The sequence below is a fragment of the Chaetodon trifascialis genome, chromosome 5, assembly GCF_039877785.1.
Source record: "Chaetodon trifascialis isolate fChaTrf1 chromosome 5, fChaTrf1.hap1, whole genome shotgun sequence".
Taxonomy (NCBI): domain Eukaryota; kingdom Metazoa; phylum Chordata; class Actinopteri; order Chaetodontiformes; family Chaetodontidae; genus Chaetodon; species Chaetodon trifascialis.
The window spans coordinates 15,638,682-16,086,396 of record NC_092060.1 but is presented as its reverse complement, the minus strand read 5'-3'; the positions used below and the strand labels follow the sequence as shown (position 1 = coordinate 16,086,396).

General features: G+C 43.1%; 43 protein-coding genes, 3 long non-coding RNA genes and 1 pseudogene across 58 annotated transcripts; 23 read left to right on the top strand and 24 right to left on the bottom strand.

Annotated features, from left to right (window-relative positions):
- Positions 1–4,072: 4,072 nt before the first annotated feature.
- Positions 4,073–9,118, bottom strand: LOC139331438 (neuronal acetylcholine receptor subunit alpha-9-II). Its single transcript, XM_070962906.1, has 6 exons — positions 8,865–9,118; positions 8,133–8,278; positions 7,060–7,214; positions 6,066–6,246; positions 5,397–5,748; positions 4,073–4,947 (listed from the first exon to the last, which is right to left on the bottom strand). The coding sequence occupies exons 1-6, from the start codon at positions 8,911–8,913 to the stop codon at positions 4,223–4,225; spliced, it is 1,608 nt and encodes a 535-aa protein (XP_070819007.1). The 5' UTR covers positions 8,914–9,118; the 3' UTR covers positions 4,073–4,222.
- A 1,857-nt stretch (positions 9,119–10,975) lies between these two features.
- Positions 10,976–16,903, bottom strand: ube2ka (ubiquitin-conjugating enzyme E2Ka (UBC1 homolog, yeast)). The gene is made up of 7 exons (XM_070962907.1): positions 16,500–16,903; positions 15,771–15,864; positions 15,468–15,526; positions 15,262–15,344; positions 14,767–14,866; positions 12,392–12,520; positions 10,976–12,291 (listed from the first exon to the last, which is right to left on the bottom strand). The coding sequence occupies exons 1-7, from the start codon at positions 16,560–16,562 to the stop codon at positions 12,217–12,219; spliced, it is 603 nt and encodes a 200-aa protein (XP_070819008.1). The 5' UTR covers positions 16,563–16,903; the 3' UTR covers positions 10,976–12,216.
- A 949-nt stretch (positions 16,904–17,852) lies between these two features.
- On the bottom strand, positions 17,853–23,448 carry klb (klotho beta). Its single transcript, XM_070962882.1, has 6 exons — positions 22,499–23,448; positions 20,891–21,404; positions 20,523–20,791; positions 20,148–20,404; positions 19,004–19,935; positions 17,853–18,536 (listed from the first exon to the last, which is right to left on the bottom strand). Exons 1-6 carry the CDS (start codon positions 23,255–23,257, stop codon positions 18,112–18,114), a joined length of 3,156 nt encoding a protein of 1,051 aa, XP_070818983.1. The 5' UTR covers positions 23,258–23,448; the 3' UTR covers positions 17,853–18,111.
- Positions 23,449–24,844: 1,396 nt separating this feature from the next.
- tlr1 (toll-like receptor 1) lies at positions 24,845–28,654 on the top strand. The gene is made up of 2 exons (XM_070962495.1): positions 24,845–25,134; positions 26,000–28,654. Exon 2 carries the CDS (start codon positions 26,007–26,009, stop codon positions 28,410–28,412), a length of 2,406 nt encoding a protein of 801 aa, XP_070818596.1. The 5' UTR covers positions 24,845–25,134; positions 26,000–26,006; the 3' UTR covers positions 28,413–28,654.
- Positions 28,642–36,014, bottom strand: ints10 (integrator complex subunit 10). Of its 2 annotated transcripts, XM_070962497.1 has the most exons (18): positions 35,461–36,014; positions 35,250–35,317; positions 35,048–35,151; positions 34,756–34,895; positions 34,582–34,663; positions 34,153–34,293; positions 33,817–33,991; positions 33,094–33,263; positions 32,825–32,961; positions 32,475–32,628; positions 32,197–32,279; positions 31,770–31,925; positions 30,945–31,053; positions 30,487–30,566; positions 30,230–30,392; positions 30,007–30,100; positions 29,643–29,711; positions 28,642–29,119 (listed from the first exon to the last, which is right to left on the bottom strand). In XM_070962497.1, the coding sequence occupies exons 1-18, from the start codon at positions 35,587–35,589 to the stop codon at positions 28,963–28,965; spliced, it is 2,211 nt and encodes a 736-aa protein (XP_070818598.1). In that variant the 5' UTR covers positions 35,590–36,014; the 3' UTR covers positions 28,642–28,962. The 2 variants fall into 2 exon arrangements, with proteins under 2 accessions (XP_070818598.1, XP_070818599.1); XM_070962498.1 differs by lacking the exon at positions 29,643–29,711 and having other exon boundaries at positions 28,645–29,119; positions 35,461–35,998.
- A 236-nt stretch (positions 36,015–36,250) lies between these two features.
- On the top strand, positions 36,251–40,760 carry slc25a51b (solute carrier family 25 member 51b). The gene is made up of 2 exons (XM_070962501.1): positions 36,251–36,390; positions 38,036–40,760. The coding sequence occupies exon 2, from the start codon at positions 38,111–38,113 to the stop codon at positions 39,044–39,046; it is 936 nt and encodes a 311-aa protein (XP_070818602.1). The 5' UTR covers positions 36,251–36,390; positions 38,036–38,110; the 3' UTR covers positions 39,047–40,760.
- Positions 40,761–41,709: 949 nt separating this feature from the next.
- On the bottom strand, positions 41,710–66,394 carry frmpd1b (FERM and PDZ domain containing 1b). Of its 2 annotated transcripts, none has more exons than XM_070962493.1 (17): positions 66,161–66,394; positions 59,516–59,667; positions 57,166–57,276; positions 55,640–55,812; positions 53,907–54,009; positions 53,199–53,244; positions 52,780–52,884; positions 52,496–52,591; positions 51,373–51,498; positions 51,042–51,161; positions 50,379–50,512; positions 49,140–49,266; positions 48,689–48,781; positions 48,337–48,519; positions 47,788–47,989; positions 46,594–47,562; positions 41,710–46,396 (listed from the first exon to the last, which is right to left on the bottom strand). In XM_070962493.1, the coding sequence occupies exons 3-17, from the start codon at positions 57,270–57,272 to the stop codon at positions 43,815–43,817; spliced, it is 5,166 nt and encodes a 1,721-aa protein (XP_070818594.1). In that variant the 5' UTR covers positions 57,273–57,276; positions 59,516–59,667; positions 66,161–66,394; the 3' UTR covers positions 41,710–43,814. The 2 variants fall into 2 exon arrangements, with proteins under 2 accessions (XP_070818594.1, XP_070818595.1); XM_070962494.1 differs by having other exon boundaries at positions 47,842–47,989.
- Positions 66,395–67,405: 1,011 nt separating this feature from the next.
- On the top strand, positions 67,406–68,095 carry tomm5 (translocase of outer mitochondrial membrane 5 homolog (yeast)). The gene is made up of 2 exons (XM_070962502.1): positions 67,406–67,618; positions 67,934–68,095. Exons 1-2 carry the CDS (start codon positions 67,498–67,500, stop codon positions 67,966–67,968), a joined length of 156 nt encoding a protein of 51 aa, XP_070818603.1. The 5' UTR covers positions 67,406–67,497; the 3' UTR covers positions 67,969–68,095.
- A 41-nt stretch (positions 68,096–68,136) lies between these two features.
- LOC139331147 (zinc finger and BTB domain-containing protein 5-like) lies at positions 68,137–71,690 on the top strand. Its single transcript, XM_070962499.1, has one exon. It carries the CDS (start codon positions 69,431–69,433, stop codon positions 71,510–71,512), a length of 2,082 nt encoding a protein of 693 aa, XP_070818600.1. The 5' UTR covers positions 68,137–69,430; the 3' UTR covers positions 71,513–71,690.
- Positions 71,691–71,812: 122 nt separating this feature from the next.
- On the bottom strand, positions 71,813–75,547 carry grhpra (glyoxylate reductase/hydroxypyruvate reductase a). Its single transcript, XM_070962500.1, has 9 exons — positions 75,271–75,547; positions 74,842–74,972; positions 73,987–74,059; positions 73,783–73,899; positions 73,561–73,649; positions 73,352–73,453; positions 73,112–73,247; positions 72,658–72,788; positions 71,813–72,549 (listed from the first exon to the last, which is right to left on the bottom strand). Exons 1-9 carry the CDS (start codon positions 75,354–75,356, stop codon positions 72,428–72,430), a joined length of 987 nt encoding a protein of 328 aa, XP_070818601.1. The 5' UTR covers positions 75,357–75,547; the 3' UTR covers positions 71,813–72,427.
- Positions 75,548–76,353: 806 nt separating this feature from the next.
- On the top strand, positions 76,354–87,742 carry ssh3 (slingshot protein phosphatase 3). Its single transcript, XM_070962067.1, has 17 exons — positions 76,354–76,497; positions 77,575–77,737; positions 79,169–79,206; positions 79,322–79,508; positions 81,517–81,632; positions 81,825–81,893; positions 82,586–82,651; positions 82,827–83,009; positions 83,153–83,246; positions 83,372–83,500; positions 83,744–83,790; positions 83,945–84,091; positions 85,032–85,232; positions 85,372–85,546; positions 85,642–85,743; positions 85,854–85,943; positions 86,379–87,742. The coding sequence occupies exons 2-17, from the start codon at positions 77,690–77,692 to the stop codon at positions 86,514–86,516; spliced, it is 1,830 nt and encodes a 609-aa protein (XP_070818168.1). The 5' UTR covers positions 76,354–76,497; positions 77,575–77,689; the 3' UTR covers positions 86,517–87,742.
- Positions 87,743–88,155: 413 nt separating this feature from the next.
- On the bottom strand, positions 88,156–90,282 carry mrpl18 (mitochondrial ribosomal protein L18). Of its 2 annotated transcripts, none has more exons than XM_070962068.1 (4): positions 90,014–90,282; positions 89,627–89,813; positions 88,961–89,195; positions 88,156–88,856 (listed from the first exon to the last, which is right to left on the bottom strand). In XM_070962068.1, the coding sequence occupies exons 1-4, from the start codon at positions 90,099–90,101 to the stop codon at positions 88,779–88,781; spliced, it is 588 nt and encodes a 195-aa protein (XP_070818169.1). In that variant the 5' UTR covers positions 90,102–90,282; the 3' UTR covers positions 88,156–88,778. The 2 variants fall into 2 exon arrangements, with proteins under 2 accessions (XP_070818169.1, XP_070818170.1); XM_070962069.1 differs by having other exon boundaries at positions 88,590–88,856; positions 89,627–89,795; positions 90,014–90,263.
- Positions 90,283–90,918: 636 nt separating this feature from the next.
- tcirg1b (T cell immune regulator 1, ATPase H+ transporting V0 subunit a3b) lies at positions 90,919–98,988 on the bottom strand. Of its 3 annotated transcripts, none has more exons than XM_070962064.1 (21): positions 98,832–98,988; positions 97,821–97,943; positions 97,589–97,667; positions 97,361–97,509; positions 97,144–97,239; positions 96,968–97,029; positions 96,759–96,885; positions 96,546–96,628; positions 96,360–96,453; positions 95,875–96,087; positions 95,625–95,775; positions 95,389–95,528; positions 95,002–95,159; positions 94,826–94,916; positions 94,601–94,719; positions 94,270–94,483; positions 93,280–93,390; positions 93,107–93,199; positions 92,903–93,023; positions 92,485–92,656; positions 90,919–91,828 (listed from the first exon to the last, which is right to left on the bottom strand). In XM_070962064.1, exons 2-21 carry the CDS (start codon positions 97,935–97,937, stop codon positions 91,735–91,737), a joined length of 2,484 nt encoding a protein of 827 aa, XP_070818165.1. In that variant the 5' UTR covers positions 97,938–97,943; positions 98,832–98,988; the 3' UTR covers positions 90,919–91,734. The 3 variants fall into 3 exon arrangements, with proteins under 3 accessions (XP_070818165.1, XP_070818167.1, XP_070818166.1); XM_070962066.1 differs by having other exon boundaries at positions 93,107–93,193; XM_070962065.1 differs by lacking the exon at positions 98,832–98,988 and having other exon boundaries at positions 97,821–97,996.
- Positions 98,989–99,576: 588 nt separating this feature from the next.
- On the bottom strand, positions 99,577–105,350 carry prpf19 (pre-mRNA processing factor 19). Its single transcript, XM_070963239.1, has 16 exons — positions 105,168–105,350; positions 104,819–104,968; positions 103,976–104,052; positions 103,526–103,667; positions 103,313–103,386; positions 103,135–103,200; positions 102,971–103,012; positions 102,804–102,878; positions 102,647–102,722; positions 102,419–102,528; positions 102,129–102,284; positions 101,929–101,998; positions 101,669–101,842; positions 101,343–101,425; positions 100,496–100,601; positions 99,577–100,387 (listed from the first exon to the last, which is right to left on the bottom strand). The coding sequence occupies exons 1-16, from the start codon at positions 105,184–105,186 to the stop codon at positions 100,290–100,292; spliced, it is 1,518 nt and encodes a 505-aa protein (XP_070819340.1). The 5' UTR covers positions 105,187–105,350; the 3' UTR covers positions 99,577–100,289.
- Positions 105,351–105,568: 218 nt separating this feature from the next.
- On the bottom strand, positions 105,569–110,467 carry LOC139331654 (uncharacterized). The gene is made up of 11 exons (XM_070963260.1): positions 110,367–110,467; positions 109,931–109,988; positions 108,996–109,010; positions 108,783–108,913; positions 108,562–108,697; positions 107,932–108,216; positions 107,421–107,759; positions 107,151–107,332; positions 106,830–106,931; positions 106,617–106,715; positions 105,569–106,535 (listed from the first exon to the last, which is right to left on the bottom strand). The coding sequence occupies exons 2-11, from the start codon at positions 109,980–109,982 to the stop codon at positions 106,314–106,316; spliced, it is 1,563 nt and encodes a 520-aa protein (XP_070819361.1). The 5' UTR covers positions 109,983–109,988; positions 110,367–110,467; the 3' UTR covers positions 105,569–106,313.
- Positions 110,468–110,696: 229 nt separating this feature from the next.
- LOC139331364 (uncharacterized) lies at positions 110,697–117,153 on the top strand. The gene is made up of 10 exons (XM_070962806.1): positions 110,697–110,743; positions 111,612–111,711; positions 111,813–111,858; positions 112,942–113,090; positions 113,266–113,398; positions 113,526–113,798; positions 113,896–114,198; positions 114,315–114,475; positions 114,563–114,679; positions 114,824–117,153. Exons 3-10 carry the CDS (start codon positions 111,816–111,818, stop codon positions 114,998–115,000), a joined length of 1,356 nt encoding a protein of 451 aa, XP_070818907.1. The 5' UTR covers positions 110,697–110,743; positions 111,612–111,711; positions 111,813–111,815; the 3' UTR covers positions 115,001–117,153.
- Positions 117,154–118,184: 1,031 nt separating this feature from the next.
- LOC139331457 (uncharacterized) lies at positions 118,185–125,920 on the top strand. The gene is made up of 9 exons (XM_070962926.1): positions 118,185–118,471; positions 121,814–122,080; positions 122,281–122,571; positions 123,040–123,330; positions 123,664–123,830; positions 123,958–124,056; positions 124,151–124,192; positions 125,144–125,326; positions 125,522–125,920. The coding sequence occupies exons 1-8, from the start codon at positions 118,351–118,353 to the stop codon at positions 125,306–125,308; spliced, it is 1,443 nt and encodes a 480-aa protein (XP_070819027.1). The 5' UTR covers positions 118,185–118,350; the 3' UTR covers positions 125,309–125,326; positions 125,522–125,920.
- Positions 125,921–130,520: 4,600 nt separating this feature from the next.
- Positions 130,521–135,831, top strand: LOC139331362 (uncharacterized). 2 transcript variants are annotated; one of them, XM_070962805.1, is made up of 8 exons: positions 130,521–130,785; positions 131,813–132,079; positions 132,290–132,580; positions 132,938–133,104; positions 133,232–133,330; positions 133,425–133,466; positions 134,417–134,599; positions 135,714–135,831. In XM_070962805.1, exons 1-7 carry the CDS (start codon positions 130,665–130,667, stop codon positions 134,579–134,581), a joined length of 1,152 nt encoding a protein of 383 aa, XP_070818906.1. In that variant the 5' UTR covers positions 130,521–130,664; the 3' UTR covers positions 134,582–134,599; positions 135,714–135,831. The 2 variants fall into 2 exon arrangements, with proteins under 2 accessions (XP_070818906.1, XP_070818904.1); XM_070962803.1 differs by lacking the exon at positions 135,714–135,831 and having other exon boundaries at positions 134,417–134,798.
- A 2,413-nt stretch (positions 135,832–138,244) lies between these two features.
- Positions 138,245–142,109, bottom strand: LOC139331095 (voltage-gated monoatomic cation channel TMEM109). 2 transcript variants are annotated; one of them, XM_070962406.1, is made up of 4 exons: positions 141,012–142,109; positions 140,574–140,633; positions 138,976–139,078; positions 138,245–138,721 (listed from the first exon to the last, which is right to left on the bottom strand). In XM_070962406.1, exons 1-4 carry the CDS (start codon positions 141,231–141,233, stop codon positions 138,366–138,368), a joined length of 741 nt encoding a protein of 246 aa, XP_070818507.1. In that variant the 5' UTR covers positions 141,234–142,109; the 3' UTR covers positions 138,245–138,365. The 2 variants fall into 2 exon arrangements, with proteins under 2 accessions (XP_070818507.1, XP_070818508.1); XM_070962407.1 differs by lacking the exon at positions 140,574–140,633.
- A 388-nt stretch (positions 142,110–142,497) lies between these two features.
- rnf20 (ring finger protein 20, E3 ubiquitin protein ligase) lies at positions 142,498–151,585 on the bottom strand. Its single transcript, XM_070962405.1, has 22 exons — positions 151,498–151,585; positions 150,918–151,098; positions 150,727–150,795; positions 150,512–150,610; positions 150,260–150,407; positions 149,981–150,166; positions 149,734–149,849; positions 149,213–149,359; positions 148,917–148,991; positions 148,661–148,780; positions 148,160–148,339; positions 147,948–148,083; positions 147,709–147,830; positions 147,417–147,573; positions 146,959–147,283; positions 145,577–145,694; positions 145,219–145,368; positions 144,911–145,123; positions 144,578–144,703; positions 144,220–144,360; positions 143,906–144,010; positions 142,498–142,922 (listed from the first exon to the last, which is right to left on the bottom strand). The coding sequence occupies exons 2-22, from the start codon at positions 151,086–151,088 to the stop codon at positions 142,746–142,748; spliced, it is 3,081 nt and encodes a 1,026-aa protein (XP_070818506.1). The 5' UTR covers positions 151,089–151,098; positions 151,498–151,585; the 3' UTR covers positions 142,498–142,745.
- Positions 151,586–153,336: 1,751 nt separating this feature from the next.
- aldob (aldolase b, fructose-bisphosphate) lies at positions 153,337–156,300 on the top strand. Its single transcript, XM_070962807.1, has 9 exons — positions 153,337–153,437; positions 154,123–154,235; positions 154,320–154,531; positions 154,642–154,696; positions 154,826–154,986; positions 155,084–155,167; positions 155,274–155,448; positions 155,556–155,755; positions 156,030–156,300. Exons 2-9 carry the CDS (start codon positions 154,124–154,126, stop codon positions 156,123–156,125), a joined length of 1,095 nt encoding a protein of 364 aa, XP_070818908.1. The 5' UTR covers positions 153,337–153,437; position 154,123; the 3' UTR covers positions 156,126–156,300.
- A 940-nt stretch (positions 156,301–157,240) lies between these two features.
- Positions 157,241–160,463, bottom strand: LOC139331419 (membrane-spanning 4-domains subfamily A member 4A-like). The gene is made up of 6 exons (XM_070962883.1): positions 160,305–160,463; positions 160,086–160,196; positions 159,042–159,098; positions 158,792–158,947; positions 158,586–158,699; positions 157,241–158,228 (listed from the first exon to the last, which is right to left on the bottom strand). Exons 1-6 carry the CDS (start codon positions 160,434–160,436, stop codon positions 158,178–158,180), a joined length of 621 nt encoding a protein of 206 aa, XP_070818984.1. The 5' UTR covers positions 160,437–160,463; the 3' UTR covers positions 157,241–158,177.
- Positions 160,464–161,354: 891 nt separating this feature from the next.
- Positions 161,355–166,144, bottom strand: tmco6 (transmembrane and coiled-coil domains 6). Its single transcript, XM_070962611.1, has 13 exons — positions 165,962–166,144; positions 165,247–165,350; positions 165,055–165,167; positions 164,787–164,970; positions 164,586–164,690; positions 164,310–164,401; positions 164,056–164,172; positions 163,796–163,910; positions 162,967–163,147; positions 162,461–162,555; positions 162,181–162,348; positions 161,955–162,089; positions 161,355–161,865 (listed from the first exon to the last, which is right to left on the bottom strand). Exons 1-13 carry the CDS (start codon positions 166,050–166,052, stop codon positions 161,842–161,844), a joined length of 1,524 nt encoding a protein of 507 aa, XP_070818712.1. The 5' UTR covers positions 166,053–166,144; the 3' UTR covers positions 161,355–161,841.
- Positions 166,145–166,270: 126 nt separating this feature from the next.
- On the bottom strand, positions 166,271–171,443 carry tcof1 (treacle ribosome biogenesis factor 1). Its single transcript, XM_070962623.1, has 11 exons — positions 171,192–171,443; positions 170,663–170,715; positions 170,497–170,573; positions 170,058–170,155; positions 169,776–169,943; positions 169,559–169,637; positions 169,393–169,451; positions 169,123–169,297; positions 167,232–168,515; positions 167,042–167,151; positions 166,271–166,953 (listed from the first exon to the last, which is right to left on the bottom strand). Exons 1-11 carry the CDS (start codon positions 171,297–171,299, stop codon positions 166,921–166,923), a joined length of 2,244 nt encoding a protein of 747 aa, XP_070818724.1. The 5' UTR covers positions 171,300–171,443; the 3' UTR covers positions 166,271–166,920.
- A 7,720-nt stretch (positions 171,444–179,163) lies between these two features.
- Positions 179,164–182,120, top strand: LOC139331492 (arylsulfatase I-like). The gene is made up of 2 exons (XM_070962971.1): positions 179,164–179,477; positions 180,722–182,120. Exons 1-2 carry the CDS (start codon positions 179,164–179,166, stop codon positions 182,118–182,120), a joined length of 1,713 nt encoding a protein of 570 aa, XP_070819072.1.
- Positions 182,121–187,621: 5,501 nt separating this feature from the next.
- On the top strand, positions 187,622–193,564 carry LOC139330943 (uncharacterized; annotated as a pseudogene).
- Positions 193,565–194,877: 1,313 nt separating this feature from the next.
- On the top strand, positions 194,878–206,801 carry LOC139331781 (pregnancy-specific glycoprotein 22-like). Its single transcript, XM_070963409.1, has 8 exons — positions 194,878–195,050; positions 195,781–196,101; positions 200,622–200,942; positions 201,857–202,177; positions 204,464–204,784; positions 204,969–205,226; positions 205,302–205,418; positions 205,701–206,801. The coding sequence occupies exons 1-8, from the start codon at positions 195,002–195,004 to the stop codon at positions 205,889–205,891; spliced, it is 1,899 nt and encodes a 632-aa protein (XP_070819510.1). The 5' UTR covers positions 194,878–195,001; the 3' UTR covers positions 205,892–206,801.
- Positions 206,802–208,067: 1,266 nt separating this feature from the next.
- LOC139331784 (T-cell surface antigen CD2-like) lies at positions 208,068–210,497 on the top strand. Its single transcript, XM_070963412.1, has 4 exons — positions 208,068–208,249; positions 208,980–209,300; positions 209,491–209,793; positions 210,008–210,497. The coding sequence occupies exons 1-4, from the start codon at positions 208,201–208,203 to the stop codon at positions 210,118–210,120; spliced, it is 786 nt and encodes a 261-aa protein (XP_070819513.1). The 5' UTR covers positions 208,068–208,200; the 3' UTR covers positions 210,121–210,497.
- A 2,381-nt stretch (positions 210,498–212,878) lies between these two features.
- On the top strand, positions 212,879–218,249 carry LOC139331782 (uncharacterized). 2 transcript variants are annotated; one of them, XM_070963411.1, is made up of 6 exons: positions 212,879–213,077; positions 213,835–214,155; positions 214,696–214,953; positions 215,029–215,145; positions 215,373–215,480; positions 216,044–218,249. In XM_070963411.1, the coding sequence occupies exons 1-6, from the start codon at positions 213,029–213,031 to the stop codon at positions 216,229–216,231; spliced, it is 1,041 nt and encodes a 346-aa protein (XP_070819512.1). In that variant the 5' UTR covers positions 212,879–213,028; the 3' UTR covers positions 216,232–218,249. The 2 variants fall into 2 exon arrangements, with proteins under 2 accessions (XP_070819512.1, XP_070819511.1); XM_070963410.1 differs by having other exon boundaries at positions 212,980–213,077; positions 215,029–215,247.
- A 2,294-nt stretch (positions 218,250–220,543) lies between these two features.
- cdx1a (caudal type homeobox 1a) lies at positions 220,544–223,571 on the bottom strand. Its single transcript, XM_070961960.1, has 3 exons — positions 223,235–223,571; positions 222,054–222,202; positions 220,544–220,729 (listed from the first exon to the last, which is right to left on the bottom strand). Exons 1-3 carry the CDS (start codon positions 223,569–223,571, stop codon positions 220,544–220,546), a joined length of 672 nt encoding a protein of 223 aa, XP_070818061.1.
- Positions 223,572–227,875: 4,304 nt separating this feature from the next.
- Positions 227,876–255,933, top strand: pdgfrb (platelet-derived growth factor receptor, beta polypeptide). Its single transcript, XM_070962631.1, has 23 exons — positions 227,876–228,676; positions 238,674–238,748; positions 239,233–239,550; positions 240,106–240,363; positions 241,131–241,261; positions 241,712–241,877; positions 243,112–243,292; positions 243,841–243,956; positions 244,154–244,277; positions 244,449–244,660; positions 244,995–245,089; positions 245,207–245,339; positions 246,440–246,544; positions 246,840–246,950; positions 247,775–247,931; positions 248,126–248,292; positions 248,767–248,879; positions 249,103–249,225; positions 249,552–249,663; positions 250,375–250,474; positions 250,569–250,674; positions 251,625–251,914; positions 255,296–255,933. Exons 2-23 carry the CDS (start codon positions 238,700–238,702, stop codon positions 255,441–255,443), a joined length of 3,315 nt encoding a protein of 1,104 aa, XP_070818732.1. The 5' UTR covers positions 227,876–228,676; positions 238,674–238,699; the 3' UTR covers positions 255,444–255,933.
- Positions 255,934–257,771: 1,838 nt separating this feature from the next.
- LOC139331545 (macrophage colony-stimulating factor 1 receptor 1-like) lies at positions 257,772–269,107 on the top strand. Its single transcript, XM_070963049.1, has 21 exons — positions 257,772–257,887; positions 259,468–259,755; positions 259,920–260,207; positions 260,306–260,442; positions 260,525–260,690; positions 260,786–260,987; positions 261,425–261,540; positions 261,663–261,774; positions 261,916–262,115; positions 262,362–262,453; positions 262,577–262,703; positions 262,829–262,936; positions 263,142–263,252; positions 263,408–263,570; positions 263,685–263,767; positions 263,890–263,993; positions 264,355–264,477; positions 264,581–264,692; positions 264,772–264,871; positions 265,908–266,019; positions 266,783–269,107. The coding sequence occupies exons 1-21, from the start codon at positions 257,836–257,838 to the stop codon at positions 266,927–266,929; spliced, it is 2,943 nt and encodes a 980-aa protein (XP_070819150.1). The 5' UTR covers positions 257,772–257,835; the 3' UTR covers positions 266,930–269,107.
- Positions 269,108–272,105: 2,998 nt separating this feature from the next.
- On the bottom strand, positions 272,106–283,285 carry hmgxb3 (HMG box domain containing 3). Its single transcript, XM_070962581.1, has 21 exons — positions 283,090–283,285; positions 282,390–282,542; positions 282,109–282,283; positions 280,700–281,206; positions 280,510–280,617; positions 280,201–280,335; positions 279,845–280,083; positions 279,417–279,526; positions 279,250–279,330; positions 278,968–279,050; positions 278,673–278,783; positions 278,379–278,519; positions 276,535–276,842; positions 276,231–276,358; positions 275,604–275,735; positions 275,316–275,500; positions 274,945–275,167; positions 274,663–274,796; positions 274,139–274,258; positions 273,743–273,952; positions 272,106–273,504 (listed from the first exon to the last, which is right to left on the bottom strand). Exons 2-21 carry the CDS (start codon positions 282,527–282,529, stop codon positions 272,905–272,907), a joined length of 3,870 nt encoding a protein of 1,289 aa, XP_070818682.1. The 5' UTR covers positions 282,530–282,542; positions 283,090–283,285; the 3' UTR covers positions 272,106–272,904.
- Positions 277,363–277,895, bottom strand: LOC139331206 (uncharacterized). The gene is made up of 2 exons (XR_011602176.1): positions 277,802–277,895; positions 277,363–277,557 (listed from the first exon to the last, which is right to left on the bottom strand). It is a non-coding gene; the product is annotated as an uncharacterized lncRNA (long non-coding RNA).
- Positions 283,286–284,105: 820 nt separating the features above from the next.
- On the top strand, positions 284,106–286,889 carry LOC139331757 (SLC35A4 upstream open reading frame protein-like). The gene is made up of 3 exons (XM_070963381.1): positions 284,106–284,172; positions 284,553–284,651; positions 284,840–286,889. The coding sequence occupies exons 1-3, from the start codon at positions 284,158–284,160 to the stop codon at positions 285,035–285,037; spliced, it is 312 nt and encodes a 103-aa protein (XP_070819482.1). The 5' UTR covers positions 284,106–284,157; the 3' UTR covers positions 285,038–286,889.
- Positions 285,598–286,575, top strand: LOC139331755 (probable UDP-sugar transporter protein SLC35A4). The gene has a single exon (XM_070963379.1). It carries the CDS (start codon positions 285,598–285,600, stop codon positions 286,573–286,575), a length of 978 nt encoding a protein of 325 aa, XP_070819480.1.
- A 72-nt stretch (positions 286,890–286,961) lies between the features above and the next one.
- Positions 286,962–288,521, bottom strand: golga6l9 (golgin A6 family like 9). The gene is made up of 5 exons (XM_070963380.1): positions 288,462–288,521; positions 288,179–288,292; positions 287,809–287,976; positions 287,264–287,414; positions 286,962–287,130 (listed from the first exon to the last, which is right to left on the bottom strand). The coding sequence occupies exons 2-5, from the start codon at positions 288,203–288,205 to the stop codon at positions 287,069–287,071; spliced, it is 408 nt and encodes a 135-aa protein (XP_070819481.1). The 5' UTR covers positions 288,206–288,292; positions 288,462–288,521; the 3' UTR covers positions 286,962–287,068.
- A 166-nt stretch (positions 288,522–288,687) lies between these two features.
- Positions 288,688–289,124, bottom strand: LOC139331758 (uncharacterized). The gene is made up of 3 exons (XR_011602195.1): positions 289,029–289,124; positions 288,875–288,940; positions 288,688–288,769 (listed from the first exon to the last, which is right to left on the bottom strand). It is a non-coding gene; the product is annotated as an uncharacterized lncRNA (long non-coding RNA).
- Positions 289,125–295,114: 5,990 nt separating this feature from the next.
- Positions 295,115–299,620, bottom strand: cd74a (CD74 molecule, major histocompatibility complex, class II invariant chain a). Of its 2 annotated transcripts, none has more exons than XM_070962861.1 (9): positions 299,411–299,620; positions 297,934–298,103; positions 297,204–297,295; positions 296,980–297,033; positions 296,815–296,901; positions 296,629–296,707; positions 296,267–296,467; positions 296,091–296,156; positions 295,115–295,990 (listed from the first exon to the last, which is right to left on the bottom strand). In XM_070962861.1, the coding sequence occupies exons 1-9, from the start codon at positions 299,497–299,499 to the stop codon at positions 295,980–295,982; spliced, it is 849 nt and encodes a 282-aa protein (XP_070818962.1). In that variant the 5' UTR covers positions 299,500–299,620; the 3' UTR covers positions 295,115–295,979. The 2 variants fall into 2 exon arrangements, with proteins under 2 accessions (XP_070818962.1, XP_070818963.1); XM_070962862.1 differs by having other exon boundaries at positions 296,815–296,898; positions 299,411–299,610.
- Positions 299,621–301,056: 1,436 nt separating this feature from the next.
- LOC139331125 (bifunctional heparan sulfate N-deacetylase/N-sulfotransferase 1-like) lies at positions 301,057–341,457 on the bottom strand. Its single transcript, XM_070962458.1, has 15 exons — positions 341,326–341,457; positions 313,717–314,734; positions 311,580–312,062; positions 310,742–310,829; positions 310,204–310,358; positions 309,275–309,460; positions 307,995–308,123; positions 306,063–306,245; positions 305,391–305,487; positions 304,987–305,110; positions 303,946–304,120; positions 303,619–303,789; positions 303,207–303,316; positions 302,583–302,685; positions 301,057–302,491 (listed from the first exon to the last, which is right to left on the bottom strand). The coding sequence occupies exons 2-15, from the start codon at positions 314,260–314,262 to the stop codon at positions 302,372–302,374; spliced, it is 2,670 nt and encodes an 889-aa protein (XP_070818559.1). The 5' UTR covers positions 314,263–314,734; positions 341,326–341,457; the 3' UTR covers positions 301,057–302,371.
- A 2,200-nt stretch (positions 341,458–343,657) lies between these two features.
- Positions 343,658–349,436, top strand: rbm22 (RNA binding motif protein 22). The gene is made up of 11 exons (XM_070963053.1): positions 343,658–343,750; positions 345,069–345,122; positions 345,230–345,259; positions 345,444–345,576; positions 345,663–345,763; positions 345,978–346,150; positions 346,405–346,605; positions 346,789–346,953; positions 347,384–347,472; positions 348,284–348,412; positions 348,647–349,436. Exons 1-11 carry the CDS (start codon positions 343,697–343,699, stop codon positions 348,799–348,801), a joined length of 1,284 nt encoding a protein of 427 aa, XP_070819154.1. The 5' UTR covers positions 343,658–343,696; the 3' UTR covers positions 348,802–349,436.
- Positions 349,437–349,447: 11 nt separating this feature from the next.
- On the bottom strand, positions 349,448–354,845 carry LOC139331549 (myozenin-2-like). The gene is made up of 6 exons (XM_070963054.1): positions 354,751–354,845; positions 354,130–354,226; positions 352,878–353,041; positions 352,243–352,324; positions 351,379–351,562; positions 349,448–350,040 (listed from the first exon to the last, which is right to left on the bottom strand). The coding sequence occupies exons 2-6, from the start codon at positions 354,218–354,220 to the stop codon at positions 349,857–349,859; spliced, it is 705 nt and encodes a 234-aa protein (XP_070819155.1). The 5' UTR covers positions 354,221–354,226; positions 354,751–354,845; the 3' UTR covers positions 349,448–349,856.
- Positions 354,846–356,556: 1,711 nt separating this feature from the next.
- LOC139331642 (soluble guanylate cyclase 88E-like) lies at positions 356,557–368,204 on the top strand. 4 transcript variants are annotated; one of them, XM_070963243.1, is made up of 19 exons: positions 356,557–356,645; positions 356,752–356,957; positions 357,075–357,215; positions 357,997–358,136; positions 358,274–358,408; positions 359,085–359,208; positions 359,837–359,956; positions 360,056–360,140; positions 360,533–360,619; positions 361,348–361,465; positions 362,049–362,178; positions 362,376–362,522; positions 363,217–363,363; positions 363,448–363,604; positions 363,686–363,795; positions 363,918–364,007; positions 366,422–366,580; positions 366,687–366,824; positions 367,017–368,204. In XM_070963243.1, the coding sequence occupies exons 2-19, from the start codon at positions 356,838–356,840 to the stop codon at positions 367,167–367,169; spliced, it is 2,301 nt and encodes a 766-aa protein (XP_070819344.1). In that variant the 5' UTR covers positions 356,557–356,645; positions 356,752–356,837; the 3' UTR covers positions 367,170–368,204. The 4 variants fall into 4 exon arrangements, with proteins under 4 accessions (XP_070819344.1, XP_070819343.1, XP_070819345.1 ...); XM_070963242.1 differs by having other exon boundaries at positions 360,056–360,173; XM_070963244.1 differs by having other exon boundaries at positions 356,560–356,957.
- Positions 368,205–370,892: 2,688 nt separating this feature from the next.
- On the bottom strand, positions 370,893–374,987 carry arl3l1 (ADP ribosylation factor like GTPase 3, like 1). Its single transcript, XM_070963230.1, has 6 exons — positions 374,718–374,987; positions 373,772–373,915; positions 372,430–372,546; positions 371,926–371,976; positions 371,599–371,784; positions 370,893–371,359 (listed from the first exon to the last, which is right to left on the bottom strand). The coding sequence occupies exons 1-6, from the start codon at positions 374,733–374,735 to the stop codon at positions 371,312–371,314; spliced, it is 564 nt and encodes a 187-aa protein (XP_070819331.1). The 5' UTR covers positions 374,736–374,987; the 3' UTR covers positions 370,893–371,311.
- Positions 374,988–381,304: 6,317 nt separating this feature from the next.
- Positions 381,305–390,759, top strand: rgs14b (regulator of G protein signaling 14b). Its single transcript, XM_070963229.1, has 15 exons — positions 381,305–381,391; positions 383,894–383,915; positions 384,055–384,206; positions 384,337–384,429; positions 385,244–385,387; positions 385,503–385,667; positions 385,759–385,840; positions 385,964–386,064; positions 386,250–386,468; positions 386,733–386,809; positions 387,113–387,239; positions 388,261–388,342; positions 389,106–389,149; positions 389,642–389,741; positions 390,497–390,759. The coding sequence occupies exons 1-15, from the start codon at positions 381,347–381,349 to the stop codon at positions 390,757–390,759; spliced, it is 1,716 nt and encodes a 571-aa protein (XP_070819330.1). The 5' UTR covers positions 381,305–381,346.
- A 1,747-nt stretch (positions 390,760–392,506) lies between these two features.
- On the top strand, positions 392,507–397,956 carry LOC139331453 (uncharacterized). The gene is made up of 5 exons (XR_011602186.1): positions 392,507–392,630; positions 396,980–397,091; positions 397,178–397,255; positions 397,350–397,403; positions 397,564–397,956. It is a non-coding gene; the product is annotated as an uncharacterized lncRNA (long non-coding RNA).
- A 968-nt stretch (positions 397,957–398,924) lies between these two features.
- slc34a1b (solute carrier family 34 member 1b) lies at positions 398,925–413,423 on the top strand. Its single transcript, XM_070962177.1, has 12 exons — positions 398,925–399,057; positions 401,460–401,633; positions 402,053–402,199; positions 402,466–402,609; positions 404,572–404,683; positions 405,203–405,398; positions 406,446–406,541; positions 406,779–406,836; positions 407,013–407,180; positions 407,395–407,511; positions 410,792–410,916; positions 412,712–413,423. The coding sequence occupies exons 1-12, from the start codon at positions 398,925–398,927 to the stop codon at positions 413,303–413,305; spliced, it is 2,064 nt and encodes a 687-aa protein (XP_070818278.1). The 3' UTR covers positions 413,306–413,423.
- Positions 413,424–447,715: the final 34,292 nt, after the last annotated feature.

Sequence of the window (447,715 nt, the reverse complement as noted above, 5' to 3'; positions counted from 1 at the left end):
CAACACTGGTGGACAGTGACACATAATCTAAATCAGCCGCAAATGGCTGCAACTGCTGTTTTCAAAGCCAGGGTCCCATGATAGAAGCTTCAGCCAAGCGCAGGGGCGCTGGTAGCGCGCAGTTATGGGCCCTCTGCCCCCCTGTTCTTTCCCCTCCTCTCCAGAATGACAATTACTACATCAGAGACAATCATCCAAGCTACTGTATGTCTAGGTAAAACTCAGACTTACACACAATACCTGCAGACACATCAGTCAGCTGCAGACAGCATGCTTTTACTGTACTTTGACAAGCAGTTCAAAATCTGTCTATACTGAGGAAAAACTGGAGGTAAAGTCAAGTGTTTAAGTGTCCCAATACTTCAAATAAGGCCAGTCAGTAAACGTCATCCCCGCCCCACACAAATATTCCGTTCTGATTTTTCACTGCTTTCAAAGCCAATTAAAGAGTCGCAAATAACAATTTAAATGTCTTCTTTGTAATAAGATAGAGAATTATGTGAAAGAGCAAAGTTAGTCACAACAGAGTATTGTACTTTTACTGAGGTAAAAGCACAATACAATAGTGATTTTTTTTTAAGTAAAATATGCTTGTAAAAGTACTCATTATGCAAAATGGCCCCTCTTAGAGTATTACAATATCATTTCAGATTGTTATGATCTATGAATGAATATGACAGCAGCATGTTAATGTTGTGGCTGGTTGAGGTGGAGCTAATTTTAACTGCTTTAAGCTGACCACATGTTTTGTATGTGAAATGTAAATCTGCAAAAGGGACGAGGCTCTACGCTTGTCCGATAAATGTGGTGTACAAAGTACGGGGATTTCTCTGTCAAATGTGCTTAACAGTAATTGATTGGAAGTTCCATTCCACCACTGGTTCGTCACTGCTGAATTAAATGTATTATCACAGTGATTTTCCCATTCTGTTTGTAAATCTAAGTGGTGTTAAATAATACTCCTACAAGTGAATTTTTGAAAAGCACTTGGTAATTTCCCCAGCAGTCTTTCCATCCATGCCTGTGCTACTACGCCTGTCCACATTACATGGTTCACACTTCTCCTGGTCTCCCGTGGTGATTACAGCTTGCTGTGGCCCCTGCGGCTCACTGAGCACTAATGGAACGCAATGCAGTCAGCTTCCCTCAGACTGAAAATGTGAGATATTCTCACTGATCGGATGCATCGTGCTTCAGCATGGCAATCACTTTGGAGAGGAGGATAAAAGACAATGACTCCTCTGACCGTCTGATGTCTGCTCAACAGAGCTCGCACTGGAGGGACCCAGCAGAACAATCAACAGGCACACTGCCTGCTGCATTTTACTGACAAACTCACTTAGCCTCCAGATTTAATTATGGAATTGCAGCAAGTGAGACGTATAGACTCTTGCCCTACAATAACCTGGAGGACTAATAAATAGCCTGCAGATTTTTTTTTTCTTTTCTTTTCTCCTCTGCAGTGAAATTTTGTGAGTGGGTAACTGTGTGATAGTGGGAATAATTCTGAGGTGCAGTTTGAAACATGAAGCTTGGAGCACCCGCCACCAGAATGGTATGTGGGAAATGAGCGCCATCTACTGTCATTTTAAGGAAAAAATTTATTGGAAAAACCTGTTTTCGTGAGTGCAATTTTGATTGTTTACCTACTGCAGTGGGTGATTGGAGGTATAGATATTGTGAAGGAGGAAAATTCACTTATGAGTGTGCACCAGTGGTACAAGAAATATTCAGATCCCTTGCTTATATAAAAGTGGAAATACCACAATGTGAAGGTACTCAATCACAAGTTAAAGAATGAGTCTGATGATGTTTTATATTTCTCATATTGTCCCATGAAAAAGATGAAAACCAGTGAATTGATAGTAGTAAGAATTGCTGCCGGTGTATAAGTCTGATACATCACAACACTTCAGTGAGCCACACTATTACACTGTGTGACATATTGTTTCATCACAATACACATGCTCACCAAATTCACTTCTGAAAATAGTCCCCAAAGAACACGCTGTCTGAACAATATCTGCCAAACACTACAGTGCCTGGATTAGAAATTAAATTAGCTGAGAGCTTCCTCTTTTTTTCTTTTTCTTTTTTTTAATAAAAATGAAGATACACATTCATGATCAGTTTCAAAGTGTCACAGAGAGGCTAGGAAAGCTGACATCGCTGAGAGATGGACTAACACATTGTTGCTTTGGTTTTTCATGAGATTTGTTAAGACCAACCAAAAATACAGACTCCTATAAAATCCTATATCTCAAAATCTCAATAAATATGTGGAATTTGTAGCAGCAAAATGTATTTAAGCATTAAATGTTAAAGCACTCGACAGGAAAAATGGCCCCTTTCAGAGTATTGATGTAAAAAATATATAAGCAGTAATTTAATATTGTTGTGGGTTCAGGTGACATCTAACTTTCTATCCACTTTATATGCAGTGAGCTGATAAATTCAGTCATACATTGTATTTCTGAATGGAACATGTGTTTTATAAAAAGTACAATATTTCCATCTGAAATTGAGTGGAATGCTAAATTAGCACAAGAATGGAAATACTTAAGTGAAAGTAAATTACACAGTAAAAGTCTACACAGAGTAAAAGGATCTTTGCATAACTGTAAGGTTATGTACGAGTAAGTATGTAAGAGTAAGAGCGCCATCTGATGGCTGTTTGAACTTACACAAACACACTACACAATGAAAAAGGTTCAAAGTTTACAGTGAGACATAAAGGTAGACGAATGTTTCATTTTGGAAGGTTAATTATGCACGATTAGCTGATGTTTTGTTAGCATTCAGTTGGCATAACATTAGCTAACCCAAACATCATTAACTAACTTCAGTTTGTAATATGCTCACTCCTTTGTGTCTGTCAAGACTTCCTTTTGCCTTTCATGCAGACATTTATGATGATGAACTATTTACAGACAGCAGATGACAAATGATTGGTGACAGTGACAGTTAATGACAGCTGGTAAAATATCCTCAAAAAATGGCGGCACCACCCCAGAATGCCCAGTGACTCCCATTCCCCGTTTTTCAGTCTTTCCAAATGCTCCCACGTTGCACATGTGTGAACAGACAGACAGTCCAGTTTCCATCACTTAAGAGGACATGACATTAACTTAAATTCACTTTTTGGAGAATTACACTACCATAACGCTAATCCTAACCAGTACTTACTGAACATTTATACTATCCTTGACTTGAAAATAATTGTACCCTAACATTAACTCAAGTCTTCAACCTGAAGTGTGATGTTTTACATTATGAGGACTTGTCCCCATAAGAAAGAGTACCCACAATCTGTCTATGTAAACAGGTCTATGTCCCAACAACATGAGGAATACATGTCCATGTCCACACATACACAGACAGAAGACATTCATTTGACTTTCAAAGTTCAAGGTATGGGGTTTTTGGTAGAGGGGGTTGTCAGAGTGTGCTTGCTGTGTTACATAATTGATGCTCCATATAACCTTACATCCTCACTGCCCCGGCTGTGCTACAAACAATGCTCGCTCATTAACTATTCACGGGATTTTTTTGAATAGAAAAATGATTCTGCAGATCCAGAGCTTGCACTGACGCCATAACTCTCAGCCGTAGGCATCCGATTTCAGAGTAGTGAATAAGATATGTGCTGTCTCCACTGGTCATATTCTAACTTGACAGCAGATGCCCTTACCTGTATTCAATGGTCAGATGACAACAATGCTAATAAGATGCACATTTGCAACATGCTATCAATAGAGATTGTAAGGATTGTATAGGAAGCAAAGTAGCCAAAATGAATGCAGAGTAGCGGCCTGCAGAACACAATGATTTCACAAATTTAATTTGATGTATCTATTTCATTATGAGCTCTCTGCATTGCCTGCATACATTATCAAAGTCTGGCCCTTTGCCCTGTGTTTTGGATGAAGACCAAAGAACGTAATATTGCTATGGATAGTGTGAAAGAAATCATGGGTTTTAACGTTGCATGTGCTGTATGTACATGGTCAAAAACAGTGAATGCAAAGAAAATTTTGTTTATTTTCAAAACACTGTTATCTATACAGGTTATTATCCAAAGAGATGCCACAAAGTTTGCTCATGTATTTTTCACTGTACAATATGTTTATAAAATGCAAAATAGTCCCATTGACTCTCTTATTTGACCAAAAAGAGTGCACTGACTCAAATAATAAAAAGCAGCTGTAGCATCACTGCATGGTCAGGGTGCCTTGCCGATGATGAGGATGCTCATGAGGAAAACCATGATGAAGAAGATCCACATGAAGAATCTGTCCATCACCTTCGCAATCTTCTTCCACTCTGCTCCTTTGGCGCATGTGGCCCTCTGCTCTCGGAAACAGTTGGCGATATATTCAACGTTGCGCACCAGCTTGGTGTCCACACCAGGGATGCCACTGCCATGGCTACAGAACACACAGGGGCCAAAGGTAACAGTGGGGCCTGGAGGTGGAGGCTTTTTGTCTTCGGGGTAGCAGGGGACCTTCTGGTCTTCTTTACAGCAGTCATCTGATGGGATTTTCCCATTTAAGCCTTCATATTTACCAGGTGCATAGTTGGAGTGCTGGCTCCTGTCCTCTCTAGTGATGTGGTGCTGGGCTTTCACTCTGGGAGGATGTTGTGGCTTGGGGGTCTGAGGTCTGGGGTACTTGTGACTCCCTGGTTTACCATTTGCATGAATGTGGTGCTGGTGATGGATGTCATCTTGGGGGAAGTGAGAGGATGAAGAAGAGGAGGAGGAGGGGGAGGCACAGTTCTCACCCACCTCATAAACAAAGAATATCTTGGACATGTAGTCAATAATGAGGACTTTTGCCCAGTGGGGGACTGGTTTGGCCTCTGCACCACAGAAGTGAATGTTCATGATGAAGATGGTGAGAGATGTGGAGGCAGTGACCATGGTCATAGTGGCAATATAGTACTTGCCTATGTAACAGACACAGGAGGGAAGCTGCTGTTAGAACTCTCAAAAGAATTCTAATTATAAAATATTCTAATGTCAATATATCAACATTTGTCTTGTGTTGGGTGTGGAATCCAGTCTTGAAGAGTTGCAGAATGATGGTTTAGCCAGAAATTTCACTCAAATATTACGTTTTGCTAGCAGTTTTGTGAGAATGCAAACTGTATATTTACAGAGTCTTTGGGCTGTACTGAGGTTGAGCATGGCTTTGAGCTAAATGCTAACTGCTGTCGAGGCATTATTAGAATACACTATCTGGGGACCATGAATGTACAAATTGCATCAAGTAGCTAAAAGTACATTAAGACAGACAGGACTGCAGGCCACTATAGTAATTCTAAAGATGTCTACAATGACATAAAAACTTGATGTATGTTGGCTTGAACTCAGTCCTAAATAAATGCACTCTTACCTATAAGGGGCACACTCTCAGATGGAGGCATGCTTTCAGCCACCATCAGCTGGAACACAGTGAGAGCCAGAAGAACTGTCACTCCGAGGGAAACCTTCTCTCCAGAGTCTGCAGGCAGGTAGAAACCCAGAGGAGCCAAGAAGGAGATGAGGAAGCAGGGGAGGAGGAGGTTGAAGATGTAAAAGGAGGAGCGACGCTGCAGGAGCACCGTGTAGGTGATGTCCGGATACGGGTCAGAGCAGCAGCCGTACATGATGACATTCTTGGTGGCTGGCATCCCATGGCACTCCCACTCCACATTCTCCACAAAGTCTGACAGGTCACCACTGTCCATGCCCATAATGATGTCTACCTGGAATCAAGGGTCATGGATGAGGAGGTGTAGACGAGGCACATCATCAGCTCCACCCGCGGATATTTTCCAAGAATAGACAAAGTCAGTGGCAAGGCAAGAGTGGGTGTGTGTCTGATCTCTTTTTCAAGCTGGGCAGTCTCAGTCTCAGAGGTCATAGCCTCACAACACAGACCTGAATATTCAACAAAGTCCACTGACCTGATAAATTTAGGTAATATAGGTCATCAACACCCTGAAAAGGTGGATAAACTGAATTGATGTGGTTTTATCCTCTACACTGTGTAACCAGTGAGCACAGTCGCTTATATACAAACCTGGTTGCCGTTGTAGGTCCAGGAACCAAAAGTCAGGTTGCATTCCTGGCTGTCAAAGGGGAAGTAGGAGACGTCCACCACGCAGGAGCTCTTGGTGATGGCCGGAGCATCCCAGGTTATTTCTCCGTTGTAGCGAAGCCTCACGTTGGTGTCCATTGGCCCAGAGAAGTCATCGTCAGCTCTGGAGGAGGAGAAAAAGTCAACGCAATACAACAGGCTTGTAATAAAAGCCACAGTTAATAGGTTTATAATATTCTGATTAATTACAACAGAGCTGATTCCACATGATCTCTGACACATTTAATGCAGGGCTATTGTAGTGGACTCCATTAGACCCTAATGAACTGATAACTCTGTATATCATACAGTGTTTGCGTATGTTGTGTATTACATGATTATGGCCACTTAAATACAGATTTCCTGCAATATTACCCTTAACCTACATATTTTATGACATGATACACAAACTGGTGTACTAAAATAAACTACAAAACACAACATATATATTATGCATAACATTGTATGAATTCTGTATGACACACATTTTTAAAACATATGCTTGTCATTTTTCTACATTTCTACTTTATATGTCGAATAGATGTTTTATGGCTCTTTTTTTATTTGAATCTTTTACTTTGTTTCTGTTCTCTGACTAAAGAACTTTGTGATTGCGGTTGTAAAGAGTCTAATTTAAGAGGATTATTACAGTAAAAGTATAATTAGAATCTTACTATAATTGAGATTAGTGAAGCACCCTTAAGTGATGTCTGTGGAAGTGTGTAATCCTGCCTCTTGCTGGAATGATGCTGCAGTAACTCAGAGTTCTTAACCCATTACAATGAGGGTTTCTTGAAAACAGAAAGATCCAAAAGTTATAGTGTGTGTGTGTGTGTGTGTGTGTGTGTGTGTGTGTGTGTGTGTGTGTGTGTGTGTGTGTGTGTGTGTGTGTGTGTGTGTGTGTGTGTGTGTGTGTGTTTGTGACGTACGGGCGTACTTGTTATAGAGGACAAGGTCGGGCCTCCACACCAGGCTGCTGGGGATGTGGATCACTTCCAACCCGTCATAGTCCTCTTTATTCCACTTCAGGTATGCGTCATTCCAGGTCTGCCTGATCCACAGGTAGGCAATCAGCACCTGGTTCCTCTCATCCTTCACACATATACACACACACACACACACACACACACACACACACACACACACACACAATGGACATATACAAGTAGCTTCAAGGGTAACCTCCTTCTCATTTCTCTGTTGCTCATTAACTCTCCATGAGCGTTACGAGGGCAGATACTCTTCAGATTATCACAACAGCTGAAATCCAGACCTGTCTGTCAATATCAGGTGGATGAGTCCCTGGCTGACGGGGGTGGGTGGGGGTGGTTTTGGTATCACTGCCATAGCTTCACTGAAGCATCGAACCGAAGAAAACATTAACTCTTTGGGTAACAGGACGCTCCAATGCACACACTATTTACTGTCTGGTTCTGACCCCTGTCTTCTCAAATACAACAGACTGACATCCGGGTACACCACCAAGAGCCTGCAGACAGTAGGAGAGCTGCATCCTCCCCTCAACCACACACACCCAAACACACGTGCACAACCCAAATGCTTATTCACTGTGGGCTGACACAGCACTGAACCTGAACAGGAACCTGAGCCAGCAGAGTAACAGTAGGCCCGGCCGGTACAGCAGGAGGTCTGTCACTCATACACATCAACACCTACACACGCTTCCTTTGGTGATTGCTCTCTTTGCAGGCATGAAAATGCAGTACTATCCGCATTCAACATCTTCATGCTTTGGTTCTACATTTAGTATATCTATGGTGACTTACAACTATAGTTTCACTGCAAGCTGGAATACAGTGTGACTAATTGATTGGCCAAGAAATTTTACATTGACTGCTTTTTTACATTTTCAGTGAATCAATTTAGTAACAATAATGTTTCAGTTGTGGCCACTTTTTGCTTGGTTGAAGAAATATGATTTTATATATACACCTTACAGCAATATACAGTACAGTTAATAAGGGATCTGTCCGATGAGATGGTACCCACCATGTCTTTGATCTGAGAGAGGGTGATCTGTAAGGTGACGTTCAGCGCTCTGTCTGTGTCCTCGATAGGCCGCAGGGCGCTGGAATAATTCTCCATCAAATCATTCAGAAGCTTCTGGGCATAGTGACCCTGAGCCGAGTGAACCACTGGAGGGGAAAGGTGGTCATTAGTCATTTCAACAAAACAACCCCTGTGCCTTTTAACGTAGTTTAATGGAGCAGTACTTCTGAAATTGTCTGGCATCATCAAGTGTGGAGACCATGAAAAACTCACTTGGTTTAAACAGTATTTTTCTTTGACATTGTTCTCATTGTGCCTTTTAATACATTTCAAAAAACTGTTATGTTTATTATTGCCCCTTTGTGCCTTCCATGTTTAGGCCGTAAGTGCTATATGTTTGTTTGTTTGTTTGTTTGTTTGTTTGTTTGTTTGTTTTATCAAGAGAAACTATTGCTTAACGTTTGTTTAATGTTTTACAATAAAATTGTCTATATATTAGCAAAAACACACGTGTTAAGCATTGCAAGATTCTTCAGATTGTTTGGTTAAAATGTCTGAAAGCCACATGCAACGTATCTGCTCTTTGATGGAAGGGCACAGCGGTTTGTGCGCACACGGCAACGGCATTGATAAACGATGCCCGTTTCCTTTTTGAATCAAAGTCAAAGCATGTGTGCACAAGTTTAAAACAAACTCATCAACAGCAGCACTGCAAAGCTTCATTTGACTCACCTTCAGGAAGCAGCATCGCCAGACAGATTATTGGAATCATCTCGAGCATTTGTCAATACCCACAAGCAGCAATAAAAGGTACCTGCGACCAGCAATCTAACGGTGCTTTGGTTTCATGCCCTATCAGGCCTACATGATGCCCGTTCGACCCCAGTTGAACTCAGTCGCAGATAGTAGGGCACCGTCTCATCCGGTCGTCCTGACGGCCAGGCCAGCTCTTACCGCTTGGCAGGGGAGGCAGCATGTCTGCTGACTGAGACAGGGAATAAAACTCCGGCTATCACATAGCATCAGCACATGGAGTGAAACAGGATGCCTTTGAGTCATCGCACCGCCACACACTGGGCTATTCACCTGTCAATCAAACGGCTGCGGCCAGGGTGCGCTGCAAGTTGTCCTTTCTACAGTAAAAGATGTGAATCATAATTGTTTTTATTTGCTGTTAAATCTGAGTGCGAATCATCGTTTTCGTTGAAGGTACTGATGCTGAGCAGGCAGTAAGGGTCAGTCAGGGCCCGTCAGAAAATAAATATACAAACACCAAATATTCATGACAAAACACATTAATATTCATCAAAAGAAATATTAACATGATTGAATTTGCCTTCATATACATCAGGGATTGTACTATGGTTTGAAAAAATAAACAGCTATTTGAAAGAAGGTTATACTGATTACAAGTAAAACAGTTTAAGATCATTCTTATTTCAGGATGGGTTGGAAAGAGTCACTGTGACCTAGATTAGATGAAAAGTAGATGAAATTCTACTCATCCTACTTCACAAATCCACACAGAAGTGAATACCATTCACTAATCTAACAGTTACTCCATGATAAAGATGAAAAGAGGTCACTATTACCTCACCATTACATCACAGACAATACAATTCCCAATCGCAGTACTGTGGGAGTCCTCTTTATTTCCCAATGGGTCCAAACACCAAAATGAATCTATTGGAGCATGACTAGAACAATGTGCATCGAAGGAGAAAAGCTGTGGAGGAGTCAGTCCTATGGAACTTCCAACACTTTAATAATGCAACTAGTTCATTATTTTGTGTGCATTTTAATAGTGCAGAGAAGTGATTATCTCAGTGCCATCAGATGAGCCAGGAGGCATGCTCGTTTTTTCAGTCTCATGTAGTCAGCCCTATTTAGCAGTCCTCTGCTCCGGGATGCTTGGAGCCGTTCCAGGTGTTAGATATACTGGAGAGATATGCCAGCATCCAGTGGGAGGATACAAAATGAGCTTTTGTCACTCGGGATGCCTGGGAAACCTGAGGCTGGTTCAGCGTGCAGCAGGTGCAGGGCTGTACAGTTACTGTAAATCCTCTTAAATATCACCACTGAGGCCCTTTCATGGATTTACATTACATACTGCTGTTGATTAGACTATCAGCGGTTGCTTTTCTCCTGTTTAGCGAGAGCGTGCAGACTGAAATTGGGTGTTTAGATTATTGCCAGGGTTTCTTGGAGAGGTTCAGCGTGGCACAACATGCTACCAAGCAGGCCATCTGTTGTTGTGCTCATTATCAGGGTGCCTACTATAAGCAAGGTGATCTGAACATTACGTTAAGTGCCTGTATCATTTCCTTGTTGAGGCTCTAAATGCACTAGTGCTTGCTCAACCTTATGCAGCAGCTGCGTCATACTTCTGTCCGCAGTCCAAAGTACTACTGTGTAGAAAAGCAAACGACCAGTCTATATATAATCCATCTACCAGCGCTTCTGCCTGCACATTATTCATCTAAATTGGCTTGCATGCTCCATTTTCACTGGCAATGCAATTCCCTGTAGGTTCAGCGTCTGTTGGTCTTGTAAATATAGTGCATCAGCCTAGTTTTTATTAAAATGTATGCACAGCCGAACAAGCCTATAAACATACATTGGATCATAATCACCAACACACAGTAACAGTTTTTGTGTTCATCAATAGTGTGACACATTAAATTTATAGGAAACTAACTGTGATATGCTGACTGAGGGTTGCATTGTTGCCAGGTAGGTTTTATATGTTGCTTGCTTCCTGGGGAGGGGGGGTGGGGGCACTTTTCCAGTTATTAAATATTACACTCAGCTGCAAAGACACATCACAGAAAGGACAGTGTGGATTAATTTACACAGACTTTAATATCTTTATTTACAGATGAATCATTTTGACATATTTATCTGTTGGCGTCGTTAAGATGATGCAATATTTTTCAAACTCATTTTTGAACTATTTCCATCCAGACTTGTGATAGGTCGAGTTACGGCTGCACGTTGTTTTTTGTTTGTTTATTCTCTGTCGGTTTAAAAACAAGAATCCAAATGTATTCCTGTAGGAGGCCAAAACCAAATAAAATTTCTAAAAAATGTGGGGAAAGGGGCCAGTGAAGTAAGCCGTGTCAAGAACAGGTGTGGGGGTTCGGGCACTGGGCTTTGCTGCAGGAGCTTTGGAAGGAAGGGGAAAACGTGGCATGAAAAGGAGTATGGCTACGTGTGAACACCTCAGTGACACTTTATGAGCTGGTGTCCAGAACAGGGAATAAGCCTTGCCCTTTTTTGTGTCTGCATAACCCCACATTCGCCGCCTGGTGCACTTTACTTTCCAGATTTTAAGTGTGAAAATATGCACTTCCCTCAAAAACTCCCAAAGATGGAACAAGATAACGAGTCAAAAGGGTCTCCAAATTTTAACTTCTTGTTTGTCTTTAGTACCCAATACCACTACAAAGGGTCTATTGTGTCAGGATGAGTGAATGCGTGAAGGTAGCGACTTTGGTAACAGTGTAATAGAATTTCACAAGAAATACCAGTTTTAAAATGTTGAGGACACGGCTCAATCCCTGTTGAGAAAATCTGCCCAGAAGTGTGTAAAAATCATGACCAGGTCCAAAAGAGCCTTCTAGAATGGCTTGACTCTCTCCTACAAAAGGTTTTCACAAATGAAAGTAAATGCACTGCATAGGCAAGCCGCTGACAGCCGCTTCTTGGACACAGCCAGGAAAGCTGGGAGACAGGCGGGCATGGGCGGGGTCTTAAGTCTGGCATTTGCTTCAAAGGGGGTGAGATGTGGTTGAACTTGTGATTGTAGCACTGAGTGGAATGTTGAATGAACTTAAAGAAACCAGAAATAAGAGCTCACAGAGCGACTGATTGGAGTGTGGTACAGCAGAGGTGCAGGGTAGGAGAGATGCCACACAAAGGGTTTGATAAAGGGGTTGGTGGAGGTGAGGAGTCCACTGTGAAACAGAGGGTGCAACGGGGGGAAAAAGACGTCTTGAGACAGCAGGAACTTGGAGGAGAGAGGGTGTGTATGTGTGAGGGGGAGAGCTAGGGATCGAGAGGAAGATGAAGAGACTGTCAAGATTCAGTTACTGAGCAGTAGCTCTGTCGCTGTCTCCACGTCCCAGGATTTCGACGACAACGCCACTATTACTGCATTCTGAGAAGAAAAACAAAACCCATTCACGTTCACTCTGCAGCAGAATCCAGCAGTGCAATGCTTGCACAGTAGGGGAGGGAAAAAGTTGAGCGATACTTACTTTTTCAAAGCCCATGGCACAGAGTTTGTCTATTTTGCGTGTGTACTCCGGACTGGAGACGGGAGCGCCTGCATAGACATGAGACCAGAGCCTCGCTGTCTGTTTGAACATCTCTGGGTTCTGCTTGTACTGTGTGATGAAGAGATGTGGAAAAACAATAGTAGTTTTGTGTGAAAGAGGTTCAGCATGCCACTATCAACAACTGCAACATTGTGCTTTTCTACTTGGCTTAGAAACCCAAGCACACGTAGCCTACAAGCTGGAGAGTGGCGTAATTATGATCCATCCATAGACTGTATAACAAATAGGAGATGGTGCCACCGTGATGTCACTCATTGGTTTGCGGACTGACAATTTAAAACCATAAGTATGACATTATGGTCACTGCTATCTTCGTTTTTTTGGAGCCAGAAGTGACCATATTTGGACGAGAGGGTGGAGCTGAGTGGATACGCAATGCTACGCCTAATAAATCCAGTGAGACGTGAACATCTTCTCATAAGCCTACATAAAATCAGACTTCTTTTTGCAACCAGCGGAGTCGCTGCTTGCATTAGAGGAGAATACAGGTTTAAAAAGCACTTTCAGACCCGGAAGCTCTGTTCTCTTTATTATACTGTCACGGACCTCTCTCTACTATTCTGTATATGTCGCTGTGACAACAGACTGCCAATAAAATAATTCGTAACAAGACTGTGAGGCTGCTGAAACGTTCAGAGCCAGAGGAACTAGTAGAACTGCCAGACTGTCAGTCTTTCCCAGCATCCTGTTTCAATGCTGTTTGCCTTCTCGAAATGTGAGGCAGGACTAGATTTCCCATTATCATGAACTATTAGTGTTAAAACCGTTATGTGAATAAAAGAAATAAACGCCTCTGGACTGAACACAATTTATTTCAAAGGATCATTATGCAGCACAACAATTAAACAAATATCATCCATGTCAAATGTTCATGCTGCGTTTTAAGTGCTGGTACAAGAGGATTTCAGGGCCAACACCTTCCGAACCACCTGAACAGCCTCAGGTTTCTGCTCCATGTTCTGTCTGACTGTTTTCCATTTAATAAAGTAAAATGTGTTCAAAAACATGAACATTACTGCACAGCAACACAACAAGAAACATCTTGCACTATACTGAATCGCATCTTCAAGTATATTACATTGGGATGTGTGTTGATAAGCAAACGATGACTGTTACTACACTAAGGATTACTGATAGTATGTAGGTGTTATAATGTGTTCAGTAGAGTAGGGCAAACAGCTTGCTGCCTACACATGATATTTCACAACACTTTTACTTTACTTGCACTGCACTGAATATTGCTTAAAGTGTAACAACTAGCTGGTGACGGCATAACAAATCCACCTTTAAATGGGTATTTAAGGTAACAATCCAGGTCATAAACAGGTGAACTGGACATAAAGAGCAAAATTAACTCGCTTATGCAATGAGCATTAACAGGGTTGTATTCATTCCATTCATTCATGTATTCCAAAAATACAGCTGTCACCCTAATTTAGGAAACTTAAGATACTTGACAGCATAAAAATTAAACAATTTAATTTGTTTAATGTCCAACTAGTTCTCATGGCAGATGTGATCTCGCAGGGCAGACGCATGACCTGCATGTAATGCCACTGAGCACAAGTCTTTCTCTCTCAATGCTTCCTGCATGCCTTCACTTCCTATTGTCAATTTAAGGTAAAAATGTCATAATGTAAGAAAAAGCAAAAAAAAAGCTCCCCGTTCAAAACACGAGTCCACAGCAGCCTGGAGCTGAAATGAACAATTTTGTTGCCCCTCAAGAAATCGTTCATAAACAGTGAAAACTCCACAATATTCTCGCCAAAGTTGCCAATTCATTTTCGGTAAATCACCTGATCGACTCATTGAACAAGCATTTGCAGCTCTACAGCGGTCTATCAACAAGCCCCTTGCACTGGTTAACTGTAGTCAATGTTTTGCCCTGGCAGGTGCCACATTGGGCTTTAATGATACTGACACTATCATTGACTGTCATCAAATATCACCATGATTTTGACAAATTCTTCCAATGTTATGACAGTATGTTTGCAGTTGAGCTCAATGTTCATTTTATCATTATTATAACAATCAAACACAGAGATCCCCAACTATACCAGGACAATATATGCGGGACAGCTCTCCAAAATTAGCAGAGAACTCAACTGCAATTGCCTTTACAACCACTTTACAACACTTGAGCTACATCACAATACTACAGTATTTCTACAAGATATTTGGTGTCAATGAATACAATAACATGCACGTGTTGCACTGCTTGAAAAATTAGAAATACATATCCACAGTAAGTTTGTCAAACAAAAGTCAGAATATAAACACACATGTACACCCACCTGATTGGCTACCACTGCGTCCTGTGGATCATCTGGTTCTGCGGCTGCCAGTAAGGCTTGTAGCGACAGGAGGACCGTCCTCAGTGTCATAGCTGCTGCCCTGAAGGAACACACAGGTGACAGGTTTAGTGCAAAGACACCAAAATAAGATCAACTTTCCACACAGAGCTCCATGGGAGTGGTGGAGGTATACTTTCAATACACACCATAATGAACCAACTAGTTCAAGTACCTTAAGTGTGCCTGAACACTGAGATTGCTGTAAATAAAAATTGAGATTAATGATGACAACTAACGCTTTCCACATCATCATCAGCCTCATTCACCTATTGTTAAACCTATGTGTCATACTGTATTGTAACAAGCAGGAGGAAAATAAAGGTGACACTCGATCAGCCACTTAGAAATGGCTATGGGGAAACTCTACTTGCACTACTACAAAAGTATTTCATGATGGATGAAGAATGTTAGGAATGCTGCAGCACATTCACTCACCACTGGTCTTTGAGAATGTCCAGACATATTGCACCTGTGACCGAGCTGATGTTGGGATGCCAGATCTTTGTGATAAACCGCACCTGATGGATTGATTGAAGATGGGACGAAGAAAATAATTTAAGGATTAGCACAGCAATAAACAGCAGTAATGTCCACAAGGAGAGGGATGGTTCTCATTAGCAATAACACTCATTAATGCCTACCTTGGGTGGATTGAATGGATACGTCTCTGGAATTTTAATTTCTAGTTGATATCTACCGCCTGGGAAAAAAAAAAGAGAGAGGTGTCACAATTATTTAAGAATCCTGACAAGGAGGTTTTAAGCATGCAATTACAGGATGAATGTTAAGATGCAAATTGTTTTAATCTACATTATTAAAAGCCCCTTGAAATAGTTAGTTGGTGAGGCCTTCTCAAAAATAAAGTTGCTGTCAGTGACTCCCAGTGTCACATAACAAAATTGTGCAATCATGCGAACAGGTTAGTGTCTTAGTAAGCCCCTCACCTTCGTATGGTGTGTCAGGTGGCCCTGCTATCTCTCCTTTAAGTTCTGTGAAGTTCTCATCCACCAGATCCACCTTTATCTGGTTTTTGCTCGTCTGAAAGGGTGAAAAGCCGAAGAAGCACTTTAACTTGAGCAGACAGGCAGACCGCAAAGTGTTAAGCTAGCTCGGTGTCAAACTCAAACCTGCCTATGCAGCAGAAGTTGACACCCCCCGCAGCATTAGCCAAAGTTGACCTCAACTTGTTGCACACATCTTACGGCTCAACATATAATAAGCCCTCTGGCGGAAGCTGAAACCAATCTTTGTAGACCCAGAAGAACAAATGTGAAAGCAATCCTGTTGTACCACACGCGGATAACACCTAACATCTAATGCTAACACAGCTAGCTTGGTTACCATTGAAAGCATGGTAAGGGAGCCTTTTACGTTAGCATTACAAACTTTAGCTTTCTGGTAATGCTTCCATACCCTGATAAACTGCTTGATAACGACAACAACGTCCTTGGCTCCAACTTCCCCACAGTGGCATATTAATAGCTAGCTTTAGTAGCTATTTGCGAAGCCGGATGCACTGTCGTGTCTGGTATCGCTATCGTTAGCCAAAGCTAGCAGCCTGGTGATTAGAAAGCTGACAGCTGAGGCAGCGACGCGTCAGCCAGGTTCAGCCTCGGAGTCAAAGAAAGTAAAAGGGGAAGCTTTAACATTAACTGTCATACGTGACGACTAACCTCTTCACTTTTGAGCACCTCCTTAAATTCCCGTTTTATCCTCTGAACTGCGATGTTGGCCATGGTTCCCCCGTGTTCCCGTCCGGTTGGGGCCTCGCCGCCGTCCGACCGACCTGACTGCCGTTAGCTAGCTTGCTCTGCACTTTTTAGATACAACCTCAAAAATAACAGCTGCACCGATGTTCACCGTGAGTGGCGTCAGTCCCGGTTATCGACGTGATGGTGTGATTCGTTAAAATGGCTCAACGTGTATCTATCATCTCAAATGTGTAACAACACAATGGTTGGTGGTACTGAAAACATTTTAATAGCAAACTGCATGCAGTCTGGAGGAGAGCGGGTCATGTGATCTGTATTGCCATCCTGAGCGCCTTCTCCCATTGGCTGATCCGTTCACGATGAATAATTTATTATTAATATCATTGTCGTGATTATTGTTATTAAAATATTTAAAGCCATGTGATGTACATAGGGGTGGTGTATATTGGAAAACACGGTCAGTGTGCCGTTTCAGATCACCTTTTAATGGCAACTACAAGTGATCTCGGAACAAACCCAAGCAGTAAACACGGTTCCACACTATGACTAGCAGATAACATTTGGTCATTACCATGTGATCACTTGATTTTAGTCAAAAATGATCTACAGTGAAGTTAGGCAACACTTCTGGTGAGCAGTTTTCAAGTTTGTAGGCCATCACATGCAATCTTGTGAACATGAAGTTGCTCTCCATTGCTGCTCTGAGTTTACAAAGAAACAAACAACCCTCTTCATCTGATCACCCCAGTTAAACCAGTGTGTCTGTCTCCTGTGTACATAAATCAAAAGTGGAAATCATGTCAGGTTAACATCCAGATGTTTAACATGCTTAGCTGTACTATGGCGTATGCAGAGCCCCAAGCACCAATCATGTCAGCTTCTGAAGTGTTATCCCACTGACCCACAATCACAAACATTGCTGGACGCCATAACATCAGCATGCGTGGTACTTTGTGGCATTCTTCCCATTATTGAACGAAAGCACCCATGCTTCACTTTGTTTTGGCTGGGTTGCAAACTGTGACACTAGGGGGCATCATTGTCCCATGGAGACATGGTGGTCCAGTGTTTGAGCAAAGAGGATACTGAGCTAAACCCATCGTACATCATAAAAGATATCCAATAAAGTCACATTTCAGTCTGATCTACACAATTTGATCATCACTGACTTACTTTAATTGATATATTTTGTACATAATGGAGGTCAAAGTTCAGGTGAGGAATTAGATTAAGCATTTCTTCTCATTTACAGTAATGCATAGTCCACATAGTCACTTATCAACTTTTGCAAAAGAACAACATGACGCAGCATTTGGGGAGTCATTTATTTAATCTATTGCCACTGTATAAACAAAATAGCTTTTACAATTCTTCTTACCAATTACCCTCCACCTAAATAACCTTTTATTACAGTAAAATGGATGGAGACGCTTTCTCTTGGCAGTAATTGTTGGTAAACTGATCACACATTTGTCACAAGCACAGATACAAGCATTATTGGACCACACACAATTACAAATCATTGCTCTTCTCTGTCATACTCTGCTACATTACAGTGCCAGTATCTCCACAGTTAGCACTTAACAGGTGGACATGAGCATACAGGGACACCCTCCTTTCTCCTCCTCCTGTTCATCCTGTTCACCCACCTCCCTCTGCCTCTTGTTTGCTTTCTTTTGGTGATAATGACAAAGATGACAAGCACTGCCAACATAACAGCTGTTATTAGGAGGCAGCCTCCAAAGACCAGCATGGCTTTGTTCTTGAACATCCATGCACATACAGAGCAAGGTTCCTGCAGTTTACTGAGCCTGCAGCTCTGCGTGGTGTTATCCTCAGGGAAACCGCTATGAGTGATGATCTCTCTGTAAACAACGATGGAGGCTTTGGCTTTGGATTGGTGGTGGGCTGAGGTGAAGAGGCCAAACTGGGGGACGCGTCGATCTTGCAGCCTCCACACATAGAAGCCCTGCAGGTTCACTCCATCTAATGTGCGAGCTGGAGGGAAATAGAATAAAGGAGAAATGTGAGATAAGAATCACTCCTCCTCCACTTGGAGCAATATGAAGATAATGTGTATTTTACTATTAAAAAAGCAACCAAATGTTAAAAATACGTGCCTGATTGTTAACCCATAACAGAAAACTACACCTGTGCCCATATGCAGGTGAGCTAAGGGCCATAAAGGGCAAAGTATGAACACAGCAGTGATCAGCAATGTCACTGTTCTGTTTTCCCTCCCCTCTTTTCTCTTTTTATGATCTTCATGGTTTCTCAGTTCAGGTTTTATAGGAGGACGCAATATGGCCATAAAACCTGGACTTGCTGTGGAACTGTGCCTCTCTCTCAACACCCGGAACACTGCATTTTATTCCAACTGAGAAATCACACAACACTCTGGATCACATAGGAACATTACATATTGGCAGTCTGATAGATGAAGGATAGAACAATGTTTGTCCTACCTTTGAAGGCCTCTTGCAGGTAAGTCCTGAGATAGTGTTGCCTGAGTTTGTCCTCCACAGGAGCCTGGTCATCAATCCCACTAGCTGTGATAATGATAGGCAGAGCCTTTCCATATCTCTGGCTCACCCAGTTCAGGATCTTCCGAAGGCCCCATGGTACAAGAGCCTGCCCCAGACTGGAGGAGGGCCAGGTGGGATCAGAAAGAATCAGACAACCATGATCAGGGGGTTCTTTCTGCTGAAAAACAGCTTGTGTGTGGGGATATGGAGAGACCAAACGAGTGGTAAAATGGTTTAGTGAGATAAAACTCAATGCGCCTCTCAGTTCCTCTCTTTCAGCCTCAGTAAAGCTTGGAAGAGGGGATCCAGGGAGGCCCATTAGGCGAGCTCTCTCCTCCAGGTATGCCTTCATTTCTTGTGGGTAGCCCCCCTTGTTATGCTTCTCCTTGTATCTAGTGCCCAGCAATGGGTCTAAGAAGCGGCCAAGTTCAAACAAAAGGAATCTCTGTGCGGCTGCCGTATGCGACTCCAGGAAGGGGTTTGCAGGTTCAGCCCAGTCGGCATGTAATGCAAGTGACACCAAAGCTCTCCATTGACTAGAGTATTCCCTCTCATATAGCCTCCAGGCTTTTGCGTGGGCCAGAAGAAGGTTATGAGCTGCCTGATGCATCTCTTTCCCACTGGAATAAACATCTATCAGTCTGTTAGGCTCATTGATGGTGATCCAGTATGGAACCCAGGACCCCAGCTGCTGGTAGCACAGTGCTGCATATTCCTGAAAGGCCTCCACTGTGCTGTGGTTGAGCCAACCACGAGAGGCATGCAGTGGCCCAGGCAAGCCCAGATGTGGAGCTCTGTGTGTGGGGTAGTAGAGAATAACAACAGCCTCCAGGTCCAGCTTCTTGAGCTCAGTCAGGACACAGCGGTAGTACCTTTTATATGTTATAACAGAATGTAGAATAAAGGGTTAATGTGTGTAGTCACAAAATATCTTAAAATTGATCTGAATCTGTTCAAATTCTATGGTACAGATCAGGTTATGTTATAATGTACTTTTAAATAGAGTTGCATTGATTTGAATTGGGCTGAATTTGGGAAGACTGAAATAGTGACAGGCCATGTTTGTGTGTTTGTGTATCTCTACCTCAGAGCTTCAGTGTTCACATTAGAGAGGTCTCCCTGGGGTAAAATCAGAGACCAGTTTAGGGCAAAGCGATAGTGAGATGCCCCAGTGGACACAAACAGGCGAAGGTGATCACGAATGGCCAAGTAGTCAGTGCACTGGGCTTGTCTGGTGTGGACTGTCACCCCTGGGACTGGATGCAATGATCCATCCCCTGTCAGGTTCCACCTATACAAATGGGTGTCAGTAAACTGTGGTGAGAAAGGGTAGTAGCGGACCTACAAAAACAAAAAAACAAAAACATTAAAGAATATCAGGGGTATATAGCTGTTCATTCAGCATTTTTTTTTGCTGTAAAATCATTCGTTCGGCTTCTCAGATTCTCTCTCTTCTTACCTGCAGTGTGGAGTCAGCAATACCCCAGTGAAATTCGCAGGGGAAATGGCCGTTGATCTCTCTGGAGGTTTTACCACGAGGGAAACCATTATCAGCAACAACACGCCTATAGTACTGAGCAGTGGTCTTGGGGGTCCTGGTTCGGTTTGGTTGATTGAAGTCGATGTAGAAAAGGCCTCGTCTGACAGTGAAGCCATTATTCCACTCAAAGCCATCCACCAATGACCAGGCGGAGTAGCCAAATACCTGCACACCATCAAGCTTGATAGCTGTAAAGGAAAACAGCAATAAAAAGTGGAGAGATTTTTTTCCTAACTTCATCACATTGTATGCATTTTATTTGGTTGCTCTTTGCACTTCTTCTGTACCTTGCAGGACCTGGTTGATAAACTTCTTCATCAAGTAAATAGCCACTGTGTCCTCCTTTTCCACATTGGCTTGAGAAAACCAGCTTCCCTCAGCCACCAGCACCCATGGGTCTCCATACTCCAGCTTTATCCAGCTCAGGAGGCGCCTGAGGTCTGGGCTTACAGTCTGCCCATTCTGGACCAGACCCTGGCCCAGACGGAAGTTATTAGGCCCAAAGGACAGAGCAAAAAAGTCACCTGTTGTCTGCACCCAGAGTTTCTCCTCAGGGGAGAATGTGGGCAAGAGGGCTCCATGCATGGTTTTTAAAGAGACTGGGTAGTCCCCATCACCAAAGATCGGGTTGGCAAACCAGCCAAGGACAGCCTCTATTGACTGCTGGCAATGCTCAACATTGGCAGCTGTGGCTTGGCCTCTCTGAGGCTCAACCCAGTGGGATCCCAAAATGATGGATATCTTACCCTTCTGAGTTGCACGGAAGCGGGTGTCATAGGTGTGCCATGCTCTGGCGTGTGCCTGAAAATCATAGCAGACACAGTAGCATGATGCACTGTAATGTAGTCTACAACACAGACACAGTAGTACAATAGGCCTTTTTCACAGAAGAATGTCGCAGTAGGAAAAACATAAGACTAAATGACAACATGAATGATTGCTGAGTTCCATTTAACCTCAGTTTCAGGGTCCTGGTATTGTGCATGCTCTCATTTTCCTGCTGTCATTAATATTACTGGTATGAAGAGTCTAAAAGTCTGCTGTGAAAACGGCCTACTGAGCTTTGAAAACACTGCAAAACTTTTAAGCATTCACAGAATCTCACATATCTCCGCCGCAGTTGCATCATTTTCTGAATTTGCTATTTGTTAGATCTGCATTAAAGAGATTGAGAGACAATCATGTAATAGATTGTATTCATTGAAGAATTGTAAATGTAAGAAAGCAGTAGTAAGAAAATAATCATTTGTTCCTCTGCCTCAGTTTGGGCTTGAGATAATCTGCCAACTAACAGATAAATAAGGAACAAACAAACAGGAAGACATAAGCTCCCAATCGTGAAAACAATATATAAGGCACCAGAGAATTGCTATTTGCTCATGTTATCTGTGCAGTGTGCACATACCATTTGTGCTAGACTGTACAACCGTAAGTGATTATTAATGAGGCATATCTCCATGACTTCCTGTCATACAGTGTTAGCACAAATGTGCTGATGTGGTGGACTTTGACCTCAGTGTCTCTTAAAGTGTCCTGTTTACCAATCATAAAAATGTGATATGATCAGCTTGTCATGGAGAAGACACACAAGTGAGCATTGCAGTGTTGCACCTGGCTGTACCATTTATATGTTACAGTGCACTAAATCAAACTACATAGTCTTCATTGATTTAACTTGATTGCAACAAAGTTCAAGCATTGGTGCAGTCTGTGTTTGCTTCACCGTCTTGTGACCTCAAAATCATTTGGAGGATGCAAACAGTCATTGACCATCATAAACAGATACAGCTGCAGAAGTTCAAAGTTTACAGTCTGTATCATTAGATAAAGTCTCTGCGTTCTGTCATCTACAGCCCAGGCACGTTACCAAAATTAACTGACCCTGTCTAACTTACCCTGATGAGGTTGTGGGCCACAATGAGAGAGCCAGCAGGACCACCTGTTTCTCCAGGAGCGTGCACACCTGTCCCATACCCCTGTACAGCCACCAGGTATGGATTATGCATGGTGAGCCAGTACCTAACATGACTCCCAAATGTGTGGAAACAGAATGCAGCATACTCCTCAAACAGTCCCACCAGTGTGTCATTTTTCCAGCCTCCATATTGCTCCTGCAGTACTTGTGGTAGGTCCCAGTGATGGAGAGTGACGATGGGCTCAATTTTCTTTTCCAGAAGCCTCTCTATGAGACGGCTGTAATGCTGCACAGCAGCCGTGTTGGGCTGACCTCTGGCATTGCCGTCAGGGAAGAGTCTGGGCCAGGAGAGAGAGAAAGAGTATGATCTTACACTGAGATACTCCAGTGCTTCCACATCTTCTTCCCAGCGAGCGTAGCTGTCACTAGCCACATCAGCAGTCTCAGTTGCCAAATTAACAGTGGAGTGGGTGAAACAGTCCCAGATAGACGGGCCTTTCCCCTCCCGATCCCAGGCTCCCTCTGTCTGGAAAGCAGACGTCCCCGAACCCCAAAGGAATCCTGAAGGAAAGGTGTCGTGAAGGAAAGACTGGTCTTGGATGATGGGGTCCGGCTTGGGCTGCTGCCAAATCTTCCTGCCCTCCCCAGGAGAGCAGGCTGCTTTGTTCCAACCACATGCCACCAACAGGAGCGAGAGTAAGAGGCACTGACAAGTAGGGGGTGAAGGATGGCTCAGCATAATGAAGGAATCTTCCCTGTTTCATAAATCCGCTTGAAGGGGGTAGCTGGTGTCAGTCAGAGCAGTCGCTCTGTTCAATATTATAAATCCCCTTGACCACAAGAGATCCATGGTAGTGTGGGACAGATGAGAATGATCCCTGCTGAAGAGCCGAGGTGCTGCAGTATCCATCTGACAACCTGGTCAGTTTTCCCTATCTCTCCCTCAGCATAGCCTACTTGTGTTCCCACTCGGCCCCTCCCTACCACATTATGTTCACACATACAAAGGTTGACTCAGATCCACACATGCTTGTACTACTGTGCCTCTGAGAAGTTTCTGCTGAATTATTTTCACCTGTTATTCCAAAAACTCTCTGTCATCTTTCAGTAACATATAACAAAAAGAACATTTAAAAGACCAACATGTAAGAGGATATTACAGACCTATGCTTATGAGGACACACACACACACACACACACACACACACACACACACACACGCACACACAGCAGAACATTCCTGTGTCAATAATAAGCTTGTACTCTGATCTTGGCTCCATGACCAACGAGTAATTCACACTGCAGTCTGCTTCCACCAATGCACGTATTTAAGTTTGAGCTGAAAAACACATTTCACATTTGAGTAAACAGTTCTATTTTTTCCAATATGAATGCACACGGTCAACACATATTGAGGACATTTATTGACAAAGAAGGAAGGACAATGCAATGTAGTGCAGCCTGAAAGTGAAAAACAGGCTGTTCTTTGTTGTCCGGTGGCCAGAAGCTGCTAAGCACCTCAAGTGATCTTCCAAGATTTGATCAAAGCACACCAGGTGAGAACAGTGACACCAGCTCATATGACCTTATTCAATTTAGAAAACTTGCCTTATGAGTAACGGTCATTGACCCAAGGAAACAGCAGTAACAGCAATGCTGGGAAGTGTGCGTGTGCATGTGTTTGTGTGACTATATTCGACTGAACTTCTCAATCATAAGAAAACAGGTTAAAGCCCATCAAAAAGGCCACCTTCTCATCCACCTTCATTAAAGGCAGTGTCTACAGCTGTCTGGAGTAAACAGTGTAATTGTCCAGGATACACTCTGCCTCAAGGCATTAATGGGAGTTTAGTTAATTGAATAAGGAAATGGTCATCTACCACCCACACTGACCTCCGTGTGGTAGCTATGATACCACAGAAAAAGATGCCCTTGGTTCTTTGTGTAAATAAATCAAACTGAGCGTCTTTTGTAAGATTTTGAAAAGAGGATGGACATCTTTTAAACATAGTCCGCCTGATAACAGCACAGAAAGACCTGCCAGTCATTCAAATCTTAATAGATTTAAGTCAGAACAACCAAGTAGATACCATCTCTCTCCCAATATGTTGAAATCATTTTATGTAATCTTATCAAGGATCTTAACAAATACAGGAGCTTCCTTCAATAAAAACCCTGCCAGTAAATAAAAGGGAAGTGAAAAGAGGATGTAGATTTAAAAAAAAAAAAAAAACGTCGTCTGAGTTACTTTCATTTCCATATCTGAATCCTCTCTGGATCATCTTTTACCGAAACGAATGACCATAATGGGTTTTACTGTAGCATCAGCAGAGGCTGCGTCTGAGAAAAACAGGCAGACCCTGATGTCTACAGATTGTTTGACTGACAGACAGACCAACTGTTAAGACTGTTGTCTCCTGTCTTTATGCATGTTTTTTCAATGTTTAAGTAATTTTGAAGCTCTGCAAGTGAGATATTTTTACAGACTTGAAGACTGAACACAGATACCTTTCATTGAGCTTCTCTGCTTCGAAAGTATTCAAATATGATGGACTGCAACAAATAAACAACATATTAAGCTGCATCGCTCGTACTGAAAAATCCAGTGGACCACAGGTTAGTGCACTCTTTGTTTATGTACTGTATGGTGGTTAGATTTTGAATTAGAGCAAACTTTATTTATTAGGGTTTTATTTAAACTACTTCCAGATTGCATCGGTCTGTTCAGATTGAAATGTCACTGTGGCCAAAATAGCAGAAAATTTAGATCACACAAGTCAACACACAGAGACGGAAGCAATGGAGAGTCTGGAGAAGCACAAAAAAAGCTTTAAAAACATAATAGTTGAAACTTTGCATTAAATGTTAACATATTTGCTCACATCTGTATTCGAAATGTGACTTGTGGATGTGCTTTAAAGAAATTAATGTCTGTATTTAAATGTGTGGGGGGACATGAGGATGCATATGTAACTCTAAACTTACAACTGACCAAAGGCAGCTTATGGCCAAACAAAATACTTCTTGTTATGGCCAAGCAGAGGACACTGCAGGTCAAACAAGGAAGAAATAATCAAAGTACATATGAGGTATGAACAGTCAGCTGCAAGTTTATTAGGGTCACCTAACAATAGCCAATGCATTCTAATGAAAGAGTCCTGTAACATATCCTTCCTTCATGATGATTATAATGTTTTAGTTTTGTTGAAACAGGTTTAGACTATTTTGTCCACATCATTTATATCAATGCAGGTAGGCTTAATATAAGACACACCTCTTGTTTATTGCAGTACAGTTTAACTGCACCACAAACTACATCCTTCTAAATAAGCATGAAGTTGAATCAAGCTCGCTAAAACTGTTTCATCGAAAACATATGACCTCGATGAAGAGAGGATTTACCTATAGCTGTACCTAACAAACTGGCAACTGAGTGTATGTATCAATAATAACAGATGTTTGGGTCCTTACTTTTATCCAGGCAAACGATGAGGGCTGTGATCGCTGCTGTCTGGGCAGCAGCCATGTCGGCGGGGCTCCAGCTGAGTGCTTCATCTGATGGCCACATCGTCAACTTCTCATCCAAAAATCTCTCCTCTGTCCCGAGAGACCTGCCACCGGAGGTGGAGTTTTTAGACCTGTCATGCAACCACATACAGCAGCTTCACCGAGGCGACTTCAAAAACGCCTCTCACCTGAGGATCCTCAACATTTCATGGAACGCTTTGGATGAGATTCACCCAGAGACGTTCCTTGACACGCCAGTCCTGGAGGATTTAGACCTGTCACACAACAGGCTGAAGAACCTGTCGGGTCAGGGGTACCTGCTCCACACAGTGAACCTTCTGGTACTGAATTTGACGTGCAACAAGTTTCTCACAATGACACTCGGGAGTGAGTTCAGCTCCCTGGTAAAACTGGAGATATTAGCACTTGGAGCAAAAAACATCTCTGTGGGGGATTTCAAGAATATTGCTGAAGTGAAATTACATATGCTGACCCTTTCCCTGGAGGATAATCCGGGTTATGAAGCAGGCAGTCTGGGGGATGTTCATGCTCAGAGGCTTCAGATAGCCTTCACTAGGAATCAAGCAATGGACCACAATCTGTTTGGTGATGCTCTGTCACTCTTTACTGAAGTGGAGCTGTTGAATTTGATAACAGGCTACACAGACCTCGGCAAGCAGATGAGCGAGAGAGCACAAATCCACACATCTCATCTTTATCTCACCAACATATCAATTGACTGGCCTGACTTGACTGAATATGTAAATGTGGTTCTGCAAACATCTATTACCCATCTGATCACCACTGAAGTGGCCATCTACAAACCGCCACGGAGGGACACTCCTGTGGTTGCAACATCTAATCTGAAGTATTTTAGGGCCAGCAAGGCAGTAGTGAAGTCCTTCCTCTTTTCACAGGAGGCTTTATACAACTTTTTTATCAACTTGCCAGTGGAGAGTTTAGCTATCACCGAGACCTCAATCATACACATGACATGCCCAAAGTCACAGAGTCCTATTCTCCAGATTGACTTCTCCCTTTGTGCTCTATCTGACTCTGTCTTCTCCAGAGTCGAGGGTCAAGAAATTCTTGAATGTGAGACTCTGGGTAACATGAGGAAATTGACTCTGCTAGGCAACAATCTGAAGAGTCTTCATTTGCTAAGCAAACGCGTGCAAAACATGAAATCCCTGCAACATCTGGACCTCAGCTTCAACTCCCTGGTTTATGACGGCCTGGAAGAATGTCTCTGGCCACCTAACATCATCAATATGACTCTGTCTTTTAATAGTCTGACAGACTCTGTTTTTAAATGTCTACCAAAAGGAACGGAGACACTGAACCTCCAGAACAACCAGGTTTCTGTGGTACCATCAACCATCTTGAATCTGAAATACCTTACATCACTGAATCTAAATGCTAACAGGCTGCGGGACCTGCCAGTGTGTAACGGTTTCCCCATACTGAATGAACTCCTGCTCGTGTCAAATTCCCTCCACGCCCCCTCTGTGAACAAGCTTGAAAGCTGCCCCAAACTGAAAACCTTGGATGTCAGTTACAACCCCTTCATCTGTACCTGCACTCTGAGGAATTTCATAAGTCTTGGCATCAAGTTTCAAAAGAAGAGGGGCCACACAGGAATTGAATTGTTGAGTTGGCCATCGGGCTATAGGTGCACTTACCCAGAGGCCATTAGAGGCTCTACCTTGAACAATATCTGGGTACCAGAGGTCTCCTGTAATGTTGGCCTTCTAGCTGCCACCATCTTGTGCCCAGCAGTGGTGGTGATTATTGCAGTTCTGACCCTGTGCCATCGTTTGGATGTTCCCTGGTATATAGACATGATCTGGCAGTGGACCAGAGCCAAACATCGTGCCAGAACACGACAAGTTCGACCTGAAGATCTGGTGGGTGTTGAGTTTCATGCTTTTGTGTCTTACAGCCAGCATGACGCAGAATGGGTGCACAATTCCTTCCTCCCCAACCTTGAAGGCCCAACTGGAGGGCTCAGAATCTGCCACCATGAGAAAAACTTTGTGCCAGGAAAGACGATCGTTGACAACATCGTCACCTGTGTGGAGAAAAGCCGCCGTTCCGTGTTCGTGCTCTCTGCTCACTTTGTCAAGAGCGAGTGGTGCCATTATGAGCTGTACTTCGCCAGCCACCAACGCCTTGCTCACGGCTCGGACAGCATTGTGCTAGTGTTGCTTGAGCCTCTGCCTCAATACCTGATCCCATCCAAGTACCACCAGCTGAAGTCCATGATGGGCCGCCACACATACTTGGAGTGGCCTCAGGACAGGGCCAAGCACAGGCTGTTCTGGGCTAACCTCAGGGCTGCCCTACAGACGGACCTGCCACATGCACCAGTCACAGATCTAGAGTAGTGACTGGAAGCCAGACTTGAAAAGGAAAAGGAAGTGGGAAGAGGAAATGAGTGAAACAGAAGGGAGAGTTTGCAAGAAGGAAGACTGTGTACATTTTCTATTCTTCTTCTTTAACACATGCGTATGCTTTTTTGAGCTGTAGCATGCAACTTTTTATGTTGTTCTAAGAGCTGAAGATGAACTGACTACTGATGTAATAAATCAAATTTTAACAAAAACAGTAAACTTTGCTGAAGAATATCAAAAATGTGTTTAATTCTTTTGTCAACACTGACTCCGACAAAATGTCACAATATGATTACACCACTGAAATGTGGTTAAGCACATGTGGTTAACACACCAAAGAAAGACGACCACACACGCACACCATGAAAATTGTATGAGCCAAAAAAAAAAAAAAGTTTTTTTTTTTCTTAAGGGTTCAGTGATAACGACAAGAGAGAGCTATCCTGTGTTGGGACACAGCTGTTGGTGTCATAAAGTCAGTCCAGCTGTATTAAATTAAAACTGCCTGAATTATCAACTATGAAAAGGTTCGTATGAAAAGGTGTCATGGCAGAGACTGGATGATGATGACTTTCTCGTTGATGCAGAAACGGTGAAGCACACTGAACAGGTTCTCTCCACAGCGTGACACCTGCCTCTCCATGGCCAGGCGGAAATCCTCCTTCACTCCTTTGGTGATTCCACGAGTCACTGTATGATGTCTGAAAAAAATAAAAGGATAAAAAACAATGAACACAAACATACATATGGTCAGAAATGTATTATCATGAGATGATCTGTCCCAAACGCAGAGACACAGCTCTGTGCAGTGAAGACAATAGCATGCAAATAGCATGTTCCTTATTCCTTACATGTATAAATCAGACATTCAAGATTACACAGTAAAATCATCATCATATTGTAAATAAAAACCACATAAAACGTGTCCACAAATGAAATGAGATCAAGTGTTATGAAAAGGCAAAAAAAACTAAATTGACTGCACAACAAGACTAACATCATCCTCAAATAACAACAACAACAACAACAGTGATGACCACAGAAAGATGAGCAATGGCTCAAAAAAACAAAGGCCAACAGGAAATCAAAGAACGACTAACTCTTGATGTAAAATGTCAGGCCCAAATCAAAACTGGGGAGATGACAAGCCTTGAAGTTGGGAATGAAGGAAGGGTGACTGGTGTGGGGGAGGGATGGGACTGTGGGAGGAGGGGCCTGGGGTACCTGTCCATCGTCTGCACCCCTTGTAGCAGAAGGGTATTTAACTCCACCCCCAGGGCGGGACTAGGGTTCCTAAAGGACAGCAACATTCAACAACTGTCAGTCAGTGAGGGCGCATTCAAGTGGCTTAACTTCTACAGCAATGAATGAAGGAGTCTGATAGAAGCTTTGTTTTAACCATAAACCCCTTCTCCTTCTAATGCCCGCTCCGTTAACAGCATTTTCAGTTCAAAGAACAACTTTCCCCACAGGCCATGTCTACTTAGATCATCATTCCATAGCACTGTTCTCTTTGAAAACAGCAACAGAACGGGAGTGTGCAGAGTCACGATGCCAGCTGAAGACTTTCTGAATGTGAGGGGCTTACTTGATCAGCATTCCCTGATTGGGCAGCAGCTCCAGTTGAATCCTTCCCCCCTCTGGAGTGCGAAGGTATGCAAACTCCTCCAGCATGTCAATGTCTGACAAAAATCATGAGCTTACGGAAACCAACACCAACAACACAACCACAAAGTAATTGATCCATATACCATATTTTCCAATCCACTCAAGCTCGATTGTTGTTGTGTGAGGTTACAAAAAAAGGATACTAGTGACATAGTTGAAGAAATTCTCATACTGGAAACTGCCTTGCTGACAGATCTTATCCACTGCCTTTAAAAACAGCATCTCGCCCTGTGGCCAGTCATGCTGCAGGAGCACCACCACATGCCCAAGGGACAGGTCGTCACGGCTGTCTGTGAAAGCACGGAGCTGATTGGACCAAATGAGAAATAGAGAAGGTGAGTTATACAAGGTTTATTATGTAAATGTCATACATTTACACAGAATTAATGAGTGAAAGTACCTTGAAACAGGCCAGCATCAGCTGGAGACAGAAGGGTAAAACAGCTTTGCTGGTGCAGGGAAGTAATCTCAGGTCATTGCCTGTATGTGACAAAAAAAGAATCACTACATAATGTTCTGATAATCATAGACACGCATTTCTCTCTCATGTGATAAATCATGTCATTCATGGGATTTGTGAATCAAAGGATATCAGCAGTGTCAACATAGTCAGTTCTTTCTCATGAATATGCAAAGTGCAGCAAAGGAAACTTGCGGTTGTCACTGGTAACAACAATCAGTCACCATACATACACATGGGAAGTCCCCATTTTTTGGACATTTCTGCCAAGATTTGAAACCCTTTTGTGCTTAACACAAAATGTATATGGAGATGTCAATTTCACACAAAAGGTTAACAAGTTAAGAGCTGTTCATAGGTCAGGATCACTGATGGTTGTTTTTTTTTTTTTTTTATACCTTTCCTTGTTTTGATCTTGACTCTTCCCTGATCTTCTGGGCTCTTTGTTGGTTCTTGGTTTGGGGGCACCAGCCCACTGACGACATCAAGCAGCTTCTCACAGGCCATCTGATTAACAGATACAGCACAATACATACATCATATGTGTGCACAGGGCAGAGTAAATTATCTGCATTTGTTCTTTATATCCTGTTGTGAGCACATGTTGTGTTATGGATATCTTTTTGCTAAGCCAAAACCTTTTCTGAAAATTATTGGTGACTGTACACAAGTTTAGGCCTGCATGTCAAATAAAATGACATAATAAACCAATGCATGTCCAAAATCTGGCATAAATGTTTGAAAAATGTAGAAGCTTTTGGGCAAGGTAATTACATATCAGTTAGTCAGAGTGGTTAAATTGGTTAAATGGTTAAATATTTTTCAAGGTGAGAATTATGTTATAATAAATGTCTGAAACCAAATTTCTAAAATTTTAACTCTGCTACAGTTATGTGCCTCTAAAAATTAACTACAGTGCCACCTTCAGGCCAGTTCATGTTATGCATTCATTTTGGGACATGTTGAAAACAACCTTTTGCAATACAGACTAGATTAGAACCACAGATATCCACGGAATAACAGAGACTGTAAATCAGAAATTTCCACGAGATGCAAACGGGAAAGCAAATACTGCTCAGTACAATACATTTTAAGCCAGGTGTACTTCAGAATATGGTAGTGAATACATGCAGCCTGTGTGTGTATATGCATGTCTCCTGACACCTACCAGCCTTATATACAAGATCGGTTGTACATATTTGTGTGTGTGCGTGTTTGTGTACCCTGTACTCTCCCAGTGCGTAGTGGCAGGAGGCCTGCTGTATGAGGGCCCTGTGGTGCTCCAGACTGGCCTGACCTGAGGGGCTCTGCTGCCCAGGCTGAGGCTGCTGCACTGCAGCCATCTGGTGCAGGCTGGAGAGGGCCTTACGGTACTGTCCCTGGACACACGCAAACACATACACGCAAACATAATCAGCATACAGTCAAAGACAACACATGAGGTACATGGAAAGAAAGATGAACATGTGTGTCTCATAAGCTCTATTTGCCCAATACTTTAAAAACTGTAGAAAACAAGATGGATGTATGTATTGTATGCATGTATTGTTGCTCTTGCAATTATTACATTTCCTCACAGGGCTCAATGAAGTTTGATTTAATCCAGCATGAAATGAATGTATGAACAGAAAACAAAAACGTGTTTCTTGCCTGGAATATGATCATGTCGGTGAGGAATATTCTGAACCAAAGCCAGCTGTCTGTCTTCCAAGAGGCACAGATCTTCTTGAACTCTGTTTAAACGCAATGTTGCATTCAAATGATTAAAACCTTTGACCCCCTGTCCCTCCTTAAAGTTGTATCGAGATTTTTTTTTAGAAAAGTCACAAGAATACTTGTGCAGCTGTTGTGGTTGCCAATATGATATGTGCCTGGACCATGTCCAGGTGGGTGAAACAGAAGCACAGACAAACAGAGGAGCTGTTTACCGGTTTCCAGGCCGTCGTGGGAGTGAAGAAGGTCCCAGCTTTCCCTCGCTGTGCGGAAGCTGTCCAGAGTCTCTGACCAGCTGGGCATATCAGTCTTGTTGACTAAAATGTGTCGACCTCGACCTTTTCCCAAACCCTCCTCATCATCTGAGCTCTGCAACGGCACGCACGCGCACACACACACAATAACAAAAAAAGCAGACACAACAGAAACACACTACACTCATTCTAAAGCTTATTTATGAAAACACAGACAACAACCGTGCCCGCTAATGGTGATGTGTGAGTCTTTCTCAGCTCTCACAAAAAATCAGGTAGAAACATCGAGATGACTTCTGAGTCGTCCTCACCATTGTCTTCTCTCTGCCGTCTGCCAGTTTGCGTTTCTTATGTGCATGTTTCATTCCTCTTTCCACCTCCACATCGTTATACACCGAGCTCAAGTCCTCTACAAGGATCCATGGCCCCGAACTCAATGCACTCAAGCCTGCCAAACATAAACACATCATCTGATCATTCAACCATTTATTGAAAAGATGGCAGAGATGCATATCCTGAAGAACTAGAGTGAAATGAACAAACAGGGAACCACAGCATGCTTGAAAAGACTGAGGCTGACCCTGGAACAGTGCAGGCTGTACAGATGAGACATAGAGGAAGGCACTGCGGAAGAGGACGAGTGCAGCACATATGACCACTTGACTACAGCAGCGGGACCTTGTGTCTCCTTCCAGACCAGGCAGGTAGCGACACAGTTCCTTCACTCTCTGCAGCATGTCCACATAATTCCTACAGCAGAAGGTGCAGATACAAACAAAGAAACACCACATTTTAAAAACATTTATACTCACTTTAAAATTACCTATGCTACATTTATGGAGGTGTATATAACATCTTGGAGCACCTGCAAGGAATACAAGCAGTCCAAACCATTTCTTTGCCTGTGCCTCATTTTCATAGACCAAAACTGTTAGATTGAATTGTTTATTGATATTGTTTTTTCAATATGTAATATATTTATTACAGGCCATTCTGTAATACAGTGTAATAAACATGTAGCACTTACAAAATTGCAATCTTGAATGTTCCCACATTAATTTTCAACATATCTATCTGTTTTGTGTGTACTGTACTGAAAACATATGCACTGCCTTGCAACTACTCTCTTATATCTCTTATATGGGCTGACAGCAAAATGTCTTCATCCATTTATATCAATAAAAGTAGATTGAGTAAAAGGAACACTATTGGGTGCACCTAATAAATTAATATATATTACAAGAGTCCCCTGAATACAAAAAAACTCTGTAAAAAAGTACTGGCTGATTGACAGATAGGCTACCTCTGTCCCTTGTCTCCCTGCCACTCGCAGCGTGCTCCAACCACAGCGAGGATATCCAACAGCCTCTCCCAAGGTTCTGCTACCACTGACGACTTTTCTGACAGGCCATCAATCACATAACGCTGGGAGCCCCGGGACACACTGGGAGACTTCAGAGACCCACCTTCTTGAGAGCCTGACACACACAACAAGAGACACAGAAAAAAAGGCATGCAGGCAGTGAGTGGAAAAGAACATGGGGATAGACCCCATGTAGTACAACAGAGTTTGAGGTTTAAACGGTCACACTAGATTAACGGGAAAGGAAAGACCAGCATCAACACAGTGCAGCTTTACCCTGCATTTGTACATCAGGTGAGGGTCCACGGGTAACGTAGCCAATGTAGAATTCGGCTGCTTTCAGCATGTACTTCTGCATCAGGCTGGCTGGCAAGCGCATGTCCATGTTGTTTATGACCAAGGGAAGGACATCACACACTGAAATGATAAGAAAAAATACGTGTGAAAGGCACTGAAGAAGAATCAGAGGGGCAATCCCCTTTATTCGTCACACATTACATGCACATGCACACACAAGCCATTCACTGGTGAAATTTTTCCTCTGCCTTTAACCGATCCTGGTAAGTCCTTCCTCCGTGGCATACCAAGAGCGGTGGGCTGCCATCCGACTGGCTCCTGGGGAAAACTGGCGCCCGAGGATGACCGGCGCCCGGGAAGTAAGTGGTTTTTGCAACAATGAAAAACTAGTTTTAATCACTCACTCACCAAAAAGTTTTCTGAAGCAGTTGACAGGAGTCTCCATATTCTCTGATGCCTCCGCCTCTAACAATGTTTCTCCAAGGCTGACCTGAACATACGGGAAAATGTTGCCAGTGACTGTACAGAAATGTACTCTAGGTTCAAATGTCAACACACAAGTGTTATGTTATCATTACTTACTCCATGTTGGACCACAGACTCTGGAAAGCGCTTGAGGAGGAGAAGCAGCATCTCTGCCTTCTCCAAAGTGTTGAAACACTGCTCTGTGGCTTTCAGTAACATTTCACACTGTACACGGCCAGGTAGTGTCTCAAAAAGCCCTGAGAGAGACAAAGACACACACAGAAAAATAAGCACTATTCCGAGTTCCAAACATTAACACTGCTGACAGAAAGGATGTTGGAATGTATACTAACGTACACATTACAACATGGTGACTTGTATTCAAACAAGGAAAATAAACTCCTCTCACCTCGTAGAAACTGTGCATGTTTGTCCTGAGAGTCACTGCGCAGGGCAGCTGTGATGACACTGATCTCTCGCCAAACAATGGGCTGATCTGGAAAGTTCATGAACCTAAAGGATGGAAGATCATTGACATGTGTAACCTCATAATTACCAAAGGGCACTTGACATTAACACCAGTACCACAGAGTTTGTACACTGTAACTCACATGTCATACAGTAGCCTCCCTGCTGAGGCTGTCCTCTCTGCGTTGCGTTCAATGATGTACATTTCATACTGTGAAAACAGGCAACAAGCAACGTTTAACAATGGACTCATAACAGAGGATCTACAAATATTACTCACGTGATAATGTTGGACTGAAACATATGGAGAAATTCATACAGATCCTAAGAGGCTGAGGTATGTCTTAATGTTACCTGTATGTTGAAATCTGCAGGGTATAGGGTTCTGGCAGTGATGAGCCAGGCTTTGGCCGCACAGGGATCATCAGAGACCAGCTCCCGGGCTCTTTTCACCAAAAACTCGCAGTCTTTTTGTGCTGACATTGTTCATGAATTGTGCTTTCGGTGCCGGAGACAAACTGACCCCTCACGCAGTTCAGACTGTAACTTAGTTTAACGCATACGGTTCTCTTCCACCGACAAGTGGATGAATATCAAGTTTGAGCTGTAGCCAACGTTGGCGTTTAGCTAAAAAAAAAGAGCTGTTCTATCCAAACTATTGCGGCTAGCAACATATAGCTAGTTAGCGTTAGCTATGACATTTTTAATTAACATCTTTGCTAGAGTTGTTCACAAGAGCATGCTCTATTATTTATTTATCTTACAGACATACAATAGTCATGCATATCAACAAAAAAAAGAACAACAATTATTTGGGGGTAACTCGACGTTACCAGTCAAAGATAGCTGAACCTGTGTTTACCGACACACTGGCCAACGTTACGGTAATGACGTCACGCTGTAGTCGTAAAAAACGACGTTGCATCCTGCTTTACGACCAATATTCAAGCGCTGCGTGATTAGTTAGCCCAACGAAAACAAAGCAAAACATGTTTGTTTTAGCTTTTTATGCAACATCGTAAAAGCTCCTGGATAATTAAACAACCCAAACTGTAAACTATTTATTAACTATGAGGGCAAATGTGAGAGAGGGTCTTTGAAGCCAGCCGTGGTCCTATCCATGTACTCATATCTTAAGTAGTGCGCATGCGCTGACGGTGCAGTTCTGCTGTCACCTGCTACTGCTAGGGCTGCAGACACGACCTACACTTGTGTCCCAACTACCGTGCGAATTACTGCACGTAATCTGTCCAGGGACAGGACAGCGGTCGGTGTACACGGCAGGTAAAGACTGATTTATGAGCCCTGCGCTTGCTTTACCAAAACTGAGAGACCCTGTTTTGCCTCTTGACATTCAGTTCCTGTCAACGAAGTCTCCAACCAATCATCAGTCAGGGCTTGTCATTTTAACTCTGATTCTGCTAGGCACTTAGCATGCTAGACAGGCAAGTATTATGCTGTAACATGCAGTCATTGACGTTGTATCTGACCCTGTTCTCGTGTTTACCATGAATGCAAATATGAGTTACTGTTACGAGAATAACCAAAGAGGCCCAGTTACTAGCACTGTTGAGATAGCCGAATTGGCTAACCTGTTTAGCATTTGGGCGTAACTATTAAGCTAAACATGCTAACCCGTTTGTGATTTGGTGGTCTTTTAGCTCGTAACTAATATTACTTCGTGTCCTTATTGTAATATAACAGTTAGCTGAGATCAGGCCGTATGTCTGAATGAACCTACAGACTGACAGCAAACCAGGACAACAGGCATGACACGACAACATACCGAGCAGCGTATGGAGGGCGAGTTCACCAAAGATTCACTATTGAAAAATCATCATTACGCAATACGGTTATTTTCTTCTACTTAAATCCTTTGATTTAGCAAAATTACCGATATCACAATGCTATTGTTTTTCTTTTTAACGTTATTCATAATGGGGGAATACTTGCATGCCGTATTCAACTGTCTACACTGACACGGCAAAACGAAACTACCGAACCATCAGCTTACGCAATTATCTGTGAAAGTGGAAAGTATACTGATAAAAGTACGTTGATAAAGGTGATAAAACAACTGTGTAGCTGCTCTTCCGGAATTCAAATTGCAACAGCACAATAATAGTTTATTTTTAATATTACAGTTTTATTATATCTATTTTTTTAATTCTGTACCAGGCCTTCATGCGTCAGTAGACATGCGGCACACTGACCTCAAACTGTGTGTGAGGATTTCTGGAGTGATATTTTGGGTGTTACACTTCTACTGTGACCTCTAATGACCTTACACCTTTGCCACCACTATCTCTTCCTTGGTCTATAATTAGAAAACTCCTGGACAACTTGCTTCATGTACTAAACATATTTAGCCTGTGATTTTTGTTTTGGTGGGGCCTTGCTTGTGGCTCATAGTCGTGATCTCCCCCTCCATAACCAAGAAAACGCATATTGGCCCATTAAGTTGTGTCGTAACTCTTATCTGTGGCCAGTTGGGCCAGCGTGTTTGTACAAGTCGAAGGCAGGTGGCAGTTTTTTAACAGCTCAGTCTGTTAAAGCCAACATAAAGCATGTATGAGCCATTTAGTCTAGACCCTAACCAATAAATTGCATATTATAGAGAATAGTTTCACATTGTGTCAGCATTCAGCACATATATTGGAAGATATACGAAAAGAAATTGTGCTACAGTCTTTTTTTTATATATTTGCTAGTAATTTCCCAACAAAATGAATGTTAAAAATGTTATTTTATATTTACAGTGACTGCATTTTTTGATGGAAGTACACATGTACATATCTTTGGTACAAGTCTGCACAAGTCTTATATTAATATATATACACACTCACACAATGTCAAAAAAGGCATAAGAATAATTTCCAAAATATGATGAAGATTAAAAATGATATCTGATATTTCCTCTGTCTTTCAGGGGCTCTGTATTTCACAGAAGAGAGCAGTTCTGATGTGATACTGGAGGAACACGCTGTGGAGCAGTGAGCCTCCCATGGCTGTTAGCACCATGGACTCTGAGTCAGCCCGGACACCTCAGCCTCAGGCTGCCCTGACTAAAGGAGGCCGCTCCCTACTGCCTGCTGGGGTTCTGAGTGCCAAGCTGGGCCATCATGGCAAGCACTATGTATGCGGCTCCATTGCAGCTTTTACCAACATCGTGGTGACCTTCCCCATCCAGAAGGTGCTGTTCCGCCAGCAGCTGCACGGTGTGTTGGCCATTGAGGCGGTGCAGCAGCTCCAAAGGGATGGGCTGAGGAATCTTTACCGGGGCCTGTTGCCCCCACTGCTCCAGAAGACCACTACGGTGGCCATCATGTTTGGTCTGTATGAGGACTTCTCCAGAGTCTTACTAGACAGGGCCGGTAGCAGTGGTGTGCCGGTGCTGGTCACCCGAAGCTTTGCTGCAGCATTGGCAGGAACCGCAGAAGCCATCCTGATGCCATTTGAGCGTGTGCAGACTCTCCTACAAGACCATCGGCACCATGAACGCTTCAACAACACAGCCCACACCTTCCGAACACTTCTGTCTGAATATGGTGTCAGGGAGTGCTACCGTGGCCTCGTGCCCATACTCCTCCGTAATGGCCCTAGCAATGTGCTCTTCTTCGGACTCCGCGGGCCCATCAAGGAGCAGCTCCCAGAAGCCACTAGTCGGGCAGGTCACTTGGTGAATGATTTTGTGTGTGGAGGGTTGTTGGGGGCAGCGCTTGGCATCATGTTCTATCCATTAAATGTGGTCAAATCCCGAGCTCAGTCTCAGGTTGGTGGAGCCTTCCAGCCTTGCAGAGAGGTGTTGCTGACAGTGTGGAGAGAAAGAGGTGGCAGTGTGGCTATGCTCTTCCGAGGAGCCCACCTCAACTACCACCGTTCACTCCTCTCCTGGGGGATCATCAATGCCACCTACGAGCTGCTGCTGAAGATCATGTGAGAGGGGAAATAGAGATGAGATCTAGAGAGGAAGAGAAAGTATGTAAAGGGAAAAACCTGTATGGAGTGATACAGCTGGTTTATTGAGAATGGAAAATCATCAAGTAAAGCCGATGCACTTCCTGTCTGGCACTGTTTTTGGGACACTGGAGTTTCCATGACTTGAAAGACATACACTCAACTGACAGATATGCACTTCTGAAAGGGGCCAACAGTTAGTGTGAGATAAACCACCTGCCATTGTTACTATTTACTGTTGTCAGAGTATTAAAGACAGGACACACGCTTTAGCCTATGTAACATTTGTGCCAGGGTCCAATTGAAATGCCCTTGTTTGCTCAGTCTACACAAGATTGGGGAAGTAAACTGAACTCCAGTGCATTTTTTTCCACAGTTTCAAGCAAAGAATACTTGACTGGATTAAGTGTTAGGTAGAGGAAGCTTTCTTCATATGTGCCGTGTGCTATGGATTGTCTTATTGACAAATTCTGTCTGTTTGACCGAGAGCACTTCTGCTGTGAGACTGAAACACCTGTGCTTTTGACCATTGAAGTATCCCAAGATTTACTTGTAAGTACAATGTTGGCTGTTTTACTTCTCTTCTCAAGAAATAATTGACATTTCAGTCAGTGATATACATATTCTTGAAAATACTGTCTGGCAAGCGCTTTCACATACGATTCATCTTTGCTACATGGAAGTCTTTGTGTTTGGTTTATTTTATGAAGTGCTCCTGGCAGGGTGTATGTGTTATTTGAGTTTTGACAAGTGCCCATTGATGTGTATGTGAGTAAAACATACAGTTACACCCAGGTTTTGTCTGTTTTTATAATTTATTGCAAGGGAGAATATAATATTGAATCTAGACTTCTGTTGCAACAAATAATCCCACAGAAACTGTTTGATCTTTGGTCAAGATATAAATTTGAAACCAAGCCTTTGCAGCTTTAGAAAAAGTCCATTTGATATTCATCTGACTACACACCATAGCTGCATTTGTTCATTTTTGGGATTGTTGTGTTATTATCTATGAGACTAAATGCTCCTCGGTGTTTGTGTCCTTTTTCTAAACTTTAATATCACTTGTTTTATACATGTATCTCTCCCCCTCTGCTCACCCTTGTATATCTTTCCTTGTCTCACGCTTGCTCTCCTCTCTGTCTGTAACATCTGTTGACATAATGGGCTCAGATTTCAAGCATGAGTAGATGCAGTCACCATGCAGCAGCTCTCACTGGGTACGGCAGCCCAAAGAGGAAAGGCATGCTGCTTGGCCACAGAGAGAGACTGAACAGTAATGGTGCTGAGAGAAGACAGGGGCAGAGGGTAATGTTCAGTGGCACAAAAAGCTCAAGCTGCCATGTAAATGGACCACTTGGTCTATTTCTTCAGTTCTTTTCATTCTGCCTGTCCACAGTGTACTCTTTCATAAGATCTTTTCAGGATTTTCTCTTTCTACTCTTCAAAAATAAGACTTTGTATTGACATAGGTATTGGAAGTGGGGTACCCTGGCTTATACATGACACTGCTGTTTATAATTGGCACTTTCCATGAAGCACAAGATCACTATGAAAATGTTAAATTAATAATTACAACCAAATGAAATGTCAAATCAATCCATTAAAATTGTTGACAGTGAATATGTCTGTAATGTCGGTGTTTATGGGAATACATTTGTCAAATTTGTTTTATCTTAATACATCAAAAATATGACACGTTATGTTTTAGTTATGTAATCGAGAGACCCATACATGATGAAACTGTATGGTTTCTGTGTGTCTTATGACCTTTGTCACAAGAATTTCACAATAACACGTCTCATCTCTCTGACCTGCCCTTGTCCAAATATGCACCGTAATCCCTTCTTTGTAATCAATCACACAAATGGCATCAACATTACAGTGAGGTATTGTAGTCAAGCTGAACAAACTTAACACTGAATCATAATGAAGGATGAAGCAGACACTGAAATTCACTGTTCAACAATCTCTCTCTGCACGACACTGTCAGACCATGGTTTTTTTACTTGCGAAGAGTGCGACTTTCTAGATTACTCGGTCAAGAAGTCAGACTGCAGATAATGATCAGATTAAGGGCAATCTGACATGGGGACTTTGGATCAGGCAGGGTTGAGCTGATCTAGTTACAAAGCCTCTCAGCTCTCTTGCTGATTCTTTCCACAAATGTCCTCTTGACAATCATTTTAGGTGAAATCTTAAATTTTTACATTCCAATTCATTATTTAAGAGTGTGTTTTAATAATTCGAGTGGAAATCTCCCTCTAACTCAGCTAACTCTCCGTAAATAATTTACAGACATTCCCAGTGCCACATGAAAGACTGAGACGAGAGAAAGGAGGTGTGGGTGTTACATGAATTGATAAACATTGCCTTCGTGGAAGTACACGAAGTGCTGAGAAAGAAATCCCACAGTAATCCTCATTAACAGTATTAGTAGTGCAGTGATGGAACAAATAGAGAAGCTATTTAGCCTGCTGAGGTACAGTATATCTCCAAAGCTTCCTTCTCTCAGAGGTTTTTTTTAAATGTTCAAATGTGCAATGACACAATGTTATTTATCTTATGTGAGCTGGAAGTTGGTACATGAAATGGGATAGTAACCAGTCTATAGACAAAACCCAAACACCCAGATGTTGAACATAGTTTAGGTCAATGTGTAATTTATTCCCAAACAATACATTTCTTGGTACATCGACTTCATTGTATGTGGGTATGGAAACATGACTGCTCATGTAGAAACACAATGTCCTCAGTGAAAACGAAATGCTATTGGTACAATTTTTCCATAACAAAATGAAACAAGTAGGTGACACAGGCACTCTTCCCTGTTCGGGCCTTCTTGGTGAACAACTAGAGATGCTACTGAGGCATACACTATGTCTTGATGTTAGATGTTAGTGCTGTAATGGACCCTGCTACCGGATATTACCTCCATGGCAACTGGAAGCTCTGAAATCTCACAAGATCTGCTCTCTTATTTGTTTTAAGCATGGCCACCTTGACAAAATTTCCCTCAGTCATCTATGTGGAAGATTAAATGCACTACTTATCTCCTCATCGGCTACCTCTGAACACTGAAGCAGTCTTTGTTTCAGCTAATCCCCCCTTATCATATTTGTATAAGCAACTGCTGACTGATTTGGCTTAACTACCTTTTTGTCAACGCAGGTGGCTCAAGTAAATCCTCTGAATCGGATGGCTCATTAAATGAGTTGGCATCATGTGATATGGACGAGCTTATTAGTGAACACTGTACATCAGCAAACTGATCGAGCAATGTAATCCTTTTACTGACAATTCACAGACATCAGTATAGACAGGAGTCTTTATATTGACAAAAATGCTAATGCCATGCAACCTTGCAGAACGTTGCAATCCATAATGCAGTTAAGTTTTCCCAAAACAAGACAAAGGCCAACATTCCAGACAAAGAAAGCACCCATTATATTCACACAAACATAATGCAGCTATTGTTGTTTTTAATGTTAGCACAAAAAAACAAGAATACAGTATGTGGAGGGGTGGGGAGTTTATGTTTGCATAGCCATAAACTAAGGTAGAGACAGAATAGGACACAAAGATATAAATGTATATCTACACTTCTGACCCCAGCGTACAGCAGTCAGTCCGTCTTTCAGTCAGTATGATATTAATAAAGTGGTGTGCCCAAAGAGGAAACCGTAGTGGGGAACAGTTGTGGCTCAGTGTTTTAAGACTTTGGATCTTTGCTACATCTGGACATAGTTTAACAGTCACCCTTGTGCCGAGTCAAAAACTTTTTTTTTTTTTAAACTACATAAATAAGGTCCCCTGTTTTGCTCCCTGGGCCTCATCCACACATTCCAAGAAAATATACTGTCTATGTAATGTCCTTTGGATGAAAACTAGAGTAATGTTATAATACTGCATACATTTGGGTAATGGGAGTATTTCCAAGAAGCATTCACTCAAAGTCAGTCAGGACTGGGGAAGGGTAGAAAAAACACTTTACACAAGGGTATGTGTCTCATAAAAAGGTGCAATCTGTAACAGTCAAAAGTGCTCTCCCTGCTTTGTAATGGTATAGTTTTGTATCCCATTTATATGTGACTGTAATCTTGAAAAACTAAATCCTTAAAAAGGTGCGATCCCTGCACATATAAAACAAATCTGTTAATAACTGTATTTTGCAAGTGTGGTAAAGTATATTTTCTGTATTTTGTCAGTAAAATGTACTGTTATACTCAACTTGAAAAATGACAATTTACAGATTACACCTTGTGGAGTGGAGAAATCTTCAAAGCAGCAAAAGATAACAATACTGTCTCAAAGAGAAGGAAAAATAAAAATTCCAGTGACATCCATGTTTTTTTTTCTCTACCAGAGACCTGCACATCACAGGCCATGGTGCAAATATTGTAAAAATAAATACATAAATACATACATGGGTAATCCATCCTTACATACATACACATTGTATCATAAAATAAGAGAATTGTAAGATAACTATAAAATTCATATGTACAAATGCATAGTCCATATGCGTCCAACAAGAGGCCAAGCATTGAAGTTTCCTCTCCTTGTTTAGGGTTTTGTTTGGTGTATGTGATTTCCATGTGGGTATGTGTAATGTGGGTTGTTTGTGTGCTGTGGTGTGCATGGCACTTACTGTACAAGAACACAGGGGTTACACACCAGATCACTCTGTGCTGTTTGCTCTTGTCTCACCTCTTGAGTCAGTGGGTTATTAGTGGATAAAAGTTTGCAGGTCAAAAGTTGAGAGGTACGTGTCCAGGTGTGTCCGAGGTGTCTAGTGTGCGTGTCCGGAAGAGCTGAGTGAGTGCGAATACAGAGGAGATGAGCACAGTGCAGCGCTTGGCAAGAAGCCTTACCCCGTCACTCTCCCCCTGGCCCTGCCCAGACCCATTGAGGCCTAGACTCTTACCCCCAACCCCAGCACCAGTTCCAGCTGTCTCAACAGCCCCAACAAACTCCCGGTACAGACCTACTATCTCCTTTAGTTTGTCCATGGGTTCCTGGTTATCATCATCCTCATCCCTGCCAACCAGACTCACATTATGGCAGATGTCACAACCAGGGCAGGTGTTTGTTCGCAGACAGGCTGCTGACAACTGAACCAGGGCACTGAAGCTGTTAGATAAAGAGCGTAGGGCTTCGTCAGGAGCCCAGCCTACACGTGTGGCCCGCTGACACCCAGATGCCAATCGTCGAGCCTCTGTCTGAAGAAGACTCCTTTCAGCCTCTGTCATGGCGGCAGTGCTTGTCCCAGTACAATCTGGGCTGGGTGCTGGCATAGTGCTGTCTTCAGTTCCATTGTGATTTAGGTCTGGCTCTACTTTTATGCCTGTGACACCCAGCTTTGAGTCTTGACATGATGTTTGTTGATTTTGTTCAAGTGCCCCCCTCTCTAAGACCAGCAGAAGTTGGTCTATATCGTGACGTAGGGAGGCAAAACCTCCTTTGAGCCCACCATAATTCTTGTTGGTAAGTGAACGAAGTGGACAACCAAGGGAGGTTGTCGGCGAAACCGGACGTGAAACTAAGGGACTGAGTTCAGAGGAGGCTGTGGAGAAAGTAGAGAGGGGGCGTGGGTTGTCCTTAAGCAGCGACAGAATGTTGGGGTTTGAAGAGGGTGTTGTAGGAGAAGAGACAGGTGCGGGTCGGGCAGGTTTGGGGCGTGTGCGACGGGAGAACTCATAAATGGTAAGCTCCTCGTCAAAGCTTACACCATCCTCAGTGTCTCCACTGAAACAGTTGGCGTAAACAGTGCGGCAGCCACAAGCCTCGCGGTGCTGCTGTGGAGGAGTACTGTCTGCGAGTGAGGAGGTTGGTGACTCACCTCCAATTTGCATGCTGGACACACCTCCCAACCCCACTGCTGAATGGGGCCGTGACTGAGGCTGCTCTGATGAAACACTTCCACGGTGTGCATTATTCTCTTTAAAACTCAGATTAGGGTGGGATCCATTTGTCTCATCGGCCTTTTTCATGTGTGAGTTCACTTCTTGGGCCTCTTTGATGGTGGCTATGACAACCTCAGCTCCATCCTCTAAAATGTTCCCTTTCCCTCCCGGTTTTAAGGTCACAGTCTCTTTTTCCTTGACAGGGGTCTTGTTTAAGTCTGACAAACCACTGGCAACAGACAAACCAGAGCCAAATCCAGATGTATCTCCATTGATGGAGCTACTTGAGGGATAATCTAGAGTTCCCAAAATCTCCTGGGAACGGGTCATGTACCAAGGCAGAGCCTGAATCTTCCCCCTCAGGGCAGAAGCTGGTAGTCGGCCTCCTAGGCTGGAGGAGCTTGTCCTCAGGTCTGATCCTGATCCAGATCTTCCAGGTTCTCTGCTTTCTAGGCACCCAACACCTTTAGAGTTGGTTGAGGTGAGGGACGTGGTTAGGGTGAGAGGTGCATCTGTATTTTTGGGTGACAGGCTTTCATGACTTAAAGATACCCTTCTGGGTCCTGACTGGACACTGCCATTGCGGCTGCTCCAAGGGTGGATTCCATTTGGTGGACTGACGCTGTCCTTAAAGCTCCCTTTGCTTGGATCAGTTGGAGAAACAGGAGAGCTAGCAGGTAGTGATAAGGGATGTAAATTTGTGGGAGAAGTGGGTTTGGGGGGCACTGGAGGGGGAATGGCTAGCTTTGTACCTGAATTTGAGCGAGGGATAGGGGGTAGGTTTGGTGTTTTTTTTGTGGATAGGGCAGTCCCATTGCTTTCCCCCTCAACTTCAGGAGTTTCTTTTTCAATAGGAATGCATGCTTTGTCATTGGAAACAACATGCGTTCCATTCTCGTGCGTCACGTCTTTAATATGTTTTGGGCTGTGTTCTTGCCTCTTTGTCTTTTCATCAGTTTGTGGTGTTGTAATGGGTAGTGGTTGCTTCCTGTAGCGCACTGCTGTGATCAGGGGTGATGACAGAGGGAGTCCACCTGCCCCAGATGTGACAGACTTGAATTCCATGGTGTCTGGCTCCATTTCAAGGAGTTCAGAGGACAGACGTCCAGAGGCATCTCCATTGCAGTGGGCATATGATCTCGTGTGTTGGGGGGATTTGGGAGGAATGATCTTAGGTTTGGGAGGCAGCTGGGGCTTAGGTGCCAATGGTGGTTTGACCTTAACTTCAGGTTTCTGAGATGGCTTTGGTGGACTGGGCTGTTGGTTGGTAAGTTTAGTTGTGGGGCTTTTCTCCACTTCTTTCTTGATTTTAGAGAATTGGGCTTTATTGGCAAGAGGGGAGGATGGCTCTTTCCCTGGGAGACCTGGAAGACCATTCCAGGTTCCACTCAACCGATTAGCATTCCGCCGATCAGCCAGCTCAGCGTCTGTAAGAGACAGACAAATCAAAAGAAAGGCATTAGATTGACACATATCTTCCCCCACCTCCTCTAATTACATTAATGTCTCAATAATGTCACTTGTTGCCATCAACCAAACATAGACAAAGTGCTATCACAAAAACATGACAAAGACAAATTGTCTTATTCATCTGCAAAGTCATGCAAACATGCTGTAAACAAACCTGATAGATCAGGAACTGGGGGAGTAAATCTCTCCTGTGCATCAAAAAACTCATCCTCAGACTCTGAGGCAATCTCTTTGACAAGCAGAGCTGGCTTGGGGTTGGGTGAAGGTGTCAGGAATAGACCCTCTTCATCCTTGGAGAGGCGCTGCTCAGCCTGTCCTACTTTGAGCCCAGGAATTGAGCTTGTCCTTAATGGGACTTTGGGAGGGATCTTTTTCTTTCTTTTAATTGGTGATCTTTCAAAGGGCATGCTATCAATCATTCTCAAATCTCTGGAACTAGGGATCTTAGAAATGCGTCTGAGTTCCTCCATTCCTTGCTCTTCCTCTTCCTCCTCCTCATCATCATCATCACTAGTAGCCTCAGGTGGGCTAGGCAGGAAATCAGCCTTAGAGAGTTCAGCAAAGCAAAGGCAAGCATTGTCATTGCTACGGTAATTGAGGTTGGTGGGTCGCAGGGGCCCTTGGTGGCGTTTTGGGTCCAGGAGGTAGGGGTGGTGAACATCCAAGCTTGGTAGATCCTCGCTTGTGCGTGGCCCACGGCGTGCATCCAGACGAGACGGGGCTTTTGCTGCAGCGCTGCTGTCCTCCAGGGCAGCACTCAAAGAGCCACTAGACAAGCTGGAGAAGCTGCTGGTGACCCGTGGGTCAGTGTGGTACCAGGTGGTCTCCCGGTTCATTTCTTCATCCATAATACTAAATTTACGAAGACCACTTCCTGTTGCTCCTCCTTCCTCTTCACTCTCATTTTCCTTACCTTCTGTTGTCACTATTATCTTTACTTCCTGTTTGCCTTTGTGCTCCTCTCTCTCTCTTCTTTCTTCCTCTCTCCTCTTTTCTTCCTCTTCTCTCCTCCTTTCCTCCCAGTCCTGACTTGCTGGGTCTGGACGTTTGTAATTCTGAGAATCCATTGGGTCATCCTCATCTGTTGAGTCATCTGAGTCACTACAGCAGCGAGACACATAACCTAATAACACCAGGAAAATACACAAACACCAGACAAGCATCGCAAAACAGATTGTTAGTCCATTTTTAAAACAGAATAAAACTTTAATTATGTTGGTATAACATGACTGGCTTTCTATCCGTACCCGTACTGGTTGGTGATACATCAACATGGGATGTGAAATAATGTCTATCAAAAGGCCAAAGCCAGAAAGTGATTATTTTAAGTGAAACAATTTTTGCTCACTTGATAGGGATTCATAGCACACGCCCTCTATTACGGCGAACCTCCCACACACACCTTCTTCAGCAGGAATCCGGTGCACCCTCACTTTTGGGCGCCCCAGACGGAAGACACTGACATTGGGATCCACCAGGAGTTTGTAGTAGCCTCCCAGCAGACACCCTAAGTCTTTGGCTGCCAGAGAGTCCATCAATAAGGCAAATGGCTGAGAGGGGGAGGGCATAGCAGAAGATAAGGTAAAGTGGTAGTGATCAAAGCCGAAGGGTAAGGGAAAAAAGGCAATGGAGCAGGAGAAAGAGGGAGAGAGTGTCACCTTTGAGTCCAGTGAATTAGCTTTATATAGCTCCCACACATCCCCTTAGGCTGTATACTGTTTGTGTATTGGAGGAGAAATGCCTGACCTATATTTACTCTAGCATGAGCTTTGGTTCAAATGTGTTGTGGTGAGTGAATATCCACTTTTCTGTGTCAGTGTATAAGTGCCTCCACGTTTATGAATAATAGAGCCCAGTACCTCGATGACCATGTATATAAATCCTATGTCTTCCATACCTTCATGTCGTGAAGTGAAATGCGCAGTAGGCTGACTTTGTCTGACTCTGATAGCAACTCCACTCGGCTGATGCTGCTGAACTCCACCAGTGTAGAAATCACGTTGAGCTTGTGGTTGATAACCTGACTCATCCCGTACTTGGCCCCCACCAGCAGACTGACCAGCACCTCCCTGTCCTGAAGCTGAGTGTAGGCAAGAGTGAGAAACTATACATCAGAGGTCATTGATAAGTGTGCTGAATAATTACACGTAGCAACGGTTCAAGATTGAATTTGAATTGTTTGAATTGTCATGTGGTGTATGCTTTAGCAAATGGACACACCAGGCTACCATCAGGTTCCTAAGCCTTACCATCATTGTAGCTGTGTATGATCGTCCCCCGTATGAGATGAGCTCTCCCAGCTGAGTGAGGTAGGCCAACCGAGCCTGAGTAGCAGATATTACCTACAACACCACAGTGGACATGGGAGAAGAGAGAAGAGGAAGGATGAGACATGCAGACAAGGAGTCTGCATGAAAGAAAACTATGTCCTGGTTGACTCACTGACCAAAGCAATGCTCTCCAAATATGCTCCACTCATATTCCCAGGAACACTTCAAGCCCAAGACCTTCCTTTTTAATTACCCTCCACCCACCATCTATCTGCCTCCCAATCTCCTGTCACTCCATATAACTCATGGAGATTAGTATTCACTGTAAGTGTCAGCTAAAAAGTACCCTAAAGCCGCTACTAAACTGTCACTATCTATCTCTTCATGCCTCTCAATGCTTCCTTCCACTCTTTCATCAGGCTGTCTTTACCTTCTGGCGTGGCTCGAGCAGGGACTGAATCTTTTTCAGGTGATAACTGATGGCTTTCCTCAGGTCCTTCTCCCTCATGTTGCCCAGCAGCGTGGGAGAGATGAAGCTGTCAAGGCCAAACTCCTTCCTGTCATCACCACACACAGAAGAATGAAAAGAACAGAAGAACTCTGTTACCTCAATACATGCTGACGTTGAAAGTGGAACTACATCCACATTGATTTAGATTCCCCAAAACCCAGTAAATATTGGTGCAGCATTCCTAAGGTGTAGGAAGCCTTGGAAAAAGTCACAACCAATGAGGAGTTGTCGGACAGGTAAGAAACTCAGAATGACGTAGCTAATGCTAGTCTCATAAACTAGCTAGCTTTTGTTTTTGACGGACTGTAGCAAATGCTGGCTCACAGGTACGGTCTCAATTTCACTAAAAAAAGAGTGTACTCTAATTGTACCATGTCTTTCTAGCCATTCGTCAGATACGACAGAACTGAAATACACAAATGAATCTTTAAAGGCAACCGTGAGGCTAACATTAGCATTTCTACGTATCTAGCTCACCAACTCAGTGTGTACTTGTTGGCGATATGGACACTGTCACATTCAAATGTACAATTTAGTAACGTAGTGATTTGCGTACATATTGTTGGAATTATTCAGTCTCTGACCTCATCTCTGAATAACCAACCTAGCAGTAAGTAACATATGCAGTGTAAATGCAGTGTAAGCAAACTAACATAGAAATTTGTGCATTATAACCAAATGCAGTGTAAGCAAACTAAAAATTAAAAACAAAAGACATAACTGCTGTTGTTTTTTTCCCCACATCTACCACTAGATGTTACTAACATCCATATTCTAACTGGGTGCCACTTCAGTGTAACTGTAACCATGACTGCATCATCAGTTTAATTTGAGGTGGAAAAAAAGCCTGCCTCTGCAAAACACAGCATATTTATGACTGCAATGACGTACAATAAGACCATATTAATCTAGGTCTGGTGAGTCAGTGAGATGGTCTTTTGGGAAATGGATCTGAGGATCTTGTTTTTGTGCATTTGTAGCCTCTAATTGTGAAAAAAAGAGACACAGAAAGACAGAAGAGAAGCACACACGCAAAAACATTTTCACATTAATAGATTAGGCACTGAGCGTGCACCCACACACATAACAATGATTGTAGCAGTAGAGCAAGCTGTGTGACCCTTAAATGACATGCACACACAAACACATATGACTCACGTAATACTCTTAATAGAGGTCCTGGTCTGTCCACAACTATCTAGTCTCTCGTGCATGTGCAGGGCAGCCAGGCGGAGTGCTGTGTTACACTTCATTTCTACTGCAAAACGCTCCTGCAGCACATCCCCAACACTCTGGAAACACACAATCACAGCATAAACCATACAGACTTTACAAATACACATGTGCCTTACAGTAAGCACAGCCATGTACAAGAGAAAAGCATCATATTTTTATCTTTACTTGTATAATACATCATTATACATTATGTCAGAGATTGCAAAACACGCAGCTCGTGAGCATCTTTTTAAGTAAACCAACACTGGGAAACCAAAACTGCCATTTACACAACAAAAACAAACACAGAAGGAGGCAAAGAGTCCTCACAGAACAATAAATCAACATGACATAAGTGGCACTCCCAACGTTTCTATTTTTGTGATGTTTGTAGAGCAGGTTTAGAGCACACTAGAGCAAGTTTCCAGATCATTCCACGTATATTGAAAACATTGGACTGGTTGGGAACTACTGCATGAATATTTAAACTTGTTTTGCAAATGTAAGTTAAAAGAAGGGGACATCTTCTAATTGAGATGGAACACAAAATCTCTCACAAAAGGAGACACAGAAACAGATAACAGATGAAAAATTTCCTTCTCTGACCTGTAAAAAGAGGTACTCAAAGGCGGAGGGGTCATCCTGCAGCAAGTCGGTGGGATCTCTGGGGGTGAAACACACCCTGAACAGACATCTGTAGTCATGGGAGTCCTTTTTCTGCACCACCTGGTGAAGACAAAAAATGGAGGTATAAAGATATACGCAAGCTCTAAAAATAAAGCCAACAGCACTGCATCTAGTCTCAACTGGGTTTTACCCTCTTGTCAGTAGGCCTACTGTAACAGTTATGCTTGAAAGTTACAGTAAACTATGCAAACAGCCATCCACAACCTCGGGATGTTTGTGTGTGGATTTGTGCATCCATTGTTTCCTTCACCTTCTGTATGAGCTCATCTTCGTGCAGCAGCAGTAGCTTGGTGATGCTGTACTGTTGCTCTAACACCAGGGCAAAGTACTCGATGGCCCGGATGGACAGTTTATCCTTCAGAGTCAGAACAATGTCCTGGAATGGTGAAAAACCAACAGTTGAGACCCCCTTAGACAAACATGCTTCATCCCCGTCTGCTGATGGCAGATGGTCAAATCTGATTCCCCTCTCAGTTTCCCGTAGCCTGCGAATACAAACTGAAATACAAATAGAAAACCTGCTAACACTGACCCAGTGATCTACCTCATCTCTCGTTCTGATGATTGTATACAGTACATCTCTCAGACAGCTGGACTGAGAGATGATATCTGCCCTCTTATCAAATGATTCTCACTGTTCTCTCCTGACTTCCAAATGTTTCATAGCTTCCTGCTCCAGAAAGTATATTATATAATTTATTTTTTTTTGTATTATTCCACTGTTAAGAACAGCTAAGAACAGCCTACCCACACTATGACACCCTTGAGGCGATCACACCATAACTTGTGGTGTGCTTAATTGCAAAAAACACCCACTTCTTTCAAGGAAGCCTCTCATTCTATGCTGAATTCTCTCTTTCTACAGTAGATCCATTTCTTGGTCACATAATACTTATGAGAAACTGAGGGGGCCGGCGATGGATCTTCTGAGGAAAATAATGTAGGCAGCGTATCAGATATAGTAAAATTTAGGAATTTACATTAAATAAAAGGGAAGTAAAATGATTTATATCTCTACTCTTATAATGTAATCAAATGGTTGTTAATTGCTATTAAGATAGGTGCCGTCAGCTTGGCATAGGTTTTGTCAAATAGATGTCTCCTCATTGGATTTCATAGAGCACACTGGTATTGACAAACATGTCAGCCGCCCATGAATGATGCTGCTACCTCTTGGGCCAGCCAGTAAAAAGATGCATCATCCAATTACCCATCCAGCATTCAAGATTCATCAAAAGTGACCCACTAGTGCAGCAGTCAAGGTCCTTTAAAGGTTTACATTTTGGCCTTCCTTTATCAATATGCACCCTGTCTAAACATACCACTCCAAAGTTATTATTGTTTGTGAAATTTCCTGTGTGTTTAATACATACTTTGACTGTGGTACTGTTGTCAAACTTGAAGGCCTTGGTCTGTCCATTCTCTAGATAGACTTTCAGGACATTGGGCAGGAAGAGAAGAGAGTTTCCCTGATGGAGGGAAGTGAGAGATATCATTGTGGTTAGACTGGAATCAATAAGAAAGCAGGACAGATTAAAATAGGAGAAGGACGCATGACAGCTGAGAAAATATGACTAAATAAAGGCTCATCAGAAATGTGAGCAATGAACCAGAAATGAGTCATTCACCAGTGACTCACAACAGCCTTCATTCCCACCTGAGTGTGCCCGTTGACCACCACCTCCTCTGCAAAGCGCACTTTAACTGGATTACTCCTCAGACGAGCTCTCTTCTCTGCCGACATGATAGAGGACTTGGGATTCTGCAACGCAGAGACACACACGAGGTCCATTACGTGAGGGCTGGACTGTGGACCAAGAGGCTCACACTTGTGGAGCTCAAGCCGTAATCAAACAGTCGACACACATGTGTGAAAATTTGCACATCACAATCTGAAGGCACTGTGAGGGCATGAAGTCTGGTCAGAACATGCACACAGAGCTTATATGTAATGACTAGTGAATGTGTGTGTTTGTGTGTGTGTGTGTGTGTGTGTGTGTGTGTGTGTGTGTGTGTGTGTGTGTGTGTGTGTGTGTGTGTGTTGGCGGGGGTCATCAATGTCTTCTTTGTACTCACTGTCATGTGCCTCAGAATAGTCACAGTGATACAATCCTCCAAGTCCCTGGGTGGAGAGAGAATACATACACACACACACACACACACACACACACACACACACACACACACACAAGAGATCATTATCGTTCTGTCTTGCTGTCAAGTAAGCACTATCTCCTCTGACCTTTGCTCTTAACTCTTAAGTCTTACACACACACACACTCACACACACACACACACACACACACACACACACACGCACACACACACACGCACACACACACACACACGCACACACAAACACACGCACGCACACACACACACACACACACACACACACACACACACACACACACAAACATCCTCATACATGAATCATCACTCCAGCTGAAAATGGTGCCACAGATATTAGTTATAAGAATTTATTTTAACAAACTAATAACACAAATAACATTATTCATTAAGATAAACTGGTTGCAAATATTCATTTATGTTACAGGGCTGTCATATCACCAGTTTTATGTAGGAATAGCAAAGTTTTTAGGTATTTATTTCTTCCATACTATATGTTAACTTGTTTGGTTCTTCCTTATGAAAGCCCATAAGGATGCCATAAGATCAATGCAGATAGATAGATAGATAGATAGATAGATAGATAGATAGATAGATAGATAGATAGATAGATAGATAGATAGATAGATAGATGATCTCTACAGTTCTTCTCACCTTAAGATGTTTTCCACCTGCTCATTGCTCAAATCTTCCAGTACTGTATCATTGATCTGCAGCACCTGGTCCCCTGGGAACAGTATCCCATCTGCAGGACTCCCTGCACGCAGGAACACACACACACACACACACACACACACACACACACACACACACACACACACACACACACACACACACACACACAATGAAAACAGTGAGCGCTTGCATAAAACAAAAACCCAGCTGCACACGTGGGCTTGCACTTTCAGTTCAGATAAAGGGAGATACACTCACAGACAGGCGCGCACACACACACACACACACACACACACACACACACACACACACACACACACACACACAATGACACATATGGTTATTCAACATGGCTGATTCAACAGCGTTCAGCTGAGCTCTCCAGGATGTGAGGGGTTACAGTTATTCTGGGTCTCATCCAGCTCGGCTCTGCTCTGCTTTCTCTAGTTATTTATACTCATTTATCTTCAGGCAAGAGAACACGACTGAGGCACAGCAGTTTCAGCGACCTCTAACACACTCAGACGCACAGTCAAAACACACACACAAACACATGCATACATAAACATACTAAGTGTGTGCATGGGTAAACACATACGCCCATGTCACACACCCCGCCTGGCAAAGCCTCGTTTGTCCCTAATTTCTGACCCACTGACAGTATCCCACACTGCTTTGCAAGCTCACACGCAGATAAACACACAGCATACACACACAGCACAGATAGGCCAGACTTGCACATATTCTCTCTCTTTCTCTTGCCAAACAAGCCAACCCCACCCCCCTCAACCCCGTCAAGCTTTCATATCAGCTCTGCCAATATCCTGATCTTTGCGGTTTTTCAAGTTCCCTCCCTCCCTTCTCTTTCCTTTTCTGTCCTTCTTCCTCATCCACCCCTTTCCTCTCACATTCACCTCCTCACCACCAGGACCTCGCTGACTCCTCCCACACCCAAAGGCGTCACCTACCCCCCTCCCCTCCCTGCACCCTGCACCCTGCACCCTGCACCCTGCACCCTGCACCCTGCACCCTGCACACTTTCACACTCATTATTTTGCTCTCTTTGGCCATCTTTGCACTCTGGTCGTTGTCTGTTTCCCTGCTGGGTCTTCCTGCTGGCATCTTCTCTGTCTATTAAATCTCTCTTTCTCATTCGTTCCCTCGTTTTGGCAGCAGATAGCAATTACAGAGCCGGTGGCAGGGTGAGACCCCCCTCGGGGCATTTATCAGCTTATTTTACAGAACAGATATAAAAGTAATGGATCAGCATCTCTCTCTCTCTCTCTCTCTCTCTCCCTCTCTCCCTCTCTATCTCTCTCTCCTATCAAAGTTGCCTAAATGAGCAGTGATTGAATTTAGAAAGGATGAGCAGGTGGCTCTGTTGTTTCTGTGGCTTCTCTGGCACCGTGCCTTGCAGTTTGAATGCCAGGAGAGAGTCAATGTGTGTGTGTGTGTGTGTGTGTGTGTGTGTGTGTGGTGTGTCAGAGCGCGAGAGAGAGAGAGAGAGAGAGAGAGAGAGAGAGAGAGAGAGAGAGAGAGAGAGAGAGAGAGAGAGAGTGTAAATCTGTCTTGCTGCAGGCGAGGCACCGTTGCATAAAGCAGGTGGCCATTTGGAGAGGAAGCAGGAAAACAAAGTGCACTCATCCACACAGACAAACATGACACATACACACACAGAGACACACACCATCACCACCACACAACCCGTGTACCTGTGGCAATGTCCCTGACCAGCAGGGGTGCGTTTGTGGTGAGGGCGAAGCCATGTCCAGTGCTGCTGTCCAGGACCGGGTCCCTGGTGATCTGCAGCGTCAACTTTGCCTGGAAGTTCTGATTGGACAGACTGTTGGAGCGCTGTGACCTCCCATCGCCGAGCAACCGCTCTCTGTGGAGGTCAAATAGGGCAACAGGTTACCTGACTGGAGACTGTGTGGTCATCAAGAGATAAATTTAGGTTTATAGAGATACAAAACAGAAAGAAAGCAGGAAATACTCCAATTGAAGAGGCTGGTACCTGCAAATGGTTGCCATTTTTGCTTTAAAATCAACACTGACTAATTGACGAATTGACTGATCTCTAAGACACAAAAACATAAAAAAAGGCAAGAATAAGAGTCCACAGTCATGTTAGTGGCTCTGTGATGCTTTGGTGAAGCACTGCTAATATACTAACAAGCTCACCATGACATTGCTACTTGAATTTGCTACTTAGCAATAAACACAAAGTACAGCTGAGACTGCCTGATGGGACTGATGGGGCTTATGGTGTTGCTGAAGAAAGAGTCATTTGAATTCACCGTGTCCACCCATCAAGCAGCCTAAATGTCAAGTTGTTTCAAAGAATACGTGAAAACTCTGAGCTGCTGCTGTCATGGGATCACCAGCATTGTTAGGATATATCATCTGGGGATCTGTCACAAATTTTCCCAAGAATGACTAACAGTGCCTCCTCTGCTGAAAAGAAGCCGCTCAGCCAGGGAATGAAGGGCTCTTGAAAGCATATTTGTGGTTCACTGTGGGGTGTGTTTGTGCGTGAGAGAGGGACAGTCATGTTTTGAATATGTACACAACTATGTGTTATGCGTCTGAATGTGTGGGTGTGGGGAGGGGATCTCGTCTGTGTGTTCACACAGGTTAAGAAATCAACTTCACTCGTTCTCACTTTTACATGTCATTTTAGAGTCATTTCTGTTTAACACCGGCATGTTCTGTGATAAAAACAAGCCATCTGTTGAGAAACATTTTTCATTTTAAATGATATATACCAGACATCCCACACTTTGTCTCCACTGCAGAATCTGGCAGAAGGCCCAGACGTTAGATGATGCTGTTATTCTCCACTCTGAGTCCCAAACTCTATTGTTTAGTTGTTGTTTTTTTTTACTACATAAGTTGTTTTATTTGTTATTGACGCAGTGGTTTGTGTGGGGTCGGCATTTTCTGCTACAGTTGGCTGTTTGGTGCCAACATTTTCTGCATACTCAGGTGTTTTCCCACCAACATCTGCTTCATTTTCCCCACTCAGAACACACTCGTGATGGCCCACCTTGAACAGCTGCAGTGACCCACGTTCATGTGTGAATATTCAACAATTCACTGTCTGAATAATGAAGTGGGACGCAGAAAATGGAGCAACCTTACGAGAGTGTTTTCCATGGCAGCTTTTAACTTTAACAAACATTTCCTGAACTATGAAGAGGATCTTTGCCCTGACCTCTGACCCTCGTTCATTCCGTACCTGCTGAGCGACTCTCGGGTGCGACGTATTATTGTTCCCACCACCTGCTGCACCCGACTGGCCCGTCGAGCTGGAGACCTGCTCCTACATCGCTCCTTCTCCTCCATTTATCTAAAGAGACGAAGAGAAAGCCGGATATGAGTTACAGACATAATCCCAACAAGCAAAACACAGATGGGGAACAATGATGAAAGGGTTTGGAGGGAGAAAAGAAGCTGTTCAGAGTTTAGCACTGTCTTGTCGGACTGTGCATTCAGCGGCAGAGCTGTGCTCTCGTCTGCTCTGTTTTTATATTCAGAGAGTGTAGCCTGCCTTGAATACGATGAATAATCAGATATGTGACCAGGGAGCAAGAAAGGGAGAGAGAAAAAGAGAGGGGTGGGGTGTAGTCAGCATGAACAACAACACATGTCACACACATTTTCCTAAATGACCCGATCCTCAACAACTTCACGGCCGCACAAAAACAGGATTCACAAAGAGTTCAACATAAATATGCTACAATGTGCACATTCGCTACAGCTCTGCAGTGGTGCACTTTCTGCTTAGCCTGCCTTTTAAACAGGGGAGCGTTCAGGACATAATGAAAAATGAAGAAAGGCTCAGTCGGACCCCAGAGAGGCAAAGCTGGTCAGCGCTGAATCCTGCCCAAATCTCAAGACTTATGACTCTCTCAACTGTGGTTTGTTTCTGTCAGCCAATCAATATGCTGGCATTGAGCTCTGATAATTCCTTGACAGGGCTTATTATCTATTGCAGAAAATATACTCCAGAAGGGTTGCTGTGTTATATTTGTTTGTGTGTCTTTTGTGTTGGAAATAGCAGCTACAAAGATTTTAGAGGGGCAGGAATGTGTTGCAGATTTCAGCGCGCCTTTAATTATTGGAAGAAGGCAATCATTTGTTTGCAGCATTGCGTTGAATCAAGTTCCCTTTGTGTTTTTGTTTATGGCAGATGCTGTTTTGATGCTGTCTTGTGATAAACTTAATCTGCTGGTCATGGCTGTATTGGCCTGTTTGACCCCATGAGGCAGAGAAAAGGGAAGGAAACTTTGGCAGGGACTGGAAGAATAGCAACTCAGACCTGATCAATGTGGCTAACGATGACGAATGTGCTCCTGAAACCTAATGATCCATACCTTGGCCTCAGCAGCTGGCTGCGGAGAGCTTGGTTTGATCAGCTCTCTGAAAGAGTCTTCTGCAAGCCAGGACTTTTGTGATGAAACGCAACAGTTTTCTGGCCATCTGCCACACTTGTATGAGGGATTTTAAAACATGCCTTTGTCCAATAAATGAGGAGGGTGAAGTCATTTCAGCACAATTACCTGACTGTACTTTAACTTCTGAGTTTTGGGGAAACAATGCACACTGCACTGCAATCAATAGAGTTTGTTCAACAGTGCTGCTGTTAGTAAAGTCATAATCATGAGATAGCACACAAAATGAATTTGTTTTCAGCAGCTAAAAGGCAGGATTTCTGTGGTCGCTGGTTGTTGCCAGTGATGACTAGCCTCCCTCAGTCGTAGTAAGGCATGCAGCGTAGGTCTGTCCTTTAAGAGGATTAGGGGCCCTTAGCCTGCACAGGTCCACACTGGTCAGGGTGTCACTTCAGCACCTCCCGCTGATCCGGATTGAGGAAGATTGATGTGGATGAGCGAGGCTAGGTAGCTGACATCTGCACATGAGGAAGCGTTCGATCATTGAGAGAAACTGTCACTTCAGTCAGCGTCATATAGGTCATGAAACGCATTTGGACTTATACGAGACACTTTGTTGCATTGCGTTGAATGTGCAGCCTGCTTGTAGGTGTTTCGGTGTGCATGTGTGTGCTGTGGCGCTGCAATCATTGCTGAGTCAGGTGGTGTGTTTTGCTGTCATTCTCCTTCTTTCTCTCTTCTGTCTTTTAGTTTCTCCTCTCCCCCTCTGTCTCACCCTCACTGTCCTTGCCGAGTCAGGTAGTGGTCTCAGATGACAGTCTCTGTGGGCAGCAGCCACGCACTTTTTCTATATATGCACACATCCTGAGCACTTGATCAAGAGGATTACTCTCCTCACTCTTCAATAACAGTTCAGTTTTTGAAGCTTTGCAAAGCAGATAGTTAGGCAGAAGTAAGGGCAAACATGCTGAGTGTGCATAAGTGTCCATGGTTCGACCCTTGAAATGCTTGCGTTTTTTTAACAATTAAATATTCTATTTAGAAAATGAAACACAGAAAGCTTCTGGAAAACGCAGAATAAGATTCAGTTCTCAGCATACCGAGATGTTCAGGAGCTCCGATCTTGCCTGCATATTTTAAGAAAACAGCACTATGTCCCACATTTGAACTAAAGACTGTGAGAGTGTGACTCACCGTGATGTGGCTTGTCTCTTCAGGACTCCAGAACACAAATACCCTCTCGTCCTCTGAGACATCAGCTCTGCAGGCCCTCCAGGATTGGCTGAAAAGAGGTGGAGGGGGGGTCCTTGTGATCATCAGGGCCAATCCCAATCTGGTGCGGCCACCTGTGCAGAGCAGAGCAACGCTATCAGGGAGACCTGTCAAATCCCATAAACGAGATGCATAACCACACGATGGCCTTATAATTAGAGCGACGCGTGAAGCGACCAGTTAGTAAGTCTGATTGAGTTGTATCAGCCGTATCTGCTCTGGATTTCTGACCTATTTATATGGAACAGAAGTATATTCCAGTTGTTGATGTTTTCAGAGTGAATATGCAAGCGCGTCGAGCAAAGCAGATGTGAGTCCAAACCAGTTTTGTGGTTGTGGTTCTCCAAGAGGCCCCTCCTCTGGTCCCCAAGGCGCTCTCTCTCTCTCTCTCTCTCTCTCTCTCTCTCTCTTTCTCTCTCTCTCTCTTGCTTTTTCTCTTGCAGCCTCAATAGCACATGGCGATCCGGAGACGAGGCACTCCATCTCCGTCTGGTTGTCTAAATTAAAATTTCATACCACCCAGTTCAGTTAACAGTTCTTACTGGGCGTGCTCTAAAAGCAAAGAGGACAGCCTGTGAATCCTGATGTGGTGGAGCGGGAGACGCTGCCAGGCAGACAGAGATCTTGGCCAATAATAAAAGAGGACAAGTCTTTCATATCAACATCGGGGCAGATAGGGCTGAAACCTTAGCCTCTGGTTTGTGGAGAAAAACACACTCGGGGAACGCTTTGTTGTGAAAGGCCTGGCTGTTGAATTAGGAGAGACGCTGGATAAACATTCTTGATCTCATCCAAGGAAACCGCCTCATTCTGCACTTGAATGTTGATTTGTGAAGTAAACTCGCACTCCCCGGGGCTTTCATCTACAAGAGGGAGCAGAAATCAAGGAATTGGTAGTCCCATCTGTGCAGCTCTTCCATCAGGCCCTGTGTCCTGCACACAGAGCTCTTTCACGAGGCCCATGTGTCCCAGTGAAAAGCCAGCAGAAGACCTAGACCCACACAGACTGCAGGGCACATGAATAATGTATGGAGCTAATGCAGCTAGCTAGGACTCTGACCGCCTCCTTCTGCCACCTTGCCAACACAGGCAGCAAGAGGAGCGGAGCACAGAAGAGGAGAGAGTCACAAGAAAGACATAATGGAAGGGTGGGAGAGGGGAGGGGCTCTGAGGGGCTGAGAAAAGGGGAAGGGATGCAGAGAAGAGAATTGGTCAAGGCAAAGAAAAGAGAGAAAGGACAGGATATTGGTGGGGGAAGGAAAGGGGGAGAATTTTAAAGAGGGTGAAGAGGGCAGAGGCAAAGAAACGCGAGCGTAAAGCTGCAGGAGAAGAAAAGGAAGAACAAAAGTATCTACAGTGAGACGTACAGGAGTCTGAGTGCAGAAAAAGCTGATCAATGCAGCATTTTTCCACCGAATGAGAGCAAACAAAGCCAGGCAGCAGACATTGATGTATTGTCAGTCGTTAAATAAATAAATAAAACAGCAGACCTGTAGCGTTCATTCCATTTGTCATGCTGTTTTGATTCCTCCTCTTTTCCGCTACAGTGCAGTGTCCTTAATGAAGAGCTTGCTCACTCTGTCTAATGATGTGACAGCATTTTCATTTGATCCGAGCCAGCAAAGCCTGCGTGTCTGCGAGCTGGTGATGAGTCTCCTCCTAATCTGGTTCTGAATCAATAGTAATCGTGAATCCTGACTGTCCTTTAAGTCCCCAAGCTGCCCTCACACACACACACACACACACACACACACACACACACACACACACACACACACACACACACACACACACATACACACACACACACACACAGCTCATCAGCAGGCCTTGCAGCATGTCTGGCCTTTCACTCGTTCTCCCCTCTTTCTCCCTTTGCCTCCTCACCCCTCCGCCAATCTGAGAATATTTGTGCAAAGTGCTAATAGGTAATGAAGGCTGTCTCAAGCCCTCCGCTTCGATGTCTGTGTTTTATTTCTCTGAGACAATGCCCCCCCACCCCACACACGCACTCTCTCTGCTCGTTTTCTCACACAATGTCTCTCTGTCTCAGACAAAACAGTCGCTCATTCACTCCTGTCGCCTGGTATGAGCCCACATGCAGTTCATGGAAGCACTCCTCTCTCTCTCCTCAGGGGTGAAGAGGTGGGACTGAACTGGCAGCTTCTGTGCAGCCAGCTGGAGAGAAAACAGCCCAATTAGCACTGCCGGGCCAGTGTGGGCCACAGCAGGTCACATCAACCTGGACAGGGCCCAGGGAAGTTGCATTAGGACATAAAGTGGAAGAAAAAATGTCCAGATACAGATGCTGTTCGGCTAAATAAGATAATCCAAGCGAATGGATATGACAATCTGACTGACAGTGTCATTTTCTCTGTAAAATCTTGTCAATCAGCTGCTTGCTCTAATAAATGAAGACTGAACTCAGCACTCACAACTCACAGACCTTAATATGATAAGCGAGGGGAGCATTACACAATTGGAGACCAGGGCAGAATCCTTGCTCATTGACTGAACAACAGCTTTTGTTTGGAAAAGACCAGTTGGCTGCTATTGACGTCTTGTTCCCAAGCTGTCCCCCCCCCACACACACACACACATACACACACACACACACATACACAGAGCCAAATATGACACAGTGGACACAGCTGCATCACATGAGGCGCAGCAGCAGCAGCAGGGGTTGGTTCAGCAACTCGACAATTCATTTTGGCTCACAGTCGCTGCCAACAAAGTTGGACACAGAGCTCAGGAAACATTCAGTCCAACAGCAGCACACTTGGCAGAAAATATTGTGCATGAATATCTGGATGACTTGAGGTGAGAGTGATTTAGGTTTATGCGAGGCAGCTGGGTCGCTTCAGATTTCACAATTGCCAAGTTGTAAATGTGAGGAACAACAAATAGAGCAGACATTTCACAGTCCAAAGATTCATTTTCGTCTTGCGAAAAGCTCTGGACAAATGAAATACAGATGGTATGCTTGTGCTTTCAAGTCATGGATTTAACCCTGTTTGGACATTACACTTATGTACTTTATTGGACAGACTTCAGATCTATATTGTGAGTTCCACCTAAAATTAGAGAAACGGAAAAATGGTGAGGAAGGCCACGAAATACATGAACACTCATCATCCAGTCGTACCATTTTACGCTGCTAATGGTTTTATGGATCTTACTGCATTTGAGTTATCGTACAACTTCATGGTCACAAACAGCTTCTACAATAATAAATCTATTAGAGATTTTTGGGCAGGAAGCCAGTCAGATGTCACCACTGCCATGTTCACACCTGAATAACCAGCATGTGTAAATAGGTGCCTGTCAGGTGTTATTTCATACAAGCCCCCTTTGATCTATACAGGAGGATCAATGCATGAAGATCTACACAATTCAAAATGGATCATGACTTTAAAAAAATGCAATAGTCGAGTTAAAACTGCTCTTTAAAGAGAGATCTGCCACGTGGTCTGATCGATCAGGTGCTTTTCTTTAAGTTGTTTTGTGTTTTTTTAGTCATACTAGCAGTGTGACTGTATGGATGATCTGTCAGTCAATCGGTTGGTCGGTCCGCTCAGGCTGAAAAATCTCAACCACTGGATGGATTGCCATAAAATTAGTTTCTTCTATTATCCTTTCAGAAATTCCTTTTCAGCATAGTGCTCCATAACTACATCACAATCAAATCTGGTTTAGAACTAAAGACATTACAGTTACTGCTAATTGGCAAATGTTAGCATGCTAACATGCTAAACTACGACGATGAACAGGTCATCATGAGCCTGTTTGCATGCTGATGTTAGCATTCAGCTGTGCCTGCAGGGCTGCTAGCATGGCTGCAGACTCTTCGTCTTGTTATTGTCTGACTGTGTATTGCCCTGTTTTCTTGTGCTGTCGTTGGTATTAGTATAAAAGGCCGTTCAGGGACGGTTTTTATAGAGCTTGGGCTTTATGTGCTGTGGTATGTGGCATCTGTCCATGCTATGTAGTAAAATTAAACACTAAAATAACTGAATCTCTCATGTCCACCACAGAAATAATAGAAAAAGAACTAGTCAGCTGTCTCACAGAAGCTTGGTGGCTTGTTTAAGTCTGCTGAACGCTGCTGCTGTTGCTTGTTGTGTTTTGCTGGTTATTTCTCTGTTACCTGTCTTCCAGACATAATCACATCTCCTGTTTTTCATTCAGCCTGTCAGCTCATTCCATTAGCATTATGAAGACAGGGCTCACCATGCGCCGCTTATTTCATTTCCCCTTTCATCAGCGACCTGGCGAGGCCTGAGTTCCCCAGTGCACTATTAAATAATGGGCCTTTTGAAGATTAATAGTGAGCTGCATTGTGTTACAGATCTCTGTCGATGGTTCTGATGGTTCCGGTGAGAGACAGACAGCGAGACAGACAGAGAGAGAGGAAGATCTTTGGATGTTAGACGATGATAGACGTTACAAGTCTGGAGGACTGTCTGCCTCACGTCTTCTGTTACTGTCAGAGCCAATTTCCTTCAACTCAGTGATCCTTCAAAACTGCACAATAGAGGGCTTATCTTTAAGTAAAAGTAATATGAGAGCAGCCAGTAAGTCAGCAGCTACAACAGGCCTCGGGGCTCTGCTGGAATAATACTTACATATAGCCACAGCACGACTTTAATATTTCATATCACAACAGAGAATAGAGGAGGACACACCTGGTTATACTCAGAGCTGATGATTTTCTTCTTTATGATTTTCATACTCTTAATGTTTTACTATGGCTTTGTTCATAAATAGAGTTGGCCTACATTATGGCGCCACTGCCAGTCAAGTGTGCCATCGCCATGAAGCTGTCACATCAATGAGGTCACGTCTGCTTTTTACTGTGCAGGAGTAACACTCGTGCAGTTTGATGGAGAAATACATTTACAGTCCCACCTTTGTTCCATTGTCCATCCATACTGTCCATCCATTCAGTGCAACCCCTGACCTATGAATTAATAGAATTCATTCACTGAGAAAGACCAATATTGATTGATCAACACCTTCCAGTAGCTGCAACAATATGAATCGCATTCCTGAACAGCTATTGATTAATCTAATGATCAGCAGGTCGAGGCATTGGGCCAGAGCAGCATACAGCAGCCCAGCAACACAGTTTGCCCTGGAGACATGGAGCTAAGACTAAAGAGGAGGAGAGGGGGAGAGGATGGCTGGCTGGCTGGTTGCAGTAAGTGGGACAGAGGAGCGGTGAGCAGGGCAGATCGAGGCTAATGCAGCCAGGCATCAAGTCTTTCCTGATGTGCAAGTTCTGCCCGTCGCGTTTCTCCTCTGGCAGACTGACCTCGGAGCAGGCAACTCCCATCACATGTTATAGCATACATCCCTGAGTCATAGCACAAAGCCTGCAGCAGTGGCAGTATACAGCCATGCACATACACCGAGTGCACACGAGAGTGAAAGCAAAACACCGAGCATCCGCAGCTATTTCACACAGGCAGCACATCGTAGGAGCAAAATGGCATTCATTCATTCATTCATTCATTCATTAGATGTGTGGCTGTGCGCGCGTGTGCTCAGCTGTGGATGACAAGCAGCCGCATATGATGCTATTAAAAACACTCAGTTATTAACTTAAGTGATGTCTCTATGCACAGTGAAAGCTGCGGGATTACACGCGTCTAAATGGAAGCGCGATCAGCGATCATATTAAATCATGTCATGCATTAAATGAAGGCCCCCAGAACAGCAAAACGCATTGTTCCGGTCTAGTTGTGTTGCGCTTGTCATGCCTCGCACGGCACGGAAGAGCGCAGGGAAGAGGCTGCTGCTGGCCAAAGGATATGAGGGAAGAGAAGAAAAAGGAGAGGCGACTGTCCCGGAGTGGCTGCACATCGCCTACGCCCATTCACAATGTGCGTGTTTTACTACCCAGACTCCTGGCATTCCCCCCCCCCCCCCCCCCCCCCATCCGTCAGGATTTAGTCCGTTCATTTCCAATCTGGAGCCAGTGACGGTGATTTCACTGCGCATACGGCAGCATGGATCTCCACTATCGCTGCATAAGACATGTGTTTGCCGAAATGTAAGATGAATGCCATTCATCGGTGCAAAAACGAGCAGGATTTTGACTGTAATCCTGTATAGTAGCAATTTATGTTACCCAATCACCTTAATTTAGGCTGCGAGAATAACCTAACCACGCATGGGCCGTGTTTATCGCTCATTAATGCTTTTAAAACCCCTTTCCAATAATCAATATTTATCATCACACTGACCAAACACGAACTTTGATCAGTGGTCGCAGCCATGCCATCCAAACCAGGAGGCTTAACAAAGAAAAAAAAAAGGTCAGTCTTTTGTTGCTTCCTTTATAATTTTAATCGGATTTAAATCTCTACACCGCCTCCCTCAAACAGGGACACGACTAAAGCCCGCAGGCGGTGTGAAAACGACCATCGCTTAAATTATTCATTTCGATGTGATAAATATCAGCCTGGATGGCAGGAATGGATGCAAGGTGCAGGCGCCTCCGCGTACAGCCGGGCGCTCCTTCATCAGACAATAACACCGGGAAATACCGAGAAAACTCACCTCGTGGTCTGTGGAAGAGACAGACGGAGCGGGAGTCTGGGAGGGTTATTCCCCAAAAAGATCAGTGATGCGGAGAAATTGAGGGGAAATTATTTTTTTCCCTCAAAAATATCCGCTGCGTCCTCCCGGGCCGGATGGTGATGGTGATGTGGTGTGTGTGTGGGGGGGGGGGGGTGGCTATATGCTGGATGCTGTCATCGTACTGGGACTGCTCTCTGCTTAATCCTCGGCCCTGAGCTCAGAAATATCCCGCCCCCTCCCTATGCTCGTCTCTCTCTCTCCTCCCTGCCTCCTCCGCTGTCTGCCCGGAGGACCCCCACCCCTCCTTCGCAAGGTCAGTTCAATCCACTGAGTTACATCCAATAATAATAATAATAATAATCATCATCATCATCATCATCATCATACTTATAATATTAATTCTAAGAATATTTCTGAAACAATTACATTTTTTATTATGTGGTGAAAAAATATTGATTGTTTGGGTTTATGGTCCAGTTTTTGATAGCCAACTAATTTTTAAATATTTTGTGTGCCTTAGTCCATTTTGATGAAGGTAGTTTGACTGTAAAATGTCATTAATTTAACTTTTATTTTTATTTGTAAAGACTATCATTTTATTCCTGGTGACGTCTTGTGAAGTCTTGTGACTTCCTTGTGAAGTCCTTGAAGTCTGGTGGTGTCTCGTGTCAGTTTATCACCTCAATAAAAAAAACAAAAAACAAACAAAACAAAACATAACTCTAAAAACAAATATCCCACAAGCAGAATGGGATTACCCACCTGGCAAAGTGGGGAACTGCCCCAGGTGCCCCAAATGCCCTATAATCAATATGTGTTAGAGGTTTGTGGAAATTGATTACAAAGTTGTTTAGCAATCTGCATCACAAAATCACAATAGCAGCTTCAATGATAAAGGTCCTGCATTGGTACTTGAGCCCCTGTGACAACATTTACATGATACATACTGAAGGAAAACTGATCACACAACCAGAGTTTTTAAATGTAATTTAAACATTTAAAAAAGTCAAGTAACTTGTGTATAAATTTAGCAAAACATATATTAAATATTACAAAATGTAATAAATATAATAATCTTTACAAACTTACCTTCTTGTGGCGCTGTAGTCAAATAGTTGTTGACCGCTGCATTTAGGGTGCCACATACTTTTTGCTTTTTGCTCTCTTCATGCGGTTTGTCCCTCCGTGCGCGCCGTCGTGATCGTAACTTCCGCCTTACGCACTTCCGGTTAAGATTATTTCATCCATGCTCCCGAGTGTATGTCCACCACGAAAAGCACGACTGAAGAACAAGAGCCAGTAAACCAGCAGCAGAGATGTTCAAACTGGAAGGACTCGGACCAAAAATGGACCCGGAGGAGATGAAGAAGAAAATGCGACAAGATGTCATCTCGTCTTTACGAAACTTCCTGATTTACGTCGCCCTTCTCAGAGCCAGTGAGTACAGGCGGATGACATTGACATTTAGCTAAATATTGATAACACTGACGTTTTTAACTGTGCGTCAGTGCTATTTAGACCATTGTTCGGTTGCCTCGTGCGTATTTATACACTGACGGAAACGCGAGCGTATGAAAATATAGACATTTTGTTGTTCAGTGGTACACAGTGTGTGTAAGAGTGTGAAGATAAAAGTATAATTTAAAGTCACTATACTCACTCTAATTGTACACATAGTGCTTCGACTGTGCTGCTGAATCTGCACTCATGGTCTTAACAGAAGCCAATCAGCCGTGTTTTCTGTGCTTACAGCGCCATATGTGTTAAAGAAGCTGGACAGCATATGAAGGGAGCAGCTGGTCTCTTCTTCCGCCATCCACTGAGGGTTCACTGCATCAGAGACACTATGGAGCATCATCAGGAGGCAGCTGGGGACTTTACAACTCCTGTTGAAGACGACCGGTGTCTGTCCATGACTGCACCCAAAGAAACACCTCGTTCTCATTTTTAGTGTTGGTTCTTGTTTATTTTCAGTCTGCCTTTCTTGTCAAACACATTGTGATCACTGCTGAATGCAAAGTTTGATAGTGTGCATGCCTGCCGTGTTCACACAGTAAAGGAAGACTATGTTTATTTTGATGGTTGGTTATTACGCGGCAGATGTTCAGTCCTGTACATGTGGAATTGAAACTGTTAAGCTCTGTCAGAAATTTCATAGTTGTGCAAAAAATGTTTGATTATTTTTTTTCATGAATGAGTTTTAACATGATCATCATGACATCACTGAAAATAAAAGGGGGGAACAAGAAATGGGAATTTTGTCACTGTCTACATTTGAACTTAACAACAACCCTACAGCTGTCTGTGTTTCAATTTAGAGAGTTTTGATTCTTATTTATAATATAGGCCAAAGTGCTCAAAGAAACAGGTTTTTTTTTTTTTTTTAATTTCTCTTTTGTGTAAATTCCTCAGAGCAGTTCTCTGCTTCATTTCTATCATTTTCTTCAGTGATGCTGCTGACAGTCCTGGGGTGGTCTAGTAAAGCACCTAAACCTTTGTACTTGAGGAAGCAACAACTGGCAAGCTGTCAGCTCAGAATGAGACTCTTAATTAGATCAAATACACAATGTCAAGTCTAAAACTTAATTGCTAACCACAGCAATAAAGCCCACTGAAAAATAATCACAAACATCAAATGTTTGTATTTTCAATTAACAGTTACCTACCTTTTGTATCAAAATGTAAATAATAAAAAAATAACAATATAAACTATGTTGAAATACACTTGAATATGCAGTTAAGGTTACAGTTTAATTCATTATATTCAACAGAAAGGTGTACCGTAATTTTGCGTAATGCACTTCCGCAAGATCACCACCTGGGGGCGGTGTTGCTTTATTCTGAGGGTCGAAGAGCAAAGAAGTGATGGAGGCGTCGACAATAGACGTTAACCCGGGCTGGTTTTACGAACGCTATGAATCAGTAACATTTGGAATAACCTCAAGAAAAGATATATTACATTATATTTGAGTTGCGGAAGTAGGGGAGGAAAAGATGTGAGGCTAGTATCGAGGCTGTTCGTGGAGACAAAGACTGAGACCGCGCCGCATCCTCCCGTTACTGTTGGCTCAGGTCCGCCCATACTCCAGAGCATCTGAAGGGGACAACAGACAATACTCACACATCACACCGGAGGTAGGCTGTGAAATGTCCGTTCATCAGCTCATTTCCAGCAGATGAGATGTGGATGAGGAGAGGCTGCTCCTGAGTAGCTGGACTGTTTCTGACAATGACCTTCGTTGCGTTGTAATGCCGACAGCCCCGCGGATGCTAGAAAACAACACCTGCAATATTAAACGGCAACAAATCCCACCGCCTATTATGGACTTTCCAGGTCATTTCCAGCATATTTTCAAGCAGCTCAACCACCAGCGTCTCCATGCTCACTTGTGTGATTGTGTGGTGGTGGTTGGAGGCCAGAGCTTCCAGGCTCACCGCTCCATTCTGGCCGCTTGCAGCTCCCACTTCAGGGCTCTTCTGAGCTCCAGTGACAGCGGTGGTGAGACTGGAGGACCAGGAGCTGACACAGGTGGAGGCTCCAGTGTGATGGAGCTAGATCCCGAGGTGGTGACCCCAGAGGCCTTCTCCACCCTGCTAGACATGATTTACACCTCCACCCTCTCTCTGGGGGCCTCCAATGTGATGGATGTTCTACTGGCTGCATCGCACCTGCACCTCAACTCCGTGGTCAAGGCCTGCAAGCTCCACCTGTCCAAGAAAAACTTCCCCGCATCGCCACCTAAAGGCTGGAGGTCAGTGCAACAGCAGCAGCAGCGTTCACAGGCAGAGAGGTCAGTCACATCTGTCATGGAGGAGGACATTGATGAGGAGGAAGCAGGAGTGGAGGTTAGTCAGTCTGGTGGGGTTGAAGACCAGGGGGTGAGGAGCAAAGGTGGTGGCGAGCAGAGCGCTGCACCATGTCAGAAGCACAAGAGAAAGTCAGAGGAGGACAGGCTGTGTGGCAGAAAGAGGTCCTGCAGGCTGCCTGAGGGAAACTATAAGGAGTGTTCACCGACTGTAACCAGGAGCACCATCAGCACAGAGGAGGGAGGAGAGGAGCTGCTGTCCCCAGACTGCCTGAAGACAACCAACGGGCCCTGGGGAGGCCAAGGCGAGGAGGAGGAGGTGGAGGAGAAATATGAAGCAACCAAGGGAGAGTCGGAGGAGATCCAGCTCCCGAGCCAGTCTGACTGCAGCACAGGAGGTGTAGGTGCGTGGGAGAAGGGCGGAGATACAGATGGAGACACTGTGGTCAAAGTAAAGGTGGGAGAAGAAGGGGAGGACAGTGGAGAAGAGCCAAAGATGGAAGCGATTGAGGTGAAAAAGGAAAACCTGAGCTCATACTCTCCAGATTTGGACACGCTACCAAACCATTCTCCTCCATCTCCGCCACAGGAGCGCACACACAATTTGGATACACAACTCAATGACGAGAAAATGGCCCCAGCCTGTCCGACAGAGGGTGATGTGAGCTCGTTGCAGTCTCAGCTGTGCACGGATCTTCGAACTGACGCGCAGAGGGAGGCTGGAGATTTGGGCGAGGACTCGGTAGACGGCGAAGGTCTGGACAGCCTGTCAGAGCTGGCCTTTTCCTGCTTCCTCAATCCCAGCAGTGAAAGTGTAATGGGAGCTCTGGAAGAAGAAGATAGCCTTGCTAGCCTCACTGCTGCTGCTACTGCTGCCGCCGCTGCCAGTGATGCTCCTGCCATCGAACCGGGCCAAAACACAGAAGCTCCATCCTCAGATTCCTCCTCACTTGTTTTTCCAGTTACGTCTGTCCCCTTGCAGCAGCTTCTCCCAACTCAGGGCTCCAGTTTCAGCGACACACTCATCCTCCAGCCCACCCAGAACTCTTTAGCAGGGTTCCTGAGTGGCATCAGACCAGGCATCAGTCTGGAGACCTCCCTCGTCCAACCCTCAAAGCCCGGGAAAAGCTCCGGGGCGACCACCTTCCGTCGCATTGCCCCCAAAGTGCCGCCTGGATCAGAAGCCGGCACGGATCGTTCCTCTGCATCGGCAGGGGACGCTGCTGATCGGCCGCCTCTGACCAGAGCTTCAGAAGACGTTCTGTCCAAGTGTAAGAAGGCAGCTGCTGAAGACCACGTGCTGCTGGTGGAAGGAGAGAAGAAATACGCCTGCAAAATCTGCTGCAAGACCTTCATGAACCTGACTGACTGCAAGAAGCACATTCGCGTCCACACAGGAGAAAAGCCCTATCCCTGTCCTAAGTGTGGCAAACGCTTCAGCCAGTCCTCCCATCTGTACAAGCACTCGAAAAACACCTGCCTGAGCTGGAAAGACGATCAGTCGTTCCCAGACACGCTGCTCTGACCTGCACTCAGCTAACAGGTGTTTCAATTCAACACAGTTGTTTTTAAAAATGCACTCTGTAAACTTGATTATTTATTACCCCATGCACTTCTCCGATCAATTTTTTATTTTATGCTACAGGAAATCACTCAATTACCTTATGTAATTCTTAATTTTTTTTTTGTTTGCAACCATGCTGTGATTTTATTTTTCCATGAAATGAAACAGATAAAATGCAGCCATACTGACGCGAATGCACTGAAAATATTCTCAAAGAGTGACTTGTTCTTTTGTCTGCTGCCAATAAATGATGCACTTCAGTCATTTGCACTGATCTTGAACCCGTTTTGAATTTCGGAAACGCACGCACAAAGCACTACTTTTAAACTAAGCCATCAGTTTTTATTCTTCAGAAAAAATTAGCATTTCACACAAAACTGGAGTGCTGTACTGTCCTGAGGACATGGAGCATTAACATCTGAATAAAGTGCAGAACAAGTGAAACGCTAATCTTAATAACAAACATGAAGAATAGGAGCAATAAGAACCACTGACGCTACTTTGAAGAACGTTTTCCAGTTTAACTGCAGTTTTCTATAGCAGACGTAAGCACGAATACTTTTGACAAGAACTGAGATGAACTGAGCGCAGCTGGTTTGTTCATTAGCTGCTTTTTCAAGAACTTGAATTCATCTAAAATTTCTTAACCATGCACTGAGCATTTCCTTCATCAAAAATGCACGTTTTGGCTTTAACTTTTACCAGTTAATGTAAAAATGTTTGCGCTACATTAGTACTCTTATTATTCTTCTCACCCTTTGTTCAACTTTGGTCTCACACTGGAGACCATTACTACGCCAGTACGTTACTGCGACCTGTCATCCCTGCAGCACCAGAGGAGGCAGCGGTAAAGGCACAGCGGCTCAGGTTCAGGCACTAGAAGGTGAGTTCACTGGGCATGTCTGCGCCCTGTAAACCTCCCAGCAGGTTTTGAGCAGACAAAGCTGCCATGATGCCTCTTGTGGAGTAGGTGGCACTACCGATGTGTGGCAGCACCACTGCATGAAAAGGAAGAACAGAAAAAAAGAGATGTGTCAAATCTGGGTAAAGTGGGGAAAAAAAGGCCAAAAAAACACATCTACGTGTTGCACATCCCGTGTACTCACCACAGTTTTTAAGTGTGAGAAGGGGGTGGTTTGTTGGGAGCGGCTCAGGTGTTGTGACATCCAGTCCAGCTGCAGCTATCTGTCCACTGGTCAAAGCCTCATACAGATCCTCCTGGTTCACCACAGCTCCCCTAAAACCAATAATTCAACTCGTCTTCATTGTTTATGTTCTTCAACAGCGAACACAGGTGGCGTCACAAATACATGACAGCTGTCTGCACACCCAGAGCAATGCTTTTCATGTCAACAGCAATCGATCAATCAAATGCTCTGACAGAAAAAAAAAAGAAAAAATGGCTGCTGCAGACCTGTAATAAACCTACCCAATCATTTCAGTCATCCAATTTTTTTTGGGGTGTATGCTTTAAAAGCTTGCTTACTCTTGCTAGTTTCTCCAATGTTGCCAACCCCAGCTTTAATGCATGCCCCCGTTTGTGATGCTCTGGAAACCTACCTGCTTGAGTTGACGAGGACTGCTGTGTTTTTCATCTTGCTGAAGAAGGCCTTGTCGCACAGCCCCTGGGTTTCTGGTGTCAGGGAGCAGGAAACAACGATGAAGTCGCTCTCAGACACGAGTGTGTCCAAGGGAACTGTTCAACAGAGAGGAGAGGAGGAGGAACAAAAGACAGGAAATTGATCATCAAATATGCAGACCTACTACCCCTCAGCCAAAAGGACCTTTCTCTCCTCTTACCAAACTCTCCGTTCACCTCAGCGGCGTGGGCCTTGGCTGTTCTCCCAGAGTAGAGCAGCCTCTTCACTCCAAAGGGCATGAGTCTCCGAGCAATGGCCATGCCTGAACACAAACACCAGCACTTACTCACCTGCACCTCTGGCTACAGGATCTCGTCGTAATATATAAGCTGCAGAGCCAAAGTAAATGAAGCAATAATAAAGTCTTACCAATGCGTCCCAGACCAATGACTCCTACAGTGCTGCCAGACAGACCATAACCACACAGCCAGAGAGGCTTCCACGAGCTCCAGCCACCACTGAGAGACAGAAAGAGATGGTACAAGCACTGGGTGACTCAATGAAGGCAATTACTTGTACTCTTGGTTAAAATGTTGCAGACACACAGTTACAATCAAATGAGACACTGATTTGTGTAAATGTGTAACTAACTTTTTGACCTCCTCCACTCCCTCGGGGAGCCTGCGGGCGGTGGCCAGCAGCAGAGCCACAGTCAGCTCTGCTGTGGCATCAGTCAGGACATCCGGAGTGTATCCAACACGGATGCCACTGAAAACAAGCCATGCCACACTTCATCATATTACTCCAAGGTTGGTTTTGTATGCATGGGCTATAATTAATTTTAATGTGACCTACCGCTTTTTGATTTCATCGAGAGCCATGTGGTCAAATCCCACAGACAGAGTGCTGATTACTTTCAGGTTTGGTCCTGGAATTAAAGGCACAAACATAAACACGAGCACACTTGATCAACAGACTATTATCACTGTTTTATATGTTTTAATAGGGACTTAAATAAGGAGTGGATTGAGCCATTAGTTGATCAACAGAAAGTGAATTGTTTCATATCATTGTATATTACAGTGTCCATGCAAAGTAATCACCCTCATTGGAAGTTTTCATGTGTTATTGTCTTGCAGCGTTGAATCGAACTAGAGGTGCCCTTGTAGTTCAGTGGTTTAAGATGCTGACGGTGGTGGACACTTTGTGTTGTTTTTAGAGGTGCAGTAAAATTAACATTTTATATTGTTGGTGAGATTAAAACAAGCAATGTGAAGACCTCATCGTGGGCTGTGGAAAGTCGTGATTGTCTGTGAGCACTGTGGGCAGAATCCACCGTTAATGGACGAATTAAAAAAGTGATCAATGCATTACAGTAATTGTTACCAGCAGTCCTAGTTTTACTCGTCTTTAATTAATGTTTTTAATTATGCTCTGTTTATGTATGTAGTAAATAATTTTAGAATTGATTTTAGGATTTTACAGCTCATCAGTGAATAAAAAGCCTTAAGATCAGACATCAGACTTTATCTACACGGATGGTATTTGTTTTTTATCATTTTACCTCGTTTGATATTTTATGTTTTGGGTGTTTTTGGAAGTCCAGGACTCCCTGGAAAGCAATAAAGACACTGAATGGATCGTATCCTGCTGAAATAAAGTAAACTGATCACTTGATTAATGAGTACACTGATCCAGTTCTACAGGCACCTGCAGCATCCAGAACCTCAGCATCGATCTTGTCCGACAGCAGGCACAGAAGCCCGTGAGCCCCCTGCACACCTCTGAGGAGCTCTGTCCTCGGCACGGGTTCATCCGAGTCCCACAGGGACACCTCACACCTGTTTACACGGAGACAAAAGAACCAAATGCATGTGATGGCATGTCATACAGGCTGATTCAGGCATTTAGGCTAGCTGATGAAACTGACTGTAGTGGTGGATGTGTGACCCCAGGTGGGGTTTCAGTCTATCACACTGGACTTTAACGAAGCTGCACAAGAGTGCGACGTCAATCCAACCCAAACTGCCGAATGTGTGCACAGATGTTTGAGTCAAAGCTAAAGACAGCCTGCGTACACTGTGAAGGCCTGTAATATAGTCTGCTGGTACTTAATAAATGTTAAAAAATACTGCGTACACTCCAGCCGCTGTCAGGACCTTCATCCCCTCTGGCGGGATGCGCCTCGTCAAGAAAACCTTCATTAGTTTACCGACTGTCTGCATCCCACTTTAGCGTCCAGATGAACGGAAGTCCTCCTCGGACACAAGACTGTATGAGTTTGTGGGGCAGATGGACGTCTGCACAGCCTAGTCAGACTGCTGTTTCCTCGGTTTTAACCTTCAACGTCTGCTTCGCTCACTGTGGAGGAGTTACACTTCACGCACTACTTCATACATCAGGAAGTACTTCATTTGCTAGTACTGCGCATGCGTGGAGTTGTGGCTGTTTTCATCCATGGCTGAGTATAATTGAACGTTAGAGATCAAATCAACAGGTTTGTCTTGTCAGTTGTCTTGTTGGCGAGTTTGTCAGTCGTTAAAAAAAAAAGAAAGAAAGAAAATGAAAGTACAGTTAATTATTTTTGACGTTTGTCTTTGTGCCATTCAATAGTTTTCTTTATCCTTTAATTTGGCTGTAAATTGTTGAAAAGATCAATAAAGTCAAGTCTAAGTCTAAATTGTAAATCTTAAACATAAAGCATTAACTGTTAACTTGTAATAATACACCATAATTGAGATTAAAGTTTGTATTATTAAGCTGAATCTGAAAAGTAAGTGAAGCTATCGCAAAAATGTAGTAGAATATTTATCTCTGAAATGTAGTGGAATAAAGGAAAGAATACTCAAGTACCTCAAAATTGTACTTATCCTACTGAACACTCTGAAGTTGTTAAAACTGATCCACTTCAACCAGCTACAGCTCACAGTAATTCATCAGTAATAATTATAAGCAAATATCACAAAATATAACACTGACATTGGCCGTTTTGTTGTTTATTGCTGATAATACTCGTGTACTTATACTTCTGTAAGACTGTTACTGCAGGAGAATTTCAGCATTCCAGTATTGCTATTTTTACTTTTTATGGACACTGCGGATCTACGTACCTCTGCCTCTGAGTTTGCCTGCGCATGACGTCATCGTCCTCTCCCGCGATTCGCTGTCCTCGCGCTCGCTCTCGCGCTCGTGCTTTTGCCGTTTAGCAGTGAACTCTCGTCCACTGGAGCAGCTGCGGCGCTGTGAACTGTGAAGTCCTCACCCTCGACATCAACAGAGGACGGAATAAGGAGCACTCGGTGCTTGAGGAACAAACCAGTTGGCTTTCAAAGCAGGAAGTCAGAGAGGGGACGCAGTCTGGAAAAGGTGAGAAAAGTCTTCTTCCGGAGATTTTTATGTGCTCATGTCGTGGACATTGCGGCTAACGTTATTCGTCAGCTGTTAGCTTGGACAGGCTGCAGTCAGTAACGATGTAACGGAGGCTTGCTTGTGGTTTGTTGCAGAAATAAACCACCGTCTGTTTTAAGGTTGTCAGCTGGATCAGGGCACTGTATTTGCTTACCTTTAACAATGCCGGTTTTCGGCGGACGACCACTTTTTGATAAGACACCTGGGTATAGTTAACGCTACGTTAGTGTATTACATACATGCAACGAGAGGAATTCATGTCACATATAATGCAGGCGTTACGACACCATTCGTACCATGTTGATGGTCAGCAGTCCGCAGACTGCAGAAATCCTTTAAGGGAAGGTTTCAGTGCGGACACTCCTCACAGTATGCTAAACTCCGGTTACTAGCATGTGATTCGTACATACTTCATACTTTAGACACATCCTTATATGAATGACTGTACTGTATAAACAGTCATTACGCCTTATCCAATAAGCACACCTAGGGACTAAATCAGTGTTTTATTTTATTTAATTTATATGTTGTTTTATAGTCTCTCTGTCTTTTCTACCTGTTTGTTTTTAGTGTGTTTTTGTTTTTATTTCGGACCAAATAAAGTTGTGTGGCACTAAAGGAATGCTGTTTTGTTCCTGTATGTGGAAAATGGGAAATATTGTATGGATAAAACCTTTCTATCAGAGTGTATGTAATGATACATCTCGGTATTGATATGAATCCTGAGAATGTATCCTGAAAAATATCATGCCATTTTCTTGAAATTCAACTGAGTAACCCCTTTATAGTTCAAATAACCACATAGAAATGTCTGATTGTATGTGTGTATATATGTATGTATGTATATATGTCTGTGTATATATCCCATGGTATTTTGCAATTTTGCCTATAAACTACTATGAAACAACCGTAATCTGTGCCCTCCATTTCATTGGACTCCCTTAAGTAGGTGGCTGGAGTCCTCACACTCTTCTTTGGGAAACACTCTACTACTATTGGATGTAATCAAACCCAAATCTCCACGTATCATTTCAGAAACAAATACCAGCATTCGCCCCGCCCGTGGCACACTTTAGGCTGAGGAACTTGCAGAGCCTGTCTGAGCTTGCCAGCAACAGCAGGTTTAGTGCAGACATACCTGTACTGTGCGATGGCTCTGTTGACTCTGCACAGGATCCCATCCATCTCCACAGCTCCAGTGAGTTCAGTCATCCCCAATGCCTTGTTGTACACAATCCAGTTGGTCATGTTGTGTCGTATCCCCAGATGTGAAATCGTTTAACTTACGCTTCTCAAAGAGTGATTCAGAACAATAAGAGCTGTTCATGCTGGAAACCTCAAAGGTCTGCATGAAGATCATCAATCCTGATTTCCTTATCACTGCAGTTGCCTGAATGATAATCAGGCTGTTTTGTTTTTCAGTTGTTAACAGTGATGTGATTGCATTGATAGGCTTGCAGGGCAAACATGCCACAGATATAAAGGTCATCAGAGTGATTTAGCTCCTATTTCCATTCATTACAGTGATGGCAGTGTGATTGGATGATCTCACTGCCACTGTAGTTGATAAACGCATACATATAATCATATAAACACTGTCTCATCAGCCTCTGTCTTTAACATTATCTCCTCTCATTCTGTCACTCTATCATGAAGATTATTCAACTTTATGTACAAGGCCTGGCTTTTTTTACCAGTCTTTGTCATTGCCAACTAATCCATAAATGACCTGACTGTGGGTCCAAGTCTCATTTCTTTGCGTATTTTGTCACAGAATCTAATCACTCTACTATCTTAACTTGTGTTCTCTCCTTTTTTTCTTCTTCAAACCCTCATCGTTCCTCTCCTGGGTCCTGCCCACTTCTCCTCTTTAATTTTTTTTAAACTCTGTCTGGACTTGTCAGTTGCGTAACAGGTAATGCTACTGTCTCAAGTTTCTTTCTCTCTGAGCTCTTGTTACTGCTGCTACTTCTATCAATTTTTTTCTCCCTCCCATCTTTTGCATTTTAACTCTTTATATTTCTTATCCTTCTATAATTTCACTGACAGTATCTTTGTATTTTTTTCCCCTCTTTCCTGTGCTTACATATCACCCTGTGTCCCTCTCCTCATATCAGGCTTCCACTGCACCTTATCTGTGTTTCACTGCATTTCACCCGAGAAATTACTGAGCATGTTTTCCAGATATTTGTCTCCACACCTTTTGACAGGAAAAACATCACACACATGCTGCCTCCAATGTTCCCAGAAAGTTTGTCACACTGTTTCAACAGTTAAGTCTTCATCGAGTTAGAAATGGGCCCTTTTGGGAACATTAGAAACCGTGAGCAACGCTTTCCCATATTAATTAGCGTATTATAACTCCAGCATCTGCTTAGACATATCTTTGGATTGTCAACTCTTCTTCACAATGACTAACAGCTCATACCACAGATAATTACAGGCTCCTGGAACATATACAGCAGTGATTTAAAAAACTACAATTCACCATCATTGAAACAAAAAACATTTGTGAGAGGGTAATGTAGGTTTGTACACAAAAACCGAATCATACACCAACACAATAGAGGCTAAATATCTTTATGTTCCAGTATTTTTAATAAGGCTTGTGATTTATTTCATTTTTAAGGATGAAAGCCTCCAAAGAAGAGGGAGACTTCAGAAAAGGTAGATGTACACCAGCGTTGTCTCTGAATTGTCACGTTATTACAGTCCTAACAAAATGATTCTCTGTTGGTAGATTACAGCAGTGTTAGACTTACTGATCTCTGTCCACCTGCAGGGAGAGCTTTGCCCTCGTGAAAGGGGCTGTCCATCTGCTGGAAGATAGCGAGAGGGCAGACCTCAGTGAGGAGAGTTCTCCCACTCCAGCGTCTCCTGTAAAGGAAGGCAATGCAGCATCAGACACTCGCAGCAGACAGCTTCATGCCATGGTCGAGCTACTCAGGCCAGAGGACACCATCAAGCTGGTGAGGCCTTGTGCTTACATGTGTGCTGCAAGTCAAATTCTAAATTCTAAATCTCACGTATAGGTCATAACATCAGTATGCTGAGATTATAATGAGATCGGTTTTACAATCTCAAAAACAGGAATTGCACCAAGGCCAGTGCCAGGATGTCCCGGGGTGTGGTCATAATACCCCTTCTACCACACGGTCATTTCGGCATGCCCTCTCTTGAACTGGCCGTTGCGCCTTCAAAATAATGTTGTGGATTTCCTCATCCAAAACTACACGCGACGCATCGACTAGACAGACACACGTCTCCCAGCGTCTCTGTCGTCACGCGGGACATGCATGGACAACGCGAGATTTCCCCACTCCGTAACATTAACAGCAATTTATTAGCTAACAATTAACGTTATGTAATTCGCACAAACAGCTAAATACTGTAAGGTGTAAGTGCTAAAATACGCGTTTCAAAGTTTACAAGCATAATGCTGCATGGTGTTTGCTAACCACGAGTTCAGTCAGTGATGTTTATAGTTTATGTTTATAGTATGCGTCCTGTGCAAAAGTCCGAAAAGACGGTTTAAACTCATTGACGCGTTCAAGGGACGTACCTTATAAGTGCCCGATGCTACACGCTGAACAATGTTATGAGTCGGTGTTTAATTCGGTGTGTATCTGGTACACTAACCAGCCCGTATTTTAGTGAGAAATCTTAATTTTTTAAACGGTTCGCTTCTCATTCCCATTGTCGTTTCCCACTAAAATAGCGCTGGTAGGGAGTTGAGGCGACACAATGCAAAATGTTTACAGACATACAATTCAGCTTCATGGGTTTTATTGATGCTGAATTGACAGGTGTAAAATTTTCCCCGAACGGTGCAGGGATCTTCCGTTCATTTCAAATACTGAATGTACTTCTTAAAATGTTTTGTCACCACTACAGAAACACTAGGTACTGTAACTGCTACCGTACACCAGGGCTTGTTGCCCCCCTTTTAAGCTTCCCTTTAGAAGTAATATTAACAATTATTCCCCCAGAAAAAGCGTATATATCTCTGTATGATACGATGTCCCTTTTCTGTCAGCTGCTGTGTGTCTGCAGTGAGTCTAATGACGAGAAGAGCTTAGTAGTCTTGCCTTGAGTGGTTTCTCATTGGTGTGCTTAATATTGAAGTATTTAAGTCTTTTGTGATGCTCCTATGATCTCAGACTCAAATGCAAATAGCTGCATGAATGGTGAAACTTCTTCAGATTAACCGTGATCATCTTTAACCCATTTATAGACTTATGGACCAAAGTGGTCTTGGCCCTAAAAATGGCTTAATTCCAGGGCTGCAATCTTCTAGCATTATAGGGACCTGTTGAAACAAACGCATGCTTTGATGCATATGGGCAACACTGGTGGCTTTGCATGTTTGAGCCCATTACTACAAAGCAGTTTCTTCCTGATGCTTTCCAAAACATTGCACTGATCTTTGAGATTGAACAGTAAGTGTTGCAGGCAGCTGCTGATTCATGTCATCTCTAAAATATGAAAACATTGATATGGGTATTCCATCACACTGATAATCATGATGGGTAGTCCATACAGCAAGAATAACATAATGGCAAATTGCCATGCATTAGTTGTGGTATTTGATCAAAGAGGAAAAACTGACTAATAAATGAGTGATCAGTCAGTCATTGTAGAACATAATGCTTGCTGTAGAACATGGTCATTTTCAGTTGATTGGTTCAAACATGTAAAATGAACACAGGTCGGTCCTTTAAGTGGACTATCGCCAGTGTCTGTGGCTCTCTGTAACTGATTTGATTTTCCCCGTAAGGCCAAGAAAAATGTTTTGCACTGTGTGCAGACAAGTTTATTTGGTTTAATGGGTAATTTCAGACTTGAGAGGAAACTGCAGCACATTGCATGTAAAGTACATTAATATTATGCGCCGTCACTGCTCTTACCCTTCTCCTTTCTGACTCTCACATCCTCCTGCCTCCCCGCTGGACTCGCCCTCTGCACTCTGTCATACAGGCAGTGCAGTTGGAGTCCGTCAACCAGGTCAGAATCAGGTATCTGATCGTTGTCTCCACCCTTGGCAATAAAGAAGAGAGCATCCTGCTGGGCATGGATTTCCCCAGCTCAGACAGGTGTGTGTGTGTGTGTGTGTGTGTGTGTGTGTGTGTGTGTGTGTGTGTGTGTGCGTGTGTGTGTGTGTGTAACCAAGATGCTGGTGTACTGTGAGCACAAGATGAGTTCAGTTTATCATTTCTGGTTAAGCTGCGATTAGTCAAACCAACCACCTTGTCATGTGTCTCTGTGTCCTCCCTGTCTCTTTGCAGTGATCAGTGCACCATTGGCCTGGTTCTGCCCGTATGGAGCGATACACAGGTGTATCTAGATGGAGACGGGTAAGAAACATTTTAAAAAGGGGAGTGAGGATTGAATTGCAAAAGCACAAGCAGAGTTTGTGAGGCTGCAGCACAGACGGTGCAGCCTGATGTCTGGGATTCTGGCCAGAGATAATGTGAATGAGTAATATCTCTATTTATGGAGCTGAATCATTCTCCATTAATTACAACTGCTCTTATCACTCACTCACCCTTACATAAGCATGGAGATCATGCATTTTTGCGGTGAAATGAAAGCAAAGCATGTTCGGCTTCTTTCTGCGTCAGTACAGAAAGGTCAGTGGCACATAAATGTGGCAACTTCATAGCCAGAAATGCACAGAGGAGCATGTAGAGAAGGGCACTTTGAATCTGAGACTGAGCATCTCTAAATGCAGTCGGGCTAACACGGTGTGGTGGCTGTGCTGTCGATCTGCTATCACACAGGACACTTTGAGTAGCTGCCATGACACCAGCACGTTCACCCTCATCACACCTCCAACTGTGCTGCATTCTCTTTTTTCTCTCTCTCTATCCCTCTCTCTATCTCTCCTCGCATTTTCATCTCCACTTTCTTCACAAGAACCATCATTAATTTACACTGAATAAGTGAATGATCTCTCTCTGTTTGTACAATAATGCATCTTACCAGTATTGCTTTCCGGTTTCTCTCGTTCTCCTCTTCATACTCATTTCTGTCTTATTTTCCACAGGGGTTTTAGCGTGACCTCAGCTGAAGAGATCAGAATTTTTAAGCCCATTTCCATGCAGACCATGTGGTGAGTGAAAGTCCTGCCACCCAATGTGTTAATGTGATAAAACATTAATGGCACCCACCACATCACTCCCTGAAGTACTTTATTAACAACTACATGATTTTGTAGCCTCTTTCTGACATTTTTAATGTCCTCAAATATACATAATCTTCTGCCCTCCCCTCTCTTCTGCTATAAGGTCAGTGCTGCAGGTGTTGCATGGCTGCTGTGAGCGGGCAGTCAAGGCAGCAGTAATCCCAGGCAATGGGCTGGAGTGGGCCCAACACTACCACCAACACATCGAGTCAGACCGATTCTGCCTCAACGAGTGGGAGGCCATGAACGACTTGGAGTCAGTCCGCAAGGACAGTGATGGACAGAGGTGAGGAAAGTACCAGACCTCAAAACTCTAGTTATAGTTGCAGTGTTGTAAATGAGAAAATAAAATTAAAGTTGCCTTACTTCCTTATTGCCAGTGCACACAAATGTAAGCTTGTAAGTTTCACTTTTTTTTTGTACGGGAAGCTCGGCAGACAGAACTTCCAAAGAGGGGCTGATCAAAGAGCACCTGAGAGACATCATGAGGACTGAAGACCTGGACCATCTCACGTCTAAAATGGTAAAACATATGGGCAGATGTAAAGAGGAAGCTGGCTTGCATGAGGTCGGAGAATAACTGAGGAAAATGAAATATGATAATGTATGTACGTCTGTCGAATTCTGATCTTTCCTTTGCCTCTTTAGGTGCATTCTGCTCTGGAGACTAGGATAGGCTTTGACATGAGACCCTTCAAGGAATACATTGACAATGAGATCCTGGTCACCATGGCTCAGATGGACAAACCTTCCAAAATATTTGACTACCTGTACCTGGTGGGTGATTGTTCAGCTTCAAAGACCGTAATATGCTTTATTTTACCATGATGAGAAGCCTTTCTTGGGCTTAAGTCAAGAAACAGACGGAAGTGTGCTTTCATCATGATGTTGTCATGTGAATATAACTTCCCCTTTGTGGGAGCTCTGTGTTGACTGCGATAAGGAAGACGACTCTTAAGGCCTTTTCCTTTTTGTCCTCCATGGCCACGATTCAACCTCATTTCTGTTATCTGGTTTCAGGGCTCTGAGTGGAACGCAGCTAACTTTGAGGAGCTGCAGAAAAACAAGTCAGTGTTTTCACCTGCAACGCTTTCTACAGCTCTATGTGTTGTTGTTTGTCTCTATTTCCCATGGTCTCATGACATGGGTAACACACAGTTGTGTATTGTGCTTTGCTGAGTCACAGCTGTGGCTCTAAGTTAGTGTCTTTATGTTTTTCAGTGTTGGCTATATTTTGAATGTGACGAGGGAGATTGACAACTTTTTCCCAGAGTCCTTCACTTATATGAACATCAGAGTGTACGATGTGGAGGCCTCCAACCTGCTCTCTCACTGGACAGACACATACAACTTCATCAACACTGCAAGGTATTCATTAAAGGGCAATTCCGACATTTTAAAAACTGTGCCCCATTTTTCCATATTTTGTTCTCTCAATGTCGAGTAGGTACAAAACGTTTTGGAATTGGTCCAGTAGATCTCCTCAGCCTAGTTTAGAATAACAATCTGAGCCTGTCAGTGGCACATTTGCCTACAAGGATTACGCTGCCAGCTGAGGCGATCTACTGCACCAATTCCAAAGCATTTTGCACTTAGTTGGCATTTAGACTCCAAAGGTAAGAAAATGGGGCCCAGGTTTAAAAATGTCAGAATTATTTAGATTTGTCCAATTAGACATTGAAATCATATCAACGTCAACTTGTTTCATGTGCTCGTGACTGGTCCGATTGACCTGAAGCTCAGTCAGGATGAGAAATGCGCACATTAAATCCCCTCATACTACATTGTGATTAGAGATGACAATGCTGGATGACCCTGTGTGCACTGTTACACAGACAAGTGCAGATTTTCTACAATCTTTTCAACCTTAAAGTTTGATATTTTGGGAAGTACACCAGTAGACTTTCTGATGATTGATACCACTCTAACATCTTTCTGCCAAATATGAACTTGGACCCACAAGATGGTTAACTTGGCACGAAGACTGGAAGCAGAAGAAAACAGCCAGCCCAGCTCGTGCCAACAGCAACAAAACCTGCTTACCGGCACCATTAAAGCTTACTACTTGCTCTCAACAGTTGCCAGGCAACCAGCAGAGACACTAGGAAGTGACTGTTTCTGGCCAAGAAGTAGTCCCAAACACAACCCCCCATAAAACTGTTAGTATGATATCTACAAACTCAGACTGAATGATGAAATTCCTGCTTTATCCAAAGGGAGCATAGCCGAAAAATAGTGCTTTCCTATTTTTTTATGACCGTGTCAACATGTGCCTCTCAGAGCCTCCCTTGATCTCTTTGTATTGCAGGGAGAGTGGACAGGCGGTGCTGGTGCACTGTAAGATGGGCATTTCTCGCTCTGGGTCCACAGTGATCGCCTATGCCATGAAGCAGCAACACTGGCCTCTGGATGTGGCATTGGCCTACGTTAGAGACCGCCGTTCCATCGTCAAGCCCAACGAGGGCTTCATGAAGCAGCTCCAGACCTACAACGGCATCCTCAATGCAAGGTCAGACATGGTGTTACGTCTAATAGAGCAATCAGTTGCGAGGCCCGATGCACCAAAAACATTGTTTGCCGCATTCTGTGACTTTTTAAAGATTGATTTGTGGACTTGGATTGTGCTTTATGTCCCCTCATCATTCCAGCCAGCAGCGTCACAGCGCACTCTGGAGGCGAAAGTCAAGAGACCAAAGACAAAAGTCAATTCATAAGGAGGAGGGAGGGGAGGAAGGAAAGCTAGACGAAGAGGAGGAAGAGGAGGATGATGAGGAACTTGATGATGAGGATGAGGAAAGTCCTGATGAAAAAGATGAATCAGGGGTAATCAGTGACATCAGTTGTATTTTTTTTTAGCTCTTTCAGTCCTGCAGGTTTTTTATTTGCCTTCATTCTTTTAATCTTCCCAAACACACCAGGTGTTTGAAGAGCCCACCACCGAGTCAACCGCCAACCAGGGACCCAGGCAGACAGAACCACCAGCAGTCAATCCTGTGATCACTGTAAATGAACCAGACAAGGTGAGCAGCTCACTGCATCGGAAGCTGCTTATCATCACGCGTCGCTTGATTTTCATTGAAATCTCACTCCTTCACTGTGTTTCCTTTTTCTTTCTCTGTCTCCTATCAAGGTCTCTCCAAGTGTCAATCGCAGTGGACGGATGAACCTCTTCTCCCTCATGCAATCCATTAGTGAGCTAGATGATGAGGATAAAGGACAGGTAAGTGAAGCTGAGGTCCGATCTCTCTTCTTCTTCAGCTGTTGCACACACTCAAATGGCTGATTTCTAAGTTGACAAAACTTAAAGGTGCCTCGTGTTGAAATATTTAAGTAACTAGTTCGACTTTCATTCCGTTTGCTGTTTCTTCTTCTACTCTCTAAGGTTTAGTTTTTACTCTTAAATGTAGTAGTACTATATTCAATTTTGACAGTTGAAGTTATTTTCCATTTTTTAAAAATTCAACTTGACCACCTTTTTAACAATATTGCCCAAAAACTGAAGATACAGGAGACATGTATATTTCAGAATCTAGTTTCAGCTTCTTCTCCTCGATTTTAAGGTGGAAAAAAACTCTCATAATTGTAGTTCATTGCCAGTGCTCATTAGATTTCACTGTTGGATAAGCAAATTCTCTACTTCTTTGCTCTATCAAAGCTGCCCGGCAGTCCGAGGCGGTCTCCAGGGCAGCGGAGGCGTAGCCATGGCCGACGGGGTCTGACTCAACAGAGAGCATGTGTGGATGTTTCACCTGAACCGCGAAGCCTGCAGGATGCAGGTCAAAGCGACACCTAAAGAGATCGAACACATGGAACAGCAGGGGGTTAAGAGGGGAGAGAGACCTACAGAGGGTGTTGGAGGAAAAAGTCCTGCAGGAGACAACACTCAAAGGAAAGTGTGCTTTGCTATCATGCCAAGGTTTTTATACACTGATACGCTCTGGCTTTATATTTGAGATTATTTAGATGAAGGTTTTAAATTATGTTTTGCAGGTCTTTCATTGCATATTTCAGAATTGTAATAACTGCTGATAAAAGGAGCCTGCTGCAGTATTTCAGCACCAGTGAAACCAGGATGTCCAACGGATGAAGTGATTATTATTAGTGTACACTGTTGTATTATGTTTTTTCAGGTGTTTTTAGACCATATCTTACTACATACAGGTGTACCAGCCTCCCTCCATGTAGCAACCTCCCCTGTTCCCTCCTCCATTTTTAATCTCTTGCATCACCACTCCAGAGGTGCTATCTATGCAATTACTGTTCTCCTTTACTTTTTCACTGTACATATGAGGCTGTCGATGGAAGGTTGACAGTTTTACAATTCTGATTCCAAAAGAGTTGAGACACTGTAAAACACAACTAAAACAGGATGTGATAATATATTTAATGTTTGACCAGTTCAACGTCATTAAAAAGCCACCTCTTTGGAACATTCCACAGGTAAACAGGTTCATTGGTAACAGGTGATAGTATCATGACTGGGAATGAAAGGGCATCCTGGAAAGGCTCAGTTGTTCACAAGCGAGGATGGATGAGTCGGTTCACACATGACTTTACCACGTTCTGTTTTACAGTGTTCTGACTTTGTTGGAATCAGGGTTGTAAATGTGTTTCATACTCTCTCATTAGAAGATGTAACATTGTTCACAGATGGGAGGATTTCACTGTATCCAAACTGTGCATTACGGACCAAGTCAGGGCCAGTTTTATGGCACACAGTTTGCCAAACAATGTATTCCAATGTGCCAATCAGTATATTTAATGAACAGTCTTTAACATGCCAGTATGTTAAGGACTAGTGTCACCCATTTTATTTGTATTCCCTCTAAACACCAGGGCCCTGTGAGTGCCTTCAACCTGAGAATGAAACACGGCTCTATGACTGATGTTTTTACTACGACGTGGTGGCTGTACCTTCTACGTGTCTTGTACTGTTTCTCACTTGGTTTGATTGCAGTATAAATGTGACTTCCCCTGGTTTTGCATGTATGCATAACGCATATATACATATACATATACATATACATATACACACACACACATATATATATATATATATATATATATATATATATATATATATATATATATATATATATATATATATATATATATATATATATATATATATACACACACACACACACACACACACACACACACACACACATATATACATATATATATTATATATACATATATATATATATACACACACACACACACACATATATACATATATATATATATATATACACACACACACACACATATATACATATATATTATATATACATATATATATATATACACACACACACACACACACACACATATATATACATATATATATATATATATATATACACACACAGTATATATGTATCCACACAATTGCTGATGAGCTGGGTGCATGCTATGTTTTTATACCAACATGTGAGAGCAAAGTGTTCAGGGGTTTCTCATGTATTTATAGACATTCATTGTATTGAGGTGAATTATTCACTATACTGTTTTCAGACTTCTGATCACTAGATGCTGATGTGGAACATTTCATGCTGGTGTTATTTTTCATCCAGTGAACCCAAGATAAAGCTTACTCCATTTAACCTGCATGCTCACTGTTAAGGAAAACATGCACTTTATAATCCCACAACGCACACTGTTCCCACTGCCTGAGCCAACATCATGCTGTACTATGATTAAACTGATTCTTTTCTAAGAGTCCACATCTCTATTCCTTGTTATGCTCTCTACTGTCTGCACCTCTCTCGTTTACAACAAGCACTGAGTGAAAAATAAATGATTATACTCAGACCAGCTGTTTTGTTTCTTGACTGAATAACACACCGAAGAAGAACTGCTTCTGTTCAGAAACATTTTATGCACAAGTGACAGCACAGGGACAAACAACTTTCCTTTCATCGCTCATTATTGTCAGTCACTGTAGTGCTGGTCATCTTAATACCAGTGTAATCTTAATTGACAAAAGAGCAGAGAGTAAGGGATAGAGATATTTTTACAAAGCAACAGATGTGATAGACAACACCTAAATTCAGGTCCTGGTGAATTTCCTTCGGGGTTCACTGAGGATGATTCCTCCCTGTTTCATTGCTGTCCTGAAAGACTGAACCTGTGAAAGAAAGAAGTCACGAGAGAAAAACATGAATGAAGTTTAAAGCAGAAAATTAAAAACAATAAAATAAATTGCATTGCAAAAACACTGCATTTACTCACAGCGTCAGAGCGGTATGTCCAGGGAATCTCCCGGTAAACCATCCTGGTGATGCCAGCCAGCTGGCATCGGTGTGCCAGCACCTCACCCACAGCCTGACATGCCGCCACGCAGCGCGTGGAAGCCAACTCCTTCTTCACCGCCCACTCCTTGGTTGAACAGGAAAGCACCGGGACAGGAGAAGTGCAGGAGAACACTTGTGCGGTCACATGATGCTGGGTGCGAGAAAACTCCAACCTGAGCAGTCGAGAGACACAAATGAGACACAGAGGCAACAGAGGCAGGAGGAAGCCGGTGTAAGAAGAGAAATACAGGACATTGGGGATTAGGGATGTCCTACAACAGTTTTTTTTTTTTTTAATTCATGTAGTTATGATTTTTCTTTATGTACTAATGTTCCCTTAAAAATAGTGTCAGAGAGACATGACTCATTAAAATAACGTTGTATACATACATGTCAGTTTATTGGAGACTGGGAAAGAGTCACATGGTGTGTCCATATTTATTTGGTTTTATATTCTGAACAGTGTCTCACACAACAGAGTCATTACTTCACCAAATTTCTGCCAAGAACGGCCCAAAGTAATTACATGAACTCGAAAATGAAACACCTGATTTTACATGACAGCTTTGTTGACGCACCCATGTTTATTACATTTTAAACACACCTGTGGTAGAAATGCCGGTGAGGCCAGGTCGTCTTCCAGCCCCGGTCCTTCACAGCCAGAGCCATCTGCTCAAGGTTCCGGGGGTTTCTGTTCACAAAGGTCGGGCTCACGGCTTCATTTTCATCTGCGCGGGGCTCCGGCTGAGAGGCTGCCTGACTCAGACACCGAGCTGGGAACCACACAGCAGCTGTCGTAAAACAGACTGTGAGGCCAGTGCGCTGCTGTTAAGGTGAAACTGGGGCTAACGTTAACACCGTTTAAATGTTAAACAACGTTAACGCTGACCCGGACAGACTAGATATATGAATCCAAAACCAGCATGCTAATAGCTGGAAGCTGGTCAGTTCACAAGACTATGGCACACTGAAATAAAACAGCTGTACTTACATGTCTGATGTGTAGTCGCAAGTGGACGACATCGTTGAATTTGACCTATTACCAGCCGAACACTTCGACTAATTTCTCTCAAAGCCATCTCAGCATCAACGGTGCCCACCTCGAAGTTAAAACAAAGGTCCAGTCAATGTGCTAACATCCAGTAAAGCGTTATATCCTTCACACTATGAAAATATACTATTTTACTCGATTTGATTAGGATTCACCGTGACATGTGGAGCGCCATCTTTGATATTCGGACAACATCCGGTTCACTTGGTGCTCTTTCAAATTCGACACTGACAGAAACAAACTCCGCGCTTCAGAAATTCCGCTTGCTAAGCGCTTTACGGAACGTTTCTGTGTATTTAAGCAAGTTACATTTAGCGGAACAAAGTAACTAACTAAATGAAGGATAGTGTAGGTTCAGTTATGAGGTACTTGTACTTAATTACTTCCATTTTATACTTTAGACGTATATTTCATTATATTTATCTGACAGTAACTAGTTAGTTCGCAGGTCAAGATTTTATGCACAAAACATGTGATCATCTTAAAAATACGATGTAATATTAGAGATTAAACTTCCAACAGTATATAGGGTAGTTAAACCTGTTACCTGTCAATGAATGAATAATATGCTCTAATAATGTGATATTTACACCACTCTGCTTAATAGGTACGTTTACTTTTAATATGTAAAGTATATTTAGTTGGTAATACTTCTGCATTTAAGATTTTGACTTCTGCTTGTGGTAGTGCTCCTTATGCATCACACTCAAGTAAAGGATATGAATACTTTTTCCATCATTGGAAACTTCACAAATTAGTCACACATTTAGAGACACAGACAATAAATGGTGTGACTATACAAAAGGTATGGGAGCCTGTTTAGTGAATGACTTCACACAATAAGGTTACACAAGAAAATCATATTTAATTTCAGTTCAAATTTGATCCATTTTACAGTGCAAACCGGCAGAACAAACAAACAAAAAAAGAGAGCGAGAAGAAGAAAAATGTCTGTTTTGTTCAAACTAGTGGCATGACACTGTGTTATGATCTGTCCAAAAGAGCCGGTGGATGAACAACACTCTGAGTAAGGCACGTGAAAAAACATTTACTACCAATAAATACCTGTAGCGTGTTGTGCTTGGAAGACATGAAAATGAAGGAACCGTATCTTTGGCTCATGACGATCGTTCAGACAATTCCCTGCTTTCATTTGAAGACTCCTACAGGACTGGCTAATTAAAGCACAATACACCAATTGAACAATCATACATTCCCTTAAACTGCAGAACAGATTCATTGATTGATGTGCTTTCCCTTTTCATAACTGCTGTCTAGAATATACGTTCATACAATGAAAAGTGAATGATTACTATTTTGTTTTCAGATTCTGAAGGATTCATTCGAAAGCAGTACATAACACTGATAGTGGAAAACAATTAGCAAGGGGATACAAAAGTATATTTTTTTCATTTCACATGATGCAATCGTAATTCATTGTACAGGGGCTCATTCTCATTTTCCTGATGCAAAAATAACAGTCCATATCATCATGATCATATGCGGTGAGTTAATGCATTTCATTGCGGACAGGCAATAGAATAGCATTGTTAAGACTGGGAAACAAAGTACTTCTGCTGTGTGTAGTTGTAGTCCAAGTACTGCATAACATATATAAGTTAACACAACCGTTTGTCAATCCTAAGCGATCATTTGGCTGATCATATAGCAGCTGATGCATGGATCAGGGATGAGAAAGAGAAAGGACTCAGCTTGTAGCCTGATCCGCTGTAGAACTTGTTCTGAAACTCCACCCTGGAAGAGAGAGAAGACACGTCAACACGCAACAGCAAAGACAAAGTATAATACACTGTATGATCAATTTTCCCCCACCCACTGCATTTCTCAACATCTCTTCAGCAACAATCCTGTCCAGTTTATTCTGCAGTGGACATAAAGCTGAATATCACTTGGTGGCCTTTTTGTGTGGGATCACTGTCAGGGAAACAAATCTCTTTGCCCAGCATTTTAATTCATGAGTGGATATACAGGGTCCCTAAATGGATGGTTGGAGGACATGTAAATCTTTTCTCTAGCACCACCAGCAGGCAAATATTTCCATTTATACAGAAGAAATATCAAAATGTAATGAGCAGCCATGAAGAGTACTGAGCACATTCATCATACCAAAAAGGATGAAGCCATTTCATTTTGGAGTTTAAACACCCAGAAGCCAAAATGTCATGAAATGTGCTGAGCATTCGTCACCCCCGTCATATTTGTCAGTCTCAGGAAAAAGTGAATGGATGAACAAATTGTCTGGAAAACTTTGATAACTGAATCCTAAGGCAGCTTTGTCAGATGTGACAACAGCCGTTCAAAGGAAAGCAACACAAAAAATGTCTTAATTAAGCAATCAAGTATTTTTTAAACACATTTCCAGCCTCCCCTCTCCTCCCTCCCATCCTCACCAATGAAGACGGAGCGCGTGCAGGAAAGCTGATAGTCCCTCCATAACCAGCAAGATGGAGACGGTCAACACGGCAAAGAAGGCGAAAACCACAAAGAGGACAGCAGAGCCCACATAGCCCTGCCACTTCAAGGCGATACGCATCACCATCACCCACAACACCTCTGACAGCTCTGCGGAGACACAAATAACTCACCGTCAGTGCCTGGAAAAAATAAATCTTGTGTGAATAACTGGCTGAAGAAAGAGCAGTATGAGTGTGTTTGATTTCAGGGAGGATGTGTGTGTGTGTGTGTGTGTGTGTGTGTGTGTGTGTGTGTGTGTGTGTGTGTGTGTGTGTGTGTGTGTGTGTGAGAATCATGGGAGGATGATGGTACATATTGTGCTTGTGCTTGTGTGTCAGCATGTGTTCCACTAACGTGCGTGTGCCAAGCTGAGAGCCCAGAGTCGGAGGTAAGAGGCAGTGTTGGAGATGCAGCCCAGGCAGTACTCTATGGTGTGGATGGCCTGATGCATGAACACGTTTGCAGCATCGAACTCCTGCAGGCAGCAGAGTTGAAACACTTAGAGACCAGAATCCCGATTTCACCCGGATCATGAAATGAGCTGCAGACCTTTCTTACCTCTGCTTCAGCACCTCCTCCCTCCACCTCCCCCTGACGGGTGTTGATGGAGCCTTCATCAGTCACCAAAGGAGTCCTGTCTTCCTCCTGATGCTTGAAAACCAGAAATCTGTCAGAAAATAAACCCAACGGCAGAGAAAAGGCTTCGAAAGTTCAGCCAAACACTGACTCACCAAGTAGCGTCGTCTTCTCCTAAATGTGACATATTCGCATGTGGGCTTCCCAAGCAGGAGGACTGGGACGGAGCACAGGGCCAGCACCACCAGCACCTTCTGCACCACCGTCTACAGGTGAAGAGTTACAGGACACAGCAACACATGCTCACTTCAGCAGGCTATTTTGAAGTTATGTAGAAGTTTTGCAAGTTGTCCTTTAAGTACAAATAACATGCACTCAAACTTTTGCAAATCATTTTCCAAAGCACGCCATGGTTTGGGGTTTTAAATGCCTTTTGTTTCCACCCTTCAGATGTTCACTGGTTTCAGTTCTTGTAAGTACAGTATGAGAATGAGCTTGCATAGAGTTGAACCTCACTCAACATTGATATTACCCTCTCTCCTTTTGTCCATTACAGTATTTACGAAGTCTTACGAAGTGCTGGTAATATTATAAGTAAAAGCAATTAGGTGCTCTTTAAAAGCAGGGCCAGTAGTTGAGTAAAAATGGAAAAACAATGACTGTCCATCTTATTTATATTTGAGGTCTACGGTATTGGTTGGCAGGCTAAAAGGACTCTGAGGCACTCTGATTCTGAATATATAAATCCTTTATTAAATGATGGCTCAGGGTCGTCATCCGGGCATACACTGATGAAACTCTGAGTCGAAATGCGTCAGTTTATACATGATTCAATAAAGAATTTTAATATTCATAATCAGAGTGTCTCAGATTACTTTCAGACCATGAATAGCATGGACTTATATTATAAACAAGCTGGACGGTCATAGTTTTTTCTTTTTCACTCTTCTGTTGGTGTGTTCAGGCATTTGTGGGAAACTTCGACAGCTGAGGTTTGACAGTAATCTGCAGTCGCACAGGGAAATACATTCTTCATTCATACTGGCAAAACTGGCATGCTTAAAAATGGAGGCTGTGTAAAAGCAGGCAGAACAGGAGTTAAAACACTGGCATGTTCCTGTTAAGGGAATGAACAGCACACACACCTGTCCTGTATAGAGCTGAGGGTTTTCAGGGTTGTCTGTGAAGAGGAACATGTCTATGAAGTGGATAAGTATACTGGGAGCACTTTTGGACTGGGCAGGAGTGTAGGCGATCCACTTGAAGACCACCATGAACACCAGGTAGCCAAACAGACACACCATGAAGAAGAGCTCAGGGATCAGCACAAAGCACACACTGCTTATCTGACCAAAGTGCCTGGAGAACACACAAACAACGACAAGGGAAAGCCAGCACAGGGAAACAGAGACACGTGAAGGCAGAATCAATATGAAAACAAGAATGAGGAATTAAAAGTAAAACGTCTTTACTCACACGTAGTTGAAGAATGACAAGCAGACTCCAAAAGTCATGTGAATGACACCGATGACGACCGACATCTTCATCTTGTACGAGTTGAGGAAAGTTAGCTTGTTGTTGGCCAGCCCCCAGACCTGATTGCAACACAGCAAAGAATAAAGATGGCGGCAGTGACCAGTAAGATGGCGGCATGAAAGAAAATGGAGCGTGACAAAGGTTTAAGGAGTGTGATGGACGTACCGGGTCAATGCCGAATGGATAGGGGCTGGTGAAAACACCAGACACCACAGGATCCATGGACAAGTACTGGTTCCCTGCCAGGACTGATGAACTGGAAGAAATACATACAGATAGGTAAGATGGAAAAGAAAGAAGGTGTGAGGAGACTGGAGCTCGAAGGTTGAAAGTGTCCTCACTTCCAAATGTTCTTCTCGAACATTGGGCCCACGTGCCACCCTGAGCTGAAGGTAGTGAGGCCTCTGCTGAAGCACTCGTTGTAAATGGCCCCCGTGTAGATAGAAAACAGTCCCATCAGCAGAATCAGATACCTCCCTCCAAACATCATCTTCCAGATCTGAAACACAGATGGATATCATTTCAGTGTTTAATATGCAAGGTCAGAGGCTTGTTTGACAGACATCTTACATGTTTATTAGGTTAGAATTAGGTCACACGTTTGCTTGTGATGGTTAAGGTTAGCAAGTGGCAAAGGAATGTATTATATTAATGAGGGTCGTCACAAGGCAGTTCAAGTATGTAAGAGTGTCTGTGCGTGCAATATAAGCAAATGTCCTCTGAATCACCTCATTGTTGTTGTTCTTCAGTTTGGGGTCCTTCTCCTCAAGGACCATCCAGAGGGCAGCCAGAGTCATCAGTAAACCATGACCCACATCCCCAAACATCACAGCAAACAGGAAGGGGAACGTAATTATGGTGTACACCGCTGCAGAGGCATTGAGAGACAAGACTTGACCGAACTGAATAAAAAACAAACACACGTGAGGCTGCAGACACTTTTTTCAGCGGTGTGCTGACGTACCTGGATTGACCTCGCGGTAGCTAGCCACTCCGTAAGCGTCAACAATGTTTTGAAAACCGGCTGTGAAAGAGTTGAGTGGAAACAGGGTGGGTGGAGGGGTGGAGGAGGGCAGGCGGTTGTAGAAAGAGTCCACCCCACTGCCGCTCTTCCTCTGAGGATGAAGAAGAGGGTTGGAGAAAAATGAGGGGTGAGTGAGAAATTAGTCTCTTCATCTACAGCTCCGTGTTTCTGCTGCTCTCCGTCATCTTACCCCTCCCTCTCTCAGAGCGCTTTGCAGCTCCGGCAGCTTGGCGGTGGGACACCAGGCCTCGGCGATCAGGCATTTGTCAGTGACAGAAGGGCTGCAGAGATTCAGCACCATCTGGACCGCCTTACACTTCTGCACCCGCACCTTCCACTGGGGCAGCACAGCCACCGCCCGCACCAGCAGATGCTGCAGGAAGGTCTCGGTCTGCGACAACACCTGAAGTAGAGGGAAGTGAGAGCGGGTGCATATAATCAACATGTTTGAAAAGAAAAAAAAGAAACGCTATATATATATATATATATATATATATATATATATATATATATATATATATATATATATATATATATATATATATATATATATATATATATATATATATATATATATATATATGTTACAAATGTCACACAGACATTGCAAAAGATAGGGGACTCCTGGTGAATGTATCAGTATTCTGTGCTTTAATAAACACGAACTGCACTTACTGATTTGATATCTTCTATTCTGCCTTGAAGTCCCTGGAGGATCTCCTCTCTCTCAGCAGTGCTCTCAGGGTATGCAAATGTCTGTGTGCGGAAGCTGTGAGGAGGGGAATCGACAAATATTCAACAGCCTCAGCAGACACTGCAGTGTGGGAATCTGTATATTAAAAAAAAAAAAGGTTTACCCACCAATCACATATCTTCTTGACTTTCTGCCCGATCTGATCTCCCCAGTAGGAAATGAGGAACACCGTCCACTGCACCATCTCACCCTGCAAAGGAAGAAACAGCAAACAGCTGCAATAAAATAGCCTGAAGAAAACTCATTAGATGGGACAAACAATTAGAGTTCATCCATGTAACAACATAGTTTTCACATCTATCCCTCAACAAAGTTCCCACCGTGTCCGGATGCTCAAGCCGATCCTCCATTTCTCTGAAATCCACGATAATATAACCGCGACATGCCCGCCACAACAACCGTTCAAATGAGGGGACCTTCCAAGGGTGGACCACTCCTGCCACGAAACTGAGAGAGGTGGAGGTGCAGAGGAGAAAGTGTTAAGTGTGGATAACAACATGAAACATATAAAAATGCAAATGAGATGTACCTGAGGTGGACATCTTGGCGGTTATCAAACAGGCCTTGGCTTTCCAGTACAGGAGGTGGTGCCTGTGAGACGAAGACAAAACAAGGAAACATTTTTTTCTTTTTGTAGTTTTGGTTTGCAGATATCAGTTTGCTCGCGACAGCACGATAACTAAAGAAAAAACAGTTTTTAACCACCTGTGAGGCTGTGAGAGAGTGTGTCCTGGTCAGGACACCTCGGTACTGACAGAGCTGGGTCAGCTGAGCCCGGAGGCTGTCTCTGTTCCTGGACACCTAGCGAGACATGCATATAAGGATCTGTCAAGCCAGTAAGTTCAACCTCTTTATAGTGTACTAATGAGACAACAGAGGTTCTTCTTTGATGCATCATCTCTGCCTCGATTTAAGCGCCCACCTCTCTGAGCTCTCTGGCCAGCCTCTCACAGTCCTCCTCTATGGTGATGAGTTCGCGGGGCTGAGGGGCCAAAGGTGTCGGGCATGGTGGAGGGAGGGGACCCTGCAAGGGGGGAGACAGGGATCGATTGATCTCCTGCTCCAGGAAGGCTGAGGGGCAGATAAAGATGGTCAGAGCGGGCAGAAACAAAATGAAAATAGAAGTGGGGAACAATGAGTCAACACTTACTAAAAGTTTTTTCAAGTTCCTCGCATCGTCTGACCTCGCCGACAAACTTCCTCTGAAAGGCGTTCACATTTGGATTCAACTAAACAATGAATGCAGAGGGGAGAGGAATGGAGCAATTAGGTTACTCGTGTTCAACTGATCACAGTGACTCAAAGCGACCACCAATAACTCATTCTGGCCCAAACAGGAGCTGAATGAGCCAAGAGCCAAATCAAGAGTCCGAGTTACTCACGTCTCTGAACTCAACCAGGCCCAGCTCTCCCAGCTCACTGACACAATTGTAGGCCGAGCCGGACTGAAGGAAGAGCTGCACCAGGCACACCTCCTCGCTGCGGAACATGGAGCCCATCGCTGCCTGCACGACACCAAGGAAACGAGTCCAAATTAATACGAATCTCCTTTAAAAAACGACAGCGAACTGCAGCGTGCAGCGAAATGAGGACTGCTGTTGAGTGAAGAGGAGAGAGCCAGCAAACAGTTAAAAGGAAAAAGTCCACAGAGGGCATCTGGTTCCAGTTAGGTCAATAAAAGCCTCTTGGTGACAATGCAGAAGCTTTTGAGTGGAAACTGAAGAAAAGGGAAGCGTCAAGTCCTCCTGACTGTGATGATCAGGTGGGATTTCCACTGTTGCACAGGCGTGATTCTGCCAACACTACAAGGTCACAGCTTCATTTGTAAAAGCAGCACTAAAAGCTACAGCCTCCATGAAGTTGATTCAACGCTTTTAAACAGAGACATTGTGGCCGTCATGAAGGCATTTTAGCTGCATTAATTGTAGTTGGTCCACCAATAAAGTGACAGCTAAGTCTATGTGTTAGAAATGTATGAAGACTAGGTGCCACCTAATTAAAAGGGAACATGACTTCAAACACATCAATAAAAGTAAAAACGGGGAAGCCTTTCTGAAGGGATTTGGGTGTTTCTTTACACGAATAACACCCAGCTGTTTCTGCTATATAACGTACATTTTTTTCGCCTTAATCGTCAGAAAAAGGGCAAAGTTTCCTCTTCGGTGTCACGCCATGCCAATTAGGAGGCGAAATATAATGAGTTAGCAATCAAACAAAAGCTGTAGTGTCCCAACAAAAAATAAATAAAGGATTGACTTGATGAGGGAAACTCCACAAAGAGAAAGGAAAAGTAGCACAAGGATTTGATTTATTCTAACAATAGAAGTCCACACACGGAGGACAGAAACAGCCGCAAATGAGCACAAAATGACGCTAAATACGAGCGTTCTCACCTGCCTTCCGCCTAAAATCCGCCGGACACGTCCCTGCTGTCTCTCAGGCTGTCCAGCACCGTACCCACGGACAGAGCGGTGGTCGTTAACCGGGACAAACCAAACCTGTTTATGAGAACTTCTAGATTTCGGCTCCACTTCCCGTTTGTGTCACGTTACTGCAGCCCCACGTGACACTTGACGTTCGCCTCTCGCTTGACCACGAGAGGTCGAGGTTTTCGGCGACTTAAATGGCGGTAAAGACGGTAAATGTTAGCTGGATTTGGATGAACCGATGGAGTTCAACGTCCGACGTTAGCTAAACGGTGTTATTATGTTCCGAGATAATAGATGTCATGTGTGGAGCGAAGCGGAACGACGCCATAATTAAATGAGCGGCATGACTCTCATTTATCTGTGGCCGCGTTCAATAATAGCCTCCCTGTTCACTCACTCTCCGCTCCGACCGCTCAGTCAAGCGGACTTTAAATGGTTTACTCAGTAGTGAGCAGTGAGTTAAGATTTCTATACTTTCAAGAGCAATGGCGCCCCTTACACACATTTTATGCCATATTAAAAAAAGTTAAATAAAAATATAAAATCTGCTTGGAATAATTTGTCCCTTTTTTCTCAATTACCTCCCTGAGACTATCTACTCATCACCAGCTGAAGTGACAATAATGGAAATGATGAGCTCCATGTGTGAAATGTAAATGAAGGAAAAATGTAATCTTTTTCATTCTTAATCTGGATCTGACCGACAGATGAATGGCAATACAAAAGATATTTTATTTTATTGTAAAAGGTCAGAGTTGCAACAGGTAAAATAGCAAGTGATGAGACATATACAATTGGGAAAAGACGAAAGTCTAAATGAAACAACTGAAACAGGAAATAAAAATTGACAGGAGGTTAAAAAAAGACTAAATTTTTCACAGAGGGAACTGAATCTCACACCTGTTCATTTTCTTCTTGGCTGGACTGGCTATCACTACATACGTATTTTAAGCCGAACCTAAAGATATGTAATGAAGCTACATTAAGAAGCAAAGCAGATTGTGGTCACACCAATTATAGCTCCCAACAATGTATAACAACAGTTTGGAGTTGTATTATAAGCAACTTTCAATCCCCTCCCCCAACACACACAAAAAAATACTACAGTGAAATCATATTTGCTGGCAAATCAGACAGGAACATCACACTGGCTTCAGTTTCTCATTTCATATCATTTACACTTTAGACTAACATTGCCAACAAGCAACCATGGCTGCTGTGGTTTCATATAGCAGACGAGTTTATGGGATGTCCAATTCCTGAACATGAGGAAAAAACACTAATGAAGCAAAGTTACCGATAATTTTTTTTCTCTCTTTTTCTAAAAATTACAGGTCTATGCCAAGTCAGTGTCCACGACAGGGACTGCTCAGGCAAAGAGACCAGCCTGTCCTGCTCCTTTCATCCCGAATGTATCCGTTTCTACAAACTGTAAAATTTGAGACTTCTGTCCATTCCTGCAGAGGTCAGGAACTGAGCGTTCTCTCCAAAGGCCACTCCTGTCACCAAGCCGGTATGGTCTGCAATTAGAGAGGAAAAAGCAAGGTCAAAAATCTGCCTCTCCCTCTGAACAAACACCATGTGATATGCATACCGCATGAACACTACACTGGCATTTTTCCCCTCACCTGTGAAGTTGAGGACCTCAGACCACTGCTTGCAGATGTAGACACGGATGTCAGAGCCTCCTACAGCCAGGTAGGTACCACTTTGGTCAAACACCAGGGACTTCACCTGAAACAGAAAACAACGAGGAATGAGATTCAGAAGCACAAAGGCACAAGAGCGTAGAGAACAAAGGGATGGCAGCAGGACAAGAGATCAAACCCAGCAGAAAAATGCAGGATTATTCTTTACATGCTATGTGTTGCAGTTAAATCAACAGACAGGATGTATGTAGATGAACTTAATCTGCTTTCCAAGCTTATATTTCCAATTACTACCACTCGCCTGACTCTTTTAAGTCTTCTGACTCTTTTCATCTTAGTAACGACATCACATGACATGACATGCGTTAAATTATTTTCTTTCACTAGAGAGTGTGAAGATCAATGACATTTTCATGTCTGTACAGTAAATACGAAGCTAGCATCAGAAAGTGGTTGGCTTAGCACAGCATTAAGATGGCAGGCAGTGGGAAATGGCTAGATTCTCCCCAAAGTTAAAACAATCCACCTCGCAGCACCTCTGCATTTTACTAATGACCACATTTATCTTGAGTTGATGTTTTATATGCTGCAACTATTGAGTGCGGTCGCTTCCTGGAGACGACTGGCTGACATGCCACAATGTCACTGCAGCCTGCCAGGAAATCACTTCTGGACTTTCTGCTAAGCTAACCTAGCTGCCTGCTGGCTCTAGCTTCTAAACAAGAGCATAATAGAAGTCTTTTCATCCAAGTCTGGGCAACTATTAAGCTATTTCCCAAAACATCACACTATTCCTTTCATAGGAGAAATGCAGGTCATTTCTTACCTCATAGTTGTTGTCCAAAGTGATGGTCTTGAAGTTCTTCAGTTTCCTCAGATCCCACAGTTTCAGAGAGCTATCCTGGGCACCTGGAGCACAGCACCCAACAAGGATGTTCAGGTATTTAAAACAAGCACTATTATAAACAGAGTGCCAGATCCCTTTAGTGCAAAATCAAGGGCTGAAAATGCTCTGAGGATTTTGAGGTATGGTATGTAAGTGTGCAAGTTACTGTGATGTGTGTAATTTTTTGATATTCTCAATGTTCCTGCAACTGTGTGACCTGATGTGGAGCACTGCCACAGTGTGAAAATGCTGTTAGTAGCTCTAACCTGTGGCCAGATAGTATCCGTTCTCAGAGAAAGCAATGGAGGTGACGGGGCCAGAGTGGCCTGGGAAGTTGGCCACGTTGGTGCGCTCCTTCAGATCCCAGATCTTGATTTGGGAATCAGCCGTCCCAGTGCCAAAAATGAGACCGTCGGGGTGGAACTGAGCACAGGTGAGAGCTGTAGGGGCCAGACAGAAACATTACCACCTGGAGCAAGAGGACAGATAATTCAGACAACACACAAGTTAACACAGAGGCACTTACCACAGCCAGCACTTTCATCAGTGACTTTGGTGAGAACTCTACCAGTCTGGATATCAGAGAAGGCCCAGTACTGCAGAACAAAGAAGAAACAAAACAGGCAAAAATGAGTGTGGTCATACACTTAAACAATCACATGTACGTAAATGCAAAGTATAGCATGAGGTCTGTATGTACTTTCATCAAGCTAAACACACACAGACCTGATCCTCAGAGGAGCTGAGCAGGTAGTCTCCAGTAGCGTGTAGAGAGAGTCCAGTGACACCTGCATCGTGGGCACGCACCACCTGGATACAGTTGCCCTGGGTGACGGACCACACACGGATGGTGTTGTCTGGAGATGCAGAGAAGACCACGGACTGGGGGGGGCAAAAAAAAGAGACAATAATGAGTGTGAACAGCAGATCATACTTGTATGCCTCTGAATACAGAGTGCAGACATCAGACTGGCTTATTGGAGAAAGTCTGGACTGGTTGGTGTTTGAAATGTTACCTGGGATGGATGGTAAATGACAGAGGTGACCTTCTTGGTGTGACCCTTGAGTGTAGCCACAATCTGCTCCTCGTTCTTGTCAAACACCACCACGTTCTTATCAGCTCCACCTGATGAGCACAACAGGGTTATATCAAATTAAATGTTAAAGATTTGGAGTGTGTAAACAATTCACAGAAAGTTTCAAAATTGAGAGATGCAGCAGAACATCGGATGAAATCAATGTACCGGTGAGGACTTTGTTGGTGTCTGAGGGACACAGATCCAGAGCCAGAATACCTGGGACACTGGCACTATGAAGACCCTGAAGACAACAAAGAGAGTGTATGTTTGATACTATGCACATCAAGTCAATCAAAACACTGTTTCAGAAATCTATACTTACAGCATGTGAGGCCACTTGGCGGTATTTGCTGAGATCCTCAGCTCTAACCAGCTCCTCTGGGACAGTTTTTCCTCTCTGGAGAAAGACAATAAGCAGTTAAAGGACAATGTGTGACAGTACAACAATGGCTATAGATAATACAGATGAATGAAAAAGCAATAGAATACCTTCTTTCTTTCTGTAGTAAGGATAGTAGCTTTGTCTTGGAGCTGCAAACAGAAAAAAGGCTTAATGAAACACATCTCAGACCTTCCAAAGTAAATGCAAACATTATGGACAAATTTATGTAGGGACAGATAAAAAACAACAACAAAAAAAAACAAAAACGTACCTTCTGAATGATCTCTGGGGTCATTCCCACCTGTTCACTAACATCCATAGGCTCTCCAGCAGCACCCTGAGGACCAGGCGGCACAAACAGAGGTTGTTAGGAGACATATGACAAAAGATGATGATGAGCATTTCTGATGAATGATCGTATCTGCTGGAATTAAACGTCAATCACTCACTGCTGCAGCTGGCTGAGAGGCGGGGACTGCCTGAGGGGCAACCAATCCAGCTTGGGGTTTGAGTGTGGCAAGAGCTGTAAAGAGGAAAATGACACCATAAGAAAAACATGCGCTCACAATGTTAACTACGAGCTCATGCTGACAGGGAGCAGATTCTGGTGAGAGCTGATGTATGTCCTTCAACAGAGGACACACAAACTGCTGCCAACCCACCTTCTCTGGCAGCAGTGACCTCTTTGGTGAGACGAGCGATGACTCTGCAGGCGGCATCATGTTGGTAGAGGGCATGTGACAGCTCTTGGCGAGTAGTCTGTAGCTGCTGCCTCAGGGTGAAACTGTGGAGCATAACAGCATCCTGAAACAGAATAGAGAAAACATGAAGGTGAGGAAATAAACAGCTGTAGCTACTATTATATTACAAGTACTTCTGCAATTATCAACTGGGCCCATAAATCCTGGAGTGGCTTTCAGAAACAACCGCAGAGCAACACATTTGAATTGAGAAGGAAAATGCATTGCAATGCAGTCTACTGAAACAACTGACATTCAAGAGATGGGTCCATTCTTCTCCGGCTAAGGTTTACCACCATTAAAAATATTTGTGAAAATGTGGAAAAAGGTGTTTTGTTACAGTTTCCCTCTTTGCCACCTCCTAATACTTACCCACTCATCTTGAAGAGACTTGAGAATGGCAGGAATGCTTGTTGCTGATGGGGCCTTTGGTCTAATAGGATGGGACACTAAAACAGAGAGAAGTCACTCATGTTCAGATCAAACAGCCTTTTATCATCATTCAAGTTAGTCTTGCTCATTGCTGGTAAATTTTGAGGTATCAAGAAGACTTACGGTAGGATAGGAGGGCATTTCATACAGTCCTCTATATTTTTTGAAATATGTACAGCAAGTACAACACCTGATATTTGCCCAAACATACCTTTAAACATCACTACAGCTGTAACATCAGTCACTTAAGCAATTAATGAAGTGACAGCTTTTCTTTGTCTTATGTGACAAATGCTATACTTCTCTATCTCAACAACGGCTGAAAAGGTCACGAATATTACATGAGATTAAGATTTTTTAAGGCATCTCAGTTGACACTGTATCAGGAACCCCTTGCTAAAGTTAAACCAGTATCATATAACAACCCTGCTACTGATCATTGCTTCATGGAGGTCATTCATAAGGTTAAGAGATGCTAATTGATTTTGAAGGCAGTAGTTTGCCTGGCTGTTGAGTGATATTGCGATTTTCTATCAATTAGTATATATCCTCGCTGATATAATAGGGGTGGACACAATATTAAAAACACCTCTCAGTGTAATGCAGAAGACTTTAACACCACCTCAAACTTCAGCATCTAGATTTCAAATGAGTGAACAACTCTGTTCAACAAAGACTTATTACAGGCCTGTTGTATACCGTTTCATTAGTTTTAGCTACGTGCAACGTTACCTAATAATCTGGCGAATGAATGTAAATCTCTGGCTGCTCCCAGTACTTTACCTTTGATATCTACGAGCTGCTCCTCACTCAAGGGTTGTCCGTTCATCGGGTCCGTCCCATTCTCTGCGATGTACTTCTCGATCAGCCTGCGCTCGAACACCTGGTTGGACACCGGCGAGACGCATGGGTGCTCCGGCACCTCGTTGGAGACTAGGATAAAATGCAGATGCAGCTTAAAAACCACATGGTACCAACAATACAATAATCACAAACAAGACCATTGAGCTATCATAAGAGGAAGGCGGCACTGCGTGGCCGCTAGCGTTAGCTAAATTAGCTAGTAGCATTAGCGCGGTGCCTAGCTAACTTACACTGGCCCCGTCACATAAATGAATTAAACTTCACTTACTTGCACAAACCAAAGACATCTTCCCGACGCAGTCCTTAGGGTCTCTTCTGAAGATAGAATTATGCTGGTCCTTTACTTTGCTAGTTATTGGCGCTAATTTACACTTTATTTATGTTTTACTCAAATTGTAGATAGCACGCTGTCCTTTCATTGCCGCTACAAACGGGGTTCTTCTTCTTCTACGCTTTCTTCCAGTCTCTGAGCGTCCAAGCCTCACAGGTGCTCCACTGCCCTCTACCGCCGGAAAACCCAGCTTCTCTACTGATTGCACCAAAAACTAACTGAAATGTAGCGTCAAGAGACAGAAGATTAATTTTGAATCTTAGTTAATCATTTGTTATTCATCAACCAAAATAACAAAAAATAAAAAATATGGCATATTGGAGAAAATAATCAAAATTCTGTGTGTTAAAGATTCATTTTATTGTTTGAGAAATTACATTTTGATAATCCAAAAACATCACAAGCAGCAGTCCAGCCTCTTTTGTTACTAGAAAGATTTGGTGATAAGATATTATGCTGTACAGGAAGTTGACAGGTTAATTGGCTATTGCAATATTTGGTGGAACATGTTATATTTCACATAACTATTTTTCAGTTACTCAAGGTCCTCAAGGGTAAACACGCTATATTACTGCAAACATCAATGAACTGTAGACACTTAACATGACAATTAAATGTTGCTGCAGTCAGGAATGGTTAACATGATGGATGGGGAAAAAGAAGTCAACTCTATTATTTACTTAAGAATTCCCTTCTACAACCTTTTGTATCACATCTCTAATTGTTATGTAGCCCTAGAGATCACTTTACTATCACTAACATACATACACCATGTCAGCAAATCAAGTGCAGATCATATTGGTCCTGAGGGTCTGGAGGTAGGTAACAGCAGGAGATTTTCAGGAGCAGCATCAACAGTGTCAAGAAATATGTAATATGAGACGGGAGAGCTAATGCTCAACTCATGCTTCAGAAAAGTTACATGAAAGAATGACATGCAATATTGATACTGAACCATTAAAACTAAGCTAAGATGCAAAAGGCACAGGTGAGGTCTTTCTTCTCCCTAACAGAGAATCTTATACCATACTTTCTCCATGCCTTACGTTTCTTCTTCCTTCATTTCATCTCCAATTCTCTTTTTTATAAGAAGTTAAGTTTCTCTGAAGTGTAAACGCTGCTGGATTCAGAGGTGTCCGTGTCTAATGGCAGTGTGGAAAAGTAGTCTTGTGTAGTCTTCCACCTTTCTTTGTTTCCATCTTTCTTGATCTGGAATTGAACGCAGTCCTCAGAGGAGTGGAGGCAGTCTGAAGCCCCAGGCACCGAAAAGGTAATCTTCTTCTCTTCCTCATTGGATGTGTCCCTCTAGAAAGGAATGAGGACATATGTTTAAAAAACATTTTAGTCTGTGAGATCCAGACACTAACAGCTTGAGTGCAGTATCACCTCAGTAGCTGAATTATGGCTAGGCGAGCTCCCGGCTGCTAATCTGCGTGCTTCCTGGTTCTGAGCACTTGGAGTTCCAACCATAACCGGACTGTAACCCTGGAAATACAAACAGCAGCATATGGTTCATGCACCCCGGCACAATGCTATTTAACAATTTTTAGCAAAGAGACAAAAGCTGCTAATTCATTTAATTGAGTTAACCAGCTTTACAGCGTGAGCAGGACTGGCTCTTGGGGTCCATTTTCTTGGTGTTCCAGGCTGCTGAGTGTTACTGTAGAAGCCTGAGGGCTGAGGGCTGGACTGGCTGTAGTCCTGCACAGAAACACACACAGACTGATAAAACTTTGTGCAACCACTTGGTTTGGTCAGAACTCAGAAAACTGACTGGTTATGTGACTACTAAACCTAGTCAGTAATAAACTGAGACAAGACCAGATTTATCTTCAGAACATGACCAGAAGCTACATGTATAGACCTCATATATTATTCTCTGCCAGCAGGGCCACTAACCAGCTTCTCTGACTTCCTCACCTGGATGTTGACCCTTGGAGGGTTGCCTGGTGGTGCGTGGTTGGCTCTGAGGCCAGCGATGATCTGCATGAGGCTGCAGTTCGGGTACCGCTTCATGAACAAAATGAAACCAGCCAGTGACACAAACATGCCAGAAGGGACGGTGATGGACTTGAGAAGTGCTCGCCATCTGCCTCCCTTTTCTGGAGAGAGTGGAGACGCAGAGATGTGAGGAAGGAAATAATTCAGATATAAAAAAAACAAAACACTTCAACACATGCTGTCACTCACCGATCACCTGCAACAAGGTAGAGGACACCAGGTTTCCATCCCCATCTCTGATTTCATACACCCCATCATGCCTTGAGGTCAGCCTCCCTATGACGACCTCATTGATGGTGCCGTTCCTGCCCAGAGAGATGAGGCCCCTGTAACGCATGTCGTGGTCCGTTATCTGGCCCTCGCGGATCAGCTGCACGGGGCCACGGGGAGGCTTTGGGTCAAAAGGGCCCAGGGAGGATTCGTCAGGGTATCGGGTCGGGGTAAAAATGAGATGGGTATGAGGGATAGGAAGAAAGAGGGGCAGGTTTAGAGACTCTTTGGTGAAGCGGGTGACATTGAAGGAGTGGCCTGAATCCACATGCAGGACCATGAACACAGAGAGAGGAGTGCAGAATGAGATGGTGTCAGATGAGATGGGAAAGATAAAATATAAATGTTACGGCTGACAGGATCCTAAAGTTAAAGAAATTCATCAGTCAGCTTCTGAAAACTCATCCTCTCATCTTCGGGGTGCGCTCACCGCGGACAGCGAGGGTGCTGCGGGACATGACCTTCCCCCTGCCGTCTCTCACTGTGTAATTGCCCTGGTCCGCTTGTGTCACTCTCTCGGCCAACCAGACCTTCCCAGCCCGCAGCAACCGCCCACGACCCGAACTGCTGGTGTTAGGGTCCGTCCGGTTCCACAGCACAACTGGCATGGCCTCAGGTGGAGCACCCCTGGGAGTAAACTCCAGCAGGGAGGCATTTTCAGGGATGCTGTGCTCAAAGTTCTCCCCGTAGTTTCTGCGGTAGGACCTGATGCATTCTGAAGCAGGATGAAAGAGGGAGGGATCAGAGAGAAACAGAGAGAACGAGCAACAGCAGTGGAAAGTAACTCAGTACATCTACTCGAGTACTGACTGAGTGTTTAAATATTATGCTGCTTTTTACTTCCACTTACTACATTTCACTTTTAAATCCACTACATTGATGGTTGTAGTTACTAATTACTACTGCTACTTAATTACTTAGCTCCACCTCATCCAGCTTCAGCAGTAAACGTTGATGCATCAGTCCAGCACTTTTACTCCTAATGGGAGTATTTTTACATTAACGGCCAACAATAAAAGAGGTGATGGATGGATTTCACAAGCTGAGGAAACTATTGTACCTGAAACAGTCAAATGAACGGTCTCATAAGTGAATCCAGATGACAGTTTGATGGCATAAAGTCCCTGATCTTCATGAGTCACTTCTTTCACCACTAACATCTTATCTCGAGTCCACTCAAAGCGTGGGTCCTTCACCTGCAGTTGTAAAGTAAATACGTTTTGGAAATCTGTGCACACCACGAACAAATGAAAACACAAGCAGCAGCACGCTTCCACTCACAGTGGTTTTGTCCAGCAGGACACGTCTCGGCCCCTTAGAGTCCGGCGTAAAAGTCACAGTCCTGCTTGTCGAGTACACAGGCAGACGAAATTCCTTCCCGGCACAAACCTGCTGGACTTCTTCTCTTTCACCTGTCGAAGTGGAAAAAAAGTAAGCACCTGTTCAGATATTATGCTTTGAAGGATGTCTGATGAAATGTGACATTTGACTCACCCAGTACGACCCAACCTGTGAGGAGAGCACAATTAACACGATCAGCTTCTCCAGCACAACGACCTCATATGCACCAAAATATCACTGAGGAAAGTGTGGGAGCACTTTCTAATCCAGTTCACAATTACATTTGTAAAGGGTTTTTATGTTTTAAGGTACGTGTTGACTTTATTAATGCTTAATAAATCAAGTCAGCCCTTAAACAACCTTCTTCTAGCTGCCTCTTTCAATTAGATTTGAGCATACTGCTTTAAATCTGTGGTGTCCCCAAAGAGTCCACTTTAACTTCTATATAGACGCTCCTTCTTTATCAGGTTATACAGAAACATGATGTTCCCCATGACTGTTACGCAGATGACTTTAGGTTCCACTTAATTTCAATAACATTAACAGCATAGCAAGTCTATTTTCCTCATTGCAGTACCCTGGAGATCAAAAATGAATGATGAATCATCTCATGCGTCCATCTTTTGAGTGAATTTGATTAACAAACAATAGGCTGACAAATGTGAAATGACACTGATTTTTTTTTTTTTTTTGGTTACCTCTGGCCTACTGGAAAAAGTGCTGCAGATTATCTGGATGATACTTTTGACCACGTCTTGATATCCCTGCTTTTATTGCCTTGTCTCTGTTTGATGCTCTTTTTAAATGGTTATAGTATTGGTAATGGTTCATAATCTGTGCAATACAACCTGTTACTGTACATAACAGTCTGTAAATAGTATTTTTTAGGATGATTCTTCTTATCTCAGATTCTTCTTATCTCACTCTTCTGTATATAATTGTTGTTTTTAATTTGCATGCACTTGTTTTGACTACCCGCTTTACTGATGCTGCTGTAAATTGGAATTTCCCCTCGCGGGACTAATAAAGGACTATTGCATTGAATGGTCCATTGTGATTATCATTATTATAAACATTGAAGAACTTACCCACAGCGAGAGGAAGAATAAGCAGAGCCGTGAGTAGGACAGAGGAGGACATCTTCTCCTGTGAAGACACATCAGATTGTTTCATCTACAAACACTGTGGACAGAGACCCACGAGAGGCGGTCCTCCATCCCCTCCCTCCACTGAAAACGGCGATCCCCGGCCAACAACCCACACAAGGGGGAGCTCAAAGACAGCTGTGGAGAGGCTTTAACGGTGCCATTAAAACGATGCATTTCCAAAAATAATAATGCAGAAATAATAATCAAGATTGTCCCCGTTCCGTCCATGATGCCCTGTCTGCTGTTTGCAGCCATGTCCACTCAGGTGTCCAACATGTTTCCCAGTCGATGAGCAACATTTACAGCGACACGGCCAGCCATCATTGGCATCGACCAGATGATCTGACGGTGTGTGATGCATCTCGTCTGAACTCACCTGCGGGATGTGTGATGAACGTGTCCACCGCTGAATGTTTCTAAATATTAACGTGAGCGGCCATAAGAGGATAACAACGTCCTCTGCAGAGCGCGCATGGGCACTGGTCCCCTTTTATTTATGGCCATTGTAGGCTGCATTCCCAGCTGCTCCTACGCAAGTTGCGTCACACATTGCGCTATTCGTTGCCAGTTTCCCGATCTAAATACGCCTTTAACGCAAGCGGGTGTGCAATTAAAGTGAGGGCTGTGCGCCAACATTAAACCTAAGATGTTTTCAAGAATTGACACCAACGTGAGGACAGACGCTCATTTAAGATAATAAGCTTTATTTTGCTCAGAGATGTACTGTACTAAAGTAGGCCTACACATTTTAAGGTATTTGTATTTGAATTTTTCCATTCAGTACTACTTACTGTACTTCCAGAGGAACTCACAGAGAAATATCGTGCTTTTTAATCCGCCACATTTATTTGACAGCAATGATTTTCCATAAATGATTTTTCACACAAAAATATGAAGAGCTCATAAATATGATGTCCTGTTACAGATTGGACGAGCGAGCAGCCAGAATTAGGATCAGTAATTATAATCAAATTATATAACTAAACGGAAATTTTTACGGCATCATGATTATTTTTACTGTAAGTGCATTTTGCTAATAATACTCAAACTGTTGCATAAATAAAACTTTTGCAGTTCCTATAACTGTTTTATTATTTAAACATACTCTGTACAAATGTGTGGCATCAATGATATAATCAATATTGATGTAGAAACAGTATATGGTCACCAAAAACAAAACGAGGTTATATTTGCCAGATTAGAATAAGAATAGTTTAAGAAAAAAATGTGCTCCTACCACATGCAGGCTATTTGCAGCGGTTATCCACGCGGACTCTCAGGCTCTGAGACAGGCTGTTTGGCTTCAGACCCTCTGAAATGAACTACTAAAAATAAGGAACTGTTGAGGTTGTGGCATTACTTTTGGCATCATTATGACCAGTTCAAACAAAAAGCGATTTTGCATTGTAAAATTGTAAAGAATTAGAGTAGTTTATTATTATTATTATTATTATTATTATTATTATTATTATTATTATTATTATTATTATTATTACTACTACTACTACTACTCGGCCACTACTAGCGGCCAAAGAAGTACAAAGATCCTTTACTTAAGTGAAACTGCTAAATTTTTTTCTAATTCTACGATGCGACTCCCAACCTTATCTTGGGGCCACAGGACGGTGGACCCCTCGCCTGCCAGGCTGTGACGTAAGCAGCGTGCGGATGAAGCCTCGCCCAATTCACCATTTGACTCCTGACAACCCGAGCGAAGCACGGTGAGTGGAGAGCTTCTTGTCTGTCAGTTCCTCCGAAAATGTTGTGTTGCGTGTTCACTTTTGTTTGATCACTGGTTTGAAAACCTCTCGTCTCTCTGCAGGACATGCTGCCGCTGTTGTTTACGACTGTTTCGTGCGTCTTATTTGGTGAGTAGCGTACAGCCTCACGGAGGAAATGCAGTCGTGCAAGTTTGATCTGACATTTAACTTCGCAGTTCTTTAGCTTGAACAGGGTTCTCGTCTTAAAAGCGAGATCTCTGCTCAACACAGCCTTTCTGTTCAACCTGGACCAACACAGTAATGTTACGCAAACTGTGCCATCAACGCCGCGTGCCATCAAAGCTGCGTGCTGCAGCAACTTCAGTCTGAAAAGTGTTCACAATAGGTTCTGCTTCTGTGCTTCCGTTTATGAGGAGTAAAGGGTGTATAGCTGTACCGTAGGGTCATCTTTTGCAATTGGATCGAATCAGAGGAAAAATAGGGGCCAACACCGCCCCCTTCACTCCATATCTGGAACTTCTCCTCGGTGCGGTGCAATCATGTCTCATTAAACGAAGTAACACGTACGTACGTACGTACGTACGTACATGTACTTTTAATAAACTAAAATTGTCCCAATTTAGTCCCAAGAAGTATTGAAAAAGTACACTTAGAAATATACTACTAATACATTGCTATTAGTATACTTGCTGCATAAAGACTACTTGTAAAGAATACACTTAAGCTTTACTTAAGTGTACTTAATAAAATGAACTTGAAGTATACTTCTTTTCGGTAAGGTTAAGTATACTTCTCTACAGTTGTATCTTAAATCAGTCAACAGACCTTTTTAATAGAAGACATTTAACATCAGGTAGGACATGTGTAAATAGTGAAATTAATTATGGCTTGATACCATTTAGCTGCTCCTGTTTCAGGGTCCTGGTGTTGTGCTGGCTGCCTCACTATCACGCTGTCATGGCTCACTAGGACACTTGAATTGAACATTGTTAGCATCAACATTCATTCAACATTCTGTCACATGTCAGTATATAATTCAACCAAAACAAAGGTTTACATCTGCAGCTATTATTACATTCACACACACTATATATGAAATCATTCAAAACATTTTCAGTGTTATTTGTGGTGTCAGATTTAGGTGCATACAGTATGTTTTCCACGTGTCCTCAGACATTTTGTGCCTCACTTTCCTAAATCTGTCTCTTCTTCCCTTGTTTCCTATCAAAGGTTTGTCTGTTGCTATTAATTCTGAAGAGCTGTGCTACGGCAGAACGTTCAGATTACCGTTTGAGTACACACCACCTGTTTTCAAAGGAAAGCTGTACTTCACTCCGAGTAATGGGGGATCCAGGAGGGTAGTGATGGATAATGGGGAGGTGAGCAGCATGTGGTCCAATAATTTATACTATCCCCAATATTGCTCTGAGATCCATGCACAGCAAGATCGAGAATATGACCAATGTCTCGTCAAGTCCGAGCAAACAAGGTTTCTAATGAGCACAGAATCTAATCTGTCCTGGCTAATTGTGTTTGTGTTGTCCACTGATTCAGGCAAAGGTCCCACGCATCAAAGTTTCCTATGGCTCAGTTCAATTCACGGACTTGAACGAAAAAGATGATGGAACATTTTCTATTTCATTTGATGGCAATCGAATGCTTGATGTCATCACATTGAAAATTTTGGGTGAGAACATTACACTGTATTACACATTGAAAGACTCTGTTCCCTCAGAAAACCCTTGCATAAACAAATATTTGTATTAGCTTTGTGATGCACGCGTATATATAAAAAGTCCACCCTGTTTTTTCAGATTGTGCAGAAGATGTCATAAGGAATTACAACGGTGTATACAAGTGTGAGGTTCCAAGACAGACTGAATACGTGGAGTTCACTCCACATCATAATCTGGACGAGACAAAGATCATGTGGAATCGCACTGACCCTCATACAAATAGGAGAGGCAAAGCACAGGTCAGGTATAACACCTTGGAGATTGCCAGGCTCACTCAGTCAGACAACGGCTACTACAATTTTCGGAGAAAGGACAACACTTTGCTGTCGAGGAAACAGCTCACAGTGGAAGGTGATGTTAGGAACGTGATAGAAGCTGCATGTGAGCTTTTAAACTGCCGCATATCTGACTGAATGTTCTTAAATTATCTCCTCTTTGTCACACACAGAGAACAAAAGATACTATGAGGCAAAGGTGAACGAGCGGCTCTACATCGAAAATCGATTTGAAGGAGCTCTCTCGTCTGTGACTTTTACCCCCAAAGGTGAAACAGAACCCAAAACATTGATAAATGCAGGAACACTGGCCGAAGAAGAGGACTGGTCGCTGTCAGTGCCTTTTGCAGGGAGACTTTTTGTCATGTCGGGTGGCATCGTGATTGACCCCGTGGAAAGCTCTGACTCTGGCCTCTTTGAGTTCAGAGACTCGCAAGGCAACCTGGCCCAGACTGCACAGGTGAAGGTACAGTACGGTGAGCAACAGCACATTTTTTGTTATGGAAGGAAAATGCATGAACGATCAGTTACTGGTGGTTACTGGTGATTCTAACTAAACTACCCCCCCCCCCCCCCCCCCCCGCTCTTACAGCATCTGCTCCTACATTTGTTTACGTTGGTATTTTTGTCGGCATTGTCTTCGCGGGGATTGTCTGCTGTTGCTGTGTGAGAAAGTGCTGCTGTAAAAAGAGCTCTTCTAAAAGGGACGCGCCTGCTCCTCGGGCTGCAGCATCACCTGCTGTGCATTACCAGGTGAGTACTTCTTCAAATAGGCATTCAGACCAACTGTTTACAATATGTTTTGCTATTTGTACTACAATATCCTCATTTCAATTACAGGATAACAGTCAACCTACACATCCAAGTTACTCTCATGCACATGCTGCAGATTACTCTCACCAGCCGATGAATCCTCTTGTTTATAGAGAACCTGCAACTACGTCCCATGTGCCACCGGTAGGTTTGTTCAAAGGTTTTTGAATGAGGGAGAAAGGCAGGCACACAAACACTGAAGAGGCAAACACTGAACTTACTGGCACTGTTTCATCCACACACACATTTACCTTGTTTAATTTTTTCCTGGTTCACTTCTCTCTCCAGGTTGCAGCTCCTGGAGGGCTGAGAGCCGCTCCAGCGCTTTCCCTTAACTCTGACTGCCTCTCCTCAGCCCCCGAACCAAAATTTGAGCTGAAAGGACTGACCTTTCCCTCTGCCCCCCTCAGCTCAGATTTTGCTGTCTGTGATGTTTATACCTCTGATAAACTCAACTTTCCGTAAGACACACTGGAGATTCCAGTGACAGAGTTGAATTCAGTATTGTGCTTTGTGGCCATTTCAGTCCTTGATTGTATTGTGTGATATACGCACGTTTAAAATGATGTTCCCGCAAACCTGCAAAGTCATGGAGGTCTGTGCACAAGACACGGACCATGTCTACTGTTAGAAATAAGATATTCTTCACATAATGCTGACACATGACCAGACTTATCAAAAGTCCGCATGTGGGTTGTCCTCTTGTTTGAGGCCAGTACAGTATTAAATAATCATAATAGTAGTTTATATTATAATAACAGTTGATATAATTTTCATTTTATCAGCTTAGCAGTTAACTTTTGATAACATTGTTTGTAAGGTTGTAGTTGATAATGAAGTAGTAGAGTAATACCAGGATATAAATCAGTTTAAGCCTATTCCTACAAATGATTATGGTGCTGGGAGATTTATAAAATTTTGCCATTTTTTCCCTTTTTTCTCAGGTGAGGAAGAGTAAGGCTCACTCTGTGTAGCTACTTACTGTTTTCAGCTGTGTTTCAGGAATCATCTGCAATAATCAGGGGACTTGTATGACATGGATTACCAATGTGTTAAGTTTGGTGGTCGTCAAGCAAGAAAAAACAAGGAATGAACCCAAAAGTGCAGACTTGACAAAAAAAGGGCTGAGCAAAAACAGCCCAAGTGATTTATTTAACAAAAGGTAAAGGCAAACAAAATCCACTCAGGACAAAATTCAAAAATCCAGAAACCAAAGCAATGCCAGAAAAAACAACAATCTATTAACCAACTGAGAAACCAGGGACTAGACTTGAATACTCACAGGAGTCACAGGGAACAAGAAAACCACACACACAGGGATGAACCCACAAAGACAAAGGAAAGACAGACTTAGATAGACCAGGGAACTAAACATGCTCACAAAGGTGGGAAACATACAGGAAGTAAAGAAAACTAAGACACATGAGGGAAGGTTACCAAAATAAAACAGGAACTAAGCACAAAACATTTTAGATCCTAACAAAATGTGCGTGCTGTAGATTTAGGTTATAGAGGTGATGTTAAAAATGAGGATCTGTGTAGCAGATTCTTCAGATTTGGGACTCAAATGGGAGTCAAACTGACTTCAACACTCACGGAGATCAAACCACTCCACTGAGCCACTGAAGCCACTATTACCAGCTTTACTTTTATACTGTTTTTATATGGTTGGTTCAAACCTTTGTCACGTGCTTCAGATTCATACATCAGCACGTCTGTGTGTCTTTTATTATCACATTTTGAGACATTCTATGCAATATTTTTTATTTGTTTTGTGCTCGCTAAGTGCAAATGCTATACCTGGATTATGTCTTTTTGTTAATTTGTAGATCTGCTGGAGTTTCTTCCATAAGCTGCTTTTGTGCCTTTGAGAGATTGATGATAAGGGCAAGAATGCCAGCCGAGTAGTCCATCAAATCAATGCAAAATAGTGATATTTGATACAAATATTTGTCTGCATTTTAGATTTTCACATTAATCGAATTACCTGGTGGTTGGATTCTTTCCCTCCTGTCTTTGGACGAGTCTATTAGTAAGATGCTGAACCATAAATTGCTCCCAGTGGTAAAGTCACAGGCAAAACATTGACCAATTTGACATAATGTATTTAATCTGAAGCTTTTTCTTGAAATTAGCATACCATGACACCTACAAAAGTTTGAGTAGTATGACAGTATGACACCACAATATACTAATGAAAAAAATCTACATTTGAATAGAAAAAAAATATTCAAATAATACAAATACATGTAACATTGGAAGTACCTGAGTATAAATGTAAGAACGGGACCTTTTCACAGTTCACATACACTAATGCTTTCGGATGCAACATATTCATGGTGGACAAATTAATGTTCTGTGTATTTGGCGCCAAATGTTTTTTAAGGCCCAAATACATATTTTCACATCTTTCTTTGAGCGCCAGGGTCCAACATGAAAACAGTGTTTACCTCCAAAGTTAGAAGAATGGTTGTTATTTTCCATTAAAGATTTTGATGTATGTGGTTGTGTTTTGCTCTTCTACCAGGTTTTAAGTGTAAGGGGATGATGGCTTCTAACTGAAACGTGTGTGTTTTTTTCCTCACAATAAATAAAATGACTTTCTATCTGTGAGTGCCATTGTTTTGTTTGTTTTGATCCTTGCCACGACCAGGCACCTGATACAGGATTAACATATGGAGCTGAGTGCGCTGCTGCTTTTCATTGTGAATGTATGGGGCACTGTTGGAAAAAGATAATGTCATGTGCTCTGTACCCATCACAATTTAGCGGTATAACAACCACAATCTTATGGCAGCTGTATGTTGTTGTTGTTGTTTATGTTATTAAGGAGTTTCAGCTGTAAAATGTAATTAAACCACACCCAGACAATATTGACTTAATAGACTTGCTGAGTTTCTAGCTGTGAAACTCTTAAAGGGGTAATCCAGCAATTTATTATTTGTCTTCCATAAAAATGGGGTACATGGGAGACAGGAATTTTAAAAAAGACCACTTTCAAATGATCCAGTAGAGGCCAAGATATCCTGACCTTGAATCCCTAGAATGGATCAAACTACAGAAACACTGGATTCTACATTTGACGTAATGCCTACATCTTTCAAACTCCTCCACCTCCAGATTGTAATACATGCTTTGTGTTTTTGAAAAAGTCCCGAGATAACCCACATGACATCATGTGACGTCACCAGGGGGGGTCATTTTCCCAGACTTGACAAAGCTCCTCAAGAGCCACAACTGTTTCCACAGGTTGAGAGATGCAAATGCTGATAAGTCCATTGCTTTTCTTGTGTAAAATGTTGAAATACCCTTGTAATAAGTCAGTTAATCGATCAATTAATGCAAGTTAAATATATTCAGATATTAAACTTCTTATGAATCAGCTCCATAGACATGTCACAGAAAACCGCCTCATGGTGGCTGAACACCAAAGTAATTAGTACTCATTGTCTAAGGACCTTAAATCTTCTTGCTCTGATCTTTCCGTCTGATCCAAAGAAGTTGACTGACCGACAGAGAGACACCCAAACCAAAACCTTTTTCTCAGGGCTGTGCTCCCCAGTAGTTTGCTGTGGAAACATGACCGCAGAACAGTCCGAGCGGGGCCAGGTTATGCGCGGTTAACAACACACATTTCCTACTACACTTAAACGCATCAGCAGATCCTCCAGAAACGCCCTGTTAGATGGGAGTGGGTGGGACCACACATAGATACAAACCCTAGCAAATAATTAGCGTGTATTGCGGAAGATGTGCAGTGAATATCTGATGTGTGAATGTCGTGCACATATTGAAGCCTCATCAGTAAAGTGTTGATGAACTCTGGACACGTCGAGCTCTTCACCGGTCGACGCTTCTCACCGGACGCGGGTCTGCGCTTTCTCTCACGGAAGATGATGAGAGTTTTGCTGTTTCTGGTTTGCTGTTTTTGTGTGGGTGAGTAAGTAAAAATGATTAATCCTCCTTCAGCGATCTTGTATGTAAGATTAAAGCATGTTTGTATATATACTCTGTAGTAAGTACTTCACGTTATATCTGCTGTGGTGCTGAACTGAAGTACAATTCAAAACATGCCGCCGTACACTGCTGCTCGACGACATTTCACAGGAAAATATTATACTTGTTACTGCATCTTGTTGTTGTTTTTTTTAAACACAAACACGTGATCAAATACGACATATTATTACAGATTATACAGTGGTGTAGTCTAGTTTTTTGTAGTGGGTATATTGTCTATACTCGTACTCACACGTCCCAGAACAACGCGTCTTAGAACTACAACCATCTTGGAGCAACACCTCATAAGCATCATCATGACCTTCAGTGTTTACCCTACCATTGTATAAGCCTGGCGGGCCGCCAGGCCAAGGAGACCCCCCACCAGGCCAAAACAAACAAACAAACAAACAAGAAAACACAATATGCCAAGTATAAGCCACCTATCCATTCATTCATAAATCAATAATCATTTACATTTAGGAGCGCCTCCGTGCAGCGCAACGTGAGTCAACCTGCTTCGTTGCCTAGTAACGATGCGAATACCGCTGCAGAGAGCGCAGGCATATTTTATGGGATGTTTAAGGTTTGTAGCTAGCCAAACATGGCGCCGGCGAAGAAAAGGAAAAAAATTCGCGGGCGACAGACATCTTAATATAAAGATGTTTTTCTGCCAGACTCCGGAGTAAGTAAAAAAAAATAAAAATAAAATAATAATAATAATAATAATAATACAGCTTAACACTTGTTCTGATTGAGCTTCTTCTTCTTTTTTTTTTTTTTTGGTAAGCAATAATGATGAAAATAACACAGACAATAGGCTAGTTTTCCACTAGAACCACTAAGGGGTCATTTTTCCCCAGGCATTATCAAATGTATGTAACTCTGTTATAATAAAACGAGTAAAAAACTTCTATGTTTAATGTTTGTTAAATGTTTAAATTATTTATAACTGATAGAATCTCAATTAGAAGAAGAAGAAACGTACTTTTTATTATCACATCACACAGAGAGTTAGTTGCACACTACACACCATGGAGACCAGGAGCGGTGGGCTGCCAGCTGCCAGCCGACGCTGGCGCCTGGGTCCAGTTCTCCTTCGTTACTATTGGTCAGGTGGTGATCTTCTTGCATGTTTTTAATGGGGGTTATTTAAGGGGGAAACCCCGGGTGAACACGGGGAGAACATGCAAACTCCACACAGAAAGGCAATTCCCTTACTACAATGCCTTGGTGAAGTTCTTCTCTAAACCGAGAAAAATCAAGTGCAGCATAAAACAATGCATACTGTGTGTTTGAAGTACCAATGTGTAATCAAGCATGTTCCATTTGTATGCAATAAATGCACCTTATTAAGTCACCGTCTCCTTGTGATCTTGAATACAGTCTGGGTGAACAAAAATTTGAATGCAAATATAATAATTGCAGAATTGCAGACTGCTTGCTGTGCCATCTGACTTAATCCAACTACGCCAATACACCAGGCTAAACCTTGGTGAATGTGATTCAGATCCAGATGTTTTTTTAGTACATGAATAAAACCAGGGATGCCTGCTCTTAAATTCCCTAGCCTGATTTTCACTCCATAGGACTGGCCAGGAATCTCCTCTCACCTGTCTCATCATCTGAGATAAGGAGACAAGACAAGGAGATATAACGCACACACGCACACGCACACGCACACGCACACACACACACACACACACACACACACACACACACACACACACACACACACAATCTCTAAGTTATCACTCTTTTTTTTTAGATATTGTGTAACCGTTCATACTTCTGTGATTTCCCTGAGGTTAATGAACGTGACATACACTTAGGGGCTGAGATGCCTGTCAGTCATTGTCGTTCCCATGACAATGGGTTGTTTGGAGGTGGGTGGGAACTGGGTATGTTCTGAGTGTGTAAGCCTGCGAGTGAGCTGAGTTTTGAGCCGAGGTAAAAGTTGGTTAGCTGAGTGTACTTGTTTTGGTGTTGGCTACGGCCCACAGAAGCCTGACTGTTCACGAATAAAGCGTCGAGAAACCAGCGGATGGTAGTGGTTTATGTACCGAGGGATGCGACAACATATTTAAATATACCAACAATCCCATGCTACGCTAATTTCACCTACCGGTTGGCGTTGTGTTAGCGTCGGCTTTGTTTTCGTTTCATCTCTTTGTAATTCACTCGCAGATTTCCTCCTTTGTGCAATACTGCGGAGAATGCCCGCGAAAGAATTGTGTTGGTGTTGCCATCACGGGCGACGGAAGTCTCAGAGGTCCAAAAGTCATGTGAACACAAACTGGGTTAATATAATGAATTAATCAGCATGTGGAAGCTTTTACAAAATGATGTTGTAACGTATGCTCGTGCATCAAGTGGATATATGGAAGAAAAAAAAAAGATTTCTACCGAGTATAGGGCCTATACTGGCGTATCACGCAGACTGAACCATTGGGTATACACAATTCACTGACCTTTTCCAGTGGGTATATGGCGTATACCTGCGCATCACGTAGACTACACCACTGAGATTATAGATGATTATAGATCTATATTATAGATTGATAGACATGAAATGCAAACTAACACTGGGATTTACATGATCACCATGTGCTAATCACATTCACATGTTTGTAACTTGTCCTGCAACAAAACTAACATGGGACCCTTTTATGTCTTATTACATTTATTATTATTGTTGCACAAAGTAGTAAGTACTGCACATAAGATATAAAATTAATTTCTGGGACCTTTCCATAAATGAACACCCTTAAGGGGGTGCTTAAAGTAAGTTTATCTAAAAACAAACAAAAAGCATGTGCTTTCAGTGAAACAGCCTTTTTAATGCAGGACTTTTACTTTTTTGCATTTTTATTGCAATTCCTATATCAGTGAAATATGTGAATACCTCCTCCATCACTGTACATGATGAGGATCCGTAGATGTCCAAAGCACTTTTTATAGATAGGTGTCACTTCTGGATCAAAACCTTTTAAAACATTTTGTGTCCGTAAAATTCCCTTTTCCCCAGAGTATATAGTTAGTGATTACAATATGGTTGTGATATAATCTGATATATATGTGTGTCCATTTAAAAGTTATTCCAGGGCTATTCCTTGTTCACAAAGGTTGCTGCATTAATTGACATTTATTGTATTTTCGTCAAACCTAAGGGAATCATATAATGCTAAAATGTAAATGTTAAATTTATTTCAAATTTCTAATGATTTCAAATGATGTTTGGTTTGTACTCTGTGTTTTGTCTCTGTTGGACCTCCTCTCTAGGCCTCTCGTATGATGAGGAGGAGTATGGGAGCACACTCAGGTTGGTGATGCTCAGAAAAGCTCATTTCATCGAGTTCACCCAGAAGCATAATTCAACTATGAGGATTTTGTGGCAGCGTGATTTTCCTCTGGACAGACGGGACAGTAGGCAGAAGGTGATAGGCTTCTTCTATATGCTAAGCAATTTAACTCAGGAAGACAGTGGCCACTACGTAGTGAGAGACTCCAATCGCACGCCATTGTCGACCAAGACCATTGAAGTTGTCGGTGAGGATTCTTTTTAGTTCTCAGTTGTCTAATTTCAATTTTGTTTCTTTCCGTGTGTCTGTCCCACTCTTTCCTTGGTCTTTTTTAGTGCATTAATACACTCACTATACAAACTTAGACCAAGAAACAGGACAACACATGATGATTGTTCGGTGCACAAAAGATTTGGACTTTGATGTCTTTTTCGTCCTCTCTTCCAGCAACCTCGAGGTCCTACACACGGAGTCCTGGTGAAAGCCTCACAGTCACTTTTGATCTGGAACCGCACTCCTGCAACATTTTCTTCTACCCAAAGGGCAGCTATGAAGAGACAGAGATAGTTCTTCAAGGCAGGCTGCAGACGTATTCGTATGGACAAGACTGCAGAGGGTTTGTTCACTTAAAGCCATGTGGGATTTTAAATGAGGACCTCAAACTGTCATGCCAGGGGCGCTTTGAGGTCAGAGATTCAAATGGCAACACGGCCTTAGTGGTGTCATTGGAAATGGATGGTAAGTAATCCGTGTGTTTTATCATAATTGTCACATTATTGAATTACCATCATACCAGAAAAGTTGTATATTTAGCTTCTTTTGTTTTTAGCTTTTGGTTTAACCCAAGGTCTGCAACTAATGATAATTTCGTCCTTGATTTCTTAAAGTATTTTGGGGTCAATTAATGTCTGAAATTTGTGGAAAAATTACCATCCAGAGTGACATCTTTCTTTTTAATGTCCAGAATATGCTCACATTTGAGATGCTGGAAGCAAAGCAGCAAATATTTGACATTCTTACGCATTACAATTACATTACAATCAATTATCCAAATTGTTGGTGATACATTTTCTGCCCATTGACTCATCTTTTCAGAACCAGCATTTGACGGGTCTAAAATTGGGATCGGCTTTGGTGTTTTCTTGCTTGTAATGTCCTGCTGTACCTTCATACATACTTTGATGTCTTTTTTGTCCTGTCTTCCAGCAATCTCGAGGTCCTACACACGGAGTCCTGGTGAAAGCCTCACAGTCACTTTTGATCTGGAACCGCACTCCTGCAACATTTTCTTCTACCCAGAGGGCAGCTATGAAGAGACAGAGATAGTTCTTCAAGGCAGGCTGCAGACGTATTCATATGGACAAGACTGCAGAGGGTTTGTTAACTTAAAGCCATGTGGGATTTTAAATGAGGACCTCAAACTGTCATGCCGGGGGCGCTTTGAGGTCAGAGATTCAAATGGCAACACGGCCTTAGTGGTGTCATTGGAAATGGATGGTAAGTAACTGTCACATTATTGAATTACCATCATACCAGAAAAGTTGTATATTTAGCTTCTTTTGTTTTTAGCTTTTGGTTTAACCCAAGGTCTGCAACTAATGATTATTTCCTCCTTGATTTCTTAAAGTATTTTGGGGTCAATTATTGTCTGAAAATTGTGGAAAAATTACCATCCAGAGTGACATCTTTCTTTTTAATGTCCAGAATATGCTCACATTTGAGATGCTGGAAGCAAAGCAGCAAATATTTGACATTCTTATGCATTACAATTACAAATTATTATCCAAATTGTTGGTGATGCATTTTCTGCCCATTGACTCATCGTTTCAGAACCAGAATTTGACGATTCTAAAATTGGGATCGGCTTTGGTGTTTTCTTGCTTATTATATCCTGCTGTACCTGGGTGATTCAGTGCTGCTGTGGCAAGAGCTCCTCCAAAAAGGAAACATCTGAGACTCCTGAAGCTGAAGCTGAACCTGCTGTGCATTATCATGAGGTGACGGCATTCTGCATAAAAGCTCCCTGACGCTTTTGTGCACGTGCGTGTGCAGTAGTGCAAAGTTAAAATTCCTGCTGTTGATTGTGCGTGTACCCATTATGTTCCTCTGAAATCCAAACTGCAGTACGACAGGGAGCCTGTTGGACCGAGGCCAGAACACCTGAGTCCACCCCCTGACACACACTACCCCGCTCCACCCTCTTACACTCTGACCGACCCGCTGGTTAGTCTGCTTGCATTTCATAGAGATTACTTGTCCTCTTTTGTTTATTTTCTTCCTTCTCCATTACTAATGCGTGTGTGGCTTTACTCTGCAGATACACAACCCTCCAATGGATGTGCCACCATCTTATTCTGAGGTATGACCTGCTGCCCATACCAGCCTGAGCATGCACACACACTCACGATACAGAAAAGAGCCACGATGAGAATTTGCATTTCTTAATAGCTCTTCTGTGTGTTGTTTGTTCTAGTCACAAAGTCAAATTAAAGGTGCCCTGTGGAGTTTTGAGTGTGTTTTGCGGAGGCATTTCTTCCCTACCTTTGCTGTTTGCCTGTCCATCAGTGGAATAAATCCCTGTGCACGGTGACAAACACAGTGGACCCCTCCATAAAAACCTTGCTCCACAGGGTACCTTTCACACCATGTTGCTCATGACGTGGCCACTCAACACCCCCATGTCAGTAGTGTCAATCCAATTGTTTTGTAGCTTTTCCTTTATGTCTAAGTACGTTGAAGGTGATTTTTTTCTTTGGCTTTTAAACCATCTGTTCTTATTTTGTGCTGTAAGCAAGAGCTTTTCTTTGGGCCATAAGCAAGGCAACTTTATTTGTGAAGCACATATACAGTAAAGCAGATTTCCCATGTTACCTGACACAGCAGCACACGGTGCAAACTGTAATTTAAAAGCCTCTAAACTCTGAATTACCAGTTGAAAGGTCCATTTTTTTTGTTTTGTTTGTTTGTTTTTTGAGAATTTAAAGAACTTGCTCTTGTCAGCTAAATATAGAGAGCTGATTCTACTATTACTACGACAGCCCTGCCCTGTGAAGCTTATAATGCTCAGTTTTCGTTGTCACTGTATTAGAAAAGTGTCGATTTACCTCAGTGGACAGTTGCAAGCTGTGGTCAGTGTTGGTGTTGTATTGAGATGTGTTTGTTGACCCCGTTTAGGACATAAATGAGGGGATGGGCATGCTGTGTGAAAAAAACACACTGCTGACTTAATTCAGGCAGTTTAGCATTAATATGTGTGAGACTACTTGTGATACTCTGATCCACAGTGACACGTCTGTCTTTTTCTGTCCAGGTTTCAGTTCCAGTAGAGCGGGCAGAAGCTCCAGCCGTCCCCATCCCCATCCCCTCTGAGCCCGACCAGCGGTTTGAACTGAAGGGGATGAACTTTCCCTCTGCGCTCGATGCTGGCTCGGCTCTCAGCGATGTCTATTCCTCAGACAAAATTAACTCCCTCTGAAAGCCTTGACATTGAAAGGTACACTCAAGTCTGTGAACTCATTCATTAGTGTGGCATTAAAGGAATAGTTCAGCAATTTGGGAAATGCACTTATTTACCAGGGGCTTCCTGGAGTCTCTGCTGGTTGCCTGGTAACTGGTCCCAGCCAAGAAATAGTCCAGCACATGACTCCCTGTAAAAGAGCCAATTGTTGTTTTTATGCTTTGTTTTTAGAACATCTTACAACAGCTGACAGGAAGAGGCTGGACAAACTCATTAGGAAGGCCAGCTCTGTCCTGGGATGCTTTTTGGAACTGGTGGAGGAGGTGGGGGAGAGGAGGATGACAGCTAAGTTGTCCTCCATGACAGACAATGACTCCCATCCCCTCCAACACACACTCACTGCACTGAGGAGCTCCATCAGTGATAGGATGCTACATCCAAAGTGTGTGAAGGAGCAGTATTGCAAGTCATTCCTTCCTGCAGCTGTCAGACTGGACAACAAAAACTGCTCCAAGTAATCAGTATAATAATATGTGCAATAATCTGTGCAATAACCTGTGCAATAATCTGTGTAATACTACTGGTGCATAACAGTCTGTAAAATACAAAATAAAATATATGAAATCATTCAAAACATTTTCCGTGTTACTTGTGGTGTCAGATTTAGTATGTTACAGTACAGTATGTTTTCTACGTGTCCTCAGATGTTTTGTGCCTGACTTTCCTAAATCTATCTCTTCTTCACTTGTTTCCTGTTGAGGGTTCATCTGTTGGTATTAATTCTGAAGAGCTGTGTTACAGCAGAACGTTCAGATTACCATTTGAGTACACACCACCTGTTTTCAGTGGAAAGCTGTACTTCACTCCGAGTAATGGGAGATCCAGGAGGGTAGTGATAGATAATGGGGAGGTGAGCAGCATGTGGTCCAATAATTTATGTTATCCCCAATATTGCTGTGAGATCCATGCACAGCAAGATCGAGAATATGACCAATGTCTCCTCAAGTCTGAGCAAACAAGGTTTCTAATGAGCACAGAATCTAATCTGTCCTGACTAATTGTGTTTGTGTTGTCCACTGATTCAGGCAAAGGCCCCACGCAAGTTTCCTATGGCTCAGTTCAATTCACGGACTTGAACAAAAAAGATGATGGAACATTTTTTATTTCATTTGATGGCAATCAAATGTTTGACGTCATCCATCCATTTGCTCCCACTTCATCCGGGGCCGGGTCGCGGGGGGGACAGTCTGAGCAGGGACGCCCAAACTTCTTTCTCCCCGGACACTTCCCCCAGCTCTTCTGGGGGGATCCCGAGGCGTTCCCAGGCCAGCCGAGTGACATAGTCACATCAGCGTGTCCTGGGTGTCCTGGGTCTTCCCCGGGGTCTCCTCCCAGTGGGACATGCCTGGAAAACCTCCTTAGGGAGGCGTCCAGGGGGCATCCGATAAAGATGCCCGAGCCACCTCAGCTGACTCCTCTCGATGTGGAGGAGCAGCGACTCTACTCTGAGCTCCTCCCGGATGACAGAGCTCCTCATCCTATCAGGGAGTGCCCTACCACCAGGAAAATAATTTCAGCCGCTTGTATCCGGGACTTCGTTCTTTCCGTCATGACCCAAAGTTCATGACCATAGGTGAGGGTAGGAACGTAGATTGACCGGTAAATCGAGAGCTTCGCCTTTTGGCTCAGCTCCTTCTTCACCACAACAGACCGGTTCAGCGACCACATTACTGCCTGTCAATCTCACGCTCCATCCTTCCCTCACTTGTGAACAGGATCCCAAGATACTTAAACTCCTCCACTTGAGGCAGGAACTCTCCCCCAACCTGAAGGGAGCAAGCCACCTTTTTCCGGTCGAGAACCATGGCCTCGTACTTGGAGGTGCTGACTCTCATCCCGGCTGCTTCACACTCGGCTGCGAACCGCCCTAGTGCATGCTGAAGGTCCTGGCTCGAGGGAGCCAACAAGACAACATCATCCGCGAAAAGCAGAGACGAAATCTGACGGCTCCTGAACCGAGCCCCCTCCGGCCCCTGGCTGTGCCTAGAAATTCTGTCCATAAAAATGATGAACAGAACCGGTGACAAAGGGCAGCCCTGCTGGAGTCCAACATGCACCAGGAACAGGTCCGACTTACTGCAGGCAATGCGGACCAAGCTCCTGCTCCGGTTGTACAGGGACTGTACAGCCCTCAACAGAGGGCCTCCAACCCCATACTCCCAGAGCACCTCCCACAGAATGACGCGAGGGACATGGTCGAATGCCTTCTCCAAGTCCACAAAGCACATGTGGACTGGTTGAGTAAACTCCCATGAACCCTCAAGCACCCTGTGGAGGATATAGAGCTGGTCCAGTATTCCACGGCAGGACGAAAACTGCACTGTTCCTCCTGAATCCGAGGTTCGACTATCAGCCGGATTCTCCTCTCCAGTACCCTGGAATAGACTTTCCCAGGGAGGCTGAGGAGTGTGATCCCCCGATAGTTGGAACACACACTCTGGTCCCCCTTTTTAAAAAGAGGGACCACCACCCCAGTCTGCCAGTCCAGAGGCACCGTCCCCGACTGCCACACGATGTTGCAGAGGCGTGTCAACCAAGACAGTCCTACAACATCCAGAGACTTGAGGTACTCAGGGTGGATCTCATCCAACCCCGATGCTCTGCCAGCTTGCAAACTACCTCAGTGACTTCAGTCCCAGTGATGGATGAATCGACCTCCAAGTCCCCAGTCTCTGCTTCCTCTACGGAAGAAATGACAGTGGGATTAAGGAGATCCTCGAAGTATTCCTTCCACCGCCCGACAATATCCCCCGTTTAGGTCAACAGCTCCCCACCTCCACTGTAAACAGTGTTGACAGAAAGCTGCTTCCCCTTCCTGAGGCACCGAACAGTTTGCCAGAATTTCCGCGAGGCCGACCGGTAGTCCTCCATGGCCTCCCCGAACTCCTCCCAGACCCGAGTTTTTGCTTCTACAACCACCCAAGCTGCCGCACGCTTGACCTGCCGGTACCCGTCAGCTGCCTCAGGAGTCCCATGAGCCAATCAGGCCCGACAGGACTGCTTCTTCAGCTTGACGGCATCCCTTACTTCCGGTGTCCACCGCCGGGTTTGGGGGTTGCCGCCACGACAAGCACCGCTGACTTTACAGCCACAGCTACAGATGGCTGCATCAACAATGGAAGTGGAGAACATGGTCCATTCGAACTCAATGTCTCCAACCTCCCTCGGAATCTGGTCGAAGCTCTCCTGGAGGTGGGAGTTGAAAACCTCCCTGACAGCGGGTTCTGCCAGACGTTCCAAACAGACCCTCACGGTACGTTTGCCAGCGAATCCAACTCACCACCAGGTGGTGATCAGTTGACAGCTCAGCCCCTCTCTTTACCCAAGTGTCTAAGACATACCACCGAAGGTCAGATGATACGACTACAAAGTCGATCATTGACCTTCGGCCTAGGGTGTCCTGGTGCCATGTGCACTGATGGACACCCTTATGCCTGAACATGGTGTTCGTTATGGACAAACTGTGACTAGCACAGAAATCCAATAACAGAACACCACTTGGGTTCAGATCGGGGAGGCCGTTCCTCCCAATCACATCCCTCCAGGTATCACTGTCGCTACCCACGTGAGCATTGAAGTCCTCCAGCAGAAGAATGGAGTCCCCGGTTGGGGACTCCAAGAAGGCCGGGTACTCTGCACTGCTGTTCGGCCCATAGGCCGAAATGACAGATCAGGAGGAGTTTCTTCCATAAGCTGCTTTTGTGCCTTTGAGAGATTGATGATAAGGGCAAGAATGCCAGTATGACACCACAATATAGTAATTAAAAAAAATCTACATTTGAATAGAAAAAAAATATTCAAATAATACAAATACATGTAACATTGGAGGTACCTGAGTATAAATGTAAGAACGGGACCTTTTCACAGTTCACATACACTAATGCTTTCGGATGCAACATATTCATGGTGGACAAATTAATGTTCTGTATATTTGGCGCCAAATATGTTTTTTTTAAGGCCCAAATACATATCACATCTTTCTTTGAGCGCCAGGGTCCAACATGAAAACAGTGTTTACCTCCAAAGTTAGAAGAATGGTTGTTATTTTCCATTAAAGATTTTGATGTAAGTGATTGTGTTTTGCTCTTCTAACAGGTTTTAAATGTAAGGGGATGATGGCTTCTAACTGAAACGTGTGTGTTTTTTTCCTCGCAATAAATAACATGACTTTCTATCTGTGAGTGTCATTGTTTTGTTTGTTTTGATCCTTGCCACGACCAGGCACCTGATGCAGGATTAACATATGGAGCTGAGTGCGCTGCTGCTTTTCATTGTGAATGTATGGGGCACTGTTGGAAAAAGATAATGTCATGTGCTCTGTACCCATCACAATTTAGCAGTATAACAACCAAAATCTTGCGGCAGTTGTATGTTGTTGTTTTTTGTTTGTTTATGTTATTAAGGAGTTTCAGCTGTTCATCCAATGTAATTAAACCACACCCAGACAATCTTGACTTAATAGACTTGCTGAGTTTCTAGCTGTGAAAAGGGGTAATCCAGCAATTTTTTATTTGTCTTCCATAAAAATGGGGCACATGGGAGACAGGATTAAAAGACCACTTTCAAATGATCCAGTAGAGGCCAAGATATCCTGACCTTGAATCCCTAGAATGGATCAAACTACAGAAAAACTGGATCCTACATTTGACATAATGCCTACATCTTTCAAACTCCTCCACCTCCAGATTGTAATACATGCTTTGTGTTCAGAGATAACCCTCCTCAAGAGCCACAACTGTTTCCACAGGCTGAGGGGTGCAAATGCTGATAAGTCCATTGCTTTTCTTGTGTAAAATGTTGAAATACCCCTGTAATAAACTTAGTTAATCAATCAATTAATGCAAGTTAAAGATATTCAGATATTAAACTTCTTATGAATCAGCTCCATAGACATGTCACAGAATACCGCCTCATGGTGGCTGATCACCAAAGTAATCAGTACTTATTGTCTAAGGACCCTAAATCTTCTTGCTCTGATCTTTCCGTCTGATCCAAAGAAGTTGACTGACCGACAGAGAGACACCCAAACCAAAACCTTTTTCTCAGGGCTGTGCTCCCCAGTAGTTTGCTGTGGAAACATGACCGCGGAGCATTCCGAGCGGGGCCAGGTTATGCGCGGTTAACAACACACATTTCCTACTACACTTAAACGCATCAGCAGATCCTCCAGAAACGCCCTGTTGGGTGGGAGTGGGTGGGCCCAGACACAGATACAAACCCTAGCAAATAATTGCAGTTCATTGCGGAAGATGTGCAGTGAATAACTGATGTGTGAATGTCGTGCACAGATTGAAGCCTCATCAGTAAAGTGTTGATGAACTCTGGACACGTCGAGCTCTTCACCGGTCGACGCTTCTCACCGGACGCGGGTCTGCGCTTTCTCTCACGGAAGATGATGAGAGTGTTGCTGTTTCTGGTTGCCTGTTTTTGTGTGGGTGAGTAAGTAAAAATGATTAATCCTCCTTCAGGGACCTTGTATGTAAGATTAAAGCATGTTTGTATATATACTCTGTAGTAAGTACTTCACGTTATATCTGCTGTGGTGCTGAACTGAAGTACAATTCAAAACATGCCGCCGTACACTGCTGCTCGACGACATTTCACAGGGAAATATTATACTTGTTACTGCCTCTCTCTGGTTGATTTGTTTTTAAACGCAAAACACGTGATCAAATACGACATATTATTACAGATTATAGATTATTATAGATCTATATTATAGATTGATAGACATGAAATGCAAACCAACACTGGGATTTACATGATCACCATGTACTAATCACATTCACATGTTTGTAACTTGTCCTGCAACAAAACTAACATGGGACCATTTTATGTCTTATTACATTTATTATTATTGTTGCACAAAGTAGTAAGTACTGCACATACGTTATAAAATCAATTTCTGGGACCTTTCCATAAATGAACACCCTTAAGGGGGTTATTTTATAAAGAGCACTTAAAGTAAGTTTATCTAAAAACAAACAAAAAGCATGTGCTTTCAGTGAAACAGCCTTTTTAATGCAGGACTTTTACTTTTTTGCATTTTTATTGCAATTCTTACATCAGTAAAATGTGTAAATACTTCCTCCATCACTGTACATGATGAGGATCCGTAGATGTCCAAAGCACTTTTTATAGATAGGTGTCACTTCTGGATCAAAACCTTTTAAAACATTTTGTGTCCGTAAAATTCCCTTTTCCCCAGAGTATATAGTTAGTGATTACAATATGGTTGTGATATAATCTGATATATATGTGTGTCCATTTAAAAGTTATTCCAGGGCTATTCCTTGTTCGCAAAGGTTGCTGCATTAATTGACATTTATTGTATTTTCGTCAAACCTAAGGGAATCATATAATGCTAAAATGTAAATGTTAAATTTATTTCAAATTTCTAATGATTTCAAATGATGTTTGGTTTGTACTCTGTGTTTTGTCTCTGTTGGACCTCCTCTCCAGGCCTCTCAAATGTTGAGAAGGAGTATGGGAGCACACTCAGGTTGCTGATGCTCAGCTCGTCTCATTTCATCGAGTTCACCCAGTTGCATAGTTCAACTATGAGGATCTTGTGGCAGCGTGATTTTCCTCTGGACAGACGGGACAGTAGGCAGAAGGTGACAGACATCTACTATGTGCTGAGCAATTTAACTCAGGAAGACAGTGGCCGCTACGTAGTGAGAGACTCCAATCGCATGCCATTGTCGACCAAGACCATTGAAGTTGTCGGTGAGGATTCTTTTTAGTTCTCAGTTGTCTAATTTCAATTTAATTTCTTTCTGTGTGTCTGTCTGTCCCACTCTTTCTCTTTCCTTGGTCTTTTTTAGTGTATTAATACTCTCACTATACAAACTTAGACCAAGAAACAGGACAACACATGATGATTGTTCGGTGCACAAAAGATTTGGACTTTGATGTCTTTTTCGTCCTGTCTTCCAGCAACCTCGAGGTCCTACACACGGAGTCCTGGTGAAAGCCTCAGAGTCACTTTTGATCTGGAACCGCACTCCTGCAACATTTTCTTCTACCCAGAGAGCAGCTATGAAGAGACAGAGATAGTTCTTCAAGGCAGGCTGCAGACGTATTCGTATGGACAAGACTGCAGAGGGTTTGTTAACTTAAAGCCATGTGGGATTTTAAATGAGGACCTCAAACTGTCATGCCGGGGGCGCTTTGAGGTCAGAGATTCAAATGGCAACACGGCCTTAGTGGTGTCATTGGAAATGGATGGTAAGTAATCCGTGTGTTTTATCATAACTGTCACATTATTGAATTACCATCATACCAGAAAAGTTGTATATTTAGCTTCTTTTGTTTTTAGCTTTTGGTTTAACCCAAGGTCTGCAACTAATGATTATTTCCTCCTTGATTTCTTAAAGTATTTTGGGGTCAATTATTGTCTGAAAATTGTGGAAAAATTACCATCCAGAGTGACATCTTTCTTTTTAATGTCCAGAATATGCTCACATTTGAGATGCTGGAAGCAAAGCAGCAAATATTTGACATTCTTACGCATTACAATTACATTACAATCAATTATCCAAATTGTTGGTGATGCATTCTCTGCCCATTGACTCATCGTTTCAGAACCAGCATTTGACGGGTCTAAAATTGGGATCGGCTTTGGTGTTTCCTTGCTTGCAATGTTCTGCTGTAGCTGCATGAGGCGCTGCTGCTGTGGCAAGAGCTCCTCCAAAAAGGAAACATCTGAGACTCCTGAAGCTGAACCTGAACCTGCTGTGCATTACCATGAGGTGACGGCATTCTGCATAAAAGCTCCCTGACGCTTTTGTGCACATGCGTGTGCAGTAGTGCAAAGTTAAAATTCCTACTGTTGATTGTGCGTGTACCCATTATGTTCCTCTGAAATCCAAACTGCAGTACGACAGGGAGCCTGTTGGATCGAGGCCAGAACACCTGAGTCCACCCCCTGACACACACTACCCCGCTCCGCCCTCTTACAATCCGACAAACCCGCTGGTTAGTCTGCTTGCATTTCATAGAGATAACTTGTCCTCTTTTGTTTATTTTCTTCCTTCTCCATTACTAATGCGTGTGTGGCTTTACTCTGCAGATACACAACCCTCCAATGGATGTGCCGCCATCTTATTCTGAGGTATGACCTGCCGCCCATACCAGCCTGAGCATGCACACACACTCACGATACAGACAAGAGCCACGATGAGAATTTGCATTTCTTAATAGCTCTTCTGTGTGTTGTTTGTTCTTGTCACAAAGTCAAATTAAAGGTGCCCTGTGGAGTTTTGAGTGTGTTTTGCGGAGGCATTTCTTCCCTACCTTTGCTGTTTGCCTGTCCATCAGTGGAATACATCCCTGTGCACGGTGACAAACACAGTGGACCCCTCCATAAAAACCTTGCTCCACAGGGTACCTTTCACACCATGTTGCTCATGACGTGGCCACTCAACACCCCCATGTCAGTAGTGTCAATCCAGTTGTTTTGTAGCTTTTCCTTTATGTCTAAGTACGTTGAAGGTGATTTTTTTCTTTGGCTTTTAAACCATCTGTTCTTATTTTGTGCTGTAAGCAAGAGCTTTTCTTTGGGCCATAAGCAAGACAACTTTATTTGTGAAGCACATATACAGTAAAGCAGATTTCCCATGTTACCTGACACAGCAGCACACGGTGCAAACTGTAATTTAAAAGCCTCTAAACTCTGAATTACCAGTTGAAAGGTCCATTTTTTTGTTTTGTTTGTTTGTTTTTTGAGAATTTAAAGAACTTGCTCTTGTCAGCTAAATATAGAGAGCTGATTCTACTATTACTACGACAGCCCTGCCCTGTGAAGCTTATAATGCTCAGTTTTCGTTGTCACTGTATTAGAAAAGTGTCGATTTACCTCAGTGGACAGTTGCAAGCTGTGGTCAGTGTTGGTGTTGTATTGAGATGTGTTTGTTGACCCCGTTTAGGACATAAATGAGGGGATGGGCATGCTGTGTGAAAAAAACACACTGCTGACTTAATTCAGGCAGTTTAGCATTAATATGTGTGAGACTATTTGTGATACTCTGATCCACAGTGACATGTCTGTCTTTTTCTGTCCAGGTTTCAGTTCCAGTAGAGCGGGCAGAAGCTCCAGCCGTCCCCATCCCCATCCCCTCTGAGCCTGACCAGCGGTTTGAACTGAAGGGGATGAACTTTCCCTCTGCGCTCGATGCTGGCTCGGCTATTAGTGATGTCTATTCCTCAGACAAAATGAACTTCCTCTGAAAGCCTTGACATTGAAAGGTACACTCAAGTCTGTGAACTCATTCATTAGTGTGGCATTAAAGGAATAGTTCAGCAATTTGGGAAATGCACTTATTCACCAGGGGCTTCCTGGAGTCTCTGCTGGTTGCCTGGTAACTGGTCCCAGCCAAGAAATAGTCTAGCACATGACTCCCTGTAAAAGAGCCAATTATTGTTTTTATGCTTTGTTTTTAGAACATCTTAAAGCTGAAGTAGGTGACTTGTTAAAAGTAATTTTATGTCATATTTGATAAAACTGTCTCTATGCCCAGACAGCAGTACATGAAATATGTAATCTGTGAAAAAAAATGGCTCCATTGGTCCCACCTACTGCGATTTGCAAGAATCCACTGCGCCCGACACAAAACAACCAATCAGAGCCAGAGGAGCGTCTGAGGGAGTTTCTGACATCTGTCAGTCACTACTCACACGCTGCGAACTGCCCCTCCCTCCGCTCATGCTGCCAGCTCCTGTCAGGAGGCCAGTGAAAGCTATGGTGGAGCAACAGCCACCCGCAAAGAAGAAACTGCCCATACCACCGCTGCCAACAACAGCATATACGGCTGAGACAACAAATAACCATGAAGCTAATATGGTTATTGTTACAGTAACACTCCGCAGCACGTATGTTAGCGACTGTGATGTAGCGGCTGGGCAGAGTTAGCTTGTTTCCGATGCTAAGGCTAACATTACTGGTTGTCATGGCAGCAGTGACAACGCTGCGGGGAGGAGGGGCTTGGAGGCAGGGCATGAGTGCAGCGTGCAATCTTACCTACTGCAGCTTTAATTCGTGAGCTTTGGGGTGCTGGCAGGTAAATTCAGTCCATACAGAGCAAAACTTTCTAGTTTTATGCTAAGCTAAGCTTCATATTTACCACAGTTTCCCAAAATGTTAGACTATTTTAACATTTCCACAGCTTCAGGGGCAATTACACAGAAAGACACATGTTGATTCCTCACTTGTTGACAAATCTGTTCTTCCACAAACCGCAAATTCCATCGTGTTTCATCGTGCCAAATTTTATGACAGTTGGCAAAAACAAAAGGGCAAAAGTGAAGGCCACATTTTGCGTCTGAGTTAGACCCATTTCTTTTAATTTTCTATGAACTTTAGAGCCTTCAAAAGCTGCATGTGTGACGAGTGGAGTGTAGGACTACCCGAGGATCACAGATTCAAAGCCATAGGTGGAAGGAAATTGGGAGGAAAAAACACGTGCTCCAAACTGAGAATGCCTGTGTTCCTTACAATAATTCTCCCTCCGATGAGTCTCGCTTCGAGCCTCATCGCTTTCTCTTTGACTGAATAAATAGCTTTCATATCCCTGCAGGTCAGTCAGGGATACAACATTTACTGCAGACCAGTTTGACTTTTCAGGGAACATGCAAACATCAAGTAGCCTTATCTCTGCTAAACCCTGCAGCTCTGATCCACCATAAATAGCCTTGTTGTTGTATTTGGTGCTTGCATTATGCAGTTCAGTGAACAAAAATTAACTTCACATGAGCTTTCGATGTTTACTCATATCAATATACTGCATACCTACTGTACTGTAGAAATGTGTTAATAAGCTCAGGTGAGCCAAACACACAGTGACTGTGTGAAAACATCACAAACAACGGTTGCCTTTTCCTTGTGCATATTTTCAGTGGAAAGAGGCACAATGGCATAAAAACACCTTTGCGATGCACTCTAACTTCACTTAAACATGTTGCTGCATTTGTGACTTTTCGACATGCATGTTGCATGCCCACTAACCACAACTCTAGAGCTGTAACCAGAGCTTTAATAATTATTCATTATAGAATAATAGATGCCTGTTCTTTTCATTTCAGTGTCCTTTCTTGTGATTGTATCTTGTATTGTATATCAGGTGCATTAATGCTAATAAAACTCTACTGAATGGTTTGTGTTTGTACTTGTCTCACTGTCTTCGTGTTTTGACATCCAACATGATTTACAAACAATCCTGTGACACCACTGCAAGCGCCACCCAACCAACATGTCTCCACACAGCCAGAGGCTCATCCATGCATATTAATTCTTTCCCACCATACCAGCTGACTCACACAAGAAGCTCAACTGAGCAGAAGCCTTTTGTGCACCGCAAAGACAAACTAGAGCCATAAATCTGTTTGTTGTATGAGATAATCACCAATTCTTCGCGGACACATTTGTTGTCCACGGTGATCCTGGACACATCACATCTTTGTGCTTTATGTAGGACCACAGTGAATTCATGTCTGAATTGCAATAGCAAGCCTTTAAGATGTCATTGTAAACAGAAAGAAAATAGAAACTCGCCCTGAATACGGAACAGAAATGATGAGTCTTCACTTTACTACTGCTCCACACCGTGCCCTTTTAAATACTATTCATGCAATTGTTACCTGATAAAGTTATGTTTCTGGTCACCTGATGAATTAAGACCAGTTTTCACTCTCTTTTGGTGCTTTTTCCTCCACCAACCCCCTAAGGGAAATATCTGCTGCTTTTCTTGCTAATTGCTCCAGTATGTTTACTCATTTTTCTAGCTTTCTCACTGAAATCAGCAGTGTGCTGCAACCGTGAATGAGGCCGTGAGACTGAACTAAAACAGTAAAGTTGTCAGAAAACCAAAACAATGGGCTGAAACGTGCAATAAAGCTCTGTAGAGGTGAGGGAACTGCAGAGCAGTGACAAGCAACACCTTCACATCACATGGAGTCATTTATTGATCACAACAGCTAAAATCAAATGCTGCATTTAGACACACCTGCATGACACAGTGAGACCTCACAGTTTGTTTCACTGTGGATTCCTACCTGGCTCTCCCCCACAGCAAAGTGTAAGAGGGAAGTGAGTGTTGCTGCTGCTGCTGCTGCTGCCGCTGCTGGGTGAGCTAGCAGGAATGATTATTCTGGCACTGAGGTCAGGTTGTTCCACTCGGCTGGAGCGGCAGTGGGGGTGAAGATGGCTGGTGTGACCCCGGAGGATCAAAAAAGCTTCCAGTTGACTGAACAGCAGGGAACCAATCAGGCACAGGGGACTGAAGAGACTATAAACAGACCACAGATCAGCCTGGGTTAAACATAGTTAACTGGTTGTGGTGAATGGGAACTGAGGCATCAAAGATAAGATTGGATTATTTCACTTCCTAAATTCAATGCACAGATGGTTTATAGTCCACCACTTTGGAATCCAGAATAAATGATCTCAACAACTATTGGATGGATTACCACACAATACATGCATCCCAATAACTTTGGCGATTCCCTGAAGGCCACCATCAGCTCAAATTTGGCCTGATGCTTTGGTTTATGACCAAGTATGTGCAAAACTAATGAATGTTAGCATGCTGACATTAGCTTTTAGCTCTAGGCACTGCTTTGCCTAAGTACAGTCTCATGGAGCTGCATGGCTCTAGACTCTGTCTCGTTCTATCTGAAGAATTATGTACAATTTTGCCTTGACTTCTGTTTTTTTATTCATATGCGACTATGGAAAAAGACAAGACAGAAAGAGGACAATTTACTGTTTGACTTGTGGAGTCTAATCCTCTGTGCACACTTTGCTATTGCAGCTCTTTTATAACTTTGCGTGTGATTTATCATAGCAAAAATGTTCCTTGTGGTTTGGCTTTCTCTGAAGGCAAACAAAAAGAGCACTTCTCGTTAAAAATCCCAGAGACTTTATTTCCCATAACAGTTTGACACACATACAGAAACCATTAGTGTTACTATCACCTCTGTCCATCTTCACTCTTTTCCCCTCCACCCTCTCCCGTAACTATTCCCCTTTCCTCTTCTCTATTGCCTTCAGCCGGCTCTCCAGGGAGCTCAGCCTGTTGTCCACTGCAAAAGTCTTTTCAGAGCCCGAAGTGAGCAGAGTCAACAGGACGCATCCCAGCACCAGGACGCCCAGGCGAACCGCCGTGGTGTCCGCAGTGGCAGTCTTGTCGGTCACGATCAGTCCGAAAAGCCAGAGCGCCAAGACAGTTTTCATCATCCAGAACACTCGCCTCGTCACACAAATCAACAAACGGAGAACAATGGTCAGCACCCAGTAGCCAATGAGGGCCACCAGACCCCACTGGGCAATGGAAGTCACGCCCTCTGGAGTGAAGCGAGGCAACGTCAGTGAGGCTGTGGAGGGAGGAAATCAAGTTTAGGCATATTTTCATAAGGAATAAAGCTTGAAAATACAGCACAAAAAAACAACAGGAGTAACTTCAAAAGGAGTGGAAGACATTGCCAGAGGGAGAGGCAAGGCTGCATATTTTCAGTTGCACTTAAAACTTCCATTGCCACAGATCCTCTTGCTCCTGCAGACAATTGTCTGCTTTGAGCTAACAGTAGATCACGCAATCTATACACACACAGCCCATCCAGGTACCCACCATCGAATCCTGTGACCCTGAGGATCTCTGTGACATAAACAGCGATGACGTTCAGGCCGCTGGCAGCTCCTTCAGCCAGGAATCGGATCACCATCTCCAAAAACTGTGGGGGGGTGGAGACATGTTTTACTTTGCTATCAAACATGGTAACAATGCAGAGAGGCAGCATTCTGACCACAGTAATAACCATGCAGAGAGGAGAGACAGATCAGTTTACAAAAACACAGCCAGTCTATGTCTATCCTCCAATATAATTCACACTCGATATATATATGAAGCTGCAAGACTGATCGTTCAAACTTGATGCATTAATATAGAAGTCTTACAGACAGTATGTGCTGCTGGGCTGCACCTTAAGATAGAAGAAGTGTTGTATTGTTGACTTGGACAAACAGCTGTGCATGCAAGTGACAGCTGGACCGTGCCCCTCTCTATTCCTGTACAGTCTCTGCTCACCAGCCCCCCAAATCTCACTCACACACACACACACACACACACACACACACACACACACACACACACACACACACACACACACACACACACACACACACACACACACACACACACACACACACACACACACACACTGTGGCCTCCTCAGGCAAGGTCAAGGGTATCCCAGTGAGTTGGGCAAGTATCTTATCTGCACCTGTTGCACTGCACACGGGCACATATGTGATGACTGTCAGAGCGAGACTCAAGAATCTGTCACTCGGTGTAAGTGTGTGTGTATATCAACTGAAAACACACTTAATCATTTACTGCTCTGTCTGGTATAGAATGGCTCAGTTTCCCAGCCAATTACATACTTAATGTTTTAGTGACGAATGATCGGTTCATGCCAAGGTCAGGCTGGTGCAGCCACGGACATTTTAAATGGTGTGATGCAGCTCAAACAGGCCAATGAAGTGGCACATAGAATTTTCAAATCTTTATTTTCAAGAAAAAAAAAAAGAAGCTGAAAATGCAAATGCAAAATGCCCTCATCTCATTAATGCTTTAAATCTGAATTGATGATTACATTTTGAAGACGGGGAGTGCAGAGCATGCACATCTATTTAAAGTATTTCATATGTGTGTCTGAAGACAAAAGTTCTGCACAATGTACTGACAGCTGCCAGTATGTTATGAAACAGCGTCTCACAGATCTTAAAGGAATGCTGCTCTGTCAGAGGTACGGGGATCTATGCAGTATGCAGATCTTTTGTCTGCCGTTTGCCTTCAGGGTTAAATCCGATCACTAAGTGACATAACTTTTGTCATTTTAAACTGGGCTTTCTCACGAGAGGCCAAACTCAGACGGGATCACGCTCGATTTCAGTTTGGGGACTCGTAAAACAAATCCGAGGATCATGTACACACCCAATATTTTACACTCAGAGCTACCAACTCAGTCATGTTGAACACTTTCAGCCAGCTTGCCAGCACACAATCTCATCACTACAAACAGGACTGCAAGCAGCTTCACCACAGTCATGCACCTACTCTCTACACTTGCTATGGGGGGACATGAGCTAAACAGAGCCACGAGAGGACTCTGTTTAAGGGACCATGTCAGGGCAGATGAGATGAAGACACCCAGGAGGTTTTCTTACCATGGCCACCGTATAGACGTTCTCCTGACCAAGCAATGACTCAAGAAACAACACTGCACTCTGGGGAGAAGGAAGCCACAGCGGGGTGGAAGCAGGGAGACAGAGAAGTGTGTGTGTGGGTGAGGGGGATGCATGGGTATAAGGAGACATGAAATGAGGGCAGAGAAGATGAGGGGGATCAGGGGAGAGATTAACAGGTTGAGGGGAATGTGTGTGTGTGAAGGGCGAGGAAATGGATGGAGAGAGATGACAGGGTTGGAGTTGAAAAATTAGTGATCAGTTCCAGTTATTGATCAAGAATAGTGACAGAGCAAACAGTGAAGTTAGACCAAACACCCAGTAACGTGGGATATTAAGTAAAGAGGAGTGGAAAGCCACTTCCTGGTGCAGGGAGAGAAACAGTAGGCTATCACCCAGTGGTGCACCTCCTCTCTGTACCTCAACAGCTGACCGGATCACGCCGCTTCCAACCACCGACTCCGCGTAACGCTGGACCTCCTGGTAGGTTTCGACGATCAGAGTGCGGAGTGTGACGGCCGGTGGCTCAGCTTCGGCTCCAGCGCAGCCCACCGCCAACAAGAGCACCAGCATAGAGATGGTGAGGAAAAACCGAGGCATGGCACCTCCGCCGCGCCCAGAGCCAGACGCGCAAGCGGTCATTGTTACGGATTAAAGAACAATAGTTTGTTAAAAAAGTGTGCTAAAAAATGGATGTGCACAGGTTGACGCTGCAGCTCACAGCAGGTTGAGCAACTCGCAGACAGTGACTCAGACAGGCTTGTAAATCAAAGACTTAAAAATGGCTTCTGTTGAGAGCAGGCATTGGCTACGGAGCGATTTTGAACAATCGTGCTTCACGATCGGCAGGAAAATAGAAGAACCAGCTTCTGAAATAACACACCGACTCCTTCAAGAGTCAATCTGCAAATTACACTAAATTAGTGAGTGGAAAAAAACCCAACGACTCAAAGCGAGCTGAGTATTTAATTATAAACTTTGGCAGCGCTGCAAGTACCCAATCCAGGCTCACTCCGCTCCGTCAAGGGCGCTCCAGCATTAACAGAGGCTATATTTGGTAAGAAACCGTCAAAGGCTTAGATCCAGCAGGGGTCGAGACATATGACCATCGCTCAAGAAAGCAGAAATGTCCCAAAGTTTCTGTTGCGGGGAGCTTTGCGCGTAAAACGGTAAAAACGCGTTGAGCCGACCACGAGCCTCCCAAAGCCTCTTATTTCAGCTCTGAGCTCGAGTCCACTTGTGCTCCTTTGTCTCCGAGCTTTCATCAAATGCTCTGCTGCGATGGATTACGTTGCACAACCTTTTAAAAACTCCTCGTCGCCGCTGCCCGCAGGACGCTCCCTTCCTTCCAGCGTTTCTAACGACAGTTTCCAATATGAATACACGTCTACATCTCCAGGAAGGGGGAGGAGGAGGAGGAGGGGTGGAGGAAGGCGCTCTGCGAACGGATAAACAGGAGATTTGCACACTGGGACTTGTGGTTTAATGTTCTAGGTCAAATGTTAAGATTATTCACAAACGTTTCAAATCGAAAAATAGAGAGATGGACGCAGAAGCTGAACAGTTTAATAACTAGTGGAACAGGAAGTACACAGCATCAAGTCAGATGTGAGAGGCAGAATTCAAATAAGTGAAACAGTAACGACATACAGCGCATGTACATACACACTGACATTATGCAAACATCCAGCACACTGCCAGGACCTTAGTTTCCTGCTGCACTAATCTTTTTCTTTGTATGCTGGTATGTTGAATTGGCTGTTTTCACACATGCGCACGCACGCACACACACTCTCACTCTCTCACACACACAGACCAACACAATCTCATCCTCCACATTCTTCCTGCACCAGGATCTGACAACACGCAGTAAAGTAGTGGATACTGGAAGGGAGGAGCTGAATTCAGCCACCATGAGAAAAAAAAAAAAAAAAAGAGAAAGCGTTCAGTTCAGAGCGTCACTGCGGGCCTACGAGGCTGGAATCATCCGGAGATATCACACTGATAGTGTCCTGCACACACAGGAAGAGGAGGAGGAGGAGGAGGAGCGGGGGTACGTGTTCAGAGTGGCGAGTCTTGCTCCCAGCAGTATTTGTACCACTGCTCGTCTCGCTGACCCCTTTTCCTCGCCAGTATCTGTGGGCGACCGCAGCTTTAGCCGATGTAAATGCGGTGGAAGTCGTTTGCTCCGAAGGCGGCGTTGCACTTGGGGCACTTCCTCTGACGCGTGTCATAGCGTGTCTTCACGCACTCGAAGCAGAAGACGTGGAAGCACTTGGTCAGCACCGCATCCTTCACCCGAGAGTTGCAGCAGGGACACGTTAAACGAGCCTGGGAAGAGGGAGAGAAGAAGAAGCCATTTTTGTCCTGTGCTGGTTTGTTATGAGTGGACACATTCAAGCTAAACCGTCCTTAACTGAGACACAACACAAGATATGAAGGCTGATTAGAACCCTGAGGGCCCTGTCTAAGTCTCAAGACCATGTAGAGGACATGAAGTATGGCAGCGTGCGTAATCAGAGCATTCGGACCCTTCCTCGATAGATCAAACCACTTACAATAATGTGTGATGTCGAGTCTTCACACAGCTGGTCAGAATTTTAAGTGTTCTTGTGTGTTCCTGTCAAAAGAGTGTGATCACGCTGACAGTTGGTCTCATTTGGTGGAAACCAGTGTGAGGAAGACTACTTTGGTTCATTCAGTTGAGCTCAGAGGACGAATTGAGCCTCTCGAGTCCCATCAACCCAGACTGTTTCGAGTCTCTGCTTGCTGCCTTCCAACTGCTCCAGGAAACAGTCTGGTGTATAAATCCCCTCAAAATGTCCATTTTTCTCACTTCAGTTTTAATACAGATTAAACAAACAGGACATAACGTGTGAATCACTGAGCACAGAGGTGCTGGTAGGTGGCTAGCTGTTTCCCCCCGCTTCCAGTCTTTGTGCTAAGCTAAGCTAATCAGCTGCTGGCAGTAGCTTCATATTGAGCACATAGACATGAAAGTGGTATCAATGTTCAAATCTGACTCTCAGCAAGAAAGTGAATAAGTGTATTCCACGAAATGTGAATGTTAATGCTCTGAAGCATGACCAACAGTCACACAGAAAACAACTCAGTACAGGACAAAAAGTTACTGAAAGGTATTGTTCATTTCTGGGAAATAAAATTTACTAAAGGAGTAAAGGCACAAAAACACATGGCTGTGTCTTAAACCTGGAGCAGCATCTATGATGCTTGAATACCGAGTCTACAGTCTTGAGGCAGGATAAGGGAAAACAGGAAGTTTTCAGAACACCGTATAACAAACAGAAACCAACCTTGTAGTCATTGATTTCTTCATTTAGGATGTCATCTCCATTGCTGATTTTCTCAGCTGGTTTCTTCGCCTTCTCGATCTTTCTCCTGAGTTTGGAGATGTCCTCCTGAAAAACAGTTGGCATGAACAGATGTAAGTAAAAGGAGCCCATCTTCCATATCTTACTCTCATATGACAACAGGTGTAATGAATGCAGTTCTCTTTAGCAGTTAACATTAGCAGCTTCCCACGATCATGTGAACGCATGTTTGGACCTTGTCTTGCCTTTTCAGTCGATCCACTGCTTGTGCTTGGGTGTTTATTGTGTGGTTTTACCTGTGCTCGTCGGGCATTAAAGGACTCTTTCTCCCTGGAGATGCTGTTCTCGACAACTTCCTCTCTGACCAGGTTGAGCCTCTGCTGAACCTGCTCCAGTTGAGTTCGCACCTCCTCCGACAGCAACGCCGAGTCCTGAGCCTGGAGGACGGATGGAGAGATGTTTTCACTTTTCCCTCAATGAGAATGTTATTTCTCCTCACACTGCACAATCCTTCATGTATTATGTGTGTGAATGTGTGTTGAGGAACTGCACATCTACGTGTTATTACAACTGAATTTCCTCACTATGAGCTCACCCTTTCAGGGATCAATCATCTCTGCAGCTGTGGCTCATCATTACTGAACGGTGTGTTACCTTGCGTTTGTTCATGTCCAAAGCTTGTGTTCGAAGTGCCAGCTCTCTCTCAGCAGTGCTGATGGTGCCCTGCAGCAGGCGTTCCTTTTCCTCGAGCTTCCTCACCACCTGCAGCTGCGCATCGACCTGACAAATGGGCACAACACCAAAAGATTATGATAGTAGACAAAGATCTGAAAACAAGCACTAGAGCCAGAAGACAAATGTGACATTTTGAGGTAAAGAAATGACAGCAGGAAGTTTTCAAATTAACTGTGCATGTCACAAAATCAGCATGTACTACAAACCCCTCTACTTGCAGATTCCACCTCATTTTGACACCTGGTGGCTCACCTGTGTTTTTAAAGTGAGCAGTTGGTCGGCCAGCTCCTCCTTCTCCTCTTTCAGCAGCTTGTGGATCTGGTTGGACTTGATCCGCTCGCTCATCAGCTTGAAGTTGGCATCGTCTTTTTCTCTGAGCTGCTGCATCAGACGGATGTTCTGTTCCTGCATGTCCTCGAACGCCTGGCCCGTCACGTCCATCTCGCTCAGCAGTGCGTCCTCCTCCTGCAGGGGGAGCAGTGAGGCCATGCAGTGTGAGAGAGGGTGAGCGAAGGGGGGCTTTGTTCACACATTGTAACAAAAAAGAGCAGTTCACACACCTGTTTCGCTATCGAGAGCTTCTTGTTGAGGATGTCGATCTGCTCCTCCACAGAGCGGATCTTCCTCAGAGCCTCTTCATCTGCCATTTTCTTGCCCTCCCTCCTCTCCCTCTCCTCCAGCTCCCTCAGCCTCTGCCGCAGCTCCTCTCCCTGGAATCAGTCAACACTCTTATTATGGGACTAAGACAGCACAAATATCCATAAATCACGTCAGAAATGATCTCAAATCTTCTGTATATGGAAACACAATCTTAACTGTAACAATCAGACATGAACAATGCTGCTCTTGAACACTTACTGTGTTCACTTGTGTGTAAAAGTTTGTGTGTAGGTGACTATGATCTACAGTGTGCATCACCTCTGACTTGGACTTCTTCTCTGCGGCCATGAGCTGGACTTTGTCTCTCTGCTCCTTTGGTGCTGAGCGGTACATGTCCAGCAGCAGCTTCATCTCCCTCTGGGACTCCTGGGCTTTCCTGCACAGTCAAGATAAGAGTCTTAAAAAAAACCTCAACATCATCTAAAATCATAAAAACCACAATCCAGTGTCAGAAATCAGTGGTATTGCACTTGAAATGAAAATGAGGGAGGAAATCATGCTGCGGACTATTATTACCACGTTTTTCACCGATTTCTCAGTGCTAACATGTTTTGTTTACCTACCATATATATTGAGACAAGAGTCTACTATTAGGGATGCACTGATCCAATACTGGTATCCGTATTGGTCCCAATATTGAAGAAAATTCTAGATTGGGTATCGGTGACAATGAGCCTGATACATAGGTATGGTATAGGAGCTGTGAGGGGCATCGTGCAAGCAACACTCAGTGCCACTAAGTGCACATGACGTGGACCACATTGTTTTCAAAATGAAGCGAGCTAAAGGATTGGCCATCTGGAACTTTTTCACACTATCTCAGCCTACAAACTCGAAGGCTACTTGCAGAGTAAATATTCTGAGGGACGGTGGTAAAATGTCAAGTTTTAACACAACCACAAAGCTCTCAAGTGTCACGCATTGGGCAAGAGACACACGCATTTCGACCCATTCACATGCTCACACGCCACATCTCACGCAGAGAAATTACCAGGATAACACCCACCAAGTTGCGCCGCTATTTATTATAACAGTGGAGCAGGTAGAGGAATTAGTGATGTATCGGTCGCGGATGAAACTGCTCTTAGAGCCGGCTCTTTGGAGTGAACGATCAGAGCCAGGAGCTGCTTTGTTTTTTATTGACTTTTTTTTTTTCTGTTCAACCCACTTGTGACTGGTCAACTACATGATGTGTGGTGGCTTCTGTGTATATGCACTGAGCAGGAGGGGAAGGGACGGAGGTTACAGACATAGCGCACGTACGCCCACACACACACATTTCACTAAGAAATGCTGAATAAAATAAATATTTTTATTTGTACGAGTTTATGTGTCATTTATGAGATCAGACCCCTGTCCCCATTTAAAAAATAGGAAAGAAAAGTTTAAGTCAAGTCTGATGCACAAAAGAATGATCCCAGTCTTTTCCACACAATGAGACATACCATTTGTTAGGTAATTCAGCGCTGTTTTTCTGTATCGGTATCGGCTGATTACTAAACCTCACATATCAGTATCGGTATTGGAGGTGAAAAAAGCGGATCGGTGCATCCCTATCTACGATTCCATGTGAGCCTCTGCCACTTGAAAAAAATCAGCACCATGTAAAATAAAGACCAGCTCCCGCACATGCGACTTACTTGAGTTCTGCCCGGACAATCTTCAGCTGCTCCATCTCCTTCCTCTTTGACCCTCCCACCATAGAAAGGCGCTCCCCGGCCGACTCCTCAGGCTGGCTGCTGCTCCCTGGCTTCTCCTTCTCTTCTTTTATCAAACTGCTGCTCCCGCTGCTGCGGGTCGGCCTCTCTCTCTCCTTCTCCTTCTCTTTCTCCCGCTCTCGGTCTTTCTCCTCTTTCTTTATCATGTCCTTTTCTTTCTTTTCCTCCTTCTCTTTCTTCTCCTCTTTCTCCTCCTCTTTTACTGCTGCCTCAGGCTCTACTCCAGGCTCCGTTTTCACTGAGGCTCCTACAGAGAAAATAGAAGAAATGGGACAGTCCTAATATGCATCATAAGAACACTGTGAAACCATCTAGTTGTTCACTTTCCTAATTTAAAAGCGAACAAACATTTCATAGTCCATTGACTAAGTGTTAGTTACCGGTGCTGCTGGGGGTGGAGGAGCCGTTGTCGGGCTCTGTCTTGATCACAGGCTCCCCAGAGATGGCTGGGGTCGAAGGAGATGTTGTCTCATCCTTCACGTCCATCTCTGTGCTCGACTGCGATTGGAGGATGGCGCTCCCCTTTGTGGCGCGGACCTGTAGAGGCAACAGATGAGTGTTTCAGTGTGACGTGTGCTGCTGAGGTTCTGCTTTACTATATCTATATCCATCCCACTATCAAAGTGGCCCAGAGCAATGTGAGCACAGGAGCTTCTCTTGTTTCCTTCTGACCTGGTTGAGCTCAGCTTGAGTCTCTCTTAGTCTGATCTTGTACTTCACCACCTCTCCCTTCATCTGCTGGTTGTGGGTTTGCAGCGTGCTGATCAGGTGACGCATCTCCCTGTTGATGGGACCTGAGAGCCGAAGGCAAACAGGAAAAAAAAAGCAAGGGTGGGTCCTTAGTTCTATTGCCTTTTCAGCACAATACATGCACCTCATTTGCTATTTAGAAGCCTGAACCTGTTTGTTACCTGCTTGCTCGTTGGCGGCAAGAGTCTGTTCGAATTCGATGCGTAACATCTCATACTCCTTCCTGACCTGAGCCAGCGTGTCCTCCAGCTGGAACACCTCTGTACGAACCTTCCTCTGCAAAGCCACCTCATCGTTCTGCACGCAGAGGGGATGAGAGTAAGACTGGGACGAGAGATCGCAGCGACAGACACTGACACAGGCAGACACTTACCTCCATGTGTTCCAGCTGTCGGAGCCGTGCCGTCCTGGTGGTGTTGAGACGAGCGCGTGTCTCATCTAGCTGAGCCTTGAGGATCAGAGACTCATTGTAGAGCACAGAAAACTGCGACTGTAGACAGCGATACTCAGACGTCTCTTTTACCAAGCCCTCAGCTCGACTGAGCAGCTCCGCCTGAGAGGAACAGAGAGGAAGGACAGAAAGAGGCAGAGACAGTAGAAGAAAACATATTCACTACAATAAACTGGCATTTTACGCTGATGCAGAGCTTCTTTCCAAGGATCATTTAATTTAGACATGTCCTCTTTTTCTACTCATGTGGCCTCAACCAACTTGAATTTGCTTCTGGTAAAATGTATTTTGTCATAGCAGTAAATGAAAGTTATAGGAGAGTGAAGTTTGGAGATGTCATCTTTAACACTTTTGAGGAGGGTATGTCATCATACTTCATCGAATCAAAGCCAAAAGAACGGCATGTGAGAAGCACAGGTCCACCTTCATGCTGTTGTTCTCCTGGTGTACATTCTGCAGGTCCTGCTGGAGCTTCTGCAGCTCAATGAGGCGGTTGTCTGCCAGTTCTGTGTTCTCCTCCATCTCACTGTTCATTTCTTCAAACTTGAAAGAGGAGCAAAGAAGGAAAACATCAACCAGCGTGAAGTATGAAAAGCAAGGTGTGGAAAGAAAAGGACAAAATCAAGATCACATCACATCTTTGTCCCAACTACCAAAACTGGGAAATCCAAACTCCTACCTTTCTCTTGTTAATGGTGATGGTCCCACAAACACTGCTGGCCTCCCCACACACCTTATAGCCTTTGCTGTTTACCTGGGATGCATTACAGAAAGTGTTACAACATACTTCAATATAAACATGTGAGCATTTGCACAACACTGTCAGAGACAAAGAGGCACAGTCAGTCAGACAGTCAGTCAGACAGACAGACAGACAGGCAGGCAGGCAGGCAGGCAGGCAGGCAGGCAGGCAGGCAGGCAGGCAGGCAGGCAGGCAGGCAGGCAGACAGACAGACAGGCAGAGCACATCCTCACCCTCTCCAGTATTTCGATCAGGTGTGCGTTCAGTCTGTTCTCTCGGCGGCGGATCTTCTCCATGTCCCACTGGAGCTCCTCGATCAGAACCTGCAGCTCGCTGACACGCTGGTCTGCTTTGTTAGCGGCGCGACCCAGAGACCGGGACTGGACAACGACAGGAACACAGAGACTTGATACCATGCAGACAAGAGCTCAGAGAGACATAACGCCTCTTAAGACTGCAATTTCTAACAAAGCCACGAGCAGCAGAAGAACCAAATGAAGTTTTTGATAGCTTACTTTAAACAGTGAGCCACAGTGTGATGATGTTGTTGAGGGAATCAAATCTATCATGTATTTATGACCTGTTTCTTATTCAAATTAACTCTCCCACAAATAAACAACTGCCATCGTGGAAGCAACACAGCAGAGTGCCACAGTCCCAGCAGTTTTCAAGATTTTACATGCATGTTTGTAACTATTAAGGATGGCTCGACCTGAAAGGGAGCATATGAGGATTAAGTTAGGATGAGTTGTACCTCGCTTGTCATGTGACTGTGCTTCTGCTTGAGGTCCTCAGTCAGCTGTTGCAAGCGCTCATTTTCACTGGTCAGGAGGGAGTTCAGTTTGGAAGCTATCTGCCATTGACTGCCCTCTGGAAAGAAAACCAACAATCAGGTCATATTTTATGGGTGCAAACATATAAAGTGATTTTATGAATGTTTCCCATCCTCAGCTGTGCTCCACTGCTGCAATTTCATCACGTCTCCTTCTGTTTTCTCTCACCAGCACCAGAGTCCAGCTCTGCCTTCAGTTGGTCCACAGTGTTCTTCAGACACTCATAGATCTCCACCACATGATGGGCCTGCTTCATGCTGGACTCCACCCTCTCCTGCAGCTCAGCCTCCATCTCCTCACTGCTGCTGCTCGCCAGAGTGGCCAGGAAGGAGTTTGCAGCCTCTCCCTGTTGGCCTGAGTGACAACAGCAGGAAAGAGGGTTTTGATCTCTGGTTTGTTAATCAAACATCTACTCCAGCTTTCACAGTCATGACTCTCCATCTTTACCTCTGTCCTTGGCCCTCTCCTGGTTGGAGTCGCCGTCAGGCTCTGGAGTTTCTGGCTTGAGGCTCCGTCCTTCACCTGCCAGAGATTTCTCAGGTTCGCTGCTTGCTTGGTCGTAACGCCTGATGGTCAGTTGAATGTTTTCATCAAACTGAAGGAGAGAGGACAGCATTGCATTTAGTCTCTTTGATCTTTACAGGAGACAGTTAATGTTGAACATGCAATTTTGGCTTTTGCTTCCTTGTCTGCACTTACCTGGTTCCAGTATCTGTTGAGGATCAGCAGACTGGCATCATCAGTGGCCTGGCGGGTCTCCAGTCTCTCAATTCGCTCTCGCAATTCATCCTCAATCACCTGCAAACCAGCGAACCAAAGGATGAGCCTTTCTCCAAACAAGAGAGTACATAAGTGCAGCTTCCTGTGTGTGTCTTTATGAAGGGTTGCAAACAAACACTGGAGGATTCATTTACTTGTCTTTGATCAAGAGCTTCTCCCAGTTTTCGGTTCTTGGCCTGCAGAGCTTTGATGTCTTGTTCTTCCTGAAAAAGAATCCAAACATGAGCACGAAAAGAAAAAGCACTCAAACAGAGAGACTGTACGCCTTTATGGTGAAGTGAATAACTGTGTCAGCAGTAAAGTGGAAAATAAAGGGGGAGCTCACCGAGTTGGACACTCCACCCAGTTTGATGACCGTCTCTACCGCGGTACTCCCCCCGGCAGCGGCGCTGACACCGGCTCCTCCGTCCTCTCCTTCCCTCTCCCTCCGCTTCTCTGGGGGCGCACCGGAGGACGAGGAACCGCTGGGGTCCGCAGGACGCTTCTGTCCCGACATCCTCAGACTCCTGGAAGCAGAAGTACAGAAAAAAGCAAACTGTGACTGATGGAAAAGGTGGAAGACTGCTGGATTCAGATGAATGAACGACTACGCTGCGTTATGTTGTACATTTGGCAAACTAACGTTAAGTGGCCGCAGATAACTGCTTTCATGTCTACTCTGAAAACTTGTTCATCTCACTAAGTGATGAGCAGTCGATACAAAAACACACAAAACGACTTATCGCATTTTAAAAGCCGAACAAGCTGATTAAATCAGTCAGTGCTACGTTAGGCTAACGTTAGCCGTTTGCTAACATCAGCTTTACATGCTGGTGAGGCTCCGTGGAGCTTGACTCTGGCCCGACGGGTCAGTGCATTTACTCTGAAATATTGTCAGTATCACTCACACCTAACCGAGGTCTTACCGCTTTAATTGTTAAGGGGTTATAATGAACTAAGTCAGTCTGGGGCTGTTGTTGTTGCGGCTCCTTGCTTCTCGGAAACGGAAGTGTTGGCGAGCTTGGTGGAACCGTCTTCAGCTAACATTGCGCCACCTACCGCCACGGAGGAGCTCATGTGTCTCTCTTCGTTCAGTTTGGGGGTCCGGTGGCACAGGTTGGGGTCTCCCCCCAACCCCCTCCCCCCTTTTTCCATCAAGTTGAATGCACTTATTCTAGATCTCATTATAGATAGTAGATGCATTAAATTTAGCACAGAGACTCAGAAACCAACCAGTACTTACATATGCTGGAATACTAAATGGCCCAGGTCTACTGATCAGGGGGTTTGGGGTGCTTTGATGAAGATTACAAGATCAAATGATTTTGCAGGATCCAGTTGATATTATACTTTTGTGGTGCAAATTCACAAACAAATTACCAATAAGGAACTGTCATGCAGTGGGCTTTGGGGGCCCCTGTGCAGTTGCCTGCTTGGCCCTGTTGGTATTCCAGCTCTAACATAAGTACAGAGTACAGTTTATTTATATAAATCTACTAGATCCAAACAATTGTGTTATAACCCAAGAAAAGAAAAAATTGCACATAAATTAAAACAGACATTCGTAATGTGTATGCATGATGGATCTAAGCAGATTTACAGTAAATATTTGTGTTGCTACAGTGTTAAATTGCAACTCCCACAGATTAATGGATCTCGGAAAGTACATGTTTCAGGATATGGTAGCTATAACCTGGCAACAAAAACAATGAAACCAACATTCCTCTGACACTGTTTATCAAAATTTAGTGCACATACTTGTAAGAATAACAAACTTGTCTCGACAGCATTTTGCACTCCCTTAACGCTCTCTTTTTCAGGCAGTCCTTATGTAAAATGCCACTCATGGACGGAGACTGAACTCTGATAAGCACTATTATGGAGTACACTGCACAGAGAGCAGAGTCCAGGTTGTGTAAAAGCTGGCTTGTCATTATTTGTGAGTTACAGATCTACCCCAGCCTATCGGTTCAAATATCCCTATCTGTTGAGGTCACTCATGGACTGGTGAGAGCATTACAAACACCCCTACAAGCTGTTTTGGGCCACTTTCAACGATCAATATAAGAACTGTTTATGCATGACGTGCTTGACAAGCAATGTGACGCAGAAGGCAAGTACACAAGGTAGCATGAAAAAGTAGGTCTGCAGTACCCGATTGCATATTCATTTCCAATAAATGAACTAGTATTTGCTCTGCAGGCCTTTAAGGAACATATCATTTTAACCAAACGAGGAAGTGTTTTCCATCAGGTAGTATCAGTGAACATCATGTATTTCCACACACCATGTAGGGAGTGCTTAAACACTGTGTCTGTCCTCTGAAAACACCCAGAGGAGACAGACACATATGCTGTTGTAATCTACACTTTCACCAAGACAAAGAAACGTGAATTACCACATTTCAGCAGGCCACATTTAATTTCTTCATTAAGTCAAAGTGCAGCAACAGTGAGCAAAAAAAAAAAAGAGAGAAAAGAGAGAGAGAGAGGCGGGGACAGCGTGAAGACTGTGTGATGCATGCCCTGCATGCATGCAGACCTCAATTTTCTTAATCGTGTCAGATGACACACAATGTTCCCTTTTTGTTCTCGAGCCATCCGCCAGGGGCCTGACATGAGCTTAAAGTCCACAAAAGCGAGTTGATGCCATAAACCACACAAACACCGCCCCTGTCTGTCCGAAAGGGCCAATTGCGTTACCGGGGTGCCACACGCCCCGCCACATCACGGGCACCTCCTCCACAGCGCCAAGCACGCAATAAATGCAGCTTTGTGCTCAATGCTCGGCCTCCTCAAACGGTCCCATTGCTGCGTGGAAGCAGTGTGTCACTTCTGTTGCCGTCGCTGTTTGACAAAAGTCTCAAGTAAGGCCTGTTTTCAAGTTCTGAGCTTTTGCAAAGTCTCGCTGTGGCTGATTTTCGTGTGTTTTCATCAGAAGTGAAGTGAACCGTTTTGTCTGGTTTCTGCAACGGGACTGCGTCTTCGAGTTTTCTCATGTTTTCAAGTGTGCAGCGATGCAAGTAATGATGCAGTCATGGAGTTAAGATACAAGTTTTCAATAGTCTAAACTTTGTAGAAGTGGACAAACAGATTGTCATATTTGCACGCCTCAGTTGATACTTTAGGATGTTAAAACCGTATTTTTTGCAACAGGTTTTGTCATTTTACTTTGAAAGGGTTGTGTGTCGCCTGAATTGACAGAAAGCACACATCCGCGTTTAACCTGCAGATTATGATCATTAATTGTAATATGATGCTCTTAATCATTAGCCTTGTTATGCTGTTTGGTTACACTTCTGCAGAAAGTATTTGGAAATTGTAACAACAACCTTGAGTGAACTGTGAACTTGTGTTACATATTCAGAGGCAGAACTTATCTGCTTGAGAGCCAAAGTTCAACCATGCAGGCCAAATATTTACAGAGGTGATGCAAGAGAGGCAGGAAGACGGAGGCAGAGGTTCATTGTGTTTGATGGACAACAGATAAAATCTTCCTCATACTTGCAGAGTGTCTGATTACCTGTCAAATAACTTGTTTCTTTCCTGTAGGATGACTCATCAGTTCCCCTCCCTGTCTCCGGAGCAAAAGAAGGAGCTCTCTGACATTGCTCAGAGGATTGTGGCTCCAGGAAAGGGAATCCTGGCTGCAGATGAATCAACAGGTAAGGCTCAATTTGTTAGCTCTGTGGCGAGAGGTGACTGCAGAGCGTGCAGCTGAAATGTTTCCCCCACCCTCGTCTTTCAAGGGACCATGGGAAAGCGCCTCCAGAAGATCAACGTGGAGAACACTGAGGAGAACCGACGCTGCTTCCGTGACCTCCTCTTCTCCTCCGATCCCTCCATCTCAGACAGCGTGGGTGGGGTCATCTTCTTCCATGAGACGCTCTACCAGAAATCAGACAACGGCAAGATGTTCCCCCAGGTGGTCAAAGATAAGGGCATTGTCGTGGGCATCAAGGTGAGGAGCCTAGAAGTGGAGGCTGAGCCGAGTCGAATGTACAAATCTTCAGCTCCTCCCCGTGTTTGATCCCTGTACGTTAATGGGCATGCCTGGTTTTCTTGCTTCAGGTGGACAAAGGCACAGCTGGTCTAAATGGAACAGATGGAGAGACCACCACACAAGGTGAGAACAGATGTGTTTCTAGCCCTGCCTCAAAGTGCAATTCAAAGCCCTGACGTGCAAGCTTTTCAGTTTCGGTGCACAATGCAGAACGAGCACCACGACATTCTGTGGCTTGTTGTTTCTCGGTAGGTCTTGATGGCCTCTCGGAGCGCTGCGCCCAGTACAAGAAGGACGGCTGTGACTTTGCCAAGTGGAGGTGTGTCCTCAAGATCTCAGATGGCTGCCCATCAGCTCTCGCCATTGCAGAGAACGCCAATGTCCTTGCCAGATACGCCAGCATCTGCCAACAGGTGTGTGCGGCCATATTGTCCACAGAAATGACTTCAATCCACTGTGATCAGAGTGAGTGAGAGTAATTTTAAAATCGACATTTCTGTACTCCACCAGAACGGCCTGGTGCCTATTGTGGAGCCAGAGATCCTGCCTGACGGAGACCATGACCTGCTGCGCTGCCAGTATGTCACAGAAAAGGTTGGTTCGTTATCTCTTGGCTGAATCGACCAGCCAGCAGCAGTGAAATATTTCCCCATCAGATATTTTAAAACGTGTCGTAATCAATCTGCCCATTCATCTTTAGGTTCTGGCTGCTGTGTACAAGGCTCTGTCTGACCACCACGTGTACCTGGAAGGCACTCTGCTGAAGCCCAACATGGTCACTGCTGGACACTCCTGCAGCAAGAAGTTCACCCCTCAGGAGGTTGCCATGGCCACAGTGACCGCTCTGAGGCGCACCGTCCCCGCTGCTGTGCCTGGTGAGTGACAGAGGGAACAATTTCCCTCTTCAAACGAAAAGTGAGGAGGTTCAGTATATCAGTAATGGCAAAGTACAAGTAGAAAACTGCGTTCTGTGTCCTCCCAGGCATCTGCTTCCTCTCTGGAGGCCAGAGTGAGGAGGAGGCCTCCATCAACCTGAACGCCATCAACCAGGTGCCCCTCCATCGTCCCTGGAAGCTGACCTTCTCTTTCGGCCGTGCACTCCAGGCCTCTGCTCTCGCAGCTTGGCAGGGCAAAACAGCCAACAAGACGGCTGCGCAGACAGCTTTCAGCAGCAGGGCCAAGGTAAGCCTCAGAGCACGAACAGCTATCACCAATCACAAGTAGCCTCATGAATAGATGCTAATAGTTAATTCACTTGTCAGTTTGTAGTTTGGAGACTGTGCACAATGGCCATCACTCTTATCTTGCATGGCACAGCTTTGTGCTGACTGGTAAATGATTATATATATAAAAAAAGGTTTCTGTCTGTTCAGTCTTACACTAATGTGGTTTAGGTAACCTGGCTGATCATTAACGCTCAGATTTGACTTTGCCCTAACTCGGCCCCTCTCTTCAGATCAATGGCCTGGCTTCCAAAGGAGAGTACAAGCCCAGCGGCTCAGCTGACCAGGCCTCCATGAAGTCTCTGTACACTGCCAGCTACGTCTATTAATACTGTGAACATTTCAAAAAGAAAAAAAAAATGCTTGTGGACCAAATATGACTACAACGAATGCCTCTGCTGGATTTGTTTCCCTAGACTACCAACGCCAGGGGGAGACATCTGTCACAATGTTGAACTGCTGTTTGTCTACTCAGTGAAATGACTGGGAATAAATTAAGTGACCAAAATGTTGTTTTTGTTGTTGTAGTTTTTTCAGATCTGTAATATTGAAAACATTGTCAGCTGTAAATTGCAGGCTTTCATGCCTGCGAGCCTGACTGTTAAACTGTCGGTGGTGCTTTTAATCTTCAGTGACACAAATGTGGTAGAGTTTTAACAGCCATTCCTGTTTTTTTTTGTTTTTTTTTTATATCCACACACAAAGTAATCACTTCACACATCCGAACTCCTACGTGCATGGCTGTGCAGCTCATCCAAGCTTATTTCAAGCTTAAGCCAAGCCCACAGGAGGAGCTGATCCCTCCTTCCCACGATGCTGACGCATCAAAAATGGACAGCGTTTGAATCTGTGCTGAGTGGAGCAAACTCATGTCTACTGGATGAAACGTTGAGAGGATGTCTGTGGGGAAAAAAAAAAAACAGAACTATGATGATACCAGCGTGATTGCACAACAGTCATGGGGAAATACTGAAAAGCTTTTCAACACAGTCCCTGTGATAAAAATCAGTGTCACTCCACAACCAAAATACAACACAGGATTAGAATTAGAGTCGCACTTTCAGATTTCTTTTTAAAGCACAACACATAAAAGTAAACCAAAGCAAGACATGATCTGTTGGTAAAGCTCTTCAGTTCTACGTATTTTAATACCTCTAAAAGTTACATGGCCAACAGAATGAATGGTTGTGCCTTTAATTAGGTATTTTGTTCTCTGACAAACATAAAAGAAACTTATTTAACATCATATTGGCAGGACAGGGCATCTAACAAGTGTTCAAAGTTTTCTTATAGGTATAAACTTTACAACAGAGCAATGATCATTTATTCTGTAGTGCACTGCATATCTGTGAGGTTTGGGTTGTGCAGATAGAACAGTCTGTGTTGTGTAATAAGTCATCCAGCTGAATATCATTTTGATTTTTTTATTACATTTTTTTTTTTTAAAGAAAGACAATACGCATCACATTTATTGCACCAGATATAGCTACGAACTAAAGCCACATCCTTGAAAAGTGCTCCCCGCCCAGGGAGCGCTTTTGAAAGGACACCAAATCGGTGTTTTTCACACACTGACAGGCAAAATAACAGGTTTCCAAACAGGCTCGACATTTCTTTAAAAAAGATATCTAAAGCTGCAATCACAGGTGGATGTGCTGTGCTGTAAACAAAACATTCATTCATCCAAAACCACACTGTAAAACATCTTCAGCGAAGTGTTTACAAAGGTTCACAATGATTACCAAAAGCTGCAAGTATACCTATATGCCACACAAAATGTAATAATACAGGGCTACCAGTAAGTGACCACACTATAAAATCAATGTCTAATTTGACTGGAAAAATATTTTTAAACACTGTCGAACAGAAGGAAAATGTACTTCTGTTTTACTTTAATGTAAATATGGAAACATGGGCTTCTGTCTAACTTCACCAGCATGAACTAAAATCACTGCATATTATTGTTTATACAATATACATCAAGATCAGGTGATATGACATTAATCAACTGACTTTACTGATAGGTATCAGTATCAGAATGTGCTGCTTGAAGCTAGAATTCAAAGTAATGCAATATCGCTGAGCGTTTACTGGTCCATACAGTAAGTACACATAAGGCTCAAGAGACAGAGATTAGTGGTTACGATGTTCCCTTATAAGTGCACGTAAAATAAATGTGGTTCAGTATAGCATTTCTTACACACACCATAGATGGAGGTAACTATAGAAAGGTGTGGCTGGGCTGTAGAGCTACTGCCTCCAGGTGGTGTCAACATGTAACACATGTAGTACACTGCACAGTATTATGATGATTTCTTTGACGGGGTGGGTGTGGTGCAGGAGAACCAGTGTTAGTTATTGTAGACTTCAAAAGGTGGGTCTTAGTTTGTCGGCGTGTCACTCGGTGGTGGCGGGATGCACTGGACAATAACCTGTTGAAGATGGTGAAGAGGTGGTTGTTAGAGAAGAGGATGACAAGAAGGTAATGAAATGATGACTGTCACACAGACACACTGGATAAAGAAAACTAATAAAAGATACTCTTTGTTGACCTGGCTATAACCCGCAGAAATATGCAGCTGGTGATGAGAGATAACAAACAGGCACTGCTTTGCTTTAAAGGTAAAAGAGGTAACACAAGATTTTTCTCCCCTTCGTTAATTTAGTTTTACTTTTCATGTCTTTGTTTGTGGTTTTCACTCATTCTTTGTACTTTCTGTGTATATTCTTTCATTCTTTGTACAGGAAAAATCTTGTTTCAGACAAGGTACCGCTGAAAAATGTTCTACCTGAGTGCGTGTGGACTTCAGAGCTAAACGTGCGACGGTACACAAGAAGATGAGAAGCACGGACACACACAGAGAGGAAGTGAACAGTATGCATTCAACACCAAAAAGCTGTTCCTAAAGCAAAGGAAGTGAGAGAGAAAGTTATTTGTACACTGTGAAAAAATGCATGCTGTCCATTCAGTCTAAAAATATATGCTGCAACTCACCACTCTGTATAAAAACCACTCATTATCTGGCCAGTCGTGCCTCCAAAATACACTGTGTCGAAGGTAGCTATAATGACTGAGGCAGTATATCCTGTAGCCACCAGAGACTATGATTCCAATGAGAGAAATCACATACATGGCCAAGCACACAGTCACCTGGGAACAATAAGTCCAACAAAATTAGATGAGGTATTGAGACAGAAAGACAAATTGAAGTTGAAATTACAGCATAAAATCACAGTGTGCCTACCATCTTCTTGGATGGATGTACCTCAGTGTAGATAGACAAATTTCCACAGACAAGAAACTTAAAAAACAAAACAACAAATGATTAGCACATCATTTTTCATCTGTCATTCACTCAGTCTATTTTGATAACTTATCCAGTGCAGCTGGAGGAGTAACCAAAACTCCTTCTTTCTAATGGCCTGCTCTTCTAAAATTAAAAGCTGATATGTTTTTATTTCTAACATTAAAAGTTCGTCAAAATTAGCACACTGAACTCGAACGGAATACTTTGACATGTTGGGAAATAGGCCTGATTGCTCTTTTTGCCTTCTATGCAGAGACTTCGATGGGAAGGTTGATAGCTCTCTACTCTACATCCAACTGCCAGTTAGCTTAGCTTAGCATAAAGACAGGAAACTGGGAAAAACAGCTAGCCTGGCTCTGTCTAAAAGACAACAAAATCCACCCTCAAGCTCCTTTAAAGCTTACCAATGTTTAGTCCATACGAAAACCAAAGGATGTGAACAACAGTTCAGTGTTTCACAACCATTTATGTGCTGTAATAATTTCTTGGCTAGGAGTAATTTTCAGGAAATTAGTGGAGACTCCAGGAAGTAGTCTGTTACATAACCTCTGTAACTGTCATTTTTACACCTCAGCTTTTTTTACTAATTAAAAAAACATAAGATGTTAATAAGTGAGCTTTAGCGTGCTTGTGTTGTTTTTGTTACCTTTCTACAGAGCCAGTCCAGCCTTTTCCCCATTTTCAGTTTTTATGCTAAGCTAAGCTGTTGGATGTAGCGTCATAGCTATTGAACAGACTTAACAGTGGCATCAATCTCGTCTAATTTTTGGTCAGACAGTGAAAAAGCATATATACCCAAATATTAAACTGTTCCTATAAGTTCACAGGGGCTTTAAGGAGCCACTCTGATAACACATTTAGCGACCATGAGGATGAGTGCATGTTCTTTTAAATGAGAAGTGTGTCAGTGAACATACACTCAAGCGTGTGATATTTCACCATTTTCAATATGTGGCTGCTAAGCCGCCAAATGTTATGTACCAGAAGTCCCTGCCAGAAGGGAATGTAGATTCCGTAGGAAGTGTCCGTGTTCTCAGTGGCCAGGTTAAACCCCATCAGGAGCTCTGCACAGCCAAAGATCACAATGACAATCTGGGATGGAAGAGAGGAAGGATGGATTAAAGGACCTGCACTACAGCTCTATGTGGACACATTTCTATACACTTCTTTACCACTCGTGACCCTGGGTTGCTGAGTTACCCCAAGACTTTTGGGCTCCTTTTGGATGAAGCGATGCAGAGGCTTGCTGGACATCAGCAGCTTTTGGTCCCCCCCCTGATCTCCATTCCTTCCTGTTGTTCTCTCTGGAGCTGTTGACTCGGTGTCTTCCATAGTCAGGGCTCAATGCAGTGTGTTCTGCTGTGGGAGAAGAGAAAAAGTAATTGAACCAGATGTATGCTCCCTCGTCAAAAGCACACAATGTATTTTCAGAGTCCACTCAGCAGATGTAAAGAGACAGAACAGATGTGGTGTAGCAGAAATACTTACAAGATTATAAAAGCAGTCTCAAAGTAAGGAAGCATACATACAGAAACATGAAGTGACCGACCTTGTTTCAGCTTTTCATGCAGAGGAGCAGTGTGACTGTGAATGTTATGGGTGGACAGAGGAAGTGGGAAACTTGAGAGTTTTACTTTTTTCTTTTTTCTTTTTTTTTTTTTCCATGAGAGGGAGGAGCTGAGCACCACAAGTTACAGGCTGAGGCTGTTGCAACAACTTTCACTCAGTCACAGAGTGAAATTAAAATCCCAGAGATCTGTGTGGAAACCCAGTGCAGGAGGATACGAAGCTAAACACAAAGGCAAACTTTGACATGTGTGTTTCTATACAGGACTGTCTTTCTAGTATGGCACCATGGCCATTGCTCTGTGAATTAACCTTTCTGAGTTCAATAATGACAGATTTCTTGATTTTGGGACATGCACTTCTCCCACGACTGGCTCAATTGAAATGTTTATTAAAAATGCTAGGTAGATTTGAACTATGAGTTTTAACCTGCAGTCCTTGGGTTAAAACTTCCTTTGCATGTCAACAATCAAAGTTTGAAGGCAGTCATTGTTATATGCAATGTGTTGCACCAACTGAAAAGACAGATCTGGAGCAATGACCCTTATGTTGATTATTACTGTCTGCATCACTATTCCATACAAATCAAAAGATTGTTTCCACAGGGATCTTCTCAATTTTGACACTAAATAATCCTCCTTCAGTTTTTATGGTTTAAAAGTAAATCAGTTACATACTTTCATTGCAGGGAAGATCATATTTATTAATTCATAATTAGTTTGATACATACAGTCATGAAGAACACTGCATGGTTGGCTCAAAAAACACGATACTTCTAAAATACATCATCTCAAAACAAAAAAATACAAAGTGTGCTTTAGCACTCGCTCTAGATATTTACAGTCGGTCATATAAATCCATCCTCTGTATGTACAGAAGGTGCTCTAGTTTCAGATGAGAGACTTTGATGAGATAGAAAAAATCTGCTTTCTACTGTCACTCAAGTGATGGTGCACAATGTGCAACAGAAGACCAGAGGTACTGAGTTTCAGGCATCTTTATATATATTTAAATACCATTGATAACAACACTGGACATCAAAATACCATCACATTTAAAAAGCCCGTTACTCAGATTGCAAAGAGTAAACAAAAAGTCCTGTATTCTCCAGTGCGTCATCATGGTGTCCGTGTTTTATGACACACTGTGAATCTGCACCCTTCCTGTTGGCTCAGGAACTTGGGATGTTGTCCACCTATGACACAAAATATGATATAAGACATTATTTAAATTCTGAAGTGTTACAAGCTCAGCAAGCAAAACAAACTGTACCAAATTCTTTACCGAGGAATAGGATGAGTAGGACAGCAGGTGGTGCTCCAGCAGATGTGTCGCTCTTCGTCTGATCTTTTCTTCGCTGTTGTACTGACCGGCTTCTAACAGTGAAAGCCCGCCTTGCCTCACAAACTCCTTGGCCACCTAAGGGGAAGGAATAAGTGTTCAGTAGCTTAGTATTCTCTGCTCTGGTTTGTCCAGGCAGCATCACAGTTGAAAGGTTTCACTAATTTACCTGTGGACCACTAACGACTAGCATGAACAGGACATCCATGCTCAGGGTCACCATCTCTTGGTCGGCCATTTTCAGTGTGGCACAGAGTGCAGACAGCAATCCAAGATGGGCCAGCTGGACACAGAACTCCTTTTTCTTGTGGGCAATATTTGCTAGAACCCTCAAGATCTGAGTATAACAAAGAAGAACCAGACAAGTGAGTGTAACATCGTAGGTGTCTGTGAAAAATGGTGGACAGCGTCGCAAAGATAAGCAAAGATTGGCTTTGATTTGCACAGACCATCGTATTAATGCCTCGAGAGAACGGGAGGAGCTGGATCAGTCCAGGGACCAGGTTGAGAGTCAACAGAGCAGAACACAGAGCACTGGAATAAGCTGGAGCAAACAAATTTCATTAAACACATGAACTCAGTAACAAATACATTAAAATTTTAAAATCATCCTGTGGAAAACTCGTTTTCATTAACAGTAGAATGAACTGAAAAAAATGGAAATGGAATTTTTTTTTCGAATTATGAAGAAGCCATCCAAATAAATAGTATTTACCATTTGAATGAGCTTTATATTTGAACAAAAAAAATCCCTTTTGGTCAGAAGATGATGCACATGCAGTGTCTAGCATACTTTATTTATTTATTATCCAGTCTATTCCTTTGCCAAATAACCCAAAGAGAGAACAGAAAACACAAATCTCAATCCCAATCTACACAATTAAAAGACCAAACTCTGTGCAAAAACATGTTTGAGATTCAGCAGAAATTGGGTGTGACAACAGACTGCTCAAACCTGTGAGGTTGTTGAGGACCCAGGCGCTCTCTCTGGCCAAAGCTGGCTGGGTCTGCAGGTAGGCCTGAAGAATGGCACACAGAGCAACTACAATATCAACATCACCCAATTTTGTGCTCAGGTCTTCCACTGGGCAGGAGGAAAGGAGGTTTCCTACGCACCTCAGCAGAGGACAGATGAGCTAGAGAGGAAGAACACATTGGAAATCTCCATGTCATTAAATCAGATCAGTCTCAAAGCTAAAAGACTGCCCACAGGAGGATTCACTCATGTATTTAAGTTTATACATAAGTCTCCATCAAAAACATTTTCAATGTACACAAATATTTATTGTTGTATAAATGTAAAATAGATTAATAGTAATAGATAGAAAATACAAAATAAGACAAATGTATTTCTGATGCACTCACAAATATTTCTTGTTTTAAATAAATGTAATAGCATGTGTGAACTCCAGACTCCTCTGCTATGGCTCCATTCATAAATGCATTTTTTTTTCCAACAGGGAACTGTCTGTAGTCAATCAGATGGCTCCTTCTTTTTGAGCCAATGAGATTTCATTTCACAAATGACAAACAGTTTGCAAATGCAGATTCAACAGTCTCTACAAAAATATAACAACATCCAAATATGCTTTGGATGAAAATTGCAATTATCTTTAAATACTTTCATTTGTTGAAGTCTGCTAAATTTATTTGAAAGAAATAACATTTGCGTGTGCATCAGAAATACGTTTCTGAACCTTATTTCATCTGTGGATTTTTTTTTTACTTTATATACATCAATAAATAGTTTTTATGTGTGCACTTTGAGCCACTCATTTCCTCACCAGCTCCACTCCTTCTTCTATGTTTCCTTCAGCCACAGCGCCCCCGAGTGACACTAGCAGTGAATTGCACTTCAAAAGAGCCCCATGAGCCAACAGCACTCTGTTATCCTCCATGCTTACCGGGGAGATAAAGATAGAAGAAAGACAGATAGTCTTTATTATTACAAGTAAAATTGCAGTGTTTGTGGTACAGTTATATATAATGACATCTGTGTAAATAGAAAAGTCTATTGACACTGAGGATACCCTTCAGCTCTCACCTGCATGTGAGGTAATGCAGACACCACGCACACTCAATGGCAGGTGCCAGGCCAAAATTCGGGTCAGGAGTTAGGACTGATAACAAGTGTGAAGGTAAACTGGAGGCCAGGACCACCCTAACAACACAGAGGATGACTATTATACAACTGACGGCAGTGTGAAATGTGAGCGAGAGAAACGATTTTAACATTTTCTGAGAAAGCAGTAATGTAGAGAATTGAGAGATGAACTAATGTGCCATTAGAGTGCTCACGGGATTATTTTCTCTGCTGCATCCTTAGCCTGGAGAAGTTGAGAGAGGGTGAAGCCCACAGCTTCCACCACTGCAAGGTTATGTCTCTGGTTCTGAACACACACACACACACACACACACACACACACACACACACACACACACACACACACACACACACACACACACACAGAAATATCAAGAGAGACGAATTAACATTGCTACATTCAGCATTGTGTGACAACAGGTCACAGCTATGTTGGAAATATTGAAGACTAATGAGGCTTGCCAGTTTACCTCAATACAACCGGCCAGAGCTGGCATGATTCCCTGAGCCAGGAGTTTCTCTTTTACATCATCACTGTCTGGGCATAAATTACCTAGTGTGTAGAGACACAGCTCCTGTGTACACATGAACACACACACATAGAAAGTAAAAAATCTGCTGCATAATTAGATGATAATGTTACACATGGTCTGCTACGAGCAGGTACTCACAGTGAACTTGGGGCTCTGACCAGACAGGTAGGTGAGCAGGTAGGGGGTGGCAGGCAGACAGGATGGAGCCACATTGGAGTGGGGAGAGTGCGACAGCTCATGAAGACAGCGAACAGCCTGCAGACGGCACATAGCATTAGAGCCAGTGAGCAGACCAACCAGAAGATGCATGCTGTTCTCCTGCCTAGAGGAAAGACAGGTTATGCACAGACATGGCACGGAAGATAGAGACACAAATGGGTTGAACATCATTGAAATTCAAACATACTTGATGAAGGTGAGCTGTGCTGATGGCTCGCGGAGAGCTTTACTCAAGGCTTTCAGGTCGGCCTCCCTCTCCGGTCCGCTGTGCTGGAGTTTATGGAACAAACTGACCACGTCCTGCAAAATGAGGGGCAGATTCAGATGGCAAGTTTTACAGGACCCGTCTAAACATGACGTATCACAACGACTGTCTCACCTGTTCCCCTGAGCGAGTGTCCATGTTGACCTCTGGCTGGTCCTCATCTTCAGTCAGCAGTCTCTTGCTTACAAGCTGTCTGTCTCTGCGGGCCTGTCTCAGTGCTATTAACATAGCAATCAACACAGACATCACTTTCTGCTAGTCACCTGAGAGTGCTCATACTGAGCATGAATAATTAGATAACCTGGAATTTTGTATTCTGTTGTCTTACTGTTAGTTACATCAATATTACTAATGAGTTCAGGGCTTCATGCTTGTCAACTGAAATCTTTAGCTAAGGGATTTTGCATATGTACCGTGTTCATGGGGTTAACAAACGAAACAGGTTATAGATTAAGTTTGCTAGATTTGATGTGTTGAAGCCAAGTTAACTATATGCTGGGAGGCTTTCAACAAACACGATTTTTTTTTAATGCAGTACATTATCTTTGCTACCTGGCGCTAGTTAAGCTAGTTAAATCAACTGACATTAATAGTATGAAATAACGTTAGTTTAGCCATTAAAAGAACATAACGTTAGCAAAGGTGAACTTTCCATGACGTTATTTTTCTCCTAAATTAACAGTGAATTAACGTTAACACACGGGGAGTTTGCCTATCGGAGTTCTAATAACATTACTTTTCGCTCTCGTCAACTACCCCTGAAGTTAATTAGCTAACTTACGTAGTAACGTTCACTATAAACACATCGCATTTCAACGTTAAAACTCACCTTTTTCGTGCTCTCGCCTCCTGAACTTGAACTCCTCCAAGCTGTCGCCTTGTCGTCCAGCTTTGTGCCGAACTTTGTTTAACCTCCACATTGTTATTTTGAAGTCAATAATAAATTAAATCAAGCTAGATGCTTATATCATGGTGGAGGACGTCGCTGTACCCACACTGTGGTTGAAATTCTTCCTCGCTGTATTTTGTTTATTTTGTCCGACCTCAGCCAGTTAATACAGCGCCATCTAGCGGACAAGACTGTCTCTGTCCCTCTCTGTCCACAATAACAGAGTGAAAAGACTTCAGGCAGAGGATTAAAAAACAAACAAACTATGGAATAGTTTAATTTGTATTAAAAGCATAATGTCCAATACAAATACGAAAGCTTTATCAAACATTTAAAAAACGCACTTTTCACAAACATAGAAATTTAACCCAGTATCAAAATAGACTGTTAAAACCAATTCCCATATACTTTTGAATAAATATAAAATTGGTCTGTTGTGATGACCCCCCCCCCCCCAACACACACATGAGTTGAGTCAGTAGGTGTAGATTGCTAAAAAAATTAAGGACTATCATGGGAAACTTTCCTGAGACTAAATGAGAAAGCGTTTAAGAGACATTTTTTCTGTTCAATCAATGACTGAATTTCACTTTGAAAAGAGAGGGCTCATCCATTCTATGAAACAACCAGTCACGAACCTCCTTGACATTTTCATGCCGTTAAAACGGCAGTATCATACAAAACAAAGTGAAAGATGGCAGCAGTGGCACAGTGTGCCACACTCAGACGGGGAAAACATTAAACACATGAAAAAGATGAATGAATGAGCAAAAAAAAAGTAACTTTCTCTTTACAGTTTTAAGGGATTCTTCTAACCATTAAAATATGATTAAAAATCGGATGGAGAGGTCGTGCCGCCTTCATCCTTTGGTTCCGTAGCGATGAAGAATCGAACGTCCTCATAACTCGGTGCTCTTGGAAGATTTCTTTTTCTGTGAAGAATTATAGAAACATTAGCACGTTTTAAGAAAGCACAGAAGAAGAAGAAGAAGAAGAAGAAGAAGCACAGTGCTGCGGCACCTTTTTGTGGGTGTCACTGGAGGGCGTCTGGAGGGTCTCTGTGGCTGCGGCGTCTTGGACAGAAGCTTCAGGCGTTTCAGGGACGTCAGTGGATTTCAACTTGCTTTTCTCTGAGAGGACAAATGGAAGAGTGAATTCACACAGGAAAAACAGCACATCTGCGTTTTGTCATGGTGACTTATCTACTCACTTTTCTTCTTCTCTGTTGGAGGACTCGGCGTCTCAGGGATGGGTGGAGGTAGTGGCTCTGTGTCAACTGGATCACTTTTTAAAGACGAGTCCTTCTTCTTTTTCCTCTTCACTTTGATGACCTGCTCTGTCTTTTCCTCTCTGTCACTGCTCTCTGATCTCTGCGTCTCTGCTGTATTTTCTTCGTCTATCTGCGCCGACATCTCCTCTTTTCGAGTAGCTTTGTCCTTTTTTTTCCTTTTCTTTACTTTGACTATCTGCTCTGAATTTTCCTCACTGTCACTTCTGTCCTTTTTCTTCTTGGTTTTCTTTTCTTCAGTTATTGCCTCTGTATTTTCTTTCACTTTTTCAGCTATCTCCTCTGAATTTTCTTCGTCGTCTTCAGCTTTTCGCTCGGATATTCCCTCACTATCAGCTGACTTATTCTTCTTCTTTACTTTCTTTTCTTCAGCTCTCTGCTCTGGAGTTTCCACAATGTCCGTTTTCTCCTTTTTCTTCTTCTTGGGTTTCTTTTTTGCCTCTGTATTTTCTTGGACTCCCTCAGCGATCTGCTCTGAACTTTCTTCAACCTTTTGCTTCGATTTTTCCTCACTATCACTTTTCTCCTTTTTCTTCTTCTTGGCTTTCTTTTCCTGCACTATTGGCTCCACAATTTCCTCATTCTCATCATTCCCATTTCTGCTCCTCTCCATCATTTCTTCTTCATGCTCATTCTTTTTACTACCTCCTTTGGCTCCTTTTGCCTTTTTTGTCTCCTCTGCAGGTTTATCACCCAACTCTTGATCTGTGATTTCATTCTTCTTTTTCTTTTCCTCTTTACTGTCTTTGTCTTTTTTGGTCTCATTTGTTTTCTCCTCCACCTCGTCTTCTTTTCTTGTTGTGTCCTTTTTCTTCTTTTTCTTAGGCTGGGACGCTGTCTCATCAGTTTTCTCTTCATTAGGAGTCACAGCTTTCCTTTTCTCTTTCGCCGGCGTCTGTTTTGACGGGGACAGAGTGGACGTAGCTGTTCTGTCCTCCACAGCACTGATGTTCTGCCCTTGGCCCGCGGTGGCAGAGGTCACAGGAGGAGTCTTTTTTGCGCTGCTTTTCTTGGGTGTACTGTTCTTTGTTGGTGTTTCTGTCATGGCTTTGTCCTCCACCTTTTCGTCCGTCCCCTTATTCTGTTGAACAGGAGCGTCTTTTTTTGCAGGGGGCTTGGCCCGGGGCTTCCTCACCCTCTTTGTCTTGGGTTGTGGTGTAGAGGAGTCCAGAGCATTGATGGTGTCCATCTTGGCTATGTCAGCCTCTGTGGACAGAATAAACACAGTGAAGACATTGAACAAACACGTCTTGGTGGCACAAATGCTTAAAAGAAAAAAAAAAAAACATCAGCTACAGTACACAGCTCTGTTTGTATGAAATCACTGTTTTCCATGGTGAGGTTGTTCATGGGTGGTGCTGTCCTGTCTGGTGGTTGTCTTTCTCCCTTTAAGTGAAAGGAACCAGCTCTCCCGGTCTTTTCATCCCCCACCATTCCCCGCATTTTCCAATCCTCTTAATTTTCTCTACTAACCTCTCCACCCTTTATTAGCTATAGCACAAGCTTACCCACAACTATCCACAGGCCACATTGCGAAGTTTCTTTGTTAAAGGCTTGAAAATGTTTTATTTTGTCAGAATATGGAAATAAAACTGTTTCCACACTTCTAAACCCTGATGTGCTGCAGTTAGATACGTCCATTACCTCCAACACTGACAAATGACGACTAACAAATGGTGTACTCAATGACCCTCTGGTTTCTCTCTCTCTCACACACACACACACACACACACACACACACACACACACACACACACACACACACACACACACACACACACACACACACACACACACACACACACACACCTACCTGTCATGTGCAGGATCAGATTCTTCCATTTCTCGACATCCAAGCTGCTGTCAGAGTCTGAATCATCTCCTCCGGCAGCCACAAAACTGCCTCTTGTTTGGGTTTTTGATTTCTTCGCCTTGACGCCGTTTTCTGCAGATTTACCTTCTGTCTTTTTCCTTTTCGCTGGTACGGGCTAAGAAAAGTGAAAGGACAGACAGAACTGCCTCGTTAGTGACCAGGATCAATTCAGGCGCTGCGTTAGAAAATGAAAACAAACTAAAGACTCACCTTCTTCTTTTGCGTCTCCGCCTTTTTTGCAGGCTTATCCTTCTTTTTCTTTGGTGTGGCTGGACATAAAAAATACATAGAATGGGTTAAAAATGCAATGAACTGCACAACCAGACTATCATTTCTTTCCTCCTCGGTGACTGTGGGAAATCTCGGTCAGACGTACCGACAGGTGGTGTCCTCACAGCTGCTGTTGGAGCTCCCTGCTCACAGGTGCTGCTGCTTTTCTTCTTCGGAGTTCTGACCTGAGAAGAGGCACCAGCGTTAGTCTGCGCAGCCTTTGGTTTAACAAGCGCCATGTGAACATAAATAAGGATTTTTACGTTTTTAAACATGTCATAAAGGGAACTGAAGCAGATCCTGGAGATCTGGGGAAAACGTACCGCAGCTGCTGGATTTCCTTCGTTGTCTGATATGTCAGTGGTTTCACTGGACTCGCCTGGGGCTGTAGGTACAGCTGTGACTGGGCTCACTGGTTTCCTTTTGTTTGGAGATGCTGCTGCTATCGCTGGTTTAGCTGGGGTTGCCTTTTTACTGGAAGCAGGAGGAGTCTGTAACATCGAGATGAAAAACTGAATGGATGAATGTCATCAGTCAGCAGGAGTGACGTGCGTGAAAGCAGCATCAACTTCGTCATCGAGCATGCGGCGTGTTCTCCACGTCACCTGCGGCAGGAGACTCTGACTCAGCCCCTCGCCATCTGAGCTGCTGTCGTCCTCAGCTTGAGTCCAGTTGGAGGAGGACGGAGTTTGGACTTTTGCAGCTGGTGCAGGTGTGAGAAGAAAAAAGAAAACTAATGCACATTTCAAATGTAGAAAAACCAGAATGAAAGAGCCTTTAAGCATGAACAGAGACACTTCTGCAGCAGGTCTGCGCAGAATCATTAACTTACCTTAAACTTAACTTAACTTGCATTATATTGCACAACAAACTGTACAAGTTTTTGCATAGAAAGAAAAATAGGCAAAGCAGTCAGAGTGTTTGGAGTCAGCATGGCTGCAGACCCCTGATTAACATTTCAGTGTAATCACGTGTTCCAAGAGTCCAACCCTGTCCATGCTGTGTATTTGACTGTATTTGGCTGTAAGACAGAAGCAGTCGTACCTTGAGCCGGACTCCTCCCTCGTTCTTTAACCCCGGAGTGCTTGGCTGAGCCCGACTGCCTTTTCTTTTTCGAGTTACTGACAGGAGGAGAAACGATGCTTAGCGCAGATGTCATCACTGCCAACAAAGCCGAGGTGTTTGCAAAGAATCAAGAAAGCACACTCACTTTAACCAGGAACCGTAGATGTCCAGTAATGATGCAGATAGTTCTGCCTTGCCCTGCAGATATATAAGATATCAAAACATCAGAGCGTACCATGATTAGGCAGAAAGCTGGAACTATAACTGTCTCCATTCATTTTTCACAATATTAACTGCTGAAAAAATGGTTATATGCGACAATTTGGTCCTGAACAAGGCTGTAAATAACTTATATAACATAATTTTAATGTGGAGTGAGTTAACACTGAGAGTTAGAGTGTAACTGAGCACACTGATAATGCTGTAAACATTTCGTCAATGTTAATTCATCACATATAACTTCTACGTGACGATAACTGGATGATAGTGCAACCTGAGACAAGAGTTAAAGCACTTTTATTGTGTGTATATTTATTCACACTCTCGTGCAGCAACTGAGACATTGTTGCAGAGGTCACATTTCAGTCAGTGTTTATGTGTGTGTGTGTGTGTGTGTGTGTGTGTGTGTGTGTGTGTGTGTGTGTGTGTGTGTGTGTGAGAGAGAGAGAGCTGACCTGTGGGCTGTGCCTCTGGAGCTCATCCGCCGCTGAATGGTAACCGTACTCCTTCAAATGGCGGTAGATGAGCCGGAGCAGCTCGTGCTGCGGTGCATTCACAGACATACCGTACACACGAAGAAGCCCACAGAGAAACACGGAAAAGTCAACACTGAAAGTATTTTCGTACCAAAACCGGCCACATTCTTCACAGTCACCGCGTTTCCACTAAAAGAAACATGTGAGTCCGTTGAACTTTCAACTCGGGATGTCGTTCCGGTTTAACGCTGCAATGCACCATGGGAGCTGTAGTGCCTCCGCGAAACGGCCGCTCCGCTGTCAGTGCAGGGGTAGGAGCGGCGAACAGATCTGTTACTGAACTGAAAGTAGTGAAAATACACTGTTACAATTAAAAGTCCTGCATTCAAAAGTTTACTAAAACTACAAAGGTAAAAGTAAAACATTTGAATTGTACTGAAGTAGAAGTATTAAATATAAGAAAAATGGAGATTCCCGTGTAAAGTATCTAGAAAAGTCTTTTGGTGTCAGTTTCTGGTCAGGATCTATTTAGTCTGTCTGGACACAGTCTGTTCAACCCGTACAGAGTGTCATTCACCTATATTGGCTTTTTAAGCTGAATCTCAAAGACCCTTTCTTCCACCATCTCTTTGTTTTCTACCTGCCTGCACTTTCCTATGAGTTTGGTCAGTCCCAGCTCAATTTCTGCTTAGTTGCACGTCCTGTTCCAGAAATGAAACCTGACATCTGCACGGATGAGCCACTCCCTTAAACCAGTCAAAGCTTGCATGATTTGGATTCGTCTACTCTTACACTTTTCCTCAGGAGCAATCTGATTTTACTGGAAGAGTCCACATTAGTGATCTGATCCGTCTTTCTGGCGGTATGTGGACGTCCTGAAGCAGCTGCCTCAAGGCTGCTGCTTCAGGACTTTCTGCTGAGGTTTTTTATGGTTTCTGGTGGTTCTGCATCACTGGAAATGGCTCAAGTAAAACCATGGACAATACAATACAATACAATACAATACAATATACTTTATTGTCCCACTTAGGGACATTTGTCTTGGACTCAGCAACAATGCCATAAATGCTTTGACAGCCACAATGACAACAAACAATATGTCACCAGGCATACCATCTCAACAACAATTACACAACAGTATTACACATATCCCATAACGTTACACACAACACATACATACACCAACGGAAAAAACATATGCTAAAAGATCACCATGATAAAAGCACATGTTTTATTATGACAATCAAGTCAAATAGTATAAAAGTATAAAAAGTATACAAGTATTATTGATAAAATGTGCTTTGAATATCAAAACTAAAACCACTCATCTTACAGCAGGCATAATATAACCACACCTAAAGTTAGGAAATGAACGCTGACATGTGCTTTCTCTCATAGCCAGCAAAGCAAGTCCTGGTGAGTGTGTGCACACGCTTCAAGGTGTGAAATGAAAGGACAGGTCCAACATCGACCCCTGGCTAATGCTTAAGGAAATAACATCGACCTTATCCTGTAAGTCTTAAAAGAAACCGCTGCTTCTGGCTCCTTCTGGCTACCATTTCAGCTATTACTCTTGTGGCTCTAGGTTTCTTGACTCAGCTCTCTTCTTTAATCTCTTCATGTTGGAAAAACATCCTTCAGCCGCAAAGCCAGATGATCCACAAGCAGTCAAATTGACTAATCAGAAACAAAAACTGCCAGGAAGGTCAATCTCTCTGCGATCAGGTGCATTGGGAGAAAGGCATGAATATTTTTTCCAGCTTGTTGGTTTGTGAAGAAACTAAAAGTGTCTGGGCACGTCAGGCTGCCAGGCAGTGGATCTGAGAGAGCTGGTGGTGAGACCTTGGGTCAGAGTATTCGGTGAGCAGAGAGTCAGCAGGAGCAAACGGCTGAAAGAGTCCCATTCATGGGGCATGGGGCAACTAGGAAAGGAAAGCAGGGTGTATTCCAAACTCAACGTCAGGGCTCAGTGGGTCTCACAAGCTTGATTTCACCATCTTCCACAACCCCTCTCCGCTAACACACACACACACACACACACACACACACACACACACACACACACACACACACACACACACACACACACACACACCACAGGTATGGCTGCTTATGAGGCTGACTCAGCTTCCATTCTCTGAGTGCTGATGGGACAGACCACCAAGGATTTATAGAAGAAAAACTATTTGCAGAATGAGAAATGTAATATTTCTGCAGCACACGTCTCCAATAAATATTGTGATAAACTGAACTAATGACTGATGTGTGTTAATGAGTATTTTGGAGAGTGAGGATATCTTATTGGAGAAGAAGAATCCCCCATGAGGCAGAGATGTCGAGGATAACTCGACATCCTTGGGCACAAGAAAAATAGAAGTGGAGCGTTTCCCTTGGCTTTGATGACATGTTGCAGTAAAAATGACTGGCCTGTTTGTACAGGTTAGCCTTGTAAATGGCACTCTGTTTCACAGGAAATAAATCTACTTTACATTCCACATGTTTAGCAGCTCACATCTGCGCTCACTCCAGGTAATTACAACTGGTGAGATTTGTTATTACTTGGGGACCTTTAATGTATCACAACCTGCCACTTTTTGTACAGCAGTAAAACCATTTTAAGTAGAACATATAAAATCTAGTAATTTCTCATTCTAAAAGACAATGACTGATTGGTTTATCAGTTTAAAAGCAAGAACCCTTTGAAGAACTATCAAATACAGTCACACACAAATGTACATCCAGGTGGCTTTGCTGGAGGCTTATAATGAAGTGTTGTGTCTGGCCTTCCGGCCCAGGTGCTGCTGCAGCTGCACATGAGCCAAATCAAACACACCTTCAGTTTGGGTCCGAGGCCGAGTCCTGGAGCCCTGGACTCCCGTCTCACGCGTGAGGTCCAATGTGGATGCAGAGAGTGCAAATATAACGCAACTGAGTGCAGCTTATACTGATTGAGATAATGCTTTTCATCAGACTTATTTTCATGTGTCTTTTTCTTCTGTATCTGTGCGTGCTTGTTTCCTGTAGCCTGAATCAAACCATAGTGGAGGTTGTGGCTGTTGCAGCTGACACCGTACATGGTAAACCACATCCACAGGCAGAGAGAGGCCTCACACGCTCACACTGATAGAACTGGGTTTAACTGTTACTAGCATGTTATTAGCATTTAGCCTTTTTATCATCTATACAAAGGCAAAAACCAGTGACTGTATATATGGTCAAAATGAAGTTAAGACCTGAATCGGACTTCTTGAAATATTTTGTAAAATGTCAGTTTCCTGTAAATCTCTAATATCTGTGAAAGCAGCTTTTTAAATTAGCACTAACAACAAAACAGAGCAAAACCAAGCCAGTAAATCAGAGTAACCGAACTCGTTGCACTTTGTCACAGACACAAAGAGTGAGTGCTTTGTCGAGTGAAAGCCACCCTCGCTAAACTAAAACTAAATTTCATTACAAATGTTCCAGTCCGGTAAATGAAATATGTTCATTTTGATGAGCCAACATCTCAGTAATTCCACATAACTTGACGCAGCAGAAATTCCAGTCATGATAAACTTTAAAAGGCACAAAATGAAGGCATTACAAAATTTATATCTGTTATACATTTACGCAAGCCAGCCTGAAAACTTTAAACCTTTTCTCTCGGCTTCAGTGTAGTCGCTACTGTCTGCCTCTGCAGGGCAAAAACTGTTTGTCAGTGATTTTTGGCATTCACAGTGAAGCCTGTTAAATTCAACTGAACTGAACTGAGAGAGAAAGAGGTTCCTTTGCCTTCAAATTAGCCCAGTTTTGATGAACTGATGTTGAAAAAATGATAACTCCACTAACAAAGGTGCTTTTATACATAGTTGAGGTGCGACAAGCTGCATACAGTCCGACTGAAGTAAAGGTTTTGGCTCAGAGGTTGGCGCACAGGAAGAAAGAAACCCTCCGTCCCGTTTTACTCAGATTAGAAAATTGGGGTGAGAGGGGAAGTAATGTGCAGGCTTACTGGCAGGGCTGCCTTGATTAGAAAGGGGGTAGTGTTCATGGTGAAGGGGAGCAGCCGTATTCAGTAACAGCACCTCTTCCTTTAGCCAAAGCCAACATCTGGTCGACACAGCAGCAGCAGCAGCAGCAGCAGCAGCAGCAGCAGCAGCAGCAGCAGCAGCACCCCCAGTTTCTGCTTCCCTTTCAACTCATTATTGCATTTCACAGCTCCCCAGGAAAAGGTTTAGAGCCTGGTTGGAAAGTGACGCAAAAATTAAATGACGTTGGTTAATCCTTGGAGATGAAACATGTGAGTTTATACTGCTTTGGCTTTTTGTTCATTAAGATTGATCTGACGGAGGGAAAATGTAAACCCAGAAAGAGAGGTGACAGGTCAACACACAGCTAACTTCACTCATGAGCCGCTCCTCTCTGCACGAAACCACGCTTTGATTGTGTTTCACAAATCCACTTTCAATTAAGAAGCAGAGGAACAGGGTGTCGTTAAATTTATGATGTTCCATGACACTCTGCTCACATCCTCTGGAAGAGACTGGATAAATTAGGAGGTTAACGCACAACCAACAAACACACCACAGATGTTCACAGCACAGTTTAAATGCAACTCAGAGACTTTGAGAAACAGCCTAGTCCAGGTTGCTGTCCCCTGTTTCAATCCCTATTTTGTAAAGATGAATTTTCCTCTGCGAACATGTCCTGAGGACGTGTAGTCACTGAGCAGTGTGCGGTAAAGAAAACATTTACATTCAGGAAAGCAGGAGAGAGAAATCAAAGAGATGAAACGAATGAAATAAAAGTCTGAGAATGTGATCTGCAGACTTTCCACTGAGTCACATATGGGTCAACTTCAACTCAGCATGACTGCTTCATTAAACTGGAGTGACCCTCTTTGACATACCTGTCACGACCACTAACTGTGTTTGAATCGAGCCTTTACTGGAATGAGACAGCCACGATTTACAAGAATGCTAATGAATTAACATATTTCGTTTATTCTTAGCTCATTTTGACATTGAGCAGCAGCCCAAAATAAGACATGACAAACAAAAACCTGAAAATAAAATCCAGAAACCGAGCATGGTGTTTGTTCAACATTTAAGGGTCCACGAAACGCCTACTCGTGGTGCATTGTAAGGTAACTGTTTCCATAAATACTGCCATCAAACCATTTCTTGGCTAATGGTTGAATTCTTTATTTCTGGCCAGAGGACAGGTCAAGAAAGGACTGGCAAATGTGCGATGTAAGCTGCTTTAAGCATCGACCCATCAACATCTTCCCAGACTTCAGACGAGTATGTGGGGATGCGCTTGTGTTAATATTTGTGTGTGCGTGTTGTTTGTGTAGCGGTGTTGGTTGTGAGTAGAGTTGTTGACTCGGGGAGCTGCCACAGTTACACCTCTGACCAATAGAAAACAGATGAGTCACATCTCGTAAGTGTGGCTGCCCAAAGACCTGGAGACTCTTAACTTTCCTGGCAAAACACACACACACACACACACACACACACACACACACACACACACACACACACACACACACACACACACACACACACACACACACACTCTCGCTCTCTCTGTCTGTGTTGTTCACACACAGTACCATGAAGCCTCTCAGCGTGATTGCACAACATCTCTCTGGCTTTTGGTGGGATCGTTGCTGTCCAAGCCGCTCCCTCCAGGAAAACTACATAAATAAACACGATGGTGTAAAACTTCAGGTGCACCTCAATCATCTTTTTCTTCTCTCTCTTTCCCAGCCTGACCTGCCTTAAACTCTGCTCCAAAGATGCCGCTGGTGGGCAAACACCTCCGGCCGCAGCTTCATGCCCTTTAGGGGAGGATCATACTTCCTTTGGCTGCCCCGCGACCTCCGTGCCCACAGGTCTCCCCGTAACCAGGATCAATATTTGCGAAGTGTGATGTTTTACCTTCCAGTGTGTTGACCAACTCCTGACAACGACACATCTCGTTTTTCATGTGCGCGCCATGTTTCACCTCAATAACTCTGGCTTATTCAACAGATTTGGGTTTAAAAGAGGATGCAAATATTATGAAAACAATATTGTATTTTATGCCTGGGATTAGGCCCAATCCTACAGATGTGGGGCTTCAGGAATTTAAAAGCATCCATGATGGGAAGACTTTTTGTTTTTTGCCTTCTCTCATGTAGTTTAACAGCATGGACAATATGCTCCATGACCCCATGGTTGTTGATATTTCTGGTCCTGTAAGTCTGCATGTGGGCTTTCTTGCCTGACCGCCATGAGCTACCTCATGCAGACTGTGAAATTTGGCAAACCTCAAGGTCAAAATATCTCATTTTTTGTGGATGCTGTCACAGAATATCTCGTGTTAAGTTGTAGCACCTTTCATGTGACGGGCACAGACACACAGACAGGCACCTCAGTGTAGCCCATGACCACGTATAAATACTCCGTAGCCAGGAGTCAGCCTTTACATTGAAAGGGGGCCGGCCAATGGCACAGATGCATCAGTCAACGCTGGCATATAACAAAGCAAAATTCTAATTATGAACTTGATATTAATGTCTTTAAACGGCAGATTACTATCACCCTTTGAAATGCTACAAGTTAGCATGAAGAGAAGTTAAGCTTTTTCATAAAGACACACATGAGATGTTTTTGACCAAGTGGCTTGCCATAGAAAGACTGCAAGATTAGTCCAGGCTCCTTGTGTAGGCTGACGTGCCTCTTGTCCAGGTCAAGGGAGGGTTTTGGGGCAATATGATCACTTAATGTGAAATAGTGGCCACCTTGAAAGACATAAGTGTTATGTTGTACACTCATCAGTTGCTGTGTCCTCCTCTAGCACATCTTCTCTTCTTGATCTGCATATCTTTGCAATTGGGAGAGATTTAACAAACAAAATAAATAAATGCCCTCAATATTTTGCTCTCCACAGGCCCTCCTTGGTTCCCAGTCAAAGACGTTATGAAAGTCTGCAGACATGATGCTGTGGATCCATACATGCACACAGGAGCTGTGGCTGAGGCTGTGCAGTCCTGCTGCTTTCTGCTGACCTGCTGGAGGATTTGTCAAGTAGTTCTTTGACGCCTGGTTGGAGATGTTATCAGAGTCTGGGACGTCTGCTCTGTCTCTCTCCTCAGGTCCGCAGCACTCATAAAACAGCAGGAATAATAAGAGAGTGTTTGTGAGTGCAGTGGAGTGGAGTGGGCGAACAGTGTCCGTGATTGTGTCTGCAGGGCCCCGTAGGGCCCCGTAGCCGCCCCGCGACTCACATCTCCCCCACACACCGTGTTTTTCCTGAGTGAGGGTCTTTCTGTAGACTCTCTGTCATCCACTGCTAAACCAGGTCAGATGGGATTTTTTTTTTTCGTGCTTTCTAGTCATTTGTAAAGTAGGCAGCGCGGTTCATTGAAACCCAATTGCCATGAAATGGTGTGGATGAAGAGGAGGGTGTTTGAAGGGAGGCTTTCATGTTTAAAGCCTCTTTTACACTGAATGGAGCAAAATGTCAAACTTTGCAGCTGAGCTACAGTCATCAAATTCCTAAAAAATAATATTCAAATTTAGCAAAAATATCTTCCTGCTAGACATATTAAAATTCTAGGCTACTATTAGAGATCTAATGTGAGATGTAAACTCACTGTTAACACCTGGATGTAGTGGAAACATGTTTTTTTTTTTTTTTTTGCTTGGTAGGGGGCTGATGTTGTTCCAGGGAGGAGGCACAGGGGCGGGGTTAATGGGACCACTAGGGAAAGTGAAGTGTGGTCAAAGGAGGCAGAAGCAGTGTGCAGAGTCACTCAGGATGGACGTGTAGTCTTTCTTGGAGTCTCTACTACGTTTTGGATTGATGAACTGAGATTTGGCATCCGCTGAGTTTTAATCCATCCCATCCTCACTGCACAATGATTTGCTGACAGTACACTGAATCCTCGCTGGTTTGACTGCTTTAAAGTGGACCAGGTGGAGCCATGGCTACCACGGCTCTGACCGGCTTCTCCATGATGAGCCTGCTCAGCCTCGGGTACCTGACCTGGGACCTGATGAGTCCCAACCAGGTGGAAAACGAGCCCGAGCAAACATTTGTTGACCGGCCTCCTGTCGCGCAGCCTCCTCACATCATTTTCATCATGACAGACGATCAGGGCTTCAACGACATCGGCTACCACAGCTCTGACATCAGGACGCCGGCGCTGGACAAGCTGGCTGCGGACGGAGTGAAGCTGGAGAGCTACTACATCCAGCCCATCTGCACCCCGTCCCGCAGTCAGCTCATCACCGGCAGGTAAAGTGTGTGTCCTCACCTGAGGCTGGTTGAAGGTTTCAGTTATACGAGTCCTGCTTACAATACCTTACTAAAGTCAAAGTCTCTAAGTAACATAAGCAGAATTAATGAACTTAAAGTAAAAGTGCTCAACTCAATCTGCGGTAAAGTTGTCCCATAATATATGATGATTATGAATTGATATTGCTGTTGCATCTATGTGTATATTTGCATTTACTGCTGAAGGCTGAGCTCATTTGAGCTACTTTATATAGTGTTGGGTAGTTAAACTACAGCAATGCATCATGTTCTATAAGATCATCCTGTGTTTGCAGCATCACTGGTCTGTGAGGACCATGTAACTGTAAAAAAGAACTTTTCATAAGCTCACAAAAACAGTCCATCACCAAATGTAGACATACGTAGTTCTCACTGGACAGGAAGGGTCCGGTGAAAAACTGTCATCTGAAAAGCAACTAATAACCAAAGCTCTCAGACTAATGTAGTATATTTCCCTTTGAAGTGGAATAGAGTGTAAAGTTGCATAAAATTGAAATACTAAAGTGCAAGTGCCTCAAATTTGTAGATTTGTAGAGTAGATTTTATTTTACTATAAGAAATATTACACTTATTTTTGTAAGCTATGACATTGAAATAAATGAAAATAAAAGATCAATAACCTTTCATATAGATAGATTTGGGATGTTGTTCTTCATGTTTCAAAGAATAAAAGTCTCTCATGCACAGTATTTATCTGGTATGATCAAAGCAGCACATTCATTTACTTTAGCTCAAAACTGGTACAAAGCCATGAAATAAACTCTTATTGCCATGTCTTATATTCAACATTTACTGAGATTTCTCTGAGATGTGAAATGAAACTTTGCTGTATGAAAAAGTAGATTACTCCAGTTTGGAAATGTTCAGCATTAACCTGAACATGAGATCTGAGATCATTTTGATTTCTTCCTGCCATATTTAGACTCTGGTGACACAAGTACTTTGTCTTTTTCTTGTTTATTTGGATTGTATACATACCTGAGATAAGTAAAACAACAAAACATGTCAGCAGCAAACACAGCTCTTTATGTGGCCTGTCTGTCTTCACCTCTTCAACATTTGTTAACCACTTGTGAAGTTGAGGGAGGAGATGGGAACAATCCCCCCCCCCATCCTTCTGTGTGTAATTATCTAACCATCTGTTGGATCTGATTATTGATAACACATTTGTCATTTGTCTGTTTTCTTAATCGTTAACCCTACAGGTACCAAATTCACACTGGCCTGCAGCACTCCATCATCCGGCCCCGCCAGCCCAACTGCCTGCCCTTTGATAAGGTCACCCTCCCCCAGAGGCTGCAGGAGCTCGGTTACTCCACCCACATGGTCGGCAAGTGGCACCTGGGCTTCTACAAGAAGGAGTGCCTGCCCACTCGCCGCGGCTTCGACACCTACTTTGGCTCCTTAACAGGCAGTGTGAACTACTACACCTACAACTCCTGTGATGGCCCAGGGCTGTGTGGCTTTGACCTCCATGAGGGTGAGTCGGTCGCCTGGGGTCAGAGGGGCAAATACTCCACCCATCTCTACACACAGAGAGTCCGCAAGATCCTGGCAACCCATGATGCTCAGTCCCAGCCGCTGTTCATCTTCCTCTCCTTCCAGGCTGTTCACACACCCCTGCAGTCTCCGCGGGAGTACATCTACCCGTACCGTGGGCTGGGAAATGTGGCGCGCAGGAAATATGCTGCTATGGTCTCAGCTGTAGATGAGGCTGTTCGTAATATAACATATGCTCTCCGCAAGTATGGTTACTACCAGAACAGTGTCATCATCTTCTCTACTGACAACGGTGGTCAGCCCTTGTCTGGCGGCAGTAACTGGCCGCTCAGAGGACGTAAAGGTACCTACTGGGAGGGTGGCGTCCGGGGTCTCGGGTTCGTCCACAGCCCTCTGCTGAGGAAGAAGAGGAGGGTGAGTAAAGCCCTTGTGCACATCACTGACTGGTACCCCACACTGGTCGGATTAGCAGGTGGCAATGAGTCTTTGACCGAAGGGGTGGATGGGTATGATGTTTGGGAGGCCATCAGTGAGGGGAAGGAGTCACCCAGGCTGGAGATCCTCCACAATATTGACCCTCTGTATAACCATGCACGCAGTGGCTCCCTGCAGAAAGGATACGGCATTTGGAATACAGCCGTGCAGGCCTCCATACGAGTTGGAGACTGGAAACTCTTAACAGGAGACCCCGGCTATGGAGACTGGACACCGCCGCAGATGCTTCCAGGTTTCCCTGGCAGCTGGTGGAACCTGGAGCGCCACACCGAACCCCGGAAATCAGTGTGGCTTTTCAACATCTCCGCAGACCCCTACGAACGTTTTGACATCTCTGAGCAGAGACCAGATGTTGTCAAAGAACTGCTGGCTAGATTGGTGTACTACAATCGCACCGCGGTGCCAGTTAGGTACCCATCAGAGGACCTACGGGCTGACCCCCACCTGAACGGAGGGGCCTGGGTGCCCTGGATAGGAGATGATGAAGAGGAGAACTGGGACAGCGTCTACCAGAAAAAGAACAAGGATTGGAAGAAGAAGCTTAAACTGTCTAAAAGCAGGTCATTTTTCAGGAGACTCAACACTAGGATCATGTCCAACAGGATATAGAAAGGACATGACTTCCAAAAGTTCAGTGGAGACCCCCCTGAAGGACAAAGTCATATGAATGAGGGCTCTGTCTGTTGATGGAACGTTTGTGTTTTCTTTTTCTTGATAAATGAACAAAACTTCTGCAAGATCCAGCTGCAGTGACTGAGTCGTAGCTGCAGTTGTGTGTTCGGTCTCTCTAGAAGATCTCATTGGTGAAAAAGTCCAATGAATGTGTTACATGTTCAGTTAGTTTGTATCCATTTAGAATAAAAAATGTGTGAGTTAAATATTCTGTTCTGAAAAACAAGAGTTGATTCCATTTTCCAAGATGACAACTGTGTTACAAATATGCTTTGTTGGCAATCAAGGACACTGTTTTCCCAAGAGACAGAGAATTATACAAGATCAGATTATTTTATGAATCAGAAATACTGTATTTCACATGCATGGCAAGGCAACAAGGAGAAATCATCTGCAACCATTTGTAACTGCAATGAATATAAATCATGACTACCTCTATGTCAGTGTGACATTAGTTTCAAGCTTTATTTTCATTCAAATCCAGTTCTCAACTTCTTCTGTCGGTTTATTTACACATTTCTCTTTCTGCTGAACCCTGTAATATTGGAAGAGATTTTCTTCTTTCATTCTGTGTGTGAGTACGCTCTCATTGCCATTCAAGACAACTAAAATGAGCTTATGGGCTTTTGCTGAAGGCGCATTTGTCACCACGAAAATATAAGAGCTTGTTACAAGATTATTAGTATCAAAGGGATTAGTAAAAGTTATGATATGAGTGGAAAGACACCATGACAGCGAAGAGGCTTGTGGCTTTGGTTCAGCTCTGGTGCTAAACACACTATTTGATAAGAATGACTCTGTAGTTGCCTTCATCTCAGTGGTAGGAAACAAAAAGAGTGTACACTATTGTGCTGATTCATCAAGCAATAGCCAATACATGTTTCAGCAAGTTGTGCACAGAAGCATATAAAGTTGCTCCTCTGCATGAAGAAGTTAGAGTTAAGGTTACCTGACCTAATGCAGATCTGTAGGAAACCTGTGTGACCATAATGAATACTGCCATTGTGAAAGACCACTGACAGATCTGTGGCCTCTAAGGGAAACCACAAGCCTTAATTCATTTTGTCTCTTGCAGTCACCCACAGGTGCGTGTATGCACGCTTAGTTAGAATTCTCATTTCCTTTTTTTTTTTTTGGCAGATCAAGAGCAAGTACCTTAAAAACAAACACTGGGGCCTGAGCCAATACTTTGCACAAACTGTGGTTGAAACATGTTGAAACTGTTATCTGTGTCAGCGATTCAGTAACACCGATGGGATTTCAACCAAGAGGGACAAAGGCTTGCACGTGCTGTAGCTACATCGTAACACTGCAGTTACAGCATGCTGTGGGCTTGTGTTTGCAAGGAGATGTGAGAGCGTTTCATTTCCTGCTTTCCGACCACTGTGCCTAACCGCCACTCATTTACCATTTCCTGTCAGTATCTGGAACAACCTCTGGGCTGAGGTTGATCATCGTTTTTTATTTCAGTAGGTTTAACAGTGTTTGGTTCGTCGGTTTCCTGGAGATCATATATCATTTTAAGGCAAACATCATTCTGGATGACAGAACGGCATGGAGCAAGTTCTGATTCTTCTTGTGACGTTAGCTGGAGTAACACATGGTAAATTCCAAATCCAAGTTCAACAATTTGCAGGATTATTGTAATAACATGCAAAACGTGATATGTTCAATTTGCTATGCTTTTTTCTAGCTTTCTTTCCAGCTCCTGAGATTAAATGTAATGCCACCCTCAACACATCTCTGTGTTCTGTTACCCTGGGAGGATCCGTGTATATCCAAGTCATGACCAATGCCAGCGGCCATCGGCTGCAGTGTAAGAAAGAGCTTCCCACTGGATCCATAAATGTGTTCACTCTGAAGAAAGAAAAGGTGACGATACAGGAGCCATTAAGAAACAGGACCCACTTTTTCATCAACAACGGGACACTGAAGATCTGGAACGTGGAGAGGAATGATTCTGGTCAATACAGCATAGAAGTCTTTGATGCAAATGGGATGCGTGTGAAAAACATTCGTATAAAACTGGATGTTCAAGGCAAGTGTTTCAAATTTAACCTTCTTCAGTGAAAACAGAAACTGCGTTGACTTAGCAGCGTAAAATAAAAGATTAAAGGAGAAAACAGGAATCTTAATTCACAAACTTTAATAATAGTGTTCTGCTACTTTTTCGTACTGTTCATTGAGAACATGGAAACTCTCCACTGTGATCCAAATACCTGCTGATATGAAGGCTTTGCAGTGTTTCTCCCCAAAACTACCTTTCCTCTTTAACTGGGTGACACTTTCTGTTCCTATTAGCAACTTGCACGCAAATCTACTCAGAAGTGAAAAAAATATAAGTGAGTCCTGCATTGCATGGCAGCAGAGAGAATATTCTTAAAGGCAGGGACGCAGCACAAAATTCTGGACCCTCATACTCATTCTCCTCTTCCCACCAGTCAGACGCTCCCGCTTCAAGGTATGCTGCAGATTTCTGTTTAGTCACTGATTATTTCTGAATTTCCGAAATCTACTCCCTTGGTTACCTTTGCTTAGCACTGATGCAAGGCTGTGTGAAAAAGAGCCGTTGCGGAACGTTTACAGGAACTTTCAGTATGTGTCATCCTGGGTGTTATTCTCTTTTTTTTTTTTGTCTACCACCTCTGTTGTAGAGATTTGGAAAACATCCATCGGGGGTGTGAACCTGCTATAGTTTTCACATGTGTTGAGTTTTTCATGGATGTGAAACAGTGCGACAAATTTCAGACACGTCTGACAAGAAAGTCAAATCAAAACTTTAGTTTGACACTCATCTCTAACACATCTTTAAGTGTGTAAACCAAATGTAAACACAGAGTGTATGCTCCGGACATCCCTTTTGTGAGCCGCATGGCGACTGCTCTCCAAGAACAGCTGCAGAAGTCAGATTAATCTTGATATTTGTGTTTGGATCTGTTTATAGAGCCCTTGCAAGTTGTAAGTACATATTATTAACATTGTGGTCTCTTCTCCTCAGAAAACATTTTGCCCATCTTGATCCCAGTCTGTTCTGCAGTGGGTGCTCTGCTGATAGTGATGCTGATATGTTGCTGTGTCTACTGCAAAATGAGGCGTCATAAGAAATCAGGTCAGATATGACAAGCCTGTTTGTCTTTCAGCTTTTCAGTCAGTCATAATATGTTGGTGGACATCCTGCTTTAACTGCGAAATCATTTCGCTTTATTCCGTCTTTTGTGCAGGCTCAGGTAAACAAGTGAGAATAAACACCACAGTATGAGTTTGGATTTTGATGAACTGGACCTTTATAATGGAAAACTGAAGACTCTGAGAACCACCGAGGCACACAGCACAACTTGGGAGCTGGACATGTCTTTTTTTTCTTTTTATATCTTGCATTGGTGTTAACAAAGACTTGTGTATGCATCGTGTCCATCTAATTTTAGTATAGCTGTGCCACCATATTTGTGAGGTCACGGACCAGAATAAAATGGTGTAAATCATTGTAGGTTTGATCTGCTCTGCTGATAGATAGTTTAAAAAGTGATTGTCATAATTGACAGACACAACAAAGTTGTCTTAAGTCTATTGAAAGTCTAAGGAATGACAGTAAAGATCTCTAAAGACAGCACCAATGTAAATACTTTATTGAATATGGCATTTTCATATGTTGTCAATTAAATGCTGCTGTCTGATTAAGTTGCATTATTTTTAACAGTAACAAGAATTTTTTTGATATGAACAAACAATACTTTAACTGCACCAGTTATCTATGACTTTGTTTAGTGCTTTTACTGAAAATCATATCAAAGACCACCAGGAAGTAGATGGCTAGAGTGGTTTATTTCTAAAGGCTGTTTACCGAGCTGTTATTAGTTAATGATGAGGCTTATTAATCACGTTGTCCCGAATAATTAACATTTTGTTTATAATCCCTTTTAAATGGAGCTTTCCATTGTCTTTTTCGGCCTGGATATAAGAGACATTTGTGTTTCATGATGCGTGTACTTTGTCTGTTAGTTACAGAGACATCATGATTGTTTTCAATATCTAAAATATATGCTTTTCTGTGTATATACAAATAGTACAGCAGAGATGAAAGTTTTGATGACTGTAAAAGTCCCCTGAAATCCTGTGCCTAGTCTCATTTCCCACTCATTATGTTTAAAGCAGAAACATACCACACTTTGTAGACAGAGCCTATGCATTGTGCAAATGTCTTAATTATACTTTTATCTCAAATGATGATGGTTCAGAAGAATAATAAAAGAGAAGCTGTGGGAAAAGCTGTGCAGATATGATATGATACTTTACATACAGATTATTTTTACTTCCTTCATAGCTCAGTGCAATGTCAGTGTGGTGAAACTTTACATATAATCTCATTTACATTCTACATGGAACTTAAGACACCATTTCCACACCTCTGTTGAAACACTTAGTTTACAGCCTCCTGTTAATGACACACATCTAACCAAAAACATTTTTTTTTTCAAATTGCTCAACATGCTTCCAGCATATATGAGGAACTGAGATGACCAGTTGGCTGCCATATTCTGCGTCCTTTACCGTGATGTGAATAGACACTAGAAGCTGTTTGAATTAGTCCAGCATTGAGGCTGATACAAGTAATTAAATAAATGAATAGAATGTGTTAAAATTACTTCATATAGGTTTCATACAGTGCATACAACCATCCTGGGCATGAAAACATCAACTGTCCTCCTAAAACAACTTGATGTTGGCAGAATTCCTTCAGCCCATTTTTCAAAGACATGTAGACTTTATTATGTTGAAGCAGAGCAACAGTATAATTCACAGCTCTTACCTGATGATGGCCTGAGGGCCGAATGCATCGCTAATGAAGTCCTTTCACAGAGTTTCAAGATTTTTGGTTCAAAAGACCCTTGTAGTAAAATAAGTGAATAAAGGTGTGTGAAATTCAACTTAAAGCAAAATAACTGTTTGCTGTTCATTCAATGTGCATACATCTTTGCTCTGCCTGTTAAAAATAAAAACAAAACATTACATGTATTCACTTCTTCAGTTAGTTTGACACAGTGCAAAGCTCAGTGATAGTGTATATTTGTCTGATAACATAACATAACATAACATAACATAACATAACATAACATAACATAACATAACATAACATAACATAACATAACATAAGACACCATGAGAAGACACCAACTTGACAAGCAGATGACTGATTACTGGGCTTTTGGTGTTGATAACTTGGCAAGTGTCGGCCACACTAACTGTGCTTCCTCTTTGCTCTATCAACTGTACTATAATAAGATCATAGTGCTTGGGTAGAGTTGTCACACCATGTCTCAATGTGATCAGTGAGAGAAGACATTTCAGGCTGTTCGGGGTATGTTGTGCACGCTTACTGTTGAATAAAGTTTGCCTGGAAGTGGCTGTCTGTCTCAGCAGAGGCTGAATACTGGGAAGACATGGAAGCTGTGATTGGACTGCTGCTGATGCTCCTCGGAGTCTGTCATGGTGAGCTGATTAGCTGGCTATTTTTACACATTTTATGCAGGTACAGGATCAAGTATAATTCAAAATGTACACTTGGAAATCATCTTCCGTGATGTGTTCACTAACCCACACTGCGACCAAATTCATACGGGAATTATGACACAGTTGAATTAGTTAAATAATAATAGTTATATTTTTCTATCTTGTGTCTCAAAAATGTCTTTCACTCACGTTTAATTTAGAAATCCAGCATACCCTTGTTTTCACAAATGTCCTTAAAGTGGCGACAACATGATTTTATGGCGGGACAGTTACTTAAAGTTGAAATATTGTAGAAGCCTTTTTCACTATTTTGAACGTAATTCCAAAAATAAATCATAATTTGAGGAGCTTCACCTGAACTTAAGAACTGAACTTGACAAAGTTTGGACACTCATCAACATTCAGCAGTTTGCAGTGACTGGATGAAGTTAACGTGACTGCAGCACAGAATGCTTGATAGAAACATTTACACTGATTCAAGAACTGTTTTCCACTCACAGGCTTGTGAAATGTTCCTTTTAAATAATCAGTTTAATTCAATTTATCGGAAATTGAAAGATTTAAATTGTGAAATTCTGCCTTTTAAGCACTTCTTTTTAAATTTTCCAGGTGTGGAAACCTCCTGTGATGGCAGACAGGATGGAGCTCAGTGTTATGGACCTTTGGGAGGAACTGTGGTCCTCCAGCTGATGGACGACGCCTCAGAAATATTTAAATTCATCTGGTCAAGCAAAACAAGAAGAATACTGAGTTGGAGAGACAATAAGATTGTGTCTAATTCGATAGCAGACAGATCATCATTTACTCCCAGTAACGGAACATTTATAATCAACAACCTGAGATGGACTGATGGTGGTGAATATATTCTTACAATGTTTGATTCAAAAGGAAAGACTATGAAACTGCTGACTCTACAGATGATCATTCAAGGTAATTTTGCTGTCTTCAGGGGAATTTGGTAATATTGACAGATGTACAAGTCATATTCTATTGATCAGCTACATGTATCTCGTAGTCTACTGATATCTGTCATTGTGCCTCTTCTGGCCATTCAAAGATCCCGTCCAAATGTGCTTTCAAAGGAAGTGATGGGTACAAAGTCCAGTTCTCGTTTTGTGCAAAAATACATTCTAAAGTTTATCTGAATCTAAAATGAAGATTTAACAGCCTGAGTTGATCAAAGCAGGAGGATTAAAAGCACATTCAGAAAGGATCTTTCATTGGCCAGCATGAACAGGACGAATGATGGCAGAAAGAAAAACCTCTTTCAGTGTTCATATTAACACTTGACAGATTTGGAAATTTGTGAATTTATCCTTTAATTGAAGCAACACCACAGTATAAAAATACTCATTACAAGTAAAAGTCCTTCATTGAACTTCTCACATTAAAGTAGAAAAGAATAACCAGCAAAATTAACTTAAATCAGAAATCAGAAAAAACTTTATTGCCAAGTACGATTTTACACATACGAGGAATTTTGGTGAAGTTGGTGCATGACACATCTACTAAAAATAAGCTATTAAAGAAGCAAAAAATATATCAACATAAATATATATACACAAGTCTGTTTTTTTTAAAACTCACTACAGTACTGAATGACCCCATTCAGAGTTTTTTTTTTCTTATATGTCATCAAATATGCCATATATAATCAAATGTGTTATTGGATTATTACTACCGATGTATTACTGTATGAGTCGCATTTCAGTTGTGCAACAATAACTTCTTTGCAGACTGTGGTCTGATCGAGACACAGCTGCAGCAAAGCCACTGTTTCTGTGACTGACCGCAGAAGTCAAAGGATCAAGATGCTTTTCTTTCTTTCTTACAACTTATTTTTCCAATTTTCCAGGTGTGGAAACCTCCTGTGATGGCAGACAGGATGGAGCTCAGTGTTATGGAGCTTTGAGAGGAACTGTGGTCCTCCAGCTGATGGACGACGCCTCAGAAATATTTAAATTCACATGGTCAAGCAAAACAAGGGCAATACTTAATTGGAGGGATAGTAAGATTGTGTCTAATTCGATAGGAGACAGATCATCATTTACTCCCAGTGATGGAACGTTTAGGATCAACGACCTGAGATGGACTGATGGTGGTGAATATACTCTTAAAACGTTTGATTCAAGAGGAAAGACTATGAAACCGCTCACTCTACAGATGATCGTTCAAGGTAAATAACTTTTTGCCTCCTGGGGAAATTAGTAACATGTGTGTCATATTCTATTGATCAGCTACACGTATCTCATAGTCTACAGATATCTGTAACTTGTTCTGTATTAGAAACTGTATGAAATGATGAAGACTGTGTTCACATCAAAATTGATCTGAGTGTATTTCCTGCAGCTCCTGTGTCCTCTGTCCGGCTGGTCTCTGAGTGTCTGTCCCAGGGAGAGATGAGGGTGTCCTGCTCCTCTGAGGGAGGGGACAGTCCTCAGTACAGCTGGACTCTGGATGGACACACACTGACAGACGCTCAGCTCCTCTCTGGAGGTAATGAGAATGAGGACATCACTCTGAAACAAGACGTCTCAGGACAGCTGGTCTGCTCAGTCAGCAATAATGTCAGCAGAGTCTGGAGAGAAGAGACGATATCTACCTGTGGTGAGTGAGAACAGGAGTGGAACAGTCTGACAGTGATGATGAACTGTCAGCCATTGATTTGTTTCTCCCTCACAGGCTTCGCATTCATTGACTGCACATTATCCAATGGGACGCACATATCACAGTGGGTGCTTGAAGCCAATAATGTATGAAAGGTGCTATACAAATAAAGTTTGATTGATTGATTGATTGATAACACCCTGTGTATTAAGCCAACAACCACCGCTGCCATGACTACTGAGGGTAAGGAGACCAACCTCATAGTGTCAAATACACCCTCTACTAATATCATACTCTCCAATCCAATTGTGACTCCCTCCTGCACAGATGACCCGCGGTTCATTAGTAAGTGAAAAGTAACTCCCTGCAGTTGATTCATCCTTTTCTTCTTGAGTCAACAACAGCGTCTACCACGATCACAGAAAAAGAGACCTAAACTGTTGGTAAGGAGACGGACATGATGTCCTCTGCCCAGATCGCAACTTTCTATCAAACTGTTTCTTCAACAGCACAGACGATCCTTGATATATTAAATTCTTCCTCTGCAAACACGGGAAGAGTCCTCGCTCTCTAATGTAGACACACATGAGAATCAGCATTACGTTCAGCTTGTCAACTCAGGATGATCCTGTAGATATCAGCAGTGTGGGTACAGGTGTATTCATTGCAGTTCACTGCCTCGTGTAGTATAACAGCAGTGTAACAAGCAGAAAGGATGTTCTCTGAAACAACTTATGATCTCTTTAAGGTTGAACAAAGTTTGACACAAAGAGGTTTGTAATCACTGGATGGGGGTAACTTTCAAGGAAGTCGTTGCTGTGGACTGAACCACAAGTTTTCCAGTCACAGACAGGATCGCTTCAGAATTCTTTAATATGAACACTGAAAGAGGTTTTTCTTGCTGTAATCCTTCCTCCTGTTCAGGCTGTCCATTAAAGAGATCACGTCCAAATGTGCTTTCAAAGGAAGTGATGGGGGACAGAGTCCAGTTCTTGATTGTGTAAAAATACATTCCAAAGTTTATCTGAATCTAAAATGAAGATTTAACAGCCTGAGTTGATCAAAGCAGGAGGATTAAAAGCACATTCAGAAAGGATCTTTCATCGGCCAGCATGAACAGGACGAATGATGGCAGAAAGAAAAACCTCTTTCAGTGTTCATATTAACACTTGACAGATTTGGAAATTTGTGAATTTATCCTTTAATTGATGCAACACCACAGTATAAAAATACTCATTACAAGTAAAAGTCCTTCATTGAACTTCTCACATTAAAGCAGAAAAGAATGACCAGCAAAATGAACTTAAACTATTGAAAGTACTCAGTACAGTACTGAATGACCCCATCCAGAGTATTTTTTCTGATATATGTGATCAAATGTACCATATATAATCAAATGTGTCTTTTGATTATCACTACTGATGTGTTACTGTATGAGTAGCATTTCAGTGGTGACAAGTTTGAGCTAATTCAAACATCTTTACAGACTCTTGCTCAGTGTCATCGATGTCAATGCATCATGTTTTGTTTTGTTTTTGTATCAAGATATTAATCTTCAAAGTAAATGTTGTGGAGGAGAAGTATAAAGTAACATAAAATGGAAAAACTCAAGTAAAGTCCAAGTACCTCAAAACTTTTCTCAAGTACAGTACTTTATAAATGTACTCAGTTACATTGCACCACTGGCATGTGCAATTTTCAGTTGTGCAACAATAACTTCTTTGCAGACTGTGGTCTGATCGAGACACAGCTGCAGCAAAGCCACTGTTTCTGTGACTGACCGCAGAAGTCAAATGATCAAGATGATTTTCTTTCTTTTTTACAACTTATTTTTCCAATTTTCCAGGTGTGGAAACCTCCTGTGATGGCAGACAGGATGGAGCTCAGTGTTATGGAGCTTTGAGAGGAACTGTGGTCCTCCAGCTGATGGACGACGCCTCAGAAATATTTAAATTCACATGGTCAAACAAAACAATGAATTTACTTACTTGGAGAGAAAATAAGATTTTGTCTAATCAGATAGAAAACAGATCATCATTTACTCCCAGTAATGGAACGTTTAGGATCAACAACCTGAGATGGACTGATGGTGGTGAATATACTCTTGCAATGTTTGATTCAAGAGGAAAGATTATGAAACCGCTGACTCTACAGATGATCGTTCAAGGTAAATAACTTTTTGCCTCCTGGGGAATTTAGTAACATGTGTGTCATATTCTATTGATCAGCTACACGTATCTCATAGTCTCCAGATATCTGTCACTTGTTCTGTATTAGAAACTGTATGAAATGATGAAGACTGTGTTCACATCAAAATTGATCTGAGTGCATTTCCTTCAGCTCCTGTGTCCTCTGTCCGGCTGGTCTCTGAGTGTCTGTCCCAGGGAGAGATGAGGGTGTCCTGCTCCTCTGAGGGAGGGGACAGTCCTCAGTACAGCTGGACTCTGGATGGACACACACTGACAGACGCTCAGCTCCTCTCTGGAGGTAATGAGAGTGAGGACATCACTCTGAAACAAGACGTCTCAGGACAGCTGGTCTGCTCAGTCAGCAATAATGTCAGCAGAGTCTGGAGAGAAGAGACGATATCTACCTGTGGTGAGTGAGAACAGGAGTGGAACAGTCTGACAGTGATGATGAACTGTCAGCCATTGATTTGTTTCTCCCTCACAGGCTTCGCATTCATTGACTGCACATTATCCAATGGGACGCACATATCACAGTGGGTGCTTGAAGCCAATAACACCCTGTGTATAAAGCCAACGACCGCCTCTACCACGACTACTGAGGGTAAGGACGTGGACACGATGTCCTCCTCTCACATCACATCTTTGGGTCAAACTGTTGCTTTCTCCAACACAGACGACACATTTTAAGTCCCAGGCAGGATCATTTCAGACCTTGCTCTGAGGTATAAAGTAGCATAGAATGGAAATACTCAAGTCAAGTAGAAGTATCTCAAAACCTCCTTCAGCAGAGATGACTTGTGGTGCTGATTGTAAATCAGTGAAAACTAACTCCTGTCCCAGTGATAACTGTACATGTGATTGTTGTGTCTCTTTATCTGAACAGATCACTCCCTGCTCATATTAGGTTTGCGAACGGCTGTTGCGATTCTCATATTAATTGGGATTGTCGTCTATTTTGCTTGGAAGAAGAAGAAGAAGTACGAGACAGCTGAAGGCTCTGCCGTCCCTCGAAAGCTGGACCATCAAGACGACTCTGTTGTGATGGTTGAAATGAGAAGTTCAGCGTCTGAACTTTAACCTCATGAAAGCGACGGCTCAGTGTTGCCTCTCGCCTGATGTGATTGGCCATGTGTGTTTGTGGATGAGAAAATAGGGTTTAAAGGAGAAATGATCTCCTGTTTTTATTATTTTTATATACACGTCCCAGCAGCTCACTATGAATACCTTCCCACAAAAATGTCCTGTGAGTGTGGAAGCTCTCATTGAACAAAAATTAAGTGTTGTGATCGTAACTCTATGATCACAAGTGGAACCGTCTGTTTTATTTTTGTTCCAATTTTCTTAAAACTTTCCTTCCAAGAGAACATTGGATGTTTTGGAGATAAATTATTTTCACCTTTGTATCTGTATTTGTCTTATTAGCTCTGTATATTCTCAAAATGGTGAAAAAAGCTAAAAAAAAGAAGCTCAAACTGGACTTTAGCACCATTAAAAAGCTCATATTCACAGATATGTTGAAAGTGTTAACTTGTAAATAGTGAATTATGTAAATAGTTTTGTGTTTTCCTCATCTGATTATAATTACAAATAAAGATATGCTTTGCTTGCATGTTTACAAAGAGTAAGAATAAAACCTCTCAAAGCAGTTCATAGTAAGAGCTTTAGTTTAGCTGCTTCCTGGTGTTGTTATGTATTCAAAGTCTGTCAATCACTCTGTCATGTGTCAGCAGTCAGTTTTTTTTGTTGACGTTTTGATCATGAACTGTACCTTTAACACCTGCTGAAGGTTGAAGAAGACTTCCAGACTCATCGTCAGTATTAGTAGATGTGAGGTTTCCCTCTGCTGGCTTACGTGTTTTTATACAAATTTCTCTGAAATGTAGAATAAATTTTATTTCTAGATATCTGAAGACTTCACTGTCTCAACCAAAACCTAAAATACAGTTTGGTTTGTGTAAATAATTGTTATGTGTTCAGCCTGCTCTGATAGTAATGACCTGCTCGTGGGTTAAACACAGTTTGAGAAGTCAAGAAAGCTTCTAACGCTGTGAAATCTGATGAAATTCAACTTTTCATTAATTTACAGATAAGAAATATAATGACGATGCAGAGATGACAAGACGTACAGTTTCTTTTTATTTTGTATTAATTCCTTGATTAATCTTTGAACATGGATATATAGAAATGTCAGCTGTCGGTCTCAAATCCTCTTTCAGTATGAAGGATGAACGTTTCCCTCTCTTCCACTCGCTCCATCACGCCCATGTGGCCCTCTTGGTCTGGGCTAAGAGGGAAGTGAAACTGACATCACTTCCTTTTCTCCTCTCTGCCTATTAAAAGATCAATGTAACAAAGCCTTTGCTTGGTCAGCTTTTTGACACATTCTCCACTGAGGCTGATCACTGTTTGGGACACATTTTCTGCTGCTCGGTGTAGGATGTGCATGTTTGCTTTTGGGTGAAGTCGAAAAGTTTGTCTGGAAGCTGCTGACGGGTCAGCAGAGGCTGAGGACACATGGAGGCTGTGGTTGGACTGTTGCTGATGCTGCTGGGACTCTGTCACGGTGAGCTGTTTGACACCGATAACACAAATTAATATTGCATTTAATATGATGTGAATGAAGTGTTTTTGTTCAGCTTTCCGTTTCAAGTAGAGTCAAGACCTGAGTTGTTGGTTCTGAGGAAATGACCAATTGTATTGATTAAATTAAGATATGACGATCAACTGATATTTGAGTTTTATCTAAGACTCAGGAACATTTTAAGAAACACCTGGTTATTTCTAAGAGCACCAACAAATCCAGAGACCGATTCCACGTCATTGTGTAATTACAGGGAAAGTTACAATTCTGAGCTCCGAGTACATTGTGATTGTTGATATCTTGCACATCATTGTATCCATTTTCCCCTCTCATATAATTTAGTGTCTCTTTTTGAAAGTTATACTGTCCATCATCATTTCAAATAAAGTTTTGAAATTATGAAACAAACACAGCATGAGTTTGTCATGTCTGAGTGAGATTATTCTTTTTACCTAAATGAAAAAATGCAATTTTTCCTCTGTTCGCTGAGCCTTATTTGTGTTGCAGTCACAGGCCTACATGACAGTCAGCTGTACATCAATAATAGTGTGTTTTCAGTGTGGTCAGCAAGTCACAGCTGCACAAAAAACACTTTTATTTGCTTCAGATGAATATTTGCATGTGACCAAAACACTGTCACTGTCATTAATTTTGCAGAAATTCAATGATCAAACTGTGATATTTACTTTTGTTTATTTATTTTGATTTCCAGGTGTGGAAACCTCCTGTGATGGCAGACAGGATGGAGCTCAGTGCTATGGACCTTTGGGAGGAACTGTGGTCCTCCAGCTGATGGACGACGCCTCAGAAATATTTCGATTCATCTGGTCAAACAAAACAAGAAGAATACTTACTTGGAGAGATAATAAGACTGCGTTTAATCGGATAGAAAACAGATCATCATTTACTCCCAGTAATGGAACGTTTAGGATCAACGACCTGAGATGGACTGATGGTGGTGAATATACTCTTACAATGTTTGATTCAAGAGGAAAGACTATGAAACTGCTGACTCTACAGATGATCGTTCAAGGTAAATAACTTTTTTGCCTCCTGGGGAATTTAGTAACATTGACAGACATATGTGTCATATTCTATTAATAAGCTACACGTATCTTATTTTGTACAGATATCTGTAATTTGTTCTGTATTAGAAACTGTATAAAATGATGAAGACTGTGTTCATATCAAAAGTGATCTGAGTGTGTTTCCTTTTCCTTCAGCTCCTGTGTCCTCTGTCCGGCTGGTCTCTGAGTGTCTGTCCCAGGGAGAGATGAAGGTGTCCTGCTCCTCTGAGGGAGGGGACAGTCCTCAGTACAGCTGGACTCTGGATGGACACACACTGACAGACGCTCAGCTCCTCTCTGGAGGTAATGAGAGTGAGAACATCACTCTGAAACAAGACGTCTCAGGACAGCTGGTCTGCTCAGTCAGCAATAATGTCAGCAGAGTCTGGAGAGAAGAGACGATATCTACCTGTGGTGACTGTGGTATCACTATCACAGAAACAGTGACCTCCACTGTGGGTAAGGACATGGACATGATGTCCTCCTCTGAAAGAGGTTTTTCTTGCTCTGAGGTATTCAGTAGCATAGAATGGAAATACTCAAGTCAAGTAGAAGTATCTCAAAACTTCCTCCAGCAGAGATGACTTGTGCTGCTGATTGTAAATCAGTGAAAACTAACTCCTGTCCCAGTGATAACTGTACATGTGATTGTTGTGTCTCTTTATCTGAACAGATCACTCCCTGCTCATACTAGGATTGAGAGCAGCTGTTGCGATTCTCATATTAATTGGGATTGTCGTCTATTTGGCTTGGAAGAAGAAGAAGTACGAGGAATTATACAGATGAGCTTCAGAGCAGGAACATTACAGAGAAACAGCCTGAGCTTCAGGCTGCTGTGGGCCGACAGCACAGCCTGAATGTGACACATTTTAGAGCCTCAGGAGGGAATACTGTTGCCATTTCTCTTTATGTTGTTGATGCTTCTGACAAAAGACAAACTAATGATCCTCTGACTATAAACTGTTTCTTCAAAGGATTAAAGATTTGAAAAAAAGAATAGATATTGCAAATAAACACATTAATAAAGTCTGAAGCTGCATAATGCTGTTCTACTGTTGTATGTGGAGGCTGACATCATGTAAAAATATAATTGTGCAATTATTATCTTAACTGCACATTCAAGTGCTCAAAATCACTTGATAAAAACTCAAATTCGTGACTACATTGCTTCTTGTTGTTCAGTGTGTTTTAGTGCACGATAGTCATTCATATCCAGACAATGCATTTCAGTATTTCACTGTTCAACTTCAGTGTTTTGCACATTAATTAGAAATTATTTTTCTTGGAGGAAGAAGAAGTACGAGACAGCTGAAGGCTCTGCCGTCCCTCGAAAGCTGGACCATCAAGACGACTCTGTTGTGATGGTTGAAATGAGAAGTTCAGCACATGAACTTTAACTTCATGAAAGCGACGGCTCAGTGTCGCCTCTCGCCTGATGTGATTGGCCATGTGTGTTTGTGGATGTGAAAATAGGGTTTAAAGGAGAAATGATCTTCTGTTTTTATTATTTTTATATACACGTCCCAGCAGCTCACTATGAATACCTTCCCACAAAAATGTCCTGTGAGTGTGGAAGCTCTCATTGAACAAAAATTAAGTGTTGTGATCGTAACTCTATGATCACAAGTGGAGCCGTCTGTTTTAATTTTGTTCCAGTTTTCTTGAAACTTTCCTTCCAAGAGAACATTGGATGTTTTGGAGATAAATTATTTTCACTTTCGTATCTGTATTTGTCTTATTAGCTCTGTATATTCTCAAAATGGTGAAAAAAAAGAAGCTCAAACTGGACTTTAGCACCATTAAAAAGCTCATATTCACAGATATGTTGAAAGTGTTAACTTGTAAATAGTGAATTATGTAAATAGTTTTGTGTTTTCCTCATCTGATTATAATTACAAATAAAGATATGCTTTGCTTGCATGTTTACAAAGAGTAAGAATAAAACCTCTCAAAGCAGTTCATAGTAAGAGCTTTAGTTTAGCTGCTTCCTGGTGTTGTTATGTATTCAAAGTCTGTCAATCACTCTGTCACGTGTCAGCAGTCAGTTTTTTTTGTTGACGTTTTGATCATGAACTGTACCTTTAACACCTGCTGAAGGTTGAAGAAGACTTCCAGACTCATCGTCAGTATTAGTAGATGTGAGGTTTCCCTCTGCTGGCTTACGGAGGAGTTACTGTTGTTCATGGAAATTTCTGTAATCAGTAAAACTCTGTGTTGAGAACATGTAAAGATTTCAGGAAAAATAACGCTCAATAAAGAATAATCATGCAGCTGTTACTGCCTTGAGAGGATTTAGTAAAACGTCTCAGCATCAGTAGATATTGAGTGAAAAATGTGTGTGTTTATTACAAGTTTCATTTCAAGCGCAATGTTTTTTAGTATGTTCGAGCGTTTGCTTTCAGTCAACAGCTGCCAGTGGAGGGAGACAGAGACTAAAGAGTTCACAGCGAGAAGAGGAAGACGAGGAATTATACAGACGAGCTTCAGAGCAGGAACATTACAGAGAAACAGCCTGAGCTTCAGGCCGCTGTGGGCCGACAGCACAGCCTGAATGTGACACATTTTAGAGCCTCAGGAGGGAATACTGTTGCCATTTCTCTTTATGTTGTTGATGCTTCTGACAAAAGACAAACTAATGATCCTCTGACTATGAACTGTTTCTTCAAAGGATTAAAGATTTGAAAAAAGAATAGATATTGCAAATAAACACATTAATAAAGTCTGAAGCTGCATAATGCTGTTCTACTGTTGTATGTGGAGGCTGACATCATGTAAAAATATAATTGTGCAATTATTATCTTAACTGCACATTCAAGTGCTCAAAATCACTTGATAAAAACTCAAATTCGTGACTACATTGCTTCTTGTTCAGTGTGTTTTAGTGCAATGCAGACAATACATTTCAGTATTTCACTGTTCAACTTCAAAGTTCTGCAAATTTATCAGAAATTTGTAGCTTTAAAGTTGAGCTGATCATTATTCTCCATTATGTAAATCCAACACATGAAATTCCACTTGTCTTTCGTGCAATTTTGTTCAAATTTCTCTGAAATGTAGAATGAATTTTATTTATATATACATATCCAAAGACTTCATTGTCTCAACCAAAACCTAAAATACAGTTTGGTTTGTGTAAATAATTGTTATGTGTTCAGCCTGCTCTGATAGTAATGACCTGCTCGTGAGTTAGAGACAGTTTGAGAAGTCAAGACAGCTTCTAACGCTGTGAAATCTGATGAAATTCAACTTCTCATTAATTTACAGATAAGAAATATAATGACGATGCAGAGATGACAAGACGTACAGTTTCTTTTTATTTTGTATTAATTCCTTGATTAATCTTTGAACATGGATATATAGAAATGTCAGCTGTCGGTCTCAAATCCTCTTTCAGTATGAAGGATGAACGTTTCCCTCTCTTCCACTCGCTCCATCACGCCCATGTGGCCCTCTTGGTCTGGGCTAAGAGGGAAGTGAAACTGACATCACTTCCTTTTCTCTTCTCCGCCTATAAAAAGATGAATGCAACAACACCTCGTTTGGTCAGCTTTTTGACACATTCTCCACTGAGGCTGTTTGGGACACATTTTCTGCTGCTCGGTGTAGGATGTGCATGTTTGCTTTTTGGTGAAGTCGAAAAGTTTGTCTGGAAGCTGCTGACGGGTCAGCAGAGGCTGAGGACACATGGAGGCTGTGATTGGACTGTTGCTGATGCTGCTGGGACTCTGTCACGGTGAGCTGTTTGACACCAATAACACAAATTAATGTTGCATTTAATATGATGTGAATGAAGTGTTTTTGTTCAGCCATCCGTTTCAAGTAGAGTCATGAGTTTGCAGATCAAATAGTGCAGGAAGGAAACCACTTGTTGGTTCTGAGGAAATTACCAATTGTGTTGATTAAATTAAGATATGACGATCAACTGATATTTGAGTTTTCTATGGCTCAGGAACATTTTAAGAAACACCTGGTTATTTCTAAGAGCACCAACAAATCCAGAGACCGATTCCACGTCATTGTGTAATTACAGGGAAAGTTACAATTCTGAGCTCCGAGTACATTGTGATTGTTGATGTCTTGCACATCATTTTATCCATTTTCCCCTCTCATATAATTTAGTGTCTCTTTTTGAAAGTTATACTGTCCATCGTCATTTCAAATAAAGTTTTGAAACTATGAAACAAACACAGCATGAGTTTGTCATGTCTGGGTGAGATTATTCTTTTTACCTAAATGAAAAATGTAATTTTTCCTCTGTTCGCTGAGCCTTATTTGTGTTGCAGTCACAGGCCTACATGACAGTCAGCTGTACATCTAATAGTGTGTTTTCAGTGTGGTCAGCAAGTCACAGCTGCACAAAAAACACTTTTATTTGCTTCAGATGAATATTTGCATGTGACCAAAACACTGTCACTGTCATTAATTATGCAGAAATTCAATGAGCAAACTGTGATATTTACTTTTGTTAATTTATTTTGATTTCCAGGTGTGGAAACCTCCTGTGATGGCAGACAGGATGGAGCTCAGTGCTATGGACCTTTGGGAGGAACTGTGGTCCTCCAGCTGATGGACGACGCCTCAGAAATATTTAAATTCATCTGGTCAAGCAAAACAAGGATAATACTGAGTTGGAGAGACAATAAGATTTTGTCTAATTCGATAGCAGACAGATCATCATTTACTCCCAGTAACGGAACATTTATAATCAATGACCTGAGATGGACTGATGGTGGTGAATATACTCTTACAATGTTTAATTCAAGAGGAAAAACGATAGAACTGCGGGGTCTACAGTTGAGTATTCAAGGTAATAGATTTTGTTGTCTTCAGGGGAATTTGGTAATATTGACAGATGTACAAGTCATATTCTATTGATCAGCTACATGTATCTCGTAGTCTACTGATATCTGTCATTGTGCCTCTTCTGGCCATTCAAAGATCCCGTCCAAATGTGCTTTCAAAGGAAGTGATGGGTACAAAGTCCAGTTCTCGTTTTGTGCAAAAATACATTCTAAAGTTTATCTGAATCTAAAATGAAGATTTAACAGCCTGAGTTGACCAAAAGGGATCTTTCATTGGCCAGCATGAACAGGACGAATGATGACAGAAAGAAAAACCTCTTTCAGTGTTCATATTAACACTTGACAGATTTGGAAATTTTTGAATTTATCCTTTAATTAAAGCAACACCACAGTATAAAAATACTCATTACAAGTAAAAGTCCTTCACTGAACTTCTCACATTAAAGTAGAAAAGAAACCAGCAAAACAAACTTAAATCAGAAATCAGAAATCAGAAATCAGAAAAAACTTTATTGCCAAGTACGATTTTACACATACGAGGAATTTTGGTGAAGTTGGTGCATGACACATCTACTAAAAATAAGCTATTAAAGAAGCAAAAAATATATCAACATAAATATATATACACAAGTCTGTTTTTTTTTAAACTCACTACAGTACTGAATGACCCCATTCAGAGTTTTTTTTTCTTATATGTCATCAAATATGCCATATATAATCAAATGTGTTATTGGATTATTACTACTGATGAATTACTTTATGAGTCGCATTTCAGTGCTGCAAGAATAACTGCTTTGCAGACTGTGGTCTGATCGAGACACAGCTGCAGCAAAGCCACTGTTTCTGTGACTGACCGCAGAAGTCAAATGATCAAGATGATTTTCTTTCTTTTTTACAACTTATTTTTCCAATTTTCCAGGTGTGGAAACCTCCTGTGATGGCAGACAGGATGGAGCTCAGTGTTATGGAGCTTTGAGAGGAACTGTGGTCCTCCAGCTGATGGACGACGCCTCAGAAATATTTAAATTCACATGGTCAAACAAAACAAGAACAATACTTAATTGGAGAGAAAATAAGATTTTGTCTAATCAGATAGAAAACAGATCATCATTTACTCCCAGTGATGGAACGTTTAGGATCAACGACCTGAGATGGACTGATGGTGGTGAATATACTCTTACAATGTTTGATTCAAAAGGAAAGATTATGAAACTGCTGACTCTACAGATGATCGTTCAAGGTAAATAACTTTTTGCCTCCTGGGAAAGTTAGTAATATTGATTGACATGTGTGTCATATTCTATTGATCAGCTATACGTATCTCATAGTCTACAGATATCTGTCACTTGTTCTGTATTAGAAACTGTATGAAATGATGAAGACTGTGTTCACATCAAACTGATCTGAGTGTGTTTCCTGCAGCTCCTGTGTCCTCTGTCCGGCTGGTCTCTGAGTGTCTGTCCCAGGGAGAGATGAGGGTGTCCTGCTCCTCTGAGGGAGGGGACAGTCCTCAGTACAGCTGGACTCTGGATGGACACACACTGACAGACGCTCAGCTCCTCTCTGGAGGTAATGAGAGTGAGGACATCACTCTGAAACAAGACGTCTCAGGACAGCTGGTCTGCTCAGTCAGCAATAATGTCAGCAGAGTCTGGAGAGAAGAGACGATATCTACCTGTGGTGAGTGAGAACAGGAGTGGAACAGTCTGACAGTGATGATGAACTGTCAGCCATTGATTTGTTTCTCCCTCACAGGCTTCGCATTCATTGACTGCACATTATCCAATGGGACGCACATATCACAGTGGGTGCTTGAAGCCAATAATGTATGAAAGGTGCTATACAAATAAAGTTTGATTGATTGATTGATTGATAACACCCTGTGTATTAAGCCAACAACCACCGCTGCCATGACTACTGAGGGTAAGGAGACCAACCTCATAGTGTCAAATACACCCTCTACTAATATCACACTCTCCAATCCAACTGTGACTCCCTCCTGCACAGATGACCTGTGGTTCATTAGTAAGTGAAAAGTAACTCCCTGCAGTTGATTCATCCTTTTCTTCTTGAGTCAACAACAGCGTCTACCACGATCACAGAAAAAGAGACCTAAACTGTTGGTAAGGAGACGGACATGATGTCCTCTGCCCAGATCGCAACTTTCTATCAAACTGTTTCTTCAACAGCACAGACGATCCTTGATATATTAAATTCTTCCTCTGCAAACACGGGAAGAGTCCTCGCTCTCTAATGTAGACACACATGAGAATCAGCATTACGTTCAGCTTGTCAACTCAGGATGATCCTGTAGATATCAGCAGTGTGGGTACAGGTGTATTCATTGCAGTTCACTGCCTCGTGTAGTATAACAGCAGTGTAACAAGCAGAAAGGATGTTCTCTGAAACAACTTATGATCTCTTTAAGGTTGAACAAAGTTTGACACAAAGAGGTTTGTAATCACTGGATGGGGGTAACTTTCAAGGAAGTCGTTGCTGTGAACTGAACCACAAGTTTTCCAGTCACAGACAGGATCGCTTCAGAATTCTTTAATATGAACACTGAAAGAGGTTTTTCTTGCTGTAATCCTTCCTCCTGTTCAGGCTGTCCATTAAAGAGATCACGTCCAAATGTGCTTTCAAAGGAAGTGATGGGGGACAGAGTCCAGTTCTTGATTGTGTAAAAATACATTCCAAAGTTTATCTGAATCTAAAATGAAGATTTAACAGCCTGAGTTGATCGAAGCAGGAGGATTAAAAGCACATTCAGAAAGGATCTTTCATCAGCCAGCATGAACAGGACGAATGATGGCAGAAAGAAAAACCTCTTTCAGTGTTCATATTAACACTTGACAGATTTGGAAATTTGTGAATTTATCCTTTAATTGATGCAACACCACAGTATAAAAATACTCATTACAAGTAAAAGTCCTTCATTGAACTTCTCACATTAAAGCGGAAAAGAATGACCAGCAAAATGAACTTAAACTATTGAAAGTACTCAGTACAGTACTGAATGACCCCATCCAGAGTATTTTTTCTGATATATGTGATCAAATGTACCATATATAATCAAATGTGTCTTTTGATTATCACTACTGATGTGTTACTGTATGAGTAGCATTTCAGTGGTGACAAGTTTGAGCTAATTCAAACATCTTTACAGACTCTTGCTCAGTGTCATCGATGTCAATGCATCATGTTTTGTTTTGTTTTTGTATCAAGATATTAATCTTCAAAGTAAATGTTGTGGAGGAGAAGTATAAAGTAACATAAAATGGAAATACTCAAGTAAAGTCCAAGTACCTCAAAACTTTTCTCAAGTACAGTACTTTATAAATGTACTCAGTTACATTGCACCACTGGCATGTGCAATTTTCAGTTGTGCAACAATAACTTCTTTGCAGACTGTGGTCTGATCGAGACACAGCTGCAGCAAAGCCACTGTTTCTGTGACTGACCGCAGAAGTCAAAGGATCAAGATGCTTTTCTTTCTTTTTTACAACTTCTTTTTCCAATTTTCCAGGTGTGGAAACCTCCTGTGATGGCAGACAGGAAGGAGCTCAGTGTTATGGAGCTTTGAGAGGAACTGTGGTCCTCCAGCTGATGGACGACACCTCAGAAATATTTAAATTCACATGGTCAAGCAAAACAATGAATTTACTTACTTGGAGAGAAAATAAGATTTTGTCTAATCAGATAGAAAACAGATCATCATTTACTCCCAGTAATGGAACGTTTAGGATCAACGACCTGAGATGGACTGATGGTGGTGAATATACTCTTACAATGTTTGATTCAAGAGGAAAGACTATGAAACCGCTCACTCTACAGATGATCGTTCAAGGTAAATAACTTTTTTGCCTCCTGGGAAAGTTAGTAATATTGATTGACATGTGTGTCATATTCTATTGATCAGCTACACGTATCTCATAGTCTCCAGATATCTGTCACTTGTTCTGTATTAGAAACTGTATAAAATGATGAAGACTGTGTTCACATCAAAATTGATCTGAGTGCATTTCCTTCAGCTCCTGTGTCCTCTGTCCGGCTGGTCTCTGAGTGTCTGTCCCAGGGAGAGATGAGGGTGTCCTGCTCCTCTGAGGGAGGGGACAGTCCTCAGTACAGCTGGACTCTGGATGGACACACACTGACAGACGCTCAGCTCCTCTCTGGAGGTAATGAGAGTGAGGACATCACTCTGAAACAAGACGTCTCAGGACAGCTGGTCTGCTCAGTCAGCAATAATGTCAGCAGAGTCTGGAGAGAAGAGACGATATCTACCTGTGGTGAGTGAGAACAGGAGTGGAACAGTCTGACAGTGATGATGAACTGTCAGCCATTGATTTGTTTCTCCCTCACAGGCTTCGCATTCATTGACTGCACATTATCCAATGGGACGCACATATCACAGTGGGTGCTTGAAGCCAATAACACCCTGTGCATTAAGCCAACGACCGCCTCTACCACGACTACTGAGGGTAAGGACGTGGACACGATGTCCTCCTCTCACATCACATCTTTGGATCAAACTGTTGCTTTCTCCAACACAGACGACACATTTTAAGTCCCAGGCAGGATCATTTCAGACCTTGCTCTGAGGTATAAAGTAGCATAGAATGGAAATACTCAAGTCAAGTAGAAGTATCTCAAAACCTCCTTCAGCAGAGATGACTTGTGGTGATTATTGTAAATCAGTGAAAACTAACTCCTGTCCCAGTGATAACTGTACATGTGATTGTTGTGTCTCTTTATCTGAACAGATCACTCCCTGCTCATATTAGGTTTGCGAACGGCTGTTGCGATTCTCATATTATTTGGGATTGTCGTCTATTTTGCTTGGAAGAAGAAGAAGTACGAGACAGCTGAAGGCTCTGCCGTCCCTCGAAAGCTGGACCATCAAGACGACTCTGTTGTGATGGTTGAAATGAGAAGTTCAGCGTCTGAACTTTAACCTCATGAAAGCGACGGCTCAGTGTTGCCTCTCACCTGATGTGATTGGCCATGTGTGTTTGTGGATGAGAAAATAGGGTTTAAAGGAGAAATGATCTCCTGTTTTTATTATTTTTATATACACGTCCCAGCAGCTCACTATGAATACCTTCCCACAAAAATGTCCTGTGAGTGTGGAAGCTCTCATTGAACAAAAATTAAGTGTTGTGATCGTAACTCTATGATCACAAGTGGAGCCGTCTGTTTTATTTTTGTTCCAGTTTTCTTAAAACTTTCCTTCCAAGAGAACATTGGATGTTTTGGAGATAAATTATTTTCACCTTTGTATCTGTATTTGTCTTATTAGCTCTGTATATTCTCAAAATGGTGAAAAAAGCTAAAAAAAAAAGAAGCTCAAACTGGACTTTAGCACCATTAAAAAGCTCATATTCACAGATATGTTGAAAGTGTTAACTTGTAAATAGTGAATTATGTAAATAGTTTTGTGTTTTCCTCATCTGATTATAATTACAAATATAGATATGCTTTGCTTGCATGTTTACAAAGAGTAAGAATAAAACCTCTCAAAGCAGTTCATAGTAAGAGCTTTAGTTTAGCTGCTTCCTGGTGTTGTTATGTATTCAAAGTCTGTCAATCACTCTGTCACGTGTCAGCAGTCAGTTTTTTTTGTTGACGTTTTGATCATGAACTGTACCTTTAACACCTGCTGAAGGTTGAAGAAGACTTCCAGACTCATCGTCAGTATTAGTAGATGTGAGGTTTCCCTTTGCTGGCTTACGGAGGAGTTACTGTTGTTCATGGAAATTTCTGTAATCAGTAAAACTCTGTGTTGAGAACATGTAAAGATTTCAGGAAAAATAACGCTCAATAAAGAATAATCATGCAGCTGTTACTGCCTTGAGAGGATTTAGTAAAACGTCTCAGCATCAGTAGATATTGAGTGAAAAATGTGTGTGTTTATTACAAGTTTCATTTCAAGCGCAATGTTTTTTAGTATGTTCGAGCGTTTGCTTTCAGTCAACAGCTGCCAGTGGAGGGAGACAGAGACTAAAGAGTTCACAGCGAGAAGAGGAAGACGAGGAATTATACAGACGAGCTTCAGAGCAGGAACATTACAGAGAAACAGCCTGAGCTTCAGGCCGCTGTGGGCCGACAGCACAGCGTGAATGTGACACATTTTAGAGCCTCAGGAGGGAATACTGTTGCCATTTCTCTTTATGTTGTTGATACTTCTGACAAAAGACAAACTAATGATCCTCTGACTATAAACTGTTTCTTCAAAGGATTAAAGATTTGAAAAAAGAATAGATATTGCAAATAAACACATTAATAAAGTCTGAAGCTGCATAATGCTGTTCTACTGTTGTATGTGGAGGCTGACATCATGTAAAAATATAATTGTGCAATTATTATCTTAACTGCACATTCAAGTGCTCAAAATCACTTGATAAAAACTCAAATTCGTGACTACATTGCTTCTTGTTGTTCAGTGTGTTTTAGTGCAATGCAGACAATGCATTTCAGTATTTCACTGTTCAACTTCAAAGTTCTGCAAATTTATCAGAAATTTGTAGCTTTAAAGTTGAGCTGATCATTATTCTCCATTATGTAAATCCAACACATGAATTTCCACTTGTCTTTCGTGCAATTTTGTTCAAATTTCTCTGAAATGTAGAATGAATTTTATTTATATATACATATCCAAAGACTTCATTGTCTCAACCAAAACCTAAAATACAGTTTGGTTTGTGTAAATAATTGTTATGTGTTCAGCCTGCTCTGATAGTAATGACCTGCTCGTGGGTTAAACACAGTTTGAGAAGTCAAGACAGCTTCTAACGCTGTGAAATCTGATGAAATTCAACTTCTCATTCATTTACAGATAAGAAATATAATGACGATGCAGAGATGACAAGACGTACAGTTTCTTTTTATTTTGTATTAATTCCTTGATTAATCTTTGAACATGGATATATAGAAATGTCAGCTGTCGGTCTCAAATCCTCTTTCAGTATGAAGGATGAACGTTTCCCTCTCTTCCACTCGCTCCATCACGCCCATGTGGCCCTCTTGGTCTGGGCTAAGAGGGAAGTGAAACTGACATCACTTCCTTTTCTCCTCTCTGCCTATTAAAAGATCAATGTAACAAAGCCTTTGCTTGGTCAGCTTTTTGACACATTCTCCACTGAGGCTGATCACTGTTTGGGACACATTTTCTGCTGCTCGGTGTAGGATGTGCATGTTTGCTTTTGGGTGAAGTCGAAAAGTTTGTCTGGAAGCTGCTGACGGGTCAGCAGAGGCTGAGGACACATGGAGGCTGTGGTTGGACTGTTGCTGATGCTGCTGGGACTCTGTCACGGTGAGCTGTTTGACACCGATAACACAAATTAATATTGCATTTAATATGATGTGAATGAAGTGTTTTTGTTCAGCCTTCCGTTTCAAGTAGAGTCAAGACCTGAGTTGTTGGTTCTGAGGAAATGACCAATTGTATTGATTAAATTAAGATATGACGATCAACTGATATTTGAGTTTTATCTAAGACTCAGGAACATTTTAAGAAACACCTGGTTATTTCTAAGAGCACCAACAAATCCAGAGACCGATTCCACGTCATTGTGTAATTACAGGGAAAGTTACAATTCTGAGCTCCGAGTACATTGTGATTGTTGATATCTTGCACATCATTTTATCCATTTTCCCCTCTCATATAATTTAGTGTCTCTTTTTGAAAGTTATACTGTCCATCATCATTTCAAATAAAGTTTTGAAATTATGAAACAAACACAGCATGAGTTTGTCATGTCTGGGTGAGATTATTCTTTTTACCTAAATGAAAAAATGCAATTTTTCCTCTGTTCGCTGAACCTTATTTGTGTTGCAGTCACAGGCCTACATGACAGTCAGCTGTACATCAATAATAGTGTGTTTTCAGTGTGGTCAGCAAGTCACAGCTGCACAAAAAACACTTTTATTTGCTTCAGATGAATATTTGCATGTGACCAAAACACTGTCACTGTCATTAATTATGCAGAAATTCAATGATCAAACTGTGATATTTACTTTTGTTAATTTATTTTGATTTCCAGGTGTGGAAACCTCCTGTGATGGCAGACAGGATGGAGCTCAGTGCTATGGACCTTTGGGAGGAACTGTGGTCCTCCAGCTGATGGACGACGCCTCAGAAATATTTCGATTCATCTGGTCAAACAAAACAAGAAGAATACTTACTTGGAGAGATAATAAGACTGCGTTTAATCGGATAGAAAACAGATCATCATTTACTCCCAGTGATGGAACGTTTAGGATCAACGACCTGAGATGGACTGATGGTGGTGAATATACTCTTGCAATGTTTGATTCAAGAGGAAAGACTATGAAACTGCTGACTCTACAGATGATCGTTCAAGGTAAATAACTTTTTTGCCTCCTGGGGAATTTAGTAACATTGACAGACATGTGTGTCATATTCTATTAATAAGCTACACGTATCTTATTTTGTACAGATATCTGTAATTTGTTCTGTATTAGAAACTGTATAAAATGATGAAGACTGTGTTCATATCAAAAGTGATCTGAGTGTGTTTCCTTTTCCTTCAGCTCCTGTGTCCTCTGTCCGGCTGGTCTCTGAGTGTCTGTCCCAGGGAGAGATGAAGGTGTCCTGCTCCTCTGAGGGAGGGGACAGTCCTCAGTACAGCTGGACTCTGGATGGACACACACTGACAGACGCTCAGCTCCTCTCTGGAGGTAATGAGAGTGAGGACATCACTCTGAAACAAGACGTCTCAGGACAGCTGGTCTGCTCAGTCAGCAATAATGTCAGCAGAGTCTGGAGAGAAGAGACGATATCTACCTGTGGTGACTGTGGTATCACTATCACAGAAACAGTGACCTCCACTGTGGGTAAGGACATGGACATGATGTCCTCCTCTGAAAGAGGTTTTTCTTGCTCTGAGGTATTCAGTAGCATAGAATGGAAATACTCAAGTCAAGTAGAAGTATCTCAAAACTTCCTCCAGCAGAGATGACTTGTGGTGATTATTGTAAATCAGTGAAAACTAACTCCTGTCCCAGTGATAACTGTACATGTGATTGTTGTGTCTCTTTATCTGAACAGATCACTCCCTGCTCATACTAGGATTGAGAGCAGCTGTTGCGATTCTCATATTAATTGGGATTGTCGTCTATTTGGCTTGGAAGAAGAAGAAGTACGAGGAATTATACAGATGAGCTTCAGAGCAGGAACATTACAGAGTAACAGCCTGAGCTTCAGGCTGCTGTGGGCCGACAGCACAGCCTGAATGTGACACATTTTAGAGCCTCAGGAGGGAATACTGTTGCCATTTCTCTTTATGTTGTTGATGCTTCTGACAAAAGACAAACTAATGATCCTCTGACTATAAACTGTTTCTTCAAAGGATTAAAGATTTGAAAAAAAGAATAGATATTGCAAATAAACACATTAATAAAGTCTGAAGCTGCATAATGCTGTTCTACTGTTGTATGTGGAGGCTGACATCATGTAAAAATATAATTGTGCAATTATTATCTTAACTGCACATTCAAGTGCTCAAAATCACTTGATAAAAACTCAAATTCGTGACTACATTGCTTCTTGTTGTTCAGTGTGTTTTAGTGCACGATAGTCATTCATATCCAGACAATGCATTTCAGTATTTCACTGTTCAACTTCAGTGTTTTGCACATTAATTAGAAATTATTTTTCTTGGAAGAAGAAGAAGTACGAGACAGCTGAAGGCTCTGCCGTCCCTCGAAAGCTGGACCATCAAGACGACTCTGTTGTGATGGTTGAAATGAGAAGTTCAGCGTCTGAACTTAAACTTCATGAAAGCGACGGCTCAGTGTCGCCTCTCACCTGATGTGATTGGCCATGTGTGTTTGTGGATGTGAAAATAGGGTTTAAAGGAGAAATGATCTTCTGTTTTTATTATTTTTATATACACGTCCCAGCAGCTCACTATGAATACCTTCCCACAAAAATGTCCTGTGAGTGTGGAAGCTCTCATTGAACAAAAATTAAGTGTTGTGATCGTAACTCTATGATCACAAGTGGAGCCGTCTGTTTTAATTTTGTTCCAGTTTTCTTGAAACTTTCCTTCCAAGAGAACATTGGATGTTTTGGAGATAAATTATTTTCACTTTCGTATCTGTATTTGTCTTATTAGCTCTGTATATTCTCAAAATGGTGAAAAAAAAGAAGCTCAAACTGGACTTTAGCACCATTAAAAAGCTCATATTCACAGATATGTTGAAAGTGTTAACTTGTAAATAGTGAATTATGTAAATAGTTTTGTGTTTTCCTCATCTGATTATAATTACAAATAAAGATATGCTTTGCTTGCATGTTTACAAAGAGTAAGAATAAAACCTCTCAAAGCAGTTCATAGTAAGAGCTTTAGTTTAGCTGCTTCCTGGTGTTGTTATGTATTCAAAGTCTGTCAATCACTCTGTCACGTGTCAGCAGTCAGTTTTTTTTGTTGACGTTTTGATCATGAACTGTACCTTTAACACCTGCTGAAGGTTGAAGAAGACTTCCAGACTCATCGTCAGTATTAGTAGATGTGAGGTTTCCCTCTGCTGGCTTACGGAGGAGTTACTGTTGTTCATGGAAATTTCTGTAATCAGTAAAACTCTGTGTTGAGAACATGTAAAGATTTCAGGAAAAATAACGCTCAATAAAGAATAATCATGCAGCTGTTACTGCCTTGAGAGGATTTAGTAAAACGTCTCAGCATCAGTAGATATTGAGTGAAAAATGTGTGTGTTTATTACAAGTTTCATTTCAAGCGCAATGTTTTTTAGTATGTTCGAGCATTTGCTTTCAGTCAACAGCTGCCAGTGGAGGGAGACAGAGACTAAAGAGTTCACAGCAAGAAGAGGAAGACGAGGAATTATACAGACGAGCTTCAGAGCAGGAACATTACAGAGAAACAGCCTGAGCTTCAGGCCGCTGTGGGCCGACAGCACAGCGTGAATGTGACACATTTTAGAGCCTCAGGAGGGAATACTGTTGCCATTTCTCTTTATGTTGTTGATACTTCTGACAAAAGACAAACTAATGATCCTCTGACTATGAACTGTTTCTTCAAAGGATTAAAGATTTGAAAAAAGAATAGATATTGCAAATAAACACATTAATAAAGTCTGAAGCTGCATAATGCTGTTCTACTGTTGTATGTGGAGGCTGACATCATGTAAAAATATAATTGTGCAATTATTATCTTAACTGCACATTCAAGTGCTCAAAATCACTTGATAAAAACTCAAATTCGTGACTACATTGCTTCTTGTTGTTCAGTGTGTTTTAGTGCAATGCAGACAATGCATTTCAGTATTTCACTGTTCAACTTCAAAGTTCTGCAAATTTATCAGAAATTTGTAGCTTTAAAGTTGAGCTGATCATTATTCTCCATTATGTAAATCCAACACATGAAATTCCACTTGTCTTTCGTGCAATTTTGTTCAAATTTCTCTGAAATGTAGAATGAATTTTATTTATATATACATATCCAAAGACTTCAATGTCTCAACCAAAACCTAAAATACAGTTTGGTTTGTGTAAATAATTGTTATGTGTTCAGCCTGCTCTGATAGTAATGACCTGCTCGTGGGTTAAACACAGTTTGAGAAGTCAAGACAGCTTCTAACGCTGTGAAATCTGATGAAATTCAACTTCTCATTCATTTACAGATAAGAAATATAATGACGATGCAGAGATGACAAGACGTACAGTTTCTTTTTATTTTGTATTAATTCCTTGATTAATCTTTGAACATGGATATATAGAAATGTCAGCTGTCGGTCTCAAATCCTCTTTCAGTATGAAGGATGAACGTTTCCCTCTCTTCCACTCGCTCCATCACGCCCATGTGGCCCTCTTGGTCTGGGCTAAGAGGGAAGTGAAACTGACATCACTTCCTCTTCTCTTCTCCGCCTATAAAAAGATGAATGCAACAACACCTCGTTTGGTCAGCTTTTTGACACATTCTCCACTGAGGCTGATCACTGTTTGGGACACATTTTCTGCTGCTCGGTGTAGGATGTGCATGTTTGCTTTTTGGTGAAGTCGAAAAGTTTGTCTGGAAGCTGCTGACGGGTCAGCAGAGGCTGAGGACACATGGAGGCTGTGGTTGGACTGTTGCTGATGCTGCTGGGACTCTGTCACGGTGAGCTGTTTGACACCGATAACACAAATTAATGTTGCATTTAATATGATGTGAATGAAGTGTTTTTGTTCAGCCCTCCGTTTCAAGTAGAGTCATGAGTTTGCAGATCAAATAGTGCAGGAAGGAAACCACTTGTTGGTTCTGAGGAAATGATCAATTGTATTGATTAAATTAAGATATGACGATCAACTGATATTTGAGTTTTATCTAAAACTCAGGAACATTTTAAGAAACACCTGGTTATTTCTAAGAGCACCAACAAATCCAGAGACCGATTCCACGTCATTGTGTAATTACAGGGAAAGTTACAATTCTGAGCTCCGAGTACATTGTGATTGTTGATGTCTTGCACATCATTGTATCCATTTTCCCCTCTCATATAATTTAGTGTCTCTTTTTGAAAGATATACTGTCCATCGTCATTTCAAATAAAGTTTTGAAATTATGAAACAAACACAGCATGAGTTTGTCATGTCTGGGTGAGATTATTCTTTTTACCTAAATGAAAAATGTAATTTTTCCTCTGTTCGCTGAGCCTTATTTGTGTTGCAGTCACAGGCCTACATGACAGTCAGCTGCAAATCTAATAGTGTGTTTTCAGTGTGGTCAGCAAGTCACAGCTGCACAAAAAACACTTTTATTTGCTTCAGGTGAATATTTGCATGTGACCAAAACACTGTCACTGTCATTAATTTTGCAGAAATTTAGTAATCAAACCATTGTTATTGTACTATTGTTTATTTATTTTGATTTCCAGGTGTGGAAACCTCCTGTGATGGCAGACAGAATCGAACTCGGTGTTATGGACCTTTGGGAGGAACTGTGGTCCTAGAGCTGATGGACAACGCCTCAGAAATATTTCGATTCATCTGGTCAAACAAAACAACAAAAATACTTATTTGGAGAAATAATACAATTTTGGCTAATCAGATAGCAAACAGATCATCATTTACTCCCAGCAACGGAACATTTAGGATCAAGGACCTGAGATGGACTGATGGTGGTGAATATACTCTTACAATGTTTGATTCAAAAGGAAAGAATATGAAACCGCTGACTCTACAGATGATCATTCAAGGTAAATAACTTTTTTTGCCTCCTGGGGAAATTAGTAACATGTGTCATATTCTATTAATAAGCTACATGTATCTCATAGTCTCCAGATATCTGTAACTTGTTCTGTATTAGAAATCGTATAAAATGATGAAGATTGGGGCTGCACGGTAGCGCAGCAGGTAGTGCGCGTGCCTCACAGCAAGAAGGTTGCTGGTTCGATCCCTGGGTGGGGCCTTTCTGTGTGAAGTTTGCATGTTCTTCCCGTGCATGCGTGGGTTCTCTCCGGGTACTACGGCTTCCTCCCACAGACCAAAAACATGCTCATTAGGTTAATTGGTGACTCTAAAATCCTAGGTGTGAGTGTGAATGGTTGTCTGTGTATATGTTGCCCTGCGATCAGCTGGCGACCGGTCCAGGGTGTACCCCGCCTCTCGCCCGTTGACAGCTGGGATTGGCTCAGGCCCCCCTACAACCCCGAAAGGGATAGGCGGTATAGAAAATGGATGGATGGATGATGAAGACTGTGTTCACATCAAAACTGATCTCAGTGCATTTCCTTCAGCTCCTGTGTCCTCTGTCCGGCTGGTCTCTGAGTGTCTGTCCCAGGGAGAGATGAAGGTGTCCTGCTCCTCTGAGGGAGGGGACAGTCCTCAGTACAGCTGGACTCTGGATGGACACACACTGACAGACGCTCAGCTCCTCTCTGGAGATAATGAGAGTGAGAACATCACTCTGAATCAAGACGTCTCAGGACAGCTGGTCTGCTCAGTCAGCAATAATGTCAGCAGAGTCTGGAGAGAAGAGACGATATCTACCTGTGGTGAGTGAGAACAGGAGTGGAACAGTCTGACAGTGATGATGAACTGTCAGCCATTGATTTGCTTCTCTCTCACAGGCTTCATATTCATTGACTGCACATTATCCAATGGGACGCACATATCACAGTGGGTGCTTGAAGCCAATAACACCCTGTGTATTAAGCCAACGACCGCCTCTACCACGACTACTGAGGGTAAGGAGACCAGCCTCACAGTGTCAAATACACCCTCTACTAATATCACACTCTCCAATTCAACTGTGACTCCCTCCAGCGCAGATGACCCGCGGTTCATTAGTAAGTGAGAACTAACTCCCTGCAGTCGATTCATCCTTTTCTTCTTTGTCTCTCTCCATAAGAGCACCTGTAATGTCAACTTTTAAAGACCTCTGTGTGTCTTGTGTCTTTTATTAATGAAACAGATTATTTGTCAATAATGGCCGGTGTACTCTCTGCATTGCTAATTCTCCTCATCATCGGGGCGGCAGTCGTCTGTACTCATAAGAAAAAGCAAAACAACAAACCAAAAGGTAGGCTACTTAACAGCACTAACTTTACCCTGAACCAGCAATGCCTTCAGAGCTTGTCCTTACTTTTAACATTTTGGGTAATACACTTAACATTACTTGCATTCTTGCCAAGATTTAGACAGCAAGTTTGATGCCAATCTCATGTTTGTCTTTTTAATGTGAAGCTAACTGCTAGCAGCAGATTAGCTTTAGCAGCAAGACTGGAAGTAGCTTTGCTTTGTCCCAAAATAACAAAATCTGACTACCAACACATATAAAGCTTCCAAATTAACACGTTGTTAAGTATCTTGTTAATTACTGAGCTTAATATGTTTGTAAAGGCGGATTTTGAGTGACTTTTGGTCAGAGTCAGGCTCCCCTGTTTTCAGCCTTATGCTAAAGCTAACTGGCAGCTAGCATAGCAGCAGCCTCTCATTTGACAGACTAACTTGACAATCTTCTCATTTAACTCTCAGCAAGGAAGCAAATAAGCATAGTTTTCCAAAATTGTGAAACTATTCCTTTAACAATCCAGAGTATATCTAGTCATTAAATATGATGTTTGCTGGCTTGTTCCTCTGCAGAAAAAGAAGATGAGCAGGAATTAACGTATGCTGATGTTAGCATTGTGCAGCGGCAGGCCAGGCAGGTGCAGCCAAGGGCAGAGACGGAGGTGGAGTATGGCCAAATCAAGTTTTCACAGCGACCTCGGCGGGCTGCCGAACCAACAGGAGATGATTGTGTGTACGCCATGGTCCGCAAAGACAGGTGATTCAGTGCGCTCCTCTTTTTACAAAGACTGCACCACTGAAGGCAGATGGTGGAGGTGTTTGTCAATATGCCGAAAGGCCTTTCACCTTAATTTAAGGTGATTTCCAAGAGGAAAAAGAGAAAACCATCAGTGCTCATAGATGATCTGATTATTATTTCATCACTTTTACTGCACCTCTGATGAGGGGACATCAAAGGATCAGGTCCGTCATTTGAATCACACTGACTGGATTTATATTATTTAATATTTTTTGAGACATTTTTTTAATGTATTCCACAAGTTTTGCCCTCTCTCTTTATCTTTAGGCTATGTTGTACTTTCCACTTGTTTCTAATTTATGATTTACTGTAAACTTGATGATGGGAAATTTAAGAATAACAATGTCTTTCCAATGTATTCAGTTTTATGACTCTACAGTGACTGGCAGACATGGACAGTTCTCTGAAGTGCTCTCAAAAAGTGCCGTCAGTGTGTTTACGTTAGTCCATCATCTGTGTTTCTATGTCATTTAAATTGACTACTAATTTACTATCAGAGCAATAAAGTTTACATTTAGTTCCATCAAAATGTGGATGGATTATTTGAGGGTCAGAGTATATCAAATAAACTAGGGTGCTCTTGGTAGGTTTATTAAAGGTTTAATGCAGTGTGTGGGAGTTATTGTCATATTCAACCACATTGTCTTCCTCTGGTTCTCTAGCACACAGACAAGTTGGTAGACAAATGTCTCTGGAGGGGTACACAGTGAGCACGAATTTGTTTCCATGATGTGAACACTTCTGCTTTTTCAGGGCATGATCTTTCAATCTTACAAAATCAGTTTACGGTTGCATGGTGTGATTTTTAAGACAATTGCGTGTTCAAACCATTTGTAGCCATTAGCACTGAAATATCCCTTTAATGCAATGTCAAAAACGTGTGGTTTGTGTAGTTTTCATCGTGCCACTTACGCTGATAGTTAGTTGGAGAATTTGTCTAACTTAGTAGCTGCAGACAAAGTTAACTTAGTCTTTCTCAAAACTAATTACATATGTCAGAATTGTATACAGCCACAGCACACGCAGTCACTTCTGTAATTTAAAGTGATCACACTTCCACTTCCACTCTGTGTTTGTTAATGCAGTGAGTTCACAGCAAAAAGAGTGTGTTATGCTCTTCCTTTTCCCCTTTACTGAAACAAGGGGTGAACTGAGAGCAACAATTATCGTGTTCTTGTAGAATGTATTGATGAGGAAAGGGATTGAACAGCTTGTCAGATTCAGAGCGAGATATGTGGTTATCTTTTAACATCTGTACAGTTTTCTATAAATAGTTTTATGCATTTCCTGTGACTTTGTGGCTTCCAGTTCAGAACAGAACTCTAGTTTTCAGTGCTAATCAGTCATAGTCAACCTTGAACAATTTCAGGCTGCAGCTTTCCAGTCGAGAAGAGAAACAAATCTACATCACCAACAGCTTTTTGGTACGAGCTTCGACTGGGTCAGGCAGTGTTTGGCCAAACCTTTTAACCTCAGACAAGGCACCCTTCTTTTCTCAATTCAGTATCACCCACCTATTTGTGTAAAATACCAGGATTTTTAAGTTATTCTAAATTAGTCTGGTGTAATTTAGATACTTTTATAACTTCTTAAAAAGGTGTCCATTATCAAACAGTTTTTGTGAGATTTTTTTTTTTTGTACTTAAGCTGACACCATGTACTTGTAGTTGTATACTTGCTGTGGGTTTAATCAAAGACAGAGGTTAAATGATTGGTTTGATTTGATAGCTGGAGGTTAAAGGTTGACAACCATGGACTGCCATTCAGCTGATTCATAGACCCATAAAGTTGGTGTTTATGGCTCATGCTCATTGTAGTGTCCTTAAACAACCGCCTGAGCTCCTTTTTTTAGTTAAACCCCCCTGTGGAGACACAGTTGAACTTCTGACTGATATAATCTACTGAGCAAATAATTGACAACACAGGAGAAGTGCAATAAAGCTGCTCCAACCATCCAGTATCTTTCACTTCTTCGTTCAATACAATCATTGTACGGGTATCAGATTGTTCAATACTGTTGCAGCTGCTAGCCTTTTAATATGTGTATAACATGGGAAATCCAAAGAGATTAGACTGTTGCACCTTTGCTCTTCATAGATTTGCTTGACGCACAATTAAACATTTATCTTTTTCCTCATAAAAACCAGGTGATGTTGTCATTGCCATGACACGGTCATGTGATGGTACCTTACCGTGCCAAAGGTATTGAACTATAAAATCAAGAATGGCATTTGGTGCCAATTCTTCAGTCAAGGACACGGCAGTTTTTGATTGAATGTATCCCCTGGTGACTTCTGATTTAATATCTAAAAATCTGTCAACAATTTGGCAGAGAAAATAGTTTGACTTGTTGAGGTTTGATTGAGTACTTATTCAGTATTTATACATACAGCTGTTACTGAGACAGTGTGAATGTGAAGACATGCTGAAGTGCTGAATGAGAGATAAAAGGATTTTTTTAAAGATCTGTCAAAAGCCACGGGCTGAATTACTAGATCAAAATATTGTGATGTGGCCAATATTATGTTATAATCTAATTATGGCAAATTATGGTCCAAACCTGAGGTCATCTCAGGTCATAAATTCATTCAATGAATGTATTAGTTAGGTAATTTGTGGGCATATAAAGTGCTCTTGGTACATTTCTTCTTTGGCTGCATGAACTTAAAGGAGGTTTTCTCAGAGGAAACGTTTGAAACAACTGTGAAAGCAGACAGATCTGCAACTGGTGACTGTGGTAAGTGCTAATGATGGGGAAATGCAAACCAGATCGATGAACCTCTGTTATGGGCACGCTTTTTGTACGTAGTACATGTGCATCAAAACTTGTTTTACAAGCAGCAAAACAACATAGACTTAAGCTCAAATGTATGAAAGCAGACACACGGCTGAAAGAGAAAAAGGAAATTCTCTCACAGCACACTTTGATTGAGAAATACAGAAGCTGCATAATGCTGGTGGTGCAGTGGTTTATTTTGAAATCCTTTGCTAACTCTGGTCAGTGCTAAATTTACATTGTTACATTTGACACTTTTCCTTCCTCTTTTGTGACCTACAGACACGAACAATTTGAAAGTGTGTTAACACTTCTTACACGTACAGTAAGTACATTAACATTTCATACATACAGTACATAAGTCCCAAAAGACAAGAGAAGTGCAGACATTTTTCCACTTTGAATGTGTGGGTTTAGTGTTACTATGACAGAGGATTAGGAGTCATCTGACAGCTAATTTCCAGGATGTGGCTTAACACTGCTGTCTGAACATTTTATTCCATGGTCATTTTTAAACACATTTGCTTTCAGTTCCTTGATGCTATCACAGTGTTGTCGTTAAAAAAAAGACAATATAAAATAAAAACATATTTCAAGTCAAAATGAAAAAGCAAAAAATGTCATCACCATTTATCTCATGTTAAATCATACAACCGTTTCACAAAAAATGCCAACACTGGTGCTTTCATATAAAAATCCCATCGCTTTTACTTCCTGTTTTTCAACATTTCTGCGCATTTACTTCTTATACTGTTAAATGATCTATTCCCATGATATATCTGGCATCAACATTTCAACAGGAAGAACATTAAAGGGTTGTTGAACTGCTATCAGCTTGTGTATTTTTTCTCTCCCTCTTTCCTCCTTTTTAACAAAAATAATGCTCTCTCTATTTCCTGTGAATTTGGATGGAAACAAAGAGACCAAATGGAAACATTTTATGTCCCCAGAAATAAGCAGTGGGGCTGTTTTTGGATGTATCAGCAGAATTTGCATCAGTGGTTTTCATTTGTATTTTTATGCTCAAGTGAGATTTTCAGATGCATTTCCTCATGGAGTTACAATAAAATGAAACACATTATTCCTTCGTATTCATGTCGCAGATTTGTGACTCTGCATAGACATCTGCATTCTCATGCATTCAACCGAAATTCGGCCAAATTTCAACATCCCGTTTAGATAACAAAGAAAAAAAACTAACTTCTGAAAATGCTTTTTCACTGTGGCTTTAACCGACATTTGAAGAGGACAAGCAAGTTTGACAAGTGACATGTTATCCAGTGATTCTTTGTCCTTAAAATCAGTATGTCAGTGCTGATAATGATCCATATTAACTAAGTTGGACATGTACGAGCTTGTCATTGTGAAAAATGTGAGGTGCAGCATTAAAACATCATGTAGATGTGAATCAGCTTCATTCATTCTGTGGTAAACTAGTAAAAACAAAACAAACTATGTACAAATTTCACACCGTATCAGTCCTCCATATGAAATCCACCTAGTATTCCTCTGATATCGTGTCGGACAAGATGTTGCTGCTGGGGCTGGTGGCAATGTGGGTGTCAGTGGGTCCGCCCAGCACAGGCGGGGTGGGTGTAGTCGTGGAAGCCTGCTGGGAATGCTGCAGCTTCTTCCGGTTTATCTTCCTCTCTTTGGCACGTCTGTTCTGAAACCAGATCTTCACCTGAAACAGATACAGACACATGATATATCAACATAAAAATGTGCTTTAGGTAAGGACTCTCATTGGATGTTAATAAAACACGATCGACAATAGTAAATGATGATGCACCGTGCCCGCTTTCCTTTGACTCACCTCTCAGGGCCTCTGAGAGTCTCTTATCTTAAGTGGGTGATGAACCAATGATTTTGCTTGTTTGTGTTCACTTTATCTTGCCCTGCCTCAACTGCTTCTGCTTTAGTTTAGTAATTTCCGTCTTTCCCAGAATTACTTGGTTGCACTCAACTGTGGGTTTAACAAGCAGAATGAGTGGGCACTGAAAACAACAATAACAATTATAGCATAATGAGTGCAAGAGTGAGGGTTTCACCATTAACGCTTATGCAAGATGTTTTGTTTGGCCACATAACATTATGGTTTATAGAGGTTTCTGGTGTTTCTTCTGAGGCTGGTTTCTCCAAATGGGATTGTTGAAGAACTTTATGTGCTGTGTCAGTATCAACTCTGCATGAGGAGACTGAATTTGTCCATTTACCCACGATGACAAGGCAAATACAGCACCAGCTCCAACTACATGGACCAGTACCAATAGCTAGTTTTTATTTTCCAGTATAACTAAAACACATCAGCAATGTAAATCCCACAAAAAACTTAAGTCTCACTGTTCACCACTGCCCCATCTCCACCTCACACAAACATAAAAACAGAAGCAAAGGGGTTAGCCAAAATAAGTCAGCTGAAAGACAAAAAGACCCCTTGTTTATGAATATTTTCTGTCCTTTTACACACCCTATATGACACTACTTGACTTATAGCAGCCTCTCCTATCATTGTCACTCATTCCTGAAATGAAGGCACTCTTTCTTATAATTCCTTTATGTTATCTGCGATCCATTTATTATTGTTTTATCTGCCCAGTCTTTAAAGCTAGACTATGTAGCACATTATATCTCTTACAAATGAAACATTGACTTCATTAGTTATAAAACACCCTCTTGCTTGGTCAAATACAGTGTTACAGCCTTACTTGGCCTTACTAGCTTTGACCAGAGCTTTTATTGTATCTCAGTCTTCCTCAGCAGGTACAGTTAGACCATAATGGCATATCTGCATGTGAGACGTTTCCGCTGTTTATCAGTCCAGCTGTCTATACAGGCTCTGAGCACTGCTAATAGGTGGGTGACCTACACCATACTGTGCCTGAATGCATCCTGTGTAGACAGACGGAGCACTGAAGCTGCTCCTGAGTTTGGGGTTGATTTTTTGCCCTTTAAGTCTCAGCTGTTCTCCTGCATTGTAACCCTTCTTGCTCTTATAGTCCTCTCACCTGTCTCTCAGAGAGGCCCAACGTCACTGACAGCTCGGTCTTCCGCCTCATGGTGATGTAGCGGTTGCACTGAAACTCCTTCTCCAGCTCCAGACGCTGTTGGTCAGTGTACACCACCCTGTACTTGTCCTTAGTACGAGTCTTGCCTCCTGAATCACACAAAACAACTGTTATTTAGCCAAACAATTGCTAAAAGTTTGGATGACTTTGTGAATGTAGGTGAAGAGGTGTGTTATCTGACCAGCAACACACACAAGAATGATTACAGTGTCAGTGAGTCACGTGCACTGCGAGCTGTGGCCAAAGAGGCGACTAATTGGAAAACGTCTGGTGCCACATTCAAGTTCAGGCGCCACTTAAAGCCTCATCAACTCTATTAATCACACTAACTATAACTAATGTAAAGACTCCCCACTGCATTGCATCAGTGGTTCTCCTTATCACCACGAGTGGTGTTTACATAGGTGTTTACACAGGCAGCTATTCATTGACATGTTCACACAAACACACACACACAGTCTTAGGAAAGTGTGAGTCAGAGTTATTGATCTGAAATCTTGACTATGTGACAGCATCGATCGAGGCAGACCAACACATGCACACATGAGTAAGGCTTTAAGAGTTCGGATTTAGAGGAGACTTGGTTTGACTTCTACAGACTTCCTGCAGTGTCTGTGTTATCTAGCCCGTTTGTCACCCTTGGGCACCCACCCAGTGGACAGAGAGGGTGGGGACTTACACTTCTGCAGACTGCATGGCCTCCAGTGTTAGCTTTACGTTGACATCTCATAACACTTTGCCAGAAGGGAGAGGCACAAAGTTTGACGAATGTGTGTGTGCAGTCACTCTGACTTAACTCTGTATGAATATCCGTTTTACCCTATCTGTCATCTGTCCACCCACTCAACTGCTGCGGTTTAATTTGTCATAGCAAAAGTGTTATCTTGATGCCATTTTTTCTGTTATAGTTCCGTTTAAGATATCTGACTGGTCAGGTCAGAACATGTGTGTTCAAACAAATTCAGAAAGCAGAAGGTCTCTGTCAGCCTAATCAAGTGTTTAAATTTTAATTATTCATCACATAGAAAATCATATTACACTGTTTAATTACGTCATTCAGAGGATAATGAGCCTACAGGGTGACCTCTTCGGCTGAATCCAGTAAGCAGCCTATGTCCCACCTGAAGCTGACGGTCTGATGGCTTCATGGGGTCTCCTCCTGGAGCTGAAGGGGTCTTGTCCGGAGATGTAGTTGTACGGGTTGAACGACCCCCCTCCAGCGGCGGTGGGCGTGCCGCTCAGCTCAGAGAAGCTGACCTGGCCGGCGCTGGGGCTTGACCCCGGGAAGCTGTACGGATACTCCTCCCGGGTGGCATAGACTGGGTTCCAGGCACTTGTCGACGGGTCACCGACTCCCGGGACGTGATGATAACTGGTGAAATCATACGGAGGCGGAATGTACTGGCTGTTCAGTGACAGGGTCTGAGCCGGGTGTCTGGCCGACTGTGAGTTGTACATTCCGGGGTGCTCGTCCGACAGGTAGGGTACTCTCAGGTAGACGTCCGTGAATCAATCTGCTTGGCGCATGTTAGGCCTCCCTGTTCATTCCCAGCAGACTCTGGCGCTCTGTTTTCACTGCAGTCTAAGGTCCAGGCTTATTACTGCCCGGCTACCTGTGCAGTACGACTACACACCTTTATAGATTTACTGCCAAGGAGTTCAAAAGTATCATCATGACGTCACGTTTACCTGAGATCCACCTGCCGGCTCGTGTTGGCGACGTGAGGGTACTGACCCTGATGTACTTTCACTGCCCTGGTGGAATAATTTGATGAAGTTCATCATGCAAACTGCGCCTTAAGTGCGCGCGCGCGCCTCAGCACGCACGCGTTTACGCACGCGCTCATGTGACATGTAGCCCAGAGACCGTAAAAGAAAATGTAAGTTGGCGTCGGCGGTGGTAGAAGGTTATTGAAAGTAATGCCACATTTAAAACTTACTCAGAATGTTGCCTAAGGATAGGCGCAGCAGTGCTGTTAGTGTAACTATCAGCATTACGTCGTATGTAATTTATTTAGTTTTATGCCTCAACAACAGTCAAAATTTACTTACAATAAAGACATATCAAACCAAGCCTTAAGAAACCCAACATGTGCGGTATTTCTGTAACTGTGCAGTATAAACTCATTTCGATGACATGAAATCACCCAAATTCTCACAAATTTGACCAAGACCGTGCCCTGAATGGTGGCTGCGTGTCAGTATTATTATTATTACTGACACATTACTGTGTAATCAGTGTCGTAGCTTTATTGAGGTTGAACAAATTTTGCTAAATTTAGATTCAGATGGGTTGTTTAAAATGACACATTTAATAAGCTAACAATATATTTTCAATATATCTGCAAAGAAGACGCTGTTAGTTAAATGTAGTGCTTTGAAAAACACAATATTTACCTGTAAAATACAGTGCCGGAGAACTAAAAAGAGATGAGGCATAACGTGGAAATACTCAAGTTTACTTCAGGTACCTCAAAACTGTGCTTGCACAGTACTTGAGTAAAGGTTATTTTTCACCAGTGGGTAGACCTAATATGTTCACTAAGAACAGGTGTTGTGGATGAATTTTTCCCTCCCTTAACCTGTTCCCCATTGACAGCTTATTTTAAACAAAAGGCACGAAAATCCAACTTCCTCCTTTCATTCTCAATGAGATATTGTGTTTTTTTGTCATAATTTTCCTGCAGATAATTGTTCAAAATGCGGTTGACTCAAATTTGACATGATTTTGTGATGTTTCTCCTCGTGGTGTGAAACTCGGGTGAAGAAACTCGTTGAAACACTGTCAAAAGTAGACCCCGATGACCTTATAATTGTGTTATTTTTGAAGAAATCCCTCCATACTCTCTGTATTGTATAGCGTAGTATAGCACATATGTGTGGTAGAGCTGTGTGGGTTTTTTGTCCATGCTTAGAACAACCACATGAGGGCAGCAAAAACTGGTCAGGAGTCCTTCAGAGGTCAAAACTTGCTGTTTCCAAACATATGATCAATGCACAAAGTTTATTCTTAGTCCCACATGCTGTTGGCTTTACATCTTTTCTTCACTCAGTTGATGTACTGAGAATATCATGCTGTAAAGTGCACTGTTTATTCCACTTGTTGAGCAAACATTCATAAAAGATTCATGTCAGTATCTTGGTCAGAACGCCCATTAAAGCTATCAGCTGTTGAATCAGGCTCGTGTTAATGGAGAGAAAAGTGCTACAGGCCTGAACATTAAGGAAAGTGCAACATAAACGTCAAACACATTATTGCAAAAAGCTTGAAATACAGGAGGTTATAGCCACCAAATAAAAACAGCTTGGCTCAACGGAAAGAATCATGTCTGTGGAACTGACAGTATGCATTAGATCATGTGCTGATATACAAACTGGACTGTGCAATTTCAAACAATCAGACCTCAGAAAAGTTTTGAATTTACAGCACTCGTCTGATGAAGTGTGCCAAAAATGAAAACCACAGGATGTATAAACCTTTAATATTTATCTAAATGAGGGGTTACTGTAAATAATGGTACATGTATGGAGATTTAGTTTAAACAGTGCTAAAACAGTGCTCCCACTGCTATTCTTGCCGCTGTCCCGATGCTCAACTTCATTGAGGGGGAACTAATAAGAGACTTGTATCCTCTTTTCACTGATTCTAAAAGCTCACATGTGTTAGAAAAAGAAGTGCCGTAGGTGCCGAGACACACCCAGAGCTTTCATCTGCCATAGTCAGGCTTCCTCTAAGACCTATTACAGTTCACAAAAACAGCACAAACGGTGCCCATCAAGTGCTAAACCCCGACAACATGTCTGTCCCTGAAACATGGAGAAGGGTCTCTGTTGTTTTAAATGCTGTATGACAAGCATCAGCATTGTTTGGCATCAACTGAACAGCTGATTAAAGTGACTAAACTAAAAGTGGTTACAAGTTACGTGTTTACTTATCCACTATGAATGTGTAGAATTGCCTAATTAATGACAAGACAGCATACAAATTTTGGTTTCAGTAATGACTTCGTCAACATTGCAGAATTTCATCATGCAGGACTGCTTGAGGTTAATGTTACTCATGGACAAAAATGAACTTATCTTTTTGCACATTTTTATGTGATGTGTAGATTGTGTAGGTGTAACCTTCTGTTCACTCTACTCCGTTTGGTTTTTCTCTATTTTGAAAAACTTTTTTCCTTTCTGCATTTTATGCATTTCAAATACTAAACTGACCAAGCCAAGTTGGTCAGTTATTGATTAATTTTCTGTCAGCTGGCTTTAATCGACTAATTGTTTCAGCTCTGAACTGAGTTTCTGTCCTGATTTGCTGCTTGAATTGTGTTGTTTGAATTGACAAGAAAGGTGGTTACTGTTGTTGTTGTCTATTAGAAATGCCCCAGTGTTTCAGGTTTGGGCCTGAATCAAGTCCTGAGGACTCTCTTGGATCCTTCATTGGGGCAATTTATGATGGATCTGACTCCAGGTCAATCATTATATGGCTTCATCCATCTTCATCTATCAGAGGTGTGTTGGGTTCAGCTCCAGGTCCAGGCCTCAGCCCCTAGTGTTTCCTGCTTTGAGCCCCAACCACCTCCCACCTCCCAGGGGCCCCTGCTTGTCTCACACAGAGAGATAAGTTTTAGCTTAATCTGAAATCCAGCAAAATATAAATACAGGGGAATTGCACAAGCTCCAGCCATGGCTACAACCTGGATCAGCAGTGAGAGAGACCACTCTGAAGCTGCTCTGATAGGCTGAATGGGCTGTGTATTGTTGCAGCAGAGTGGTTTGCCACTCCATCAAGCTGTAAGAATAAACATTGACAGCTCCCAAATATAAAGCAATAGACTCTTGTACCTCACTTGTAACAAAATGATGTCCATATTAGAGACATAGCTCCGACAAAGTCAGATATTTACACCCAGTGTGTCCTCTTAGAGCTGTGCTGCAGGATGTGTGTGTCCAGCTGATAAAGATTGTGTGTGAAGTATTTGCATAACGTGATTGTCACATGTACTATTGCTGCATAGTTACCTAGATACATTTTAATTGACTTTGCATGAAAACAGAGAAGTAGATTCATGGAGTTAAGTATGTGGAGTAAGTAAGTATGTTTAGGGCAGACTTATAGCAAGAAGGTGTTAATTACATAGAAATAAACTGATGGTAAGGTGGGACAGTCCTGTGTGGTGTTGCTCCCTCCTATCTAATAACCGAGGCTCACAGGCTCTCTAATTACTGCTAGCAGGGCTTTTAGAGTTACCCTCACAATTAGAGGAGAACATGGTTACTGTCCAATTTAGCCCCTGTTCCCTCCTCCCCCGCTTGCCCCGACCCCTTGTTAGAGAGAAAAGGCCCTGGTCAGCTGCAGGGTTGCATTATGAATTTCAAGCCATCCTCTCATATCCTGGGAAAGGAAGAAATTAGGGAGCGTGCCAATATAGAAAACAGACGTATTCGCGTGGTTTGTGTGTGCATGTGTGTGTCTGTGTTTGAAAGAGAGAGGGCTGAAAGAGCAGAGAAAAGAGACAGAAAGGGGGTGAGGCCAGAGGGAGGTGTTAACTTATTTTATGTGGGATGAATGGAAAAAGAAAGGAAATAGAAGCAGAAAAGGGCACGTAACATGTTAGATTTCGGGTTCACTCCAGCTCAAAGTGTCCCGTGTTCAGCCTCTTGTACACCTGATTCTGGCGGTGTGATTATGTAAGTGAAGTTCTTTTCCTGAGAAACTGAGACTTCCATGTTTGTTTCCAAAGCAGGCCAGCCGGTGCTCTGCCAAAACCTTTTTTTCCCTCCTGCTTGGACCTCTCACTCTCACTCTCTCACTCTTTCTCTTCCTTCTTATTGTGTTTGTTGTTCTATGGAGGGGTTAGATGCGGTCCAGATTGCTGTTGCCAATAGAGACTGTCTCAGTTCACCTCCAGTTGCTCGCCGCTCCATTCATAAACAAATCACTCCAGCTCGGGAGACTCTCAGCTGCTACCGACGAACAACAAGCTGAGCCCGATCTGCGTTTGGTAAGTTTTCTCCCTCTGTCTTTTCTCTTTCTCTGTTCACTGCTCTTTTTTTAAACTTCCCTCTATTGCTTTCTGCTCAACTCCCCCTCACAATTCCCTCCCTCTTCTCCCCCTCCGGCTCTTACTCCAGCCTCGGCAGGGCTGGACCACTGACTCTCTCCTCTGTGTGAATCTGTCAGGGAAGCATTGTGTGCGTGTGTGTGTGTGTGCGTATGTCTCCATTGGGGACGCTTCTTTTTAAAATTACAGCACTCTTTGGGAGCGGTGGGCAGGCTTTTTCAGAGTGTGAGAGAGGAGAGGAGACCCCCATGGTGCTGTGATTTGACTAAACAAACAGCCGGGCTCAGAGCGGTACCTCCTCCAGCGGACTCCCGGGACAGCAGAGATTAACCTCAGACTCTGAACATCTGAGGGATCTATACATCTGAGGCAGCAGTCCCTGTAGAGACAACCAGCTGGAAATCTCTCCTCTGATTTCAGAAGGAGGAGACCGACTGCTGGCAGACAAACCTCCTCGGACACTGAGAGAGAGGACTTGTCAATGCTTGAAGGATCACTCTCAAGGTAAGGGGACTTACTTCTCTGTCACTGTCAGAGATTATTACTTTTAGTCATGGCTGCCTGGCAGCTGCTGGCACGAGTGAAGATGTTCTGAAAATTCACTTCGCCTGCTCAGGAAGCCCGCTGTGACCGACTCAATTTCATAGCTGTCTGTCACAGAGAGGATGCACCTCATCCTCACAACAGTTGGTTCATGTAACTTCCTGCAATATAAACTGATAAAATAATCTGATTTAACACCTGAAGGTCAAAAAGTCTGGTTTTGGTCTGTCTTGTTGTGTGATGTTGCTGCTACAGTTCGTGAGAATGTGTCTCTGTTGGTGGTATTTGTTACCCGCATACTTGAATGTGTACACAACAGGAATTACAATGTGAAAGAGTGTGAGCAACCTGTTCAAACATCAACATGGTGATGGCTTGCATCTCTGTACATAGACACCTTTTCACTCTTTACATAGTGCAACTTTAACTATGTTTATCTTCTCACTAAGAGAATGCGTTTGACAAGGTATCCCAGGGTCTCTGTCACACACACTGGGCTTTATACACAAGCTGTTTGTGTGCGCTCCACTTTGTACTTCGCTGCTAAAGGGCTTGTTTATACAGCCCTGTTCAGTCACCCTGAGTGAACCGACAGCCCTCACCGCCGAACCATCAGTCTTATTCCTCCCCTGTGAATGTTCCTAACCGAATTGATCTTCTTTGCATAGCTACATGGAGAAGCTCATCAAGCCGTGGCTGTGCAGTGATATCAGAGCCGGCATCAGTCACTGTCACCAGCATCCTCTGTAACTGCGCATGGCTCTCCTTTTAGCGATAACACATACCAGCCTGAATTCATAGCTTCATGCCTCGGTCACCCTTTTTTAATGTAAGTCTCTCATGAAGCTGTGGCTCAGCCTCGTCTGAGGAACGCAGAGCCGAGCAGACATAAACAATTGGTTGAATCATCTCCTCGCATTCATCACTGGAGAAGGCTTTAGTACCTGGAATGAGTTACATTGCAGCAATGTGAGCTATTTCATGGCTGAGACACATGTGGCATGCATGTCTTTCTGCTCTAATCCCGCCATATGTTTTGCACCTGAAAGCCTCCCCGTTTCTCTGCCACGCTCGGCTGCTGCGGTGTTTAGTTGTTAGGTTGGTTAACTGCACATCCATCTTCTGTGTACAGATGACCTTTTTGATATGGTGGAATTTGAATTAGCACAAGTTGTAAACAACGTTGCCATGTGTTTTGTGTCTGCTTATCTCCTCCTCTACACTTAGGAGTTTCCTTTTGAAGTCTTTCATCTTCTCCGGCTCTCTGGATATTTCGGTCCAGGCATTGTCTAGTACTGTTGTTGCAAATGAGCTGTTGGAAAATTGCATGCATGTCATACTTTCACCATCAACGGTATTAGACAGCATTGCATTCATATCATAGTTTCATCAGCTGGGGGTCTCTTCCTGGACGTTTCACAGCACCAACTTCCAAACAGTAGATATACCCTGACAAATCTTTGCTGCATGGATTTGTAAGACATAGTGAAGTTTCATTTGTCTCTTGAGCGGTGGGGATTTTTCTCCCTGTGCGTCAGGCTGCTGGTATGTACTGCAGCAGAGCTCTTCTCCTCAGCCCCAATGCAGCACGGTCCAGTCGGCTCCATTCCCCTGACCCAGACCTAATCCTTCGTCATCAGCTGTTTCCTGGCTCTGCGAGCTCTCCGCATGCCAGCCGCTCTGAGAAAATGTGCTTCACATTATGACCGTGCAGAAAACATGCCAGGAGTCTGATTTGGCTCACATGTGCCGATATGTAACAGTTTGAGCTCAGCAGAAAGTTTTGAAACACATTGATCCCATTCTGTCCTCTTGTGATTTATCCCCCGTGAGCTGAATGCACAGCTGTTGAGCAATCGTGCTCTGAAAACCATTGTGACACTAGAGTTAGAGTAGAGTTTGAACAGTCATTTAGAGCTCTTGGATGTCTCGTCACATGATCATTCTTGTTTTTCATATTCAAATATAGCAGTCCCTGACTCACTCTCTTGCAGTCACTTATTGGCTGATTCATAATTCATCATTCATACTTTTGAAGTGAGCTGTTGTTTCTTTGCAACTCGACCAATCTTGTGCCCTTCTGTCAGTCACTGCTTCTTTATTGCTGTACTTAGACTTATTTGACTCATATAGCTTCAATGAAGAGCGCTAAGTGGTGCTGCGATGCAGCATCCTGTACGTCTGCCCGTCCATCTGGCCTTCCCCCCTCCTTCCCTCCTTCCCTCCTTCCCTCCTTCCCTCCTTCCCTCCTTCCCTCCTTCTTCCCCTCCCACCCACTCACACAGAGCTGACAGGCAGCTGCATCTCATCTTCAGTCAGAGAACGCAGCCCCTCCTGCAGGACGACTCCAGGAGGAAATGTTTCTTCTTGAGTTATAATGCCAAACTTATGGAGGAAGTCAGCCTTAAAATGCAAAGAAAGGTGTAATTTTCAAACATGTAGCAGACAGCGTTGGTGGAAAGTATCTGGAACAGGTGCTGCTACTTCGAGTATTTCTACTGTAAGCACTGCACTTCAGAGGGAAATAATGTACTGTAACTCTACTGCATTTACTTATGGGATGAATTATAGTTACTTTCAGATTAATATTCAAAACAGAACCTGCAAAACCAAAACCTGTTTATGTTTCCAGTTCAACCAATTCTGATCAAACTATGCCAACAGAGTCCTAATGAGGCAGATAAGCTGAGTTTTTGAGTTAAGCTGTTAATAAATGATAATTGATAATGTTCTTTTCCCCAACCTTTAACTATAATATATATTATTTCATGTTATAGAGAAACACCTACTTGTCAGCACCTCTTAGTTTGGGGCTAGCAGTTTCCCCTAGTTTCTAGTCTTTGTGCTAAGCTAAGCTAACTGGCTGCTGCTCAGATTTACAAATCACACGAGAGCTGTATCAATCTTCTCATGCATTTCCCAAAACATCAAACTTCCTCTAAGATCTGAAGTTTTCAAGGGCTTTCTGGAAAGTTTTGAATCCAATTTGCTTGTAACAGACCAGCTTTACACTGTGTACCTTACTGCCTTTACTTAAGTAAAGGATTCACCTTCTTCCACTGCTGTGTGGGTAACAACAGAGATATTACAATTTCCTCTCCGACTTCATTTTATAAGAAAAACTACAGATTTTCAGCGGGAAGTTTTGGTCTTCATCAGATTCTTCTACAGCACCCCTCTCCCTCTCCCTCCCTCCCTCTCTCTCTGGAGTTTGTGCTGTCCTCAGTCCAACAAAAACATGCTGGAATTGGTGATACAGTGCAGTGAGACAGGACAAAGGAAAACTGTCTGTTGCTTTTACAAGATAAGAATATTCCACACAGTGGAAAATAGAGACTTTTTTGGTGTTTTTATTATTACGGTTATGTGCTGCTTTCAGAGTGTGTGGCGACATCTTTGAGGCTTAAGTGATATTTATTCTCTGATGTTCTCAATATTCATGCATAGAAAAAAGCTATTGCAAGATTGTTTGGCTGTAAATGTCAGAGTTAACATCACTGTACATACACATGCCAAGACAGCACAAGTAGTATAAATTATTACCTGGAGTGATGCTGTTCTGTCTCTCTTTCCCTCCTTTTCCCCTTCCTTTCAGTGTTATGTGTTTAGGGAAATGAGTGGAATTTAAAGCTGGTCAGGCCTAATTGTATTCAGCTGTTTCTGTTTCTTCTTTTTTCTTGGGAGGGGAGTTGTTAAAGTGGATGGACTGGAAGTGTGTGTAGGCGTCCTCTGTTTCTCACAGGGCAGGTAGGGGGCCTTGTACCCTCAAGTGTTCGTTGGACAGCCGGTGTGCAGGAAAAAGGAGGGTAACACCGTGCAGAAGGGTGGGGACGTCTCAACGTGGGAGGATGTGGTGCTGCTTATGCGAGCAAATATATCTGATATGACTGTATTCCCTATGAGCAGAAAGTTTGAACTGGCTGGGACAAAGTACACACACAATTACAGCTCAACTGGCAGCATTTACTGTCCAATGGGAAAAACTGACATGACTTCAATGACAACAGCTGCTTTAGTTTTTGATATCTTAATCACTTTTCCTTCATTTGGGTTCCCAAATGAGTAGAAAATGAGATCATTAAAGTGATATCAAACGCTAGCCACATCTAACGCTGTCATTCTACAACCATCAGTTTTACCCAGAAGCCCTTTACATCCCCCCACCGCCACTACAAACACCATTTACAACCCTGTTTGAGAGGGAGCAAACCAAGAGCCACAGTTTCCCAAACATGTGTTGCCTCAGCACAAGTACAGTCACTTTGGTTGCTGAGGCAAGACCACTCACAGTCACTGTGTCCTAATGCTGAGCCGAATAAAACCAGGGGAAGTTTTAAAATGCACCAGACTCTGATCATGCAAACTTGAGATGGCTTTGGAGCAGCTTCAAGCTCTAAAGTTACAGGATACAAGCTGTTTTTCTGGCTGATATAGAGGTTTTCAAAGTCCTGTGTCCAGCTGTGAAACTGCAACTTCTTGCTGGGGGTCAGTGTACGGTAAGTGAACCAAACCTGAAGCTGCTGCTAAATCTAAGACCTCTTTTGTACCTCAGTCTGTCTCTGTCCTGCTGACAGTTACTGAACATTTGCCAAAACTATTATGTCGCAGGTGAGGCTCTGGAGTATTGTTTCCTCCACCATTTCCTCAGTGGTGATGCAAAATTTTCATTTGGCTGGAACTGAGAGTAAGAACATCAGAGCTTTTCATTGAAGCTGCTTTATTAGCCAACATCTGTATGTTAACAATAGATCAAATGACGACGTGTGATGTCAATGCGGCTGCTTGTGCTAATGAAACCACAGAGAATTGTCACCTGACTCTGCAGTTCCCTTCAGATCCACAGAGCCTTTTAGCGTCGTTCACATCATGGAAACACAACTAGCAAAAACTCTTGATGTAGCATGTGACTTAAACAAAGCGATGAAACCATCACATCTGTGAAACGTTCCTCAAATTAAGGCCTGAAATAAACACACAGTCAATACCAGAGCTCAATCACATTGTCTGCATGGTTTCCATTTGTGTGAGATTTGACTGGCACTCTTTTGATTACATGCATCTTGTCGCTTTGTCTAGCTGTTTCGCTCAATGCAGCCAAATCCTTACATTCAGTATATCCACAACATTAAGATAGAAGCATTAATTTGCATTTTATGATGCTGATTTTCTAGAAACTTGTTAAAAATTGTGCTACATTTTGATGGAAAGTCGACTAGTGTTACATTTAAAGGGAGATTTTCCTTGCCACTGATGCCAAGTGCTTGCTCATGGTGGGACCTGTTGGGTCTCTGTAAATCATATTTTGAAGTGTATGCTTTAGACCTGCTCTATATGGAAAGTGCCCTGAGATAACGTCTGTTGATTGATTGATTTGGCATCATGCAAATAAAATAAAATCATTTAAAGCTGCTTTCAACATGCCGCATATGGCGTCAAAAAGAATTGTTTGGCACAGATCTGTGATACAAACACAGGCTGCACATTTAAGCATTTCCTGCTTACAGGAACTCACATTTCGTGGCAGCATGTTGATGACACGTGTGCTATCCCAGCTGAATCTGCCTTTTGGTAACGTACAGTATGTGTATTAGTCACGTTGGGGGACAGCGAGGCCGCCTGGGGTGGGAGCAGTGCATCATGGGTCTGCTGCCGAGGGACCAGAAGGTTTTCCTCAGGGGGGTAGGTCTGTCCAAGGCGAGTGATAAAAATGGAGGTTTGTTTTAACAAAGACGCACTGGGTCATTTTTTTCCCACAGAGCTCGCCAGAGTCCGTCTGTTCAGAGACGGGTCAAGAAAACCTGACATCCTTCTAAAAACGAAAAAGACGGCTATGGTGTATACATTTATTCTGCACTGCAGCTATTCCAGCGTCAAGATTTAGCACAAGTCCTAATAAAGTTTTAGTTCACGGTCTGTCTTTTCTGAGCTATAATTGTTTGCATTGGAAAAATAGTGGCCGCGAAATTGGAGATGTTTGTTTTGCAGATCGCAGCTTCCTGTACACTTCGGCAGAGTAAACATGACTGTCTGTGATGTAAGACTATGTGTGTGCTCCCTCTGCCATCCCACTCTCTGCTTTGATGTGGTGTTTCCCATAAATTGTGTTCTGTATGTCTGCATGCTGCCTTTGCTGTCTTTTCCACTGTCTGGTGCTGTGTGCAGTATTCTTGCGGTGTGCCCATGGTTTGTCATGCTTTGTCATTGCTCTAATTGGTCTGTTTCTTCACGTTGATTGTTTTTTTTTTTTTTCTGTTTTGTTTTTCTCTTTCTTTCTGCCTTTGTTCATGTTTTTCCTCATTTCTGCTTTCTGCATTTTTTTTTCTGTGCGGCTTGTTATTTAAAGCAGTTTCTCTCTTTGTAGAAGTTTCATCATGTGCAGGTTGTGCTCGTCTCATTTTGGTGTGTCTTGTTGTCTGCATGAGTATTTGGTTAGAGGTTGCGGTGGTCTGCTGTGTCACTGATGCATCACCGCCCGACACCCACACAAGGCCAGAAAATTTCCCCATACAGGAAGTCAGAGCTCTCCAGCTGCACTTTGGGAGGCTTTTTGGACATCTTTCTCTCTTTTGTGATAGATTACGCTTTTCCCCCTTTTTCTAAGTGCAATTTCCCCCCCCTTGGGACTCACTCGAGCAAACAGTTGGCTGCAAATGCGGCTCACAAAGCAGTTCCCACCTCATTGAGGACTGCTTCATCACTGCCAGATGTTTAAATAAAACATGCAGCTACAGTATATATAGATAATCCCAGAGGTGGGATTACAGACCGCTGTGGGGCTCAGGCTGTGCGTGGGCTGCGTGCTGGGCTTGATTGTAGCATTCTTCCTCATTAGCTGGTGACACTTTGAGTGTAGCAGGGCTGTTTATGAAATCCGTTAAGGGTCAGTCAGCCACCAAATTCCCAGCATCTGTGGGAAAACTCGTACAGTGGGATAACAGTTTATCCGTCATGGTGATTACCGTGCCATCACTTACATAAACACTGTTTGTTTTTTTCAGACCTCCACGATCACTGCAGGAATAAGGGTATCCCATTTCAAAGATTAAAAAGACAACAATAAACATCTATGTCAAAAAAAAGGCCTTTCAGATCCCTTAAATCATCTTTAAGACCCTCTCCAACCACTTGACTTGACTTATCATGGATGCTTCTTACTGTAAATTGTCTCAAACGCCACTCTGTCTCTGTGGTTCATACAAAGAGCTTCTTTCTGTTCCAGGGGTCAAACTGCTACTAAGTGTTTTTATCAAGTTGGAAGCCGTGTCCCTGAAATGTTGCCAAACTTTCTTGGCAGATTGACCAGTGCACTGACACTTTTAACACTTCATAGTTTCGTCTGTTATTTTTCTTGCACAAAGACCTGACCAGGACAGAGATTAGCACAAAAGCAGCTCTGTTTTCCACAGTGTTTATGAGACCCTTTAAGCGTCTCCTCACACCATGATAATGACTTTGATGCTACAGTTGCATGTTTTTAAATGTTGGATAAATCTAGCATTCACTTTCCAAACTCTATTTGAAGTGGTTTTCTGGCTCCCTCTGGCCCTCTGATCCGAGTCAGCACATCCTATCTCAAGGGTCAGATTCCTTCTCAAAGGCCCAGCAGTCAACAGAAAACCTCATCGTGTTGCAGTAGCCTTACTTTATTTTTCCGTCTTTTTCAAAGACCTCAAAATAAGATTTGAACACACAGAGATTCTTGTTCGGTAAAGAATGTTTTCTGATGTTTGATCTCAGATGTCAGTCTGTATCCTGCAGTAGCCCTGATGTAGCTCTTTGGCTTGTTTTAGCAAAAAATAGCATCAGCAGCCAGTCACAATAAGATCTGTTAGTCCTCACGGTGCCAAGTGACACATTCCTTTGGCGTCACTGCGTTTGGCTGTTGTCGCTCAAAGTCATCATCACTGACACTGAGGTTACTGGTACTCATAGGCGCTGATGTATGGCTTCCTCAGTGCACGGTCCCTCGCTGCTGGTTGCTGGGGGCCCCCGGGGATAAGGTGACCCCCCCTGCTCCTGCCGTCATGACCAGCAGGGTCCCAAGTGTATCAACGGTCCTGGGAAAGTTTCAGCAAGATACTGTGGGAACGTGAACTGAACACAGACACCAGTGACTGCGTGTTTGTGTTTATGTGTGTGTGTGTGTGTGTGTGTGTGTGTGTGTGTGTGTGTGTGTGTGTGTGTGTGTTTGTGTGTGTGTGTGTGGAGGTAGTGGGGGAAAAAAATGAGGGTGGGTTGGAGTGTAATACAGCGCGTGCCTGCGTGTACAATATGTGTGTTTTAGCACATGCAGCATGTGCCACTGCAGATGAGTGTATGAGTGTATGAAGGACGACGCAAAGAAAAAAAAGTCTCTCTCTCTCTCTCTCTCTCTCTCTCTCTCTCTCTCTCTCTCTCTCTCTCTCTCTCTCTCTCTCTCTCCTTCACCCCTTTTTATTAGAACCAGGAGGCCAGGGAGGAAATGGACCAGTCATGTTTTTGGAACAACTCAAGAGCTTTTCGTTTTGGGAGCGGAAGTGCCAAAGGCAGTTAATTTAGAGAGACAACGTGTATCTGGTTTGAGTATTGGGTTAGTCATGGAACTTCTTATTCTTCACCAGCACTGCCAAACTTATTAGACCTTCCATCTCTATCATACCTGACAATATAATCAATAATAAATTCAGTGACTGATACACTTTTATAGATACAGTTGTTGCCAGATATGTTCAATATATATGATAAATGAAAAGTGAGAAAAGTTTCAGTTCAGAAGGAGAAATGCTGTCTTTAAAACACATTTTCTATTACCTAATGCATAAACAGGCCAGTTTCTTAAAATAGAGATGGTAAAATCAGATTGCATTAGTGAGTAAATATGTTAAATGGGGTAAGATTTCACAAGATACATTTCACAATTTTTCCACTGCCTCCCTCCTTCTTTTCCTCCTCCACCCTCGCTCTTCCCAAGCCTCGCTCTTCCGCCCTCTCTCCCTTTCCCACCCTCTTGCGTACAGGCCTGTGATCCATCCTTAACTGTTTCCAGACGACTGTGTGCTGCAGGCTTAACCCCCACCCCAAACATAATAACAAACCATTCCTCCCCTCCTCAGTCTTCACTCATGCCTTCTTGCATTGCAGTGAAATTGGCTAACAGTGGATAATGTTGAGGATGATGTAGGAAGTATTAGGCACCTTTGACCCCACTGGCTCTTGAATAAATATTATGTATATGTATATATATGGCATATTGATACCAAGTTGGTATACAACATGATATCCTTTTAGTATTGCAAAACCGCAACCCTTCAAAATCCTAAGTATGCTCCTGTGTCAGCAGCGTATGTGAATGCCCTCATTTTCACTTTTGTTTACACCAAAACCAATTAATGGCTCAGCACGGCTCTAGAATAGCTTGGACGCAGCATTGTTGCCAGCGAGCGTGTTGCAAAGCTGCACACAGTGACCCGTTTGTTAGTGGGCAGAATGCTGGTGAACCAGGAACAAAAAGAGCCAGACATTGTCGCTCTGTCCTGGAGCAGCGAGGCATCAAATACCTCCAGAGCGAGCTGCATCTGCACCTCAGACTGTGTGCCGGACAGCAGCCACTGAAGGAGGCAGCTTGACAACAAAATACTTTTTGTTTGTTTCCTTTGCTATGAGTATAACATAGTTTTATGTCATTTCATGTATTTGGAAGCGGGTTGTTCTGACATCGAATGTGATTTATTTTCTTAACTCTCACTTTAACCTGACCCGCTGCAGCTCATGAGGGCACGAATCACTCCATCACGACATGAAGCCTCATGGAGAGATGTTAACTGGGGTGGTGTTGTGTGTCACTTTGGGTGAACACAAACTAGATTTTAATGCAGTTTTGTTTATTTGTGCTGCAGGTTTTGTAGACAGAATGACCTGTGTTTTAGCCAAGGACACATGAAGTTTAATCAGCATTATTATCCCTTCTGTTTGTCTGCAGAACAAAGTGCAGTGAAAGCTTCCACCATGAGGAGGGTGACGGCATCCACGCTCCATCTGACAATCACAGTTACAGGTGAGAGCTCATTTTCAGTAAATCAGTAAAAAATGTGTAACGGGACCACAGGAGCTTTTGCAGGGAAGCAAAGAACATGATGCCGAGCATGTCACGACTTGAATAAAACAAATCCAAATATGAAACTTTATATGACTGAAAGCTCACAACTTCCACAAATTGCCTTACAAAGCCATGTTTACTGAGGAGAAAAGGTTTGTTAAGTGCATGTACACTAAAAAGGGTGTAAAAGGTGTCTGGCCGGTGAGACAATACTTTGATGTAAAGGACAGCTAATGCTTTCAAACTGCCCTCTGTCACTTTAAATACATCTGTCACTGACAAGGCATCATTATCCTCCCACATATCCACTCCAGACAACTCCTATCCTTCATCATTTAGAGATAGAACAGGATCTGGCTCATATTGTTGATTTAACCTTTGACCTCACGCTGCCGCTCTTTGACCTCTAAGCTGACTTTTTTCCTTATTGTGTCAACTGCAGCTCTCCTGCATTTGTGCACCGAGCTGTGCTGTCTGGAGATCACGCCTGATGACAGAGAGCTCGTCCTGGCCGAGGGCTCTTCTCTCAGCCTCACCTGCACCGGCTCAGGAGAGACCAGCTGGGAGTTCAAGAGGGACGACGTGCCGTACTTCCAAGTGGAACAAGTTCAAAGCGGCGATCAAAGCTACCAAATCGTGCAAAGCAGCAGCACAACCAGTGTTTTGACGCTGTGGAAAGTGAGCTGGAAGCACACGGGGGTGTATCAGTGCATTGATCGACGCACTGGAGAAGCTAAGGAGGTGGCTGTTTTTGTCCCAGGTGAGGCCTGGCTTTGTTTACCAGTGATGGAACTGTTCAGTGTCATACAGCTTGTAACAGCTGCCTTAGTATGTTTTAACAAGTAGGAACATTAAAGCATCTCATTCATGAAACAGCCAGAAGAGTCTCAATTCCAAACTACACACTAATTCTCAGCAGATGTTCGGTATGTAGTGTGTTCACATTGGTGAAGTGTCAAAAAAGTTTACTCAGGAAAATCAGTGTGCACACTAAACAAATACTGAAAACATCATTGCACATTATTGTCCCACAGTGCAATGCACAGCTGGAAAAACACAAAATGACTAAACTGTCAGAGGTGGTGAGAGAACTACTAAAAAGCAGAAGTATTAAATCATTGGAAAATCATTTAGCTTTCTCTTATTGAAAGTCACAGTTCCGCTGAGCCTTTACCATTTTCTGCCTGTGGAAAATGTAGATTTTTCATGTACTGACTGTGAAAAACAAGACAACAAGATGAATTAGTATTGATCCTGCACACAGCAACTGTGTGAGCGATGATTTAGATCAAACGCGTCCCGTTTCTGTCCGCAGACTCTGATGTGTGGTTCATAGAGAGCTCCCACGGCATGGTCACAAAGACCAGCGAGGAAAGCACCGTCCCCTGTGTGGTCACTAATCCGAACATCACTGTCATCCTCTATGAGAAGGACACCGATCTGCCCATCAGGGGGCTTTATGTTCCTAGCGAGGGGTACAAGGCACCGCTGGAGGACAGGACCTATGTGTGTCGCGGAGAGCTGAACGGGGAGGTGAAAGAGTCTCAGGCCTTCTACGTCTTCAGCATTGTTGGTAGGTCTTCAGCTTAAAAAGTTGCGTTAGAGGAACTCTTCCCAAAATAAAAAGGGGGTCATTATCGGCTCACCCCCATGTGCACTGAAACTCCTGAGAAGCCACAAATGCGCACACACACACACACACACACACACACACACACACACACACACACACACACACACACACACACACACACACACACACACACACACACACACACACAGCTGGCCTCTTTAATTCAATCTTGGCCTACACCCAAACTATTAAAGTTAATGGGTCTATCTTTTTAAAGCACTGTAAAAAAAAATACACATAAAATGCCCATCACATTTCTTCAAATGGCTTATGCAGCATAACCTACAAGTTCCGTAGCCGAAGCATTGCGCTGTGAATCCGAACCTCATTTCCATATTATCACACGTTCTTTGTCACCTAAGAGCTCTCTGGTGGTAGACTTGCTACGGGAGGGCGTGCAGACAGAGTGAGGAGGTAAATACTGGACTTTTGGTCTCAGAGTTCAATCGTTTGGCTGCAGGACACATTAGAAAGTGCTGCACAAACGGGAGAAATTTGAAGAATGTTTTTACTTTCATACGGCTTTGAAGTTTTGTTTGCTGAGCTGGAACAACAGCTACCAGGTTCATCTGTGACATACTCGATGAGTGAAAAATATAAATTTCAGGCTCTGTCTTTGTTCAGTGAAGAAACGCTTCTACATTTTGATAAATCACATCATCACCACCCCTTCCTCCTCTCCCCCACACTCTCTCTTCCCGTCCCAGTCCCAGAGGCCATTGACGCCTACATCAATGCGTCAAAGAGCGTCCTGAAGCAGGGCGAACCGCTGACAGTGAACTGCACAGTGCACGGAGTGGAGCTCGTGTTTTTTTCCTGGGATATCCCCAACAGAGAGGTGAGTAGGAGTGGAGCAGAACAAGCGCTTTTGTTCAGCTTTCCCTTCCTGATCACTTTCAGGCCTCATGGTCGAGCCCAGATTGAATCAAGATGTAGAGACACACCTCAGTTTTTATCCCCCTGTGAAATTCTTCTCAAAACATGTGGTGTTGGTATTGCAATAATTGATTCTTCTTGGGTTCATTTTTGGATGATCATGAAAATCTCCACAGTGAAGTCTGACCTCAAGAGGTAGCTTTTCTTCATTTTCATTGGTGAATCTAACATGTGATCTTTGCTATAGATCAGACAACACACATCAATGTGTGGTAAATAAGAGAATATACATTTCTTGAAGCAAAAAACAACAACTAAAAAGCACCTCATTTCATGAAACCTGAATATCCAAATTTTGATCATATTCAACATGACAGTAAAATGTCACATCCTCATCATTTCCCTCTTCAAGGTTGTTGAGGTTGAGCCGCTGACAGACGTCCTGTCTGCCATGAACATGCGCTCCTGCCTGATCTTCCCTCACGCCACGGTGGCCCACAGCGGAAACTACGTCTGCCATGTCCACGAGGGTGTCCAAGACCAGACTGCCTCTGCCAGCGTCAACATCACTGTGCTCGGTTAGAGTAACCCACGCACACACATACACACCAAACTAAAACAAACTGCTGCAGGAGAGATTATTATTGTGTTTCGCTGACATAGAGAAGGCTGCTTATTATGTAAACCTTTGCAAGTCAAGGTTAGAGAAGTGCTTCTTTTACAGGAAATGAAGATGACTTCTATTTATCTCTGTTCAAAGTGTGAAATAAACTGGCAACATGGTGTGGACGCCCTGAGTGATACCTTGAAAAACAGAGCTTCAAACCAGATGGGGGTACAGCAACTCTATATTTAGACTTCAGGGAGTAAACTCCAAATACACAAGAAATGTTTGTGCGAGATTTGACTTTAAGCATTAACATACAGTAAGTGCAGCAGCCAACGAAAGCAGGGTTTATCACACTGAACTTTTCTTCCTCATTCTTGACTGTCACTGAATGCATTTGGGTCTGTGAATGCTTATTCTATCTTCAGCGAGGCGTGTTATGTTTATGAAATCCTCAAATAAGTTGAACCACCATGCTCCACAGAGACTAGGACAGTTTAGTGGTGCTTTCTTGACATCTCAGTGGAAAAGACAGATCCGTCTGGCCACAGAGGGTCAGCTGTAGCAGCGCACTGTCTCCAGCCTGCCGTCCAGTGAAGTAACTGCAGTATATTCAGTATTTTTACATTGACAATGGATCACATGACTACTTGTATATGAAAGAGAATGATCGTAGTGATAAACCTCAGGAAGATTATGCCAGCCTCTGCAAATCTTCACAGGTATGTGGAGTTTGGGATTTTGGTCCCCTCTCACGGCATCATCATCGTCGTTTCAGGTTGCAGCTGTTTTCTAAAAGCCCACGATCCACCAGCACCAATCAGCACACAGTAAACAACTAACAAGTTGAGCATTAAGCAGCTAAAAAGCCAAATGTTTTTCTCAGAAGATGGTGGAGAACAAAACAGAGCTAAAAGGGAAGTGAATATTAGATTTACAATCATCAAGTGGCCACACGCACAACTTGAAATGAAAGCTAAAGTTGCGCAGTGTCTGTAGATGTGTAAACAGGCGACTGTTTGCTAGCAACTTTGCTATCAATTTAAAAGCTAATGATATGTCGGTGTTACTGCAGAAATAAGACCTGGATAAAGTGTATTACTAAGTTTTTTTATTCCAATACAAGTAAGATACATTTTTCTGCAGACGATCAAATGTATGAAAGGTAGAGTATGTTGCTGATGATATAACTTTTCCTTCCTCAGAGCGAGGCTTTGTGAATGTGAAACCTGCTCAGAATCAAAGCATTGCAGCCAAGCTGCAAGAAAACGTGGAGCTGCGAGTGGAGATTGAAGCCTACCCTCCCCCTCAGGTCCTCTGGAGCAAAGATGGCACCGCCATCAAGGGAGACAAAACCATCACAACCAGACAAGAGCATGAGATCAAGTGAGACATCCAACCAGACTCTTCAGCCGTCCTTTGACTTTGAAAATGCCCTCCACACCATAAAGCAATATACTCATATGAGTTAATGCATTTTAAGCATATAGCACTGGACCTCTGCTTGGTTGACGGCCTCCGGAGGCGTCTAGCTCTCGTCATTCATCGCCAGATAAGGCCTCCGCAGAGAGAAACACAATACTCTCCAGAGGGCAGCACTCCATCCTTCATCGCACAGGAACCATAAACACAAGATACCTGTCACAACTCGTAAATGTCTTTCAGGGAAAAAAAAGCCAAACAGTGTTTTAATTGGAGGACCACGTTTTCACATTTTTGCCAACACCCATTCAAAAAGTGAAATATGTCATCCATGCACTTTACAAACAACATCGAACCCACCACCACAAATTAAAACAAAAGAAATGCACCAGATTAAGTCAGTTCAGTTCAGTGACTTTTTTTCAGAGTAAACTTTACTGAATTTAAACGGACATTTACAGCACAGGGAACAGCACATAACAACCACATTTCCCATATTTCCTCTATTTCAGGCACGTGACTATTCTCACCTTGGTGAGGGTGAGGACGGAGCAGAAGGGCCTCTACACTGTCCTTGTCACAAATGGAGATGACACAGAGGAAGTGACCTTTGACCTGGAAGTCCAAGGTGAGAGACAGTTTTAAGAAACTTAAAATGATCACAGTACATGGTGTTCTTGGACATTTGTAGCTCTTCAGCCGCAGTCCTGCTCTGAAAGCATGAACAGATTGAAAGTGATGGATTTGCATAAGAAAAATCAAGGACAGACTTTGTGTTTATCCATGTCAGTAATGATTAATGACCGCTGCACCCCCTGTGCATAGTTCCCTCTCAGATTAAAGACTTGACAGACCACCACCTCCCCGGGAAGAGACACTTGGTGACCTGTGTAGCTGAGGGGGTCCCAACCCCAACTATACAGTGGTACAGCTGTGACAGCATGCTCAAGTAAGTCACACCACCACCCATTCATCAGTGAACTGTCACACAGTGAACACTAGAGGGCTGACCAGACACAGAAATGTATTTTACTTTCAAATTCTGTGCACCTGCCTTGACTCCTTTTGACTCGGCTGCAACTCAAGTCACACCACCTGCTGATCTCACGTCCTGCCGCAGGTGCAGCAACATGACAGCGGTGTGGCAGCCGCTCATACCGGAGCCAGAGGTGCTGAGCATCCAGACCAACGTCAGCTTCAGTGAGACTCGTAAAACCAGTCAGGTGCGGAGCCAGGTGACCTTCCACAAGCCCCAGCAGGTCACAGTCCGCTGTGAGACCAGCAACCAACCGGGACTCTTCGACAGGAGAGACGTCAAACTGGTGTCCAGCAGTAGGTGTCATTTTATTATTCTCACTGTGTAACTGTGCGATAATTAAGAGATGATAAAAAATTAAGATACAGTTAAAAAATAAAAATAAGATTTAAATGTGAAACATTTTACAGATACAGTCCGAGGTTTCCCTAAACAGCAAGACAGGACAAAATATGTATTTGTACTAAAGCTATAAATATCAATCTAACTATAACTTTCTTTACAAAATCATTGCTGACGTGTTAATAAAGTGAAGTTTTATGTTTTTTGAGAATATGAGATGCTCTCTGTTTGAAATGACAACTTTCTGTTCATCCTGGCTAATGCTCGATGTCTTTCTGCCTGTTGCAGCGCTCTTCTCCCAGGTGGCAGTGTTGGCTGCTGTTCTGGCCTTAGTGGCCATCATCATTATGTCTATCATCATCCTCATCGCTGTATGGAGGAAGGTAAGAAACAAAAATACAGACTTTAACAACTACAGTGAGTTAAAATGTACAAAGCTGTTTTTTTTGTTTTGGTGTTTCAGTTTTGTTCTCATGTGTGTTTTTTCTGGTTTTTCTCAGAAACCACGATATGAGATCAGATGGAAGGTGATAGAGTCTGTGAGCCAGGACGGCCATGAGTACATCTACGTGGACCCCATCCATCTGCCCTATGACCTGGCCTGGGAAATGCCTCGAGACAGCCTGGTGCTGGGTGAGTCCTCAGGCAAACAGGGGCCGATGACGGGATGAAGAGTTAGCTCGAGTTGGATGTGCTGCCACAGCATGCATTTAACATTTAGCTGTGTCAAAAATAAAGACAGTTTGATTATTAGATAGATATAAATGCAAAATGTATTTGAGACCAGATATATAAATAATTTCAAATATTGAAGTACAAATTACAGAACGCACTGTACTTCGTGAGGCCTTGGGAAATATTCTAAAACAATTCAGCATTAAGAAATAAGTCTATTAAAAATATATGTAATTAAAAAATGAATTAATGTGTAGATAGCAGATTAAATCCTACTTACAAAAATCTAATTTCACAAATAAATGTAACGATATAAAACATACATAGAGCTAATTCAGATTGAAATTGCATTTCAGTCTCAGTAGTTGAATTAATATCTACAGGACCGTTTGTTTCCTTTTTCCAACTTTATTACCATTTACACGGCAGCCTGCAACATTTGAGTTGATATCTATTTATTTACATATTAAATTATGGCTCCTTAATGTAATCATGGCTGTTTTTCTTTTGTTTGTCACTGCTTTGGTTAAATTTAATTTCATTATTATTGTCTTTTGTTGCTTGCTCTTTTTACTTTTGATTAATTTATTAATTGCTTTATAACTGAAAATTTGCTCATCTCACTTGTTAGTATCAGCCGAAACAGACTTCTGGTCAGCAGTGTGCTTGTTGCTCAGACAAGAGCGAACAAATGAGTACGAGGCGATCAGCGGGTGACTTGAGAGCTGTGGGTGGTTTGGGTCGTCTGGGCGTAGCTGAGGGTAGAATTCTAAGTGAGGTTTGTTAAACTTGCCTTCTTGGCCTCATTTTTAAAGCTCTTTTTAAACTGTTGTTGTTGGCGATGTGTTGTTGGTAGTCAGCCGCTCCTTACAAACAGGAAGCCTCCCATGGTTACACCTTTGCTGAAGACCTCTTACAACCTGCTCAAGCCAGTTTCTAATCTCACCAGAAAATGTCTTTTAATATTTGGACGAACACAGACGTTCTCTCTCCTCCTTTCAGGTCTACCATGTGCTCCATTCACACGCTGTCTTACAGAGCCTCTCTTTGTGTTTCAGGTCGCACTCTTGGATCAGGAGCCTTTGGCAGGGTGGTCGAGGCAACTGCGTATGGGCTCACTCATTCCCAGTCCAGCACAAAAGTGGCCGTGAAAATGCTGAAATGTAAGACACACAATGTGAAAACACAGTAGAAACCATGTGTGGACCACAGTAGAGTCCCCTGCGTATAGCTGTCAGATACTATGACACCAGAGCCATATTCCTATGAGCACAGAGGGAGCAGCCACCTGCTGAGCTTTAGTTTGGTTGCCAGCCTGGTTCCAGTTTCAGCAAACAGGTCATTGAGCAGTTTGGCAAGGATGCACTGTGTCCTGATCTCAGTGTGTTTAGTTCTCCTGTTCTCATACCTCTCTCTCTCTCTCTCTCTCTCTCTCTCTGTCTCTTTGTCTCCATCCAGCCACAGCCAGGAGGAGTGAGACTCAGGCTCTGATGTCAGAGTTGAAGATCATGAGTCACCTGGGTCCTCACCTCAACATCGTCAACTTGCTAGGAGCTTGCACCAAACATGGTGAACGCCAGTGCTATACAGTGCCAATGTTTGTTTTTTGTATTATCAGCACCTGATATCATTGGAGAGCATTTTCTTGAAGGGAAACCACCCAGGTGGCTCAGATCATGTAGGCAACGTAGGGTTCAGAGACATGTGTTACCCTTCATGTCTCTTTTCTTTGTCTCATAAAACTCATAAAACATATTTTGCACAATAGTGTTCTCTGACGGGGAACTCACACATATAAAGTTATAACATAGTATGAAATGACTAAAAAACTTCAAGTGTTGTGTGCATCAATGTTCAGTTCGTCAAAGTGAGCATGCAAATTAAAGCAAGTTTAATAGCTTAACATGCTATTTAAGATGGTAAGGCACAAAAAAATAGCTCATATGATCAGTTCATGATGTAACATTTGATAAAATGTGCAGCTTTGTGTGGCTCATCACATGATCAGTGGCTGACCCTATCATTGCGTAATTGAAATCATTTATTACCTGTTTATCATGTAAATGTCATACATTCAAAGCAGCACACGTTTACTTTCAACAGCATTTTAACAGTATTTTAATCAATTCTTTATTTATTAATGTATCAGAAATATAATTGGATTACTTACCTCATCAAATTATTGACTAAAACTAAACATTTAATAAAGTATATATTCATTATTTGGCCTTTTTCCAATTAATAATACTATCAAGGCTTTCCTAAACATTTAGCTAACTTCTTCTGGATTAATATATGCTTTTAATGTAAAGCAAGTGACCCCTGCCTGCAGTTAATGTTTTATTAGTGTTTGGTAAAACCCAAATTTAGATTTTCCTTCTTCCACCAACCAGGCCCTCTGTACCTGGTGACCGAGTACTGTCGCTATGGCGACCTGGTGGACTACCTGCACAGGAACAAGCACACCCTCTTGCAGTACTACGCTGAGAAGAACCAAGACGACGGCTGCCTCATCTCTGGGGGGAGCACCCCGCTCAGCCAGAGGAAGGGGTGAGAAGAGCAGACTTAAATCTCAAAGATCTGCACAAAATGTCCATTCAGAGCTGCACAAAGCAGCAGTTTGTATCGCATGATCACAGTCACAAACCAGCATATAGCCACAGAACAGAACACAGAACAGAACCATGAATAAATATGCATTTAGGTCAGTCTTGTACATTGTCAAACTTCTTGTATCCTTCCAGCTATGTGTCTTTCGGAAGTGAGAGCGATGGAGGATACATGGACATGAGTAAAGATGAGCCCTCGGTCTACGTGCCCATGCAGGAGCAGATAGACGCCATCAAGTATGCAGACATTCAGTCCTCTCCGTATGAGTCTCCCTACCAGCAGGACATCTATCAGGAACAAGGTTAGACTTGAGCTACATGTGTGTCTCCACTAACAGTAACTCACATCCCAATGTTGTAACTGAAGACAAGCATGATGAATTCAGCAAAATGGACCCAGGAAACAAAGAAGAAAGAGACACACTTGAAGTACAGTATAAAGCCAAGCAGAACCCATCTGCCTGCTTGTTACAGTGAAGGAACTTCCCCTGTATTTATGTGTGAAAAGTGCTTTTTTTGATTTAAAATAGCAGAATTCATGAACAGATGAATTGTTTTAGCATCATAAATCAATGTCAGCTTGCTTTTTGATCTCCAACTGGAGTGAATTTGCAGACAAATGTTACAGCATATTAAATACATGAGCTTTATTTCAACCCGTGCAGTCACAGGACACCCGGAGTTTCCCCAACAACGAGACAGTGTCTTCATTCATGTGATGCTCCTCACCTTCTCTTCTTTTCACATCTGTCACCTAACCTTGTTGTCGTGTCCAGGAGGCGGCAGACTGGACTTGGCCATCAGTGACTCTCCCATCCTCACCTATGACGACCTTTTGGGCTTCAGCTACCAAGTGGCAAAAGGGATGGAGTTCCTCGCCTCTAAGAATGTAGGATATTAAGATTAGGGTTCCATCATATGCACGTGGTGATATCTGACTGAAGCCTCTTGATCCAGCTGGTTAGTTTAGCTCAGCATAGAGACTGGAAACAGAGGGAAACAGCTAACCTGGTTCTGTCTGAAGCTCACAAATTGACACTTTATGTCTTACTCGTTCATCTACACAAAAAGTGTAAAAACAACTGGTTTAATCAAATTTTATTCCACCACAGTGCGTCCATCGTGACCTCGCTGCGAGGAATGTGCTGATCTGCGAGGGCAAACTGGTGAAGATCTGTGACTTTGGCTTGGCCAGAGACATCATGCATGACTCCAATTACATCTCTAAGGGCAGCGTAAGTGGCCGAAATCATTGCACAGAAAAGGATAAAAAACACACAAGAAAAATCACATTTTTTTTAATGACATCGGTCTCTTGTCCTTATTGAGTTATACAGTACACCAATACAAAGTCACTTTGGACAAAAGCAGCTGTCAAATTAATGTAATGAAATGGATATAACTGAGCCAAAACTGATAAATAATATACTGAAAACAAGACCCTGAGAGGATCTGCAATGGGCCAAATAAGTGCTGGGTCAGTAACTGGACTCTTAACCTGACTGTCTAATAAAACAGCTCTTTATTTTCTCACAAGGGGTGTTTTTCTTCTTTCATTCAGACCTTCCTGCCCTTGAAGTGGATGGCACCAGAAAGCATTTTCCATAATTTATACACCACCCTGAGCGATGTGTGGTCATACGGCATTCTTCTTTGGGAGATTTTCACACTGGGTCAGTCAACACATAAACTCACACACAAAAAAACTTTAATTAAAACCAGCACTGATTTACACAGAGGTGGGCTTCATCTTCTTTAACTACTTATGTAGCTCATATTCACCTGCTTGCCTCCTCATCAATACACACACTTTCCTTTCCTCCTTGCTCTCTTGTGGGAATTGCTAAATAATGAAAATAAAGCAACTCCGTGTCTGGATGCAAGTTTGTTTGAAGACTCATATGAGGTCTTGATCTTATTGGTTATAGTTAAGCTTTGAAATCGGCATTTCTTTGCTCACGACCTATTTTTTTTTTTTTTTTTAAGAGCCTCTCTCCCACGATTTTTTGAAATTACCATGAAAACAAAGCAGTCAGTTTATTGCCGATGTAGGGTAACCCATAGTGGTGAAAAACACACTCACAATCCAGCCTCTGTTAGCACTCACCAAAGATTCTCTGTGCTTCCCTGCCTCAATCTGACATTCACTGGACTTTTGAGATCCATTTTATTTCTAGTGTCAGTGCTGGGAAATTAAAGAAATCAATTTCTCATGTCAAATCTGTTTTAGGTTAAGAGCGTTGGTCTCATTTATGCACATTTTGGAGCGTGCACGACTTCAGATTTATGACTCGTCAATTCATCATTTACATGTGGTGTATATTTCTAGCCTGTGCGTGACCTCTGATTTCTACCTTTCAAGTGATTTGAAATTCTTTCTGCAGGAGGAACCCCCTACCCTGATTTGCCCATGAACGAGCTGTTTTACAGCGCTTTGAAGAGAGGCTACCGAATGGCCAAACCCGCCCACGCCTCCGAAGAAGTGTGAGTCTCGTTGTCATCCTGTCACCTCTCTGGTAACTCTGACATGAAACTGTAGAATAAGAAATTCACTGCTTTTATGTTGTTTATGATGCAGCTATGACATCATGAAGAAGTGCTGGGATGAGAAGTTTGAGAAAAGGCCTGAGTTCTCCTTTCTGGTCCACAGTGTGGGGAATATGCTGGCAGACAGCTATAAAAAGGTACTTCATTCATTAATATGTCCATGCTGCAGTGAACTGCAAGCTTGGACTCACCATGCCACACATTCCTGTTCTTCAGATGTTGTATTGTACATGAGTGACCTTATGTGCCAATTCATTGATTCATCTGCTCATGTATTCTCTCATTCACGCATAGCTTGTATGCCCCCTAGTGGCTGTTTGGAGGCCAGCTAATCATTCAGACTCAGCACTGCTCTGTTAAGTAGTATTTATTTAAGTACAATCTTGAGGTACCACTTGATATTTCCATGTAATGGTACATTGTACTTCTACTTCACTACATTTCAGATGAAAATATTGTACTTTTTACACATAAAGTTTATTTTACCATTGTAATTTGTTGTATAATTACTGTTTAGTGTTGAATATTCAAACATAAAGTACACAATATAGGTTGTGTTCATATGTAAGTTATGTGGGTAGCTACAATATACAACACAGAGGTATATATGTGCTGAAAAAATAAAAGTCAGTAAAAGCAAATACACACACTAATCTAGGAATTTAGATACAATCATTTTGGGCAAAGGTGTATTTTAAAATGGGTTGTAATATGCAACTAGTTAGTTATAAAAACTTTCTATGCATTGTCAATCGAAGATAAACCCACTCAATAAATGACTTCCACTAATATCTGCAGGAGTTTTGCACTGATCTCTGCATGTTTGAACTCTGCAAGAAAGAAAGAAAATGACAGTAATGCAGTAGCAACACAGTAATTCTGTGCAGATCTATGCAGAAACTTGCAGCATAACTGCAGTTCACACAATAGACACACTGTCCACCAGGCTGATTCCTCACTGATTCTCAAAGTAAACTGAGAGCACTTTTGTCTGCTCTGATATAAAATCTGAGGTGTCAAACTAACAAGCTGACAAACCAGTAATCGGTCACATTCACATAATGAATCTATTGTCTCTTGACAACAGAGATACAACCAAGTCAACGAAAACTTCCTGAAGAGTGATCACCCGGCTGTTGCCCGCACCAAACCCAGACTCTCCTCACCCTTTCCGATCGCCAACCCAGCATTCGGCTCCCCAACCTCCACCCTTTCCTTCCCCCCGGATCCCTACAGCCAGAGCCTGAGCCCTGGAGAGTTCAGACAAGAGGCAGACGCACAGGAAGTCATAACTTCATACAACGAATACATCATTCCCATCCCGGACCCAAAGCCAGAAGAAGTTTTCACTGACGTGCCGTCAGAAAGCCCTGCAAGGTACAGAGAAAAAGATGCTGCAGATGTGTGGCAAATGCTGGGGTTGCAAGAAAGATGAGGATGTATTTGCTTAATGAGAGCCGTGTTTCTTCCACCGCACACCCACTCATCCAGATGTTGAGCTGAGACAATAGCTGTATTATGGAGGCCGACATGGAGACATGTTTTATAGCATATATAAATATGCAGCCAAGCAATGTTGGCTTTAAAGGCCAAATAAATGTTTCACCATACAAAATCCAGATATATTAACATGAATAATCAAAGTTGCTTTTTTCTTCTAACTTATATTTAACTTGGACTTGGTTGGTGTTTTGTATTATAGTCTTCGTCAGAAGACCTGTCAGTCAGTTTGAGAGTGACGGCTGTTGTTTTGAATTTTGGCAGCAGGGCGACTTGTTTGCTTACATTTGGATCTCAGATTGGACCTTTGACATTGTGGTTCGGTTTGAAGTCTTTGGCCCCCTTGTGAGAGAAAACAGAGGGGCACTGTTGGTCCAGATCCATAGACGGCTCAGTGAGGGTCTCACAGACACATCAGGCGGCATACTTAAATCAAAGTAAGAAATATGTTTCAGCAGGATTTGGACTCAACAGTAGATAGGGAGAAAAGGTAAAATAGGAATTTATTGAATGAGCAATGAGTGGAGAGTCCAGGTACACAGGAGACTCGTAGCTGAGAGGTCCTGAGAGGAGCCGGTGAGGCATGAGGTACTGAGGTGGAGAGCAGTTCAGAGATACGCTGGAGCGCACAGAGCTCAGGTGGTGTGAGTGCTTGTGCTGAGTGCTTGAGGCAGCTGGAGGCAAGAAGCAGGAGATCGGTACAGGAGAACTCACTGATCAAAAAGGAAAGAAGACTGGGGACAGACATGAGAGAACAGAAACTAGATATTCACTAGTACTCATAGGTAGCGCTGGTAAATGGCCAACAACACCACTAAGATGAGATGAGATGAGATGAGATGAGATGAGATGAGATGAGATGAGATGAGATGAGATGAGATGAGATGAGATGAGATGAGATGAGATGAGATGAGATGAGATGAGATGAGATGAGATGAGATGAGATGAGATGAGATGAGATAGACTTTATCACACAATGGGGGGAATTCACATGTTACAGCAGCAAGAAGTCAGAGGACAAGAAGACAAAAAATAAAAAAAATAAAAAATATTGCACAAATGTTATATACCCTATGGTAATTTACAATATATACAGTATGTACACACTAATTTAAAAATGACGATTGCACATCAGTACAACTTGCCTTTTAGTGGGTGTTGTTGTGCACTGTTATACAGTCTGATGGCTGTGGGCAGGAATGACCTGCAGTAGCGCTCCTTCCTGCACTGGGGATGTAAAAGTCTTGTGCTGAAGGAGCTGCTCAGGGTCCTCGCAGTGCGGTGCAGGGGGTGGGAGCAGTTGTCCACGATGGATGTCAGCTTGGCTAACGTCCTTCTGTCCGCCACCTCCTTGATGGAGTCCAGTGGGCTGCCCAGGACAGAGCTGGCTCTCTTAACCAGTTGGTTCAGTCTCTTCCTGTCTCTGTCCTTGCTGCCCCCTCCCCAGCACACTATGGCATAAAACACTGCAGAGGCCACCACAGTATCATAGAAAGTCTGTAGTAGAGCCCTGCACACACCAAAGGACCTCAGTCTCCTCAGCAGGTGTAGGCGACTCTGGCCCTTCCTGTACAGGGCGTTAGTATTGTCTGTCCAGTCCAGTTTATTGTTGAAGTTAACACCCAGGTACTTAAATGAGTCCACCATGTCAATGTCCGAGCCCTGGATGTTCACCGGTGTGTGAGGGGAAGGTTTCCTTTGGAAATCAATAACCATCTCCCTGGTCTTGCTGGTGTTTAGGATCAGGTGGTTCTGCGGACACCAGTCCACCAAGTCTGTGATGAACCCCTGTACTCCTGCTCATTCTCCTCTGACACACAGCCAACAATGGCACTGCCATCAGAGAATTTCTACAGATGACAGAGGGTGGAGTTGTACGTGGAGTCCGAGGTGTAGAGGGTGAAAAGGAATGGTGACAGCACCATTCCCTGGGGGACCCCCGTGCTGCTGATTACCACACCTGACACACAGCTGTGTAACCTCCCGTACTGCAGTCTGTCAGTGAGGTAGTCGATGGTCCACGCAGCCAGCTGTTGGTCCACACCAGTCACCTCCATTTTCCCTCGCAGCATTGACAGCTGGATGGTGTTGAAAGCACTGGAGAAGTCAAAAAACATGACTCCAGATGAGACAGGGCCCAGTGTAGCAGGTAGGTGACAGCGTCATCCATCCCGCTGCCAGGTCGATAAGCGAACTGCAGCGGGTCCAGGGCAGAGCTCACCTGGGCGCAGAGGTGGCCGAGGACGATCCTCTCCATGGTCTTCATGAGGTGTGAGGTCAGGGCGACAGGTCTGTAGTGGCTTGATTCCCTGGGATGGGCTGTTTTTGGAACCGGCACCACGCAGGAGGTCTTCCACAGGGCCGGGACTCTCTCCAGACTGAGGCTCAGGTTGAACATGTACAGAACCACCTGACTGAGCTGGTCTGCACGCTCCCTGAGCACCCGGGAGCTGATGGCATCTGGGCCTGTGGCTTTCCTGGTCTCTGTCTTCCTGAGCTCCCTCCTCACCTGGTCCATAGTGATGGAGAGGGGGGAGGTGGGTGACTGTGGGGGGTAGTCCAGAGCTGTAGGTGGTGGTGGTGGTGGTGGGGGGACCTTGAATGGGGGTTCACTAAACAGCAGAAATAATCTGGCAACGAGTCCTCTGCAGTCCACAGTCTTTATGCTGTGCTTGATTGTGATGAGCCCCAGCTGTGTTGGAACAAATTACCAAGCCACCTGGAGAGCCACGCCCCACACCTCTCCACAGTGCACAAGAAAACCTTTTAGTTTTCCAATCCACCACAAAATATCCAAAACATTTGGATTTGCTGCCCTTGTTTCGTCTCTGTGATCATAAACTGAATTTTTGGTTTTAGAATGACAGTTGGACAAAGATCAAAATACTCATACAAAGGAGGAAATATTCCCCTGAACATTAGATCAGTAGTGCAGCAGTGGTTCCAGTGATTTACTGTACGTTGTAGAGGTATGCGGGGAGTGCTTGACCTGATTTTTCAATACAAACGGCTGCATTTTGAATACTTTACAAACTGTAAAATCTTGATGTCCAATGCATTAAAGCAAGGGATGCACCATGCACTAATGACGGGTGTGTAGTCATTGAGATTAAAGTGGCTTGAAAGACATGAAAAAAGGGGAAGATTAGGGGAAATACCACAAAGAGATATGAACTAGTCCGGACTACAGTGTGTCCTTCTGTGACTCATATGGCTGGGTGCACAGTGTGAAGCTGTGTTTCGTCTTTCTGCCCTCAGCTCTCTGGCTCTGGAGGAGGAGACCGACTCCATGTCGCAGGACACAGCCGACACTCTGCCAGAGGAGGACAGGCTGGAGCAGATCAGCGAGAGAGACGCTCTGCTGGGCTCCTCGGGGACACCGGAGGTAGAGGACAGCTTCCTGTAGCCATGTGTAGGAAACCCTGACAAAACAGCTCTTTTCTGGGTTTATCTTTTTTCAAACGTGCCTGAAAAAGGGAACATGACTAAACTAGAATGTAGCAAAATTGAGACTGAGAAGGCAATCTTTGTATTTCCACTAAGCACTCGAAAGGTTTTGCTCTTCTTTGAGTTCTTGTATCACACTTAGTACCTCTGAAACTACAGAATGGTTAGAAATAACGAGCATGATGTTATCATCCACCACTTGGAAGCCACAATATGAACACGGTACTCACGTCACACTCCTATGGAATCAGTTTACACTAAGTAAAGATGCTGTTTTTTCCATTGTAGCCAGAGACTAATGAGGCCTTATGAGGTATGTGCTGTAGCCATATGTCCCTGTTTTGGCTGTTACTACTTCATCCCCCTTTATGGTGTTGATTTTTAGAAAAGCGAGTTGTTTTTTTGTTTTTTTTTCACAACCAATCTTGTTAGCTGTTGTGCACACATGATATGCAATTCCCACATTATTGGAAATCAGCAGCATGATGCCTGAAACCTGGAGCAGCCATGGAAAGAGAGTATGTGAATTAAAACTTTCTGTTGCATTTGTTCCTTACCTTACATACGACCAACAGCTGTGCTCACTGAATTACAATAGTTTGTAAAAGGGCCTGAAATGCAGACTTATTCTACATGCACTGTTTTCCTATGAGAAATACTTCTTTTTAGCTACATACGGTATGACATACAGAGGTTACCAGTTTTGTTTTTTCACGAGAATTATATGAAATGTATTTTTGTGTCCTTTGTGAATCTTTGACTTGTCGTGTGTCGATTTATTTCATAGCTCTGTGCCAGATTTGCACTTTATCTAGAAAAATGTGGACATTCATAATGTAGATATGAATACAGTCATGATAGAATAGAGTTGACCTTTGACTTAAACATGTGGCTTTTACAAAAAATCAGCTTCTGTGATGATTGTCACAAGTGAAAACAATAAACACAGCGTATCACTGCCATAGCACAGGATGGCCATGAGTGCCGTTGTATATAGACTGACAGACTTTGGTCTTGCAGCTGTTGTTGCTTGCTGATATGAAGGGCTACTGTACTCGAGAAAACTAGATATAGCCATATGTGTTCATGTAAAAATGATGCTTTTAGTCCTCTGTTGCATTGCATAACATTCACTTACACACGTTTCAATTTCCAATACTTAGTCCACCATGTAAAACAACACATTGTAATTTTCTGTAGCAATCTAAAATGCACAAGATCACTGTATCACAAGCTATGGTACCAAAGCAGTTCTTAGCGTTTACAAATGTATTTTTATATGTGCCATTTTATATGTTGTAAATGTGACAATAAATGAGTATTATCATAGTAGTACTGGAAGTGTGAGTCTTTTATGAATCATGTGAATTCAATGGCTCCCATTCATCTGCCCTTCTCTGTCTGCATCTCTGCTTTTTCCCACTGTTAAGACAGCTAAAAAAACCCCACTAAAACTGAACAACTAAAAAATATTAAGCCTGGTTGAAAATAGTTCTAGCTGGTCTCAATATAAAGCTGTTCAGCATTCAGGTATTTCTAGCTGAATCATATATCTACGCTCTCATATCTCTCAGTGGTTTTCTCTGATTATGAGCTCACGTTTATCTAAGAGCACTTGGACTCTGTCTCCCTTTCCCTCGAGTCCACTCTTTCCTGGTTAGAAAAGTCAGTCCGGCAGCTATGGTTCAACACTGTTGGAGGTGATTAGTCTCACCTCAATGCATGTCTCAGAGAAATCGTGCCTTTCTGTGGCAAATTGCCGCTGGTTCATTAATTTGTTGAGCATGATATGCTGATCTCCGCCTCCCCACACAGCCAAACACACACACAGTTCTCTCCACCCTCCACCAGTTGCTGTCTGAAAGATTTCATGTTCACTGTGTTACTTCTGTGGTGAACAGACTGTAAACAGGCAGAGGGGAGAGGCAGGGACCCTTGTTTCGGCTCTGGATGCTGGAAACGTCAAACCCAGGGGAGTTATCGTAGCTCTCTGTTAAGCTGAAGATATCTGCAGGTAAGTCTTTTTGAAATAGATGAGTGACGCTCCCATCCTGCATAATTCAGCTGTATTTTTAACTAAAATCATAGAATACTTCTTCAAAGTTTGTCCCTTTTCTTATTTTAATGTACGCAAGCAAACATGTAGTCGAACAGATTGTTGCTGAGCATAGATTCATTTTTATGAACAAAGCTGCTCTGAGGAGACAGAAAAGAGAAGTTGATAAAGGGGATGAGTGATAGCACAACTTCTGAGGCGGTTTTCTCATTTCTGTCTGCAGATTATAAGAAGAAGAGTTTCATAGCACACGCGAACACCAGCATTCAAAGAGCAGGTTTGAAGCTGATCCAGGATGCAGTCCTACCTCACTCTGCTGATGGGGATTGTGGCTTCCGCTGTTTCAGGTAAGGCCAGACAAACGCTAAGTCTGCAGCTGCAGTGCCTTTGGTGTAGTTTCATGTTTAATCCACAATCTGGAATAAAATAGTGCGAGTGAAAGAGTAGAGCCCTTAAAAAACACAAGGCGTGCTGAAGTTATTGTTTTTTCATATTGATTTGAAAGCTGTAAAGTTTGATATTATGTAGGATTAACTGCACAAATCACTGTCTCCACCACAGCAAGCCAATTACTAATGTAATAGTCTATTCATACATGACTGCTTGTGCATGGAGCTCTGCAAATTTAATCACACATTTCATGGCATAAACTCGTGGTCAGGGCAGAGGATCTGAGAAACACTCTCCATCTGAAATCTGACACTCTGTTGAGTGTAATCAGCAGAACAATTGATTGCAGCATGATGAATTGTTTTTAGGGTCATCCTTGTGATGCTGTCTTTTTCTTTTTTCCCCCCAATTTGATTTGGACTTTGAGCACCAAATATAGGTATCATCCGCGGAGCATCAAATTGCAATTTGAGTGTAGAAAAGTGTCTGTTGTTTGCTTGAGTTCCGACTGAGTGAACTCGCTTTGCTCTTTGGTTGATGTGTGAGGTATGACTGGGGTCATTTTGATGTCGGATGAGTAGTTTACTCAGATAAGAAAGGCAACTGTTTGCTGACAAGTAGGAGGTTCAGGACTGAAATGCTGATTGGCTTCAAATCACACTTCATTCCCGGTCTCTCTACATTAACTTGTGTGCTATGGTGAATTGAAAGAAAAAAATGCTGATCGTGGAATCTCAGTTCTGCTTCAAGCTTCAACACACACTGCCCAAACCTCTAAATGGAAACTTTTATAACCTTTAACGAAAGTGTGGACTCAATCTAAATGAGAGAAACCTACAGATTAACAGGAAAGGCATATCAGTGTCTCCAGTGTCAATGTTTTTTGTTTTTTTGGGGGTGAACCAACCCCAATCCCCCCCAAAAAACCTCAATGAATAACGAAATAGAGCATTGTTTATTATTTCTAAATCCTGCTTGAACACCCCCTTAGAGTTCAGGTTTCTTTTTTGAGCAGTTTCTCCCTGAAAAATGCATAAAAACATTATTCCCTATTCCATGCTTAAAATTCTTGAATGTGGGCCACACCAGTTGCTCAAATGGGAGAGTGTGTGCGCCATGTACTGAGGTGGCTGGGGTTTGGTTCCAGGCTTGGACCTTTGCTGCATGTCATCCCCGCTCTGTCTCCTGCACACTTACTGTCTCTAGTCAGCTGACACACCTAAATAAAGCAGACTTGCAAAAAACAAAATAAAAAAACTTGAATGTATGTGTTCTTATATATATATATTGGTTTAACTCAATGCCCTATTTAAAAATACAACATTAACAGATGTGAGGCTTTACATATTTCCAGTTTTTATGGTATGCTACAGTTTATGGTATGATTGGGCTGTCAGTCAGCCAAAACAGAAACAAAGTTTTGAATTATCGACAAACACATAATACAGCAAAAATACTCCAGTTGAATAATTTGTTTTTTCTTTCTGTGTTTCCATTACCTAGAAAGTCATTAATTGATATTTTCACTCCTTCTCAGCGGACTGGAGGCGTCCAGTGATCAAGTTCAACTCTAAGGTGGTGGTCAGCTCTGAGGTGGTGGTCAGACCTGGGACCTCTCTGAATCTGAAGTGTGAGGGTGACGGGCCTGTAAACTGGCAAACAAGACTAGCCAAACACAGACGCTACATTTCCAAAGGCAACGGGAACGTCCGAACCATAAGGGTGGAGCATCCCACTGCAGAATTCACGGGAACATACAAGTGTTTTTACACCGCTGGGGCACAGCATCATGATCTGACCACCTCCGTGCATGTGTACGTAAAAGGTGAGCTCCGATAAATGAGAGTCCAATTTTTCTGTCGACAGAGCGGTAGGACAACCTTCCTATTGTTGAGTTGATAGTGCTTGGATGGATAATTGCCCACACATACATTTGTTTACTTGATTTCCATTGTTCTATACTCTAATCTTCATGCCTTCCTTTACTAGATCCAAACCGTGTGTTCTGGACCAGCAGCATGTCCCTGCGGGTGGTGAGGAAGGAGGGTGAGGACTACCTCCTGCCCTGCCTGCTGACCGACCCAGCAGCCACAGACCTGGGCCTCCGCATGGACAATGGCACCACAGTGCCACCAGGGATGAACTTCACGGTTTACCGGCACCGTGGTATTCTCATCCACAGCCTCCACCCAAGCTTCAATGCTGACTATGTCTGCACAGCCAAGGTCAACGGAGTGGAGAGGATGTCCAAGGCCTTTTCCATCAATGTCATTCAGAGTGAGATGTTGTTAGGAAAAGTTACCCAAAGCTCTCATAGAGACATTTGAAGTGATATGTGAATCAAGATTCTCATATATGATTCTCTTGTGCTTTAGAACTTCGTTTCCCTCCTTACGTCTTCTTGGAGACGGATGAATATGTGCGCATTGTTGGGGAGGAACTCAAGATTCGCTGCACAACACACAACCCCAACTTCAACTACAACGTCACCTGGAAATACTCCACAAAGTCGGTCGGTATGAGGCATATTGGGAGTCTTCTTGAGCGTGGTCACAGTCCTAATTTTAACTTTTACTTCCTCTTTCTGTCTTCAGAAAGTTACGGTAGAGGAGAAGGTTCGCTCCAATGGAGAAAATCGGCTGGACATACAGAGCATTCTGGCCATTGCCGCTGTGGACCTGGCAGACACAGGAAACATTTCCTGCATTGGCACTAATGAGGCAGGGGTGAACAGTTCAACGACATACCTGCTGGTTGTAGGTAAGCCACAGAAACACTCTTACTATGTCTTCTATTGAAAAGCCTGGGACATTTATCAGCTGCTGAAGACAAATTGTTTGGTTTCTCCTAAACAGACAAACCCTACATCCGACTGCAGCCCCAGCTGTCCCCCCAACTGGCCCACAACAGTCTTTCGGTCGAGGTGAACGAGGGAGAAGACCTGGAGCTCAGCGTGCTCATCGAGGCGTACCCCCACATCACAGAGCACAGATGGCACACCCCAGCGTCTCTCAGCAAGTCCACACAGGAGCACAACCTCATCAGATACAACAACAGGTACAACATGAGCTGACAAAGGAGAGGATGCCCCTCACAAAAATGGCCCCCAACTGCTCCATCTTATTGCTCCAAGATGTCAGCATAATTTAAATGAAAAAAAAGTGCACAACAGGAATGGGAAGCTACTCTACATTTAAAATATGCTGTCAGTGCATTTTGGGTGAATTTGACAGGGAACTCCAAGGTCATTATATTCTCTCAGGTCATGAAACTGCTGCTAGAGGGAAGAGTGGTGTTCTCTTTTTAATTTGTTGACATACTCTGCAATGATACATTGGAGCTGTCTGAATTCAAACCGCAGCATTAGTCACTTTGGATCCTGTAGACATTCCTCTTTTTCTCAGTTTAAAGATCCTTTTTGGTTTTGTGTGTGTGTGTGTGTGTGTGTGTGTGTGTGTGTGTGTGTGTGTGTGTGTGTGTGTGTGTGTTTTTAGATACCACGCCAGTCTGCATCTGAAGAGAATGAATGCACAGGAGCAGGGCGAATACACCTTCTATGCCAAGAGTGACTTGGCCAACGCGTCCATAACATTCCAGGTCCAAATGTATCGTAAGTGACAGAAACACAAGTTAAATCAGTTAACACATTCATGGATTTGAATTCTCAGGTTAAAGGAGAATTCATGTTTCTTTCAAAGCTGATAACTGCTGTTGGTCTTTCCTCACTGGCAGAGCGACCTGTTGCCGTGGTGAGGTGGGAAAATGTGACCACACTCACTTGCACCTCATTTGGCTATCCTGCTCCCAGAATCATTTGGTACCAGTGTTTTGGGATACGGCCAACGTAAGTATGATTGCACAGGCAACAGTAGTCAAAAATATGTCATCAGGTTTGATTGTGTTAATTGAAGCCCTTTAGCCAACACTTGCACCCATGAGGATTGTTGGGGCCCTTTCTAACTGTATATGTGTGGCAATGAGGCAGGTGCAACGAGAACCACACTGGGCTGCAGATGCCGACCCCTCTCCAGGCTCCCACAGTGGAGGTCCAGAGGGAGGAGTACGGGGCCGTGGAGGTGGAGAGCGTCCTCACCGTGGGGCCGTCCAGCCAGAGGATGACAGTGGAGTGTGTGGCGTTCAACCTTGTCGGTGTCAGCAGCGACACCTTTGCCATGGAGGTCTCTGGTGAGCTTCAGATGATGGTCATTTGTACTTTTTCCAGATGTGATCACAGGTTCTGTTCTTGGTTTGTTATTCTACAGTCACATTGATGCTGTCAACCAAATTAAATGTTGGGTTTGTGAAACTGAGTTGTCATTGTCAGCTGATCATGTTGTGGAGCTCAATGTAGCATAAAACTAAACATGTGCAAACAGTATACAAAATCCACCAAAGGGAAGTCTTAATATTGATCCTTCTCTGATTGTGCAGACAAGCTCTTCACTTCCACCTTGACTGGAGCAATAGGCATTCTAGCCATCCTCCTTGTGGTACTGGTTTTTCTGCTTTACAAATATAAGCAGGTAAGATGTAACCATCAAAACATACAGTAGTCTATGATGTAACATCCAAATATTTCCAAGGGACATGGGCTACTTGGTTGCAGTGTTTTGTTTTACACCATTTAGTCCTTTTTTCATCTTCAGAAACCCAGGTATGAGATCCGTTGGAAGATCATTGAGGCAAGAGATGGAAACAACTACACCTTCATTGACCCCACTCAGCTGCCTTACAATGAGAAGTGGGAATTTCCAAGAGACAAGCTGAAGCTAGGTTTGCACCTTGTTAGCCTACAACTAAATCAGAAAAACAAAACAATATATCAGGTATCAATAGATTATGAATAACAGATCTGGACATGGTTACATTCGGTCTTGTTGTATTGTCTGTGTAACCAGGGAAGATCTTGGGTGCGGGAGCTTTCGGAAAGGTCGTTGAGGCCACAGCCTACGGTCTGGGAGAGGAGAAGGATAATGCGATGCGTGTGGCTGTGAAAATGTTAAAAGGTGAGCAGACGTCAAAACCTTCGAGTTGACAGAGCTTGCATGAGCAAGTCAGAGTGACTGTCAAATGTGTGACTGTTCCAGAAAAAAATGAAAATATGTGTGATTTAGGCATCTGAAAAGGTCACATAGAGAAATCCTAAATCACAAGTTTCACATGATCACATGGGATGATGATATGATGACAATCTATATTGTGTTTCTGCAGCCAGTGCCCATTCAGATGAGAGGGAAGCTCTGATGTCTGAACTGAAGATCCTGAGCCACTTAGGACACCACAAGAACATTGTTAATTTACTTGGAGCCTGCACCTATGGAGGTCAGACAGCATCCTGTCTTTGTTCTGTGAAATTTAGATATAGTACAGTCATATTTATGAAAGTTCTCAGTCATCAAATTCATAGGAAACCCAGCATAACAAAGCAATTTGCATGCAAACATGCTTGTTGAAAGAGTTGTATGTTTCCTCATCAGGACCAGTGCTTGTGATCACGGAGTACTGCAGCCTTGGCGACCTCCTGAACTTCCTTCGCCAGAAGGCAGAGACGTTTGTGAACTTTGTTATGAACATTCCCGACATTATGGAGAACTCTAATGACTACAAGAACATCTGCGATAAGAGACAGTTCATCAGAAGGTACATCACCAAACATGCAGTCTAACGGTGGAGGATACATGGAAAAAACTCAGCTTCTGTTTGTTCTGACATTGCACTCTGTCTTTCTTCTCTTGTTTTGTTTCCATCCAACAGTGACAGTGGTATCTCCAGTACGTCTTCAAGCAGTTACTTGGAGATGAGACCCAGCCAGCTGCCAAATATGGAATCATCCCACGGTAAAAAACCTTCTCACCCAGACCCCATTGAAATGCACACAAAGTCAGTCATTGTGCAGATGAAAAGTAGCAGCCACTTTGCCACCTGTGTTTCTCACATTATTGGCCTGATTCCTACCAAGACTCTGTGTGTGAGGAGACTGTTGACTGGCCACTGGACATCGATGACTTGCTGAAGTTTTCCTTTCAAGTGGCTCAGGGCCTCGACTTTCTGGCTGCCAAAAATGTGAGTGATTTTACTGCAGACGTATGTGTGCAGACGTCTAAGCCAGAAAATACTATTGTGATCATTTACAGCAGCAATTGCTGTGATGAAGGAGGAATTCTGAAACCAAGAAAATCATCTCAGAAAAAAAGCAGTGAAAGAGCATTTCTCTTGTTTGACCATGATGAATTGAGGATGTGAAATAATTTGTCCGGCAGCCATGAGGGGTATTTCCTATTAAATTCTTCACATTAACTTACTGGATAAGTTTGATATTGTATGTGCAAGACTACAACCCGAGGCAAACTGTGTGTGTGTGTGTGTGTGTGTGTGTGTGTGTGTGTGTGTGTGTGTGTGTGTGTGTGTGTGTGTGCGCGCGCAGTGTATTCACAGAGACGTCGCTGCTAGGAATGTCCTCTTGACTGACCGTAGAGTGGCCAAGATTTGTGACTTTGGTCTGGCACGAGACATCATGAATGACTCCAACTACGTAGTGAAGGGAAATGTAAAGTGTTGTGTATATTAGATCTGGCATTTACTTCGCATTACCCACATTAAAGATTGGATGCAAAACAACACTTTTTGTGCTTTTTAAATTGCATGTGAAGGCACGTCTGCCAGTGAAGTGGATGGCTCCAGAGAGCATCTTTGACTGTGTCTACACCGTCCAGAGCGACGTCTGGTCCTACGGCATCCTCCTGTGGGAGATCTTTTCTTTAGGTCAGGACACATGCATATGTGCTCTACATTCACATTCATTTCATGACTTGCTTGCTAAAACTTTGCTATTCTCTATTAGGCAAGAGCCCCTACCCCAGCATGGCTGTGGACTCCAGGTTCTACAAGATGGTGAAGCGTGGCTACCAGATGTCCCAACCAGACTTTGCCCCTCCTGAGATGTAAGGTCCACCCTGCAAAGTCTGGTTCATGAAAAGATTAGCTAAGCTGCTTTTTCCCCACTTTTTTCTGGAACATTTTTTTTGTCTGGCCAATATTAATATTCCTCTTAGTGTCACTTGATTATCACTTGAGTTTTATTGGAGAATCAAGTGACTATAAGCTGGGTTTTTTGCAACTGTGTCAAAAGTGGGCATTCAATTTCTCACACTCTGAGAAACAGCAGTTTTAATGTTGTGGTTATTCTTGCTAACTGGTGAGACCCGCTGCTAACATGCAGTAGCAGCTATTAACATTTAAATTGACACAAGCTTTAGCAACAACTGATTTATAAAAATAGCTGATTCTAAGTAGGCTTCAGGATTGGGCCGTTCAAACAGCATGTTTCCCAAATGTTCATCATGACTGAACAAAGGTCCCTTTTTTCTTTGCCCGCCGATCTATCTGAAACAAATGACACATGAGGTAACCTCATGAAGCGCTTCCATTATTCCTCATTTTAATTTGTTCGCTTTGGGTGATCTCCTCATGCCAAACTCAAAGCACAACAAGCCTGAGCTCCAAACTTAACGAGCCAACGAAGTGAACGAAATAAAGAGACTGTTTTTCCCAGTATCTCAGAGGGGCTGAACATCTGTGTGTGCTGATTTGGTGTGGCTGTCACACTACCCGGAATAACTATACTGTGGAAATAGTGGGGACTGAATCTGAGTCAGGGCCTAATCATCTGTTGTTCTGCTGTGAGTCAGGCCTCAGTTCTGCCTGTTAGCCACATGATCTCCAAGTGAGGAAGCCTTGTAACTGCTATTTCACGGCACAAAAATGAGACTAGAGGGGCAGGGGCTCTTATGAACAAGCCTCTCTAAACAAACTGCATCACCAGACTCTTTAGTTATCTAATTTGCTTTTATACAGTTTCTTGGTTTTACATCACAAAATTTGAGCAGTGAAAACTGAGTTCACAAGACATAAATCCCCGAATATGAATATCTATATCCAATAAAACAGTTTTCTAAATATGGTTCACTTATCTTTCAGCTACATGATCATGAAGATGTGCTGGAATCTGGAGCCTACAGAGCGTCCAACATTTAGCAAGATCACTCAGATGATAGAGAGACTACTTGTGGACCAGTCTGAGGAGGAGCAGGTGAGGCTTTCATGACTCCAGTCTGGCTTTGCCAAAACCGTCCGTGGAGTGAAGCATGTGACGGTCCAACCAAGATGTCTTAAAAAACCTTGACAGATTTAGCTGTGCTATCAAACCCGTTGAAGGAATTGGATTTTTTTGTGAACGGATCTCATTTGTGATACTATTTCTAACAAAGAAACATCCTCATATAGCCACATAAATGAGAATCTGTGTCAATGACATGATGTTTTAAATGCAAACAGAGGTGGAAGATATACTCAGTACTTATGTTAAAGTAGCAACACCACTGTGTAGAAATACTCTGTTTGGTACAAGTAAAAGTCATGCATTTCTGTATTTGCATAAAATATACTTAAAGTCCCGAAAGTGAAAGTGCTTATTATGCAGAATGGCTCATTTCAGAATGATGTGTATTATATTATTGCTGATGCATTAATGTGAAAATAAATTGGGTAGCTTGTGAATCAACCCCCGGGGATCAATAGTTCAAATATAAATTTTCAAAGTAATCAGTAATTTAAGTTATTAAATAAATGTAATGAAGTAAAAAGTACAATATCAGTAAAAGATAGCAGAAAATGAAAGTACTCAAATACAAGTAGCCTAAAATTGTACTGAAGTACAGTACCCCAGTAGATGTACTTAATTACTTCGCACCACTGCATATAAAATTTTCATCATCACACCATAATATTCAGATGAAGCTGAACTTGAACTTTCTTGTCTGGAGTCTCACCCTCCAAACGATGCCTCTTCACAGCTAATCTACCAGAATGTGCAGCAGCAGGTCACGGAGGGTGAAGAGTGTGACGAGCCCAAGTGCTGCGACGGCCCCTGTGACCGGTCTTGTGACCCTGAGGAAGAGGAGCAGCCTCTGATGAAGACCAACAACTACCAGTTTTGTTGAAAGCCCTAACCACCAGCCAATCAGCAAATCAGTCGCTTATCAATAAGCATCAGGAAACGTGGGATCAGCTGTTTTGCACAGCCTGAGCGCCACAGCTCGTTCTCAACCGCCAGACAGTTGCAGAGAGTCGCCTTCACAGCTATTTTTTGCCCGTCGCGTCTGCTCGCCAGACAGACAGCCAGCTGCAGCAAGCATGTGACTTGCTTCTTTGCGGACCATGACTAGAAATTGCCACGTCTAACACCGACTGCAGACATGAAAGGAGGAAACATGTCAACATATCGCACAAGCATCCAAAGCTGTACCTTAACATAAAAGTTAACTCCCTCGAGGACTATCTTTCACTCCGACTGTTAAATATCTGAGTTTTAATCTGTTACAAAGGAGAATCAGCTCATCCCTTCCTCTGACTGTTCATAGTTATATATTGTACACTATGTTTATTAACTTTTTTTTATGTATATCACTGCTCTGTGGGAATGAATGTCTTGTCCTTTGTGGAGATTTCGGTCACTTTTGTCAGCAGGTTCACTTCCTTTTCATCATCGTATTGCATGTATGGTTTCTCAGAGGAAGCAACCCAACAGCCGACCCATCTTTAGCACTCCAGACAAGTTAGGTTAAGTTTGCCTGATCACCTTAATGGAACAGTGTGAGTGTTTTCACTGGTTTGAACAGGCTCTGTCAGCTGTGGAGGAGGCAAACAATGGCCACGTTGTTCTCCTCTCCGTGCTTTGGTCATAGCTGTGTTTCTTGTGACACACAAAGAGTAGCTGTCAGTCAGTGACAACATGTGATTATTCCACTAAAATCTGATTAATTAACTGGTGTTCAGTGTGATTTAGAAGTAGGGAGTACAGCCAGGGGAACATGTGGATCCTTGATTGACAGTGGTTCATATTTAACAATGTGAAAGGGTTGTGTGTGTGTGTGTGTGTGTGTGTGTGTGTGTGTGTGTGTGTGTGTGTGTGTGTGTGTGTGTGTGTGTGTGTGTGTGTGTGGCACAGCTTACTCTTTTCATTTCCTGTTGAGCATTTGGACGTGAGCTTCTCCCATGTCTATATGTAGCAGTCAGCCTACACTGCCAACTGTATGATGATTTTAGAATAACATATAAGCTATAGTGAGAGATACAGACTGCAAATTCATGTGACTTCAGGCATTTCAAATGTGCTTGCATCTGAATTAGACGTGACTGAGATGTCTAACCATGTACATATGTCATGATGTAAATCAAGAAGTATCTTTATTTTCACTGAAACGTCCTAGAGTAGATAGTAGTACATCAGTATTTCATATATGTGTTGTGTTGGTTTTTTTTTTGCACACATGAGAAAATCAATGTAAAAACTGCCAATTAAATACATATAAAATACCGAGGTGCTGAATGAAGCTTGAAGTTTACAGATACCGCTGATTATGATGCGGTGCCAGATATGTCAGAACTTTCTCAGCTTTTCTTTGTTGGACCTCACTGGGCTGCTTTTCGGTTCTTCTCTCCTCACTTCCTATTTTGTATTGGATAACGTCCAACCTGCGTTTCCTCTGGAACATTTCCCACAGTGTCAGTCAACGTTGCGCAACTCTGAAATCTTTGGAGGGAAGTATTCAGCCCAGACTACAGAAAGTCTAAATGCTCTTTCTTGGTGTGGTTTCAGCTAAAATCACATTTCTTATTTTTCAAAGCAGCTACAGCCACTTCCAGACTTGTTTTTTTTTTTACTTTGTGAAGTGCCAGACTTTCTGACGTACATTTTGAATAACAATCTTTGTTCAACGAAGATCAAGAAAGAACACATGAGTTTGAGTAACGCTGCTTGAGTCCTGCTCGACTCCTTCCTTCAATCGCTCTGTGTAAAACTCAGAACTGATTTTGTCCAAAAAAATCTTGTGTAGTTGTGTTAGTAGTAGACTGATAAGCAGACCTGTGACATGTTGAAATTTTATTATAAGTAAGCTCTTCCTTACTTTAAATATAAAGATGTATCAGCAGTAAAATGTACTAAATTCTGCAAAAAAAAAACAACTTAAGGACAAAGAACTCATTATGAATAGTGCCGCCTTTGAATTGTTGGTCTACGGTGATGCTAAGCGTATAGCACAGCACCAAATTTAAGGCTAATTTCGCATGCAAAACATGATTCTGCAAAGAACATTGACTACAGCCTTGTTACTGAATAAAAAGCTCTCCTCTTTGAAACCCCTGAGTCCCCTGAGCCCTTTATACACAGTTCTGGTAAATCCAAAATCCAAAAGACTTCGCCCGAGGCAAAAACCGACAATTAGGAGCGTTGTTAAAAACTGTGTTTTTACAGGAAGTCCAATGAAAAAACAAAATGAACAAGTATTAAAAAAATAAATAAATAAAAGATAAAAGCGTAGAGGGAACTGGATTCAAACGTTCATCTCTATAAACGCAACAGGTACTTTCCCTGTAATGCCACTTTTTACTTCTGCTCTACTTTCTGCGCTAGTTCAGAGAGAAATGTTCTCTTTTAGGTCACTACATTTATCTGACAGCTTTAGATACTTTACAAATCAAGATTTGTACTTTTGTAGTTAGTTTTGCAGACAAAGAGCTTATAAGGTGGACGTTTTTTGTTTTTTTTTAATAAATAAAACTACCAAACAGTTCATACAAGTACAGCTCAAATGAATAATTGACTGAAAATTAGCAATTATTTTGCTAATCAATCTGTTTTAATAATTTTGATGGATTTTGTTTTACTATCAGTTGGACAAAACCAGCATTGTGAAGGTGTCCCTTTGGGCTCTGGGTAACCGTGGTGGCATTTCTCATTTTCAGACTGTTTACAGACCAACAGCAAAATCCTGCTTTTGCATTAAAGCAGGAGTAATAATAATCCAGTGATATCATAGTGGCAGTCCATGGGGACATTTTCCTGCATTGAGTACTTTTGATCTTTTAAGTCCATTTTCCTAATCATACTTCCATACTTTTCATTACTTGTAAAAGAGTATTCTTACAGTGTAGTATCAGTACTTTTACTGAAGTAAAAGGTCTGAATACTTCCTCCATCACTGGTTATGAAACAATGAAGGTCATTTTCTCCTATCAAAATGAGTTCGTTATCAACATAAACTACATAAACGACATTATAAGAACCTCTCTTTACTGCAAGATTTCCCTGCCTCTAGTGACACTAGATGCAAAAAAAACCTTTTCACTCTGCGGCATTCCACTAAACGCGACATTTAAAGCTTCTTTTCATGCCACATGACTAAGACAGGAATGACAGTAATTCGTTGTTTTAATAGCTTTGATGAAGATATGAAGAAGCGGACTCTCACTGGTTTTAGGTTTGTAGTAGTCTTCTTAAACCGAGTGTGTCTCTCCACTGTCCTCCACTTCTGATCTGTTATATCCATATTTTTAAATGTTGATTGAGATTTTTAAGCAGGTTATTTTTGAGAGTTTTTTTTTTTCATAGTGAATTTGAGCAAGGCTGCAAACTCATTAAAGTCTTTATACTTATTTGTTACCACAGCAGTTTAATTGTCTACATATACTTGGCTGCCCTGATGTCTTTTGACAAACATGTGTCCCAACTGAACTCTCTGCAACTGTGTAACGCTGAAAGTTTTCCTCATGTGTCATCTTTTGCTTTACTTCCTGTGTTCCCCGTCCTTGTGATTGATTGATTTGTGTCACCTGTCCCTCGCTTGTTTTCACCTGTGCCTCATTTATCGTCCCTCCTAGTGTTTTTAAGCCTTTGTGGTCTCCTCAGTCTTTGCCAGTTCATCCTTTCTTTTGGATATTTGAACTCAGTTCCCTCTTCACTGGATTGTGCTTGCATTATGGTCTCCTTGCTTTGGCCTCACCATCCTGTAACTCTTTGTTTGGTTGCCTTTTTGTTAATGAAGCATCGTACAAATTCAGGCAGGCCACAGAGGTCCAGCTCAGTTGGCATTCTAGCATCATTGGCTGATGGCTCAGCTGATCTCAAATCAGCCCACATCAGCTGATTCTCTGTTTGCACCTTATTGGCACATCTCAAACAGTCACACTTCCCCGTGCTGCTTCCTCTGCAAGCCGTTTAAAACCCACCTCCACCTTTATGCTATGCCTGATTTTATCATTGTCATTTCTGGTGTCAGTGATGCCTGTTCTATTCTGTTCCCCTGGGGGGTCTTTGCTGCTGCTCTCTCTGCTTATAGCTGTTCCATGTAGGCACATGAAAGAGCGGAGAGGTGCTCTGTCTGCTTCAGGCTTTTCACATAAGCAGTGCAGTATTAATATATTTTGACTAGAGAAAAAAAATTAAATTAAAATTTAAAAAATTTTAAATAAATTTATTGAACTGCACCAGCTCCGACTTATTTGTTCTGCATTTTAGGTTTGATTCCTGGTTTTTACTTGACATAATTACAACAAAAGGAACCCATTTTCAGCCTCAAATGTATTCTTAATGTAATTTGTGAATCCACTTATCCTTTCAAATAGATTTTATAATAAATTCCATTAATCTGAGAATTCAATGAAGCACACTGCTCAAAAAAATTAAGGGAACACTTAATCATCACAGTATAACACCAAGTCAGTTAAACTTCAGGGATATCAATCTGTCCATTTAGGAAGCACAAGTGATTGTGCCTCAGTCACACCTGCTTTAGTCCAAACGAAAGTGACAAAAGGTGCAATGGAGAGGCGAAAGCGATACAACCCCAACAATGCAATGGTTTTGCATGTGATGGCCGCAGACAATTGCTCCCTCTTTCCTGACTGATTCTTCTCTAGTTCTGAGTCACATTATGAGTTGCCCTGATGAAATTCATGCAAGTTGGATCATCCTGTGGTTTCAGCAGTGTATATTGAAACGATGCACTTATCGTGTTTTATTGTTTCCGTAAATCTTTTTCATTTGAAATCTTTATTAGATTCATTTGCAAATTCTTTTTAAAATTCCTCTTTATTGCCCATTAAACTATCAAATAATGAATATTAATTCAATGCTTTATTACCATCCTCCATACTCGATGCTTCATGAAAGTCTTGTTAGTGTATTTGAATCACTAGCAAATCATTAGTGACAGGACGAATAAAAAAAGCAATCTCCCTCATGCACTTCATGCAGGCAGACCTACTCAGTATATTTAAGCTCAAAGGCCGACTGCTGATTGGTCGACAGGGAGACAACAGATACATCACCACGTTACGAGTCAGCACAATCCACATTTTATTGTCACGTTTGAAATGCAAACATCAGTCAAAAAGGCAACAAGTGGCAGGTGAGAGGTAAGCGTGTGAAATGTAAAGCAGACATGTCTGTGGACATAAAAGGGAAATAAATACAACATTTCCTTCATGATTAAATATATACATTTGGGCTTGAAGCAGCTGATTCATTAAAATCCTGTTTACATTCTTTCAGTCACAGGAGACCAAATTTAACATGTCACACTTTGAATTATTGTAACCCTTGGCACCGTGTTGGTAAAAGACACAAAATAATTTTACATTCTTCTTTCATTTGAAATGTTGATTCTGACATTCAGTCTGCATCACCTCAGCTTTTAGCCACTCTGACACTCACTGTTACTGTAGTTAGAGGTGGCTAAAACATGACCTTGTAAATGTTACTTCTTTTTTTTAGCATCTTCGCAGTAAACACGAGTGACCACTTTGCATTTTTTTCTTCCTGCTAAAGGTCCATTTCTGCAAAATTCAACTCACTTTTCCTACATTCAGCCTCTTTCTTCACATCAGTTCAACCCGACAACAGTACTGAGCTGATCAGATGTGCTCGTCCTCCAGATTTAGAGTAAAGTACTCTCCAACACTGACTCTCCTGCTTATTCTTACGGTGAGCACCATATTGCTTCTTAACCCTTGGATCCTTTCAGCATCTCCTCACAATCCTCTCACCTCTCACATTATCTGCACTCCTGTCTCTGCATGCATCCATCCTTCACATTCAGTCCATCCCTGCTCTGACTGTCCACCCCGAACATTTCTATTCAGGAAGCACAACCTCAAACGTCTCCATCCCTCCCTCTTGTGTCTGTGCCTCCATCCCACTTCCTTCATCCTCCTCTTTCTCGGTGTTGATCTGTGCCACCCCCAGACGGTACAGGGCATCTCTGATCACTACCTCCCCGGGCTGGCAGGCCTTCACCACTTGGTTGATCTGCTGGCTCACGATGTCCTTGCTGGTGAGGAAATCTACCAGGCGGTTGTAAAGGTAGTAATAAGCTGTGTTGTTAAAAACCACAGCTTGCCGCCGCACACGGCTTACCGAGGGACAGTCCTCTGATTTCTCCGTGGAGTCATTCTCAGCTTTGTCAGTCCGTTCTTTCTGTTCTGTGCCTTCATCATCACCCTCCTCTTTCTCTTTCTCCAGCTCAGCCATCAGGCTGACGTAGGGCTCCAGATCTCTGCAGAGGACCATTGAGTGGTGCTCTGAAGGAAGAGCAGGAGGTGCCTGGACTGCTCCAGGAGGATGAACCAGCCAGCAACAAGAGGACTTGGTGATGGGATGGACCTGCTGGTTCTCTGCTACCAACGACAGGTCAGCGCTGTACGGCTGGTCTTGTAGCTCTGCACACGACACAAACTAAAGAACAAAAAATCAGAAAACATGATTGGAAACTGCTTTTTTTTCCCCAACGACAATGATCGCTAAAGTTTTTACCTTTTTTGAAACATCAATGAAGTTTGTAAATACAGAGAAAACGGGGCTACACTTTGAAGTCACTCTTAACTCATTTAAAAATACTGATTGAGCCTCTTATTCTTTTGAATTTTCAGTGGAGTTCCTTAATAGACAATTGAATTTTATTTCAATCGCTCACCTCTGGCTTTTCGAAAGGGTCAGAGAAGCAGCCTTGGTTCCTGCCCCACATCTGGGTTGCCAGTTCTGGGTACTGCATGTCAGCACAGAGCGCCACCTGACGAGCACAGTCACTAACATAGACTGGGGGCCAGTAACGAGAGGACAGAAGCAGGTCTACGTGGTCTCGAGCCGTCTCTCCTTTCACTAAGTACTTCGAGCCGCACACCACCTGGACACAGTTATAGGAGAGAAATGAACCAGTGAGACGCCTTGACAAACACACAGGGGACATTTGAGTTTAAGATTTTTTCTGTTTAGCCAACACAGACAATTTTTTCAATTGGTTTTTTGCTTTTGGAGCTTTAAAACTGTCTCTGAATTTACCCTTTTGAAATGACAGCGCTGCTGTTTTTACCTTGTGGGGGCAGACCTTGGACAGCTTGCCAGCAGTGAGGTGTGCAGGGGGCTGTGGGGCCGTGGAGGGGCCACTATGAACAAGTGTGTACAAGGAGATCAGGGAGGCCAGCAGCTCATTCTAACGCAGAGGGAGACAGAAAGGAGGCAATCATCTAAACAAACTCCCACACAGATATGAGCACATCACAGAGAGCAGAGATAACATTTAGTGATGGATGAATGAATGAATAAGGAAACTGTCTTTCAACTAAACTTAAGGAGCTCGATGCTGAATGCTGAAATACCCTTGAGCAAGACATTAAAGTCTCATCCCAGGGTGTGGGGAGGGGAGGGGATTTCCTGTTCTTTACACCAAGAACTCATCACATGATTAGTGTTTTTACTCAAACGGTTACACTTGTATCCCAGCTATCATTTTACAGTCAACTTGTTTACTTACGGTCATTAACAACATGTGAGCACTGTAAGCACAAAGCCTCATTTTTTCATCTCTCCGTTTCTCACACTCACACACACACACACCTTTGTGGCATCTGGGGTGATGCTTGCCCCGCAGCGGTCCAGTATTGCTCTCAGCTCGTTCTCACTGTGATCTTCAATCTTGTCGAGTCTCAGCTGGCCATCATGAATGAGTCGCACTAAAACCGATGGATCTCCTAAAATAGGCAATGAAAATCGAGCTCTTAAAAATGTTTTAACATAGATCAGACGCCACTGAAACCAAAACAAGCTTAAAATAGTTCTTAGCCTCCAGGGACAAGATTACAGCTATAAAAGATTCAATTCAGCTGCAGAAACGAGTACCTGAGGGTGGCGGTGTGTGCAACAGGACCTTGTCCTTCTCTGTGTTGATAACTGTGGGACTCCTCATCAGTGGGGGGATGAAGGGCGCGATGATGGACGCGTCCACCCGTGTGATGGGGATGTCAGTGGGGAAAGTGGCTTGCTCAATGGCCTCGCTTTCCATGGTCAGCCAGAAATCATCCACATGAACCTCATCGGAGACTGAAAACTCAGGCCAAGTAAACTGTGGAAAGAAACCAAATGTGTGTAAGCATGTGAAGAGGTCACTACACACACGCCTAGCATCTTCTCAAGCTTATTGTCTCGAGGTTTCACATGTGGAAAAAACAGCTCTAAGCATGCTATCAGGACTCTATTTTGTCATCTGTCACCTCCACGTTCTTCAGCTCCAGTACGTTGTGTGAGTACCGCTGTGCAATCTCCAGCTTGGGAGCAACACCACAAATGCCGCAGATCATATCGTTGTAATCACGCACTGTCAGACACTCAAAGGCCCAGTAGCCACTCAGGAGGAGCTCCTGAATTTGTGATAACTCCTCTGGATTCAGAGTGTGGACTGATGCAAAAGAGGAAGACACAATGAAAAAGAGAGAAGATACAAGATTAGACTAAAATACATTCAACACAGTTGCAGAATGCGTGTATGTGGAGTTGTTTACCGGGGTGACTGGGGATGTGGTCTAATATAGTCCTGGCTGCCTGAGAAGGGGGTTGGCCCAGTTTGATATTGGCCCTGACCTTCAGGAACAGGTCGATGCTAACCAGCAGTCTGTTCCCGATGTTGAACAAACCTGTAAAAAAATTAAAGAATCATATTGTAATTCACAGTGGAAGTTGGCTACAGGCCATACCACAGCTTAAAAAATATTTTTCTAGGACATGCAAGCACAAGAGCATTGCTGTTGAATACAAGAGCACAGTATTGTCCAACTGTGGTCTTCTGCACACAAGTAAAACAAAACAGTGTTAAAAGCTGAGGTTTGTAACTACTGACAGTTTATTATGCTAAGCAACAGAAAGTCTCTGTTAAAACACCAAGGATAAATGATGCTATTAATGATATCGAACTGTGCCATCACACCGTGTCTGTTTGCCATATTAAGCAGCTAAAACACCAGGATAAACTATTATTCATCTGCATTCTCACAAAACATGTAAAACATTTTGAAAATGTGTTCCTGATAAACGAACCTCGAGGGGGAAGAAGAGGAAAATGAGTGATGAACGAATACTGCAAGAAAAAGCAGCTGAACAATGTACATGCTGTTGCCGGCGGTGCTCTTTACCTGGATGCAGGTCAGTGAAGCTGTGCAGAGCCAGACACTGGACGTTGAGACACACCTTGAGCTGGAGAGTGGCCGTCTGGATGAGTGTCTCAGTAAGCAGCCAGCAGTCCTCTTGTCCTGAGACAGTACTAGCGCACACATAAGAGCACACATTAGGGAACGGGACATCAGCACAACATGGCGGTAAAACCAGAAGGAGGATACTTAGAATACAGAAATAATGAGGAGAAGCAGGGGAGCCAAATCATCAATAAACAACCAATGCCAGACCACCTCCGCTCGATCCCACTACCCATCTTCTCACCCCTGACCTCCTTTGAAGAGTGGATAGTTACACAGGCCACAGTGAGTCGCTGCTGATTCATAGAACTGAGGCCAGCCGGACTCAACCAGTGTCTCCGTCTCTACGCTGCCCTTGTGCTCCTGGTCGTCTGGCTGGACCAAGACGATCTGCAGACAGTTGAGCTCCTGGATGAGGGTCAGCGTTTCCTGCAGCTCAGTCTCGCTCTCAGGAATCTGCAGGGAACGCTGTAATAGCTGCAGAGTATTTTGTCGTTGGGTGTCCTTCTGAGCGGGACTCAGGGGTTTGTAAGGATCGAGTAGAGTCACAGCCTGAGGAAGGAAAGGAACAGGAGTGATAAGAGCAAAAGAGTTTCCAATAATCAAGAAAGTGATTCGTCGGTACAACAAAAAGTAAAGATGAGAAGAATGATTTGGGGATACAGGCTTGTTTCTTCAAGTTAAATCAATTCCCACAATGCACTTTGTAAAAAAGATTTCCACCAGTTCTGCTTGCTTGAAAGCCTTGGAGGGAAATCTGTGAAGATGAATGACTTGACATCAAAGGTCTGTTGTCATCAGTCTTGAATCAAGATTTATGAATGCTAGGAAGCTCACAGATCCAAGACATTGCTTAGACTCATAAAGGGAGTCAAGGGGTGAGAGGTACAGCTGGAAACTAATCCTACAGTATCTTTACTTGAGAACAATCTGGACGAAGTCAGCTTTCACAGGGCTCGAGACTGCGACCAAAATGGTCACATATGCAACCTTTTTTTCAGAGTTTGCGAGTAAGAATTTCATCTGGTCGCGTTCGTGCGAGCGCATTAGTTTTATTGCTCCGTGTTAGACATTGTGGTTGAAAGTCGTCCTTTTTTTCACTGGCTTAGTCAGCCGCCTCCACCTGCACTCTCTCCTGTTGAGACAGCGCCGTCGCGTGCACATAAGCCGTCGCATACACGCGCAGCACACAGAACTTCAAGACACCAAGACTAGCGTTACGCTATTCTCAAAAATGAAGCGGTCTATTGCTGATTTTTTCCAAAAACTAAATAAGGAGAGAGAGGAGGAGACTGGTGGTGAGGTAGAACCAGCAAAAGGTGCCGAATCAGACAGTAGGCCTACTGTTGATGAGGAGGACAGGGAGAGACCGGCTGAGCAGCAGGTAAAAAAAAAAAAAAGTACTGCTTTCAACCACAATGGTTGATACAGTATCCGTGGTTGCGGTACGAAGGGGGAACTATGTTGTGTGTCTGGTGTCGACAGTGTGGCCCGTCTGTTGCAGGCAACACTAAATTTGTTACGGGGTCGACACAATTTAAGCTGGAAACTGTGAAGTTACACAACGACAGCATAAACCACAAAACCTGTCGGGACCAACGCATCACCCGAAACACTGAGCCCCTCCCGACTTTTTTTCAGCGGATGGATGAGAGTAATCGCTCAACAGAAGAGAACGAAATGGTCATTAAGTTTAACACTGCCTATAACATAGCGATACAATGTTAAAGTTATGCTGCTGTTAAGTTAATTTATGAAAAGTGAACAACAGAGTACATGTAAACGCATGCATGCCGGTTGTTATACTTTGTTTTTATTTTAAAATTATATAAAAGAGATGACCTAGTTTGTCAGCCTCTGCTTGTTGCAGATAAACATTAAAATATTTTGCAAATAGCATAACTCGAGTCACTGTCAATCTTTCCTACATATGAAACAAGGGTATGCCAATTGTTCATCAGCATGCACGGTCATCATGCTGTACCCCCCCCCCCCCCCCCGAGAACTGAGAAAGTTGGTCACACCAGTGCTACCAGTTGGTCACACCAGTGCTACCAGTGGAAAAGTTAGTGTAGAGCCCTGTTTCACCTTTGCTCCCTTGGCATTCTTCTGGGTCAATTCACAGCCACATTTAGGGCACACTGCAGGTTTGTGTCTGTTCTTATACATGTAGTCACAGGACGGGTTCTTACACCGACCCCGTCCTCGTGCTGTAGACAGTCCCAAATCCTAAAAGAATGAAGGAGAGCAAGAGTTACCCACAAATCAAGAAACAAAAGTACTGGGAAACAATTTTACATTCGAAAAGGAACATTGAGTGTAATTTAATAAGAAAAGAAAACAAGGCAGGGCAAAGTGCACAGGGAATAGTGGTATACTGACAAAGCTGGAAACAGTGTATTGTTGTTTGAAAGGCACGAACGACAGGACATTCATCCTCCTGTCAGCCAAAGAGGACACAGGCTGGCTTCCATCTGCTGGGACAGAAGAATCCTGTGGAATGATACGCACAAAGTGAGCATCATGGAACCAATCTGCATCTTTACTGTTTCTATTTATTTGTGTCAGTATCTGTGTGTGTGTGCGTGTGTGTGTGTGTGTGTGTGTGTGTGTGTGTGTGTGTGTGTGTGTGTGTGTGTGTGTGTGTGTGTGTGTGTGTGCATGCATGCGTGTGAACCTGCTTGGCTGCGGTTGTCGGGACCGTCTGGCCGAGCTGCTTTAAAGTGCTGGGTTTGAGACCTGAGAAACTCTCTCGTGACACTGTGGTTTGAAAAACAACCACATCAGCAGAGAGCAGAAACCTCAGGGAGTCACTTACATAAACATGTCACCTCCTCTCTGTGCGATAAAGGTAGTCTGTGTTTGTCAATACTGAGCACTGAACAAACACACAACACAACTGCAGACTGAAAAGATTCATAAAGTGTAAGTAGAAATCACATCAAATGATGCACAGTACCAGTGGATGATTTATTGTTGTTTGCACTCTGAACTTTTCCTTTGTCAGGTGGGACAGTTACGATCTGGAACACAGTGCGGCCTAGAAACACAAACATAAGCCATTGTATGTAAATCCACATGGTGACAGCTTATTTTGACACTTGTGTGCTGTATGTTGTATCCCACCTGTGGAGTAGTAGGCAGGAAGGATGGGTCTCACAGGCCTCTTCTGAACAGTGGCACTGCCTCTGTCTTGACCTTGCACTGCTGCACCCTTAAGACCGTCTTTCATCTGTCTACTTAATGACAGAGGGAACGTATGTGAAATGAGATGCATAAACAGCTGTTATATGAACACACACAGGTCAGTGTCAGTGTATTCATGTTCCATCGTTATTTTCAGGTTAACAGTAGGTTTACATCCACGCTTGTCTACAGCTCAGTATTAAAGCCCCAATCTGTAAAGGATGTAAAGCACTGTTTTCACTTCAGCCATCACAGTCCACATGGTCAACATGCTTTTGGGGTCCATGGAGCCAACAGAGCATGCTTAACATTCAAACAGGGCCGACTCTACATCAGTCTTGTGGCAGTAAAAATTCATGGACACTCACTTTGTCTGTTCCTCGTCCTTGGTGCTGCTGCCCTCTGGTGGCTTCCCAGCTGGAACTGCAGGCTGCTTCCTGGAGGACCGTTGAACTTGCCCGTCTTTTTTGCTCCCAGTGGCGCTTGTTTTAATGACATCAGCATTTCCCTCCTGAGTGGCGGGAGGTGTGGCCTGGCTGCTGTCTTTAGGCTTGGTTTCAGCTTTGTGCGGCTTGGATGCAGCTTCTTTCTCTTGCGTTTTCTTGTCCTAATGCAGGCACAGTTAATTGACTTGAACTGCAGGTCAAACCTGAAGGCTGAATCATTGTATCATGCCTGGATGCTGACATAAGATTGAACATTGTTGATATTGCTTGACACTTACAGCAGGTATCCATTTTCCGCCTAAGTGGCTCCCACACTCAGGGCACTTTGGTGGCTTGTGGCGGGTGACATAAACAAATGAACATCCAGGATTTAGACACCTCCCTCGACCTCTCCTGGTGTATGTCTTCACAGACTGATAGAAAGAGAAAAACATGAGTTTCTATCAGCTGCCATTACCACCCACAACCATGACATTTCTTAAATCTAAACAATGATATTCCTGATTGTCTTTTTCTTTGTGGGGACTCGATGCTTGCTCATTTCAATGTTGACATTTCTAAGCTGGAAAAGTAATGTGACTGCTTACCATCTTGTATGAAGGTTTGGCACTTTGTTCGACGCTGGCTCCTACAGAGACCATCATCACTGGGCCCACAGAGCTGACACCTGCCAAAGACTTGGGCTCCAGGAGATTCTGAAGTGAGGGACAGATCACTTCTCTGCATTAGTCAAAACACTTTTTTGTGATTAAAATAATGTGCTGGCAGAAGTCTCACCTGGGTGGGTATGATGGCAACCACCTGCGTAGCTTCCCCCTGTAGTTGCTGCACCGGCCCAACATAACCACCACCAGCAGCTCTTGTCTCGTTTCCTTTCAGCGTGACCCCACTGGCCATAAGGTTGGCAGAGCCCTGTGACACATGGACGTCCGTGCAGGCCAGGGCTTTGGATGAGACTGAGGAGGACGAGGAGGATGGGACTCCTTGGGGGTATGTGGGATGAGACATCACTGCCGTTTCCTCTGCTATGTCATCAACAATGACGGGCTGCTCGTAAAGCTCCACCTCACCGGCCAACCCAAGAGGTGTGAATTGGGGCTCTTGGGTGAGAGGGACAGACGGCAGGCCTTCCTCCACTGGAGGGTCCAGAGACTCCACACTCACCTCTGACTGAGAGCCTCCCGGCTGGTGGTTCGTGGTGCAGCCTTTAGACAAGAGAAAGTAACTGGCTCTGGGGAGGATTTTGCGGAAGCCTGGCAGGTCTTTGGAGGGGCTGAGGGACGACTGAGGGAAAAGCACAATTGGGAAAATTGCTCATGGCTATCCATAAAATCATCATGACATGATACGAGACACCAGCAAATGTCTGAGATAAAACACGAAAGGGCTGTTTTATCTCGACTGAGATACCTGATGCTAATGGGTCACTTCATTCTGATTTTATCTGTGGTTACATGAGCCAGATGTAATCATTACAAGTGAAATCAATCGAGCTGACTACATGAGTGCTCTGCAGTGTGTAATCATAAAGAAGAGCTCTGATATACTCAACAGCTTAAACCTATAATCAAGCAATGCATCATGGGCAAACCTTTTAAAAAGATTGCCTTGGGTTGACTGCTCGACCGTGTCATTAATTTACTGCTGCAAGTTCTACTGACGCGACAGTTTTGTCAGAATATACATTACTATCCCTGCATTTATTACAGTTTATTAAACAGTGACATAAATTCTGACTTCATTCATCTTATCACAGACTTTTCTATAAGTCCTTTTATACTTTTTGAGCATGTGTGAGCCCTGAATAACGATTTAGATTCTCCTGGAAACTAATAAACATCATTTTACTCTGTGCACATGAGCAGTCCAGCTATTCAGGTCTTCTGACCATGGAGACAAAGCTTCTTGTCTTGTGATAGTAGGTGTGAGTGTCACTTTTATGAATCAAACAAAGTTGTTTTCTTGTGATAAATCATGTCATTACCAAGAGAAATCGGGTATTTGTTTTCTCAAGATAGGGCCAATTAACCTATGATCACAAGAAAACAAGCTTTGTTCTCAAGATAATGAAATACTCGTGATCTTGAGATAACAACATTAAAAAATAATTGCGAGCATGGCCATTCTTTGCTTCTGTACAGGTGCACTGGTTTGATTATGGGGAAAAACTTGAGGATGTATCTTACAGAGTCTACACCCTCCTTCTCAGACTTGGCCTTCTCCAGGTAGTAGGCCTTCTCAGCAACGCTGAGCCTTTTCCAGCTCTCACTGATGCGCTTGTTGATCTCCGACTGTGGCAGATTAGGGATTTCCTGTTGCATAATCTGGTGCACATCAAAGTAGTACAGCAGGTAGGCAGACCTAAAACAGAAAGATTCCAGTGGGAGAGAAATTTTCAATCTTTTGAAAACAGAGCCATGCTTAGGGCTATGTTGAGTGTGAACGTGCGTTGGGTTATATACGTTACCTAGGCTTCTTGGGTTTCTCAACATTGTCTTCTTGACCTTTACTTTTCCTCTTTTTGGGGGTTGTCACTGCCATTGGGTTGTAGCAGCTCTCCACCTCCTCAGTCACTTTCATAACCTCAAACATCTCCACTTTCTCCATGATTTCCAAAGATCTAGACCCAGCATGAAAAATACCATTTGGTAAGTTTGTTGTTCACGGAGGTCGAATTCATTTAATGTATATTGCACTCACATGTGTGTGTATATGTATATGTGATGTTAACACCCTAATTTGTAAATTATTTATTCAATGTTTCAACATTAAAGTTGAAACACTGTATAAACACTTTAAGGCAGCATTGTGCTTTACTGAAAGCACCAGATTTCTACAGTTTATTGTAGCTCAGGGGGTGGCTATATCTCAGCTAACGGGGAGCACATACAGATTGTCAGCCTTGTCTAATAAAAGAAACAGGAAGTAGGACGGTGTGACTGTGTTGGTGCCTCTCGCCGAGCACTAAAAGCACTAAAATGTCTTAGACGAAACCAAACATCATGGAAACATGTCATACATAAGGCTCTTAGGGAGACTAATATAGCACTGACATGTTACAAACACTGGTCCTTCCATGCTTTAAAAGAAGGTTTAATGGCGTGTGTTTATACTGCCAGCACAGTCAGTGAGTTATCCAATGAAATGCCTCCTTATTGAAGCCTTACCTACGACGGCCCGATGCTCCAAAATCTGCTCTGAACAACCTCTAGAAGTCACCAAATAAGTCAGGCATTGTGTCGACGATCATTAATGCTGAAATTTGTCCATTCTCCATATTAAATCAAGGATTTGCGATGAATAAATATCTGTAAAGTAGCTCCGTTTCTCGTCGACTTGTAGAAAACATGGCGGCTTGTTGCTATGGTCTTCAACCAATCAAATGCCGGAATAAACAAACACCGGCCAATCACGAAAGACGTTTTTGACACGTGAAAGTAACGTGTGCGTCCCCATAGACCTTCAGAGTGCAGATTGTGTCCACTGTTAGGCGCACTTCACGCAGATAAGTGCCACCCCCAAAATACTGCATAAGTGGTACAAATGTGACAAGTAGGATCCTTACTTATGTGGCATAAAGCCAAGCACATAAAAATACAACCAATAAATGAAATTAATTAAAAAAAAAACAAAAACAAATTCAGAATGCCGAGAGGAGAATGTCTGTGGAATACATGTCCTGCAGTACAGTAATAGAAATATGTCTAAATTTAAAATAGACAAGTTTAAGTTTTTAATTATTTATTTTTAGTCTACTACATCTTTCTGGTTATTGCTGTAATCTCTATTAGTATTAGGAGGATGAAAAACATTTTATTTCAGAGTGTTAACACGGCAAATAATGCAAAAACAGTCGGATAGGGGACATTTTTGCTTAAAAACAAATGGATTGATTCCTTTACAAGGCTATAGTCAACTCAAGAAAATTTAAATGCGAGTTAAATTTATTGTAACCCAGAGATGAGATGAACCAGTGAAATAATGATCTGATCTACGAAAACAATGTTTTTGTCTTTGTGATATTTTATATAAATATATGAAAAAGATACATCTTCTTAAGGAATTCTGCTCAAAGTTATCCTTGATATACATATATAAAGTATAGGCGCTGAAATACTAACAAAAATACCTGAGTAAACACCGTTTTCTATCGGACCAAGGCCAAAGTAATCGAGCAGAAGTTAAAAAATGGCTCAGGCTTATGCGCCGAACACTGATCACCCGACTAAGCAAAAATGGCGGATGACAAGGTGAGTGAGTTTCTGTGCTCTGTCTTTACATGTATTCATCTCACGTGTTTCGTCAGATGACAGCAACTGCTAGAGAAGAGCGATAAAAACGATTTCTCTCAGCAGCGGGTGGCTTTAAAATTAAGTTACCGGGGTCATTGCTTTTGAACAATATTAATATATATCCTTGAGTTATGTTGCTGTAAGCTAACCAGCAAACTTCGAGAAAATTAACTGTTAGCTGTTTTGTTAAAGACGCGCTTCATGGAAAATTCTGTCAGTACGTTAACTGTAACTTTATGCCGTTACGTTACAGCGACGTTAGCCACCCTCGGGAACTTAAACGTGGCGATTGGCACAGTTTTCATAATGCAAATGTGACACTTCGCGTTTTCCTCTAGGATCCACTGAAACAGTTGAGGGATCTGACGCAGCTCAAAAATCAGTTGGAGGAAATCCAGCGGCGAGTAGAGAACGAAGTGTCTGTCGGGATTCCTCAGGTGAGTTGTTGTGGCTTCCAGCTGGTATTGAACGCATCATGGCAAAAAAAAAAAAAAACATTCATTGCGCTAAATCTCCCACTTATCTCCCTGTAAATGAGTTCAGTTTTATTTTCCCACCTGTGTGTGGTTTTTCTGTGCTGGGATCTTGCTGAAAATCCTGCAGTTATTACTTATTGCTCTTGTAGGGAGGCTCAGTGCTTGGATCTCCATTTCTGAAGGGCTTTCTGGCCGGCTATGTGGTGGCCAAGCTACGCTCCTCTGCCATCCTGGGATTGCTGCTGGGAACAGTCACTGGCATATATGCAGCACAGAACTATCAGGTGCCCAACGTTGAAAGGACCGTGAAAGAGTACATGAACAACTTCAGAAAAGGACCAAAGTAATTTTGGCTGACTGCTGGGCTGGTGACATAACGGGCACAAGAAGAACAAATGCAGCTGTTGGCTTGTTAGTGGCTCATGAGGATCAGCCTTCAGTGTAGACTGGACTGTGGATATGATGATATAGCGTGAATTCTTGGGATTCATAGTAAAAGACTTTTTTATTTACGTTTCTGTTTCACGTTCAGTTGAATGCTGCTGTTTCATTTCCATGTGTATCTGTTTAACGTTTCAAGATGTGAACCTTTTTGTCCTCAAGGTTTTAACGTGTGGTCCATCAGATTTCGTAGCGTGGCTGAGGCTTACTGCCTGGAGCAGTCACTGAAGCCTTTTTGAGTTTGAATCATTCATGTTTAAAACAGGCAGCAAATGTTTCTTACACATTTATTGTTCAGCTTATATCAATATACAGAGTGATAGAGAGAATAGTGCATCAAAGTATTTTATAATTGATATTTAAATTGTCGAGATTTAAAGCTGTTTAAAAAACAAAATGTGAAGGGTTCTTGCACTTCAGTTAGTGTTCGGATCTGTTAGAAAATGTTTATTTTGCATGATTGAGGATGATTGTGATCCAGAATGTGGGGTCCAGTTCCCTGGCTCGGATCAGGAGACAGCGGATGAAAAGGATTCAGTGGAGTGTCCTCTTTGGGCTGATGGTCCTCATCTATGGCTCTCATGCGCCACTCATCACTCTCACCAAGGTAGATGGTGAAGTCCCTTTCAGCCCCTCATCATGTGTTGTCATGATTGAGTTAACCAAACTCCTGATTTCTCTAGCAACTCTCATTCTAACTGGGGGTACCTCTGCCTTAAATTCTCCTCCGTCTGTAGTCCTTGTGGCCCCCTATGCAGTGCCTGCCATACTCTACGCCCTCAACAACAACCTGGTGGTGCTCATGCAGGCCTACATGGACCCAAGCTCATACCAAGTCCTGTCTAACCTGAAAATTGCCTCCACTGCCCTGCTGTACTCCCTCTGCCTGGGCAAGAGGCTCCGGCGTGCTCAGTGGTTGGCTCTGGGGCTCCTCATGTGTGCAGGGGTATGCCACACTTACACCACCCTGGAGCTAGGAGACCCCGAGAGGCCTGAAGCTGAGGAAGGTCCCAGGCTTCACATCACAGCTTGGGGGCTTTTCCTTGTGCTGGTGTACTGCTTTGTTTCAGGCCTGGCAGCAGTTTACACAGAGAGGGTGCTGAAGAGCCAGAGGCTGCCCCTGAGCTTGCAGAATCTCTACCTCTATGTGTTTGGTGTGGCCATCAATGGGCTCTCCTCCTTCTCCTTTGCAGGAAGCAAAAAGAGCTTTCTGGAGGGATACTCAGGGGTGGTTTGGGCCATTATCGGAGGGCAGGCAGCTAACGGACTCCTGATGTCTGTGGTGCTCAAGCATGGCAGCGGGATCACCAGACTGTTTGTCATTTCCTGCGCCATGCTGGTTAATGCTCTGTTGTCCTGGGCCATCTTAGGGCTGCAGCTCACACCTTTTTTCCTCCTTCCCGTTTCTATGATTGGACTGGCAGCTTACCTTTATTACACATAGTAAAGTCTCCACGGAGTTAACCACATAGCCTGTTGAACCCAAAAAGATCTCACTGCAGTGTAAACTTAGGTATTGCAATTCTTGAGTTTCAGTTGTAAATAGTTTTCTGCCTTTTTGTCTATCTGCCTTCTGACATCCAGAATCCAACACTTGTATTTGATTTTTTTACCACATAGTCATTTCAGCAGTTGCCTAATTTGACAATTCACACATTTTAGAGTTTGATTTATTATCGTGTTACACTGTGGCAAGTAAATTCAAATAATAATGCAGGTTCGGATTGTTATATCTTCAGTAAAACATTTCTGAAGAGTGCTGCTATTGTCATCTTGGTGATTTTGTTTTGTATTGCATTCTCAGCCAAGAACAGTCAGAAATAATATCAAAGTGTTATCGAGTGTGTTACTGAAAACCAATAAATTGTCTAATACTGTTTTATTTCTCTTGAGTTACATTCAGCACATTGATTTATGTACATCTTTTCGTCATGTATTTATTGTTGTTCAGCCTTCAGATCACCTCGCACGGCTAGAGCATCCTTTAACTCTCCCAGTGCTGTAGAAAGAAAAAGAAGAATGTTGAAATGATGGTTGGAGGAAGAATCCTTTGCTGCCATCCCTGTAACATTTATCTTCAGATGTTGGGGTGAGTTCCATCATCTGGTAGAGGTTAGGCAGTAAACACTGACCTTTACGGAGCTGCTTGTTGTCAGCTTGCAGCTGCTGATTCTGGGCAGACAGGTAGACGGCATCCTGAACAGCCTCCAGCAGCAAACTTCTGTACCTGCCCTCTGACATCCTCCTCTGCTCCTCACTTACCTGACGAAACACCCTGAACACCTGGAGAGCAGTCCAAGAGGAAAGGCAGGTCAGAGGCAGGCGTTGCTAATCAGCAAAATCAGCAAGACTGGTGCAGCTCTCTTAAATGATTTGAGAGCTGAGGTGGATTCTTAAGAAGGGTTATGCATGGCACTTAATTCTAATAATAGATCAATACATCATTCCGTTGCACTTGACACCAAAATGATATTTATTATACTGCACATTCTGGCCCAGGTGTTTGAAAAAGCGCAGGTGTCTCATGCAAACACATTTCCTTCCTGCATGTAGACTGAATGACTTAAAAGCCTATTGATAAAAGAGACTCATAAAAGCAGTAATAAACGGATGACATTAAAAAGTGACATATAATCTTTCAAATCAGCGTTCTCCCACGGAGCCGGCAAACCTTCACCTGCAGGCTCTCCTCTCTTAGACAATGCAGCTCTGTTTGGTGTTTGCGATATTGATTCTGCAGGTCTCTCTCAGCCTGCTGGGCCTCAGCACGCAGGGCCTCTATCTGCAGCACCAGGACCTGCCTCTCTCTGGTCAGCACCAGCAGCTCTCTCTGGGGGCCTTCCGTCTAGCAGGAGGAATGGATGAAAGCGTGGAGAAAAAAAAAAAAAAAAAAAGCGAGGAAATAACAGAATTAAGTTGCAAATGCAGTGGTTTCCACAGCCCACCATAAATCCAGCCTTGCATTAATTCAAACTGACTCAGCATCCTCTGCTGAGATAGATCACAAACTGAATAATGTTTAACAACAGTGTATCTCATTATCTCACCAGCTCTGATGCCAAGTCTCTCTCCATCTTTTCCACCTCCTCCTGAATTAATCTCCCATGGTCCTCCTTAAGTTGCCTCCTCTGTTCTTGTGCTTTGCTGTATTCCAACTGAGGCTGAGCATTACATTGGCAAAGTAAATGCCTCAGTGTGACTTGCCCATTCTCACACACATAAATCTTCTTTATATATCTAATAAGGTTTTCACGAAGCCGTGTAAACACATTATCCAATCAGATGCACATGTTATATTTAAAGTGGCAGCAGTTAGATGAGGTGCGTTACTTGTTGACAGAGGTCAGATTTCTCTGCAGCGGCCCCGTTCTTCAGCGTCTCCTCTCTGAGAGCCTCCCTCAGCTGCTGGATTCTTGCTACCCTGTCCTGGACTTTCTCTACATTCCCTTTACCCTCTATGGATATGAGAAAGACACAATATCAGTGACATCCCCCCTTAGAAAACCTGACAAATTTCTCACTTTACCTCTGATATGTTCTTCCATTTCTTGTTTCAGCTGATCTTGCAAATCTTTCATTGTGTCTGTCGTCTCTCTGTGATCACTGCTGTGCCTGCTGCAATTTGGGGGCCGACAGCTCTGCCAAATCAAAGCAAAACACGGTACTCATTATGTTGGGAATGCACTTAATGTGTTATTGTTTTGCTTAAAATCTGGGGAAAAGGCAACAATTTAGGTGGAAACCTTTGTTTTTCTCGTCAGCTTCTTTGACTCTTCCCTCCTCTTCTCCCAAGACTGATTTTTCACAATCTGGAGGAGACATCACAGAATCTATTTCAGCTGCAACACAAGATGGTGAGAAAGCACTATTTAGTACAAGGCTCATCTAATGAAGTACCTGCAGGTTTTGGGTCAGCTCTGCCAGCCTGTAGGTGTTATGAACATCATTGTCCTCCTGTGACATCATCTTGGTTCTTAGATCCATGATGTTGTCTCTGATCTCTTGTTCGGTCACCCTTGGACACCAGCGATCAGGGGTCGCCTTCGTTACCAAACCTCTCGCTCTCTGGGCCAAAGCTAAGGCGGAGGGGGTCTCATCATCAAGAAGACCTGTTGGATAAAGAGGGTCATCGCTGTGCTCAAAGGATTCTGGTTCAGCTGGTGTGAGTGGAGCTCTCACCTTGAGGGTGGATGCAGTAGATGAGGACTGTCCGGCTGTTTCCTGTTAAGGCCTCATTTAGGAGGCAATGGAGGAGCTTGTCGCTTGTGGGTTCACATTGGGTTTGGTCCACAATCTTCACCAGTGGGCTGACTCTGGAGAGTATTACCAGTTTACTGTTTTTTGCTGGTGTAGTCCAAGAAATCAACATACTTAACCATTGCAATAATCAAAGTTTAAAAATGCCACTGCCAATTAAAAAATATTTGAAGTACACTTCAAGTCTGCAGATGTATGTAAATGTCAATAAGTTATAAATAAATGGATTCTAGTCTGAAATTAATACTCAGATACTATTTTCACAAATCCTGAATGATTGCCATGCATGCTGAGAGCTGATTAAACGATACTGTTACCAATCCAGATATTAGGTAATGTGGCTGAACAGTGTTTTAACGCCCAGCTGAACATTAAGATATCATTTCTACTTCCTCTGGCCCATGTAATAGATCGCACGCTGTATACGAGCTTATGACTGACCCTCTGAGGTCAGTCCTGCTGGCTCCTCCTGCCAGGCTGAACAGCTGCAGTCTGCTGCGGCAGACCTCTGACTCCACCTCCTCCGGGTTAAGTTTCCATTCAATGGCCACTGAGAACAGGGAACTGCATCTGTGGGAAGCACATGCCACAGAGACGGAGAGACAATAACAACATTCATTTATAAAGTGCGGGAAAGGGCAACTTGAATGACACCGCACGTACAACATTCAGACGGGATAAATCTGCTAAGTGACAATCCGCTCACTCATGCGACAGTAAGACACTTAGCTCCATTGTGATCAACCACTGTAATTAATCCATTCAGAGTAATTAAGCTAATGGATTACACGGCCAGAGTTTATTTGATCTACCTGCTGGAAATGGAGCCTGCATTATCCTTCAGCGTCCCCCTGCATGTTTCATACAGAGTGTAGGCTTCTTCTGCTGAACACACACACACCTCACATAAACCCCTGACAAGGCTGAGAGAAAAGATAAAGACTAATCATTTGGTGTTGCATTGAGGATCCATTTCCAGATGTGCTTGCTGTCTGTTGTATGTGTTTTGATATATTAATGGTCATCATTTGGGCTCACCTTCCAAGGACAGGGTGTCCCACAAGTTTTAGAGTGTGTCTGTTGGGGCTCAGGAGATCCACAGCGCTGCCATCTGGGTAAAACTGACATTGACAAACATCAGATGTTATCCTGCACCATACTGTGCCTAATACGATTCACAGTTACACTTCATTAAATAGGAAAAACCTGAAGGAACGACACAGAGATAAACGACTCCTCTTCCACTTGTGACAACACACGACTAAACAGATTTTCCAAGACCTAAAACAGATTCGAGAGTAAGATTAGTCATGAGGAAACATAAAAATCTGCCAATATTAAGGGTAGGTTTGTTTTGGCTCCACCTGTTTGATGATACAGTGGTCAATCATCGTGCTAATCTTCTCTGAGGAGGCGCCACATATCAGCAGAGCTCCATTGTAACCTCTGGATGTGGACTCAGTGAGAGGCTGCAGGAGCTCAGGGTGGAAACTCTGCAGGTTTATGTTCAGACTTTCAGTTTCTTAGAGTTTGTCAGCTGCAAAGAATAAAGAAGCTCGAAGCTTGTACCTGTATGTTGTCAGCAGTCACAACTTGGTCAAAGGAGAAGGACTTTCCTTCCTAATTGGAAAACAGCAGTCAGAGCTTTCAGGTGAATAATGATTGAAGCAGTGACTGAATTCAAACTTTGTACCTCAACCTCCTTTTCCAACTTGTAGTCCACACCACGGCCATCTTCACCAACAACCACACACTCTCTACTCTCTGTGCATTAAAAAAAGAAAGACATTTACACACAACGTCCTAACAACGTTATAGCAAATTCAGAGATTTGACCTTTTCATCCTTGCTTTACCTGAGCTTGTAGTCAGTACAACTCCCACTCTTACTGTTTCAGCTCCCTCACACAGCTGGAGGAACATGGAAATTGGGAAAAAATGACCACTGCCAATCAAACAAGCCAATCTTAATCCCCCATTTCTTTTTTGTAATTACACACTAATGTGTTTTTTTTTTTTTTTTTAAAAAAGGTACTTACAGGTGCGTTCATGTTCACAGTGGCCATCCCATGAGTCTGTGTACCACAGCCACCAGGTCAGCTGGTTTTCATTACACCGTGCTGAAATATTAATGAGTCAGAGTCTGCTTTCACTGGTCGAGGTGATCAGGGTGCGGTTACCAGGACGGACAGAAAGGTCACAACTGGGGTCACTGATGAGCCGTAATAACTTTGAAAGCATTTCCTTTGAACAACTTTATTGTGTCATTTTGGAATAGGTAACAGAAACAGACCAGGATTATTAGATCATTATGAACAAGAATGATTTTCTCAGTTTTATTTGATTCACTTGAAATCATGAAGATGTAGAAAGATATTGCAATGCTAAGCAGTGGTGAGACAAACAGAAATTGTGACAGTGTTAATAGAAACTGATTTATCCTCTTCTCTATGTGTCCCTCCATTTCTACTCAGGCATCCCATAAAGGGGAGCTAATGACTTAATTAATTTTTGTTGAGTTTGTGAACATTGTTAGTAATTAACGGTCATTAAAGGTAATGAATGGTTTAACAGGTGAATCATTTATAATGTTTTACAGACCAGTTATGAACCATTAAAAAGAGCAAGTTCTGGGTTGCCAGGTTGTGAAAATACCTTTGCCTGGTGCTTAACCTTTCTATTTGGTAACGGTGCAAATATAAATGACAGTAATCCATTAATAAATGCTTCATAAGTTGTCAACAAATAGGTCCACATCCTCTGTGGGGAAAGTAAGTGATCGCACAACCCAGTAAGTCAAGGGGATTTTTCACTACTTGCAAACCCCAAAATCTTTCTCATTAATGGCAACTTATTTTATTAACTAATAATAAAACCATTACATCTCATTGTAAAGTGAGAATAAACCTACAAAGAGTGTCAAACAGAGAGGAGGGCTGTGGTGCTGCATCCCACTGGTCATCTTCACACACGCCTCAAGAGACAAACTCATTATCTGAGACCCCTGCTGGGCCACTGGTGTGGCACACAGAAAGTCAGGGTGGTCCTCCACAGACACAATGTCTGAGTTGTCCAGGAAGTTGATGGTCTCTTTTAGGCCACAGTCACACTGATAAGGGTTCCTCGCCGCTTGGAGACTAACAAGCCGCTCCAGTGCGCTCAGATCAGCATCTGTCCCCCTTATCAAGACTGTAAGGTGGTTATCGTCCACGTTTAGCTGCTGCAGGTGAGACAGGCTATCTAGAGCGGGGAGACGTGTGAGGCGGTTATTAGACAAATATAGTGTTTTCAGGCTCTGTAGTGGGTTATTGAATACCTCCAGAGAATTATAACTTAGATCCAGTTCTTCCAGAGATGCAGAGAGTAACGAGTTAACCTCTGTGATCCCCGAGTGGGAAAGATTGAGCATCCTGAGCGGCTTCACCTGCAGGCAGTGTGGATAATGGAAGGTGGAGAAATTGTTCCTGCTGACATCTAGATGGGTGAGGGCAGGGGTGAGGCTCAGGGGTGTGCAGAGAGACTGGAGGGAGGTGAGGTTGTTGTGTCTCAGATGAAGAGACTTCAGAGACTTGAACGAAAGAGAGGAGCAACGTGAGATATTCTGCAGGTCAGTGGAAGAGATGGGATTCTCGGACAGATCCAGATGAGTCAGGTTTTCTACTCGGTGAGCCCAGCTGCAGTCAATCTCAGCCATGCCGGAACGGACGAGACCAAAAGTTTTCAGAGAGCTGAATAACCAGTGGTGGAAAGTCTGGAACGAGGGCTGGAGGAGAGAGGGGTCCACTGTTACGTCTTCCAGGAAAAGGGTTGTAATTTTATTTGCTGCGCTTAAGACTGGAGGCTGTAAAGGCTGAACAGCTTCCAGAGTGGAGGAAATGATGTTAATTTTGGTCAGCTGTGAGAGCGGCAGAAAAGGTATCACCGTCCTGAAGAACGAAAAGGACATTGTGACATTGGTGAAAATTAGTGTATTTATTTGGACTAACTGAAGAGCAAAATTTAGATTGGAGGATAATTTAAACTCATCCAGTCTGCCATCTCTCAGCTCCAGCTCCAAAGCCTGGAAACACATCAGACCCTGTGGGTTGTGGATAACCATAATGTTGCACACACAGCGAGTCATGTCCTCGCTTAAAACGCAGAGAGAAGTGGCCGCTCCCGAAGTGCCAGTGAGCCCCAAGAGCAGGAGCAGAATCAATCCCTGATTCAGTGTCATGGTGGGCAGGAGGACTGTCAGCGAGCTGAAAAGGTCAGAGAGAATTTGTGTTTCAGTTTCAGTAAATCATGGATTTAGCAAGAAAAACATTTTTAAATGTCCAAATGTAAGGCTTTAAATAGAACCAAACATGCCTTTAAATGAAAGAAAGACATCGTAGTAACATTAAAGACATCTTAAAGGGCTTTAAATGTGTCAAAAACAAACTCTGCTCACAGAACATACAGCATTTTGGAGTAAAAGCAAAATGGAACATGTTTATTTTAATGATTATTTTCTAAATATGATCGCATTGTTGCCTTGGGTCCAATTTTAAAATTGTATAAAGCTAACAAATTCAAAAATCAACAGCTATGACTGGTCCTGAAAATGCATCCGAGGAACATGAACTTGAAGTGGAGCACTTACCTTCAGGACACTTCAGCGACTCATTTATTGCCAGAAGGTGTAACATCTATATCTTTATTCTAACCCAGCTTCCCCATTTTCTACCCCATCTGTTCCTACTTCCTTTACTTTTGCTTATCCAAGCAAATACAGCACTTCCTCAACGCACAAATAAATTTCCCCAAGTAATTACTGACGCCTTTGCTGAGGGCAGCAGAAATCAGCACTTCCTCACTGATCAAAATGATGCCAGCATGCCCAGCAGCTCTGACGACACCACTGAGGGGTCAGCTGGCACAGAGAGCATGGAGCTAAGTATATTTACCAAGTACTTTAGTCTACTACCGTAAGTATTTACATTTCAGAGGGAAATATACTTTTTACTCCACTACATCTGTCTACAGCTTTAGTTACTAATTACTTTACCAATTAGTTTCTGAATAGCTGATTCTGATTGTTTCTTTATGGTTTGAGAAAATTCTTCTTTAATTAGCTGGAAAAAAAAAACAGTCACAAAGCAGAAAACAAAGGACTGATTTTCTTACAAGAAGCTGACTTTTTAGAGATAAGCGGTCCTCACAGGACAGCGATAAGATAAGATGTATCTTTATTAGTCCCACAGTGGGGAAATTTCAGGTATTACAGCAGCAAAAGTGGATAGCAAACATAGAGGGCATCAGTAAAAAGGACATTAAAAATCAAACCAAACAATATAAAGAATATAAACAAGGAATAATGAAATATGAACAATGCTATGTGATCATCTTATAGGATATGATGCAGCGCTGTAGACTAAACCACCCGGCGGTGCTTAAAGTAGCCAAAATGAGCTGTACACATGTACAGCATTAAAATACAACATACACATTAACATATGGTTTCGAATGCGGGACGTTTACTTGTATATGGAGTATTTGTACTTATTTGTATTTTAACTGCAGTAAAAGATCTTAATACACCTTCCACCACTAAGAGAGTAACAGTTTTCTGCTTTGCTATTTACGCTATTGAACCTGCTACACGTTTAGCTTCATGAACAGAAAACGTCAAGTGTAAAAATGAACAAGTGCACTTCAGTGCAAAGTGAAACTTTACCAGAAACAGATGCCAGAAAATCACAAGCGTCATTGCATCGAATCAGGTTAGAGTTTATTTAGGCCTTATTATGCGTAAAGCTTCAGCAGTTGTTTTGATTTCAGTAGAATATGAACATAATAATGCAAAACAGTTTTGTTAGGAAAACTTTATTTTGCCTTCTTAACACAAACAGCTACATACAGTAGGAAGTCACTTCCTCATTCGTTCGCACCTTTCGGTCGGTTCACTCAAATTACAAAGACTTTCCTCATTAAACTGTCTCACCTTGAAGTGCAGATGGTTTTGGTTTTGTTTAGCTGGGTTTTAATTTGTTTTCAGTCTTTATTGGAAATACTTTCTGCCACCAATGAAAACTGGACCCAGTGTGGTCTGAGGATTATTCACAATTGGATTCTGTTTTTAAATGTAATTTGTCAAAGCTGTATGCACAAGAAACAACTCCACTACATTTGGGTGGAGGCAGACATATGAGAAATGCTATCTTACGGCGAGTAAAGCCTGAACTACATCTATGTCATGATAGCAGTTGTGGTGAGGGAGAAAACATGTAATTTGGGTGAACTGACTCATTCAGCATTCTTCAGACACAAACACATTTTACACAAATACTTTAACACACTGTAGATGAAACTGGACCATTAGGTTAAAAAGTCACCCCAAAATTATTCTGAGAGATAAAAAAGAAATCAAAAGCAAGAACCTGTAACAGATCTCAATTGATGTGATTTGAAGCAGCCAGCAAAATGGTAAAAATCAACAGATTAAATGGAGAAAAGATAGAATTCAAACAATTACTACACGCGGGTCAGCATCCACCTCAAAATGGCTGATTTCTCATGTCTGCGAAGATTGCTTGATGAAAAGAAAAAAACATCACTTTTCTTCATTCATTCACTGAATATCTGGAAGAAAAGAAAAACACGAGTGACGATGTGTAGCTGCCAGCAAATGTTTGTGAATAAACATCTTGATCCACTAAAAAACTTCATGTGAGGCGCTCACCATCATCAAGGCTGATGGTCTTCTGCATCAGTCTGGGCGCAGACATCATACGGCTGGGAACAAAGCCTGGAGTGAAAAGGAACAAAAAAATTATGCTACTTCCATCCATGAAAGCCTCGCATGAAAAGCTAATGATGCAGAGCTGAGTCAAAAGTCCTTTAATATGAGTCCTCTACCTCTGCGACAGTCGGGTCGGCCACGCATGGTGGTGCCATCGATGGCTGTGCCGCTCTCGTCCACACACCAGCAGTAGCCAGTCGCGTGCCAGCACTGCATGGGCGTGTACTTGCCCTCCTCGTCACACTGGGGCTTGTAGGACCCGATCTTGGTGGGTCCAGGGGCTGCCTCCATCTGGCATTTGGTCTTGATCAAAAAGGCTGAGGGATGGAAAAGGTAGAGAACACTGCGACATTAAAAGTCTGACTGCTGATTATTACTGCAATGAAGTGCTACGTTTGGGATTTGCTGTCTTGCTGAGAGTCTGGATCAGAACATCAGCTTAAATACTGAAGTGTAAAGGAGAGAACGTCGCTGTAACCTGGCTGGGGTGGTGGGCGTGCAGGCTGCTGCTGGGCCATCTGGAAGATCAGCCAGTAACGCATCCAGGACTCAAAGCTCTGCAGAGTGCAAAACATTTAAAAAACATGACTGACAAGATCATTTCGTTCTATTCTTTTGCATTTTAGTTTTAGCACTTTCCACGTGAACGTGTGTGCGACTTTACCTGCCACTCGGTGTCATTCATCTGATGCTTCAGGCTCTGCAGGTTGGCCAGGAAGGTCTCGTTGAACTGCGGCAGCTGGGAGTCCTGCTGAAAATATGACCGGAGCCATGAAACAACACGACATCTGCAGTGTGAGGACACACAGGGTACAGCAGTGTAACATACCTGCATGAGCTCCTTCACCTGCTTCTCCACGCTCACAACAGTGTCCTGCAGTTTCTAATGGGAGAAGACAGCGAAGTCAAATTCAGTCAGGATGTTTGATTTCATTCATGTTCTCATTCATTCATTCATGATAGGTCATCTAGGACAATATCTGAAGTCTCAAACAAGTCTGCTGCCACCAGGATTACAACTGAAGTTTTCCCAGAAGGCAGGTGTAAACGTACAGTCATGGGTGTCTTGGAGCCCTCATCAGTGGTGAAGTCCTTCAGCAGGGGGAGGCTGCTCATAGGCATGCGCATCCTCATTGGAGACACAGCTGTAAAAAATTATTGACATTTACTGACACGTATGAGTCCAGTGAATCATTTCTAGTGAGAAACACGCTGTCTTTACTTTGAGACTTTTTTTTAAGGAGGACTACAGAGGACTGACAGAGAGCTTCATCACATGGTGCAACAACAATCACCAGAAGCTCAGTATCAGCAAACCAATGAGCTTGTGGTTGACTACAGTGCTTCAAATATGGATGTTATCTGACCAAATGTGAAACATGGTCACAATCTCCACTTCCTGTCCTCAGTAATGGCATTGAATAACGTCCAAAAAAGTGTTTTTAAACAACATTATGCTGACGTCACAGTGAAATTTAAATCTTGAAAATTTAAACAGGATGCATTGAACCACAACAGCTCTGCTGCTACGCTGGAGGTGTTCAACACTAGATTACATATCGTGGTACTTCCTTATGACGCAGCTTGAAATGATTCCCCAGCAAATCTTTCAATTCCCTCCCGAACTTTCAGATCAAGTTCCTTAAAGCACACTCCCACTTCCCTCTCCACCTCCCCATTCTTCAGCCTCCTCCTATCGAACAAAGGCTATTACTCATTAATGACACATTCCTGCTCAGACCCCCCCCCCCCCCCGTCATTCAGACTTTCACGTCTCCTTTACCCTGGGATGAGCGGGTCAGCTGTCTGCCCATTCTCTCCGAGTTTGTCTGCAGCGCATGGATCTGCTGCCTCTGGCCGAACACCATGTAGGCAGTGAAGACCTGGCTGGCCAGCAGCAGACATGCCAGGGTGGTCAGGCCTGCGATCTTAAAGGCACGGCTGTTGGAGCCACTGAGAGAGAGAAATATGAAAATGTGCTGAAGAGGATAAAACAGCAGGGCAGAGGGGAAAAGCATGATACACAGCCAAATTAAAAAAAAAAAATTCAATTTAAAGGAATACTCCACAGTCCTAAAATGCCCTGTGTGGCATTTTTGTTTTGATACTGAGTTTGGACTATCCGGCACACAAACAAGCCCCAAATGTAAACAGATCTGATGGTATTATGCATTATCTAAAGTAAAGCAAATAAACACCATCATCCTTTCGAAGTTGTGATATATTCATTTTTTTTTTACAGTAACATCTAACACAGTCCTGAGACGAAAGTAGTCAGGCCTGTTCTGTTTCTCAGAATCAGCCAATAGAATGTGACCATCACTTGTTACTAGGCAGACATTTTTCCCTGCTGCAAGGAAGTACACATCCATCTACTCTTAAGAACCTATTTAAGATGCATACGTTGTAAAATCAGTTTTTTCCCCCTCATAAAAAGGTACAAGACCATAATAACTGTATATTTACTTGTTTCACAAACAATTCTGCTACAATGAAAAGTGAAACTTGAACGGAGCATTTACTATAACGTGTTTCAATGTACTGTATGTAAACAATGTCAGTATAATCAATCATACTTTATTAAGTTGTTAATTCTGCTTTGTTTTAAGAGAATCATATCAAAATGAATCCATGTATAACAACAAAGAGATCAGGCACGTGAGGTAAACAATTAGCCTGTGTTATCCCTTAAACACAAAAAATATTTTTCATAAACTTTCAGAAACATTGAATGAATTAATGAATTAATCATAAATCGTGTATTTTTTTAAGCTGAGAAGTAAACCACTGGCCAATGTTTTACCCTAGGGTTAATTATGAGCCAATAGCAAGACAGTATCACCAGTTACTAGGCAGACGTCTTCTCTGAGTGCAAGGTGAAGTGTTAGTGAAAATGTTTTAAAATGCGTTAAATGTATAAACATGGAAACATACAAAATGCTGCAAAGCAATGAGTAAATACACTTAATATTTCATGAACTAATGATGCATAAAAAGCAGAGAAAAAGACACTTTTATCCTATAACCGATATCCTCCCACTTAGAAACAACAGAATATAAACACACAATTTAATCTAATGCCCTGTCCAGTAGACGTTACTCCTCTGTGTCAGCTACTCACTTGAAATTTAATACTTAATGAAAGTTTCATATGAGATTTACTGCTCATTTTAATTCAATCACACACAGAAGAACGAGCATTTTAATAGCAAACAGCTGTTATTATGAGTATAAATGGATAGGACGGCCTCCCCTCTCACCCTCCATGTCCAACGCGGAGAACAAGGGCTTCTTCACTGCCTGCCAGACTGTCTGTTGGCAGGGGAGCATCTTCCGAAGAGTGGGCCATCTGTCCGAAAGTTTCTCTCAGCTTCTTCAAGCCAACAAATAGGAGAGTGTCCGGCAAGTCAACCTAATAACTGGTCTTCAAAATAGGGAACGACTTGCAGACAGGTTCCTCAGAAAGGTGAAGGGATGTGGAAAGTCCCCTGTCTTAAAAAGAGCGGTGGGACGGCTCAGCAGCGCTGTGAGAGCGTGCGAGCTGTGATTGGTCAGACTACACCACCATCACTTGTTGATAGAGGCAGACAATGTTGAAGAAGTGGGTTTATTTCTATTGTGTGAAAAAATCTGCTCTTAATGATAATTCTAACGTGTCCTGTTCGATTGTTACCACGAATAGATGCTTTTAAATGCTATACTGAGCTTTACTTGTATATTACTTCTACTTTTAGTAAAGTTACAAAGTGCTTTACAGAGAAAAGAAATAAGGGAAATCTATCAATAAGGGAGCAACAACACATTTAATAATACTAAAATGTACTTTGATTCTGAAATATTTGTGAGTAGTAACCATGAGATCATGTCAGTTGTTGAAAGTATTTTAACTTCTATATTTTTAAGTGCAGCGTGTCATTTTAATGTATGTTGCTCCTTGTTTACTTCCTGGAATAACAGACAGGCCTGCTTCTTGGTAGATGTTTGGTGTTTTCCCAATAAGGAATTAAAACCACAGTAACATGAGCCACATGTACATCTACCTTGGGTCAGGCTGAACATCAGAAGGACAAAATTTAAGGAACAGGCCAATGGTTCATGTGACTTTACAAAAGATTCAGGTTGTTCTTGTCTCGAAAGCACCTCACCAAGAAGTAAAAGTGAAAGAAAAGCTAATCTACCTTTCAAATGTATTTAAGCCAGTTTCCAGAAACCTCTGCACAAAAGCAGTCGCCATTATCCTGCTTTGAACTGACGCTCAGTTAAATAAAAGACTGTTCAGACACCATAACAAACAATGTAAGAAAAAAATCAGACTATTGAAAAATACAGTGGTGTTTTATTTGCAAATTAAAAAGCACCGACAATATTAGTTACACTGTAAAAATTATTGACAACAATTACAAATCTTTATCATACAGTCCAGGAGATTAGTACCATCATTGCTGTTATGTGTTATCACTTAATACTTTATAATGGAGAGACTCAGTACCGGTGTACAATAGTTGGCAGTGAGAGGACATGAGAGGAAACAATCTTAGCGACACACCTCGGCACAATGAAATGATCCAAACTCCCCTCAGTACAGCACTGACGTTTCACACTGTGGGAATGGGCTGATGGAGAGTGTAAACCCAAACACATTCAATAATTTAGGTCTACTGAGGGCTGTGTATTATGTACATTACAAAGTCTGGAAATAAAGGACCGACATGTGCATTGTTATTACATCAGAACATTGTACAAAACTATTGCAATAAGAGCAGCTTTTTGTTATCTATGCTTGACATCTAGTTGCAGTGGTAACACCTTGACCGACGACCCAACATCTGTATGGTCTCACTGGGCATAATGTTGGTTTTCCTGGCAACTTTAAACACTTTTCCCAGAGACAGCTTCCCCCCCGCCCCCCCCTTCCCAAACTCAAACTCCTCTAGTAAATGAAAAGACAGAAAATACAAGACAAAATATACAGTTTAGACACAAAAAACCCCCAATGCTGAAAACAGATTAGAAATGCACAACCTTGTTCTGTACACGAGCTGAATCTCTTCGACCAGAGTGTCTGATTAAACATAGCTAGCTTATGATCTTCTTCACAGATTGTAGCAGGATCCATACCGTTAGTGTGCTTTCCAGTAACTTGTTATGTTCAGAATTGATGTTCACGCGAGTGCCTTAAATATTGTGCTTTCAACGTCTGTCCTCCTGTTCCTGCTTTAGCCAATTTAATGGTCATGGAACTGACAACAGAAGAGGCTGAGCCGAACACTTTAACAAACCAGTCCGCTGTACATCCGACCTACACGAGAAAACTGAGCTAAGATGTTTAGTTTTGGTACATTCTACAATAATGCATTGCCATCAGCATTACAGAAACGTTAAAACGAACTGAGTAAAGAAAACAAAACGTAAAACTTCTTAAAAAAAGGAACCCTCAAAAGTCCATGTGGTAATATCTTAATGAAGATTCTGTCCTGGCTGGCACTTGTAAATGCAATAACTAGATTCTACCAAGGCCTATCAAGTGAGGCTACAACATGCAGCCTGAGTCAAGCCTCCAGATGTCCCAATCTCCTCTCATACCAACACTTCACTTATGTCAAAGGCATTTGCAACCAATGTCTCTCTGCTGATCAGGCGGTCATTCATTTAGTCAATGCCTGTTATAATCTGCTCCAAACACCACAACTTCACAGATGAGACGCAGGTGATGTTCTCTCTTCCACCCGTTTCCCAGAACAAGACTGCTCAAGCGCCAGACTTTTTTTTCCCCATTTCTTCCGAAGTTCATGCGAAGAAGATGAGGTTTGATTAAGGAGAGCAGAGGTGTGGTTATCAGACACTGAGGGTCTCTCCTGTGCATCACTGAGCGCTTCTTCTTCAGGACGCGGTGGAGGCCATCGTTGGGGCTTCCACCGCCCTGGTCTGTCCTGCAGGGGAGTAGCGGGATCTCGAAGCTCGGGGGGAGAGGGGAGAGCCGTCGGCCGCAGAGAGCGACTGCGCTCTTGTCCTGCTCACATCAACTGTTGTTCTGTTCATTTGAGAAGATCGCGGTTAAGTTTTGAGTTCTAGTTGAGCATCCCATCCTCCAATCTGCACATATTTCAGTCTCTTTCAAAACTATTTGGGATCTTCAACATTTCAGGCCCCTCAGCCAGAGTCCCCCAGCAGGGTTGAGCGGTGCTTCAGTGTGTGGAGCTGCAGGCTCCCCTGTGGTGGTGCTACCTGGTGTGGACCAGCTCTTCTCGGAGCCAGCTGGGCAGCGGCTGACCCATCCTGTAGAGCAGCTTGGACAGCTCAATGTTGTGATCCCTATAGTACTCCCTGAGGAACTCCTGGGACTGAAGCACACAAAGGAGGCAAGATGAATAATGTCTGAACAAACAGTGAAACAATGTTCAGGTATAATGTTTGTCTTTCAATTGATCATACCTCGGAGTCCATGTCAGGGTACCTGCGCCCCTTACTCTTCCCCAAACACTTGGTCTTCCCTCCCTCCAGCAGCTGACACCAGAAGCCTTTCTTGGGGTCGAACCTATACATAATAGATGCACAGAACAACTTCTATTTATTTATTTGCGCGGTGAAAACAAACACAGCAACAAAAGAGAAGAAGCACATTGTGCAGGTGAGATTTAGAAAACCCCTTGAGGCTTATGGAAGGAATCTCGCCTCAGTATGCATTACAAGCAAATACAAGTCATATAATCCAGAAAAACAAGCAAACAAGCACCCGTAAGATCAAAAAGCAAACATAGAGCAGGCAGCAAAAAACAGGAAAAACATCAACTACATAAAATAATGTAATGAGGGTGTGTGTGCTTCAGCGTATGTGAGTGTGCAGGCCCGCTGAAGTGAACTCATTATGACTGGAAGAGAAAGAGAGAGAGAGCGAGCGAGAGAGGTCAATTATAACTCAGATATGATCAGTTTTGGCTCATCAGACTGGTCCTCAGCCTATATTTGAAATTCTTTACAGAAGCAGATGCAACTTGAACATAACTGTTCCACTGATGAGCCCTCTTGTATCCAATAATAATGAAGGATGATACTCACGCTAGGATCTTGTGGTAGTTGATGATGTTGGTCAGGCTCAAATACTTCTGGACTTTATCCATCACTGAGGCGGGCTCGGTCTTCAGCATCTGTCCATCCAAGACTAACAACTGGGTAAGACACACAACCAGGGCCACATGTGAGAACAGGAAGTGGACAGCCTATTGTGTCAAAGCAGTGAACAGAAAACTATTTTCAAAATGGAAGCTGGTAAAAATGCCCCTGGTCTTTTCTTTTTACAGAAAGCTCCCTGAAAAGTGTAAATTAAACGCTGCCGCTGATAGATACAGACATCAAGAAGATATCAGAGACCTATAAAGCTTGAATTCAGCTATCTTGCCATCTTAACATTGGTATTTGCTAATTTACTGCATACTATCCATCACTGCGTGCACAAACACACTCATGGTACCTGGCTGGAGTGGTAGTAGTTGAGCCAGCGCTCCAGGTGGATGGCGTACCAGCCTGGCACCAGACAGCGATTCTGGAGGACCCGCAGTTTGACGGGAGCGTCGTGGCCTGCAGTGATGACTTCATGGAAGGAGTATTTCAACGCCACCGGGTCATCGTGGGCTCTTTGGTGCTGTGGGCAGACAGAGAAGTGAGGAGAGTGAGTCTAAAATAACTGCATTACTCTGCTCGTGCAGATATGAACAAAGCGGCCGCTGGTTCACTTTCAAGAGTTAACACTCGTTATGTTATAAATTGCTGATGTGGTTTAAGGTTGCCTGTGACGGACCTGGTACCACGAGTATGCTCTGTCTGCAGGATTGATGAGGATGGTGATGATCTTGGCTTTGGGCAGGAGAGCAGCAGCCCTCTGAGCAGCCACCTCAGAGTCAAAGTAGTTGGCACTCTTCTCAAAGTAGTAGTCTGAACTGGTGTTGGAGGGCAGAGGGAAGTACTCCATATACCTAACACACACCAAACACAAACATACAAAGTGTTACAAACAGCCATAGCAGATCTGGTCCAATTTGCACTCTGCAGATAAGAAGAATTTCTCTGTGCGCTGTGTGGGTGATCGGCCATGTGCAACAGCTCGTTAAAAAAAACATCTATCAACACGGCTCAATGTTAATATTTGGGCAGCCCACTCACATATACTTCCTGCCAAGTCAATTTTGGGTTGGACTCTTTATGCTGCGATGCATGAAGCCTCTCATTGATGCAGGTTTCAAATCAATTAAACCAACAGGAAACTCAAAATAGGGAATTTCGAAGCAAACAGGTGTTAATTGTGTTTCTGGTCTTGCTCTTAGGAACTTCACTAATGAGCGGATTTGTTGTTGGTGGTGGTCTTGGAATCATTTGCATTTTGAGCCTTCATTTCATTTGCATTAAAAAGAAAACACCCCTGCCATCTTCTCAAAATTCAGTACAGTACATCAGAATGAACTACGTCATTTTTAATAATTTAACACTTTAAATGCTTTGCACAGTATTTCACCTGCATTCCTACAAATACATATGGGATATTATGGAATATTTTCACTATGGCAAAGTACTGAAAACCGTGTCATGATAACTCAACCTGTGCTTGACCTGACACAAATGTTGGCAAATGTAGCAAATCCATGAGCTTATGTACGAGATGGAAAGATGATATTATCTAGGAAGTTGAAAAAAGTGAATGAATTGGCCAAATTTAATGTAAAAAATGACCAGAGCCAAAGGAAACAATACTCATAAGTGCTTTTACAAACCCAGTTATTACATGATGGGGACATTTCTGTATACATAGTGGTTTAAATGTGACTGCTGCTCTGAGGCATCCTACCAGTCAATTCCTCTGTGGTAGTTGTGCCCATTGAAGAACTGGATCTCCTCAAAGGTCTCCTTGCTGGGGTAGTTACTGGTCAGGTCAGGGTGCATGCCAAGAAACAGGTAGAGCGCTGTCGTCCCTGAGAGAGCAGTGAAAAAACAAGTGGTTTGAGACAGGGTGAAGAAGATTGAAGGGAGTGCATATCCTGCTATATATATATATACAGTGAGGATGAACACAGTGTAAAAGGCAACTACAAACAACACATTAAAAACAAATCACAATCTACTCTACTGATTTTCAAAGAAATAATCAAACCACTGCCAACGTGACACGTCTGCTTCGGACTGAATGACACACTTCAGATTTAATCATTTCGTAATTCATCCTGTAGGGGGTGCTGAAGTACCACGTCTCACCTGTCTTCTGAGGCCCGATGACGAGCAGTTTGGGGAAGCGGTCACATGTTTTCTCTTTGGACCAGATGTCCTTGTGCCTTTTGTCCTCACAGGGATCCTGTAGCCACAAAAAGATAAACGATCCTTTGTTTTAAGCGTCGTTCCAACAGAACTCCAACAAATATCTCAAGTGGAAAATGGGGGAGAAAGCAGGTTAACCTTTGCTTACTCAAATTGACATATTTGTTAGAATTCTGATGGAGCCACTAAAGGATAAAGAAGCCTTTGTTTTGAGCATGGTTCCAACAGAATTATGACAAATATCTCCATTTGAAAATAGGAGAAAAGGCAGGTTAACCTTTGTTTGATCAAATTCTGGTCAGGACATGCATTTAATAAAACATGTTCGCATGGGTGATGCATTGCTCTCCAGCCACCGATAAAACAATGACTCATAACCAACGTCACACACATGCTGTGTCTGAATACAGTATGTATTGCAAAGGATTAAAGCCATTACTGTATAATACGATATTTTAAAGGGCTATTATTGTGTCATTGCAGCGCTCTATTACTGGACCATAAGCTGTCCAAAAATTACTACTGAACGTAAATTTTGCCTCTTCTGCCAAACAAATACAAACGTAATCAATATATAAATCATTCATATCTTCATCAGCATCTCATTCTTACCTGCCAGAGTGGGTCTCTCTCAGAGGGGAACAGGCTGAAGTATTTCTGAGCCAGCTGCACTGGAGGCAGGGTCTGCACCTTCAGGTTGGTCCAGGTCTGGACGAACATCATCAGGCTTTTAAAGGTGTACAGGCCGAGACGATCGTTCCCGTAGTTGGACAGGTGGGTCATGAAGATGCTAATCTATAAACGAGAAGGAAAGATTTATTAAAAGGGGATGAGGGTGTACTCTGGGAAATTATGAATATTTTTTGCTATATTCTGACACTTTGTACGCTAAACAATGAATTCATTAATCAATATGCACATTAATTGCTGAGGGAAATTAGTCGCGGCCCTAAATTTGACTTGACCATTTGTATCACTATATAGTAGAATGGATTTTAATGGTGTCATCAGCGTTAGGGCGGCACAGCAGTTAAAGGTCAAGTCCGTCTGAAAACACAAGTCAGGTGCTCATATGAACACTACAACAAGACTCCTCCTGTTCGCACTGCTCATTAAGAGATGCAAAGCCTTTCAATGGGGGACAAAATCCACTGTCTCACAAACATCTGCAAAAATATATTCTGCTTCATCTGAAGTCAATATGAGGCTTCAGCAGTCATCTGAGTTTGACTAATCAAGTGGATATCTTCCAAACTTTCAGTCTCTTTACGACAAATTTCCTCCTTTCTGTTCTACTTCGTCTTTCCCTGATGAGAGGGAAAATAACACAGAGAGGGAATTTCATACTAAAAAGACAAAAACTAATAAAACTTGTCTAACTCAGATTGCTGAAGCCTGATACTAACTTCAAATAAACTGCGAAACCTGCTGTGACGTTCATTCGGGCACCAGACTATTGTTTCCAGGCAGAATTGACTCCTTTAACTCAAGCAGTCACTGATAAGTCTCCAAAAACAGGATGTTTCCCTTTTCTGCCTTGAACACTTCAACAACACGTTGTGGACAAATGGGTGAAAGAGCAAATGCTGATTATGTTCACATGGACAAAATATTTTTTTCTGAAAAAGACAACATTCCTACGAAGCTGTTTACGCGGCTAATGAAAATAATTTTCCCACTAATATTCCCGTGTACACACAGCTGTGCAGATTCTGATCAGCAAACACAGCCTCCCTCTTTCATGTGTTCAACCACTTCCATGAAAAGGTCACTGTGGCAATATTTGCACACCAAAACCTGTTGATATCAAAGTCTTTCATAATGCTTAAAAGTGGGTGCGTTCCTCCTTCCGACCAGAAATGTGGGTTTTCCTTTTGTGTATGCATCTCTATCCCAGCCTTGCAAACTGTTGCTAAGCAACGCACAGAGCTGCCTGTAAACAGGCGAGAGGCCGTGTGTCGCAAACTGCGGTAAAAACCCGAACTGAGATGCATATTCAGAATGCATGTCCAAACAATGATCCTACAAACGGAAAAATGTCGGCATATGAGATAATGTTGCATGCCCCATTTGGAGTAACCAAATGTACTGTTTACATGACCGTATCAAATTCTATTATTGTGAATTTTGTCATTGTCAGGATAACAGTGAAATATGAGTGTGCGTGGAAACAAAGGGTGCTTCTTCCATAGGTTGGACAGAGCTCGGTTTTAAAAAGTGAGACACTGAGAAGAACACAATTATCTGCGGCCTAGAGTGGCTGACATTTGTTGCAGATATGATAATAAAAGCAACCTTTTTATATCATCTCAAAACAAAACATGTTAATGAATACGAGGAATGCTCAACATCGCATTTCGGCTCCAATGAAAGAAGCTTTCACAGCAGTGTAAAAAGAGAAAGCATGATGCAGACATCGCTGCATGACTCACTGACGACTCATTGTCCTTTCCCTCGCTGATATTTCAATTTACACCACCGGTTAAATGTGTTTCCAATTGTGCAAGACAAAGGCTGTGCTGTGCAGATGTGTGCTTGACTCACGGGGTTCAGTAGCACAGTGAGGAAGAGCTCTCCTCCATTGATGAGCTTGTCCAGTTCATTCGGACTGCCTGGGTAGTCTTTATAGAAGATGGTGTGTGTGAAAAGACCACACGTCTGCCTGGGCAGCACCTGTGATATAAACAAACACAAAGTCACCAAACCAAAAGGGCAGAAACAAGAAAAAAATCTCACACGCTCACACATACATTAAAAAAAAAAAGAAAGAAGATATGCACTCACACAAATAAACACACACCACGGGCCCTCCACTGAGAGCGGAGCTGTCAGTACTCCAGGCAGTTACCCCACACATTGTTTGCTTTCAATAACATTCATATTATGCAGCTCATCTAGCCAAAGCAAACCTCTTATTCACTCTGAGTCTATATGGAAATTCATGGAAATGCGTTTACAGTTTGGAGTGTCTGGGGAACTGAATATCAATCATCAGTAAGCAGTGGAGACTGTCCATTCAGACGGCACTATCTCAAGGACGGGAGTATAGCTCTGAGACCGCACAGGCTGACTGAATGCCAACACTACAAAGGAACCGGACTGAGGCTGCACTGTTTCCTATCAGCGCTGAAGGTCAAGCTGGGAAAGAAATAGATAGACTTTTCCCTCCCTTCTTTTGAACCTCTCGAATGTAATCTATTCGACTTTAATTCTGCTCTCATAACTATATTATTCTGCACCGGCAGAGTGCTGTGAAGCTGAATAAAGTGGAGTTTTTCTGGATGCTGACATTTCAGGGATTGGTAAAGTGCCAGAGATGTCAGTCTGTGCTATGGTGCTGACGCCTGCTAGGCAGCACGACTCAGACAGGTGTCTAACGCAGGACTGGTTCACTCAACTATGTTATCATCTCCCACTGTGTTGAGGAATGCAACAGCCCAACAAAACTAATTAGATGATTGCCTTTCTCAGGACTTCAGCTGCCTCTGTGACATACAGAATGAATGAAAATAAGATTCTGCTCAGCACCTTTGAGACAAGTAGAGGCAGAGAGGAAAGGAGGATGATAGGGCAAATACTGGGGGGGGGGGGGGGGGGGGGGGGGGGAGAGCGCTGGCCATGAGAGAAGTATAAACACAATAGAAGTGGAGGTGCATATGGAGAGATAATTATTGAATGAAGGATAGCATATGTTGAGGACAAAGAGAACCCTGAAAGGGATTACTGACTGAAAATGTAATGGATGTAGAGGGAAAGCAACCGGCCAGAGGTAACAAGATAATGAGGCCTTGTGGATGGCTGGCATGTATGAGAAGTGGTCTTACGCTAATGCCGCTGTGGATGAAACCTCGCCGGAAGCGGGCAGGCTTCAGGTGTGGGTATTCCTCTGTGCTGGTCACCTTGATGCCCCACACCTTCTTCCAGGCGTCGTACAGCTGCATGTGGACAGGGTAGACGCCCGAGTGGTGGGGCGCCACAGCATAGCCCATGTTAGTGGGGATCCCATGCTCCTACAGGTCGAAAAACAGGAGCAAGGAGAGGGAGGAGGCAGGAAGAAGAGGGAGGGAAAAGGTGTGAAAAGAAACCATTTTTGATAATACTCATGTCAGCATGTTCTGCACACTCATATATGAAATGAGTGTTAATGCAAACAGGACATCTTACAGCCACTGCCTCACACTGAAAGTGTTAACAGGTGAGGCACGGGGTGGCTTTTATTGCGAAACAGACGCGAGAAACTCAAAGCGCTCGTCTCCGAGCCGATGGCAACTTTTCATCGAAAATGTCACTCTCAGACTTTTTCTGTCAGCAGATCATTTTTAATAGCCACAGTGAGATGTTAGATGAGGCGCTGCAGGCGGCGGGCTGCACGACTCCAGCTCCTCAGCAGGGTAACCAGCTCCGCGGTGACCTCATGGTGTGTGGAAAACTTCTCGCATTGTGTGCGGCATGAATTGTTTTTCACTGACCTCTTAATCAGAACAATGTGAATTTGTTTGGCTGCGCTATAAACAGATAGACCAGTACAAAACCGGTGCTTGCTGCAGTATTAAACCACACTCGCCGTTACCTCGGTAACCACGGTTGTTGCCAAATCAAGCAGGACTGACATCTTACAGATTACAACTTCAACAAAAAGCATTAACATCTTGCCTAAGAGTGTCTATTTGAACAAGGAGCTAAGCGAGGACGGCTCTGATCACAGCGCTCGCCCAAAGCTGTGATCTGACCTTCTCCCCCCTCCGTGACTCACCATGGCAAATTTCTTGTTGAGCAACATCTGCTCGGCCAGCACGGACTGGTTGTGGAATAGATGGGGCTGCATGTGGCTCCACATGTGAGGGAACCACCAGAACTCCTTCACATAGGAGAGCAGCAGGTCGTCTCCCAGGTCCTCCTCGTCAGATCCTGGACACGACAGAGAGGGGAGGATGGTCAGATCCAGAAAGGAGGGAGACGAGGGAGGTCAGCAGAAGAAGAAGGGGTGGTGGGTGAAGAGGAAATGGAGGAGATAAGAATGGACAAAGGCAAAGGTGAAATGGGGTCAGCAGGAAATTAAAGTCAGAGAAGCAAAGGGAGACAAAGTCCAAATATTAGAGTGAAGCATGTGGGAGACGAGCAGGAAGACATAAAGTCAGGGCACGAAGGAGAAGACGACCAGCAGAGACATTAGAATAATGTGAATCAAAATTTCACAATCTCAGAAGTGGTATCTCTTTCAGTTTAGTGCATGCTCTCATCTCCGCTCGCGTTAACAGGAGCACAGGTTGTCTTCACAGGCTGCACCTTACCGGCGTGAAAGAATTTCCCTGAGAAGCCCAGATTGAAGGTGAAGTTGGGCACATGAGTGCGCAGCTCCCTTTGTGTCTCCAGCAGGGCCTGAAACAGTGGGAGGAGAGGAGAGTGAGTCAATGCACGTTGTGCTCATACTGGTGCACGAGTGCATTAATGAGGAAGCGTGAACGCCCAGGCGCACGCGTGCCCACATGCATATTTCATTCTGCAAGTTTCTCTCGGTAAACATCCAACATCCACTCCCAGTTGCCTCACTCCTTCTCCGTCATTCTGTTTGATATTTCTCTCTCCTCTGATTTGGGGTGTTTGTTTCATTTGATCTCCACGCTGGATGAGACTCCCAGCACACACCCTCTCTCACTCTCTCAGATTTCTCCGTCTTGTCGGGGTGTGATTTGTTCCTAAAAGCTTGCCGTTGCGCTGCCAGTGAGGAGGCCTTGATGCTTCTTCCATAATGTTTTCTTATACCCTCTGCCTCCACATGCGAGGGTGGTCTGTTCTGCTCTGAGGGGACGCGAGCAAGGAGCTTTTCAACATTCTTTGTATGTCTCTGGGCCCCTGAAATATTCATTGCTGTGGAGCTTCTGTGACAGTGTGAGCAGTGGGGCCTGTCAGCTTTGAGCGGCCTACTGGGATGAACGCATTCAAAAGGAGAAGAGGAGCGAGAAGAAGGGGTTTCTGTATGACTGGCAGAGGGTAGCACATGCTATATGTGAGGCAATTTTTTATATTTGAGCAAAGGGCTGTTGAAAACACTGGTTGATGAATATGTAAGTGGGCTCACTTTCTATTCTGGTAAAGTTTCTCCACTCGGAAACACATGCACAAACTCACCTTGACATCAGGCACCTTCATGCGTGTGCCCTCTTTGCCCACAAAGATGTCATCTATGTCCACCAGGATGTAGCGCTCCAGGGACAACGAGAGCCTCTTCCCTGTCAGAAAGGCCACAGCGTCCACAAACACCAGCTTGTGCAGCCAGAAGACCAAGTTGTTCCCGAACAGGACCCTCTGGATGCCGTCGTGGAGCCCCAGGTCCTGCACCACCGACGGGAGCAGAGCGGCGTTCTGCCCCATCGACGCGATGCTCTCCGCCGATTGGGTCTTGGCCAGCAACACGGGCTCGTATGTTGAGTGGTTGGACTGGAAAACAGTCCAGTCGTCCCCAGGGAGGGGACCTGGCAGGGGCTGCCCGGATCGAGTGATGAAGAGCAGGGGGGACTTGGGGTTGACTGTGCAGTCCTTCAGACCCAAGTTTGAGTGAAGAAAGAGGGGGAAGCCTTTCAGCTGTGCACTGAGCAGACTGTTTTCATTGGCCTGCTCAACAGAGAGACAGAGACAAGAGAGAGAAGTCACACAGATTCATCATAACCCAGAGTGATGAAGACAGAAATGTATTGGATATAATTCTCCCATTTCTCCAATCATGTGGGAAATAAGGAATGTCAGGCCTACTCAAACGTGAAGGCAGGAGGCAGCTTCTACCTGCTATGCTCCATATGTTCTGCTCTCAGACTGCAGTCAAAATGAAATAACCTCCTGCTGTGTCCTCTGCGATTCAGAAGACTGAGGGTTCTGTGATTATTCAGTGAAATATTCCCTCCTAAATGTGTCGCTCTCTGATTCTCTGATTCATGGACACACAAGCCCCCCTACCTCCTGCACTTTCATTGAGTCTTACTTAAAATTTCACCACCGTGTGTGTGTGTGTGTGTGTGTGTGTGTGTGTGTGTGTGTGTGTGTGTGTGTGTGTGTGTGTGTGTGTGTGTGTGTGTGTGTGTGTGTGATACAGGATCATAAAGTTTAACACTAACTTGCACTGTGCGGTGTCCACATGGTGCTTCATTATATTCACAGCCCTTAGGCCACATATTCAGCTTGGATATTTGAAGAAGGTGAAAGGTGAAACTCATGCAGCCCACGCATGCATATTCCTTTTGTTCCCCAAAAAGTCATTAACAGACAAAGAAAAATGCCAAATGTCATCACAGACCACAAAGTCATTTAAGTTTGGGGTCAATTACAGCCCAAAGAGTTCTAACTCCCACTAACTAACTGTGAAATTCAGAGAGACTTAGTAAGGCTTTGGGAATGTAGTGCTCCATAAATACTCTAAATCTAAATCATTCAATTTAAGTTAATCTGTACAACATAAACAAATACTCTTGATATGGATCCCTTCAAATTGGGCTTTACTGAATTGTGACCAGGCTCTGTGTTCACTGAGCTGAGAAATGTGCTTGTCATGGCCACACTGTTTATCAAGTGCCTCAAAAACATCTCCTGCATTGTACTGCAATCTCCTCCTTATCAGCAAACACAAATGCTGATACAGATGTTTGTAATCAGGCAGAATCTGACACACAGACATCACTTACTGCAAACAGCTTGGTTCAGATAGCAGAGCAGCACTGTTGTGCGTCTAGGTCATTGGGATGCACACACTCACTCCACTTCCTCCTCTCCCAATAGCCAGTAAATCCCATCAGGCTTTCTTTCCTAACCTTCACCTACACCGCCTAACATCTCTGCACCATCCATGCCTCCACATCCCTTTCTATATTCTTTCCATGGCTCAGAGATGGTGATTAAAACCATAAGACCTGAAAACAGGCCTTGGGCAAACAGGCTCAGCTAGGGATTACTGAGAGAGAGACAGAGAGAAAGACAAAGAGAGAGAGAGAGATAGAGGAAGAAAGAGGCACCGAGTCTGAGGAGAAAACAAGAAGAGAGGAAGGAGAGACTGAGGAGTGAAGGAGGCCAGATTGCAGAATAAAGAAAAACAAGAACTAGATAGAACATAAGAGAAACAGTGCAGTGGGACTGAATGATATTGAACCAGGCAGGTCTTTCCAACCCTGCGAATCCCATCTCCTTAGAGACGGTGGAGCCAGATGGACAGGGCAGAAGGTGTGAGTGAGAGGAGGGAGAGAAGGGAGGGGAGGCAGAGGGAGTGTGGTGTTGTCCTAACCTTGAAGAAGCCAATGATGCCCACTCCATATTCCACACAGTATTTGTCCAGCAGCTCTCGGTTCCAGGCGTCCAAGTTAACATACTTGAGAATGTTCTCATAAATCACCAGTGTGAAACGACCTCTCTCTTTGTCTGTCAATGTGGGCATGTCCCCTTTACCGGGAGAGATCTCAGTCCGGTACCTGAACCGGCCAGACTCCAGGATGGCCACAATCTCCTGACCCAGTTGAGAATACTGGCTCTCCACAAACACCAGAACCACAGGATCTGTCCTGGCCCCTCCGGGATCCACCCCGGGGCCCCCTGAGACGCTCCGCAACGGCAGTAGCCGGGACGGAGTGACCCTTGGGTCATCGGAGTCGGCGGATGCTCCCTCGGCCCCGGACACGCCCCCTCCCGATGGCTCCAGCTCCCGCTTGACGCCATAGAGGAAGTAGGCAGAGATGAAGACGCTGATGGTGCAGAAGAGGAAGAGGAGGAGGAGGGAAGTCTGCAAGGGGAGGAGACGGACCAGCCGACGGACTCGTGTCACGCATCCCAGCATCGTCTCGCGCCGCTCCGCCCCACCGGCCCAGCAACACGCCTTGGGGACAGTCTCTCTCGATGTAGGTAGAAAACGGCGAGCAGGAGTTATTCACAGCAAAGTCAGTCTTGTTATGGAGCTAAATACAAATGGCGTCAAGGTAGCAGCTGCAGCAGCTACTGGAGAAAGAAATGAGACGGTCTCACGTTGGCTCTCCCTCATATTGCACCGCTGCTTATGTCACCATGGCAGAGAAATGGGGGGCCTTGGACTGCTGGTACACACTTATGCCTCAGAGGGAGGGCTGGCAGGCCGAGTCACTGATGGAGAAAGATGATGGAAGACTCCATCACCTGTCCATCATGTGAACCTGCCAACCATGTCCCGGCTAGGTTTCGCTCCGCTCTTTTGATTGGAGAATGATCTCTTGAGAACAGTGAGGTCACACAGGTCATCTCAGCAGCACCATTCTCTTAGGATGGACTCTCATGACCTAGAAAAACAGCGAGACAGAAGAAAGTCATGTTAAAATGAGAGCGTGCAGCATCAGCATCAGCATCAACATCAGCTCCTATAGAACAAACCACATATTCTTTTGTTGTGTGGGTTTAGACGTGTGTGGGAGAGTGTGTATACCGCCGGTGCCAACAATCCACAAGTTCACTCCAAAGTAGTCCTTGCATTCACCTACACGAAGTGAGAGCTGCCAATTTCCCCCTACACACACACACACACACACACACACACACACACACACACACACACACACACACACACACACACACACGCACACACACACACAGCCCTAACCTGCGTGCGCAAACGTAAATACACACACCCAAAAAAATCATTCGCTCACGCAGCCTCCACACAATCAATAGTCAGAGTGTGAGTGACAACAAAGCCTCGAGGCGAGCCAATTCACGACTCCGTCCAGTAGGACTGTGTGACTGCATACAAGTGAAGCCATCACCCGCAGGGACGCTCGCCTTCCATTTCTCTCGAATCCACAACGGCACGGAGACCAAAACGGGGTGCAAGAGAGGAAAGCTGACGGAAGGGAAGCGATCCAAGAGCAGAGGAGTGGATGACAGTGACAGACAGGCCTGGCAACAGTCGGATCCTTTACTCTGGGAGGAAACCCCCTTATCTCACTCACTGTGCATCCCCACATGCCTATCATAATATACCGATATTCTTTAGCCAGCCTCCATCAAGCCGAGTGTGAAAAGTACAACAAGCGGCATGAGGATGGTGTGAGGTAGTCTCTTACAAAAACATCATTTCTCCATTTAGGGGCCTGGTGGAGAACTGAGACAGAGCATCATTACCTTTGCATGGAAAAGCTCTGTCCATTAAGCTGGAGAGCTATCGAGGTGTGTGCACACACAACCCTTTATAAAACCCCAGATAACCATTAGAGTCGAGTCACAACCCCCTCAACCCGAAGACATTAAACAGCGACCGCTAAGCCCATCAAGACTCATCAGACACAAATCAGACATAAAAAGGATTTGATAATGCCATCAGAAGGTTTATCAGCAACACCATAAACCAAGGTTTAATCAAAGGTGAGTAACATTAAAAATACAAGAGTGGCCATACAATGCTCGGTACAGCGAATCCTGTGGGCTGCGAGCTTCCATCCAATAGCATCAGAATCAATAAATTATTGATTCCTCACAGCCTAAACTTCGGAGTTCTATGAAGATAATCCTTTGATCATTGACCTTATCATTCATGCAAGCACAGTATAACACAGGGCAAAAAAAAAAAAAAAAAAAAAATCAGGCCCATATATTGTCCCTTTAATGTAATCAAGGTCAGCATTCTGGCAAGTAGCTCTGCCCCCTCGAGCCTTCAAGCTAAGCTTAACAGGATGCCTCTGCCTCCCTGCGAGTGCAGTGGAAGAAATCACACTTCTTTTTTTCTGTGAGTCGTGTCCAAATTTCCTCTTCGCAGTGAGGCAGAGTCTAATGTAAAGAGAGGCCGTGAAGAAGCAGTGGGCGTTCAGAGAATGTATCGCAGCAGTGCAGACAAAAACCAACAGCCCTGGTCGCTTGAAGATCCCCCACCCCAACCCAGTAGCTTGTTTGTTCGTTTCTGAGGTAGCCAGGGTTCGTGCCACAGCATATCAAAGTACGATTAGCCACAGGAAGTGACTGCTGCTGAAAACAGTAAAGCAGAAGAGAGACAACTCTTAACATGACACCCAGGCCTCACCCAGGCCTTTCAGGGGGAAGGGCTCGTGTTGACGTGTACAAAATAAAAGTGAATGACAACTTCCACAAGGTTTCTCATCACCATGTTCTAGTTATGAGGGCTGGGAAAGCATCCAGTATTCTTCATTCTATTGAGTTACCCTGTTCCTTTTTTTTTTTTTTTTTTTGAATTCATTGATTAGTTTAGTCAAGAAAATGTCTGACAATAATGAAAAAACCCCATCAAAAGTTTCCAAAAAACAAAATGACGTCTTCAAACTGCTCGTTTTGTCCAACCGTTAATCTTCTGTTGATTAAAGGTGCCCCGTGGATTTTTCTTGTAAATAAACAAAGTTTGTGTTTACGCTCTGTGCTTCTCACCAAAACGCAGTGTGTGCATCCGTCACGTCTAACAAATGGGGTGGATTCATTTTTCTTCCTTGTGAAACACTTGCTAAGCTGATTTAATTTAAAGCCTGCACCGTTAACTTGATCGCAGCATTCTTTCATCTCTGCCCTTGCTGCTGCGTTGCTGCCCCCACCTGTACACCAAAAATGTAAACCAAAGAAAACTAGTCTTTTTTGTCCAAATGAAGATTAATATTCTTTGGATCGAGTAAACTGTTAATCAACTAATCGCTGCAGCTCTAGGACCCACTTCTAAAAGCACTGCTCCACAGCGCTGCTGTTGCTCGTCAGTTTAACGATCTTAAATGTGATTTTGCGTACATTTTAGCCCATTGTGTTGTATACCGCCACAGGAAAATAACTTTATTAATAATGCAATAATGACTTCAAACACACATCACCCCGCTCCACTCTAGACAGATATTTCCTCTTATTTATCAGAATGAAGACGTTATATTTGTCCGCAGGGACACAACGAGCTCTGGCGTGACTCTAATGACACTGTTGACAAGGCTTGGAAGCAGAATAAATGGTGACACAACACAAACAGAGTTGGGGCGCAGAAAACCTCACTTCTTGCCCAATTCGCAGCAGTGATGACCGCCTCCCAATGCTGACCTTCAGACTGAGATACAAAGAGCTACAACCGAAGGCAGGAAGGGAGAGGGGGTGAGAGAGAGAGAGAGAGAGAGAGAGAGAGAGAGAGAGAGAGAGAGAGAGAGAGAGTGACGGCCTGAGTGGGGGAGAAGGAGAGCAGCTGGCACAAAGAGAACTAAAGCTCAAGGCCCCGAGTGTGAAGCTACAGCTTTGAGCGCAGGCCAGCTAAATGGAGAGTACAATACATTAGACTATAATAGAGATGAGGATACAGCACTGACTGAATAACGGCTAATGGATCTCAAATGTCCACACACCCATCTCACCTAATGTGTCTCCTACTTTCTGTGCGTACCTTAGAAGAAGCCCAGATACAACCGCAAACATCTCCGTCCTCCTGCCTTCAAAGCAATAGATGCAAAAATGCAGAGGAGGAAGAAAAGAGAACGTAAATATTTCATGTTAAGCAGGATCTGACGAAAGGTATAGTCAGCAGACGCATGCATAAGGCAAAGAGCAGCCAAAAGGTGCGTCGAGACCAAAGTTTTCAGTCTGTTTTAACTCATGCGTACAGAGAGAGAGGCAGATGAAGACTAATGCGTACCTGCTAGCTAACCTTTTCATTGTCACTGATGGCAAGAGCTCAGTGTGAACATGAGCTCTGTAATTGCGTACGTGGCCTAAAAGTATCCCTCAGCATCCCTCCCTGCAGAGGCAGTAGAGAACAAGAGTGGAAAGGGGGACAAAAGCAGAGAAAGGGATAAGATGAACAATGACCAAACCTTCAGAAAAAAAAAGAAAAAAAAAACAGATTGGTGGGAGAAATGAGCGAGACATTCACCCCTAAGGCGACCATCAATCTCCAGGCTTTGAAAAGCATCAATTAAAATATTCCCCTCGTTATTTCATAGCCGCTGAAAGATGGCGACAGAATGAAGTGGGGGCATAAACAATAGCAGGTGATGGCCGAGGAGACAGACTAATGCTATTCCTCAGGGTGGGTGGTCACTCAAATCTGCCCCCTTTCTGTGACGGGAAGCAGGCCAGAACCATACTGCTAGATTAATGAGAGACGATGAGGAACAGGGGGACGGAGCCTGGTCCTCAGCTGTAACAACTCTCTGGATAAACAACGCTAAGGTTGGCCATATGTAGCCTCACATGTCCTGTTCCCTCTAACCCCGACCCCCCCCCCGCCCTGACACTATTGCACTTCTTGTGAGGTGTGAATGAGACTAAGTGTCCCGCGGCTCGTGAGGGGAGTCAGTACATTAACACCGTCGACTGTCCCCGGACTAGCCGTCGGTGATCTTTTCGACAAATAAACTTTTAAAAGGGGAGCTGAATCCTCCGAGGCCGAGTGTCCCCCCTTTCCCCAATCCGTCCCCTCACCCCTGACTGACAGAAATAAACGATGACCCTCTGTGTTCAATCACCGCAGGCCTTGGCAACTGCACGTTCTCCATGGAAACAGCGGAGTTACGTTGAGTTCAGAGGCATGGAAACTGTGCAGAGGGAACGAGGAGGGAGGGCAGTAATCCATACGACACTCATCAAAAGGCTACTGTTGTTGTCACTTTCTCGGTCTTCGTCTGAGCCGCTTTGGTACACGCACATCAATGCACGATCACAGCGGAAACGGACCCCAGAGACTCATTAGAAGATCTACAATCCAAATTATCTTACTACAAAGCACAAGTGTTTTGTTTGTATTTATTCCTGAGCAAATATCACTGAGCCTTCGTGCAAACACTTGGGCCTCACAAAGACAAAAACAAGTTTGGTTTGGCCGGATGCATCGTACGCCAGGCCATCGGTCAAGGTTAAATGGGTAAGAATGACGCCAATGTAATCCCTAATCTGTAATCCTGTTAATCTCGACACTGCAAACAGTACCAAATGTGCTTATGCCAGCTCCGTTACTGTGCGAGTTGCCTTGAAGAGATTAAGAAATGAGACACAATAGACTGATGGAAGCGAGGACTGAACATTATTAAGGGAGAGGTCTGAACGCTACGTATCATTCCTTCTGGTCTGGTCATAAAATGGCGCATGTGTTACTCGTTTAGAGGACTTAACCTAACTCCAGAAGCCACAAATTCAGAATCTGCCGTTTCAGAGGTGTTGCGACCACTGTGGTTGGAATTCTCCACCACAAGCAGCAAGAAGCAAAGCGAAAGCAAATTTCTGTATTTGCATTCAGCCTCCTACCCCTTTCTGCAAGAGATTAAACTTCAAAAAGCGAGAATTTTCACATTTCTTTTGAAGCACATCTAAAGCAACAAACAGGCGCATGAGAGGAGCAAGGACTCCCCTTGTTTAAGAGGTTACATTTAAAAGCCACAGTCACAGGGTCTTTTTCTTTTCCCCTTAAGCCAGCCTTGGCATTCATCAATATAGAATCAATCAATCTGAAATTTGAATTCCATTTTATGCATCCATTGTGGCTGCTGCGATTAAAGGCTTAGGCCGTGAAATAGCGTGGAGCGCAGCGCCGGATTCTCGCTCCGGCTTCCGCCTCCCACCCTTCAGCCAGTCTGAATGCACAAGCAGGCAGCTTCATTTCAGCTGCAAACATTTACAGCGACACTTCCCTCTCCCTCTGTCTCATCAATTCATTTCATGCCGCTGCGTGAAGGACAGCGGACTCGGCAGGGAAATGTAGTTTTTGCCTTCTAATTCTCTAGCAAGTGACTTTCAGACCATTTCCCCCACCAAACCATGCGGCTGAATTATCACATCATTTTTCAGCACCTCAATTTACTGTCCCCAAGACTGAGGCAATTTCACAGAAGAAAAATGCCTTCCCTCAATTCGCCGGTGCCCCTCCAATTACATCTCAAGGCCCTACTTGAAGACCTCGGTCCCAGCATTGTCGTAATTGAAATGATTGCAATGCTATTCGTTGACACAGTAATGGGAGAAAGAGGCAGACACTCGTCTTTAAATCCAGACAAGGGAGTGCAATCTTTTCCTAAGAGCGATTATGAACAGAACGGCAAGACAGCAGAAGTGTGTTCAATGACAATTAGCGGGAATTGGGGCATTTCTATACTGTAGTATAAATACACCAGACAGAGCAAGATCCCACCCCTCAGACTTCCATCAGAGGGATCAAGTCAGATTCCATCAACACAGATATCATCCTCCATGAAGATAACCTGAGCAGGCACAGGCATAATGGCATGATTACACATTCATATTATGTGGGGACGATTAGGATCAAGATGGATAAAAACACAGAGGGCAGAAGATTAAATATACATGCCGCTCTCCGAGTCCTTTTCATCTCAGACTCAGTTCCCAAATCTCCCATCTTCTTTTAGATCTGGGATCTCGAGCAGGAGGGATCTAAGAGGAGCAGGAGGTGTATAATGGATTACCTCACAGTGTGAAAAGCAGTGCGGATGAGCTGTGGGAGTCATGGGAAAACTGTGGCAGGGTGGAGACGGAGTGGGGAAAGGGTCATTAGGGAACAGTGAAGCCGGGATGTGAAATGGAGACTTTCCTCAATGGTACAGTATTACTCCCCTGGGCGATGGTGCAGAATGGAAGCAGCACCTTGATCGATAGCCTCGATCACCTCCACATAGCACATAAAAAGCACTGTGCACACACATACACCGCCCTCCTCCACCCTTGCTGATAACCACCGGCAGCTCGCTACCACAGTATATCTATTTATAGACAGTGTGCCCCATTTACAGGCATGGGGACACTGGATCTGTACAATAAAAACAGTTGAGACCATGAAAGACATCATTTGTATCCTGCAGACCTTTATTAGACGGAGCAGAGATACATCCAGAAATTCCCACAGCTAGCGTTTAGACGGACAGTTGAACTGTTATCACTCGCAAATGGAACGGCCAAGGCGCCACGTCTGAATTAACCGCAATCTAATTCATGTGATTACATGGTGGACAGATTAATTATACACGTAACAAGAGAATGGACTGATTAAGCCAATGAGAGAGACACAATTGACCCCATTTCGAAGGCACTGCATATGATTTCATCTTTGAGTGACACAGCAGACTTTGAGCCGGCAGCCACAGGAGAGGAGATCCTACGGTGTGTGTCATTGAAATGCATAATAATTTCCTTCACTGGTCTCTTTTGATGGTTTGACATCATGCATATGGATGTCCTGCAGGGTGGAAATTACGCCAGTGACATGTTTATGTGTGGAAATTATACGAAGGACCTGAAGCAGCGAATCGCCCCCACTTTCCTTGCACGCGCACACAAAAAAATTAAAAGTGTACACTTCGGAGAAAAGAGGGAGCTCACTCTATTAGATTTCTGAGGGGAGAAATAGTCTCATAGTGCCTCGGACAGCCAACGCGAGGCACGGGGAGGTGGCGGCAGAGGGAGGAAGGGGTTGGTCATTTATCATTTTTGTCAGTCTTGGTAGGGAGGGGAGGTGGGGCAGGGGGGCTTTCATATAAATTGAGTGTAGGTGGAATCAATGTGGCGTTGTTGGTGAGAGCAGGGGGGTGCGGGGGAGCCAGATCAATGCTGGTGGGAGTGACTGTTTGTTCTCATTGTTTATCTACTGTCATCTCAGGACGCTGCTGAAGGACAGGGGAGCATGGCGGGCAGCACAATGTCTCCATTGGGACTGAGGATTCGTAATGGGCCCCTCCTTATACAAACAATGGACATCACTCAGGAGGTGAAAGTCATGCTGCCCGTGGATAAGGCACGTCCGAGTGCGAGCCAGTGTGTGACTAAGCGTGGGAGTTGGGGGGTTCAGAGTAGAAGGGGGCAAGAGGAGATAACAGCACTCGTCAGTGTGGTTTCATGCTGCAGGGTCTGCCGATCAAATCAACGGCCCGTTCGGCTGAGAAAAGCTATCCCGAGCTCCGCAGAATCTCCGACTGAAGCACAACAGCTTTATTAGGACTTTTACACCTGCAGCAGAACAGCAATAACAGATCTGCTGACCTGACGTGAACCTGCGATGCTATCAAGCAGCAACAACGCTGGCGATGACCGCCGATGAATAAAAGAAGACGATCAAACTAATAATAAAATCCCCGGGCATGCTGTAACACAAGGCGTAACACACAAACAATATAAGTGTCTTATCTGCTCAGTCAATCTGGGAGAGACCGAGGGAAAACGGCCGAGCGGAGGATGTATCTCCGAGCGTAATCGGCCTAAGTACAATACCTGCTCATGAAATGATGATGAGCTAGATTCAAGAGGCCGCCCAGTGAATTTCAGGTATTATCATTCCCAGGGGAGCCCTGCCTCTCTCCTCCCTCTCTCCCCCTTTTATACCTCCCTCTTCCATCTTCCCTTCTTTCATGTCCAGATAAGAAACGGCCCGCACTGATCTGACTGTGATTCGCGCAGCAGAAATACGTTCCCATGGGAATATCGCGGTGCGGAAGAATAGCTGACACAAGAGATGAGATTCTGTTGTGCTGCCCATATTTTTGCCCGCGAGATCAAACGGGTAGGATTTTTCCTCCTGCATGAAAACTCACTCCTAATCATCAGCTTGCTTTCAAAGCACAATCATGAACAGATAAATGGGTGGAAGTGGAAATTTGTCTGGAGGGCTGTGTACAGTATGTTTTGCATAAACAAACAGTACACACTCGACACGTGCCCCCATCGTGGTAATTTCAGGCTCTAAATGTGTGAAGGCTCCGACTGCAGAGAAACACCCAGCCTCATGATTGGCTTATCGCAATAACAATAATTACACTCCCAATTGTAGCCCCAGTCATGAATCCTATTACAAATCCTGTGTGTTTTCTGAAGCTCAGCTCCAGCTTTTCTCTTCTCCCTCTCTCACACTTTCTGCTTCGGTCACGGTTTTTAAAGCAGAACCCACAGCTGAGCTCCGCGATACTCGCTGGTTTTCCAACGTGGCAGTATTCACCCCCCCACCCCCCTGTTTTATGACATTAATTCCACTGAATTTCTACAAACTGACCAGCAAGTATTCGATTACTCAATCTATATGCAATTCCATGAAAGTTTAATGATGGAGAGGCATTGCTTATATATTAGCTCCATATGTGGCATGTTAATATTAATCAGATAATTGTACAAATCTGAACAGAGAGCAGCTACGTGCAACGAAGGGGTGAAACTGATACTGAACAGAGTCGTATGTGGATGATACAAGCACCACTTTCCTGTCAAAAAAGACATTATGAAGACATTCGAAACCAACAGAAGAGAATGATCCCTTGTAGTGCAGTGAGATCAGCCAAGTAAGAAGGATCAAATCTGGCACAGCTGTGTGTTTGTTTAGAGCAGGATGTTCTCAAAAACTGAGCATCTCTGCACTGAAGGACGGCGGCGTGAGAGCCACCGAGAGGCCTGTAGCAGTTCTGAAGAATTTACAGGGTTTCACGGCCGAGAGATGGGAGACACTGTGCATTCAACGATTGCTGCCCGGGGTATTCACCAGTCACAGTTTTACAGCGCAGTGGCGAAGAGAAAGCCAATGTAAAAAAAAAACCTCACATGATGTCTAAGCTAGTGTTTGCCAGAAGGCCTGTGGGAGAATTTGAAACAAAGCTGAAGTAGGTTTTATAGTGTGATGAGACATAAATGTAGCTTTTTGGCTGTCATACTAAACACCGTGTTTGATGTAAGCCAAGAAACTCATCATCATCACCATGAAAGTTGCAGTTTGATGCTGCGGAGATGCTTCTGTGTGGCAAGACCTGGAAGAATAGTGGAGGCTTCGGGGGGGGTTCAAGTTTAACAGAAGACTGCGACTTAGGAGATGATTTATGTTTCAGCAAGACATCAACCCAAACATTGGCCAAAAGCTACACAGGAACTGCTTTAACGCGGCACTGTTTATGTCCTGAAGTCCAGACCTCTATCCAATCCAGAATTAGCTGCAGGACTTTAAACTTGCAGTTCGTGACACTTGACAGGGCCTGTGCAGTTTTGCAGCTGGTCTGGATGCGTTTTCAGGCCTTCTACCATGCCATGTCTCTTATCCTCTAGTCTCCCCAAAATAAACACAGCTCTGCCACAGCTCACCCTTATCCCTTTCCCAGCTTTAGTCTTAACTCTGCCACCAGTCGAGACTCTTGTCTGTTTGTCTCTACCTGTCCTGAGCCGAGCTGCGTTCCCTTCCCCTGTTCTCGTTCTGGACCAGAGGGTGAGGCATGTGTGGGTGTCACAGAGCTGACAGGTCTATCTGGGCTCTGTCTACAGCGCCGGTTCTTCCCATTTCCCCTCTTCAATGCCGCCTCTACAGCTGCTGTGTATCCTACCGTGACACCACACACACACACACACACACACACACACACACACACACACACACACACACACACACACACACACACACACACACACACACACACACACACACACACACACACACACACACACACAAGTATCAGTTTACAGAAGGGGGTAGCTGCGGCCTGTGCACAGGGTCAAGCCTCCATGGGGCTGCATGCATGGTGGATGTCCCGGAACACAACACTTTGAAATCAAAACACTTTTTCATTATTTTTTTAGAAGGTGAAACAGGCCGAGGGGGTGCAGCAGAGAGAGAGACAGAGAGAGGTGCATGTGTATTTACGTGGGAAGAAAGCTATGCTTTTCCCTGTCAGTTCAAGGAAAGCCTGTCAGAGTTATGGATTAAATGCCACTGTGCTGCATTGTATACGCTCAAACACACACGTGCGCACGCTACATTATAACCATTTTAATGATGCATATGTGTGCCGCTCATGTGTGTAGATGTGTGCACGTTTGTGCCGTGCACATGTGGCTCATCGGTGGGTAGCAGGTCCAAACACCCAGTCTGAAAAGCAGACTGTCACGTAGCGTGTTAGCCATGTAAAATCTAAAAATCTGTCTCCTGCCACCCATCCATTAAAGGCCAGCAGCTGCCAGAGTCAATGCGGTTCAGGCGCACGTCGTCACCATAAACCCTATGTAACACATTTCTCATTTGCTACGCCACTCAGCCATTTGCTCTCTCTCTGAGCACACAAACAGTCATTTCACTCTCTCACACACACACACACACACACACACACACACACACACACACACACACAAATTAAAAATGGCTTTATTGGCATGAATCTCACATCAGCAATATTGCCAAAGCATCGAGAATCGATAAAAAAAAATATAGTTTAGAATTTCAAACAAGAAGAGGAGAATACTACACTAAAAAAATGCACATGCACACACATGCACACACACATGCACACACACACACACACACACACACACACACACACACACACACACACACACACACACACACACACACACACACACACACACACACACACACACACACACAGTGGTGTATTTTCCCTCCCGCCAGCTGTAACAGGTGTGTGGGGGGTAGGAAGTGGTAAGCTGATCCAGCCATGAAGACCCACTCCTTCCCCTCTCTTGCCAAAACATCCCCAGTCCCACTGCCATCCTTCACCTCCTGAAGGGTAACTTCCAATCAGTCCAGCAGATCAATACGCCCTAGCCTCAGGATATGAGGCTCTAAAGCTAACTAGAAGCACTTAAGGAGAGGGGAATCTGTATTGATTACAAAGGGTTAATGGGACCTTGTGTGCTGGCTACGCTTTTTTGGGATTGGAAATGTGTGACTCGGTCAGTTAATTGATACAAATTGGTAACACACGTGCAAACCTGACTGTCGAACTGTCGAGGGTTTAATATGACGAGTCTGCAGTCCGTGGCCTCGTGTTTTGACACTTAAGAATGTACACAAAGGTGAAATCCGGCTGAATGAAAAAATGATAATAGCTCCTCCGTCAGAGGGGAGCACGGTGTCACAATGAATCAGTGCAGACTGAACTAGATGGCCAGAAAGAAAGCAAACTGGTAAATCTTTTATCTGCGCTGCGAGTAAAAATACGGAGTATGATAAGGTTCAGGATGCCATGACATCTTTGCCCCAATATCAATTATTCAGCATCGCCTTTTCTAACCTTTTAATTATACATCAATGTTAGAATAACAAAGACTAGGGACGCTCAGTTTGTTCCTGCTTACAAAGGCCATGACAATGAAACCGGATGGGAGAACTTTAGCCTTTAGGTAGAGGATGGAGGAAGACGGAAGAGAAAAAGGCCTTCAGGCAGCTTTGGCCTGCTGTCAAGCTGTCATTTATGATGTGTCCGCCTCACCCACTATGTGATCAGAGATCAAAGGGTTAACTGAAACTCTGGCCTATAGCCCTGTGCTTACATTATTCAACAGCTTGTTACAACAGCCTGCTCCCTGATCTCACACACAGGGAGACAGAGCTGGAAACTCCAGGGAGGGGAGCGCTAGGGACGAATAGCCGGATTAAGAAAAAGGGATGACAGAGAGACCGGGCGGCGGGAGAGAAGAAAGATAGGAACAGAATGAGGGGTGGACCTGAGGGATGTGGAAAAAAAGCGAGGCGTGGAAGAAACAAGAAATTCAATAGGATGAAAAGAGGGACCGAGAAATGGGAAGGATGAGAAAGTGGTGAAAGATGGCGAGAGAGCACAGGTGGATGGGGGGGGGCTACCCGCCCAAATGTGCCTGTTGCCACGGGAGACTGATCAGAATTGCTGAATATGGACGTTTAACCTTTGACCACGTATCTTATTTGTTAGCTGAGACCCATATTTGTGTGACGTTTTATACAACATCTGTTTTATTCACAGACTTTTCACAGCACAGCAGCAGATCACGCGGCCCTCCACTTACTCCCATCTCACATGTGATGAAACATAATGGTGGTCGGAAAGGCGTTCTGTGCTTTTCCGAACAAAAGTGTTCTAATCCAGCTTCTTTCGCTTCGCTTTCTCAATAAGAGACACCTGAACATTGGCTGCAAGTGCGTTCAAACAGGTGCTGTTGCAGCATCCACTGGTTTTAGAAATTGTACTCGCGGACGCGCACGCACAACAACAAAGCAAAACAACATCCATCAGATGAGCGCCGAACTGACAGCGACCATGTTTTGGGAGCACCCTGTTTATAGTCCCAGACTCGCGCCGCTGCTCAGTGAGCGGGCTCCTTTGTTCATTAATTGATTGGCCTCCCCTGCTGGGCCTCAGTAACTAGGTTACACAGATCCATGAAAAGAAGAGGACTGGCCCCCCCGGTGAAAGGCGGAGGATAGATAGACGACTCCAGGGCAGGAATCTGAGTGTTAATATAACTAATGGAGTGAGGAGGACGACAGTAACTTTATTGAAATCACCCTCATCTAATTAGAGCGAGCAGCTGATGAGAGCGGAGAGGGACGGTGAGGAAGGCTGGATTCCATTACGCCAGGGTGAAGTCACTGTCGTTTCAACTGAATGGCCTGCGGAAAGGTGAAGTGACGGCTGTGCGAGAGACAGCCTGACGTTCGTAACCAAGCTGTCATGAACAGCTCTCACAGTCACGCTCACTGGAACTTATGACATCGCATCACTTTGCTTACCATCACTGTGTTTTGCCAGTGTAATGGAAGCAGGTTAGGTGACGCCAAGGTCACGGGACGTCTTCACTGGGCCTCCAGGTCCACGCCACGTGGCGAGGCAAACAGACTTCTGAGACAAGAGGAAAGGATCAGCAGCTAGAAAGGATGTACTGCCTCTGCTGCAAAGCGAGGCAGCCATTTTACTCATTAGTCCAATTAATCCTTCTCTTTTCCTCATAATGAGGTTAGAAATGAACAGAATCCGGTAGATTGTCCTTAAGAAGTTCCTGAAATAGCAGTGAAATTACAAACGTAACAATCAGCGGTAGATCCAGTTTCCTCATCTCATCCTGTTTATTTCATATTGTCAAACTGTTTATGCACAGAAGGATTACTGACACTCCAGGGAGCTCATCACTGGCTGATTATATCCAGTGTGTGTGAGCAAAAAACTATTTTGTCAATTAGTTCTTGGTCAGAAAACAAGCAACTGAAGAGCTTTTACGCAGTGGAAGAAAACTGGCGCCCTGCCGTCAGCAACACGAGTGGGCTGACCTCAAGCCACCACGTCCAACGAAACCACAACCACGAACCACTGTCACAACAAGAGGTTAAAGACGGGCCGTTTGGGGGAAGTCTGCTTTTTTCCCCCTTTGTGCTGCAGAATGGATATACAGTAAATCCTCCAGGTTGAAACTGGGTGTTTACAAAGCAATAATTAACACAAAGGAATAAATACATAGTCGAATACAATCAGCGCTTCCAAAAGGACCGCTGTGACTCTAAATTCAGATTTAAAGAGGCATGAAAACCTCAGTGCAAACAGTAAATATCTCAGCCAGCTCTGCAGACGGAGACATGCTGGGCCCTCCCTGTCGGCACGGGGCACAACAGCTGAACCAACGGAGGGTCTGCATCTGCCCCACATACCTCAGAGGATACAAGTTTCCACCGCGCACTTTATCCCTCAGGTGACAGGACTGAGCTCCCTCCACCGACACAGATGGAGCGGGCGGGCGGGGGCAAACGGTGACACCGTCAGCCTGATGGATATGGGCAGTGTGTGTGTGTGTGTGCTAATGGTGGTCAATATGGGAGGGGGGATGAGCGGTGTGGATGTCATTGGCAATAGGTCAGAATCCAAAGCTAAATCAAACGAGGCCTCGGGCAGCCTTTAGGAAAAAAAAAAAGATCAAAGTATGACTCTGCAAAAATGTTTTGCTGGCACAGTACTTCTCAACCCAAGCGGTGTGTGACAGCTCGCAACATAATCTTAATGTATTATTTGACCCTCCCATCCCAGAGCGATGGGAGCCACGATGCATTACGAGCTCCAGGGAGGCCCGAGACCCTGAGCGGCAGAACAGTTGACCACTCCTCACAAGAGACAACTCCTGGGTCACATGAGGACGGCGCAGTGGAGATGAGGTTAATATTACTGACAGCAGTAGCCAGAGGGAGGGAGACAGAGGAGCAGAGGAGCGAAAAGGGAAACAGAAATCCAAAGCATTTCACTCGTATTCCTTCAGACTCCAAATTACCTACTCTGCAAATTGCGAGGCAAGAGCAGCGCAACCCAACCCCTCCCCCCCCGACAGCCCCGCTAATGGTGTTGTCTTTAAAACCTTTATCACTAATTCATTACTTCTGATTTTCCTGCAGCAAGGGTTGAAGCTTTGTCTTCTGCCTAATTGAGAGCCAGTGGCTTCAGGCCCTGATCAGTCAAACCTACTAACAGCTTTCCTCGGGGGAGAATGAAGTCAAAAACAGCATTATTGTACCGCGAGGTCATTTGCTATGTGTGCAACTTCAAATTACTTTAATTTTAGACTCTCCGAAGACGGTGATTTGTGGAGTGGGCGAAATGTCGGGCGGTAATGAATGTTGAGGTTTCCCCCAGTTGTACCTTGTCAGAAAGTGCTGTCATTAAACAGAGCAACATTCAAAGAATACGCTGCATATTCAAGACGGGGTTTTGAAGTAACGTTCAGCACCCATTCAGTCAGTTAAAAAAAAAAACTTTCAAAGGAGGGGAAAAAAAAAGCCATTTTCTTTTTCGGCACCACTTCCGCTCCACCTCGCTTCAACCCCACCTCTCCCCTCCACACATGGAAGCCTACACAAGTCTAATTAGCTGTGTCGTATCCCTTGATGACTCCGCCATTTCCTCTCGCTGGGAAGATTAACCACCACAACACCAATATCAGCCTCCGCGTCAACACAATTAGGTGAAGAGTGAAATGTGAGGCGTGTCAACACATCTCCCCGGCTTCATTAAGGCACGCAACTTGACAAGAGACAGGCCGCTGCGTCTGCAGGTTGAGAACGCGCCGAGCAGGTGTACTTAGCAACCCAGACGGTCGCCATGGGATGTGGTTAGAGCTGGTCCCAGGTAGTACAATATGGCCAGGTTTATTGTTGGAGGCAGAGCTTCTAAAAAGAGCTAAAAGGCCACTTTTACTTTTACACAATTACAGACAGACTCCTGTTGATCAGAGTGGAGCAGTGGCGACCACAGTGTGTAAAAATGATGAAAAAAATCTACTTTCTCATACATATTTTTCATTTAATTTAGCCAAGTTCTGATAACCTTTGTAAGGGTATATGAATCTTTCAGATCAGGGTTAGACCTTTAAACTGTATGCAAGTGATTAGATCAGTCAGTGAAAGTCCAATATGATTATGCCAATGCTGCCACAGCCGACATGACTGGAATGAAGATGTGGCTTTACTCGGTCAGGCTTAGAGGTGAGAGTCGACAAAATCCTCAAAGAGAAGAGGAAAAAAGCTCATTCTGCTTCACCGTCCCGCCAATCTGCGAGCTTTCGAGCATGTACGAGTTTTCAGTTCTGTTTTAAGGTGAATGTCAAATCAGAGAGTGCCAAGTCAGTCTTTCCATGTCATCCAACTCCTTCCCAAGTTGTCTCAGGAGGCTGAAACTCAATACAGAAGCATCCGTACAGTCTAACATGGAGCTGCTGAAGACAATCCATTGTTTCAGATTGTTTCCAGATGCTGTAGTCTGGACTTTAAACTGTTGCATTTTCTGGCCACAGTTTGTCATTCTTCTCGTCAATCTCTGAGCTTCCTATTAGTTCCCGTCAGCCAAGCCACCACCCAAATCCATCCTCAGTGAGCAAGTGAATTTCTGGGGCCTTTGGGTACATTTGTCTTCTGTTCTGTTACAAGAAATATTTCAACAACTACCGGAAATTATTGCTCATGTACACAACCCAGGAAGAATCCACAGTTCCCCACGGTCCACATGCTGTTTAATAAACAGTTTGTTTATGCCAAGAATACGATCCTAAAAGAACAGAGTATTTGTCATTTCAAGGATTTTTATTTTTGGCAGCTTAATCATCTAAACTACATATGAGGAAGCTAAAATGTAAAAAACAGAAAAGATCTTTAGCTGCATACATATTCCACCACAATCAACATATTACAAAATAAGACCGGTTGTACGAATGATGTCATTAAATAAAGGCCTAATTTGAGCTGCAGCCCTTCATTAAACATCAAAACACAGAACTGGAACCTTTTAGAACTCATTAACTAACAAGACGTACATAAACTACACTCGACAGCAGTTCAGTGTGACCCAGTCATATCTGCTGACGCCATTTTCTTTACATCCTAAAGAATATATTACACATTGTGTCAGAAAACGCTGAAATGATCAGTGAAGAAAAGCTGATGATGGCAACTATCTTTACAGCTGATAACTAGAATTGTTCTTAAAAGGTCATTTTTCAAGAAAAATTCCCGAACATTTGCTCATTCCAGCTTTTTAACTGTGAAGATTTTCTGCTTTTCTTTGACACACGTGAAAGTAAGTTGAACACTTTTAGGTTTTGGACAGTTGATTGGATGTCACCAAGAAATCCACTTGGGCTCTGGGAACATGATTTCATAATGAAAATGAATAATTGGAAAAATGATGATCAGGTGAACAAATCATCAAAATAACTGTTAGTTGCAGCAACGGTATTAAATCTTTTTTATCATGATCAGAAACATAAAAATGCTTTTCTTCCCCTTCCAAATGTTAATGTAAATTTGAATAGTGTATACACAATATCAGAATTTAGACCGGTTAAAAAAACGGCTTTCAATGCCACAGCACAAAGACAAAAAGGCACAAAGAATTATTATTAATCCCGGTTGTTTCCTAATTTCCTAATTAAGGGAAAAAGCAACACTTCCGACTTAGTGATTACACCTGTAACGTATACTGTCTAGAACAAAATACTCACTGTTCCATAAGAAATGGCAGACTTGATATAAAGTTTGTTCCTTAAAGCACCGAAGAGTTCAATCTAAATATATGCAGCAAAGGGCTCCAAAGTCCCATCAAAGCATCCATCCATCTATACGGGAAATCTACGCTTTCTCCCACGTATTGTTTTTCAGCAAAGTCGCTGTGACAACACAAAGCCCTGCCGTGTGCTGTGATGTTAACAAAAATATCCGGGTCGGCCGTCAAAAGTTGATGCTGCTGAATCCTTGCGTGACGTTTTCATTTAGGCCTTCAGACCACCTAAAAGGGTTCCTGGCAGGGAAAACTCCTCTTCACTGCATGAAGAATAGATGCGGACAGGAAGACAAGAGATATCCTTATGACTGGATATATGCTGTCAGATGACATTAGAGCACACAGCAGATATTTACAGCTTTCTGGAAACATCTGTGGGCTCACAGAGGCCTGTCAGGAAGGCAGGGTAAACAACATGCTTACTAGCATCTCACACCCCCATGCTAGCCGAGCTGTCAATCACATGAATCAAGCTAGTGGCTGCGAGTCAGATGTGGATGAAAGGAGGCTGCTGGTACGACAGCCCGGCGAGCGGCAGCACCACATGAGCAAAAAATATATAAATAAATGTAAAAAAAATACGGCAATTAATTGCAAAAGACAAAGTAGAGAGTTTAAGCCTCAAAGAAACAAACAAAAACATGACAAATGCTCGGCTAATTGAGATGTTTTTGCTCAAAGCGCTGCAGCAGATCATTTAGTGATAGCTTGAGCAGCGAGTTCAAAAATAATGCAAGAGAAGAAAAAAAAAAAGAGAGGGAGATGAGCAATCTGCCACTGAACACAAGCGTACAGAACAGAGCGGAGAAGAAAACACGCGGAGGGGAAAACAAGGGAGCCAGAACAGAGGAAATCTAACAAAAGACAACAGAACATCGTCGGAACACAGTGGAGCCGAGCACAACACACCAGAACAGGCTGTAATTGTGTTGTGCGGGACTGACCCCAGCGCATCCCAGCAGGCATTGCATGATGAATGGGCCTGGCGATGACTACATCCCACATCCCTCCTCCTCCTCCTCCTCCTCCTCACGTGCTCTTTTCTCTCCCTCTCTTCTCTGTCGCCACTATTAGCCCTCCTTCTGTCCCTGCCTTTGCTCCCTCCTTTCCCCAAAACCACACTCTATTCAGCTGTTGCCATCCCACAAGATTAATTTGCATTCAGTGCACTTAGTCCTCGTATTGTGCTCTGACACAATGACATATTACAGTGCACGGCACACCTATTAAACATATAGTCTGGCTTAAGGGACGATGCCTCTTCTGCGAGATGGTTATGATAGAGTACAAATGTGCAGGACGAGAAGCAGGAGGGTACAGCTTGATCGGTAACGAACGCGGAGAGCCTCTGACACACGAGTCACGGCGGAATCATTACAGGAACAGTTAGATAACCTCGATTAATGATTCACTAGACCCAAACTAATAAACTGGGTCAGATTGTGTTAGCGGTGGTAGCAAGAGAGCAGAGAGACCTTCAGGTTAGGCTGCGTGAGAACAGAGAACAGAGAACAGCGGCGGCGAGAGCGAAAAAAAGAAAATTAAAAAACCGACAGAGGTGTTGGTGTTACTCTTCTATAGACCCTGAGGAAAGAGACAGTAATGCATAGGAAATGGGCTTTTTCCTCCAGCTTTCTTTGCTCCTGCTCTCCCTCTACTGTTCCATCGTGCCCACGTCCAAGGGGAGCAAATTTAATTTGCGACACCGTCTCTAGCCATCACCCTTTGTGCCTGGGGACAAACGAAATGGATTCTGGAATTTAAAAAGATGAGTGAAATAAAGAAATAAAACGGGGCACTCAGGAGAAGGCGCCAGAGACAATAGCACAGAGGGTGGCAGGGAGAAATGAGAGCAGAGTCTGATGGGGGGGGTGGGGGCGCGGGGGGACAGGAAGCTGGGAGAGCGCTATGTAGGCCAGATATTAACTGTATGGTTATCATAAACCAGCTCAGAGACCTGGCCATCTGGGGAGGCCACGAGGTTACTCAAACAATCAGATCGCGGTGCCGATAGCAGCCACTGCTGACGGGACGACGTCTGAACGTGGAGGTGGCTTGGGGGTTAACAAGCCATTACTTCACCCTAGTGTGCTCCCTGGGGAGACGCAGCATGGGGCTGTGGCGGCAGTATATGTGAGTGTGTGTGTCTTCTCAGAGCCCACAGCCCACCTTTGGGCTGCTACTCAACAAAAGGGAGCTCAGAGGAGTGACATCACCACAGAGACTAAGCCTGTGCACGGGAGGCGAGTGGGAGACAAGGGCGTGGAGGATGGAGACTGGGGAGGCTGTGGACTATGTGGGAGTCACATTACTCCCCTCCAGCTCTTCTCTACCTGTCACATAAGCACTTTGAGGACTCAACAGTAAAAGCCAGAGTCTTGACAACTTCAAACGGCTGCTTTGCTGGGGTAGATCAGAGGCAACGGAGGGATAAAGGCGAGAATAAAGGAAGAAAGAGGAATCTAAAAAGCACCAGGCCTGCTCACCGTGTAGCCTCAACATTGTGTCGTGGGATGTCTTGAATTTCATTATCAGATTCTTGACTTGACTTTATCCACTGCTCAGTCCCACAGTAGTTGAAAAAAAATGGAGGAGGGGGCTCCACCCCGGCCCATTGAGAGCCAATGAGCTCTGGTTGAGCTGCAGCAAAGAGTTGGGGGCCATTACAGAGAGCAAACAAACACAGACCTCTGGCCAGGCGCACACACAGCCCAGCCCCGACACCTGTGTCCCATTCACCAAACATATCCGGCCACTTAACACTTCACAGAAGGGGTGGGGTGGTGTTTGTGTTTGCAGGCTTGCATGCCCCACTATGGTTCCTTTAGTTTAGCTTCTTTACCCAAACAGCCTGCGAGCCTCTCTGTGAGGACCAATTGCTCGCGGCTGTAGCACATCCCGCTGAGAGCAGCCAGCCGTTACACCACCTGACCGTCACCACTGACCCCGTTCAAAGCTGCACCCTCTGAATAAAACTGGCCCAAACCTGACAAAACAAAGCTCATTCATCCTGCTGCCATTTGCAGTCTCCAGCCGTCCCTCTGTCTAGGTGCCACAGCTGCATCTGGACTGACCTTGGGGTTGCCAACACCTGTCCTGCGCAGACAGGGACAGGGGTGCGCACACACACACACAAGCGCGCACACACACACCACCCAGGATGGATGAGAGACAGCAGGCTGGGCAGACACGGCACTGCCTCGGATCAGTGGAGGGGTACACTTGAAGCTGCCAGCAGCTAAACCTCGGGTCGGCACCATTACAATTCTTTCCACCTCACCAATTTAAAATGGAGAAGAGGTATGCCATCAGCTGCGGCCAGTTTGTTACGCTGGATTCTAAATGCCGCAATACAATTTAATGAATTGAAATGGAGATGACCCATAGCCCTGGCAATGCACTCATAGTTTCCACCCAAAGATTAAGCTAGATAGCTGGCCTGAGCTGGTTAGATGTAGCTGAGGACGTCCGCATGCCGCAATGCTTTGTTTGCAGCGGAGCCAAATGCACTCACAGATGGGAGCCGACTGGACACCAGATGACTTGCTGTGGTGTGGTGGCGTGGTCTGCTCTGAGGCTAAGAGATTGGGGGGGGGGGCACCGAGCACCAGATGCCCTTCTAAAGTTTACTAGGCTCTGCCGTCCTGGTGGGATGTCACGATGCTCGGGCCTGGTCTGATCGGGCATCAGGATGACGAACGGAGAGGCCGCCTCGCAGATGTGCCTGTTTTGATGTTGCACTGTTGTCCGAGCTAACAACAGTCTCTATCATCACAGGCTAACAAAGGAAAACTGAAACCTCTATGTGACCTTGTGTAGGTGTTCGCTCACTCTCCTACAATATCAGTGCTCATCATGACAGCACTGTAAACACAAACTCTAGTTGGTAAACACTGAACAACGTCTTCCTGACAGCATTGGGTCACAGCTGTGACCTCGTTTAAGCTTCAGGAAGAACAGTCAAACAGTGCGAGCACAGACAGCTGCAACTGCTAACAAGATACGGACACGGACGATTGACTTAGTTGTCTGTTAATAGGTACACATAACTAAAATCAATGCACTTTAATACAACAGCTCCGCACTGACTCCTACTTCATGAAAGTTATAATGTTCAGTTTTGGTCTTAACTGTTTTAGAGAGATGCTGATTCAACTTTACGATCATTTTAGAGGCTGCAGTCTGTGTTGCTGCTGAATCGGGAAAGGTGTTTCCAGTGTTTTGTCCACCCCACTTATATCAGTTTCTTAGTTCTGGTGGGTGTACTGAATAATCTGACAACTGAGTGTACTGTTTTGACAAGTGTTGATATGATACTGATCATATCAACACTGCACACACTGTATAATCATGGTTTGGAGTATTCTGCATTCAACATTACATTCGGGCGTGTTGTCTCAGTGGGAAACATGTACAGTTTACACTTTCCACTTATGTACTACACACACGTTGTATACTATGTACAGCAACATGGCGTACAACTTGAGGCATGCGTGACTGTGGCGGTAAACATCACTTCTATGGTAGGTGAGAGTATGTGTGTGGTATCTGTAGTGCAGGCAGACCCATCCGAGGCCACCAGACAACTGGGTAAACACACAGACACCCCCCCTCGCCTCCACCTGTCTGCCCTGCATGCTCACATCAGTGAGCTTTTACCACCAAGCCATAGGTCCACTGATGTAAGGCTAATGTCAAACATTTAGACAAAGTGACAGAGTCATTTACACTGGCAGAACAGTATTCATCACAGATTTCTTGTTCTCCCGAAATAGTACAAAACCTTGACCCCAATACAACATGCTCCAATTTTCTCAATATAAACGCTACATGTGTCCCAGTGCCATGGAAAGCAACACAGACGGACGTCTTTAAGCCAGAGTCTGAAAAGGAGCCTTACGAGTGGCTAAACGGACAAAGGAGAGAAAAAAATCTAATCGTATCTGATGACTGATAGCACTTATGATGAGGACGGGGTTGGAATATCCCGCAGAGAAGTAGTGCGTTCCCATTACTGCATCTCTCCATCTCTCGAAATGGCTTCATTAACAGGCGAGTGCAGAGAGCTCCCTAGCCGAGTGTATGAATGCTCTGTACCCCGAGGGTCCGCCGGAATGGCTGAGGTGAAGTCCATTAACACTCGACAGCTTGTTTTTTGACCACTAAATAAAACAGGGTATTTTTCTGTGTCTGCAGTATAAATAGCCTTTAGCTGAGGAGCTGCTGAGCACAAATTTCTGGGGTTGAAAAACTCCACTCCAAGAATTAAATCAAGCTCATGGACCGGGCCGCTTCATGCTGCACCGTCACAGGTGTCTGTCTAGACTCAGGTGAGGCTGCAAAATCCCCAATGAAGCGCAATGTCGCACAGTTGTCAGAAACCCACGGAAAGAAGAAAACGGCTTCATGCCATAACTTGTCTGGAGAGCGGCTGAGCAGGATCTGCTGACTTTTTGGTTATTTGTCAGAAGCCATTTAAGTGCTAGTCCTCATTCAGTTCAACTACCTTTCTGGGCCTCATCAGCACACAGTGGAGTATAATTTACCAAAGACAACTGAACGGTTTTCCTCAGAGTGTCACCTAAATGCCTAAAGTGATGTAAATGTCTGTATTTAAACAGCGGTGAGTGGGCGTGGGGGGTGTGATAAGGAGAGGAGCTATAAAAACCACACTGTCTTTGGCTGGGGACAAATCCATATCTCACATAACCTGTCCTGCTCTTCTGGCATACTTCCCGATCCCTCCAGCAACCAGAGCTGGCTACCTCTGAGCCTATGACATAGCTCTTACTTTCCCAGCACTTACTCTCCAATCATGTGTCATCTGATGAAACGCTACACCCTAGTCACCATTATTCGTCTGGACACAGGAGCCTCTGGAATGTATCGGATTCCTGCCTCGGGGGGTAAGCACCTTGGAAACATGGTCTTACCTCCACCGGCTCGCCTCTCCCACTTTTCCTCCCTCCCTTCTCCCTCTCCCTCTCTGTCCCGTCGTCTATCTTTCCATTCAGCAAAATTCCACTGGAGGCCTGCTTGATTTACACTGCCTCGTTGCCCATCTGACATGCGCTCACATTTTTGACGTACGACTTCACAATAGAAGGACATGTGAGGGACAGTTTAGAGTTTCGTGGCTGTTTTCCTGCTGCCTCCTTTGTGCAGAAGTCCCAAAATCACAATGAATTTTAGCATTTTCCACAAATGATGCTCGGCTGCCATGCCTTCCATGCTTGAGAGCGAGCACTGGGGCTCAACATGAAATTCAAATTAGAAAACTATTTTGTCCTCAATGGTACAACCACTCTCAACCTATCTCCCCTCTCCAGAGAGCAACAGTTACGCCGTGCAGTACTCAGGCTTGTATTGAGTATCTCTGAGTCACTGGCCTGCGTAATTCAGTCTAGGGAATTATGACAGTGGAAAATCATTTCCCTGGGCCGGGGACAGAAGGCCATGGCTAATCGTTCAGTAATCTGATCTGCCTGCATACTGTAGTCAGCCGCACCGCTAGCCTAGCCAGCCAGTCACACATGTGGACACCCCCAGTGCCTGCCAACTATCTGATGGAGGCGAGCACTATTCAAAAACAACTCTCCAGGTTTTCCTGAGGATTACAGATGCTATCGGATCATTTGCTAATACTCGGTTGTGCTGTGCTGTTTGAAATGTATTTACTCTGCTCTCGCTCTCCAATACCCCTCACGATATCAGGGCCTAAGCCAGAAAATGCCACAGCCACATTCCAGGTGGAAAACGGCACTTCAATATAAACCACTCTGCAGGTTACAGTGGTAGAGCCTGCCTCATGCGTTCTGGCACATTAATCAAAAAGTTTGATTTAACGAGGAAGCATCTGAGCTTGTCTGTCAAACAGCGGGCTATTTTGGGTGCACGTCCAATTGTAGATTCCAGTAGAGCCAGTGGTGTTGTAGTAATATATGAATAAGTACCATAGGGAGCAGTACTGTGGCACAAAGCAGTGCTTATGCCCAGCAGAGAGGGTCGGGGAGACTTGAGTTTTGGAAAGATGCCTGGCTTCAGCCCCACTCTAAAGAGAGGTCTGCACCCCACACACTGAGTGTGGATACAAGGGCCACTGACATGGAAAAATACAAGAGCTGGCATGTTGTTGGGCACTGCAGTTCCCAACAGTTTACTTGCATTGAATTAAATGCGATGGTATATTTACTGCAGTACAATTACACTTACATCCTCCTCTAGGTGGAGATAAGTAGCAATAAAGCAGTCGAAGCCATGATTGATAAGTCGCGACATTCTTCCTCTTCGTCCCCATTCAAGCCTAAAATCTAAAATGACGAATCGTCTGTGATCATGTCTCGTTCTTGATAAACGGCCAAACTCTGCTCGGTGACGTGATCTGTCATACTGCGTGATGCCTACAGTATTTTAGCAACCTCCGTGTGTAGGCATTGTAACCCAGTCGCAGTGTTTCACAGGCATATATCTAAGTGAAGAGAGGCTGATATATGATCAAATGGCTGCGGCAGCAGTGGCAGCCTTCATCAACTGAAAGCGCTAGATCACAGCATGTTTGGCAGCCAGTGGGAGCAGTCAGATGGAGGGTTAGAACAACCAGACAAACAGTTGGCACAGATAAACAGAACGCAACTTAAGATTCAGCTCTCCACAAATTTGACAAACAAATGACAGCAACCACACATTTTTTAATCTAATCCGCAAATGGAATAAGCCCTACATTTTATTTTATTTTATTTTTTTACAAACGACGAATGGGACGTGATAAACAACACATGGCTTGGAAATAGCCAAAGTGTGAAGCATTGGTCAAATAAATCTCATGACACATAAAACCAGAAGGACAGCACTTTTCAGTCACAGGAATGTCTTCTGCAGCTGAGACGAAATGCAGGGAAAGTCCTTCTGACTTTGCCAAATACATTCAGAGCGTGAGTCATTCTCCTTTAGTAATCTCTTACTCACTATAGGTGCACACTTGCACGCGCACACACCCCAAGGCCACAGATTTCAGGCAGGTCTGGACTGCCCCTTTTTGCTCCAGAACGAAGTGTTTATAGTATTTAATAGATGGTGCTATCTCGGCGGAGACAGACATTTGCTCCATCTTACACAACAAGGGTAACAAAGCAGCTTCACACAGTGAAGGCAGATCTCAGATCAGAGAGGACACTGCATCGCTGGTGCATTGTGTAAACAGCTGTTATGGCACATACAAACAACATATGAACACACTTCATGCATGTCTTTGTCGTCAGTGCAGCCCTACTTTTTAAAAACTCAAACTTCAGAATGATTTCGTCAAGTCGGCATGATCCTGTCTGTTTATCTTTAAGGGATAAAGTAGTTTTGAAACCGCACAATGTTCGGAACAATGATCCCGCAGATGAGTCCTACAGGTCGCCACACAACAGCCAGTGTCATAACACAGAGGCTGCAATCAGCGCTCGTAATTAACCCAAGTTCCCAGAAATCATTTGGACAAATGGAGTAGCGTTGAAACAGCCGCTGCGTACCCGTGGTGGTCTTTTCTGCCCCTCTGTCACGTGCAGTGCTATTAGATTAGGGGGCAGACGGTCCACTCGAGCTTTCATTCGAATTTGCACACAAAAATCGTGTGGCCTTTTCATCGCGGGAGGCTCGTTACAGAGCCCCGTTTGTGGCTACGCTGTTGCAGATTTGTTAAAGCTAACTTGAGGTTGAGCATTTGATGGAGCTCTGTCCGCCGCAGCTGCCACAAAGTTACACAAACAAGTTAGTCGCTTGTCGCTCGTTCCGGGCTGCATTATGGTGTCCGGCTGGATAAAGGAATTCCGATATTAAATCACAGAGCAGCCGGGACACAGCTCTCTGTTTGCCTGAGCACAAACTTCGACCCGACCCGCTTTGAAAAACGCACACACATAACGTTAGCTTCCTTTCTGTGCTGCCAATACGGACGAGCCGAAAGCCACACCGAGCCCCCGCTCCGCCGCCGGGGCTTTTATGTTCCCAGCCAGGCCGAAAGACTGGCCTCATTCTCCGTCTGCGCCAGACAGCGTTCACTAGCCTGGCCTGGGAGACCGAGCGGCGGGGCTCTCGGTCGTCTATCAAACATGTGCGAAAACACCGCGACGAGACTTGTTTCGTGTCGGTGTACTCACCTCGTCGGGGTGGATGTGAGACGGCGCTGGCTTGCTGAAACGAATGCGGCTTTGAGGCACGCTGGGCGCATGTCGTCGTCGTCGTCGTCGTCTCGGTTTGCTGTCGGCCGTAATGTGGAAGCGGCACAGCGGACTCGGCTGGGAGAAATCGGGAAATCTGAGAATGCCTCTCTCTTTCTGCGGCTCCGTGCACCGGCAGTGGCCCATAACTGTCGACAGGAGGCGCCAGCACTGCACTTTTTTTGTCTCTTGATATGCGCATACATGCAAACTACACAACTCCTCAAAGAAATCAGTGCGATCACACTCCTGCAGGATCTTACCTGCACTCTTGCTCATCAGCACTGACATAGCGGCCTTGATGTACTGTGTGGAAATATATTAATTGCCCTGTGATACGGGGATTACCCTGAAAGTTTTTATGATGTAGGAACAAGAGCTCAGGGTTAGTCGTGATGATTAGTCACCACACCATGCTGATTAAGCAACAAGCCATTCTTCTAATGTATAATCAGCGTTGCACCAAAGGGGAATTGCCCTATTAATTAAAATCTGTCTCCTAACGAAAACAATCACTTCAGTATTCCTGTAATATTAATAGTTCAGTGTCTTAAATAGTGACCTATACTACTACTGGGAAACTATACTTATATTGGATGTTTTCTTTATCTTTTGAGTTGAACATCTCTATTAGAATATAGCATAATAATATTTACGGCACCACATCTTGAAATGCACAGAAAACTGATACCTGGCTTTAAGTTTTAGGACAGCACATAGTCTATGCATGAGTATGAAATTTGATGATAAATGAGCGGAAACGAATGTCACAGTGTCAACAGAACCATCAACATCACTCCGAGGATATCACTTCTTGAACGAAGCTCCGAATGCACGAAGCAGCTCTGAGGTCGTGGTACACCTATGCGTCCTCTGACCTTGTGACTCATGGGCTTGGTGATTTTGATTACAGAGTGGCTAAATCCAAGACAAAGCCCTCCTTCAAAATGGCTTTGGCTGTCTCATCCACATCACATGATAGAGGAGATAGGGTCACACGACTCATTAAGACACATGCTCAGAAGGTTTGCTTTGGTGTCCCACTGAACACAGGCCAAGACACAGACTGTGCACTCAAGGGAAACAGGCAGAGGTGGCCAGTAGAGATTTCAGTTTAACTCTTTCTCACGGAAATATGATCACACCAATGATCAATAATCAGTGTCACCTCACTGATTATACCTTGAACTCACTGAATATACCTCAGACATCAACAATAACAGAGGAGAAGATGTTTCCTGTCTGGAAGAAGCAAAAAAGTAAAGCAGACGTCCTTTTCTGACCTCTATGCACTATGAAAAAATTGCCTGCTCCTCAGGCCTGCATGTAATCCCTGTCCTTTGACTCCACAACCTCAACCTGATCTTAAATAAACATTAGGAGCTTAATGCCCATCCGTAATCTCAAACATCCTTTGCCCCACTAATTGGAGTTTCACACAGCAAAGACACCCTGACCTGGATTGGAACAGGTGGATAGATAAACAGTAAGTGGACTACACAATTGGCTTATAGAAGCTCACACATGGCAGCCAATCAGTCTGTCTGTCTCACTGAGACACACACACACACACACACACACACACACACACACACACACACACACACACACACACACACACACACACACACACACACACACACACAGAGGTGGGAAAAAAATGCTCACATCCTTTACTTAATCAAAAGCAGTACCGCCAGGATGTAGAATTAGTTCAAAATCTTGCATAAGTACGAGTTCAGAAGCATGATCAGCAAAATGTATTTGGACTTTCAAAAGTAAAAGTATTCATTTTGCACAATGGCCACTCTGATATTGAAATATCAGAGCTGTAAGTTTGAAATACTTTATTACTGTTGGGTTGCTTATTAAGAATATTGCATCATATTTTGTAAGCTGATAATAAGTTTTGTGTCTGAAATCTTAATATGCAATGTAACTATAACTGTCAGATAAGTGTGCTGGTGTAAAAAGCACAATATTTACCTCTGAAATCTGGTGAAGTACAAGCAAATAGGAATGCTCAAATTAAATGCAAATACTGTGCAAAGAGTAATACTAGAGTAAATGTATTATATCCGTCTCCACTGCAGATGCCAGAGTTGTTAAGTTCACTGCCAATATTGTTTCTCTCCTTATATTTATATTTGCTTCTTATATTTACTTCCTTTTCTTAATTAGATTGCGTCTGATAGTTTCTTGAAATAGGGCGACACCCTAAGGTGAAACGTGGCTCTCTGGCGCGGTGCATTGTGGTCTGACACCTCTTGTGTCGTCGGTTGTTTGGCCCGTTTGGCTCACGCTCTGCAAAATGGCGACGTCCCTGGGATCCAACACCTACAATAGACAGAACTGGGAAGACGCGGTAAGTTTAATCGGTTTAATAGTTTATAGGACTGGAAGTACTACTAAAATAAACATAATTTCACCTATAACTCGAGGAATCGACATAATCATATTACCTACCAGCTTAGCACTAACTTGGCGGGTTTGCTTGGTAGCTATTTAGCCTCCCGTTAGCTAGTAGTAGAAGCGTGGCTGCTACCTTCCTAACATGTCACGGTATAATAACGGTAATTCATAAATTATCACAGTTTATTTTGGAATCAGTCTATCAGTAATGCACTACAGATGATCGACGATAACATCTGAAGTTGGACTAAGAACAGACTACCTTGGTTGATTTAATCTTAACGTGTTTTGTGTTAAGGTTAGCTGTCTAAGCTAATCAAGGCTAGCATTAGCAGGCTAACAATAATAAAACGAAGTCGCGTCAAGTAACGTTGGCCAGCCAACAAGTGCCGCTCATAACGATGTTATGCAGAACCTAGCTAATCTGCCACACATTCAGGTTGTTATTTCTGATTATCTCCGCAGCAATGTCAATCTCATTAAGATTGAAATATAATGTTAGCTTAGCAGGCGCTCATAGAAAATGACCATATGAGCTTGCCTCACAGGTCAATCACAGCTTTGTGTAACGACTTAAGAAAATATCAGAAAAAATGAGAACTGTGTTATAAACCGTTCTCAATTGTATGTAAAATTGCTGATGTATTATTTCAGCCAAGCTTGTTGTCAATCGTCATCATTCAGACAAGCTGGTCATTGTAACGTTAGTGAGAAACCAACTTAACATTTGAGCTAAACTGAAGTCGTCATATATCTACCAGATCTTCACTCTTCAGTCTATTGTTTGCAAATCAAAAATGTCTATTTTTGAACCTCTGAAAGACTACAGTAAAGACTATATAAGGCAACAAGTTTGTTTCCTCTCTTGAGCCATGACACAACAGGGCATTTGGCCAGTGTTGGTTTTACTGTGACATCAGAATATAAACTTTGCAACCCTACGCCGTGTCGTTGACGTTTGGGCCATAAGAGCTGCTTATATTTAGGTGTAGGTGCTGATGCTTTCAGTGGGGCGGATTAAGTCAAGGTCGTTTTCAACACTCAGATTGAAACAGCATCCCTCAACAGATGGCAAAGTATGAGTGCGCAAGTCCCAGTGCACCCCTTGTATTCACACATGTAACTTCGCCAAGGTGCCCACAGCAGAAAGTGAAAGATAATAGCAGCCAAGTTACTGTTTCAGATAACGTGCGTCCAGGGACTGTCGGATGAATAATAGATACGCTGTTTGGTTGTTACTAAATTAACATCTATTTTCCTTTGTCTTTCAGGATTTTCCCATTCTGTGTCAGACATGTTTAGGAGAAAACCCGTACATCCGTATGGTGAGTGAGCGTTACTGTGTCATCATGATGAATTGGATTTAAGTGGTTATATTACATACAGTGTTGATACCAGTGGAGCTCAGATATGTTCATGTTTTTCTTTACAGACCAAGGAGAAGTATGGGAAGGAATGCAAGGTATGTTTGCATTAATACAACCCTGATTCCCAAAAAAGCTGTGACGATCATATCCTGTTATGTTTTACTCAGTGTCACAATTTTCTTTTGGTATCAGGGTTGTGCTTTTGGTCTTGGTTATTCAGCACACAACATAGTTCATCTTAAATTTGACTGCTTATTGTTTTCATTATGTGCCCATCAGATCTGTGCTCGACCTTTCACTGTGTTCCGATGGTGTCCAGGGACACGAATGCGTTTCAAGAAGACAGAGGTCTGTCAGACCTGCAGTAAAATGAAGAATGTTTGTCAGACATGTCTGCTGGACCTGGAGTATGGTGAGTTTCTGCAACTGACCCCCTGTTTCTTATGGCTTGCATATAGCATATAACTATGTGAGTTTAACCCCCCTTTTGTTTTACAGGTTTGCCCATCCAGGTCAGAGACACTGGGCTATCAGTTAAAGATGAGGTTCCTAGGTCAGACGTGAACAAAGAGTACTACACACAGAACATGGAGAGAGAGGTATGATTTGTTTTCTGAAGCAAACAAATGTTTTTCATGCAAAGCTAATTCTTTGTCCCCAATTTCAAGTCCTTAAATATCAACTATCTGCTTAAACAGTCAATTATTATTTATTTTTCCTGTATACTTGGCAAGTAGTTTGTGTTTCTTTCGAAGGTTGGGATTTCTTTTTGTCACTGATCCCTCATGTGTGTTTGGACTTCTGTGTTCTCAGATAGCCAACTCTGACGGCACACGGCCAGTAGGCCAGCTCGGTAAAGCACCCAGCTCTAGTGATATGTTGCTGAAACTGGCCCGGACCACACCGTACTACAAGAGAAACCGGCCACACATCTGCTCCTTCTGGGTGAAGGGAGAGTGTAAGAGAGGAGAGGAGTGTCCGTACAGGTGAGTGACACTTCCTTAAACACCTGACAGCTACAGTTCTGTAGGGTTCAAACTTGGTACTGTGGTGAGCAGCAGTGTGTGCTCAAGCTGTTCATTTATCATCATGTGTTTCTCGTTTTTATGTATCAATTTAAGCTTAATAGTGCTTGTATTTACAGGAAAAATAGAAACCGATCTGCTCTTCTGGTTCAGTTTGACTGTATTTTCCTTATATCTGTTCCATTTTTCTCATTCTGGTTCTTCTTTTCACACAGGCATGAGAAGCCCACAGACCCTGATGACCCTCTGGCCGATCAGAACATAAAGGACCGTTATTACGGCATCAACGATCCAGTGGCTGACAAACTGCTGAAACGGGCCTCAACTATGCCCCGTCTGGACCCACCGGAGGATAAGTCCATCAGCACCCTCTACATCGGGGGTTTGGGAGATACTGTCACAGATGGAGATCTCAAGTAAGGATTTCACTTTTCATTACATGCTGTTGTACAACTTCCTGTGGCCATTGACAGTGAGTTTTACTCATGTTGTAAATATAGTAGATGGTCATTTCATTGTCATTAAAAGGACTGTTACAGTTTTATACCTTTTGTTTCCAGTGTTTAGAGTCAATTGGACATTTGTCTGCTTCATTGCAGGAGTCATTTTTACCAGTTTGGTGAGATTCGCACCATTACCATAGTCCAGAGGCAGCAATGTGCCTTCATCCAGTTTGCCACGCGGCAGGCAGCTGAAATGGCAGCTGAGAAGTCCTTCAACAAACTCATCATTAATGGACGGAGGCTCACTGTCAAGTGGGGAAGGTAAGAAGCTGATCACAAAGGTAAAAGTTGGGCATGAGGGTGTCAATCAGCAACCTGAGCCCCAGATACTGAGTCCATTCTCATGCAGTCTCATGCATCGTGCAGAACCCAAACAAGCTCCTCCTGCCATCTGGTAAAAATTCTTAGCATCCATACAGCCCCACTACGCGGAGCCACTTGGGAGGAGATGTAATGATTTGCTTATTAAATGCTGTGTTTGAAAGTCAGCGCCTGGAGTAATGCCACCATCACAGCCACAACTGAAAGCAAACTACTGTCTGCAGTGATTTTCAAACTATTAGAGAGCAATATTACAGTGCAGGACACTTTTCTATTCTTGATCCAGTTCTGCTGGTGTGTCATTTAGTGGCATTTATTTAAATAACTGGTGTGATTCATACACATGTAACTTAAATGGTTTGTTTTTTAGATCTCAGGCAGCAAGAGGGAAGGAGGGCATCAAAGATGGTGTCAGTGAGATGGGCACCAGGCTTGATCCTGTACCTGGACTTCCTGGAGGTGAGTCTGCAAACAGATTTTGTGTGTGTGTGTGTGTGTGTGTGTGTGTGTGTGTGTGTGTGTGTGTGTGTGTGTGTGTGTGTGTGTGTGTGTGTGTGTGTGTGTGTGTGTGTGTGTGTGTGTGTGTGTGTGTGTCCTTTGCGCACGTAGTCATGTGAGCATAATTTGAGGTATTGTTTAATTTTAGCATTGTCTAATAAGGTATCGATTTGTGTCTTTTTTTGTTTTGGTCATGCAAAAAAGTTGGGATGCCATAGAAAACAAGTACAACAGAATTTAACTTGCTCATCCTTTTTGACATAAACTCAATTGAAAACAGTACAAAGACAATATATTCAGTATTTTTCCTCACCAACTTCATTGATTTTTGTAAATCTATGCTTATTCTGAATTTGATGCAGCAGCAACAAGTTGGGACAGGAGAAAGTAAAGACTGAGAAACATGTGGAATGCTCCAAAAACACCTGTTTGGAACATTCCACAGGTAAACAAGTTCACTGGTAACAGGTGATAGTATCATGATTGGGTATGAAAGGGGCATCCTGGAAAGGCTCAGTCAGTCACAAGCAAGGATGGAGCGAGGTTCACCACTATGTGAGCACATAATTGTATAAAGGATGTTACTACACAGGCTCAGAAACACTTAAATCATAAAATCATTGTTGGTGAACATAGTTTGTTTGCAGATGACTGCATTCAGTCACTTTTTTCGCAATGGCTGTTGTATGTACTAGAAGAAATAAAAATGGAACTATCGCTGAGATGTATTTGCCACAGTTTCTTTAATTCTATTTCTCTGTGTGTGCCACAGCTCTTCCTCCTCCACCAGCCTTAGATGAAGAGGCTCCTGCAAACTACTTCAACCTGGACCCAAGCACCTCTCCTGCTGTCATGAACATCGCTCTGCCTCCGCCTCCCGGTATCAACCCGCCTCCTCCAGGTAAAGTCATCACCTTCATCACAAAATTGCAGTTTACATCACATACATAGTAAAATATGTCAAATATGAGATTGTAAGTAAACTTCATAATGTCATCAACTTTGGTACTGATGTGTTATTATTGGTTTAAACAATTCATTTCATCACCATCATTCATCATTTAGCACGATGTAAACAAAAACAGTGAGGAGAGGTGCTTAATGCTGTATTATTTCCTTTTATTTGCTTAATCAGGTTTTGGGCCTCCAATGTTTCACCCCATGGGACCCATGGCTCCACCTATGCCCCCTCCAATGAGCATGAGACCTCCTGGTCAAATCCACTACCCGTCCCAGGATCCTCAGCGCATGGGTGCTCATGCCGCACATGGCTCCCGTCATGGCGATTAGCTGCTAGAGTGAAATCATACTGTGATTACGTGTCATTCTTATTCTTTCGTCAAACCTGGCCAGGTGCTTTCACCTCAGATGCTGTTTGCGGGTCTGAAACCTGCAGACTACTCCTGTGAAAAAACACACTGCGTAGAAAACAGTTTCTTACAGCCTAACATCGGATTTATTGTGCCACCTGCAGTGCAGTGAATGAACTGAACGAGGACCATCTGTGTCTGGAGAGATGACAGCCAGGATGTTACAAGATGAATTGGTCACTACTTGCAGTTAAGAAGTACCAGAACAGCATCTGAACAGTGGAAGTTAACATGGTAAAAGACTGGAGACATGAGAGTGCCGGCCGGTGTGATCGGGGCCATATGGTTTTTACAGGCTCCCGTTCTTGGAGCAATTGTACATATAAACGTGTATACTGTTGGTTAAACTTGTATTTGTCGCATCATGCAAAGTATCACATGGAGTAAAATTCTGAGGAGCATTTTTAAACCTGTTAATTGTCAGTTACGTTGACTTTTTTTGTTTTTTATTTGACACAATCTTAATATTCCACAGCATAACAACTTAGTTTATTGTCAGGCTTTCTTTGAATCTTGTTCTCACTTTGTCATTAAAATGACACAATTTTGTCAATCGTTTCAGAGTGCTTATTCATTCATACTTGTGCTGTTTTAACCGCTGTGTAAGAGCATCAGTACCTCCTGCAGTGGCTTTGACAACAATGGGGGATAAAGGTGCAAGTGTCAGATGGAGAATGGAAGGAGCGGGAGTCAAGTATTGAGACATTTTTGGGATCAGGCTCTGCTATGGGTGAAAGACGGGTTCAGCCTGTGGCAACATTGCTCTGGACTCTACTGTGGTAGTGAACTGATTCCAGCATCCTGAGCTGCTGATCAAACCACTCAGCAGCAGCAAACCACTTCATATTTCATGCAGGAGCGCTCCTTTTCTCTCCCCCCTGCAGTGCCTCAGTGATTAACAGAGGGATCATCTTTGTAGGAGGAGAGGAGCGCAGAGTAGGTCAGAGCTTCAGTCTTTAGCTGATCAGGCCTTTTTCATAGTTCGTTAGATTCAGGGCTGTAATCAATTCCCCATCCCTTGGGTGCTCTGTTGAAGTTGGGCCGCCGACACATGCGCTCCTGGGCGATGCCAGGCAGCTTCTGAGGCTCCACTGCCTCAAAGTTAATCACTGGGATCACCCTCTTGCTGGCCATAGCGCCCCCGAATGGCATGGCAGATCTGAGAGACAGAGGAGAGGTTATACTCAGCAGGCTCAGTGCAGTGTTTCATGCTCCTGGTAGAGGAAGACTCATAAAGAGGGGAAATCTTTAGATCTGTGGTCCCCAACCTTTTTTGCGCCATGGACCGGTTTCACGTAAAGCAATAATTTGAACGAATAAAAACGAATTATTAAAAATACAGCTCACCATTACCCTGAATGTAGTTGTAATTAATGGGAGTTTCTCTTCAACGAGAAGGCTTCATTGCCTCATTTGCGAGCCTGTCGCCACATATTACGCAGAGCTTACCTGAAGCGATAAACCCGTATTTTAAGTAGGACTGCTGATATTGTCTCTTAAATGTAGCTTTCTTTTTCTTGGAAGTTGTAGGCTCTTCTTCTGTCTCATCATTTACCCCTTTGCCCTTTGCAAAGAAGCTCTCCAAAGACGTTTGTTTTTCACTCATTTTTACTACTTTGTGGGCTGCTTTTTTTTTTTTTTTTAAACTATCGTCGAGCGGGTTGACGTGTGCAGAGGCACAGGCGGATGCACCTAATTTTCAAAATAAAACTTTCAGACTCTGATGATCATTCAAATATGTTTTGTTCAGTCTCTCTGTGCGGTCTGGTACCAATAAATGGCCGGTCCTTGGGGACCGCTTTAGATGATACATAATAACCCTGTCTGGTCATCGCTGATTTTGACTGGTCTTGTTCACAGGGGGAAAAATAACACGTGAGATTCAAGAGGACTCAAGCAGGATGTGTGCTCAACTTCCACCTTTTCTACTTGTGTAGCTGCTGAGTTCAGATTTAATTAAGGCATCGCTTCATAGTAATCTTGAGGGCGTAAACAGATCCCTCCACAGGGGGTACAGTTCCACACTGGCTGGCAGAAACTGAGTGATTGACAGCCTTAATTGAGTGAAGTCTTGAGTTTGTCTTTCACATATTCTCCACTTCTCCATCTGCCCAAGCTTAACCTTTTGTCCTGCCGTGCTGGAATGATGTAAGTCCTCGGGTGCCATGAGAAAGGTGATTCTCTTTCGTGCGTAATCTGTCTTGTGGGGGGCATTAAAAGCTTGCGGCCCCACCAGTGGATCATCTTTCAAGAGCCATGATTCAAAATAGCCATCATGCAGAGAGAAAGAGAGAGAGGGAGACTGGATTCATTTTCAAATCGGAAACATGGAGTGGAGCCAAGGGAAGAGATGATGGTGATGGGTAACATGGTTCGGTCATCTGTGGGTCTATTTGAAGATGAGTGGGTCTCAGTGCCTGTGCTTCCAACTGAGAAGGATTTAACAATTCATGGTTTATTTGGGTGAGCTGAGAAGTGTCTGGTAAGGCAGATTTACCTGTTGAAGCACCTGTAGTTGGCAGGCTGTAGTCCTTGTGGGAGCTGGGGCAGCTGGGTATTGAGGGCGTTCAGGAGCTCGTCGTTGCCTCCCAGGGCTTCCATCCATGGGGAGCAGTAGGATTTAGGGATTACGGTTGCGTTGAACTTCTCATGAGGAATTTTCTTCAGAGGGCCAGAATATCCTGACAGAAACAAAAGTCTGATGTCAGAGGGTGAAAATGACATACCTCTGTGAGTAAAGAGAAAACAGTGTTACTTTAATTTGGACTAATTTTAGCTTTACATTCAAAGGAAGCAAATGAAGGTCCCCTGTGTTGAGAAAAATGGATATTCCTTTGGTTTTGAAACTAATTACAAACCCCATTAGATAAGTTCAAAAAAAGCGAGCCCCGACAAAGAACAAATGGATCTCATATACATATAAATTCCTTTGATGTCACTCCTGTCAACAATAGGAACTACAGTAATTAGATCTCAGTGTGAATCCCAGATAATAAACAAAGCTTAGTTCACTGTCAGTCAGATCGGAAGCAGCGCCTTCTGTCAGGCCAAATACACAACGGCGCTCAGTGTAGATGGTTACAGATCACTGCGCTCTGCAAACTGCCAACTCTCCTGGCGCTGATAATGATAAAACTAATTTATTTGTTCAGTACATTTCCATATAAAAAGTGAACACTAGCAGATCAAAGTGGGATACAGTGTGCATGCATTGCCCAAGCACTGTGCTGAGTCCTATGGCTCATGGCAGTCTGCGCTAATCCGTTCATCACCATGTATCACCATTTACCTGGAGCAAGGACGTCAGGACTGCCCTTCTTTGCTATAGTCTTCTGAAGGTTCATGACCAGGCTATGCTTACCAGGGACGGAGAAAGCCTGGTTCTCTTTTCCTCCCTGTGGCTCTGCGATGATCTGTGGGGGAGGTGCGGACTCTGGATGGAGCTGAGAAAGTTGGATTTTATTTCAAGATTTGCATACATGCCAAAAGGTTAAGGTGCAATAATCATTAGAGTAAGAGTGAACAATAAGGATTAGGAAGAAAAGGATAAAGTGTAATGTCACATTTGTAGGCAGATTGTGATTAAAAAAATCATGGTACAATTGTAATTGTGGTCATATACGGTCACCCTGGACAGAGTTCATCATCCTGATGGTCTGAGGGAGGAAGTTTTTCTATGCAAATACTTTAACACACTTATCTGAAGGGGTATTCCACTGATTTTTACACATGAAGCCTGCGAAACTGACTTCAGTCTTTCCTCGCAAAAATAGGTGTTTCCACCCTGGAAACACCTGTTTTTGCAGATGCAGTCAGTGTGGTCAAAAGTTAAATATTTGTTGCTGCACTCCACAGAACATTGGGCAGTCATTATACCTCTTATCAGTTCAGCACACTAACAAACTGTCAAGCATTAACAAGGTACCAGAAACACATCATTGGGTGTTCAGAGGATCAAATTAATTATGTGTTGAGCTCCATCTCTCAGATCCTTACAGTGTTGGTGTTGTAAGCACCATTGGCAGCGTTCTCCAATGTGAACCTCTCGACCCGCCTCTGTCTCTCCTGAAACATGCGAGAGCCTCGATTAGATGGAAGGTTGAGCTCCTCCATCATCACGTCCTTTGGAACGCTGATCTTCTTCCCCAGGTTCAAGCCCTCTGGCACAACACGACAGATAAACGGAGGTGCTTTAATAAGTGATTACATTTAATATCCCTGTGCATTTTCCAGAATGGCAGTATCAGAGCAGAGACATCTACTCGCTGCAGGTTGTTATGCTATGTGGCACGGCATCAGGTATAAACATGCATCCTGACATTTGGTTGTTGGTGCAAACGCAATGATAAGAGAAACTGCCTGATATTTGGAAAGAGAGGGAAAAGTAACAGACTAATAAGGACCTTTGGCAAATCTTAATGCCTCCTCTGATCTTCTTGTTTCTGGTGACTTTGAACAGCTGAGGGGCATTGAAATAAAAAAGCCAAACCGTGCACAGCATCACTAAGTTGGTATCTGCACAGCTTTTGCTCCAGGTCTCTTCTCGTGTTCTATCATGGCACAGCAGAGGGTCTGAAATAGCCTCGAGATGATGTCAAGGGCTGCGTAATGTGTGTTGTGGTCCTGGGTTGGCATGGGTAACTGGGCATATAAATAGGATCTTTGGATGAAAGACTAGTGTAAGAGCGGGTGGCCCTCTTCCTCGCACATGAAAAGTGTTGAGAGAAGTCTGGGCATGTGCCACCCTTGAGGAGCTGCCTTTGATCGGCCTGTGTAAAATTCAGTGGTGGGAGTCACATTTTGCTGAGTTTAGGGGACTCAGTTTCAAAGCTTAGCTGGCAGACAGCACTGGAAAACAAACAGTGCAACTGGGATGGTCCCTGCTGGAATGTTTGGAGAATTTCAACAACACACCGGCACTCCTGGGATTTGGGTGTACTGCACTGCATGTGTCCCCAGGCAGTGGACTAACACACTTTGATGTTTGGCTCAATTGCATCTGACAGCTCTGGCTGTGATCACGCACTATGACAGTTTGAATATGGGCGTAAATACACACAAGAGCAGAACAAGTTGTTGATGTAATATGTAAACCAGTTTGCAAACTAATAAGTGTATTAGCTTACATACTAATACATGTATAAATATAATCTAATACGTGTATTCACTTCTTTTCAGATGTCATGACAGTTCTGTTTCAAAACACACGTCAGCTGGGACCAAATCCAATCCATGCATCCAAACTTACTTCCCCTGGCCTCCAGAGACAGAGCCTTAGCCTGCAGCATCCTCTGCTTTGTTATGTTATCCAGGCCAGACTGCGTCGTCATCATCATCATCTTCCCCTGATGGACACGTTTCCATGTGATTTATCATAAGGATTTTTCCAAATTGTAGTGTGTTTAATGATACTACTACTACTTTGTTCTATCATTTACAACTAGAAATATCTAAATAAGACATATGACTTCTTACTCAGTGACAAAAGCAAGAAAAACACACATCTATGGGTTTCCTGTACATTCTAAACATATATAGATAGATATACCACAAGCCCTGAATTAAAAGCGTTATCAAGGACATCTCCATTTTCTCATGAGTAAATGACTTCAGAAATGTGTTTCTCCTTCGTGGGTCCAGGCAGTGCCTTTCCTGGTACTCTGCCTGAGCTTCTAAAATTACTGTACTTCCTTGCTTGCATGTGTGAAGCATATTTTTTGCATTAATTTCATGTGTCACGTTGCAGCAAAACCACAGCGCATCTTTACATTTTTCCTGTTTATGGCTCATTAGAGGTGGACCTGGTGCTCTCTGTCACTGCTTGTTTAGATAGCAAACGCCTGCACACTCCCCTCACCTCAGTCCTTACCTTTGACTCCCTCCTGTCTGTGTGTCCGGTGTTGGAGCTGGACTGGACGGGCAGGTGGTTTATCGCGCTCTGGAGCTGGGATGCTTCCACGCTCCACTCTGACACTCCTCAGCAGAGAAGGAACAGTCTGTACAAAACTCATCCCAGGATGCCTGAGGCGCTTACCTCACTGGGTTATTTTAGCAGAGGGATAAGAGAGTGAGGATGGATGGAGGGAGTGTTTGGGAGGGGGGGCATAAAAGGACGATTAAGGGAAGGGGCAAGTAAAAAGATTTACATCGTGACCTCCAGCCTCTTTGATAATAAAAATCTGATCCCTCCTGTGTGTGTGTGTGTGTGTGTGTGTGTGTGTGTGTGTGTGTGTGTGTGTGTGTGTGTGTGTGTGTGTGTGTGTGTGTGTGTGTGTGTGTGTGTGTGTGTGTGAGTGTATGTATGCTAACAGCTGCTGTCCAGACAGGGACACTGGACTCTCAAAGGGGCCAAGCATCCAACCTCTCCACTGCAAACATGGACACACAAACACAATTTCTTGTCTCTCTTCTGTAAAGAGCTTTGGAACTGATCTGCCATATAGTTACTTACAAACACGCTCGCCATGTGTTACCCAGCAGCTATAGAACTGATGAGGTCGCTGCCATCAGATGTCACGATCGGGGTCAAAGGTTAAACTGCGTGGCAGTTTGCTCCTCCATTTTTGACAGCGTGAGACCTTTCACGTCCTTTTCTTTCACGCTGCTGTGAGTGTGGCCATTCTTCATACTTCTCAGCAGCTAAGTGGTGGAAACAACAACACAATGTTTTTGCTTGTGTGTTTTCATGCAAGAAGATCACCACCTGACCAATGGTGACAAACGAGAGCTGGGTCAGGTCGACTGGCAGCCCATCGCTCCTGGTCTGCCGTGGAGGAAGGACTGACCATGGATGGGTCAAAAAGCGGGAAAGAATTTCACAAATGCATGGCGTGTGCAGTTTCCCCCTCAACTCTGCATGTTTTGTGTAAAACAATTGTGACGAATAAAGGAATTCTTCTTCTTCTTTGTTTATTCGTTGGCTGAATTCTGCAAAATCTTGCACGTCATGTTACACTGGAAATGATGCCCTTTAACTTTATATCTGGCTGCCCTTTTTGAACTAAAGCTAGTCTTCATTGAGCCCCCACCCAAACAGATTCATTGACCTCAGCAGGAGCCTGGAGGGAAAAAACATTTTCCTTATCCCTGTTGAGATTGGATATCGATTTCACACCTGCCCTGCCCCACAATGCCACTATCCCCTCAGCGGGAAGCCTCCCGGCCTCTAAAAGAAAGAAATGTGGAGTCATCCTGAGTCACAGAAAATCATCTGCAGACACAAAATTGAAGTTGAACAGTTGCTGAACATTAAGGGTTTATTTGAGAGTGTTTACTGAGTAGAAAAAAAGCAATTTTGCAGAGTAGGTTTGCAGCCTCCTTTCAACAAATACGACTTCAGCTATCATGTGCTGCCTTAGGTATTACAATCAGTCTTTTGCTTGACTAAAACCTGTTGTTTGTTACAATCCATGACAAATGGTGTTATTATGACAAGTGCCTATTGGAAATTCATTTTTTTGAAACACAATGGCAAGATAAGGAATACAGGACAAATTCTCGTGACTGGTGTCATCTGTGTTTGAGAGGTGGCCTCCGCAGTGTGTTCATGTCACATAGAGAGAGGTGCACGGCCACCAGGCCATGACAGCTGACACAGGAACAATAGAGGCCTGTTCACACTCAAGGGCTTTCGCGATTAGGGCACCTTTAAAACCATTAGCCTTGTTGGCTTTCAGATGAAACCTTATTTGGCTGGCTAGTCTGAGGAAGGAAGACTCCACAAGAAGCGTCGAGAGCAAGAGACAACAAAAGCGACAATATTCAGTACATGGCTTTTTATAGCTTGGTGCTGAAAGCTAAATGCATTAAAATTCAGATTGCAGCAGTGAGAAAAGTCATCATTGTGTGAACTTTTCTTATTCGCTTGCAGGTGCCTTTGGGAGGACTGTTGGAAGTCAGTCAGTTGGGGAGCTGTTGTGACAGTGCTCAGCTCAGGCTTCAACCCAGAGAGGCGTAATGTACGGGCTGCTGTGTGAGAGTCTTCACGACTTCATCAAGGAGTCGTATGGAGATGATGTGTGGAAGCTGGTCAGAGAGAGAGCAGATGTCAGGTTACACTCCTTCGTCACCCACCAGGTACAGTGTATCTGAAATGATTCTGCATGAAGGCTGTGAATGTTGATGTATTTGCTGTCTGTCTGTGTCAAAACATATGTTTTTTCATATATTTTCTTTCTGTGTGTGTGTGTGCAGGTGTATAGTGAGAGTGTGATTCCCCGCATCGCAAAGGCAGCCAGTGGAGTGACAGGCACACCCTACAATGAGCTGATGAACTCGTGGGGTGTCTACTTCCTGGGCTTTGTCGGGAAATATGGCTATGACAGGATCCTCAAGGTGAAAAGAGATCTCAAACCCAAAACGCTTTTTTTAAGAAAATGATTCAATTCATGCGGTTAACATTGACACTTGTGCTTGTGAAAGGTTTTTAAATCTTTGCTTTCTTCACGAAGCATGAATATGTCACATAGATGTGCTCCCTTTAAGATTCTACACATCTTTAAAAATAAGGGGTCATCAGTGGATTGCTTCCACTCATATAGGCATTGCAGTTTATTAATCCACTGCTCATAGCTTCTGCCCTGCCCTTATTATCGACCAATATATTTTTTGAATATTTCTGCAGGGCCATGTTTTTAAAGATTTACGATATTAAGAGTACCATTATACACTGAGCACTCCAATACCATAAAACCATTTTCAGGGAAAGTAGGAGCTAAATATGACAGATTTTTAGAGGGGTACCAGGGGGCAGTTTAGTATTGCACTTGCATGAAGTTGCAGGACTCTCCACAGATGTACTATGAGAATAGTAGGTTGAACTACAACTTAACCTAAACAATAAGAAAATAAGTCATCAGTCTTGCCAGGAGTGTGTAAGTGAGTGTATCGTGAGCTGTGTGTAAAAGCAAGAATCAAAAAGCAGTGGACAGACAAGTGAAGAGCTGGAGTGTCCACAGAGGGTGGCATGGTGAGAGAGAGAACCACAGGTCATCTTAAATACAGGTGAGCCAGGCAGCACAGGTGGGCCACGGCTCCTTCAGGCTGACTGCAGGCAGCCTGGAACAGAAGCCGACAGCAACTACAATAACAATGACCTGTCACCCTCTGCTTTTAGGTGCTGGGCCGTCATGTACGTGACTTTGTCAATGGCCTTGATAATCTCCACGAGTACCTGCGCTTCAGCTACCCCAAGGTGCAACCTCCAACCTTCTTCTGCCAGGAGGAGTCTGCCACAGGAGTCACCCTCCACTATAGGTCTGATGCAGGGAGGAGGAGGAAGGCAGAGGGTTGGGGTGGGAGACATAAAGTATGAAGAAGAGGATAAACAGAGAGAGAGAGAGAGCTGTGTGATCAGATTCTGATATTGAGTTTTCTTCCTCTGTGACCTGCAGGAGTAAGCGCAAAGGCTATCTGCACTACGCCATGGGTCAGCTGAGGCAGATGGGGAAACAGTTCTACGACACCGACATCCACGTGGAGGTGCTGTCAGAACAGATGGTTGGAGACTACTCCCATGTCACCATGAGGTACACGCACACTCATGGAACGTTTTCTTTATACTCAGCGGTGTGGCACATTTATTCAAATAAAATAAATAACATATATAGTAATAATTGTAATTTTTCTATTTGGCAGTTACGGTTACGAGTCACTTTTCAGATTTATGAAACCTTGTGCATCCTCACATAAAACCAGTGGCTACTCTCAGGTGTCTATGAGCTGTTAGCGGTTGCACAAAAGAGACATTTCCCTCTAAACTTCTCTGATGGCTTCATTTAGATCACTGCTCAAAGCCAAAAGGGAAATTAGCCGATATTTAGCAAAAGAAATGGCAAAGATTAGAGAGAGCAGGACTTTGTTTTTCCCTCTTTCCTACCTAATTAAGTATCTCACATTGCCTCAGATTTATTGTGTGACCCTTTGGAGGGTAACAGCACTATCAATCTAATGATGAAATGTAAATAAGATATTAGTCACAGGGGCCATTTTTCTGCAGAATTAATACTTTTTATTTTGATAATTTACAGTTTCCTGAAAATACGTCTGTATATTTACTTAAGTAAAATTTGAAATGTATCACTTTTGCATGTCACAGAGTACTTTTACGGTGTTGTATTGGTCCTTTCACCAAAGTAAAGCATCTGAACAATTCTTCCACCTCAATTTATAGTACAAAACATACTGATCTGTATGTCTGTGCAGGCTGAACTTTGACAACTCAGCCTATCGCTACATCATGAAGGAGGATGAGGAAGAGCAGGAGATTTTGCCCATTACCTCAGACTTCTTCTTTGAGGTCTTCCCCTTTAACATTGTCTTCAGACAGGTAAGGTCACTTATCCTTTATTGATCCCTGTAGAGAAATTCATTCTTGGCATTCAGACCACACCAAGTATTAGGAGCAGTGTGTACGTATGGTTTTTGATGGAAACCAGAGCTCCAGAAACATGGGGAGTACATGCAAACATCAAACAGAGAGGACCTCCTCTGGCCAGGGATTAAACCCATTCTTGCTGTGAGGCAAAGGTGCTAACCACTGGGCCAGCGTGCTGCCTGTCATCCCACTGAGTCCCAGTCCTCAACGGTGGCATCCCCAGAAATTTTTCATTGGGGTGGAAAGACAGGGCCACTGCAAATCTTTGTGTTGCACACCAAAACTAAAAGCAATAACTAAATTACAGGAATCCTATTATGCTGTTGTGATTGATAGACTAGTTTACAACTATATAGATATAATCACACACTGATATACTTTGGATCTCATTTTACAGTTAATGTTACTAATTATTTGATGTGCATAGATTAATACTTTTGAGTTCCACTTTAATCTTGTGAGCCAGCAATTGTATCGCGGTGGCTGTGGCCGATTACCCCTTCCACTGCTCCTAACCTCACCATGAATGAGATGAAGCATTGGATGAGTGAGCAGTCACTGCAGTTCTTTAATCGTTTAGGACATGGTGGTGCATAACGTTGGCTCAGGCCTGGCTACTGTCTTCCCTGATCTGGATGGGAAGAAGATCAATGATGCTTTCTTGCTGGCTCGCCCCCTAGTGGAGTTCACCTGGAACATGGTAAGACATCACATGTTCCCAGGGACGGTTTCAACGTGTTCAGAAATAAACAACATGCGGATGAGTGCTGAGATAACTGATTTAGTAATCTGTACACAGATCATCTCCCACCCCAACAACCTGTTTGAGATCATGTCCAAGGAGCCTGTGAAGAGAGAGAGGAACCTTCACAACCGAGTCCAGAGTAAGAGTGGGAGCGATGTAAAGACCCGCAGGGGTGTGTCTCTGGTGGGCAAGGACTCGCTGGCTTGTGGTCAGATCAATTTCACTGCAGTCAGTTGCAAAAGACACACTCAATTTCAGCTTTATTAAATTAAGAAAAGAGCAGGTGTGCAGTAAAATGGACGTCTGTCCTCGTACGAGAGCTGAACATCAACATTCAACCTTGAAAACATTGCTGAATTAAAGTTGAGAGCTTAGGTTGTCTTGCAGTGGCAGAAATGGAATTGTTTGATGTCTTGTTTCAGCTCAAATTGATTGAATTTAGTGGAACTGAGGCCTGCTTGTCATGGGTGGAGGCTGTGAATGTGAATGTTCATGGCTCTGATAGTTTAGGCTTGCCCTGTTTTTCCACAGATTCGGACTATGAAAATGCCAATCGCTCTGCCGACGTGGACGTGGAGCTCATGGCTTTCCAGTCCATCATTGGAGATGATTATAAAGGTCATGACTTTTCTTTTATCTAAAACACACATAGCAAATAAACACTGAACTTTTCTGGCTGACAATGACAACATAAAACATAAAATTAAAGACAACAATACATTTAAAGACCAAAGAAACTCAGTTTAAGGGGATTTTTAGGGAAATATGCTTATTTGCTGTCTTGTTGGGACTACTCACGTCACCAAATGGGTGAAACAGTTCGCCTGGCTCTGTCCAGAGTTGACAGTAATCTGCCTACCAGCACCTCTGAACCTCAATAAGAAACATGTTCTGTTTTGTTTGTTTAATTTGTACAAAAAACAAAGTGAAAATTATTCTATGGGGGGATTATGTGCTCGACTCCTCCTTAGCTGGGAGCAATGACTGTCTGTGGGACACTCCAGGAGGTCAAGAAAAAGTCCACCACAAAACCTGCTAAAAGCCTTTAATTGTCATTACCTTTAGGCAGAGCCAGGTTAGCTGTGTCCACATGTTTTCAGTCTTTATGCTAAGCTACGCTGATAACCTGCTGGCTCCAGCTCCATGCTGAACATACAGATATGAGACTGGTATTGATTTTATCATCTGTACTCAAAATGTCACACTATTCCTCTAAAATGCTGAAGTGCTAAATCCATTGGGATAACACTGTTAACACAATTATTATCTATCTGCTGCTGAAATTTAACCTAAAACACCTCTCTAAAGGTTATTCTTGTTGGCATTTCATCATGCTCCTCTTTTAGACGGTAACAGCGCTAATGCGATGGAGAGTTGGGGCGATGGGAGCCGCTGCCTAAAACTAAAAGGACAAATGAGATACATGCCAGAGTGGGAGTCCATCATCTTCCTGGGAACCCCAGTGTACAGCCCAAACACACACAAATACACGCACGCACGCACGCATGCATGCACCCATAGACACAGATCTTTATTAAAACGCTGCAGTTGAAAAGTAAAACATTGTACAAAGCAGCAAGAGCTAAACTGAATTACGAGGCTGGAAATAAAAGCCTGGGCAGTGAATCAAATCAGAAGCCCATTCTAACAGCACTTACCATGCATGAAATGAGCTGCTAATTAGCTTGTAATCAGACAGTGCAGCTCTTGTGAGCCTAATGGGAACCCATTTGCAACTGAGAGTGTTTTCCACAGAGTACATTACCAAAACATCTCCCTCCTCTTCTAAAACATTTTGTTTTGCAAGTAAATGCTCTTATGCCTGTATTGACAACACGACTGAAATGTTAAATGCCACATGACATGCTTTATTTATATTGCAGGAAACTAAAAATAATATTTCTCAGAATGAATCCCAAATTTTAAATGGATGCTGCCATTGCTATTTCTAAATAGATTCTGTCATTGTTTAAGTATGTATATATTATTAATATTACCATTGTTGTCTTTCATTCTTCTCTGTCTGTATGTGTATGTGTGTGTGTAGGATGGAAAGCCTGAGTGCTATGTTTAAAACCGGCCTGTACATCAATGACCTGAGCATGCACGACTCCAGCAGAGACCTGGTGCTGGCGGGCACGCAGCAGTCAGAGGAGCTGAAGAGAGCTCTCATACAGGTTCACTTTGCTCTCAAGTGCAGCTGCATTTTATATGTGTGATCAGCTATTTTGTCACTCTGCATTATGCAAAGTTGCTCTGAAGCCCTTCTTTCAGTCTGGAAGCCCCAGATCACCGACCGCCCACAGACCTGAGATGAAAGAAATAGATGCAAATTTACAGTGTTATTCTGTCTTATTCCCCATTGTGAGTAAAGGAGCAAAAGAAGTCCAGTAAACTGGAGGAGAGCATGAAGATGTTGGACTATGAGATGAAGAAGACTGATGACCTTCTGTACAGGATGATTCCCAAGCCGGTGGCTAAAAGGCTGCGTAAGGGAGAGCCGGCTGTAAACACTTGTGAGGTTAGGACTGAAGATAGAGCCTCTTACATACGGCACCCTTTGTCCATGATTAAGTCACAAAAACAATAGTCTTTTAATATTTACTGATCTTTAAAACAACCGTTTATTCCACTTTGATGGCTGTATGGTAAATAAGAAGCAGCAGGTTAGGTTAGCTTGGAACAAGCATGGGAAACAGGAGAAATAGCCAGTATAAAGACAACAAAACCTGCCCACTCCCACCTCCAAAGCCCACTAATTACAAACAAGAGGTTAGGCCACATGTTAATTACTGAGCTCTTGAGGTGCTGTTAAGCAGATTTTGTAACCTGCAGACAGAGGCAGGCTAGCTGTTTAGAGGCTGGCTGTGTCCTCCTGTTTCTACGCTAAGCTAAGATGACCTATTGTTTCATATTTATCATACAGGCACTGACCCAAAAATCAGCTGTTTCCAATTGAGGACAATCCAGTGAATCAAGTGGTGTTTAGCCTGAAATTTGCCCACACACACACTTAATAAAATCTTCTGAATTCTTACCTCTTTAACAGCTGTGCTATGAGAGACTTTTTGCTCTAGTTAAATTCAGGTTGATTGATGGTGCAACAACAAACTATAGGCACAAATTTGGCCCATGGTTGCCTGCCTCCCTCACCTCTGTGTGTGTGCAGTGCATAATTCAGCCCGCTCATCAGTTCTTATCTTTTTTCTTTCCAGGTGTTCCCAGATGTGACCATTCTTTTCAGTGACGTCGTGGGATTTACTCGCATTTGCAGCCATATCACTCCAATGCAGGTGGTGTCCATGCTCAACACCATGTACACACTGTTTGACACGCTCAGCGAGAAGCACCGCGTCTTCAAGGTTTGTGTTCGTTTCCCTGCCTGTTTAATGGACGTCATCCATAAGTGCTGCTCTGTCACGGCTGCTGTTCCCGCCTTTTTCCAGGTTGAGACGATTGGAGATGCCTACATGGTGGTAGCCGGGGCTCCAGAGAAGACAAAGTATCATGCTCATAACATCTGCGACATGGCGTTGGACATGGTGCGTTCCATAGACCATCTGAAAGACCCCTCTAATGGCAACAATATACAGATTCGCGTTGGTGGGTAGAAGGCCTGTGGACCTATTTGCATGTTTATGTCTGTGTTTGGCTAAGTGGACTAACCTGTCGTTCTGGTGGCAGGGATCCACTCTGGGATGGTTGTCGCAGGTGTGGTGGGACATAAGATGCCACGCTACGGTCTGCATGGTGACACAGTCCACACTGCATCTGCCATGGAGAGCAATGGAAAGGTAGGGAAAGATAATGAGAGATATCCGCTGATGTGAGAGAGAAATGAGACTAATCAGCACTGTGTGTTGTGACTGAAGCGTGAGTTTGTTGTAATTGCCTGCTTGTTCTTCATCTTATTCAGGAGATGCACATTCAGCTCAGCAGCGCCACCTATGAGCACCTGAAAGGAAGTCACTTTATTTTTGAAAGGAGGGGCACCATTACCATCAAGGTTGGGGGTTCACCTGTTGCCACAGCAACTACACTCACCACATTCACTCACATGTAATCAATATAATAATAATAATAATAATAATAATATTAATAATAATAATAATAATAATAATAATAATAATAATAATAATAATAATAATAATAATAATAATAATAATGGGCTGCACGGTGGCGCAGTAGGTAGTGCGCGTGCCTCACAGCAAGAAAGTTGCCGGTTCGATCCCCGGGTCAGGCGGGGCCTTTCTGTGTGAAGTTTGCATGTTCTTCCCGTGCATGCGTGGGTTCTCTCCGGGTACTCCGGCTTCCTCCCACAGACCAAAAACAGGCTCATTAGGTTAATTGATGACTCTAAATTGTCCGTAGGTGTGAGTGTGAGTATGAATGTTTGTTTGTCCTTGAATGTGGCCCTGCAATCGGCTGGCGACCGGCTCAGGGTGTACCCCGCCTCTCGCCCATTGTAGCTGGGATGAGCCCCCCGCAACCCTGAAAGGGATAGGCGGTATAGATAATGGATGGATGGATAATAATAATAATAATAATACATTTTATTTGTATAGCACCTTTAATTAAGACATAGGTTGAACATAAAAACAGGGATAGAAAGTGAATGTAAAATATGGAGATGGAGAATAAAACCCACTTGATATTAATACTAAAATACGAGAGAATATGGATGAAAATAAAGTCAATGTATAACATGGAATAGAAAATAAAACCACAGAAAAAAGCAGGGCAAAGCACAGAAGTTTCAGGCCTATATCAGGAAGTCATGGGTTGCTAAATGCTAATGTGAAAAGATAAGTTTTGAGCTTTATTTTAAACATATTAGTATACTATATAATAGTGAGCTGCTTCCCTGATATCCATAGGTAGTGTGTTCCAGAGCTTTGAGGTGATCTTTTGGCTGTTTCTGGAAATCTCAAATAAACCAGCAGCAGATGATCACAATGTTCTTGAAGGCAAATAACAAACAACAAATTTAGCAGTGTAGCTTGGTTCCAACCCATTAAGGGCTTTGTTTACACGGAGGAGGGTCTTAAAATCAATTCTGAATGTTACAGGAAGCCAGTGCAGAGCAGCTAAAACTGGACTAATGTGCTCTCTGCTGTTGGGTCTGGTTAATGGCAGAGCTGCAGAGTTTTGAATGAGCTGAAGTCTCTCAGGGTTGTTTCAAGCCCTGCCACCGTTGGCTTGAAATAAAGGCACGAATCAGTTTTTCAGCATCTCAGCATCATGCTCACACTTTAGCTTTGCTTCCAAGGTGGAAAAATGAAGTTTTTGTCACCTTATTAATGTGGGAGTTGAATCTTAGATCTGAATCTAGGATAACACCAAGATTTGTAACCTCAAATTGAATCCAGGGAGTTAATTTCTCCAGATTATTAAACAGCATTTCTCTTTTTGCTGTAAAGCCAACTAGAACGATTTAGTTTTGTCCTCATTTTAAATTCAAGAAATGATTCCTCATCCATTTATTTATTGCTGAAAGACAGTTAGTAATGGAGTCTATAGCTGCAGCATCATTTGGTGAAGCACAGATTGGCAGTTGTCTGTCATCTGTATAATGATGGAAGCACACATAATGCTCTCTAATGATGTCACCAAGTGGCAGCATGTACAGTGAGAACAGTAATGGACCGAAACATCTGCCAGGTGCAACCCCAAAAAAGAAACTGTTTAAGATGACTGATTGATCAATCGTATCAAACGCTTAGGTCTCAAGGGACGAGAATTGAGACCATATTTTCATCAGAATTTAGTCTGAGGGCCTGTTTTGGTGTGGTTTATTCTCAGGCCTGACTTTAGTTCCTCCAGGACATTACTTTCTTTGAGAAAGAACTTTTCCAGTACGATTAGCTGTAGAATATATGAGCCTCAGACCATAACGATTTGACCATGTTCAGAACACCTCCATTCAAAACATAAATACGTGTTATTTGCTCATCACACAACCTGCCTGAATCTAAACACTGAGGCTGTAATCTATGTCAATGGATGATTTGTTTTTCAGCAATCAGAACATTTCTGAATCCATATAAAATAATAATAACTCACAACGTCTTGGCTCTGGGGAGTCAGCATACTTAGTATTCAGAGCCGGTTGTTGCAGCTTGCTTGTTGATTTGCTGGTCTATTTTATCACAGGGTCTGACTTTGAAGCTGTACATTCAGTGATAATTGCAGCAAAGTGACTCCCAAAGGTTTCTGGGGCAGCTGATTGCGGGTACCAATCTCATGAAAGCAACACTAATTTTTCATCAGGGAACTTTCAGTCTTGAAAATCTGTCACCTGCTCCCCTCGGAACAGAAACTGTTCCTATGAGCAAGTGCTTTAAAATGTTTTTCTATATATCAGGAACCTTTATGTCCAAACCTCTCTGTCACTCTGTCCTTCTCTTCATGTATTTTTAGGGGAATGTTGAAATCGAGACCTACTGGCTGAAAGGCAAGAGGGACAAAGATGGGAATGCTCAGGCAGCGTGTCCTCAGTTTGAGTCCCAGACCATCAGCAAGGCCATCAGCAAGGCCACCATCTCAGGCCCCGAGGCCGCAGGGGATGAGGGAGGACTGGTAAAAATCCAACTCAGATACGCTCAAATGACATAAAATCTCATTTGCTTGAGTACTGCCATCATCATCTCTGATTTCGTGACTCTCGTCCCAACTTTGCCCCCAGGTATTCCCTCTGGTGGCAGGGGACGATGAGGACGACGTCAAGTCGATTCGCTCTCATCGTATCAAAATGGAGATTTCAGGCCATTCTCTGGAGGAGTCAATGGAGGAATGCCGGGTGGAGGAGATGTCGGTTCATAAGGTGAGAGAGAATAATTGGTAACGGATTTCAAGATTGCTGGACTCTAAATGACTCTGATTTAACTTCTCTTTTTTTCCAATTTTACTTTGCATCACATCTGCTCTAATAGTAACCTTCCTGGGCGACTGTTACTGCTGTTTTCACACATGCTGTTTTGTTACTGTCTGATAAAATGTGGTCATCCTTCCCCAGTCCCACTATAAGGACGCTTTACAGGACAGCCTGCTGGACTCTCACCTGGAACTGGACTCACCGGAGTCTGACGGCAGAGACTCCATCATGGAGTCCCGCAACAGCTCTTGTGACTCCCGCTGCTCCAAGAGTGCCATGTGCTCTGTGTCTTGAATGAATGAAGCCAGTAATTCACTTGTCTTACTGTCTCTAAAGTGCTTCACGTACAACTCACTGAAAGCATTGAATAGACGGCCAGATGCCAGATAGGAATGCAGTTTTTGCTGTTATGTTTGCCTTTTTGGAGGAGTTCTTGTGGTGATGCCATGATTATCTCTCAGGACGTGTTGTTTGTACATGGACTAGTAATGCTTGAAATATCTACTGGACTTGCGTCGTCTTATATTGCAGAGCCAAATCATTAGTGCCTGTTAAGCTCAGACAATACAGAAGTCAATCGCAGCTATCGTTGATAAGTTCACACTTTGATCAGTTTAAACAGCTGCCTTGGAGCTTTAAAAGCTCTATGAGTGAGTGGAGACTTCTCCAATTTATGTCTCACAGCTGAAAGCAATTGCCACTACAGCTTCTTTGCTGCAGTGTAACATGTTTTAGAACCACTGTCACGTGGTTCAGCTGGACAGAAGCTCACTAATTTCCTCCGCTGTTTGTTCTGCTGCACCTCGTAGATTTGTCATCTTGTTTCATCCCGTGAAGAAATCACTCTGAATCTCTCCTCCGTCCCTCTCCCTCCTCTCCCCGTCGTCTTGCATGTCTGAATTCATTGTTCTGTATCAGTCTTGTCAAATACACACAGCCACGGAACAATGTAAACGCTTGTCAGCTCAGTGAAAATAAAGCAAGATGACTGCTGAGCCGAGCGTGGATCCGTTTGTTGTTGTTTGTCTTGTCACTCAAAGGCGCTGGCATTCAAACTCACATTTACCTTTGCATGTATCTTACACTTTTTTATTCCTCACAATTCTCCATGAATGTTTGTACTGTGTCTACACAACTCGCATGGCATGTATGCATGTGTGCTTGCATCTCACACAGGAAACCTTTGCACAATCCCTTTATCGCCTTGAATTTTAGCTTCAAAATGCATCATAAATGTATTTTTTGGTATGATGTACTGTTCAGAAATCCTGTTCCTGTTACTCCAAAACTCAAGAGAATCAAACCAATGTCTTATATATAAGTCAAACCAACATCTCAAATTTCATGCTTTGGTTCAAAGAAAATGTCATAACTATCTGCCTAATGATGCTGGGTCACATCCATAGATGCCACTAAAATAACAACAGCGTAATCCTAACACAAATACACTGATAGACAGTCAAACATCAGCTATCCTGGTCCAGTGTCCCAGTCAGACAACATTCCCCACTGACTGGTTATCAGAGGAGCTGCACTTATAGGTGGCATCCTCACGGTCCATGCTGCATGTGTTGGCTGTGCGTGAGTCTTTAGGCAAAGAACCGATGGAGCAGTGGAAGCAGAAGGCGTAGAAGAAGGCAAGCAGGAGCAGCAAGCACACGACACAAAAAATGACGACAATCAGGATGCTGTGCACTTGCATGTGCACTTCCTCCCATGGGAGCAATGTGGTGGAGGTCAGGAGGCTGGAGGGTGTCTGGGTAGCATTGAACCTGGGTGATGGAGTCACTGTAGGTGGCTTCACGGAGGCCAGGAGGGTGATTGCTGGCATGCTGGGAGGATGTCTGCCCTCAGTGGCTTGGGGATACTTTGTAATAGCTTTAAGGAGAAAGACGTCTTTTAGTTTGAGTTGCCATTAATAAGTGACATTGATAAGAGGCAGCAGTGAGTTCAGTTCAAGTGGAGTTCAAAGTAATTATGTCTAATGATGAATCGACCTGCTGAAAGCAACAGACAAGAACAACAGCATCAAAACTTTGCAGGATTTTCTTAACAAAATGCGCTTCTGCACAAGAACAAGCCACGTTACAAAAATGATTCATGCCAGCGACATCACTTCCACATATGCAATAGCAGCAGGTTACTCTTCCTCCTCACAGACAGCCAAACACAAACACGGTGCCTTTAGTTCTTACGTGGAATGTGCTGTCGTCCGGTCTCTCGGAGCAGGACCCAGGCTTTCTCTTGATGAGCGCAGCTTGGGAAAATGAAAGAAATGGAGGGCAAGAAAGGGAGGGCTGGACTGAAGAAAAGAGGTGGCTGCTGGACCACGAATAACAGGGGAGTTGCTATGGCAACCCCTACTGAGGGGCCACTAGCAGTTGAAGTGACATCATGTCACCTGAAGATTACCAGTGTGTTTTCCAAAAGGAGATAAGAAGAGATATTTATGGATGATGGCAAAATTAGTCTGAAACATGTACAGCACTAATGCTGCAGTATGAACACCCAAATCACCTGTAGCTCATAAGAAATCGTTGATCTATGATTTACTGCTGTTCCTCTGAAACTGTGCTGGAATATAAAGCATTGGCCAAATCCAACCTGAACTTTGGAGGGGCAATTAATTAAGTTAGAGTGCATCAAATCATTTCTTTGTAAAGAGCAAAGCCTTCCTCATCTGCCCTGGGATGAATGCAGCTCTCTAATACTGCCCCCTAGTGGTCAAAGAGTTGAACAACACACCGCAAAGAGCAAACTCAGCTCCTGTGCCGTCTGGTCTCCTTCATGCAGCCATAATGATCCTTTAGGACAAGTTGTAATTGGTCCCACACCCCCTGCTGTGGACTCCTGCAGGAGTTGAAAAAAAAAATGTTTTAGGGCTTGCAGCAAATTTTAGTTGCCATGGAGACGACTCAATATTCATTCATTTTGTTAACACTTATAACAAGTAAACCGGCGAGCTGTTGTTTTCCTCTGAAAGCACCCATAAATGCCAGACAGACGAAGAAAGGAAAAAAAATAAAATTTATTAGCATAATTTCATGTAGAGGAGGACACCGAACAAAGCCTGCCAGCTGATGTGATTTTAGAGTGCTTTCAGATGGTTAATTACAGCTCCAGACAATAGGCACAAAAGATCCATTAGATCCAACTGCAAGGCAGTAGAGCCAAAATGGCTGAATAGAGGACTTACAGCAAGGTTAGTCGAAAGGACATATATCTGAAGAAAGAGCGCAGGGCTGTGTGGGCCTGCCAACTGTCATCCCAGCAGAGATGAGCCATAAGTGGGTAAAGACTGAGGAAGTCCAAAATCTGATCAATACGTACATGGGGGTTTTTTTTGTTCTTTTTTTGTCAATTTCAGAACAGGAGGTGAAGAGGGGCTTCACCTCAAAGTTGCTCACACAAAGTAGACTATTTGTATGCCTGCTGGGAGAACACACAGTGTTTACAGCTGGACATTCGATGTGTCATATGACAAGCTGCCTGTGAAGATGCATCCTGACAAGCTGGAATAGACAACGCTGCGAGAGAGACCGCATGCTATGTAATAGTCCCAGAATTAACATATAAAACAAACATTTTGAGAAAAAGTCTCCCCGCTGCAAATTAGTCAGCCTCTCTGTGTGTAATTTCCTGCACTGTTTGTTCTGCTGTGCCTTGAAGATTTGATATCTTCTTCTGCCATGCGGGTGTATAATTGCAAACTCTCTTCTCGCTCACTCTTGCTTGTCAATTAGTCTCTCTCTCGCTGTACAGTGTAAGTGCTTGTCATCGTGTTGTGGAAATAAAGCAAGCTGACAGCTTAGCATGAGTGGTTCAGCATGTTATTGTTCTTCCTGTCACTCATGGAAGTGTTAACATTTACAGTCGCATTCACATGTTTCCCGTCTGTCACTGACTGCTTTTAAAATGATTATCTGACTATTAACATGTGACCGTATGTGCATGTGCATAAGGATTTTTGTTGAGTTGATTACTGGTGGTGTAAGATTGGAAAACAAGAAAGCAAAATAGCAGAAATGACTAATCATTTTATTGTCAAAAATCTCAAAACACATACTTAACACTCACACTTAACTGGTGTCTATGTAACAGTTCTACATGGCTACACACTCAGTTTGGTTTTCACCGAAAGCACAAATTCACCAGACAAGGACCCGTAAGGGATAAGAGGAACAAAAACATCCATTTTTAGAATGAAACAATCATTAATAAGTGCCCAATTCACTCTTTAAATTAGCAATGTTTCCAAAATGTTCATAAAAATGAGATAAATTGTAAAAACAGAATTGTCATTCAAATCTGCGAGGGGGCGCAGGACCTGTCGCAGTCCAGGTGTGTTGATGTTAAATGAAGTGAAATATGTTTTGAATCCCTTCTGTGTGCTGGTTTTCTCTTTGACTCTTGTCAGTGTTGCTTGGGACGCTGGCTCACTTCTTCTTATTCACAATGTTGTTGCAAATCCAGTTCATGCCATCCTGCCGGGGGAAAGCAAATAAAGCTGTGTAAATGTGAGTCAAGGTGGTTTGAAGATAGAAAACAGTCAAAACCACCAAAAGAAGCAAGTCAAAGAAATTGGTAAAAATCAAGTCTCCATTAAAACAGTACAGCATTTCAGCACAGTATTGTACAGCAGGGAGCCAGAGAGCACTTCTGCATGGTTAATTAGGTCATATCTGAGGAAAATCAATAAATCAAAGTTGGGACTAGCTCTGACCTGAACGCCCTCCCCAGACACAGCTGAGCAGGCCTGAATCTGCCACTCACGGTCCCGGTACGTATGCAGGTTGAGTCCCTCGGCGATCTCACTGGCCGGCGATGCTGTGGCCAGATCCTGCTTATTGGCAAAGATGAGCACTGGAACACCCTTTAAATTCTCCTCATCGATCAGCTCGGACAGCTCCTGCACACATACATTTCTTTGAAGTAGTACTAAGCGATGATTTTCATAGAAGCTAATTTATGCTAAACTTCAGGTACTTTCTCTGCGGTTCTCATCAGAATGAATTTGCATGCAGAAATGACAACTGTGCATCAAGCTCACCAGTCCCGTCTCCTCAAACCGCTTCTTGTCTGCGCTGTCAATTACATAAATCTGAAAGGACAAATACGTAAGAATGACATTTGCTGAAAAGTAAACAGAAAATTCACAGATAAAAAGCTTCTTTTGGGCCTCAGTGACCTGTCTGCATGTAGAAGCCTGAAGGTGTCAGTGACTCTGGTCTATACAGCTGCTCCTGGACTGTACAGCAGCCAAAAAATCAGATCATAGATGGTAATGAAATTCCTTCATCGAGATACAATTATAGTTCTTAATGTATGTGGTGTCCTGCTCTGAGTATAAACATTGTGCATTATCTCTTTGAGCTGTAAAAGTATGACAATTCATACATTTTATTCTACTTAAATGTAACAGATTCTTATTGCTCCACATGCTTTCTGTGGTGTATTTTCAGCTATTATCTATTAGCAGCCACTTCCAAATAGAGAAAAAAGCAAATGGCATGATTTAGTTTGAACTGATTTATAATTAAGTTTTGCCACTCACCAACAGGTCTGTGTTTTCCAGGTACTTTTTCCAGAAGGGCCTGATCTTCCTCTGGCCTCCAATGTCCCAAACATTGAGTTTCATGCCATGAGACGCAACGCTCTTTATGTTGAAGCCCTGAAAAAAACAAAACAAAACACAGCGCTGGAGTCACTCATCTGCACATCGTCCAAATGAACACAGCTCCAGCACCTGGGAAGCCTTGCAAATGGTTATGAAGCAATTCATTAAGCAGCAGTGTACTAGGGCACAGGTGTGTGTTAAATTAATCACTGTTTGCTTTCTCTATATTGTAACCTTGTTAGATATCAGCAGGAGTCCAACATGTGCTGTTGGCGTTTATAAGGAAATGGCCACTGTGTTAATCCACGGCCGTTTTTCATAACTCCTTTTGGTTTCAGTCAGCAAGGTTGTATAACAACTTTATCCTGAGGGTCAGTTGAGGAGCAAATCTGAGGATAAGACTGGAAGGATCAAGTGCAGTGTATGTGTTTATGTGTCAAGTCTGATTTAGCTTTGTGGTGATTATTGCTATGGCACCCTGGACCGCATCCTCTCTGTCCGGTGTCTGATGAGCCGCTGCACTCGTCCAGGACCTGGCATACATCCGCTCTATGCCTCTATGTCTTGTGAGAGTGATGCGCGGATATTAGATAATCATATCAGAGGTTAGATAATCACATTGAAAGAGGGTGATAAAATAACATTAGGATCTGAAAATGTATTAAGAGCATCCAAATCAGGAGATCTGCTGCTGAAAGTGTATTTCACATACAGTATAACAGGATTATCCTAAAATCTCTATTTTCTGAACTAAACGTGTACTGTAAGACCCCTTGTTTCTTTTCGCAGCATGTCAGAAAAGCAAAGGTCATCTGAATCCCATTACTTTGAGTGAGAACATGCACAGGTCCAGCTGGTCTCAAAAGATTAGATACAATCCCCCTGCCTCCTATAATGCTGGGTTACAGCGCCGTGACAATACTAAATAGCTTTTGAAAAGTTCATTTAAACGAGAGAAATCCATCGTTGTGAAAAGTGACACTTGGTTTTGCAAAAGGATTAAGTAACAGCAGACAAATTGCATGGGTCTTTAAAGAGTGGCAACTTGTTGGCTTAGAAAATATTGATGTATATTTACAGCACATGCAGCCTGTTTATCTAAAACACCCTTATTGATGAACACCAGTTAATGATACTGCTCAGCTGTTAGATGAAGCTTAAGTGAAGGACACAAAGACATCTGCAAGTTGGTCAGTCAGAGTTGTTATGTTTCTTGCCTTTAAGGTCATGCTGTGTGTGTGTGTGTGTGTGCGTGTGTGTGTGAGTTTCAACATATCACCTGTGTTGGCGTGATGGTGTTCACATCCTCAGAGGCGAGGCTCTTTAGCAGGGTGGTCTTGCCGGCGTTGTCCAACCCTAGAAGCACTATCCTGACCTCCTGCTCTGTGGATCCCTTCAGTTTCTCAATGACAGAGAGTAAGCCCTGCATGGAGGGTGGAGGGTGGGATGGGTGGTGGGGGTGTGGAAGAATAGAGGAGACCATACTGCACCATTCACGACATCCTCAAGATTCTGTGCTGTGGAAGTCCACCTGTGTCATGACCCTGATCACTGGATGTTTCAATTTTCTAACGTTTTGGTTTGGAATACAAAAGCATGTGAGCGGCTCAGCCATTTTTGACATTACGATGACAAAAGATCAGTTTATAGACATGCTTTACACCTGAAGTGACCTCTTTCTGATTTGAAGTCAAAGCTCCCCTCACATACAGCACTGTTGAGCACACCTCTTGCTCCACCCACCTACCAATCTCCAGCCCTCCATCTCTGGAGCTACTCTGAAAGCTGGAGCTTCTATAAGAATTAATCTGTTGCTTCATTTAGAAAAGCACTGTTGTTGATTAGAGCTCCATTCATATAATGGTGCGCGCTGTTTAATGTGATTAGTGTGAAGCAAGGTTGCACAACCTGCAGGCTGCCACACTGCTGATAAAAGTCTAGATTTAAAATTTGATTCGTAAGTACTGCGGTATGTGCATGATGAGTACATCAAAGAGCAGTGGAGGTTCCATTTAGCTTTGCTATAATCATCATGTCAGCACTATTTGAAAAGCGATTAGGATAACCAAACCATCACAGCAATGAGCTGCATCTAAACAGAAATACTGTATATATATTGATACACACCTTTGGAGTAATGAACACCTGTAAGAGTTCTCTGTAACATATACAGAAGGTTCACATTTGGCTTTATAAGTCCTATTCCCCCAGATCAGGTCACTTACCTTTTGAGCTTCTCCCATGGTGGCGCGTTTCCTGTGGCTTGGCTGGAGGGCTGCAGCTACATTCTCCAGTGAAGCTCACACAGGTGTGTTAGCTCTCCAGGTGACGCAGGTAATCTATCCAGAAAAGGTAGCAGCAGCCTCTTGTCTTTCCCCTTGTTCCTCCCCGGTACACTTGGGTGGGTTAAGTGCTATGTGTGTATGTGATAGTAATGTCTACCTGGCCGCCAATTGCTCCTCACTGTCGGCGTGGAGTTAGCAAGCAGGAAGAGGGGGAGGGTGGTTGGGACTGGGATTAGGAGGCCAGAATTAGCCCTAGTCATCCATGCAAAGGCCACCCCATCCGCCCTCCCCCTTCCTCTGTCCATCCCTCCATCTCCACTTTGCAGTGGCTTTACCTGGATTATCCCTTAGCCACCTGCTGTAGGAGGAAACTGAATAAACAGTCCTTCCTGACACACTCACACACAAAAATAGAGTTAAGTTCAGACATTTTGCCATATGGCCGAGGGGGGAAAACGCTGTTATTTCAGAAAAACAAAGAGACTCTCTGTATTGTGCCGTCTATCTTAGATCTTAACACATACACTTCAAAGGATTATATCATGTTGTTGAAGCAGGGAATGTATCATTTCTGTGTTCATAAATCAACTCTCAAATCCTGCATCCATCCCTCTCTTGGAGAGGAGTGGACAGCATTAACATCCCATATATCCATTACATGTCAGCCGCAATAAAGCTGCTCCGTGCGGGTCGTCTGTCATGTGCGTTGCTGTGAGTAGAGCATTCAGCGGGATTAGTTTGAGCACGCCTGTCCTGTGTCTGGATTAAAACATCTCTAGGCTCTTTTCCTCAACTGAACAGGCTTTCTGGTCAGAGGGAGTGGTTAACATGAATGTTGTGCTTAGGAATGGATCCACCCTGGTCTGGAAACAGCTATACACCAGCTTGTAACCTCTCCTGATCACACACACTTAACCTCAAAGACAGAGATTAGAGGGGTTTTATTTCTATATCAAATACTAAAACAGCAACATATGATACAATATCAGTTATTTTGAATGCAATTTTTATTTAGGACTCTCTTGGTGTGAATGCCGCCGGGCCGCCACCCTGCCCATTCTGTGCCCTCTGTTTCATCCTCTCTCTGTGTTTAGCTGCAAAGACGGACAAAAAAGGGGAGGTGTCACACTTGATAATGTACAAAGGAGTCAAATTTGTAATTCTAAGATCAACGGTATGCAAAAATTAAGGGAGTAGTTTGACATTTTGAGGAACGGTTATTTGCTTTCTTGCAGAGAGGTAGCTGAGAGGATCAATGCTACTCATTCACCCGTATGGTAATGTGTTGCTGGAGTCAGCAGCAGTTAGCTTAGCTTAGCATAAAGACTGGAAACCCTCTGTTTCATTGTGCTAAGCTACGATAACTGGCTGCTGGCTGAGGAATAACATTTAGAGGTAGATAAGAGGGTGTTATCCAGCTTCTCATGTGACTTTTTACCAAAAAAAGCCAAATAAGCATATTTCCCAAAATGTTTTGAGTATTTGAAATATACTACATGTAACACCATGGAGTACGTCTGTCATCAGCATTTGCATTCAAGAAGATGTATTTGGGAAAGAAGACATGCTTTACTTAATTAATCTTTCTCTACTGGATCAGGCCCCTTTGTTCTCTCACACCAAAGCCAACCTGAACACAGCTCTCACCGTTGTCTCTTTTCAGCTTGAACTTCATAGCCAGGCCCATAATCACAACCAGGACCAAAGAGGAAACACCACAGATCACCAGGATCACCACACTGTTGTCTGGATGAGGCCACAGTTATGACAGAGGAAACAGACAGACAGTGAAGACACATGGCACCAAGGGTCAGAGGTGTACATTTCATTAGTCGTATCTGAAAAACTGTTAAACGTTCCTGCTTTTTCATTTTCATTCAATTGCAAGATGCATGATTTCCAAGCCTCTGGTTCATGAGATCTACATCCCAAAGGCAAAGGTAATCTGTGTGAAATAAGCCGGGTCATGTCAACTTACTGTTTACAGTGACATCGTGTGGCAAAGACTTGTAAATGCCACATGAACTATTCACAAAGCAGGCGTACTGGCCTGCATTATGTGAAAAGACTTTTTTGAGAACCAGCTGGCTTTCATTTTGGCCTTTCAGGATTTCCTCTCCGTCCTTCCAGCCAAACGTCAAAACTGTCAGATTGGGAAGGTTATGGACACATGTTAGAGTGATGTCATCACCCTCCTCAGCCTCGGATCCAGTGCTGTTGACAGAAACCCGGAAGTCTGATGGGAAAAGTAAATATATACAGGGAAGCAACAGTAATCAGATAGATGACACTTTATGATGCCGCAGATATGGATGCTACAGGTTACCTTTCCGGCAGTTTGATGGAATATCTGAAGGTACTAGAGAGAATAGCAAACATGGGAAGGGATGAATACAATCACACTCAGGATTTAATATAAAACAGAGCATATATGACACAACCCAGGTACTCATAAAGTTTCTTTTAAGAAAAAAATGATGCCCACAACATACAGCCAATTACTGTCTCTCATGTAGCATAAAGTATACATAAATCATGGGATTTATCTACAAGCAAACAAATGAAATGAAAGATGACACTAACCATTGATGCACTGCGTTGCATTGTTCGGGCAGAGTTGACAAGAATCTAGAGGGAAAAAGGAACAGCATTAAGAGCACATTTCCTTTGTATCTCCCCTCACAATTATTTAACAGCCAACAATGTTCAGGTACATTAACTGCTTCATGACATTGCCTGATGTAGGCTATAAAAAGAGAGAGGTTGATTTTTCTTTGTTTTTTTACCTGCTGGAGTTTCTCTTGTCTGGTTACATCTCAGACACACAGTGGGAACACAGACAGCGCTGATTCTAGCTAAAAATAAAGAATCAGAATAATAAAAAAACTTAAATAACATTTAAATGTGTAGAGCTAAACAGGCATACATATTCATGGAGAATATAAATAAATATATTTATGTGAAAAATTCAGTGTCTCCTTACCTATGAGGAAATGACCAAGCAAGACATACAGAGATATGTCTCTTATGACCTTTATCTGTTGGAAAAGACTCATATTATTAAAAAACTTTTGCTTTAGAATAAGTTGAACAGTAGAAAGAAACTCCTCATCAATAAATGTCAGAATCTCTAAGAATAAAAGCTAACATTTAAACTAAGAAATGCCATAAAATGTCACAGCACCAACATGTTACATTTTGTACATGAGCTAGTCAATACCAAAAATAACATAATGCTCAAAAATGTTTTTCTTTTTACCCGTGGTGGTGTCATTTCCTCGTGCACAGCGCTGAATGATGGCCAGCTCTACTTTGCCTAACCTAATGGTGTTAGGCACAGCAGAACTGATGATAAACACTGATACCAATGCAAATCATTTAATTCCTGGAGCTTTATAGCACAAACAATAATGCAGTTTGTATGTTCTGCAGGCTGGAGTTATGGCAACGCTGACAGTAAGGCTGCTGCTGCGCATGTTTCTAAAATAGAAATAGACAGAGAGACAGACACAGGATTAAATAATATATATCTATAATACTATATAATGTGTCAGTTTGCTTTCACTGAAGCCACCTATATTTATCCATGCAGAGGCCAGTAGAGAGTGCTGCTGATCATCTTTTGCCTTCACACGTCTCCTGTTCAGGGTCACAAAGGGAGCTGGAGCCTATCCCAGAACGCACTGTGAATAGAGGTAAGGTGCACATTGGACAGACTGTAAAACACAAATATTATCATATTCAAAACAACAGAAAGGCAATTTAGAGTTTTATTTAAGCAAACCTGCATGTGTTTGGACTGTAGGGGGAGCAACAACAACAACAAAACACACACACACACACACACACACACACACACACACACACACACACACACACACACACAGAAATAACCAAACTGGATTCAAATCACCTCCCAGTCATCTTACCACTCTTTCATCATAGATTAAGTTTGGTAAAGATAATCAGATTCAATACAGCATGGCAGTATTGTTTCCTCATCGATTTGTGTTTCCCGTAACCTTAATGACAAATGTAGTCTCTAACAGGACAAAAGTCTGAGCTGTTCTGTCTGCCTGCAAACACTTTGTTTAATTTTTCCATTAATTTAAGATGTGATTGAAAGAAATATGACTCGTGCTCATCCCAGTATTGAGGCAGTTCTAGTTAAAGCTGTAAATTGTTTAAGGAAGTAAATGGGTGAGGAGAAACTTTTCATTTTAAATTCTAAATCTGTCATGAGATCAACTTTAAAATGATTTTCACACTTTGAGTTATGTCAATTTCAATTACTCAGTCAGTCCATCCATCTGTAAATCCCCCTACTCAATGGAATAACTAATTTAAGATTGCATTGAATGAGATTCAGTCAATGATCTTGAGGTTAGTATTTCTACGTGTCAAATATTCAGTTTATGACAGGACAGCTGTATCTCTAAAACCCCAGCTAACCTTAAATGTAAGCATGTAAAACAATCTGTAACGTGTAACTTAAAATTAATATTAGCATGACACAATGATAAGTTTCTCATGTTACACTAATTGACAAAATGTTTATGGGAGACCAGTTCATTACATTAACATAGAAAGCTATTGTTAGCATGCTAATGCTCAACACAGGATACATATGATGCTAACGTTAGCATGCTACAGTTCTGCATATGATGCTTAACGTTAGCATGCTAAAGTTCTGCATATGATGCTTAACGTTAGCATGCTAACGTTCTAGAATTCATGCTAAACGTTAGCATGCTAGCATTCTACACGTGAGGCTATACCCTCCGGACCACAACGTGTCACACGGCCTGCAATTCTGTTAGCCACAATGCCAAAAAGGCGACAGAACACAGCGCTGCTGTTGGGATGTTTGCTGAGGTGATAATATGACATTTCCTTTACATCATTTATTGCCTAAGTTTTCACCACATAGTATTTGTTTGGAGGGTAAACTACATTAATAATATACAGACTCTGAACCTCATAGCCACGCTGAAAAGAAGCCTTGATATCAAGCAAAAGTAACAGGACACTTGTTGACACATGTTCGCTAACTGGCAGTATTTTAAAGTACAAATAGGAGCGACAGAAAGGTGAGCTGTTAATTAAAACGCCCTGCTTCACCTGTGTCCTCAGCTCAGGACCCGTCAAAAAGGTAAGGGCTGATAATTAGCTCTGACCCCTGACCTTTCAGCGCTTTGCTGGTCATCGGCGTCTCTCTCCTTTGTTTCCCTGAAGATGGTTGCATTCAGAGGACTTTATCACAGGTTCTCCCATCTGGCAAAAGTTACAGCAAAAAAGCAGCTCAGGAAATATGATAAATGGTGCACCATAACCACTGGCGTCAAGGCGGACACAAAGGTATGACGGTACATTTCACACACGACAGAGTTCATGCACACTATGAGCAACATAGTGTGCGTCAATTCAGAGAGAGAAGAGCACAATTAACCCCATTCACACACACTGTTACTGCATTCATTTAATGACCATAGTTGCACAATAATGCTCATATTGTACTCATGAAAATGTGTGAAGAGAGATGATTTATGAGGTTTTTTGTTTTAAAAGAGAAAGCCTGTAATTGTTTGAGAGGCGTATAGTTGAAAATAAGATAACACTTTATTAATTCCCCTTAGGGGAAATTTGGGTGTGACAGGCATCAGCAGTAGTATCAGAAGTATAGAAGGACATAGAAAGGAATAAAATACAAAATCACAACTCATACATTCTTTACATGAGAGTACAGTGTTTTTCAGTATTGCACATTGGATAAAGTATGTAGCAGTATATAAAATGTTATTGTTAATGGAACAAATGTAAACATTGTAGAGGGAATGGAGATTTGCACATGGTTCAAGTACAGCGTTTATCACTGTTGCACATTGGTTAAAAAATATGTAGCAGTATATAGAAGAAGATACAAACGTAATATTGAAGAAAAAATGTAATATTGCATGAGATGTTGGCATGATGTTGAAAACACAGAATCACACAGTGCAGAGCAGCAAGTACGTAAATTACTCCATCTTGTAGACGTTTAGTGATATGGTTTTCATGAAACTACCATATGGCAGGTTAGCCATCTTAACATAAGTGAATATATGTAGGAGGCATTGTTTTCTACTTTCACTGCCAAAATCCAAATAAAAGGAAACTTCACTATGACAAAAAGTGTGCCACATTACAAAACCTTCTCAGAGGCAGAGCTGAAGCTGCAAAGTTGCTGTCTAGCCTGTATACTGGTTGTAAGCTGTGTCGAGCAACACACACATGGACTACATCAAAAGCACAACGAGTGCATTTGACTTGTCTGTGTTCCCACATCATAGTGTTTCTCAAGACGTAGGCTGAGAACAGTTTGATCATCGTAACCATACTTCCTCTTTTGTGGCTTGTTGCCATGGCAAGACTTCCCTTCCAGGCAGGAAGTGACAGGAAGACCTAAGTGATGACTTTTTCTGTGTGTGTGAAGAGTGTGCATCATGTTTGGGTGGAGCACTTTACTGTGTCCCCTGACAGAGTGCACATCGCATTAAGACTTTAGCTTGTAGTCTGGTGTCTGGGCCACCATGGCGAAGAACTGCAACGCTTTAGGGATTCCTGTGGGCCACATGGTGAGTTGGCAACACTCTTGTAGGTCAAGTTTGATTGTGCAGCTTTCCTTTGGATCCAGTGGTTTATTTATGCAAATGTATTTAAGAGGAACACGTTGGAGTCCAGTGTATTGTGTCGTGAATGCCTTTTTTTTTTTTTTTTTTTTGAAGTTGTGTCCTTGTTTTTACTTGGTAAACAGGAATGTCTTTTTAAATTTTGGACCACTTTTTCAGTCTGCTTTTTTAACCGTGCTCACACTATTGAGTTGGCATCCAGGTCAGAGTGCGTGGAGTATGATAGAGCAGTTTCTTGCGTTGGCTTGGATTGTCTGTCCCGGCTCCTCAGCGGTGCCAGGACCAATCAGGCTGTGTGGCTACAGTTGGTAGCTACTGAAAACAGACTGGGCCTGCCTGAGTCAGACGCGGAAACCAAGCCATGCCTGTTTGCCAATCTGTCATGTGTAGGCTGAGTTGGCTTTGGTGTACGCAGCGCGAGACCATTACTTTTCTTGAATTGGCTCAGCTCTGCAAAAGGTGTGAAAGTGTATATAAAGACGTGTTTCACAGAGACAGAGAGGACCTGGCTGTTGCTGTGGTTTTAAAAAAAGGTGCCCTCTGTGCTTTGTGTTTTTTGTGATTGGAAACGTTCCTATAATTGGTGCTGCATCAGCCTCTTGTGCATGTTTGCATTATCTTGTCTCATCTTGGGAAAGATTTGCAGAAAATCCTAATCTTGCATATTCTCTGTAGTGGTGTATGGGAATGAAAGGCGTGCTAGCAAGATGATAATCATTTGCTCTCATTACATCTTGTGGAAAACTGAGTGAAGTGTGTGTCTGTGTGTGCGTGTGTTGGCTTCTCCCGACAAGTGTATTTGTAGGCACTGACATGTGTTTGCGGAGCCAGAGTTTGAGCAGTGGAGCAAAAAAGTTGAAGAGGTGGAGCCACAGTGGAGCTCACACCTGCAGGAACAACCAGCCCTTATCAACCTTTTATGGGCAAAATTTATCAGTAGCCAAGAGTCGTCATCTTTGAGCTGAGAAGAAGAACAGAATTACAAAGACGCTTTCTCTTTGCATGCACTGGAATTCACACAGTGCAGTGTATCTTCTCACTGGCAGTTGATTTTAAGGAAACTTCAGTGTCCTCTTGTGTTAAGGAGTCTGGTTTCTAAATGTGTGGGAATGACAAAGTTTGGATGTCAAACACAGATCAATTCACAGAAAAGACATTAAGTACCAAGTATGAAGAATGAAAAAAAAAAAGCAAAGTGTAAAAGCAAAAACAATGGCCACAAACCACAAACCAGCAGAAGATAAAATAAATATCTTGACAATCTCACATAGAACTCACATTGTGTGTCTTGTCAGGTGGCACAATATTCTCCATTCAGTGACAATAAACCCTTCAGATTGGTTGTTCGTCCCTTTACATTTCCTGCTCATTATCAGTTAAATGTTGTACTGTAGTTTCCTTAATCTTACATTTACCAAAATGGCTTTGAAGGTGCGAGTGACCGTTAATGGTTAGTGTTACTTTCAAGTTTGCTTTCAACAGCTTCACAATGAATATGCACCCTGCTCAGGTTGCTACTCACAGGTCTATAAACAAACAAACGCTCATTCACACCTCTGGACAATTTTAGAGTTGGATGTTTGTGGACAGACAGACAAAAGATCACGTGGACTGCTGTGGACACAGAAAGGCCTGTGGATGAAAACCTGACCACTGAGTCTCCTCAGAAAGATCTTTTAATATGACTGGATTCTTGAGGGGGAGCTTTTATGTATGATTGTTGTACTTGAACCTTAACATCCAGTTAAGCTGCTGTTCCTCTTTTGTGAAATACCTCCCCGGGGGGGTTTGATCAATATCTTGGTACCTTGATCTCCAAATAACACTCAAACAAGGCTGTCAGCACAAGTTTGTGGGCACCTGACGTGCAGAATTCATTCACCGTACTCACAACTGTGAAAGTGCTCGAATTCAAACAGAACTTCTGCAAGATGTGAATTTTGTGAGCTCTGAAAGCTGAATGAGAGCCTTTGTCATCAGTGTCACAACCACTTCCTGTCAAGACAGCGTTGACTGATTGCGCTACATTGTCAGAGGGAAAAAACAAAAAGCAAAACACATGCAGCTGGTGTTCACATTTCACTTCCTAAATATATGCCTGTGATGCTTTTGGATATATGTGGGTAGCTGCTGTATTAGCACTATTTTGAGTGCGCTGTGCTGCTTACATTGTAAAGATGTTCCTGGAATATTTCTACTGAAAGTCCCCACATTTTTGGCTTCAGAGTGACTTTTTGCTCTGTGGTTTACTTTTGATTGCCACATGTTAGACGATCGGTATGAACTGAAATTTCTCAATCAGGTGAATGTTAAATATTTCAGCAATTACCACAGGAATTACCCAGTAATACCACACTGGTCCATGACAGCGAGGTGTACTCTGTCTCATCAGGTGTCTTTTTTCAGTGTTGTTGAATACCTTCTCTATCTCGCTCTCTCCATTCACAGAGCCAGGCAGTGTCAGATGGAGGTAAGCATGAACAACCAACGTTTCTACAGACTGAAACATGTCCGTGCACGACAGAAGAAAACAATCTGATTCAGTCTCGCTCTCTGTCATGCTTTGCTGTGCTGATAAATGGGTGTGTTTGTCTCTGGATGTGCTGTAGAGTTGAACATGTCTGCACGCGGCTGTGGAGGAAGCAGCTCCAGCCTTCCAGGGACTCCGGGCGGTGAGGCCGGCCCGGCCAGCGGCGTCCTGAGCTGGGCTGTCTCCTTTGAGAAACTATTGGAGGACCCCTCTGGAGTCCACTATTTTACGGTGAGACACGCTCAACACACACAGCATTGCCATTTTCAACAAGTTCAGGAGTAATTCAAGTGTTGACGTTTCCTAATGACCTCTCATGAGGAGTGCCATATTTGTTCATACATGGTGTCTTTCTCCACAGTCCTTCTTGAGGTCTGAGGTGAGTGCGGAGAACATCTTATTCTGGCAGGCTTGTGAAAAGTTCAGGAAGATCCCAGCCGCCTCCTTGGATGAGGTATAGTGGCACGTTTCACTTCTTTACATGCTGAATCATTTTATCTGTCACTTGTGATTCATTATGCTGTTGTGTGCTTTACTCTGAATGAGCTCTTCATTGTTATTTTGCTGGAAGTTATTGAATGTTTCCCGAGAGGGCAACTTGATTTCTGTGTAACTGTAATTGTGTGCATGTAGTAGTCTGCAGCTAAGGTTTTCATTTTGCTTTGATATTGCTTTTGTTATGTCAGGATGTTTTGATATTTTGTCTTATTTAATGAACAGTTGAATAAAATGTGATACTTTTACTGTTGTTCTTAGTGACAGATGTTTTTTTTTTTTTCAACCATCCTTTTTGACATGTTTGATTCTTTTTATACAATTACTTCAAATAAAAGTGGCCAGCTGGGAAGCTTTAAAAGCTATAATTAGCTTTTAATCTATCTTGTGCCGTCCAGGCAGAAGTATTGTCCAGACAGAAATATTGTTTGGCTAATTAAATTCTATCGGTAAAGGCTGGGGTTGTTGACTGTCCATGAATCAGCCTAGTTTCTGTGGTTGCTCAGCTTGCTGGTAAATGAATTGCCTTTTAGAGACTTATTGATTGTATGACTTTCAGTGTGGAATCCTTGGAGAGAGTTGATTTGATTCTTTGTACACTTAACGAGGACAGACACCATGCCACTGTACACGTATACACGCACGCAGTGGCTTCTTTGACGGGCAGTGAAAGCTACATATTCAGCTAAATGCTCAGATGAAAGTCAAAGGCAGATAGGGGTTGTATCTGCTCTGGTTTCATCAGCTTAGAAACGATGCTGTTGTGTTTCCAGCTGAAAGCAGCAGCTCGCTCCATCTACGACACCTACCTGTCTGAAAGTGCTCCCTACTCGGTCAACATCGACGACACAGCCAAGACTGAGGAGAAGGATCTGGAACAGCCCACACCTGACATGTTCAACAAGGCTCAAACACAGGTGTGTGTGTGTGTGTGTGTGTGTGTGGAGTCCACTCTCTCAGTTTAGCTGAATAATACAGTGATGCATTGTTGGTGCCTTGGCTGACTGTGCGTTGGTCTCTGCTGTGTGTCAGATATTTAAACTGATGAAGATGGACAGCTACAGGCGCTTTGTGCGCTCTCCTCTCTACCAGACCTGCACTTTGGCAAGTGTAGAAGGCAAACCTCTACCTCAGCCAGTCCGCATGGGATCTTGGGAGGACATGGCCACGAGAAGCAGCTCATCAAGTGATAAGAAGGTAGAGTGACGAGACAGAAAGGGGGGAAAAATGTGAGTGATTCTTGTTTTAATAGTGCTGTCATGGTGTTTCTTTCATCTGTCTCACACAGAACAAGACGTCAGACTCTAACAGCTTGCCAGGTGGCAAGAGTGCCTCTGAGAAACAGCGTCAGAAAAGAGGATCGTGGGGAGGTACTGCCCATCAAACCGCTCATCCTGTGCTTCTAAGTTATGTTTGAAGTACATCCTGTGACTTCATCTCACAGTTTCTCCCTGGCTCTCTTCCTGGTCTTTTCTTCCCATCTGTAACAATAGATGCATCCAACATCCATGGCTTAGTCACCCGAAAAGAGTTGCACACGTCAGTCAAGTCAAGCAGCAGTGTTGAGCTTGGCTCCCTCTACAGGCAGATCGAGGTCAGTGCATTTGTGACTACAGCGTCAGGAGCCGGTGCTGGCTTATGGGAAATCAGTTACGGAGGCACACATGAATGACAAAATGCAGTCCTCAAGGCTGCAGACCTCACAATCATAAAGTGGCAAACCCTGTCACTTTGAATTGTGTTTTTCACTCTTAAGTCTTTTCTCCACTGGTGATGTAGAACGGCAGATCAAGTCCCCGGTCTCCAGAGCAGGGTGGTGGAGGTGGGAGTCGGCTAGGGGTAGAGGGGGGATACTGCTGCGTCTACCTGCCTGATGGCAGTGCCTCCCTGGCCCCCACACCTAATGGCCAACCCATCAAAGACATGCTTGCCAGCTTGTGTGAGAAGAGGGGCTTCCCACTGAAAGATGTCATCATCTACCTTCATGGCAAAGACAAGGTGAGCTCTTAGCTGCTCTGTTTGCAGCACCGGCCACAGCTGTTCAACCAAGAAGCTTTTTAAAAAAATATCTAGTGTATCACACTGCAAAGTTATTTTGCAACAGGCGGTGTGAGAAAGATGACTACCCTCTTCCTGTTCGAACATCCTCTCAAGCTCTCACTCCCTCTTGTTTTCATTTCTGAAGCTTTGTGAAACTTATTTTAAAGTGTCCTCAGTTGATACTGACGAAAGTCACTGTCATCGCTCTCTCTCTGTCTACAGCAGCCCTTATCGCTGGACCAGGACTGCTCCGTACTGAGAGATCAGCAGGTCTCTCTTGAGCTCAGGGTGACGTTTGCGTGAGTCAACTGTGCCACTTCCCTCATTTTCTTTCTTTTTTTTTTTTTTTTGGCTTTGTCACTTTAGCAGGCTTTCACACCCACATCCCCACTACAGCACGCCACTTCTCACCATGTTAGAGGGAAGTCCTTGTGTTAACACCACACTTAGACAGAGCTCAGTGCAGTAGTCATCATTTGCATTGAATATATTATCAAATGACAAATTTGGATTTCCTGCTAAGATGGTGGCAGATATTTCTATTACTGCAGGATTTGTATGAGTAAACTTCAATGCTGCGTTTGACTGTGTGTGCGTTTCAGGCTGGAGATTGCCTTCACCGGAAAGACAGTGGGGATCATGGTGAAGTCCAGTAAGACGCTGCAGGACGCCCTCTCTGCGGTGCTACACAAACACCATCTCAAGCAGCAAGAGGCCCTGGTCACCATGGTGAGTGTCTGTATGTATGAATGAGACCACAATTCAGCCCCGGGTCCAAACCTAAATGAAGCAGTATCATTTTTGACATATTGAAAACAGGACAAACACAATATATTGAATGTTTGACCTCATCAGCTTCATTGATTTTTGTAAATATTTGCTTATTCTGAATTTGATGCAGCAACACATTTCAAACATGTTGGGTCAGGAGCGACTAAAGACTGGGAAAGCTGTGGAATGCTCCAAAAACACCTGTTTGGAACATTCCACAGGTAAACAGGCTCTTTGGTAACAGGTGATAGTATCTTGATTGGGTATGAAAGAGGCATCCTGGAAAGGCTCAGTCGTTCACAAGCGAGGGTAGAGCAAGGTTCATCACTTTGTGAACGCATGATTGTATGAAGGATATTACTGCATGAACTCAGGAACACATTCTAAAATCATTATCAGTAAACAGTTTATTTACGTTTTACACAGTGTCCCAACTTTTATGGAATCAGAGTTACAACTGTAAGTTCATGTCTTAAATCTGTAAAATCTTATCATGAGTGGACCAGATCTGTTTTTTTTTTTCTAACTTGGACTTAACTAAAATCTCACAGTAAGAGTCTAAAGAGTCTAAACTTCTGTGTAGTAAATTCATGTTAATGACTCACCTGCTTCTCAGTCGAGCAGCAGACCTGTCTGACATTTTTAAAATGTGCTCCTTACGTCTGTCCCGCTGCCACTCGTCGGCCTCTCCTGCCTGCAGCAGCTGTTGCCTGGCAACAGTTTACGCGTCAGGGTGCATATTAATATTTATAAAAATCTGTAATTTTAATGCCATCACTCAAAACTGAATGTGACACTGTTTCCTTCATGGATTAAGCAGGATTACACCCTCACAGTAATGCAGTTGTCTATTTTCTGTGTTATACATCGTTTTTTTTTGTGGGGTTTTGATGCTTCATCCCCACAAAACTGTGCAGCTGATTGTGCGTTAGCATCCGTCCGACCGGAGTCCCTCATGTTTTACTTTGTTTGGTTTTAGGTTGGAAGCGACGAGCCCGTGAACATGTCCAGCACTGTGTTCAGATTGGCCAATAAGACGCTACGGCTTGACAAAACCAAAGGTTAATACGCTTTAATTTTTTTTTTAAGTTTTACTTTAATGTGAACCAGAGATGTTTTCATTGTGTAATGCTAGCTGAACTGCTCCCCTCCAAAAGCTCTCCCCCACCCACTGTTAGTTGTGGATGGTGTGGGTGATGCATTGGTCAGGCTGTGTGTGTTCTGTGCTGCCTGAACCCTGGCTGTGCTTTCTTATTCATTTCATTGTCTCTTAATGGGTCCTAGAAAGTGTTTCTGCATGTCTTGTCTCTCACTTGCTCTTAGCAGGCGGCGAAGGCAAAGTCTTTTCACTGTCCACTTTAGTGCCCTGGTTTTTCTGCCTCACTGTCTGCATGTTCCTTTTCCCTACTCTGATTTCTTTGTATGCATGCGTCTCTCTCTCTCTCTCTCTCTCTCTCTCTCTCTCTCTCTCTCTCTTTCTACCCCCCTCCCTCTATTCTTTTCTGTGGGGTTGAAATGTCTGAGTCCATTTGGTTTGTTGAGTGCTCTGTTCACTCACCTCATTTCCCAATTGCTGAGGGACCAGAACCAACTTCACTTTGGATCAGCGCTCCTCGCCTCAGCTCCACTCGCAGTCGATTCGATTAGAGTGGCTGTATCCCAGGAGGACCAGTTTAATTCTTGTCAAGAATGTTTTATCCGGGTGATGTCAGTGTTTCACAAAATGGGCTCTGTAGTAGCATCATCATCACCACTGACTACTCTTGGTACTGTAGGTGGAAGCTCTGTCAGAAACTGATTTGTGTCTCTGTTTGGTTTGAGCAGGGAGGGATGTTTCCAGAGCCAGTGGTCCAGCTGCAGCCACACAGGTGAGGCAGTGTCAACAGACTGCTGAACATCAAACAAATGTGTTGCCATCGCAAAGAAACTTACTACTCACTAATACTGTGCTGTGAAATCATTGTCTCATTTATTTGGAATAATGACTAAAAATTCAAAGCAGTCTAACTTACATACTTTATCCTCTTGGTTGTTGTTGTCTAAATAATATAAAGATGATGATGAAGATTTGTATTGTATTGTACAGATAATTGTCTTTTGTCTATTATATAGGGATTAGAATTGGCAATATTTTAAAATGCATTGTGGGATTGTTGGCAGAAAGTAATTCAGAATTCAAACACTTGAATAAAATGGCTGGCAGTAAATGTGGTGTACTAAAGCTGAGTCCTCATTGTCAGTAAGCATCAGGATTGATCTCTGAGTGAAAAGTTGAATCCCTTCATACTTCATAGAATCTGTAATCTACAAACAAACCTGCGAAACATACATTGATAATGTTGAATCTGTTTTGGTCGTAGGCAGGAGCAGGGAGCGCAGGTGGTCTGGAGACCAGATCGTCGCTGCTGACGGACAGAGCCAAGACTCAGCCCAAGCCCAGTAAGAACCGCGACATGGATGGTAGGACATCTCAGCAGTATTTAAAAGGGATGGGCGGTGTGGCAGTGTAGACCGTAAGAGGATTTTCTAAGAAACTCGGCAGCCGTCAGGTTTTTCCTTATCATTTTATAGTAAGAAACCTGAATTTACAGATCATCTCTGTTCTTTCTGCCTTTCTCAGTTTGAGCTTGGAAGCAAAAAAACAAAAAAAAAAACAAAAAAAAAAAAAACAAGACAACGCAGGGAAGCAATTCCTTTCTCAGTTGTTGACAAAAGAGTCTCACCACAGGATGCATTTAGATGCGTCTTTCGAGCTTTCAGTCACATCACACAATCTCTCTCTCAGCAGATGACATTACAAAAACATTAAGATTTTAAAATTACAATTCCGTGACGGCTCCATCTGCTGAGGAAGATTGTGTGATACGATCGAAAGCTGCAGAAAAGCTACTGAATGGACCCGGGGGGGAGATTGTTTTATCAGCTATTGTATTGCGACACACTGATGTCGCAATAACATTGTGTATATAGTATATTCATATAGCCCATCCCCAGTATCCGAGCCAGGGCATGTTTGACGAGCACTGTCCTATTTAATGACATCATCATTGTTACATAACACGTGTATATACCAGGTATGCAGCTGAGAGTCTGTGTTTCCTAACTGTGCCCCCAGTTCTAAAATGTAAATACCTTTTGGCAGATTAAAAATAGTGCAGTGTTATTTATTCATTTGAAACAAATGGCAGAATTAGCATGTTGTTCTCGTGTGTCAGGGTTACTGGACATGCTGACGAGGGCTCAGTGCTGCAGGGTGGATGACCAGCGAGGCCTGCTGACCAAAGAGCAGCTGGAGGTCCCTCTGTTCCTGCAGCTGTCCTCAGACCAGGGACCGGACCCCGAGCCAGAAGAGGTCAGCACAACCAGCTCCACCACCGCAGACAAGACGTCATCAGCTACAAGTTCAGCTGGAGCAGAGCAGGAAACCCCCGACTCTGCTCAGTCTGAACCCAAAGACTTGAGGGAAACAGTGGTTTGAGAGAGAGAGTGTGTGTGTGTGTGTGTGTGTGTGTGTGTGTGTGTGTGTGTGTGTGTGTGTGTGTGTGTGTGTGTGTGTGTGTGTGTGTGTGTGTGTGTGTGTGTGTGTGTGTGTGTGTGTGTGTGTGTGTGTGTGTGTGTGTGTGGTTACAGACCCAATCAAAAACTACAACAAACATCTCGCAGCATCACGTTAACCAAACGAAAGAAGCTCATTTTATGTGAAAAATGGTCAAGCACTTTTAATAATTGTTTACAAATAAGCTCTTAGACAGCAGTGTGCTACCATCTCTGCTCCTGATAATCAGGCGATATGTAAAGAAAAAAGATCATGGCAAGCATTTATAGTGTCATCTCGAAACACTACACGTCTTAAAGAGAAATGTTTGCTATGAATTGTTTAATATATAGAAAAATGTTGGAAAAGAAGTTTTAGCTCAACAGTTCACCCTGAAACCAGTGTGTTGGTGACGTTTAATGCTGTACAGTTTGCACCTCACGTTGCTTTTATTTCTCATAATCTCACCGTGCTTTTCTTTGAACTCTAAGCAAAAAAAAAAGTGTTTCTTCACAGGACTGTCCAGACGGGGGTTTGAAGTGTATTGCACAATTGTTTCTTTTTTTTCTTTATCTGAATTAAGATTATTGAATATTTTTACTGAGATTAGTTTTTAACATTTGAAATGACTAATTTCCATTTTGTGTGCTGACTTGCTGTTTTCAGATATGTGTTTGCGGTACTTAAATGCATTTTGTTTGCTGTGATGGCACTTTGAGAAGCCCTGGTCAAGTCCTGTTTTCCTGTCACCTCAAACTACATCTCAGGGTCCGGATCATGAATTAGTAATGTGATATTACAGAGAATGAATCAGGCGATGTGATCATTACAGATAATTCACAGGGTGTAACCAAGGAATTAAAGTGTTTTATGATGAACGGTGATCCTTGCTGTCTGTATTTGTTGTCGGGGGAAAGACATCAGACGGCAGCTTTTAGTCCTCAGTGAGGAAGTTTTTGGATGAATCACTGAGGTCAGTTTCTGACTTGACAAATGCTGCATGATTTGGTTTTATATGAAGTGAAGGCAGACCCCACTGCCCCACTGGACTGACTGCATGACTCATCTGATCCGTATCGGTCTGGTAGGTGTCGGTTGTGACTAGCTTTGATTGCATTACCTTGTATTTGGTGTATGTCAGTGAAAGCTCCCTCTAAAATGCCATCATGTAATGATGTCACTTCTGCACAGTGACGCTGGATCATTGCAGTGCTGTGATTGGCTCTTTATGAAGGGCTTGTAACCAATGACCTGCTCCGTCTGTCTACAGACTTGTTGCTGGAAGGTGTTTTCCAGTTGAGGAGCCTGGGGAGACCATTATGGGGTGTCTTTGGCTATTGTATGGGTTACAAAACAAATCAGCTGAGTCATAGATGGAATCATTCAAATGGCTGAAGTCAACAACATGCATATTTTCAGAGTGTGTGACAGCATGAGATTTTGGAAGCAACTCGTTTGCCCACCTTGCCCTATAGCATCACCTTGTAGATGTGTCACTGAAGTTATTAACCTGAGACAATGAACCGAGCTGTGCGCTGTATGCTACCTGTTTGTCACACCCACAGCTTCTGACTGCCAGGATGGACACATTAGCATACACAACTATGATTGGCTTTATATATGTGTGTGTGCGTGCGCGTGTGTATGTGCATGTGCGCACCCATGCATGAGTGGTGCGTCGGCGGAGCTATGAATGGCCAGAGAGGGGTGTGCTCTCACAGACACCATAGCAGCAGTGAGATGAGGAGTGCCGTCTACTCCGCTGCACGTCAGTACTGAGAGAAGAAAAGAGAAGGAAGAGGGGAGAAAAGGAGGTGAGTGTCTGAATTTCCCCCAGGCATTTCCCTAATCATTTTTGTTGGGGTGATAGCTGTGCTCGTTCACTCAGCAGATGCATTTACCTGCCCTTTCTCTCTGTCACTCCCATCATTCATTCTCTCCTGCCGTCTGCCACTCACTGCATTTCTGTGCTTGGCTAAATGTCTTGCGCAGGCTTGACATAAATCTCTTCATCTCCCCATTCATAGAAAAACATTTTCATTCAGACGGACTGCCAAAGATTTCTCTTTTCTCTGTTATTTACTGGTCTCACTGTTCTACATTGGGATGGATAAGAAACAGGTTTTGTTCTTTTTCAGAACTCAATCCTCTGCTAATGGGAGCTCTGAATGGTACTCTGTGCCTTTGAGAGTCCTGCAGAGGAATACATAAGTGGTGTAAAACAAAACCCATCCATCAGATCAATGCTTGCACATTACTGTGCATTGGAAGATTCTGCTCAGGCGGTGAAGGACGGACTGAGTGCTCAGCGTGGTAAAAATGAAAAGGATAGTGGATTCAGTTGCACTGACTCGGTTATCGGGTGAGATACACATGGCTGAGCTGCGATTTGGGCTGGGAGCAGCTGTGTCGGTCGACTACTGACTAAATGCATCCAGCTGGGGAGCTGGGGAGTGTGTACATGTGTGTCACACCTGAGCATGGCAGAACAGACAGCCCGTCATCATCAATTACAGGACAAAATGTCCTTGCCACTGTGAGCCGTCTTAATGTGCTCTTTACCCTCCTACTGTCCGCACATTCACCTTAGTGTGTGCAAGCATGAGCTACAACAGCCTTTATGATTATACACATCCTGAGTGTGCAACTCACCAGTAGGTAGCTTGGCTGTGGCTGGTTAGCGTGTCACTATAGAGCTTAATGGAGAACTGATCATTTGACTGAGCTGCACAGCTGCAGCTAAAGCTCCATATGTGTGTGTGTGGGAGAGGCAATTAGGCTCAGAGGTTGCCACGGCAACTTGAGATCAGGCCACCTGGGAGAATGAATGAATGAATGAATGAATGAACATTGCCAGTTGAAGTCGCATGTGCTTGTGTCTTCAGCAGATAGTCATTTGGTAGATGGGGAGACCTTTTTTTCTGGCAAAGTTCAAGAAGACAGCAGGAGTGATGATGTTGGTGCAACTCGACTGTACCGCTCTCTTTGATATCTTTTCTGTTCTTGTGAAACTCTCTCACACACGCTGAAATGAAGCTTGAGAAGTTCTTGTCATCTTGTGCGTCTCAGCTGGTGAGTTAATTACTGTTGACCCAACATTCAGAGATATGAGCTGGCCCAATCTTGGTCTTTATTGTGGATTCAAATCTTCAGAACTGATTTTCTTCTCAAGTAATGCAGATGCTCACATTGGCATTTTATTACAGATTATAAAGGCTAATTGCTCTTTTTAAACCTTTCTGCCTCTGATTAATCAGCCTCTTCGTGCAGTGTCTCAGTCAAAGTGGGGATGGAAGGAGGACAAGGGTGGAAAAGACTGCAAGGCAAAATATTCTATTTGCCCATCCTTGCAGAAAGAGTTCTTGAGTAGCTTTTAAGTCCCTGCGTTGCTTTTGTGTGTGTATATGCCCATGTCCACGTAATAATGTATGAACATTTTGTGCATTTTTTCGTGTACCCGTTTTTGTATGCGCTCCACAAAGAGGCGTAGTGTTTTTGGATGTGTCACCTTGGCTGTAGTGAGCTTGCTCATGTGGATTTAATCGATGGAGAAGAGTTCCTCAAAGCCACAGGGCTTTTCTACCTCAGCCGCAAATTCGATGAGCTCCCATCCTCTTCATCCCCACCTACAAAGAGGGGACTCCTCATCTAACAGAAGATGGACAGATAGTGAAGGGGAAAGCAGGGGGAGAGACAGGGTGAGGCAAGCAGGCAAGTTATTCTCATTTAGGTCATTTTCCTCCGTGAGCTGGTCAGAGAGCACTCAGGACTGACTGAATGCATGCCCCTCCATCAGGGCTGAGATTATCCTCAAGGGCCTGTAATGCACATCTTAGAGTAAGTGCATGGAGTACAACAGTCCCCCCTGGGTGCGCCAAATGAACCAACATGTATGTGAACAATAGACCTGATGTATGAAAGAACATGGGCACACCCCACTGGGTCGGTCCCCATCAGTGCAGATCATTCAGCCGGCAGGTAAGCCTCATTCAATATCACATACCTTCCAATCCAAGTGGGACTTTCTATCGGAGTTCCCTGCAGCATTGCAACTGTGGCGCTACCATGACTGCTGACGTCAGCCATCGCAGTGTGTGAGTAAGCTCCTGTCGATCAGCTCCCATTCATTCTTCATGAGCCCTAGGCTGAGGGCTTCCTGTGGAGCAGCAGTCTAAACTGGGAGGTCGACAATTCAGCGTGGCTTCAGATCAGGAAGTGATCTCTCTTTAGATTGATTTTATCTTGGCTCTGTGTACATTATTGTCTCACCAGGCCAGACTTCGAGAGACACTACATACTACAGACTCAGCATACTTTCTTGGAGGAAATGATCAATGATACAATGCAGAAAATGACTCGACTTGCTTTAAAAGCCCTGAAAACATATTTTCTCAATCAGCTTCTATGAATGATGAGGTCCTACATGAACACACAGTGTTCTGCCAAAATTAGAACAGAACTGTTTTTCATCTGAAAGATTTTCACATTTCTGTTTTTCTCCGTGCCTCACTCACTGGTTTGAAGTGGGTGGGGCTCAGGAAGACAAAGGTGATGTCAAAATTTCTGTGCACCAATCAGGACTTTTAAATCAAAATGTAAATGCTTGTTGGTGGGTTGTTTGGTCGCTGTCACTTAGATCGGATCAAACCACACCCACACACTCTTCATCAGGCAGATAAGGTGAGTTTTCTGTTAAAATCTCATTGTTTTGTGTTTTATGTAGAGGAATAATTAAGATTATGAAGCAATAACTTGCTTTCGGGCTACTTAGGCCATATTAGGTGTTATGACTCAAAGAGTCATTAAAAATGCCAAAAGTAATATTTAATTTGTCAGGAAATCTAATGTCATAATCTTGAGGTGACTTGATCAAATAAAGCAAGTACAAGGTGGAAGATAACATCTTGGTAAATGACCTACATTTCTATACCGCTTTCCCAGTCTTACTGACCACTTAAAACGCTTTAAAACTCAAGCCAGCATTCACCCATTCACACACACATTCACACACTGATGGACCATGCAAGGTGGCCCAGCCTTCCTGTGGCCTTCTCCAGCAGATGGAAGGAGCTGGGAAGAAGTTCAGCTCAGCCCATTCTTTGTTCAGAATACTTAACACTTTTTCCTGCTGTATTATGAGCAGCGTCAGTGAACCACATCTCGAAAACTCTCCAGTGTCTTATCCTGCCTTTTGAGTCTCATCTGTCTCCACCTTTAACTGTGACATGCCAGGAAGCGTTTTGATCTGATCTATCTGGTCAGATGTCAGACAGAGGCAGACATTGACAGACAGCACTGAGATATTTGGAGAATGAAAATCTGTCTCCTGCAAATTGCAGCAGACCCAGAGGTGTTTTGTTCCTGGCCACCAGGGCTCCAGACACCAGCTGTGCATCCAGCTGGGCCTGCTGGCTGCTGCTCACTGTGGCCTTTCAGTTCTACATTTTTTTTTTTTTGGTGTTTTTTTTTTTTTGCCCTGTATGTTTCTAAGAGGATTTTTCCTTTTCCCTTGTTATACACTTAATCTGCACCTCTGGTTACTGCTTGAACAATTTATTTTGTTAATCTCAGTTTCTGAGTTTCCAAGGATGTCAGTTCAGTCTTGAAACTGAGCCTGTTCCTGCTGACAGACTGTGGAGCTGCTGCGAGGACTCACAAGCATTTATTTTATGAGCTCATTTTTGATAGGATATGTGTGTAAGGAAACAGGAGAGGAAGCACTATGATCAAGCAAAGCCATTTTAATAGCTGGTTTCTGTGAGTTCTGCCAGCAGGATGATAAAAGTCAAATCAACTTGCGGTCTGATGAAACAGCTGTGTTTTTCCACCTGTCAACATCAAAATGAGACGCAATAATGGGAGTGGTAGTGTGACAATTAGCACCAAACTCCAGGGTAAATCCCCCACGGAAAATCACTCACCAAAACATCCAGATCAGTGAAGTGGCTGCGACAGTGGGTCCCTGAGTCAGAGTCGCCATCTAGTGAAAAGAGGCCATAACTGCAGCTGCTCGAGAGCAGCCACGCATTGATGCACATCAAGCAAAAAAAATTATATCAGTATTTCCATTCTGAGAAAACTTTTTTGTAAAAAGTCCTGCATTTTGTTGCATATAACTGTGTGGTTGTAAAATGTTTCTTTTTTCTCTCTCCTGTCTTTATAGTTGCACAACATCTGTATTCCAAAAATTTGTCCTTACGTCCCAAACCTGCGTCAGCACTGAAGTTCTCCTGAGACACGTCTTCAAGTCAGCCATGGAACAGAAGGCGAATGAGGTGTGTGAAGGCCTGACAAATAGCAAAATATGATAAAGATGGAGTCATTCTGTCTAATATGGTCCTCTCTGTCTTTGTCTCCCCAGTGTCCCTCCACCACCTCTCCTCAGAAGCACATGAAGAACAGGTCCAAATCCACGGAGGAGATGCAACAGACCAAGAAGGTGAGCAGCAGCATGGCTTTCATGCCTCCTCGTGTTTCATCCTCATACTTCACATTCATCAGATCTCATGTGACCCCCCTGTCTCACCTTACAGGCCTTTTCCTCGCAAAAATCACTCCCAGGCAGACCAGAGCTGGACAAAGTGAAGGTGAGTTGTGCACGCGTCCCTGTATGTCAATACACTGGAAAACAAAATGACTGTGTGCTTGGGTCTGGCTTTTTCCTGGAATTTTTAGGCATGTTTCTAAATAGTGTGACGCTGCTGTGCATTATTTCTGTATCTGTATCTGTGTCTTCCTGTTTTTCAGGAGTGTCCTGATGGCTCTGACATGCCCACATCCTCTGCAGAGGAGCTCAAGTGACACATGGAAGCACCAACAGAACATTAGAGTTGTCATCAAGCTATCATAAACACAACATGCATAAAAATGTACATATGTACACAGAGAAACATACAAAAGATTGAGGATAATGGTAAACTACAGTATAAGACATGCAAAAAAAAGAAAAAAACAATGTATCATTGGTTGAAGGGAACTGTATGAAAAATGAGAAATTGAACACACACGCAAACTCCTGCACACTGAAACAATCGCATGTAAACAACAGGACACCCATGATGATGCTGTTTCATTGTACTGTGAGTGTTGTATGCATACCAACCTGAATGTGTACTGATCATAAAGTGATGCTGTTGTATGAATCTGTCTTTAGTCGTCTTTACTCTCATTCACGTCCCACATCTGACAACTGATGACACACTGCAGGTTAAAAACACATCTTTGATTGTTGGATATGAGCTGTGAGAGGTGAAATCAGTCTTCTGTACAACTGATGATTCATCTGCTACTTGTTTATTGACATTGAAAACTCGTTAGCTTCATGACTTTATTGTTGGAAAAAGCAGGACATGAAACACAGCATACTTGTGGAAAATATAGGTGAAATATTTAAAACAAAGCATAAAATACTACAAGATAAAATACGGTGGAGCAAGATTTGCAGTTGGAAGCCTTTCACAGTTATTTCAACCACGGCAGCTTTACTAATTATACTAATACTTTACTTTACTAATTATATGAAACCTTGTGTTCATTTCTTGAAAATCTGGAGACGCTCAATTGTAAAATTTAAAACATTCAAATATTTTAGACCCTGTTATAAAATCCTTCTCAGCACAAAAAAAAACAAACTTGAGTTTTATCAACATGAATCTCCAAATTGGGGTTGCAACTAACAATTAGCATGAACAATTAGCCTACTATCTCTGTCTGTCTGTCTGTCTGTCTGTCTGTCTGTCTGTCTGTCTGTCTGTCTGTCTGTCTGTCTGTCTGTCTGTCAAACTGCTACCTTTGCACCCTACCTGCAGAGCTTGTGTTTGCAGCTTCAGCTTTCGTGTCATCAGTGTACTTACACAAAGGCAAACACAAAAATCAGGCTGATAATTGTTTTCATGCTTGGTGGTTGCCCTTGTATCACCTGCCATATGTCCAGAGATAATGAACTGACATGTTTCTGTGACTGCCGTCACTGAAACAGCAGAGGGCCTCCTGAATACATCATATGGTGTGCCTCAGTGTAAGATTAGCGGGATAACACGGCCTCCTGAGGAGAAGAGGAGGGCTAAGAGTGTGCATGTTGTTTATTGGCAGGTGTTTTGAGTGGCAGGATGGCGGCCTCTGTTTGGTTTATCCCCAAGCTGAGCGATAGCAGCGACCTCCCCATGACGTGCACATCTGGAATGCGCATCGACAGCAGCAAAGAGGGGTTTTTTGTCAAACAGCTCTGGAACCACGCCAGAGGTTTAGCCATGTGCGTGTGTGTCCATATGTATGTGTATCACTGCGTTTCTCTATGCCACTGCTTCTCCCTTGATGGCAGCAGCCTCGGCTCCAGTCCAGCTGCCTGCAACAACAGCAGAGCTGTTATCTCTCCCTGGCTCCCAGTAACAGTTTGAAAGTAACAACTCAGTTTCGGGGGTTACTGAGTCTGAGGTCAGCAGGATTGACAGATTTGGTTGAGAGCGCTGCTGATGTGACAGAACCGTAGCCCGGCTAATTATTAACAATTGCCCTGTTAGCCAGGCCATCACGGTCATCTCCCATGGCGAGGAGGACATCGCCTGTGGGCAGTGAGGTGTGCAAGTGAACGTGTGTACATGAGTGTTAAGAGGATCTCAGAAAATCTCTCTGATAGTTCAATTCCAATCACAACATGCTTGATCTTAAGTCCTGGCAAAGCACCTAAGTACCTGAACATTCTGTACAAGTCAAGCAGATTACACTGTACGTGTTTGAAATACTTCCACTGACTTATCTCATGGAGGAAATGATCATTTAATACCCCGACTTTAATCTCTGCCAGGCTGCCAGTACGTGATGGAAACAGCTACGTGAGGGTGTGAGCGGACTTCTTGCTTTTTCCCCAACCACTAGATGTCACATTTCCCCTGCTCTTACATGAGAGAGTGGGAGCACCTCAAACAACACACATTAATCACATTAAAAAGTCCTCTTCGTCTTGGATTCTTTATCTGGCTCCAAATCAGCTGAAAAATAGCCGGCTGAGCAAACACCATTCATCACATAATACACAACGTACGAACAACAACGAACTTACGCATCATTAAGTTAAGGCTTTGGGTTATTGATTAACGATGAGGCCTCTGATGATGGGGCAAGTTAATGGACATGAGATGAGGTGTTCCTCCTGACACCTACACAGCTGGGAGCTTATTTAAAGATGATTTACACTTCACTTTGATGCTGTGCTCTGCAGGGGTTCACACACAACATCTAAGACTGTTTCAGACAAGGTAAGGTGCATATGTCAGTATCGAATGTTTATGATTAGTGACATTTTCTTTTTAATACTGTGTGCTGAAAGACGCTATTATTAACACCGAAGCTTTCTCATATTATTATTTGGGAATGAATTATTTATTCTAAATTAAATTTCAACATTTAAGATAAAGCTTTGGGACCCACAGCTCATACATCCTTTAGGAAATGTTGGCAAGTCAGCCATCACTCACTGACAACAGCTCTTAAATGTTTCATTAATCCTTTTATTTTTATACTTAAAGTAAAATCTTGGTGAAGTACAAACAGCATTAGAAATATACACGTGAGTCATAGTGACTTAAAGGCAAACTCACAAATAGCACAGAAACAGAAGGAGAGAGAGTGGCAGACCGGCAAACAGATGAGTGTGGGGCTGATAGATTAGAGAATATCATTCAATACGCACGCACGCGCGCACACACACACACACACACACACACACACACACACACACACACACACACACACACACACACACACACAACATGCATTCACAAGTGCAGCTAGAGTTTATTCAGCTGCAATCTATGGAACTTGTCTCACAAACTCCCAGATACAGATAGATGTACATATGCTCACAGGGCCTCTCTGCACATCACAACCTGCAGGAGGATGCCACACAGAATGACAACGATGCAGTGGCCGTGATTACTGTAATTTCCACTGCTGTAATTACTGAACTCACTTCCATCCTCTTTGCTTTTAAGAGACACATTAGCACTCCCTCCTCCACTGGAGTCCCCAGAATATGGCAAAGTGGCTGACATGAAAAGGGGGGGAAACGGTCTCTTTAAACTGAGAGCGGTGAAAACCTTTGAAGGGAGTTGCTGCTCTATAGACAGTGGAGAGTCCCTTTAAGAGATGACTTGCAGCTGCAGGAAATGGAGGACGAGACAAGTTACATGGATGCTGATGTTTCCTTATTGATTCTGACAGGGTGTTCATTTGTTGTGGTGTACGATTCGACCTCGAATCAAAGACACCTGCCAATTACAAACAACGTGGGCAGCCTTTGTTCACTTCTAATTGCTTGTCTGTTGATCTCAATGGTGGGAGGTGGGCTCACATACAGATACACTGGCCTCCTTTGGCTTCTTATTACTGCTGCAGGTGGCTGATAAACACATTCGCTCTCACGTTCCCTCTACACTGGTGTCACCCTGTGATTTTAATTACCTCCATGTCTCTGCACAGCATTCAAAGCATCATGTCCTCCCGATCAATAACTGTAGTGTCCTCTGGGCGGAGCACAGGGCTCGACTGCAGCGGTAACTTATTAGTTTTAATTCCCATCAGTCTGTTTGAAAGGCTTCAAGCTGATCTTCACCACCTGAGTGTGTGCTCCTGTTCTTTGTTAGCAGGCTTGAGGATGCACGGCACTCATCTCCCCTCACAGCACAAAGTCCCGCTGGAGGAGGACAGGGAGTCCGGCATTGGCTCCACCCTTGACCTCAGCAGCAGCTACAACCAACATACCAGTCACCACTCTAATAAGCCTCCCCTCAGTGAAGCAGACAGGCTCCCTAAAGAGAAAGGTAAAGAGTGGCATGAAAGGGGGAGCACACCTTCATCTCGTGGGTTGGCTGCAGGTCTCATCTCTTTGAAAAGGCAAATAACAACAGCAGAAGCTGAACCACATGCTCATTAGATTAGGACATGCTCAAAAGGCACACAGGTCCAGTGGGATCACACAGTCTGGGCAACAAAGGCAAAGTCCTGCTGTCACTCAGCAGTGTTTGGCTCCATATGTGTAATGTAATATATCAGATGGCTTTAGTCTCTGCATGTGAGACTGCTTACTGAGACTATCTCTCTCATCCAGAGATGCACAGAAAAAATAAATATGACAAAAGGGTGTAATACAGTGAAAAGAAAGAGACCACATCTTGTGTTACCACAGATTTAGGGCATGTTATGAGGCTAACCTGGTTGTTGTTGTTGTTGTTTTGAACAGATAGCTCTCCACAGACAACAGCAGTGAGTCCGAATAAGATAAAGCAGCTCCTTATAATTATATCCAAGATCCCTCTCCTCTTCGTCCTCCTCTTCTTCTTTGTTTGCTCCTTGGACACTCTGAGCTCTGCCTTCCAGTTAGCAGGGGGTAAGTACTATAACCCTCACTGCCCCCTCAGCAGGTTGATAGTGACTAAGCCAGTTGATGTTTGACAAATAAGTGAGTCACTGCAGAACAGTCCACACTGTCCTATTGGTGGCTGTGCTGTATAATTTACTGCAAAGCTTCATCTGCTGACCTTTTTGGATTTGGGGAAACAAGCACTTTGAGTCTTGTTTAACATTGCTCTTGGCAACCCTGTCATGTCTGAGACCAGTCGTTTGTGTGTGTATGTGGGCGGCATATTTAACCAGGTAAAGTGGCAGGGGACATTTTCCAGGACAACGCGGTGCTGTCTAACCCCGTGGCAGGGCTGGTGGTGGGCATCTTGGTGACTGTGCTGGTTCAGAGCTCATCCACCTCCACCTCCATCGTCGTCAGTCTGGTGGCCTCTGGATGTGAGTAGGCGCATAAGAGAGTGTGTAAATATGCGAGCGCCATACACTGTTGCATGAGTGTTTCACAGTTTAAATGAGACTCTGAAATGGAAAGATGTCCAGGCTGGCCTCATTTATTCTGAGATATGTGTGTGTGTACTGTATACAGTGCATGCCTATGTGTCCCTCCAGGCTATTATTTTGCATTCAAAGATGTCACAGTGAACAGAAAAACAATAATATAGCAATAACAACAGTGAACTCCCATGATGCATGTGTGGCAATGACAAATGGATCTATTTAATTTGCAGTTCATGGTTATAATCTCAGGTTTTTGGCTCTCAGCCCAATCTCATGCTGTGTTCCCAATGGAGGATTCAATAAATTATGACACTTAATTTGTGGCTTAGCATTAAGGACCAAGTAAGCAAATATAGCTCATGTAAAATACATAAATGTAGCTGCGGCTGAAGAAGAGCTGACAGAGGAAGAAAGGAAGGAAGGAAAGAAGGAAAAAGAAATATATGCATGCAATATATATATATATATATATATATATATATATATACACACACACACATGACCTAATACAAGCTTTTGGTAGCTCACCAGAAAAAGCAAACCAGGCCTGATTTCGGGGACTCAGCGACTGTTTTTTAAAGGATAAGGCTAGCGTCATTCTATATTGATCTTATTGTCAGCAAATCAAGTGAAATGACCAAAAGCAAGAGCGAAAAATGGTTGTAACTTAATACAACCATTTTTCGCTTCCATACTCTGTACTGTCAGCATCAAGCCTATTCACTCTTACTAAAGACATACATACTTTCATTTTCAAAAAGGATAAATCATTTTCTGAAACAGCTGTGCTCTGACAAATATTAGTCAAACAAGAGTAAATAGCACATTTGTTGGGCCACTATTTTGGACTGCGGATTAACACACATTTGGTGCTCTTCTGAATATTTAGCTGGTTGGTGTTCCTCCTAATGAAGGGAATTTGTCAGCTCATGCAACCTCGTGGCTCACTGATGTGTTTTAATAGTTTTTGGACAATGATGGGTTGCACATAACAAGCTACATCAGGCTTTAGCCACACAGAAAAATCTTGTTGTGGGATAGATTTAATACTGGTTTTTGTCTTCTCACTGGATTTTTTGACAGTAAGAAAAATCTAAAATATCAGTAGCATTATTCTTTCAGTTTAGTTAAGACGGTTAAATTATGAAACTTTGTACGATTTAATCTCTTTTGTGTGATTATTACTCACTGACTGACCTGAAATTGCCATTTGCAGATTGCAGCACTGAGGTGGCCATGTGTAAAAAACCATCTGAGAATTATTGTAATCTAGCATGCTGGACTGAGATCAGAGAGATAATCAAATCAAACCATTTCACACCCTGTAATCGTCCTCCAACTCAGCCACACAGTCAGTCTACAGTTTACAATACCTCATAAAACCATTACACGGTAAGATTACAACCTGTCTGTTGCCAGTGTGGGCTCCGAGTCCAATATTGTTCCATCTCTTAGTTTAAAAAGATAAAATGAAACGGTATCAGTATGCAGGGCTGCCCCTCTGCCTCTGAATCCTTTCTGTAAGCACGCTAGGAATAAGATAAGAGGTAATTATCAAAGAGAAAAAGAGATGCAGAGGCATGGAGGTGTGTCTGTAGGAGTGTGTGGATGTGTGCCTGCGTCCTCCAGGTCATCATCATTAGAGGCATCCTCAACAATAAACCCCCCTGCAGAGGGTGAAGGCTAAGCGTGCCTCCTCTCACCTGCAAATTACAATCACCTTTCATCTCCATTAAAACTGAAGCACAGACTGTCATATGCAGTGATTATGTACGTGATGTATTACAGTTCATGACAAAGGCAGACATTTACCATGTTTTTTGTTTCATGACACATGCATGTCGCTTTAAGAAAATCAGCTTCAGGGTAAAATGCACCATTCTGTGTGGCCTCATCCCACAGTGCTTGAAGTGAGGTCGGCTGTTCCAATCATCATGGGGTCCAACATTGGGACTTCAGTCACGAACACCATCGTGGCCATGATGCAAGCAGCAGAGAGGACTGAGTTTCAACGGTGAGTGGAGAAAGGTGGTAGAGAGGCAGAGGATGCTTGTTGGGGAAGCTGAAGAGCAGGGAAGAAGAAATTGAAAAAGAAAAGTGAAGAGGATAAGTGGCTAGATCAGGGAAAGAAGGACGAAAGTGCAGGGGAGAAAGCAGAGGAAGGTGAAGAGAAAGCATTAGCAGCTGTTCACTGCCTCTTTGCTCCAGCCTCCATCTGAGAGTAATTTCTGTAACAGTAACAATAATGGCACCAATCCACACTGATCCCACACCAGTAACCCCTTGGCATGAAAGATGTGGCGCCAAACAGATGGCATGTTACTTAATCTGTGTCTGGTAAAATAAACGTCATTTATTAATCTTTCACAATATACTCACACACGCAGTCAAAACTAAAATGCTCATTACATCACACACGTCCAAAAAAAAAGTTGAGCCCCGAAAAGCCGATTAACAAGCAATCATTTGGAGTAGTTGATCATGCTGGTGTCTGACCTTGCTTAACACAGAAAATGATTGTGACCCACTGCAGGGCCTTTGCTGGGGCAACGATCCACGACTGCTTCAACTGGCTGTCTGTCCTTGTTCTGCTGCCTCTCGAGGTGGCGAGTGGCCTCATGACCCGGTTGTCAGACCTGCTGGTCACCAGCTTCATGCTTCAACCTGGAGAGGAAGCACCTGAGCTGCTCAAGGTCATCACCGAGCCTGTCACCAAGCTCATCATACAGGTAAAACCGCCTATTCATCTGTAACATTAAAAGGGAAAAGCTAAGCAGCCAATCAGAGTTACATAGAAAGAAAAAAACAGCTGATCTTACATTCGGACTTATTGTACCAATAATATCAGGACTAATGTTGAGCTGATTTTGGGGTCCAAAAGCAGAACTCAGACACAAGGCTTGCGGTAGTTTAATTTACTGATAACATGTTGAGTTTGGTCTGGAGAGCTGAGGTGGCACGCAGTGGAGCTGGGCGAGCAGAGTGAGCTGAGTAGTTGGCTGGAGGGTGGATTGGCAAATGCTGGGTGAAACATGCAGACAGCAAGATGATGAACCTGAGGCGCAGGAAAACACAGAATTAAACCAGATTCAGGCAAACACCAAGAAAATACTTAACAGGACTTAAACCTGACCCAAGTGTAGTAACACACTGGCGAACTGGGCGATCTGGTCGGGGAATATTTGCTGCAGGAGTGTGATGGGTGGATGGGTTGCAGGTGTGCATTTTAATTGGCAACAGGCGGGAAAGTGAAGCAACATGCCCAGACATAAACACACATGAACACAAAGAGCAAACAAACAGGGGACCAAGCACAAACACAAGTGAGGGATAAGCAACAGAAACACAAGGAATGAAGGAATGAGAGCTGCAGTCGAACCACAACACAACATCAGTGCTCTTTCTTTATTTCTGTCTTCTACATAGAAGGGTGAGGATGCTAGCTTTTTGCCTGGGACGTGCAGCTTCAGCTCCAGTCTTTTAGCTTGATGTAGCCATTGAGTTCACATTTAAGACGTCTGCAAGCTTAATAGCCTAATTGGCCGCCAGGTAAAATCTGCCAGCAGCCTTTTCAGCTGGCGAATTTGTCGATTGAGGGCTAGAAATTGGAGGCCTGCTTTTGTCTACACGACTTCGAGTGCTGCAAAACTATCCCTGTTTTTATTGTAAACTGCAGGCCTTCTGGTTGAAGGACTAAAAGTATAACACTTTAACCTTGCTCTCCTCTAACCAACTGAACTTAAAAGAGGAAAAAACATTTTGCCTCTCACCCTCAGCTAGACAAGTGTGTGATCACAGGGATCGCCATGGGAAATAAGGACATGAGGAACAGGAGCCTGGTGAAAGAATGGTGCCAGACTGATCTTGTTATGGTAATGGATTGTCTCCACCGCTGTCTCCTGCACATGCAGACTATTGTGTCACACAGTGTCACTGCTGCCAGTGACAACAGTGCTGCTAATTTGTTTCATCACAGCTGCTGCTTCTCTATCTATCTATCTATCTATCTATCTATCTATCTATCTATCTATCTATCTATCTATCTATCTATCTATCTATCTATCTATCTATCTATCTATCTATCTATCTATCTATCTATCTATCTACAGTCCAATGTGAGTACTGACGACTGTGGCCCTGACAACTTGTCCCAGTCATCACTGAGATGTGAGTTCAAACGCAGTCATATCTGTAACCCACCCACTCTTGTGAATTTAGCAATGATTCTGATTATGCATTGCTAGCATGCATTTTCTTTTCAGCGTTGGTCCTGCTAAAAATGTAACAAAACTGGGTGTTCGTGGCATCATTTGCTGATTGTTTTTGGTGCTGTCACTCTGCAGGTCGGCATTTGTTTGCATCTACCGAGCTGTCAGACCTCAGTGTGGGCCTGATTCTCCTGGCTGGCTCGATGGCTGTGCTCTGCACCTGTCTGCTGCTTCTAGTCAAGCTGCTCAACTCTCTTCTTAAAGGCCAAGTAGCAAAGGTCATCCATAAAGCCATCAACACAGGTGGGCATGCTGTTGAGCTGCTGCAGCGTTTTCCACAGCGCATCAGTGTGTAGCAGTTGAATATGCAGGATGCAGTCTGCAAACCATGAAAACCTTTTTAAGATGCTTTGGGTGCATATTGCACAAGAGGCTGTGCAGATGATCCAAGTATTGCTGTGTTTATTGTATATATATTATATGTATATATATAATTCTCCTCTCTTTATCTCATCAGACCTGTCATATCCGTTCGGGTGGCTGACAGGATATATGGCCATGGTTGTGGGTGCGGGGGTAACATTTGTGGTCCAGAGTAGCTCTGTCTTTACCTCAGCCATGACTCCCCTTGTAGGTGAGTGATTTTTGCACTTGTGACAACTACAAGCACGTCAAGTGAATTGCACTGAATTGAGATATTTACAAAAGGAATGTTAATGTTAGAAATGTGTAGGTAAGTAGGGCACAGAAAAGTGTAAACAGAAGTGAAAACTCATTAGCATCCGGGGTGAAACTGCATCGAGTGAAAGCTTGAAAATATGTGCACAAAATACATATGCCATATATCAAAATGAGAGGAATATGTGACCTAAAAACATAGGAGGAAAAGCAATAAAATGGATATGCAGAAATATGTTAATAAGCCCTCTGAGAGGTCATACATTCACAGAATGTATTATATTTTCTGTTATTAAACCTCATACTTTTGTTATTGTCCTGCATTAGACTCAATATGAAATATGATGACAACCACCAACATCCGTCCGCTACAGATCTGAATAATCTGGAGAAGATTTAGTATTTTATCATTCCCTTTGTACTCACATCTGTGACCCTTTTCATGGAGTGGCTGCTAATTACTTACAATATGAACACATGAAGAGACTTGCTGCATGGCTTTCTTTCCTCTCCTGGATATATGCTGCCTTTCTTGTTCTTGTCGACCACCCACCTCAGTGTGTCCCAGGCAGCACATTTGAACACCTCCAGCCATTAAGATACTGAATAATGGCGTTTTAACCCTGTACACTGTAAGGGCCTGGGCTTGATCTCAACACTGGTGGTGGTGGGGACACAACAATGACGTGACTGAGGGGGCTGAAAAGGGTGTGTCCATGTGTCCATTTAGCATTTTTCTCTGACACGGTGCTAGGGAGCGCTGGGATGAAGTGGTGAGGGAGAAAAACGCTGCATGGACTCAAACCTTAAGCCTCTCGTTTCAGAATACATTTATTAATCAGAGCAGTCACAGAAGAACGGAGCATGATGCAGAGCAGCGCATATTTTTTGAATTCATGAAAATCAGCAACGGGATGGAGCGGCTCTCTGTCAGCACTGTCCATGAAACAACAGCTAAGGAGGAGAGGGAACGTGGAGACATGTCCCTCCTGTCCATATGCAAACCTACGCGTTGGTATACTGTCATCACCTGTCTGAAACCTGTGGCAGCAACACAGGTTTTTACAGAATAATAGATATGTGAATAATGTTAAACAATCATCTGATCCCTTCATCCACTGCTTGATTCTCTCTATAGAAAAACTGTCAGTTAATCACAGCGGCCTGATGGGTAATTAGTAGTATACAGGACATGTAAAATCCAAGTGTAATTCTCCTATCAGACTCTACTCATTCGCTATACATTCTAGCTTTTCAGTGCATTTTTTCTTTGTGATTCAGAGGTGGTATGCAGTGAAATGATACTGGTGTGACTCATGCCAGTGTGACACATTATGCATATGTGTTCTTGGTGCATATGGTGCAGGAGACATCCACAAAGTAACAAAGCAAATTCAGATTTAATTCACAGTGTGACAACTTTCCACAATGAAATATCTTGACAACTACTAGATGGATTCAGGTGACATTTTGTACAGGCATTCATGGTTCCAAGAGGATGAATCCTGTTGATTTTGGTGATCCTCTGACTTTTCCCTCCATCATCATGTCCCATACTTCGGACACACTTTGCACCGGAAATTGAGAAAGAATGACACACTACAGCTGATTCACTTTGCTCGTAACCTGGACACAATCAAAGCTAGTGTCCAGTGTGAGGGTTGGACTCGCGTGAAGTTCCTTCTCATCCTGCCGCTCCCCTCTTGAGTCTGCTTGATTTGGTGCAGACCTTCAGGGAGGCTGACTCCTGTAATGTCTTATTAAACTGGACTCTAACTGTTGGCCGACACTGTGCAGAAGTATCTGTCAGTCATGTTACTTTGAAGTTTGAAATCACAGCGGACGTGTACTTCAGCCGTCTCATGTTTCAAATGCATATCAGCCTATGCGAGTATTTTGTTTTTGTTGTTAAAATGTGACAGAGAGAGAACGGTTGTAAACAACAGAACGCCGCTGTCATCTAACAGCTCATAAACTGGGCTGTTGTTTCCAAGGCCACTGGTATTTGCACCAAGGTATAAATTCCAACAAGACGACATCTGAACAGACATTTACTGTTACAGTAATAAATTAACTGCATACTGAGCAAAGGTTTACCTGACTGCTGTAGTCATGTACTTAATGGCAAATGAAAATGAGCGTGTTCTCATACAAATGAGGGAATTTCCTTGTTGGCTAATAGCTCATTTACTGGCTGGCCGGGGCCAAATAAGGACATAAACCTGCTTATTGCCACTGATTGAGTCTTGTGAAGTTTGAAAGAACATGTTGCATAAGCAGCACTGTATGCCACTGGCTAAATGAAGCATGTAAAATCAGTGACGACTGAGTCATCGGCCTGCTACACAGTGATAAATGTGAGATGGGAATAATTTCTCATTTTAAACAGGAGTAATTAACCAGCTTAAAAAATAGCTGCAGGGAAAGAGTATACACACGGTGGATGATTTCCAATCCACAGATTTCTGTTTATTTTACTCACTGTTACCATGTCATAGTATCATATATTGAAAACAAATAAGAGAGAGCAACCAATTTTCACACAGTTTCAGTACTTTTGACTGCACAGATACGAGGGCAGCATTGCCCTACTTTGGTTGTCAGTTGCTGTCAAGCAGCCACTCATTTGACAGTCATTAGTCATCTTATCTGGCAAAGGTATATTTCAGCCTCTTCCACTGTTGCTGTTTCAAATATCTGGCTCTTGTGCTTAAACACCACTACCAATAATGTTATATTTTATCTATCTATCTGAGATGTGATTTTAATCAAATAACTTGAATATGTTAAACAGTTATTTTCAAACCTATTGGAGAATACATTTAGTGACTCTCTGCAAATTTAGTGCTGTTTTATGTTTTATGCCACTTCTAGTCCTAAAAGCAGTGATTTAAGATATGAGATGCTCAGAAGTGGAATCCCAATCACAGATTTCCACATTTCACAAAACAGATTAGTGTATTTTGATCTGGGAAATGTACAAGGATTAAAGATACAGTTTATCTTCTCCAGCACTTTTTTTTTTTTTTTTTTTTTGCATCCTTTATCTTGAGAGCTAATGATTGTAATGCAGTTCATACAAAAGTGCTGTCAAGTGCATTAACAAGTTTCTGAGAGAGGAGCAGAAACTCTGCAAATACTTCAACTGGAAAATGAGATAAGCTGAACACTTCCTAGTTAACCATATTTATTTACTGTCCTTGTTTCCTCTGGCACGTTTCTGTCGTCTCCCTCAGGTATTGGTGTGATCAGTCTGGAGCGGGCTTATCCTCTCACCCTGGGGTCCAACATTGGCACCACTGCCACAGCAATGCTGGCAGCTCTGGCCAGTCCTGGGAACAAGCTAGCAGCAGCCATACAAGTAAGCCAGTGTGTTTATTAACTGTTACAACAATCATATTAAACCTGCAGGAATGTGACAAAAGGGAAGCGAAGGCTCCATCCTCCTATTCGGAGAAAAGAAATTATTTTCATGAATATATTTTCCACTTATATGCCTCGCAGAAAGGAGGATGAACACAGACTGGGAGACAACAACAAGGAGTCCACAAATGTCTTTTTCACCCACACGAACAAAAACACGAGAGTGCAGTCAATTAGCTACATATTGTGGATTATAATAATGTTTGCATGTATATTTATGAAGGTGGATTTGTGTGTGCAGGAGCTCCAAGAAAAGAAAAGGGCTTCTGTATGACACGAAACTGTGAAAATTAGAGCCATGTCACATCACTGCATTATGTTTATGCAACAAATGTTACATGATGACAGAACACGTCACAGAGACTCTTTCTGGGGATGTAAGTGACAACACACACTGACTATGACCAATTACATCCTTCAGCACTTATGTACTGTGGGCCAGATTTAGCAAAGCTTTTGCACCTGTATGACACCTTCTGCCCAAAACACATGTGTATTATATAGCAGACGCAGCAAGCTGGAGTCACAGTTTTCATGTCTGCAAGTGCGAGTGTTTGCAAGGTGCACCTCTCCCCTGACTGCATCTGAAAAGGAAACATAAGCACAGTACAGATGGGATTTACAACAGCCACAGGGAGGATTGTGGAAAAAAGACGAGTATTGAATGGTTGCTTGTACATAATTAAGAATGGATTATTTTGGCTATTCTTAATCAACACAATATCTGGTGACTGTAGGGCAAACGAATAGTGGATGCATGTTGCGGTTTGTGTTCGTCCTTGGAGAGAATAATAGAAGGCAAAGGGGAGAAATTTCTACTTTTTGGTTTCAGGATGGCTTCCCATGATTTTGCATTAATTCAAGGGAACACAGTTGTGGTATCTGTCTATGTAGATGGAGGCTTTTTTGGGTACAGCTGGTCAAATCTTGCAGAAAACAGTAATGTCAGCATTCTTTCATAGACGAGCAAACGGTGACACTGAGTCACTGAGCAGCCTGCAACACAAGAGACATAGACTTTGAACATCCACATCAATTCAATTCAATTCAATTCAATTCAATTCAATTCAATTCAATTCAATTCAATTCAATTCAATCTTATTAGTATAGCGACAAATCACAGCATAAGTTGTCTCAGGACACTTCCATATGGAGCTGGTACAGACCAAACTCTTTACCTACAGAGACCCAACAGTTCCCTCATGAGCAAGCACTTGGCGACAGTGGCGAGGAAAAACTTCCCTTTAAGAGGCAGAAACCTCAGGCTGAACCAGGGTGGGCGGCCATCTGCTTCAACTGGTTGAGTTAGAGAGAGAGAGAGAGACAGAGACAGAAATGCAATCACAGCAACAGTGACGGTTCTAAAAACAGCCTCTTAACTATATGTAGGACATATATAGCACAGTATATACATATATGATATGATATATGTACGTGTTGCACATTAGCGTTCCTGCTAAAATCCTCTTCTTATGTAACTGACAAACATGGACGTGGGTCTCGCCCTGCACCTTAGCTTGTTGAACCAGCAGCCAAACAGACAATCCCTGCTAACGTGAGATTGCAGACAACATAGCTAATTAGCTGTTCAGCTGCAGCTCATTAAACAGCATGTTAATGTAGCAGCAAATGTCAGTGAAAACTGCAGCACATATTTGCACTTTTCCACTTCTGCAATTCCACTCCCTTACTAAATCTGGCCCTGTATCTGCGTATCTTCTCTTTGTACGTAGATTGCTCTGTGTCACCTCTTCTTCAATGTCTTCGGCATTCTGCTGTGGTACCCTCTACCCTTCATGCGTCTGCCGATAAGGATGGCTCGTGTCCTGGGTGAGCGCACTGCCAAGTACCGCTGGTTTGCCGTCTTGTACCTTCTCCTTTGCTTCTTGCTCCTGCCCTCGCTGGTGCTCGGCCTCTCTCTAGCAGGCTGGCGGGTCATGGCAGGCGTTGGGGCACCATTCCTGGGTGTGACCATCTTCATTGCCATAGTGAATATGATGCAGGCCCGCAGCCCCAGTCACCTGCCCACTCAGCTCCAGACTTGGGACTTCTTGCCCCAGTGGATGCACTCTCTCAAACCACTCGACCGCTTGATCACCAAGGCAACCGTCTGCTGCAGCATCACATGTGAGGCGGGGCAGGGAGAAGACGAAGAGGAGCGCATCTCGACAGAGCCGACCTCTGTTCACCCAGAGGAAGATTCCACATGGAGGGAGGCAGAGCTGGCTTATGACAACCCAGTCCTGGACTGCCTGGATGAGAAGACACCAGATGTACGCGTTTTTAAATTGAAAGGGTTAGAGAGGTGCAACAGCACTCCATTGTAATCAAACTGATAACAAACTGTGAGAGGAGTAAGATTAACAAAAGTCACTTTATAATGCTTTGGAAATGAACCCATATCAGATTATTGATTGACTGATAATTGCAGTGAGATTTAAACTTGAAAACTGCAGCTGAGAATTGACTGAGCTCTGCAGCCGGAAGCCAGGCCGAACAGCCGTCTTTGGGCTGTGATTCACATATTGATTCGGCTCGCCATCCCTCAAAACTCATGATGAAATCTCACCTCAAGCTCCATTAAGTGGTTGTTCTGCAGCTTTTCATTATACTACAGGTAGTAGGTAGCATGTGTCCAGTAGTCATGTCAATGTAGATTTCCATTTTTAATGAGCACTTTAAGGACTTCTCATCCATGTTGAACTTTTGTCCAACTGGCAAAACTCCATCTGCTGATTTTTTTGTTAGCTCACACCTAAACAGAGCATAAAATGAACTGTGATTCTCTAACTGCATCAAAGGTACCCTGTGGAGTTTTTGACCAGTAGTAGCTCTGTGGAGCAGTTTATTTGACAGCACAATTCACAAATCTTAGCCAGCAGGAATTTAAATGATTAACTAGCCAACAATATTTCTTGCACTGAAACCAGTTTCAGTGCATAATTTAGGGGAAATTTGACAACATTTTAGATTGCAACCGCCATGTTTTCCAGTTTGTGCATCTCGTGATCGGCCTGTAACCACACAGAGTGAATGTCCTGTCAGGTATATAATGTTGGATTCAGACAAAACAGTATTTTTGTCTGTTAAGATGATGGCTCTGTCACATTAAATGATTACAGAGAGATCAGCTCTAGCAGTGATTTGGCAGACTACACATTGGTCCCCGACAAATCATAGCTTGATTTCACCGGGGAGGAGGTGCTAGGAACTGACTTCCAGGAACAAGAATACATACAAACAATGTTAGTGTGTGTGAAGCTCATGGTCCTCCGTTAGGAAAAGCCTAAAAAAAGGAAGAAAAAAACAACAGTGACCTTCACAGTCCCACACAGCAGCACCAGCAACATCACTCCTCTTTGCTTTTCCATGTTTACAGTTGAGCTTGGATGAGTGCTCTGTTCTCCTATTGGTTTATGTTTGGAGCACATCGTGGAAGAAATAAGAATTAACATGCTAATCCCAGATGTGGCTTTGGTTAACTTCCAGGATGATACGCTACATGGCATAAAATGATCAGTTGTTGTGTCCAATGCCCATTTTCACCCTGTCGAGCTGAGCTGTTATTGAGCTGAAAAGATGCACTCTGAACCCAACATAAAGGGTTTTTGTTAGAGCAGATGTGAAACTAATTGTTGCACAAGCTCTTAAATTTCCCAAGATTCAGCAGTCCAGAGTACAAAGTTCATCAATTTAGTGTCGTCTGTTAATGTCAAGAATAGACAGAAAGTTAAAGAAAGGAGCACTGCTGTTTACCTGAAGTCTATTGATAAAACAATCTGATCACCAAGTGGATAAATGTTTGACCATTATGTTAAAATATTGTGTACTCACTTCTTATATAAGTGTAAGTGGGCGACTGAATACATGCAGACACTACAAAGGATTCGAAGAATCATCATATTAGCATCTTGATGTTATCTACAAAGGAGTATATGAATGTGTTGTTGCTGTGTGTGTGTGCTGTCGCGTTGGTGTATGTATGCTTGTCTAAGTGGGAGACTGCACATTGGAGAGGTGTTGCTGAATGTGTGAATATGCTGCATTTTTTTCTGTCGTGCTCTCACAATTGATCACTCTTTTAGGAGCTGTCGACTCTGAAGTCTGTTGATTTAATGAGTAAAGTCAGACTTTCACTTTCTAAGGTGACAGACAAAGGGATGACCCTTTGACGAGCGCAGGATGAAAGCGCACATGAAATGACTGCTCTGTTAGTCTCTGCTCGCAAGCTAACATCTCGGTATTCATTCATTCCTGTGTGTCTTACTTCAAAGAGCTTTTCAGTGGGAAGATATGTCCTCTCATCATACTCCTGAGCCTGCCATGCTCTTTAAAGTTTTGGTGTTTTAAATGAAATGCAACCATCTCCACCACCAATCATGGCAGTCGAGACAGAGTTTGCATCATCCTGCTCAGTCTGATATGAACCTCGGAGGCATTCGAGGGCTTTCTGAGAAGGGAGGTGAGCCAGAAACTAGAATCCACCATGACACTCACTCTGACATGCGCTCGCAAAAACACACTCGTTCTCTTCTGAGCGAGAGCTGATCTGAGTGCTGATTATCTGCAGTGTGGGACTGAGCCAAGGCAACTGCAGTTTGGATCAGTGCGGGGATACAGCAGGGTCGCAGCAGGGGGTCACTGTCCTGCCAGGATTGTCACGGCCGGTGCAAGCAGGGTAACAGGGAGGGACCCAAATGCAGACTTCTGAGGCAGAGCTGCTGCAGTTCAATGATTTATTGAGAGAATCAAGGTACAAAAAGGCTTAAGGGTCAACGCAGGCTGGTTTTTGATCCACAGAACACAGATTCCAGAGTTCTGGTCTCAGGGAAACAGATAAACAGAGGCTAGAAAGCAAGAACATGAAGCACATGGAAACTGAGCAGGCTGGAAAGGAACAAAGGAAGAAAACGGTGTAAACGACGATGAGGGAATGAGATGCAGGTGAGGAGGTGGGAGGGGAAGTACAGGTCGCTGTAGAACAGATGAGGCAAGTGAAAACAGGTGTGTGTCAGGCAGGCAGGTGATGGAGGAAGGAGGGAAAGACAGAGAGCGTCTGCTGGATAAGTGGGAATGAAAGTGAGGAAGAGGGAACGTGGCTGGAGAGAGAAGAGGGACAGAGATTGTGACAAAGGCTCTCTGCTGCCATCAATACTGTTCAGTCTGCATTATTCTCATATAGAAATGTGCTAATCTACTATCTACTGTAAGTGCTTTAAAACACATGCCACACATAGATGTAGAGGCATTCACACACTGATGGCACCACTGGGAGCAGATTGAGGTTCAGTATCTTGCTCAAGGACACTTCGGCAAGCTGACTGGAGCGGCCGGGTATCAAACCGCCGACCCTCTGGTTAGTGGATGATAAAAAGTAGCACATTGTGTTAACACTGATTCGCACGCACATACTGCGACTTTCTTCACTTACCTACAATCTGCAAAGAACTTCATTTCTGTGGCTGTTTTCATTTCATCTCATGTGATTATTGTGATCTCTGTACAATCTGTTACTTCCCAACCTACACTCGTTCACACTCCTTTACTGTGCATCCCTCTCCAGGGGGCAGGAAGTTGTTGTGTGTGTGTGTGTGTGTGTGTGTGTGTGTGTGTGTGTGTGTGTGTGTGTGTGTGTGTGTGTGTGTGTGTGTGTGTTTGCACGGTATCAAAGTTCATCCTGTACTCCCCTCACAGACTAAACATTTCTTTCTTTCTGCCATTTAAGCACAACTTTCTTCACGTTGGGCTGAAGTCACATCACATTCTTCAATAGCTAATTGCGTGCACCCTTTCAACCCTCAAGCTCTCAGATTTTGCTTCCAAAGCATTTTGCTTCACTTTCCAGGTGCTGATGCAGCAATAGTCTTTCAGCAGTTATTTCTTGCTGTGTTAGATGCTGTCAGAGTGTTTCTCACAGGGATTACAATAGATTTAATCGGACTTATGATCCACACACGTCGTTACTGAGACTTCTGTGGCGAAATGTCTTACCTGATGGGCACCATCACTAAAATGGAAATCTATATATAATATACTAACAGCGTGTGGACAGTTTCCATTTGGTTTGCCATGTTCGCATACACAGTTTATACTGAGCTACTTCCATCAATAATTACAAATGCCTAATAGCACTATAATTAAGAATCACTTATAAACTATCAATAAAAAGCCAATGAAGGCAGATTGCTGAACCAGCAATGTGCCCCTGATCTCACAAAAAGCTGGTCAACTGCAGTAATGATTTACTGTCAAAACAATTTTACGCTTTGTAGCCATAAAAATACATTTTTAACATTAAAAGCTGTAATTATAGGGTATAGATGTTAATTATATGTGCAAAACTCAGCCATATGTGAAATAACTTTTTTTTTTTTTTTTACACATTGGATTGATGAATTCAGAAACAAAAGTCACCCATGGATAATTTTACTTAAGCTTGTAGGACAAGGCTAGTTACTTATTCATTGTTTCTAAAATTCAAGCACAGGAGCAGAACTGAAAATAATCCATTATTATTCAGCCTCTCATGTGAAAGTAAAGTGTTGTGATGGTGGCTGTTATTAAGTCAGCACTGTGTCGGCCTGTTGGGACAACATGTTTATCCAAACCTGCAGAAAGTGCTGCACTCGCTCTTCAGTTTCCTCGTCTTACCCACGGAGCCAAATGGTGGCACAGTGGAACGGTGGCACAGGTGGTAACTGTCACCTCACAGCTAGAAGGTCCCTGTTCGAATCCCACTGTGGGCGCTGGTGGCGTGTCCTCCACCATGCCTTCAGTGCCTGCTGCTCGAGGAAAGGGGCCTTTCTCTGTGGAGTTTGCATGTTCTCCCCATGCTCACCTGGGGTATCCTCCATAAAAATACCCCCACTAAAAACATGCAAGAAGATCACCACCTGACCAATGGTGACAACAAAGGAACTGGTCCCTGGGCGCTGGTCGGCTGGCAGCCCACCACTCCTGGTCTGCCGTGGAGGAAGGACAACCAGGATGGGTTAAAAGCGGAGAAAGAATTTCACAAATGCATGGCGTGTGCAGTCCGTCCCCCCCCCCCCCCCAACTCTGCATGTTGTGCATGTAATTGTGACTAATAAAGGGATTTCTTCTTCTTCTTCTTCTTCTTCTTCTTCTTCTTCTTCTTCTTCTTCTTCTTCTTCTTCTTCAAATGTGCTCTTTGCTTACTGTTGCTTCTTTGCCATGAATCCAGTTTGTCACCAATGACATGCCCATGTAATGCATGTTTTGTTTTTGTCTTTGCATTTATTCTTCTAAAGACTAAGGTATGACTTCTGGATTCATGACAATGCATTTTAATGAGCTCTTCTGTTTTAACCTCATAGGACGATAGATCTCCATGCCTGCACATACCGCCACAGGATCAGCCCTCGATGGCCGTGGCAGAGCGAGGCCAAATGTGTTAAAGTGCGCTGAAGTGTAATATCTAAAACCCCTTTGTGCTTTAAGAGGGAGCATGATGACAGGTGTGTCAACCACAGCTGGCGAGGTGGCTCGTTAAACAGTAATAGAGGAGAAGACTCAAGCACTTCTCAGTGCGGTCCATGTCACCTCTCACTGCAACAACAACTGAGGATTACACTGAAGATGTTCAGAATTCAAATTGAACCAGACTGGTGCATAATTATCGCTGAGATCTTCCTTTGCCATTAAGTGTAAAGAGTGAAATCACGGCAGTATCGTAAGCTCTGTTTTGGGGCAGCACATTTTGCTTGCAGACAGAAAAATGTTAACTCCGGGGAGCATGTAAGGTTCCAGCCCTGGACACAAAGAGTGATTATTCATGACGGCGGAAAAGCTCTCATCACTTAAATCACTTCAGAAAGTGTTCAGACATTTTGAAAAGTTCTCTTCATGAATAAGAAATGATTGGTTTCAGAATGCAAGCAAACACTCTCAGGAAAGAAATATCAAAATCAACCAGGGAAGACAGAATTTTTAGTTCTCTGCTTTATCTGCGCTGCCCTCACATAATTACCTCCTTAGCAGCACAAACACATTTGATCTGAATGCAATCGAAATGAGAAAGAGAGAGAGAGAGAGAGAGAGAGAGAGAGAGACTAACAAAGCAGGTGGGGTTTGGTGGCGCTCTGTTCCTGCAGGGCAAGGTGGGTGGTTGATTTGAAATATGCGCGTTAATGCTTTCTGTGCTGCTGCTGTTATTGTGTGCAGGCTGCTGCTGAAGGTTGTTTTTACAGCATGTTAGGTGCTGCTGACTGCAGTCATGCTTCACTTAGCGCACACAGATTGTGTAATTTATTCTTTTTTGAGCAGGAAGTTGAACACCATCATTATCCTTATTTAGAGCCATTTGTCACCATTATTTTAAACTATGCAGCATTAATGCCCACAGTTTCTCAGATGTTTTGATAAATAGGTTTGCCACTGTGATGAAACAGAATTACATATACTGTGTCTGCGCACAGTGGGAATTGTGCTAACCTCTGGGCCATATGCAATTTGAGCTGTGTGTTGGGAAATAATTCAAGCTTCGGGTTGACAATAAACCTTGCATAAGTGTGTTTATACATTCCATTAATTCCAGTGTTTGCCTGGTCGAGGTCTCCATGACATGCTGGCATTGTGCAAACGTGATGTTTGGGGGAGTGACATTTTGTTGAGGTTTGTGAACAACCCAAATCACACAGTTTTCTATTTTGCATAAAGGGACAAAAAAGCAAAAATTCCAAATAAGATGAGTGTTTTCAAAGCAAGCAGCAGTACAATAAAACAGAAGTTAGTGAAAAAAAAAAAAAAACTTTCCTGCACCTGGAATCCGAAGGCTGCATGACAGATCGGCTTCTGCTTTAAAAACTCTGCGTGTAAAGCTGCATGTAGCTCAGACATCATGACGTGCAGGACGCAAACAGATCATAAATAGCAGGATGGGAGGGAAAAGGAGAAAACATCAGACCAGCAGACAAAAAACAAACAAATGTATACCAATGTATACTAGCAGCCCTTTCCTCATACTTTATCTCTCTATATATTTCCTTATATGTACAAATATAATCTGAGATGAGGTGATGGTTTCAGTTTTACAAATTCAAGACGTGGCATGTCCTCATCGACTCTGCTCTCATGATGGTTGAGTGGTGGCTCGCCGGTGGAACATTATTAACTCTCTAATTAAAAGTGAAGAGGACTCAGGCTTCTGCCAGATGATATTAAATCTGTCCCTCCTGCCCCAAACACACCTTGTAATTTAGTCAGTGTTGAAGATGATCAAGAATGGCTGGAGCACGATGGACCACATTCAAACTTCCTTCAATTAAACTGAACTAAACCAAAACATGGCTGATGCTGTTGCACCCAACTGTGAGAGACAACATCAGAACAGTGTTACAGGGCAGCTACTGTGGTGAGTCATTTGGACAGACAATATTATCCCGATACACAATGAACCAAAACAGCCTCAAATATTTTATTTCTCCATTAAATAAAGATGAATCATTCATGAAAAGCCATAGCTTCAAAAGGTTTGGATGAGCCTCACTGATTTGAAGGAATGTATTCATCACAATACTCAATAATTAAGAATATTTCAGGACATTTGGACATGGTTTACGAGGTTTTTAGTTCCTTATTAATGTGAAGAGGCCCTTCAAATTGATCCCAAATCCATTAACTGAGCTCTGACTGACCACCTTAATTTGTATTCAACACTTTTATGCTTTAATGACGATGAGCAGGAGCCATTAAAACTGAACTACCTTGAGTTGAAGGTAGTTTTCCAGGTTTCTGTTTAAGTTTGTCTTGAGAGATAATGTAAAATTAAAGTGATCTCTAATGAGATTTGGGAAAAGTCAAGTAGAAATGAACAGGAATGGCATCTTATTTTAGGGATTTGTGGTTCGTGGAGATATCATAGTTGTGAAGTAGCTACAGCCAGATACACAGAAGGCGGTTAGAGGTGGTGCATGAGCCAGAACATTTTAACAAAAGAAACACAAAGCAGCAGTCGGTGAGCCACAGCGTGTCGAGTGAACATACAGTAAACTCTGCTTTATTGTTATGTCTCTGGGCCGACAGCAGTGCCTGCTTGGCCGGGATAAAGACTGAGCTGGTGGGAGCCAGCACATGCTAACCAAACAGAGCCGATCCACAGACCTGCGCCACAGTGACTTTCACTGTGGGAAGTTTATTTGTGCTGGATTTTATTGACCACGGTTGGCTGGAAAGCGCTTCTAAAGATAATTAGAGAGAATCAACCTCTGCAGAAAAACTACAAAAATACTAAATCACTGATTGTTTAACATGATGTGTGTATCAGCCATAAAATTTGGGACATAGCTACGTATTTTTCTGACCACTGGAATGCTGAGAAGTCTGCATTGTTTTATAAAGGAGTGTTGACTTGCTGTTATCAGAATTTAGATACAGCGCTGGTTTGTTGGAGCATTGCTCCACGGCAGGCTTTGTTATAGCCACGTCCTTTTCAATGAGTCTCAGCTGTGAATGGCAGCTCGCAGTCGTGCTGGTCATAGCCGGGCAGCTTTTGTCCTCTCCTCTGTCTCCTTTCCTCTCTTCAGTTTGTGCATGAATGTACGTTTGTTCAGTTCTCTGAAAGAAATGACTCGTGATGTAATGAGGGGCGTTGTCGGCAATGGGAACATGAATTTTGGCAAAAATCATTTTCGCAGGAGATCTTGCCAGCACGACAAAAGCATCAACAAGTGCTAGGTTAACGAACTGTTAATATAATGTAGCATGTTATTTTTGACTTCTGTGAACAGGTTCCTGTGTCTCATACACTCCTCAGCTGGACTTCTCCTGGACCCACATTTGGTGTCGTGACCAGGAGTCATGGATGAATTTGCCTCAGTTCATTTGTTTTTGTGGATAATCGTATGCACATGCACACAATGGAGCACACCAAAACATGGAAACACACACATACGCACACACACACACACACACGCACACACATAAACACAACACAGGCCAAATGATCCATCAAACTGCGGAGAAGAAAGCAGGATAACATGTTTGTTTATCCTCGGGATGTGAAACAGAAATAAATAAGCACTTTATCACAGTCGTCCTGAACGCACACAACCATCCATTTATTTAGCCGAACAACACGCAAACACACATAGGCACAAAAGTTGGCCCCACAGTAATGGTCAAATTTTAGGAAGAGCCGTAAATCATCAGTGCTGTGTGTTTAATTCCATCAGAGCATTAGAAAAACAACATTTCTACCAAATGAAAAAAGTGGTTGATTGGATAAAACTATGCATGTATCAGTACTACAAAGCAATAACTACAAGCTGAAATGAATACACAAGCGTGTAGCATAGCATGGTCTTCTTATGCGACTGAACATGTGATTCAACTGGGCTCAATAAAACACTGGCCTATTCATGTCTGATGGGAATTTTATCCTTCTAACTTCAGACCGTACAGACTGTTCTCGCTGCACGCTGTGTGCCGCCAGGATATAATGTTCATCATTGTAACATCTCATTTCACTGTTGAGCTACAGACATTAGATTTGACATAGACATTTAGATAAAACCCAATGACTTCCACAAGACGGCCACGCCACACAGATGGTTATCAGAGAGACAGAATGTCCCAAAACCCTGACGCAAATAAAAACGTCTCTAAGCCGCCATCCACTCAAAATCAGCTGCTTCTTGGACCCCTTTCGCTGAAAAAAGAGGCGTTTGGAGGACTTGTAACCTGAAGTTCTTGTAGGGGGTCTGAGGGTATCCTCCCATGGGATAACCTGGACCATCGTCACTCCACTTAAACCTTGATCTTCAAAGGTTGTCTCTCCTTCATGACACGGTCTCTTAATGAACTTGACAAAATAGTCTTCATTCGGTCTGTTCATTGATCCCAAAATGTTGTTTAAGACAAATTTAGAAAGGAACTGAAAACACAATTAATCCTGCAGGGCCACATCAAGAGGATGGCTCTTGCAGAATAATCCATTGTCAGTGTTTCCTCTCTCACTTCTCTTTCCTCTAGCAGCTCTCTCTCACCTCCTCCTCTGTCTTTCGTGGCTCACCTGTTTTTGGAGACAGGACATGAGTTTTATCATCAGGACTAGAGGCACACCCAGCGTGCTTCTACTGGTAATCCCAACCCATTCCCATTCAGAGTGACAAATACCAGCTCTCCTCAGCATGAGTGTGAGACGCACCAGGCTTTCAGCTGACTCAAATGTAAACCCATCTGCAGCAATACTGGCTCTAAAGTCATCCAGTCTGTAAGTATGTGATGTGTGATGGTTATAGTGAGAGAATAATATTACATATGTGGCATCATCTTGACATCAGTCTTGATTACTGCAGTAAACATGTCTTAGCTCAGCATTCTGCCATGTACAGTTCAGTAGCCACTGGCCCCGACTGAGTAAAAAATCCCACATTACATCAGTTTTGTACAGAGTTTTACAGTCTATAGCCTGCAGCCAGATTATATTAGTGACTGCCTGCTGTCCTCTGTGGCCCCTCGGTTCGTTCAGCTTTGTTTTTTGGCTGTATGCTGAAAGCAGAGGCACCATTTAGTACAACACAGATCTGCTGGCATTGTGTTTATTTCTAAATCTTACTGATAGGAATTTCTTGACAAACTAATCCCTTACATGTGAATTCATGTTTTGTCTTGTCACTGTTCTCAATACTCATCCTAATTATGATTTTATTGCTTCGGTTTCTATGATTTAGCGTCTTTCTTGTTTAATTGTAAATGCCAAAACAATGCCGAAACAATCCCAAACTAATGCCCACTTTCTGTTTACTGTACTGTTACACTATTATCATAGCACTACACATGCACTAAAATCTACTAAAATCAGCGCTGGCTCTCTATGTTCTCCTGCTTTGTCCTGTAGTGTGTATACAAGTCAAGCTGTGTATAACATACTTAAGATTCAGTTAGTTGACAATGAGTTTGTTATTCTCGGGATGCTTTCTTTGACCTGCTGGGTTGATATGTACACTTTTGCAAAAGTGTGTTGCAGCAAAAACTAAAAGGATCCTGCATTAGATTGCATTAGCATGCCCCATTTTCACTACATTTGGAGAGTCCTACTCCATTTGAATACGTGCTGAAAACTAATGGAATTATTATTGACAATATAAGTGCTCTTTGGCCTTAACTCTCGTGGCTTTTTACTGGCTTAAGTGTTGTTTTTTCCCGCAGTGTGTGAAGTGCTGTTATATCATCCAGTACAGTCAGTGCCCTACAAGAAGAGTGCTCTTCATTCAAATGGATCAGCGGTTGGAGCGCACGATTTTGATCTTTGAAAGTGAAGTGGCTCTGTCTGCTCGTCTCCCTCACTTTATCAAGACTGAAAGAAAACTCTGGCGAGGTTTCCAAACGGTGCAGAAGTACGTGTTCATTTCCTCATCACCGACAGCCGTGAGAAGAGGGCACGATAAAGCAATTAAATACAGAATGCAAAATAATGACACAGACGGACCATTTAATAGTTTTTAGGCATCATTTATTTGGTATATTTTAAAACTATCACACATTTAGAAAATCATTGTCAATCAAGTCCAGTTTGCAACGCCGCCTCCACTTAATTACAAATGAAGACAGACTGCAGACAGGTCGCTGCTGCCTTTGTGTCTGCGATTTGCATGAAGATATACAAACAGACAGATGGTAGAGAGATGTGACTTCCCTTCAGTCCAAGCATGTTGCTTTTTCTGGGTCCCTCTCTCTCCCTGTTGTTGACAGTTTGTTGGCGGCTTTGGTTAGAGAGGGAACGTAATCGATATTGCCAAAAAAGAGCGACCCAGATGTCACTGGAGGAAGTTTTTCACTTTTCCAGCATATCACACTTGTGGTGTGATTTGCCTAAAGTGAAATTATCGTCTATTGATGGAAAGAAAACGATCAAGTTCTGCTGTGAGAGGGGGCTGTGTAATCTCTTTCAGGTGCAGCTCCTTCAGCCCATCGTGCTTTTCTGTGAGAGCTCCTCAGTTGTGGAAGACTCTACCAGCTGAAAGCAGAAACTGTTACCTCACCTTCACACAAACTCTTAAGGCCTGGCTTTTGAAAAGTCATCGCTGCGCTGGATATCTGCATGTGCCAAAGGATGGCTGTGGTCTGTATTGCTTAGCTGTACGTTATTCTCATGTGTTGCTTGCCTGGATATAATACGTGATGAAATGGTGGAAATTGTGTTCTATCTTCTATCTTCACAGTTTATTGTTATCTCTTTGTTATGTTCATGTTATTTCTAGGTTTCAAAACATAGTGCCAAAGGACTGTGGCTGAAAATTAGCCAGCTGGCTAACACTAGCACATTTAGAGAAATGTTTATTAATGTGTGCTGTCCATACTTTGAAATTCATTTTAAAAGCATGTTCCCACCTTTGGTGGCATCTTACAGTGAATCCTGATGAGCACTTCTGAATAAAACTGCATTGTGTCTGTGGGTTATAAATGACCCCTGATTTAACAATAACTTTGAATTTGCATATTGGTGGAAATTGTGCAGAAATAAATTAAAAAAAAAAAACACATTAATTTTATGCCTCAAACCATTAAATAAACACCCAAACTTTGGTATTATCTGTTTTGTTAGATATAATTTAAGAACAGGGCTCCTCATGGCATATTTGTAGAATTATTTACTGGGCCAACACAAATTATTCCAGTTATCAGTCCACTGAAGCTGCTTGCTAATTTGAGGGGAGCAGAGCGGTATTATACTCAGACCAAATGCATTTTTTCCAACTCTGAGAACATCACATCCTCACTGCTCTTCCCCCTCTGCTCAGTGCTGAGAGGAGAGAGAAGCATCCGCATCATTTGAGACCTGTGCTGCTTTTCTCGGGCATGTGAGTCCTTGTACTTTGTGTTTTTGGGACCTAGGAGGAATTTGCTTTATCAGCTCTCTGCTCACAAGTAGCACAGCTGTTTTCTGTGGAGTGTTTTCACCTTCATGTCACCTGTGTGTGGAGACTACACATGACTGCGCACAGCCTTTTTAAAATGTCATTTTGACAGAACCGTATTAACCCATGAGGGTTCAAAGGCAAAACTGACTTGTGGGGCCTTTTTGATGCTCTTTGCTCCCACTCTTTGTGTTGTTTATGGATCCAGTTGGTAGTGCAGGTTGAGACCACACAGCTCAAAAAAATACTCTGCCCTAACTCTGCTGTGTGCTTGCAAAAATATATTTGTGTCCCTCAGAGTGTGACATCAGTGTCAATCATCAGCATGGATCCACATGCAGTTGGCACCATGTAGAGCATCTCTTGTCTCGTGTCTTATTACATTTGGCTGAACAAGTATATGCAAATTTCAGGGCGCTGGCACACAGTGAAGGGTGGTCGAGCCTTCAGAGTCCATTAGAGGGCTCCTTCTGTGATCACAGATCTTGGGTTATCTGATGTGTATCCCTCATATTGGGATTCTCAAGAGGCAAGCTGCTGCTGAGCAGACTGAGGTCATGTCCTCAGTAATATTCCAGGAATTTAGGGAAAAATGGACAACTGATACTTTTGGGAAACTTGGAAACTTTTGTAATATTTTGCTAAAGCTCAGAAACCACACGTATGTTTAAGTGTTAAGGTTAATTTTTGGACTTTTTTTTTTTTTTTTAGCAAATAATGGTCAATGGCAAACAATGGTCTTCCTCACATTTCCCTGGAAGATGCTGAGTGTGTGTGTGTGTGTGTGTGTGTGTGTGTGTGTGTGTGTGTGTGGCAGGAACAAAGCTGAGTATTAAAAAGTCTTTGAATTTTCACAATTTAAACCATTGTGTGCAATTACATTTAAAAGCCCCCAAGAGTCTCCTGATGACATTATTTCGTCTCATTCATGTGCAGTGAGCCAGAGAAAGCCTTGTGAGGACCAACAGTGATGAAGCCTGAAAATGTGGCTGCGTGCAGCGGGTGAGAAGCTTGGGCTGCCCTCTTGGTGCTCATAATATATCTGTGGAGAAAAGAGTGGTGGTAATGGTGGTGGTAAATGTGGGATGCGGGGATTGGCGTAACAATCCAAATGGGAGTCATTTCCAGTTTTGCAGGCATCACTGCGAATGTGTGCGAGACTCTTCAACATACGCTGAGCAGCCTCGCTGGTGGCACTCAGTGGGTCTGTTACTTGGTGAATAACTGTGGTTGCTGTCACATAAACTCATGATGACATTTGATAAAACTCTCCTTACACACACACACCTCTCCTGCACCCCCCTGCCCCCTTCCTTTCTGGTTTGAAGCTGGTTGACAATGAGCAGAATGAATCCATTTTAATTGACAGGTTCCTGTTGCACTGTGGTGGCCTGTCTATGTGCAATGGGTTATGCATGAATGACCTACCTAGTTTAGTTTCCAGTGAGGAATGACACTGCCAGGCACTAATGACATGAGTATGTGTGTGTGTGTGTGTGTGTGTGTGTGTGTGTGTGTGTGTGTGTGTGTGTGTGTGTGTGTGTGTGTGTGTGTGTGTGTGTGGTGGGGTATATGAGCGTGTGTTAGTGCACACATGCATATGCTCATCTAACCCGGCTTCAGATGAGCACTGGCACAGCCAAATGTCCATCAGATGACAGCTTGCATGTCAGAGTGTGTTTATGGACTCACTTAGCTTTGATTTGATTGCATTTCAGGAGTCATGGGCAACATATACAGGAACACTGTTGTTTTGTTTCTGGAAATGATTTCCAAATCATGCACTTAATCAACGGAAAGCAAAACAAGGATAACAGACAGCACAGACAGGAAGTGAATCACAGAGTAGTGAGAGATAGTCCTTGTTTCCTGTTTGAATAAAAAGGAGAATGAAAAAAAAAAGGATATTAAGATAAGACGATGGAGTAGAATGAGTACAATGGCACTATTTGAGGATTGAAATTGATGGAGGTAACAGAAATTGGCAGACGTGACTGGCATTTTGTGTCACAGTGATGCAAGGAAAACTGGTTTTGTGGTCCAGATTCATGTAAAGATGAATTTTCTCTTGAAGGATTAGAGCTCTACAACAAAACACACTACTGGGTTGTGCCTCAGAGAAAAGACAGAGATAAAGAGGGGGATTTGCATAAACCAAAGGCATAAAAGATTCATACGATAAAAGACAGACTGATAGGCAGTGAGGAATCACACTTGCAGAAGCAGCCTGCCTCATTTTGTGTGCCATTTTGTCGTTTTCGGTGATCAATTTTGTATTTATTTGCAGGCTTGGAGATAAATAGGCTTCAGGTTTCATGAGTCACTGTTGAAACAGGCGATGATGGGCCTCTGCTGCATGGCTATTTACCTTCCTGTACACCTAGTGATGACACTCAGCACCTCAGAGTGATTGTACCAGCATGGAGTCCAAGCCCCCAGTTGCTCTGCAGGCTGATTTTACAACAACTGAGTCTGTGGTTCTCACACATCACCACAGCATCTTGGTTGGAAGATAAGCTGATGTTTATTGGGCTGTGTGCTTTGAGCTCGCAGTAGGCCACTGATTGAGACATGAGATATGTGAAATCGCACAAAGTAGAGGCTCGAAGTGCACCACTGGGACACAGCAAAGCTTTAAAGAAGAGAGATAGAGAGGTGGACAGCTGGGAGATTTTAATGATGCACACAATACATTCATCTTTTTCCCCCCAAAATGAGTTTTCTTTCGGAGGAGAGAGAGCACTGATTGCAGTGGGATTCTTTTTATTGCGTGCATGTGTTTTCACTCAGGAAGTCAAAGGATTTGTGTTGCAAGTCGTTTCTTTTATTCGTCACTTGAGACGCACTCAGAAACAAACCGAGACCCTCTAATAAAGAAGGCTATTACTCTTTCAACATATTTGCCCAGAGTTCAATGTGTCTATCAATTTATATCAGTCTCATTGAACTGCAGAGGAGATCTCTCTCACATGAAACCAACTGGCACAAATAACTGATCCAATATCAGTTTCTGTGCATCAAGTTTGGTTCATCCCACCACGTTTATTACATGGCTACGCATACATATGTGCACATACCTCGTCTGAGGTCTCCAGAGTGGGCACACGATGTTCACTCTCAGAATGCTACAAGGTCATGTTTATGTAAACCTTTCACGTGAGGCAGTGAAGGCCACAGCGACACGAACACGAGATGGGCTGTAAACAGAGAGAGACACCTGAAGGCTACATGTGCATTTAGACTATCCGAGAAATTAATTGTGATTGTGGGGATGTGTATAACTCATGTTGTGGGGACATAAATCTGTTTACACAGTCACATTGTGGGGACTCACCTTCCTCATGGTGGCAAAACGCAAGTCACCATAATGTAAATCGTCACATTTTAGGGAGAAGACTTGGCTTAGGGAATTAATATAAGTCTGTGTAATGTCCTCTGAAGTGATGGAAACACCACCGTGTGTGTGTGTGTGTGTGTGTGTGTGTGTGTGTGTGTGTGTGTGTGTGTTGGCAGTTCTGCAGTAGCATGAAAGAAGATAAGTGAAACATTTGGGAAGAACCCAAATTCTGAATTCCCTCTTTTGGACTTTTTCTTTCAGACGACTGTGAAGAAGCACTGCTGAAGCATTTTGACCTAAACTAAAATAAGAGTATTTTAAGTGGGGTGGGGCAATTAATGGCGGGAGGTATGTCAGTGTTTGTTCTTTCCTCGGTTGGCAGATGTACAGATGGCAAAGATTAGCTGAATGTCAAGCAGTGAAAGTGGGTCTTACCCAGGAAATAGGATTTATTCGAACACTGAGCGACCTATTTTTCAGTTTTTACTGACTACGATCAAAAAAGTTATTCTTCACACTTTGAGGCTTCACTTACCAACATTTCAACTGAACAACTGGTTGAATTAATATGTAATGTCAAATAGATTGGTAGTAGTTATAAATCCAACAAATTATTCCACATTGCAATACCATTCAGAATGATTTTGACTGTTAGTTTTGTTATTTCCTGTTTCACTTTGAAGGTTTACCTCGTGTATGTTTACTTGCTGTGTTTGTAATTGTTGATGTGTGTCACCTTTCATTGTTAGCATATTTTGCTAGTAAAGATGCTAAGTCCCAAGCTGCAGTTCGAATAGAAAAAAATAAATAAATCAGAGGCCCACTCACATGTTTATTTGTTTTATTCAGAAAGTAACTTAACAATCAGAAAGCCGTGACCGCACCACACCCTAACACCACCGTCAGCGACATCACCCAAGAGGGATGTCAGCCAGGGTGTCAAGTGTCAACAGAAACCACTTGAGGTTTGTAAAAACAGGATCTTCAGCTGCTTTTTAGATTAGATTATCCTTATTATTATCCTCCAGTTCACCAGGAAGCATAACAGCAAAAACCCATAAGTGATTCGGCTGCTGAAAGCCTCCATGTAGCTCTGTCCAAATGAGCATAGAGGTCAAACTGACATCTCCCACAGCAAAACCCATTCTGACAGATTAAAACATCAGTGACGCAATGTGACGTTTGTTGCCATGTTTTATTTTGGAGATGAAGACGGTGGAGGAAATGAAACACTATTTTTTGCACTATAATTAACTGACTTTCCATAGTTGTTATCTTTATATCACAGATTTTCAACAATTGTATTCATTTTTGTGACACTTGTGAGGAAAGACATCAGATTGCAAGACAAAGAAGGCCCTCTTCTTCATCTGACTGATAAAGAAAAGTCATCATCAATGAACACACTAATATGATAGTGGGTGACTCACGTGTGTGTTCCTGTTATAAGGCTTAACGCAGAGGAGTTATGTGTTTACTGTGCAGCGAAATGGCAATGTGCTATCCCCAGAAAACACATTCATTTTCACAGTGACTAAGCACTGTCAACGGTGTTGTTTGACAATTTCATGTGTACACAAGAGCTGACTTCTATGATGAGCTAGTTATGCTGAGCTGCGGCATTGCCGTCACTGTCATGACATACCAGCTGCATAAGAAATCACGCCTGAGAGTTAAAATGACACCAAATATCAAAACACAGCATATTGCTTTTTATGCTGCCAACTGAGAAAATGATTCTCCTGTCACTGTCAGTGTCATGTGGGACTTAAAGAAATGACATCCCATTAGGAAAAAGACCAGCAGAGGCTTAACACCTGATTCCCCATTTGTCACTGAATACGTCACAGGTACACACACACACACACACACACGCACACACACACCCTATTTGTTTTGTTGTTTTCCTCTTTCCCACCAACCAGCAGTCATCAGTGTTTCAGCACGTCTGCCTCTGTAGGATGTGCAACATGGCCTCCACTTGATTGTGATGTGATCATTTTGACCTTTTCTGCATCATGGGACGGTGCCAGGCCTCTTTCCTTTTGGGGCAAAAGATTATGAGGACGTGACCATGTTATCCGCTGTGACAGCTACGGTGGAGGTTGTGCATTTTGAATAACGAGCCCCAGTGTTGAAATGTAATTGTTAGGGTTTTTTTTCTTGTACTTGAGGAAAAAAAAAGGTGTTTAAAAATGTTAACACCAGACTAATAAGTATAAAGTATTAAATCCTCGACTCTGGAGAAGGTATGTGTCTCTACTTTTGAAAGTGTTATTTGATCTCACGGACTTAAGTCGCATTCATACTGTATCTTCAAATATGCAGAGACGTTTGCGGCAAGGTGGCTTAGTGGTTTACTCTGTCACCTTGCAACAAAAGTGTTCTGGGTTCAAACGGCATGTTTTCCCCACGTTTAGATAAGTTTCCTCCAGATGCTGTTTCCTTCATATTCAAAAGAACTGTCCTGAAAGCTTCTCTAATCAGAGTTTTTATACTAACAACCTACTGTATGCTGCCAAAAAACAGACACAAACTTTAGCAAGTAGCTGCTGCATTTACAAGCTATAGAGCCAGATATTAAGTATATTTGTTTAAGGAGTTGATGGAAAAAAAATCTAGCCTCAATAGAGACAAAGAGTCTATAATTAGCATCTTTTCTTGACAGACTTACACAGCAGGCATTTTCATTCTTCCCCTCTTAGCTGTATGAACTGCACACACCAGAGACTGGACGGTAGCCCGGAGGCTCCTGCAGCATTAGCATGTCCATGTGAGAGTGGTGTGAGGATGAGCAGGAGGCCTGCGCCCTGATCTAAGCTCCTCTCTGCTCCCTCCACTCATTTCCACCAGCTGCTTCGTGTCTCTGCTCACTTCCACTTCTGTCCCCAACAAGCAGAGCGGGAGCTGATGTGAAAGTCTCGCCGTGAGAATGAGATGCAAAAAGACTGAGATGAGTTGTTTATGTGCCTACGTGGTTGATTGTGTCTTTCCTCTGAACATGCATTTTCTCCAGTGACGGTGGTTAAATACTCGGCCAATAGTTGTGAACTTTATGCATCCCAAAATCAGATTTTTTTTTCCTTATTCTAGCTCTTGATTCAGATTAGGAAATACCTGTATTTATCAGTCTTTTTACTGTAGATTCTGGTATGTGAGTTCCATATTTTGGTGTCTGATTTTGGAATTTCAAATGCACCATTAAGTGGACAGAAAAACTGTCAATATGGAGAAAATGATGGGCAGAAAATAGTGTGAGATTATGGTGGAGAATCTTGATAAGGGATGTTTATGAGGGAGCCTTTTCTCAAAGGAAAATGGAAAATCCTAAATCATCCTTCATTTAGGTGCACCAGGAACAAAGAAAAGGGTTGGTATAATGTGGATATGAGTAAGTATATATGGTCAGTAAAAGCCACTATCTCCTCAAAATTCATGAAAAATATTTTGTTTTACCATGACTGTAATCTTTTCCCAACCTTTGTCAGGCTGTTTTTGTGCCTAATCCTTACCAACCCTTAAGCCCAGTTTTGGAAGTTTTATCTCAAACTTCATCATTTTACTGACAGCGATATGTAGCATTAACGGTTTCAGGTGTCAGATCAAAAAACACTTTTTTAAGGCAGCGCCAACAGCTTATTTTGTCTTTCATTTTAAAAGGCTTGTTACAAGCCATCATGGAAAAATAACAAAACACTTCAGCAGACTGGATGGGGAGAAAGTAACTCCTAATGTCCCAGAAGTAAGAAAAATGAGAACTGAAGTTTGAATCAGGGAGCAGGTGCAGACTTAGTTGGAGTGCTGAGGAAAAACAGGCAGCCAACATCACCAATAACCAGTAAGTGCCAAAAGGCTTGAAAGCTGTGACACTTGGACCCATATATAGCAATGGACAGGATAATTAATATACAGGCACATCTGGAGATGCTTTAGGTCTGATGAGGACTCCTGTTTGAGTGCCAGTTAAGCACCTCATCAGCGACTACAGGAGGGGCCAAAGGCGAGACTTCCCATATTCAGAGAGCTAAATGATGTTCTCGCTTCAGAAATCCAGCATATCGTATTATGTTTTATTCAATTTAACACTCCCCTTAAGTGTGACACGACTGCACGTAGACTTCATTAACCGTGACAGAGACAGAGCAGGTTGTGTCTTTTAGATTAAAGCTCTCTCTCGCAGCAGAGACATGCTTGAAGAGAAATGTGCTGCAGACGTGTTGTTGAACTTCAGAGGCTTTGATACATGCGGTCGCCACTGAAAGCTTCCTGCTAACTGAATGCAGATGTCTCGGCACAGCGATGGTGTGTGCGTGTGTGTGGAAGAGATGTATGAGAAAGAGGAGTGTGAGAGACAGACATGAATCTATTCATGTGCTTGACCATGAGTTTTTGCAACCCTTGTGCGTTTACACAAGGCCTCCGCGAACTAATAAGTTGACTTGTATCGTGTTTCTGTAAAATAACAAACACAAATAATCTATCTTTGGGTATTTTGATGCAAGTCCAGTCAAAAAGCAAATGTCACACAGGAGTTCAGCAATATGGGTTATACATGGGTTTGTTATATTTTCTCACAGGCTTACTGAACAGGCCTGTATATTATTTACTGGAGAATATTTTTGTAAAATACACAATGAGTATGAAATTTCAGCCATTGCTGCAAAACCACACAGTGCATTTACTTAAACCGTCTCTTTTTTGGCCACTTGGGGGCAGTGCAGAAAGCTGTAAATATTGAGATATTATCACCTTTTAAAGTTGATGTTAGCGTTTATACACATGCAGCAGACATGGGTCGACATTATCATTTATTTGCAGTCATGTGTCTGGCCATCTGATGAATGGAACTGCAATAATCAGCCTGTTTTACTCTGCACCGACAGAGAGTTGGTGCTGGTTTGGTGCAGTGGGTTAATCAGAGCTGCTAAGCTGCAGCTGGAGACAAGGTTGATAAAAGTTGCGATCGTGAGCCAAAACCTAAAGTTGTGGCTGCAAAAAACAAAGCAGTGAGCTGAAAAATGCTGAAATGGTCCTTAAAGCTGAGGGGAACTGCAGAGTCGGGTGATAAATGTCTCTGAGATACCCCGTCCACATAGTGCGCAGCAATTCATCCACCACTGATATACAATTATCAACTGGAGCAGCTTGAAAGTAAGACTGTTTCTGAGCACACTCCTGCATCACAATCACACAGCTGCACACATTCACATTTACTTTTTTAGTCTTAATTTTGAGCAGCTTTGAATCTTAATTGTGGGCAGACTGCTTTACTCTATCCCAGTTTTTTTTTTTTCTGAAGCCAAACAGAATTCATGGTTTCCTTCCAACCAAATGCTTCACCAGCTGAGTCCATTAATAAGGCTCCACCCACTCACTGGTTATCGTTGTGCTAAAAAGTGAAATCATGTGCTTCACTGGTGTGTTGGAATGAAAGCTGTAATTATTCACTTACTTTTTCGGTTTTCTCATCCAGCTTGTTTATTCTTTACAGTCAAGAGGAAGTGACATTTTTGAACAGAACCTCTGGTCCTGAATTATTTCAGCATTGGCTTCAGCCTTCAGTCTGACTAACCCTCTCCCTCTCTGTGTATGCATCACAATACGGCGTGTGATGTGAAGACCTCAACAGAGCCCTTTTAGACTGTCAGTGTAGAAATTCTTTATGCTGGGTGCATGTCAGACAATGAGAAGGCCCACGTATCAGCTTCCCCCACCTTGTTTTTCAATAGTTTTCATCATCCGCATCTGCAGGAAAACCACATTCAGCCTGGGTGAGCTCTGCAAGCTGGAACAGCAGCCCGGTCGGGGTATTTTTAATTGAATCCGGGCACCAGAGATAAAATGCTTCCAATTTCTATTCCGCTGTCATTGTCAGGCATTGTGTTCTAAGCCACATGAGGATTGCATAATTCATAGGTAGAGCACAGGGACCCATCATTGTAATAAGCCAGTGTGACACGAATTTTCACCTCCGCCAGCAAATAAGTGGAAGATACGTAAGAGAGTACAGTGTTTTGTTTTTTTAATTATTTTAACCATATGGACGCTGTCTCATGTTTATACATCCATTATATTTAGCCCCACCGGTAGTGTGGCTCCAGGGGACTGGTCCATCTGACTCTTACTCCACCAATTTGATCCAGACTGAAAACTGTTGGACATGCAGCTTTTGTGCGGGCGTTCATGGTCTCCAGAGGATGAATCCCACCGAATTTGGTGATCATGACTGTCCGTCTAGTGCCACCACAAGACTGACATTTTTGGTTTTTGCAACATGGGTTAACTAAACTGAGGATGACACAATTCTACAAAGAGAAGAAGAAGAAAGAAAAGTTGCGGCTCAGTGGGGTATTATAATTAAAGGTCAGAATTCCCGAGTGATGTTTGAGAAACATCACACCACCAACACAAACCTAGACACACACACATTTGGCTTCCTTTGCAAATTAAAATAGATCAGCCTAATGAGGGCACATGAACTAAAGGTCACATTTTAAAGCTCAACATGAGACCCAAGACTCCACTGGCGAGATTTTGACAAAACAGGAGGCTATGACATACTTTGGCACTGTCGTGCTGCTTTAAAAATATGCTACGGTTCAGCCTTTTGGAAGTGTGAAAATTAGAGGTGAGATGTTTTATAAGGGTAGCACTGTTTGTGCCAAACACTGAGATACAAGCAAATTATAAACATGCTGATGAGATGAGATTCTTCCTACATCCATAATGCTTTTCATACTATTTTTACATTTTCTGTGTATGGGTGGGTGCTACAACTGCATTTCATTACGCAATCCTGTATTGTATAATAAAGCTGAACCTTAACCTTGAACCTAATTAATACATAATTATTGCATAATGAACCTTTCTTACCTTATAATCAGTCACTGGCGTTGTTAGACCATCCACAGCCATGCTAGTCTCTCTGAGAGGCTTTACTTAGGCACAGTAATGTTTTGAGCTAAATGGTAACATCAGCATGCTAATATGTAAATCATAGTGTTGGATAAATTTGACCTGATGGTGGCACGAGAGGAAAAGTCAGAGGATGACCAGCTTGACTAGGTTTCATCTCCTGGGTGCCATGAATGTCAGTACAAAGTTCCATCACAGTCCATGCAAAAGTGTTGGACACGCTACATTTGTATCCATGCTATAAGTATGGCTAAAACGCATAGCTGCAGTGAAGTGGAGCTTAATGAATAAATCACAAACATCATTATTTATCATTATAAACATCATATGGGTGCATAATCTTAAATAAGTCAAGACATCTTATCATTGGAGTGTATGTCTTTTCTATGATCCTCCTCCTCCTCTGTTACTCTAACATGTTTACCTGTCTGAATGTCTGTGCGTGTTGGCAGAGGTGCATCTCTCTCGATATTTCTGTCGCTCTTCTCTTCTCACCGTCCTCTCTCTGCTCCGGGATTAACTCTATGCCACCATCTGCCTGCTAATCGGAGCGCGCAGGCTGTCTCCTCCCCGCACCTGTTCCCACTTCACGGAGCTTGGTAGCAGCAGAGAGATGCTGCCTACTCATTTAGCTAGCAGTCAGCATAGTGCCTACATTCACTTCGCAACAACATAACAAGGTTATGGTCACCCACGTCTGTACCCCATGCAGGAACGATTCTTAAAGATCATTCGTTCCTCATGTGACTGGATATGAGACACAATTAAGTAATGTTTTGCTCTTTTCTTATCACTGCCGACAGTTTTTACTCAATGTGCAGGCACCTTCAGAGCTGTAGTGTCCACCTTTTCACGTCTTACTCATCGGTGCAGGTCTCCTTCGGTTTTTTACACTGAAAATTGTGCACAAAGGAAGATCAGAAAGATTCCCTTGTGGTAACTTTCCTTTATACTTTGATCTGCCCGAACCACATTCCCTCTGTGCATGTGTATGTGTATCTATAGGTTCACAATAATGATACAGCATATGGCTTCGTCCTAAAGCTATGTTCACAGTTTGTCTTAATTAACTGAGAAGGACTGCTTATGTTCCCTTGAGAGGCAATATGTACACCAACCCACATAATAACCAAAGTAGGATCCACAAGCTTCATAAAAACTTGCATGAACGCCCATGCACTCAAAGCCAGTACAGATAGGGATGCAAGCACACACACGGTTCATGACTCCTACACATGTGTGAGTCATGGGACTGTTCTTAAAGTTTATCCTTCCTAACTTTTACGCAAAGAAATAATGTGTCGCTCTCCACCTTTACTTCCTGTGTCCTCACACATATGACCAAGGGGAGAGACTGAAACTTGTCAAGGGACCAACCAGAGACATTGGATTGGTTCACTGTCTTATGGAAGCACACAGGGTTAGGTTTAGAAAAGGACGCAGTGCTCTTGGGGGAGCACTCCGAGGGGCACGGGCTCTCGGGGGCTCAAAGGATCTTTGATCCTTGGGAATACTTAAAAGACTGGCCCAGTGTGATGTTAAATAAAATGTGCTTGGTGGATTGGGCCACGGTGCAGGCCGGCCACGGGAACTTGTATGTTTATCAAAGTCCCCCGTCTCTTTCCAGGGTCTCTGGGTTAGGGTTAGGGTTAGGTTTAGTACAAACACACATGCCAGCATGATGCCATTCCCAAAGCAACCAAGGTGACGTAGAATAAAGAGCAAGAAAGTCTGCATATGGAGGGAGGTGGGGTGGATGGATGGGTCAGGCAAACACACAACTTTTTTTGTATTAGCTGAAGCCGAGTTAGCTGAAGGTCATCTCATACAGATGATGTCCCGGTGGGACTGAAACGGAGAAAAGACGCTGTGACCTCACAGTTAAATGTTCTATATAGAGTGCAGTTGTACAGTATGGTCTTATACTGAGCAGTGAAGTGCTGATGGAACAGCACAGACATGACACAGCTGGTTAAAAGGCACTTGACTCAAAGGATAGATGGCATGCAGCCCGTCACTGCAGCAAACAGGACAATGAAACAGGGAGGCAAAACATCAGTGACTAAAGGTGGCTTAAGGACACAGTCAGGCAAGGAAACCTACGTTAATACTGTACCATGTGTATTACAAATCTTCAGTAGGAAAAGCAGAGGTGTACATACTAAAATTATTATCCTAATTGTGTTGGCCCACTGCCACACTGTGACGGCTTACAGCAGTGGTTCCCAACCTTTTTTCCTTGAAGCCCCCCTTGCCTGTGTCCAAGACAAGCCAGGCCCCCCAACCCCAACTCCTACCCGCATACACGCACTAAAAGAATAAAGTGATTAATTAGAAACTTCTATTTGCAAAAATAAACAGCAGTTGTAGGTTTTTGTTCTTATTCTCCATGTTTTACACTGTACATAGACAAATTTCTTAATTTCTAATTTTGGCAACCTCTCAACCTCAGCGCAGACAAAAGTGCCCACCCCTTGCGGACCCCAGGTTGGAAACCACTGGCTTACAGCATAGTTTCTCTAAGTGTGGGTCAATAGTGGAAGTGAGATGGAAAAGTCACCAAGAAAAAAGCTGTATGGTTAAGAAAGAAAGGAGGTGTCAGGAAAAATGGATCAACTCTTACTTCATCAGGCCTCAGGGGACAGATAAAAAGATGCAAACAGATGAATCTGGTGCTCAAGGAAATTAATCTTAAACACCATTATGAGACCAGTCAGTATCCAATCCTACGGTTGTGTCAGCGCACATGTGTAGCTCAGCTAGCGAGATATTGGAGAAGGAGCCTTTCCATTGCAAGTATTTCCATTAGTCCATGATTTTGAATTTGTGGTTGAGACAAGAACATCACAGTGATATGTAACCTGGGTCTCAGTCTGCCAGCTGTTAAGAGTTCTACTTTAGATTTGCAGAAGCATTTGCAAGCTAAGCACAGCTCCCCAACACTCAGGTACCTTCAGTTTGGATTTTCTTCCATGTGCATCAAATATTTCACCTTTTTTCATTGTAGTTGAATTGCAAAAAAAATTACACTTAGTATGAACTTGTTAGGCTACATGCATTGAGCCTTACTTGTAATCAAACATAATCATTAATAAAGAGCTGTAAAGGGGCTCTTGCGTCTGTTACTGCTGTTATTAGCCTGCAGAGTTACAGACTTCTAGGCATTGCAATGATGGTAGAGTCAATACATTCAAATGTAGACATACTGTACAGTAGGCTATGCACCCTCTGAACAATATAACTTATGCAAGGAGTCACAAAGAACAGCAGAGATGAACTGCCCACCATTAAATGGCAAATAAGATAATGACGTGCAGCTTTGCCAACAAGTTGATGCAGGAGCAGGACGACTTGATGAAGACATCTAGTGGACAGGTGAATCTGAGTCTGAAAATGTCAACAGATGAGCGGGTGCACACAAATCACACAATGTGTCCCAATTTAGACCCTCTGAAGTCAACGTTTCTAGACTGATAACAGGCCCACAAGGCCTGTCCCATTTCACTGGCTGAGAAATGCAGCCTTCTTTTTACTCAAAACCGGAGAACACAAGCAGGATGGAGGATGCAGTGAACAGTATCTTGTAACACAGTGACAGCGAATAGTGTCAGGAAATATCACATGACCAGCATATTTGTGTCAAACAACCTGAGTGCGTCTCCACTCCATCATTAAACCTAAAGAACTGATTAACTGCTGAACACTGATCTGTACTGTCAGTGATGGAGAAGCTAACAGTGCTGGTTTTGAATCCCTGTCAAATGACAGTAAAATGCTAACACAGTGTACAAAGCTTCATTCAATTTCATGTCATTGCCTTTAACGCAGACCTTTTATACACATGCTTTCACTGAAATGTCCATGCTGAAATGACACCATAATCCATCTCTATTCATTATCACTGTGTCAAAGTGGACACGGCTGTCACTGCTGAAAGGCTGTGGTCTGCGTTTAGGTGGGATTAGCTCTCTTTCCTTCTCTTTCCTGTCTTTCTCCAGCTGTCACTATGAACAATAAAGCAAAAATGCTAAGAAAAAAACAAAAACGTATAGATGACTCAATTTTGATTAAAAATGGAGAAGTCAAGCCCAACATAACAATACCAAGGCCACCACATAACGACACAGGTGAGATGAAAAGTTTTTGGTTTTTTCTTTTGCATTCATGGAGCATTCAGAAAAAGAGGCGAAATTAAGTGATCCATGTAAAGTAGCGAGCCTTCAACATTTCCCTCCCCCACGAGCTGCACCTCTTCTGAATCAGAAAGACTGATGTGCTGTCAAACCAGCCTCCACAGAGAGATGAGCATAAAGCTATATGATACCAGGCCGACGTCGACAATGTATCAGACAGCAGAGAACAGCTGAAAGCAGCATGGAGGCCACTGATAATATTGCGGTGGTTACTTAATGGCCTTTTAAGGAGAAGATAGATAGTGATGATGATGATGAGAGGGACACATGATGTAATGAATCTGATATCTGGCAATATTTACATGCCAACGTCTGGAGCTTCAATGAGCATCATCGTTGCACTGGAAAAGTGGCGTAAAGTAGCACGCACCTGAAGAATACCTGTGACTACTGCAGTGTCATTTGAGCCAGGAGTGACTGCCGATTGTACCTTTTCCCACAGAAGAGAAAATCCAGATGTCGGTGGGTTTTAGTATTTTTTTTTTTAATGAGCTACTTTTCATCTGGGAAGTCCCTGCACAGCCCTAAAATACCAGATATCAATCAGTGAAAAGTTTACTACTTCAAATGAAGCAGTGGTTATTTCAGCTGAAGATGAATATCCTCTCAGAGAGTTTGCCAAGTACAAGGTGATAAATCTAATCTACAGCCTGATAAATGTGCAGTCTGGGTCAGAGTTGAAATTCTATTTACAACTGGTTGTTCGGTATGAATGTACGACTTGTATTACTTCTATATTGTATTAACTTGCCGTGTGCTCAGCCTTTTGACAGAAATATTATGATTAATAATAGAGTTTCTCTCGGGATGATGAAAGTTGAGCTCATTCTTTGAATATTGGTGCGTTCATGTGAAATATTTTTCCTTTAGGAAATAGGAGGTGAAGCTTGAGAGGATACTTGTGAGCCTGCACAGGACAGCAAAATGGTGCTGGAATGTAAATCTGGCAAAAAACCAAACACAAACTTTATTTTGTAAAGAGGATCGTTGCTCAGAGGGACAGGCAAAGAGAGATGGAGGCAAATAGATGCAGCAGAAAGGGGTCGAAGGTCGTGAAAATAAACATTCCCGTTGTTTGGATCAGTTTGTGTTGTTCTCTCTGCGGGACAGAAGCCTATTTCCTCAGGGTGTCATCAGCTAATGTTACATTACTCCTGTATTATCCCCCTTGCTTTATTTCGATGCCACAGTGGAATTTGACAATCTCCATTACGTATGAGGGGCCATTATTTAGTACAGCTGTTCTCTCCTCAGCAATCACTTTCAATCAGCCCTTCGCTTTGATTTATTACTTCCTGTTGTCCTTGAGATTGCCGCATTTCACTACACCGTCTACATAGCTGCAGTTTGAAACTCCAGCTCCTCTGGTGCTTGGGAGCGCTGACCGCAAGGCCGAGCTGTGGGGTCTAAAATAGTTTGGAGTCAGGGGATGAGATAAAAGGGTTGTCGGGATAGAAAACAAAATGACTTGGCTGGTTGTGGGCAGGTTGGAGGCCTGTGAGAACTTATCATCTCAGGATGATGGTTGTGTGACTTCTGGCCCCTCAGGGAGTGGTTGGTGGGGGCAGCGCTTGAGTAATTGTTCCACAATCTTACATCTAGATTAGCGTGATTAAAATAGCACTAAACCTCCATGTCGGACTCTTCTGTCCACAGACGATCATAAACAAGCGTATGAAGCAGATACTAAATAGCCAAATCTCCGCTGGGTGTTTGCCTTGTGGAGTCAGGACTCATTAGACCACGATCAACTCAGGGTCACTGAGACTGGGGTCACTGCCGGGGAAACCGCCTCCACCCTTCCCACATCTTCCTCCACTTCCTGTCACAACAGCTCACTCTTCCCCATCCTCAAGAAGTGATAATTCATCATTTCAAAGTCCTCAATTTCATCAGTCAACATAACTGAAATAACACAAATGTAACACATGTAACACACATTTTTTAATATTAAACATATTGATTATATTTATTTGTTGTTCCAATAGTCTCTCTCCTTTTATCTCTGTTTTGGTCTTCACCAACTCCTGGGGGAATTATTGTATCTGGCTTTTTAGCTGCTAAATGCTCCGCTATGTTCATCAGCTAGTTGCTAACTGTGTATGTTTAGTGCTGAGCAGATACACTTTTATTTTTTGTTGCAAATCAGTTTTCCCCACATTTCTTCTGGATCCTAACATTTAAGCCCCTAAATATCTGCAGAGTACAAAATTGGTCCCAACCACTGACAGATTCCCAGACTGATGCAAATCTGATCCTACTTTTAGGGACAGAAATAAAAGCGTGTTATCCTCCTCTTACTGCAGCTTCAACAAAGAAGAAAGAAGCTTTAGGATTAGGAGAGTCAGCGAGCTGTGTCCATGCATCAGCAGCTCCTGGCTTTTGGCAACAAGGCAGTGACATACACACGCTTTCCTGAACAGGATGTATGTATTTGAGATGCTTGACAGCAAAATAAATATCTCACATTAAGACTAAACACTAGAGACAGATTAGGTAGTCTATTATTGCTTGACATGGTCCCAACATATTTAACACTATGTACTGAAGTGATAAGCTTGGTGTCACAGTGTCAACACTGTCGCCTCAAAGCTAGCAGGTCCCGGTTCAAATCCCGCTGTGGGCGCCGGGGGCGTGTCCTCCACCATGCCTTTGGTGCCTGCTGCTCGAGGAAAAAAGGGCCTTTCTGTGTGGAGTTTGAATGTTCTCCCTGTGTTCACTTGAGGTATCCCCCATAAAAATACCCCCATTAAAAACATGCAAGAAGATCACCACCTGACCAATGGTGACGACAACTGAACTGGTCCCCGGGCGCCGGTCGACTGGCAGCCCACCACTCCTGGTCTGCCGTGGAGGAAGGTCTGACCATGGATGGGTCAAAAGTGGAATTTCACAAAATGCATGGCGTGTGCAGTTTCCTCCTAACTCTGCATGTTGTGTGTAATAATTGTGACGAATAAAGGAAATCTTAATCTTAATCTTAATAATCTTGAGAGTCTGATTTTGCAGTGTTTGTAAAAACCACTTTCAAAGATGAATCTACTCTCTGCATGGTGAGCAGGTTGAAAGCTTTGTTGCGTCTCATATCCAGCTTACTGCAGGTCCTGTTCAGTGTGAACACTTGAACCAAATCCAGGATCCATGATGAGAACAGCTCCCAAGTCTGCATGATTAACACACCTCCTGGTGTGAAGCGTTACAGTCTCGGCCTGTGCCCCACCAATGGGTGCATTCAGTTCTTTGGACGCCCAAGGCAAAGACAAGCATGTGGACCCTTTAATTACACCCTCAGCAATTACGCCCACCCTTTCTTCTCATTGAAACTGGGGCAGAGCAGAGCATCCATTGAAGGGTCGCTGCTGGTTGTGAAAGAAGAATAGAGCTGCTCTGAGAAGAAACACACACACTGTGTCTTTATATTGGTAAAGCTGCCCTCATTATCATTATTTCTAATATTCATTCTCCCTTGGCTGCTAACATTGTTTGGCAGGCAGCACACTTGTAATTATTGTTGCTGCAGGTGCCAGCACTGGAGCTGGCACAACAAGCAGTTGATTATTTGACATAAAAAGTTTTCAGAAAAGCTTTTATGTCAGTCTCTTTGCCAAGTAGGTGGCTTTGCTTTTGTGAATTTACTATTTTGGAATTTGAAGAAAAGCAGCAACATTTTGTGAGTAGTTAAGGCCAATAATCTTTTAAAGGCCCGACTGAGGGTGAGCGTGACTCTACTCTAGAATGAATTATTTCAACAACACCAACAGGTCGTCTGTTCTTTCAAAGGTGATCGTACATACGCCTACATCATTTCGTAAGGTTGTATTTTCTGTGCCCCTTTTGTCCAGCAGTGACCTACCTTTGCATGATGGTCCATTTCCTGTTTTTGGATATCAGAGATTCTGTAATATCACAGGTCATAGGTGTCCTTTTAATGGTCTGGTCACTAACACATGTCAGAGTGCAGGAGGTGCACAGATGTATGTGTGTTTTTGACAGATGATCATAGGAAGAGAGATGCGCTGTGGTCCAGCTGGTATCATCCCAGTAATCAGCCTCATAATACAGGATCAGTATATAACAGTACATAAAAATCCCCAGGAAAATTAATCAGCTTCACAGATGTTTTGTTTGGATTGAAATCTTGGTTGTGAATGCCCACAAGAAACAAAAGAAGATTTAATCTTGCGCAGGCTGCTGAGGAAGCATGTTCACTTGATGAAACAGACTGTGTGGATGAACACAATGTCCCCCGCGTGGATGTAAGGACAGTGTTCAGGAATAACAGAAGACACCTTACATATGTGCATCTGGACTCTGCCATCTGCTTTCAGCCGTCTTTGAGCCATCTGTCGAAGTAAACTTGAGCATGAGAAGCTGCAAAACTTCCTTGACTGCTCCGCTCTGTATGTAGTGGATGAATGGTGAACACTTGAGGTGGAAAGATATTGGAAGGAAACATGAATATATTTTTAACAAATATACAGTACTCAGTGAGGAATGAAGATAATTGATGGATAAATAGAAAGAGGCACACGTTTTATTCACATCTTTCTTTGAATAACTACAACTATTGTCTCTAGGACTATTTCTGTACCTAATGCAGGAAAACCAACCACAAGGCAGGCAACAGAACAAGAGAGGAGATTAATCCATACATTAAGTATCCACTGCCTTTAGGGAGCCAAAGTCTTTCAACACACTACAGTCGTAAACACACCCCACAGTTGTTTCTGCAGACACAAAAACAGACGAGGGGAAAGGGTGCTTTTGTATTAAAGTGTTATAGCCATCAAATATAATGTAAAATTTCAACGAGAAAAACAGATCTTGGATTTGGACTCGTTAGTCATTCGTTAATGCATTTTAAAGGATGAGGCTGGTAATATTAGAAATTTTGATATATCTTGGCTTATGAATTTCCTAAATCAGTGGGACACTGTAGTTTTTAGCCTTTGTTATGGGCTACTTTCAGCTGGGGAGTAATACACAATTGTTGCTTGCGAGTGATTATGTCAGAGCGGATATGTGGGGTTGACTCAACATAAACTACAGTGTTCAGGTTCATCACAATAAAACCAAGTCACCCAGTGATTCACTGATGGCAAAAGAGGACACAGAGGAATAAGCTAAATCAGGCTTTGGCTCATCTGGCAACCGTCCCGTTTTTCCAGGGATTCTCACGTATAATACCCTTCTTTCCCACTGTCCTCCCATTTAAATATTGTCCTGTAAATGTCCTGTATTTTTAACCTTTCTAAAAAACAAAACAAAACAAAAAAAATTGATGGGAGGCATAACCGCCTATTTCACGTGTTCGCTAAATTCTCCACCATTACGACAGGTGGCAGTATGTAGAACATTAACTGTAACATCTATGGGAGTGAAATGAACATAAAAATTAAGGAGTAAACGCCAAAAGGGCGAAATGGTTGTGCAATGAATTAACTAAGCAATGTTGGTCAAAGTTACACTTTTTGTAAAATATGTCACGTGGATTTTATTGTATCACACTGAGGAAAAATGACAAGTCTGCCTACAGCAACACAGCGAAGCAGCACAGAAACATGCTCCACCCAGTGACTACATTTATACTCTGTCTCCTGTCTATTTCCTCAATCACTGTCTCCTACCTAACATCTCAGTTACCTGTAGCCTCTCTCAAAATCACATTTGAAGCACAATGTGTCAGTGATGTGTACGTGTCCTTCTAGTAATACATAAATACACTTTTACACTTTCAACCATGTATCTGATTCTGACCACCTAACTGTAGTCACTTCATGTAGGAACTCTAATCTAATCCTTGTGGCTCCGATCATTTAAAGTGAGAGTGGTGATTTCAGGATCCACGTGTGTCTAAATGTACAGGGTATGTGGGCAGTGTTAAGGATGGTGGCGCCAGAAAATTTCCCTTATTTTCAATTCCCAGTGTTGATAAGTATGCCCTGAGTACACAGTACATACTGTAATGTACTAGTACATTATTTGATAGTACATAATATGTACTATCAAAGAATATCAAATAATATTGTTTAAAATGGATCTTGAAATTTCTAATGTCATGGTGATTCTGTTAGTGAGTAGAATCAGTTCTTGACCTGTGGAGAGGCGCAGTGGACAAACATCTGCATATGTTTGCACCTGGAGACGCAGGTCAGGTTGAAGTTAGCTCTGCAGTGTTTGACACTTCAAGTCATACACTGGTTGTTTGTGTTTAACGGGGCAATATATTAGAGTGGCCTGGAGACAGTGAGCTCAATCCCACCCTCGCTTCGATGTGACACCGGCTGATTTACACTAATGACAAACTGGCTCTTCTTTCCTCTTACACATGGCTGCCAGGGATTGACGGGAGTTTTGGCCTTGCTCGCCTCCAACCCTTATTTTGTTAGAGACAATTGAAAAAAACGATTACCTGCAGATACCACATTGTATCTGACAAACAAGGTAATGTAGCACAGCACAACACGCAACTGCTCTCTTCATCCTCCTCACTCTCTCCTTTTTCTCCGGCCATCTTGAAACATCTATAACCACAACCCCCAGCAACAACTGTGAATGCAAATAGCCCACATTGCTTGCTGACTGTAAGCAACCCTGGCAGCTGGTTCTGACCCTCTGCTCTTCCTCCCTCCTTTAAAAGTGGCAGGAATGAAGCTTTCCCCTCAGCATCTCACACCAGGAAATGTTTTGACTCTGTCCAGTTGATCTGTTGCTCTCATTAAGCCTTTAGAAGAGGAGTTGGGAGGTTGAGGGATGCCGCAGCTCTGCTTCTCTTCCTGAAACTAGTCTCCAACTTTGTTTACAGTCTGGGATGAATGAACGGCTCTGTGGATGGAAGTGCAGGCTGGAGAGGCCAGCAAATCAACACTGAATTTGTCTTGACTAAAAATCCAATTAGCAGAGCATTTATCTCATGAATGGCGAAAGGTTGTGAGGGATCCGTGCTCAGTCTTGTGTGAACATTGTTTATCGAGTGAAAATGAAGATAACACAACACGCCATGCTCTCTCTCTATTTGGATTCTGAAACAAAAGATGTAACAGAGCTGAAGTGTGTGAGGAGACATGCCATGAGAAATTACGCTGCAATGGAGCAGTTGATTAGAAAGATAATTAAATTGGGAAGTGAGATTAAACAAGGGAGTCGCATGTCTTGTCAGATAGTAATCAGTAAACTATGGGGGAGAAAATTACATGTGAGTGTTCATGTAACTATTTCCTCCTCGGATAATGCAGCGGGCATTAAGAGCGGTGGCCATGCTCTCCAGAGAAATTAAGTTACATATAACATGTTCGCGACAGCATCCCATTAACTTACACGTCTCAATTAACATCAATTTCATCCTGGTAATTCTTCAAGATGAAGATGAAAGCTAATTTTACCGCTTCTTGCAAGTGTGAGTTGGCTCAGACG

Coding starts and splice junctions, on each gene's coding strand:
- LOC139331438 (XM_070962906.1), bottom strand. CDS start 8,913: ATGCTCGAGATGATTCCAATAATCTGTCTGGCGATGCTGCTTCCTGAA. Junction 6,247..7,059: donor GACCTTGTCCTCTATAACAA/GTACGCCCGTAC, acceptor CTCCTCCTCCAG/AGCTGACGATGACTTCTCTG. Junction 5,749..6,065: donor GGACCTACAACGGCAACCAG/GTTTGTATATAA, acceptor CCTTGATTCCAG/GTAGACATCATTATGGGCAT.
- ube2ka (XM_070962907.1), bottom strand. CDS start 16,562: ATGGCCAACATCGCAGTTCAGAGGATAAAACGGGAATTTAAGGAGGTG. Junction 15,345..15,467: donor ATCCATTCAATCCACCCAAG/GTAGGCATTAAT, acceptor TCAATCCATCAG/GTGCGGTTTATCACAAAGAT. Junction 12,521..14,766: donor ACGCAGTGGTAGCCAATCAG/GTGGGTGTACAT, acceptor TTCATCACACAG/TACAAGCAGAACCCAGAGAT.
- klb (XM_070962882.1), bottom strand. CDS start 23,257: ATGCTGAGCCATCCTTCACCCCCTACTTGTCAGTGCCTCTTACTCTCG. Junction 19,936..20,147: donor GTGAACACTGAAGCTCTGAG/GTAGAGATACAC, acceptor AACATATAAAAG/GTACTACCGCTGTGTCCTGA. Junction 18,537..19,003: donor CCTGCAAGAGGCCTTCAAAG/GTAGGACAAACA, acceptor ATTTCCCTCCAG/CTCGCACATTAGATGGAGTG.
- tlr1 (XM_070962495.1), top strand. CDS start 26,007: ATGAGGGCTGTGATCGCTGCTGTCTGGGCAGCAGCCATGTCGGCGGGG.
- ints10 (XM_070962497.1), bottom strand. CDS start 35,589: ATGTCAGCACAAAAAGACTGCGAGTTTTTGGTGAAAAGAGCCCGGGAG. Junction 35,152..35,249: donor GGGAGGCTACTGTATGACAT/GTGAGTTACAGT, acceptor TCCATCCTTTAG/GTTCATGAACTTTCCAGATC. Junction 31,926..32,196: donor CCGACATGATCATATTCCAG/GCAAGAAACACG, acceptor GCGTGTGTCCAG/GGACAGTACCGTAAGGCCCT.
- slc25a51b (XM_070962501.1), top strand. CDS start 38,111: ATGGCTGTTAGCACCATGGACTCTGAGTCAGCCCGGACACCTCAGCCT.
- frmpd1b (XM_070962493.1), bottom strand. CDS start 57,272: ATGGAGGAGAAGGAGCGATGTAGGAGCAGGTCTCCAGCTCGACGGGCC. Junction 54,010..55,639: donor GGTCAGGGACATTGCCACAG/GTACACGGGTTG, acceptor TCCTGCGTGCAG/GGAGTCCTGCAGATGGGATA. Junction 49,267..50,378: donor ACCTCTATTAAGAGTATTAC/GTGAGTCATATG, acceptor TGGTGATGACAG/GAAGGAGTTTGGCCTTGACA.
- tomm5 (XM_070962502.1), top strand. CDS start 67,498: ATGTTCAAACTGGAAGGACTCGGACCAAAAATGGACCCGGAGGAGATG. Junction 67,619..67,933: donor CGTCGCCCTTCTCAGAGCCA/GTGAGTACAGGC, acceptor CTGTGCTTACAG/CGCCATATGTGTTAAAGAAG.
- LOC139331147 (XM_070962499.1), top strand. CDS start 69,431: ATGCCGACAGCCCCGCGGATGCTAGAAAACAACACCTGCAATATTAAA.
- grhpra (XM_070962500.1), bottom strand. CDS start 75,356: ATGCAGACAGTCGGTAAACTAATGAAGGTTTTCTTGACGAGGCGCATC. Junction 73,248..73,351: donor TGAGGTGAACGGAGAGTTTG/GTAAGAGGAGAG, acceptor TCTGTTGAACAG/TTCCCTTGGACACACTCGTG. Junction 72,789..73,111: donor GTCCTCGTCAACTCAAGCAG/GTAGGTTTCCAG, acceptor TATTGGTTTTAG/GGGAGCTGTGGTGAACCAGG.
- ssh3 (XM_070962067.1), top strand. CDS start 77,690: ATGGCTCTGTTGACTCTGCACAGGATCCCATCCATCTCCACAGCTCCA. Junction 77,738..79,168: donor CATCCATCTCCACAGCTCCA/GTGAGTTCAGTC, acceptor TTCATTTTTAAG/GATGAAAGCCTCCAAAGAAG. Junction 81,894..82,585: donor GTGTATCTAGATGGAGACGG/GTAAGAAACATT, acceptor TATTTTCCACAG/GGGTTTTAGCGTGACCTCAG.
- mrpl18 (XM_070962068.1), bottom strand. CDS start 90,101: ATGGCTTTGAGAGAAATTAGTCGAAGTGTTCGGCTGGTAATAGGTCAA. Junction 89,814..90,013: donor TGCGACTACACATCAGACAT/GTAAGTACAGCT, acceptor GTTTTACGACAG/CTGCTGTGTGGTTCCCAGCT. Junction 89,196..89,626: donor CACCGGCATTTCTACCACAG/GTGTGTTTAAAA, acceptor TCGACTGCTCAG/GTTGGAGTTTTCTCGCACCC.
- tcirg1b (XM_070962064.1), bottom strand. CDS start 97,937: ATGGGCTCCATGTTCCGCAGCGAGGAGGTGTGCCTGGTGCAGCTCTTC. Junction 96,088..96,359: donor GAATAGAAGATATCAAATCA/GTAAGTGCAGTT, acceptor CCTCTACTTCAG/GTGTTGTCGCAGACCGAGAC. Junction 94,917..95,001: donor TTCGAGAAGAACATTTGGAA/GTGAGGACACTT, acceptor TATTTCTTCCAG/TTCATCAGTCCTGGCAGGGA.
- prpf19 (XM_070963239.1), bottom strand. Junction 103,201..103,312: donor CCTCTCAGCCAGCTGCAGCA/GTGAGTGATTGA, acceptor CCTGGTCCTCAG/GGTGCTGCTGGAGAGCCTAT. Junction 102,879..102,970: donor TTACTACAGAAAGAAAGAAG/GTATTCTATTGC, acceptor GTCTTTCTCCAG/AGAGGAAAAACTGTCCCAGA.
- LOC139331654 (XM_070963260.1), bottom strand. CDS start 109,982: ATGTCCTCCTCTGTCCTACTCACGGCTCTGCTTATTCTTCCTCTCGCT. Junction 106,716..106,829: donor GAGCCAGTCCTGCTCACGCT/GTAAAGCTGGTT, acceptor TTGTATTTCCAG/GGTTACAGTCCGGTTATGGT. Junction 106,536..106,616: donor GCCATAATTCAGCTACTGAG/GTGATACTGCAC, acceptor ATTCCTTTCTAG/AGGGACACATCCAATGAGGA.
- LOC139331364 (XM_070962806.1), top strand. CDS start 111,816: ATGCTGCCGCTGTTGTTTACGACTGTTTCGTGCGTCTTATTTG. Junction 113,399..113,525: donor CATCACATTGAAAATTTTGG/GTGAGAACATTA, acceptor CTGTTTTTTCAG/ATTGTGCAGAAGATGTCATA. Junction 114,199..114,314: donor ACAGGTGAAGGTACAGTACG/GTGAGCAACAGC, acceptor CCGCTCTTACAG/CATCTGCTCCTACATTTGTT.
- LOC139331457 (XM_070962926.1), top strand. CDS start 118,351: ATGAACTCTGGACACGTCGAGCTCTTCACCGGTCGACGCTTCTCACCG. Junction 118,472..121,813: donor GGTTTGCTGTTTTTGTGTGG/GTGAGTAAGTAA, acceptor CCTCCTCTCTAG/GCCTCTCGTATGATGAGGAG. Junction 122,572..123,039: donor GGTGTCATTGGAAATGGATG/GTAAGTAATCCG, acceptor CCTGTCTTCCAG/CAATCTCGAGGTCCTACACA.
- LOC139331362 (XM_070962805.1), top strand. CDS start 130,665: ATGAACTCTGGACACGTCGAGCTCTTCACCGGTCGACGCTTCTCACCG. Junction 132,581..132,937: donor GGTGTCATTGGAAATGGATG/GTAAGTAATCCG, acceptor TCATCGTTTCAG/AACCAGCATTTGACGGGTCT. Junction 133,331..133,424: donor ACAATCCGACAAACCCGCTG/GTTAGTCTGCTT, acceptor TTTACTCTGCAG/ATACACAACCCTCCAATGGA.
- LOC139331095 (XM_070962406.1), bottom strand. CDS start 141,233: ATGACCGCTTGCGCGTCTGGCTCTGGGCGCGGCGGAGGTGCCATGCCT. Junction 139,079..140,573: donor ACGTCTATACGGTGGCCATG/GTAAGAAAACCT, acceptor ACCCCCCCACAG/TTTTTGGAGATGGTGATCCG. Junction 138,722..138,975: donor CAGGGTCACAGGATTCGATG/GTGGGTACCTGG, acceptor CTCCCTCCACAG/CCTCACTGACGTTGCCTCGC.
- rnf20 (XM_070962405.1), bottom strand. CDS start 151,088: ATGTCGGGACAGAAGCGTCCTGCGGACCCCAGCGGTTCCTCGTCCTCC. Junction 150,611..150,726: donor AAGCTCTTGATCAAAGACAA/GTAAATGAATCC, acceptor GCTGGTTTGCAG/GTGATTGAGGATGAATTGCG. Junction 149,360..149,733: donor ACAGTCACATGACAAGCGAG/GTACAACTCATC, acceptor GTCGTTGTCCAG/TCCCGGTCTCTGGGTCGCGC.
- aldob (XM_070962807.1), top strand. CDS start 154,124: ATGACTCATCAGTTCCCCTCCCTGTCTCCGGAGCAAAAGAAGGAGCTC. Junction 154,532..154,641: donor GCATTGTCGTGGGCATCAAG/GTGAGGAGCCTA, acceptor TTCTTGCTTCAG/GTGGACAAAGGCACAGCTGG. Junction 155,168..155,273: donor GCCAGTATGTCACAGAAAAG/GTTGGTTCGTTA, acceptor ATTCATCTTTAG/GTTCTGGCTGCTGTGTACAA.
- LOC139331419 (XM_070962883.1), bottom strand. CDS start 160,436: ATGGAAGACACCGAGTCAACAGCTCCAGAGAGAACAACAGGAAGGAAT. Junction 158,700..158,791: donor AGTGGTTTTTATACAGAGTG/GTGAGTTGCAGC, acceptor CCTTTGCTTTAG/GAACAGCTTTTTGGTGTTGA. Junction 158,229..158,585: donor TGAAGTCCACACGCACTCAG/GTAGAACATTTT, acceptor CATCTTCAACAG/GTTATTGTCCAGTGCATCCC.
- tmco6 (XM_070962611.1), bottom strand. CDS start 166,052: ATGTGGAGGTTAAACAAAGTTCGGCACAAAGCTGGACGACAAGGCGAC. Junction 164,402..164,585: donor CTCTGGCCGGTTGTATTGAG/GTAAACTGGCAA, acceptor GTGTGTGTTCAG/AACCAGAGACATAACCTTGC. Junction 162,349..162,460: donor CTCGAGGCATTAATACGATG/GTCTGTGCAAAT, acceptor TGTTATACTCAG/ATCTTGAGGGTTCTAGCAAA.
- tcof1 (XM_070962623.1), bottom strand. CDS start 171,299: ATGTCTGTGAATGCACCGCAGCACGAGCTGCTCCGGCTCATCTACCGC. Junction 169,452..169,558: donor TGTGAGGACACCACCTGTCG/GTACGTCTGACC, acceptor TTTTATGTCCAG/CCACACCAAAGAAAAAGAAG. Junction 169,298..169,392: donor CGGAGACGCAAAAGAAGAAG/GTGAGTCTTTAG, acceptor CACTTTTCTTAG/CCCGTACCAGCGAAAAGGAA.
- LOC139331492 (XM_070962971.1), top strand. CDS start 179,164: ATGGCTACCACGGCTCTGACCGGCTTCTCCATGATGAGCCTGCTCAGC. Junction 179,478..180,721: donor AGTCAGCTCATCACCGGCAG/GTAAAGTGTGTG, acceptor TTAACCCTACAG/GTACCAAATTCACACTGGCC.
- LOC139331781 (XM_070963409.1), top strand. CDS start 195,002: ATGGAGGCTGTGGTTGGACTGTTGCTGATGCTGCTGGGACTCTGTCAC. Junction 196,102..200,621: donor TCTACAGATGATCGTTCAAG/GTAAATAACTTT, acceptor TTTGATTTCCAG/GTGTGGAAACCTCCTGTGAT. Junction 205,419..205,700: donor CTCTACCACGACTACTGAGG/GTAAGGACGTGG, acceptor TTATCTGAACAG/ATCACTCCCTGCTCATATTA.
- LOC139331784 (XM_070963412.1), top strand. CDS start 208,201: ATGGAGGCTGTGGTTGGACTGTTGCTGATGCTGCTGGGACTCTGTCAC. Junction 208,250..208,979: donor GCTGCTGGGACTCTGTCACG/GTGAGCTGTTTG, acceptor TTTGATTTCCAG/GTGTGGAAACCTCCTGTGAT. Junction 209,794..210,007: donor AACAGTGACCTCCACTGTGG/GTAAGGACATGG, acceptor TTATCTGAACAG/ATCACTCCCTGCTCATACTA.
- LOC139331782 (XM_070963410.1), top strand. CDS start 213,029: ATGGAGGCTGTGGTTGGACTGTTGCTGATGCTGCTGGGACTCTGTCAC. Junction 213,078..213,834: donor GCTGCTGGGACTCTGTCACG/GTGAGCTGTTTG, acceptor TTTGATTTCCAG/GTGTGGAAACCTCCTGTGAT. Junction 215,481..216,043: donor GCAAAACAACAAACCAAAAG/GTAGGCTACTTA, acceptor GTTCCTCTGCAG/AAAAAGAAGATGAGCAGGAA.
- cdx1a (XM_070961960.1), bottom strand. CDS start 223,571: ATGTACAACTCACAGTCGGCCAGACACCCGGCTCAGACCCTGTCACTG. Junction 222,203..223,234: donor CATCAGACCGTCAGCTTCAG/GTGGGACATAGG, acceptor TGTGTGATTCAG/GAGGCAAGACTCGTACTAAG. Junction 220,730..222,053: donor TGGGCCTCTCTGAGAGACAG/GTGAGAGGACTA, acceptor TATCTGTTTCAG/GTGAAGATCTGGTTTCAGAA.
- pdgfrb (XM_070962631.1), top strand. CDS start 238,700: ATGAGGAGGGTGACGGCATCCACGCTCCATCTGACAATCACAGTTACA. Junction 240,364..241,130: donor CTACGTCTTCAGCATTGTTG/GTAGGTCTTCAG, acceptor TTCCCGTCCCAG/TCCCAGAGGCCATTGACGCC. Junction 244,661..244,994: donor CGTCAAACTGGTGTCCAGCA/GTAGGTGTCATT, acceptor TGCCTGTTGCAG/CGCTCTTCTCCCAGGTGGCA.
- LOC139331545 (XM_070963049.1), top strand. CDS start 257,836: ATGCAGTCCTACCTCACTCTGCTGATGGGGATTGTGGCTTCCGCTGTT. Junction 260,208..260,305: donor TTCCATCAATGTCATTCAGA/GTGAGATGTTGT, acceptor CTTGTGCTTTAG/AACTTCGTTTCCCTCCTTAC. Junction 262,937..263,141: donor GGCTGTGAAAATGTTAAAAG/GTGAGCAGACGT, acceptor GTGTTTCTGCAG/CCAGTGCCCATTCAGATGAG.
- hmgxb3 (XM_070962581.1), bottom strand. CDS start 282,529: ATGGAGAAAGTGGAGATGTTTGAGGTTATGAAAGTGACTGAGGAGGTG. Junction 279,527..279,844: donor AAGGACGAGGAACAGACAAA/GTGAGTGTCCAT, acceptor GTCATTAAGTAG/ACAGATGAAAGACGGTCTTA. Junction 275,736..276,230: donor CTTCACTGACCTGCATCCAG/GTAAAGAGCACC, acceptor ATTTTTTTACAG/GTTTGTTCAACATCGGGAAC.
- LOC139331757 (XM_070963381.1), top strand. Junction 284,652..284,839: donor TGTCTGTCGGGATTCCTCAG/GTGAGTTGTTGT, acceptor TTGCTCTTGTAG/GGAGGCTCAGTGCTTGGATC.
- LOC139331755 (XM_070963379.1), top strand. CDS start 285,598: ATGATTGTGATCCAGAATGTGGGGTCCAGTTCCCTGGCTCGGATCAGG.
- golga6l9 (XM_070963380.1), bottom strand. CDS start 288,205: ATGGAGAGAGACTTGGCATCAGAGCTG. Junction 287,415..287,808: donor TAAGAGAGGAGAGCCTGCAG/GTGAAGGTTTGC, acceptor ACTGCTCTCCAG/GTGTTCAGGGTGTTTCGTCA. Junction 287,131..287,263: donor CAACAAGCAGCTCCGTAAAG/GTCAGTGTTTAC, acceptor TTCTTTCTACAG/CACTGGGAGAGTTAAAGGAT.
- cd74a (XM_070962861.1), bottom strand. CDS start 299,499: ATGGCCCACTCTTCGGAAGATGCTCCCCTGCCAACAGACAGTCTGGCA. Junction 296,708..296,814: donor TGAATGACACCGAGTGGCAG/GTAAAGTCGCAC, acceptor TGCACTCTGCAG/AGCTTTGAGTCCTGGATGCG. Junction 296,468..296,628: donor ACGCCCACCACCCCAGCCAG/GTTACAGCGACG, acceptor TCCATCCCTCAG/CCTTTTTGATCAAGACCAAA.
- LOC139331125 (XM_070962458.1), bottom strand. CDS start 314,262: ATGCTGGGATGCGTGACACGAGTCCGTCGGCTGGTCCGTCTCCTCCCC. Junction 305,488..306,062: donor AGAGAGACCCACTCTGGCAG/GTAAGAATGAGA, acceptor TTGTGGCTACAG/GATCCCTGTGAGGACAAAAG. Junction 302,492..302,582: donor ACCCTGACATGGACTCCGAG/GTATGATCAATT, acceptor TGTGTGCTTCAG/TCCCAGGAGTTCCTCAGGGA.
- rbm22 (XM_070963053.1), top strand. CDS start 343,697: ATGGCGACGTCCCTGGGATCCAACACCTACAATAGACAGAACTGGGAA. Junction 343,751..345,068: donor GACAGAACTGGGAAGACGCG/GTAAGTTTAATC, acceptor TTTGTCTTTCAG/GATTTTCCCATTCTGTGTCA. Junction 345,577..345,662: donor TCTGCTGGACCTGGAGTATG/GTGAGTTTCTGC, acceptor TTTGTTTTACAG/GTTTGCCCATCCAGGTCAGA.
- LOC139331549 (XM_070963054.1), bottom strand. CDS start 354,220: ATGATGATGATGACGACGCAGTCTGGCCTGGATAACATAACAAAGCAG. Junction 353,042..354,129: donor GTCTCTGGAGGCCAGGGGAA/GTAAGTTTGGAT, acceptor GTGTTGTGCCAG/AGGGCTTGAACCTGGGGAAG. Junction 350,041..351,378: donor AACTACAGGTGCTTCAACAG/GTAAATCTGCCT, acceptor TCTGTCTCTCAG/ATCTGCCATGCCATTCGGGG.
- LOC139331642 (XM_070963242.1), top strand. CDS start 356,838: ATGTACGGGCTGCTGTGTGAGAGTCTTCACGACTTCATCAAGGAGTCG. Junction 360,174..360,532: donor CGATGTAAAGACCCGCAGGG/GTGTGTCTCTGG, acceptor GTTTTTCCACAG/ATTCGGACTATGAAAATGCC. Junction 360,620..361,347: donor CATTGGAGATGATTATAAAG/GTCATGACTTTT, acceptor CTCCTCTTTTAG/ACGGTAACAGCGCTAATGCG.
- arl3l1 (XM_070963230.1), bottom strand. Junction 371,785..371,925: donor GGTTTGAGGAGACGGGACTG/GTGAGCTTGATG, acceptor GTATGTGTGCAG/GAGCTGTCCGAGCTGATCGA. Junction 371,360..371,598: donor TGTCTGGGGAGGGCGTTCAG/GTCAGAGCTAGT, acceptor TTCCCCCGGCAG/GATGGCATGAACTGGATTTG.
- rgs14b (XM_070963229.1), top strand. CDS start 381,347: ATGGCGAAGAACTGCAACGCTTTAGGGATTCCTGTGGGCCACATG. Junction 384,430..385,243: donor CAGCCGCCTCCTTGGATGAG/GTATAGTGGCAC, acceptor TTGTGTTTCCAG/CTGAAAGCAGCAGCTCGCTC. Junction 388,343..389,105: donor ACGGCTTGACAAAACCAAAG/GTTAATACGCTT, acceptor TGGTTTGAGCAG/GGAGGGATGTTTCCAGAGCC.
- slc34a1b (XM_070962177.1), top strand. CDS start 398,925: ATGGCGGCCTCTGTTTGGTTTATCCCCAAGCTGAGCGATAGCAGCGAC. Junction 402,200..402,465: donor TGCCTTCCAGTTAGCAGGGG/GTAAGTACTATA, acceptor ATATTTAACCAG/GTAAAGTGGCAGGGGACATT. Junction 406,542..406,778: donor GCCAGACTGATCTTGTTATG/GTAATGGATTGT, acceptor ATCTATCTACAG/TCCAATGTGAGTACTGACGA.